Genomic DNA, 576,716 nt, shown 5'->3' with positions numbered 1-576,716 from the left:
CCTGTGGTTGTGTTTTTGTACTGCTGTGTAATCGTTGTTAATGGGCATGTGAATCCATGCCAGACCCCATGCTGGAGAAGGTTTGTTACTTACCTGTTACTATTGTTCTCCAGCATGGGTTTGACATGGATTCACATGCAAACCCTCCCTCCTTCCTCTTCTCTGTGGCTCTTCTTGGTTCATACTGCCACCTTACGTGTTTAGCAAATCTGAAGATGGCCACCACGGGTGGTGCTTAGGGAGAGGACTGTCATTGAATGGGGGCAGTATGACCCAGAGGACAGTGATTGGTTTAGAAGAGAAATACAGTTTTCAAGCAAAAGTGAAACAGTTTTTCTTTTACCGAGGATTCCCAGCCTGACGACGGGGATTATTCATAAGCCTGTGAATCCTTGCCAGACCCATGCAGAAGACCAATAGTTACAGGTAAGTAACTTAAACCATTTTCCCCAAGCAGTCAAGGGATATGGGGCAATAATTAGCTGGGTCATTATGATCTCCCTTTTTAAAAATCGGGATAATATCTGCATTTCTCCAAGATAAAGGGGGATTCGATTTCGCTGCAATAGAATTGAACATAACCCTCAGTATTGGGATCCATATTGTGGGTTTTTGTTTAAATAATTGATCGGTACAGCATCTGAGCCAGGTGCTTTACCAAGGCGGGCAAAATTGGGGCTGTTTTAACTTCCATTGAAAACACCAAAAGGTGTGAAGGAACAAATTCAGGGGTAGGGGCACTAACGCCATTAAGATTCAATAATGGGGAGATGCTATAAACGTCACCAAGTGTTTAAACAGAAAATGTTCTGGCAGGAACATTATCGGACGTTAAGGGGATGTTGACGCTCTCATGCCTGACTATTTTCCAAAAACTAGATTGTTAATTGTTTGAGGTCATTCCATACCTTTGTTATGACTTCTGGCTTTTCGTGGTAATCATACTATATTTGGCTCTTAGCTCTTTAACTAGCCGTGAATTACCTCTATTTGTTTTTAAGGCGACCAAGAGATCGCTCTTAGCTTTCCTATAGATACTATCATACCATGACTGTGTTACACTGGATTTATGTGACTGCTTAAAACATGGCCGAACAATGACCAATTTATCCTAAGATGTCCCATCCGAACCACTAGGCAATTTTCTTTTAAAAAACTATTTTCTTTTTTGTATATAATCTTTATAGATTTTTTAACAAAATATCGAGGTGCTCGTGAAACATGTCAAACTGTCCTGCGTGCCTGCGGGACGAAAGAAGGTCTAAAAGAAGAATAATTGTTTCAAGGATGCCGGTGGAACATTGCGTTAGATCTGCATCGGGAGGAGCACGTTGAGCATGTGTTTCATGATGTTTATTGTAGCTAGCTGCCATGTCTGTTTATCACCGTCTAGCAATATGTTTCAACACAATTCTTCGTCTTGAAGGGTGAAGTTTGAGAAAATGTCTTTCAGATAAGTGCGGCGAATATCTGTCGTCGCAGGACAGTTCAGAAGTAGGTGTCGTATGGTTTCCTTGGCCGCGGCAGAATTGCAGAAACGGCAGCAGCTGGTCGAAGATAGCTGTCTAATCGCCAGAATTTCGTTGGTTTCCAGAAGTTTCAGTCGGATTTTCAAGAAGTAGTTTCGCACCAATCTGTTTGGGAATAGTTTTAGGTATGGTTGAATAGAATCTAGTTTCTTGGAGAAGGGAGGAAGATGGCTAGTAAGTTTATACTTGGTTGCAGTTTCGTTGGTATTGATCCAGTCCAGTTCTTTGATTTTTTTTTAGTGACTCTGACTGGATTGGTGATAAGTTCTTCCGTGTTGCAGGCGACTGAGTCTAAGATGGTCAAGATTTTGGTTTCCCATTGAGAGAGCATTTGACAGGTACTGAGCCGAATTTCTTCGCTTATCAGTTGATAAGCGTATGGGGCGTCTTTCTGTATGCATTTCCGGTACAACAAAACACTGTTGCAGTCAGTAGTTGATTTTAGAGATGACAGAGTAAGTTTGCGTCTGATTAGTGTTATCGGAGTTGTTTTTGGGAGACCAAGGACTGATCTCCAGAAAGTAGCTTCTAGTTTTGGCCACAATTCTGGGGGGAGGTTCGGCATTGCGTCGACGCCATATGTCAAGGATGGTATGACTTTCTTTTTGTAGAAGTCTCGTACAGGGATGATTGAGAATCTGCCAAATTTGATGTCAATTGCTTTTCCTTGTGTGGCCAATTTGGTAGTTTTTGCGTACAAGGCCTCTTGCATCGCTTTTTCTCTGAGCGAGCTGTCTAGGATAACTCCAAGATATTTAAAGCTGGAGACTTTCTCAATGGTGGTCTAGCCTAGTTTTAGTGGTAATGTGGCTTTCTTTTTTGGAAATTTCTCGATAACCATCATCTTTGTTTTTGATTCGTTGATTTCCAAGTTGTTTGCCATCATGTATTGTTGTAGGTTTGTGAGTTGGCGTTGTAGGCCTATTGGGGTGTTATCCAAAAGGATTAGGTTGTCAGCATAGAGAAGACGACTAATCTGGTCTCCTCCGAGTTTAGGGGGAAAGCTCGGACCACTTTTTCAGTTTCTTGAAAGTCCCCTAAATAAGACCAAAACAGTGCCGGAGCCAGAGGGCAGCCCTGTTTAACACCTCTGGCCGTAGTTATTTCCTCTGTTAGAGCTCCTTGTTGGTTGAGGCGTACCCGCATGGAAGTATTGGAGTAGAGAGCTCTAATTGGGTAGAGTATGTCGGGAGGACACTTCCATAAACCGAGTTTCTGCCACAATCTATCGCGATCGACTTTGTCGAACGCCTGTGTAAGGTCGACAAAAGCGAGGAATAGACGTGGACGTCCCTCCAAGATTTTGCTTTTGAGAGCGCTCAGAATTAAGATGTTGGCGTTTGTCCCCAAGTTCTTTTTAAAGCCAGTTTGTAGTTTGTCTTGGCACGGAGCTTCATTGGCCCAAGTGGTGAAGTGTTTTAGGAGTAGCGACCCAAACAACTTGCCTATTGGGTCGAGGTGGGCGATGGGGCGATAGCTGACTGGGTCTGATCTGTTTCCCTTTTTGTAGATAGGCACTACATTTGCGCATGTCCACGATGGTGGGATGGATTTTGTGGCAGAACAGCGTCTGAAGATTTGGCTCAGGAGAGGTGACCAGACTTCAGGATGGGATTTCAAGTCGAGGTTCGTGATGCCATCAGAGCCAGGAGCACGTGATGGTTTTAACTTTTTGATTAAAGCTGTGATATCTTCAATGTTGTCCAAACAGATCCAAGGAGTGTCGTTGTTATCCGTCGTAGGAGCTACGGTTGTGGTACTCTTAAAGAGGGTTCTGAAGTGAGCTTCCCATGCGTACTGGCCAATTCCATTTAATTGACATGGCCGGGCGCCTGGCGTTGTTGAATGAAGCAGGGACCAAAAGTCTCTGGCATGGTTGCCAGTAATAGCCTTAAGGATATCTTCTGCATCTTGTTGATAAAGCTTGTGGCGATGGCCCCTTAGCCAAGATTTGTAGGTTTTGACAGCGGCTTTGATGATGACGGAGGACTGTGGCAAATCAAGTTTCCGAGCTTGTCTTTTTGTTTTTCTCAGCTCTCTCTTTTTTTCGGCGATCAATTTGTCATAAGTATGATTTTGGTCTGATGTAGCTGTCTTCTTTTTTCTTTGTGGGACTGTAAAGGTGGTCAATAGTGGTGTGTAGTCCACGTCCATCCTAGGAGATTGATTGCTGCAGTCTTTGTATAGTGCTGTTATAGTGTTTATTGCATTTTCAGTTATCCTGAGTCTTGTTCCTTGCGTGGTAACTTCGATATCTGCGCTCATGGTGTGGTTAGACGGTGAAATTGAAGACCAAGTAGTTTGAAGGAGGTTATGATCGCTTTCCCTTGTTTTGATCACTTTAAAAGAATTGGTGTGCAGTAATAAAGAGCGTGATACAAAGATATGATCAATTGTGGAATTCGATTTCGCTCTTTCCCAGGTTGGTAGTCTGTTTGGGTCGGAGAAAACTTGGTCCAAGTTGTCGAAAGATCTGGACTTCATAAGATTTTGCCATTTAATTGACCTCTGGTCAGTTGGTGTTTTTTTCAATTTAGACCCCTTTGCATCAACAAAGGATTGGCAGGTGATATTGAGGTCTCCACAAAAAACTACGTGATCCGGTTGATGTGTTACTTGCGCCCAATCCAACTCTTGTTCCATTATGCTGATAAATTTGGCGCATTCAATGGTGGCAGGGTTCCAGTAAATAGTGATGGCTATTAATGTTTTCGTCAGTATTTTGTTCGATTTTCCATCTCTTATTACCCAGTTTAGCTTTACCAACAGCATGAAATGGTTTTCCTTTAGTTTTTGTGAATCGATTAGGCCTCGTCCACTTCGGATTGAAATCAGAAGACCCGCTGTTGGGCGGCCTAAAGGCCCTTTCTTGGCCAACACTGTATGAATCTCGTAGCCATCAAGGACTGGAGAGTGAAGAAGCCATGTCTCTTGTAAACAGATAATATCATGATCAGTTAAGTTTGTGGAACCCGGTGCTGTTAAGTGAAGAAAACCTTGTGTGTTCCATTAACACATTTTTATTTGGTCTTGACCATTCGGGTTCCGACTGTCAGATGCGTTGCTGTGGATCATTTTCTCGAATGGCTATTTTTGTTGGTTTGACTTCAAGGCTTTCGGCAGCCACGACCAAAGGGAGTGCAGAGACGAGCTTGGGGGTGGAGTTGCTTCCGCAAGGCGGAACTCGTTCTGGACTATTCTTTGAAGCTTTAGGTCTTCTTTTAGATGTTTGGGTCTGGCGAGCGTCTCGGAAGCTTTTGTTATTTTGAGCATTGGGTTTAGGTTATCAGAACCTTTAGCAGACCGAGTAATTTCTTGTTTCTGGGCCGCTTTGCTGGTACTTGGTTTTCGGTCCAGGACGGTAGTATTGATTGATTTTTTCGGTGGAAAAACAAACATAACTTAGACTCTTATATACATTGCATACAATTATCCAGTCAATTGTGTCTGTAAATTCCACACCCCCCAAACCCTGCCGGCCCTCATCCCAGCCTATTCCACTGACATCATGCTAACATCTTACATCGACTTTAGATATATGCATTCGCTACTGATTGTGTGGGACGGTTATTACTATTCGGGTATCGCTATGTGGTAAGGCCATCAATTCCTGCACCATATGTTTCCAGGAGTCGAGGTCAATAATTGGTTCTCCTTGGCCTTAGCGGGCTGCTTCCTGCCATACTGAGGTTTTTGCCAGCATCCATTTTTGGAGGTTGCTCCACCATAGGCAGACCTCTGGTCTCTTGTGTGCTTTCCACCCCATTGTTATTCTCTGTTTTGCCAGGATGTATGCTAAGCATTTCAGCTTAATGACATGTCTCACCTGTTTCGGTCATGCAAAAATGCCGAGCATACAGGTCACCGGAGTACTCGTGTCCAACGTTGTACCAGCCTTGACCAAGGTCTGCGCTATTTCTTCCCAGTATTGTCGGATCTCCAAGAAAGCCCAGAACATGTGCACCAGATCTGCATTAATCAGTCCGCATTTCGGGCAGGTTTGTTCTGTTGCCTTGCTGAAATTGGCAATCCTCTTCTGGGTTAGGTATGCCCTAGGAGTTATATACAGCTGTATTAATTGGAGCTTCACATTCCCAGACATCTTTTTATTATAAGCTAATGCTCTACACCAGACTGCGTCTGTTAATTGCTTTTGCAAGTCTGCCTCCCAGCTGTCCCCACTCCGTGAAATTAGTAACTCATATATCCTAGACACTGCATGTCCACCCTCCAGAATATCATAAATTGTTTCTATAGTGTCATCTTCATGAAACACCCCATCCGTACCCGGCCACTTCTGCTTTAGTCTAGTGAGGAGTGAAGCATGTGTTACGTTTTGTTCTTCCTGTATGCCTATTTCTGAGGTGAGTATGCTAAAGTCCATCTGTCTGCCTCCACGCAATAAGTCTCCAACCGTCACCACTCCCATGGGTTCCCAATACTTCCTTATATTTAGTCTAAGTTGTGAGTCCACCACTTTCAGTGTCACTAATGGGACCTGGGGGGGGAATAAGGTGACTGTTTCTCTAAAAAGCGGCAGGCCCTGAGCCAAATCATCCTACCCAGCAGCAGGAGGGATTTCGGTGTGCACAGTGCCACCGTCCATATCAACTCTTTCAAATAATATGAGGCACATAAAGGCTGCAGCATCAAGTTGTCTTGGGACTGCTCATCTGACAGCCAGTTTGTGATAAATTGCAGCTGGCTCGCCACAAATTATGATTCGAAATTGGTCACCTTTATGCCACCTTGCTCGTACGGTCCCTGCAATTTCGTTAGTGCTACTCTGCACCTTGTGTTGTGCCATAGGAAGCCGCGACATATACTGTCGAGCCTGTCGAGCCTGTTAAAAAAAATGCAAAAATGCTTTAGGGATGTGGTATGGAATATTAGTAAAGAAATGAAGAAGACTCCGGAGCACTACCATTTTTAATAGAGTTGCTCTCACCATCACTGAGAGCAGCAATCTGACCCAGAAAGCCATGGACTTTTTCCACTTTCTCAACCACCTTTAGTGTGTTCTGTAAATATTCCATTTTAGGTTTGTGAAAGGTATCTACTCCGAGGTGTCTGAATGAGTTGACCTCCCCCTTTACCGGTAGTATAGGCCGTGCATTAGGAGACGTCCTCCTGTACGCTGCTAAAGGGAACAAGCATGATTTCTTTGCATTAATCGCAATGCCTGATAGGTCTGCGTAGCGCTCGAACACTTCCAAAATATACTGTAAGTTGGTTTCTGGCTGTTGTAAGTACAAAAGCATATCCTCTGCATATAGAGATATTAAAATAACGTTGCTCTGTATTGCTATGCCTGCTTCTTGCTATTCCTTCTGGAGGTACACTGCCAGCACTTCCAAGGCCAGTATAAATAGCATAGGAGACCACGGGCCGGCCTGTCTGGTACCTTTCTCCAGCTGCCATTGATCCGAAATGTGGGCTCCTGTCCTGACTCTTGCTTGTGGCTGCTATACAGCAGCTGTACCCATTTTATGACCACTAGGCAAGTTGAGAGAAAGATACTCATTCAACAAGGGGAGGATTCTACCATATATCTTGGTGGACAAATTTTCAGCGTTCGAAGGTGTCCATCTCAAGTTACGGTTTAGCATTAGATGAGTGAATGGATAATGGTGGCTGCTTGCAACTGTGGCGCCCTTCGCTGGCGCTGGCTCGCTTTTCAACAGCGTAATCACCGAATAGTTCTCTTGTTTTGAGTGGAAGAAAAACTGATTTTCATTTGTTCAGCTTACCAGAGATGTAAATGTAAAGCAACACATGGTGCAGTTGTATGAGGAACAGCCTGTTGTGTAGTGCATTCCATTGAAAGGTTTTATGAGGTAAGGTTTTGGCTATAGCTAATCATAGAAATACTTTGTTCTCTCTGTCCACAGGTGGTGTCGAACATCCTGCGGGTTCATGCAGATTCATCTCTTTGGCCACTTCTTATCTTATATCTCAGCTAGATCAATTACTGTTCTCCAGACCTCTCGAACATTGAAGTCATATTAAATTAGCCCATTCGGAAGCTTAAATCACAAAGCAGCATTATTGTATTGTATTGTATTTGTTATTTATATAGCACTCTTTCCCCACTTGTGTGGCCTCAATGTGCTTTTCTGGTAGAATGTTCTCAGTGACCGTAGTCAATGTGGTAGAAAGTTCTAAGAGGTTTAGTTTAGGAGATGCGTGCGTGAATTTTTGCCGGTCTAGGAATTAGGTGGCTAGCTAAAGTCGACTAAGCAGCCCAAAGAGAGGACAGGCACGTGGGTGGGTGATGTTGGTGGTTGGGGATAGATTGCTATTGTAAAGAGAGTCGATGTGTGGACAGCTATTCCAGGTTCCTTTTGGATGGAAGTAGCTGTATGCTAGTGGCAGGGGTGTTGCGGTAAATTAGGTGTTTCAGTCTGGGTGGCTATGTGTGTTGCTAGACCGGATGTCCTTGGCCATAGCAGTATTCTGCAGTGCATGGTTGCCTGGCCGTGCCTGCGGCCTGTGTCCACACTAGTGGTGTGTATACGTACCGTAGGATTGGCAGTTATGCGGCTGGAGGTTTCATGATATAATAGGTCGAGAATGAGACTACACCTAAATTTGAGATTCCTGTATAGTGGGAGAGAGGCCTAGGTGTCACGCTACAATAGATTTCACAAAATAGTAGGTTGAGATTGGGGCTATACCTAGAATTGGGGACCCTGTATAGTGGGAGAGAGGCCTAAGTTTCACAGTGCATTTCGAGTACAAGATTATCATAGACAATATTCCTAGATTTGAGAATCCTGTATAGTGGGAGAGAGGCCTAGGTTTCACAGTGCATTTCGAGCACAAGAGTATAGTGGGAGGCCTAGGTTTCACAGTGCATTTCGAGTACAGTATTTCCAGAGACAACACACCTAGATTTGAGAATCCTGTATAGTGGGAGAGAGGCCTAGGTTTCACAGTGCATTTCGAGTACAGGATTACCAGAGACAACACACCTAGATTTGAGAATCCTGAATAGTGGGAGAGAGGCTTGAATTTCAACATGCAGTTTACGTATGGGAGGGAAACAGCTAGGAAAAGCAGTAATCCTGTCTAGATGTGACGCAAGCCAGTATTAACTGTTTGAGATACCTGTGGCAATGTCCAACATTCACTGTCCTGTCTGGTTGTTAAGACGGTTCATTTTGACATCCTGGCCTGAATTAAATTGAGAGCAAGTAGATTGGCCCGGCTTGCAGAGTGCAGTGATTGCTGTACTCCCCACCCGAGCCACACCTACCTGGGTAGTTGCTGCTGGTTGACGGCTGGCCACTGGCTTCCCCTGCTGACACCTGCAGACACACCTTGGAGCCGCCAATGTAGGAGCCGCCCTTGGCCTCAGGGCCCTTAGCCATAGGGGCTGCATGGGCAGAGAGCTGCCTTGGGGAGGCTGGGAAAAGGACCTGTGGGGCCAATCAGCAGTTGGGGTACGCTGGAAGGCAGGAGGAGGGTCGGGAAAGGGAAACGGGGTCCCGGGACAAGTGAGGAGTGCGAGCTGGGCATGGGCTTCCAAAATGGGGGCAGCAGTAATGGACAAAGGCCCAGGAGGGTCTTTTTCAACACTCCAGCTCACCTGCAGCTCTGATGTTAAAAGACATTACATTATCATGAACAAGAGACTGAAGTGAAGTGTGTCTATTATATTCTGATGATCCAATGAAGTTTCTCGGATCGGGATTGCATCTTGTTTACAAATGTTAAAAATGTGACTTCAATCCCAAACATGTCTAGAATGATTCCCCAAGATCTTGTCCTAAGCCCACAAAATCTCACCTTGGGCCTCCACATACAGGATTTCTTTCCTCTGAGTCAGCTAGAATATGCGCAGGATGCAGAGGAATCAAAATTAATTCACTGTTTGGGGGCCAGACATTATGAGACTGTTCAACATTGAATTGTACCAGTAAAGTCAATATGGTTGTAGGAAGGAGCCATTTTATTAATTTGCCCGTTTTAAGGATTTCTTCAGCTTTAGACCATTTTATTTATGGAATTTTTAGAGCCCAGGCCACGCTACGGCAGTTTGCACATATCTACTGTGAAAACTCACAGTAACAATTGGATAAGGTGAGCAAAGAATTCTTAATCCAGTCTGGGATCTTCATTGTTTACAAACTCTTGAAAAGATCCATACCACACACCTGGAGCTTGTGAATCTGTTTTACATTTGCATCTAAAGCATGGTCTGCCATTTTTAGGCTGCTCCATAAAATTAGAACTCATTTACTAAAATTGAAAGTTAGGTGTTGAAAGTGGTATTTGTGTAACATTACTGCTGTGCAATATGTACAGACAATCCACAATGTGCATTCAATTCAACGTCATCAGATTTTATTTTTTCCTCCCATTGGTTTTGGGCATGGAGTAGAAGCACAGAAGATAAACAGTGTTCAAGGCTTAGATGTGGATGGACTGCATAGTTTCAATGCCAGCGCCATGGAGGCAGATCTTCTAAGAGAATGCAAATTATTGATTTTGTCAATTAATGTGCTGATCCTTCTTGCCCGGCTAACTATCGGCCAATTTCCATTACTCCTTTTCTGGGCAAACTCCTGGAAAAGCTGACCCTCTTGCAGCTTAACCTTCATTCTGATTCTGTTGGCTGTCTTCACGACCATCAGTCTGGCTTTAGAGCTGCCAGAAGCATGGAAACTGCTCTCCTTAACATCCGTGAATATCTGCTCTCCAACATTAACTCTAACATTCCCTCTGCCCTCATCCTACTCGATCTCTCTTCTGCCTTCGACACGGTCAACCATACCATCCTGCTCAACCGTCTCCGTGACAACCTGGGTATCTCCGATCAGGCTCTGGCCTGGCTGACATTTTTCCTCTCTGATCGACCCTCCTAGGTCCAACTTGGGTCCTTCCTTTCATCTATCTCCCTTTCTACCTGCAATGTTACCCAGGGGTCTAACCTCTCGCTCTCGCTCTTCAACCAATACCTGGCAACTCTCGTCTACTACATTGCCATTTTCTGCTCCAATTTCCAGTGCTATGCTGATGACACTCAACTCATGTTCAGGCTTCTCTTGGCCACCTTCTCTCCTTCTCTCATCTCTGATTGCCCATCTACCATTCAGGATTGGTGTGCCGCCAATGATCTCTGCCTGAATGCCAGCAAGACGGAGATCCTCCTCATCGGCACACCTTCACCCTCCTTTCCCCTCACTCTCTGGCCGGCCTCCCTTGGCCCTCCTCCTACCCACATCTGCGAGGCTAAGAACATCAGGGTCATCTTTGATTCCACGCTTCCCTTCTCTGCCCACATCTCTGATGTCTCTAAAAAGTCAAACTTCCTACTGCACCTCATCAGAAGTACTCTGCCTTTCTTCTTCTTCCCGCAGAGGCTCACCATCTCCCGAGCCCAGGTTGGACTATTGTAGCAGCCTCTTTCATTATCTACCTGGCTCTACTCTGCACCCTCTGCAACTCATCCAGAACAGGACTGCGAGACTTGTCCTTGGCCTCAAGCCCTGGGATCGTATCTCTCCAGCCCTGAAATCTCTCCACAGGCTTCCAGTGAATGCATGGATTAAATTCAAAACCCTTTGCATTGTCCACAATGCTTTCTGGGGGCCTGGGTCCAAAATACCTTCAGCTGTCCCTCCATAAATACCTCCCCTCTCAAGCTCTTTGCTCCTCTCCCTCTAACTCCCTCAGGGTCAGTCATTTTTCTAAGAAACGTGCTGGGGGTAGATCTCTGTCTTCGGCTGTAGCCTTCCTCTGAAACAGCCTCCCTGCCACTCTGAAACTTGAGGATAACCATCTCCGGTTCCGGAAGCACCTCAAGACCTTCCTCTTTGCTTCTGCCTTCGCCCCTCCTCTTGAACGCTGATCTTCTCTGTCTCGGCACCGTGCGCCTGCCCTACCCTCTGACTTCCGGGCCCAGGTACCTGCTCACCCTGCCACCCACCCGCACTGCCTCCTAGCAATCCCTTGCACTGGGGTCTGTATCTGTAACCATACAGTTCCCTCCCCCCTTTTTTCCTGCACTTATCAGACGTACCCTGTCTGCTGCCTTAAACCCAGCACTTTCCACTTGCTGGCTGCACTACCATTGTTTGTTGCCTTTTATTATTTATTTATTTTATTATGTATCTGTTTTCCTTTGCTGCACACTTTCCACTTCTCCCCCCTTCCATGCACTTTTCCCCTTTCCCTCTCCTATGCACTTGCGCGTTCTCAATGTCACTGGGCCTAGTAAGATTATTTGTTTTTGTTCTCCCATGTTCCCCTCCCGTGCCTTGTCGGGCTCTGAAACACTGTTGTACGAGCGCGATACAAATAAAATATCAGTATCAATGTTCCAAAACCCTTTGTGTGATGGGGTCTTATGACAAATGCTCCTTTTAAATGTTGCCCTATGTGTAATCACGGTTTCCCTGGATTGGTAAATTCAGGGTGTGCAATCTGTGCTTTCAGGAGACCACGTAGAAAAGACTTGGAATGCCTGTAAACAATTTAAGCCGAGGGTGGTAACTAGTAGTAACTGTTGGCCAGCATATGCCATTGAGGAGCCATGTGTGGCACCACATGCTCTCAACTCACTGAAATAGCTAACTTCTCTCCATCAGCCACCAATTGGATTAGCTCTTTTCGAGCCGACAGATCCTCACAAGTTTTCATTGATGACTTTTCTAAAGAAACCTACCCCCGTCTCTTGTGGAGTTCCCAAGGATCCTGCCTCTCCCCTACCCTTTACAACATTTATATGAAACCCTTCTTTGACCACCTTGACCGACTCAACATATCATACATGAACTACGCGATGACACGCAGCTCCTTATCCCCCTTACCGGCTCCTAGCCTCAAAACTCAGTCACCATAAACTCTGTATATGAAGTCATTCAAAACTGGATGACTACTCACCTACTCTGTCCCAATGACGATAAAACAGAAATCCTCATCGTCGGCTCCCACTCCACACTGCGCAATATAGACACAGCCTACAAAGAGATTATCAATGACGGCAACCAAATCACCACCTCTGCTGCCACCAAAACCCTTGGAGTTTACCTAGACGTCAACCATGACCTCTCGCGACATGTGAGCTCAATCACCTCATCTGCAGCTTACACTGCCAAACTGCTGCATGCCTGCAGGCCATTCCACTCCACTCCCAACCGCCTTTCCATTAAAAGAGCTATCACAGGAGAAAAGCTTGACTACTGCAACGTCCTGTTCACTGGCAATTCTGAATGCAATTTTAACAAACTCCAGGCGATTTAGAACAATGCTCTCCGAGTGGCCATTGGTCTTTCCAAATCTAATCATATATCGAAAGCCAAAAGAGAAGTGCACTGGCTGCCCATCCGCGAAATGATTATGTTTAAAAAATTATCCCTGTTCCAACGCTGTTTCTCCAATACAGCCCTCTCTTATCTCTCACGCTGCGTGGAGCAATACTTACCTGCCCAACCTCGAAGATCCTCGAACTCACACATCCTGAAGATCCCCAACTTCAATCGCCTGGGAGGTAAGAGTATCCCAGTTGTGGCCGCTAAACTCTGGAACAACTTCCCTCCCACTCTGAGATAAGAACAGGCCTACTAGACCTTCCGCAGAAACCTAAAGACCTGACTGTTCAACTAACTCTTCGCCGTCTAAGACTCTTCACATCTCCCTTCTTCACGATTTTCTTCAATGTAACTAGCGCCTAGATACCCAAGGGTTTTGTGCACTGTAATAAATGCAAAAATAAATAAATAAGAGACCATGATGTTAAATGTCGAGTTAGTGAACAGGGGTGGTTGAAAGGATAGTGGGGGTGGCAAGCACAGAGGTGTATTACGAATTGAGGAGGGGTAAAGTATGCCCACCCAGGCTAAACACACTCCAATCCTACCAAGCTGCACCCTGTCTCTGAAGGAACAACCAAAAAGTGCAGGAAAAAAAGACAATATGGCAGGCTAAAGACCTTCTCCGAGATTGCCTCCACTGGTGCCAAACGTACATAAGGGTGCAGTGAAGTCAACGGTATTCTAAGGGCTCTGATAAACGTGCTACCGAGAAGTCTGCATCTCCAATCTCTGAAACACATGGTGCTGAAAGAAGAGATGGAATCCCAGGAGAATCCGAGGAAAGGCATATGGTGCATTTCCACACCCAAAGCAAGACACCACAAGCAGTTTCAAGACACACAAGTGTACACCATGGGTATACATAGGCAGAGGTCAAGCCGATTAACAGATAGCCATGCCACTAAAAACACTTCTTTCCCAAATGGGAACCCAGGAATGTATGATGAGGCATACAAATAAGGGTGTCCAGTCATTTGGTCGACTACAAACTGGTCGACTGCAATTTGGTCGACGTCATTTGGTCGAAAACCAAATGGTCGAATTTTTTTTTTTTTATTTATATATGTGTTTTGTGGGTTTTCGTGTTAAAAAAAAAAAAAGAAAGAAAAAAAAGGGGGTTGGGGGGGACCCCCCCAAAAAAAAAAAGGGGGTAAAAAAAAAAAAAAAAAAAATTCGACCATTTGGTTTTCGACCAAATTGATTCGACCAGTTGTCCAGTCGACCAATTGATTTCGACCAAATGACTGGCAACCCAAATAAGATCTATATCTAGATGTTGCAGAGATTGGCACACATTATCCCTTTCAATTAGGTGGAAATCTTCCAAACAACCTTTGCCTGATCATTGGTGAACATAGACCTACTAATGAGGCAAAAAGAAGCATGAGGGAAGGGAAAGGGTCACAGTGACCAGCCAGCTGGTACGAGTGCCACCCTTGCCAAAGTGTTGCACATGCAAGACACTGACCGACAAGACTCTCGAGATGTGGACTTTCCCACATTGGTGAGAAGAGCCCATCCAGCGATTTATGGAAGGATTACCTCACTGACCCTCTTAATGATAAAGAACCAGCCCTGTATGCCTCCCCTTATAAATCAAAATACATTGTGGTTTTAAAAAGGGCTGTATCAGGCTTCGAAACTAAAACACAAAAGGAGGAAGAAAAATGTAATTTTATTGAGAAGACATGATATGAGTCAAACACCATAATCTCACTATATTCCTATCAAGGAATCTGTCAAACTGTTTAACATGTTTTGCTGCAGCTGGTGTTTGCATGGTATGCTTAACTATTGCATTAAAAATAAATATTGGTCCTGAAAGGCACAGCGGGCACTGCAAGTGACTCGGAATAAACTGGAGGCACACCTTGCATTGGACACTGGCCGGGCCCTCATTAAAATGAAGCAGGGGTATTAATCGGAGGGCAACAAAGCCAACACATTTCTAGTCAGGAAGCTGTCAAACATGAAGCAACGGAGCGTGATAGTGGGACTGCGGGACCCTGAGGGTGTGGTGCAGTACCAGAGTATGCTGTATTACAATTAGCAGAGTCTCACTTTAAAGAGACTATGTCTACCCTTTGCCGGTCTCCAGTGGAAAAGAGGCAATACATAGAGGGGGCAGCCCTCCCTCGCATTACTGAGGTGGATCAGGAGAACCTAGATTTACCTATTACAGCACAGGCTGTAGATGCAGGGATTAAATCCCTAAAGGCTGAAGCCCCGAGCCCAGATGGTTTCACGCCTATTTCTATAAGATTATCTGGGTGCAGCTCCTGAATCCCTTAACTACACTTTTTAACTCCTTTCATCAGCCCGGGAGGACTATGGCATCCATGCAAGAATCGCCCACCATTCTTTTGCTAAAACCAAGAAAAAACCCCAGGGATTGTGCCTCTTACAGGCCTTTTTTCTTGCTAAACATTGGCATAAATGTTTATTCCAAGATCTTGCCCAGAATAATTGATGCGGATCGGACCAGGTTCATCCTAGCTAGAACTACTGGGGATAATATTCGCCGGACCTCGAACTTGGTGGAGGTGGCGGCATCAGAGCAATGCAAAATAGTGCTCCTGGCATTAGACGCCATGAAGGCCTTCGATAGAGTTGACTGGGTCTCATATTAAGTTGGTTAAACACCCGGAACAATACCCTTTTCACTAGCCCACTCCTCACCTGAGGTTTCTGTGAGGTCTTTGGATGTTTCTTCCGAGGATGACTCCACTCTCCTTTCTCTCCAAGCGCTGGTAGATCTCTTCTTTGTTGTTTTTCCTTTTTTCTTGAAGAGATAGGGACAGGCTCTCCCAGAGGCCACTTTGCCTAAAAGGCAATCTGCCCAGCAGAGGGGTCTCTGGGGAGCCCACCCCAAACCAGGGAAAAGCAAACTGTAGTGGTGGGTGTAGAGGACTGTAGCAGTTGTTGTAGCTGCGTGAAGGTCTTCTTCCTCGATGGTATCGTATTGTGTTATAAGAATAAACTACAGGGCCCAGCATGCACTCGGGAGGTAGTCTAATAATGTAAGATAAGCAGTGTCCAAGTCCATGAGGACAGAGATAGCAGGTTTCCAGCAGGTTTCCAGGTGGAAAATAATTAGCAAACTACGAGAGTCTGCCACAAGTATAGAAATCCTGCACGAGCCGAAAGCCAGCTCTGTGCGGAGAGAGGGATCTGCGAGCAACTCAGAGAACCACGTGGAAGGAAAGACAGAACCGATGGGCGCGGAAACAGAGTGCGTACAGCAGCAGAAAAGAACTAAGAGGGGACAAGCGCGCAAGGGCGACAGGAATGGGAGAACAGGGGACTGTTCTCCAAACACGTAGCGTTAGTATGCACAGTTGCAACGCAACGGTTTGGAAACACGGTGACCAGTTATAGTGTTAGCGGCGGCCATGTTGCAAGACTAGACCTCTGCTCCACGTTCTGGTAAAAACGTGATGGGACAGTCAGTATGCCCTCCAGCGGTCCCATACCTGTCAGGGACGGGTTGTGACACTGGGCCTTCATAAAACAGACTCTTGAGGCATTCCATTTTGGGCCGCTTTTCCAAACAATTGTCCTGGCCAATTAGTACTTGCCCAGAGCGTCCCTAAGGGTAAACTAGAGACAGCCAGGTCCCATTCCACTCACATGTGGTACCAGACAGGGGAGCCCCCTTTCCCTGTTCATTTTTGCCCTTATAATGGAGCCCTTTGCCCAGCAAGTTCGCATTAACTCTGCTGTCAAATGGGTAACAGTGGGGAAGAAGCAATACAAGTTGTCCACCTACGCCGATGACGTGATGCTCACCCTCACAAACGTCCAGTCATCCCTGCAACACTCTCACAGAATTAGACTCCTTTAGGCGCACTGCAGGTTTGAGGGTATTGGGGGTGGGCTTGATGCCATGGGAGGTCGGGGCCCTCCACCCCTATTGTCAGATCAAATGCGATAGCAAGGTGATAGGCTATCTGGGGATCCAAATGCCATCAAACTCAATAGTTTTATGCTGCTAACCTTCCACAACTCTTCAAGGACCTAGAGTTAGACTTAGAGCAGTACAAAACCCAAGAGAATTCCTTAATGGGCTGCATCATGGCTTGTAAAATTAATTTGCTTCATAGGTTGCACCATCAGTGCGCAGCGCTCCCAGTGGAGATCTCGCGCGCACCCCTGCTTCGTTTGCAACGCAAGATCCTCCAGTACCTCTGGCAAGTTAAGAAATTGAGCATTCCCAAGGCAGTAATGAGGGGTAACGCCTGGTGGGTGGAATGGGGATAACCAATCTGCACAATTACTATGCGGCGGCACAGTTGGCACACATTCCCGCTTGGCACGTGACAGACACCCCCCCCATGATGGATAGAAATAGAGCCGTTCAAACTGCCAATGCCCTTCCACTCTTTGCCTCATAGTCTCTACTTTAGTGCGGAAATGCTTGCCTGGGCTTCTCTCATCCACGAGAACTACGGTAAAGACATGGGACTGGGTGTTAAAAAAGTTAGGAATTCCGAGGGGACTGGGCCTATGTACCCTGATCTTCTACAACCCAGACTTCACCCCAGGCCTTTGGCCTGCCGAGTTTAGCCTATGGTCGCAGGGGTAGAGGGGGACAACACTGCCTCTCTCAACTCTTGGAGAATTGTTCACCACTAACTTATGCAAGGAAAGGTTCACCCTTATGGAAGCAGATGGATACGGCTTCGCCCAAATCGGGCACTGGATAGTCCATCCTCTGGTGCGGCAAGGCTAAACCTGAAAACTAGGGGCTATTGAGCTTACTCTACTAGAGGGCAACATATCAAGGTTATAGCGACTCACGAAGGGGGACATGTGGACTCCCCAGCTTCGATACATGGCCCAATGGCAAGCAGATCTGGGCCACCCCATCGAGGATCAGACATGGGTGATATCTGGCAGCAATTGAAATTGCCATTTGTTGACCAGGAGCAAAAAGTAGCTCCTGGGTATCAAGAATCACTGTCGGCCAGGAGTTACCTCTGGGGAACCAGGAGCCAGTTAATAGCGCCCAGCAAATCCAGCATATGCGCCAGATGCAAACTCTACATATCTGTCCAGTAGATGTTATACAATATAAAAAGGCCAGCGCCTCTCAGGAGCTCACCTTGCCCACCACTGTCATCTTGGGAGGGCAGGGGCCCTCCCATCCACCAGCTACACACTTCCTTTGAAGTGCACCAAGAGCGCCGCCGAACGCGGATCATCGTGCTCCTCACATTGCAGTCGCTGAGAATCCCCTACAACCACAGCCACCCTCCGGTGCTTGCAGTACCTCACAGGCATTTTTCAAGTGCACCTGATGTCCCGACTCGCCTGGTAAGCCTGCCGCCATTGCCTTACACGAGATTGGGCCCCGAAAATGGCCGCTCATATTTTTGTTTATTTGGTTGCCTAGCAACCTTACACAAAGCTGCTGCCCGTGATTGGCTCTACGCGCCCATTTCAATGAGGCGTCATCACCGGATGGCGAGAGCTGGCCCTTCCTGCTCAAGGCCCTCCTAAAAAGGCCAGCGCCTGTCTCCTATATGTCTATGCCTCATCGGAGCCGCAAGGAGACTCCCACCTGCTAAATCCTGCAACACCTGGAAAGTGATATGCATATAGCATAGTCCTCTTAACCCTAGAGCCCTAACACTATGTCGGACATTACCCATAACTTTTTTCACTCCTACTCTATCAGTGAATCCTTACAGCCCCCAGTCCTTCTAATCAGCCTCGTTTGCTCACGCTCAACCTCACTGAACTGCCAGGTTACTAGCAAAACCGTACCTACTTCGAATAAGCGGTACCAGACAACCACTATAAACACTGCTACCTATGTACGAGCAAAGTGATCTAACCTACTACTGCTGCTAATGAATTGCTATTCCTATTGCTGTTGTTGCACTGTATCATTACCCAAGTGAACAACTCTATTGCTGTTAATTTACTGCATTATTAATAAAATCGAACTAGCCTATGTTGCTGTTTCACAATCTCACTAGCAAAAGCGATCTAGCCTATAGCTGTTGCTTGTGCAATATTATTTGAAAAGTGAAATACCAAATGTTGTGGGATCGCTATCAAATTGTGTGCGCTATTTTCCACTCTCGAACTTCAAAAAAAATATATATATAAGAAAGATGGGGTCGGCAGCAAGTGATATCACTCCCTCAAACTTCCCACAAAGTTTGTACAAAGTAAACAAGAATATCAGAGTTCGGGAGGATATCTCGCGCTCACACCAATACGTTTTTTATGAAACCTATTATCACTGTTTCTAAAATTCCTCAGGATAAGTTCAAAAAAGTCTTCAAGTTACACAACGCTTGTCAATTCCATATATTTTAATTTATCTTCCAAGTTAAAGAACAGCCGACACGTGTTTCGACCCTTGGTCGTTATCAAGGCTGTACAGATTATTACATTCATTCAATATAACGAAAAAAAGAATAGAAAAGAAAAAATTCAAAAACCATACCATATGGTGCCAACATGTCAGGTCAGGTTATGGGAAAATTCACGCCATAGTCAAGATATAAGATGAGTATTCAAAGAAAAATAAACATAAAACAATAATTTAGTTTTTCCTCACAAAATATATGTGTGTTCAACATAAAATCCAGTTATCAACTGTTTTCACAATAAAATTCAACCCCAATATATTGTTTACACAGATTACCGATTATCACCCTGTGATACCATTCCAACATGACCAGAGAATATGTGAATATTCAAGATGCAACATTAGAAAATAGAATTGAAACTTACCCTCTCTATGTCATTTAGTAATATCTTCCATCCCTATGTTGTAGACCCTTTAGATTAAATTTAATGATATGGATTACATACACGTTTTATCCCATATTATAGCATAGATTGAAATTTAGAAAATTCACCAACCTGAAAATCTATGTTCTTAGAATACCAAATGTTCCAATAGTCTTTATTTTCGAAATGTTTTAGGTCCAAAATTGGCTTTTACCTATAAGAAATATGTTTATTGTACTACGCTTCATAGGGTTAACTATAGATCCCCATATTAATAATTTCCTTAGTTAAAATCCTCATCGGTCAATAAATCCCTCATGCCATTTAAATTATATTTTTAAACAAGAAAATATATAATATAATAATATTGCATTATGTTCAGTTCCCATATGCACATCATGAGTTACTGAAGGACCTCCCTCAATCATTCCAAATGGAAGGTTCTGTTAAATAGAATATATCCTGTTTAAAATACCATACCATACCCCTATTAGAAATCCACTACCAATGATGGCAGATTACATGTGCAATAGGGATGAAGACAGAGCAGCTCTGTTTGCACCGAGGGGGTGTATGTCGAACCCTTTTAGGAGTAGTTATACCACAGTAGAAACTCTCAAACAGAAATTTATTAAATTGGAACGTTTGTCGAAAAAAGAAATCAATAAGTATTGGGAACATGCATCTTTGGCGAATTACTTAGAAAATGGTATTATCCCTCGTGTTTTGAGAGTTCTGATTTTTCCTAATTTTGATAATTATGAGGATGCTGATTTGGCAGAAGATTGGGAGAAGAACTTAAATCAGAGTTCTAAAACTATGTTGGAACTACTAATAACTCATGCTACAAGAGAGCATAAAAGAGTCATAGTAACAATTAACAAACTTAAGGAAGAAATAAAGGCCATGCCAAATGCAGAAACTACTAAAGAAAAAAATTATGAGAAAATGAATGAAATTTTGCGAGAATATCAGGACGATATTAAATTGAGGAAATTTAGAAAGTATTTCAGAGATGATAAGGACTATAGACAGAAACGTGTATACACTTTTCAAGCCAAATATGATAATATAATACCACAAACCAGACCTAGTTCTTCCAACAATACACCTGCCAGCTCAGATCCTGACTCAGAGGAAGAAGTTAGAGAAGTTGAAGCTAGTAATCAAGAAGATATATAATCCACACACAGTGGAGGCCGAAGTTTTTTAGAACAAATTCGCAGACACAAAAAGGGAAACATACGATTTACAAATTTAAAACAAGTCAGATTTGCAACACCACCAACAGGCACTACACCAATACCAGGTGCCACACAAGGGGCAGGAGAGGGGGCAAGCGGAAGCGGGAGTGGAAGCTCCGACGAAGATCAGGGTCGGCCAGGAATTCTGACCAGATCGAGCAGCAAGAAACGTCAGGTGAACCAGTAAATTGTGACTTGGTCATCAATCTGTCAGATAAATGTCTTTCGGAGGCTGAACACGCTGTGTTGAATAAAGGGTTTTCTTTTGCACCAGGTGTTAGAACAGATTTTGTGAACTTTCAGATAGATATTTTCAAATTTATAAGAAAATTGAAATTAAAAAAATATTTTGCCACTCAGGTACAAATATTTCAACCTAAGACCACTCTGAGCCCACTTAGCTCATATACTATTTCAGATATTCACAATATCACTACCTTGACCACCTTAGCCCAGGACAGTACAGCGGATTTTGAATCTATTTGCCTATCACTTGGTGTTAATACCAGACACCTTAATCTCAAAGAATTGAAGCCAAAGTCTAAATACACACCTAATCTAGGAACAGAGAATGTAATTGAAACCTTCCATAAGGCAATCATTAAGGATATACATAAGCATATGGACAGCAGATTCTATAAAAGAAAGCGAACTAAAACTAATTTGAGTAAAGAGGAATTGGTAGCTTTAGAAGCTTTAATGAATGATAAGTGCATAACCATCAAAGAAGCGGATAAGGGGGGCAATATTGTGGTGATGAATACGCAGGATTATATTACTATGGCAATGTCTCATTTGAACACTCCACAATGCTATACCCCTCTAAAATCTAATCCAACGAAGAGAATTGTTTCTGAACATCTGGAATTAATCGAGTTTTGGTATGATAGAGGCTTTCTAACAGAGGATGAAAAGAGTTTTCTGACCAATACAGAACCCACCATGCCCACTATGTATTTTTTACCCAAAATACACAAGAGTTATGAAATTTTACCAGCAGTCAGACATATAATGAGCGGGATAGGGTGGGTCACGGAGGGTATGTCCCAATATTTGGATGAAGCTTTAAAACCTTATGTTCTCAAAATGAAATCTTATATCAGAGACAGTGCACATGTTTTGAAATTTTTCAAATCCTTGAAATGGGAATCAGATTATCTTTTGGCTACCCTCGATGTTTCAGCGCTTTATACTAGTATAGATCATGACCTAGCAGTTCAAACAATTGACTACACCTTTGGGAATTCTTCTGCTTCTTATATGCAGCACATGCAAATGCTTAAGAGTTTTCTTGAATTCACTTTGCAAAATAATGTATTCATTTTCAATGGACAGTATTATGCACAAGCCAAGGGAGTGGCCATGGGTGCTAAATTTGCGCCATCTCTGGCTAACTTGTTTATGGCCCAATTTGAAGAAACACATATTTACAATCAGGAGATCTTCCAAACAAATCTAATAGCATGGAGAAGATATATAGATGATGTTCTAATTGTATGGAAAGGGTCTCCTGCTCTATATGACACCTTTGTGCTACATACCAACAACAACAAATTTGGTATTAAGTTTACAGGTTTAGCAAGCACACAAAGCATTGACTTCCTTGATCTGCATATTTTTGTGAATAATGGGCAGATTGAAACACAAACATATCGTAAATCAACAGAAGTTAATTCAATACTGTATGCAAAAAGTAGTCATCAGAGATCTACAATTGATAATATCCCGGTGGGTGAATTCTATCGGGCTAGGCGAAACTGCAGTTTAGATTTGGATTATCAGAAGGAGTCTGACTTGCTTACGCAAAGATTCCAAAAGAGAGGATATAACCTGAAATGTATAAAGAAAGCGGCAGATAAGTACAAAGAATGTAGTCAATTGGAGCTTTTATGTGACCGTGTGAAAGAGAAACCTGGGAGTGATTGTATTTCCATAATAACTCAATTCTCGCAAGACTCATCCTTACTCTATAAAATGGTATCTAGACACTGGGATATTTTGAGACTCGATAAGGATCTGTTACCTTTTTTGACTGAGAAACCTAAATTTACTTTCACGAGAGCACATAGTATCAAACAGAAGTTGAGTCCCTCCTTTTTGGATGTTCAGGCAGACAGTACTGAAGGAACTTGGCTAAAAGGAAAGAAGGGATTTTTTAAATGTGGTAATTGTAATCAATGCAAATATGCGTATGTTAATTGTGACTCCTTTACAGATGACAATGCAATGACAATTAAGATTAACCAGTTCATTAACTGTAAAACGTGCTTTGTTGTCTATGCTATTATTTGTATATGTGGTAAGCTTTACATTGGCAGCACTATTCGGCAATTGAGAATACGAATAAGGGAACATTTGGCCAGTTTAAAGAGTAGTGATCCTAAGACACCAATGTCCATTCATTGGCAGCTGCAACATCAGTTGGATAGCCAGGAAGATATTAGATTTATTGGTCTTATGCAAGTGAAGATGGGTAAACGGGGTGGTAATCTTAGGCTTAAACTTAGGCAACAAGAGAGTAAACTAATTTGTTATTTTAGAAGTACTACAGTCGGTCTTAACCAGGACCATGAAATGCATGTTTTCTTATGAAGTAATTACATGATTGACATTCCTCTTCTTTTCTGATTTATAATGAATGAAATCAGCATAATTGGTGATGCCATCTATTGTAATTATCACAGTTTGTGATACCGTCCCAGCCTTACCAGAGTATTGTTACATGGGATCAAAAATCATAGGCTCTCATGTACTCATTAGTGAAAGTACAGCCATGGAAAAAAAATAGAATATTTTTCATGAATTATATTATTTGAATAATTTAAGGGTTACAATGGGATTTATATGTTTGGTGGACGTATGCATATCATGAGGATGTAACTGTAGAATTAGTTGTGGTTTTATTGCACCATTTTGTATTTACAGTAAGTTAAATTCGAGTTGAAATAGCCCTATCAATTTAAAGTATTGGGTAACTGTAACTGAGTGATACTAGTCAATGAAAAAGATGTATTGGCAATATATCATGCTTTTTTAATAAGGGGACTCTGTAATAATGCCCATATAACGCTAAGTGCGCGTGTGTATGGCGCCGTCGCGCGCGCTTGCGTGTGACGTCATTGCGCGTGCGTGCGCGTGACGTCATCGCGCGCGCGTGACGTCATCGCGCGTGCGTGCGCGTGACGTCATCGCACGTGCGTGCGCGTGGCGTCATCGCGGTGCGGCCCGCGACCCTGTGAGTGTCAATACATTCAAATAGAAGGGGAAACTCGTGGGATCCCCTTAGCATAACGAGGTTCTGGGATTCAGCCCATGTAAAGGTGAGTCCATGGAAAATAGGAATACTAATAGGGGTATGGTATGGTATTTTAAACAGGATATATTCTATTTAACAGAACCTTCCATTTGGAATGGTTGAGGGAGGTCCTTCAGTAACTCATGATGTGCATATGGGAACTGAACATAATGCAATATTATTATATTATATATTTTCTTGTTTAAAAATATAATTTAAATGGCATGAGGGATTTATTGACCGATGAGGATTTTAACTAAGGAAATGATTAATATGGGGATCTATAGTTAACCCTATGAAGCGTAGTACAATAAACACTATTATAAAGACTATTGGAACATTTGGTATTCTAAGAACATAGATTTTCAGGTTGGTGAATTTTCTAAATTTCAATCTATGCTATAATATGGGATAAAACGTGTATGTAATCCATATCATTAAATTTAATCTAAAGGGTCTACAACATAGGGATGGAAGATATTACTAAATGACATAGAGAGGGTAAGTTTCAATTCTATTTTCTAATGTTGCATCTTGAATATTCACATATTCTCTGGTCATGTTGGAATGGTATCACAGGGTGATAATCGGTAATCTGTGTAAACAATATATTGGGGTTGAATTTTATTGTGAAAACAGTTGATAACTGGATTTTATGTTGAACACACATATATTTTGTGAGGAAAAACTAAATTATTGTTTTATGTTTATTTTTCTTTGAATACTCATCTTATATCTTGACTATGGCGTGAATTTTCCCATAACCTGACCTGACATGTTGGCACCATATGGTATGGTTTTTGAATTTTTTCTTTTCTATTCTTTTTTTCGTTATATTGAATGAATGTAATAATCTGTACAGCCTTGATAACGACCAAGGGTCGAAACACGTGTCGGCTGTTCTTTAACTTGGAAGATAAATTAAAATATATGGAATTGACAAGCGTTGTGTAACTTGAAGACTTTTTTGAACTTATCCTGAGGAATTTTAGAAACAGTGATAATAGGTTTCATAAAAAACGTATTGGTGTGAGCGCGAGATATCCTCCCGAACTCTGATATTCTTATTTGAAAAGTGATCTAGCTTTTTATCGCTGCCCCACTGTAATATTAGTAAAGTATACCAGCCTCCTCTATTTAACCATGTCGATGACCTACAGAGTCACCTACCAAATATAGATTAGTCGTGAACAATCATCTCCTACACGTTATGCTGTTATATCAGCTAAATAAACCATGCAACCTCAAAGTATCATTGCTCCTCCGGTAGCCATTCTGCCTCCACCACTGCTTTACAACTGTATACTCTCCATGCCGCATTTGACTCTGTCATTCATGTGGGCACTACGAGGCATTATCTAGCTACAGTCGGCAATACTAGTACTAATTGTCGGGTGAGCCTGCTATATTATTACTGTAACCTCCTTCCTTAAATTTTTTGCTACAACTTTCTGCTTAGGCCTACTGTTGAACTAAATTGTATTTATGCCTCACTGTTAAAAATAAAGATTTTCCATAATAACTTACTAGAAAGTCTTAATTCTATTAAAGACACGGAGGCGAACATTATGCTTCTCTTTCTTTATTTTAACAGGTAAAGAAAGCTCAGCAGCAAGATATTTTTAGTGCACCTGAGTGCAATAGATAATATGCATAGGAAAAAGGTGCACAAAATATATAACAAAAATGTGTAGCAAAAAGTATTAACTCATCATAATATGTCCATAAGTCTCTTAGGAAAAAACAAGAAACTCCATTTCCCTGAAGATTTCCTTAGAGTTCATCCAGAGGCCACCAACATGTGACCTTAGTCCCCCAATAGGTAGCCGCATCCCCTCATAAACAGTCCCGAACATGATGCAACTTCCTCTTTCGAGGCTGAGAACTTGGCTGTCCATAGTTGAATTGTAAGTGTAGCCATCTGATAGAAGAAGATTGTGTTGAGCTGCGGATCAGACGTACTTGTCTGCTGGCACTGTCAAGAGAGAGATAAATAACAAAAATTACTTAATGTATATTACAACCCTAGTTCCCTTAGCTGGATGAGAGAGAAAAATTCATTGAGTTATTCTGAAGAACATATATAAATTCCATACCATCAACCATCTTTAGTAATGTATATGATAATTATCAAGCGTGATACATGCTTTATTTTTCTTGCCGGGTGGGATAATGCTCGTCTCAGTGTCTTTAATAGAATTAAGACTTTCTAGTAAGTTATTATGGAAAATCTTTATTCTATGTCAAGATCGGAGGCTCACATTATGCTCGTTTAAAGCTTACTTACCACAATGGAAGCCGGCTGTTCTACTGGTTTCAGGTAGAATTGCTTAAATATAGGTTCGCCTGACCAGTCCGCCATCTCATGATATCTTCCAGGCGGACTCCGACCTGAAAGGCCTTGGAAGCCATGGCTCCTCTCACAGAGTGGGCTCCGAAGTGCAGAGTATCTATTCTTGCTTGTGTTATAGTCCACCGCACCCAGCGTGCTAAGGTTGGAGCGGAAACTGCTTTATGGGGGTGCGCAGGGCTATCAATAACTGCCCATTATTAGAGTTCCTAAGAGGAGCAGTAACCTCTTCGTAAACCTTCAGGCATTTTACTAAGCAGAGCTTGGGCTGGTCCCTAAAAGAGGGATAAGAAATCACCCTTGAGTTGCATTTCGTCCTCCTATGTATAAGGAACACGATGCCATCAGATGAAAAAGTCCTTCCCCCTAGGTCGAGGGCTCTGACGTCAGAAACCCTCCTGCAGGAGACAAGGCAGAGCAGTGTAGTGAGTTTGCCCGATAAAGCAGTGTGGCATAACTCTTCATTATGTGGCCATAACAGGAAAAGATTTAGCACTTTGTTAATGTCCCAAAGCTTGTCATAGCGGGACGGAGGCGGGACTGTAAGTCTGATACCCTTGAGCAATCTGCAAACAAGGTGGTGTTCTCCTGCTGGGATTTAGAATTTCCTCTATAGGTGGAGAAACTGGATGTAATCCTTTGTCTCGGCACCAGGTCCTCTAGGTTCTCCAAGAGTTGGAGTATCTTTTGAGGGTAGCTGGGGCCCAGCTCTCCTCAATGAGGCTGACCGCCATGCGTGACATGCCGGGAACTCTCCATCTTGACCTGAAATCCTCCAGGTTGCTAAGACCAGGGATCCGCTGAGGAGAAGGGGGTGACGCTGCCCTGATGAATCCAGTAGGAGATCCAAAAACCGGGGTAGGAGGATTGGAAAATCCGAAGAAAGTTCCAGAAGAATTGGATACCAGGTCTGAGAGATCTAGACCGGGGCTATTAGGACCAATTCCGCTTGTTCCTGACAGGCCTTCGCCAGGGTTCTTGAAATCATGTTGAAAGGAGAAAAGACATAGTGTACCCCCTCGGTCCAATGTTGCAGGAATGCGTCCGTCGCAGTCCCTGCTGGATCTGGTTTCCAGCTGAAAAAAACTGGTGACTGAGTGTTGAGGCGTGGGGCAAAAAGGTCTTTGGACATGTGGTCCCAAACCTGCTGAAGACGGAGGAAGATGTCTCTGTTGAGCCTCCAGTCGCTTTAATCCACTGTGAGGCGGGAATACCCATCCGCTACCACGTTTGTGAGGCCTGGGACATACTCCGCTGTGACCGAAATATGGTGTTCTAGACAGAAATGCCAAAAATCTTTGGCTAGTTCTGCTAGGGGCTGTGATTTGCTGCCACCCAGATGATTGATGTATCTTAATGCTGAAATGTTGTCCATCTTCAGCAAGATACAACAACTCACTCTGCCTCTGGCAAAGGAGCGCACTGCGAAAGAACCCGCAAGGAGCTCTAGGCAGTTTATATGCATCTCCAGTTCGTGTTGTGACCAGGTCCCTCCTGTGGCCACTGGGCCGCATCTCGCTCCCCAACCGTAGCAATTGGCATCTGACTCGATTACTATATTTGGAGCAGATCCGAAGATGGCTCGGCCGTTCCAGGCTTCCATGTGTGTGAGCCACCAGTTGAGCTCCCTCCTCGCTTCTGGTGAGAGCGTTAGACGCTGGGAGTAAGAGAGGCTGCGTCTTAAATGTTGGCCCTTTAGCCTTTGCAATTCCCGGTAGTGGAGAGGCCCGGGAAATATAGCTTGGATGGAAGAGGATAGAAGACCTATCGCTAGCTCTCGAAGAGATATGAGATCCTTTCGTAGTAGTCTGCGAATCTCCCGACGGGTGGAGTGTATTTTGGCCGTCAGGAGACGGAGCAGAGCAATTTGGGTATCTACTACAAATCCAAGAAACACTAGGTTCCTGGATGAGCGAAGGATCGATTTCTCCCAATGTATGAGGAATCCAAGACTGTGTAGCAGGTCTATGGCCAGTCTGGTCTGTTGTTCTACCAGAGGTTGGGATTGGGCCATGAAAATAATATCGTCCAGGTACACGATCAGCCTGATGCCTTGTTCTCTTAAATGAGCCACTACGGGCCTCAGAAGCTTGGTGAAAGCCCAAGGTGCTGAGGAGAGTCGTAGTCAGCAGGGAGGATGTGGCAGATCAGTGTGTAGGCGAATGTTCAGTAGTTCGGCACAGGAACGTGTAGAAAACCCTGTGCTGAACCAGAAAACAAAGGGACAGGCAGAAAGGACTGGTACACAGGCGGGCGAAGGCAGTACAGAATCAGGATACACAAGCAGACCGTAGACAGGCGGTGGGATCCGGTACACAGGCGGGCATACACAGTGCAATAATCAAAATCCAAAGGCAAACTGTAAAGAATGTAAAAGTCTGGTACACGGGCGGGCAGACGAATCGAGGAATCTTAAAGCAGTCCGTTAAAAGGAAACAAGGTCTGGTACACGATATAGCAAAAGCAAAGATGGGCACGGAAGGTGAACCTTTGTATTCCAGCTGCAACATTGAACAGAAGTAGCGTTCCTCCAACTGCAGTAGGTTAAATCACCAAGGAGGCGGAGAGCCGTATGCAAGGCAGGGCTCATGTATCCGTTTTGGAAACTACACACAATAGTCAGGCTTCCTGGGAGTTGTATGCAGAGGCTGGCTTGTTGGTTTTTTCAGTTTTGCTGTCCCCAATCTCCATGGCAATCGCCACTGAGAGAAAAAGGGAGCTACAAAGCGTCGCACACTGCGGCGGAGCGCCACGACTCTGGCAGGCACTTTGAAAGAAGTCTGTCTGTTCTGGCATGAAGAGGAGGCAAGAGGGGCATTCAGACCTCGATGTGTGACAGCATCCACCCCCAAAGGCGGCGCCAACCCCCTGCAGGCATGGAAGCGGCGTGGGAGCACAGGAGAACGGATGTTACCCAGCAGTTCCCAGAACCTATCCTCTGGGCCATAACCCTTCCAATCAACGAGATAGAATGGACGACCCCTGCGCAGCTGAAAATCCAGTATATCCGCCACCTCGTATTCGACATCGTCCTCCACCCTAATAAGGGGAGGACGGACAGGCAAACGAGTAGAAGGAGGGCACGGCTTCACCAGACAAACATGAAAAACAGGATGCACTTTCCAAGAAGAAGGCAGAGAAAGCTGCACAGCTATGGGACTAATCACATCCGTGAGGGTATACGGACCCACGAACTCGGGCAGGAGCAACCGCTTCCCAGGGACCTTCAGGTTGCAAGTAGACAACCAAACTTTCATACCCACTTTATACTTGGGAGCAGGAATCCTACGTCGATCAGCATATTTTTTTGCCCTAATCTGGGCACGGAGTAGATGTTCCCGAACAGCTTTGTGGACGGATTTGAGATCCCGAACACATGTCAGAGCAGCCGGGTTATCAATGGGAAGAGCAGGAGCCAGAGGCAAGGACCGTGGATAATGACGATACAGAGTGAAGAAAGATGAAACACCAGAAGCCGAATGCCGTGAGTTGTTATAGGCAAATTCAGTGGGCGGAAGCATCAGCAACCAGGATGACTGAAAGCGAAAGCAGAGGCAATGTAGGTATTGCTCAAGAGTTGCATTGACCCTCTCGGTTTGCCCATCCGTCTGTGGATGGTAAGCAGAACTAAACCTGTCATCAACACCAAGAGATGCTGCCAAGGTCCTTCAGAAGTGGGATGTGAACTGAGGGCCACGGTCCGAAACCACAATAGAAGGGAGCCCAAAGAATCGGAAACGTACTTAAGAAACAGAGAGGCCAAGACAGATGCCGAGGCAGTCCCGAACACGGTATGAAAAGTGCCATCTTGGTGAAATAATCAATGACAACCCAGATGGTATCAAAGCCATCCACAGAAGGCAGATCGAGTATAAAATCCATAGAGACCACGTACCATGGCTTTTGCTGAACCGGAAGCAGCTGCAATAAACCCACAGGTTTAGATCTGGAGATTTTGCACTGAGAGCTCACAGAACAGGAGGCCAGGTAGTCGATTACGTCGCTAGACATGGAGGGCCACCAACGGCGCAAAGAGTCAAGGGTTTTTTGCTGGCCCGGATGAGCCGCCATAAGTGAATCATGGGACCAGGCAAGCGCGCGTAGACACGCCTCCCCAAATGGTAGAAATAATCTGCCTTGAATGTAGAGCAAACCCTGAACCACGTCGAGGTTGAGAGCCTCACAATCCCCTGCGTGTGAAGAAACCCAGTCAGGTAATAGGGAACGAAGTGAAGGCTGAGGGGTGCACCCACAGACTACTCTACAGGGTAGCAAGGGAGAGTGGTCATTCGTGTTACCATCAGGGTTGGGAGCTAAGCATGACAAGGCGTCAGCACAAGTATTGAAACGAGCCGGCCGATAAGTGATGGTGAAGTGATATTGTGAAAAGAAGAGATGCCAGCGGGCCTGTCAAGCTGTGAGGCATTTCATTGACTTGAATGCAAGGAGACTCTGATGGTCTGAGAAGACTGTGACAGGATGACACGCACCCAGCAAGTGGTGACTCCATTCAGAAAAGGCATCCTTGATGGCCAATAGTTCCCTTTCCATGATGGGATAATTACGTTCATACTGGGTCCATTTTCTTGAATGGAAAGCAACTGGATGGATCTCCCCTGAGTCGGGACAACGCTGAGATAACACCGCCCCTATGGCTGAGCCTGAGGCATCGGCCTCAAACAGGTACGGCAAGAGCGGATTAGGATGCTGTAGTACTGGTGCAGTTGAGAAGGCGGCCTTCAAAGCCTCAAAGGACTGTTGTGCCCCTGGGCTCCATTGAAATGACCGTCTAGAACTGGTCAATGCTGTCAGTGGAGCTGCGATGGATGAGAATGAGTGGATGAAGCGCCTATAAATGTTCGAGAAACCCAAAAAAGATTGCAGGGCCTTGGTCGTAGTAGGCACAGGCCAGTCTAGAAATGCTTTAACTTTACAATGACCCATTCTAATTCTGTGATTGGTAAGGTCGTATCCAAGGAACTCCACTTCAGTGGAATTGAACACACACTTTTCTGCCTTGACAAACAAATGGTTTTCTCGTAGCCTCTGAAGCACAAAGCGAACGTGTTCAATGTGTTCCTCTCTGGAAGAGGAATATATCAAAATGTTGTCTAAGTAGACCACAACAAATTGATCCAGACAGTCATGAAAGATATCATTCATTAACACCTGGAATGTGGCTGGCGCATTGCACAGCCCAAAGGGCATTACTAGGTACTCAAACAGCCCATACCAGGTCTTGAAGGCTGTTTTCCACTCATCCCCCTTTCGTATTCGAACAAGATTGTATGCGCCTCGAAGGTCTAGTTTAGTGAAGATTACTGAAGAACCAAGCTGATCCAACAGAACAGATATCAGCGGGAGGAGGTATTGGTTTTTTACAGTTATACGTTCGAGGCCCTGTAATCGATGCAAGGGCGAAGGTCGCCTTCTTTCTTGGGGACGAAAAAGAGAGGAGATGCTGCAGGAGATCTTGACGGTCTGATGAACCCGGTGACCAAGGCCTTGTCGATGTATTCCTTCAGTACCTTGTCCTCGGGCAGAGTAAGCGAGTGCTCCCTACCCGCTGGTATCTTAGCACCTGGCACTAGATCGATTGGGCAGTCGTAGGGTCTATGCAAAGATAGATGATCTGCACCCCCTTTGTCAAAGACATCCCGGAAGGCAGTATACTTGGAGGGAATGGGGATTTCCTCGACAGTAGTAATTGCTCCGATGAGTGCCATGGAGGCCGCCAACACCTGGCAAGAAGAATCCAGACACACATTTGTGCCCTGAAAACACTTCTCATTGCAAACCAGGGAAGGAAATTGGACAGTTTTAGCAGCCCAATCAATAGCTGGGTTATGATATTGAAACCACGGGACACTCAGTATGACCCGAAACTGGGGTGCTTTAATCAAATCGAAGGAGATTGCTTCCACGTGTCCTTCTTCCAGAGAAGTACAGTCCACAGCATGGACGGTCTCCGGTTGGGCCTTATTCAATACAGGAACATTGTTACTGATGGCGTAATCATAGTCCATATAATTCCCAGTTGCCCCGGAATCGATGATAGCCAGAGAAGGAAAAGGAGCGTCAGTAGTTGCAGTAAATACTACTGGCAAAGTGACAGGGGCGGAGGCTGTACCGTGTGAGTCCAATGAAAGTATCCCCGGCGTAGAGACTCTGTCTATCGCCAGGTTCTGGCGTTTCCTGCCTTCTTGTTAGGTTTCTTAGGACAGTCTTTCAGCTGGTGTTCGGCCGAGCCACAGTACATACATAGATTGTGAGAACGTCGATGCTCATGTTGCGCAGGGGTTAAAGGACCCCACACCGCCCCTACTTGCATAGGTTGCGGAGCAGAAGATTTCGAAGGGACAGAGTCAAAGGGGGAAGTTATGTGTCTTAGGCAGAATTTAGCACAGTGCCCTTAGGGACCACTACACTCAATTAAGAACACAGGTGGCAATACAAGTTTTACCTTTGGTACAAGCCTGTACTACTATGTCAGAGTGGTAGAAGTAGCGGAGCAGCCAGGCTTATCTCAAGAGTATATGAGCAGTAGCAGAGATTACACAAAGGGACCACAATTACTGTGACTCAAGCAAACACTGACTCAAGATTTCAGGTAGAAAAATATAAGTACATTTATTTTTAAACCATTTGTTGTAAACACAACACTTCTATTAGATTAAAAACCACACGAAAAATATACTACAACTAACCAATTCACTTTGTACAGTAAGTCTCAAGGTAAGTACCCTGTGTTTGAATGGACCGGTGTTACGAACAAAACATGTTACCGCAAATACGATTGCGATCACTTTTTGACAGTTCGGTCTACTAATTAAACGTGTATCCGTGACATGAAATGCTACCGGGGCAAAACACTTAGCACCTGAGATACCCAGAGGGAGTTGGAGGCAAAAATCACAGGCAATATTTTGGCTAGGCAGACAGAATCGAGAAACACTCCGAGACAGGAGTTCAAGAGTCAAAGGGCCAGAGCCAGGGTCAAGTGACACCGGGGACCTGTTGTGGAAGATCACACAGTCAGACAGTTCACGATTCAACGTAGCCAAGAGTACTTCGATATTGTCAATGTTCGGAAGCAAAAGTTATAAGAAGGAGGGAAGACAAGGGCAAGCCTTGAAGATGACGAAAAGGGGTTCACCCTGTTTCCTCAAGTAGAACACAGTACCTTATTCCAATGGTGCAGCTGGTGCGCTGGCAGTTGTTCCTGTTGGTTTCCCGCAGATCCACAGTTCCTGGAGCTTCGAGGTGAAGCAGGACGTCTGAAGGGGGTCTGCACCACACAGGGATGAAGCCGGCAGCAGCGACGTGAATAAAACGTGCGCTCCTTAAAAACAGGAGCGGCTCTTCAGATGGCTATCCGGACCACTACAGCAGTGTGCAGCGATTTCGACCAAGGAAGATGATCCTCTGGCTGTGGTAGATGAGCTGGTTATCCCCACCAGGCTCAAGGGAAGAAGACTCCAGACTGGATCTTCTCTAGTCGTCGAAGGGTAGATAGCTCAGGACTGCAGCAGGGCTTCACCGGGGCGGGGTAGTTGCAGCAGTCGTTGTTCTCTCTGCTTCTCTTCGGTTCCTTGTAGTTCCAGTGGCGACTCTGACTTCTAGCCCAAGAGACCTGCCTTTTATGCACAAAACCCCCATTCACACAGCCTGGCTGTCAATCACCCAGCAAGGGGGTTGTCCAGCCTGGACAACCACCTCGGCCAATCATGGCCAAGTGCGACTTGGGTTTCCTAGGATACCCTGTGCAGGGGGTGACTACACCCCTCACTCACATTCAGCCCACCTAGACATCCAGGCGCCTGGTGGAGAACTTCTGGGCAGAAGCCCGCCAAAAGACGGTGAACAAAGAAGGCGAACCTAGTTTGCCGCGCAAAGTAAAACACAAGAAGGACTTTAACAAAAAGAAATGGCGAATAAACCCAACCGGAGCCAAAAGAAAGACAATTTGGTCATGCGGGTTTATGTTCGGGGCTAATATAATAGCCTAAAACAATGCCACGTTCATCTAATATAATCGCGGTAAAAAAGTTAGGGTAGATACCACTGCCAGCAGCCAAGTCTAAATGTTAAAAGAGCGAAACAGTGCTCTAGGAGGTACAGATAAAAAGGGATATGAAGTAAACCCTTTCCAGTACTCCATGGAAGATGGGGTGTACTGGATCTGTGGTAGATTGACTAAGTAAAGTTAATGGCAACTTTACCCTTTTCTGGGGGACTGTAGTCAGCCTCAGAAATGGAGTCGGTGGGAAGTCTCAAAAGCAACCGTGTGCCACTGCACTGAAGGTGCTGTGTGACACACAAGGGGGCTACTGAAGTGGTATACTCCAGAGTCCACAATCACAAAAACAGAGAAATACGCATGGCAAAACACAATTAAGAGTGGGGAAAAGCTCACACTCTTACCAAGTGGAAAAAAATAAACTCCAGAAGTCCAGCAAAACTGCTAGGGGACTCACTAGGTGAGGGAAATTAGCCATCAATGATAATTCTCCCTAACACTCGCCCCCCTCAGCCCCAGACTAAGGGACAGGAGGATTTAATCCACTCCTGTCCTTTTCTCTCCCCCACCAACTGCACCACCTTGGCCAGGGTGCTGATCCTGTCCAAGTTGGACTATGCAATGCCTTATATGTAGGCTGCAACAAATATATCTGTAACAAAATCCAAATCCTCCAAAATAATGCCCTCAGAGCGGCCCTTAGTATCCCGAAGAAAGCCAATATTTCAGATTCCAGAAGATCTGTTAATTGGCTATCCACCAAGGACAAGATATTCCTTAAATCGGTGTCTCTGATTCATAAATGCCTCCACCAAGCACCCCCCCAATACCTCATCGCCAGATTTACTAGACCTACCCTCTCCCGCCCCTCGAGAACAGCCAACGCTAACCTTCTTCTGGTGCCCATGTTCAAACGTACTACATCTGGAGGCAACAGCTTTCCAGTAAAAGCAGCACAATTCTGGAACTCCCTCCCCCCTACTTGCAGGGAGGACCTACTCTACCACCAGTTCAGAGCCAGGACCGTCCACTGGCTCAAATCTCTCCACTCATAACGACTCTTAGAGACCCAGATTCGCCACTACCATGTGGCTCCTCATTGAATGTAAATATGCTTATAGTATTGCCCTTAATGTACATGCTCTACCCCTACTCATTGAATGTAAATCTGTTTATAGTTTTGCCTTTAATGTACATGTTCTACTCTCCTATTTGGCGTGATACGTCCGGCAATGTAACCCTAGCTGGACGTTCACCACACTGTATGTAACGAAGCTTTGCAACCCTCTTGCTGCCTTTGCGCCTGGCTACCCTTGGGTTAGGTGCGCAATGTAAATACAAATACAAAATACCTCATACCCCTAGACAGTTACAAACATCCTAGAGAGACCATCAGCATTTTGGTGGTGACTTCCTGCTCTGTGCTCAATGGAAAAATCAAATCCATGCAGGCAGATTGACCATCTGAGTAACTTTGGGGTTTCCCCTTTCATTTCCATCAGCCATCTCAAGGGTTGGTGGCCAGTCTGAATAATGACGGTAGATCCATACAAGTATGGTCTAAACCGCTTCATTGACCACACAATAGCAAAGCATTCTCTTTCTATTGTTGCCCACTTTGTCTCAGGATCCTTTAACTTCCTGCTGATATAAACAAATGGGGTGCTCCCTACCTTTCTCATCAAGTTGACTAAGAAGCATTAGAAGCATCAGTCTGTACAATGAAGGGTTGGTGATAGTCAGGAGCTCTTAGTACTGGAGCTTGACAAAGGGCTTTCTTTAGACCTTCAAAGGCTTGATTGCACTCCTCATTCCACATGACCTTTTTAGGAAATTTGGGAGAGGAGATGACATTCAAGGGAGAAGCTATGGTCCCATAGTTCTCTATGAAGTTCCTATAATACCCAGTGAGACCTAGGAAGGCTCTCACTTGGGTTTGAGTAGTAGGGGTGGCCCAGTTTTGTACAGCCTGTACTTTGCTAGGCACTGGCCTTATTTCACCTCCTCTTACCTCATGTCCAAGATAGACCACTGAACTCTGACCAATTTGACATTTGCTTGCCTTCATGGTCAGATTGGCCTGTTCAAGAGCCTGCAATACATAACCTAGGTGTTCAACATGTTCTTTGCATGTAGGGATGAACACTGCAATGTCATCCAAGTATGCCATGCAGAAGTCCTCCATCCCATTCAGAACTTGATTGACCATCCTCTGAAATGTAGCAGGTGCATTCTTTAATCCAAAAGGCATTACCTTGAATTGCTAGAGGCCAGCTGGGGTGTAGAATGCAGTTTTCGCCTTGGCATGGTCTGTCAGGGCTATTTGCCAATAGCCTGACGGTAGGTCAAATGTGCTGAGGTACTTGGCTGCACCAAGTTTGTCCACCAGCTCATCTGTCCTAGGCAAAGGATGGGCATCAATCTGTGTGACTGTATTTAGAGCTCTATAGTCCACGCAGAATCTCAACTCTTTGGATCCTGCCTTTGGTACAACCACAACTGGGCTAGACCATGGGCTAGTAGAGGGCTCTATAACCCCGTGATCAAGCATCTTGTTGACCTCATTCCTTATGTTGGATCTGACATTGTCTGACATTCTGTACCCCCTACTTTTTACAGGCAGTCACCAGTGAGGATATCATGCTGGCCCCAAGGGGTCAAGCCTAGTGAAAGTGAGAACAGGGAGGCAAACTGATTTAACAGTAACTTGCAGTCATCCTGCTGGTCAGAAGTGAGACTGGAAGAGAGATTAACTCCTTCCACTTGATCATCTAAAGGTAGGCCTCTGAGGAGATCAAGTAGAGGTTCACTCTCTTCCTCCTCTTGAGCTGAAGCTAGAAGCAAAGCTCCCATGTCAGGTCTGGAGACATAAGCATTTAAACGGTTGGTGTGAAAGACTCTGGGGGCCTCCTTAGGATTGCCTAAATCCACCAGATAGTTCACCTCTCCAAGTTTACCCACAGCTTTGAAGGGTCCTATACATTTGTCCTGCAAGACCCTCTGCCTTGTGGGCACCATAACAAGAACAAGCTGGTCTTCAGTAAACTCAACCATGTTAGCCTACTGGTCATGCCAATGCTTGACCAGAGCTTGAACAGCCCTCAAGTTATCACTTGCCTCTGCCATTATTTGTGACATTCTCCTCCAGACACCTATCATATAGTCAGTCACTCTGACTGGCTTGGGGGAAGGAGCACTCTCCAACACCTCCTTAATCAGGGCCAATGGACCTCTGACTGGATGGCCATAGAGAAGTGTGAAGGGACTGAATCCTACACCCTCCTAAGGGACTTCTCTATATGCAAAGAGAAGGCATGGCAGTCGAAGGTCCCACTTTCTTCTAAGGGGTATTTCTAAAGCACCTATCATGCTCTTCATAGTTCTGTTAAACCACTCTACCAATCCATTGGTTTGGGGGTGGTAGGCAGTTGAGAACTTGTAGGTGACTCCACAGGTTTTCCACCTGGTTTGCATGTAGTGGGACATAAAATTTGATCCCCTGTCAGATATCACCTCCTTAGGAAAACCTACCCTGGTAAAAATACCAAGTAGGGCCTTAGCCACAGCCGGAGCCGTAACAGTCCTCATAGGTATGGCTTCAGGAAATCTAGTGGCATGGTCCACTACAACCAGGATGAACCTGTTGCCTGAAGATGTGGGAGGGTCAAGAGGACCAACAATGTCAATCCGAACCCTCTCAAAAGGAACTCGCACCACTGGGAGAGGCACTAAGGGTGCCACATTCTTGGCTCCACTCTTACCAGAGGTTTGGCTAGTGTGGCAGCTTCTGCAGAATTTGTCTACTTCTGTATCCATCTTAGGCCAGTAGAAGTGAAGAGAGGGCCTTTCCTTGGTCTTCTTAAAACGTAAGTGACCAGCCAAAGGTACCTCATGGGCAAACTGCAGAAACTGGAGTCGGTTCACTAGAGGTACTACAAGTCTTTTGTAGTCTCCAGGGGTTGACTCAGTTGGTTCACTGTAGAAGAGCCCATCCTCCTAGTGTAACCTATACTTCCCAGGCTCAGTCCCATTGAGCTGAGAAGCTGCATGTAGGTGAGGACCTTCCAAGGTAGGACATTCTCTTTGTCCTTTGCTGAAGTCTTCCCTGTTGGGTCCACCTTCTGCCAGTAAAGACTGCAGCTCAGTATGGTCAACAGGGTCAAGATCTCCCACCAGGGTAAGATCTTCTTCCAGATACGATTCCTCAGTATCTAGTTGACCATACAGGGTTGAACCTCACACTCAGCCTCAGCTGGTAGAGGAGTCACAGAGGTGACTTTGGACAGTCGTGGAGATGTCCTTCTGGACACAGGAGTGCTTGCTGGTTTCTTGCTGGCAGACTTGGGTTTCCCCTTTGTCTCTTTCTGACCTTCAATAGCAGTAAGTAAGTCCTGTGGACTTGGGGTGATAGTTTCCTCTATCATGTCCCCAGGAGAGCCTCTCAAGGTTCTCTCCCTTGCAGACCTAGTGAGCTCCTGCTTCCTTCTGCTGCGGGGTCTGGGGGTACTAGACACAACTACAAGAGTTTTAAGGTCATTACCCAACAGGACCCTCCGAGGTACGTCACTTTGCACACTTACAGGTATTCGGACAGTCATGCCATTACACTGGATGAGAGCTGGTAACTGGGGAACCATTTGCACAGGGCCTCCAGCTAACTTGGTTAGGTGTTTGGGTGCCTTAGCAACATCCTCTACCTTGAAAAAACATTCATCAACCACAGTTATGCTGGCTCCAGTGTCTCTGATGGCAGGGGTTTCCTGACCATTCACAAGAACACTATCTTTGTAATACGTTTTAGTATTATCTGGGATTGAGTTATAGACATCTAAGTTCTGTTGTTCCCAAAGACCCAAGGACACTAAAGAAACACTAGCTGAGACTCTCATGGGCTCATGAGCTAGTGGCTGAACGTTTCCACTGGCTATAGGTACTTCATCCACCTGGGAGAAGGCTAAGGGGACTGTGTTGATCCCTGAAGGTTTACCCTTACACTTGGGATCTCCTTTCACATGGCCAGGTAACCCACAAACAAAGCATTTCCCAAATGCTCTTTGGAATGGGGGTTTGCTCTGACCTCCATCTGATGTGGAACCAGATGGTACACTAGCCTAATTCGGTTTACCTTGAGGCTTACCCTGGTTATGTTTGTGGCCCTCTTTTGGGTTGGAATATTGGAATTCTCTTTGTTGTCTTTCTTTGGCTGCTTCCCCTCATCCTTCTTCTGAGTAGCCTCAGAATCCTTGTGAGTAGCCCTGTTGGCAACACATAAGTCAGCAACCTTAGCTAATTTCGTAGGCTCTATCTCCTTTGAATCAGCCAAGTGCTGTCTAAGCTCAGGAGAGCAGACATCAAAAATAGACTCAACATTACAAGATTCCTCAAACCTTCATAAGTGTTCACTTTGTAACCCTTAACCCAACCGTCTACGTTTTTCAAACATTCACACACCCAGGTAGCCCAAGGGGTACCATCATGCTTTTTGAGGGTTCTAAACCTCTTAAGATACTGGGAAGGGGTCTTCCCAAATCTAGCTATTAAGGGTAGTTTCACACACTCATAATCCTGTTTATCCTCCTCCCCCAACTCCATTACAGCATCACTTGCAACAGGGGGGAGCCTAGAGAAAAGCCAAGGAATCAACTGATTCCCTGAGATACCTTGAATCCTATGATTGTACTCAAACATTGCTAACCAATCTGAAACATCAAGTTTAGTCTCATAAATACCAATCATTTCCTTTGGCATACGGGGTCTCTTAGGGCTGGAAGACCTAGAAGACTCTGGGAGAGAAGCATTTTCTAGATACAGTTTCTTCATTTCTAGTTCATGGTGTTCCTGGTTCAGCTCCATTTCTCTGAGCCTTAACTCTTGATGTTTCATGGCAGTTTGTGCATCAATATGTTTCACTTCCAATTCAAGTCTCATTTTCTCCAGTGCAATAAACTCAGGAGTAAGAATAGGACCTGAGGGGGTCCCTGTGGACAGAGGTTGTGCATTCTGAGCAGGCAAAGGAGTTGTAGGGTTTCCTAACAAGGACTCATCTACTTCTTCTAAAGTAACACTCTCAGAATCAGAAACATCAAAATCCACATTTGCTCGAGGGGTACGCCCTTCTGACCCACTCTCCAGACTTTTTCCTATTAACTTTGCAACCAGTTAAGACTTATTTCCTTTACCAGAGAGATTCTTATCCCTACACATGGTTCTCAGAACCTCAGCAGTATAGAGTAAAATACTCTCTTCAGTGTAGCTTTCCATATTAGACATGATTTCTCAGTTAAATAGAATTAGTGGTGTTAGCCCTGAGGTTAGTTCAACCCAAGCAATAGCAGCACTCTAAGTGTAATCACTCTACTTCCAAATCCTCACCGCTGTACACCAGTGTTAGGCAGAATTTAGTGCACTGCCCTTAGGGACCATTACACACAATTAAGACCACAGGTGGCAATACAAGTTTTACCTTTGGTACAAGCCTGTACTACTATGTCAGAGTGGTAGCAGTGGCGGAGCAGCCAGGCTTATCTCAAGAGTATATGAGCAGTAGCAGAGATTACACAAAGGGACCACAATTACTGTGGTGGTCGGCCAAAATCTCGAGAAAAAAAATCTCGAATGACAATAGGGTCGAAAAAAAAATCTCGAAAAAAAAGTAGAATTACTCTTTTTTTAATTATATATTTATTTTGGGGTCCGGGATTAAAAAGAAATCGGTTAAAAAAAAAGGGGCGGGTTGGGGGGGAAACCCCCCATTTCGAATAAAAAACAGCATTAAAAAAAAATGCAACTTTTTTTTTTCGACCTTTTTTTTCGAGATTTTATTTTTCGATTTTATCACTATAAACCAATTACTGTGACTCAAGCAAACACTGACTCAAGGTTTCAGGTAGAAAAATATAAGTACATTTATTTTTAAACCATTTGTTGTAAACACAACATTTCTATTAGATTAAAAACCACACGAAAAATATACTCCAACTAACCAATTCACTTTGTACAGTAAGTTTCAAGATAAGTACCCTGTGTTTGAATGGACCGGTGTTACGAACAAAACATGTTACCGAGAATACGATTGCGATCACTTTTTGACAGTCCGGTCTACTAATTAAACGTGTATCCGTGACATTAAATGCTACCGGGGCAAAAACATTTAGTACCTTAGATGCCCAGAGGGAGTTGGAGGCAAAAATCACAGGGAATATTTTGGTTAGGCAGACAGAATCTAGAAACACTCAGAGACAGGAGTTCAAGGTTCAAAGGGCCAGAGCCAGGGTCAAGTGACACTGGGGACCTGTTGTCGAAGATCACACAGTCAGACAGTTCACGATTCAACATAGCCAAGAGTACTTCGATATTGTCAATGTTCGGAAGCAAAAGTTATAAGAAGGAGGGAAGACAAGGGCAAGCCTTGAAGATGAAGAAAGGGGTTCACCCTGTTTCCTCAAGCAGAACACAGTACCTTATTCCAATGGTGCAGCTGGTGCCCTGGCAGTTGTTCCTGTTGGTTTCCCGCAGGCCCACGGCTCCTGGAGCTTCGAGGTGAAGGAGGACATCTGAAGGGGATCTGCACCACACAGGGATGAAGCCGGCAGCAGCGACGTGAATAAAAGGTGCGCTCCTTAAAAACAGAAGAGGCTCTTCAGATGGCTATCCGGATCACTACAGCAGTGTGCAGCGATTTTGACCAAGGAAGAGGATCCTCTGGCTGTGGAAGATGAGCTGGTTATCCCCACCAGGCTCAAGGGAAGAAGACTCCGGACTGGATCTCCTCTAGTCGTCGAAGGGTAGATAGCTCAGGACTACAGCAGGGCTTCACCGGGATGGGGTAGTTGCATCAGTCGTTGTTCTCTCTGCTTCTCTTCGGTTCCTTGTAGTTCCAGTGGCAACTCTGACTTCTAGCCCAAGAGACCTGCCTTTTATGAGCAAAACCCCCATTCACGCAGCCTGGCTGTCAATCACCCAGCAGGGGGGTTGTCCAGCCTGGACAACCACCTCAGCCAATCATGGCAAAGTGCGACTTGGGTTTCCTAGGATACCCTGTGCAGGGGGTGACTACACCCCTCCCTCACATTCAGCCCATCTAGACACCCAGGCACCTGGTGGAGGTCTTCTGGGCAGAAGCCCGCCAAAAGAAGGTGAACAAAGAAGGCAAACCTAGTTTGCTACGCAAAGTAAAACACAAGAAGGACTTTAACAAAAAGAAATGGTGAATAAACCCAACCGGAGCCAAAAGAAAGACAATTTGGTCAAGCAGGTTTATGTTCGAGGCTAATATAATAGCCTAAAACAATACCACGTTTATCTAATATAATCGCGGTAGAAAAGCTAGGGTAGATACCACTGCCACCAGCCAAGTCTAAATGTTAAAAGAGTGAAACAGTGCTCTAGGAGGTACAGATAAAAAGGGATACAAAGTAACCCTTTCCAGTACTCCATGGAAGATGGGGTGTACTGGATCTGTGGTAGATTGACTAAGTGAAGTTAATGGCAACTTTACCCTTTTCTGGGGGACTATAGTCAGCCTCAGAAATTGAGTCGGTGGGAAGTCTCAAAGACAACCCTGTGCCACTGCACTGAAGGTGCTGTATGACACACAAAAGAAGGGGGTAACTGAAGTGGTGTACTCCAGAGTCCACAATCACAAAAACAGAGAAATACACATGGCAAAACACAGGTAAGAGTGGGGAAAAGCTCACACTCTTACAAGTGGAAAGAAATAAACTCCAGAAGTCCAGCAAAGCTGCTGGGGGACTCACTAGGTGAGGGAAATTAGCCATCAATGAGAATTCTCCCTAACAACGTGTGTTTGTGGTTTACGTTCCCCCTTTCTTTCTGACCTTCTTGCGTCTATCTGCAAGACTAAATCCAGCAGTTCACCAAAAATGGTCGGAACAATGGGAACCGTTGCTAGGGTGTCTTTAAGTTCCTCTGATAACCCTTTGTAGAACACTGCCGATTTCTTCTCCTCGGGCCAATCTGTCTCAGCTGCCAGCTGGTTGAACTGGGTAAGGTAGGTAAACAGGGACGAAGTGCCTTGGCACAAGTTCAAAAACTCCAGGTCCATAGCTTGTGACTTGTATCGGATATTGAAGACCTTGTTCATGGCTGTGACTAGAGCATCACAGTCGTACAGGACGAAACTATTAGATTCAAGTAAAGGGTTAGCTCAAGCCGCTGCCATCCTACCCAGATGAGGAAGAACGAAAGCTGCCTTTGTAGTGGAATTGGCGAAGGCTGTGGGGCGGCAAAGAAAGTGTAGTTTACACTGGTTAATAATCGTACGGTATTGTTTTGGGTCACCAGGGAAGCGCTCCGGGGGGCGGGGGGCAACGGGAACTGCGTAGCCATGAGAACAGGGTTGCAGAAAACCCAGATGCGGAGGCCGTAGAGGCACCAGAACCCGAAGCAGTAGCGCCAGAGGTGTCTATACCCATAGTCTGAGAAGCCGGAAACCTCTGCAGACTGTCAATCTTGTGATATAATGCATCATGCGCTGCCGTCATGTCCGTACAGATTTCAGACACCAAGCGAACCAAAGCGGTCAAAGGGTCCGCTTCTTCCATGGCTTCTGTTTTTGTTACTCACCGGCCGACGAGTAATCAAGGCAAGCGACCAGGATGTCTATACTGGGTGGTTGCTTGAAGAGCTCGAGGTGGGGTCTCCACCTGAGCCTCCTCTCTGTGAGGGTAATAAACTATTTTTGATGATATGACTCTGCTGTACTCGGTATCAGACAAAGAGACCGATCACCCAAAAGAGCGCAGAGGATGCACGGCCACGGACCCAGCTGAAAGAAAAGACAAATGGTAAGTACTTGGTGACAGTAAGGACCACCACAAAACCCCCACAAAAACAGGAAGGACCTGGGCCACCTTCTCCCCTTGTAATTGAAAGGAACACATACAGGAATCTCCCTCTAGGTGCAGAAAGGAAGTTAGACACTATTCTGATGGGTTAAGATAAGGTGTATTAATAAAGGGTTAAGTATGTCTTACCAGAGTAGGAAGGGAGAGAGCCGTAATAATCCAAACTGTGACACAACGATGGTACAAAACAATAAACAGGGAAGTTAGTAAGGATGCTATACACGAGGAGCGCACTAGATACAAGTAGGTGCACTTTCAGCAAAGTGTCCCTGCGTGCACTTTCAGCAAGGCGTCCATGCGTGTACTTTCAGCAAAGCATCCCTGCGTACAGCTGAGGAATTTATAGTTCCGAAACAAATGAAGAGAGTGAAGATCCAAAACAAAGGCACTTTGAAATGTGGAAGGGTACAGTTATCAATGATGCATATGAAGGAGGTATAGCAGCAGGCTGCGCAAATGATGTGGGGTAATGTCTTGGTAGCCCCAAATATCCAGAAAATAACAACAGGAAGGACTCACCCACTATTTGTAAGGAGTAGAAGCTGAGAGGTTGGAGTCAGCAGGGAGGATGAGGCAGATCAGTGTGCAGGCAAATGTTTGGTAGTTCGGCACAGAAACTTGTGGAAAACCCCGTTCTGAACCAGCAAACAAAGGCAATCCAGGGACAGGCAGCAAGGGCTGGTACACAGGCGGGCGGGCGGTAGGCAGTACAGAATCAGGATACACAAGCATACCGTAGACAGGCGATGGGGTCCGGTACACGGGCGGGCGTACACAGTGCAATAATCAAAATCCAAAGGCAAACCGTAAAGAATGCAAAAGTCTGGTGCACGGGTGGGCAGACTAATCGAGGAATCCTAAAGCAGTCCGTTAAGAGGAAACAAGGTCTGGTACACGATATAGCAAAAGCAAAGATGGGCACGGAAGATGAAACTTCGTATGCCGGCAGCAACATTAAACAGAAGCAGCGTTCCTCCAACTGCAGTAGGTTAAATCACCAAGGAGACAGAGCGCCGTATGCAAGGCAGGGCTCACGTATCCGCATTGGAAACTACACGCAATAGTCAGGCTTCCTGGGAGTTATATGCAGAGGCTGGCTTGTCGTTTTTTTTCGGTTTTGCTGTCTCCAATCTTCATGGCAATCGCCACTGAGAGAAAAAGGGAGCTACAAAGCGTCGCACACTGCGGCGGAGCGCCACGACTCTGGCAGGCACTTTGAAAGAAGTCTGTCTGTTCTGGTGTGAAGAGGAGGCAAGAGGGGCATTCAGACTCTGATGTGTGACACTCAGTGTTTCCAGTAGAACCTCAGATAGCCTGCGTGGTCCTGATGTATGGGTACTGCGAGGTATGCATCTTTCAGATCCAGACGCAGAAGCCAGTCGTTTGGTCTCAGAATATCCCTGAGCATATGAATCCCTTCCATTTTGAAATGGCGGTTAACAATGAAGTCGTTGAGAGCCCTTAGGTTTTTCATATTTACAAATATAGGGCTGAAAAAACCGCCTTGGCTTGAGCCGGGGCGAATCGCTTGCTTCGAGGCTAAGCTGTGTATTTGCCTGTCTAGCACTTCCTCGTCCACTTTGGACATTGTAATTGTGGCGGGGCGCTCTACTTGAAAGGGTTGCACGAAGAATTCTAGGTGCAGACCGCGAACTGTGTCTCTGACCCATGCATCCCCTGATAAGGAATCCCATGCATGAGCAAAAAGAGTTAGCCTCCCTCCTATAGGCGCTTGCGGCACTGGCACTGCTATAAGTACACTGACCTGTGGTTTGTTGCTAGGCTGGGTATCTTCTCCAACCGCGACCTCTTACTCGCCCTCTTGAAGGAAAGAAGGAAAGAAGGTATCTGAGTGATCCTGCCAGGTGTTGTGTTGTGTTGATCCCTGGATTGCTGAGGTCTTCGATCAAAAAAGTATCGGCTGGAGGAGCGACCTCTACCTCGTCCGACCCTAGAGAATATTTTGGAAGAGAAAACTCTTTTGATGGAGGCTTGAGCCTTATATAGAGCTGTAAATGTGCCAACACATTTTGACATTTCCTTCATACAGGTATCGCCAAAGAGCAGACCCTGTGCCGCGCCACCAGACTCAGTATCCGCTAATTCACTTAGCTTGGCGTCGATATTATAGAGGATGCCTTAACGGCGCTCCGCTGATATGGCACAGCTGGCGTTTCCCAGCAAACAGATGGCTCTTTGGGCCCAGCCTGAGAGAATCACTGGATCAATGGGGTCGCCTGTATCTATGGCTGCTTCAGCTAGGTCCATCATTTTCGCCAGAGGACCAGTAACGTCTAATACTCTGTCCTGACAGGACCTCCAGGTGCGATCTATGCCCTTTCGTGGATCTTTCACTTTCTTTCCTAGGAATGTAATCATTTTAGAGTCTAAATCCGGAGTCAGGGCCACCTTGGCCGGAATTTCCAGACGTGGGCATTCTCCCTTGAGTCTCGCTCTAACCTCCTTATATAGGGGTTTTTGTAGCCTGGTCTTGATGTAGTTCATTGTTCTCGAAGATGGTTCCCAGTCAGTAGATCTGGAATGTACTTAATCTTCAGGTGTAAACATCCCCTTAGAGGGAGAATGTTCCCGGGTTGGCTTCTTGGGGATGGGGGCTGCCGCAATCCCTGAAGTTGAGGGTCATGACCCTATTGTATGCACGTCCTCATCTGAAGAGGTGGGAGATTGATTGCCAATATCATATCCCTCTTGATCAGTGCCCTGTTGGTATCCCTCCGGGCTTGAGGGTCTAGTACTCCCGTTTTCTTCCTCGGGGTAAAAGGGTCCATCAGGGGAAGGGGATTCCTTCCTGTCCAAAAGGCCTTTTTCAGCCTGGAGAAGGCGTCTGATAGCGCAGCAGTGGCTGGTTCTGGCTAGCTCGGGGGGGTCGGAGAGTTTTTACTCAAGCAAGCCGGAATACATCCCCCATCTGAAAGAGGCTTTCTCTTTTGTGTCTTTTTTCTTGGTACGGAGGTCTCTTGTAGGTGCTCCTCCATGCTGTCCAGGCACTGTTGAATAGGCAGGAGCATTTCTGATACAGCTCTTTTGATACTGGTTTCAACTGAAGTTCCCAGCACCTTTTTACGGCTGTCTGCCATTGCCACTTCATCTATTTGATAAGTATCCTCCTCAAACTCAGACCAATCCTGGCCTTCATGAGGGGAGTACTGGGCTGCCATTCTTATACTTATACTGCACTTTTCTTACCTCCCTTCTTTTTAAAAAAAAATATGTTATTATTATTAGCATGACATGGCCACGGTAGTGGCCATGTAGTTATGGTTAAGTTGCTGTTTCCATAGGAAGAGCACTTTTTGGGCGGCTTATAACTCCGCTCCCCCTGGACGAATCCTCACCAAACTTTGCAAAAAAAGTATATGGGCCACTCTAATTTTTTCTGTAAAGTTTGGTGAGAAATCGTCCAGGAGGAGCAGAGTTATAGGGGGGGGTCTCAAAACGTCTTTTTTTCCCATAGACTGAATGGGGGAAAAACTTTGCGCACGGCTACAGGTGAAACCGCTGAACGGATTTTGACGAAATATGCAGCAGGTACAGGGGCATGGTCCAGAAAGCGTGCTTTTGTAAATTTTGTCACCATACATGCAGTACGTTTATTTATAATTATGAAAATGTAGGTCTGAAATAATTAGTGATATCTATGTTCGCTCCGCGGTCACACTTCCCTGTTCGGTCGACAAACAAGAAACGAATTGGCTAAGGGGCTGCCGTCATGACCACGTACAGGCGACGTCTCTGCCCATTGACTGCTGTGAGACGTGTTGTGCGCCAGATGGTTTGGATGCGCCCGACATCTTGGATCCGCGGAAAGTGGAGCAACAACCAGCGTACACATGTTTTTTTCATTACCCTATTTTGCTGTGTCACAGGGCATTGGGAAAGGTTCACACAGTAAGAAATGGTTGATCTATGCATTTGTTCTTCGGCCGTCATGATGTAATTTCTATGGACACCTTGTACGTATAGTAAATGTGGGGGGTAATAACGATAGCACTTCAGTCCATATAGTGGGCAGGAAATTTGTAACACTTCAGTCCATGTAGTGGACAGGAAATTTGTAACTCTTGAAAGCACATGGGTATAGGTAGGCAACATTGAAATTGACAACATGCCGTGAACGCATTATTTTTCCCAATGGCTATTATTATATTTATTAGTACGCTGCCATGGGTGGCACATGCTACGGTGGTAGTGGCTAGGGGCTACAGTCTTAACATATGGGTGATTATTGCACTTGTTCTGGGGGTCGGTCGTCATGATGTAATGTGTATGGACATCTTGTACGCACAGTACACTTATACCTACTTAATGGCGTATGTTCTATGGCCTCCTTGTACGCACAGAAAAGGAGGGGTCCAATAAGGCCAGTATTTGAGGCCGTGCACTGCATGGGTGAGTTGTTACATTTGTAAGGACACGCGTGGTGTTAGGGAACATTGAAATTGACAACATGCTGTGAACGCATTATTTTTCCCAATGGCTATTATTATATTTATTAGTACGCTGCCATGGTTGGAACATGCTACAGTGGTTGTGGCCAGGGTCTAGAGTCTTGGATGCGTGGCCGTCCGCCGAATGCCAAAGGCCTTACTTCCAAGACTGTAGGCCCTGGCCACAACCTCCGCCGCATGTGGCACCCATGCATACACCCCTTGTGTTGCATTTTCATTGGCAAGTTGTGGGGAGTGCGTGCAGTGTTTGGTGCATGGCCGTAGGCCATGCACCCAAGAACAAAGAGGTGGTTGTGGGGAGATTCTGCACTCTTGGGTGCAGGGCCGAAGGCCATTCACCCAATAATACACTTATACCTACTTTATGATGTATGTCCTGTGGCCTCCTTGTACGCACAGAAAATGAGGGGTCCAATAAGGTCAGTATTTCAGTCCGTGCAGTGCAAGGGGGAGTTGTTAGGTTTGTAAGGACACGTGTGGTGTTAGGGAACATTGAAATTGACAACATGCCATGAATGCATTATTTTTTCTAATGGTTATCATTATATTCATTAGTACGCCGCCATGGGTGGCACATGTGGCGGTGGTTGTGGCCAGGGCCTAGAGTCCTGAATGCATGGCCGTCGGCCAAAGGCCGCAGGCCTTACTTACAAGACTGTAGGCCCTGGCCACAACCACAGCCACATGTGCCACCCATGCAGACACCCGTAGTGTTGCGTTTTGATTGGCAAGTTGTGGGGAGTGCGTGCATTCTTGGGTGCATGGCCGAAGGCCATGCAACCAAGAACAAAGTGGTAAGTACTGGACTTGGAAGACACTGCACACCCATCCCATGTAAGATCTACAGACATACACCTAGGAAGGAAGCCTCTGGGCAGAGGTACTGAAGGATAACACACCTATAGAATAACCCCCACTACCACACATCAACGAGGTGGTTGTGGGGAGACCCTGCAGTCTTGGGTGCATGGCTAAATCCCATGCATGCAAGACTGAAGTCATAAGCAGTGGAGTTACAAGTTGATATAGGTTTGGGTGAATTGTGGTCGTTGTTTTGATGCCCTAGTTTCTTCACTTCATGGCTGCAGACGATGGTCCAAAAAGTACATTTATAAGCAGCTAATTTACAAGGACCATGTTTTACATAGGCAGCGATGGTTGTGGATAGGAACTGTACTCCTTGAAACTTGGTTGTAAGGCGTAGGTGGTAGGTTACTCATCACAGACGAAAGGCCAGCCTACAGGCACTGCAGCATATTACTAGCATAGATTAGATGAGTAGATTCCCATGTGTAGAAAATGTCTGCGAATATGCTTGCTCCTTACTTTGTTCAGAATCCATAAACTTTTTTTAAATTGGTTTCGTACTTGGCGGAAGTATCACTTTTTCCATTTCTGTGATGAAAGAAAAAGGTGTGTTAATGTTTGCAGTTTTTACACATTTACCACATTGCATAATAGACAGTTAACTTTTTTTTTTAGACCCTCATATTTAGTTTACAAATCAGTGTACTGTGCATTGCGCTCAGTTTCTGTGTTTGCTTTTCTAATCCTTGGGTCTGGGGAAAAAAATCCTTGTCGGATTAAAAAACCCCGTAATTTCTTATGCAACTAAGTACTTCATTTTTTCCTTTCAGTGTTTTCTTCATTTTTCTGATCAATGTAATGTTTGTTGCCTTCCTGCCCATTTTTGACAACAGTTAGATATGTATAGGCATATTCTGCCTGTGCATTTGTTTCCAACGATCTGTGATAATCATTTATTTGTGTCATTCTTCCATCCTTTTGGATAGTTAGATACCTGTGGGGGTATTCTAACTGTTTGTAGTCTTTCACTTACTTTGTTGACAATTTCGAAGTACACATTATTTCGTAAATTTTGGCTTCAAGAACATTAAATACGCATTTGTAGGTTAGCTGGCAACCTCTGCTTTAGAGTAATGGTGCTATCATTACATTCAAACCATCCAGAATTCTTTTTAATGTATGCAGTGTAGTGACCTGCATTGGTTGTAGCTCCGGCATGGTAGATTATTCCTATTGTTGTAAAGGTTTTCTTTCCAAGTGACACTTGACTGTGTGTAAATCCAGTTAGTTTGCAGCTGTTTTTGGTGCCATCTGCATTATAACGTAGAATCATACGTATTATGTAGGCACTATGTGATTGTATCAGTAAGGTAGAGCGATTATCTGAATTGCAAAAACTACATAATCTGCCATGGTTCGCATTTTGTACAAGTTGCTGAAATGGAATGCTCATACTATTTGGTATGGAAACATACACAAATCGCTCATTTGGGATTTCTTCCTGTATCACTTTGTTACAGAGAGTGCATGTATGTTTCCACATGTATAAAATTTGGAATATTTCATTTACAGGTATACTTTTGTTTTCCAATACTAATAGTATGTACATTAGGCATTCTTGTGGATCTTCTTGTGAGTTCATAGTGAATCTCACCATTCCAGCACAGTCGTCCAATTGTTGCCTTACTCCATGAACACTGTATGTGTTGTCAGGATTGCTTGTTGCATTTCTATGCAGCACTAACATTTGCAAACACAATTGGTCTGTGCTGTGTAGGTAAATATTGTTAACAGTTGGTGGCAATTGAAATAGAATATTCATTGCTACATTTGCATAGCAATTTACCCCACTTTCATTTGTAAATTTGAATGGACCAGCAAGTTCTGTATCTGAGTGCATTTTTCGGTTTTTCTGTTGCTTCTTTACCGACGTACCTGGTTTACATTCCCTAATAGGTTCTTCTATGTTTGCGGCAATTGATGAAACTTTAGCTTCTTTTCTATTTTTTTGCGGAATTTCCTATTGCATTCTGTTGCATTTCTGTTTCATTTACTTTTCTTTTAACATGTTTCACTTTATCTGGAACAGGGTATTGTTTCAGATGAGGGGTGTACAGTGAACGCAATCTATTGTATTCTAGAATGCAAGGAATATCAGCTTTGACTTTACTTGAATCAAGGTTTATTAGCAATAGACTGTCAAGTGTATGTAAGCGTGATAATGCTACGTAGTTCATGCCTTCCTTAAACACTGTCTTTCCGATATCTATCAATGCTTTCTCTAGGGTAAGAACTTGGTATTTATGAATGGTAACTGCATATGCAAGAGTTAGAGAAAATTGCTCTCTACGTACATACATGTCTTTGAAGAGAAGAAATCAAGCCATTGAACGCCCTATCCTTTTCACTTCTTTTTTTTTTAAACTTTTCTTTATTGGCAAGAAGTAGCAGCTGGCATATCACAAGTTACAACAAAACAATGAACACACATTTCATATTTAAATCGTGAATGATAAAACACAAATTCTACAGAGGGTCACATATGGTCCTAGCAGAGGTCGAATACAGTAGAGGCATTCATCATGTAGTATGATCCGTCCCCTGATCAGGAGAAGGGGGAGATGACAGAAGCTCCAGGTCAACTTTGCAGTTCAAGTAACTACAAAACTCTGTCCATATGTTTGTAGAGCGAGCATTACGGGGCAACATATTAATGTAGTCTTCCTCACAGGATTGTGTCCAGGTGAGGGCTTTCAGCCACATCTCCAGGGAGGGGGGGTCTGCGCTTCCAGCATTGCAGAATGCATTTCTTGGCCACAATCACCGCCACATTCAGAGATGTAGCCTCCTGTTTCGCCTCAGCTCCCTTCCAGAGCCCAAACAGAAGAGACAGGGGGTCAGGGTCGACACAGAACCCCACTATTTCGGAGAGGGTCTCAAGCACCGCACTCCAAAACGGGATTAGCGCCCCACAAGACCAGAACATGTGAGCGTGTTCTGCATCGTTAGATCTGCATCTTTGACAGGGGTGGGATTGATCCCGGGCAAATTTCCCAATCGCGTGAGGAGTGTAGTACAGACGATTGAGTAGCTTGTATTGGACACATCTAACTCTGGAGTTAAGCGAAACCCTGCGTGTATGCATGCACATCTTGGACCACATAACATCTGTAATGCCTAATCCCAGATCCCGGCTCCAGGCATCCCGAACCTTGTGGGGGGGTTTTACAGCTCGCGCCATCAACATTTTATACAAGGAGGATACAATACCCCTAGCACAAGCGGAATTGGAAATGTAGGAGACCTCAGGGGACTCAGGGGGTTCCTCCGGATATGAAGGCCACATGTCTTGGACCGCCGCCCTAAGTCGAAAGTATTGTAGCATCGCCAGTGAGGACTTGGAGTGCCCTGGCTCCCACGTGTGTGGGGTGATGAATTTCCCGTCCGGGAACAGGTCGGAGAATGATCTGTACCCCAGGTCTGACCAGTGACGCATGAGAAGCTTATCTTGTGTGGGGGTGAGGCCAGGGAACGACCAGAGTGGAAGCCATTTGTAATACGGGGGGAGCCAGAGCCGGGGTTCAGAAACTGCCGCCACGCCCTTATAGTGGAGGCCACCGGGTCAGCAGGGGCCTCTGAGCGGTACGAGTGAAAAAGGATCAAGGACATAACATTCACCTCCTCGGTCGCCAGGATTTCAAGTTTAACATGTGGGGGCAGGGGGTTCCTGGTGGTGGTACCAGTATGTAGCATGCTGGGCTTGAGCGGCTATCCAGTACTGCGCGAGATCAGGAGCATTGAAGCCACCTCTCTCATAAGGAATGGTCATATGCTGCCACTTTCTGCGCACGGCAGCCAAGTGCCAAAGAAAGCAGGAACACCCCGCGTGAAGGTCTGCAAAGTACTGTTTACCGGGCCAAAGTGGAACGTTAGCGAAAATGTAAAGGAGTTTCGGAACTATAATCATTTTTATTAGGGACAGTCTCCCTGATAGTGAGAGGGGGAGGTTACGCCATCTTTCCATCCTGGCGCCGGCATATTGCGCGGCAGCCCCATAGTTGTCGGACAATAAGGAGGATTTTGAGAGGGATACCTGGACCCCTAGGTATTTGATGCCCCCCGGTGCCCATTTGAGAGGAAATTCGCATGCAGGTTGGGACGTTGCAGGCGTAGGGGCTAGGATTTCTGATTTAGTGTAATTTATGGTGAAGCCCGAGAATGTGCCAATTTTGATAATTTCACGCATGATCGGGTCGAGGTGGACTGAGGGGTCTCTAATGTATAGAAGCACATCATCAGCGTACAGTGATATCATTTCGGGGGTATCCCGCAGACAAATCCCTTTGCGCACGTGGTTGTTTCGTACACTATCTGCCATAGGCTCAATGGCCATCGCAAATAACAAGGGAGAAAACGGGCATCCCTGTCGTGTCCCCCTGTGGAGGGAGAAGGGAGCCGAAAGGTGAGAGTTAACTAGGACCCTGGCTACGGGGTTAGTGTATAGCAGTTTGATGCAGGACATCATGTATGGGCCTATCCCCATCTTCTCGAGCACCGCCCACAGATATTGCCACGAGACCATGTCGAACGCCTTTTGGGCATCTAGCGTCACGGCCACGGCGTTGGCTTGGGGGTCTATTCTAGAGATGACATTAAATAATCGCTGGATGTTTAAGGCGGTGGACCAGGCGGGGACAAAACCACTCTGGTCTGGGTGGATCAGGTATTTCATGATGGGGAGGAACCTATTTGCGATGATTTTGGCGAAGATTTTGCTATCGGTGTTGATAAGTGACAGAGGCCTATAGGAGCCACATTCATCCAAAGGCTTACCCGGCTTGGGGAGCACAGTGATGACAGCCTCACGCAGGGACCTGGGGAGGGTAGTGAGGCGCAGCGACTCCTCCCAAATCTCGTGAAGGCGCGGAGCAAGGAGGGCCACATCTTCCTGGTAGAACTCGGCAGTCAGGCCGTCTGGATCGGGGGCTTTACCCTTAGGGAGAGCCGAGATAACAGCGGTGATTTCGTCGAGGGTGAAGGGAACATCTAATTGGTCTTTGGTGGCTAGAGATATGAGGGACATTGGGATGCGGTCTAGGAGGTCATCCAGATCCTGCGGGGTGTGCTCTGGCTGCTGGGCATAGAGGGTTGCATAGAAATCTGCAAAGGTCTCGAGAATGGGCCGGTCAGCCCAGTGTCGCACCCCGTCGTTGTCAATGATGCTGTCAATTCGAGCTCTACCTCCCTCAGTCCGGGCGAGGCGGGCAAGGGTACGGCCTGGTCTCTCTCCTTCCCCGTACTTCGGGGCCGCAATGGGTCGAGCCAGGTATCTAACCTCACTAAGGGCAAAGGACTCGAGCGCATCCAGTTCAGTTCTTATCTGTGCAAGCTTGGGTGGAGAGGGGCTGGTGGCATAATCGCGCTCTAACTCCCCAAGTCTGGCCTCAGAGCGGCACAGGGAATTTCTAATATCTTTCAGGACACCCGCCTCCCTGGAGATACACATGCCCCTGATGAAAACCTTAAAGGCCTCCCATCTCACCCCATCAGTTGTGTCGTGCCGTTTGTTATTATCAAAAAACGAGGTGATATCTGCGAGAATTTCAGCCTTGAAGACAATATCACACAGTGCATCTGACTTAAACCGCCAGTTAGAGTGCTGGGGGAGAGCCGGGTGCAAGGCAATGTCCAAAGTGATCGGGGCGTGATCAGATAGCGTGCGCTGCAGAATCTGTTTGGTAACTGTTTTGCCCATGAGCCCTGCAGAGAGAAGGAAAAGATCTATCCTGGAGTGGCTGTCGTGGACAGAGGAGTAAAATGTAAACTCTTTCGACATTGGGTGGAGTACTCTCCAGGCGTCTACAAGACCGGCATTCAGCATATGTGCCTGGAGCCGGCGAGCAGCTCTGGACAGTGTTCTTGGTGCGGCACCAGATCTGTCCAAGTCGGAGTCTAGGATGAGATTCATGTCCCCCCCCAAATAATGGGAACCCCCACATACCCTAGGAGGATGTCAAGGATGTGGTTGAAAAAATCGGGTGCATCGATGCATGGGGCATATGTGTTGACCAGGAGGCATTCTGTATTAGCAAGGAAACAGTGGAGGATCACATATCTACCCTCGGCGTCAATATGACTGGTATGGAGGGAGAATTCCAAGGACTTGTGAATCAAGGTGAGAACTCCTCTGGACTGTGAGGAGAACACCGTATAGTATTTGTTGGGGCCCCATGCCGGGGCAAGAGAGGACGAGAGTGTGCGAGGGCATGTGTTTCTTGTAAGAGAAGTATTTTGACCCCGTGCCTCTGGACATAAGCCGTGATCCTGCGCGACTTCGTGAAATTGCTGAGCCCTCTGATATTCCAATACATTAGCCTAATGGCCATTCAGCAGGACTTTAGGGGGGATCAAAGTAATGTGTGTCATAGTCTGTCGAAAAAGTGCCGGCCGCTAAAACCGTGGCCAGATACGTCATACCAGAAGCTACCACTGTCTCACCATTTTTGTTAAAACATTCCCCAACTGAACCTCCCCCCTCCCTCACTGCCTTCCCCAACACAGCAGTGCCCAGGAACCCACCCAAAGTCTCATAGCATTCGTGCCAAGCCCAACGGGGCAGGCCGAGCCCCAACACCCAACAAGGGAGCAACCAGTGAACCAAACAAGCCAAACTCGGCGTTGCAACTGCAGTGGGGGTAGCTGCTGCCGTGAGCCCGATTAAGATGATTGACGGTGGAGTACACCATATAACTTGCAGCAGTGACTAAATAAGGTTTTCGAGGAGACAACATAGTAGAGTACGGTCATGGGGGGGTATAGGAATAGCGGATCCCAGTTTAAGTGCAATGACCCGTAGCCCCCACGACTTTGACCCACATTGCATTACATGAAACTTCACAATGAGTTACAGCAATGAAAGAATGTACAAAGGAAAGGATACAAGGGATTACTAGAAAATATGCATATGACAACCGTGGTAATGATACCACCATGATTCAAGTAATGGGTACATGACAAGCTGGCTCAGCCCTCATCCACAGGGTCACCCTCCGGCCTCGGGACCGGGATGTGGGACTTGATAAATTTTACGGCCTCCTCTGGGACTGTGAAAAAGTACAGTTTATTATGGTGGGTGAGCTTCAGTCTTGCAGGGAACAGCATGGCGTATTCCACTGTCCTCTCTCTAAGCAATTTTTTCACCCCATTGAATTGTCTGTGCTCCATTTGAACGTAGACCGAGAAGTCGGGAAAGATACGGATAGTCTGGGACTCAAATTTCAGTTCCCCTTTTTCGCAGGCCAGACGTAGAATGTGGTCCCTGCCCCTGAAGCTGAGGACCTTGGCAATAATTGGTCTGGGGAAATCACCCGGCTTGGGGCGAGGGGCCAGTGAGCGATAGGCGCGTTCAATAGTGAAAAACGGGGAGAGTTGAGGATCACCCAGGAGGTCTCTCAGAAGGGTCTCGACTGCATGTTCCATTTTGCCTTTGAGGGCTGCCTCAGGAACCCCAACAATGCGGATATTATTCCTGCAGGATCTGGACTCTAAGTCGTCGCACTTCGCCTTGACCTGTTTCATATCTCGTACCAAGTCAGAGACCGTATTCTGGAGCACGTGTACCTCGTCCTCGGTGGCCCAAATCCTGGTCTCGGCCTCAACCAGTCTAGTGCCATGCTGATCCAGTTTGGTGCGTAATGAGGGTACATTGGCGTTTATGTCGTCAAGTTTTTCATGAAATGGCGCAAAGTTTTTGGCCATAGACTCCATGAGTGTCGTGAGATCTGGCTGAGGAGGGCATGGGGAAGCCTTGCCTGACATGTTTGGGGTGTACGCCGAGATTAGCAGGGTATGTTGTGCTGAAAGGCAGCTATGGGGTCCCGGGGATTCAATAGATGGGCTAAGGCCCACAATCAGCAAAGTGCCACTCGCAGCTCAGGGGCAGGAGCGATGAGCACTCAGGTAGCTGTGTTATAGGGCACTAGGGCCGCTCCAAGGAGGAGACGATGTGACAAAATGGCAGTGTGCCCTGGATGGGACAGTTTCCAATGGCGCCCACCCCAGAGCCAGGAGGGCCCAGGCAGAAGGAGCCAGCAATGGAGGGCAACACAGACCAGGGCGCCTGGTGCACCCAGGGTGCAGCAAATAACCGCACAGTCCGGAGAGAGGAGCACAATGGAGCGCCAAGGGCCGCACCGGCCTGTGATAGGTCCTCGCGGGGGAGCCAGCTAACGTTGGGGGCCACAGTCCCTCGTAGAATGGGGCAGGTGTAGCACAAGGATTTGGCAGAAAACAGTGGGCGCGATGAGCGGCGCCCCGCACTCCCAACCTCCTCCCCTCAGATCACTGCAAGGCGTTATATGGGTGGCGGATCAGGCGGGACGCGGGCCTCCAGGCGTAGTATGTTGATCTGGAGGGCCTCAAATTTCAGCCCGCAAGCAGGAGTCCGAACCCAGGATGGCTCCAGTAACGCAGCCCAGCCCCGGCCGCACCACGGGACCAGCGTCGCCGGCGCCGGACCGCCGGGCAGGAGATGCGGGACAATGTAGTTGCGGGGGGCCGCTCCGGCAGCCCCTGCGATGTTAAGGAGTGTACCCGCCCGCCGAGGGGCCAGCGCCAACACCGCCGCCACCCAAGAGCAGGAGCGGGCCGACGAGGGAAGTTGCGCCGAAGGTCGGCGAGTCCGGGCGCGCCTCCCTTGGAGGGAGCGGGGGCGCGAAGGGCAGCTCCACCCAGCCATGTCCAATACTAAAGTCTGGGGAGGGAGGGCGACGGAGGGGGGACCGCAACGCCCCAGGCGGCCGCACCCCTCCCAGGCAGATGGAGGAGCCGGGTAGTCAGCCGCCGCCGCAGAGCGGGTCCCCGAGGCCGCAAGGGGGGGATGGGCCGCCGAGGGCTCACGCGGCCCGAGAGGCCTCAGCTAGCGGCAGCGCCGCCGAACAGGTCCGGTTTCGCCCCAAAGCCGGTCCAGACGATGTCGGGGTGTTGGGGAGCACGATGTGCAGGTCTCCAGCTGACGGATGTTCAAAGAACCGCTGATTCAGGCAGATTTGATGCAGTCGGGTCACGGAGCGTTCAGACTAGGCAGCCATCTTGCTGGCTGCTCAACAGCGCTCCCCCATCCTTTTCACTTTTGAAACTTTATCCAAGCGAATATTTACAAACTGAATGCTATCACGTGGGTATGATTGAAAGCCAACACCTGTGCCCAGTGCTCCATTAACTAGCCTTTGCTCTAAGCGAAGGTTACGTTTAAGCATTACTCTACAATTTAATAATAATTTCAATACTTTTTCCAACCCAGCTGTGTTGGAGATTGAATTTTGTAAACTATTTAGTCTTGTTGTGGCTTGCTCACACATGGGTACTGTCAAACCAAGTACGTCTAGTTTGTCTGTGGCGCTAATTTCTATTATTGCTTGCATTTCTTTCTTTAACATTGTTTCATTGAATTTTAAACAGCTTGTAAGAGTTGGCATTAAGGCCATACAATTGACATTTTTGTGCGCTATTTGTTCCATAACATCAGTTGCACATGCACTATCGCCATAAAGTGCATGTGTATGCTGCTTTTTCAACACTGCTTATGCTTCTTGCGATAATACACCAACTCTAATACTTTTTAGGAAGTTGGCATAAGTGAGATCTGCAGATTGCCACATGTTCTCAGTTAATTCTCTATATCGGAAATGTTGCCAAAGGTTAACATTACCTATGCTACCAACAGTTTTCCAGCAGAGATTGTGGCCTAAGGTTTTAAAAATCGGTTCACCTTTTACTGGTGTCAATTGTAGAAGATCTCCGAAAACAATAATGTGTTTCCCTGCAAAGAGTTCTTTGTTATTACTTTTAAGTACTTCTTGCAATCTGAGATGAATCAAAGCCAACATTAGATTGGAGACCATGCTCACTTCATCTATTAGTAGCATTTTCATTTGTTTCAATACTCTACGTAATTCCATTGCAGCTTCTGCAGAAAGTTTGTAGTAGTCTAATTTATTTTGATGCTCTACTGGAAGCAGTAGTAATCGGTGTAAAGTCACAGCGCCTATGTTGTAGGCAGCTAAACCTGTGGGGGCTGTTACAACAGCTGACAGTTGTTTGTCAATTGTTGAAGGAACTTGCTGATAATTTTGATTAAGAATGTTTTCCCTGATCAAGCTTCACCAGTGACGTACAGCAGTATAGGTTTGTAATTTTGACAGTTACATTCTTTATTTTCGTGTTGTACGCCATGCACAATTTGTTTTGTTACCTCTTCAAAAAGGGTGCGCTGATCATTGTTAAGTATTCCTTGTTGTACAGTTAAGACCTCTGTATCTTCTTGATTTGTATTTGTATTTATTTTATTTATAAAGCGCAGTCAGGCCCGGGGGCATACGGGCGCGTAGGTTAGATCTGGTTACAGTTACAATTGAGTGCAGTAAACAAGGGTTACGTTACAGTTACGGAATGGTTACATACTTAGTATTACAGATACATACAAGCATGGTCTAAAATAAATACATTAATTACAAGGTGTTCCATCAGCTGTCAGTCGTTCTGGGATCTGGAAGGTTAGGCTGTCATAGAGTCCATGTTGTGAAACCAACGCTTCGTGTTGCATTTGAATAGGTTAAATGAGGGTTCTGACCTAAGGAGCGGGGGAGTGTGTTCCATAGTTTAGAGGCTTGTACGGGGAAGCTAACTCCACCCGAATTATGGAGTTAGAATCTCGGTATGAACATAGTGTTAGCTTGTGCTGCTCTAAGTGGTCTAGATGATGTGTGAGGTGTAAGTTGGTTAGTGAGGTAGGCTTGATACTGATAGATGGTGTTTTCTACTACTGCCATAGCAACTGTCACGATGCCCGCTCCCGGGGAGCCGGCTCAGGCCCTGCGTCCCCGAAAGCGGACATCAAGTCCCCGGGGAAGGTCCCAGCAACCCCTTATAGGGGCCCTTTGGACAGCGTCCTGGTGCCTATGGCGCCAGGCTCATAGAAAACGTCAGTCCTGGCGCCATAGGCGCCAGGCTCATTATGAAAGTGTTTGGGTGCACTTACCTGATGCAGACCATGCTGCAGAACCCCGGCCTCCTTGAGGCCTGAAAGGAACTACTTTACCTGTGGGACTCATTTACCACCCGGGCGTGGTCGGGGAAGGATACATACCTGATTGGAGGAAGGACACATTCTAGGAACTTCTTCCAAGGCTATTTAAACCACACCCGATCAGCCACACGTGCTTCGCGTTGTTCTGCATCTAGCAGCTGGATGCTCACCGTGTCTGCTCCTGCATCTTGACTTCTACCACACCTGCCAGCATCCTGAATCACCTGCAAAGGAAGGGAACAAGAGAACAGAAGAAGGAAAAGGCCTCACCTGCTAAATCTGCATCCCAGAGACATTTCGCCGACAATCCTGAAAAGGAAGACATTTATTTTTAAAAGCATCGATCGCTGCAGCGCCGCATTCTACTCACCTTTACAGGGCGCCTCCATGTTCAGCAGCGACCATCCGGATTCGCAGTCGCGCCCCCGCGCCTAGGGAGAAAAAGACAAGAACAAAGGTGAGAGAAAGAAGGGAAAAGGGAAGCTAAAACTCCATGTCAAGACTTACTTGTTGGGTCATTCCCTTTTCATTTCGGGTCTGTGCCGCATCCAGGCATTTTCGGACCCCGGCCCCTAAGGGGAAAAAGACATCAGCGTTAATGAGTGAATGAAAAGACATTACCAAAACACTCATTAAAGACTTACCTGATTTCCACAAGGATTTCACCGCTCACCTCGGGTCGGTGCCTGTTCCCCGGCATTCCGTCCCCCTGCCCCTATGTGGAAAAAGACACTAGCATTAGAACATTAATGCATTGACAAAAGGGGAACCACTTATAGAAAAACTTACCTGGAAGCCAAGCAAGTTTGGTTCTCACCCATCCGAAAATCCAGTGACGTAACTGGATACCAACGCGCCCCTGCATCAGAAGCAGGATGGAGAGCTCGTCCTTCCAGACCCTAAGGTGAGACGCTACGGGGAAGCACAGAAGGGTTTTGAGGAGGGTGAGAGGGGTAAGTGGGAGGCCAATTGCATTACCCCGCAGACAGTTAACCCCCTATTCTCACCTACAGAAGGATACTTCTGTGAGTCAGACAAGCCAGATTTGGGGCCCGGTCCAGTCCGTCTTCCGAACCCTGCGCATCACCTTAGACGAGGTCACAGCAGCGCGAACCAGGCCAGCGCCCCCGTGGGAGTCAGGTGAGCGTTACAGCAACTTCAGCCTCATTTGCTATTAGTGGTTGTCCTAATGGTTCTTAACTTCCTGTTACTGAAGGTTGACTACTGTCGGAAGAGTCTTTATTTCTTCTTCCTGTTGCTGCTCATTGTGTAACATTGTTTTGTACTGCATAAAGTTAACATCTGTGATAGTGCTTTCATTTGCTTTGAAAGCATCTTCATAGCACTCATAATTATCTAGTATGTCTTCCTCTTTTCTCCATGGTTTGAAAAGTTGTAACAGAGACATGTAATATAGTTCTTTCTGTTGAGGAGTTTTAATGACAATTTCACATGATTAATTAAGCTTCGTTTGTTAAGTTTCACTGAGCTCCCTTCACAATCAGTCACTCTATATTTACGTTTGCTTTCATTGGGTTTTACATTATTTTTGTATGCAAAGTTTTGAGCTATGTGGTATAGACGCATGCTTTCCAGAGTGGTACTCCTGTTCTGATAGTATGTGTCCAGTAAATTGTTTTTTAGAATGTCTTGGCTGTTGGGATCATTTCTGGCAATTGTTTCTATGTCCTCATATGATTTTAGCACTCTTTTTCTAGATTTTGCAGGACTACGACTGAGCCATACTATGTTGTTTGATTTTCCATACAAAGCAGTGCCGATTAAACGATCTGCTGCTTCATAGGCCCCACATTCTCTATGAGAGAGCATTTTTATGCCTAGGCTGTACAATTTCTGTGATAACGTTTTGTCTGATGTTTACTTCACCTGTTTCTGTAACTGGTCTAGGGAAACCAAAGCGGCATTTGGTGTAGTATTTATATTTGTTTTTGTATTTACGGCGACAATATTTGCCACATTTGTGTCTTTGAAATTGTAAAATCTGCCCATGCAACTCACTATGTGTCTGTTGTGAAGGGATTTCACATGTGACATATTTTTGGATAAACTGCAAAACAGTGCTATCACTGTCATGCCCAAATTTCGGTGCACCTTTGATCCATAACAGCATGTGAATATGTGGTGCTCCTCTCGCTTGATATTCTTTTCTCCAAAAGATGTATTGCACTTCTCCAAGGGGAGGAACAGTTTTATTGCAAATAAATAAAGTGTAGCATTGCAATGAAACGATGATGGAAATATCTTGAGACATTAACTGGATCTAGAGAGCAAAGTTCTCCAGGTGTTTATATATCTATGTTGTTTTTGTTGCTGTTTGCTATGCATAGGAACTCATGTAAATCTTCCCATGCATATTCTGCACAATTTAGCGTAACAAACCAAGTTGGTGCTCCAAGGTTTCTGATCATGCAATGCACGTCTCTGTGCTGTCTAAACCAGTATTCCTTTGTACCACGCATGTTTTCAAACAACTTTGTTATACTTGATTGTAAAACCTCATCTTTTTCTTGTACTTTTTGTATAAACTGCGTAGCTGACATATTTTGAAAGTGCGTTCCAGATTTAAGAATGTGTGCAACTCCATAACATAGTGTTGCTCATTCACTTTCATAGAGTGGGTGGAATATGTATTCCACACTTTGCCTAAATCTGGGATCTTGCGAATACATTCGTAATGAGCGGTATTCTGATGCCCCAATCTGAGTGGGTCTATCATCGTATCTCCCACCTTTGCCAGTAGGATATAGCAGTGGAAAAGCACGTGCTTCTATACCTTTTTCCCAAATACTCATTGGTGACCCTTTGGTTTGTCGCATTTGGTAAGTTTCTAGTGCATCATCTATACTTTCATTGGAATGCAATGAATGAATTGTGTAATGGTCCAAAAGAGTGGATACTGTAGCTGGATCCAGAAGTTCGAATTGTCCAGTTTCTGATGGCTCTTGAATTATTTCAGTTGTTTGCCTTAAGCTTTCATCAATAGTTATTTCCTTGTAGTACTCATTGTTGTCTTTTAGATATTGCAATGCTGGTGTAACTTTGTGTAAGTCTACTAATTGATGCCACATTTTTTTGTCCTTTGTTGGTACTCCATTTACCAAGACTATTAAAGAATGCTCTATTAAACGTTCCACTCCTAGAGTGTGCACATTTTCCGTTAGATCTAATGGCAAGTAAACTACTTTGCCACGAACGCCTTTCACCAATTCAGAGGAAGGTAAATTTGCTGTTTTTTGATGAAGGCGTATAATTGCTTGAAATGAGTGAACTGTTTGAATTATTATGCTCTCATACTACTTGAGCTGTTGCAGGATTTTTGGTAATGGAAACAATTCCAAATTATTTGTAATTGCACGTGAAGGAGTGTGGTTGTTGTCTAATTTTGCAGTACAGTAACTGCAACATATTAGGTGTTCAGTTATTTCATATTTGCTTTCAGCTAAAAGGTACAAATCTAATTCAAACCATTTAGAGTCTTCATTGTTTTCTATTTTGTATGCTATGTCCACATTTTTTGTGTTCCTTTTGTAAAACGTCCTGCGGCAACATACACACACATGGTTTGGTACTTCATCTGATGACCTTTTAAATTTTAGTATTTCTTTTCTGTATGTGTGTAATAGAAGGTTGCTATGTGCAGAATTGTCGCTACTATGCTCTAAAACTGTTGCATTTTCTATGTGGCTCTCACTTCCAAAATACTTTTTCTGAATACGGTCCATTTCTTCTTGTAAGTATTTGGGTGTACCATGCAGAAGAGTGGTATTTAAATTGCCTAATTCTGAAGCTGGATTTTTTGCACAGTATATTTTATACACTAAATTTCTTACTTTAGAATGATGTGCTGATATTCTTTTGATATCATGGAAGGTACTTTTGCAAATAGGCCCAGAAATGCAGGCTAATGAATGTCCTTTTAGTCCTGTGTGTTTCCACACTAGACAAATATCCATATTTTGCAGCACTTTCATTTTACTTTTGTCTTGACCTTTTACATATTGATTGAGGAACAGACGTAAATATTTGAAAGCTTTGTTTGGAATGGCACACATTGATGTGCACAGCCATTTGTATACTGGACAGTGTGGTTCTGCTGAATCGAGAGGTAATTCTGAGTTTTCTGAAGATAGTTTTGTAAGCATTGTTTCTTGTTCCATGATGGTAGTATTGATTTTCTCATACCCTCGCCCACTGCTATGGATGGCAATTGTGTTTGTTTGATTTTGTTTGTATGCTTCTTCATTAAAATATGGCCCTGTGGTTGTTGTGTGACTCCATTCACCACCACAAACATGCAAACAATTATTTTTGTTCACATTTCGTTTATTGCTGAGTTTCATTTGTAGTTTATTACTTAGTTTTGTTAGTGCTTTCATCCTTTTTAACACTAATATGAACAACTTCCTTTTGGGAAGGATTGCACTGTCCACGAGTGCTTGTAGAATTAACTTTATACGGTACGTTTTAATGGGTGACGATGATTTTGGTCCTCTTCTTAGTAGATTCTGAAGGACTCTGTGACAAAACATTTTTGCTAAAATACTTTTTTTTACTATGGGTTCTTCTTACACTATCAGGATTATTAGGAACATTGTTAGCTGTACTGGCAGCCGTTATTTTGACAACATTTCTGTGTTTTGTGACACTTTTTGATGGAGGAGGTACAGTTTCGGTAGTTGAGACTTCTTTTATTATTTTACCCAACTGCATTAGGTGCTTTGTACCAAGATTCTCCACTAACTGTACAACAGGTGGATGCTTACATTGGGCACCTTTATTTTCATTTTCTCTAATTCTGTGTTGCTTTCTACAGAGCTGCTTTTTGGTAGGCATCATTTGGTGTCTGTTGAGTAAAAAAAAAGTATACTTTGGTCTGTTGTCCAATGTATGTGTGCTGTGTGCCTGTGTGCATAAGTGTGATGGAGAATCTCTTTGGCATGGTGTGTCAACGCACAGTGACCTCTAACTATCATTTGGTAAGGCTACTTTACTGTTTGTATACTAGTACAATGTGCTTTAGATGAGAGTACAAATTGCCTTACTTGTGACAAGAACCATTATTAATAACCGAAATGCCAAAAACTTGCTACCGCAACTTATTTTCACAATGTAACCTTCTAAGGATTTACTATGTTATTTCAGTACCAAACACACAGGGATTTGTCAGCCATTCCACCTGTTATTCTTTGTTCAATAAATGGATATTTGTAGGTTGAATGGTTTACAAATGAATGCTTCCTTTGGTGCCCAAAATAAACAAATAACCCACGCAGCCTCTTTAAGGAGTAGTTACAATATGAAGGTTGTACTGTACTTACTTTTATGTGCAAGATGACCAGGTTTCTTCGGATATGTCATCTGCAGTGTAGATGCTGTTGATTCTCAGGAGAGTAGTCTTCACTGTGAATTAAAAAAAGATATCAATTACTTTGTGTGTTTGCAGCCGTCATGATACTGCAGACTTTACTTGTACTTCTTTTATCAGAGGATTCAACTTTCATATTCAACCCAGTCCACGTGCACATTTCACTTCCCTCTGTGCAGTCTTTGCATACTACTTTCAATATGGTACTTGAAAGTCCTTCAAAATAACTACATTTTTTAAGGGTTTGCAAATGCCTTGTTCTTTACAAAGTGTAGCATGCGTAGGAGAGAGGTTTGTAGGCGATGGGGTAAAGTAGTAGATGGGCAAACATTTTGTACTTATTAATGAAAAGCACAATGTCCAAAAATCGGGAGACCCTCCGAAGGACATGTCAGCACCACAATCGGGTGCGATTACTATTCTCTTACGATCACATTGCAAGTAGCATTACTGTTTGCAGTACAGAGTACAAAACTCCGAATTTTCACATACAAAATTGAGGTCTGCCCTAAATTATACTTCTCAACTCACACGCTTTTGGTGGGTGTCACCCGCCTTGTAAAGGGCAGACTCACCCGCCAAGCCTCCTGCACGGCCATTCATTCCAATGGGCGTCTCACTCACCAAAAACAAAATCGGCTGATTTCACCCGCCTTTCAGACAAAAATGGTTGAGAGCTGTGCCTAAATAGGCATGCTTGCAACGTATGCACAGGTTATACAGAAGACAGTAAGCAGTTGTGCAATTTGTTAATGACAAATCAGCAATCTTGCACTTTAAAAGGGGGAACGTTTTATGTGTTCCCTATGGAAATTTACGTGCATTATTTTGTCTATTTTAAATCATAAGGCTTCCACATGTACTCTGATTCAAATGTATATACCTGTACTCCATACTGATGCATGTGGACATGTATGGAGCTGTACGTAGAGATTTGCAATCCTTGCACAGTAGCTTGTGAAGTAGGTGCTTTGCAATGGTATGCGATTTCCATTAAGAATCATCAACAGTAATTTTGAAGTGTGCAACGTTGATGATGGAGTTAAAATTAGCGATGTTCTATGTGATTGGTGGAGGATTGTGCGCCCGCTTTGTTGTGTCCAATGAGGGACTCGCTTTGGTACCGCTGTAGAAAGGGTAGACGGGCTGGGTAAGAGTTACGTGCCGCACGTAGGCAACGCTTGTCTGCTGGTAGGGCGTGTCACATACAGGTTTCTACAGCAAATCCTGCATGGAAAGACGACTGTAGGCATCAGCCAATCAGATGTTCACATTACTCTTTTGTGTCGAAAGACGGTGCGCACACTGAAAATGGCAGAGGTGCAGAGGGTCAGGGTTTTGCTGCTTGGAGACATTTTTGTGCAAGGCTTACAACACTATGCCGAGAGTAGGCATGTGGCACACCATTTCGATGTGCGAGGAGTGGAGTTGGTGTGGAGCGCTGACACTGATGCCAATGCTGCAGCAATTCTGCACGTTTGCAGAGACATGCGTAGAATGACCCCTCCTCATGTGGTAATTTTGCACTACGGTGCTTGCCACTTGGGATACCTGACTTCACGTACTTTGTTGACAGATTTGGCACAGTTGGTTAAAGCACTCATGACCATCTTCCCAACATCAAAAGTTATTTTTTCTGCTTTACTCCCGAGACTACAATGGAACAACACTTCTGTTTTCTGTCCAGATCAATGCATCGGGAGGTGCATAATCAATCGCGACATGCGTGCATTCATGCTACGAGTTGGTATGTTTTTTTGTAGCCACAATAACATTGCTCCAAGCAATGCGCATTACTTTGAAGGAGATGGTGTTGTGCTATCCTCTTTAGGAAATGCGATGTTCTTTTGGAACATAAGGATTGCTTTAGAGAAGGTTCTGTAATGTTTGCAAGAGTAAAGCAAGGACACAAAATACAAAAAAATACATAAAATACCACATGTCTGTACGATGTGTGGCCAAAAATAAAATAAAAAACGGCTCTTTTCAAAGCCTACCTTAAACGGGAAAAAGGGGAATAGTAGTTTAATGCACAGTCGTCACGCTCTGATCCTGTACATGTCCGTGAACATGGCAGTAGTTAGCAGCCAGCACATATCACCACCGGGGATTGAAGGGTGGAGCCACATGTAAATGAGAATGAGTAGAGCTAGGGATTGATCCATAAAGTTCAGTAGGTGTGTTCTGACCGACGTACTTTAGTAAGACCGTCTTCTCCCTCACAGGACACCACACAGCCATGACTTTGCCTGCTCGAAAACAGATTATCTGGATTGTGGGAGACTCATGGATACATTGGTTGAAGGTGCATGCAGAAAGCTGCAGTTTATCTACAAATCTTGGATTTCCACATGCGGAAGTGCACTGGCATGGCGTGTGTGGCATGAGATGGCTGGACTTGGTACCTCTTTGTGTTACTTTACAGACAGAGCGTCCTCCAGATATACTCATCATTCATTGTGGAGGAAACAGTTTAGGCCATGTCTCTGGAATTTCTTTACAATTTGCCATGAAGGAAGGACTCGCAAAGCTCATGGACATGTTTCCAAACTGTCAAATACTTTTTTCCTGAATTGCCCAAAGACAAATATGGTTGCGTTCTTCTGCATTTGGTCCGCAAATGGAGAAAGCGAGACGCAATGTGAATAAGGCTGTGTGTGCCTTTTTAAGAGATGTTGGTATGTCCTCTTTCCACAATGAAAACATTTTGTTTCATAGCAGTTTCATTTTCCGCAGAGATGGGAGTCCACCTCACATATGCTGGCAATCAGATGTTTCTTCACAATTTACAAAATGCATTGCACCCTCTTTTGCAATCACACTAACCTATCTGACAATCCGTTTTCCCCAATCCACTGTTTTTGACCCACACAACACACCACCAAAAGGCTCTTTTCAGAGCCGCCACTTACTCCCAACGTACACTTATTGCGTTTGCTCCGCTTGCACCCTCCCTTTTTCCCCTCTACGACTGTCCGCAAACTTTTGCTGAACTCCGCAGGGGTCTACGGCCTTCACTTCATAGTTCTATTGTTACACTGAGAAAGGCGGCTCTGAAAAGAGCCTTTTCTGTAATTTTTGTTGTTTTTATGTTTATTGATTAACAGCACTCGACACACTAGGAGAAGAGGCGAGAGGAGGGTAAGGAAGGGACACCAGCCACAGGGATAAGAAAGGGCAGCTGAACAGAGAAATATTAAGGGTGATCTTTATTTAGGTAAGGAGCAAATCTTCTCGTGCTCGGTGACTGCAGCCTCAAAAGCACTTTGAAAACTCTCCCCCCTGCTAAGTACTGCGTCACAATACGTGCACACTACTGTCACCTTTGAAAGTTAAGGGTCCACAGCATTGCGAATGGCTTGTGAAGCAGCTGAAGGGAGGTGCTCCCCCACAGGAGTGTCTCTTGTGGTGGGAGGATCGGACTCCGAGGATGCTGTGGAGGAACTCAAACGACTACCCTCTTCACATGGCACCACCTTGCGAATGTCCGCAGTGTGGAACGAAGTGAGGTGTCGCTTCATGGTTGTCGTACCAAAACTGTACGCTCCAAATCTCCCGCGACTCAACACCACATCGCACTGGTTACACTTTACCAGGTTTGCACGTGCTTTTGGTACGTTCCCATAAACGGAAAACAACCGCCACACCCACGACTCCCGCCGAGTACTCCTAGTGCGGAGTTCCTCCACTTCATTCTCTTCCTCCTCTTCTTCTTCAATCTCTACATCCTCACCCATATATCTCTCTGCAGGCCCTTGGTGAGGTGGTGATGGTGGCGGGTTTGGGGGTGGTGCAGAGGCTAATAACCCAACAGCAGCCATGGGAGCCATACTGATTAGTTTCCTTTTTGTCACTAGAGCAGTAAAGGCAACACACCTCAATCTGCTATAGCTAGAAGGACAATTAAGATGCGTTCGGGGGTGTGGCCTTTTGTAGGGATGCAGGGGTGTGCCTCGTGACCGTCTTCATCCCTACAAAGCGGTACACACATTTTACACAGCAACTACTGAGGTGGCCTATTGTTTGGGATGTGTGAAATTACATTTTTACACTCCACAATACTTTGCCTTGTGTCTACAAGTTCATTTTTATTGTTGCGGAAGCACACAAACTGCTGAAACTAGTCCCCACACTCAGCGTAGGTGCGGTCACAAGATGACTTCCTCAACACATCTGCCCCCGTAATGAAAGTCCCCTGGACAGCAAATGCAAAGAATCAAACATGCGCATGCGCACATGTGTCCTACGGACAGTGTTCGGGTTCTGAAACTACTTCAAAGTGCGACACAAGTGAGACCGACAGTTAAGAACTGATGCAATGTCCGCAATCCTTACGTTTGTACTGCACATGTGCACGCATGCTATGTTCACTGTACGGACAGTTCCAGTGTCCTTAGGACAACTCCATTTTGTTTGCCTACGAACTTGCCGGCCACCGTGCCTGTTCTACGGACGGCACCATTTTGACTGCTCCCAATACGGACCGCTTTACTGTCCTTCACACACTCCCTTTTTACTCATTTACACCCATTCTGGACATCTTGTGTGTTCTACGACCATGTATTATCTCGTTTCCAAGCGGTGCGCCGATGTAGTATATCCTTTGGACACCACTTTCTGTTTATGTACGCACATTTTGAAAAGATGGTGCAGTCACACATCACATCGGTCTTACCTTGCATTAGACAGCACCCTCATTCCATTGTTTGCAGATAGGTCGAACAGGCACGCTGTTCGCGAACATTTTATGTCTTTTTAAAAATCAAATCTACACACTCACTCTTTCTCTAGAACTACTGCAAAAAAAATTCAAACACACACAAACACATCAATCGAAAGAAATAGCGGGGGAAGCGGACACAGAAACAAATATGGGAGAATTAGGATTCAACATGGGCTGGTTATGAGGAGAAGATTTGTGAGGGGAAGAAGGGATGGATATTTCGTCAAAACGTCTATTTTCCTGTTCGAGGTTTGTGGCTTGTTCACTAGGGAATGGAGAAGCAGGGCAGGTGCAGGTGGGGCAATGAAAACAAACTTTTCCTCTCACACAGTCCTCCACAAACTCCCGTAAACTTTGAAAATTGTTGTTCAATGTTTCCATTTTCTTCTCTATCCTTTTTATCCTGTCTTCTTCTGTCTCGTTTGTTGCCCTTTCTTCTTTTCTTTCCTGGTCTGTTAAAAAAAACAATACATAGGTTGAATGCCTCTAAAATACTGGTCACAATTTTGCATATGCAGAGCACTCTGTACCATTATTGTCGCTGTCTTCAGACATTTCGTCATGTGGGAAATGCTCCTTCAGCCACTCCAAAGTACTTGCCATTTCTCAATCAAAACAACAGAAAGAAATTACTATTTATGCACTACATACCACAAAAATAAATCACCCATATAAAAACACGACCTGTACTCACTCTTTTGCTGTGATGTCCCTGCGTCCTACCGCGTCCGTCCACTGTCGTTCCAGGCTGCCGAGTTTCTGTGAAGTGATTACGCTGGAGCCATCCTTTCTTTTTTATGGTACCATCCACTTTACTCTACATGGTTATTAAATGTGTGGTTTTCTTTTGCTAACTTCAGGTTTCCATATTTACTTATTACTACTTATAATATCTTTATGTCCTTCTTCTACGTTGCACATTTTTTCTGTAAGACAATAGTAAATTTTCAGCTATCCCCCGCCTCTTTGGGTAATGTTGATGCTGTCCAACCACTTCCGCAAACAGGCGCTCAGTCCATCCCTATCCAGTATCATTAATGAGGGGTTTCTGTATGTTCTATGTTAAATCTATGTCAAGTACGTACATTATACTACATATTTTTCAAAATCATATGATTACAGTGTATATTCTGCACATACAGGGAAACTGAAGTAGGGTAGAAAGAACTAGCAGCATCCCACAGTTTATCTTCCTGTATACAAATTAATTGTGTGTTTGAGGCCTGCCATTGCCCCATGCATGTGCATCATAAACTGCCACTGGACCCTAAGGAAAGTATTTTAAGAACACATGACAAGGGTAACGTTTTGCTACACTGCACCTTTTCAATTTTCATATTGTGCTGGTCAGTTTGATGTCCTGGGTGTTAGTGTTAGCAATGCACGTAGATGGTGCAAGTTATGCTTGCTTAGCTTACTATAATGGGGGAATGTGCAGTGGTGTTTTGTTGCACTGTGAAGTATAACATTCCTTTAGTGATTTTTTTAATGAATATACATATATATATGTATGTCAGGGAAGGAAAAGAAAGGGACTAAACAAGTGATGTCATCATTGATGTCATCATTGACATTTGAGATTACATTTTTCATGGTCTGGGTGTTAGTGTTAGCAGTGCACAGGGGTGGTGGCAGGGTTGGGGGGTAGTTTACCATAACTGTCGAATTTCAGGGGGTTTTCGGTTTTAATTTGAAGCATAAAAGGGAGGTGGAAAGTTTTTTTTTAGTGAAGTGTACAGGTTTTTGTTATATATATATATTTTTTCTTTTTTTTCTGTGGGCACAGAACGCCTTCTCTGAAGCCCACTGTACAGATATAAAGAGCTTCAATGGGGTCCTCAGCTCAATGATGCTTATATCTGTTTGTTTTTTTGTTTAAATATTCAAAAAATAATCCAGAGTCGAGGAGTATTCAGCTTCTGACACCCGCGATCGCAAATCCATTATGAACACATAACCGAAATGCGCTCGCGAGCGCCAGAAAGCTGAGTAAAGAACCTGAACAGGAGTTCAGGTGGCCGCGAGCAGCGCTGCGGTCACACGGGAGCCAGTGCTTCCCCCGGGGCTCCGGAGACTCGTGCTGGGCCGGGGAAGCAGACGATTGTCATACGCGAGGGTTCGCAGAAGCGGACCCTCGCATTGAACGCTTATTCGGCAAAAGAAAGCAAAACGCAATGTTTTTCAGCACACTGTTCTCTGACGCCAGCAGGAAGCAGCTGCGTCGGAGAGAGACCACGGAAGCCGAGAGGACGCATAATGTGTTCCTCAGATAAACATGAAAGCAATTAAAACATTTTAAAAAAACACAAGCGTGCAGACATCAATTTGTAAAGTAATTTAAAGACAATTAATATAATATAGAAAAGAAATATACAAATATATAGACTATAAATACAGTCTTAGAACATGATGCACTTATCTGTTGCTGTGAGCATCAAGGAAAGAGGAAGTTGCATCATGTTCAGGACTGTTTATGAGGGGATCCGGCTACCTATTGGAGGACTAAGGTCACATGTTGGTGGCCTCTGGATGAAGGAAGGCTTCTGGGAAATGGAGTTTCTTGTTTTTTCCTCAGAGACTTATGGACATATTATGATGAGTTAATACTTTTTGCTGTACATTTTTGTTATATATTTTGTGCACCTTTTTCCTATGCATATTATCTATTGCACTCAGGTACACTAAAAATATCTTGCTGCTGAGCTTTCCTTACATGTTAAAATAAAGAAAGAGAAGCATAATGTGAGCCTCTGGTCTTGACAAAGAATTGCTTTTGGCCTACTGCCGATAACTGCGATTTGCCCCACTGTTGAAAACTGCACTTACCTTCAGGATTTCACTCAAACCCACTGTTGAAAATAGCTTCTAATCCCATTGGTGATAAGTGCACTAGCCACAACGCAAGTAGCCATGCCACTACCAGTGTCCAATACTGCAGTGCAACAACCGGCTACTCAGCAAAGCGCCTCCACCCCAACACCAGACATACACAGCCATGCTAGGCTGGTTAATCATCACCATGTTCCCATTCTGCATTATTCAGAATAGCATACCCTGTACAGGAAGTAATTATGTCAGTTATAAAAATGGACTAGCCAAACAAGCCTGCCCCCGGTACCACCCCATCCCCTTCCCCAGCCCTTTGTTGCCTTCTACGCCCTCTTTCCTGACCACCACATAGCAGTCGTATCCCAATAGCCTCAGCAACATCACACATAGCTCTGAACACCACATCCTCATAATGGACTACCCACTGACCCATGACCTCTCAGAGAAACCTTACTCCCATCCTATCCTGGGTACGACTAGACGCCACCGACTAAGATCACGTACCATGCATCACTCTCACTGCCTCACACCAGCCATGAGAATTCCTAGACAGCCACCTCCTAAAAGTGACCCACGCCACCACAAGTCCAAAACAGATACCAATCAAGCATCCATCGTACCGCCCCTAAAAACCCCCACTAGCTTCCAATGCTCCCTCATCAATGCACGATCACTAGGAGCTCACGCCATTGAAATACATGATCTCATCTCCGAACAAGAATTAGACCTAGCAGTCACAGAATCCTGGCTTCACCAGGCCCCAGGTCCGTTGCTGTCCCTCGACATTCCACCTGACTATACCATTCTCAGGACTGATAGAACCCACACCCATGGTGGTCGTGTAGCTATTATAGCTAAGACATCACTGCAATTAAGAGCCTGCGCCATTGAAACTATAGCAGGATATGAATTACTACTAGCCAAATTTGCCACCAGTGAAAAAACTACCATTAACCTCATGGTGATCTATAGATCTCCTACCTCTAATAGCTATCCAGAAATAGACATTCTGTCATGCCTGCGCCATGGGCGCATCCATTTACGCTCAATATGGACTATTTGTTTATCATTTATTTACAACAGACTCTTGGATCCATCTATATTTACTTTGGGAACTTTATTTCCCATTTGCGAGACTTTGGTGCTTTATTATTTTTTCCAACAAACTACGTATAGCACAATGCACCTGGCTACAAGCATCGATTCCTGGCTGTTCCTATTGGTTATCAAAGGAACTACACCCCCCAGAAGCCCTAGGGACTTGCCCTGCTTCCACCAGCCCAGGAACAGAAAGGGAGGTGGACGATTGCCTGCAGGTGTGCTTAGCCAGGTGCAACCAATTAGCCTGCCTCTGTGCTGGGCTAGGCAGTATAAAGGCTGCTGCCTGCAGTGGCTCAGCCTCTTGCATCTGAGAGTCCTTCCTCCACCTTTTGCGTCTTCCTACGGATCTTGTATGCTGTTTACCTTCACTCCTGCTGGGACCCTGCCTGGTTGCTTGCTCCACCCTGCTGCCTCCAGCCATAGCCTTCCAGGCTCCCTTCCTCACAGCCCTGCTCCTCTGGGCTCTCCAAACTGCAGCTGATCACGCTCTGCTGCCTTCCAGCCTCCGCCCTTGCCCTGCCAGGCTCTCCACATTGCAGCTGATCACGCTCTGCTGCCTTCCAGCCTCCGCCCTTGCCCTGCCGGGCTCTCCACATTGCAGCCGATCACGCTCTGCTGCCTTCCAGCCTCCGCCCTTGCCCTGCGGGCTCTCTGCATTGCAGCTGATCACGCTCTGCTGCTTTCCAGCCTCAGCCCTTGTCCTCTCGGCTCCCTGCTCTGCAGCCTGCCTCGCTCCGGCTGCCTTAGCCCTTGTCCTCTGGGCTCCCTGCTCTGCAGCCTACCTCACTCTGGCTACCTACAGCCCTTGTCCTCTGGGCCTTCCTACTTTGCAGCTTATCACGCTCCGCTGCCTACTACCTACCTTTTCCGCTGGGTTCTCGGCCTAGCAGCCCTCTACAGTCCTCTGCTACCTCCTACGTTCAGCGGCCCTGTCCCTCAGGGTTCACTCCTTGCTGCCCGGCCCTTATGGGATCCTTGCCGTGCAGCCTGCTTTACTCTGCTGCCCTAAGCCCTTTTTCTCTGGGCTTTCTACCTTAAAGTCCTACTCCTGTGGGCTTACTCATTGCTTTCCTGCTCCTCTGAGCTCTCAACCTTGTTCCTTACTGTCCTCTGCTATCCTATCCTGTTACACGACTTTCCCTTCCTTTCCTTCTGCTAGTTTGCTATCACCTCCTTTCCTGGATTTGTCTGTAGTATCTTCTCTTGTACTGTTTGTAGACCCTTTTGTACAGAGCTTGTCTGTTGGTTCCCATCAGTCAACCTCTGCCCCTTCCCTTGTCTCGTTTCTACATTACAGACACCCATACCTGTTGTTCCAAGTCATGAGCAAACAGCGTGGGCCTCTGTTATAGCAAACTGAGCAGAAGGCTACAGTATTTCCAAGGTTCGTGGAATACTCTTTTCCTATATCTGCATACACCCCAAGAGGGTATTCAATCTGTATCTTTTCCCTTGCTACTCTTGCCTACTCTTCGTTCTCTTTCCTTTCCGCTGTGTGTGTTCTTATCTGTCCACTTTATTTGGCACAACCACCCAAACCCTTTCTGGGTGTCCTGTGCCACTCTTAATAGAGTGCCATCCCTGACAGAATGCAAGAGCAAAAAATTTCTTGTTCCATGGGCCGGAAAGGCACACACAGAACAAAGATGCTTTCCTTTCGGGTTAAGAAACCTTTGCATAAACCTATGGTTTCCCTAAAGACAGCAAACAAGAACCTTAGTCTAAAGGACAGTCTTGCCTTAGTAAACAAAGATTTACAAGCACGGTACTATACTCACTGGCTTGCTGACCCTTCTTCCATGTACAATTATTATGACATTTGCGACTATGACCCGCAGTCCTTATCTGTTGCAGAGTTACAGCAAGATAATGAATTCTTACAGATCTTGTTAAACCAAACAGTGAAAAACACTCCTGTGTCTTCTGACAAGCCTTCTAACACCGCAACAGACAAGGATATAGCACTCATTGTGGGAGACTCTAAACCAGAATACGCTGTTGCCAGAGTGATATGCGCAAGATCAGCTTGGCAAGCTCCCCAGAATGCTGGAAACCCTTATTTGACAGGACAAGGCAGTCATTATCCTGAGGTTTGTGCATCTGGTCCTGGGTACAAAAGACCTATACTAACCATCGGTTGTCTTAATGCTTCCACAGTATCTACTAACCACAATAACCCTGAGGTCAGTCTTCCCATTGCTACAACCGAATTTTCTGCCACACCAGCTTCTGAAGCTTTAGATCAAACTAATGATACTTACCTGCTACACGAACAACTCCTACGCCTTAAAAAAAAGACCGAAGACCTCTATGATGACTTTGTTTATTTGCATTATAACAATCTTATGAAGGGACACAAGTCACCAGACCATCTGACACTATGTCCAACACCTGACATCTTATCTTTAGAGATCGACATGATAAGGCCTGGAATTGCCACGCAGAAAGGTATACAGACTTATACCAAGCAGATGGAAGACCTAAATATAGCATATGTATCCCTTCTAAAGACTGACACAGCTCTTTCACCTTCCAGCCACAGAAACTCAGGTTGTTGTACTGACAGAAAAGAATTAACTCCTCCGGTGGGTCAAATCACTCACACAGCCATTACACCACAAAACAAGGGTGGTCTTCTGATTGGAAATCCCTCTGAGTCAAAGGATGGTTCCGCCCTCACCCTTGCCTATTGTCCAGTACTCACACTTACAACCTCTTCTGAAATGACAACGTCAGCTGAGGAGACTGGCGCAGTTCACACCGAGCATGCTGAGTTGGCAAGCGGGGCTTGCCAAAGTGTGGCTGTGCTATCAGACAACACTCTTGAGCAATCAACATCTTCAGTTTCTTCGATAGCCCCTGAATCGCCAGTGGTTGTGGTACCCGATCTACCAGTAGTTGCAACACCTGAACTGTCTGTAGCTGCTACAGCACCCGAACTTCCAACTGCAATTCATGATCTTCCTGCTGCTGTGGTTCCTAAACTCCCTGCCACATTTGAGACTCCTCAAGTCCCTGCTGCAAATCTTGAGGTTGTGATAGCTACTGTGATTCCTGAAGCTACTGCTAATTCTGATGCTCCCGATGCCCAGATTTCTACTTCCTTCGCAGCTGTGCTCGCTGCAGCAGAATCCTCTGCTACACAACCTGATCCCTCAGCACCTTCTCTTCCGGATCCTACATCCGCCATGCTAACTGTTGCAAAGTCAGCAAAGGGTTTCCCTGTTAAGACTACTGTTCCAGTTGCTCCTGCTGGTGTATCTATAGCACTAAGACTGCCAGACTCTACTCTACCAGTCTCAGGTGCGTTCCAGCCGCTGGTTCTCTCATGACACCCACACACCCAGTTGCTACAGCCTTGATACTCTCTACAGCCATTCAAGATCTCACTGCTGCTGTAACCTCTGAACTGTCTACTAATCATGGGAAAACCGCTGCTGTGACTCCTGAACTCTCTGCGGCTAACCCTAACGTTGTCATTGCTGCTCCGGATGTCTTGGAAAACCTTCCTAAAGCTACCAACTCTGCTGTATCTATGGCTCCACTTTCCAGCACCATACTGTTGCCTGTCAAAGCAAAATCTATCATGGAGCCTGCAGCAGTTTTTCGCAGTTCCTCTCTTCATGCACACACAGTTGGGGTCTGTGTTCCAAAGACTTCGTCTATTCTGATTTCTACATCAAAAGTTCACAACATTGGTACTGTCTCCGTCATTCAAGACTCTCACCTTGCAACCCGTTTCTGGTGCTTCATAATGTGCCTTTTTGGATTAAGACTCTTGTACGGTGTGACAGACATTCTTCCTGTAGGTCGGTCTTCGGGGAGCCTGGAGAGGGGCCTGGAGAGGGGTCTGGAGAGGGGCATACTGTCATGCCTGCGCCACGGGCGCATCCATTTACGCTCAATATGGACTATTTGTTTATCATTTATTTACAACAGACTCTTGGATCCATCTATATTTACTTTGGGAACTTTATTTCCCATTTGCGAGACTTTGGTGCTTTATTATTTTTTCCAACAAACTACGTATACCACAATGCACCTGGCTACAAGCATCGATTCCTGGCTGTTCCTATTGGTTATCAAAGGAACTACACCCCCCAGAAGCCCTAGGGACTTGCCCTGCTTCCACCAGCCCAGGAACAGAAAGGGAGGTGGCTGATTGCCTGCAGGTGTGCTTAGCCAGGTGCAACCAATTAGCCTGCCTCTGTGCTGGGCTAGGCAGTATAAAGGCTGCTGCCTGCAGTGGCTCAGCCTCTTGCATCTGAGAGTCCTTCCTCCACCTTTTGCGTCTTCCTGCGGATCTTGTATGCTGTTTACCTTCACTCCTGCTGGGACCCTGCCTTGTTGCTTGCTCCACCCTGCTGCCTCCAGCCATAGCCTTCCAGGCTCCCTGCCTCACAGCCCTGCTCCTCTGGGCTCTCCACACTGCAGCTAATCACGCTCTGCTGCCTTCCAGCCTCCGCCCTTGCCCTGCCAGGCTCTCCACATTGCAGCCGATCACGCTCTGCTGCCTTCCAGCCTCCGCCCTTGCCCTGCCAGGCTCTCCACATTGCAGCCGATCACGCTCTGCTGCCTTCCAGCCTCCGCCCTTGCCCTGCCGGGCTCTCCACATTGCAGCCGATCACGCTCTGCTGCCTTCCAGCCTCCGCCCTTGCCCTGCCGGGCTCTCCACATTGCAGCCGATCACGCTCTGCTGCCTTCCAGCCTCCGCCCTTGCCCTGCGGGCTCTCTACATTGCAGCTGATCACGCTCTGCTGCTTTCCAGCCTCAGCCCTTGTCCTCTGGGCTCCCTGCTCTGCAGCCTGCCTCACTCCGGCTGCCTTAGCCCTTGTCCTCTGGGCTCCCTGCTCTGCAGCCTACCTCACTCTGGCTACCTACAGCCCTTGTCCTCTGGGCCTTCCTACTTTGCAGCTTATCACGCTCCGCTGCCTACTACCTACCTTTTCCGCTGGGTTCTCGGCCTAGCAGCCCTCTACAGTCCTCTGCTACCTTCTACGTTCAGCGGCCCTGTCCCTCAGGGTTCACTCCTTGCTGCCCGGCCCTTATGGGATCCTTGCCGTGCAGCCTGCTTTACTCTGCTGCCCTAAGCCCTTTTTCTCTGGGCTTTCTACCTTACCGTCCTACTCCTGTGGGCTTACTCATTGCTTTCCTGCTCCTCTGAGCTCTCAGCCTTGTTCCTTACTGTCCTCTGCTATCCTATCCTGTTACACAACTTTCCCTTCCTTTCCTTCTGCTAGTTTTTCTATCACCTCCTTTCCTGGATTTGTCTGTAGTATCTTCTCTTGTACTGTTTGTAGACCCTTTTGTACAGAGCTTGTCTGTTGGTTCCCATCAGTCAACCTCTGCCCCTTCCCTTGTCTCGTTTCTACATTACAGACACCCATAGCTGTTGTTCCAAGTCATGAGCAAACAGCGTGGGCCTCTGTTATAGCAAACTGAGCAGAAGGCTAGAGTATTTCCAAGGTTCGTGGAATACTCTTTTCCTATATCTGCATACACCCCAAGAGGGTATTCAATCTGTATCTTTTCCCTTGCTACTCTTGCCTACTCTTCGTTCTCTTTCCTTTCCGCTGTGTGTGTTCTTATCTGTCCACTTTATTTGGCACAACCACCCAAACCCTTTCTGGGTGTCCTGTGCCACTCTTAATAGAGTGCCATCCCTGACACATTCCTTTGCAACTAGCTCCACTTATGAAGCCCAAAAACAAATGCATTATCCTTGGAGACATGAACCTAGGGTTTAATGATATCCATGACTCCAAAGTAATAGCACTACACTCCTCACTTAAGGACATGAACTTTACACAACTAGTGAATGCCCCAACCCCAACCCACATCAAAGGGAGAACACTAGATTGCATTGTCTCCCTCAATATGTCCATAACCATCGACTCAATCTCACCACTAACTGGACTGACCACCACAACATCAAGTTAACTCTTCTGGCCGAAGAACCAGGCCCTATCAAAACAAAAGCGCTGACCATGCGTTTCTGGCAGCCAGGCTACAATCCCTTGTCGGCTGCTCGAATCTGACCACACAATGGCTAGTCTCTTTTCCTAATCCTCGGAACGCCCGCATGGTTATCCAAAATGCTTCCTCTATACTCTCTCTGCTCACACGTGGTGACCCCCAGGGATCTTCCCTATCTCCCACCCTGTTTAATATTTATATTCTCCCCTTGCTGCTCATGCTTGACGACCTGGATGTTCTATATACCAACTACGCTGACGACACCCAGGTCATCCTTGAACTGTCTCGCTCCTATCCCACAGACTCCGAGGCCATCTGTGCCATCTATTCCATCATCCACTCGTGGATGAGCCAGAATTTCATGACTCTGAATGGAGATAAAACCAAGATCCTCATTCCAGAATCAAGTCACATGTTAAAAAACCTCCCTAAGGAATATGACACATTTACCATTGCCAATGTGTCTATTCCAGTGGCCCAAAGCGTTAAGACTCTTGGCGTCACCAAGACGCCAAGCATCTTGACGCTGAGCTCTCAATGCGCTTGCATGTCGCTAAAACCAGGGCAACGTGCAGCTGGATCAACAGGCAACTTTGTGCAATGCGCCCCTTTCTATCTGTCAGCAACATGTCCCTTCTTGCATCTGCCCTTGTTAATTCCAGGTTAGACTACTGCAATAGTCTCCTTGCATGCATGTCGGCAGTTAATATCGCTGCTCTCCAGATGACCCAGAATGGTGCAGTCCGAGCAGTGCTTGGTATACCCCAGGTATTACTGAAGCCAGGAAAAAACTGCACTGGCTGCCCATCAAGCATAGGGTATCCGTCAAGAAACTCACTCTTACATTCAAATGCTTGATTGACTCTGTCTACCGAGCAAGCTAGGCTTAGTCGGCCTCGCTTTCGCTCAGTCACATTTGGCAAAACTATCTTCAGTGTCGCTGCCCCTGCTCTTTGGAACTCTCTACCTCTTCACCTTAAGAGTTCCACCTCACTGATCAATTTAAAAATAAATCTCAAAACCCATCTAGTCCTCGCTGAATGGTCTCTTTTCAAATTTCCGCTTCTCACTTTTCTCTTTCTATGTCACTGTCTTGTTTTGTTTCATGTGCATCGTGAGGCCTACGGGCGATTTTGGCGCGTTACTAAGAATTGAAATAAATAAATAAACAAATGTAAATAACTCTTATGAAACTAGAAACATGCGTAAGCTTATGCCTGAGAACTTTGCCCCCTTAATCAGTAAATTGCTTGACACCATATCAATTCCCAGCGACAACCCTTGCATCCTTGCAGATTTTTATCATGAATGTCTCACCTCCACCATCAATGCATTAGCACAACTAACCCCCAAAACACGACACACTGACAAACAAACCTGTTTCTGGTTTAACGAAGCCCTAGTACTACTAAGGAGAACCAAACAGGCTCTTGGACATGCCCATAGAAGACACCCCACCACCGAATCTGAAATCACCTTCCAGGTAGCAAACAAAATCTATAAAACTCCCATTATCACTTATAAAGCAAATGCATACAATACGCGTATCAGTAACGCTGCGCCAGATTCCAAAGAACTGTTCTCGATCCTGAGAGAACTGGAAAATCCCACACCTGCCTTGGCCCCTGCCAACTCTAGTAAAGAATGGTGTACCACCATTCAAGATGCCCTAGCCACTAAGATTGCTCTTCTGCAAAACAAAATAATATCTAAAAGGCAACTATTAGGCGATAAACCTTCCACTAGCAACCCCCCCACCAAATCTAACGAGAACACCAACCCACTATTTCACTTCACCCCAGTCGCCCAAAAACGAGTGCTTGACATAATTACCAAACTTAAAGCTTCTAACTGTAAAAGAGACACTGTCCCAGCACAAGTGGTCAAATCATACGCCCATACCCTCACACCTATCATAACCAATTTTGTTAATGCATCCTTCAACTCTAACCTGGTCCCAGCCAGCATTAAAGAAGCGTGGTGTTATGTTGTACATAGTTATGTGGGTTTCAAAGCATTCTTGTGATGCAGTATGATTCTGGGATGCGTGGATTCCAAAATCATACAGCAATGAGAAAATACGGAGTGAGGTTGCAACCATCCGGAGACCTCATACTTATATGATTCAAATAAACAGACAAATATATATATATATGTGTATGCATCAGCGACATTCATTATACAACAATTGGCGACGATGAACGTCCTTGTTTGAATTGAGGTCTCTGGCGAAGGAAGAATAAATTCGGACATACAGACCTACAACTGCCCAATAAAGCGAGGAAACTGCATTATGAACAGAGCGCAAGTAAGGTTGCATCTAGTGAAGCGCAGGCAAATTCTGACAGATGAGGGCAAAGTGAGTTACATGTTTATAAGGTAATATTAAGTAAAAGAAATGCTCACAAGTAACGGCAAACACGGATGCATCATTTGAGTTGATTTGCGAGCGTGTGGATGCCAACAAGTTAGAAAAGAGGACCTTAAAGAAACGTAAAAACCGTGAAGCAGCCATTTTGTGACCAAGGAGTTTCTATGGAAATGTAAACAGTAAGTGTTTTTCAACGTCGCATGAATGTAATGGCACAGAAACAATGAGATTAACCAAACACAGTGAACAGAAAATAATATAAAACTAATATTGAACGAATGTTGTGTGCAAGCCAGATAAAGAACTTGATAATCTGATGCTGATGCATAAGAAATGATTAAAGAAATAGGGCAAGCATAACAAACATAAGACAAACATCTTTAAAAAAAAAAAGGGGCAATACCAAATCAGTATGCAAAACATTGCTGCACCAATACAATTCCTTGCACATCCAGGGAACCCAGTATGCAGTTGGGAACAGTGGCTTGACAGGTATATCTGAGAGCAATAGGAGGGGGCCAAATTCATTGATGATCACAAGGTAGCCACATTATTAAACTGCGTGGGTGCTGAGGCTTTAAGAATATTCTGAACTTTACCAGATCAATTCAATACTGATGAGGGTTCTGAGGAAGTGGCGACTGGCTCTGGAAACAATAGAAAATTTGATCTAGCTATAATTAAATTGACCAAACATTTGGGAAATAAAACCAACATAGTACTAGAAGATACCTTTTTTTCTCAAGACAAAATAAAGGTGAGGATGTTGACACATATATGCTGCTTTAAGAGGTTTGATATCAACATGTACATTTACAGGAGTAGCAGATGAGTATTTAAGAAATCAGTTTGTGCTACAGGTTGCAGATCCTCGCATACAACAAGGCCTATGGCAAGCGAAAGATCCAACACTAGAACAAGCTGTTGAAATAGCCAGATCAATGAAATTAGGAGATAAGTGCATGAATGAAATGCAAGACAAAATACACAGTGGTGAAGTAAGTCGATAAAAGTTTGCAAACCCTAGGAAACTCTGTACTCCCTTTACAGACGTGGGTGAGGACCAAGTGAGGATTGCCTCCACTTTTCTATTGTCCATGTTGATCCCCTGTGGTGTCAGTACATATCCCAGAAACTCCACCTCGGTGACGTGGAAGGAGCATTTTTCTAGCTTTGCATGCAGTTGGTTTTCACGCAGTTTGCGGAGTACAGCTCACGCGTGGGTTACGTGCTCTTGGGGAGTGGTGGAGTAGATCAGAATGTCATTGATGTAGACGACTGCGCAGACATCGAGGAGTTCCTGAAACACATCATTCATAAAATGCTGGAACACAGACGGGGCATTGCAAAGCCCAAAGGGCATGACCTGGTATTCGTACAAGCCATAGCGGGTACGGAACGCAGTCTTCCACTCGTCCCCTTTCTTCATGCGTACCAGGTGAAATGCTTCGCGTAAGTCTAGCTTGGTGAAAATCTTCGCTTGTCTCACCTGGTCTATGAGTACTGGTATCAGAGGTAACGGGTACTTATTTTTTATGGTGACTTGATTTAGGGCCCGGTAATCAATACACGTTCTTAAGTCCCCCTCTTTCTTCGATACGAAGAAGAGTGGGGATGCGGCTGGTGACTTATTTATTTATTTATATAGTGCGCAAGCAGACCAGGGGCATTGAGGCGCTGTTACTTGCAATAACTTAGTTACAGGGTACAGGCATGATAGCGTTGTTGACACATTATGAATACCACAAAACATCATACTTTTGTTACAGATATTGCAGTTGGTCATATATTACGACTGGTTTATAGTCATAATATCGAAAACATAATTTAGAATTACAAAAATGTCGAATTCAAAAATGTCGAAAACACATACATATAATAGAAAAGGTCATTAATTCGAAAATAAAATGTCGAAAAAAAAATCGAAAAACCAATGTTAAAATAACTATGTAAAATGTCACAAATACTAACGTTTTTTATCGGCGGGTCGCCGCCCCATTCCAAACCCCTACCCCAACCCCCCCTCCTCCCCATCCCCCCCAACACCCCCCATTGATATACCTTTTTATTTTTTAAAAAAAATATTTAATAACCCCTATCCCAACCCCCCCCTCCTCCCCATCCCCCCCACCCACCATGGATATACCTTTAATTATTTAAAAAAAGTATGTTTAATAAACTATTATTAATTAATTATTTATTTAAACATTAATTCGAAAAAAAATTGAAAAAGATTCGACATTTTTGTCATTCGACATTTTAATTTTCGAATAAATATTTTCAACATTTTGACTTTCGAAAATATTGTATTCGAAAATATGACTGGACACCATTACGACTTATATGATAAGCATTCGTGCTGATGTGTCGGGCCTTATGTGAAGAGGGTAGTTTTCAGAGTTTTGCAGAAGGTGGTGAGGGAGGCCTCACCTCGGATAGTGGGAGGTAGGGCATTCCTGTGACTGGGCGCAAGATAAGGGAAGCTGGATCCGCCCGCTCTGACTCTTTTTACTAGTGGCACAGAGAGCATGTTGGTGTACAGTGATCTGGTTGGCCTGGTAGTGGAGACGGGGTGGATCCTTTGTGAGAGATAGGCAGGAGCAGTGAGGTGAATGCACTTGTGGGTCACTGTCAGGGCTTTGAATACGATCCTTTCCTTTATTGGGAGCAGGTGCGGACGAGCACGTCTGTGAATCAGACTATGTTAGGCAAAGGAGCGTTGCAGCATTTCGGTCATTGATGGCATGGCGTCAAGTGGTTCCCCCTTCTGGGCAACACGGCTTTGACGGGCCTCCAGCGGTTATAGCAAACCTGCAAACCCTGGTCGATGACAGTGGACGGAATGTTCGGTGCTTATCTTCGTTCTCCTCGGCGGTCCCTGTGTCACGATGCCCGCTCCCGGGGTGCCGGCTCAGGCCCTGCGTCCCCGAAAGCGGACATCAAGTCCCCGGGGAAGGTCCCAGCAACCCCTTATAGGGGCCCTTTGGACAGCGTCCTAGCGCCAGGCTCATAGAAAACGTCAGTCCTGGCGCCATAGGCGCCAGGCTCATTATGAAAGTGTTTGGGTGCATTACCTGATGCAGACCATGCTGCAGAACCCCGGCCTCCTTGAGGCCTGAAAGGAACTACTTTACCTGTGGGACTCATTTACCACCCGGGTGTGGTCGGGGAAGGATACATACCTGATTGGAGGAAGGACACATTCTAGGAACTTCTTCCAAGGCTATTTAAACCACACCCGATCAGCCACACGTGCTTCGCGTTGTTCTGCATCTAGCAGCTGGACGCTCACCGTGTCTGCTCCTGCATCTTGACTTCTGCCACACCTGCCAGCATCCTGAATCACCTGCAAAGGAAGGGAACAAGAGAACAGAAGAAGGAAAAGGCCTCACCTGCTAAATCTGCATCCCAGAGACATTTCGCCGACAATCCTGAAAAGGAAGACATTTATTTTTAAAAGCACATCGCATCGATCGCTGCAGTGCCGCATTCTACTCACCTTTACAGGGCGCCTCCATGTTCAGCAGCGACCATCCGGATTCGCAGTCGCGCCCCCGCACCTAGGGAGAAAAAGACAAGAACAAAGGTGAGAGAAAGAAGGGAAAAGGGAAGCTAAAACTCCATGTCAAGACTTACCTGTTGGGTCATTCCCTTTTCATTTCGGGTCTGCGCCGCATCCAGGCATTTTCGGACCCCGGCCCCTAAGGGGAAAAAGACATCAGCGTTAATGAGTGAATGAAAAGACATTACCAAAACACTCATTAAAGACTTACCTGATTTCCACAAGGATTTCACCGCTCACCTCGGGTCGGTGCCTGTTCCCCGGCATTCCGTACCCCGGCCCCTATGGGGAAAAAGACACTAGCATTAGAACATTAATGCATGGACACAAGGGGAACCACTTATAGAAAAACTTACCTGGAAGCCAAGCAAGTTTGGTTCTCACCCATCCGAAAATCCAGTGACGTAACTGGATACCAACACGCCCCTGCATCAGAAGCAGGATGGAGAGCTCGTCCTTCCAGACCCTAAGGTGAGACGCTACGGGGAAGCACAGAAGGGTTTTGAGGAGGGTGAGAGGGGTAAGTGGGAGGCCGATTGCATTACCCCGCAGACAGTTAACCCCCTATTCTCACCTACAGAAGGATACTTCTGCGAGTCAGACAAGCCAGATCTGGGGCCCGGTCCAGTCCGTCTTCCGAACCCTGCGCATCACTTTAGACGAGGTCACAGCAGCGCGAACCAGGCCAGCGCCCCCGTGGGAGTCAGGTGAGCGTTACACCCTGTCTCCGGTCGGCAGCCTGTCGAGAGTCTGACTTCCAGGGAGCTTTGGCGAAGGTTAGCGGTGCTCAATGGTCCCTCGGAGCACGGGAAGAGGGCGCCTAACAGGTCCTCTCTTGGATCAGTCTCGACATCATGGCGGCTTTCAGATTTCGGCGACGGGAGACAGCAGTCAACCTTCTTCTTCAGGCTCGGTTGTCGAGATCAAGCGTCAGTTTCAACTTCAGCTTGTGAATGAATTCTAGCAGTGAGAGGCCCCAGATATGCTAGTTGGTCTCCCATTCATTCTGCTGGGTCACACTCAAGCAACCAATCACTCAGAAGGGCATTCAGCAGCCAGTCAGCCAATCAGGCATACAGTGCATTCAGGCCATTCTCCTACCTCTCAGACACTCACAACAAAGAATGTGTATTGGGACAAGTACCCAGCCATTCAACACTACACACTGCATTCATACCAGTTTCGGGCAGGGCTGTCTCAGTCATTGTGTCAAACACCAGATACTAGACATCCACAACAAGAAGTGCATGTTGGTCACACACTCCATTCACCCAGGTACCACCCACAGGGTGTACCCACAACATACAGTCACTGGGAAGGCTCCAGCCAGTCTGGCCTAGACTTCACAACAACACCATATATGGAACTTCCACCCAACAGCCAGTCCGGGGAAAGGTACAGAGTCAGGGATTCCCAGGACTTTGGGAAAACAAGGTAACAGGCAAAAGAAAGCAAGAGGCCACAGGGGCCATCTTGTTTCCTATCAGGAATCAACTGATTCCAATGGCAGGGCCTGGGTATCCCAAAATAGATGATACTCAGAGCACCTGTCAAATTCAGCATGGAGCTGCCACCAGCCCATACCCTGCTCTGTGAGCCACACACAGGTGCCCAAAAACATACACTAGGGGCACAGGGTTGTACCCCCACCCATGGGTGCCATAAGGGTATCCCGTGGGTCTGTACACCAAACCAACAACAGGAAGAGCTGCACTGCCAGGAGTCCCACGTGGACTCCTCGGTAGAAAACAATACAGAACACAAATGAAAAAGGACTACAGGACAAGGACATGGAGGCACTTTCCCTCCAATGCATTTCCAGCATCACAGAACCCAACAGAGACTATGAGAGATACTTATTTAATCAGTGCACGCAGAAGCCACAGGAGACTGTGGATAAGTACATAACCCGAGCACTCGCTAGCACAAAGCAGCAGCCTCATGGACAATTGTTGAATTATGCAGACCTCCCTGCCATCCACCGCAAACATATTTAACAGGACTCTATCCTGCCCTAATACCTTACCCGCCTTGAGAAAGACCCTTTTGGGTTGAAACATGTGTCGGCTGACCACCCTCTCTAGACAAAACGTCTACTCTATAACAATTAAAATCACTCTGAAAACACAGCAACAAGCATGAGATCCTCTATTTTAAGGGTCGTTCAATCATTTTCTCATTGCAAGGTAACCAGGAGTTTTTCTGCACTTTGACTACAAGAGGTATTGGGTTTACCTCTTCTTACCTGTGACCCTGCAGAGATAAAACCTTATACAACACATAAATACAGAGCTCAGCACTGGAGTGTTCATTTTCTAGAACCCACCCTCTACCCCCTTCCTGAGTACATAACCTGCCTGAGGGTCAAAGGGGCCCACTGCCAGTTTGATGCCTTTTCTCTGGACGAAGCCATCTGCCTGCACGTCATTGAGGGCTGCCTATCATCCACGCTCAAGAAACAATTACTAAAAAAGCCCCTCACGATTCCAGAGGTCAGTTAACTAGCGAGAATCTTTCAAAGGGTGGATGCCCAGGCTGCTTCAATGGCAGGCACACCAACACCAAAACACGATACTACTGAACTAATTGGTGCAGTTCAACAGCCAGTCTCACGACAAGGTGAAAGAGGTGCCACTCTATGTAGACAACTCAACCTGTCAGTGCCCATACAACAGAGGCAGTGCTACCGATGTGGCATGGTGTTACCTTATTCAGGGTCATGTCCTGCTCTGTCACAAAGATGTGCCAACTGCGGGAGAGAGGGCAATTTTCAATCCGTCTGCAGGGAGGGGAGGCCGTTTCCTACCATGAGACCCCACAGGACCATCAAGCTGCCATATCGGCCACCACAACCTCAATACTTTCAACAAAGGTTCTACCATCCCAACCAATGGTAGTATGTCCATGCCGTCGATGAATACCACTAATCAGAGTATCCCCAAGTCTATGGGTATCAGGAACAGCCGTCCCACCTGGCAGACGAGGGTGATAACTACATTTGCCACCCATGAAGGACTGTTCCGATATCAGAGGGATCTCCTCAGCTGCTGAGATCTTTCAGGCAACTGTGAGACAGAACATCAGGCCAATCCCCAGGGCACTCAATTACAGTGATGACATTCTCATTTTTGAGGTGTCCAAAGAAGCTCATTGCTCTCCTTGCCCCCTGCACAGCGGTCCCAGCTGCAGGCCTCACACTCAATATTGACAAGTGTCCGTTTAGTAAATCAACACTGAAGTTTTTTGGACACATATTTTCTGGGGATGGGATGACGCCCGACCCAGAGAAGGTCGATACCATCACCAAACTGGAGGAACCGCTGCAGGTTACCGATGTTCGTTCCTTCATGGGGATGGCTGGATACTGTGCGAGATATATCCCCCATTACGCCTCCATTACCGAGCCACTCAGGAAGCTGCTGCAGAAAGAGGCTGTGTACGAGTGGTCCACCACATGCCAAAATGCGTTCGAGTCCATCAAAAAAGCCCTGACGGAGGCCCATCGCCTGGCATATTTCAACCCGTCCTGGCACACAGAAATAACCGTGGATGCCATATTTCGACCCGTCCTGGCACAGACGAGTGGAGCTGACATCAACCACAGACACATTGTGGCATATGCCAGCAGGGCCCTGTCCATGTCGGAGTCCGCCTACTCGCAGGCCGAGAAGGAGAACCTGGCCGCTGTTTGGGCCTGCGAGCATTTCCACAATTTTATCATCATCAAGAATTTCACGTTGATCACTGATCATCAGGCGCTGCTATCCTTGTTTGGCAACCCACGCACCAAAATGCCCCCGAGGATCGAGCGATGGGGAATCAGGCTGCAGGAGTATGATTAAGACATTGTGCACAGGACTAGGGGCAACTTGAATCCGGTAGACTACCTCTCCCGCCATCCGGCAGGCCCTCCTGTCATCCGAGTGGGTGATGTGGCGTACATCGACTACGTGGCTGGAGGTTCGCTTCCACCTGCTCTGTCCGTAGACTCGGTTGCGGCCGCGTCAGCTGCTGACCCAACGACCTCCCTTGCCATCAGTCTAACGAATACCAACAAATGGAAGGACTACCAACTGGCGATTTTGGCTCACGTGGGGGTGTGCAAAGTGGAAATGGAGAGACTGGCAAGAGTGCAGTCTGAACTTCCATAAAGGACCATAATATACTCTTGAGAGGCTGCTGCATCGTCATCCCACCTCTCTCAGCGTGGACGTTGTCCGAACAGCTCATGAAGGACACTGAGGAGCTGGGAACACCAAAAGACAACTAAGCTGCCATGTCTGGTTCCCTTTCCTTGACTCATTGGTCGATAAGTGGATCAAGAATTGCCTAGCCTGCCATTGCACGGCTCCGGCAGAGCCACCGGTGCCCCTCCAACACGCACAAATTCCAGAGCGGCCATTGGAGAGAGTCGCAGTCGACTTCTACGGGCCGCTGGAGTCCGGAGAGTACCTCCTCCTCCTCATCGACAAATGTTCCCGTTTTCCCATCGTCAAGAGAATTGCAACCACAGCGTTCCCTCGGGCAGCAACCACCCTGGATGAAGTGCTCAGCGAATGGGGCATCCCGAGGGTGATCAAGTCTGACAATGGCCCGTCATTCAACGGCCACGAGTTCGAGGCACTGGCGAAGCACTTGCGGTTTAAACACCTTAGATAACACCACAGTGGCCACAAGCGACTGGCATGGCAGGATGCTTCATGGCGTCGATAAAGAAAACTCTCCAAAGGCCCCGCATAGAGGCCACCAATCCCTATCAAGCCCTGTGCCGGCTCCTATGGGACTATCATAATACTCTGCACAAGGCCACCAACAGGACTGCAGCAGAATTAATGGTCCGGTACGACGCGCATACACGCATAGTGAGAGATTCTTCGAACCCAGGAGGAGCAGACGATGAAGTGGCCCAAAGAGATGCCGAGGTGAAAGGAAAATCGAAGCAGGAGTCATAACGTAAGACGCCGGGCAGTGCCCAAGGACTTCCAGGTTGGGGACGAGGTCCTTGTACAACAGCCCATGATCAAGAAGACAGCTTCTCGGTTTGCCCCGAAACCCATGAGTGTCACGGCCGTCAAAGGGACGATGGTAACGGCCAAATATGAAGACAAAGCAGTCACAAGAAACAGCTCCCTATTCAAACATTTCATCAAGAAAGAAGACTGCAAGCCTCCTCCCCCGGAACCAGACCCAGTGTCCCGGGTCACGCCTGGAGGGGACTTAAGTCAAGGAGAAACCCTGTTTGATCCGCCAGGAGGGAGAGAAACAGGTGAGCGACAAGCCAGACCACAGCGAGTAACGCGGAAGCCGCTACGCTGGGTCGAAGAATGTTGACCTGGACATTTGAACATTCGTCCGGGGGTGGTGTTGCTGACCCCTGTGCTTTTAAGACACACGCCTGCAGTGAGAGGGGCGTGTTCTATGACGAGGGCTGAGAGGGAGGAGTATTGGCGTATGTATGCCAGTTCCTGTTAGCCAGTTAATAAATAAGGTTGTGTTTTCCAGTCCTCCGGCTCTGCGTCCTTTATGTATATGTGAAGGCCCAGTCCGGGCAACAACTGTCAAGCTTGTAAGGTGCACATTTAGGTGTTTTCCTTAGACGCTATAACTGACATGGCAACGTCCCATCCACCCATTCCATGTGCGTGCTCACTGCAACTCTAATAACACTTTAACCCAGTTACCACATTTAAAATGTCATCTGATCTGCATGACATGTCCATGTCACCACAGGCCATGGCCGTAATTATATGGGGGGACAGGGGGTTTTGTCCCCCCCCAACTTCTGTGACATGCCTTTTTGTCCCCCCCAACTTTTGGAGGAAGGGCAGGGGGGGCTGCAATCATCAATCATCAATTATGTAATTGGACAGCGCAAGCCTGGCTGGGATGCCCAGCAAGGCTTGCGCTGTCTCATTACATAATGCTGAGATGCCTGGCAGCCGCGCTGCAACACATTCAGGGCTGGAATGCCCTGCATGGCTCAGTCCCTCAGCCTGGCTGGCCTGATTCAAAGTCAGCAGCCAGGGTGCGGAACTGTGTGTTGCAGGACCTGGCGCCTGTGCTGCCATTCTAGCAGCAGCACTTCCAGGGGCTCTGGTGCAGGGAATCGTTTTCCGACTTTGTATTCGTGCGACACACAGACAGGAACTAGGAAGCTCATTCAGCTTGCTGGTTCCTGTCTGGGGGTGCGAAGAGGTTAGGTCGGTGTAACATGAGACGTGTCCTGGGCGGCATTTGAAAGCAGAGCAGAGGTTGTTTTTTTCTTTTTTTAAAATGTTTTTATTGTGTTTGTGTATGTTGGTTGGGGGGCTGGGATGCGGGTTGACCCTAGTGAGGTACGTGTCACATTTTGACAATGTGAGCAGAGCTCGCCAGGTATGAAGACACACTAACAATAACAAACGTATTCTCTGGTGCAAGCCACAGCTCTGCAACTCCTCTAAAATTAGTCTTGCCACTTTTCAGTTGCTACTAAAGCACCACCATCCTAATTTCAAAAAAGAAGTTGGCGGAAGGTGCGACCTCCCCAAGTAGAGTGGAAACAGTCATGCTGAGAAAACCTGTGACCCCAAAAAAATGTCGTACTCTACACATTTTTTTGAGTGCTATACGCATTGGAGCGCAGGAGGAACTGTATGGAATTTTGTGTTAAAAGCACACTTTTAGGAGCCCTGTTTAATTTTTCCCCCTGCCGCCAAAAATAATCTTCACCACACTGGCAAAAAGTTTTTTGAGTTTTGCAGACACTTTTTCAGGACGGTTTGGTGCAAATTAGTAAATGGGTGTCATTATTCAGGTTACAGGCCACCAAAAACTGCTTCACTTACCAAACTAATGGAAGTATCCAGAATTGTAAGAGTGGGGGGAGTGGGCAGGGGAAGCAACGAAATGCAGTGTGTGGAATTCTACATGGTCTCATTGGCGCCCCCAAACCGCCCACCCCCGCCCCAATCTACTTTTTTGGTAACATTAGTGGAAGAGGGCATTTTAACACACAACAACAAAACAAAAGTAAAACCGCAGGATCATTCCAGATGCAAGAAACTCATCTATTAGAGCTCTGTCCAAGCCCTCTGAGGCAAAATACATGCAAACTTCCTAATTATTATATGGATTGCACCAACAGAAGTGACTTCACAGAAAAGGACATTGCAAGGCGCATCATCAGTCCTTGATACTTGGAGGCACCATGCAAGTGACTTTAGAATAAGTGCCCATGAATAAGCCAAGTGACAAATAACTTTGTGGTGCAAACTACCTAAATTGCACTTTTGTTATATGTGGAGCAACTCTATAGTCATTACGCTTTTCCATTATAATACCATGATACATTAACATAAGCTTTGAAGTGATTCAAGCTGCAGATACGGCACAATGTGATTAAGTGATTTGCTCAGGATCACACACTTGGTTAAATGGCGAAACTGGGATGTGGACAATTTAAGCGACGCGCGCATCTTTCCATATTTAGTTGATATAGATATTTATTACGGTTTTGCTTTACATTTCATGTGCTTAAATAATTATTTATAGCAATGCCCTGGAAGCAAACCACATTACATAATAAACTAGCCTTTCATAGTAAACTAACCATACACTATATACATTGTCATAGAAATGTGTTGAGCAATGGGAGTATGACTTTAGTTTTATTCTCCCCATACTGCATGCAAAGTCACAATAGCATCATGTAGATTAATGTGAGCCTAACAAATCCCCCTTCTCACTTCTAATCACTCCCTCCCATTCATATTTCTAAGGGAACAAATGTCCCTGCTAATAGTACCACCCTCCCTCCCATCAGTGCCTGCTCGCTCACATTGTAATGCTCTGTTGATACAGAGCAACGTGATGACCTTCTGCTGCCCGGAGCTCCTTAGGACATTGTCCTGGCAGCAGGACACCTCTACCATTCAGAATGGGTAAGATGTCTTGTTGCCAGGACAATGAGCGTGCTGAGCAGGAATTGCTCAGCACGCACATTGTCCTGCCAGCGACACCTTTGCCGTTGGGCACCCTCTTTGATGTGCCAAACGGGAGAGGTGTCCCAATGGCAAATTTCCCAGTCTGTCTCTTTAAAGATCCACGGGGCAGCTTCCCCCTAGCCCCCGCCTCTCCCGCTTGGTACTCCACTGCTTGGAGCCATTTGAACAGAGGAAAACATACCTTAATTTTAATCTGTCAGAATCTTGTAGAAAAAATCTATCAGCACATACACATATAAGGTGCTGTGCAGAAGCCAAGTTTGGAGCTATATGGCATTTGAAAATTGATACCATGTATTCTTGATCACCCACTGCACTGCATTAACTGATGGCTTCTGCCTTTGAATGAAAGGAAAAATCAAGGGAATTGCTGACATTCCAGTGAATATGTTCCTTTCGGCTATGGCTTCATAGTTCAGCTAGGACAAGTCAACTAACCCCTTCATTTCAGGGATCAGGCGGTGATAAAGTCTGGTCTGCTCAATGAACGTTGCGCCACTGTTTCCGTGTGTTATTGTATATGTACATATAAAGGTTGTGTGCACACAGTGTATGTCAATGGAGGTGCTGGGTGCATTTGTGTGTGAGTAAGAGTGTATGCAAGCATATCTGTGTTGACCTGTGTCTGAATGAATGATAAATAATGCATTGTTTGTATGTTGTTCTACATTGTTCTATTGGAATTAAGTTTGTGAATGTTATGTTGTGTCACTGGGTGTGTGGCAGGTCGGCTGGAGAAGTGTGAGGGCCCAATTGATTTTTAAAGATAGGCCACCAGTCTAATGAAAGTTATAACAGAACGTCAGCAATGGACTCTTGTGGTGTAGTAGTCTAGTGTTATCCCTCAGGGATTTAGGTTGTTTGACCGAGGTACAAAATCACGGCAAAATTGACCGTAGTCATTTTCGCTGCGAATACATTTTTACCTCGGTACAAAAAAAAATACCCATGTCCTCCCAAACCGCCACTACAACCATGAACCCCGCTACTTAACTTTTCTCCATCCGCCGCTCTCCTGTACCCTGCAGCGTCCGATCAATCCATCTAACGCAGGTTGGATCTGACATTGCAGGGTCCCTTTTTCTTCTTTTTTTTTTTGTTGGGTCCCCTGCCACCAATGCTGAGGAAGCGGGGGACACCCATGTAACCCCCAAAGTAAAAAAATACTGAACAAGAGGGGCGGGGGACACCCCCGCAACCCCAGCTCTTCATGTTTGGTAACAATTTGGCCAAAACGATCCCTAAGAGCCAGCACCCTCCCTCCCACCACCACACCCCTGTCCCCCCCCAACATTTTCAGCAAAGTTACTCCACTGCCACAGGCCCACATGTCAACCATTAGAAATAAAAATTCGGACGAAAAAAGATTTTCGTTTTGCAGGTATACTCTCCATTGACACCTACTGGGCGGCAAGGGGATGGGTGAGGGAACTACATATTGAGTTAACAGGTATGCAGGGGAGGGTCTGTATCAGAGACCATCTTCTTAACCAATACTGTTCTATGTTATATATCACGTCATAGGGGCAATCCTGTGAGAGTCGTAGGAAGGCTGCCTTTGAGTTTATATGTTGGAACGTTACGCCTCATGTGATCAACCGGCCACTAAAAAGGGTCTGCGCTGATTGGATGGCGACCCCTGCGATGTGAAGACCCCACATTTCAGCGCACGATCCATTACAGGGACGCAAAGCAGCGCATTAAATGCTGTTAAACACAGATAGGGGCGGGTTTACATCCATGTTACCCTACCATAGTGAAGCTTGTTGCGTTGCTAGGTTAAACGGCAAATTCATTGCGTGGACAGTGGAATGGCCTTGTTTTGGGATGTATTTTTTTTAATTACATTAAGAAGTAGCGGGATTCCGCTTTAAGTAGACGAGCAGTGCGTCCTTTACAGAGAGCAACACATAGATATCTAATAAAGGCGCCGTACTGTCCCTATTCGTTGAGCGATTGCCCTCAGCTATAACAGGTAGCGAGCGATGTGTGACTGATACACTCCGTATCCTATCGGCTTGAGGTGGGCGTGGCTTTGTCTATTGTGTGGGCGGAGTTATGATAGTGGGCGTAACTTATCTCATTGATATGATTGGTTTTAGAGCCACAAGCTGGCTTCACGAGTGACAGATATTTTATCCTATCGAAGAAGAGCTGGGCGTTGTTGATTTCTGTGGCAAGGTCGGGTTGTGTCAGGCAGCTGCTGTTCTGTGTTCTCGTTTCATTTGGAGTCTGTCTCTCTTTGGATGATGGCTTCGCTTGCGGCATCAGCAACTGGCACGGAGCGAGGCGTCCTGGTGAGTCTGTGTGGGCTTCCCATACACCGTGTTTCCTCAGTAGGCGCATCTGACCCATACGCTATCTTCCCTGAGGGCTGTCAGTGCCCCAACCGCAATTGCATACCTGCCGTTTTACTGTATTTCTGGCTATTCTATCCTAATGGAGGTAGGCTCCTTATCTGACTTCTTATCGTGAAACAGGGCATTCTTGTATTTGAAGTATCTCAGTACCTTCATACCTTTAACCCAACCCCACTTGCAGGGTACCTCCTACCTTGGACTAGTTGTTCGAGCCATCTCAACAAGCTTAATGGTTTCCCTAGGTTCTAGTCGGATCACCCTTCAAGCAAACCTTCGTTACTACACAACAACCGATAATCTCCATTGACTCTAATTTCACACCGTGACCGTTTCCACATGCAGAATTATGTACAGAGGCAGGTGTTCAATAAAAAGTAGCAGAACTGAAAGGAAGGCTTTGGGGTCGTGCTATAATACAATAAAGTCCGTCTTAATGAATTCGGGAGAAATGTGGTGGTGGTGGTGGGGAAGGGGGTGTAAAGGGCCAGGTGGGCGTTATACAGAAAGGTAGTTGCCCCCCCCCTTCGCAGGTGTATTTTTCTTGGATTTTGTTCTTGTTTTGGTCAAAGCATATTTCTGTGTAGATGTAACTGCTCGATTACTTTTGAGGTTTCTCCCACACTTAAGAATCCCTTACACATTGTTTTACTGCCCAGGAGGGGCCAACATTCCTTCATGTTGTCATTTGTTATAGCGCCTTTCACCTAATTATGGTCTCAAACCACTTATGGTTGAACGCCCTCGGAGGGACCAGAGTGCAATTATGCATGTGTGCATTTCAGCCATTGAAGGTATGCAATGGTGGACAAGACCCTGCTAGTCGCTCATGTCTAACTGGAGTGTGCATGGGTGCAGCAGAGGCATACTATGGACCAAAGGGGGAGGATTGTGTTTAAGGAGATTGGGAAGCTACAGTTCGTTTTATTTTTTTCCCGTTAAAATAACTTCTTTCTTATTGTAGAGATGAAGTGCAATAGTGTTTGTGTTATGTGTGCGTGCAGTGCAGGGTTTGTGGAAGTGAGCCTGTGCCTTCCGCTAAGTTGGGACAGTGTGGTGTGCGAGAGGAGAAAAGGGTTGGCTGTATACACTTCTTTTTCCTAGGTTCCATGTATGTAGATGGAGCAGTTCTACGTTTCACAGGCTAAGTGCTAGATGCATCCATAAAACCATGCACACTTAGGCAAAATGTGAGAAATGGCTACCTGAGACAAAAGGGCTAAAACCAAGGTAATGCCACAATTAGGCTAAATGGCGGACTAACACCATGATCAACTTTTAAAGGAGTTAAAGTAAAATGAAGAGTTAAGATTCAAAGGTCAAAAAGAGAAACCCAGTACTGTGACAATGGTTCTAAAAGAAGTGGCGCACACTTTTTTTTTTCTTCTTTTTACTACAGTAAAACACAAAAGTAGTGGAACTCAATTCTTGTTCGTTTTTACTCACTTTGAAGTCTGGCCATGCTCACGTTTTATGCACAATTGAAGGCCTTGGCTCTGTAGTGCAACCTTTTTACTGTGATATTTTATTTGTGTTCGGAATGTTTCAGAGCACGACAGGGCAAGTGAGGGGAACAAGGGCGGACAAGTGTAGTTAAGGGGACTGTAGGGTTACAGATATCGACCCAAGTGCAAGGGATGCCAGGAAGCAGTGCGGTTGTGTGGCTGGGTAGGCAGGGACCTGGGCCTGAAAATCTGAGGGTAACCAGGGGCCCGGTGCCAAAGCAGACAGATCAGTAGGGGAGAGCAAGAGCGGAGGCAGAAGCAAAGAGGAAGGTCTTTAGGTGCTTCCGGAACCGCAGATGGCTATCCTTAAGTTTCAGAGAGGAAGGGAAGCTGTTCCAGAGGGATGCCCCAGCCGATGAGATCTACCCCTAACTCGTTGCTTGGAGAAGCGACTGCCTTGAGTGAGTTGGAGGTGGAGGAGCGAAGAGCTCAAGTAGGAAGGTATTTACGGAGGGAGGGTTGTAGGTATTGTGGACCCATGCCCCAGAAAGCCTTGTGGACAATGCAGAGGGTCTTGAATTTAATCCTTGCCGACAATGGGAGCCAATGAAGAAATTTCAGGGCTGGAGAGATGCAATCCCAGGGTTTGAGGCAAGGACAAGTATCACAGTCCTGTTCTGGATGAGTTGCAGAGAGCAGAAGCAGGCAGATTTAGAAAGGGGCTGTTGCAGTAGTCCAGCCTAGAGAGAACTAGAACTCTAGAGACAGTGAGCATCTGAGGGAAGGCGAGGAAAGGAAGAATGCCTCTGAGGAGGTGCAGTTGGTAGCTTGACTTCTTAGAGATGTCGGAGATGTGAGGAGAAAAGCACAGTGTGGAGTCAAACAGCTTCTTAGCCTTACTGGTGGGAGCTGGAAGTAGGCCAAAGGAGGCTGGCCAGAGAGTGACAGGAAAGGAGGGTGCAGTGTGACAAGTTGCTCTGAAGTGTTGCATTGTTTCCAGTGGCAGCCATTGAATGTATTTATTTAAAATTGGAGAGTCGTCAATATTTGCCACAGATGTGAGGGTAACCAAGTGTAGCGAGGAAGCCCGAACCAACAAACATTTTTCAATAATCAATTCAACTGGTGCATTATACAGCACACTTTCTGTGACCAAATGGGTAAAAAGTCATACAGTTTGCATTTGGATTTGTAGGGTAACTCATGAAAAAGTCAAAAAGATGCAAGTTGCCCACAGTGCACATGAGCATTTTCCAACGTGTTTCTATGATTCCTTCCCACAATTTATGACAGTACAAAAAACATTTTCACGCTGGCTATGCCCATACATTTTCATGCTGACTGCAACTACGTAGGCCAGTATTTCCCCCACGCAAACATATTTAATCCCAGTTATGATACAATAAGAAAATCTGTCCAAGCTGGCTCTGCTAATAAGTCACAAACTTGTCAAGATTACTTATTTAACTTTCTTCATAATCCTGTTAAAGGCGTAACTGCATTTGCTTATTTAACAGAGGGCTAATAAGTTATCGGACAACTTAAGTTTCGGCCAACACAGACAAAGTTGTGGGCAAGCCTTTCTCAGGCCGAGATGTAATGACAGTGGTGATATGTTCCTTTTTTCCCTAAAATTCCTTAATGAGCTTCTTGCAGACATTACTACACCAATGCACCTAACTACAGTTTGCACCACATAGTGTGGCTGTTTTGTATCTTACTCTTGAGTAAGATGCAAACTGCTATAGAAGAGGTGGAGTTGCAGCTCGATGGATTTCTCCCTCTCCATTTTCTACTACGGATACAATGCGTGTAATGAGAAATCCTTCAAGTAAATGGGGATATTTCTCAAGAAAAAAAAGCAGCCGGGCTGTGTGGTGCTGACTGATTATGCTCACTGCTATAGTGACCTGCAACTCTTTTCAAATTGTCTGGGCACCCGCAAGGACATTTCAAATTTGGCTTCCCCTGCTGACTTGGCACTGATAATCAAAGATAGACATGCAGGAAAGCCAAATAGGTGGTGGTGGTCTGGCGGGTAGGAACACTGAGCTGATCAAATCAATGGAGCACGGTTAGCTGGACAGCAGACATTGGTGTACAGTGTGTAATGCCTATATGGTGTGGGAGTTGCCTGCCCACCTGACTTTAACCATTGGATACATTTCTGGGTCCCATATAGGACCATTCCCTCTACTTGTGGCTTTAGACAGCTTTGGCATTTCTTCCAAACCCCCTTACAGCCTCCCACCATTGACAATATGGTGGTGTACTTGGGTCGCAAGGGCAGGCGATGGAAGACCCTGATGGTTAAGGACCTGGAACAGACAGACAATGACTACCATATGTTTATATTGGGATAGAGCTTTAGTGAGATTGGAGGAAAGTTATTTAGCAAAATCCTAACCGGTTCCTGCAGTGCACAATAGTTGGTACTTTTAAGGTACTCGGAGAGTTGGAATCCCTGGCTCCACCGCCAGTTACTTGCACCAAAGATACCACTTGGTGCACTAACATACAGACAGCATTACTAAACAAAATATCCATGTTACATCACAAAATTGAGTCCAAAAAACTTCTGATCTTAGATATTGCCCCCAAACCCACCACCTTCACGCCTAACCAAAAACTATGAAACTCTTCACCTTCTCTCCTCTCACTACAAAGAAGGTAGAAGACATAATCACTAATTTAAACCCCTCAAGATGCCAGGGAGACATCTGCCCGGCACCCATCGTAAAGGAGGCAGCCAAAGAACTGGCACCTTTTCATCACCTCCTTAATTAACACGTAATTCGAAACGGGAGTAGTACCCAACAACCTCAAAGATTCTTGGGTCCTTCTGCTACTTAAAAAGCCAGCCCTCGACCCGAACATTCCTACGAACTACAGACCCATCACTACAATCCCTTTCCTCCTGAAAAACATTGATAGAGCAGCTTATCTGCAGATACAAGATCATTTAGAAACTAACAACCTGCTTGGCCTTAGGCAATCGGGCTCCAGGCCTAGGCATGGCACCGAAACGTCCTTAATTGATTTTAAAATTGCAAATCGTGGAGTTAAAAGACAAAGGCAAACTTGCCCTCCTCCTACTATTAGACTTGTCGGCTGCCTTCGACTTAGTAGACCATAAGATTCTTTGCTCTCACCTAACATCAGCAGCACTCTTTTCAGATATTACCACCACATGGATCCAGTCCTTTCTTAATAATGGATCACAGAGTTTTCTCTCCTTCAGTTTAGGCCGACCCTGCACCAATCACGTGCAGTGTCTCCCACCCTCTACAATGTATTTAAGAAGCCCTTGTTTGATGATCACACCAACTGGGTGTCACCTACACAAACTATGCAGTTGACACCCAGCTACTCGTGCCTCTCACTGGTGACTATGACACTGACGCCAAATTACTAAACAAACTTTACAGTATCATTGAAGCCTGGATGCCTAAACATGGACTCTGCCTAAATGATGAGAAGACAGAGCTTCTTCTCTTAGGCGCCAGACTCAAACTTAACGGAGTAGATGAAATATTCAATGCTCTTAATATTGACGGTAACTCCATCAAGGTCTCCAAGGATGTGAAAACCCTTGGCATCTACATTGACTCACCTTGAACCTAACAAGACAGGCTAATGCGTCGGCGTCCTCGTCAACATACACTTTCAAGCTAATTACGGCCTGCAGACCATATTTCACTACACCCAACTGTACCTCCCTAGCTAGTGCTCTAGCACTCTCCAAGCTAGATTACTGTAACACACTTTACCTTGGAACTAGCCAATAGAGCCTGAAATGGATGCAAGTTCTCCAAAATAATTCCATCAGGGCCGCGCTGAATATCCCTGAATCTCAACATGTATCCAAAGTAAGACGTAACCTGAACTGGTTATCAGTCAAGCAAAGGATCACCTTCAAAACCCTTTCACTTACCAGCAAATGTCTTGCTAACTTAGCGCCAAGATACTTGACTAAAAACTTCACACGCAACACTGCAGACCGCCCTCAGCGATTGGCACATACCCACTGCCTCAAAGTCCCATGTTTCAAGCTACAAAAGGCAGGAGGGAGCAGTTTCCCTGTCCTTGTAGCCAAATTATAGAACACCTTACCTTTTACCTCGAAGAACTGAACAGGCCTACTACCCATTTAGGAGGAACGCCAAAACATGGCTTCATGAACAAGAATCCTATATAGAAAATGAGAGATGTAAGAAACCGGGAAGCATACTCCATTAATCATGTACCAGGCTTGCAAACTCTGTAAATTCTGTATTTTTACCCTAGTCAAATGTATATCTTCTAACTTGTAAATAATATATTTCTGCATCTATGTAATGTTCTACTGTAAATTCTGTAAATCTCATCTTCTGCATTATGTGTAATGTTCACTCTACCATATGTAAACTTGTATGCAAGAAATGCACCCAGATGCCCACTGGCTGGGAGCGCTATACAAATAAACTGTATCCGGTGACTATGCTTTTATCAAAAGGCATCAAGGAGACTTGCGTTAAACCTAATACTAATATTGTGTTTTTATATGGTGCTTTATGCCAGACTCCTGCTTCTAAGCACTGTAATAACACATTTCTTTGCCCTGTTTTTAATGGTACTTTTATTTATCGACCTGGGAAAGGATAAACTGATAAATTGGCCTGCTATGGGATCCGCCCCTGCAAAGTGCATGCTAACCTCGTTCCAAAAGACTGATGTTTTACTTCTGTAGCTATCCACCATTGGCTACGAAACCTATGACAGAATGAATAGGAAGTGAACGTATGTGGCATGTTCCCCGACGCAAGAAGGAGCTAAAATAAAGTGTATGCTGGGGAAAAAGCCAGTTGCTTGGGGAAGAGTCTTTATCAACCAACACGTGTTTCACTTGCATACGTAGACCTTTGAAAAAGATTGGTGATTTTCCAGGAGTGTACATATAATTAGAATTAATTGATTTAATTATTGGGCTTTTGCTCTGTGCCAAGTCATCACATAATGGCCTCAAGTGCCTGTCCTTGCCCACGTTTTATGGAGTATTATATGTAGTCTCGGGAGAATAGCTCAGGGGCTACATGCTCACCTTGGAAGCAAGACGACACTGAGCAATGCAGATTCAATCCCTGGGTCCGCGCTTAGAAACCTCTTGGTATTAAGCGCAATAACCTATCATATTGTGTGCCGGCCCTAGGATCACAAAACCTTGGTCTTTTGAATAAAATGACAATAACGGAGAGGCGGCGGGAAGAGTAGGGCAGATGTAAGACAATCGAAGGATGCTAAAGATTAACAGCATGGTTGGAAAGGTATATTTGTCTGGATGCATTAGGGGCTAGACGTGTTTCTGTTATCCTAATTAAAGTGAGAAGCATGTTTGATCAGGGATATCAATTTGATAGTGGGCCTAATTCACAGAACGTTTTCCAATGGGGTTTTGCCATTATAAAACGCTTCTGTGAATTAGGCTCAGTTTCTCTTCAAAGGTCTAGTGAAGTTGGCTGCCAGGGACATCCAAGTCCATAATAGGGGTTGTTTATGTATAAGACCTTTGGATAGTGTGAGAAGAGGATTGGGAGGAAGATGGTGAGGTTTGAACTGAATTAAAAAAAAAACTACAGTTAAGTGATAGCGAAAAGCATTTAATCCTCATGTTCTGGCAATACAATTTAAATTGTATAATTTAAGGCAATGTTGTTGAGATCAACAAATGAACAAATGAGAAAAGGAACGTTCTTAGCACAATATACGCTCTTGCTTCATCTTCAAGGATGTACAATTATTTAAACCGGATGGAAAGGTTTCTCTCTTGGATCAAAACTAGATTGTTTGACATTGTTCTCAGAAGCCACTGATCAGAGTAAGTGTGTGAATTGCTTAACATTAATAAGGGTTACTAGATGGAAAAGCTAAATAACAAAATACCCCATTACATGTTTAAACTGTATTCTGGGCAGCAGTGTTCCATGTCTCTAGTAACACAGTCATGTACAGCAAAAGTTATACCTGGACCCAGATACATTGTTCAATTGGAAAACAAGTGCTAGGTATGTGAATGAATACAGCAAGCGGCAGACTGACTCGCATATCTACTTTAATCAGATAACCTGTAACGTGCTGGTGAGGCACATTTATCTGCAGCAAGTGCAATTATCACGCCTATCTTCATTTTACGCCTCTGATCTGGAGGTTAGTTCCCTGCAACAGGCATATTCACTAACCCCTGTTCTTAAGCCATGACTGAAAGTAATCCTGTGGTAGTCTCATGAAGCTAACGCTATGGCATACATCCATGCTCTTTTCTCAGTGTTTCAAAAGGCTCACATTGTAGAAAAGTAATTGGGGGAATTGCAACGCTCCTTATTTCTGCATGCCCTCCCAACACTCCAATGACAATAATTTGTATTGTGCGCTGACCTAGCTTTGAGATGCAACAGAGCCCTTTACAATTATAGGGGAAGAACAAGGCTAGGGGGCAGAAAAACAAGGGAGTGGGAATCTCAATGGGGGGGGGGGGGCAATGTTGCAATGGATAAGTAACCAGGGGAGGAAACGGTGGGGATGACCCAGTCTCTGGTATGATGGGGAGTGGACCTAGGTGTTCGGGAGGAGCCATTCCTTGGTGAGGAGGGTCTTTAGCTCCTTTGTGAACTGTAGAAGGTTCTGGAGTCTTGGGGTGTAGACAGAAGACAGGATTTAATTTTTTGTTCCTTCCTGCACCGGCAGAGCTCAAGTCTGCACACGCCCTTCCCTCTGTTGGATCGAGGACCCCTGGAGATGCAGAGTTTCTCAGTGAGGTAGTTTGGAGACGTTGGCATGACAGCCTTGTAGATGATGCACAAGGATTTGAAGATGATACGTGCTGAGGGTCAGGGTAATGTGGCCGAATTTGCAGAGTCGTGTTTAAGTGCTCTGTACATGCACAGGAATAGGAAACTGGTGGTGTTTAATGCAGCCTAGGTCAGTTCAAAGCAAACGGTGCAACCTGAAACAAGTACAGCAAAGTCGGAGTTCATAAACCATTGGCACCAAAACAATAATGAAGGCTCTTACCTATTAGGATGGGCTGCCTTCCTCTGTGTGGCCTGCCGTCAATGCAGCAATGGAATCCATCTACTGCTGAGACCGATGGCTAGTAGAGGAGCCCACATTCCTCAGACAGCCGCTGGTCGTTTATCTAGCCCTTGCATAGAGGTGGCTCGCCCCCCCCGCCCACCCTCCAGGGACATCCTCTTGTCAAACCACCCATAACCCCCACTGCCCTAATTACCCTCTGAACATCCACAGACGTCCTCTGTGCTTAATACCAGTGATACAGGAGGAGGCATGTACCTAGACTGACCTTGGTGCAAATCGGAGTAGATCACGACAGGACTGTAAAGTACTCGTTAGTAGCAATGATTTGATTTGACCTACAATCCAGAGCTGACTAAGTGCGGTCTAGAGACCCAGCACTAAGTTTGGTCATAGGTTAGCCTCTCATGTCTTTTGATCACAACCCACGCGCCCTCCTGTTTCGCACCTACAATCTCCAGGGTTTCGTATCCAACATCAAAAGCAGAGCCAATACATGGTGCCTGTTAAACCAAGAGGTCCCATGGTCCTCTGCTCAGGGAATACGAAAAGCAAGGAAAGCGCAAGGGCAGGGGAGGCCTTCATGTGGGCCTGGGAATCCAAACGTAAGTCCAAGAAAGCTGAACATAAGACGAGCCTCTGTGGCTGTTGAAAACAAACCAAGACCCAGTCACATGGTATAAAGTGCCCAAACGAAACCAAACACCCTGACAAAAGCAACACAGGTTGATGATCTATGATGGTCAAACCGCCCTTCAGTTTTTCCAGAAGAGGGGGGCCTTGTGTTCTAGCAGAAACGCATCAGCAGCCAGACCACCCCCACCGTCTGCAAGGCAGCTCCCCTTGGTCCATCCACAATCGCCGTAGATGAACAATCCAACCCCCACGATGCCCCTACCAATGCATATTCTTCAATGCTCCTCAGCAGCCCAAGCCACCAGAACCACCACCTCTCTCACCCAAGCCCCCTCTTCAAGGCTGTGAGACCATCCAAAGTCTATGTGTATGAGAATTTGAGATTGCTGCCGATGCACCCTCCAGATTGACAGAAAATAGTCCCCACTATGGGCACCTAAATTTAAACTAGAGATAAAAATGCCAAGTTGAAAGCTACTAGCCAGCCATAAAGTCACTTGCCACCTCATTTATAAACCTGCATACAGCGCACAATTTTTTTACTGGCCGCAAGTCCATTATCACTAGCCAATGGCCAGTGGTGCATGCACCTTTTGAGCCCTGAGATTACATTGTATGCTAGGCACAAAGTTCAATGCTGTATTTGAGAACTATTTTTTTAGATTCAAAATTGCAGCAGAGAACCACCGCCTAACATTGTCTCTCACTGGCAAGACTCGTCTCTCACTGGCAAGTCTACCCCATGTCCTCTAGCTGCGACAAAACATGGCTCCCCCCGTTTCCTTCACAGGTTGCTTCTAGGTCCTTGGCTGCCAAATTGACACTATGCCCCCATTTTTGGCTCCTTGTTCCCTTGTATCTCTGCTTTCCTCAATATGTAGTAATGTGTAAAGCTCTCAGTTGCTTCCAAAAGCTTGTTCCTGGATCTAGATCATGAGACACACGATACAGGCAATTTCTTCCCATCCTAACTGCTTCAACAAACTTGGAACTCCTGACACCCTTAATGTTCCAACTTTTATTGTTATGAAGACAAATGATCTTATACTACCTTTCACCATAAGTGACCTTTAGGTTATAATCATGCGATTCAGCAGTGTAAGGAGTTAAGAAGAACCATAAAATAAATGGTGAATCATCTTGGGGGTGGGTGGAATGTAGTGAGAAAAATCGAAGGGCGAAACAAAAATAGAAAAACTGAGGGAGCCCTGAAATATAATACATATCAACAAGGGGGGAAAAATGCTTCAGTGCATAATAGAAAAATGTGATAAAAACTATGGGAGAATGGCTAATAATGGAGCAGAATCTCAACTAAATATGCAAGAAATCCCAATTTTAGAATATAGATGGGTGTACTATTACTCTACCATCTTTGCCCCTCCCAGGACTGAATGTGGGCCCATTGTTTCGGAAGAGAAATAGAAGCTGTCCTTTAATGTTGACGATATTATTAAGCGTAGTGGCTGCTCTCGGGCTGCTGGTTCCAATGGATTGTGCAATATCCAGAATTATGGGCAAATGTTTATATTCATTTATTTAAATTTTTTATTGGTGACATATTGGAATAGCAACGGACTCCAATTACATGGAAATCTACATATGTTGTCACAATATTTAAAGGGGTTGTGAAGTAGATGCACACAACTACCGTCCAAATACCCTGCTTGATGCAGAGGTGAAGGTCTTTTCAGCATTGGTCCTTAAGGAACTTAATCCTTGGGCTGATGGAAAGGGTATTTTGAAGCCAAATCAAACTGGTTTTCGCAAAGGAGTCGGAACTCTTCTCCCGGGAATGATAATAGATTCTTTACAGCACTCAGCCTGCAAGAAAGGTGGTTCCAAGGTCTTTGTCGTGAGAATAGATTTCTTGATCGCCTTTGACAAGGTAAATGGGAACCATCTTTGGGCCAAACTGCAGGCTTGGAATATCCCTAATCATTAACTTAACAACTTGATACTTTTGCATACAGAAACCAATCTAAAAATCGGACTCCATTTACGGGGTGATTTAACTAGGGCGATAAAAACAGATGGAGATCTGAGGCAAGGGTGCATTGTTGCACCGTTGCTCTTTAATTTATGACTGTCGGACTTGGGTGACCAGTTTGCACATGCAGCCTTCATTTTCCTAAAAGTGTTGGGAATAAAGTTGTCCTGGGTTTATGTTGACGTAATCCTATTAGATTGCACTCAGGTGGGCCTCCTCTTCAAGATAATACTGCCATAAATGATTATTAAATCAATAGCAAAAAATCAAATATTCTCAATCTTACCTTAAAAGACAAAAAACGTGTTCCAAATGGTGGCTACAAAACCAAAAACTGGACCTAGTGGACAAGCTTCGGTGTTTGGGCTGTAATATCCTAACTAGACCCAATACAAATAAGCTTTTGGTGATTTCTAAAAACGTATCTTTTGTGATTGAGGCATTGTTAGGGAGAATTCTCTGTTTAGGCTGAATTTCCTAACCTAGTGAGTCCCCCAGCCGCTTTGCTGGATTTCTGGAGTTTGTTTTTTTCTCCTGCCAAGAGTGAGACTCTTTTCCTCCCACTTTTGGACATGATTTGTGGTGTTCCTTTGAATGTTATGTGTTTTATGGGCTATGGGGTCCTTTACTCCATAGGGTCTCATGTGTTTTTACTTTGTGTGTTACGCAGCACTCTCTGTGCAGTAACACAGGGAGCTGAAGTAGAAACGCCACAGCTGTCGATATCTTAAGGATTGTAAACTGTGTAGAAGCCACGGAACACGCGATTCTTCAGGATCTTTTAGGGAGCTCCGCAGAGCTCACAGGGAGGCTGCCATCTTGGACGGCTCTCTAGCGCCCTCTCGTGCAGTAACACAGGGGTGTCCTAGGTGACCCCCACCATAGACTCCATACCCTTGGACTGACTACTGTATCCCAGGGCATGTAAAGTCACCATTGGCTTTACTAGTCCCAAATTTACTAACAGAACCAGTACCAACCATCATATTGTGGACGTACTGGTAGGGGCAATTCGATTGCCCCTGGGTCTGTTGTTCGAGGGGGCTCTGTCCCGTCCCCCTCGTCGAGTTTTGGCTGGTGGCAGTGGATACTACTTGTTATATTCGACCGCGAATATTCCTCTATGGGATTTTCCCATTGTTCGAGGGTAATACTTTTTCACGTTAGTCTCTAACATACCGCCGGTTTATTTATTTAATATTAATTCACCGGTGGTATTTTCTGCCAAAACTCGGTTTTAAAATGGCGCTTGTGTTCGCCTCTGTAACTCTAACCCAAAGGTCGAGCCCTTTGTTCCACTTTTTGGCGGGCTTCTCCACAGAAGCCTCCAAAAGTGGTGCCACTCTGTCTGGGTACCACAGGGGGTGTGGGAGGGGCTTTAGACACCCTGGACCTGAGTTACCTTGGTAACTCAGGTCGCACTCTCAACACTTAGCATGTTTGAGTGACAGCTATGCTGAGTTAATGGGGGTTTTCTCCATAAAAGCAGGGCTTTGAGGACTGGAACTTCAGAAGTCGCCACAGGACCTGAAAATCCGAAGAGGGAGAAGCTGAACCGACCCGCTACAATGACACCACCGGTGGAGCCCTGCTGGATCGACTCACCACTTCCCAACGACAGAGGAGATCTCCCTGCTGGAGAGTCTTCTTCCCTTGACTGGTGGGCACAACCAGTTTGCTTTCTTCGTCGCATCCCCGGACGACTCGTGGTCGAATTGCCCGTGCTCTGCACCCCGGCAGCCAGATAGCCACTTGCCCCCAGACCGCGAATAAAAGGGCTGCTCCTTTTAATCGAGAAACTCTGCGGCTGGTCTCTGCCCTGGTAGTGCAACAGACTCCTGTTTCCCCTCTACGTCGAGATCCTCTCTTTCTCTGGACAAAGACCGCCTTACATCCACTACCAGGAACAACTGCCCCCGCTGGAGCATTCTCACCATTTCAAGGTACCGTGTCCGTCAGGCCTCCCTTTCTAAAGATTGCTACAAGGTAATAATAATCCCTTAACCTTCTGGACTGGGCTGGCCGCCTTGACCATCTAACTGGTCCCTTTCTTTGGTCCAATTCTTTTTTGAACCTGTAGAGACTTTTGTGCACCTTGAACCGTGTGACCTTGGACACATTTTGCCCGGAGCCTCTTAAAGTGGGTCCGGTCCTTTGAACTTTGACTTTACGGTTTTAACCTGCCTTTTCTCTCTTACTGTGTACTCTCGAAAGTGTTGGGATCTGTTCTATCTTTGCCGTGCCTTTTCTCTCCCTTTTTTAATCTGTTTGAGTAGAGTGTCATCTTAGTTAAGCGCTCACTGCTGTCTGGAAATAAGTGTTGCCTTTTCTAAGACTTGTCTATCATTCATTGAAGGGAGTGTATATCTTTTAGTGATCGTGTTTCTGAACTGCTTAAACAAAGTGCCAGTGTGTTTATCTAGATGTGTTTAAATAAACAATTATATCTCTTTTTACACCAAGCTCTGGTCCGTGTTTGCTTGTTCAACTGTGTTCTGTTGACCTATTGTGAATACTCTGTATACTGCCTAACTCTTCTTGAGAGAAGTCTGACTGCTCAGCCACAGCTACCAGGTAAATCTGGGTGGTGCAGACTGCTACCAATTGGGTTTACTTCTAACTCCTGTAGACTTAAACTTTTTGCAGTGGTCCCAGAGGGAACTGCACAGGTTTCTGCCTAACGGGAATCAAATCAAACGCTTGCACAATCTATATGGCAAATTCACTATGATTCTTATACTTACATTTTATGAAAGCAAGTGTTCCATAATCTAATTTATGGCATTGAAATCCATCAGTCTCTCTTGGAGGTGGATTCATCCTATTTTGAAGGACTAATATGGAAATATGTTACTGCAGAAATCCATAGCGAGGCTTGCAATCCATTATGAGTTGGGTGTAGCTTCCTTAAATGTAAAATTATTATGGAAATGCATCTTGTGTTGAAAAAATATATATATTTTTGCCCGCCCAATAATTCCATTTATGAGGCTTTTAAACAAGTGGATCAGGAGGTTTTTGATATCTTTGTTAAAACATGTCTAACGGACGTTAGGGTAAGGGAGTTTAATTGAGGAGTGCATTGGGAAATAGATTGTGAGACATGTCATCGATTAAAAGAAAATAAATGTCTGCCCGATGTAGCATCCAAAAAGTTGGGGTGCTTGCCTCCCTATTTAATTAAGTTCCCTTCTTCGCAAGTGAGATCTGTTTTTAATAGGGTTTTTGTCTCAAGCTTCTTAAAACTAGAGCGACTATATGGCTATGGGAAAAGAAGAAAAACGGAAATACTCAATGCAGGTTCTGTGAACAGGAACTAGAACATATACAAATGTGATTCTTGGTTGTGCAACATTGATTAATTTAAGATTTTTATGTTTGGTCGATTTGTAATGAGAGGGTCCTTCTGGAAAATACTTTGATGGGGTAACTCAATTGCACCAACTCTGGCATTATTGCACTTTATTCATTGGACACATTTTGGCTTATAAGACCTACAGATGGTGTGTTTTTATTTACATTTCTTTTCCCTATGTATTTATTTACCACGCTGGGAAGCAGTAAATGGAAATGCATGACATCTACAATTTAACAGCAGCAGGTGACGGCGTCCATCATAATACCAATGTCGGACACAGGGAATACACACTTACCCAGGAACTACCCCAAAATCAAACATTCTACAGCAGCGAAAGTGCCACATCAGAGGAGGCTTCGCAACCACAGCAGGATAGTTCTCGGGGAAGTCAATAAATGGTTTCCAAACAGTGGCATATTTGCCATATCACCCTTCACACAATGCTATAATTTTGTCTGCAACCAGGATGTCCCATATTTTTACCCACCACATCTGGATCAGCCCTCGTGGCCCTCAACACTACCACTCGCGGATCCATGGGAAGCGATAACCTTGTGATGTCCTTCCTTTTGGAAAGCCTCTCCTTCCAGAAAAGATTTGCCTTACCACACAGCCACACCATATGAGAGAGTCTACAGCATCGCAACCCTGCCAACAAGAAGCTGAATAATTAGCTTATATGTGCTGCAACCTTTTCCTGGGTGAGATATCATCTATAACAAAATGTATAGGAACATTTCCTATCAGTGACACACCTGGTAGACTTAAGCACCCTACCCCATATTCTCGGCCACACTTCATCCTCTCTGGACTCGCCCAAATCGGCTTCTTGTAGGTGCACCACATGGGCCCCCTTGTCCGGCAGCTTATAACTTTGAGACCCGGCCGCGACGAGCCCCCTTGTAATGTCAGCTCAAGCTTTTAGTGGCCTATTGGCTCCTTGCTATGTGGTAGGATGTGAGACCCAGTGTCATAGGTGGGCATAACAAAACATCTCTGTTTCCGATAGTGCACAGGTAAGTTTGCTCTCATTAAAGGTCATGGGACTCTTTTTCTTTTTTTTATTTATATATATATATATATATATATATTTTATAGCTAGTACAGGCAAGTCAAGCACACGGCTACCCAGTTCCCAAACTCCTGTGGTTGTATCTGGGCCGGAAACTTGGGTTATTCCAAACAGACGTAAGAAGACCCAACGCCATAGTCGCTCCCCAGCTATGCAGTTCTCTACCCATATAATAAAGTGCACTTCCTTGTGGCCAACAATGAGAATTCCCCATTCTTGTCCCAGACAACCCCAGTCAATGTAAGGCAGCTGATTCAGACTAATCGCTGACTGGGCCTGTTAAATTGCCTTCCACTACGACTGCAAACTAGTGGTCCCCCACAGGTGACCATGTGAGGGAGCTGCACAGCTAAATTATAGCAAAAGACATCAGGAACACCAAGGCCCCCCACCTCAGTCGGCCTCGGGAGCACCTTCTAGCGATTGTAGCCTGCTTATTCCCCCAGAGGGGAGCGTGCGCAGATCTGAGTCGGGGGCCCTCACCCGGAGTGCCGTACAAAGGTAAAGATGGCACAGAATAAGATTCATCTTGGCTGTTGCATAAGATCCCCATCCGGCCCCACCTAGTTGTCATCAGCCAGCTCTTGAAACAGTGGTGGAAAGTTGGATCGAAAGGTCTCTGAGATATTGCTAGGAATGCACACACCCAAATAGAGGATACCCTCCTGACACCATTATATCGGAGCAAGGCTAGAAATCTCACTCCTATCCTGAGGCCTCAGTGTAACCTCCAGCCCATGTGACTTTTATAATTTACTTTAAACTCAGAGACCTGTCCAAATTCCTCCAAATCACGCAGTACAGCATGTCTGGTCCCAGGTCTCACGCAGAGGTAGCATGGACTCCTGCCTCCCACAAGGCTTTTTGGTGTTGCCCCTTGCAGTTACACAGATTGGCCGCAACCCCTGTGATGAAGGAGGGTTATGGTCCATGGATTGGATGGGTAAGGGGATTTTAGGGTAACCGGGAAGAGGTTATGGATAAGTATAGGGAATTTAGGGAAGGTATGCTTGCTTTGCATGTTGTGGTTTAGACATGCCTTCATACATCCAGCATGCACTGGCACACGTGTAAGCCTACCCACTGGCTCTGTAATCACTGTGGTATGTTTTACGGATACTTTGGTAATGCACCCCCTGACACACTCACACTAATAGCCCAGTTGCTTCACTGGGTAACAACTAACATGCCAGTTGCTTCATTGAGTACCTTTTTGATCGCCTTTAACATACAACCTCTAAATATGCCAAGTACTAGCAGAATAGATATGCATGACATAATATGACATTAGAATGATTGCACTTCACTTTGTTGCTCTGTCCTGGTCTCCCGCTCCGGTATGCAAGATCTGCATTGTCTCTGCGAGCGCCAAGCCAGCATTTGAGTATGCAGAAAATAGCGCTATTAGGCACTGCATATTGTTAATGTGCAACGAACGACTTTTGTTGGTGCGTGCGTGGCCCGGGAAGCTCCCTGATGGCGCGCTTGCCTCAAAGAGGCTGCTGGAGAACATAGTTTGTCCCCATGTTTCGGGCATACATGTGTTTTGTGTGCGTGTTGTCTATTGTTCACTTTGGGAGCTGGTTTCTGTTGTCTCATGCTTCCTCCTGCCCAGGCCTAATAAAGAACACCTGCATAAAGGGCAAATGTGGCACCTGCTGTGATTCACATGTCTTTTTCTGAGTTTCCATGAACACATAGCCGTACTGCTCACACCCTTCATTGTGTCGCCCACCATTCTCTGCTGTCTTTCCCCTTGTTTGGCCCCACACCTCCTGACACCTCAGACAATGAATCACAGGGGGTCGTCTGCCTATATTAAAAAAACAAAAAAAATCAATGATTTATAGCGAAATCATGATTTTATAATCCACACCTCCAACACGGATCCTTCTATAGCCCTATTATCCTCGGAGGAGTCCTGGATCGGTGTAATTTGGGTGAGGGCTTTGTTACAGGAGTATTCTTTCTATTCGTGCCCGATGGCAAAGGTTGCAGTTAATGGTAGCCTATCCCAGGGTTTACACTTTCCAGGGGCACAAGACAGGGATGGCCTTTTTCCCCGCTCCTATTTGACCTTGCTGTAGAACCTCTGGCACTGAGGATCAGGGCGGAGGAGGGTTTTCGAGGTATCCTATATCTGGGATTCGAACACAAGCACTTTTTGCAGATGACGTGATGATGACGCTGTCAAATGCCGAAGTCCCTGTCCCTGAATTGTTAAAGATTCCCTGGAAGTTTCATGGGGTGTATGGTTTCAAAGTGAATCTGGTCCAGAGTGAGGTGCTTAATTTCCTGTAGCGCAGGAACTCAGGCCGTACTGCAGAAGGCAGACCCTTTTAAGTGGGCCTGAGGGAAGCTAAAGTATTTGGAAATCCACCTCACTGCTATATGTGCTGATCTGCGCCAGGCAAGTACTCCAAATTATTTGATACCATTCCGGTGGACCCTCAGTCGTAGGCGGTGCGAGCTATCTCGTGATTTGGTAGGGTAGCAGCAATTAAAATTAACATTTTGCCCTGGTTATTGTACCACTTCCAGGCTCTCCTGTTGCCATCCCGCCCAAGATACTGGTGAAGATACAAGTGATGTTATGGACAATGCCTGGAAAAACGGAAAGTCTTGGACTACATTGTACAGGTCTAGGCAGGAGGGTGGGATGGTACTGATGAACAGATGTCGATTAGAGCCGCACAACAGAGTCCTCCATGATTGGGCCAACCCCTATATTACAAAGAGGTGGATGCGACATTGAAGAGGGCTTCTGGAAGTAAACCCCTTCGATATGTTCTCTGGTTGGCAGGACAGGCCACTGAGTGTTTATGCACGACCAGGGTTACAGTGCAAGTTTGTGACGCAGCGGTCTGTGATTTAGGTCCCACAACCTTCCCTCCCCTGTTACTCCCATAAACTATAACCCCGGGGTACTATGGAAATACTCCTGCAGACTGGCGAAGTGGGCTGATTTCTTGGCACATATGTTTGTGGTTGGTCAAGTACGGTTGTTTGAGTCATGTAAAGACCCTTGGAATTGGGGTGAAAGATCTGTTCCAGTATTTGCAAACACTGGGCAATGCAATCCCCCATACCCCCAACAAGAAGGCAGCTACTAGGGTGTTAAGTTGAAAAAGGTCATCCTATCGCCCAGCAACACAGGCTCATATTGCACTTATGCTCTTGCTTTAGCAATGAGGGAGAGGAAGCGTTAACTAACTACATATGTGGGGGCTTGGCACAGGGATCGGGGGTTGAGATTCCTATAGAGGGATGGAGGGAAGCCTGGAGTGGTTTGAAAAAAGCTAATAGTAGTGTCCAATATGCAGAGGTGGACTTCATGTTTTTGCCCAGGCTGTATTTGATTCCATATAAAATGAGGCATGTTAGGGTGTGAGCGGACAGGCTGTGCTGGAAGGGATGTGAAGTACTGGCGCATGCATGCATAAGAATACATACATTCCACCCTATATCATGCACTGTATATAATGATGTTTTTCGCAATATCCTGTTTGCTAGCTTCGTCATTATTTTCTCTTGTATACAGTATCTAAATGCTTCTCGCAATAATCTGTTTCGATCTTCGGCCCTATCCTCTGCCTGTATATAATATCTAATTGTTTTTGACATCCTGACTGTACAGAACATGTTGACTTTATCCTGTTGTAAATACTTGTATAGCGCTGTAACCCAAGTTGACAATATTCTTCATTCTGCGCCCTGATACCTTCGGGTCTGGTGCCCATTATAAATAATAAAACAAACAAATGTATAAAATGTTGTGGGGGGGAAGCGAATGGAGGAAAATGCTGAATATGGTAGTGAAATAAATGTCGATCAATGGAAAGTGGGGGACAGGCAAAGTTATGAATGACATTAAGCTAGGCACTTTTATGCTAAGGAGTCTGGGATCTGCAGACGATCTCATATTACTTGATTATACACCAAAAGGATTACAGGCAAAACTAGATGAACTAGGAAAGTTTGCTATGGTTAATAACCTTGTTATTAATATTGGAAAAACTAAAATCATGAAGTTCGAAAGTAACCATTCTAATAAGAAAAGATATAATGGTGGGTGGCCATTTAACAACTGATTGAAGTGGTTAAAGAATATAAATATCTGGGAGTTATTATAGAAAATAAACTCACGTGGAAAAAACATTGGTTTGAAATCAAAAGAAAATGTATGATCGCAACCATGGCCTTAAGTAAGTTTGCGGGCAACCAGGGCACTTTCTCAGTCGCAACAGTTGTTACACTGTACTTGGCTAAAATTGTCTCTTGCTTGGTCTATGGAGCTGAAATCTGGGGAAATAAATTCGGATATGACCTAGATAAATTTGAGGCAAAAATGCTGAGGATACTGATGCGAATGCCTAAAACATTGCCCTATGAATATATATTGCTGGAATGCGAGTTAACCACTGTAAGAAGTAGAGTACAATTGTCTACAGCCATGCTTTATGTGAAACTCACTCGGCTAGCTAGCAATACATTTGTGGTAAGAATGATGGAGCAATATGAGGCAACTGATACTAAAACTAATTTTGAAATGCTAGATAGATGGAGATCAATTTACCTCAAATGGATAAACAATGAGAGCCATTGCTGGCTGCTATACTCTGTGGCCCAGATAAAACGCAAATTGAAAAAACTAATATGCAACATAGATCGAGAACAAAGAATAGTGAATCTGGCAACCAAAACTAACAGTGGGAAATTTGTAGAGCATTTGACATTTAAGAGTGACTAAACCTAAATATCAGTTGTCGTATCCTAATTGCTCCACCATTCGTTGGTACTTGCTGTTCAAATTTAATTTCTGTGATGTTTTAGAAATATTAGGCGACAGAGTGGGTATCCCCCGAGAAACTAGGTTTTGTCGTCTTTGTGGAATAAACATTTTAGAATCAGCACATCACATAATGTGTGTGCAAAAGTCTAGATAAACCACGGAGACAATTTTTGATGAAATATGACAATTCAATGTATACTTGTAATATGCATACTGTGTGGGAAAAGTTATTAGATCGGAATGACTTGAATCTCATTTTTTATATGATGAAATTTTGTGATGATTTTTAAAAGAACTATCAAAGGATATTTTATATTAGATGTGTGATGACTTGTATGAAGTATCTTTTTAGATTGAAATATTTATGATGTGAAGTGACAAAATATGTAAAACTTTATTGTTGTATGCATATTATAAATAAGTCAATAAAAAAAAATACAAGGACCATGCGGCACCAGTTCCATCCAAGTGCATGAAAGGAACCGGCGTTGCAGAGGGATGGCGGAAGGGCGGCACACTTCCCTGTGTGCCGCCGGAAGGTAAGTAAGGGGGTTGCTGGGAGCGGGTTGCAAAGAATGTCCTGGGGGAGACAAAACCAAAAGTTATTTTCGGTAAAATAACTTTCGTTTTTTTTCTCTGTCTGACATTTCGTATTCGATTTTAGATCATGGCCAACCACATACATAAATACATACATATCTGGTGGAGATGCCCAAAACGGACACATTATTGGACAGATACTTTGAATAGCCTTAATAGTATCACTGGGGCTTCACTAGAGCTGGACCCAATTAAATCTGCTTTCTAGCGATCTTTGTGAAGAGTGCCAGGGTTAAGCATTGTGCGAACATCCCACCACTAGGACCCGTGCTTCTTATAGCCAAGGCCCTGATTGCAGTATGCTGGAAATCGCCAAGAATACCTTTGGCTGATGATTGGTGGATACGCATGTGGACGGTGGCGGAGAAGGTGACTTGCTTCTCAAACAACGAGGTTCAACCATTTTTTGGGAAATGGAATTGCTGTCTATCCTATGCTTGTGTCTATAACAAGGACTTGACGTGTCCCTCCAGACTGAGTTGTGGGTTTTCTCAATCACATTTAGATTGGTCATGTGGTCTCCTGGGCTGACAGGATATCTTAGAGAGAGCCTCTGGTAGTCTGAAGATTTGTTTAATGGTTCAATGTAACAGTTTTGTTACATTGATTACATTAATCTTGGTAATTTGCACTCCCATGAGAAGTGGGTGAATCACATTAGCTGTATATTGCTATATTACTATGAAATACCAATAAAGATTACAGAAAAAAACATACAGCAGGAGTGACCTGTAGAAGAGACGTGAAGGGACAAAGATCCCACGTAGGTGGAGAAACGAAGAAGGGGAAATTAGGAGGAATGGGGTGGGCATTGTGGTAGACAGAAAGAAAAGGACCTTGGTTTTGGAAGGGTTGAGGTGAAGAACATTGGATAACATCCAGTGTCCAACTGCAGAGCTGCAGTTGTAAACCGTGAATTGTAATGTGTCAAGTGAAAGAAAGACTTTGGTGTTGTCAGCATAACAATGTAAAGAAAGATATATTAAAAGGAAATCGTGGTCAAAAGTGGAATTGTGTAAAGCAAGAAGAGCAGGGGACCAAGCACAGACCCTTATGGGACCCCCATAAAGAAGGAAACCGGGAGATGTTTTGCCAGCCCAGGTCACCAGGTAAGAACGATTAGAAAGAGAAGTTAAACCATTTCAAAACCGACCCTGAAAAACCAAGGGAAGAGTGGTTGGAAAGGTGAGGATCATCATTGAATACTGCTGAAAAGTTGAAGGATAAGCAGAGAAGAGGAACGTTTAGGATGCCGAGCAGTGAGAAGAGTGTTGGAGACATGCAGAAGTTAAGTTGGAAGGACGCGTCTCCGCTGGAAGTGCAGGCAAGAGGGAGTGAAGATTGAGATGGGGGGGGGGGAATGTAAGGAACTCATGGTGGCAACAGTAAAGATAGACACTAGTGATCACAGTTCACGGGTGTTTATTAAACTGTATAAATGGGTGAGAAAAACACCTTATCTAAATCTAAGATGGGAGCAAGCTACTGCCATCAAATAACAATAAGGCTGTCCTAGTGGAGTCTTGTCAAATAATAAGGGCCTATGTTAAAAAAAAAAGAATAATAATCTATTGCCAATCCTTTCTGTTAAGTTACAGAATATTGTGGCATAATGTTCACCAGAAAAGAAAAGTGTCACAAAATGGTAACTGGGTCTCCCTTTCCCACGTTTTGAGCACGGGACAAGGCGGGACTCTGGAGCACAGCACACTCATGGGCTTTTCCAGCACAAGCTTATAGTTTGTTTTCAAAATATGAGTGCCTTCTGTGGCCAAGTCTCTTTTACACCACGTCTCTTGCCTCAGAGGGCTTCATATAATCTAAACAAACAAAGTTCCTTTCAGTAATCTTCCCATTGAGTGATTTCCTTTCACTTGTGGATCCCCCCTCAACCGGGCTCTGATCCTTTTGTAACTTTGGCTACAGTCTGGTTCACATCTTGCCCGATTCACTTCCCTCAGCTTTTTCTAGCCCCCAGTCAGGCTTTCTCTTAAGCCCCCAGTCGGGCTTTCCACATTTATTGTTCGTACAGCGTTTCCCACAGCCAGGCGCACACGCCTGTTTCACAATGTCAAAACTTTGGTAATGGGTTAAGGACTTTCGATTGTACAAGGGATTTTTGCTTGACCCTTGTATGAACACTTTAACTCTTTATACCGGCCTTTCCTACTGCCTCTTGTTACTATAATGTTCACAAGAAAAAGAGGACCAGCCAGAGTCTTTCGAATGGACGCCGACATGGCACCGGAACACTCTGCAGCTGGTCGTTCCCTGGGCTTTAAAATTTCACTGGCACACAAGTTTCTTGTTCATAACAAGTTGCTGTTTGCAACCTTCGCTCAACACTAAACACTGTCCGATGTACTATCGGTTCTCCCTCCGACTCACCGGCTGTGCTGCCCTTCATGTCGTTTCTTTTCTCTGGAGGCAAGGATGGTACCACAGTAGCAAGCGCGCCTCTCTGCCTGTTATCAGTGCGGGAGGGTCCTGTGCACCGTAGACAGTGTTACCCCACATGTCGGCTGTTGTTCCTGGTCTTATTCCTTTCGTAGAGGCTTTGTGGGTTTGGGTCGAAAAGGGCAAGGGCACTTCCCTCCTTGTTGTGCTTTCTGGTCTCGCCGTCTTTCTTCTCCGTTTGAACTGCTGTCCTGGAATAGCCACTTCCACAACGGTTTGTCCTTGCTCAAAGTGTGCTCTCGTGCTCTGCCTTTCATCCTTGTGGGGAAGGGAAAGGGCTGTCGGGTGTGTGTAGCTAGTCAATTGCCTGACTTTGCCTGCTCTTGTGTTAGTCCATTCTTTCACGGTGTGAAAGTCTTCGTGTTGGAAACAGGTGGAGGGGGGGTAGAGCTTTTAAATATCCTATGGGGTAGGATGGGGAAAAGGTCTAATAAGGAAGGGGGTACCGCCTCTCACCTGTCGGTGTCCCACTCCCTGAAGATCCCCACCCCCATCCAGGTGATCCTCCCCCACAGGTCCACCCCCAGGAACTGGATCCAATAGTGATGGCTGTGTCCTGGCCACCTGGCTGACAGATATCTGGGGACTAGCGGGTGAGACACCTTCAGGTTTCTCACAGGAGTAACCTGAGAGCAAACAGCACGCTCTAAAAGTTTAGCGAGAAAAGGAAGATGAGATGGGGCGAAGGTTGGCAATACTAGAGGGGTCATGAGAGGGTCTTTTAAGGATGGGGGAAAGTATGAGCACATGTTTAAATTTAGAAGGAAAGCAAGAATTGTTGAGGGTGGAATTAATGAGACCGGTAAGCGATTGGAGAAGACAAGGATACAGTTGAGGGATGAGAGTAGAGGGAGAAGCAGTTGGATGGGCGTGAATGAGAAGGGCAGAAGTATCAAGATCAGAAAGAGGAGAAAAGGATGCAAGGGTAGAATTGGGTGGAAGGAAGGGATGGAAGTTGAGAAAGAAGAGCAGAGAATAACCACTTTGGAGGTAAAGTAGTTGGCGAAATCGGAGGAAGAAGGGTATGAGAAAAGGGGGATCCAGAGATTTGCGAGAGAGAATGGAGAATGGTGTGTAGGTGCTGGAAAAGATGGGGGTGGGGGATGGGAGGGTGAAGGTGCAAGTTCAGAAAAGTAGCCTTTTTCTTTTTAAGCAGCAAGCAAGCTTGATCCTAAGAACAGTGCAGTGAAGACAAGAGCAGAGGAGTCAGGAGACTGGAACTTCTTCAGTGCCATTTGGCTTTATGGAGGCTGGAGCGAAGAGAGGTAAGGGCAGGATTAAACCCAGGCTGAGGGGTTCTACGGGAGGGAGAGAATGGGGGTCAGAAGGATAGCTCAATTTAGAGTCGACAAAAGAGAAGAAAAGTACATTTGCAGCATCATCTGGAGAAGGGGAGTAAAGAGGATAGAAATAAGTCAGAATTGAAGGAACAGATTCCGGCAGCTGAAGGTTGGAGTTGAAAGTAGAGATGGAGACGGGAGGTAAGGGGGAATAAAGGGTGATTTGAAGTATAAATGATAGGCCGAGATCATTCTAGGAGAAGAGATTTGGGAGAAGTAAACGTCCAGGCAGAAGCCGGAGTGATCGGAGAAAAGATTTAAATGGTAAGAATCATTGAGCAACAGAAAATGGGTAGATGTGGTAAGAAGGGGAGATGAATGTCCCCAAGAAGAAAGAAGGGGGTGATGTGGAGGAGAGAAGAATGAAGAGCAGAGAGTCAAGATGGTCAGCAAAATTCTGATGCCTAGCAGGAGGTCCTTAAATGATAAGAAAGACCGGAAAAGAATGAGTAGTAGTATTCAAAAGATGCAAAAGTAGGAAGGCCAGGAGGCAGAGACCAGGTCCAGGAGGAATTGAAGATCATCCCTGTGTCACCTCTGCGCCCTAAGGGGTGGTCGGGTGTATGCTGTGGTATTGTATTTATAAAGCACCTACACACAGGCAAGTGTTTCAAAGTGTGTGAGAGAAATGAGTAGGATAGGCAAGAAAGTAAGATGGCGTATAAGTGTTTTCAGGGGTAATCCAGGTCTAGGTGAGGCAAAGGTAGATTGAGACGTAAGAAAAGAGCAGGAATAGAATGGGTCTTACTATAGATGGAACAAGTATAAGAGTACCAAGATCAATGGACGGGGAGCAGACTCGTTCAGAGAATGCCCTTAGAGGATGGCCCTTTGAATGGGACGCCCAGGGCAGGGATGCCCACTAGAGTACAATAGTATACGTGATTACTTTAAACCAACCTGCATGTGATCGACGTGAGTCTAGGTCCTTTCCTGGCCATAAGGAGCTTGTCTCTTTCTTTTTTTTTTTTTTTCTTTTTTTTTTTTCTCCAACCACCAGGAAAAACCTGGTGCCAAGTACTGTTTGGGTCATAGTGAACTAAGAGTCCCCCTGTTTTCGACATGCAAATATGCTGTGGGGAAAACGTTTTGCTGTGGGGAAAACGTTTTGTGCAACCATTAACCAGGCTCGGCCTGTGTTGGGCTCCTAGAGCCAGCCATGACCACCCCCATGCCTGACCCCCCCTGGTTTGGCGATACTCGTGAAATCACAGGCTCCCAACAGCATCCATGGGCAAGGCTTACAATGGCACAAGCTGAACCACAGAAGACAAGAAACGCAAGGCATGAATTAGTTTTCAAAAATTGATTAGCAGAATTTGCCAAAGAACATTTTCTTAATTAGCAAACTTGGTTTATTAGCAATTTTGTACTAATATTCTTTGTACCTCCTGAAGTAATACATTAGTGCCATGTGTCTGTAAAATGTAAAGGTTAGCTGCATAAATGGACAACAAAAAAATAGATAAGATAAAAAGGCTGATTCTTTTTCAGTGCAGGGCTGTGTGTGGCTGGGTGCAGTCAGTGCTGCACAGGCCAGTGTCCTTCAAATTGTATGCTTGACCCTTCATTTGCTATGTAAGAAGTTTCATAAAACCAAAGGTCACAATGTTAAAGGAAAGTCATAGCCTGAGACGTAGTATAGTTTTGCGAGAGGGAGGGTAATTGTCAACTTCAGGTGGACAAGATGGCCCTTGCCTGTCATTGATATCAACTGTTTTCAATATATCATTAATCAACACTGTCCGGGGGAGGGCAGGGCCGCTAATGGTCCTCAAACCTTAGTCAGATAAACGCAGCATTCCAGACCTACGGACCATGAAAGCAGTGTTTATCGCTATTGTTAGGGAGATTTCTCACCCAAGTGCTAAATTCCCTCTTTTGCTATATTTTGGGACTTTGAACTTTTCATTTTCGATGTTTTACTTTTGTGTTGTTTGGATATGGAGTTTTTAACAAACTCCATAGGCATAATCTTTTTCTGTGTGTTACACAGCACCTTCAGTGCAGTGGCACAGGGATGTCTTTCAGACTTCCCAAGGTTTAAGTACCTTCTCTGGGACAGACTACTGCATGTAAAGTTAAATTGACTTTACCAGTCTCTTTAAATGTACAGACCCATCTTCCTATAGAGTGCTGGAGGGGTTGCGTAGCATCCCCTGAGTCAAAACACTCATGTAACCGTCAAATGTTGTCCTTTCCTACTTGAAATGGCTGGTGGCAGTGGTTTAGATCAAACTACCATAATTTTTCCTGACCGCCATCAACGGCAGCTAAAAATCGGGTCAGCCATGTTTTTCAATATGGTGCCCAAGAACTATCTGTAGAAACAAACTTTTTTTGCCATTTCTTTTTTAGAAAGGTCCTTCTTGTGTTTGTCTTTGCGCGCCAAACCAGGTTTGGACCCTTTGCTTTTTTTCTTCCATTATTAAAATGTTCAGGTGTCACAAAGCGCGGAATTAAAGTAGCCAACAAGCCTGTTACAAAATTGTGAAAACTCAAAAGGGGAAACGCTTTTCAAGCAAATCACTATGATTCATTCTGGCTAAAGAGCAAATTAAAAACAAAAATATTCTTTTCATTTAACTGATTGTGCCAAAAAAGGCTTCTATAAGTTGTATGAACAGTGTGGGGGAAAAAAAGATTTGTTATTCCCTCCTGAGAATCTGTCTGAAAATTAAAGACAGTGAAACACGTGTAGAGGGCGATCCATAATTGTGAAAATAAACAATAAAGTAAGAACATACAACGGAAATTGGATTATATTTTTGACGAAGTCTCCTAATTAACAAGTCTGCTGAGGGCGCAATACAATTGGTTTTCTTTTTTATGCAAAAAAAAAAGACAATCTACTAAGTTAAGTTCATAGTCTGATCAGCTTCTGACCTAAAGAAAACGACATGCAGCCCAGTGACAAAGTCCAAACCAAATGGAACACTAAGGCTCGCCAAAGAGTTGCATAAAACTGAAAACAAGGGACCAACTGGTCCCTAATCTTGTATTGGTCCCTTTGTTCGTTGGCCTTTGGCGGGCTTCAGTGCTGAAGCCCTCCTCTGGTGCCTCAGTGTCTGGGGTGGACAGGACGTGAAGGAGGTACTCCTCCTAGGAGACCCGAATGCACTCTGGCGTGATTGGCCGGCTGTCTCTCCGGCAAGGACAGCCACCCTGCTGTGTGAGTGACAGCAGGCTGGAATGAATGGGGGTGGGGGGCTGTTTTAAAAGCAGGTCTCTGGGACTTGGAAAGCAGAATCGACCATTGGAACGAAAGAACCGAAGACTAGCTGAAGTACTGCTGCAACTCCTGGACGACTGGTGAAGCCCTGCTGCAGGTCCGAATTGCCTGAAACTCCATCGACAGAGAAGCCCTCCAAGGTTAACTTCTTCCCTTGAGTTTGGTGGGAACAACCAACTCGTAAGCCGCCTGGACACCGTTCCCTCCTGGTCGAATTTTCTGCAGAGTGCTGTGTAAAACATGATAGCCGGTGGGAAGGATACCAGTTTGTGATCTTTAAGGCACTTGCACCTTAAACGGACATTTTGCCAAGCTTGTGGCCTCTTCCCTGGGCAGTGCAGGAACCTCCTGATGTCCTCCTTCTTGTCCCCACGACTGAAGCTCAGGAACAGCGAGATCTGCTCGAACTGCCTCAGGTACAGCTCTTCGTGAATTAAAAGGTACAGTGCAAACGCGGTCCGGAAATCTTTTCGACCACAGTGAAAGTTTGTGAAACTTTCCCAACTTCGAAGGCTTGTCCTTCCCTAAACCAACATCTAACTTTTTGTCTGACCAAATTCTTCTAAGATCCGTGGCAAAGACTTAACGGTTTACTACCAGAACTGTGCTTTCCTATACAAAGACTTTGAACCATTGACTTTGGCACAGGCCCATGAACTGAATTGCTGGTTGTAGTTAACTGAAACCCTTTGACCTGCCTATGAAAGTATGTGCTTCATTTCTTATAACCTTGTCTTTTTACCCCTTTTTTAAAGCAACTGAAGTGCCATTTTGCTCCCACTTCAGGGGAGCTGAACTTGTTCAGAATTTATTGGTTGTGTAATTGTATATGATATTGAGCTGCTCTTGCTAGTGTAATGTCTTGCTGTGTAAATAAATGTATCTTCTTTTACCAAGAAACCTTTAGAAAGTGTTTGTTTGAATCACTGTATTTGTTGCTCCTTTTGTGTAACTTGTTCTACTGCTCACTACTCTTGAGATAAGTCTGGCTGCTCAGCCACTGCTACCACATTACTGTGTAATACAGGCTTGTATCAAAGGTGAAATTGTACTGACACTTGTAGTCTTAATTGCATGTAGTGTTCCCCAAGGGTACTGCATGTGATTCTGCCTAACAGCTATTTGCTCCAATTTCCATGCTATGCGAATGACGCTCCACTCATTTACAGGCTTCACTCGGCCACCTCTTCTTCTCTCATCTCTGATTGCCTAGCTGCCATTCAGGATTGGTGTGCTGCCAATGATCTCTGCCTGAATGCCAGCAAGACTGAGATCCTCCTTAACGCACACCTTCACCCCTCCTTTCCTGTCACTCTTTGGCCGGCCTCCCTTGGCCCGCCTCCTACCCCCACCTGTGAGGCTAAGCACCTCGGGGGCATCTTTGACTCCACGCTTTCCTTTTCTGCCCACATCTGATGTCGCGAAAAAGTCAAACTTCCTACTGCGCCTCCTCATAGGTATTCTGCCTTTCCTCTTCTTCTTCCCACAGAAGCTCACTGTCTCTCGTGCCCTGGTTCTCTCTAGGTTGGATTATTGCAACAGCTTCTTTCTAAATCTACCTGCTTCTACTCTCCTCCCTTTGCAACTTATCCAGAACAAGACCTAGGATCGTATCTCTCCAGCCCTGAATTCTCTCCACTGGCTCCCATTGGCTGCAAGGATTACATTCAAGACCCTTTGCATTGTCCACAAGGCTTCCTGGGGCCTGGGCCCAAAATACCTTCAGCTCTCCCTCGTTAATACCTTCCCTCCCGAGCTCTTCGCTCCTCCATCTCCAACTTCCTCTGGGTCAGTCGTTTTTTTTCAAAGAAACGAGCTGGGGGTAGATCTGTCTTCGGCCGGGGCTTCCCTTTGGAACCGCCTCTCTGGCACTCTGTTCTCTCCTCCTCCCCTGCTGATCTGTTCTCTCGGCATCGTACCCTGGTTACACTCTGATTTTCGGGTGAGGTACCTGCTCCCCCTGCCACCCACCCGGCCTGCCTCCTGGCATTCCCTTGCACTGTGGTCTGTATCTGTAACCCTTCAGTTCCCTAGTCCCCACACCCCTCCCTCCAAGTGTTTCTGCACTTATCTGGCACACCCTATTTGTTGCCTTAAACCTAGCACTTGCCGGCTGCACTACCTCTGTTGTTGCTTTTTATTATTTACTTATTTATTTATGCTTTATTTATTTTATTCCTTTGCTCAGCACTTCCCCTTTTTCCCCTCTCCCATGCATTTGCATGGTCTCAATGTGACTGGGCCTAGTAAGATCGTTGTTTTTGTTCTCCCTTACCTTGCCACGATCTGAAACACTTGTGTATGAACGCGATGCAAATAAAATATCAATATTAGCAGAGCAGTAGATCTGTAGTAGCTGTTCATACTGGATGAAACTATTGATCACCACTTTGCATACACTTCTAGTTAGCTTTGTGTATTCATTATGTAAGAGGAAATAAAGTAAGCGACTAAGCAGAGTGCATAGTTTAGCAAGTATTGAACTTGGCAAACTAGATTTGCAGCCATCTCACTTTCAGGGGAGCTGGTATGAAGCAACGGGGTGAAACGATCAGCTCATGGGTTGAGTTCCAGTTGCACAGATCATGCAACCAGCAGGTGTCAGAACTAGGTTTGCTATTATTATTATTATTATTATTATTATTAAAAGCATTTGGCCATGTGATCATGTACATTTTAAGTGTTCACTTGTCAATATAATGCCTTTTTCACCAACAAAATGAAATCTAGTAAGATCATACTTGAACGTTATTCATATTACCACAAACATGAAACAAGTGGATGTAGTTATATGTCTGATAACCTTTTGCAGAGTCAAGACTGTCCAGTAATATGTAAAAGTGGCCTGGGGTGGAAGTTAGTCCAGTATTGAAGTCGTGGGTGGTGAGGGAAGGTTATTTAGTAAATAAAAAATAAAAAAAATGTTTTTACACTTATAATAACAAACCAATTCTCTCCTGCCACCCCTTGCCACCTCCCAAGCCCCCCCCCCCCCCCCCGCACTCCATCGTACGTTCAAGAAAGGAGAAAAATAAATAAAACCGAAACAAGATACATGGAGATGTAATCGCCTCATCCAGCATATGATGAACCCCCCACAACTTGCATACCGTGACCAGGTACCAGTCCCCCACCCTCAGTAAAAAGTAACAAAAATAGGAATCCTTCTCTTTTTTTTCCCCCTCCTCCCCCCGCCACAACTCCCTCCATCCTTTCAGTAAAGCTCACCCCCTCCGGTTACTCTTCCACGTGTCATAGTGGAGTCCAGTGGTCACCTCCGGCTGGATAATAAGGAGGCATAGGCCGTTTCACGCTGTTCGCAAGAGATAAGACAAGACAGCCTTTCTTGTACCCTGGGTGTCCTTGGCTTCTTTCAGGCCTTTGCCACCAGAGAGCGTGTTACCGTAGATGCCCTTCCCAATAATTTCCTAACTAGCCCAGATGGCACATCAAACCATGCTAAAGGCCAGGCTTCAGGAGAGGCTGGGGTGCACTCTGCAATCAATGTCCCCATAATCCTGTGGAGTTGTTCCCAGAATGGTTGAATGTGCACACACTCGCATGTCCTAAGTATAAAGTCTGCAGGATCTGCCCGACACCTAGTGCATTTCGCTGGCCTCTCTGGGTAGTACCTATTCAATGGGGTCAGGGTGCAGTTTACCTGATGTAAGAACTTAAAATGTATTTATTTAGTGAAAACCTCCAGCACAACATACATATCTGTCGTCATTGTGGCTCTGCCAGCTTTCTGCCCAAGGACCTTTCCCATTTTGTTCTAGACTGTGTTACCACCCACCCGTTGTGCCTTAAGAAGTCTATATAGGGAAGACACTAACCTGGTAGATCCAGGAGGGTTCACCACAAACTGAATCTGGGGAGAATTCCCAGGCATTTAAGGGAACCGTGGCCTCAGGAAATACAGTAGCATTGGCACTGCGTTCCAGGCACCTCTTTCCTTCAGTCTATCCCAGGCTATACATTTGCCGTCCTGAACCATATTGCGCCCAGCTTCTCGAAATGAGTCTTGAAGACCTTTTTCATGTGCGATTTCCCACTCAAGTGCACAGTATTTATGGCAAATTCAGGACTAAATTTCCCTTGGAGTCCGCAGGTGTCTAGGGCAGCACCTCTGCTTTTGTCCAATTAATTACTAGCCCTGAATACTCTGTATTGCTCGATTTCCTGTACCAGTGGCCGAAGGTTATGCTTAGGGTTTTCAATACACAAAAGCACATTGTCTGCGTTCAATGATATGGTTGAGACATGTGCGACTATCTTGACGCCCCTATGGGCATGGAACTCATGTGCTGCAGGCCAGGGGTTTGACAGCAAGGGCAAATGCAATAGGATACAGGGGGTATCCCTGCTGGGTGCCCCTGGTCAGAGTTATGGGGCCAGACACCAACAGATTAGTTAGCAAGTTGGCACGTGGGGCTGTATATAAAAGCCAAATCCTTTGAAGTTATTTGGTACGTTTGTGCAGGCATATCTTCTTTGGATCTTCTGTACATGGAGCCACTTCCTCATATTCGTTCTTAACCTGTAGAGGGTGTATTCTGTTATTAGGATTTTTAAGGTCACGCTAGGCATAATAGGGTAATGTAAATAGGCTGGAACAGAATATAAAAACTAGTTAGTATAATTTAGCTTTATTAAGAGAGAAGGCAAATGTCGGGTAACTGCGGTGGCTTGTGCCTTATTAATTATTGAGATGGTTGGCATCGTCTATGTGCACTGTTAAAATTCTTCTAAACAGCACCCGGCAGGCAACTGGGCAAGCTTATAGGGCACATTGGTCTAGACTGCCCGTCACCCCTGCGTAGTTTTTAACCTCTGAAGTCATGCATCACAAACGAGTCCCCCAACGCCCCCAGCATTGCGATAAATCGCATCCAACAGCAAAGATATACATAGCTGGATGTCTTGTACGGATTGTAAAAAAAAAAAAAAAGTCCAGCTACTAGCCAGGCATTTGAAATAAAGAAACCCCAACTTTCTGCATTATTCATGCCAGCTTTCCCCGTGCACACAGCAGACCAGCTGTGCAAATATAGCTTGCTTATGAAGGGAAACTCCGCTGTTCTTGTTACAGAAGATTATGGGACAGAAGTTCCTGCTTCAATAAAGAGGCTCATAATATCCTTGGTCTTTCAAGGAGGAGCGCAAAATGTCTGTGCTCAGAGCCAGGCGAGGCTATACTAACTCTTCCTTGCTGAGCATTGGTAATTGAAATTGAAAAATATATTACAGAAGGTATACAGGGGCTCCACATCCTCGGTGGTGGTGGCTGGGTCTGTGGGGATAATCTACGAGTGGCCTTAAATTGCCTTATCTAGTCTCGGCTCTTTGGTCCCAGCCTCTGTCTTCATTCTGTTGGGCCACGGCCTGCCCCCACGGACTCTGCCCGGACTGTCTGGAAGTTGGCAAATAGCCTATAGCTTGTTGTCACAAAGAAGGGAGTAATTGACACGGCAGTATGTTTGCTGTCACCAGCCCTAATCCTAGTGGATTATTTTTTTTATATTAAACAAGTTCATATAAAATCTATATAAAAGCGTCGGAACTGGTATTGACCTTTGGTACTAATGATTATTGATTATTGATTACTGGTGGCTGTATGCAGTCACTGCCCACCCCCCCCCCCTCTCCTGATGCGTGCATTTTGCACCCCTGCTTGGACTGTCTGTTTGGGGAACAAATGGGGGGGGGCACCCAGAGCTGGTCTCAGAGCCATCCTTTGGCTAGCCATCTCCAGGCCACTTGCCTAGAAATATCTGGAAACTATTAGCCGATGGTGGCCATCACTGTTCTCTTTCTATTGAACTAAGTGTGGCGTGTGCCTTCTTCCTTGATGGCGCTGAAACCAAGGACAAAGAGGGCGGCAGCTATACAACCTGGCCATGGGCGTGGCAAACCTTTGGCTCCTGCAGCAAATGTCAAAGGGGGGGACAAGTTGATGCAGTCTACAATCAGGTGGGCCTTGACATCTGCCTTAGCCACAGCCACAGACACTGCTTTAACTACAGCTGTTGCACTAGAGGCAAGTCCTGCCCCCCAGATAGATGGGCAGGAGGAAACTGCGTGTGTACGGGAGCCCTCTTATGAGTAGTATTGTGCTGTAGGTAAGCCAATTTTGGGAGGGTTGGACCATGGCTCAGGCACTTCATGTATTCTAGCCAGCCACCCTTCTGAGGTGTCCCAGGATCATGCGCCGAGGTCTAGGAGCATGTTCTGTGTTCCCTGTGCTCCTTTTGGTTCCCTCGTACCTCGTTCCCACTCCTTCCACTCGTTTGAAGTGCCCCAGACAGAGGTGTGTCAGGCAAATCCTTAGGACTGATCGTTCCATTCTGGAGGCCGATTCTATTGATCGTTTGTATGTGGGAAACTGTTTGGAGTCTGCCCCTGTATATTTGAACACTGTTGCAGATGTTGGGCAGGCACGGTCCAGTGTAGCCACGAGCAGGGAGCTTGTGGGTCTAGAGGATCGAGAGGATTATGGAATCGTAGACTGTCCAGCCCCTGAAGGAACATTGTCCTCTCTGGTAACTAGCCAGCCAGTTCTGGTGTAGATGCAGCCTGAGCCCTTCACAGCAATCCCTGCAGTAGCTGATATCACAGAGGAGAGGGGTTTTGCTGTTGGGGAGGGCTAATTTATGTTTGACCGAGCTGTTCTGCTGCGCCCCAGTTTTCTGCTGTGGGAGAGGTAGACACAGGTACTGGCCCAGGCCCTGGCCGGGTTTCATCAGGTTCTGAAGAATCCTTTATGACATTTTCCCCTTTTTCATCGTTATTGGTGTGCTTGGACCAGAGATCTTTGGACTTGGCAGCAGCTGTGCGAGAATTGAGTGATCCAATGAAGGCTGGGGCTGGACATATGGATAAATGTTTTAAGTGTCTGGTTAAATTGTTTAATACCCATTTGACAACTTCTTTGGCACGGTCAATGGAGTCTGGAGGAGTGGTGACTGGGTTGAGGGTGGTGCCACAAAAACTCCTGTGGAATGGGGTTTATGCTGTCCTATAGCACCGGTGGAAGCACTTTTGTCTTGACCTAATGTGCCCCCTATTGACACCCGCCCCCCACACCCACTTTGTCATCTCCTACGGTGCCCTTGGGTTGTGCCAGTGAGGCAACGGCCTCTGGTCCATTTATTTCTACCACCCTCACCTCTGCTCCAAGTGCAGCTCCAGCGGAAGCACGCTTGGCGGGTTGTGTGGACCGCTAAGGGTTGCTAACGCAGTTGGGTGTTCCCGTGGCGCCTCATATTGTGACCAACTCCCCTACAGGTGCGGTGCATGGCCTTTCTTTAGGCGGTGTTGGTGGAGATGATCTTTTGGTGGGTTGCGGTCCATGAACTTGATATGTACCTTTTTAGAGGGAGAACGCATGGGAGTAAGAATGCTTACAAACGTACCCTTGTCAAAACACTCTCAGAGATTTTGGGTGTTACACATGACGAGTAGCATTTTTAAGACTTGCTGTATCCTGTCGGATTAGATGTTTTGTGGTGGCTGCACTGTCAGGTTTGGTTTTATTAACCCGTATGTGAGGACCTGTCTTTGGAATTGTAAAGAACCCTTGGCTTCGAAAGGGATCATGGTTTGTTTTGATTCCATCTTCAAAACCTGTCATTTGCATGATGCCTGGCTTGAGTTCCCCTGGGGTGGGGGGGAGGGGCTTAGGGGTTCTGCCAGATGTTTCATCCCCAGAAGCCCAAGCTGCTGGGGCCCGGGTACAGAACTTGACGACTAGTGGGCTGCTCTTGGACTGCTCGCGTGAAGCCCTGGAAGTTGCTTTAAAGGCCCCTACTGTGGCCATTTCCCCAGGCGCTCTGGACACTGTATATCGATCCCTCCACTTGGGGTTGGATGATAGCCCCGTCTATCGGGGGGGGGGGGGGAATCCTATGGAGGGTTTAGTAAATGATATTGAGCCTGGTTTGGCACTACTTGGCACATTTATGGGTGGCTCTGTGTTGGAGGAATTGCCGGCCCTGCATAGACTCTTAGTGGACGGCTCTAGGGCCCTGAGTGGGGTTGACTAGATTACAGTTCTATCGTGGAACATCAGTGGGCTTGCCAGTAAAGTATTAGACCCTGATCGGCAAGCCCTGATTAATAACTATAGGGTGATCTGTTTGCAGGAGACGTTGTCACTGGGCCTTCTTTTCACCTGCTGTTAGATCCCTGAGGGGATGCCCTAAGGGAGGGTTATTGATTTGGATCCATGCAAGCATCAAGGCGATGTGTAACGTTTTGGACATGGGCTCACCTGACGTGCTTTGTATGGTGTGCAATTTTAGGAATGGCCTGACTATCATTTTCTTAAATGTATATCTGAGGCAAAATCTAAGTGCTATAACACTTGGAGCTGGATTTGAACAAGCTCGCCCTACCCATTGCTGCTTCCCCCATCTGCCAGTTATTTGTGCTAGGCGACTTGAACTACCAGTTGGAGGAACTGAGCCAGTCTACGTGGAACCTTGCTGCGGAAGATGAACTATAGGGTATCTTGTGGCCATCGGCCCCCCCTCCCTCCCGAGCATGCATTGTTACCCCTTAGCAGGCAATGTTCAGTGGATGGTAAACGCACATGGTCTGAGAGGTTTTTGGAAGACTCTCCGGCACACATTACCTTTCGCACGCAGACCAAGGGGAGCCGCATGGATTATATTCTTGCTCTTGCTTCCCATTGGGATGGACTGGTTTCTTTTTAATGTCTTGGAGAAAGTTGAGAGCGACCACGATCCATTGGTAGTTTCCTTTTTGGTCTTTTCTGACATTTATGCCCAAAGTAGGCCTGTCGATTTACAAGTCAGTACTTCTTGCCAGGCCTGAAATTACTGCTGATGGCCTCAATCACCAACAACTGTTTTTCAGGCTAGAATTTATGAGGCTTTGTTACTAATATTGGGGGCTTATGTGGAGACATATTCTCCTTATCAACTGTTGATTTTTACAGACTGATAGTAAGACTTTCCCCGTTTGTCAATTGTCACCAAGGAAAGATGGCCTCAAGCGTTGGCTAACCACAAACTTGTGGGTAGGTATGATCGCGAATGTCGCGGAGGCCAAGACTGTCTTGGTTAACACCCTTAATGTTATGACAGAAAAGCTCAGTATAGTAGTGGTGGCTTGACACGTCGTGATGCAATTTAGGCTTTCTGACAATATACCCCTTAAGAGTACAAAAAGACAGATTGAGGTGAGTATTGCCCGAAAATATGGTACACCCTGGTACTCCAACAGCTGTCTGCAAGAAAAAATTAACCAGATATTAACATGGGAGTTAAGGCAATGGATTCTCCAAAGCAAGATACTGAACTGATACTCGCAAACATGAAAATCAGACTGGGACTGAATAGTTCCAAGTTAGACTGGTGAGTACCTTGAAAACGAGGAAATTCACTGTTACCAAGAATACAGAAATAACGAGAAAGTAAGAAACGAATAGTCATGTGCTTACCAAATGAGTGCCCTGGATAAGTGTTGCAGGAGAGTTGGAAATAGAGTGACAGTCTGAGAAACACAATGTTTTGTTTTCCTATATCCGCCGGCACGAGGACGCCTAAAGAGTTAATTGATCAGGGCGCTGTTGCGCTGGTGTCCTTTAATCCTTGCGCTGATGCGCCAATGTCCTTTGGTCCTTGCACCGATGCGCAACAGTCAGTTCCAGAAGGAAGATATGACAGAGACTCGCGAGATGAGATGTATGCAGTCCATGGGTTTTCCGATTGTAACGACGAGCAGGTAAGGCTTGTGAAATTAGACTAATGCAGTCCGTGGACGTTCCGGGTCTGATATGAGCAGGTAAGACGTGAGGGCTTAGACGAGAGCAGTCCGTGGACGTTCCGGGTCGGGTTTGAGCAGGTAAGACTTGAGAGCAATGACCAGAAGGAAGCAAGGATGGTCACAAGGACGGCGGGGGATTCAAGGAGCCAAGAAGACAAGGTACGTAGCTTTGAAAACTGACAAATTCAGAAGCGCCGCCGTGCGCGGGGGCGCGGCTTAAGTACTGGTCATCCGACCGTACGCACAGGACGGTGCCGTAGGCCTGAGTACCTACGCGAATACCATGGCCGCCAGCGTTTCCATGGCAACCCATAGCATTCTGTAAAAGGACGCACCAGAAGCGATGCAGTACAGTTCTGAGGCTTAGAAGACCACCTTGATTTGGAACCAAAAACGTTTGCTCCCCAGAGTTTACTAGGTAGGTTGTTATTGCGCGAGCTCCGTCTATGTTTATCCAACGAGGCATTCAATGGAACCCTGACACTTAAGTCTGGGGTGGTTACTCCCCCCCCGCCCTCCTCCCCCAGGGGTGGTTAAAAACTTGGACATGACTATAAATGCATGCTTTTTAAAAAGAAGAGCGTACAAGGCAAACTTAATTGGTTAGCTCTTGGTAGGGCTGCCAGGTCAAACAATTCGAAAGAGTTTTGGCATCTGGTGAAGAAAAACCTCAAAACTGAGCAGCCTGGTGTAGTGAGCAACATTTCCTTGGATGCTTGGCATGATCATTTCACTGCCTTGTATGCTGTGGGCGGTCTGTGCAGGCCAGTAGTGAGACAAATGGACAGACACTGGTATCCTCCCCACCCCTCCTCCTTTGTCCCCCCCCCCCCCCCCCAACGAAGGTAGGGTTGATGTGATCACATCCCTTGAAGTAGCATATGGGCTGTCTGAAGCGAAAAAGGAAAAGGCCCCTGGCTCGGACTGCATTCCCATTGATCTTTTTAAAAGTGAACTTATGTTATGGATACCCTTTTTACAAAAATTATTTAATAGTGTGTTTTTCTAGCAATCACCCACTGAGTAGTTGGAGTCATTTGGTCATATGACGATGGTTAGCACCTAAATCTAAAGCATGCAGCTTATAATTGCATTTTGAAGAACGTATGCACCAGGATGTATGTCACATCAATGACAAACCATGTTAACCAATGAGCATATGACCAACTGACACAATAAAAACAATTTCTCAAAGCCTAAAGAGTGTCAAATATTATTGAAGAATGAACTAAAGTACTAACACAAGACAACGGGTCAAAACCCGATCTAGCGCCGGGCGTACAACAGGGTGCCAATCCCCACAATAATTATATTTTGAATGGATTGTGTCCTCCCATGTATTCCTCATCTTGTGATAATTCGTTATCTCCAGCTTTGCTGCTTAGGAAAAAAATGTTCTCTCCAGAGGGCGTTGTGCTCGAGGTCGTGGCGTCGATTGTCCCTTGACGTACTTTGTACTCTGTCGACGTCACCGATGGTATAAATAGCTCGAGCCGCGCCCGTTGCTTCAGTTCTGTTTTTCCGATCGCTTCGCTATCGAGAACGGCGCGCTTCTATTTTCTGTGAAGAAAATGTCGTCATCTTCGACACCCAGAACTGGGTTTAAGAAGTGTGCAGATTGTGGATCAAAGATGTCGATCACCGATCCCCACCAGATTTGTCTCTGGTGTCTCGGTTCCAGTCACCGAACCGACAACTGCGGGTCCTGCCAATCTATGACCGAAAAAGCTCTTTGTGAGAGGAGAGGTAAACTGTTGCTGGGGAGAGAGGCCACAAAAAAGGTTTAGTCAAAAAGACACAAAGCAACTGATTCTAAGGAATCGGATCGCCATAGGTACTCAAAGAGATCTCGATCTAGGAGTAGATCGAGACACTCTCGTCGTCATCGAAAAAAATGAAGAGGAGACATAGATCTCCATCTTCTTCGTCAGAGTCGACCGAAGAAATTCATTGTCCGACTAAATCGGATTCTCCCAGTAAGTGGGAAGAATTCCGCAAAAAGATGAGGGAGGTTTTCGAGAATGCGGCCCGACCCCCTCGAAAGACCCTCGAAAAAGCCATACCCCTAAAGTCGCTCCATTGGACGACAAAGGGAAGTCCAAGGCTACCATGGCTAAGACCGGTAGCGTCTAGGAATCCAAAAAACCTCGAGTTGACGTAAAACCGTCGAAGACTCTTCGAGAGTCGAGCACCTCTCCAGTGCCATGCAAGAAACGCAAGTCGTCGAAGACTTCGACAACTTTGTCGACGCCGATAATTTCGACGCCAAATGTGTCATCGATGCCATTATCGAAGTCCTCTTCGAAGACACCTTCGAAAACTTCGAGGGAATTGCCAATTCCTTCGAAGCAGATTGAAGAGGAAGAAAGGAGATTCACTCCTTTGCCCAGGTCAGATTTTTTCAAATCTATGTCAGCAATCTATGAAGAGTCTGCTTCAGAAGAAGACGAGGTTACTCCTTTGGGAGTTACTTATGGTACAAGACCAGTTCCTGAGGAACTTATTGACCAGGAATCTAGAATGAGAGACCTGAGTGATACTCTACATTCTGCCAGTGGAGTTGACACATCCCCAGAATTAGAGTTCGCCAAACCTGATCCTGCAGAGCATGCAGATGCTGGGTACAGGGGTCTTATGACCAGGGTAGTTGAATATATGGGTTGGGGTAATACTTCACCCATTTTTGTACAAGATGACATGACGGATATAATCGTCAAGGGACCTCAGAAAGATCCTGTTCTCCCTTTCCACAGAGCCCTCCAAAGGACTGTGGAGAAAAACTGGCAGAAGCCAGAAACTATTGCGGCTGCAGATAGCACTTTTCCAAGAAAATATAGACCGGCTGGAATGGATCCTGAATATTTGAATAAACATCCCACTCCAGAGAGTTTAGTCATTCAGGCAGCATCTACTTCAAAACAAACTGCTTATCCAACTATCCCTCCAGATAGAGAGGATAAAAAATTGATGCCTGGGCAGGTAAAGTTTTCACATCAGGCAGTATGGCACTTAAGTCGGCAAATGTCACCTGTACCCTAGCCAGGTTTACCCATACCCTGTGGGACTGTATTTTGGCGGCTGATCATATTCCGGAAGGCGAGGAAAGGGAAGGCTTCCTGAATATAGTCAAAGACGGGAAGGAGGCAATGGGGGAATGTCTCCAGTCTGGACTGGATACTGCTGATAGTATCAGCAGATCCATGGCTGCAAGCGTTGTGCTACGAAGATTTGCGTGGTTGAGGAAGTCTGGGTTTGCACCGGACGTGCAAGCCAGACTTCTCAACATGCCCTTTGGTGGCTCGAGGCTCATTGGCAGAAAGGCTGATGAAAGCCTATAAAAACTTCAGACCTTGAAAGCGGCAGCTAAATCACTTAGCGCCTCTTTGCGCCAGCCTCTAAAACCCTATTCCGGCTCATCTTCCTGGAGGGGTTGTTCTTTTCGATACTACTCCTCTTTTGGTAGAGGAAGAGGACAGGCTTCTCAAAGGGGAAAAAGAAACTTCCCTCGTGGAACACGAGGAAGAGGTGCAAAATCAGCCTCGGGAGCGGCATCTGTACCCTCAGCCACTCCTGCAGCCGCCTCCAAATCCCTCTGAGACCTTATTACACAAAACACCAGTGGGAGGCAATATCTCTCAACATCTGAAGGAATGGCGGGGCATTACCTCAGATGCTTGGGCCCTGGAAACAGTAGCCCAAGGTTACTGTCTCCCTTTTCTAAAAATGGCCTCAGAATCCTCCACCGGGAGCCAACTCTGCCAAATTTCCAGATCCACTCCTGTTGCAGGAAATTTTAACCCTGCTAGAGAAAGGTGCCATAGAACCGGTACCTGTAGCGGAGAGGAACAGGGCTTGGTACTCCCCCATAATTTCTCATCCGAAAAAAGGACGGAGGACTGAGACCCATCTTGGACTTGAGAAACTTGAACAAGTTCCTCAGGAAGGACAAGTTCAAGATGGTGACTTTCTCAGATCCTTCAGGCTCTCCAGCTCCAAGATTGGCTGGTATCATTGGACCTTCAGGATGCTTACTTTCATGTGCCAATCCATCCAAAGCACAAAAAGTACCTGAGGTTCGCGATTGGCAATTCTCATTATCAGTTTCGAGTTCTGCCATTCGGGTTGACCTCCGCCCCAAGGGTTTTCACCAAACTGTTGGCGGTTGTGGCAGCAAGTCTCAGGAGAAGAGGTATTCACATATATCCCTACCTGGACGACTGGTTGATCAGAGCAAGTTCTCCAGAACAGGCTCAGGAACATCTTTCGATCACCTGCCACTTCTTCCACAAATTGGGCTTCTCCCTCCATTTCAAGAAGTCCCACATGATACCATCTTAGAAACCCCAGTTTATTGGAGCAGTCTTGGGCACTTCCTCGGGAAAAGCCTTGCCTCCCAAAGTGAGAGCCCTCCACATCCAGCAGATGGTAACAAAGTTTGAGAATGCTCAACATCTACCGGCCTTCGATTTTCTCAGGTTGCTCGGCCTCATGGCATCCTGTATTTTCCTAGTACCAGAGGCCAGGTTGAGAATAAGATCCCTTCAATGGGCACTCAGAACTCAGTGGTCCCAGTTCTCGGGGAATATGTCGGATCTTCTGCAAGTCCCGAGCGCAGTTGCTCAGGATCTTCTATGGTGGGCTTGCAACGACAACATTCTCAAGGGAGAGTCTTTTTGGCAACCATGGCCGGAGATGACGATAGTGACGGATGCCTCACTCAAGGGGTGGGGAGCACACACCCCAATAATCTGACAATCAGCGGTCGTTGGTCTCCATCGGAGTCCAAACTACACATCAACCTGTTGGAGCTGAGGGCAGTCACACTAGCTCTGAAGGCCTTTCTGCCCTCTGCACAGGGAAATAATGTCCTGATAATGACGGACAACACAGTGGCCATGTACTACCTCAACAAAAGAGGAGGAGTAGGGTCACTGCCACTGTGCAGAGAAGCAATGCAGCTCTGGTTCTGGGCAATACGAGAAGGAATCTCTGTCGGCAATTCACCTAGCCGGAGAGAAGAACACGGCGGCAGACGCTCTGAGCAGGCAGAGCACTGTCTCTCACGAGTGGGAGCTGGCTCAGGAAGTCCTTCTGGAGATCTTTGCCCTTTGGGGAACCCCTCAAGTGAATCTGTTTGCCACCGCAATCAACCGGAAGTGCGATCAGTACTGCTCAAGGGAATTTCCTCAAAGGGAACCTCTGGGAGACGCATTCGTAGTGGAGTGGAAGTTTCCACTGCTGTACGCGTTTCCCCCAGTCCCCGTGATTCCTCAAGTAATCAGGAGGTTGAGAAAGTTCAGGAAAACCATGATCCTAATTGCCCCGGATTGGGCCAGGAGGACGTGGTACCCAGACCTTCTAGACATGTCCATCTGCCCTCCAATACGTCTTCCGCAAAGAGAGGATCTTCTCTCGCAAGAGGAAGGTCGGGGTTCTCCATCCAGAGGTCAAGACACTCAACCTTCACGCATGGTTTCTGAGAGGTTAAGATACAAGGATTGGGATCTTCCGGATGACGTAATGGAAATCTTGCTTTCGGCCAGAAGACCAGCAACAAAGTCTTTGTACCGATGTTGCTGGAACAGGTTTAGTAACTGGTGCAAAGACAAGGATGTGGACCCTTTTCAGTGTGGCACCCCAATGGTGCTCTCTTTTCTACTACATCTAGCTAATCTGGGGCTCCCAATAGGAACATTCAAAGGATACCTTGCTGCGCTGTCCATTTTCAAGCGCTCCTCGGAAGAGGTTTCATATTTCAAAATACCGTTAATAATTCAATTCTTAAAGGGGCTTACTAATGTATACCCTCCAGTACCTTTTCATGTACCAACTTGGGACTTACATTTAGTATTAAAATTCTTGACTTGCATATCTTTTGAGCCTCTGCAGTCATGTCCATTGAGGCTTTTGACTCTAAAAACTGTCCTCCTTGTGGCCCTATCATCAGCCCGCAGGGTTAGCGAACTTCAGGCTCTCTCATGCAAACCACCATATACTATTCTTTTATAAAGATAAGGTAGTCCTTAAAGTTAAAACTTCGTTCTTGCCAAAAGGAGTCTCGGACTTCCATTTGTCACAAAAAATAGTACTACCAACGTTTTATCCTCCTCCTCATCTGGGCAAAGAAGAGGAGAGATTACACAGATTAAATCCCAAAATGGCTCTTAGTTTTTACATCTCAAGGATGGCTAAATTAAGACAAGATGACCAACTGTTTGTGGGTTATACTGGTCATAAATTAGGCTTAACTGTAACAAAACAGACCATTTCACACTTGATCATATTAGCCATAGTTGAATGCTACAGATTAGCGGGAAAAGAACCACCAGATGGGCTTCGTGCCCATTCTACAAGGGGAATGGCTACTTCTGCGGCTCTAAAGAGGGGAGTCCCAGCAGCAGATATTTGTGCAGCTGCAACCTGGAAAACAATGCATACTTTTGTTAAACATTATTGTTTGGACACTGCCTCCTCTAACGAGGGTTTATTTGCAAAGGCAGTTCTGCATTCTGTCCACAAACTGAAATTAGTACTCCCGCCTCCAAAAATTGATACTGCTATGGGAGCCTATCACAAGATGAGGAATACGTGGGAGGACACAATCCATTCGAAGAACAAGTTACTTACCAACTGTAACGTTCTTTCGACTGGATGTTGCTCCCACGTATTCCTCATCGACCCTCCCATCCTACATCCTACCCCACAGTACAGTTTACGTTTCTTACACTTTCCTCTCACGAAGAATGTATCGGTCATGGGACACGCCTGGGTGTTCTATATATATATATATATATATATATATATATATATATATATATATATATATATATATATATATATATATATATATATATATATATATATATATATATATATATATATATATATACACTCAAAAAAACAGAACTGAAGCAATGGGCGCGGCTCGAGCTATTTATACCATCGGTGACGTCGACAGAGTACGAAGTACATCGAGGGGCAATCGACACCACGACCTCGAGCACAGCGCCCTCTGCCGAGAATTTTTTTTTGCGAAACTGGAGAACAAATTATCACAAGATGAGGAATACGTGGGAGGAATATCCAGTCGAAAGAACGTTACAGTTGGTAAGTAACTTGTTCTTCTAGAACTTGGACTGCAGGAGCTCTGTCCATTTGGAAACCCACATACGGGCAGCTGGAGGAAACCTAGCCACCACAACAAACTAGAACCAACAAATACTCACAACCTAGCACAGAGATCCACATTTCCAATAAGCTCCAACCTCATCACTTGTTATTAAACGATACATTCTTTATCTCAAACCTAATGTGCACCTGCTACTGCAGACAAGGTATAAGAGGATACTTCGTGGTCATTGTAACTAACCAACCCCAACTCTATTCCAGACACGTCGGCGCCCTGCCAAAGCTTTACACCCTTCTTTTAGGTTTGTTCTTTTTACCCCTGTCGTCACGTTGCAGCACAAATCATGTGACCCTTGGTGAAGGCAGCCTGTCCTTGCTTTCTGATACTTTCTGCTGATCAATTGGGTGGTCTAACAGCTTTATGGTTGGTGGTCTGGAACTGATTGGTACCTTGGAATGCTGGGGTCTCGGGCAGGGGTGCATCTGGGCGCTGGTACTTAAAGCTGGGACGGGGGAAGGTCGGAGGCTTGTGCCCTCCTTCTCACGGTATTGCTTTTTTGCAGAGAGCTCTAAACCCTCTTTTGGCCTTGCAGGGCGCTTTCCCCCTGGGATACCAAATGCTAGCAACATGAGACCATGAAAGGGTTATGAATCTATACGGCTCTGGCCTTTCTCACTGTGGCCCATGATACAACCTATTTAAGCATGCATACACTTATTTTAATGTTTCCTGGGCTTGCAGTCTTGGCTGCAGCGCAGCGTTGGGCCTCAATTTCATTCTGGCTGCTATTATCTAAGATGGCGTTTGATTCCCAGTGCGCTCTAATCCTACAGCATGCACTAACCTCCCCGGGCCCCTACCGTACACTTCGAGGCATCTGCCTCATCTGAAACCGCTTGGTGGGGGGCTGCGGGGGGGGGGCGTTGTACCCTGGGATGATCGTCCCCCAAACCCCTTCCCAACAGCTCTAAGGATTTTGAGTAGGCAAATGTCATGCTCCGCGTCTCCTACTTTAGCATTACTAACATTACCCTATAAGTGGAGAGCAGCATTGCAATATTATTTACTTGGCCTGAACGGTATAATGGCTATGGACTATGCCTGGCATTACTCGTACATAGCATTAGCAAAGCAGATAATGAAACGGCTGGAATGATTTTCACACAATCTGCATCCTTTCCAAGTTGTCAGAGTTCCAGTGGGCGTAGTCCTTACCAAATTATGTTAACTCTCTGCTATGCAAATACGTTTTCCCTGAGCACTTGTAATTCTACCTAGCAATATTGGGATGGGGTATGTTGCAAAGATTCTTGTATGTACTACAAAATATTTATGCACTAACACATTCATGGCATTTTCTTCAATTGCTGTACACATACACAATGAGATTTTAAATAAATGTTGCTTGCAAAGTATTGTGGGTATACATAATTCCCAGCTATAATCCCTCACTTTCTACAGAGCCCCGTCCACTAGTATTTGAGGCTAGCGCACAAGCACAGGAATGGTACGGGGAAAGGCACCGGAGAACACCTTTTTAGGGGTGAAGAACAAATTGGCAACTTTCAAAAACCAAGTCTGACATTTCGGCAGTACAGTGAAGGAAATGTGGTGTTTGTTTGCTAATGATTGGAAACGCAAACAGTTTCAGGAACTGCTCCTTTTTGTTTTTTTCTATGCTCAGCTGCCGAGGTCTTTGCATTATAAACACTTGTTCTGGGTTTGTTGCCTGTAGCATCCCCATGCATCTTGTTTAAGTGATATCAGGAAATGCAGAAGAGGGTCACCTACGTACAGAGGAAGATACTCAATCTGTTGTCCCTATATGTATCGCTGCTGTTAACTCTGAAGGCAAATGTGTTTTTCTTCAGTGAGGCTCCATCGATTAAGGCTCCTCCTGAATTTTGTCTAGGTTGTGGTGAGGAAGGGGGTGGGGGTGGCAAAACTAGAGGCTGTATTATGCGCCCTCTGGCTTCACTTCCTGTATCATGGTTGCAAGCAGGGCTCTGATTAAGATTTTGCTCCCTACTTGAAATCAAATTATTTTTCAGGGAGTAAAAAAGTCATTGGCTTTGCCAATAGGGATACATTATGCTTATTAAAATATATTCTTTTCCCCTTAAAAATCATCTTGGGGTCGAGAGCTCCTTCCTCTGCCACTGCTCTGCTGGTCACCGATTAGAAAAGATCAGTGGAACTTTGTTGGTAGAAGCAGAGGTAGGCTCTTATGCTGGTGGTTTCCCATTTTCTTTTTGTTGGTCACATTTTTCTGTATTTAGGGAGTAAAACCTGGTGGTGTGTGTGTGTGTATGTATGTATGTATATATATATATATATATATATATATATATATATATATATATATACATATCTACCTACCTCTTGGCTGTAAGGCTGGTTTTGAATAAGTGTTATCAGAGATCTGCTCACGGGACAAAGTAATGTGGATACTAAGCGGAGCCACAGGAATTCTAATCATTGTATTGTGTGGTGCAGTTATTCAGATGCAATTCTCATCCTTACCCACAGTGAGAGTCATGTTCTCCTGGCCCTTGAACGACTTTATTAAAGTGGCAATTGGCATGCTTTCTGACGCATTCTTTTTAGTTGCCATTATTCCTTCTGCAAATACTGTGTCCTGTCTGAATTTATTTTGCCAGCCTCTTTAAATATGATGAACAATATTTGTTTTTTGTATTACACGTGTTTTTTCCAAAGGCATAAAACACTTTCTGCATTGCCTCTGAGCAGTGTCAACAAATGAATAGCCTAAATTAAACCCATTGTTTATACTGAGCATACAGTGCTTTCTTGAGTGCATGCACATATTTTTCTCTGCATAGGAGTATTTTTGCTAGCTACTCTGGCAGATGTGGAAGTCTTGGAATTGTTGATGAGCTCTTTATAATCGTATATAAAAGGTTTGTATTTTTAACCTATACTTTTTGGAAAGCATGCTGTAAGAGGCACCATTTGCACTGATTTCTAAAGAATTGTAATAGTGGGGAAGGGGAAATGACAACTCTCTTCATAGATGGCTCACTACGCATGCTCTCAAATTGGCTTACTGGGGTTGGTTTGTCAACCTGCCTTGGGTGGGGTCTCCTAGGGCCTTTCTGTGCACCACTCTGTTCCCTGGAGTGACCGCGTACCTTCTGTTTCTAAGCATTGATCCTGCGGGCTTGCTTTCCAGCAGACTAACTCTGCTTTTCTTCCCTTGGCTGCCTTCCCAATGCTGTTCTGCTGGGCTCTTGCATCTTCTTTTGGTTGCAGCTGTTTGTTCCAACTCTGGGGCCCTCTTCTGCCTAAAACTGCTGTGCGTTCCGCAGACTTGTCAATGGCCTGGCTCGGCATGCTGGGTGTGTGCTTCCAGTCTCCTGTCACACCGGCCTCTGCTGTGCCATGTGCTCCATGGGCAGCTTTCCTCTTTCCTCAACATGGGGGGATGGGGAGGGAGGCTGTCAGTTCTCTTACCTCTTTAGCTGAGGGTGGTGTCTGAGTGGGGTTACAAACCACACCAGCCAATCGTGTATACAGTTGCCAGTCACAAATGTGAACTCCCATATAACCAATGAAGCTGTTGGTTCCTTGGGACACAGGAGGATAACCTAAATCCCGATCTAGGGATTGTTCTCTTCTAAAGGGATGTGGGTAACCCACAGTGGGATCCTGCTTGCCCTATCCCCTAGGGGGGTGTTCAGCCTAGTAGGGGATGGGGGTCCCCTCCCTAGTCCCAAAGGTGGTGGCTCCCTCCTGAGGGAGTTGGGGGGGGGGGGGGGGGGGGCGCAGAAGGGCGAATTCGCTGGATCTGTCACAGTATACACAGTCTGACCAAACTGCCAATGGTACAATGACAGAACAGTAAGGCTTAGACTTTGGTGCGCAGTACAGTTAACCAGAGAGGCTGGAAAGCAATGAAGGGCTGCACACCGAAGTAAAAAATATACTCCATTTATTAACAACACTCTGCCTCAAGAAAAAAACCACTAGGGTTAAGTAAGCTATATATTCACACAGTTCAATAGGCATATACTCTGTAACAGTTCCTAAAGTGGGGTAAAATGTTATGTCACAAATGCTTGCTGACTTTCTGAGGAACTTGCAACAGTTCCGTTTAATATTGAAGTTCAGCCTTATCCACTGCAAAGGTGTGTAACAGGTAAGTAGCACAGGTTTACGTAGAGTAGTTTATATACGTACCTATGCCTCGACCATAGAACACTAGGCCTGAGGTGGCTTGAATGATTCGTCTGTTTTTCATTTTAAAGCAGATGTCGATAAGTTATCAGAAAGTGAAGGGTTCCTATACAGAGACCTTCTACAGCTTGGTATTTAAGTGGACCCAAAACCTGACCCCTCAGGACCATGCTTCAACACTTACAGCCAAGACGGCTCTTGGTGGACTTCATGCCTTGGGCCTTTCCTATATGAACAGGGCTCTTAACGGGATACAGGCAACCTAGCCCCTTTAATTCTGAACAGCAAAACGGGCCAAAGGACAATTGGCTCAGCATAGGACTCTGCAGCAGCGGGCTCCTGGTTGAAGACTTGAGGCTTCTTCTTACTGTCAGAGGCAGGAGGATCCCTCGTGTTCAGCAGATGGGTAACATCAATTTTATCCCGACCGGGTCAGCAGGCAGTATGGTGGTCAGAATTTGGTTTCTAAGCAGGCCCTTATTCGTAGGGAACAATGGCACGAGCAAGGTGAACCGGTCTTTGCAGTGCAAGGACAATTTTCAGTCTCCAGTTCCAAAGCTAAATGTCAATGCAACAAGGAATTCAGCACCTGGGGTATGCATGTGAAATGTAGTAAAGCAATTCTTTGGCGCCCTGGACAGCAAACAGGATTTCGTACTAGTTCTTCCCACCATTTCAAGTGCGGGGGGGTGGACCGGTGGGGGGAGGGGCATTTCTTGCATTTCTCCCCAGTTGAGGAAGGAGCTGCTTTGCTTTTCAATGGTCGGCTGAGCGGATTCTGCTTGCAGCAACTGCCCTTCGATGGTCCTTCTATACATATTTGGCTGTAGTTGTCTGCTTCAAAAATTGTCCATCTTCTCACTCAGATTGAGAGAGACTTCCGCCCTCAAACGGGGTGCGTCCTGCAACATTCAAACAGGTAGGGGCTTTCTAATGCTGGACAGCCAGCTACCACATACTGCTCAGAAACAGCATGAACATGTCACTCTGGCTGGTATGTGTATTGGGGCTAGACGGACCCACTACCCAATCCCAACCAGATTAGTCCCCCTCAAAGCACTGCCCAGGTGTCCTATTCAGGACTCCGGCATGAAAGAATGATCATGTTGTGGTCCTTTCTGACCCGAGAGGTCCGGAAGATGGCCAACAAATGTTATGCAACAAAGCATAGTGCTTTAATCATGAGGCGCAATAGTTATGAGTATATGGTCGTGCAAATGCCATTGTCCTGTTAAAGAATAAAGGTTCAAAGTAGCGCACCAGGAAAGAGTAAAAATGTATTCACTGCCACCAGCTGTGTGCACATCAAAGTAACATAGAAGGTAACTTGGTAAAAAGTTAAGGGTGCACGATGTGTCCCTGAAACACTCTGATCAAGGTGACTTGTGATGTCATCCAATAACAAAGGTGAAGGAAAAGGGAGGCCCTTCACTGGTAGACCCAGGGGCTAACCAGTACACCACAAACAATGAGTTGAGCTGGTGAGTGAGGCTAGAAAACCCTCACACCCCTGCAAGTCAGAGGGGATCCAGATCAGTAGTATATGTGCTTTCCATTGGAGACATGAGACAAAGTTGCAAATGGAAACTTTCTTAACCAATGGCATTGCCGTTCTTGTAGCACTTAACTTTGGTTGCAAGGGCGGAAATAAATTGGCTACCATGGCTTGAGTAGTACAAGCATGGCTACCCATTTTGGGGTTTGATTGTGGCAATCGGACAGTCGGGATCTGGGGAGTGTGAGAAAGTTATTTGAATCTTATAAAATGTTGGCCATAGAGGCTCGGATTAGAAGTGGTAGTATTTGCCGCCCGATTCTGTTGATCCATTTATACATCCCACCAGTAGTGGTAAACCTGGAGGCAGAGCAGGAATCTCTGGACAAAGTGTGTTTTGAATGGTTTGCTATCATGGGTAATGAATGCGTAATAATAGGTGCAGACTTTAATGCATGCTGCAGGGAACCTGATAAATGTGGTGTTTACAAAGTCGATTCATCCAGTTAGTCTGTTAAAACCGAGAGGAATTGCAAAGTGGGCAAGTTAGTATCCCTATTTGAAGAATTGGGATTGTTTATGCTAAAGGGAAGAACTGAGGGTGACCAGCTGGGGAAACCCACCTGGTCATCGAATAACCCACATAGTCATTGAATAACCCATCCCAATCCTCTACCCTTGATTACCTCTTTGTTAGCAACGAGTGTGCCATGATGGTTGAGTCATTACAAGTTTTAGCAACCACTCTCTGATGGTATTTCTACTTGGGTCAAAAACGATTAGACAGGGCTGGTGTAAAAATGTATAATGCTGGTAACTGGATAAGCTGGACACAAATATTTGTAAAGCTGTGTGGGCTACGAAATGTCTTTACAAATATGACCTACATAACTTTATGTCCAGTGTTTCTGATATGGCGATCGGTTAAGCCTCTTGGCCCAATTGACAGGTTCAGTTCCGCAAAGAGAGCTTGTGGTACACTCCTATAAGCACAGAAATGCATTTGATCATGAAGTTCAGGCTGCAAAACGTGACATGCGATTTAACATCAGAAAAGAAAGGATGGCGGGCGGCCCTATTGGATACACACGCAGGCTCTAATAAAAGAACACAAAGTACTATAAACAGTGGCTTATAGAAGGGCTGGGAAAAGTAAACGCCTACTGTCAGAATGATACAAGTTATGGGTCATAAAAATACCAGGGAGATTTTGTTCCAACTGTCAAAAGCCAAAGGTGATAAACACCAGGACTTAGTAAACCCTATCCCGGCAGTGCAATGGGTCCAATGCATTGCAAATAAACATTCAATGATCACACCCCTTTGAAATCTTGGCCACTGCAATTCACGATTGAAGATGTATATTCAGCAATTGTCCGTCTTAAGGGTTCCCGCGCAGCTGGCCCAAATGGGCTTTCAAATGCTGTACTCCAGGCCAACCCTTCAGAGTGGGCGGAATTGCTGATGATACTCTTCAATAAGATATGTAGCGAGGGGGTATTAAAAACTTGCCAACAGGCCATCCTGCTGCCTGTGTATAAAAGACGAAAGGAAAGCGCCTGAAAATTATCGATTGCTCTCCTTACTTGATGTGACTGGAAAGCTCTGCCTGCCTGCTCCTGGTAGAATTGCAGAAGTGGGCAGAAAATTCAAACTCTCTGCATCCCTCACAAGCAGGGTTTAGGCACTGGTCGAGTACTACCCACAATATTGGGTTGTTCGATTCAGTAATCAAGGGTGCTATTGGGAAGGACAGCCCAGCGTTCTATTTAATATTTGTAGACTTCTCTGCAGCCTTTGATGTAGTGAACTGTTCCAAACTGCGGGTTAAGCTGTCTAGATTGGGCTGCTCTCACTGGCTTTTGGATAGTATTAAATTTCATAGCAATACAAGTGTCCAGTTAAGATTGGATGACGTGGGTACGTTAACAGAGGTAATGACGAACAGGTGGTGGTTAAACAAGATTGTGTGTACGCCCCTCTGTTGTTTAACCTCTTCTTGTCAGACCGTCTGAAGGTGTTCAAATCAGAGATGGGTTGTTCGGTGAAGCTTGGTTTGAATATGGTGGGGGTGTGCACTATATACGCACTTGGTCATCATGGATCGAACCATAGGTAGTACAATGGCCAAATTTAAGGCCCTAATTGATTATGTCGACAAAAATTACCTTGCAATTTATATGCAAAAAACTACAGTAATGGTCATAGAAGGCTGTAAAGCCTACAGATTAAATATAGAGTTCACAGTGGGAATACCCGAACAAGTAAACCGTTATTTGTACCTGGGACATGAGTCTTCATTTTGGGGCAATTATAAAATAATTGAAACAAACAAAAGAGGCGGGGCAATTAAAATACGCAATCAAAAGGTTTGCAGGCCAATCAGCCGGATATGCCCTGGGGGAATTGTAAAACTATACAAGCCGAGTTTTGACCCTGCAATTCTTTATGGGTTGGAAGCCCTTGCCATGAGTAATCTGAAATGGATAAATGTCCTGGAGGGGCATTTTTGGAGGAAGGTTCGTAGCCTACCACTAGGCACCACCATGGCATTCCTTAGGCTAGAAATGGGATTGACATCACTAAGGGTGCAGGTGATGAGGCATAGGGGCTTGTTGCACATCAAAGCCATGTGCTGCCCCTAGTATCCACTACTACACATTTTGGGCCAAAGATTGTTGAGGGGTATATACAAAACAAAGGGAAAATGTTTCAAGCGTCTCAATGAGGAATGTTTCAGGTTGATTGCTTGGACACCTGCTTTGAAACAATTGCAGGCCGATCTCCAACACCTGATTCCTGGCAAAACTCATTGACTGCGCTGCGTACTCTCAACTGAACCGCTTCATAGAATCCAACAAACTACTCGACCCAGCTCAATCAGGCTTCAGGCCGCTCCATGGAACAGAAACCAACCTGATTTCGATCTGGGATGATCTCAAAGTTGCGGCGGACTCGGATGGTTGTGGAGCGCTGGTTTTTCCTTGATCTGTCAGCAGCCTTTGACACTGTTAACCATCCTATCCTCCTTGACCAACTCCACTCCCTAGGAATCCGAGGCTCAGTAATCAAATGGATTGCCTTTCCTCAACAACAGGAAACCAATCACTTTCATCTCCCCTTTGTCTCAACCGCTCACACCGTGAACACTTGAGTACCCTAAGGCACCTGCCAATCTGCTCTCCTTTTCAACCTCTATCTGACCACTCTACCAGGGATCATCTGCGCACTCAACCTCACCTGCTACAACTACGCTGACGATACCCAAATTATCCTGAGAATCCGCAAAACAAGCCCTAACCCACACCCCGACCTTTAAGCCTGCCTCAGAGATATTGACCAATGGATGACAAGAAAGCACCTCCTTCTGAACCCAAATAAAACTGAAATCGTAGTGTGCAGCAACACGTCCCCTTCACCCGCAACCTCACCCTTGGCATCCCCCCTCCTACATAGTCAGAAACCTTGGCTGCACTATGGATTCGGGTTTAACCCTCTCCCACCAGATCAACAATGTATCAAAATCCTGTCACTACCACCTCAAACTCCTGCGACACATCTTCCCTTATCTCGCCTACCCCAACACTCGCTGCTATTCTGTCCAATTTGATGTTGAGACTGAACTATGCCAACTCCTTATACCCGGGTGCACCGGCATTCCAACTTAACAAACTACAAAGAGACCAAAACGCTGCCGCCAGACTCCTTCTTGCGCTGGGACACAGGGTCCACATCTCCCCTGCACTCTTCACTGGCTCCCTGTTGTATGACGGGCCACTTTCAAAAGCCTGTGCATTACCCACCGAGCAGTTCACATGCCCTGCCCAGCTTCCCTACAAGAGAAGATTAAACCCTACTTCCCATCTCGCACCCTGAGGTCAAGCGCTGCCCTTCTACTAGTGATTCCAGCCTCCAATTCAATCAGGATTGAAGAGTCAGTCTTCTCAGCCTTTGCCCTGACTCGTGGAACTTACTCCCTCTGCACATTCGACACACCCAAGACCACATGGCCTTACGCAAAGCCCTAAAAACCTGGCTCTTTCCATAAACCATGATTAGGTCCATGTAGGGCTGGTGAAACCCACCAACATTATGATTCATGACTTCAACGACATTACTCTGGAAAATATCTACAGCCGGCCGACTAATGTCACAGCTGACTGACAAATGTCCAGCCTGTCCTCTAGCATCACTGCCTCAGTGTGATCATGTCAGTGTGAGATATAGCCTGTCTCGCAACCAAATACCCTCCCTAGACCGACCCTGCAACCCACCATAAACCACAACCAGAGACCTGGAAAAATGGACTCCAAAGACAGTGTTGAGCCTATGAATAATGGCCCTCTGACCGAGCGAAACATAATTTACCACAGTCCTACCTGTGAATCTACCTCAGAGTGACGCTACCGCGAAACCTGAGGGCGACCACTGCCGGCTCGTCCAGATCCAGAATGTAATCCACGAACAGTGGTCTCCTAAGAGTAAATCATCCACGCCAGACGCTCCCAACTCTTCTACCGCTGTGCTCACTCTACTTTACACCAACACACAGATCGCAGCTACACCCCTCGATCAATTTTGGCCTAGCTGCACACATACGAACAGTACTTCATGAGCACCTCAAAATCCTGCTAGAACGCAGCTACACCCCACAAACAAATCGGCCTAGCTGCACACATAAAAGTTCTACACGGGCCTAATGCCGCCAGAATGCAGTCTTGGAGACCAAACACCTGACTGCACACATTCAACTGATCTCTCACTATCGCCCCACTTAATGTTAGGATGCAGCTACCATCAGCTGTCCATCGGTGTTCCTCAAGGCTCTGTACTTGGTCCTTTCCTCTTCTCTCTACACCTCCCTCATTGCCCCTGTTATCTCCTCCTTTGGCATCTCCCATCATTTCTATGCCGACGATACTCAACTCTTTCTCTTTCTTCACACCTGACCTCCACCTCAAACTCTCCTCTTGTCTCACAGCCATTAAGAACTGGATGTCCTCCCGGTTTCTCTCCCTTAACACTGATAAAACCGAAGTCCTTTTCTTCCCCTCTAATACTCTTCCTCCTCCCTCTTCTCCCCCTTTCATCCACTTTCCTCCTTCCAATCTCCCTATCTCCACTCGTGCTCGCAACCTAGGTGTTCTCTTTGACTCCTCTCACCTTCTCGCAACACATTTCACTCCCCTCCCGCTCCTGCAGATACCACCTCTACAATATTCGCAAAATCTGTCCCTCCCTCACATTCCATGCTACAAAACTCCTAATCTCCTCTCATCTTTTCCCGCCTCTTCTATTGCTCCTCTCTAATCTTCGTCTTCCCTCATCTCAGCTTACCCCTCTCAAATCTATTTACCACTCTGCTATTCGTACCCTCTGTCTCCTTACCTCCCGTGACTCCATATCTGCTTCGCTCTCCCCTTGGCTGGCCACCTTTCCACCTACAACTTAAATTCCACTTTCTCTGCCTTGTTTTCAAAACCCTCCATGGTCTTGCACCTCCCTATCTCTCCTCCCTTCTCTCCTTCTACTCCCCCTCTCGCCCCCTTTGGTCTGCTGACCACTTCCTTCTCACTGTTCCCCCTTCCCCCTGTGCTTCCTCCCAGTTCCGCTCCTTCCAACTTCTTGCTCCTCTGCATTGGAACTCTCTCCCCCTCTCAATCCGCTCTTCCACTTCCCTCACCTCATTTCGCACTTCCCATAAATCCCTCCTTCTCCACTCCCCACCTTGATGCCCCCCCTGTTCTTTTGTTCCCCTCTTTTAATCCCTCTCTCCCTTCTACCTTTACTTTCTTCCTCCCTCCTGTTACATTTATTCAATCCTTCCCCTGCCCCTCCCCCAACACTCCTGTTCCCACTCCACCCTCCCCCCCCTCAGTTAATTGCTCTTTGCACGGTTTTGCTGAATGATTCAAGTTGTAATTTGCTCATAAAGTTATTGTTATTACTCTGTATTTTGTTGTTCCAATGTACAGCGCCTTGGTGTAAAGCACTCTATAAATCAATCGGGCAATCACACTTGCTGCACACATTGAGTGCACCCTGTACTACCCTACTCTCTCGACTGACCTGGACTGCAGCCCCCAAGGGCGTTCAACCCACAAGCGCCTTGTGATCATACCAGTGATATACAGGGTGCTATATAAATGACCAATAACAATATCCTGTAATGTGTTCAAGGCACATGATTGCTCTGGGTGATTTTGCCAATACAATGCTATTAAATCGGATGCTTTTTGGGCCTAAGAGGGGAAAAAAAGTATATTTTTAAAAAAAACCTATGAAAAGATTCTCTATACCACTTTAAGTACACCCTGCCTAGGTCGTACACATCAGAGGCATTGTCACGGATTCAGAAGATATTTCCCAACTCTTGGCTGAAAAACATGAGACATTTTTGTTTTTAAATGAAATGAAATACAAGTATATATGATACATGATTTGTTATGTAATGTGATATTGTATGTTTGTTGAAACATTTTGTACAAAGTTCATTATTTGAACTAAAAACAAATACAATTCTTCTCTTGTCTTTGCAGCAGTGTTTCAGCACTAGCAATCTGCTGCTGGAACCATGCTCGTATTATGCACCAGTGGTCGAAGTGTACGAAAACAAGTGGTTAAACTATGTGCCAGCATCAACACCCCCCCCCCCAGCCCCCGCCATTTCCTCCAGTCTACCCCCACTACTGTTAAAGGCTGAAAAAAACTTGGTGAAAATAAATGAAAAACACATTTTAACCGACCCCATTCCCTTTATTGCCCCCCTTAACCCCCCCCCCCCCCAAAAACAGCATGCAACTTTACGCCTCCACCCCTCCCATCTACCCATTAACTGCTCATACAACTGTACCGGCAGTATTTTCATGTTAAATTGCTTAAATGCAGAATAACCTTTCTGATCACTGCTGGAGCAGGGCTGTGATGGGGCTTGGGAATGGGCTTTGTCCCAAGCAGGCCACTGAATAAATAACAGCAATCCCGCAGTTTTACGATGGCTCCCGTAATGTGAGGTTGGAGCTGATCCAGCAGGTCCTAGGTTTGAATCCCCAGTAGGGTAAAGGCAAATAACAAAACACCTGCTGCTTAAGAGAACATTGCACCTCTGACAGCGTGACCCCCTGACGCAGTGCACTCAGTTTCAACTTTACCCTACAGTTTTATTTGGTTGTTATGAGCTTTAAAAAGCTGGTGAGATGGGACCATCAGACGTGCTTACCAGGAAGAGATGGGACTATCAGATGTGCCTGAGAGGTGCATCTGATATCCCCGTCTGATATCGCCATCTTCTTTCCTATCGCACTCACACGCCCTGTCTAGTGTCCACCTGCCTCTTTGCTGTTAGAAATTGCAAAGCCGTGCTATCGGATAAGAAACCACTTTTACAAATAGACTGGGGCACTTAAATGTTGTGATTCCCTTCAAAGTCGACCAAGTAACCTAACAACTGGAGGTTACTCCCAAGTGGTCGTAATAACTCTTAATTTTAAGATGAACAAATTAAAAACTGATACTGACCTTTTGTTAATCGGTTCCACTAGAGTGGTGGATGGTGCGCCTTAATGTTTTAGTCAACTAGTGCATTGACCAACAGCCTATCTCAGACGCATGACGCAGAAGCATAATGTGGCAAAGGGCCAAGAAAACAGTGGCAATGTGTAGAATTTTTTTTTAATGTGTTCCATCATCCAACTAACCACACGGGCCATTCAAAAGGGGAGCGTTGTTTTTTTTTTTTTTTTTTTTTTTTTTTTTAATAGTAAGAAGCTTGGAAAGCTGAATTGTTGGAAACCTGGTGATTGGCACTGGTCCAGGGATCTCGAAAGCGCTTGGTGGAAGAGAAAGAAGCCACAGAAAAGATGTATGCAAAACAGTATTTCACAACCTGAAGAAAAAAAAAAAAACCTGTAAGCCAGGCCAGAACGACCTGCGAGTTGCTAAGCTGCTGACGAGAGAAGGGATGCTAGCCCAAGAACTAATGCTGGAGAGGGAGCTTGTTCAGTAACCAATCACTTACTGCTATTTTACCTCGATTTGCGGATCTCGCCCTCCCCCAACTTTTTGCTTTGTTTCTGCCTCTTGTTCTGACTTTCTGCCAGTGAAGCACAGCTTTCAGATGCACGCTGCTGGGCTTTCGCTCATAGTTATGGGGAAACTGACTTGTCCTTCTGGCAAGTCACTACTGGGAAACTTTGTTTCTCTTAGTTTTATGACTTTGTCGCCACTTTTGGCAACTGTATTTCAGTGCGCAAAGTAAATTACTGTACCGCGCACTGGGGTCCTTGCGTTTTTGGGCCCTAGACATCCCTTAAGGATTTTTGGGTAACCGGACAAGGTGCCTAGGAGTAGACTGGTGGCAGCAGAAACTTTCATGTGTTTTTACATTTTCTTTACAGAGCCACCCCGTGCTTGCCGCATTTGGCTCAATGTCTTTTGTCTTCTCTTTTGGCCATTTTGTCCGTTTGGCCTTCCTCCAGGTCTTTGTGAGCCGGGGGTCCTTATTTGTGCATGCATTCACCCGCGAAAGCCGGCACTTTTCGTTGGCTAATGCATGTCATGGGTGTGGGTACCCAGGAAGTGGGCCGGGCCTGTCTGGTCCCAATCCACACTACTGGTGTCAGGATGTCTGGTGTGCACGAGAGTATGGGAGACAGTGGTCCCTGATTGGACTACTGCTGGCGTGCAGGAGTGGGGTAGAGCTCCTCATTGGCCAGCAGGGTGCGAGCACTCACTGGACTTTGGGATATGAGGAGGTGGCCTGAGTGCATATCACCCCTATGTCCGATTCGATCTATACACGGAGCCCAGTATCGAGGGAAGCGAAGCAGATCCAAGGGATATCCGGAACCGCGCACAGGTTTTGGCACCCTGAGCCTGGTGTCACGGTAGAGCCCTGCTTTGCGCTCTATCTCCGAAAACCTGCAAAGGTGCTTGAACCCCTTGGAGTGGTGGGACCAATCTCTGTCTACGCCTCCTTGTTGCCCTACAAATGAGCCTTCTCTGAGGTGTCCCTGGGCCCTGCAGTGGACTGACCAGCTTGTACCTTGGCACCTGTGTTGGAACATTGCTACATCGAGTTTTGCCTCGAGCTTTGGTGAAAGCCTTTCTTCAGGTATTAAGAAACCAGCTGCATTGGTGCTTTATTTGTCCTACATTCGTGACGAGGGAACCAGCTGCAGTTGCTAACCGGACCCGCATCAGCACCTGCAGCGCCTGTGCACTTTGAAGCTTAACCAAGGAGGGTATTTCGTACTCCAGGTGACCATCTCCAAGCCCGCCAAGTTTGGACCTGGAGTGAGCGTAGGGCGGTGAGTAATCCTACCACTTACCGGTGGCCCCTAGTTGTAAAATCATTCTGGAAAAGTACAAGCACTTCTCTTTTTTTTTTTTTTTTTTTTTTTTTTTTATACAAAGTGTTTACTAATTTTAGGCCTATCACAAATGTACCCTTTTTGCTTGAAGTAATTGATAAAACTGCTACGATACAATTTCAGGAACATCTAGATTGCTGAAATCCTCCACCCTAGGGAGTCTGGATTAATGGGCTTTCCACGGGACAGAAAGTGCCCTGTTAATCTGTAGACGGAAATGCTTAAAATCATGGACACCAGTATAACGGGGCGGCTGATGTTACTTGACTCATCAAAAGCCTTCGATCTTGTGGACCAGGAAAAGCTTTTACACCGGCTACCAAGAATGAGAAATTGTACCAGTGATGTGGTTTCCTGTATTGAACCCTTTCTGGACAACAGGTTGTCCAAAGTTGTTTGAGGAGATGTCTGTTCAAAACCGAAGCCGCTCAAATGCGGGGTGCCTCAAGGAGCTTGTTTTTCCTCCCTCCTTAATTAACCTTTTCTGTTACCCATTGTGCAACAGGCTGGATGAGCTCGGAGTATGCTTTACTAATAGATGACACTCGGCGCATCATGGAGCTGAGTGGGGGGAGTATGAAAAAGACGCTGATGGGATTTCCCAGACTAATAAATCTATTCAAAATTGGATGGCGTCAAACGGAATGTGTTTGAACACATCCAAAACTGAGCTTATTTTTAGGTCATGCCAAGCCCGGGCTAAGCTCAATGATAAATACTTAGGTTGCAACATTAAGAATCAGTGTATCAACCCAGTGACTAAGGTTAAGACACTGGGGGTGGTTTTCATATCGTCACTCAGTTCGGAGGCACATATTGATCATGTTATCAGTAAAATCCAGTATCACTTGAGATTGCTTCGATTGAAACATATGTCTCAGACTGTACAATGCTAGTCAGAGCCCTGATCATTCCCAGGATAGGTTATTGTAGTGCTCTGCTAGCAGTGCGCCAGTAATGGCAGCATAGGGAAACTACAGGTCTAGCAAAACGACACTGTGAGTATTGTTAAAAGCATACCTAGACACAAGTCTATTTCAGCCCATAGAAGAAATCTTCATTGGCTTCCTGTGGAAGCCAGAATTTGTTTTAAAGTGTATACCGTGGTGCAGAAGTGCCTTCATGGTCAAGCACCATTGTATCTGAAAGATGTCATCATCGTGCAAAAACGGACACACAGCACTAGATCTAGTGATACTTTGTACTTGGTGTGCACCAAAAATTAACAAGTTATTTCTCCTCTTCCTTCTCTCTCCCTCTACCCTGCTAACCCAGTTCTCTGTTCTTTCCCTCTTCCTTACAGCATGCTGACTGGCCACCGGGTGTACCTCAGTTTCACTGCTCCATGGCACCCCCCGCCTGTCCTCTCTCTCTCGCACTTGCCCCAGGACCCTACACCCCACCCACACTCAATGCACTTGAGGAATTAATCCAAGAGTGGCATTCTCTGCACTTACCCCAGTCTCAACCCACCGGATGCACTGATCCTCCCCCTCCGTGTGACCCTCTGCGTACTTAACGATCCTTGCGCACTGAAGATCGACTGTCTGTTCTCCCTTGTCTTCACCCATAAATTGCACTGTTAAAAATCCAGAATAGCAGTCAGGCCGATTTGCTGTCTCCCAAACTGTTAAATGTATTTCTTTACGCACGTACTATTATTGTTTCAGAATTTCAAGGGCTCTGAGCAAGTTCTCTCCTCCTCCTCCCCCCCCCCCCTCCCACCACCCCTTGAGCGCTTTGATACGCTTTCCTGTGTGTAGGCTCTATATATACAATGCCATACCATTATGGTAGATCCTTTTCGGCGCAGGCTGCTACAGCTTGGAATAGGCTCCCCAGGTAACTGCGGGTGGACAGCAACATATCGACCTTCAGGAAACAGCTGAAGACCGTTTGTTGGAGTAATCCCTTGGTGGCGATGGCTCGTTTTGACGCTATCTTCTTGTTTGTTCTGGGCCTAATACATTGTCTATTTTTGATATACTACTGTCTAAGGGTAATTCCTGTCATCCTACTGTGTGTGTGTGTGTGTGTGTGTGTGCTCATCCAAGACCTCAGATCACCCACCACTACTCCTGAGACTAGGCTGCTCTCCAAGCTACCTTGAATTGTCCTGGTTAACTTTGCAGAAGTGTTCCGTGTTTCACTCACAAGGGTGGCCTCCTAAACATCTGTTCACCAGAGCAGAGTTTTGAAATCCATTCTAACAGTGCCTCAAATACAGACCCTGCTGAATGACATATGGAGAGAACTGGAGGATGTGAGCAGGAGCGTGGAACAGTCCGACAGCTAAACACAGGTGCTATAGAAATGCCAAGTTAAATTGCCAACTAACTGAAAGTTGATCCAAGATGCCTCGTACATGGTGCATGTAACTTTCCAGTAGCAAGGCGGAGGAGAAATGCAGAGGAAAGTGACCGAAGTAGTACTAGGCAAGAACAAACAGTGAGGAGGACTCAGGACTTTAATGTCAAAAGGAGGCTGAGGAGGTGAGTGGTGAGTTGGTGGTGCTGAAACCAAGATTGGCGAGCAAAAGCCACTTAAAGTGAGTGAGGCGACTTGGTTGATTGTACGTTTGTAGACCTAGGTTGAAGATTACCAGTTAAATAAGGAATGAGTTGCATGCTGGTATTTGTGTTTGAAGAGTACTCTCGAGCTTAAAGGAGAACTGGAACGACAATTGTTTACGCACCACACTCATAGTTGGGGTCTAACTTGGCAGCCTTCGAAAACTGAGTAATACCAGTACTGAAAAGGACATTTTGGTGCCAAGTAAATAAAAGTATCTAAATTTGACTTCCTTCATGTCCATTGTGTTGTTTATGAAATTGCCACAATAATTATTCTGGTTTATACAAAGGGCATGCCTTCTGGGGTGAATTGGCAATCCACATAAAGCACTATGTAAAACTTGGGTTGGTTGGGATAAACTTTTACATGGGATGGGTCATTGTTGGGAGGATTTTCCGTATGTGCTGTATTTAGGGGCCCCAGGTACAGCCACTCCACTTGATTCACAGGGTTTCCTTCAAGTATACCAGGCTGTACAAGAGGTAGGGAGGTAAAGTATCCCAGGTTTAACCCTTGGGCGGTGAGCAGGGTGGGCAGAAGGTGCAGCAAAAACTTTGATTAATGCACAATAAAAGATTGTCCTCAAATATATCCATTAAAAAAAATATATCGTTATATAGATGAGGGGGGTGGGGAAAATCACTACAAATACAGGCAAGTCAAAACTTGGAAATCCAGGCATACAGCAAGCAACAATGGTTTAAAGTCTCAACATTCTAAAAAGTAGTTTTCAGGGCATTGAGGGAACTTTCAAGAGACATGTAAACCTTTTTCATTATTTTAGAAAAGGAGTGAAAAAAGGTACTTCGAAGAAAGTCAATTGGGCAAAGGCCTGTAAAGACTGTTCTTTGAGAAAAATAATACACTTTTGTGCGAATGTTGCAGTGATCCAGTCTGAAGGATGACCTCCCCTTGGATCCAAAGAGGGGGACTCCCTTTGCCCCCCCCCCCACCTGCGACCCCCAATGATGATCAAGCAGAAGAAACCCTCTAGCAACACCAAAGGGGTGGAGGGGCAGGGGGAATGCGTTATCCTCGTTCAGGAGCCAGTTGCGGTGCACCGTACTATGGCCAGTCAAAAGGTAAGGTTTTCCAGAGATCCTTGAAAGCTTCAGCGATGTTCTACTGGTGAATAGAGGACCTGCAGAAACCGGAGATAAGATTATTCAAGAGTCTCGGCCACGGTTCTGAGCCAGCAGTACAGGGGACAATATCACCAGGGACACTATGTTTTTACACCGTCCATGGGCTCGGCAGGCGCATGGCAATGATGGGGTCGGTGTTGGGAGACACATGGGAAGGAGGACTATCGGTGATTAATCCTCTCCTCCACATGGAAGAGGTGCCAGCCATCTCTGATTTTAGGATTGGTGGTTCGATGGGCAGCACAAGCTCCATGATCTTCCAAGATTGGAAAGTTTTATTTATTGAGCATGTTGGGCACCTATACAACAAAATAGTGGTTACAGGCGCCACAAGGCAAAGTGGGGAGGGAGCAGGAGGGGGCAGGGGGGGGGGATAAATAACAATGGCAAAAAAACAGTAATATACAATTGTGTCCTACTAGGCCTTGTGACATTCGGATGTGCACGTGCAGTGAAGTGGGCAAGGTATGGGCAAGCTCTTGCGAGAGCCTATGAAGAAAGTACCACAGGGTGCCAAGGGAGGAGGCCACTGGCTAAGTGCTAGGGTGGAGGAATCCCACGGGTGGGGATGCACAGCCACTCGCCAGGGGGGCTGCAAGGGCTTTGTTGAGGCGGTAGTTGGGGTGGGGGGGGGGGCTGGTGTCAACTGAATAGACTGCCTGGTAACCTGTGAGATTCTTGAAGGAACGGGCTGCCAGTCTCAATGGCAGCGGGGTGATTAGCAAGAAAAGGAGAGGGGTAGAGAAAAGCAGAGTTTTTAGGAGTTTCTGGAGCTTAAGGATATCTGTGTTACCGGCATTAAGACCAAGATGGTTAGCTGACCATCGTGGATGAGGGAGGAGGAAGAGCAGGCAGTGGAAGGTAGTTTGAAGGAAAGCTGTGTCATCAGCAGAACACTGGAAATGAGAGAAGGAGGTGATCAGGTGAGCAAGATGGATGAGATAGATATTGAAGAGCCATGGCGATAGGATAGAGCCCTGGGGACAACGCAGGTATAGACTGAGATGGTGGAGAAGAAAGGGCCCAGTTGCAGCAACTGTGAAGGGCGGTTAGTGAGGAAAGAGGTCAGCCAGTCCAGTGCCCGCTCTGTGATTCCGAGGTTATCACTGAGCTGTTTTATGAGGATAGAATGGTGGACCGTGTCGAAGGCAGAGGTGCGATTAAGGAGAAGGAGAATGAGAACAGCAGGAGAGTTGGAGTCAAGATTTGCAAGCATGTCTTCACTGGTGCTCAGAAGAGCAATTTCCTTGCCTCTGCATGCCCGGAATCCAGATTGATGGTCATGGAGGCAACCGACAAGTTCAGTATGAAGGATCAATTGGGTGGGGGAGGGTTGTGGTGCGAGGGGGGGGGGGCATCTTTTCCAAGAGTTTACCCAGGAAGGGACTGGTAGAAATAGGGCGATAGTTAGCTGGGCAGGAGGGTCAGCAGATGACTTTTTTTTTTTTTTTTAGGAGGGAGTGCTTGAGTGATAGGTGGAAAGAACCAGTGGTGAAGGAGTGGTTATACGGGTCGGCAAGAGCCAGGGCGAGGGAGATGTCCTTAATGGTTTTAGAAGAGCAGGGGAGCACCCATTTGGATGAGACCTTCATAGGGCAGACAACTTCAGAGACCTTATTAGGTGCTATGGGCAGGAGGGAGGAGAGTGGGGGTGGAGAGTTTTGAATGTGAAATGGGATGCCAAGGCAGTGCCGAGAGCCTGGGAAGGAAGGAAGGAGAGTGGTGGAGACTGCAGTTGGATTGGCGAGTTCCTTGCAGATTTTGAAAAGTTCAGCAAAGTTTGGCTCCAGAGCTGTGGGCTTGGATGTGGGCCCGCTTCTTGGAGCTAATAGAAAAACTATATTGCCTTTGGAACAGGCGACAGGCCAGTTTGTCAGAGGATGAATCCGAGCTCTTCCACTTCCTTTTAGCAACTCTGCACTTAAGTTTCAGAGAAGCTAGATCAGAGTCATACCAGCTGTTGCCCTTGGAGATAGTCTTCAGGTAGATCCTCCTGACTGGGGTAAAGATGTCAAGGGTGTTGGAGATGGAGAGGTGAAGGTTAGCAAAGACAGAGTCCGAGGGAAAGTCTGAATCAGGGGCACATGGGCAGAGGGAATGAAAGTGGAAGCAAAAGCAGCGATTGGTACTCGCTTAATCTGTCAAAAGATGGTGAAGGAGGCTGGCAGTGTGGTAGACTGCTCTGACAGAGGGCTGAGGGGGCCCCAAATGAGAGGAGAGTGGTCGGACCAGGAGAAGGGGGGTGGTGACCGGGTTAGAGGTAGGGATGTCTCCAGAGATGGAATCCAGTGTGTCCGGCTGAATGGGTCGGACCTGAAGGAAGAATAGTAAGAGAGGTGTTGCACAGGTCACAGAACCATGAAGTGGCTGATTCAGGATCGAGGTGGCAATTGAAGTCACAGAGAAGGAAGAGGGGGAGGAGGTGTGGTCAGAAAGAGAGATGGGGCTAGGCTGCCTGTAGATGGTACTGAGGGAGTCGGAGAGACCCTGAGCCTACAGACTAGGCATGATGGAAGCAGAGACACACTTGGGGTGGGGAGGGGAGTGAATCAGGCCACTCTCCTCTGGACCGTTTGGGCCTGGGTTTGGAGAGGAGTTTGTAGCCCTCAGGAAGGAGAGTGTCCATAGCAGTGACAGAGCTGGCATCGAACCACGTCTCGGGAAGGGCGAGGACGATGTTGCGGTCAAAGTCTTCAAGAAGAAGACGGATGTCAGCAAAGTGTTTAATGGCAGAACGAGTGTTCAAAGTAGCCTAGTGAAGCTGATTACCACAGTGTGGTGAGGAGGAGGAACCGAGGAGTAGGTTGAGAGCTTTGGACCATGATGATGCCATTGTGATGGGCATTAATGATGCACCTAGAGGATGAGAAGTATGCCAAGAGTACTTCCCATCTAATGCCACCAGAAATGGGTGAAGGAGAGAGAGTAGAGACCATGTGGGGAGTCCATCGGTCCCGGGGAGGGAACAGAAAAGAGGATGCCAGTAATAGTCTGCCTGGAAGTAGCATTGATGAAGGGGTTAGCAATACGTAGGCCTGGTTTAGAGGCTAGGAGAGCTTTTAACCAGACTTCCGTTTTTAAACGCGGATCTGGTATTCGAACTTATGTTGCTCTGCGTGGACTTGCTTCCAAGACTAGCACGTTGCCCCCTGCGCTATCCTCTGTTCACCTCCGTTTTAATTTTTTTTTTTTTTTTTTCCTCTTCCAGATATCGTGAGAGAGTTGGCATAGGTGATAGAGTAGCAGTTAGAATAGATTAGGGAGATGGAGACTGCCATGCGAGTGGGGGGGGGGAGGGGAGGGAGAAGGGACAGCCGGTGGGGCTGAACAGTGCACAAATACTCACCAGGCGGCCTAGCAGCCAAGCAGGCTAGATGAAGGAGGGGCTTTGACAGGAAATGCACAACGTAGCAGAATTTTACCATGCTGGGTGAGTGCTAAAATGCAGCTGAAAAGCATTTATGCGCCAGTTTAAGTTGGAGCCAGGTAGCTTGCTAGGTGTCTCCAGATGAAGGGAATGTCCTTCAGCAGCTGTTTAGGAGCACAGGGTCATCTCCAGAAAAGGGGCTCCAGCTTCTGGGACAGGTGATGGAGACCTGTCCAGAAGCCTCTGGGAGAATAGGCCTCTTGGCAGGTGAAGTGATCTAGTTGTCCTTGCACGGGCTGAGGGAAAGCGTTCAGCAGTGTGCTCCTTCCTTGTATCTGGCGAGGAAGAGCTTTGTTGTTGGATTCCTTGGAGTGCTTGAGATGCTTGTGCACAGCCTCGGCCCCCTTCCTTGAAGGCAGGCCTTAAAGATGTGCGGATTTCGATTCCAGCAGCAAGACCTGGCAAGCGGCTACGGGTCCTTCTCCCCCCCTGGGCCCCTTTCCGTGGAGTCTCCTATAATGCAAGCTACATTTAAAGCCTTTTGGGGTGAGCCCAAGCCTGATTTGCATGTTGTCTTTGCACTTCTGTAATGGCTCGACAGGTACAGAATGATGGCCTGGGTGGTTGCTCAGTGCAATGCCAGAGGTTAATATGTATTCTAAACCTTCCAGCCATCTCCTCTTGTATTTTACTATGGCCACCATCTCCAGACAGGCATCAACATGTCAGTCTGAACTACTTCCGTTTGCTACAGCCCCCCGAGGTTTCTTGTGGCTGCACATGGTCACTTCCCCTTACACATACACTTGCATATTGACTGTATAGGCATGTGACCGTTCTGGACTTAGAGGTGAACCAAGACCTTTTCCATTTTGCGCACCTGGGGGAGTTGGTCAAAAGAGGCCCCAGGTAGACAAAATGGTTCTGCTTGGTGAAGGGCATTTTTCACAAAAGACAGCTGCCATCAGCTGAGACACATAACTAATGGGGAGGATAAATCTATCCTGGGAACACTGTGGGCTGCCTTTGGGGGTACCTCTGCCTGCGGGGTCTGAAGGACTCTTACTAGAGGCCATAAATACAGAGCCGGCTCCCAGAGAGGCATTCAATGTAATCCTGGCTTGGAGGAAAAATTGGTCTCAAACCAAAAATCTAACGAACAGCACAGGGCCACAACATCCGGTAAAGCAGTCTTTCCACCTAGCAATCATAATGAAAGGCTGTTCTTCCTTGTGGGGATACTGTTCTTCACCAGGGTCTCTAAACCAAACTGTCTCTGGGAGATGGCACCCACTTGCTGCTTTGGCTTGCCTACAGTCGCGGAAATGCAGTGCCCAACCCCTACTTTGCAGTGCTTTCTCTTCACAGGGATGTAGTGCCCAGCTCATTACCAGTAATCCAGTCAGGAGGATAGTTCTAGGCCCACTTTTTCCTGGTCTGGAGTTATTGTTCCCCATTTCACTAGTGAAAGGTTATGGTGCCCTTTTTACCCTCCTTTAAACAAACCCAGGTTGTTGGGACCAGGGTTTAGACCTTTACTTTGCTTGTTCGGATTGCACTCTGTGGCACATTTAAGGCAAAGGGATTCTTGGGCAAGACTGATCGATGGTCCCGGGTAGGTGGGGCATGGGTGTGGAGCTTATGATGGGAGTAGTTAAAGGGATGGTCTAGTAAAATTTTTACTTAAAAAATAGATAGGCCACATAAAAAAAAAATACTAGCATCCTCCGTTTTAAAACTTCCTATGTAAAATTTTGAGCTATTCAAGCTCAAAATTCGAAAAAGCAAGCACAGGGGCGCCGCCATTTTGTGAAATGGAGGCCCTCCTGTGCTGGCTTTTGCTTTTGCGGCACTAATGAAGGAAAAGCCAGCCAGCTGTAGTAAACAAAGTCTACCGCTGGGTGGCTTTCCCTTCATTAGTGCCGGGACTCGGAGGACGCGGACCGGAGACCAGAGCAGGAAAGCTGCAGCTGAATCTCGGTAAGAGCTATTTAATTTTTTTACAAAAAATAAGCACTAGCTGCGTTTTTTTTTTCTAAGTTTTCCAGGTCTTGTTCCTACGTATACCCTGCTTACCATAGCTGCTATTCTGCATATAAAAAAAAAAAAACTTCAAGGGATGGGGATGATTTATAGGAAAAAAGGGAATGAATTGTACATTTTAAAATGATTGTTAGCCATGAAAATGAAATGTTTATTGTAGGTTTCTATAGTGCATTTGTCTCTTTACTTTTTATTTAATTTCTTTTTCTTACATCAGTAACTTCTTTTGTAAAGGTTTGTAATAAACCATAAAAAAAATATTTAAAAACCTCAATTTTATACAGATTACTTTACAAATGCACAGGTCATATGACAGGTTGATGAAAAAGTGTACTGAGGGTAATTTTGTTTGGAATACTAAATTGCATGCAGGGAATTTCTCCTGTTTGCATTTATTTTTTTTCAAAAGGGCACCTGCAGGCAATTTGAGTTGTTTCCACAAAGTACTGGAATGTAAATTGCAAAACATAGGCAAAATTGCCTTTTCTCTTCACTTTTACACTACATGTGTGGAAGTAAATGTCTCCCACATTTAACGATTTGGATACTGTTTGCCTTTACCAATAAAGCTACAATCATAAGTGGAAATTTTCCAAGTCTGCAAAGTGAAAAAAGTGCTGGTAAAATGATTTTGATTTTTTAGCTTTATTATCCCCCTTCTGAATGGAAGCATTCAAGCTCCCGAATGCAAATTAATGAGAACTTGCTCTCATGCAGTCACAAAGTGAAATGAAATGCACAACAAAGTCATTGTTTCACACCGCTTGCTTGTTCTATAGACCCATCATTTCTAATCTCCCAACAATCACACTTTATATAAGCTTTTAATAAGCTATTTAAGAAAAAAAGTTACTTTTCCCCATCACTAATCACTTCCTATTTTAAGTAATCTGCATCCAAGACCTGTTCAAAAGATAAGGCCTCACTGGGGGGGGAAGGCCTGTGCAGCCCTGGCTGACTTTGACATTTGCCCCTTGTCTAACTGTTGAATCCACCTGTGATTGCACTCTGCAGGAAATAGTTCAATACCCTTTTTTTAATTTTTTTTATTTATTTTTTTAGGTTTTACAGATGTGCAGGTTTATACTTTGCCAGAAACATAAAAGGAAATGCTCTTTTCTTCAGTTATTTCAAGGTTTCATGATCAATATTCTGAGAGGCAAATGTTTATTGGGGGTTAGGAGGGGGTGCAATCCTCCAGTCCCGCACACCCCTCTGTCACTGGTGGAATTCCACAGTAATTCACTTCCATTTCCAGCACTTCCTAAACACCCAGCAGTTAAATCGTACCCTTTCAAACAAGACCCACAATACACATGATGTTTTCAGTTTGCATACAAACTTTTTTGTTTTTTTTATATAACTTTTTATTGTTTTGAAATAATATAACGGAAACAAACATGCCAATGCATGGGCATACAAACATTGTTAATGGTTGCTCCAATAGTATGGTGTTATCAAGGCAGTACTCCTCTGTTCATTTCATGAAAAGCTCTGGCCAGGCTGGCTAGGCTTTCACACAGACCAAGATGCATACTATTTATGTCGGACCTCCACTGGTAAGCATGCATGAGAAGACATGAAGCTGTCCATACTTGCCAGCCTAGCCTTCATATGTTCAGGTAGGTTCTTGTTGGACCGACTCAGCGAGATGCAGTTTGATTCCCTAGGAGTTTCAAACAAGGTACCCACATCTGTGGGATGTATACTTTCCCTTGGGGAGACAGACTGAAACCAACACGCATTGGCAAAGCCAGTAGTTTGTGCTTTTGAAAACAAATCGGAAAGGCATTTACCAGGCACTGCCATAAGGGTACCACCTGACAATAAGGCGGTAACATCTAGAAAATGGTGCTAGTACCTAGGCATTTTCCAGACAATTATATATTATGATGCCTATGTAATACTTTTATGCACATGTCAAAACAGTTGGCTTTGCAATTGCTTGTTTTAGGATTCCAGTGCAAGGACCAGATGTGAGGACACCATGTTGATTTTAAATCTACTGGCTGAAAACACACATTGGCAAGAAAAAATGTTTATATTACAAAAGGAGCTCATTTTACAGAGGCAATTAAGTCATTAAACACTCAAAAGAATGATTAGATTTAACACAAGCAAGCCCAATACAGCACAGTGTTACTTTGTGACAGGGCTATCTCAAAGAGTACCCAAGAGTATGTTTCAGCAGGGAGGGGGCAGATATTTGGCGGGAATACATAGGGATTAACATGGCAATGGGTAAACTAACACACATGTCCATAGTATGTGTGTCTTTCTAACGTCCTTTCTCCAGCCTATCTTTTGTCCAATGCAATCCTTCTGGCTTACACCGAATAGTCTAATTCAACGCCTTATATCAAATCCCTTTGATTTTACTACATTCTCCCCCTCCGGAATTACATTTTTCTTACTACCAACCTTGTTTCACTTCTAGTCCAGCCCTTTATGCAGCAGAATATATTCTTTGTATGTCATTTGTAAGGACCCTTAGTCTGATGGATGTAAGGCTCTGAATCCATCATAACCACTGGCATTGCTTTGGTCAGGCTATACCATTGTTTGCAAATCGGGCTTGGCCTGCCTGCCAGTAATCTGAGCAGCCCTTCCCAAACTGCTCGACTACAAGGCCTAGTAATGGCTGCCTTGGCTTGTGTTCCAGGGAATGTAATTTGTCTGGGTTGTCAGTTATTTATGCACCGGTTCAGAAATCTGTGTCCAAGCATCATCACCTGCCATTTTATGTTTGCTACAGTTAACCATCTTACTAAGCATGATGGAACAACAGTTGAACTACTTTAAATTACAGAAATTAACTTGATGGGTTTGAAAAAAAATGGCAACCTTGTAAATGAGAGGTTTGAAATGTAAGTAAGATGAACAGTGCAGTTAAAAAAGCAAGACTGGATCTTGTAGATGGCTGTGGGCACACTTCTTGAGCAAGTGTGCCATCTCACTTAGAGGTGTGAATGGCCCTCCATATCCCTGGTAATTTCTGCTTTCATCACTATGGGGCATAGATCATTGTCCAAGGCAAGCAAACAATCCTGACCGTGCCTCCTGCAATGCAACCCCTCAGAATCCTGATTGCTTTATCTCCCTGCCTGAGAGGCCCATATTCTGCCCCCCACCCCCTGATCCCCAACGGTGGCAGTGCCTCCTGCAGTGCAGCCCCTCAGAATACTGATCGCTAAATCTCCCTGCCTGAGACGCCCATATTCTGCCCCCCACCCCCTGATCCCCACCGGGGGCAGTGCCTCCTGCAGTACAGCCCCTCAGAATACTGATTGCTAAATCTCCCTGCCTGAGACGGCCATATTCTGCCCCCCAGCCCCCCCCCGCCAGTGTCTCCTGCAGTGCAGCCCCTCGGATTGCTAATTGCTAAATCCCCCCCCCCCCTGCAAGATCACCCCCCCCTCTACCACCGTCGGGTCCCAGTGGTGGTTAATAATGTTTTTTTTTTTAATCGCCTATGGTTTAAAATACATTCAACGTTTTACAAAAAAAAGGTAAAGAAACTCCACTGACGTGGCCTACTTTCTGGCCTTGGGAGTTGGGGGGCATATCCCTCCCAGTGATTGGATGAACGTATTTTGGGCTTGGAAGTGGGAGTGATGAGTTCGGTTTCCCGCGTGGGCCCATTTCGGCAGTGCTGACATTCGCCGCCGTTTGACCTTCCCGCCTATGAATGCACCACCCCATCAAGTGGATTACTCAAGCTACGTCAGATTTGCAACGGGAACGCCTTTTGGCTGTTTGCATTTGACTCTCCTTCATTGTTGAACACTTGTTTTGTAAATAGGTTTTGCGTTTATCAAACACTGGCGACAGACAGGGCGTCTAAGCAGGAGTTTTGTGGTGATCAGACCGCGGCTCTTTGGCAGATTCTGGGGGCGGGGTGTGAATAGTGTTGTGCCTACGCAGAAAGCCGGTTTGAGCACATTGTGCTACGCGCTATTTTGCCCCGTCGAGACTCGGTTGCGTTGCGACGCAGTTCCTAAATGACCACGTTTTTCTATGTTTAGCTAGTCTGATGAAAGCATCCCACAATTCGTAAATTGGTAAATCCACTTGTAGTGAGGCATACCCTTAAATGGATCTGTCTAGAGGCCTACCCCCCTTTGGAAGTTTGAGGCACTGTTAAAACTGGACGGACACATGTGAATCCAACCTGTGCACATCGCCTTTCTCCAGGCAAGAGTCGTATGTTGCTGCACTGCTCTGAAGCACTCTGTAGCTCTGGCATAGAACTAGAAATCGCTCCCCAGCAGAACAAGGACTGTTTACTGCCCGGCAAGCCGCGCTACCTCGTCTGCAAGACAGTGGAGTTTATGGTCGCGGGCTTGTTTGCAGTGGGGGCTTTTGCAGGCACTGAACTCTTGCACTGGTAAATGATTTACTGAAGCCCTACGAGGTGGGCGGGATTCCTGCCATGCCAACGCTCGGATCATTCTCTGCGCACCAATGCGCCCTGCAACTCTTCGTTGGCGATGTAACCCTCGAATATTGTCCCTGTAGCCTCTGTTTTGCGCGATATGCTATGAAAACGTGTCCCCCTCACCCCTCCCAGCAATAATTTCAAGCACACGTTTAAAAAAGAAAAAAGGCCCTGCCCAGGCTGCGTTGCTTTACATTATACCGTACTTGTGCGAAACTGTGTGACGTCTGGAAAAGCCTTTTGTCGTGGAATTTGGGCTGACGCCCATTGACATAAATGACCATTTTTTCTGACAGTACGCATCTTTTGTTTACTATTTCGGCAGGTATTTTATGCGTTTCCTTGTGTCTCTTTGCGAAAGCGTTCCTTCCCCTCTTCCACCCTTGTGTTCATAGTAAAAGTTAAAGCTCCGGGAAGCGATGGGAACCGCACATACAACCCCGCCCCCCTACTAGGGTAAGGACATGGCACTAGTTGCCAGGAAGACCCTCAAAGGTACACCCACGAACCTGCACACCAAAAAGTAGCGTGCTGTGAGGGAAGTGGTCTGCACGTCTCGAATATTGAGAGCGTGCACATTGAACCAAGCTGCCGGCACTTTGAAGAAAATAAGGTTGTATTTGAGGTAACAGAAGGTAGTAAAAGGGAGGGAAAAGATATGGGCCATCGCAAAATGAGAAAAATGGTGCATAACCCCCAAAGCAAAACAAGCATCAAATCCAAAATCCAAGTGTTTAGTTTGTGGGTTGTTCTGTTTAGTTTTATGCGCGCTTTTCCCATTCTCTTCCTTGCCCCCACCTCCCCACAGACCATGGTCTACTTATCCAAGGAGGGGGGGGACAGTATACCTTTCTAGAAAAACCCCTGCACTGTAAGACCACTACAAAGGGGATTTGTGCAGCACAAAAGATTACAACATAACGTAAATGTATCAATTGAATTTTTTGCATTCTTGTATGTTTAGTTTTGGAATATTTGCAAAAGGTTATTTGTTATCCATAATGTAAGTAAATAAAAAAAAAATCCATTGCATTTTTTGACTTTTATATTGTGCCTCATTACAGGGCTGCGGTTTGAAAGCACAGGGATGGGCGGGAAAACCAAACTTAACATAAGGTGTGACATGTATATAAGGAATTGGATGCATGGGATGAGGTTACACCCCCAAGTAGTCGTTTTAGTTGTAGTCTTATCTGAGGTCGGGGCTGACAGTGGGTCACATAATGCGGTTGATGGTTTTGCTAAGGCCCCATTAGTTACATACATTCTGGGTGCTTGCAGGTTATTCATATTGCAACAAACCTAAAACAAGTGGATGTAGGTAACGGGTCTTAACGCACAAGTGTCTTCATGATTTGGCACCTCTGTATCTTGTCCAAAGGTTCTCTAAACCCTTTGCCACCAGGCCCGCCAGAATGGCATATTCAAACGTAACTGTGCCCAAAATTCACAGAGCTCGTGCTGGTGGCACCGGCTTCCCCACTATGGCTGCCACCCTCTGGAATTCCCTCCCACCTCACATCAGGTAAATAGATTCTCATGCAGCCTTTCGCAAGGCCATCAAAACTAGTCTTTTCGTACAATCGTGCATGTTTGTCTGCATAGTTCTATATATGCTTGGTACATTGAGTTTTTTGCCAATTCTATTAGCGTCTTTCCAACTAAGCAAAAAGCTTTTAATTATATTTACTTTTTGGTTTAGAGCCGTTTAGTGCTAATCCGGACTTCCGTGATATCGTCCCAACATTTCGGATCTCGGATGATTAACTAAGCCCATTTTTGGGCTGTTAGGAAGTGATGTATGTGTAAACTGCTTTTTCTTTGATTTAAATTGGCATCGACTGCACCCTGACAATCGCCTAGGCTCTCGATTGCTGACAACGAGGAAATATGTATGTGCAGAATTGAAGTGGCAAGTGACTTTATGGCTGGCTAGTAGCTTGAAACTTAAACGTTTAACCCTGTACTGTGTGCGTGGTGTGTGTGTTACTGGATATTGGGAGTAATAGAAGAGCGGGACCATTGCGCTTGTTAAAGTGTTGTATATTCTGCTGCATTCGACAACGGGTTCCTAGGGAAGTGCCACACTGTCACTGTTGTTTTGTAGGCAATTGGATGTGAGACCAAGCATTTACACCCTAAATATCTGAGGAATTATTTCCTGTTTTGTTGGAATTGCATCTTCTTTTAGTCACATTAAAAAAACCTATATTAGGTAGCAAAAGATGTACTTTTATTGTGATTTGCCAACACGTGTTTTTGACCTTCCAGGTTATGTTTAATGCCATGAATTCCAGTAAGCTCATGTGGCGTATTCCCTGGTCGATGTGGGAAGCCCCATCGGACAGTAATGGTGGGTATTCCACAAGCTGGCTGGAGTCGGCCTGTTTTCAAACGTTGACAGTCCTGGTCACTTGCACTGGTGATTGGTAATATCAACTTTTGACCTCTAGCCTGCTTGTGGAATACCCAACATTACTGTTCAATGGGGCCTCCCAAATCGACCACGGAATAAGCCACATGAGCTTACTGGAATTCATTGCCTTGAGCATGACCTGGAAGGTCGAAACACGTGTCGGCAAATCAGAATAAAAGAAAATCTTGTGCTACCTAATTTTTTTTTTAGTGTGATATATATATATATATAGCCTGTGGCAGCAGGCGTGTGGTAATGGTTAAGTTGCGCAACTCGTAGAGCATTTTTTGGGTGTCTTCTAAGTCTTCTGCAACCCCCCCCCCCCCCAACACCCTCAGACGAATCCTCACCAAACTTTGCAAAAAAAGTAGATGGCCCCATCAGAATGATTCTGTGAAGTTTGGTGCGGTTTCGTCGGGACGGGGGGAGGGAGGCACAGTTATAGGGGAGTCCCAAAATGCGTGGAAATCCTCAAACGCTATAGAAACATTTTGCTCATGCCTAGACCCCAAACCACTGGACAGAATTTCACCAAATTTGTGGCAGGAGGGGCGGCTTGATCGTGAAGGCGTGCTTTTGTAAATTTGGTGTAAATCCATCCAGTAGTTTCTTTTTAAAATGGACAAAATAGGTTAAAAAAAAAAGTGATACCTGGGTCCGGTCTGCAGACTCCTTTCCTAATTTGGTGTCTGTGGACGCCTTGGGCAATCTCGGATGGCGTGATGTCCGCAGACATCATATGCGCTCGCTGATAAAATGCTCAAAAGCATGAGGTGCGTCATATTTTTTGAAACGGTTGCCATGTTGCCTCTGTGGACAGTAGCCGGTGTCCGGGGATAGCATGGTGGAGAAAGTCTGGGAAACCCATTTTGGGTTATTTGGTGGTCGAAAGAGGGACTGCAAAGGTAGGGGGGTGGAATAAAGATGATATGAAGCAGTTTGGCTAGGTGAACAAAGTGGGTGCATGTGCCGTTCGCTCCGCGGACAGCGCTGTGAACGAGTAGCTTGGAAAACACATTTGGGGTTATTTGATGGCTGAAGGAGGGCGGTACAAAGGGTAGGGGCAGTGGTCCAGATAGGATTTTGGAGTGAGAGTATCTTAATCCTAATTAAAGAGTGAATCCGATTTCAAGAGTAAAAATGAGCCTCCTTCGCAAGAGAGTCAAAGGTGTCTGACCACTATCCAATTTGAGAGTAACTTTTTAAACTTTGTTTGCAAACATTAGTGACAAAACCGCTGCATTTTAAAGTGATTCTAAATATTGTATTGCACTTGTGGAAAACATGTTCCCCACACAAGCACCTTGTAGATGCATACTATCCAGCTTCATCTTCATGATACTTGGGAACAAACTCTGTTAAGGGCTACTACAGATGCCAGCTAGTTACATCGGGTGATTCTCAAATCAAGTCCCTCATTCTACCAGCATCGCTTGTCTGCCTCTCGGGTATACTGTTGCTGCCTGGCACTACCTGCTTGACAGCTGCTCCATGTTTTTTGCTTCATCTCTCCTTCCCTTTGCTACTCTGTTTCCCGTCTCTCGCTTTCTGATGCTCTGCCTTTCACCCTTAGTGTTGCAATGCCACATTTAGCTGTTTCCCTGTCACTCTGCCTCTCCCATCTCTGCATTCTTTTATTGCTGTTTCCCTCCTACATTGTGCTGTATTGGTTGATATAACTCCTCTTCCTCTCTCATGTCATTACTCTGGCTATATCTGTTTTTTCATTTTCTCGGTTGTGGTTGCTACTCCTTTTTGTTTCTTTCTTGCACCGTCTCTTATGTTATTGACCTGCCCTTCTCTAGTCTTGCTTTTCTATTTCCATCTCTCCCCCACTGCTGTTGATCTGAGTTCTATTTTACTGTCTCTAAATGTCTCTTGCTCTGCTTCTATCGCTCACTCCTATTGTGTTTGTCCTATTAATTGTTTCCCTTCTTACTTTCTTTGTTGCTCAAAATCGTGTTTTGGAGAGTCTAGTGTGTTCTGTCCCTTCGCCCCACCCTCCCCCTCCGTAACACCTTTGTTCTCCTGTATTGCTTATGTTCAGAGTTGCTCTTCGTCTTCTGTTTTTCTGTTTGTCTTTTAACATAGCACCGATTAATGTCCAAAAAGCTGAAAATGCTGTTTTTATTTAAAAATCTATGCAGTTTTACCATTGGGTGCTCCTTTTTAGATGGTGTGCAAACCTTATTTTGCCCATTAGAATGGACATTTTTTTTTTATTTATTCATTTGTATTTGGCAAATAGACCTTTACAAATATTTCATCTTGTTACAAAATTGATATAACATACAATATCAAATGTTTTCTTTAAAACTATCATTAACTCCTAACAAACGGCTTATCTATTTACATGAAAAAGTAGACTTGTATCATTTCATAAGTGTTAGACCACCGTCACACTGACATTTCGGTTTGTGTTCTCACTTTTAAGCAAGATCTCTTCACTTAACATGTTTCCTTTCTTTTTGTATGTTTCACACTAAGATCATATCCTTATTACTATTCCAGTACATCTAGATGAACCTGCAGAGTATTCAGAAAATGGGTTAAGACTAAGATCAGGGCCTGCCTAGAGCCCCACATGCACTGTGCCCATAACATTTCTCTTGACAAAATCAGTTCTTGAAAGCACGAGGCAAAGTGCATTATACGTAAACCTTAAAAGAATTCACAATATATCACCAGATGTTTGTGTTTCTTTGTTGGACTCTATTGCACAAAATCTGCAACCTTCTGTTCGACTCACAATGTTTGTATTCTTCCAATCCTTGGTCCTTTAATTAATATGAAAGGGGTCTAGCTTGAATCTTAGATATATTTTTCTAGCTTTACTGCATGGAAAGATCAACAAATATTGCATCCTAGGCACTTGTTTATGACATAAGATTGTAATATCTGAATAAGAGTTGTAGGATGCATTCCGCTCAATCGTTTTTGCCCAGTCATACTGCATCCATCTATTTTTTACAGTGTTTGGACGTTCATACAGGTCTTCTGGTTCATGGGCAATCAATTTCAGATACATGTTCATTTTGTTAACATAACTTTTCAACGAAGCAGGATATTCTGTTCCAACCATTTTAGCAAAGTCTTTGTAAAATGAGTTAACCAGAGGATTTATAATATTTCCCATAGTTCACCAGCGTTCTCCACCCAAACTTGGCTGATAAAGAATTTAACCCCAGTTCGTGGAGAATCATAGTATTGGGCAATGCTTTTGGTTAGCCCAGCATTGTTGATAGATCTAATGGACAAAGGTCTAAACCATACAGGATGATGGGTTCTATTTTAAGAGTGTAAAAGTCTAGAACTGGGACTAATGAGAATTTCGCATTTCTGAAATATATTATTTTCATTTGAGAAATGAGGTGAATTATTTTTAAATTGAGGGTTCTCTTCCACATTACAAGGGAATTAACATCTGTTAGATTATATACCAAGTATCTTATTGCAGTACCCTTTCTATGGATGTTCCCTCTAGGTTCCAATTATATTTACACACTTTCTTTTTGTTTGCAAATACTAGAATGGCACATTTCGTGGGGTTGGTTGCAAGATTGTGTTTGGTGGCATATGCAGCAAACACGATCTGCTTATTTTGAAGCCCGTAGGGTGTCCTATCAAACAAAATAATATCATCTGCGAATGCCAACCAGTTTATTCTCGCTTCTCCTAGTTTAACAGGAAAAATAGCCAGTTTTTCCCAAATTGTTTCCATATCTGCAATATACAAATTGAAAAGTATGGCTGCTAGCTGACAGCCCTGCTTGACTCCGATTTCGGTCTCAATAAAATAAGTCACTGACCCTGATTTATTAATCCGTATCTGATACGAAGTACGATTGTGCAGCAGGGCTATCAATCCTACCAAAGCTGGAGGTATCCCATATCTTAATGTTTTGCGCCATAGTAATGAACTAATAACCCTGTCAAATGCGGCAGACCGATCTAAAGATGCCACGTAGATTGCTCCTGAATCTGTGTGATGGGATGTTTCCAGAAGGTGGGCAAGAATGGTCCCATTTAAATGGTGCCCATCGACCTTCTGAACCCAACTTGAAAGCGTGATAGCAGATGATTCTCCTCTACCCATTTTTCAAGTTCCCTCAAAAGCAAAGAGGCAAACACCTTGCCAGGTACATCTATCAACGATATAGGTCGATAGTTTTCTGGTTCAACAACTGGGCCTTTTTTATATATTGGTACGATTGTTGCATTACACCAAGATGGAGGAATCTCTTTTGATGCAAAAATTAGGGCAAATGTTGGTTTTAACATTTTAGTCCAAAATCACGTATCATCTTTTAATAAACACTGGGCAGCCCGTCAGGACCAGCAGCCTTTGAGTATTTTAGTTTACTGATAGCCCATGTCAAATCTTCTAGATCCCATAGACATCTACTCAGAATTTTGGTAATGAGATTCAAAATATCTGTAGTGGGAAAACGGTTCGGTAACGTGTATTTTTGACTAATGTGTTCAATCCATACCTGTCCGCTAATATTGCAACAAAAATCAGATCTTGGCTTAATGGTCGGATTTCTGAGTATGTTCCATACATCCTTTGTTTCCCGTTTACATAAAAGCCTAATAATTTTCTGGCTCTCATGGAGTGTTTTAGCCAACTTAATCCCTTTAAGCTCAAATTTTAAATTTGTTTTGGATTTGCTTTTTTTGCCTCTGAAAGGCATCACCCCTAATGCAGGCTTTTTTTTGCTTTTCTAATTTCCGTATTACGTGTGGATTTTAATACAGCAACTTCAGCGTTATATCTATTATTAACATAGATCTAATTTGGCATATTCTGCTGCTGTTGTCCTAAAATGGAAATTATAAAGAGGTTTGTCTGACCAGATGCAGCACTTGCTTGAATGCAGATGCTTTACCAACACTGTATGCCATTACAAGTATAAGAGCCCATGTGAGCTGTGTGTTCTGAGCCATTACAAGTATAGCAGCCCTGAAGAGTTGTGCTTCTTGTGAGTCATTACACGTATAATGGTCCTCGTGGGATGTGCATCACAGGTATAGCTGCCCGGACGAGGTGTGTTTTCTCACCCCTGAGCCATTACAAGTAGAGCATCCCAGATGAAATGTGTGTTCTGAATCAATGAACATTTAGTAGTTTTTTTGGATAAGTTGAAAGTTGAGTTGACTCTGTTACAATTGAAGGTTACTTGCATCTTAAATGCATATCTCTGATGCAGACGACTTGGTTCAAATCCTGTTGAAAAACGTGTTAAGAGGTTACACAATCTCTGCAGCAGGGATATTGACCCACTGAGCTGCCTTTTCCAAACGGTGGACACTGAAAGGCACATAGGGTTAGGGCACTGGAAGTTCCATGTGAGGCTTGAAGCAGAAGTTTTGAAAAGTGCAAGAAAGAGTAGAAGGGATTGAAGTATGATAGCAATGGCATCTTCTCACTGTTGGAGGTTGGTGGGTAGCTCTGTTGATAAATTAGGCTACTTTACCTGAATATATATAATAATATATATATATATCAGTCCCGTTGAGAGGTACCGGTAAAATCTGTGCCACTGAAAATATATACAGCTCTGCTTCTACCTGTATGCATTATACCTGCTTGCGGTGGGTGGTCGGAAAGGGAGTTAAAGTTCAGCTCACATGCCTAGATATTTATTGTTCTCTAAGAAAACTATGTATAGTGCCCTTTCATGCACGCAAATTATGCCAAAAAAAGCACATCTTCATATAGAACACCAAAAAAGGTTTTCCTTCTCACAAAAGCCTAACAACTGCTTGCTGGGAGGCTCTCCTAAAAACTTCAAAGAACCCCAAGCCGTTCAATGCAATTGATGTGCTTCTGTGATGAAAAGAAAACAAAGCACGACCTTCCCATGCTGCTACAACTGCGCTGCTTCTGTTAAAGCAGATTAAGGCAGAGGAAAATGAAGCAGAAATGCAGCCCTTATTTAAGACCACTTTCATTTTACACAATACTACCTGTGTCCTAAAGCAAAGCGAAACACGTGTTCATGATTCAAGATGCTTTAATAACACTGTAACCTACAAAATGCAGGCAGTTGAACAAAGTGAACAAAACACAAATTCCCTTTTACATTACTCAGAGTATTATCCTGATGGAAAATAAACAGACCAGGACTCATCCCAGTTGTTTCTTTCAAGGAACTGTGTGGATTGCTAAAGTAAGGCGTGTATTTGCAAGCTGCTGCTGGCCAAGCTGTCGCCAGTGGGCTCCGTGATTTATGGCGTGCTCCCATAATTAGCCTGTCTAAGTGGTATGCTAGGAAGAATGAAAAGGGCCGTATTTACAAGATTTCTGTGTGTAAAAAGGCCTTATACGCACCTTATCTGGAGACTAGCGTAAAGCTGATATGGAGCTGTTTTTCTAGGTGGCAAAAAGGTTTGCAGATACTGCAGACTCCGCAGAAGAATCAATGACACCACAGCAAGAACCAGATGTTGGCATTAATGTTAACACCACCTTTTAAAGAAATTTCTGACAACTGACCGAAGGTGGTGCCCACATTGCATTAAAGGTTATTAATGGGGATGCTCCTAAATTTAGCATGTTGATCTTCATTTGTTACCACTTCACGTTGTTCCCTTTGGCATCAATGAAAACAGCAGAGACCACCTCCTGGCGCTCCATGACCCTTGTGAAGGTCTAGCATTTCTCAACATGCTGACCGGGACAACCGGGCCTGCTGCTTTACCTTGCAGCGAATGGAGCTGCACTCCACTTTACAATCCTCAGCATGCTGTGGTCAGACACTGTTCCCCTTTGCCCTGTTTATGGTCTAATATGCCTTTTTGTCTTTCTTATCCTGCCTTCTTTCTCAGTGTCCTGAATCCCCCTCTCCTTGTAGTTTTTCCAGTCCTTTGTTTGGCCTTTTTCCTATTCTTGGCCATCAAAGATTATCACCAGCTGCCTTCCTGAACCCTTTTGGCAGTTATTTCCAGGATCATCTGGCATTCACCTGAGAATGAATGTTTCTTTTTTTTTTTTTGTTCTGCCTCCTGGCTTTTTTCCTCTTCTGCCATATGGAGTGATCCTCCGGGGACTCCTCTTCCTTTCTGTACGGATTGGCTGGGCACGGTGGCGTCCAGTAGGGATCGCCTTTAATTGTTCACCCAACGTCTGTACTCCCAACAGCGAGAACAAGGGGAACTTTGAGAGCACCATCTTCATTCCATTAGTCGAGTAAGCCCTCTCAATGGGAAGAGTGAGTTAATTTAACGTTGGTGGAGATGAGCAAGTGTATTAATGGATCTTAATTACCAACCACCTCTAAATGTCCTGAGCGAAGCAAGGGTTTTTAGAGTTATGGGTAAATGAGCACATGTAGTGCCCTCGCCTGCAGACACAAACCATTTACACCAGGTTGTGAGGTCTGGTTTGTTTTCCCATTGGGATAAAGGTTTGTGCACAAAACAGTTATCCCAATTTTAAACCATCAGAAGAAAAACTCTTCCAAGATGACAGCTCTTGGGTCCGAGTTAGAAGCACTGACCTCTTCCCATTTCTATAAGTTGAAGGGGAACACCAAGGAGGAGCAGAGTGGGAGACCCGATGAAACCAGGGCTCCCCAAGAAGGTTAGTGTCCTGGTGAATCAGTTATGAGTCAAAGGAGTGTGGTGCAGAGGCAACAGCACCCCTCTGGCAAGCCCCAGAGCTGTGGGCAGGCATTTGGGTTTCTTGGAACTGTGACTGAGGATCACAATTTCAAGGAACCGAACTGCCTGGCCAGCACCAAACATTAAATTTCAGGGGCTTATTAAAGATGGTGCTAATCTGTATACAATAATACAGACTATTTGAGGCTTGGGATTCCCATGTCTTGCATATTCCACCATCTAAGGTTTGTCTGGCATATTGCAAGTTGTTTACTTGTGACAAGGGGATTCGGGTCACACTCCCTATACTAATTGTGCAGGTGCACATGATGCCCCGAGCGTCCACGTCCTCTGATCATTTTATCTGCTGTTTGTGTGTTTGCAGCAAGAACTTCAGTTGAGGCGTAGGAAAGCGTGCCATCTAACAACCTATTCTAGTTTACAGTGAAGTTGTTACTGAAATTCTTCTCCTTGTGGTGGTGCAAGAAGGCGTGAAACGCATTGTTCAAACACTGCCCCCTCCCACCACCTTGGCAGAGTCAGGCATACAGTAGGGAAAGTTTCATCAGAAAATGTATACTTTTCCTTGCTGCTTAGACCCAATGGCTCTCCCGGCACTACTTTGCCAGATGAACGACACCTTTTTTAGTTTTTGTCCCGCCTGCAGAACTCAACTGGTGCGACACCCAAGAGATCTGTAACCCGTCTCCCTTGTAATCGCACTGAAGCAAATTGTTCAGCTTCCAAACGTTTGTAACCTAAAAAGCTTAAATCGTACAAGGTTCCTCATTGTGCAGTGAACCCCGTGGAGGCTTAAAAGGTAGGTGCTAAAACTGGTTACGCACTATGTCCTTGGAGAAGGTTATTTATCTAGGCTAGAAGAAGTGAACTCGTCAGACTAATTATAGACTATATCAGAAATTTTCCTTAAGGAAATGCTTCACACCTAGCCCTATAGGGCCTGTGTAGCCTCTCACTTGTGCAGGTCCTCCACCTCCTTTGGTCCATTTAGACCCAAACCAATGAGGTGGCAGCACTTAAGATCCACCCGAGTCAGCCATTGTCTTTTTTTTAATTTATTTTGGTTGGTTACATTTAAAATAACCTTTCAAAACAAAGTTTTTTGTGCAAATAAATCATTAAAACGTAAATACAAAATCCAATTTTTCATTTCACATTACATTTGAGACACATTTATTCATTTTTAGGAATTTTTAAAAGAAAGAATAAGCCTATTAAGCACCATCGTCCGAATTTCAACAAGAATCACAGTTCAGTAGTTAAAAATCAAGATCTAATAAACAAAAATCAATCACTACACAAATTTAATCAAGGATTAAGTTGTGAGTAGAACTGTATTTAAAAATTGCATGGTAGCTGTTCTCGAAATTTTAGGTGTAGCAAACAATTCATACCATAATTCATCAGTAGAACGGGTTATATAATGTAGTTGTGTTAACTTATAGATAATAGTTTCCCTCTGCCTCTCCAAAGCAACACACACAATTAGTATGTATTTGAGTGTCTCCTCCATCCCACCAATTTTACAGAATCGACAATATGATGCTTAAGCTTTAATTAGGACTCTTCTTAGTAAAATTTGTTTTGTTGGCCATAGATTCTTCCGGAATCTCAATGTTTGGTTTCTTAATAGCGAAGAAGGACATTTTAGCAGATAATCAGCTGTCTGCCGAAATTTTTTGTGACCAAACAGAGCTCTATCAAAATCTTTTAGTTCAAGACACTTCTGTTGAGTGCGATTCCAGTCAAGTTGATATAATTTTAGCTTAGCTCTATTTGGGTTGTTAAGTAGCACATTCAATGATATGTTTGCTTCATTCATATTGGAGAGAACAGTATTTCTCCAGTCTGTCGGAAGCAAATGTTGAGAGTGTAATAAATAGTCTGCCAGTATTGCTAGCAGATTGATAGCCATCAGGCCCAGAAGCCATCTTCAGATTTTTAACTCTGGTATTACTGAACAAGGGAATCCTCTCGAGCGCTGAGCTTTATCCTTTCTTTTTTTTGGTCTAAAATCATATTTTATTCTACCGCAGGTCATTTTTTTTCCCCCTTCATTCAGGGATGTCATTTCACTGAAATGCCAGGGGTAGCGGTAGTGGCATCCCACAACCCTTGACCTCTGATGACATCACAGGAAGTGATGTAATTCGACCGCACCCCAAGTGACACCATAGGAAGAGATGGAACACAACCTTTCACCCCTTGACAAAACAGGAAGTGGCATTGCATAGCATTGTTCCTAAGTACACTATGAAACGTTTGGTTACAATATCACTAATGTGATACACATGGTGATCAATTCTTGTATGAAATGTATATCATTAATATCGGTGTGTATATGCCCATATTACCAAATTACTGTGAATGCAAGCAGACGTCCAAGGCCAAATGATAATGATGTGATAATGATATAGAGCTTACACGCTTTATGTATAACAAATATACATACACTATCACACAACCTGTGTTGGTACTCCTTTATCAACCTCAGAAGGATGGAAGGCTGAGTTGGCCTTGCCGGGATTCTAACCTGCAACCTGCCGATCACACACACATTGCTGCACTCAACTCACTGATCTATCTTACCGGCTATAGCTATCTTATCGGCTATAGTAAAATGAGCAATTACATGTCTGAATGTTCTCAAAGTCAGAAAGCAAATTACACTCTGTAGTGGGTACCATTAAACTGGTAACTGATGTAAGAGCAGGCCAGTTCATTTGCAGATCTGGTGCAAAGTTCACACATGTCAAGCCTGAGTGGATCTACTTTTCAGGCTTCAGAGGTTGGCCTCACACAGCATCCCGTACTCTGGGCACTCGTTACTTCATAGATGTAAACAAACATCCTGAACAGCATGCCATGCAGATAGGAAAGGTAGACGCATCGCAACAAGGCATTATTGTGGCACAATGAAATCAAGGGGCACTCTATGTGCGATTTTCAACATTTCTACACTGTACACAAGCTTTTAGGCACAAGAATGTTGTCAAGTGACTGAGGACACCGGAATGGAATGTCTTGTAAAGTTACTTATATAGCGCACCGTCACCAACGGAATTGGTCCTCTGGCGGATCTGCAAACAAGTAGGTGGAGGTGGGTGAAGAGGGCATAGGAAAGTGAGAAGGTAGTGTCCTTTTGGCAGCTTCAGTTCGGTTTTCACTGTGCGCCGAGATTGGATGTGAATATCAGATCGATGCAAGTCCTTGTGTGCTGTTGGTGCGATTTATATCTTGATTGTTGCAGTGTGGCGAAGTGTGTGCGCTTTGCTGTGCGAGAAGTGGTTGTGTGGGTTTTTGTATGAGTTACCTATGCAGAAATTTGAGCTATCGGTTAGTGGGTTATGTCCCTTAATCCTTGTACTATGTATCCGGTTGTCATACGGGTAGGTATATTCTTTTCCTTTCCTGACTGTCTAGTTTGTAGGACGGTGTCGTGGTTGGTTCCCAGCTATGTTATTGAGCTTACTACACCCGGTTCGGTGAGCATTATCTTCTACTCTGATAGTGGTGCTGTATTACCTCACCCGCTTCCTTCTATCTATTAACTGTCTGTGTTCCATTGCTGCCTGTGATTACATTGTGGGCCAAGGTGTTGTGATGGGCATCCTTGCCTTCCATCTCCATTGATCGGAGGTTGTTATTGGTATGATACTGGTTGTCAATCTTTCAATTGGTAGGTGGATATGTTGTGGATGGTACATCCCTTACTTCTGTTGAGGGTCGAAGGCTCGGGGGGGATAGGTTTCTTCTCTCAGCATTGTTTCCACTGTATATTGCCCCTATAGGCATTCTTTCTAAATAGGGGATGAAGAGCCAGGATATGAGGAGTTTCCTGAATTGTAAGTGATCTTGTGTGTTAGGTATGTTCTTTGGTAGTTCGTTACAGGTTTTTGGTGCGAGGTGAGCGAAAGAGGATCCTCTGAGTTTTCTTTTGATGTATGGTTTTGGTTCCAAATGGATGTTGTTACTGGATCTGAGTGACCTTGTTGTGCAATGTATGTTTACCTTTCTTCTAAGGAACTCTGTGCCTTGGTCGTGGTTGATGATCATAACCGAGACAACAGCAGAAAAAAACATGCTATAACTAACTTGCAAAAAGCAAAATACATAGCCCAAAATGGATGCTTATTCTACACTAAATGCTTTTTGGAATTTTGTCTGCATTGTGAATTTGAGGTGTTTAATAACAGCCTAAATCAGTGACTCCCCCCCTGAAGTGTGCCTGAAATAAACCTTTAATGAGTCTTGCAATTATTGTTCAGAATTGCAGAAATACATTTGTTATTCTAATCTTTCATATTTAGGTTCACGGCTCAAAGTGGTACACTGGTGGAACTCCCTATTTATTTCTTTTTCTTTTTTAGGGGTAGCAACAGAGGCCTCAGGGTTGCAGTTGCGACCCCTGGCAGCCCCTTAATGAAGTCTTTGCCCTCATTGGGACTGTGCCTTCACTGGCTCGGTGTTCCTGGGCTCCGGTCACTTTTCTTCCCACCAAAACCTAGAGTGTTGGTCTAAATGTCACCTCATGGCAGAGTCAGAAATGCAGGCTGCCAAGGAGAAAACCTCCCTCAGGGACTGCAGAAAATATAGCAAAAGGGTCATTTTTATTAGAGACCTTCACAGATAGTGCTTTTTTAAAACATTTGTTTGCATTTATTGCCTCTATCCTCTATTAAATCCAGTCCTGCTAAATCTGTCAGACTTTCTGCAAGAATACTCTGGAGGACAGACATAGACTTCTGTTCCATCTAGAAAGCAGGCAAATGTCTTCTTATAAAGATTCTTCGAAGACTGCGCCTTCAACCTCTACCAGGCTGACTAAGAAGCTAGCTCCAAAGATGAGAGCGTCATCAGTGGACAGGATGGAGTCTCCACCCCCCCCAAGGCAAAGTAAGGGAGTAAAATGTCCACTCTGGGGTCAGAAAAAGCTTCAAAGAGCCTGCCTAGGGAGGACCGTCACAAAAAAGGTAAAGATCTTCAATCCGCCTCTGTCCATGTCTAGACACTCTTCATCTACAAGCGGCCTCCTGCCGTCAAATACCTGGCCCGTCGCTGGCAAAATCATTGTCTATCAAAAAAAGCCATTCCCTCATCACCGAAGCACTCGTCCACGAAGATCTCATCGTCGAAAGGAAAACCAAAAACATCAGAAAAAGGCCCCATTATCTGGCATTCCATTGACCACGACAGCAGACATCTAGGGGCCTCCTGTGCAAGTAATAGTCAGAGGATGTGCTTGTTGCACTGGAAACGCAGGCTCTGCAGTTGCAAGGAACAGCACAGCTGTCACCTATAACCGAAATGGCAGAATTGCCAGACATCATCCTCCAGGAGGAGTTTTCGGAAGGGGAGGAACCACATCCAGTGCATCTTAAGGAGCATAGTCCACAATGACAGCTAATAATGGAGGAGACGGCAGATCCCTTCGACCCGACTGATGTAATCAATAATGGAAAAGTTTGAGGAGACAAAGCTGCTTGCTACCCAACCAGGGCAAGATAAAGGAAGTTCCTCGCAAAGCGGGTCCCCCAGGGTCTGCAGTCTGCACCATTCACCACCTAGACAGCGATCATCATCTGTTAGCAGTCACCAGAGACACTGATCACAGTACAGTGGGTCACCCAGACCCCAGAGAAGGAGAAATTCTCCCTCCCCACCACAGTCCTCAACTCAATGGACTGAGAACCCAGAGCGCCATCCATCACGACCTCTGAATGGCCTGACAACCCCCACCGAAGACCCAAGGGAACCGGATGATCCTTTCAGGGAGTTTCCAGATATGTATACACATGCCGAAGAACCAAAGGAGGGTGAATTGATACAAGATGCACCCGACTCAGACGATTGGAAATTGGTTGTCAACGCAAAGCAGAAGAATTGTGACTCTCCAGGGGGCATTCTCAATACCTCCCAAAATAATCTCACTTATACATGTTTGTAGGGCACCAATTGGCTTGGGGAGCCAAAAGTAGCTCCTGGTAGCTGTTGGTTTCAAGCTAAGTAGGCACTCCTAACATAGACTGAAAACAATGAGATGTTCCTGTGTGAGCACTATTAATCAAAAGGTTTATAAACTACCAGCATTTACTAAACTGGTTGCTGTCATGAATCAATCACATAATTTAATGAAAATCTGGTACCTATCATACTATGCTTACCAGTTTAGTAAATGCTGGTAGTTTATAAACCATTTGATTAATAGTGCTCACACGGAAACATCTCATTGTTTGTTTTCAGTCTATTGCTCCATTTCGTTCCCGGGTTATTTTGGAGTTCCTCTCTGTTATCACTCCTAGCATAGAAGCAGGAGCTAAATGGCTCCCAGCTCTCTGCAAGTTCGAACCCTGATCTGTCCCAGTGGAATAGGCACCAGATGACCAACGAGGAGGAGCTTTTCTGCTCCTTTATATGATGGACTTGAACATTGACATTTTACCTTGCAGATGTGAAGCTGCTCCACACAAAATGGAACAGCTGTGTGGCTAGCTCATTGAAGCAGTGACGCCGATGGGCACCAGCGAAGGCACTGTACAGGAGCTATCAATTAAGGTTGCACGCCTGGAAAAAAGCTATAACGACAATAAAAGTTTAAAACAAAGATTTGGATTCCAGATCGTGCTGTGATAATATTCGAATCTGGTCTTCTGGTCTATTTGGAGAGAAACATACCTGAAATGTTGGGCCATCCGATACACTCCAGCCATTTTTCTTTCGTTGGAAGGGCCGCTTGCTCTTTTGGCCCTTAACTGACTCTGAATATGCCACTGAGAGCTGTGATTGCAAGGATATTCCAGTTTAGAGACAGAAACCTGATTATTCAAGTTGAAAAGAGATAAAGGAGAGCTACAATTTGGAAATGGAGATTCTCGCATTCTCAGAGTTTAGCACGACCGTCCAAGCAGCAAGGAAAACCTGCATTGCTGGCAAGCGCAGACTTGGAGAAAAAAAAAGTGAAATATCAAATGTTCCATTCCAGACTGAAAATAATCGACAAGCTCAATGCACTTCAACTCTGCTGATAAGTCATCTAAATTTGTTGAGGCACTCAAAACATAACAATATCCAGTGGTCTTTGTTTTTGTTAATGGTACCAAGTTTGATATCCTTTGCTGACACCATACTAGTAAGTTTCATTGTAGATGTACATCCCATAGCGTATCGAGACCTATTATTTGGGTTCCTGGATGCACACGTTTCTGCCAATAGTTTATTTTTTTTATTTATATAGTGCACTTACAGCCCAGAGGCATCGAGGCGCTGTTACATGAGATTTGTAGGAATTTTTAATTGGTGGTGACATGTGACCAAGGTGGTCTCTTAGGTACAGGTACATTGATACAGCTACAAGTTTAGGATTTGTAGCTTGCTTACATAGTCCCACAAGGTGCCCGCCCTCAGCGACTTGCAGGGTTTGTTATAGTGATTGTGAGAGGATACACACTGGTAGTTTGGCTAGAAGAGCAAGGGTGGGGTAAATGGGTTCATCCTGCTTTGTGTATTGATGCACAGCTGTATGTTTTCATCTCGGGAGCGTTTACTCACTAAGGAGGGCACTGGTCTACAAATATTCTGAGCGTATCAAAAAAGGCAGCATGGACAAATCTCAGGTAAATAGACTGCTTGTTCTGCATGGGAGGTTTTAGCTATTTCCTTGGTAGGCACTGACAAACTGTATCTCTATGACCCGGAATGTAAGGGGTCTAAATAAGGCCACCTGGAGGTGGAAGAACATAGCTTACTCGAAGAGGCATTCGGTTGCTGCTGCAATGTTAGACATTTGACACAAGTACATTTCAGGTTCTGGCAGAACAGAGGCATGACCAAATTAAATGATCCTCACACTACATATTCTCGTGGGTTGATTACACTTGGACAGAGCACTGTTGGATTTCAACCTCAAAGTTTACGTTGATGGGAGGGTAGATCTGTCACAGTGGTGGGCACACTATTTGGACACCTTATTGACTTAGTTAATGTATCAATTATTTTTTACTTCATTGACGTCCAAACTACACTTTTTGTTTTGTTTGGCCTATAGCATAATTATGGGACGTTCCTAAACACTAACCGATATCTCACTGGACAGATAAAATAATAATAATTCAGCATTTTATATAGCGCTACGAACCCTCAGGTATCTGAGCGCTGCTTATTATTACCCACGGTGTGTGGTGCTCATTTATCGATCTCGGAAGGATGAAAGGCTGAGTTTGGCCCTGCCGGGATTCGAACCTGCGATAGCAGGCTCTGTACAGATGTCAAAGCAAGCGCTCTACTTGCTGTGCTATCAGACCGGCTTTATCTCTGTCAATCTTTGAGCAGTTCCGACTTGTGATAAGTATGTTGGAACTGATGCACGGAGAGAACTGAATGGATTGACTAGATACCCTTTCCTGATTTGGATTCCTGCCTTAATAGATGGTTAATCTCTAAGAACTTAATGGTTTGGGTTATGCAAAGCTATATAATACCAACAGCATTGTCTGACCGCTCACCTGTTGTGCTGTCATTGGCATTGCCAAATATGCAGATCATTGTCAAACGTTCGAGAATCAAACCAGTTGCTTTGCCAGACTTGGCCTTAAACTGAATTACGGTAGGAAGTGCTGCATTTTGTGAACTAAATGTAGGGTCTGTTGATACAGCTGCTATTTTTAGGAGACTTGCACACCTGCTTCTTTTGAGATGCATATTTCTGGCCAATTAACTTTTTAAAGATTTGAAGCAATCTGTCTTGCCTTTTTAGTTTACCTCGTAAAATACTTGGAATTGCAATTTTCCAGAGATCATCATGTGGAAATACTGGCTAGAAAACGATTGTGCGGCTGCTGACTGTGAGGTCCAATTTCTAGATGGCAGAATTTCAGGCAGATGATATGTGGAGCGACCTTTGACACTTATCTCCTGGAAAATACATTAACACATACTTCCCAGACGAAACTAAAAACAGATGGACAATCCTACAAAGATAACATTAAGAAGCTATTTTTGTATTATTCTACCCTGTATGTTGCGGCTGCCTGCTCTTTCCTCCAAAATTGATACAATGTTAGCAAATTGAATTAGCGTGGATTGTTGAGGGTCACCGTAAACCATCAAATGATAACCATATGAAAAGGAGCATGTTGCCATTGTGGCCCCAATTTTGGTGGATGTTTATCTTGATGCCCTCCCATGTAAAATACTGCAGTTATCCCCTAGAGAGGCGATAATTACCCTACTACCCAATCCCGAAAAAGAGAAGTCTGTGTTCTTCATAAAGACTGCTATCATTCCTAAACTTGGACAGTACAATCGTAGCCAGGGTGTTGGCAAATAGACTAGCTCCACTAATAGACAAAATGGTTTTACTGGATCAATCCAGATTCATTTCCGGTAGGCCACCTTAACCATAGGGGAGTATATTACTGTACCATCACAAATTGACTCATAGATACAAACGGTTGCCATGTTAATAGATGCTAAAAAAAGCATTTGACTTGTTTAGTTGGAACTTCTATTTTACAACTAATGGGACTGGGAGATCCCTTCCTTTAGTTAAGCTATTCTTCCTACCCTTAGCTAAACTGTTAAGCAATGATATGAAGACATCTTTTGAACTGCATAGGGGCACACGTTAGGTTGGATGCTGTCACCACTGCCGTTTACGCTGTCGGTGGATCCTCTTGCATGTATCTTATGTATAAGAACATAATTACAGAGATTTACGATTCTGCATGCAAAGGGTTTTCATATCAGTGCATGCTGATAGTGTTATGTTATTGACCCCATTACTAATGTACACACAATATTTGAGACCTCTTCAAATGTGGGTAATATTTGGGCTAGAAATATATTGGTCGAAGTCGGTCATTTCCTTTCTCTTTTTATACTATATACGTAGGTTCTAAATGGGGTTTTAGATAGTGTTAGATACCTCGAGGTGATAAGTTACCATTGACGCCCATAAACTATATTGAAGTAATTTCTCTACTATGTTCTCCTCAATTAAACAAGAGATGGAGAACTGATCAAATTGCCATGTTCCTTGCTAGCTGTGAAATCCCTCATTAAGATGGTGTGTCTGCTTAAGCTCTTATAATTATTCCTAAATGTCCCTATCAACATACCAAAACATTTCTTTATTAAATTGTGGATGTCAATGCCCTGATTGATCTGGGCAGGTAAAGAAGCTAAGGTATCTTGGATGTATGCTCACACTTCCCTTTAAAGATGGTCGACTGGCGAAGCCAGAACTTGCACAGTCACGTAAAACCGTGGTTTCGCCGAGCGTGTATGCACACCAGGTGACCATGTGAAAGGCTACAGTAGCCCCAGCTTAACTTATAGCTGTGATATGAGGCATACAAAAAGCTGTAAAGCAGGGAAAAATACAGTCCTCGGAGAGTTGGTTGATCTGCAGTCCATAAAAATGCAACCTATACCATTTCTGCTCCTTCGATGTAAGGAATTGGCCAAGATTGGAATGGTGAAGCTGGAAGGGGAAGGCTGGTGGATGCTGCAGCATCCTCTGTGCGATACATGGCTAAAAGACTGGACATGGTGCAACACCCAGGGAGATACCTAGAGTGTAATGACGATACCTAGTGCTCGACCTACAGTTTATTGGACTGCTTTTAAAGCCTTTCATAAAGTTATTTAAGGTGACTATGGGAACACTACAGTTTTTAAAGGCAGAGATATGAACTTGTACAACATAAGTATTCTCATATCTTGATCTGCTGCATATGAAATGTTATGTGACCATATTACAGCTGTTTTTGATGTGCAGGTTCCTTTAAAGTATAAAGCCTTAATTGGCCTCATATAATGGACAAAATACTACTTTGCCTCCCATGTGGAAGTTTAATTAGTAACTTGCTATATTCCAGTGCCTCGTTTCCCAGATGTAGCTCCTGCTACAAATGAGGATTCTAAACGTGTGTCTCCATCAAAACCGACAATACCACTGCTTATTTCCACATATACCAAGAGGAATACACTCACTCCCCTACTCTGCCAAAGTTGCACAACAGATTTGGCACTTGCGCATCCCAAGGAACATCTTGTTACAGTTGCACAGCATGTTCCAGGGATAGACGGTTATCTATCAGACCAGTAGCTCAGGAACACGATTGGGAGCTTGATAAAAGTGCAGCACTCAGTTTCCCTGGGTGGGGCAGACCAAACCTACTTATTTACGAGAAATACAAACTAAAAAGGCCACTGCTTTTCATTCATGTACCTGGATCGTTGGGCAATGCTCACTGGAGGAGCCTACAGGATGGTAGGATGGTACACGAGGTGCGTCAGGAGAAAGTAACATTTATCTTAATCGCTCCCACATGGGCCTGTCTAATGTGGTGCTCCCCTGCTGCAGATATCTGTACAATTGCCCATCACGTTGAATCCCATTCATAACCTGCTAAAACGGCAAGAGCTCTAGATAACCCATTCAACCAACAGGCTGTGAAATTAGCACCCTGGTCCCTGAAGTCCTTCAATATAGTCACCGGAATTTACTGAAGCAGCGAATGGACATACTCCAAGAAGCAAAACCTAATCCCATGGCTTGTATCAATAACTGGAAGAGATTCCTTATCTGAAGCAACGGAAGAGGGGTTAGTCTATTAGATTTCTCCACCATGGATATTGTTTCATACTTTAACTTTCATAATCTGGATTAGTGGAGGGCTTGCTTAACTGATAGCATACATTACCTTTCAACACAAGTACTGGTAGTAAAAGCTTTTATGGAAGGTGTTAAAACACTTGTATTCTCCAGTTGCTAACCCAGCTCCTGGTTGGGATCTTAACCACTGTATTTTATAAACCCAGGGGTCCTATATTTTAACTCCTGAACAAAGCTTCTCTAAAATGCCCTACTCACAAAGTGGCTTTTCTTATAGATGTCAGCTCCAGAAGAACATTGAGCGAACTGCAGGCCCCTTCAGCGAGATGTGTCCTTTTGTAGCTTTACAAAAAGAAAGTGGTTATCGGGACCCGTCCACCCCGATTTCGCACCCAAATGTTGTTCTAACTATCTTATTAATCAATTGAGTTGCCAGCTTCCTTCCAGTCACCCCAGCCAGGAAGGGAAGAGCTTTGTGCACACTAGAAGTGCGCAGAGCTGTCCTGTTCGAAGTGACAGAACTAACCTGGCAAACCTCAGGCACACCCTCTGACAAACTGGCCTGCCGCCTGCTCCAAAGGCATACAGACTCACTATCCATGCCAAGAGAAGGGCCCACATTCAGGCATGGATATCTGACGCATCCAACAACACGGCTGAACTTTATGAAATCTGCAGGGACCTAGCCAACCCTTACACAGTATCCTCCTCCCCTACTCCCTCTGCATTGCACTCTCCACTTACTTCACCACCAAAACCCAGGACATCCTGAACATCCTTGTTACACACACTCCCATCCCTCATCCCCTTTGCCTCCCTTGGCCTCTCCCCCTCCTCTTTCTCCTCCTTCACCCTTGTCTAACCTGATGAAGTTGCCAGAGTTCTCTGCTCCATGAAGGTCTCTTCCAAACCAGTTTCCGCTTGCTGTTCAACCATCAAGGACAACATTGGCTCTTGCTGATCTCTGTAACCACTACTTTTGCTACTGGTTCTTTCCCCTCCTTCCTCAAGCACTCCCTTGTGCGCCCCCCTCATTTAAAAAAACCATCAGCAGACCCTACCTGTCCAGCCAACTACCAACCCATCTCCCTCTTCCTAGGGAAACTACTGGAGAAGTTGGCCCTGTCCCAACTCAACTCTCACACAACCACACAACTTGTTGGTGGTCTCCACGATCAATATGGATTTTGAGCATCCAGAGACACGGAAATTGCTCTTCTGAACACCCGTGAAGAAATGCCCGCATTCCTGGATTCCAACTCCCCAGCTGTCTGCATCCTTTTTGATCTCTTCTCTGCATTTCATACAGTCAACCACTCTGGTGTCCAGTCAACTCGTCGAAAAAAAACTGGTCGACTGCAATTTGGTCGACGCAATTTGGTCGAAAACCATTTCGCCGAAATTTTTTTTTTATTTATATATTTATTTTTTGGGTTTTCGTTTTGTTAAAAAATGGGTTTTTAGAGAAAAAAAGGGGGTTGGGGGGGGGACCCCCCCCCAAAAAAAAAAAAAAGGGTTAAAATAGAAGAAAAAAAAATTCGACAAAATGGTTTTCAACCAATTTGATTCGACCATTTGTCTGGTCGACCAATTTTTTTCGACGAATTCACTGGCAACCAACCACTCTGTCTTCATACAAAGACTCCACGACATACTTGGTATCTCGGAGCGGGCACTGGACTGGCTGATCTCCTTCCTTACTGACCGCTCCTCTCGAATCATCCTTGGCACCTTTTCCTCTCCTACTTCTCCTCTTGCGGTGTCCCCCAGGACTATATCCTCTCGCCTTGGCTCTTTAACATCTACCTTTCTCAGCTGGCACTCCTATTCGCCTCATTCTCCCCCAACTTCCAGTGTTCGCCATGCAACACATGTTAGGGAGAATTCTCATTCTATGGCTAATTTCCCTTACCTATAGAGTCCCCCAGCAGGATTTGAGGGATTTCTTTTTTTCTCCTGCTAAGAGTGAGACCCTTTTTTTCCCACTCTTAGACAGAGTGCTAGTGTGTGTTTAAGGCTATCTTGTGTGCTTATGGTCTATGGGGTTTTCTCACCCTCATAGGAATCCTCTTTTTACATGTGTGGTACACAGCACCCTCCGTGCCATACCACAGGGGTGTTGTCGTGACCCCCAAACATAGACTCCATACCCTGGGACTGACTACTGTCTCCCAGGGCATGTAAAGTCCCCATTGACTTTACTAGTCAATTCTTATGAACAAAACCAGGACAACCCATCTTACTATGGAGGTACTGGGAAGGATTAATAGTTTTTCCAAACTGTTCATTTTCGAGGGGGTACAGTACAGTCCCTCTCTCAAAGGGTCTGGCTGGTGGCAGTGGTTACTACTGTAAATATTAGACCACAAATATTTCCCTATGGGATTTTCCCATTGTTCGAGGCTACCACTTTTACTGACAGCCTCTAACATACCGCCGGTTTATTTTAATATGAACTTTACTCCGGTAGGTTTTTATTGCCAGAACTTTGATTTAATGTCTTTCTCGTGTCTTTCTCTATAGTCCTAACCCAGGTCGGGGATCCTTTGTTCGTCCTTTTGGCGTGCTTCTGCACAGAAGCCCTCCTAGGCGCCACTGAGTCTGGGGTAGACAGGATGTGTGGGAGGGGGGGAATAGGCACCCTGGACAGGGTTGCCTATGCAACCCAAGTCGCACTCTGCCCTGATAGGCTGGAGCGTTCTGCCGCCAGGAGAGCCACCCCACTGTGTGAGTGACCGCTAGGCTTTATGAATGGGGGTCTTGGTGTATAAAAGCAGGGTCCCGAGGACTGAAGGACAAGACGTCGCCACTGGAACTGGAAGAAGCCGAAGAGGAGAGAAGCCAAAGACCTCTGCAACGACTGAACCACTGGTGAAGCCCTGCTGCAGATCCTCACCACTTTTCTCCAACGACTCGAGGATCTTCACCTGCAAGAGTCTTCTTCCCTTCAGCTGGTGGGGCCAACCAGTTCGCCAATTGCCTTCCAGGACCTGCCTTGTGGTGCCTTCAATCGCCAGTGCCAAGCACTAGGAGACCGGAAAGCCAGGCACCTGTCCACCCAGACCGCGATTTAAACGAGCGTACCTTTTTATTTGTTTTGGCAGCACCACGGCTGGTTTCATCCCTGGGCAGTGCAGTAACTCGAACCTTCCTCCATGATGAGAGCCTCTCTTCCTCTGCTGGATCTCCCGAGCTGCAGGAACTGCCAGGAACTACTGCCACCGCAGGAGCCTCTTCCACTTTTAAGGTACATTGTTCCGTCAGGCCTCCCTTTTTGTTTGGTACTGCTAAAGGTGTTTTTAAATCCTTTATTTACCTACTGGGTTGAATGCCTCTATCATCTAACATTGTCTTTCACCTTCTTCAACCGCCTTTTCGAATCGTTTAACAAAGACTTGACTGCAGCTACAAGAACATTTTTGCTCCTGGGCACTTTGCCCTGTACCACTGACTCTGCCATAGGCCTATTGACTCTTGCTAAATCCATTACAACTGCCTTTTCTAGATTGCTTCTCACCTAGAAATGTATTGGTGCGCCTAAGTCTTATAACCACCTTTTCCTTCCCTCTTTTTAAACTTGTGAAGTGCCATTTTGCTTGGTTTTCACCTCAGTATTATACATGCTAAAGTACTGCCTTGCCTAACTTGTTCACAATCTTATTGGGAAGTATTGCTGGTGTGTTTAAGAGTAAATTTCTACATAACTTGTCCTTTCCCTCCCTTTTGAGAAATTGTTATGCATGGTTTACACTGTGCTGTTTTGCTCAGTTTTCACTCTTGCTCAAACTTGTCTACAATTTAAATAGGGAGTTGTGTATCCTTTTCTTGACTGATTTAACTTGCTTTTATAATAGTGATTTGTGTGTGAACATCAGAGTGTGTAAAATAAATTATATATATATTCTTTTTGATACAAAGCTTTGGTCAGTATTTCCATGTTCTATAGTATTGTAGTCCTAATGTGTAAGCCCTGAATACTGCTTATCTCCCTCTTGAGATAAGCCTGACTGCTTAGCCACATCTACTAACTAAATCTTTGTGGTACAGACTGATACCAAAGGGGATTTATTGCATATACCTGTAGCCTTAATCTTCTGTAGTGCTCCCTAAGGGAACTGCACAGGATTCTGCCTAACACACAACTCTTCAAACTTCCTGCTGACCCTCTTGCACATTCCATCATCCCGACGCCATTCCAATGATCTCTGCCTCAATGCCAGCAAAACGGAGATCCTTTCCATTGGGCCCACGCTCTCGACTTCTTCCCGTCACTCTGGCCTTCCTCAGTGGGCTCTCCACCTGCTCCCTCCTCGGAAGACAGAAACCTTAACTTCGACTCCTCTCTCCTTCCTCCCTCACACTCAGGACTTTGAGAAGGAAATGCTGAAAGTGGCAAAGGAATTCTACCTTTTTTCACCTCCCCTCCCCCCCCCCAGAAGCTCAATGTTACCCGAGCCCAGGTTCTCTCTAGGCTTGACTATTGCCATAGTCTCCTCCTTACTCTTCCTTCTTCCACTCTGCGTTCTCTCCAGCTGATCCAGCATAGGGCAGCAAGACTTATCCTTGGCCTCAAGCCCAGGGACCGCATCGCTCCTGCCCTAAAGTCTCCTCTGGCTCCCGGTTGCTTCACGGATTAAATTCAAATCCCTTTGTATCATTCACAAGGCTTTCTGGGACCACACTCTCTGCAACTCTCTTAATATTCTCCCTCTAGACCTCTGCTCTCCTCTTGCACCAACTCTTTATGTGCAAAGCGTTTCGCTAAACGGGGCAGGAGTTTGATCTTTCCTCAGCTGGCTCCCTTCTTTGGAACAGGCTCCCCATCCCTCTTCGCCATGAGCAGGACTTTCTTAAATTCCGGAAGCTCCTCAAGACTTTCCTCTTTACCTCTGCTTTCCTCCCCACTATCCTCTGCTAATCTCACAGTTGCTTGTTTGGTGTTCACGGCCCCGGCCCTTATGCATTCACAGGGCCCTGCCTGCCTACTCCCAAACCGATTATTTCCCCCTGCCCCCAGCTTCTGTCTATCAGCCCTTGCCATGGCTCACCCTCCACCCTGGAGGCTCGCACTTACATTGCACTTCATTTGTTGCTCACCCATGAGCACCACTTCACCTATTCCATTCCCCCTCCCTTATAACTTGCACGTTCTGAACACTCACAAGGCATAGTAGGTTTGTCTCCCGCTCCCACTGTATTAATATTTGTATGCATTTCGTTCGTTTTTACATCCCCTTGTCCCGTGGGCGCTTTGAAACAGTATTTACTCCCTGTATAAGCGCCTTACAAGCAAACAACAAAAACATAAATTGTGCAGGAGCAGCATATTCTTTGTTTTGCTACAGATCAAGTAGGCGCTCCTGTTACCAAGACCAGCATTGCACACTGAATTGTGCCCTGCATTGAAGAATAGTATAACATAGCACACACATCTCAGTGCTTTACTCCTAAAGCACAAATAACACAAAAAGGGGCTCAATTCTGACATTCACAGCTAATGTAGCTTTAGACTCCGTTTTGCAAAGAAGCAACATGGCACCGTAGTCCCACTGAAACACAGCGTTCCTGTCTTGGCGTGCAAACTTGAGCAGACTCGCCAGTGGGAGAGGCTGTACTTGGATATTTGTTTTCCACAGTGCCATCCGCTCACCTGGCTCCTACGAATGCACACTGCTTGCTAATGTATGCAAAGAAGTGAACCTAAACCGATGCACAGCCTAAGAAGACGGTATATCTGGCTTGCATGGTCTTGCTACATCGAACCTCTAGCTAGTGCAAAACCATGTACTTAATTACATACATGCGAACAAGGGTACCTGCTCCCAAACCCAAAGGGCATGTGTGTGTGTGTGAAAGAATTGGCACGTCTGCTCGTGAAGCATTGCGGGTACCAACACATGTAGTATAGGGATAGATGCTCCGATTAGCAGCGCCCCTTTCACTTTATTATTAAACCACTTGTCATACTCCAGCCCAGACGCTGTAATATGCTAACCATGGGACTGTAAATGGATACAAGCCATAGAGACTACTACTGGCTACGTCATGTCCGTCTCCTCTCTTAGACCGCACACTGTAGATTGACTTGAGTACTTGACTTAATGATGCCATGTTCCTTCTGAGACATGGGGCATGGGCCTGTTGTAGAAAAATCTAAAATCTTCAGCTCCGACAGGTCGTGTGGTGGTGACATTCTCTGGGGCAGGAATGGCCGAAAGATGTTGCATTATGCCCTTGGGTTAAGCAAGGGAAGTAATGATAATGTATTCACAATACGGAATAAATAGACGTGGGTGGGAGGCATGGTGTTCAGGTGGCTTGGTGTGACAATGTGTCTGTGTCAGACTGTTGGAGGCACAGCTTCCTCCACATTACCAAAGTTGTGATCTTGGGAACATGATCACGTCCCTCTATACCGCAATCCACGTGCCGAAATTGAGAATGCATATGAGTGACCACTGTAAAAAGTGCTGCATAAAAGGTGGTTTATGCTGTCCTGACTGGAAGCTTGAGAGTGATTTGCTGTGCTCTGCTGTGATTAAGGAACACATCACTTTAGTGAACATCTTTGTAGTATTTATTCCGTTTAGTACATTTTTCTTTCAGTTGGGTCTTTCATTTTTCGTATCGGCATGGATGGAGAAATTGATATAAAGTCTAATTTGTGATGTTCTGAAGTGCTGCACAGATGTCGGGGTGGGGAAAGGTGGGGAGGGACACATATTGGGTCTGGGCAAGGCGGGCCCTTGCAAAGCCTCTAGATTGCGCCCCAAGGACCCAGGGAGTGACCTTACTGCCCGTTTCTGCAAACCTGTTTAGGTGGAGCAATTCAGGAGGAGATTTGCGATGTTTGCACGGCTTCCGAACAGAGGTTTACTTTAATCGACCGCCAGACTAGATGTGGCAGATTGTTCGCAGAGACACGTTTTTTTTAATTTAACTAATCGTGTATGCACATTGTTGTTTACCTGCATTTTTATCGATCCATTCTTTCTTCCACCCATTCCCCACCTCACCTTTTCAGATATGTGCAGTTTAGTAATTCGAAACTTTATATGTAGAAGACAGATCATTCATGTATTTTACATATGTAATCCCATCCCTGACTCCACTCGGGCCTTCACCCAGTTGCCTGAGAAAAACCGCTTCTTTACGGCCCCATTTAGCTGAAAGCAATCCGATTCTCGCCTTGCAATCTGGCTAAAGGCGACTTTGCCTTTCAGGCCGGAGCCAATCAAATCTGCGCATACTGCCGACCCATTCTTGAAACTGCCTTTGCCCTTGTGGTACCTCGGTTGCCTGGACTGTACGCAGTCTAGGACGCTCTCACTGGTGCTGCTTATGTGAAACGGGCTGGTTCACGGATATTGCAGCAGTTTTAAATCTACACGCGGATTCTGTCCGTTGTATAACTAGAAGCAAGAAAAAAAGCAGCCAAACTATGTATAGTTTTAGTTTAGCAAAACCAAGACATGGTGGCTGGGAGCCTTTGGATCGATTATATCCGTGGCTGCAGCTCTGGGCAACCCTTTTGACCATCGTTGTTCAGCCTGCCAAGCCATTGCCGAAGGGGAAGGCCATATGTCCTAGGGTCTTTCCCCTTCTGTAGTGGCTTGGCAGGCTGAACAACGATGGTCTGGGGGGTTGCACGGATCTGTACCCATGGATATGATCAATTCTAAACCTTCCAGACATCACCTTTTTTGGTTTTTAAAATGTATGTTTTGCAGGCTAATTGTCCATCATACTATTTCTGGTTTCCCCATACATTGGACAGTGAGGGATGAAGTGATTTAAATTTCCCAGAGACTCGGAGAACAACATGGTTGAAAGATCTGGTTGTGCTTTGCTTGCAGGTTCCATCTGTATCGTCGTTTTGGGTCCCTGACCCTGTATTTGGTTTAGCCTTCATCTTTCTGAGGTATCTCTAGATTATCTTCAACCCCTGGTGGTGGTGGGAAGGTTTTAATGCCTTGTTTATAGGGTTTGGCAGTGCTTTTTGGGAGAGTTTTAGTGTCCCTTTTCTTGATGTAAGCCTTGAATTATGTGTATTTTTTCTTCTTCTATATCGAGCACTAATGATCGTCACCCTAGGTCTAGCCTTTTTTTGGGGACATTTCTGTGTACCCTCGTGTTGGGGAGAATTCTCTGTTAAGGCTAATTTCCCAAACCTAGTGAGTCCCCCAGCAGCTTTGCTGGATTTTGGGGTTTATTTGTTTCTCCTGCTAAGAGTGAGACTCTTTTTCTCCCACTCTTCGAAATGATTTGAGAAGGTCCTTTGACTTTAATGTGTTTTATGGGCTATGGGGTCTTTTACTCCATAGGGTTTCATGTATTTTTGATAAATGTTACACAGCACCCTTAGTGCAGTAACACAGGGGTGTCATAGTGACCCCCAAACATAGCCTCCATACCCTGGGACTGACTACTGTCTCCCAGGGCATGTAAAGTCACCATTGACTTTACTATTCTTAAATTGTGAACAGAACCAGTACAAACCATCATATTGTGGAAGTACTGGTAGGGGTAATTAGATTGCCCCTGGGTCTGTTTTTCGAGGGGGCACTGTGCAGTCCCCCCTCGTCGAGTTTCTGGCAAGTGGCAGTGGTTACCACGCGAAATATTCCACCGGAATATTTCCTATAGGTTTTTCTCATTTATTTTAAAACGCACCACTTTTTTGGTGCAATGTTAGAGATATCGCCGGGTTATTTATTTAATATTTATTCCCCGGTTGGGTCTTTTTGCCAGGACTCGGTTTTAAAATGGCGTTTGTGTTTGCCTCGAACTCCAACCCAAGTCGAGCCCTTGGTTCCACCTTTTGGCGGGCTTCTCCACAGAAGCCTCCAAAAGTGGTGCCACTCTGTCTGGGTCTACAGGATGTGTGGGAGGGGGGTTTAGGCAGCCTGGAGTGAGTTCCCTCTGCAACTCAAGTCGCACTCTTGTGTGATTGGTCCAGTGGTGAGCCGCCCGGCTCACCACTTAGCATGTTTGAGTGACAGCTAGGACTGATGAATGGGGGTTTTCTGCATAAAAGCAGGGCTTTGGGGACTGGAACTTCAGAAGTCGCCACAGGACCAAAGAATCTGAAGAGGGAGAAGCTGAGCCGACCTGCAACGACGACACCACCAGTGGAGCCCTGCTGAACCGACTCGCCACTTCCCAACGACAGAGAAGATCTTCATCCCGGAGAGTCTTCTTCCTCTGAACTGGTGGAGATAACCAGTTCGCCCTCCTTTTCGCCTTCATGGATCGTTTCGTGGTCGAATCGCCCGTGCCAAGCACCCCGGCTGCCGGATAGCCACGCTTCACCACTACCGCGAATAAAAGGGTAGTACCTTTTAACCGGGAAACTCTGCAGCTGGTTTCTTTCCTGGTAGTGCAACGACCTCCAGCTTTCCTCCACTTCGAGATCTAATCTTCCCCTGGACGAAGCACCGACTTGCACCCGCTGCCAGGAACAACTGCCCCCACTGGAGCTTTCTCACCATTTCAGGTACTGTGTCCCGCCTGGTCTCCCTTGCAACAGACTGTTCAAGGTGTCCCGTAAATCCTTGACTTTCTATCCTGGGGTGACGTGGGACTGCTAACTAACTTTTTCTGAACTGATCCCACCCTTTTTGAACTATCTGCAAAGACTCTTTAAAGTACTATTCAACTGTGCGATCTTGGACACATTCTGCCTTGCTCTCTCCAAGAGTGGGCCTGGGGACTTTCTTGCCCCTCAGTAGACTCTGCCTTTTCTGACTTGCTCTGGTTCTCTTCAAAGTGTTGGTATTGTGTATCTTCCTAATGCTGCCTTTTTCCCCTCCCTTTTTAACAAACTTATTGGAGTGCCATCTTAGGTTAGGCGCTCACCTCTGTCTGTAAATAAGTGGTGTTTTAACTAAGACTTGTTCAATAAGTAATCAGGGATGTATATATATATTAATAGTGACTGTGTTTGAACTTGCTTGCCATATTAGTGTTAGTGTATTTTACAAAGTGTTTTAAAATAAATAATTATATACTTTTATACCCAAGCTCTGATCAGTGTTTGCTTGTGCTACTGTATCTTTGTACCTATCTTGTATACTCGATATACTGTCTAACTCTTCTTGAGAGAAGTCTGGCTGCTCAGCCACAGCTTCCAGGTAAATCTGGGTGGTACAGACTGCTACCAATTGGGTTTACTGCCAACACCTGTAGTCTTAAGCCTTTTGCAGTGGTCCCTAAGGGAACTGCACAGGTTTCTGCCTAACACCTCGTCAGAAGAAAACCTGGTGCATGTTTTCTGTTGTGTTGGCTGCACATTTGGCATTATTTTCAATGAAGCAGGGGCCCTAATGTGATGGGTTACAAAGGAAATGCTTTAATGCTGTTTTAAGTAAAACCAAAACTCCAGGAGTAAGCATGAAGATGTGTGTGTATATAATGGATTGTCATCGTAGATTGCTTAACAGGCAAACTCACTCCTCGGGCTTGCATGCCCACACCTGCTACACTGTGTTGCAACTGGCTGGGTTGTCCGTGGCAACGTCCCTAAGCTTTCCACTGAACCGATCCACTCGCTTGTGAAGTTTTCAGTGAATAATCCCGATGATCTTTCCGAATAATGGTGGCGTTATGACAATGGAAATGTTCTCAAATGGGGCCTGTAGAACTGCCAGCGTAGCATGCTTAAGTGCCAGTCACTTGCTCAAGATGAAGCGGTGTTGGTCAAATGACTTTAAAGCACTGACCTTTTGAGTTTATACATTTGTAAACATGCGAGTGCTTGTTTTAGTTTAGCAGATTTGTATGCCCCACAAATTATTAATAATAAAACAAGTATGAAGAATAACGCTTACATGTGCCCTTTTTACTAGCGCTTACTATGTGTGTGAAACCAATAAATATTGAAGTCTGGTGTGTATATTTGAGACTGCAATGTTCCGGTTTTAAAATGCAGGTAGTTGATGTAACATTTGAGGTTATAAGGTATTCATGCAATCCCATGGACAGGAGAAACAATCGGTCTCTACCATCTCGTGTTTCTATTAAGCGGGTGAGTAGTGTTACTGGATTCTGGACACCGAGATGGTCAAATCCTCCACTCTCTTTCAAACAGGCACTTTTCACATTATTGCAGACCCCCTGAGCTCTTTACTGCAGCTATCCAAGCCTTCCTCTGCTCACCTTTAGGGCTCCCTCCTTGCCCCCCCCTCCCAAAGCTCTCCAGGTCGCCTCTTCTGTAGTCCTCCCTCCCTGCCTACCACCAGGCAGCTGCTCAACTGCATTCTGCAACCCTGACATTGGTCTCATACCCCTGCCAATTTCACTCTCTTGTAACTGCCAGCCTCCCCACTGCTGACCTTCCTACACTTTTATACCTAGAAACTCTGTTTCCCCTTAAAATATCCACCGAGCTTTGCCAATTTCACTTCAATTGAATGCTTAACTATTACCTTGCTCTTTGTGTTATGTTTTCCACTTAATTTATCAACCGTCTGGCTTCTCTCTGAAACGTCTAGAGGACATCTCCGACTATATTGCTTCCACCACATTGCCAAATCTTAGTTTGTTTGGTTGAATGCTCAATCTGCAAAGCTTATAAATAATCTATCACCCGCATTCTTATACCAATAGGTAACCAATTGATCCATCTTGATTTACTCATTGTCACTTAATATTTCATCATCCATCCCTATTGCCACCACTACATACCCACTGTATAGTAGTAATCAGTGGCCAGCATGAAGTCGCAAAAATCCAAGTATGTACTTTTAAAATGCTACAGACGTCCCAACCCACCATGTAATGTTGGCTGACTCATTTGTCCCGAAATGTACTTGCTGTGTTCAATCCTCTCTAGACACCAAGGCCATTTTGCTACCAAGGCTATTAAGTTATGGTGGGTTATTGAGCTTGTATACTGCGCCAAATCACTACTGTATTTGTCTGCTAGAAAGTCTCTATTGTACTCTGAAGCTCGGAGTTACAAATAAAGAGTTATGCCAACTAGAAACCAATTGGCACATTAAATCCATTTCAACCTCTAAAATGGCCTCAAAACAGAAAAGTGACCTAAGTCACCCAGGAGGTGGCACACAGGTACGCATGGTAAGGGGACTTCTATGACGGATATCACGTCAAACACTCCCTTCCAAAGCTAGTCCATTGCAAAACAAGACCTCGTGCTTATGTACAGCACTGAGAATTACCTGTTGCAACCTGTCACAGATGGTCTCAAGAGCACACCAATTTTAGAAGACAGACTGACGCTTCAATGGTTTATTATTATTGTAATAAATGGGCTTTTCTATGGGCTATTCTCTCTCGTCTATGAATAATAGTTGAATGAATGATAGTTTATTTGTATAGTGCCTATACACACATGTTTCAAAGCGCTTCAAGGCAAGGGAGGGAGCAAGGGAAAATGCAATTGCATTCTTACAAGGCCTTGAGACATTAAGAATGTGAAATGAACTATCATACTAGACCTGGCGACATTTCAGATAGTGCAAGTGCTTAGACAATGATAAGGAAGGAAAGGGGTATGGGGGGTGGGAGATGACAACAGACATGCAACTATTGTATTGGGCCTGACGACATTTCTGGTAGTGCCGGAGATTGACAAGAGGTGAGAGACTGTGATCCCCGTCCTAACCAGGGAGTCCCTGAACCCTGGGATGGTCACTAGAGAATCGTGAACCCTATTATCTATTAGTCTTCAGGTGATTGCCTACAGGCAATTGCCTCTTCTATTTATATTTGTTCATGGACCAATCTAGAGGGTACCTGCTGTAAGATTTCCCAAGATGGAATGTAAGGATATTGTGCTTTTCAGACACTCAAGCCCCCAGTTCTTATTCTCCAACACCCTACCGTTCCTCACCCTAGATCTTTGTTAGTCTCTCTCCCGCTCCTCCCCCGCGCTTCTTCCGCAATCACCCTGATTTCAATTCCCACTGTTACGTTACAATCCAGACTCCAAGAGTAGATATTCCCTTAGCCCAGCCAACATGTAGCTTTGCAAAACAAAACGAACCATGAAGCAGAAACTGTTGCTGAGAGCCCCACAGGAGATCAAACCCTCTTCAAAGACCCTGTGAAAGATTTCCCAAGACTCACCGGTCTGAGATACAATGTCAATCCATTATGTACCGCTGGAATTTCCTCTTGTGAGTGTGAAAACATTGCAACCTGAGGGCACACTAAGATTCCTGCTACATACAGAAGCACCAGATGCATTTCTAAGGGATTTTTCATGCTCTAACTTACAAACTGAGCAGCTATTTAGCTCTCAGGCTTTGTTGATCAGGAAAATGATGATGAGGGGGGGGGGGGGGGGGGAGAGTGGTGCATTCCAGGATGGAGGACCGGCTAGGTCACTCCTCTAAATGGCAAAATATTAAAGTGAACCAATTGAGGGTAACCATAACCGCCTTTCTCCAATTCCAGGGCACATGTGCCGACTTTCACTGGTAGCTCAGCCCAGGAGGAGGGAACACGCCTCTAATAAAATTCCAATGGCTCTGTTTGTGTGAATGCTTAAAGTAGAAGCTGGAGATCAGAGCATAGTTACGGCCACTCGTTTAGTGAAGGTTGACGAGTCAAGACAAAGAGCAAGACTTGGATCAGGGGGTCTACAACCTTTGGCTTGCAAGATGCTTTGCTCTTCAAATCCCATCAGCCGTAACCAGCCTAGCTAATGGTGAGAGAATCATGGGAGTCCTATTCCAAAACATCTGGGAGCTGCAGGTTTAATACCGCTGACCTAGATGATTGGCGAAGAGGTCCAGCACGCTGGAGTACACAGGAACCTGGGATCTCGAGAAATCTCCAGATGGAGCAGAGGAGACGCCTGGAGCTAGCGGCAAGTGGACAGAGTGGTGCTATATGACGTTGAAATTGAGAAAGTCGGTGATGCCCACATAGAGAAGGTGCAAGGGAGGTAGAGGCCATTTGATCTAGAAGTTAGAGGAAAAGTGGATGGTGCCTAAAAGAGCGAAAAAGGTGCTGAGTCATGGGAAAGCTGGGAGGGACCTTAGAAGTACTTGAATGTGAAAGTCGAGTGCAGGAGGGGGTGATGAAGGGAATATTGCAAGTAACCAGGAGAAGAGCGATGTCCACTAGGATGAGGAAGTAGAGGGTGAAAGTAGTAAGAAAGATGTTGGCGCTCAGAGGAGTAAATAAGAGCCTAAATCGGTGATGAGGTTGAGGGAGGCGTAGATGTTAAGGCTGAGACCACACATATTTCAGCAAACCATTTTCTTTATGACTAAGGTGCGATTCCCAGAACATGGCCTGTTCAATGATGCAGCAAAATCAAGCGGAATATATCATGATGATATCTGTGTCTGGTTGTTTTCCCAAGAACAAGGTCTTCATTTGGACTGCAGATGTACTTGGATGGGGAAAATATGAAAAGGAAGTTCTTTAGAGCTCTAAACAAACTAGAACATAAGTGATGGGTCTCCTTTGCACCCCCCTTCCCGAATTTGTTCCTGTCCTGATTGCTTTACACACTTTTAAGTTTCTAGCCAGAAAGGTGGTTCATTAGGCAGTCTATTCCTGGAATCGCTTCCAGGACAAATACATGTTTGCAAGCTAAATTATTATAAGGTTCCCTGGTAACCTCTATGCATCTTCCCTCTGGCAAAAGGGTTCCATAAGTGGCCTCTTGAGACATCTCTGTTCTGTGAAAAGACCAATACCCAGGCCTTGTCAAAAGAGGGGAGAGGGAGATCAACCAGAAAAACGGGGGGGGGGGGGCACGGGAGACCATTGCAGACAGCCCCAATTCCTGTACGTTCCCCCTTGTGTCGAAATGTATCTGTAGACCACTTTTATCTAATGTCGCATGTCCAGCATTACAGCTTACTTGAAATATTATTTCATTTTTATAGGCACTGTGGAGCAGGCATGGTATCAAGAGATGACAAGACAACAAACGTAACCTTTTCACAAACCTTTATTAAAATATCAGGATGGGTGTAACGCCTAACTTGTCCTATTATTATGGTGGGATTTGCCCTACCTAAAGAAACGTCTATGTCTTAAAGTCCAATAGTCTGTCTGTGTTAACATATGCTTGCCCTCTCATTTAATACTTCAATGTAGTGTAGGGATCTGCCAACTCAAAATAGGGTTCAAAGTACCTGTTTGGAGCAGTCTCTAGCTCCTTCTCCCAAGTTCAAGATACAGTTCCAAAGGATAATGTTCATTAACACCCGGGGTGGGGGTGCAGCCAATTGGGTTCTGCAGATCGTGGGCTGAAACCTATATTCTCAAACCGCAGTCCACAGAACTCGCATGCTGCCTCCTACCTGCGGGCCGCCATCTTCCTTCCTCCCCCTCCTCTATCTTTAAAAAAAAAAAAAAAATCTCCAACCCTCCTCCCTATCCCCACTTATTTATTCAGATTTGTAGAGCGCACATCAGCCCGATGTGACCTCTCGCCCCCGCTGCAGCATCCTACCATTTCCGGCGACCATGGTGATAGAAGAGGGTCAAAAACAAAGAGGTGATGGCTGGAAGGTTTAGAATGAATCTTATAGAACAGAAAAAAAGATCCAACAATAGGGATCCTCCCATCCCTCGCACACTGTCGTCAATCCACCAATAATGGTGTTAAATCATAGTTAATAGACATCAATCGATATAAAAATGATTCACAATAATTTCAAAATAATAACAAAAAAAGATTTCAGAGAAAACAGATCTTCAAATACATTTTTTTTTTTTAATTGGTTTTATTGTTTTTTTCAACATAAAGAATGCAGTTTTCATTACTAAGAATATGAAGTGACATGATTGCTTTACAATTGCTTATATTTAACTAGTAACCCCAACTTGACCCTTGCCCCTCTCTTCTCCCCCCCCCCCACCTCCCCCCCATCCTGAAACCCTTGAGGGAACAGATGATCTAAATGATTTTCATAGTCCGGCAAAGGAGATTACAGGCAAATGAATTACTTTAGAAAAGTGGTGCTTGCATATGACATTTTGGAATTAACATCAAAGTAGTAGGCAGATCATTGGAACGACGCATTGGCTATGTCGTGATACACACTCAACTTCAGGTAATGTATTTAACTCTGAACTCGGACCATTCATTGTCGATGGAAGTGCAATCACCATGAATGGCTGCTGTTAGCTTGTCCATATTGAAAATATTACGGAAGACATTGATCCACTCAGCTTTGGTCGGGAGACTTGTTCTACAAATTGTTTTTTAATCAAGTCAAGTAAACGTATTCTTCAAAAATCCAAGACCCACAACAGTATGGCTTTACGCGTTTCGAGGGTATCCCCTCTTCTTCAGAAGCCTTGTCTGGACTGATGATAATTTGTAATTCATGTTCCAAAAGTGTATAATTAGCAGACTGGAAAAATAAACATAAAATGACCAAACATTAGTAGTTGTACTCAAATGATGGATCAAGCAGTTAACAGTCACTTAATTATGTCAAATCTAACTCTTCAATTTTCGCTACTGTCTATAGCATATGACTTATTCTCCATTTTATTTATGTATACTGCACATACATTCAATAACCTGCGAGATGCAAGTCAACCAACTCTACACCTGTCCAAGGATGTCTATGTCCCAGTACCATTATGATCAATATACTCAAATATTTCAGGGCATCTAGATAACAAATTGCAGAGTTACCCAGTGTACGGGCTGGTCTGAATTCAATGAGCCAGTCTAATGGAATATGTGAAGGCAAAACAACTCGCCTATTAGTGTGTGGGTATCTCATAAAAGGAAGACACGGCAATGGCCGCCAGTAGTTCAAGAAGAAAGGTGGAATGCATCTAAACCTATTCAACAGAAGGACTAGGTTACCATAGTTAGTAGGCTGCTGACAATGCTTACAGATCTACGAATTTCAGTCAGTTTTAGAGATTGTGGCAATACAAGTGCACAATGTTAAAACATTTTTTTTAGAAACTAAGCATAGGTCAAGCCAAACTTCAGATAGCCATCAGGTTTTGTTTAACTGGGGAGTAATGTTATTAACTAAACAAGATACGTATACAGATTGCATACCTTAATTTATAATTCCTGAAGCTACTTAAGCCGTAGCAATAATGGCGTTGTATCAATCTCCCATCCTTCTCGGGCCGATGTAGCCCAGCCGCTGGGGGCTGCAACTCTGCTAATCACTCCAAACGTACTTCAACTATGTAAAGAGTAGAAAATGTAAAAAAGATATAGAAAACCAATTGTGTTTCTCATCGATCAGACATAGTCAAAGTGCAAGGAGAGAAACTCCACAAAATTATAATCGTGCGCTTACAATGAAGCAGATCAGGATCCTGAATGTAAATCCGACTTCCTGATGTTAAACAGTAAAGATTCCAACGTAAGTAGAATCCCGTGGTTGTAGGCGGCTCCACAATGTGTATACCAGCTTGATTCCTGTAGGGTAACTAACAAAGGGTGAGAAAGCACAATGCGTGCCGAGTGGATGAAGGATCCGTTTTATGTTTCCATGAACAGCATACCATATAAATGTCCAGCGTACGAGCTTACCTTTTCGTCTGAAGACCCGAGAAGTCAAGGAGCAGAAGTGCGAGGTAGGTCGGCATACAGCAGGCGAACCGAGCACGACTGGCATCCTTGGTTACTGTAGTTAAAGGAATTCTCCATTGCGCGTGCAGGGACCTGCGTGCAGTAGACGTACTGAACATGAAAATAGGACTAACACTGTGTGTCACTATTGCAAGGCGGACATCTTGCAATGTAGTTCCACCCCGTAGATGTGCTTACAAAATAATGTAGATTGCTAGTATTCAGTGAATGTAGAGAGAATGTCTACATCTTGAGCACAGATGATCAATAGGCAAATTACTTAAGGAATGTAAAAATTAGCATTAACGTATCTAATGTCCGCAATATTCTAAAGAATGTAAATAGAATATAAAAATAACGTTGTATGCCAGTCTAGTAAAGCGATGAAGAGAATACTGGTAATCAGTAATTTCCCAGTGTAGTGGGAGTAAAGAGGGCCTGTGTGGGAATGGAATGGTGTCAAAAGACCCATCTTCTTAATTCTATGCAAATCCACGGACAATGCATCTGTTGGATGGTTGATTGAAAGCATGGAATGAAGCATGCTGCAATAAATGAATACATCTACAGAAATTCAACGACATTAAAAGTGCTTGTCAGGAAGGCCTATCACAACGGGATCTCTAATCGGACACGTGCAAAAATGTGACTTTTAATGCAAGAAGTAAAAGGTGTCTCCTTCTGAGCCACTAATTATTTTATATGGTGCCATTTATCTGAGGACAGGTATATCTCCACATCAACAGGTCCATGGTAGCTGCATATTAAAGGAATGTCCGAATAATAAAAAATACAGATACATCATAGCAACAATAGATATTACTCTTGTGGTTATGTATCTATACCAGATCTATGTTCCACGACACATTTGTGTACAATGCCCTTCGAGTCACAGTTAATTTTCCTTATGCATATAGAATAAATACAGTTTGTTACTTCATACATACTGTTCATATAAAACAAGTAAGTGAGCATTCATCCTTTAACCCTTTGGGCTGTAATGTGTCTAGTAGATCGATCCAGAATGTATCCCTCCTGGATAGGAGTGCTGGTAGTTACCTCCCCTTCGTTTTTGTTTTTTTGAACAACTTCAATTATCTGGAATTTAATTTGGGCAATTGAGTGTTGTTGTTCAGACAAGTGTGGTGCTACCGGTGAACGCTTGCTTTTACACCTAATTGTGGACTTCTGTTTTGTCCATCTATCCTTTGCTGGTCTAGTGGTCTGTACAGTTTGCCACAGGGGCATTTGATAGAATAGATCACTCCTGAGGATAGGCAAGTTGCAAAGTCCTTTATCTTGAATTTGTTCCCAGTTTGTGGGTGAGAGATGGTGTCGCTCTTGATGACATTGTTGCAATGTTTGCAGTTTAAGCATGGGAATGTGCCTCTTTTCTTTGTTCTTAGTAGTTGTTGGCTATTCTTCATAGGTCTTCCAGCTCTCACAAGTCTATCCTTTAAGTTCCGACCTCTTTTGAAAGCCATCATCGGGGTGTTAGGAAAGAGCTTAAGTAATGTAGGATCGTTATGTAGAAGGGTCCAATGTTTTCTGATAATTTTACTTATTTGGAAACTCCGTCGAGAATATTTAGAAATGTAGAGCAACAGTGTGGATTTTTCTCGGGTTTTAGGTGCGATGAGTTGTTCTCTACTGAGATTGCTGGATCTCTCGTGCTGAACTGAGGGTTTCCTCCGGGTAGCCTCTGGCTTCAAATCTTTCTATAAGTTTGGATCACTCTGCGTCTAGGCCTGCTGGGTCAGAGATAATCCTCTTGATGCGCAGCATCTGGCTGTAGGGTAAACTTTTCAGCATCGATTTAGGGTGGAAGCTGGTTTAGTGTAGTAGATTGTTGGTTTATGATAAACTGAGGTGGAGATCTGGCCATTTAAGATGCTTAGTTCAATGTTTAGGAAATGAAGGGATGGAGTTCCTATTTCCATAGTAAACTTGATTTTTTCATGTACTTGATTCAGATAGTTAAAGAATAAATCTAGGTCCGATCTAGTGCCACACCAAATCCTGAAACTGTAGTCTATAAACCGTTTCCAGATCAATAGCTGAGGTGCCTAGTGGTCATGGTCCAATACAAATTTCTTCTCAAAATGATACATGAAACTGTTGGCATATACTGGGGCCATTGCTGACCCCATTGAGGTACCTGTGATTTGTCTAAAGTATTTAGAATGAAAGCGAAAATAGCTGTTTTTTAGAATCAATTCCAGGGTTTCCTTTGATTTCTGAGTTCGAAAGTAACCATATAGGACTGCTTCGATCCCTTCATTGTGAGGAATGGATGTATACAAACTGCATACATCCATAGTAAAGATAATACAATCATCACTGACAGCTCGAAGTTCCAACAGACAATTCTAAAAAATCAGATGCGTCTTTCAAATAGGTTGGGAATGGCTTGTACCAGTGGTTGACGGAGTCGGTCCAAATAGATAGCTAAAGTGTCAAATATGCTATCTGTTCCAGCTACGATTGGTCGTAGTGGCGGGTTTAATGGATTTTTATGTAGTTTAGGTAGGCCATAGAAGACCGGAGTGATTGGATGTTGGTTGATGAGGTGTTCGCCAGTTTTTTCGCCAATCCATCCATTTTCCACAGCATTGTCAATTGCTGTTTCTATGGTTGACTTGATTCTTAGGATGGGGTCATGGTCCAGCTTCACATGTTGTATCATCTTCAAGTAGTTCCAAGCATTTAGATTTGTAAAAGGCTGAGTCCATTACAACAATTGCACCTCCTTTATCCGCCGGTTTAATTGTTAACTCTTCATCCCTGGCTAATAGTTCAACATGGTCCAGTAAGCTGGTTTTTATATTGATTGGGGCATTTTTTTGATAGTTAATCCGCTTGAGATCATTCAGGACGGTTTTTTCGAATAGATCTAGAATCGAATTCTGAATGTGAGGGTCGAAGGTACTCTTAGGGCGCATCTCCAAGTTAGATTCTGTTTGAGTGATGGTCTCTGTCTCCATATCAGTTTCAAAAAAGATTTTTAATCTAAGCTTTCTCAAAAGCCTGTGTAAGCAGACTTTCTTCAGTGTGGTGTTGCTGGTGGGGACAAAAAGTCCTCGGTTAAGTATGTTCAGCTGTCCACTTGTTAGGGGTTTGCTGGATATGTTCACCACTATATTTTCGACTACTTGGCTTTCTTCCCTCGCCTGGTTTTTCTCTGTTTGTCGCTTAAGCCTAAAAAAAGCTCCTGATGGTTCTGCTGAGCCCCTCGGAGTTACTTCCCCAGATCTTGATGTTGAGTCCTCTTGTGTACCTTCTTGGTTGTTCGATTGGTGTTGGGTCCTATCTGTTCTCAGTGGTTCACCAATACTACCGCTGCTACTGTCACCGCCTGAGTCTGGTATGTTAGGATTACACGGTTTGTTTCTATTTTGGTTGGGGCGTTGGTAATATTCTTGGCAGTTATAAACGATGTCGTTTAGATAGTCAAACCTGTCCCTTTTTAAATTTTCTCAATTTCCTCTGTTCAATATCCGACTTATATCCTCTGAGTTTATGGTTTATTTCTTCTAATAACTCTGATAATTCCTGTGTGGATTTAAATTCTGATAGTTGGGTTTTTAAAGAGTTAATATCAACGTATATTATTAGAGATTTGGACAGCTCTTCAATGGTCAGAAAGATTAAATCGAGAATTACAAATTATCATCAGTCCAGACAAGGCTTCTGAAGAAGAGGGGATACCCTCGAAACGCATAAAGCCATACTGTTGTGTCTTGGATTTTTGAAGAATACGTTTACTTGACTTGATTAAAAAAAACAATTTGTGTATTTTAAGATCTGTTTTCTCTGAAATCTTTTTTTTTTTAAGTTTTTATTATTTTAAAAACAAACAAACAATACAAACCAAACTAGCAGCGTTATTTGCGACAGACACATGAACATCAATTAATGCACACTACTGCTCCCCCAATCCCTCCCCCCTCAAGAGCTTGTTTGCGTTTCTCGTTCTGTATCTGCTGCGTGTGGCAGGGTATCGCTTTCTTCCAAAGCTGCAGAATCCATTATTGTGCCAAACAGTCCTGTTATTAACACTCTCCATGCCATCAAGTTACCCACTTCTTCTTCCCCGCACTTGCTACATGCCTCCTGCCATACTACCGTTTCAGCCTCCGCCCATTTTTGCAAATCCCGCCACCTCAACCAGTGGCTTATGGCACTGCTTCCAGCCCATGGCAATCCTTCTTTTTGCAAGCACATATGCCAGGTCCCTCAGTTTCCCAACATGTTTAGTATTCCGTGGTCTGGGAAACCCTCCCAACAGGCAGGGCCAGGCCGTATCTATATTGAGCGTGACCCCTTTATCCGCTAGTTTTTGTGCTCTCTGAAATCTTTTTGTTAATATTTTGAAATTACTGTGAATCATTTTGATATCGATTGATGTCTTAACTATGATTTAACACCATTATTGGTGGATTAACGACAGTGTGCGAGGGACGGGAGGATCCCTATTGTTGGATCTTTTTTTTCTGTTGTATGTGTATAACGTGGCCTTTATGCCAAGGCCTTATTTCCTCCCTTGCACCTCAACATTTCTAAAAACCAGTTAGTCTGGTATGATAACTCTAACTTGAACACATCAAATAATCTAGGTGTGCACCTATACCCCAATTTACCTTAGAATGAATCTTAACCACTGGCATTGCTCTGGGCAACCATCCAGACCATCGTTCTTTGCCTGCCAGGCCATTACAGAAGGGGAAAGACTATGCAAATAAAGCATTGGTCCCAAAAGGGGCAGTCCAGCCCGAACTGCTGGGTCAAATCCCTTCTGCACGAGACCACAAGCATCCCTAAACATGCTTCGGCCTTGATGGGCCTCATCAGTGAGGAGTAGCTAGGGTCTCTAGGCCCAGCAGGCACAGGACCCACGTCTGGGCATACCGGTCTCAATACGGCACTCCGCCTTCTATGAGCATGGTCGCCATTTTGGAACAGTATTTTTATTAATTGAACGAGACGCACACGGCGAGACCATGGCCTGGGAACGGGAACTGTGACAGTCCCCTTTTCTTCCTCTGGAGCAAAACACATAGGGTGCGACATCAGAAGGGCAAAGTTCACTCTGTTCAAGAGCAGGGATTGGACCACTTAGGCAGATTAGTTTATTTCAATCATCTGGGGACATTTGCCTTTTTAAAAGAAGGGGTCTCCCAGCCCTTCTGCAGATACTCTCAAGACACTCTAAAAATTCACTCGAACAATACCTGAGAAGGATTCACTGGACTTCGTTCGGGAGAGTTGTACTTTCCAAAGCCCTCAACCACTGAGGTGATGGAGCAGTCCAAGGCAGAAGACGGCTCTGCCCCTTCACACTCCCAGGGCACATCGGGGGTGATTTTTGCTGTGGACCAGGACTTGCCTCTTTGCGCCCGAACTCCTAAAGCTACGAGAGTAGATCCTGAATGGAACCGTCCTGTCCTGAAGCCCCTCAGAGCGGGCCTCTCAGCATCCAGAGGACCAGACCAACCGAAGCTTCCTGTTTTGCCACCCGTACCAGTCTGACCTTGGTCTCACCCCATAGAACCAGATGGATTATGCCGCTGCTCTCCTTTATGCTCCTCCATCCATTCAAACTGTATTGCCAGCCAGCTCAACTCTGCATCATGCCCTTGCTGAGCCTGTAACCCGCTATGCACGAATCAACTACTCCACGCCGAGACCCAACTCGCCCTTGAACGGCTGCTTCACCGACTCGCTGCTGGAGTGTCACTCATTGACCGTTACCAGCAAGAACCACCTGACTCTACTTGACCCCAGCTCAAAGAGAACATGATGAGCACTCCGACCTGCATCTCTGAAAGCCTCCCTTCTAACCGCAGAGTGAACCGCATTTTCTTGCACTGCACCCATTTGCTGCTTGGGCCTACACGATCCACCGTACTTTGAGCTCGATCTGCTCACGTCAAAGTTCAAACCCGGGTTTGACAGTCAAATCATCCCAAAAATTCAAAGAAAACTGGTAATGGTGACCACTAACCGTCCACTTGGGCCCTAGAGACTGGTTAAGTCACTACTGTACCTTCTTTCACCCAAAGACATATATCCTTTTTTCTGGTTGGTAATTTGCATATCATCCCTGTATTCCCGCTCGGAGGGCTACTTTCTTCAGTCTGTTGCTTTCTGTCTTACACAGGGATCGGATTTTGTACTGTGTTTTTTAGTTTGTTCTATTGCAGATGGAGCGTTTTAATATGCTTACAGAACCTTCATTTCACATTACCTTTATTTTGGACTGTGTTTGGGTGACTACTGAATCACATCGATACCTCTCTTAAGACAATAGCCTTCCCTCTGCATGGTGAAGGGGGTGGGGTATAGCTCTTAACTGTCCCTGTTTTACCTTTACGATTGCGTTCGTAGAAGTGTGAGTGCTGGATGGGCAGTTTTATCCCTACTCATCCCTGCACTCTAGAGTGGAATCCAGTTTGTCATTGCCTTCTGTGACTGTGCTCCAAAATGTGATGCAAGTCCAGTAATCTGGCTGTTCCTTTTCCACAAAGGATTGCCTTTGATAAACGTAGTCTTTCTGGGTCTCTCCCCAGCAGGGCTTCAGAAAAGGAATAAAATGCTCCCGTTTTAAAATTTGTTTTGCTGTGGGGAGTAACATTTAATTTGTTTAAAAAAAAAAAGTTTTATAGGAAGTACATATTTCTCTTTCCCAAAGTTTGTTTTTGTTTTTTTTAGCAAGTAAAATATGAACTGAAGTTTATTTGTAATTCATACTTCTGTACACCTAGCACTTCATCGAAAATGTTTACTTTTCGGTTCCTCTTCTGATCAAGCAATAATATTGGGCACTCAATAGCTGGACCACTTATCTGAATAGATCTGTCGAGCGTTATGGCTGAATGCAGGGGGCAGGCACCAGTGTGCACATGGTCCCTTTTTTTTGTGGGAGTATGTCTGATGCCGACTGTATCTTGTTACGGAGTAAGTGACTGATATGCTGCTTATCTGCAAGGCTGGCCTCTGGTGTCACTGTTTGGCAGAAAGCCCACTTTTTACCATATGTGGTAGCCCTGTGCAGGGTGCAAAATGTTCACTAGCCATTGGCGAGTGATGATAGACTCCTGATTAGTAAGAAGTGGTGTGCTCTGTGTGTATATATAGATTTGAGGTGGCAGGTTACTTTACTTTTTGGCTTGCTAGTAGCTTGCAACTTGTACATTGTGCTGACTCATCTGCGACTTTTTTCTCACAGCTAGGCTTAATCTCGAGGTTGATATTGTGTGGGGGCTGTGTTTTTGTTCTCTACCTTAAGAGTACTTCTGGTTCTTACGGTGGAGGACCCCCAAAGATGGCCCTTAGTCTTCAAGAGAGGGGGCCCTCTGTTGGTCATGCGGCTAGGCTGGTGGTAATGGTTCCACTGGGTGGAATAAGGAATACCTGGCAGGGCCTCTTTTTGATGCCCTCCTCAATTCATCAAAATTGAGGTTGTACTTGTTGCCTCGAAGATCTAAGGGGTTACATGATTATCCCTTGTTCATCTTAGTTTGTGAGAAGAGGTGGCCATCTTTGGCTACTGACTTTGTGTCCAGGACTGGGTGGGTCAGCCTAAAATGAGTTGCCACTGGTCTATGTAGATGCCTATTTAGGACAGTGTGGGTTCATTACTTTTTGGAAGACCATTGAGAATGCATTTGTTTGCTTGGAGGGATGGTTTGTTATTGCCTGACCACCCCTCTGTTTCTTTGAAATATGCTTGGTGTGGGATTGGCTGCAGGCTGCAATATTCACACTTGTTCTCATGAGGGATGAAGGCAGAACCCTTGTCTGTTCACCTAGTCTAAGCCTGTATCTCCAAACTTGCACACCACAAGGCCTGCCACTCTAGGAAAGACTGGAGTGCTGCACCATCACCCTTGACATCCTGAAGAGTCAGACTGCAAAGCTCGGACTCTCCAAAGAAGAACTGGAGGACCTGTGTGGAACCAATGGTGGCAACAGGAAAGACGAACACAAGTGATCACAGTTCAAGGGTGTTGAACTGTATGAATGGGTGAGGTAAAAGGCCTAATCTAAATCTAACATGCGAGCAAGCTACGACCATCAAATAATAATAAGGCAGGCCTAGTGGCGTCTTGTCAAAATAAAAAGGGCCTATACAAAAAAAAAACTATTGTGAATCCTTGCCGCTAAGTTAAAAAATAGTGTGGGATATTGTTCACCAGAAAGTGTTCACAAAATGATAGGTCAGGATGGTATAGCTGGGGTCTCCTTTGCCCACTTTTTCTAGTACGGGACAAGGCTGAACTTCTGAGCACCATACACAACTGGGCTTCTCCAGCACGAGATTACAGTTCTATTCAGCGATATCGGGACCTTCGGTGGCCAAGTCTTTCATACAAAGTCTCTTGTCTCCGATGGCCTGATGTGTCAACACTAACAAAACAAAAGTTCCTTTCTGTAATCCTTTAAATTGGGTGATGACTCTTCACCCCTGGATCCGCCCTCAACCAGGCTCTGATCCTCCTTGAATATTAGCCTCCCTGCGTCGGGTTCACTACAGCCTTTTACTCAAAATATTTTCATCTGTGGTTTCACGAGTATCAATGTCTTTTTATACAACCTTTCACTGTGGACATCCCTCAGCCGGTTCACTACTGTCAACACAATGTTCACTGGGTTATTGGGCTTCACCCCAACTTGCAGGCATCCCTCAGCCAGGTTCAGATTTGCCAGTTGCAGTTTATCACAATTGCGGAATTCACTTCCCTTAGCTTTTCCCTTGCGATCCCTATTTTGGGTCCACATAGCCATTCTGATTCTATCCTCTCCTCAGAAAACGTGGGGGTCCCTCCCCTAGCTTTCTTTTGGCATCCCTACATCTGGTTCACCCTTGCCACAGTTCACTAGACCCCTTTAGGTTCTTTTCTTCCCTAAGCCAGGGGTATCGGCCCCCAATCAGGCTTCACATACTAATATTCACAAAATGTTCTCGGGGTTGATACTGGTCACCCTAATTTGTAGGCATCCCTCAGTCGGGTTCACATTTGCTCCCAGTAACCAACGTTCACTTTGCTTCCTTAGCATGCCAAAGACTTTCTATTGTCAAAGATTTTCGATTGTACAAGGGATTTTCATTCGACCCTTTTATGACCACTTTGACCGCTCATGTTGGGCTCTCCTAGGGCCCTCTGATATCGGTATTTTTAGCAACAGAGGGTCCAGCATGAGTATTTCGAATGAGTGCCACTGTGGCGCCAGACCACTCTGCAACTGGTCTTTTCCCTGGTGCTTTAAAAGTTCAGTAACACACAAGTTTTGTTCACATCATGTTGCCGTTGCAACCTTCGCTCAACACAGTTCGCTTTACTATCGGTTCACCCTCCTCCTCACGGGCTGTGATGAACCGCTTGGCATTTCTTGTTTCTGGAGTCAAGGACAGTACCACGGTAGCGAGCGTCTCTCCCCGCCTTGGTTATCAGTGTGGGAAGGCCCTGTGCGCTGTTGACACCTGTTACACCACATGCTAGCTGTAGTTCCCAGTCTTATGAACTGCCATCCTGGAATAGCTGCTTCCTCGTGCGGTTTGCCTTGCTCAAAGTGTGTGCTCGTGCTCCACCTTTTATCCCTGTGATGAAGGGAAAGGGCCGTCTGGTGGGTGTAGTTAATGTCAATTGCCTGACTCTTGTGTTGGAAAAGGGAATGAGGGGGTGTCAACTTCTGAATATCCTACAGGGTAGGATGGGGGAAAAGGTGTTATAAGGAAGGGGGTACCGCGTCTCACGTGTCGGTGTCCCACTTCCACTCCCCGAGGAACCTTATCCAGGTGATCCTCCAGCATTGGTCCACCCCCAGGAACTGGATGCAATAGCAATGGTGGTGTCCCGGCCACCTGGATGACGGATCCCTGGGGACTAGTAAGTGAGACACCTTCAGGTTTCTCACAGAACCCATAGCAGCGCTCCCCTTTCCCCAGATCTGGTGGGGACAACTGGATCATAGCGCCTGCTTGAATAGCTTGTTTCATTGAAGCTCTTCACCATGCCTGAATCGCTGGACCCAGAAGTGGGTGCCCCTTTGCTGCCAGTCTGCTGGCATTGCCATATTTCTGTAATCCGAAGAGATGTTGGTTCGCATACATTTGGCAATGCAATTCAGCGCTGCACAAAACCAGACTGGCACTTGGAGGGTAGGGGGGGGAGGGGAGGAGGGTTTGCAGGGGAACAGGACAGGTTTGGCTCTCTCACAAATGTCTCCGTCCTTCTCAGGAGTAGGACAAGCTCTTGATTGCTTTCTAGTAGTCGCCCACCCCCCCCCGCCCCCCCTCCCAAAGACCGGCTCAGAGGGCTTCCCACCCCTGGTGTTTGTCACACTATAAATTGAGCCCTGTAGTGTTGTACACAGACTAGAATCATTATAATAGTTCGCCGCTTGCGGCCAGGTCGGCACTATATAAAATACTGTTAATATGCCCTCCTGTTGTTCCCATCCCTGTAGCACTGAGCCCCCTGGGATTTGTACACGTGTCTGTTCCCTCTAGGCAGTCCGTTCTCCCTGGTATCATTCACTTCAGCACAATGCCTCCATGGGTGTCTAACGCAGAACACTTGCCATACTTAATTCGCTGACGCTGCAGCACACCAGACCCTGCACCCGCTTGTTCTGTGGCGTACCTTCCATCTTTGCTGTATGGAACTCCCTTCCCTGGTCCTCACTCCCTTATTACCGCTCCCTGACCACTCCCCCTCCCCACCTTTCCCCCACCCCCTCCTCCCCACAGCCGTGTCCGCAGCACAGGTGGTGCTCCAGAGCTCTTTTGTTGTTGTACACATCTTGTGTGGGTGCAGCATGTCCCCAGGGCAATGAGCAGACTGGATTGTTTATCGTAAGTGAACTGACGCTAGCTGGGGTATGCTGGTATCATGATTTCTAGATTGCACGCTTGTCCTTGAGCAACCACCGAGCCTTTCGTTTTCAGTCCCATTTTTCTATTGTGTGCTCGGTCGTGCAACCTTTTGCATGTCGGTGGCTTTCTTAGAACACTCATTCCATGCCTGCATGTTCATTAACTATGTATTTGTGTTGGTTATGTCCCACTTATAATTCTGCCAGGTTTCTCCCTCTCAAACATGGGGCAGCTTGTGTACCTGGAGGTGTAACTTGAGTGTTACAATTGCAACTAGTTGTACCTGTTTTAATTATCGAAACACGCGATTCATTTTTAACCCATTTCCATGACTCGTCCACAATCTGACAGCAAATCTATTGGCTACAGAGGCATACATGTGCCGGTGGCAATCCTATTTCACATTCAGCAGTTTTCCTTTTGATTAAGTGTACGTGAAAGGTGTGGCTACTTTATCCTCTGGAAAATTCCATATCTGACTCTGTTGGATAGAGAGTGGAGTGACAAAGGGGTATTTGAGACTTACTGAGCTAGTGGATGATGGGCCTGGTTGCAATATCGTATCCCCTGGCCAGCCTCACTTGATCCCCATAATGTGGCATGGGACAGTCACAGGTATCTTCACCCCTTGGTTTACAGGGGGTTGGCCCTCGCTGAGGCGAGTTCCTACCACCAGCAAAACCCCACAACATTATGTAGGTGTGGTAAGGTGTTCAGGTGTGGGGAGGGTTTTGGGGTGGGGATAATGGTATAAGGAAACGGGGGGAGGGGAAAGCGCCTTAAAAAAAATTGCTGTTTTTCAAAGTAATTTCTTCGAAAAACCAGCATTGGCAAAGCCAATAGTTTTGCCGTTTACTGCTGTTTGTATTTATAGGCACCAGGGTGCAAGTAGGAGAGTGCAGTTTCAAAGGAGGATGCGATAAGGGGTGCGAGTGTGCAAGAGAATGAGAAGGAAGGAGAATAGAGCAAGGGAGAAAACGATTGAGAGGGTGCCATTGATGAGCAAGAGGAAATATGGCCAAGAAAGGTTAAGAATAAATTGATTGTTTGAGACAAGGGATGAGGGGGTGTAGAGAGTGGGTATAGGAAGGGTGGGTGGATTGCAGAGTTTGGTGGGCGAGAGGGTGTGGAGTGGGGGACGTGTAGAGGTGGAGGGGGCGGGGGACTCGGAGAGTGGGTGGGGTAGAGTGGACATAGTGGGAGGTATAGAGAGTGAGTGAGGGAGAGTGAGGTAGGTATGTGGTGGGTAGGGAGGCGGTGGGTAGGGTAGGTAGATGGGGCAGGCTAAGTAGGTGGGTAGCGAGTCAGTTGGGTGGGTGGTGGGGTAGAGATGTAGGTGGTGGACGCAGAGTGGCAGAAGGGTGGGTGTGGGTAGAGTGAGTGGTGGTAGGGTTTGGGGGTAGAGTGAGTGGAGGTAGGGGGGTGATGGTAGAGAGTGGGGGGAGAGAGATTGGAGGAGGGGTGTGAGAAACATGAAGGTGTTCCCCCCCCCCCACCCCCGACTAGTCCCAGGGAGTTGTCATCCAGGTGGCCAGGACACAGCCTTCGCTATTGGATCCAGTTCCTGGGTGTGGACCAGTGCGGGAGGATCACCTGGATGGGGCGGGGGCGTCCATGGGGAGTGTTAGTTGGACACCGACTGGTGAGCTGTGGTATTCCCCTTCTTATAACACTTTTTCCCCATCCTACCACGAAACTTTACCCCCCCCCTCCACCCCTTCGCCACACCCACACTTTCTCATGACACAAATAGGACGAACACCAGAGCCGTTTGCCTGACCCTTGTGTTGGGATATGTCAGGCAATTGACCAGAACCACACACCTGACGGCCCTTTCACTTCACCAAAAGGATAAAAGGTGGAGCGTGAGAGCACATTTCGAGCAAGGTAGACCGCACAACGAGACAGCTATCCCAGGGCGATGGTTCAAGAGAAGTAGAAAGGCGTCGAGAACCGAGGGGGTGGCAAGGAGGGAAGCAACCTTGCCCTTTTCGAGCCAGACCCACAAAGCCTCCATGAAAGGAATCGTAAGACTGTGAACAATAGCCAGCGTGTGTTGCAGCAGATGTCAGTGGTACACAGATATCCAGGACAGCGAGAGACGCTTTCTACGGTGGTACCGTCCTTGACTGCGAAGACAAGAAAAGCCAAGCAGTTCATCACAGCTGGTGAGTCGAAAGAAGACCCGATAAGAAACTGCACTGTGGTGAATGAAAGTTGTGAATGGCAAATTAAGGCAAAATCAAAGAACTGTTAACACCTCAGGGGAAAAACAGCTGCAGAGGGATCCGGCACCACATGGCTGCTCCCTAGAGAGACTCTGGTTGATTCCACTATTGTTGAAACTACCGATACCGGAAGGCTTTCATTGAGCCACAAGGAAAAGGTCAAAGTGGTCATACAGGGGTGTAGCAAAATCCCCCTGTACAGTCGTAAGTCTTTGACCGACATGTAATTGGTAGACGAAGGGAAGTGAATCCTGCATAGTGAGAAAGTAGAATGAACTGATGGATGCCTGCAGAACCGGGCGAAGCATGATGCCCAAATGAACATTGTGTTGACAAGTGTGAACCCAACCGAGGGATGTTCACATTGGATTGTCTAAAAGGACATTAAGACCTGTGAATGCAACAGGTGAAATCGTTTAGGAAAAAGCCATAGTGAACCCGACAGAGGGAGGCTAACATTCGAGAAGGGTCTGAACCCAGAAGAGGGGGATCCAGGGGTGAAAAGTCATCACCCAACGTACATACGGAAAGGTACTTTTTTGTGTGGTTAATTTGAAGACATAAGGTCTTCAAAGGCAAGAGACTTTTTTTTTTTTAATGTTTATTTATTTTTTGCTGAAAAGAGATGTACCCACCGAAGATCCTGATACCTGAGAACAAAACTGTAGTCTTGTGCTGGGAAAGCTCAAGTGTGTGCGCTGTGTTCAGGAGTCCGGGGAGGGGAGATAAATATATATATCCAAATGGCAGCAAGGCGTTATCAGCCACAGGCCAGAGACGGCTAGCCAGGTGGTAGGTGGTGGGGGACCCCCGTGAGGCTTGGGCTCCTTACAACTGAAAATGTTAACCGGCTTGACGCCGACCCTGCAATATGCCATGAATTCAGAACCCCTTGTGATGTCTGCCACCAGGTTGGTACCAATAATGCATCTGAGCTGCGCATCCCCTTAGGAGAATACCGGCTGCACCCCCTGCCTACTTGTTCACACATCATAGTCTAGTAAATACACTAACCGAGCGCTGAACTCTGTGCTTGTATAAACTATGATGTGTGTGTCTCAGCAGGAAGTGTGCAACACACAGTCTGGTGCCGATGCGGCTAGGCCCTGTATGTGCCAATGGCATCCTACCTTGCCTGCCCCCCCCCCCCCAGGGTGAGGCCTCGGCCTGTTTGCCCGCACCTCGTGATGGCCCTGTTGATGGTGCCCTTGGCATTGTCCGGGTGGGCATGTGCATTAAAACCTGATTGCTTCCTTCAGGTGATGTTGGCAGAGCCTCACATCCTGAGCTTCGACATGTTGGTCTCTCCCAAACTATGGCTTGGCAAAGTTCCAGCTGTGACTGCTCCCCCCAGAGCAGCAGTCCTGGAAACAAAACAGTGGCAGCTTCCAGGTGCTTTGTGCACCGAGATCTAGGGCTCATTCACCGTTTAATTCTTTCCCGTTATAATTGCAAGACTATAATCAACCCAATGCAAACAAGAATATACAAAGCCAATAGCTTTATTGGCTTATTAACATTTATTATTAACATGTAAAGTGCAGTTTTAACTGCCCCACCAAACTGTATGCCATTACTTAAGCACAATTGGAACATCCTAGAGGGTGTTTGAGGGTAGTGATCGGTCAATCTGCGAGCCATATGAACTGGTATAGCCAGCAGATGGAATAGAGCCTGCAATTACTGGTGTAATTGCTTACCTGTTCCCGCTGCCGGCGCCCACGTACGCCTGCCGTGTTGGTCTCTGTTGGTTACATGTTAATATGTGTGTGTACATGTTGTACTTATTTTAAAGGTTTGTAAAACCAATAAAATGGAAAAAAAAAATTCAGGTGTTTTCTTTCTCCCCCCTACACAAACTTACCCTTCTAATTACCTGTTCCCGCTGCCGGCGCCCACGTACGCCTGCCGTGTTGGTCTCTGTGTAATTTCGGAATGTAAAGAGTTAACTTTCCGTACCGAATTACGTGTGCAGCGCTGCCCCGTCCACTGATGTGAAGCCGGAAGAAAAGCTTTTCGCTTTCACTTCGAATGGAACGTGTTTCATGAAATGTAAAACTGCTGAGAAAGGAAAGCTGCATTTTTCTTTGTTATGGAATGTGGCATGTTTCATTTTTCGCCACAATTAAGACATGGGGAACCTTGCTCTCACCTCCTGTTGTTTGGTGCACAGTAGTGTGGGAAGGATAATGGGGGGAAACCAGAGCATACCAAGGTAAGTTGATAGCACGCTAAGCTAATTTATATACAGAGTGTTCTTGCTAATGGTGTGTTTTAAGTGAGCAATAATTAGAAGGTTAAGTTTGTGTAGGGGGGAGAAAGAAAACACCAGATTTTTTTTTTTTTCCATTTTATTGGTTTTTACAAACCTTTAAAATAAGTACAACATGTACACACACATATTAACATGTAACCAACACCAACAGGCCGTCCATTTCCATAACTCTCACATCTAACGTCAACGTATGCTATTTCACCAAGTATTACTGTTTACAGGGGGTATTCCTTCTGTTGGTGTCAAACAGGTTTTGATTATTTCCAACAGCCGCGTTAAAGGAAGTATTAGTTTTAAATCAGTTCCGTGAAACATCAACTTCCACCCATCGTCTGCATACAAAGATGGATGGTTTAAGCTCCAGGGACCTAAGTGAATTGTCCTCGCAGATCTTAATTTAGTGCAAAATAGCATCAAATGTTTAAGTGATTCATTTGCTCTTGAACACAACATACATTCAGGTGCCAGATAACCATAACCCTTCCATAGGCGAAGCCGATCGACAGTTTTAAACATGTTCAATCGAAACAGTATGAACAGTCTACGCACCTGCAGGTTGTGAAATAGTGCCACATAGCGCTGAAGAGTATTGAAGGCACGTGCCTCTAGGGGCACATCGCTCATTCGACTAGCGGCTGATCTCTCCAAACAAGTTTCTTCCCAATCTGCACGCCAGATTTTAAGTTTGGCTGCCTCCGGATTCTCATGAAGCATATCGACTTTGATGTCGTATTTCTTTAGGATTGCCTCACATCTATTTGTCCACATGTAGACAATTTTGGAGTTAGCGGGTAAGACGTCATGAAAGATATCGAATTGTGGAATCTGCGCACAAGTGCAGGTCTTTCGGTACAGGTTCAACATGCTCCAACATGCTCCAACATATTCTTGCATTCATCGATATCAGTGCAAGCTCATAACTTATACGAGACGTCTTCACACCTTTAGGAAGGGTTAGTACCTTAGTCCAGAAGCAATTTTCTGAGGAGGCCCAGGTCTCATAAGGACAGCCAAGGGCATTTTCTGCCCCATATGTCACAACCGGAATGACCTTCTGTTGATAAAAGGACAAAACCAGTCGTAATGAAAATTTACCAAATTTCTTATGAATGATCAATGCCTGGCTTTCTAGTTGTTTGCATTTCCTTTTTGTTTCCACAAGCCAGGGCCCATCGTTTATGGCAGAGCTTATTGTCATTCCGAGATACTTGACATTTTGAGAAATCTGAAGCGTTTCTTGTCCTAGAGACCAGACACTCCACCGCCATTCAGGTTCTGGAGGACCAATATTTCACATTTCTTGGTGTTGATCGCTAAATTGTTGGATGTGACATATCGTTGCACAGCATTTAGTTTTCTTAGCAACCCGATAGGTGTCACATCCATAACAATCAGGTCATTTGCATAGAGCAGCCAGCGTAAATGTGTATTGGCGACTTTTGGCGGAAAGGGCTTAACCTCGTTGATTGAGTCGCCTATGTCAGAGATAAAGAGGCTAAATATTGCTGCGGCTAAGGGACAACCCTGTTTCACTCCTTTTAAAGGTGTCAATGCAGGCGGATAAAAGGCCAAATTGATCCAGGCGGACTCGAATGGAGGTCTTCGTGTGAAGTTCTCTGATGGCAGCAGTTAAGTCCAACGGGCACCCCCAACTCTTCACTTTAGCCCACAAAAGCGCTCTGTCAATGGTGTCAAATGCGTACGAGAAATCTATAAATGCTAAATACACCTTTGTGTTTGATTTGATGGCCTCCATTTTGATTACGTTTAGCAATAATAAATTTAGCGAGCAGCCCACGTGCTTTACAAAGCCTGATTGACGTTTGTCCACATGGTTGTTTGTTATCGACCAGGCTACCAATTTTGCTGTAATATTGTGGCGTAGATTTTGCCTAACACATCCAACAATGCGACAGGACGGTAGTTTTTCGGGATGGATCTATCGCCCTTTTTAAAAATGGGTACAATGATCACACACTTCCAAGATTTTGGAGTTTGACGGGTTTTGACTATCCTTTTCAAGAGTGTCTCTCAAAACTCTGCCCATATCTCTGGGTACTGTTTAATAGTAAAGTTTGTGAGCCCTGGCCTGGTGCTCGCACATTTTTTGCTTTTTTGATTATGTCCACTATATCATCTTTTGGAAAAACTAGAGCCCAGGGTTTGCACGTTTCCTTTGCTGGGCTTTCCAAGGTCTCAGTTGAATGATATAAGGCTCCAAAATGGGTTATCCAGTCAGCCTCTGACACCATACATGCTTGAATAGCGCTTTGGGGAGCGTGCAAGTTGTTAATAAGGCACCAAAAGTCCTTTGTGTTTTTATTTTCCAAGGTCCTCAGCATTAGTTCAGCATCGTTTTGCAACATGACGTGCTTGTGCGATTTTACCCAGTTTTTATAGCTTTGCTTTGCAGCCTTAGCTGCTTGCGAACGGGCGTGTTCATCTAACATCTTAGAATGTCTTAACTCACTACGTAACAAGCGCATGTGTTTCAAGAGATCCAAGTCAAAGCTATGAACACGTACGTAGGACTTGTTTTTAAGGCCTGCCTTTTTGGGTTTAAATTGCTGCAACAGCTGGTCATATTCCAAAGATCGACTGACATTACAGTACTCGCTTGTAAGAAGAGCGAGCTCCTGCGTATCCAATCTCAAGCGGACTCTTTTTGATTCAGCCTGGATTTTGTGCTGTCACATAGCTACTGGTGTTTTTAGTTTCGTTGCAAATTCTGTGATCAGCATATCGTGATCGCTATCATTTTTCTTTATGACCTTCATTGAACTTATTCGCGGGTGTAGAGGTTCTGAAACAAACATGTAGTCAATTGTTGAGGCCAGGTTTGCCCGATGCCAGGTATGGGCTGGTGGCATGTCATTGTGGGTGTTCCCATTTAACAGCTGAAAGTATGGGCAGCCATTTCTTCTCTCCATGATTGTACTAATCGATTATTTTTCCGCTTCCGATGGTTTGAATAGGTCAATGTTCAAGTCACCACAAATGATTATGTTCGGCCATCCAGAATCCTCCATCAGAAAGTCCAATATTTCCATTATTTTGTCTATAAAGACTTGTTTTCCGGCCCTCTTCTGGTTCCAATACGTGTTTACCAGCGTTATTGAGTCAAGACACGTTCCTGAGGGGCCAAGGAATTTGATGGAGGTTACCTGAATAAATGGGGAGTATTTGATTGAGTTTGCAATCCTCCAGCCTGAAGATCTTTTAATCATGGTGACTAAACCTTCCATTGGGCGACCTTTTAAAGGTTTAATTGCTGGATTTAACGCAATCTCAAAGTCAATGGTGACCGGAGCTTCTGTTAACCACGTTTCCTGTAAGCAGACTATCTGCAGTTGATCAAGCCAATTTGAATTAAATAAATGCAGGAAACCACAGGTGTTCCAGGATGCAAGACTGCACACGTCCTGCTGTGTGACTTTCTGGCATTATTGTTGTGTTTTGGTGCTCGGCGCCTCAGACGGCCAGAGCCACTCGTGAATTTCCGTAGTGGGTTTCTCAGGATGGTCTCTCAAACCCTCAGTTGAAGCTGGGCGTAAGTTTCCATTGATATTGTTATCTTGTCTTTTTGGCGAGCTCTTTCCATAAGTAGCGTAGATGGTTCCTAAACAGGGTGCTTTGGTGATGAGTTGTTTTTGACCACCATTAGATCCTTGTGAGTTCCAAAGCAAGAGCTTGTTTTTGGTTCGCATTCAGTTGGGTTTTTGTCTGACAGCGTTTTAGTGAAAGAGGCTCCTCGCCAGAAGCATACAATGAGCAGTCGTCCACTCTGGAATCCAATGAGTGGTGCGTTTCGTCAAGATTGTAGACATCAAAGCCTAGAGAAAACAACGCTACATTAGCGTCCAATATGGTTGACGCGATCAAGGAAGATAAGACGTGGAGGACGACTTTGTCATTTCTGTTCTCATCAAAGAATTCCACGATCTTCAAATCGTTGGAGCTTATTGCTCGCGGTGATGCCACGAAATGAAGTAGTCTGATTGTATTATTGTCAGAGGGTTCCTGCCTCTCAACTATCAGTTTCTGAACCAAGGTTGGCAAGTTAGTGCTTCTAGAGGACGAACCTTTAATGGATTGGAAGCGCTTTGGGGGGCCTTTTGGGTCTTGGGGTCAGCCTATGCGTCTGCCAGTTTCACGGTTTTCGAGAAGACTTTTTTGCTCACCTTTTTTCTCCCAGGACATGAGGTTAGATGACATGCGAGAATTGATCCCTGGATCGTCGGTACAGCGAAGATGTCGGGTTGTGGAATTTCACATCCTTTTTTCGTGTAAAGTTAGGAAGACCGGGCTGGCTAAGCGAGTTGGTTGTGGAGGCGAACTGTCATCCTTGATGATAATGCGACAGATTTTGCCATAAGAATTCGGTTCCTGTCGAGATGATTGCGAAGTCTCCTTTGAGTTGTTAGCGTTGTTGAGCACCCTTGATGCCATGCTGGGTACCTGAGGCTCCTTTAAGCAGCCCTGTGCGTTTAAGTTCGTCGTGCCCTTGGTGCAACTCGGCTCAACATTCTCTGGCATTGCAAGATCATTTTCCAGATCTATGTAGTCTGTGTCTTCGTAAATTGACAAATTTAGCAACTCACTGGGTATATCCTGAACTGTCTCCCCTGAGGCCACCTTGTGGTTAAATGTGGGGGACAGCCTGTACAACAGATACTTGCTGCAGTTGATTAGGTTGAGATGACGCAATTATGCATTTATTAATGCTGCTGGCCACCTTCTGTACTACGTTTATGTTCGGCAAGAATTTCCGGGCCCCTTGTAGAGACTTGTTTTTCCGACTTGTTTGATTTATTTTTTTGGTTTTTTCGATTGCTTTGATGGATGCATGATGGCACATTTTGGTAAGATGGGAGTCGTCGAGATTTGGCGGCCCCCATTAAAAATTGGATAAACAGTCGGTTGCATCACGTCAGGAGCTTTTGGAAGAATGTTGCTAGCTGCGTCCTCACTCAACTCTACCTGCGAGGAAGAGGCCACCTGAGAGTCAAGCTGCGCCTGATTTGAGCTGCTCTGAGCTTGTTCGAATGCAGTATTAAAAGAACTGTCTGCAATAGGGGCAGCACGACCACTCGCAGAGGTTGGCAGACCTACAGAGCTTCGAAAAGACGTCTGCTCGTTTGTTGTCAAGGTAGGAGACCTTGCGTCTCTTGGGGCAGGAAACATTACCGGTTGTGTCGAAGACACGTCACTCGGTCTCGACAACGGTCCTATGTCCACGGCCTTAGAGACCGCCCCTTCTAAAAGAGTTGTGTGAGGGGGGCCTGTGTACCTCGTTGTTCACCGTTTCGATTAGATGGGGTTCTGTCAGGCACGAGTGTTTCAGGATGACGTTCTCTGTGAGACATCCCTCAGATTTAAATAGTGCGAGGGCCTCTCTTGCGACTTCAGCAAGGAGTTTCTTATCGGTGGTGTTGTTTTTCCTTTGGTCGTTTGGAAGGCTGAAAGAGGCATCAATCCTCATAATTCCTTCATGTTGTTCATGGTATGAACGGTCGCACACTTGTTCCAGGTGAATTAACTTAGAAAGCACTAAAGCCACCATCGTCGATAAATCCCTGGTTGCTTAGTGTATACTTTCATATAATTTCATAAACGGTGCCAAAGAAATTGCTGTTGATGAAATCAAAATGGCTTGTAGATCACGAGGTAAAACGGGGATGGTTTTTTTAGGGGAGGATTCACGGACCTGATGAGGCCTTATGTTTGTTACAGGAGCTTCCCTGCCTTGACGAATTTTTGGGAACTGACGTTCCATGAGAGAAGAGTCCCGAGAGTCCTCCAAACAAGACCCGTTCCTGCCAGGAGACTGTGGGATAACATAGACAAATCATTGTCGACCATGGCTTTCTGTTTGCGCGTTGTTAACCTCTTTTGAGAAGATAGCAAATCGGTGGATATGTCATCTGAGTGAAAGTTATTATCAGTATGGCCATCCGTTTGTGTTCGTTTGTAACACACTTTATGCCAAATGTCCTCATGTGTCCCCGTTAATTGAGAATTGGGTCTTTTGACTGGGTGTCTATCCATTTTAGTTGGTGAATGCGGACACCCTCTGTGGGCGTGCTCATTACATGTTTTATTCATTGCTATCAGGTTTGCCAGTACTTTATTTGCAATGCCAAGAGAGTCTCTTCTATTTTCATTTTGCGTGACGCCACCCTTGAGCGGCTTGATCCCTTGGTCGCCTCCCATAAACTCCTGGCCATTGCCGACTGCAGGAGTGATTGGGAGAACAAACACATCGTCCAGCAGCGCCTCACGCTGGGGGTTGCTGAGCATTGAGACCGGCGAGCTGGTGCTCAATGGCGTCTCATGAGGAAGGACACCGGTGCCAGCAGATTTCTCAGATCTCAGAGGATTTGACAGGAGGGCGTCGACGTCAACCTCCACTCTCACCACAGCATTGGAGCCTCCCGCAACCTCGAGGCTGCCGTCTTCAGGGAACGAACGCACCTCCACAGGCGCCAGTTTCTGCCCCCCCTGTGCCTCTCCCTGTTCGGCACCCCCAAGCCGATCCATGCCTGCATCGGACAAGGCTTGTCCAGTCGCAGCAGAAACCCCACAAGACCGTCATCGGCACCCGGGACCAGCCTCCCTCCCCCCTCAGAAGCCGCAGCGGAGCCGGCACCAGGGCTGTTACGTGGTAAGTCCACAGACTGGACATCGGCAACTTTGTCTCGTTCAACAGCATTTTTCTGTGGGTCGTAATAGAGTACTGCAGTATGTGCCTCATTTTGCAAAATATGTGGGATAAGTGCAACGTTCCCCGTCCCTTCAGCGAGAAGACAGTCAGTAGGTAGTAAACCTGCCTCTTCGAACGAGTCTGTCATAGACGTTATGATACTAGACTCCCACTTACTAGATTTGCTTGAATCAAGGGTTCTGGGGAGAGGGGGCACATGGTAGTCTGTGGTCGACATACATGAAAAATAACGACTTACTTTGTTGGTAGGACCACGCTGGGTGAGTAAGCCGATAGCCGCGCTGCTGGCACCTTCTCATTTTTTTCGGGCGCGGGTTCTTAAAGCTGGGGACGTAGAGGTAGATTCCGGCATGGCCCCCGTCCGCAGAGATTAGAGCGCCACCAGCTCACCCCTCGCCTAACAGCCAGAAAAGTTCACAGCCCTTCACTCCAATCGAAACACTGGACATCCATACCCGCACCAGTATTCTATTTAATATGATAATCCTCCCACCCAATCACCTTCCACCGCCCTATTAAAAAAAATAAAAAAAAAAGATTCATGTTTAATTGAAGTACACAAAATAGCAAAATGGTAAATGTCTGCAACATCTGCTCCTGTGCGGGATTCCCTCTTCAAGTTTGTGTTGGTTGCTTGTCGACGGTTTATTTTTTTTTGTGTAGAAAGGACATGGCCCGGCTTCTCTTCAGGCTCCGGCACCATGCACCATGCCCTCGGTACACCACGATCTGGTGAAAGAAAATGGCTACCGTGCTGAAAAAAAGCATACTGCAATCCCAATGAAATCAGTGACATCACTAACATACTGCACACTACACCAACCCCCGCAAATCACTGTATGGGCATTTTCAGAGACATTTTAGATCAAAGAAAAGAACTATAACAGTAACTGTTATTTTTAATACAAAATACATTAAAATATGTCATGGAACTTAAAAGCTGCAGTAAATATTTTTAGAAGCATAATTCAAATAACTTTTTTATAACATTAATACATGGCAGCGGCTATAAGTAAAAACAACTCGCAAATTCACCAAACAATACAGTACAAATTCAGCCAAAGAGTTCAAAAAGAGGTGTGGTTGGAGGGGAAAATGGGTGGGAATGGGAGGACAATCCTATAGATTTCACTTCGCAGTGGGTGTTAAATGGGTGGGACACATCAGCAAACTACATGAATCCATCCTTGTATATAATCTGCATTGAAAAGCATTACAAACCTACATTCAAAGCCCCCATTTCAAGCTCTTACTTTAATGACAATAGTTTAAGCTTTAAAGGTAGTGTTTTTAGCCCAAACTAAAAATTACCTCAAACTGGTGTTTGTGGATATAGAACCGTAATGACTATATGTACTTCAGTTTGTAAGCAACACCTCTCATCCTTGGGAGAATCTTTCCTCCTAGAGAAGCAGGACATTGGGACATAGAGAAAAGCATGCTATCCCTGGTATCGAGGAGGGAGGCTATGGAAGTCCTGGGGGACACCAAGACAGTCGCATGACACTGTTCCTTTGATGCATTGTTAGCGACCCTTTTGCACATGCAGTGCGTTCCTCAAAGTGCTTTAATGTTGGGTGTCCACTGTCCTCAGAGGGATCAGCTCTAGTTGGCGCCTTACAAGAAATAACTCTATCCATTTTAATGGAGGGGGGGGGGTCCTCTGAGCAGCAACCACATCATGTACACTAAAAGGCCTTGCACAGTCATTGGAGCACTTCTGAAGTCTTCTCTGCGGCTTCCCCAGCAAACCAGCATGGACCCTCTGAAAAAGATTACAGTTGGAAAAACCAGGCTCGAGCATCAATTTAGGGTGTTGACAAGCAAAGGGATCTTTATCTGTTGTCTTGCAAGCTGAGGATAATGGATCAGGGTCTGAAGGCGCCTAATAAAAGGCAGACCTTACAGATTCCAAGCCAAAAACACTTCACATCAACTAGGTCGGCCTTTTGTCAGTGGCCCCTTCCTCTTTCTGTTTTGTGTCCCCCGGCTATGCGTTCCCCATCCCCTCACTAGTTCCGCCCTCCACCTAACCTGTTGCGCTCCGGCACATTCTTCTGCTTCCCATCTCTTGTACACACCCCCTTTCAGACTGAAGTACAGTGGGTAGCCTTATTTTTTGCAGTCGTTTCTGGTCGTTTATTTGCCATTCCTATTTTCGACTCCGCTTAAGATGGTTGTATCCACCAGTGGTTACCTTTGTCCATGACACACTAAGCCCCGCGTGTCAGCGTTTTCTAATTGATTTCATAGAGTGTATCCTCAAGCGAGTATGTGGGGAAACAAGTGATGGCAACGTTAAATGAAATCTGGGAATATCTGTCTGCTAAAAGAGAACTGAGGATATGGCTCTTGGGGTAGCGGTGGGGAGGAGGTGGCGGTTGGAGAAGCGGTGGGGAGAAGGTGGCGGTTGGAGAAGCATTGGGGAGGAGGTGGCGGTTGGAGAAGTGGGGAGGAGGTGGCGGTTGGGAAGCGGGAGGGAGGTGACAGTGCTTGGGAAATGGGGAGCAGTAAGAGGCAGCGGAAGGAAGAGTCAATTGGATAGCCTTGAGGTTGCAGAGCAATGGGTGGATGCAGAAGGGGAGATGGTTGCAGAGCAGAAGGAGGCATTTGGACCCTTGGGCAAGAAGGTGACTGAGGACCTTGTAAACTTCACCCCTGTGAAAAGTCAAAGGGGGTAATGCCTTAATGTCTCCACAACCAAATTGAAGACTGGAGAAGTAGACTGAGTAGAACAGAGGAGAAGGGATTCTAAGAAGATCAGAAAAGGAGGACCCATTTAAATCAGAACTGAGTTGGGCGTGGAGGGGGATCCAGAGAAGCACAAAGAGTGTGGGAAACCCTTAAGGTCAAATTGAAACTTCCAAGGCGTAGGAAATCCTCACCTAGTCTAGACTACAGGGAGAAGTCCCAAGAATAATGTTGAACCCCTTTAAACCTAGACCCAGAGAGGAAATTTGTCACACGATCCTCAGTTTTTCTAGTTGTACATTAGTGTTAATTATTTTTGTTTTGCCCACTTTGGGTTTCTCTATGCTTGGCAAAGATTACAGTGTAAACCACATTTATGCTGTGACCTGTAATTGATCCCCTATCACCCTTATGGCAAGTGAGATCAATAAGCCAACGCGGTTGAAGGTACTGACCATGTACACATTGGAGGGCGATTCTTTTTCCATGTCTCAAACTGTGGGTTGCACACCACTCTTACAGGGACCTAGACCAAGAGCTCCTGAGTGGCCCAGCCCAAGGCTGCTACTTCTCACCAGAAGACCAGATAGTGTACCAAGAAACCACCAGGATGGCCGGTGCACTCAGTAGTTAAACCTAAGGGTTGGAGTGGTGGCTACATGCTTCCTTCGAGCAGAGAGTGGATCCAAAACATTTTTCAGGTTTCTCAGCAAGACCAATTTTTGCGGCCAAACCAGAGTTGTCAACATTTAGCCACATATACCAGTGATTGTGAAACAGCACCTTGCAGAGATGGTTGGTTGACATAGCAGGCGTGCCAGTGAAATGGGGTAAATGGCAGGGAGTAAATTCTTTGACCTCATCCTTCAGCTGGCCAACAGCCAGCTGGCCCTGTTGGGACAATTCCAGACTCGACCCAATGCTACCATTGTCCCAGCTCCCGAAATTCCCCCAGGGTGATGAGCACCAGTCTTTCCTTCCAAACTTTGAAAGAATCACTAAAGCAACCGAGTGGGAGAGGACCAGCTGACCTCTTTGTGGCCACATTATTAACTGTGTAATTAAAGGTAGTTTAGGGTAAAAATGTGATGGTGCAAGCTACTAGGCAGCCATAATTCTGTGCTTGGAGAGTGAGCAGGGCAGACGCACACAACCGATTACCTTATCCTGTGGCATACACACACTCCACGAGCACGTCCAATTTTTAAAATTGCTTCTTCTGGCCTTCTTTACATCAGTCCAGATTATTAATCCAAACTCGTACTGGCAGCCGTACTGAAATGCCACCCAGTGGAAAAGTGAAATCCAAAATTGCCAACCAGCCTTGTAAAAAGGCTTGATTTATGTTAACAGAGGGTCTAACTAGCAAACCAGGCCACGCTCCCATGATCCATCTACCAGCAAAGCTATAAACCCAGGGCCCCACTTGGGCAGGGTGGGTGCTTGTAAGGAGCTTGGGCTGAGAGTTTGGAGCAGGTTGTTTGGGAGTTTACTGTGAGAAAAAGCAGTTCATGGTCACTAGATCGTGTTAATTCACTTAATGTGCTCAGCGAGAAAATCTGTTTAAAGATTTCATCCCAACATTCATTATCAGTTAGCTGTTTAATTTAGAAAAAGATGGGTATGAAAAGACGGACTCTCCACAAAAACACATAATTGGCTGTGTGATAAGGAAAAGCCTTGCCAAGATCACCTCCCTGCTATTGAAGGAATTCAAGGCCTCTTAACTTGTTCTAGATGTCCTATGTTGTGACAGTTTCCGGGCCATTTTCCCACAACTTTCCCAAGTGGCGTCCTGGTTGTGCACCTTGGGGTAGGCAGCTGCCATCCAGAAGCATGTTGACAGCACTACCCCTCTGCTTTTTATTCCGGCCGTCCTACATCACCCCCACCAATGTGTCAGTCTTGAGACTGTTTTCTGATGACTGAATATTACAAAAGGTAAAAAGGTACACATTCCATAGAACACAGAGGGAGGAAACGTGTTGCACTTTAACGGCCAGGTCCCGAGGGCCCCCAATTGTTGGTATCCAGCCCTGTAACAATACAAAGTGATCAGATCCCATTCCACTCTTACAAATGCAGTGATACAAAATAACCAGCACCTAGACACTGTAATCCCACATTTCCAGAGACCGAAGGATAATGCAGAGACTGACTCTAATTTTTATCTTTATTTTTAAAGGTACAATTCCAGGGCCGCTAGAAGGGTACCCAAAACTAATGCTGAAGTTCAGACCTTTAAGTGGTGTTTTTGAATGTGATAAAAGCTTACCATGAAGCCCAGCAGCCATAAATGTAAATTGGAGCCAACAGCATCGGACGCAATGCCCAGCCAGTATGGCCAAGGTGTGTCCCAGAGAATCAGCAGCATGGCTTAGTGGCACAAACCTCAAGCAGCAGGTTTACACCTTGCAATTACACCTGCAGAAGAATAAACCCCAACACAATCAAAGGTCAGCATCTCTCCTAGATATAACATAACATTTCACTTATGAGCTGGCCCATGCCAGCCCTAAAAAAAACACAAACAGGCAGACACAAAGGTTTTAATGGCCAATCTGACTGGCCTTTAAAAACCACCAAACGCCCAGGTCCAACCACGCACAGTATGTGCATTGGCAAGACTAAGTCTAGGGAACAGTCTAAATCGCTCATGAAGGTCCAGAGCTGGGCTTAAGAGTGTGCTTCCGTTTGCAAAACGGCCATTTTAGGTCTGAATCATCGTTTCCCCAAACAAAGGAAATGCCCAAATTAAAATAGCTGAAAGTAGGATTTAATAAACTTGCCTACTAATACAATAAAACTGAATGCACCCCAGTTAAGCCAAAACTAAATCACAGCCGCCACCAGTCTATTAACCAAAACCAATGCAGGGTGAAACCATTACCCTAAAGACAACATGTGGCATTTAAAAAAAGCACCCCAGTTCTAGGGATTTTATAGGCTCCCATACAATGGGAGAGCAGAACCCCCAAAAATGTAATTATGCCCCAAAAGACAAACTTACCAAAAATCTAGAATTATGCAGGCTTACATGGCAATGGAGGAATCTTCATTGCAAGTACTAAGTCCTGCTAGATGTGGTGACTAGAATGAACACATTTCATCTTGTGGAAGCAACCATTCAGCATTCCTCATCATTAAGTTCTCATAATTGCTCTGGGAGGATGGCATATGATGTTGCAGATATTAGTGTTTTGAAAAGTTAGATCGTGCAATATAGCAAGAATTTGAAAAAAGGAGAAGAAAATGGGTGTGAGGAACACTATTATTCCATTCTGTGAGCTCAGCTTACTTGGGGTTTTGCAGGCATAACACCACCCTAGGACATTTCACATGATTGTACTTCTTAACAGCACTCCTACTGGTCCATACCTCTGAACAGACATTGGGCATTGCAGGAATACCTGCTCATGCAGCACACCACAAACAATGCTCTAAAGAAGCAGTAAACTGGAAGGGTATTGCAACAAAGTTGCTTTTTAGCGGATTAAAAATCCATTTTCCTATAATGGATTTGAAATTGCCAACATTTCAACCAAACCAGTTATTAGTGTTATAAAAGATGTAGGCCAGCTCGATGCTCTTGGGATTCGACTGTATGAGTGCAAAACAGACACCTCTGAAACTAGCACCATGAAGTTATGGGTTCCTATCAAGAAGAACAAACTATATCTGTGTTCCAGCATGAAGACGAAGATGAACATTTAAGTGATTGGTACTGTTACAGATAACAGACAGGTCCGTTTTTGCCCGAATGCTTGTTGTAAGCAGATTACAAGCACCAAGTAAATGTATGCGACTCCGGTGATAGATGCATCGACTGCTGTACCCCGATCACCATTTAACGAGGATAGAACTATGCATCTTTGCCAACAAAAAAGCAAACTGATCGAAATCTTGAACACTATCCCACTACGACAAAGCAGTGGCATAATTGGAAAACTGTAAGAGCAATTACTAATAACCCACATAAAATATTTTTCTCTATTCTAATTGTTTGAGGCACAGCAGAGGTACAAGCTTTGCATAAGTCCAAATGCAACAATCTGGCTGACGCATTCACCAAAGAAGTTCAAAAGAAGTGCTGGAATTATAGTGAAATTCTTAGTGTTTGACACAAACAAAGAACATTCAATCAAGGGTAGGACAACCGACAAGAGACTACAATGAAGTGCTTCAACCCACTACAAATTCACGGACAGCACTAACACAGCTAGTGTTACTGGGACAAAGCTGCTTTCACATATTAACAAGGATTAACTGCTTGCCTAGCTCCCAAATGCTTCAGCATGCACAAGTAATAAACACGACTTTGCAGTGATGTGACGTACAGAAGTGGCCACCTGACATGGTTCTTACACAAGAAAAGGCAGGCACAAAGAGTTCTTCATGCCATCAAAGCCGCTGAAAGAGGGGCTGCATATCAGATGTTCTAATTTTTGTTAGAGGAAGGTACCCACAACTCTCGTCTTACTTTCTGCCAAGATTGAAAATGCACTATTTCAGTTAGAGATGAAGGCTTCTGCATTACCTGCATCTAATGCATTGTATGGAGCGGATTCCACAGGAACTTTTAGGGAAGGGTAAAATGTCATACAAAAAACTAAATTATAAAAAACTCACTCCAGCAGCTGACAACACCCTTTTGAGCACAATTCAAAAGAAAATAAGTCCTGTACCGGTACTGTGTACAATGAAAGCATTAATTTGCCAATTATCGTTGCAGAAGCAGTACAACTAAACTTGCAGAGTTGTGCTGAACTAAGAAACCAACAAGATGGGAAACATTACCATGCTGTTTTGTCTGCAATGAAGAGAGTCAAGTACCAGGTCCAGATCTGGAACAAAGGTGACCAATTTCAGCCAACAACTTAATCTCCCATGGGGCATGGCGGAAACATGGGGGACCGAGAAATGGCTCCCATTCTCAGAACTGCCATGTGCTCCAGACTCCATTGTGCAATGGATAAGTTTGTTCATGTGGGAAGGACAGATGCAGTACCCCATGTAAAGGTTTAGCAAACCGCCTCTTTGTACGGATATGCGAGTAGGGGGAGCAGATCATTATTTGCACACTGTACTGAACTTAACAGACCGACGGCAAGGATTTCAGCAAAAAAATGTAAATCACAATTAGTGACCTACTAAAGGATGTTCTAGAATTAGGATAGGTCAAGGATAGTAATTCAAACAGTTCAGTCTTGGATCACCCCCGCTGTGATAGTATTATATACCAGGGGGCTGCCTCGGTGTGAGTCTGACTGAGGAGGAATGAGGTAACTAGGCTGAGGTGGACCACAAAGGGGAGGGCAACGGCAAAGGCTGCGTGGCACAGCGGTGGCACCATGGTTGGCTTTTTCCCAGCATCTTCTTCAACCTCTTTGTAACCCAGAAGATGAACATTTTGATTTTGGGTCTTGATGGTGCTGGGAAGACAGCCATTTTGTATCAGTTATAGGTGGTCATAACAATTCCTACAATTGGCTTCAATGCTGAAACAGCCCCAAAAACAAAACTGAAATTCCAAGTGTGGGACCTGGGTGGCCACCCAGGTATACGACCATACCGGCATTGTTACTATTCAAATACAGGTGCAGTCATGTATGTAGTCGACAGCTGTGACCGGGACCAAATTGGAATTTCAGAATCTGAATTGGTTCAATCCCTGAGGAGGCACTGTTTGAAAACATTCTTTTTATTTTTTTTAGTAGTGTTGCAAACATGTGGAGCAGGCCACAACTCCTGCAAAAGAGGTACATTTCCCTGGCCGCCTTGTTTTAAAAGTCAAGAAATGGCAGATCTTGCAAATGTCTGCAACCAAAGACAGCAAACTTGATAAAGCAGTGGAATAGTTGACTGAAACATTTGTGCAGGCAATTGCCCGAGAGCAGTACAGCAAATTTTGGTCTAGATCACATTTATCCTCTTAGCATCCTGTCCTTCTGTGGAGAATGCTGTGCTTTGATGTACGAGTAACCTATTCAGCTGATGTGACTGTGGGATACTGTGAGGGGTCAGAAATGTGAGGCAGACAACTTTCCGATGATTAACCAATGCCATTTTATTAAATAGAAAATGTCAACCAAACGCATCACTTGCCCCATCCAACAGGGACTTCCCGGCCTAAATAAACTAAGGAAAATACTCCAACATAACATTTCTGGCCCTCACACTTGTACGTAAACAAGAAAATATGGAAATTCACTGCGTCAATATTTATATCCGCAACACTTTTTAAGTATTTGATTGTAACCTGAGCGAATTCCCGTTCCCAGGTTTTAAGTCGGTCAATTACAAAACAGCAAGGAAATCTGGGCCTGAAACAGAGTTCCAACACAGTTCTTGATAAAGTCAGGATGTTAAAGAAAAAACTCCAAACACTCCACAGTTCAACACAGAAAATATTCCTCTCAGGAAATATATGTAGTTCAAAGTTCCTTAAACAGTATCAAAGGAATTCTTAAATGCTTCACAAAACCACAAATAGGTTGAAATTGGCTTCTCGTCAGTGTTTCTCAGTCAGCACCATGAAACAAAACAACTTCTGTTTGAGAACAACTGTACATTATATTTAATATCTACCGGAGTAATACACTCGCGTTCCTCCATTTACACTTCTGTCTGGTTCACTCCCCTGCCAGACCTAACTCCTACAAAGATACACCATACAGTTTCACTTCTCGGCTTTACAGTGTTTTATGTGTACTGCTTCTGAAGTCTCAGTCCCACTGGCACTTCTAAAGTTCACCAGTTCTTCAACTTGAAACAGCTTTAAACTATTCACAACTTTGTAGCAAAGACCAGATTTATACCAATGCCCTTTTAACTCTGACAAACATGCAATTTCTCTTTCTCTTCTCAACACCAACTTTCTTCAAGGGCCTCTCATCAACCACTTGTCTTTTGCCAAGCCACCAACCAAGTACTTTTAATTTAACCTCTATTGGCTTTGGCAATGTGAGGTCATGACTAACTAACTATTTCGTTTACACCAATGAATGATCATTTAGAATCCCCAACTTTAGATGTATCACGTTAGCCCATTTCCTATGGTAGCAATAGTTATTTCCACAGAAACCTTTCTTTAGCCTCTTTTCACTCAGACCAATGCTTGTTGGCTTAAGGCTACTGCCACTTAACGTGGGCTCTGTCTTCCTGTTAGAATCACTTTTATGTACAGGCGACCATTATTAACATTTTTGAAACAGTTTCTGTAATTTGTGTTTGAAAAAACCTCCTTCTAAAGCGTATTTCTCTATACGCGAGCACTACACTTGTTACACTACATTGTCTGACACGCTCCGGTCAGCTTCATTCACTTGCACTACTTCACGAGTGAAAAGCAACTGGTTACAGTTGCTCACCTGCCATGCCGGAAGGCTTGGGAACGCGTGGAAGCACTCACTGGCTTCTCAGCCTCTGTCACAGGTTGCAGGACTTGTACTACATGCATTTTCTCGACCAGGCACACCTCACATCAAGTTGCCTTTGGTCCCATCAGAAAGGCAGAGAGTTCGGCTCACGGCGATCCCGTGGAGCGTGCCAGCCTCTAGGCATGTCCTGCTGCACGATTCTCGCTGCCAACGCTCTGCAATCAGGTTCACATGCGGGGGGAAGCTCTCGAAACGAATGCTTCCTGCTGCGCAACCTATGCAACCCAGACTTTGGGGGAACAGGACCAACTCTGGATTGGTAACTGGGATAAGCTGATGGACAATCCTGGCGTCCTTTCTTCCCTCACACTTCTGTGGATTCTGCCAGCAACGTGCCTTCTTCTGCCACTTTCTCCTGGCTCAGCTGCTTCTGCCGCGGCTACAACTATTACTTGTCCAACCACAACTAATGGCTTGCACCCGAGAGAGCTTTTTAAAGCCTCTCTGCCTCCCTCCGGTGTGAGCTGTTCAGCCCAATTGCCCGACCTTCAGGTCTGCACTGCTTTTCAGCCCTCTTGTTCGTCCCAGTACTCTGGGATTTATAGTACTGGAGTCCACAATAGTTATTTACTCCTTCTGTTTGGCAATATGCCATCATTAATGTTGGATTACAGGAAAAGTTGTATAAGCGAACATCCCAGTTTACCTGACCTGCCCCCATCAACCCCACCCCACGTGATCCTCCCACATAACACACCCCCCCACCTCCCCCAGGACAGGATCTGGAAGAGTCCATCTTTCCCTGGCCACATGAGAAGGGTCCCAGGCCAGGTTTGTGGGGTGAACCATGGTTGATTTGTAACAATACCAGCGGAAGAGCACGCATTGCACTAAACTAGCATAGGTGGTGTACGCCTCTTCGAAAGCAATGAGCAACCCGATAACATTAGACTTTAGTCTCTATGATTAAATACTCCAAGGTTCTCATTGCTTTTCTGTTTTCTAGAATTTGTGACTACTTTGAAAGATTGTTTCAAAAGGTCGCCAAGGTTGTTTCATCAAATCTCTATAATTGCTTGCAATTTTCTGGTTTGTAATTATACACTAATAAACATCCTGGATAGTTGCGCTATTGTGTAATCTGCATCTTTTGTGTTCTATGTTGCTTCTTGTTAAAGGCACCCCATGTTTGGTTTGGTTTTAAGCCACTAATTTTAGAATAAAGTGAAGGATTTTGGTTTGGTTAAGTGGATAGTACAGCACTTCTTGTACACAATGTACTGAAACTGCAAATGGAAAGACACTAGAAAACTTTGGCTTGTGTTTATTGGGATGGATAGTGCAGGAAATAGTCTGGAACATGAAGTAGCAGTGCTCTGGTAAGATAAGTCTAGCCGGATCGCTGCCGTGTCCCCAGACTAAGTGGCTTGCCCACGACATTCACGGATCTGCTGAATAGTTATTGCACGAAGCATGCAACTCGTGCCTCAACAAGCAGGTGGCTTTTAAAAGACTCTGCAGTGCTGCAGTGTCTTCTGAAAGCGGTTGAAGCGCGGGTTGCTTGTGTGTGATAACCCCGCTTCAGAACAGGATACTCCCAGCGAGATCTGTCCTCAAGTCGAGTTATCACATGCACGAGCAACCCACATTTAAACAAGCAGACGCTTTCAGTAAACTCTGCACGGGTAACTGAAAACAGAAACGGCAAAGCCTCACATACTTGTTGCAGCTGTCTAAACAGGTATATATGTCTTGCAATGTACAGATATTTTTTTCTTAGAGTGAGTAGTGTGAGCTATCAAAACTGCAGAGCCCAACTTCAATTATTCGCACACAAGGGTTTCTTAATGAATCACTAGGACAGGTTTAAAATGTTGGACAGCCTTATGTTCCCATGCTTTTTGTTTTTATGTAAATTGCCAGGATTGTGTCCTATGAAGAGATATCGATTTGCGTGACTTGGCCTGGGTCCCCGCCTCTCATTCCCGCCCCATACTCCCTACAGCACTGCCACTCCAAGGATGAGTGTTCCCCAGTAAATTGTTTCCATTTCCAGCACTGGGGACGGTAGCAGTGCTTTACAAGACGGCTGGTTCTACTTCTTACGCAGCCCCTCTTTCAGTGGCATTGATGGCATCAAGAATTCTTTGCCTGACATTTCTTGTGTAAGAACCATGTCAGGTGGCCACTTCTGTACGTCACATCACTGCAAAGTCGTGTTTATTACTTGTGCATGCTGAAGCATTTGGGAGCTAGGCAAGCAGTTAATCCTTGTTAATATGTGAAAGTAGCTTTGTCCCAGTAACATTAGCTGTGTTAGTGCTGTCCGTGAATTTGTGGTGGGTTGAAGCACTTCATTGTAGCCTCTTGTCGGTTGTCCTACCCTTGATTGAATGTTCTTTGTTTGTGTCAAACACTAAGAGAATTTCACTATAATTCCAGCACTTCTTTTGAACTTCTTTGGTGAATGCCTCAGCCAGATTGTTGCATTTGGATTTATGCAAAGCTTGTACCTCTGCTGTGCCTCAAACAATTGGAATAGAGAAAAACCTTTTATGTGGGTTATTAGTAATTGCTCTTAGTTTTCCAATTGTGCCACTGCTTTGTCTTAGTGGGATAGTCTTCAGGATTTCGATCAGTTTGCTTTTTTGTTGGCAAAGATGCATAGTTCTAACCTCGTTAAATGGTGATAGGGGTACAGCAGTCGTGTTATCTGTAACAGTATCAATCACTTAAATGTTCATCTTCGTCTTCATGCTGGAACACAGATGTAGTTTGTTCTTCTTGATAGGAACCCATAACTGCATGGTGCTAGTTTCAGAGATGTCTGTTTTGCACTCATACAGTCTAGTCCCAAGAGCATCGAGCTGGCCTACATCTTTTATAACACTAATAACTGGTTTGGTTGAAATGTTGGCAATTTCAAATCCATTATATGAAAATGGATTTTTAATCCGCTAAAAAGCAACTTTGTTGCAATACCCTTCCAGTTTACTGCTTCTTTAGAGCATTGTTTGTGGTGTGCTGCATGAGCAGGTATTCCTGCAATGCCCAATGTCTGTTCAGAGGTATGGACCAGTAGGAGTGCTGTTAAGAAGTACAATCACGTGAAATGCCCTAGGGTGGTGTTATGCCTGCAAAGCCCCAAGTAAGCTGAGCTCACAGAATGGAATAATAGTGTTCCTCACACCCATTTTCTTCTCCTTTTTTCAAATTCTTGCTATATTGCACGATCTAACTTTTCTAAACACTAATATCTGCAACATCATATGCCATCCTCCCAGAGCAATTATGAGAACTTAATGATGAGGAAAGCTGAATGGTTGGTTCCACAAGATGAAATGTGTTCATTCTAGTCACCACATCTAGCAGGCCTTAGTACTTTCAATGAAGATTCCTCCATTTCCATGTAAGCCTGCATAATTCTAGATTTTTGGTAAGTTTGTCTTTTGGGGCATAATTACATTTTTGGGGGTTCTGCTGTCCCATTTTATGGGAGCCTATAAAATCCCTAGAACTGGGGTGCTTTTTTAAATGCCACATTTTGTCTTTAGGGTAATGGTATCACCCTGCATTGGTTTTGGTTAATAGACTGGCGGCTGTGATTTAGTTTTGGCTTAACTGGGGTGCATTCAGTTTTATTGTATTAGTAGGCAAGTTTATTAAATCCTAACTTCAGTTATTTTGCTTTTGGGCATTTCCTTTGTTTGGGGGAAAACAATGATTCAGACCTCAAACAGCCCATTTGCAAAGAGATGCACACTCTCAAGCCCAAACCTTCATGAGTGGTTTAGACTGTTCCCTAAACTTAGTCTTGCCGATGCACATACTGTGCGTGTGGTTGGACCTGGGTGTTTGGTGGTTTTTAAGGCCAGTCTGATTGGCCATAAAAACCTTTGTGTCTGCCAGCTCATAAGTGAAATGTTATATCTAGGTGAGATGCTGACCTTTAATTGTGCTGGGGATTATTCTTCTGCAAGTTTAATTACCTGCTGCTTGAGGTTTGTGCCACAAAGCCATGCTGCCGAATCTCTGGGACCCACTTTGGCCATACTGGCTGGGCATTGCGTCCAATTTACATTTATGGCTGCTGGGCTTCATGGGAAGCTTTTATCGCTTTCAAAAACATCACTTAAAGGTCTGAGCTTCAGCATTTGTCCTGGGTACCCTTCTAGCGGCCCTGGAATTGTACCTTTTTAAAAATAAAGATAAACATTTGTCAGTCTCTGCATTATCCTTCGGTCTATGGAAAGGTGTGATTACGGTGTCTAGCTGCTGGTTATTTTGTATCACTGCATTTGTTGGAGTGGAATGGGACCTGATCAGTTTGTATTGTTACAGACCTGGATACCAACAATTGGGTGCCCTCGGGTCCTGGCCATTAAAGTGCAACATGTTTTCCTCCCTGTAAGTGTTCGATGGAATGTGTACCTTTTTTTACCTTTTTGTAATATTCAGTCATCAGAAAATAGTCCCACGACAGACACATTGGTGGAGGTGATGTAGGACTGCCCGAATGAAAAGCAGAGGAGGGGTAGTGTTGTTTCAACATGCTTCTGGATGGCAGCTTCCTACCTCAAGGTGCACAACCAGTAGGCCACTTGGGAAAGTTGTGGGAAAATGGCCCAGAAACTGTCCCAACATAGGACATCTCGACCATGGATTAAGAAGGACCAGGGGAGTATGAAGGCTATGTATAAAGTAGCGCTGCCCTCAGACAAAGATAATTTCCTGGAGAAAAAGGCTTGCATTTGATCTAATTGGCATACCCACAATGCCTTGCTGTTGTGGCTCAGAACTGGAGGTGAACTTCCAACGATGGCTACTAGGTACCGTTGTGGAATGTGACTGGCCTCAAGGGAACTTTCCTACTTTCACTTTTCAAGTGAAAGGGTTTTTTTCAAACCTTTTTTAAACCCACCATAAATTTCTTGGTTCACTCTCTCACTCCTAGAAGTGTGAAGAGCACAGAATATGCTAGAAAGATGTAGCCTCTGCCTTTAATCTCTGTTTCATTGCCCAATCAAAAACCACAATGTTCATAAAAGGACATGCCTTTTGCAAGTAAAAGAGGTTCAAACGTGATCTAACCTGTCTATAGTGCCCAAAGGCAGTTGGAGGACAACAATACCTTCTGTCTGTTCTTGGTGTGAGCGATCCACAGATCAAGAGCGCCAAAAGCTGCACTAGTAGGTCCTGGTGGTCTGAATGCATCAAACTGGCTCGAAACTTTGAGCGAAAACACATGAAATCTGGCTGATTGGGCTCTCGGGTTGATGTGAGCCCCAATCCAGGGGCTCGGGGACAAGATGGGTTCTTGTTCTCCCAAAAACTGGGGAGGCTAAGGCACACCTGCAGGGCTCATTCACCTCCAGGGAGGTCCTGGGTACTGGTGTAGCTGGAAGAGAGGTAGGTCTTGCTCCAGCAGCAGGTCACCTGCAATGTGCCCTGGGGATGGTTGGGGAGCGGAGCTTGCCTCTTCCTTAGATTACCCGACTTCACAACTGAAAGGACTTTGGAAAGGACTGATCACATAGGGTCCAAACAAATTCTCGAAGTCCAGATATAAGTGAATGTAGTGGGATTTCCCCCCCCCTCTCCCCCAATGCAAAATTATGCCTGCTTTAAGGGGGCCAATCCTCGTTACGACAAGATGGTATTTGCCTTGTGACATTATACTCCAAGTGCTTTGAGCTAAAGGAAGTTGGGGGCCAGAAAGGAGAGCGGTACAGAGAGAAACACAAGATGGTGGAATCTTCCTCCAATTATGCTGAGCTCCCTTGGTCTACACTAACTCAGCGCTTTCTCTTGCCCATAGAACCAAAGGCCCTTTTGGTATGCAGCACCCTTATGTGAGGATAGTCCTTTTGGGATGAGTGTTCCTTTTTTGATTCATGTTTCCCAGGTCCGCTCTTGCTGGGAGGTTGTCCTGCTGGTCAGAGGTATTGCTAGACCCCACAAAGGAGCCGAGAAGAGGCAGTCATTCAGTCTCCTGTCCTGAGACTCGCAGGGTGCAGGCAGTCCGACTAGAATACGCAAAATCTTTCCACCGGTGGCTTGGGCCCACTGTGCTGAGACATAGTAATTCCTTATGAATGTGTATTTGGAATAGAAGTGCAGACCTTAAATGCAACCTGTGCGCAGAAGTGACTTGGCTGTTGCAGCAGATGTCAAAACGGCACTGGTACCCTCTGAACCTGCTTTTACCACTGGAGAACAGTCGCTGCAGATCAGGAGAATGATGCAGCAGGTCACATGCCACAACGCTTTGGGATTGGAGCTTATGAAAGGGGTATCTGCATCATGTTAACTAATAAAAAGCCAGGGCTTCTACACCCTTGCCAGATGGCAATCCCTCAAACCTTGGTATTAGCCATTTTGACAAATTTTATGAAGCAAATCATTATTTTGTTTGTTTTTATTACTTATATTGCGCACCAGACCCGGGGGTAACCGGGCGCATTTTATAAGACAACTTAAAGCTTAGTTACAGGAGCACATGGCAAAAAATAGAGAAACAGAAACAAGAAATATACAATAATATACAACAGAAATGTACAAAAATATATAATGGGCGAAAATGAGGATGCATTTATTTACAGTCCTGATCAGAAATTACTGGGCATTAAATGAGTTCAGGCAATGGGTGAACTATTGTTCGTCTGCATTTTTGATCCACGTTATGAGGTTATGTCGGAAAGTGAGGTAGGGTTGGTCGTCAGTCTTCAAGGTGGATGGTAGGGAGTTCCAGAGTTGAGCTGCTTTCACCTGAAAGCTGCAGACACCGACTCTATTCAATTTAACTCTAGGTATGGAAATGTTGTTGAAGATGGCGGATCTGGTGAGTCTTGTAGGTTTTATTCTCGTGAATCTCGAAGCGAGGTAATGTGGTGCGGCGTCATTGAGGCATTTGTAGACCAACGAGGCAACTTTTAGTTGGATTTTCTCCTGAGTAGAGAGCCAGTTATTGGCTCTTCTAAATTCGGTAATGTGGGCTCTTCTGGGGATACCTAGCGTTGCTCTGAGCGCATTGTTCTGCAAGATTTGAATTCTTTTGACAACTTCCTGATTAGCCCCGATATAGAGTGAATTGCAGTAGTCCAGCTTTGATAACACGAGCGCTCTCGCAAGTATGATGCAGCTGTTGTTCGATAGGAAGGGTTTGCCTGCTCTTATCAATTTACAGGTGTAGGCAGTTGCAGAAGCCATCGCGTTGACCTGCTTATTGAAAGAGAGGGTGGAGTCGAGGTAGAAACCCAGAATTTTAACCTCGTGGGCTGTTGTAATTTGGTTGTTGTCAATATTAGAGGAGTAGTTGGGGCCCAGATTTTTGAGGGTAGAGGGTGTGCCTACGATGATGATGATTTCGGTTTTGTCATCATTCAGGCATAGTCCGTGAGTGGCCATCCATGCCTGGATGATGAGATACACTCTGTTCACCAAGGCCAAATCCTTGTCGTAATCACCGGTAAGAGGTAGGAGAATCTGAGTATCATCTGCATAATTGGTGTAGGTGATACCAAGATGGTCCAGATCATCGAAAAGGGGCTTAGTGAAGATGTTGTAGAGTGTGGGAGAAACACAAGATCCCTGTGGCACACCACATGTGATGGGGATGGAGTCTGCTGCCGCAGTGGTGGAGAAGACTCTCGTAGTCCTATTATTGAGGAAGGATTGGATCCAATTTGTGGCTTCTTCTGAGAAGTGCGCAGCCATATCCAAGTGCTTACAAAGGACCTTGTGGTCAACAAGGTCGAATGCAGCTGATAAGTCCAGGAGGAGGAGTAGGGCTGGTTGCCTTGATCCCTTAGCTCATCAATTTGCACCTTTAGGTCTAAGAGGGCAGTTTCAGTCCCGTGCTTGGGACGGACGCCAGACTGCCGTACTCCTAGTAAATTGTTGGTTTCCAGGTGTTTCTGTAGTTGAGAGTACGACACTTTGTCCATAATTTTTAAGAGGAATGGCGCAGTGGTGATTGGGCGGTAGTTCGTAGTTATGGCTGGGTCTAGTATCTGTTTTTTAAGCAATGGGAGTACCCAAGATTCTTAGGTTACTGGGTATGGACCCTGTTGAGAATGAGGTGTTAATGAGTTTTGAAATAAAGGGAGCCAGGTCTCTAGCTGCCTCCTTTATCAGTTGGGCTGGACATTTATCCCCTTGGCAGTTAGATGGTTTGAGTGACAGTATGATTTTTTCAGTCTCAATAATAGATACTTAGATTGTTGACGTTATTTTTGGGAGGGGTGATGGTTGTTTTGGGTTTAGTATCCAGACTGAGCGAGGATTTTTTCATGGCGATTTTAGATTGGAGAGTTGTCACTTTGTTAGCTAGTGCTTGCTGGATGTTGGTGCACCATGTTTTATCTTTGACACAGTTGTATGGCACTGGGATGGGAGATTCTATTTCCTTTAGGATAATGAAGAGTTCCTTCATGCTAGAGTTGGCTTGGGCTATTCTAGTGTTTTAGGTTTCCCGTTTAGCCGACAGTATTTCCTTTTTGTAGAGGGTGGAAATGTCTCTCAGAGTGCTCTTATTTTCTTCAGATGGTTGTAGTTTCCATGCGACCTCACATTGTCTTTTTGTGGTACGAAAGGTGGGGGGTGTACCATGAGTTGAGTTGGGCTTTAGGTTTACTTCGTCTCACTTTAAGAGGAGCAATTCCGTCCAGTGAGTTTATGACATCACTAATATAGAGTATGTATTCATGTAGAGGTGATTTACGACAAGTGTGTATATATATTTAATGTGAAACCTGGTACTTATTTTCGATATAAATTTAATTAACAATAACACCTGCTTTAGTTTTGTGTGCGTAAGGTTTAATTTAAACTGCAATCATATTTTAAGTTTTACAGCAGCAAACGTTGCTTTATATCGCGCAGTTTTAGAAGCTACAGAGAAACAAATTGTCCCAAACTAGTAATATTAGCTTTGAAAACGCGCTGAAGCACAAGACTGTAGGTCTTGTCTTGGATTGCAAAGCTATCTAGAAAACGGCTAGAGGAAAGGGTTGGAGGACAGAGGGGCAAGCAAGGCTGTAGAGTTGGGAGGCGTTCGATGGCTGGATCGAGGCCCTGCTGTAATGCCCAGGAAGACCAAAGCCATTCTGGTTTTGTCACGGGTGGATATCTCTGGGGCAACGCACTTGGCTTGGGAGCAAAACAGACGCGAAGCAACACCGGTTAGGTCCCTGGGTCCATGCTTAGAAACCTCTGGGTATTAAGTGCATTATAAATCACCAATTACAATTCCGGAGGCAATGTCTCAGCCCAGGGACTTCTGGGCCCATTTAAATGGTTAAAAGGCTATGGTGCCGTTCCTGGATCTGTTATGTTGTAAATCAGTCTGCACATTTTGACTACATCAGGCAGGTAGTTGGGTCCCCTCCCAGAGTGCTCTGATGCACTTACCCCTTTTGCCCACCCATAAAGTGGTTTCTCTGCTTGTGGTCTGTTTTTTAGCCATTAATGGGCATACTTATCCGCACCATAGGTTGCCTCTGTTCCTAGGCTACAACTCTCCTTGCTTTGCCACAAACCCCACCTACTCCTTCCAAGTGGCCTCAATGATACCACTGGTACAGACTCTTGGCCCGCTCCCAGGCGCAGCAGGTCACACGCAGTCTGGGTTGGAACTCTGGTGCTCTACCGAGGCATAGGGTACTGTGATGTGGAATGCAACCCTCAAAGTTTCCTTCTTGTCCTGAATACACTTTGTTTTTTGCCTGTTCTCCAAACCGCCAGGATCACCCTTGATGATGTGCTTTAGAAGTGGGGCCCAGAACTCTTCTATAGATGATCCCCAAAGTGGCCTACAGTTAGAAAAGGGAAAAGTTGAGACTTGCTAAAGTGTATCCATGCCCCAATAACTAATACCTGAACTCTTTTTGCACCCTTTCTTTTCCATTAGGCGATAACTGTTTTTAACTGGCCGATTTTACAATTTCCTAGATCTGGGACATTTGTTTTTTTTATACCGGTGGAGCTTTAAATTGCATTATTTGGTGCCTTCCAGGCCTTCCAGAAATGAAAGCTTTCTGCAAACCTACCTACCAGCAGAGTATGCGTATTGAGAAGGATGGCATTGTGAAGGCAGATGTCTGGAGGGCGTTTTCCTTTTGGCCAAGGTGGTGCCTTTGCACCATCATTCGTCATGGTTCATAGATGGCGGTTAAGCAGGAACATGAGCTTTAGTTTCTGGGTGGAGCTTTAGTGTTGGGGGAGCAAATGTATGTAATGTGTGGCAAGTAACCGGATTCTGGTGTGCCTGCCAGAGTGCAACAATACTCTCCTCTTTAGTGACTGTGCTGTTACGTGCCGATCTAGCCAAAAGAAATTCTTTTGAAAAGCCAAAACATTTGGCTTTGCATTGCTTGCAGGTGATCAGTCTCGGGAGGACAGCTCAGGGGTAACGTGCGTCCGAGCTTAGAAACCTCTGGGTATTAAGCGCGTTATAAATAACCTATCATATCATTGTTTTCTGTTTGACTGACTGTATGTGCCTGCATTTATTTAGTGAACAGAACTGAATGGGGGCGTTTCAAAAGGTAGATTTTTGGAACAGAACTCTTTACTTTTATACATAATGACTATTAAAAAATATATGGGTGCAACCTTCCAAACTACAAGCCAGGCCTAAACTACATGCCCCCAGCATCCAGGCCAGTTCTCCACACGCACACCAATTATTACTAGCTAATAGTGGATTATCACTTGCCAAGGGCTATTGACAAGTGCGCATTTTCATGGAAAATACTTTACGCAAACGAAATAAGTTGGTACAAATCAAACGAATTCTGTAAACCTTACGAATGCCAATGTTCAGGCGTAAAAACATTCATCCAAATGAAGGATTTCCCAAGACCAAATCCATTCCGCTTCAAATTGAACTTGGATTTACGTTGCCGCACAAACTTGTCAGATTAACAGCCTGATTCATGGAATTATTTGCGTGTAAAACGCAGATTTTGCGCGCCTTTCTGCCCCAAAATCCCTTTTTGAGGTATGGGGATTTTTGGGAAGAATGGCACGCGAATGTGCGTTTTACGCGCAAATAATTACATGAATCAGGGTGATCATCTCAATTTACACTACACTGCTACTTCACATCACTCGTGTTGAATATAGCTTTGATATAATTTCTACTGTGATGGATTTTGTAGGCCGGAAATATTTATTTCATATTTGTTCAATAATGTTAGAATTTCTGAAGTTTTTTGACTTCACATTTCTGTTTAGTAGTAACCTGAACACTTGTATTTTGCTCTTTTGCTTTTTGTGTGTGTGTGTGTGTGTGTGTTTGTTGCTAACTGTTTCCCAATATTTGTAGGCAGCATTTTCTTTTTCTGGTTGGAGGGTGAGTGTGTATCTGCCTGTCACTGGGGTCCGAGCAGTCTTCTGAACCAGATGACCTGGAATGTTCTTATTCCGCGCCTGCTAGGGTTTGTGTTATTTATTTATTTTTAAAATATGCTTGCAGGGGGTAATAAAGTTGCTTGCTACTAGCCAGCCATAAGCCGCTCAGTGATATATTCACTCGGCACCTCAATTCTATACATGCACATAGAACACCATTTCTTTTGCCAGTGCTGTTTTCAACAAAGTGAGTGGCATGACCACCTTCCCTGTATTGTTTTGTCGCCATGGGGCGTCTGTTGGCGACATGGAACATCCTCGTTTTACCCATAGTTCGCTCTCCTCCTGTGGTGCCGCTCGGTGCAATTCCACAATCTGTTTCTCGGGTATGTTTTTGTAGCCTGCCCTCATCCTGGGGCGTTGGGCCTCTCTTTCAGTTCCCCAAAAGCATGCTGCACAATTTGATTCATAGTTGGCTGCGTCCTTTCCCCTTGAAATTGCGTCTTCCCCAAATATCACTAGCTAGTGGGGAGTAGATATTTTGCACCCGAGGCCCGCATGGATCAGGTGGATGACACTGAGAAAATGAATGGTGTATTAAAAAAAATAAAAATAAATAAGATGGCTTTTATTTACAAGATTATAATCACCAAGGTGATTTTTACAAGTGTCTAGCAGTAGAGTCTAAAAGGAAAGTAAAGGAAGTCAAGGATTTTGAAGCAAAGACTTACTTTAAAAAAAGTAAGCAAGTAAGTCAATGATCACGTAGTTCTCGCTAGGTTCTTAGCCTCGGGTGAGGGCTTTGTTAGTTTTGCCCATGAGTCTCTGACTCCACTTATTAAATGGGCCAACCAAAGATGTTCATCTGCTATGTGATCCTTGGCCAAGTGATGAGTCAAGTAAGGTGTTCTGCAATGCCTTGTTCTTCGGCAGGATAATAGGAGATGCTGAATCATTTCAGGAGTCGTCTGTGTTTCACAAAAGCGACAACAGTTGGTCGCTGAGATTCCTCTTATGTTTAATATCTCGTTTGATGGCAATAGGTTGAGCCGAGCCCGAAGGAGGGTTGATCGCACTTTTCTGTTCGGATGCTTCTTTAAGATTGGTTGAAGTTCATTTAGCTTTCTAACCGTTGGTGGCAGGTGCGATGTCAGTTTGTAGTTCAAGGCTTTTTCTAAGGTTTCAATCCAATTGGTCTCGTCTAGCCGTTTTTTTTTTCATTTTTGTTGGGTTCTGGAGAAGTTCTTCAATTGAGCTGCCACATTCCGCCAAGTTTGCTTTACATCCATTTTCCCATAGGGACAGCATTTTGCAGTGGCCGAAGGTCATCTCCTCTTTTGCCAGTGTAAAGATCGGTGGGCTGGATGAATCCATGATTTTTCTATTTAGCATTGTGCTGTTTCGAGCCACGATTGCCTCAAGTGACGTTAAAGACAGTTCACGTCTGATCAGAATCATTGGTGTGGATTTTGGTAAGCTGAGAATTTATCGCCGAAACAGGCTTTCCAGAGTCATCCAAAGTGATTCTGGAAGAAACGGCATAGCGTCTGCGCCGTATGTTATTGCGGGAATAATTTTGGCCTGGTAAAACGTTATTATCGGGAGTTATGAAAAGCGGCCGTACTTTTTGTCCAAAATTTTAGCTTGCGAGATGAGGTTTTGCATCTTTGCATGCAGGTGTAATTGCATAGCATTTTCTTTTTTTGGAGGAGTCAATCAAGACCCCTAGGTATTTGAAGTCCGAGACCTGTTCCACTTTGACTCCTTCTAAGTACCAGGTCAGTTTTTCTCATTTCTTATTTATTTTTAATTTTTTTCAATATCAGAATCTTTGTTTGGAGTTTGTTTATTTCATTGTCATTGCCTGCAGTGTATTTAGAAAGTGAGTCAAGCTGTCGTTGCAGGCCTATCAGCGTTTGATCCAGTTGAATTAGATCGTCTGCATATAGAATCCAGGGAACCTTTACTTGGCCAATTGCTGGTGGGAAGGTTCTGATTGCGATGTTTGCTTCCTTGTAGTCACCGAAGTACGCCGAGAAAAGGGCTGGGGCAAGAGGGCAGCCCTGTTGACCTCTCTGGCTGTTGGAATCGCGGAAGAGAGCAGACCTCTAGTGCTCAGCCGGACTATTACACTGGTGTCTGTGTGTAGTGCTTGAAAAGGGCCTCAGATCTCCAACGGGCACCCCCAGCCTGCTAATTTCTGCCAGAGTTTTGTTCTATTGACGAGATCAAAGGCCTGAGTGAGGTCTATGAAGGCTAGGTGGATTTTCGGGCTGCCTTCCAAAACCTTTGCTTTCAAAATGCTGAGAAGCATGATGTTAATGCTTGTACCTGTCCCCTTCTTAAACCCAGATTGTAGAGGGTCATCACAAGGGGCGTTTTTGCCCATGAATGAACGTTTTTCAAAAGCAAGCTTCCGTATACTTTGCCTATAACGTCCAGCAGTGCCACAGGGCAGAAGTTCTTGGGGTCATTTTTACAGCCTTTTTTGAAGATGGGCATGATCACCGACGTTGTCCATGATGGTGGAATTTTTCTTAGGCTTCTACATCTTTCGAAGATTAGACTCAACAATTTAGCCCATTCCACTGGAGAAGATTTTAAGTTCTTGTTGGTTAAGCCATCCGGCCCTGGAGCCCTTGAGTTTTTCAGCTTTGTTAGGGTTCGCATTATATCATATCATGTAGCTCAACCCAAGGGCCGTTTGCCTGCGCTGGTAACGGTATTAAGTTAGGCTCTGGATATTTAAACAGAGTTCAGTAACATTTTGTCCAAGTTGATTCTGACATTCCTTTGGTTAAGATTGTGTCAGTGGCTTTTCCCAATGGTTTTATCAACTTCCAAAAGTCTCGGGAGTTTCTATTGTTGACGTGTTTTAACATGGCCTCCGAGTCCTGTTGGTAGAGGGCTTGGCGATAAGATCTTAGTCAAGACTTGTAGCTCTTTAAAGACTTTCGCTCAAACTCTATTTGATTCGGTGTTGTGTCGTAAGGCTTTCCTTTTAGCTTTGCGGACCATGTTGCATTTAGACACCAGAAGAGCATCAAAGGTGTGAGTGTGGAGGGTCTCCTCTTTACCCGTGTTCTTGGAGGTTAGGTTGGTGCTTCTGAAAGGTTCCAAAAGCAGTCTATAGTCTACTTTGGTGAATCTTTCAAGTTCTTATAAGATTTTGTTATGACTTTGATGATGTTCTGAGACAACCGTAGGCGATTTTCATTGTCTGCGGTTTCCACAACCGCCAAATAGTGAAGATTATGTAGATTTGTGGATGACCATTTTATGTACAGCAAGTTGTGGTCACTGAGCTGTTTGTACAACGTTTGTTTCGATCAAGTTGGGAAGAAATGGTTGTGAAGCAAAAATGTAATCGATAGTGGAATTTGACAAGCCTCTCTTCCATGTTGGAGTTTTACGGTTTTCAGCCAAGAAGATAGCCGTGTTGAATAGGTTTCTTGCTGACATTAGCTTAGACCACTTCTTCCCGGGTAGATTAGCCTGAACGGCTGTAGTTTCTTTTGGCTCAGTCATACTCTGAGAACAGTTGATGTTAAGGTCCCCACAGATCACTAGGTCTGCGCCCTTCAAGTCGGAGTATGAGAAATCCATTATAGATGTCACCAAGTCGAATAGAACTTCTGTTCGGATTCCCTTTGGATTCCAATATATGTTGGTAATCGGGAGGGACGTGGTGTAATACGTTCCGGTGCAAGGGTCTGTACGGGACCATGAAAGTAGAACCGCTAGGACAAACGGTGTTTCCAGAAGTACTTTTTCGAGCTGTAAGCCGCTTCCCAGGTAGACTGCAATCATCAAACCAGAAGTAGGACAACCTTTTTCTCCTGACATCGCTGGTGAAAAGGCTATTTCGAAACCGTCCAAAATTGTTTTTTCTTTAAGCCACAGCTCTTGAAGACACAATGTCGTACGCTCCCAAATTGATCTCGCCGGGGGCCGTTAAGTGGAGAAATCCCATGGTGTTCCAGCAGGCTAAAGAAAGAGTGGAAGTGGGAGGGATTTTGTGTTCACGAGTTGATGGCTATTTGTGCAGTCTTGTTGTTAATGCTTTCGCAAGCCACAACTGCTTCTGTAGATCTGGTCTGTGAGAATCGGCTTTCCCCGGAGCTATTGCTTTCCGCAATGACACCACTGAATCTTTTTTGAGGGCCTTTTAGCCAACGAGATGAGTCACCCCTTGTTGGCGAGAGGCGACTTTATCCAATCTACGGCGTGGAGACCAGCTTGCTCGAGGTCAATCCAGGGTTGAAGTTGTGTCTGTCTGTAAGACACTTTGTTGACGGACCACCGTGCTTTCTTGGAACGAAGCGCGAGACGCATCCCCGGATTGGTGTCGTTCTCTTCGGTCTTGCAGTAAGCACGGATGTTGATCCTGTAGTGACGACAAGGTGTCCTTTTCTAAGCATGTCAACTCAAAACCTTGTTTGTACAGCATGTCAGAAGTCGTTCTTAACAAGTTATCCACCCCTTTTGCCGCTGTGTAGAGAAAGCAGGAGGCTTTTTTTCCTTCATGGGTTGGTTCGACTGTCTTGAAGTCTTCAGACCTAATGGTTCTGAGCGATGAGAGGCTGTGCAACAGGTTCAATACCATATGTCTGTTCAACACCATGTATTTTAAATTTCCAGTTCGTTGTCGCAGGATGAAGGTGGGACCCACATTGATTTTAGAGCCCTTGTTGTGATGTGGCTGGCCTTTTTGTTTTGTGGAGGACTCCTTTGCTCTGGGCTAGAGCGTTGATTTCGCTCTTGAAACTTGTAAGCGCTTGGAGAGCCATAAGCATGGCCCTCCCTAGTTCTGGTCGTGTGGACCCTCGTAGTATACTTTGAAGATGTGTAGTTAGTTGTTTTGGTGCCCGGGGACCTTTGATTACTTTCTCGTCAGTGCAACCTAGAAACTGTCGTAGGAGAATCCGGCAGGTTTTTAAATCGCTCACTCAATGATGGAAAACGGCAAGGGTCGACTTGAAGCATCGTCGGAACAAGACTTGCCGCTTGTGCTTCGACCTTTGTTTGACTAACGTTTAGGATTTCAAGATGTTGGCTGAGTTCCATGGATTCCTTATGAGCAAGGAAGTCTTCCACTGTGTGAAGAGAAAGTTGTTGGCAAAGAGCTTCTTCCTGGGGGTTCAAAGCTTCATTTGAATTCGCACCTTCAGCACCACTTGCTCGAAGTTCTTTTTGGCTTATCACTGGTGGATTCGCCTGGGACTTTTTGCCCCGGTACAGCTGGTTTAAACGTGTTGGCGATTTTTATGCTTGAGGGTGTTGTACTTACACTGCCATTTGCAGGCAGCCTAACAGACGTTGGTTTTTTCGAGATGACCTGTCTTTCCGGCTTTTTTGATGGAAAAAGAGGAGGGTCGTCCAAGCACGTCACCTCATTGTCCAGAGGTGTAAGTAGGATATACTTTGTTTTGTTTCCCGAGTGACATTCCGAACCAGAGGGGCGAGTCGAGGATTCTTTGGACTGCGATCCACTCGGTTTGAAAAGATTTGGTTTTGGATTTAGAGCCCAGGGCTCTGTTTGGGTGCTTAGGTCTGTGGTTGTCCGGGGACCTAAGTTAGTTGCTTTCAAAAAGTTTTCACCAACGAAATTGGGCTGGTTTGTGTCAGGCAAAGTACACAGATAATTTTTTCGATGTTCCAAGGCGTGTATATAGCCTTCCCAGTAGATGAGCTTGGCGTGCATCATTGTAAAAATTGAAGAATGGTCCTTGAGAGTGTCGTTAATGGATTCATAAAACTCACAAAATGGCGCGAAGGCTATAGTGACTGATGACATTATAGCAAAAATATCAGGTTCTTTGTTGGAGTATCTTTAGAAGTGCTGTATGAAAAGTCACTTATCCTTCTGGGGTTGGAAATGTGGGGAGACGAAGGTAGCGGGGCGGGCCGTAAATGTGTGGGAGGCTGTGCCATGATTGACCTAGTGAGGGCACCGAGTCCAAGGGCTCTTTGAGAACCGCGTCTAGATTTATTGTATAGGGCCGTGCAGCAGAGTCAGGAGAAGTAAGTCTGTCGATATGAGCGTGGGAGTCCTCCGACGCATAGGACTTGAGGTTGGTAGGCCTGAGAGGTCCAGGGTCAGGGGTTGGCATGCTGGAGACTGCTCCTTGCCCAGAGAGGAGCGTTCATTTAAGGATTCAAGATGGATTTTTGCTCCTGACGTTACAGGAGGAGAACTTAAAGTGGGTGCTAGTGTGGGTGAAGGATTATCTCTTATGGACAAGTTGGTGGAGGGCTCCTACTTTACTGGTTCCGTTGTGTAGTTTTGTATCACTGTCGGGTCAAAAAGCCCCAATTCCACAGTCTGGGGAACATGGGAAGATGGTTGAAGAGCTGGGGCACAACCAAAGTGCCATCTTGGACTCCTTGATGGCTCTCGGATGGGGCTAGGTAGATCGTTTGCATTTTGAGGGGCGTGTGGTGGCCACAAGAGGCTCAAGGAGTGCCTCCGATAAGTCTGCATCTGAAATCCCGACCGGTCCATTCTGCTTTCATTTGGTCTGTCTTCGAAAAAAGTTTTTGAGTGAGTTCTCTAAGACGACACTGGTTGTAGTTTTGGACAGTAGACCTTTCTTGTATGGCTTTTTTCTGTAAGATCTCTTGCTTTGAATAAGTTTCTTTACTTGTGTAAGAAGGACCAGTAAGCGTGTCTTGCAGGTTACGGACTGAGCCGCAACGCTTTGCTCCCACATTGAAATTCATCGGAGGTCTGGGAATTGCCTCCGAGAGCACCGCCCGTGGCGGGGAGACATGGATATCCAAATTTGAGTCATTAGAACCCTGCCCCAGTTTAGGGAGGGCAGTGGTCCTAGATGGAACTGACTACTCGTATGCTGGTGAAACTTGCTTGTGGATCATCGCTCACACTAACTGGCAAGCACTCGGCACTTTCCTCATGGCCCACACTGGGGCACTGTGGGGAGACTCCAACAAGTGCCTCCTGCTCCATCTCCCTGGTTTGTTCTCCGAAGCTGGGTGAGTGTTCCAGGTCCAAACATTGGGACTCAGCAGGGGACTCGGCGGGGAGACGTTCCCCTCCTCTTTTGCTTTGTGGCGCAGCATCGGGTGCTTCACGAGCGGCTGCGCCTGTCGCTCCGCTTTCCTCCGTCCGCAGCCCACACCACTCGGCGTGGGATGGATGCTCAACGCTGTTAGCGAGTGGGGAAGTGGCCGCAGCCACCAGAACCCAGTCTCCACTACCTCCAGATCTGCATCCCGGAGATTCCGATGAGGTAATGGGCTCACCGGGGCAGGCGGGGGGAAGCCCCCACTTCTGCCTCATGGACAGTAATACACTGTAAGCCATGGGCTGTCTGTTATCTGACAATTTGCTTGGCGGTTGTTTAGGTTTGAGCCTTTGTTTCTCGGGTTTAGATGGCTGCACACGTTCCAAGGGGGTGGACAGCTTCAAGTTTTGAAGAGTACCCGCATGCCATTTAGATGAGGGTAAGGGACCTGATTGAGGTAGAGGAAACGTGTTCATGCTCGATGTACCTGGAGTACCTGAAATAGCTGGGACAGGTCGGAAACTTCGAAGTCTTCGCCGCTCCTCGTCCTGACTTGGCATGTTGGCCAAGGCCTCAGGGGGCTTGCCTCCAGCTGCCCTATCTGCCATAGACTGCCAAAGACTGTCACTCTGCATCCACTCCGCGTCCCGCTCCGCGGGTTTTGTGGGTATTTGTAGAAAACTCTGCCTCTGGTAGCAGCAACTGGAGACAGACTCTGGCTCTGAGAATGGCTGCCAAAGACTCACTCTGCACCCACTCGGCCTGATATGGCTTTTATATCAAAGGTAGTTGAATTCCAAACCTCATGCACAGGCTCAAAATATAGAAACACTTGTTAAACTTTTTTTAATTGAATATTTCTTGTTTGATTGACCAGCTCTTTGAAATGTTTGCAGCATAGAAGTTAAGGTAAAGTATTTTGGAGTTAAAGTGGACAAATCAGAGATATGCACCCTCAAAGCGTGTTTTCTTGGTGTCTATGGTAAACATAATGCAAAAAAAGTGTTCAACCTTTTCATTCTACGTGAAATTATCCATGCAATTTCACCTTATTTGGCATGAGTGCAAAATACGATTGAGCTTTCATGGACTTACAAATTAAGACAATAATGATCCGTTCATGGCAGTATAACATATCCGTGACATTTTGGGTTAGAGTTAAAAAAGAAAGTTAGTGTTTTGGGTCCTTTAGCAGCCATAATTCAACCAGAACCATGCAGTGCTCACGACTATTTGTTGTTTTGCTTGATAAGTACATCATTCATATTTTGCAGTTTGTGGGCTTGGTTTTATCTTTGCCTTCTAATTAAGGTGGCCCTACGTAGTATTACACACCTTTCACAAACAACAAAATGTAATAAATAGACTTCAGTTGATTTTTAGATTTCTATCACATAAGAATACTACAAATAGAAATGTTCTAAAATATTTTATTCCAATACACAATTGATCATTCTACATCACCCCATTCATAAATCTATTAAAATGAATTACAGAACATATTCAATACACAGCTAATCGTGACCGATCACTTCATATACTCTTTAATAATTTTAAAACAGCAGTTTAAGGGGAAATGGAGGAACCGGAGAACAAATGTCGCTGCAATTGTTCGACATCTATTATCTCCATTTCATATACAAAATTTACCATAGTATTTCTGGCGACCACTTTAAAGTGCTGTACAGGCCAATTGTCTGACCATAGTTGCAAAAACGATGCACAGGATTGACTTGATTAATGGGGTTTCTTACACACAGTATTTCCCTAGTAAGCATCAAATTGAACCTGAATCGAAGAAATTGGTGTCTCCATTTCGAATTTTGAAATTTAATTGGATATGAATGCAACTGACCCAACTTCTTAAATTCCTTGGAAAATTCCTGATGCAATTTATATTTCATTAAAGTCTCCCATGTGTTAACTCAATTCCATTTCCAGAGACTCTAACTGTCTCCTGTGTTTCTACAAATTGCAATGAAATTCTAGCTACCCTTTTAGGTACCCCTGATCAATCGTAATGAGGAGAATTGAAGATCAAAATGCATCAGAGTATAAAACTTAGAAATCAAACAGGCTTTTCAAATCGCATGACCGAAACGGGTACAAAATTAGGGAGTCGAAGGACTGCTATGCATAATCTACCTTCCAGATAATCCATTTAATTACAATCGCACCACAAGACCGCCTCCATACTATAGATTAATTTAGGTATCGCCTTCATCTTGTAATATTTTGCCATGGGTATAGTTGAAAATCTTCCATGTTTAGCATGCAACTTCGACTTAGTTGAATCTATCTTAGTTCTCAAGTGCGAAGTTAGTGCAGTTTTATTTAATTGACTAAACAATTGGATTCCAAGATCTAGAAAGTGGTCTGTAATCTGAAGTGGAATGTTATCAATAATCCATTTGTATTTATCTTTTTATAGGCTAACCTTCTCATGACCTTCGTATTGGACTTATTTATTTTGAGGTAATTTATTTTTGCATAGTCATTTAAAGCACCAAACAACCTCTGCAATCCAACTTGCCTACTGTTGAGAAGAAGTTGATCTGCATATGCAAGGCTAAAAAAATGATGAGTATTAAGACATGGGGAGCAAATGTAGAAGACTCCAGTTAATCTCCTAAATCTGATGGATAAATATTGAAATGGCAGGGCACTAAAATGCAGCCCTACCTTAGAATTGGTTAAAATGCTCCTACAGAGATCACCCTTTTGATCCAAACGTACTCTGATGCAAGTACCTATATGTAGGTTGATCCAAATACTTGGGTCAAGGCCCCATTTAGCCTACTTTCCCCAAGGTTTGCTACGGTTAATGAGATCGAACACCAAACAAAAATCAGCAAAACCCAGGAAAAACTGGGTTTCAATTGGTTTGGATGCTTTAAGTAAAAGTAAGCTAAGTAGAATTATGCTGCTTAAAGTCTTGTTAAGAGTAGTACCTGTATTTTTCCGGAAACTGTTTGATGCGTCTCGTCTGAAAGGCCCATTCTTCAATCTTCACTAATAATATGGATAAAAGTATTTTACTATCCACGTCTTGAAGAGTAATGGACCTGTCATTTAGAGGGTCAGAACGGTTACCCTTTTTAATAAATGGTTACTAGCCCTATTTTTTCTGGATCATTGGTTTTGGATTAGGGGTCCTACAATCTTCAAGATGGGAGGTTCAAGTTGGGAAAAATATTTGAGAGGATTTATGATTTAATCTAGCTTTTTTTTCCCATTTTTAATTTTTGTTTGGCCTTTTTGCTCGTTGCAATGCTCTGCTCTTGTACTAGAGGGGAAAATGGTTGTGCTGAGTGCTCATTGACATTTTCTGTAGCGACCTGTTCTATAGTCTCTACAGGTATAGCAGTCAGCTCAAATTTCTGGGATTAGCTTGGAGAACGAGTCCTTCCATCGAGGTGGGGGTTTATACTTCTTGGTTCTTTCGTGCTATGCACATCAGACTTTCCCAAATTCACTTCTGGGTCACTGTCATGCATGCTGGACGTGGTCCTACCTCCTACGCTGTTAGAACAGCTAGACCGTTCTATTCCAAATGGCGGTTGTTCGATACGTTGCCGGGAAAACGACGTTTGCACTTTTCACGTCGCTAACTTCACGTGTATTCTGCTTCGTCACGTGAACTACGGCATTACGTATTTAAGCAGCGTGGAAACTTCACTCGCTGCTTCTGATCGAATCATTTGGCGTTGTGTAGCTGGACCTCCGATCTGCATCCTTGCAGGTTACTACAGCTACTTTTTGGGCCTTCTATAGCGTGTTTTCCGCCACACGCTGATTCCTGGAGCTGTTTGGTTGCGTGTAAATCCACACGCGCACGTTGTCTTCAAACACGGCTGTCCTGGGCTGCGTGAATCCTGCTCGTGTGTAAATCCACACGCGCACGCTATCTTCAAGCACGGCTGGCCTGGACTGCGTGAATCCTGCTCGCGTGTAAATCCACACACGCACGCTATCTTCAAGCACGGCTGGCCTGGACTGCGTGAATCCTGCTCGCGTGTAAATCCACACGCGCACGTTGTCTTCAAACGCGGCTGTCCTGGGCTGCGTGAATCCTGTTCGCGTGTAAAATCCACACGTGCACGTTGTCTTCAAACACGGCTGTCCTGGGCTGCGTGAATCCTGTTCGCGTGTAAAATCCACACGCATACTTTGACTTTAAGCACTGCTGGCCTGGACTGCGTGAATCCTGCTCGCGTATAAAATCCACATGCGCACTTTGTCTTCAAGCGCTGTTGGCCTGGACTGCGTGAATCCTAATCGCGTGTAAATCCACACGCACATGCTATTTTCTTCGCGGCTGTACAGAACCGCGTGTACTTTGTTTATACCATAAAAAGAGCGCTATTTCCAACTCCTGCACCTGTGATATTAACAGGGGGATTGATTCATTTCTATACATTACTCTACGTTGGAAGGAAGCTTTTCAAGGATTATTGGAAGGTGACAGTGAACAGTACTTTGGACGCTATCCTGTGGTGCATCAACCCGGTATCTAGCGTGAGCCTCGTTCCGTTCGGGATAAGTCTCCCTTACTAATCTTCCCTTCCTTGTCGTTTGTTCTACCTTGGATTTCCTCAAGAGACTCTGCTGGATTCTTCTGCCCTAGACTCAAGGTCAGTGTGTGCATTCATGTCATTTTCTATTCCATCATACTCAGGTTGGGGCAGTTATTCATGATACTTTATTTTGTTCTAGGCTGACTTCCTATACCTTACCCACGCCCTTTCCAGTGATCCATCGCTCTGCCTGTTTTACCAGTCAGAGAGTTGTATCATTTGGAAGGTCTTAACTTGACTTCACAACTATCAAATCGTGTGAACAGGGATCCGGAAGACCCTACCACCTATATCCTTTTGAGTACCGTATCCTTTTCAGTTAATACTTTGGTGCTCTCTGACACCCTTGATCCAAGAAGTTGTAGAATAGTCTGCAAAAGCTCTGTATGCCGTTTAGCTTCCGTCCTAATGTTGTATGAATCCTCATCGATGTAGCATGTTTAATGTGGATATCTAAGCAGGACCCCAAATTGGACGGCGCTCTGGAATACCACATGTCGCCGTGATCGGATTATACAAGCTTGAAGACTATTGCACTAAATATCTGCCTAGAAAGAAGGTGGAATTGACAAAGAACTTTGACATGCTTACCGTTCATTAGTTTCTAGGGCAAGAGGACTTGTTTCTTTGGCTGAGTGAGTAGATTCTGTTACATTGACAACGCTTTCTGTGGTCAAAGCTGAATTGTGCAGAGTAGGATTTTCAACTTGACAGACGTGGCTCGGCCCTTGTCTTCCCAAAATGGGTTCAAAGTCTAAATCTTTGTTTTTATTATTGGAAGTCGGTTATCTTTTGCAATATTTTGCTACAATCTTTGCAGACTAACTGTAATTAAGTGGTGATGCCATGCGAGACAACATGTAGGGGTTGAAATGATTAATGGAGAAGTCCCATTGGAAAGAGGAGGCATATATACTGTTATCGTGGGGGTGCGACTGTGCGCAAGAAGCTGTATTATGTCCTGTTTTGAGAGGAGAGTTCCCTGATTTAGTAGAGCCTTTAAAGGAGATGTTAAATTGTGTAGCACCATGACCACTTGGGACTCCAGTCATTGTACATGGAAAAACAACCCTGCAGACAGTTTGCTACAGAAGTGTTAAAAGGATGGGACCTTGCTAGTTTCTCTTACTGCAACCAACTGCAGGTAACTGCACTCGCTGCACTCTGTGCCGGGACGGTAGTTTTGTTCACCTTCTCAATACAATCCAAGGTAGGTTAGGACACACAACCAGGCTCCAAAATAACTCCTCTGCAGCTGTCTCGTGCAGTTTTGTACATGAAAAACAACCATTCGGGCTGACCTTCACGCAACGGTTTTCACCAAGCTGATGGCTGTGGTGGCAGCAAATCGACAAGGAGGGTGCGGGGGCGGGGGGATTCACATTTACCACTACCTGGACGATTGGCTGATCATAGCCCGTTCACCCGAACAGGCTCTGGAACATCTGGACAGGACCTGTCCTTCTCTCCACAAGCTGGGCTTCTCCCTCAACTTCATGAAGTCCCACATGGCACCTTCCCAGAATCTGCAATTCATTGGAGCAGTCCTGGACTCTTCCTCAGGAAAAGCTTTGCCACCCGAGGTGAGGGCTAGCCACATAGCGCGGTTCCATGTGTTAAAATAGCGGCAAAAAGGCTGTGGTTTTGCCGCCGCAATCCATGTAAAGGATGCCGGGGACACCCCCGCTCCCCTTAAATGGTATAATGGGGTACACCTTTACCGGGTCAAACCACTGTATTTTTGCTGCAATTTTATTACTGCATACTCATAGCGCAGATGGTAAACAAATTTCAAAGTGCCTCAAATCTTCCGGCCTTCGATTTTCAGAGGTTGCTCAGTCTCATTGCATCCTGTAGTTTTTCTGGTGCCAGAGGCTCGTCTGAGAATTAGGTCTCTTCAGCAGTCACAGTTCTCCGTCAGATGACTGATTTGGTAGGAATCTTGAACAGGGTCGCCAAGGATCTCCAGTGGTGGTCTATCAAGGAGAATGTGTTGAAGGGGGAACCGTTTTGGCAACCATGGCCAGAGATTACAGTGCTTAGACACCTCTCTATCGGGTTGGGGAGGTCACACCAATGGTCTAACAATCAGCGGACACTGGTATCCGTCGGAGTCCAAACTGCATATCAATCTTTTGGAGCTGAGGGGAATCCTCCTAGCGCTGACAACCTTCCTGCCCTTTGAATGAGGAAAGTGTCCCGATAATGACAGACAACACAGTGGCCATGCATTACCTTGAAAAGAGAGGTGGTCTAGGATCACTGCCTCTGTGCAGAGAGGCAATGCAGCTCTGGTTTTGGGCACCGCAAGAAGGAATCTCTGTCGGCAGTTCATCTGGCTGGAGAAGAAAACACATCAGCGGACGCTCTGAGCAGGCAGAGAGCAGTCTTCCACGAGATCTTCACCCTTTGGGGAATACAAGTAGACCTGTACGCGGCCATTGTCAACCGGCAGTTCTGCTCCAGGGAATTTCCCCCGAGAGAAGCTCAAGGGGACGCATTCGTAGTGGACTGGGAATTTCCACTTCTGTATTTGTTTCTGCTGATCTGTCATTCCTCATTCCACTGCCCTTTTTCTAGTGATTCCAACCACTAACTCTGTCAGGATCGGAGGATCCGCCTTCTCAACCTTGGCCCCAACTCTTTGGAACTCCGTCCCCCCACATTCGACACATCCAAGACTATATCACCTTCTGTAAAGCTCCAAAAACCTGGTTCTTTCCGTAATGACGACTATGACCACCTTAGGCGACAAAGGCCTGCAACCAGATGACAAATGCTCAATGAGATTGCAAGCAATGGCGCCACTGAATACGATTAGGTCAGTACTAAACAAACGAGAAATGGAAATCGGGAATAGCGAGCTCCTCAGATTAGAACTCCATCCAAACACTCGCCTCGCATATCATCATGCTTACTCTCTACTCTACACCAACACACAATTAGAATGCAGCTACACTCCTCGATCAATTTCGGCCTAGCTGCTCACTTATGAACATTATTCCACGAACACCTCATCATTCTAATAAAACGCAGCTACATACCACGAAAACTGGCCTATCTGCACACATGCGTCCTAAACAGACCTAACGCAGCCATAACCCAGTCTTGGTGTCAAAACTCCATAATGCACACATTCAACTGATAACAAATTCTAAAACACATAATGCTAGGCTGCAGCTACCATTAGGCAATTGCATTGACTGCCCACATAATTAGTGCACCCAAGCACCCTATGACACGTTACTTCTCAACTGACCTGGACTACGTTCCCCAAGGGCGTTCAACCTACCAGCGCTTTGAGGTCATACCAATGATATATAGAGCACTATAAAAATGCCAAATAACATAACATGTTCTCAGGTGGCTAAGTACATTTCGGAAATCCATGATCCCGAATGCCTCGGACTGGGCCAGGAGAACGTAGTACCCAGAACTTCTGGAAATGTCCATCTGCCCTTGAATTCATCTTCCACATAGAGAGGTCCTTCTCTCGCAAGAGGGGGGGGGGTCGCATTCTTCATCCATAGTTCAGGACCCTTAATCTCCATGCATGGTTTCTGAGGGGTTGAGGTACAAAGATTCAGACCTTACGGAATGGAGGTTTTGCTTTCGGCCAGAAGGCCAACAACATTTTGATACTGCTGCAGTTGGAACAATTTTTGCACCTGGTGTAGAGATAAAAGAATTGATCCATTTACTTGTGATACACTGTTGTCTTTTCTACTTCATTTAACCCATCAGGGATACATGATGTTACAGCCAAAGCTATCTGGCTACGCTGTCCATTTTCAAGCTTTCTCCAGAGCAAGGTTCCTATTTGAAGGTTTTTAGTCATCCAATTTCTGAAAGGGTTGACTAACATCTTCCCACTGGTTCGTTTTATTGTTAGTCTGGGATCTCAACCTAGATTTAAGATTCCTGATGGGTTCTCCATTTGAGCCATTCCGTTCTTGTCCACTTAGGATGTTGTCTTTGAAAACTGTATTCTTAACAGCCATTCTTTCTGCTCGCAGAGTGAGTGATCTTCAGGCCTTGTTTTCTAAACCACCATTCAGTCTTTCATAAGGATAAATTAGTTTTGAGGATTTGTCCTCTTTTCTGCCCAAAATAGTGTCTGAATTTCATGTGACACAAAGGATTCTTACCAGCTTTTTACCCTCCTCATCCATCTAAAGAGGAGGAGAGATTACAGATTTGACCCTAGAAGAGCCTTGAGCTTTTATATCAACAGGGTTTCTAAGACTATTTGTTGGCTATGCGGGCTACAGAATGGTACAAGTGGTTACTAAACAAACGCTATCTCAGTGGATCATACTATGCTATCGGAATGTTACAACCTGGCTGGGAAAGAGGTTCTCGAAGGTCTAAGAACCCACTCGACAAGAGGTGTAGCCTCTTAAGCCCTCCATAGAGGGGTACCGCTACAAGACCTCTGCAGTGCTACCACCTGGGATTCCGTGCATACAGTTATGAAATATTACTGTTTAGATTCCCTTTCGGGCTGGGAATCCAGATTTGGGAAGGCTGTGTTGCACAGCATAAAGCAAAATTGCATAAATCCAATTCTTCCTTCCCACCGCCTGCAACACACTGCTATGGGAGAATATCAAAGATGAGGAATATGTGCGAGGGCACAATCCATTCAAAGAACAAATTACTTACCCCTGGTAATGTTATTTCAACTGGATATTCCGCCCACGTATTCATCACCACTCCCATCCTTCCTCTCTGCCAAGGAGGAGTTTGTGGGGTACACGTTCCACTCGTTCACGCTGCAGTATTCTTATCTTCGAGACTGCTGTGCTGGTGAGAGGAGAAACACGAACTGAGGCAACGGAAGTATATCCAAGATGAGGAATACGTGGGAGGAACATCCAGTTGAAAGAACATTATTACCAGGGGTGAGTAATTTTTTTCTTCTCGCATTTGCACATGCTTCACCAGAACTCATCTTGCAGAGTTAGCTACAAAGCTCTTCCTCCAAACACAATTTTAAAGTATTAGCATTTCCTGCACCCCACTGTAAGCACAAGATCTCCCTTCTCTAGCACTTTGTACAGCGTTGAGACCTAAAGAGTGATCAAGACCAAAAGTGTGCCGACTCTGGGTCTCTTAAAACGTCGAGTAGCACTGTGATGCACACGTAGTGAAACTTAACAGACGGTTGCCTACACTTTCCAAATTCCGATCAACCCAGCTGAAACTTGAACTTCAAAAGAAAGCTGGGAATTCTCAACCCACACATCTATCTTTAGTGTCCCAGCCTTAATCCAATCGGTCTTATTGATCTGTGCCCTTAAAACAGTATTGCTCTAAGACGGCACCTTGCTATGTTGTAGTATTTTCCCCCCAACCCCCACCCCCTCCTCCATGTCCAGGGCTGCTTTTAGGCTCTTCAGCCATATGTACCACAAAGCAAACTGGGCTGTTTAAAATGACGTATGTCCATAATCAGATGAAGTCCTTTACCCTGAACATTGTTCTCCCCTTTTTGTTATAGGAGGAGGAGTTCAAATGGTTGCTACGAGAAGAAGTGCATGCAGTCCTGAGGCAGCTTCAGGATATTCTGAAGGTAAGTGCAGAGTTCCTAAAGCGGCCATCTTCTTAGTCTGCCCTCGGTGCTATAGCTTCCTCTTTGGCTGTGCCCTGTCTTGCTCTCTGGCCGCTGTTATGTTACCTGAACTTATAGAGCGCACGGTCGCCCAGAAGCATCATGGCGCTTTTGTTTTAGTGAACAGTAATATTTGCATAGCTTAATATGTGCTACTTTTCTATGACCTTTTTAATCGTTATTACTGTCCAAGAGCTGCAATTACATGGGGTATTAAAAATGAGGTGAGGTCGGTGGTATTCTCTTCACCAATGGTTGAATGCAAGCCTGTCTTGAGCTGCCTGCATTTTACCCTATAACTCGGCAGCAAGTGCCTTAGCCCATTGTACTATCTTGACAAAGAACAGATGCTGAGAGCATGTGCTGCAGATGACTACTGATTTATTCCATTCAAAAGCTATGACAAATTCACTTTAGTCTCCGGTTGCTACACTTTCTATAAAATGGACACTATTGAAACCGGCAATACATATGGCCATAGCTTTACTATACGGCAAGGAAAGCCATTTATTTTGAGTTTCATAGTAAACAAGTGACTGCATGGAAATGATGTAAGTAGTAGATTAACGGTGGCTTAGCATTCTGGTCAACTGCTGATGTATCCTTTTGATAGCGAAGAGTTACACAGCTGAAAGCAATAAAGGCGGCCACATGACATCAGGCCTTTATCAGCACAGCAGTTGAAATCCTACGTTTTAAGTTTTACCCACCAGCTGTCCGCTGAAACGGGGCCAAATATCTGTGGTTGTCCAGCTACAGTTGAACATTCTTGAAGAGTCTCTGCTTGGTCGTTACACGAAGGCGGGCCCCACTCCTTTGTGCGGCGCCTTTCAGCAAGCGTTGAGCAAGGCGATGGTCTTGAGTCTATGAAGGCCTATCAATACAAAATGTACCTTTTTACATCTCCACCTTTTTAAATATACGGAAAACCGCAGTCCTGCTATTAGTGCAAAAAGGGTCTTTCTCACGCTTTACTAGAGTGCAAGCCCTCATTGCACACTAACGCACCTCGCCGAGGGCGTAGCCTATTGAAGGAGAAGGCGGCGTGTGTATTTTGCCTGTATAACTCTATCAGTGACTGACAGCAAACACCATCGGTCATGCTTGCGAGCATGGCCGCTGTTTGTCCGCATGCACATACTAGCGGAGCAAGTCAGACGAGCTGGCGGTTACATTTCTGCATCCTTGTTAACCTCCATCGTAGGGGCAGACGCTAGCAGAAGAGTGTCCTCCTTCCAGCAGGCTGGCTACCTCCCCCAGCCACTCTTCAAGAAAGTGTGTGTTGCCCTTTATTCATATGTGCTGCTTGGGCATTCGGCTTTCATCGTCTGATGAAAGCAGTACTCCTGGTGTTGAAGGAAACCCAAACTGTTGGCAATGCTCTGTTGCAGTGCTCCCCATGCTCCGAGTTTGAGGGTCGCAGGGGAGTATCCAAACTGGATGAAGGGTAGAGGGGCTGGGAAGAAGCAGGGGTGCGAAATGTGGGGAAAAGTCCTGTTTATATTTTTTAATGGGGAGAATCTGGTTCCCCCCAATGTGTGGTCTTTGGGTTCAATGCTCTGACAATACCACTGCAATGGCAGCAGGTGTATTTGTAAAGTGGAGGAGCGTAAACCTGTTCACTGAATTGGCTCAAGCAAGCGTGCCTTATCCAATCCTGTAAGGTTTATGTGCATTTCTTCTCCTTTTTATTTTTTTAAATAATACATTGAAATCATACTTTTGGCTCAGGAGGATAGCTCAAGGGCAACTTGCTCGCCTTGGAAGCAAGACCACACAGAGCAACACAGGTTCGATCCCCGGGGCCGCGCTTAGAAACTTCTTGGTATTAAGCGCCTTATAAATAACCTATCATATATCACATCATACACATTTCAGAAAAATGTCATTTTTAGATTGTGCACTTGAAATGGTTTGTGTATTGCCCTGCGTAACCAATAGATGCCAGGTCACCAACAGTTTGCAGGAGATTTTTCCAATACATTTCCAGGATGCCATGGCACACAATATGTCAGTATGTTCCCTATAAAGCCAGGACATCCAGTGCAAGAACATATTCGTGTTGGCTTAGCCCAATATTGCCAGTTCTGCAACTGTAAATTCAACACTTGTGATGGCCCTGCCCCAATACACCACTATTTGCCCCTGCTGGAACATGGTTGTGATGGCTTTGCCCCAACATGCTAGTATTTGCCTCTGTAAGAACACACTGGCGATAGCATTGCACATTGCTGAAGTATTTATGCGAAATTACACTGGAGTCGCCCTCACTACACGCGCACACAGGACCCCGTCCCCATACGCACGACCCACAGAAAGTCTTCAGAGGAGTGTCAAAGTTAGACGCCCTACCAAGCTTTCTACAGCCCAGGTCTCATTGCCCTGATGTGCAGACCTTCAATTGGGATAGCGTCCCAAGATGAGGGTCTACAGTGATTTTGTCTCAGAAAAGGACAGCAATCGTTGTGTTCTACAGTGCTCCTGAAATCAAACTTCATGACACAATGAGTTACAGGGGTGGACTGCACCCTCCAGCCGATTATGTACCAGCCAGCACTGAGGTAACAGAACAGGGATAGTGGGGTAGGGCAAGAGAAAGTGGTGGACGGGGATCGAGAAGTATTTAACAAAATAGTGCATTTTGCTGTGTGCAGCAGCACCCTTCGTCTCAAGTATACAGTTGGCAGCACTGCAGTTCCTTCAATCTAATAGTTTTGAAAAAAAAACACAAGTGAAATATTGTGGACAAGCTGTACTTGCTTACTGTACTTGCTTTCACTATTTTAGTGTAGAACTAGGGAGCACAGTGTGGGGGCAGAGAGAGAGGGGGGGGGGGAAGCGAGGAGAGAGAGGGAGACCGACCTCCCTCCCCAGGCCAACTCAAAACTATACCACCATTTTAAAACATCCATGTCTTCCATGACCTTTTAGGTAACCTGGAATGATGAACCAGAACTTGGGGCCCGAGTATCCTCCTCCCTCCAAGCTCATGAGCTTGGATGCTATCCTGCTCAGAACGTTCTGCATCTTTCTCCTGAGCAGCTGCGTCTGCCATGTATCTTTTTAGTGTCAACTCTTGGGCTTTGTCCTTGGTCTCTAGTTTGGACTTTTCCAGCACCAACTCCAGGGCTCTAACTCCCTCATCAGCAGGGACAGTTGGGAATGGGGGCAGGAAGAGAGACAGCCTCTCCTGCCTCAGCAGTAATATTTTCACACTCTGGCAAGTATACGTAGATGTTAATCTCTTAAAGGGATGGTCTAGTAAAAATTTTTATTTAAAAAATAGATAGGCAACATAAAAAAAATACTAGCATTCTCCATTTTAAAACTTCCTATGTAAAATTTTGAGCAATTCAAGCTCAAAATTCGCAAAAGCAAGCACATGGGCGCATCCATTTTGTGAAATGGAGGCCCTCCTGTGCTGGCTTTTGCGGCACTAATGAAGGAAAAGCCAGCCAGCTGTAGTAAACAAAAGCTACCGCTGGGTGGCTTTCCCTTCATTAGTGCTGTAGGCAGAGGACGGGGAAAGCTGCAGCTGAATCTCGGTAAGTGCTATTTTTTTTTTTTTTTTTAAAATAAGCACTAGCTGCGGTTTTTTTTCTACGTTTTCCGGGCTGGAGGAGCCCGGAAAACTTAGAAATAAAACCGTAGATTTAAAAACGTATTTATGTTTGCGGTTGCTTTTGAAGCGACCGCAAACATAAATACAACGTTATTGTGTTGGAAAACGCTGCGGTTTTTCTTTCCAAGTTTCTCAGGCTCCTCCGGCTCGGAGGAGCCTGAGAAACTTGGAAAGAAAAACCGCAGCGTTTTCCAACACAACCGCGTGCGTTTCTGCCTGCTGTGGCTATCACTTTGGGTCTCCGGTGCTCCCAGGAGCACCGGAGACCCAAAGTGAAAGCCACAGCAGGCAGAAACACAACGCGGTTATGTTTACATGCCGCGTAGTGTTTCTACCTACAGCTGATTTCCATTTGGGGCTCTCGGGCTCCCCGTGGGGAGCCCGCGAGACCCAAATGGGAAATGCTAAATGCTGCGTTGTCTGCCTAAATCTGCTTTCCCATTTGGGGCTCTGGGAAAGCAGATTCAGGCAGAAACAACGCGGTTGTTTTCCGCAATGCCGCGTTGTTTCTGCCTGAATCTGCTTTCCCATTTGGGGCTCTCGGGCTCCAGAGCCCGAGAACCCCAAATAGGAAAGCAGATTCAGGCAGAAACAACGCGGTTGTGTTGGAAAACGCTGCGGTTTTTTTTTCCGAGTTTCTCAGGCTCCTCCGAGCCGGAGGAGCCTGAGAAACTTGGAAAGAAAAACCGCAGCGTTTTCCAACACAATAACGTTGTATTTATGTTTGCGGTCGCTTCAAAAGCGACCACAAACATAAATACAATGTTTTTAAAGCTGCGGTTTTATTTCTAAGTTTTCCGGGCTCCTCCAGCCCGGAAAACTTAGAAAAAAAAACACAGCTAGTGCTTATTTTTTTAACAAAAAATAAATAGCACTTACCGAGATTCAGCTACAGCTTTCCTGCTCTGGTCTCCGGTCCCCGTCCTCCGCCTACAGCACTAATGAAGGGAAAGCCACCCAGCGGTAGCTTTTGTTTACTACAGCTGGCTGGCTTTTCCTTCATTAGTGCCGCAAAAGCCAGCACAGGAGGGCCTCCATTTCACAAAATGGATGCGCCCATGTGCTTGCTTTTGCGAATTTTGAGCTTGAATAGCTCAAAATTTTACATAGGAAGTTTTAAACGGAGAATGCTAGTATTTTTTTTTTTATGTTGCCTATCTATTTTTTAAATAAAAATGTTTACTAGACCATCCCTTTAAGCATTCATTTTGTGGAGAGTCCCACTACTACGGAATTTTTTCTTAAGGACATAAAATCCTTAGTACCCCTATTGAAAAAGCTGCCCATCAAAGGTAGATGGAAAGGAAGCTTTTCCAAATGTGATGGCTAACCGATCACTTTGTAAGTTTCTCGGTTACATTTGCATGAAACGTCGAACCGCAAAAGCATCCAGAAATCTCAGAAAGAACACAAGGCAAGTTACCAAAATGAAAATAATTCAACAGTTAAGTTCATAAACATTTTTTGTTTGCAGTGATCAACGGGACAGAGGCAAGTTATGCAGGATTAACACTTCACATTTAAATGAATTACGTTATTTTAAATTTCAGAATAAAACCCAACTGCTGTAAATATTTTTAACCCTTCAGAACCCACTTGTAGGTATACATTTTTGTCACCAATTTACAGCGAATGAACACACCTCGGAGCACTAAACGTACACAGAGAGGGGTATGCTTCTGAGGTGGGTATGCTGCGTTGCTCATTGAATGAACTTGCTTAAGGTAAGGAACCTTTTTCAGAAACTAATGTGACGATTTAGTTAAGTTCACCAGATATTTATGTGGATTTCACTGTGTCCTAAGTGGCATGGTCCGCACCACTGATCACCAATGGTTAAGGCAGTTTTTAAAAAAAATCTTTTTTTTTTTTTTTTTTTTTACAAGCCTCTGAGGAATCGGCAACTTGCACTAACAGTGTTGGACGGGGTAAAGGGAAGTCAAACCACTCTTGAAGTGGGGAGATGTTGGACACAGCACAAGGCTTAACTTTTAGGGAGTTGTAGGTTGACGCCCAGGTACAATTAGTTCATACGCCTATCCCTAGAAAATGCACCACAGTGCTCTAATGAAATATTTGTGTTTGTATAACATAGGATGTTGAGCCAGAAGAAAACAAGTTGATACCTTAATTAGGCTAGCAAAGTCATTTATTTTGTATATATGCGAGCTGTTGTGGAAGGTCTCCACTCAGGCAGAGATGGAATCAAACATTTCAAAAAATATCACAGCATTACAGCTGACATAGCCCCTCCTACAGATACTCTGTCATCTGTACCTGTCTGTACTTGATTTTTAGTTTTGCTCAGAGAGGCTACGGTAGGCGCTCTCAGCACCACTGTCGGACCAAATGGTCCACCCACTACAGTTCACACCACCACCATTCCCTTCTGCAGGTTTACTGCACCGGTTACCAAACGACTCGCAAGACTCTTCCCTGGCGTCCCACTGTTCGTCTCTTTAACTTTGGAGACATGCCTTACTGCAGTCTCCTGAAGCCGGAGATCAGCCTTTCGGGCTTCGATGCCGACACGTTGCTCACTGGGTTCTCCTGGCCATACAACAGCTCTCAGCATAGCAGAACCGCACTGGCCACTGCCGAACAGGGTCAGAAGACGACTAAGAATGTAGGCGCTATTTGCTGTTCGGGGTTAAATAGTGGGCCAGCCCCAGCGTAACATTAGTCAAATTTAGTAGCACTTGATTGATCATTCCTCCTGCTTGATTGAAGCATTCTCAAGCTCTACTTCATCCCTGTACCTGTTGCATCAGGGTGGTTTGCTCTTTAACAAGAACACATTGTTTCGGATGTGACCTTATCTTTAGAAGATTTGGGTACGATCAGCCTGCAGGGTTGGGTTTTAGAGGGGCTGTTTCTTCCACTTGCGTCCTTAATGCCAAGAGGGGAGTTCCCCCTCCATGAGATCCTCCTGCATGTTCCCACCCCTAGGGGTACTATTGGTTAGCCACCTCACCTCCCTAATCTCATGGAAAGGAGCTCCCACCTGGGGAGAAGTGACGCGATCTGCATGATCGTCACACCACACAGGATGCATGGACACAGGGACTGGTGACACGGCAGATAAATCGTGTTAGAACCCCTGGCAATCAAAATGGCTGTATTCCCCTTGCAAGCATTGCTTCAAGATAAAAGCTTGCTTCACAAAACGGGTAATATTGCCGCCATAGTTAACCTCAATAAACAGGGCAGCTTGAACCAAGGACCTCTCTTCTTGCTCAGAACTGATGGCATTGTTGCGTGAACAGGAACATATTTGTCCAGGCTCAACGTGTTCTAGATAACTCAAAGCAGATTTCTTCTGCAAGAACACAAATGGGAACTCTGCACAAGTATACTCAAACCCATTTTGGGACACCCATCAGTAGCACTCTTTTCAACAGCAGAAAATGTAAGATGACCAGCCTTCATGTCCAGTAAGCCACAACCGGGGTGGCTAGGGAATATGCACTATGGATGAACTGTTTGTCCACTGTGAGGTTGGCATCATGGAAGGAGACATAGAGAACGGATTTAAAGTTAAACTATCTTTCATCAAAGAAGAGGTCAGGGTGGATTATGGCCTAACTTGCCCTATACGAAGGTGGGATTTCCCTACCTAAAGAAACAAAGGGAAGTCTGTGTCCTTATGTTCAACTTAAGTCTGTGTCGGAATCCTATACTTGCCCTCACAACTAATACAATGTGTAAGGATATCAACCATAACTTAAATAGTGTTTCCAACATAAAGTTCTGAGCCATTTCCTGCTCTGGCTTACTCTTCAGCTTCCTTCCCCAAATATTCATAAGTTCATTATAAAGTTCAATGTATCTTCCATCAAGCATCAGAAGGACCGGTTTCATAAAGGCCAGGGTGCCCTTTGCCAAGTTTAACACAGTTCCAGGGCACCAAAATGTAGGGTTCCCTTCCCCAAGCTTTGCGTCACTATATAAATGAAATATCTTGAACACAACTCTAGGAAAACAGTTTTAAAATACCAAGATTTAGGGTTCCCTTCCCCAAGCTTAATGTTCAACTCAAAAGGAAATCTCTTGGAGGCTTTTGGTCTTTGAGCTGGACTTTCACAACTTGGGACTCCTTTTCCCAAGTCTGTTCGTATTTGGTTTCTACGCAACTAGGAACTTTCAGCTTTCCTTCAGAATTAAATATGTCATCCAATGAACAGGTCTTAAAGTGCAGCTTCACAACTTTTACCACAGTGATTTGCTATAGACGTGGCTTTTGTTTCACACATCTCTTGGTCTTTGCTTTTCGAATCTGTATTCAACCAAGACCACCTTTCATTTTATGCTCAATGCAGTATTCAATAAGAATAGCTTTTTTCATAGTTCATTCAATCTGGCATTCAAAATAAGTTCTTTTCACTTAATTCACAAACTTCAGTGTTCATTAAGAGCAACATTTTCTTTTTCAATCATTCCATTAAATTGCTTTCATCTACTTCGTTCAGTTCGGTATTCAATATTAGGACTGCGGTTTGTTTCATTCAATTTAAGGGAATAACGTGTTTCATTTCATTCAAGAATGGTTCCATGCATGCACAGCTCAGAGACACTATCGCTTCATTGTTAAATTAACTGCTTTCAAAAGTTCCTACAAATGCGTCTTAATTTTCTACACACTTGCTCTGTTGCTTTGTATTCACTTGCGTAAGACACATACCAGGTTGCTGCTTTCATTTAACCCACACTTTGTATTTTCTTGGTTTTCCCAATGAATGTATTTTTTTCTTCTGAGGTTAGGGTCTTACCACCTGCCCCTCAGACACTTCTGTGCTCCCTTCTTAGCCCAGGGGATCTTCTCAAAAGGGAATAAAACCCCTCCATGCTCCTTTTCATGGACTTCTCTGGCTCCTTGGAGGCACGGCTCCCTCACCACGCTTCCTCTTGCTGCTTCAACTTGTAGACCTTCATCGTCTTGGCTTGTTATCCTCCTCCAGCTGGTCCTGTATAACTCTGAACGTTGCATTCGCCTTTCAGCTTGCTCTCTTTCAAACTGCTTTCTTTTCCTGCAGTCCCAACATTTATACACCTGTGTGGGACTAATAGGCTCCAGGTGTAGGTTAAGGGTTTGCCTTGCCTGACCATAATTAAGCAAATCTATGGGACATGCCTGACCTTCAGGCCTCTTCTTCGTCCCAGTACTAGAGTGGTGTTTTCCATAGTTGATCTGCATTGCTCCTGGAGGCATATTCCTCTTCTCAGTATTTTGTGAACTCTCAGGAGAAATAACAGGACATGACCCTCCCTAGATTACCTGGGAGGAGTTTCTAAGGGGTTTAAATGGGATCCTATCCTCAGAATTCTCACACCATGCACCCCCCCGACCTCCCTGACACCATTTCTTCACGTAGTAGTACAAAAAGTACAGCATGCACCACATCTAACCCTGATTCTAGTTGCACTAGTGTGGGTGAGACGAACGTGGTAGCGTGTATGTGTAGCCCCCAGACTATGCCCAGTGTGGAAAACCAAAAGGACCAGAGCAAGGGTAGGTGGAGGGAGGCACAACTGTATAGATAGACGTACTCTGTTTTACATACTCCAAGGGTAATTCTGGGGTTAAAAATAGTGTCTCAGGTTGTTTCAGGTGCAGTAGGGTAAGTCTCGAGACCGAAGGAGAAACAGTATAAAACACAACCGGTTGTTGCCAATCGGTAAACCTGTGATGCGCTCCTTGGGGACACAGTATCCCAGGGTAGTTTTACAATCCAAGGAAACGAGAAGGTACCTAAGCAGGGGCTTCTCACCATAGACCACAGTGGTAAGTAGTTCACAAAATCAAATTCATCTCTATTTAGTAAACATTAATATCAAAGTACAAATTCATGTGTAAAGGTCATATTCATCTCAACAACAAATGTAAACAGTAGAATAAGAACGAGTTTTCAAGTAAAGAAAATCATAAATAATATGACAATCTATGTTCAAAATATATATAATATCCAAAGTAAACGGTCAATCATAAATCAACATCAATCAGCAAAGTGTATCAGCTTGATTCAACAGTTATAGTTCAAGTTATTTCAACCTATATTCCCATGTGCTTCATAGATGGGTAGTCCAAAAAGCTCCTCTCAATTAAAGTTATGCCGACGCGTTTCGGACTCTTACAAATTCCTTTTCAGGGCAAGAAGCATTTTGTTCCATAATGTTTACATGGTGTGTTCATTATGCTTGTGTGTTCTCCTTATATTCTTGGGCCAAGTGGGCAGATATTTTTCTTAAGTTCAACCTGGTGGTGATGACTACTTCAGAAGCCGGGGTAATGTGGGTGTAGGCCTGACGCACTCGCGCTGTGATTTGGGTACACACAGCGCAGGATTGGAGCCAGCCATCTACATCAGAAGGACTCCGACTAAAGTGTGCAGTGTTACTGGGATCTTGATTTAAATTCTAAAGAAATCTCCTATCTAGCCCTACCTTTGATGAAAGTTCTCTACTAAAACTAATGGTGCTCGTCAAAAGAAAAACCGTCCTTAGTCCAAATCCTATTCCGCTAATTGGCCCTACCATTTAAGAAAACTTAACAAAGGAGGAGGCCAGAGCAATAGCCTCTGTTTGGCTTCTGCCCAGCCCAACACCTGGATCTCTTCTCCAAGAAGAGAGTTTTAAAAGTTCACCATTGTTCATCAATTCCTTGCAGTACAACCCTCTGCCTCTCTCAAGGTTCTGTATGTCACAGTTCTGTCTTTATGAATATACGTAATATGGTTTCCTTTTCCTCAGGAAAGACCAGGTTTTAAATGTCAGTCAAACTCTGGATCTCTTTCCATAAGCACATTTTAAACAAATGTTGATCAAATTCTGAATTTCTTTCTAAATGAGGGTTTTTACAAATATAGGTCTCACAAGGTTTTTATCGTTCTAGAGCTTTCCCCAAGTCCTCTTGCCCTTGTGTGTGTATATATATATATTATTTGGCAGTCTTGCTTTGGTACCGGCCCACATCATCCCCCGTTTGTGTTCCTTGAGTTCCTGTAACTCTCTCGGCTTTTCCAACCATTGGCATTAAAGTATTTTGGTTTCTCTGGGCTTTCCTAACTTCGGATATTAGAATTTCTCAGTTTCTTAGGGCTCTCCAAAGCACTCTGGTAGGCTCACTTTCTCTCTTAGGGTTTATCTGGCTCCCGTAACTCTTGTGGCTCTTCCATCTCCGAATGTCTTTGTTCTCTTCTCCCCACAACTTTATCGCTTTGGGAGCATTCGCTACCCTTCCGTTGATTAGTTCTGTAGCTAATGCACCTCTCGTGGGGCTCTGGGATTTGGTCTCTATGCTGCACTCTGGTCTTGGCGTCCGTTTCCAGGCCCACCACAGCTTCTGTGTGGTCGTGCCAGCAGGCAATACGGTTGCTTTACCATCCCCAACTCCTTCCTGACCTAGGCTTCTTTTCCGGTCAGGACACAGTGTTTTGTGTGCATCTCACTGGCTCACCACACTACTGCTGGCTCCATGGTCTCGAATGGCTCTGCCCTTCTAGGACATCGTCCCGTCCGAGGCTCTGCTCGTGTCATGCGATGGAGTATTGTGTGCTTGACTAATACCCTCTTTAGTTCCCTCCTCCTCCTCACCTGTACTGGGTTCTTCCGAAGAACTGTCCGTGGAAATGGCTCTTCTTTCTCTCCAGAGGTCCAGTCCTTTCTTAGTGAGTTTAGGACGAGCTCCACCGGAAGCCACCCTGCCTGCCGGTAGACAGGAAGGCAAAGGGGGCCCTCAGAGAGCCTGCCCCCAAAACCAGGGAAAAGGCGTGGCTGAAAAACCCTGGTTTGCTGAGATGAGATAGCACTACGGATGCGAAGACAGGAAGGCTTTCCGTTGGAGTAAGATGAATGGACTCCAATTCCCAGAAGACACTATGGTTGGCAGGTGTAAGAGATTCCAGCGTGGGTTTCTGGAGCAGCAGCTTGGAAGAATACTACAGGCGAGAAATGAGGAAGAGGACTGAAGTACTCTGAGGTGGAAGGAACGTACAGTGACAGCTGTACACACAGCAGGCGGGAACCAAGGGAAACGCACTAGACAGATGGGGATAAGGCAGACTGCTTGAGCGGAATGAAAGGAGAGGAGACGGCCACCGAGGGCGGACAAGGAGGAAAGGCCAGTGGAGAAACACAGGCGGGACAGGAGCGGAGTACAAGCGTGCGGATCTAGCCGGAAGCAAGGTTGCAACGCGACGACTTCCGCGTGTGACGCCTATTTAAATGTCATGACGTGCACGGTGCGTGGAAGACTAGACCGTCGGTGGAATTAGCCCTTTTTCCATTGTCTCCATAGCTTCCATGGTGCGCGCGCCATGACAGTATAACCCCTTCGCCAAGGTCCTCCTCCAGGCTTACCTGGACGGAGTCTGTGAAACTTGCGTAGGAGTCTGGAGGCATGTAGATTTCTCGCTGGTTCCCAAGATCTTTCCGTCCAAGGGTATCCCTTCCATAAGATGAGGTATTGCAGGACACCGTGTTTGTATTTAGAGTCCAAGATGTGTGAAACCTCATACTCTTGGGTGTCATCCTCTTCACTGGGTATATTTCTTTTGATGGTTCTGGAGAAAGGATCAGGTTTATACTCTTTAAGAAGCGAGGTATGGAATACCGGATGTACCCTTCGAAGAGAGTTTGGGAGGGCTAACCGGAAGGCTACAGGATTGATCTTCTGTTCTATGGAAAATGGTCCGATATATCTAGGCGTGAATTTGAGATATCTAGTGGACAGCCATACCTTGTCTCCTTCTTTCCAATCAGGATTTGGTCTTCTGTTCTTATCAGCCCATCTCTTATAAGTGTGACAACTGACTGACAGGGTTTCTTGAGCGGCCTTGTGAGTTTAAGGGTGTTCAGCAGTAGGTCTATGGTAGGTACATTGGTGGGTTGAACTGTAGAGAATGGGATATGTTTGGGTTCGTACCCATAGGTACATTTAAAAGGACTCATTCCTATTGCAGTATGTTTGGTGTTGTTGTATGAGAATTCTGCCACTGATAAGAGATGATACCAGTTGTCCTGATTCTGGTTACAGTAACATCTTAGAAACTGTTCAAGTGTAGCGTTGAGGCGTTCAGTCTGTCCATTAGTTTCGGGGTGAAAGCCAGAAGATAACACCCTCTGAATATGTAACTGTTTGCACAAGGTTGTCCAGAACTTGGAGGTGAACTGTGTTCCTCTATCAGACACTATAGAGGTCGGTAGGCCATGGAGACGGACTATCTCCTTCAGGAATACGTCCGCTGTGGTAGTTGCCGAAGGAGTACCTTTGAGTGGGACAAAACGAGCTAGTTTACTGAAGGAGTCTACAACAACCATGACTGCTGAACATCCTTCTGATTTGGGTAAATCGACAATAAAATCCATGGATATTCGTTGCCAGGGTCCGGTAGATGGGTCATCTTGTTGTAGAAGCCCCAATGGTTTAGACGTACTGTGCTTGCTTTGAGCACATATGGGGCAGGTGGAGACGTACTTCACTACGTCCTTGTTCATTGTCGGCCACCAAAATCTCCTTTTCAGCAAATCCAGTGTGGAAGCACGACCTTTATGTCCAGCCATGGGCAGATCATGGCACCAAGACATTGCTTGGTTCTGGAGATCTTTGGTGGGCAGGAAAAGCAAGTCGTCTTTGAATAGGTATTCCCCTTTATAGGATAGAGAGGGATCCTTTGGAAGAGATGCAGTCTTTTGGGCATTCAATACTTGTTGTAAATAACTATTGACGGTTCCAATAAAACTCTTCCCGTTGAGTAGACATTCCTGTTCTGTGTAGTTCCCAGATTCTTCTCCGTAGCTGCGGGAGAGTGCATCAGCTAAGTGGTTTTCCTTACCAGGTAAGTATGTAAGTACAAATCGAATTGGGAGAAGAAATAAGCCCAACGAGCATGACGAGAGTTTCTGCATTCCATTTGTTGGAGAATACTTAGGTTCCTGTGGTCTGTCCGAACTTGGAATGGGTACCTTGCTCTTTGCAACAGATGACGCCACTCCTCACAAGCCTGTTTAATTGCTAACAGTTCCTTTTCAATCACCGAATAGTTTCTTTCACTAGAGGTGAGTGTTCTGGAATAATAGGCGATGGGATGTTCGAGTTGGTCCTCCTTCCGTTGTAGCAAAGCTGCCCCAATGGCCCCTTGTGAGGCGTCAGCTTCTACGATAAAGGGCTGAGACTGGTCAGGCTGCCTGAGAATAGGTGCAGAGGTGAACGCTTGTTTGAGCTGGTTAAAGGCGGAATCAGCTTCGGTTGTCCAATGGAATTTCACCCCCTTCTTTAGCAAAGCCGTAATAGGTAAGACTATGTTGGAGAAGCCTGTGATGAATTTCCGATAGAAATTAGTCAGACCCAAGAACCTCTGGATGTCTAACGGAATTGGGAACAGGCCAATTGTTAATGGATGCTGTCTTGTTGGGATCCCTCTTGATGCAGTTTTCTGACAGAATAAAGCCCAAGTACGGAACTGTAGAAACCTCAAAGACATTTCTCAGGTTTGGCTAACAGGTGATGGTCTCGTAGTCTCTTGAGTACTTCCCTTACATGTAGACGATGTTGTTCTAACGTGTACGAGTAAACCAAGATGTCATCCAAGTAGACTACCGTGGATTTAAACAGAAGATCGCTGAAGACTTTGTCCATGAATCTTTGGAACTGGGCTGGCGCGTTGACTAACCCAAAGGGCATCACCTTGTACTCGAAATGACCTAAAGGAGTACGAAAGGCGGTCTTCCATTCGTCCCCTTGTTTGATTCGTAGGAGATGATAGGCTCCTCTGAGGCCTAACTTGGTAAACCATCTAGCCCCTTGTACTGCTTCCATGATCTCCTTTATCAGAGGCATCGGGTATCTGTCTCGTATGGTTTGACTATTCAGGCCCCTAAAGTCAATACACGGTCTTAGCTCCTTGGTTCCTCTCTTTGGGATAAAGAACAGGGAGGCTCCAGCCGATGAAGTGGATTCTTGTATCAAGCCATTCTGTAAATTACTTGCTAGGTAGTCCCTTAATGCTTCCTTCTCAGGAAGTGATCAGGGATACATTCTACCAAAAGGAACCACAGCATTGGGTACAAGATCGATCCTACAATCCTCGGCTCGATGTGGAGGAAGGGGTCTGGGTTGAGTATCTGTAAAGATGTCGGTGAATTCTTGATAGGTCACAGGAATGGAGTTGATACTTCTTGCAGGCACTGCATCTCCCTGATGTGAATGTTGTCCTTCTTCTTTCAAGCAGGACTGCACACAAAAGTCTGACCTGAATTCATCTATGTTGGTTACCCAGTCAATCCCTGGATTGTGCTTTCTTAACCAGGGTATTCCGAGTATCACTGAAAAGTGAGCTGCCTTTATCAAATCAAACGCCAGGGTTTCCTGATGAGTCTTCATCCTAACCACGACTTCTGTAGTTTCTTGTCGGATGAGACCAGAAGACAGAGGGGTACCGTCTACTCCTTCTACGGGTATAGGTTGTGGTTTTTCTCTTCTGGGAATGGTGTATTTACTAGCCCATCGGTCGTCCATAAAATTTCCAGCTGCACCGCAGTCTAGCATAGCGAGACACTCTACTGCATGAGTTGTTGTCCATTCCAGAACGATCTTCAGGACCATAAGTTCGTTAGAGGGGTTACATGTTATGGGTGGACTTGTAACACAGGGATTAGCAAGCGAAGCCCCTTCCGTGTCCCTGCTCAGGGTCGGGGTCCTTCGTTTCCCGATCTTCTGGGAGGTACTTCTGGACAGTCTCTAAGAAGGTGCTTCTCAGAACCACAGTACATGCACAAGCTTAGGTCTTTTCGTCTTTCTTTCTGCAGCACTAAGGGGACCCCTTGCTTCACCTATTTGCATGGGTTCATCAGTCTGGAGATGAGACTTCTCCGAAGCGGTAGGCGAGTAGGAGGAGGGAGTAGAGTGTGGATTGGGTCTGGACTTCCTTCTTTCTGCTCGTCTTTCGGACATCCGAAATTCCATCTGGAGGGCTAGGGCGACCAGTTCTTGGAATGGGGAAGGTCTGGCTACCCGAGAAAATTCATCCTTCAAGTCTTCATGTAACCCTCTCCTAAAGAGTGTTTGTTTAGCTGAATCAGGCCATCCTGTCTCCAAAGCTATCCTCTGGAAGTTTGAGGCATAAGTTTGTACATCAGAAAGGCCCTGTTTGAGATCAAGTATGTTTTCATACGAAGCGTATAAGGCTTCGGTCCTTTCAAAGCGTTCTCTGAATCGTAGTACAAAGGCATTGTAATCATTTAGCACTGGATCAGCTTCTGTGACCAATGGGGTGGCCCATGCTAGGGCGTTACCCCCAAGGTTTGAGACCAGGAAGCCAACCTTTGCCGGGTCGAATTCATACATCTTAGGGCGAAAGGTGAAGTATACTCTACAAGCGTCGAGGAATTCCTTGATCCTCTTGGGGTTCCCTTCATACTTTCCACAGGGTAATGGCATAGGTGGGAGAATCACTCCGGAGTTCTTCTCTCTGAATCATTAGTTGTCTCAGGGCGGCATTGTCAGCCTTAAGAGTGGAGTTTTCTACCTTAAGGGTTTGGAGCTCGGCAGTTATCCCTTGTATGGCGCTAACCAGTTCTTGATACTGCTCTAAGCTAGCCATCCTTTGGCGTTGCAAACTGTCATGCGATGGAGTATTGTGTGCTTGACTAATACCCTCTTTAGTTCCCTCCTCCTCACCTGTACTGGGTTCTTCCGAAGAACTGTCCGTGGAAATGGCTCTTCTTTCTCTCCAGAGGTCCAGTCCTTTCTTAGTGAGTTTAGGACGAGCTCCACCGGAAGCCACCCTGCCTGCCGGTAGACAGCAAGGCAAAGGGGGCCCTCAGGGAGCCTGCCCCCAAAACCAGGGAAAAGGCGTGGCTGAAAAACCCTGGTGTGCTGAGATAAGATAGCACTACGGATGCGAAGACAGGAAGGCTTTCCGTTGGAGTAAGATGAATGGACTCCAATTCCCAGAAGACACTATGGTTGGCAGGTGTAAGAGATTCCAGCGTGGGTTTCTGGAGCAGCAGCTTGGAAGAATACTACAGGCGAGAAATGAGGAAGAGGACTGAAGTACTCTGAGGTGGAAGGAACGTACAGTGACAGCTGTACACACAGCAGGCGGGAACCAAGGGAAACGCACTAGACAGATGGGGATAAGGCAGACTGCTTGAGCGGAATGAAAGGAGAGGAGACGGCCACCGAGGGCGGACAAGGAGGAAAGGCCAGTGGAGAAACACAGGCGGGACAGGAGCGGAGTACAAGCGTGCGGACCTAGCCGGAAGCAAGGTTGCAACGCGACGACTTCCGCGTGTGACGCCTATTTAAATGCGTCATGACGTGCACGGTGCGTGGAAGACTAGACCGTCGGTGGAATTAGCCCTTTTTCCATTGTCTCCATAGCTTCCATGGCACGTGCGCCATGACAGCTCGCCCCTACGTAGGACTCTCTTCCATTCTAGATTCCTTGTTGTTTTATGTACTCTGTCATAAATAAAAGAGGTGTGTAGTTTCTCTTTGCCTGTGGAGTTCAGTCAGAATACAGCATTACCTGAAGCCAAAGAGATGGAGGAAATGTCACAATTTGGTGAATCCAAAACGGGTTACGTCTTAGTTCTGGACAGACTTCCTTGTTATGTTAGGTGATATTTGTATAGCGCCTACTGCCATTGGTAGGGCCTTGAAGCGCTGTGTGAAGAAGCTGAGGGTGTCCTCACTTTCTGTGAGTGGTATGGGGAAGGACATTGCTTTTGGATCCCTTTTCTGGCGGTGGATATGCGAGAGGATCACCTGGGTGGAGGGAACTTGGAGTGGGGAGAGGACGTCCTTGGGTGAGACATGTTATCCCCCTTTCCAGAATGAACCCTCTATCGCTAATGCCTTTCCCCTTTCTTCGCCCCAAAATGTCCCACAGAAACATCACCTTAATACTGGGACGAAGAAGAGGCCAACTAGGCCCTTAATTGGTTAAGACTATAAGTTAGTCTTGTATTTTTAATGCAGACATAAGTCATTTAAGTGACAAAACGAGCAAAAGACAACAGTTATGTACACTTCCTTTTAATTCAAATCTCCCCAAACACCACTCTGGTACTGAGACGAGGAAGATTGCTATGGAGGATTTCAGTTGGAACAGCCCAGCATGTCCAGTTACAGGTTTTTCCATGGTCAGGCAATTGCACTCAATGACCCCCCATGTGCAGTCATTTAACAAGCTTCAGGTGTATAAAAATGCTGACCGCTCCTCACAAGGGGAGTTTCAGGCTTCGGTCTCACCGGTGTTCTTTTGGAGATCTTGGTATCGAGGAGAAAAGGCCTGTCCCTCCTAGCAGCCAGGACTCCTAAAGCAGGAACAGGATTGATTGGCTGCCAGAAAGGCCAAACCCAATGAACTCCCTCCACCCCAAAACTCCCCATACATCCAGCCCAGGGGGGGTAGAAAAACCTTGTGGAACGAGGTCGAGGACTGAAGAAGAATGGGACCACAGAAGAGAAGTTGTAGGTGTAATTGCAGCTGAGTCCCAAAATGGAGTTGCTGAAGAACGGCAAACTGGCAGGAGGAACCAAATGAAAAGCGGAGCAAGGAAAACCACAGAATAAAGTAAGACTCAGTCAGAAAGTGAGGGGAATTCAAGAGTAGCACAAGCGTGAGCAAAAAGAGGCGGTAATAGCATTAAGGGCAACAAAGTTGAAATGCAGCAAGCCATGTTTTACTTCGGTCTGTTTGAGAAAGGCCCCTCCCTGGAGTGATTGTGACGAGAAAGCATGCAGGGGGCCTCTTGTGGTTGGCGATGAATCTGCTTAGCAGAATGGTTGGCAATCGCGGGGGGTGGCCATCTTGCGGTTATCAAGCAGCGCGCACCATCTGATTAGCATTATACGTGCATACTTCCAGCGATCCCAGAGGGACCAGTGTCTGGGTCGAATCATAACCGGGAAAGGCAGCCGTGAGAGTAAGAAACAGGCTGGAGAGCCGGAGAGGGCTGGAGAGGAACGGACTGGCATGGAGCCGTGCTGAGCAGGAGTGAGACGCTGAGGCCAAGACTAACCGTGAGAGGGTCTAGAAATCCTGCTGTCCTCCCTGTCGGGTGCATGCAGCAGGAGCTGTGGGGCGCTTAAAGCTTCCAGTCGCAGCAGGACTCAGGAGAGCGAGCGAGGTTCGCTGTGGCTACATCGAGAGAGGAGTGGAGCGATTAGAAGGCGGAAAGCAGAGCAGTGAAACCAAAGAGCTGCCGGATACAACCTGTGAGTGAAAAAGGTAAACTCATACTGGGGCGCTCCAGGAACTGGAAACAAGTGCCTTTAAATGCTGAACAAGCTAAACGTTTTTATAAGCATTTTGGAAAGCTGAAACAAGTATTTTTGAATACTGAACGAACTGAAAGGCATTGTAAGCACTTTTGAATGCCACACATAGCAAAAGCAAGTTATGAGCACTTGTGAATGAAGTAAAAGCAAGATGGTGCAAATGGCAGATACCACTGAATGAAGTATGTTAGACACAAGTGGTGGCAAAGCCAAAAGAATACCAAGAAGGTTATGAAATGAGAAACAAAGAATTGGCCAAAGCTACATGAAAGTGTTTCAGGTTAAGAGGAAACTTGTATTGGCAAGAGCCAGGAGAATATGTAAAGTGTAACCATGTGTGTAGGGGTTATCGGTTGTGTGGCCTGTAATGGGTGGAACATGTGGTCCGACAACTGCACCTAGCTCGAGTGTACCCCTTATGGAAAGAGCCAATGAAAGTAAATATAAAGAAGCTTGGGTTTTACAGCCGCTTATGACATTGAAGTTAAGAAACAGCCTTAAACCTATATGAGCCAGTGGAAAGTATCGATGACAAAGATGTGAGTAGCGCCCCAACAAACTGCTTTAAAAAGCTGGAAGATTTGAACTGGTAGGGTTTTGTAAATCTGGAAAATGTGAACCTTTGGGGATGGGAACCCAGAGACTTTGTAAACTGGTTTTAAACTTAGGGAAGGGGACGCTGATTAAAAACCAAGAGCTGGAAGAAGCTCAGAACTTAATTTTGAACACTATTAATTTTTCTTCCGATATCCCTACACATTGTATACAGTTGGTTATGAGGGCAAGTATAGGTTTTGGACACACAGACATTTGATTCGCACTGCCTGACACAGACTGCCTATCCTTAGTTTTCTTTAGGTAGGGAAATCCCACTTTCGCGTAGGGCAAGTTAGGCTTTATTCCACCCTACCGTTAGTGTTACGAAACCTTGAACCTGATGTCTGTGTCTGACTCATGATGCCTTTACAGCTGTGGTGGTTGAACGCCCTTTGGAAGACCGTAGTCTGTGTAGTGATGAAAGAAGTGGTAAAATGCATATGTGCAGGTTTATTGCCAAATCAAAGGTAGGCCGAGAATGGCTAGGTCTCGAACAGCAGCCCATATTTCAAGGGTGTTTAGAAGGAAGTTGTCGAAGTGCCCAAGTGTCAAAAGCTATGTGAACAACTGGACCACATTTTTTGTGGAACTTCTCTGTATACTATGGGTCGCAGCGCATGAGGAGCTGGTGTAGTAGGTCTGAATCATTAGTCTTAGTCGTGCAGTGTGTATCGTAGAAGCACTTAAGAGTCCCCTTGTGCGTCCCATACCCCGCTTGTGAGGGGCTTTGGGAGGGAGGTTTTGTCTGGATCACATGCTCCAACTCTACTTCTAAGTGTGCCAGGGTGCAGAGGGGAAGAGGCAATGCACATTGCCTTGAATGAGGATCGCCGCACAATCGGAAGCCTGTGAAGGACACAGAGGGTGTGGAAGATGTGTTCTCTGAGGCTTAAGGCAAGAAGGAGCCTCATGGCAGTGTTTTGTACTTTGAATTTCCTTAGCTGCGATGCAGGGGCCCTTTGGTATGGTATAGGGTGTTAACACAGTCTAGATGGGACCGAATGATCACAACAATTGCAGCGACTCTGCGTGGGAAGGTTAGGAAAAGGAAAAGAAAAAGGCAGCGAGGGATGCGTAGGTAACAGCATTTTACCACAGAGGTGATGTGACCGGGTCAGGTCCACGTCCATAATACACCCAAAGCTTTTTTTACTGTGTTGGAGCTTGTGGGCCTAGGGAAAGCGGCCATGGGGTGGGTGGAGGAAAGGGGGCGGTCTTACTGCATAGCATGATCTCTGTTTTTCCTGGATTGAGTTGGAGGTGATTGGCTGACATCCAGCATTTGATCTCAGACAGGCGGATTGGAAGATGGGGAGGGGGGGGTTACTGAGGAGTGGCTATTTGGGATTTTGAGGATTATTTGGGTGTCGTCTGCGTAATTGTAGCATCAGAAACCTTGGGATAGTCTAAAGAGGAGAGGGAGCGAGGCACACTCCAGTACCCGGTGAGTGACTGGGAGGGAAGCCAAGGAGAACCAAGGCATGTGTACTTTTTGAGATCTGTTGGAGAGGAAGGTGGATATCCAGTTCAGAGCTGTATCCCTGATGCTGAGGGTATGTAGTCTCTTGGTAAGGACAGAGTCGTCAATGGGGTTGAACGCTGCTGAGTGGTCTAGTAGGATTAGTGCAGCACAGTCTTCTGAGTCTGTGTCTTTTAAGATCATCCCAGATGGAGACTAGGCAGGATTAGTTACCTCACAGTGGTCTGAAGCCGGATTAGGTAGAATGGAGCGTCTTGTTTGATTCTGAGAAGAGGCATGGTTGTGAGTATACCGCTCAGTCAACTAATTTATTTATGTAGCTTTTGTTCGACATGGGTCTGGAGTTGGGACAAGAGGGTCTAGGAAGGTCTTTTTTTTTCTGTCGAGGGTTTGATGTTGGAGGTCTTAAATTCTTCTGGCAAGGGATCAGAAGCGAGTGATTGATGATGGAGGTTGCCGGCACCGGTGGCTGTCAAGATTTCTTTTTGTAGGATTGGGAGGTGGGGTCTCCCGGGGATCCTGAGGCCCAGGTGAGTGATAGTAGCTTGAGGAATTCTGAGGGTGGAGGTGGTAAGCAGGTGGAGATGAGTGGGAGGGAGGAAGGTGGCTCGGATGTCAAGATGGGGGTGCTTTTATAGAGGATGGATTTGTCTCTTGGGCTATGTTGTGGAAGTGATCTGAGAGTCAGAAGGATTGGGTGTGGCTGGGAGTGTTGGTGGAGCAGGTAAGGGCATTGAATTCATAGATGAGCTTAAAGAATTCCCTCTGTGGGTGCCGGGCTTTGGAGATTCTATTCCAATAATAGGATTATTTTGGCTTTGCTCACCTCTGAGCAATCTAGTTTGAGCTGGGAGGCATATGACATTCTACTGGATGAATGAGTCTCCACTCCATCTACACTCCAGGATATGGTTCAAGGTTTCCAGTTTTATTAGCGCTGGGGTGAACCATCTGGGTGAATGGCTTTGTCTGTTTGAGAAAGATCTGATATGGAGAGTGTGGGGGGGAGGCGGTTGCACGAGTAGAGTGCTTTTGAAAGCCAGTGATCGACGTTGGAGATGGTAACTGAGAAACCAGAAGGTGTCTCACCCACTAGTCCCCGGGTATCTGTCATCCAGGCGGCCAGGACACTGCCATCGCTTCTGGATCCAGTACCCGGGGGTGGACCAGTGCGTGAGGATCACCTGGGTGAGGGGTCTTCTGGGAGTGGGACGCCTGATGGTGAGCCGCGGTATATCTCTTCCCTGTAACATCTTTACCTCATCCTACTAGGTAGGATATATGGAAACTTGACCCCCCCATCCCTCCCGTTCCTACACGAACACTTTCACACGGACAGCACACTCTGGGAAGAATCGGACTCCCACCCGAGCCGTGTACCTGACATATCCCACTACTATGGTCAGGCAATTACTAACAATCACTCACACCTGACTGCCATTAAACTTCCCCATATGGATAAAAGGCGGAGCACGAGAGCACACACTGAGCGATGCACGGCACACGAAGATACAGCAGTTTTGAGGGGAGGAAGACTGCACACCAAGGAGAGTTCAGAAGAAGGGAAGCACCCTCGACCTTTTCAGCAAGACACTGTTACTTTCAAGAATCCTTCAAGGCAGAAAGCTTCAGGCCTTGAAACCAGAATGAAGAATCCTGCATTGTGTGTTGGAGATAGCAAGGGCCCTCCCACTTAACCGCTCAAGGTGGGGAGGCGCAGCAGACGCTGTGGTATTGTCTTTGGCTCCACGAACAAAGAAGCGACAGATCAACCCAGCTGGTGAGTTATGGAGACCAGTGCAAGACAGAAGTCAAGGTTGCAAGCAGCAACTTTGTATAAGGAGTGCTGGAACAAACATTGTTAAACGCCTGTGATGAAAGGCACCAGTAAAGATAAACTGCTGATGAATGTTTGAACTTGAGAAGGAAAGATAAAATATCGTTGACAGTGGTCCGGCACCGTGAATGTGCTCAATCGAAAGTCTTTAAGTTATCCCGCTAAGAGAAACGAAAGTTGAAGATTTATGAGATCTGTTGAAGTGAGTCGAAGTGGTTCTGCAACGGTTTAATCAAAACCACTGCACATTTAAAAGTCTTTGATTCTGATCTCGAGAGGATCTGAGCCCAAACAAGGGGGGGGATCTGTGGCCCGAACGAGGGAGACCAGTTGTACATTTATCAATTGCAAGACTAAATTCGTAGTTAACGCAATAATGTCTGCGGATAAAGTTATAGGGAGCACAATTCGGGAGCTAAGAGTAAGGATTAGAGAGCATTTCTCAAATATTGGTGGCCAGGATCCAAAAACTACCATTAGCCCAACATTGGTAGGCAATAAATCAACTGAACTGCAAGAAGGTCTTGCGATTTTATATGGCTCCAGAAAGTATCCCTGAACAAAAGGGGCGGAGACAAGGGACTTACGTTTCGAAGTATGGAAGCAAGGCTAATCTGCCAACTGCGATCGACTGAATTTGCTTAACATAGACCACAGGATGATCCCATTTTTATAAATGGTTATTATTGGAGTATATGAATTAGTTATGTTTAATTGTTTTGTAAAAGTGAAACTCTTGATGACCACACATCAATTAGTTACATATGTGATGATCTTGTGTTTATTAAGAGTTATTATTATATATTAAATAGTTGCTATTCCTTCCTAAATGTTTCTAATACCTATTATTCCATCTATTATGGTAACTTGTACACAAGAAGTTTTTTTAGGTTGTCACTAGGGGGAGGTGTCTCAAAAGCGAGGTTATCCATAATCTACGGACAAATATATTTCATTATACTTGAAAGGTGGCACCACATATAAATAAACGTACTCTTAAAATAATAGTCAAACCTTACAATGGGCGTTAATTTCATTATACTCGTCGATTATACCTTAAATCAGTATGCATTCAAAAGAGAGGCTGCTTTTTAAGGGTCAATGTTTGCCCTAAGTATGGCTTCCACGTTGCATTCAAGTGCAATGTAGCCACAATAGGGGCGTGTTAGGGAGAATTCTCATTCTATGGCTAATTTCCCTTACCTATAGAGTCCCCCAGCAGCTTTGCTGGATTTGAAGGGTTTGTTTTTTTCTCCTGCTAAGAGTGTGACTCTTTCCCACTCTTAGGCATATTTGCTATGTGTGTTCTAGGCTATTTCTTGTGTTTAATGTCTATGGGTTTTATCTCGCCCTCATAGGAACCATCTTTATACACATGTGTTACATAGCACCCTCAGTGCAGTGACACAGGGGTGTCATAGTGACCCCCAAACATAGACTCCACACCCTGGGACTAACTACTGTCTCCCAGGGCATGTAAAGTCCCCATTGACTTTACTAGTCAATTTTTATGAACTAAACCAGTACAACCCATCTTACTATGGAGGTACTGGGAAGGGTTAATTAGTTTTTCCCTGGTGTTCATTTTCAAGAGGGTACCGTACAGTCCCTCTCTCGTTTCTGGCTGGTGGCAGTGGTTACTACCAAAAATATTGAACCACAAATATTTCCCTATGGGATTTTCCCATTGTTCGAGGCTACCACTTTTACTGACAGCCTCTAAAGTACCGCTAGTTTATTTTATTATTAACTTTACTGCGGTAGGTTTTATTTGCCAGAACTTTAATATAAATTCTTTCTCTAAACTCCTAACCCAGGTCGGGGATCCTTTGTTCGTCCTTTTGGCAGGCTTCTGTCCAGAAGCCCTCCTTTCGGCACCACTGAGTCTGGGATGGATCCATTGTGTGGGAGGGGGGAGTAGGACCCCTGGACAGGGTTGCCACAGCAACCCTTGTCGCACTCTGCCCTGATAGGCTGGAGGGTCTCCCGCCAAGATGACCACTCCACCGCGTGAGTGACGGCTAGGCTGTAAGAATGGGAATCTTTTTGCATAAAAGCAGGGTCCTGAGGACTCGAAGAGCAAGACGTCACCACTGGAACTAAGACACCAAAGACCTCTGCAACGACTGAACCACCGGTTGAGCCCTGCTGCAACGTCTCACCACTTTTCTCCACACGACGAGAGAAGATCCTCATCTGCAAGAGCCTTCTTCCCTTGAACTGATGGGGCCAACCAGTTTGCCAATATCCTTCCTGGACCTGCCCTGGTCGAATCGCCAGTACCCTGTACTCGGAGACCGGATAGCCAGGTACCTGTCCACCCGGACTGTGATTTAAAGGAGCGTACCTTTTATTCGTTGGGCAGCACCGCAGCTGGTTTCATCCCTGGGTAGTGCAGTAACTTGAACCCTCCTCCACAATGAGAGCCTCTCTTGCTCTGCTGGATCCCCCGAACTGCAGGAACTACCAGGAACAACCGCCACCGCAGGAGCCTCTCCTTCATTTTAAGGTACTTTGTTCCACCAGGCCTCCCTTTTCGCGTGGTAGCGCTAAAGGTGTTTTAAATCCTTTACCTACCTGTTGGGTTGGCTGTCCTTATCCTCTAACTTTGTCTTTTACCTTCTGCATCCACCTTTTCGAATCGTTAACCAAAGACATGACTGCAGCTACAAGAACATTTTGCTCCTGGGCCCTTTCCCCTGTACCACTGACTCTGGCACAGGCCTATTGACTCTGGCTGAATTTGTTAGAACTGCTTTCTCTAAATTGCTTCTCAACTAGAACTGTGTTGATGCACCTAATTCTTATAACCACCTTTTTTCTTCCCACTTTTAAAACTTGTGAAGTGCCATTTTGCTTGGTTTTCATTTAAGTATTATACATGCTAAAGTACTGCCTTGCCTAAACTTGTTCACAAACTTATGAGAAGTGTTGCTAGGGTGTGTAAGAAGATATTCCTGTATAACTTGTGCTTTCCCTCCCTTGTGAGAAATTGCTAGAGTGCCATTTGTGTTTTGTTTTCACTGTGCCGTTTTGCTCAGTTTTCACTCTTGCTCAAACTTGTCTACAATTTAACTAGGGAGTTGTGTATACTTTTCTTAACTGATTTTAACTTGCTTTTTTAACTGTGATTAATGTGTTGAACTAGAAGTGTGTAAAATAAATATATATATTTCTTTTTAGTACAAAGCTTTGGTCAGTGTTTCCTTGTGCCATAGTATTGTAGTCCTATTGTGTAAACCCTGAATACTGCTCCTCTCCCTCTTGATAAGTCTGACTGTTTAGCCACAGCTACCAACTAAATATTTGTGGTACAGACTGATACCAAATGGGATTTATTGCTCATACCTGTAGTCTTAATCTTCTGTAGTGCTCCCTAAGGGAACTGCACAGGATTCTGCCTAACGGGGCTGCTTTAAGCTAGATGATAGCCCAAAATATGGCTGCTACACCGACTGAGACTAACGCTTATCACGTGACACGTCACTGCGCATATGCATGATGACGTATTGTGTCTGAGGTAGAAATTGTAAACCAGCTGGCGTCCTTGTGATTGGGAGGGACGGCGTTGCCTTGGTCCCAAAGTGGGACACCGCAAAGGTGAACAACAATTTAAATACTTGCCCATATGTTAGATGCATAACAGCCAGACTTTACTAAAAGCGGTAAAAGGAGCAAACAACTTGTCTCTGTGTTTTGATGCATTGTTTCAGGTGCCTGCGATGTATCTCCTATATAAATGTTTTTCGGATTTGAACTGAGTGGTGAGTAGCCGCTCAACACCATTATTTTTTATATAGGCCCATTTTTAACTCTAGAAATAATTGTTAAAGTATGAAAGGGTATGCTAATACTGGGTTTTGGTCTGCATGTAACTATTTAGCATGGGAACCAAATTATTGTATAAAGGTGAATTACTGGTAACACAACTAATTAATGTGAGACTCTGTGTGAGGGAACATCACAAGTTTAAGGTTGCTTCACAAGAGCACAATGACTAGTAACTAGGACCTGCTTATTATTAATACACTGTAACACTGTAGAATTATGATTTCAGATTTTTGTCTTGATGTAGTAAACATGCTAAATAGTTTTTTCTCCCTTCCTAACCGGCCCTACACCATTCTATTAATTTCTGTCTACACTCATGTTTCCCAATGTGGTTTAATGTAACAATGTCTGATCTTTTTCAATCTGTTTTGAATATAACGTTGTTCATGTGACTGTCTTTTTGATAATTAAAATAATTGTGTATAAAATTAGAACAGTATGTTTGCTTTGATTAGCTTGGTTTTGAAGAAGGCCACAGTGGGCCGAAACACATGTCGTCAAGCCTGGCACGCCATTTGAAAATACAAGATTAACCACTAATCCATATACTACAAGCTCTGGCACGCTTATTGAGTATTTCCTTTGTTTGCCAGTTAACTCTCTAGGTACTCAAATGGGTTGCAACAAGACAAGCTCTTAAATTCATAATTTTGAAGGCTTTGCGACATTACTTGTACATGTCTGGTTGCACAGGGTGACAGCCCTTTTACCCAGCAGGTCATTCCCCCACTTGAATTCTACAGTCTAACTATTTCTTAGTGTTTCACTGTGTTCATTGGAGACTTTGAGACATGAAGAGATGACGGAGACAACTGTGAATCTTTATTGAGTATCAGGATGAGTGTAATGCCTAACGTGTCCTAAAACAATGGGTAGGGATTTCCCTACCTAAAGAAACGAAGGAAAGTATATGCCCATAAGTTGAAAACAAAAAGTGTTCAAAATGGTCTGGAGCAGTCTCTAGCTCCCTTCCCCAAGTTTAGGATACAGTTTCAACAATTATAGATTTCAAATGTTCCTTCAGGGCTTGGGATTCTCCCCAAAATTAAAACACATTTGGTTCCAGTATACAAATTGCCAAAGCAGCTTAGGGTTCCCTTCCCCAAGCTTATTATTGGTTCACAAAATAATCTCACACGGGTCAGCTCTTGTTTCAGGGTTGCTTTCACAATTCTTCTAGGTCTGTTGGGGCTTGCTGGTCTAGGCACAGTTGACAAGCTGCACAGCCCACCCACTACAGGTCACGCAACCAGTGGCCCTTGCCCAGCTTTCTGCCACCTTGTGGGCTTTTTTTCGCAGCCATCACTTCTGCTTGTTCAACTTGTTGCTATTTCAGCTCACTTTACTGGCGCCCCCCGTCTTCTTTCACAGCTTTTATTCTCCTTTCCATAGTAATAAGTTTATATTACTTTCTCTGTCTTTAATTGATCAGACTTTTGAACATGTAACGTTTCCTATGACGTGCCCACTCTAATGTATTGTTTTCAGATATGTCACTTCTAACATTGCATTTGTTTCAGTTTGTTCATCTGCTTTGATCGGAGGCTTTCGAGAATGTGCCGATTGCACACAACCACTCAGATACAATCTAGCTCAGCAGCTTTCATACACGCACCAGGTTTCTTGCGTTCTGAAATTCGCTGGTCGCATCACTCTTTTCTTTAGATTTCTGGTTGATACGATATCTTGTTTTCGATGTCAGGGTTCACTGCCTGCCCCTCAGACACCGCTGGGATGGTACTTTCAGCCGGGGGAATGAGCACTGCTTAGCCACAACGAAGGGGCTGACACTCCACGGTTTCCTTCTCCCACCTTCACCGGCTCCCTGGAGACACGGCTCCCTCGCCACATAATTGCACTCTGTTTCAATGTGCAGTCCTTTAGTGTCTCGGCGTCCTGTTATCCCTTGGCTTCTCGCTCTTGGGGCTGACCTTCCTGCTGCTCTCTCACCAAGTTCACTGGTGTTCCACCTTTTTATACACCGCAACCTTCTCAACGGGTTTCAGGTGTGATCCACTTGCCTGGTTTGCCTGATTCCAATTAGACCAATCACTGGAACATGCTTGACCTTCAGCCCTGTATTTTCCAGGGTCCCCCTTCTTCGTCCCAGTACTATAGTGGTGCCTCCAAGAGTAATAAAGACTACCTATAGGAAACCTCTTCCTCTTCTTAATACTTTGTGTAATTTCAGGGAGGAAATTAGGATATGGACAGCAATATCCTATAAAGGCTGAGGGAGGATAGGGTAAGTCAATGTCCGGAAAGGGGCAATACCATGTCTCACCCCCTGGCACCCAATCCCCAAGGACCCTCCACTCGGGTGCTCCTCCCTCTCCAGTCCACCCCCAGGGTCGGATCCAAAAGCGATGGCTCTTCCCTGGCCACCTGAACAGAAGATCCCTGCAGAGTAGTGGCGAGTGCCTTTAGGTTTCTCACAAGACCCCTGATCACCCTCACTCCTCCTGGGATTTAGCCTTGACTGCTCTCCAAGCTACTGTGATTTGATCTGGCGATCTTCCCAGAAGTGTCGGTTGTTCATCTAACAAGGGTGCCCTCCTAAACCTCTGTCCACCGGGCCAGAGTTTAGGAATCAATTCTAACAAAGACTCTTCGCTCTTATGCGTAATATTAAGAAGGAAGTTCCACAGGTGGTGGCCACTCTCGATGCTGAGAAGGTCTTTAGTGGCCATTCCTGTTTGAGGTCCTTAGATGATCAGGACTCTGCAATCTATATATGCAATTTATACAGCTATTTTACTTGGCTTCTATGGCTATGGTGCTAACAAAACAATAGCCATGCCGATCCACCTTACTTGTGGGACCAGCATGGATGCCCCCTTTCACCGCTCCTCTTCGCAATAGCAATAGAGCCCTTGATGTGCTACGTCCAGGAACATCATGCAGGCAGGGGTATTAGGATATTTTCTCAGCTGAGCATTGTCTCACTTTATGCAGATGATATGTTGCTGTATGTCAATGATCCCAAGAGTAACTGTTGGTTTACCATCATTTGTCTGCAAAAATAAAGTCCAAAGACCATTTTCTTTCTCCCCCTTTTCACGCATATAGACCCCCGCAGCCCACGCGCCTTAACATTTTTTATTAACATCCCCACCCACCCCCGTAAATATATTTCTGATGTTTGTTAATCTGCTTAGAATCACATGCTGTGCATAGGTCCGACATCCAGTGGTCACTGTGGAGTATTGCATTTTGTTTTTCGTAGTCGAAAAGGGGACGTCGACAAGGCGTGTCTGTAACACTATCCCTATAGTGACGTGCGTTGTACCCACAATCCCTCACGCGTCGAGGTCCCTCAGATTGTTTTTTTCCGCCCAGTTTCTGGTCGCCTTTCGCGGAGCTCCTAGAGAGACATTGCTATACTTGCCACGGACCTCGGTCCTTTTGTCATAACTTAATATACTGATAACGATCCCTCCCCCTCGACGTTAGCTGTGAAGCTGTTTCTCCGCCGAACTGATTTTCGACGGAGAGGAAGAGCGGAGGAGATCCTTCGGCGCTGCCGAACACGTGGCCTGGCCTCGACGGCCAACTTACAGTAGGGAGAGTGGGGGTTAGAACTTTGTCTCTTCTCTTTGAGAATGTCTTTCTTTCTCCCCTTTCTTTCCCTTGGGGTTGTTATCGCCAGCTATTATTGCCTCAGCTATGGAGAGGACACCATTTAAGTTTTGCCCACGCTGCAGGGGCAAATATACTTGGAAAGAGAAGCACAAGCTCTGTAATCGTTGCTTACCCCTCGATCACATAGAGAACAGCTGCGCAGCCTGCAAGCTCTTAAAACCCAGGACTCTTAAAGAACGTAGGGTTAAGAGGTGGGCGGACTACGCGATGTCGAAGTCAGTTTCCTCACCCGCTGCCGCTGTTACCGAAAGTGACGAGGAGTGCGATAACTCTACGTCGTTACGGAAGTCATGAACCCCCAGAAGGAGCGCTCCCGCTCCTCGTCGTCCGTCCCCGGCCCCGACGGGCTCGGCTCACGCCCTGCTTATGGGGATGAACACCCCGGCGACAAGGACGCACACAAACCCCATAAGGCTAAACACACTACCCACGGCTCTTCTTCGTCGAGAACGAAGGATCCATCAGCGCCGAAGGGGACGCAGGGCACTCCGGCGTCTACCGCAGACCGTAAAGGTCACAAGCCCCACCCGCAAACGCAGCCGCGACCAGCGATTGGGCTTCCATCTAACACGGGCGCTACCCCAAAAACATCCGACGCAACGCTCCATAGAGCGACCGTCGAGGTACAACGCGCAACGCACACAACGTCGACACCAGAGCCCTCGACGGACAAAATCGTGGTCGAGAGCCTAGCGAGAATTGTCGCCGAAGACAAACGTACGCGGACGACGAAACAAACGTCGAATACCGCGTCGAAAAAACATAAAAGTAGCCAGGAACTGCCCCTTTCTCCAAAGGACGCTTCCGAACTACCTGAAGGCTTTTCAGAAGGAGACGGGAACCTCTCGTCGACGTTGTGGGAGCGTTCGAAACGATTCGAAGGCGAAAACACTAATTTCCCCCCTCTAGACTATTCAGGGGTACCCCATGAGACCCTTGAAAGACTCCATTCTTGCATGGAGAAAATGGAAAGGTTTCTAGGAAACCAAGACCCACCCACTCACAAAAGATAGAGAATGGCCACAGGATGACCCTAGTCAAGATTCCTAGGCTGGTTGACCTCACTGAGGAGGAGCAATACCTCCAAGAAGATGAGGAGTGTTTGGGTGGAGAAGAAGAGGTAGAACTTGAGGAAGAGGGGTTCGAAGAAGATCCTTACACCACTGCTACAGGGTTTGAAGAGGATACAGCTACCTCGCAGCCCTGGCATTCACCGTCAGTGCAGCCTTGGCAATCCCCATCAGTACATTCAGACCCTGATGCCTTTCTCCCTTCTCCTCTCAAGGATTCACATGGGAACTCCTCTCCCATAGATGACCAACCTTCCCTCAATGCACTATTGCGCAAGGCAGCAGCGCATTTTGAGATTGATACAGGGGAAACTCTTCCAGACATTGACTTTGTAGAAAAAGTCATCAAAGAAAAAGCCCCCGTTAGCCAATCTATTCCACTCCTGGCTTCTATTAAAAGAAGAATTTCTCCTTCCCTTACTAACCCAGCTTTAGTAAGAGGGGTCAACCCTAGAATAGAAAAGCTCTTCAGCCCTTCATCCTCTGACCCTTTATACATCAGAGGACACTCTATTCCGGACTCCCTTGTGGTTAACAACACAAGAAAAAGAGCAGGGGTGCCACTATCCACTAGTGAAGCACCTCCAGACAAAGAAGGCAAAAAACTCTACGCACTGGGGAAGAGAATCACGACCTCCGCCGCCTTCTCTACTAGAATTGCTAATAACAACTCTCTTTTAGCTAGCTACGCAGATGCACAGTGGAACAAGCTGCGCAGCGAAGCAGAGGAAGCACCTGAACCTCTGCGTTCTCGCCTGCTAGCTATAATATCAGAGGGCACACTGGTAAACCAGGGCATCGTTAAGAACTCCCTAGATGCCGCTGAGACGGCTGGCCGCTCCCTAGTGCAGGGAATACTTCTCAAGCGCCACGTTTGGATGCGCAATTCAGGTTTTAAGCCTGAAACCCAAGCCTCCCTCATAAATAAACCCATTGAACAGACGCATCTGTTTGGGAAAGCAGTAGATGAGGCCCTAGAACATGCTAAAAAAGAGTTTGATACCATCAAGACTCTTGATCAAATTTCTAGGCCCCCTAACAGGCGAGGCTATGGTAATAAACGCTCCTTTCGTGGCCAAAGACAGCAGCAGAACCAACAACAACAATATTACTCTGGCTCCAACTGGCCCACTAACCAGGGTAACACCCAGTTCAGTCAAAGAGGCCAACGCCGTGGCAAAGGAAGAGGTCGTGGCTCCAGCCCCAGAGGTTCCACGCCCAATACCAGCAAATGACCCGAAAATTCAGGTCCCCTCCCATGCATCACCGGTCGGGGGCCGGCTAACATCGTTCCTTTCAGCATGGGAGGGAATCACGTCAGACCGTTGGGTATTATCCACCATAGCCCACGGATACTGCATCGAGTTCAACGGTTCCCCGAAGTACAAACCCCCACGGAACCGACGCATGGCACCGCAACACCTCTCCATTCTTCTTCAAGAGGTGGAAGAACTACTGAAGAAAGAAGCTATAGAGCCCGTCCCCCTATCACAGGTAACAGAAGGTATTTATTCAGTGTACTTCCTTGTACCCAAAAAGGACTTAACCATGCGCCCTGTATTAGATCTGCGAACATATTTGTCAAACCCCAAAAGTTTCGTATGGTGACCTTACAGGAGGTAATCCCACTGTTATCACAAGGGGATTACATGACAACACTGGACATGAAAGATGCATACTTTCATATTTTAATGTTGACATCGCACAGAAAATACCTCAGGTTCAAAATAGAGGACAAACACTACCAGTTCAGAGTACTACCCTTCGGGATAGCATCTGCACCAAGGGTATTCACGAAAGTACTGGCAGTGGCAGCGGCCCACCTGCGCAGATTATCCATCCCGGTATACCCTTACCTCGACGACTGGCTCATAACAGGGGATTCTTACGAAACATGCTTCTCCAATACCCAAAAGACCGTAGACCTTTTGTCCCAACTGGGCTTCTCCATCAACGAAAAGAAGTCCAGCTTAGACCCCAGCCAGACCAAACAATTCCTAGGGGCTCTAATTCGAACAAAGGACGGCCTCGTATTCCCCTCCAACGAGAGGGTCCAAAACATGCTGTTTCAAATTCCCCATTATGTAGCAGGCCGAGAGGTGACGGTACGCAAAGCAATGCGCTTGCTAGGGATGATGGCGTCATGTATTTATTTGGTACCTCACGCGCGCCTGCGCATGCGCCCAATGCAAGAGTGGCTCTACAGCCAGTGGTGTCAGGCCAGCGGACAATGGGACGATCTAGTGGTGGTCTCGCAGGCCTTGGTTCTCTCGCTACGGTGGTGGACAAAAGAAAACCTGTTATTAGGGAAAACTTTTGCCACACCCGCAGTGGAAGCCACTCTAACCACAGACGCATCCCTTACAGGATGGGGGGCTCACCTATCCCATCAGACGGCCCACGGAGTTTGGACTCCGAGCTTAGCATCCAAGCATATAAACCTGCTGGAACTACTAGCGGTGTTCAAAGCACTGAAAGCCTTTCAGAAACAGCTACAAGAAAAGACAGTGATGGTCCTCACAGACAGCACCACAGCCATGTACTACCTCAACAAGCAAGGAGGCACTCACTCTCCAGGACTGTCCAAACTGTCCCAGAATATATGGAAGTGGGCTCTCAGACACAACATGTTCCTACTGTCACAACATGTACCAGGGGAACTCCATCTTCTAGCAGACAAACTCAGCAGAGACTTCCCCCTGCCCGGAGAGTACGAATGGCAATTACACAAAGACATCGTCTTAGACGTCTTCACTCAATGGGGATTCCCGGAAATAGACCTGTTCGCAACTCTGGAAAACTCACAATGCCAAAGTTACGCCTCCAGGTACCCCCAGAACCAGTCCAAGGGGAACGGTCTGTCGATTCTATGGTCAGGGAAATTTGTTTACGCCTTTCCCCCGACTCCCCTTCTCAACAAAGTGGTGCACAAGATGCATCAGGAGCAGGTTACAATGATACTAGTGGCCCCAATGTGGGCCCGGCAGCCATGGTTCGCTCACTTGATGGAGATGTCCCTATCTCCCCCAGTGAAACTTCCCTGCCCGTACAACATGCTGTCACAAGACAAGGGCAGAACACTGCATCCATGCCCTCAGACCATGAACTTAGCAGCCTGGCTCCTGAGATCATAGAATTTGGACATTTACAACTCCCACAGAGATGTATGGACATCCTCAGGGAAGCCAGAAAACCTAATACTCGACACTGCTATTCTAGCAAATGGAAAAGATTCGTTATCTGGTGTAGAGGTACTAGCATCAACCCAGTTGACTGCTCTCCTACTGACATTATTCTATACTTGACCCATTTACTGGATTCAGGTTTAGTGTTCAATTCCATTAAAGTCCACCTAGCGGCACTTTCTGCATACACCACTTCCCAACTTAAAGTGTCGTGGTGGAAGGATCAAAGCCTTCATGGAGGGGGTAAAGAGGATACACCCTCCGATAGCTAACCCAGCTCCCGGATGGGACTTAAATGTGGTACTTTCCAGACTCATGGGCCCTCCCTTCGAACCCATGCACAAGGCAACTCTTAAAGATATCACCCTTAAGACTGCTTTCCTAATAGCTATCACCTCCATTAGGAGAGTAAGTGAACTACAGGCTCTTTCTGTACTAGACCCCTTCATAACAGTTCACAAAGATAAGGTGGTTCTACGCACACACCCAAGGTTTGCACCTAAATTCATCTCGAAATTTCATGTAAACCAAACTATAGAACTACCAACGTTCTTTCAAAACCCTTCCAGCTCGGGAGAAAAAAGTCTGCATACACTAGATGTACGCAGAGCTGTCATGTTCTACATGGAAAGAACCAGACCACTGAGAAAGACTAATCAGTACTTTGTCTCGGTGGCAGCAGGAAGAGAAGGAGATGCGGTCTCAAAATCCACTATATCTAGATGGATTGTTCAATGCATCACTCTCTGTTACATTCTTGCTAAGAGAGAACTACCCTTCAAGCCAAGAGCACATTCCACTCGAGGCACGGGGGCTTCCATAGCATTCATTGCAAATGTTCCCCTTGAGTCCATCTGCAAAGCGGCAACCTGGAGTTCTGTGCACACATTTACAAAACACTACTGTCTAGATGCACACTCTAGATCTGATTCCCAGGTTGGGCAGGCAGTATTAAGACATCTTTTCTCTACTGTTCCTTCTCATAACCCACCGCCAACTCCGGGTACTGCTCGCTAGTCTATGCACAGCATGTGATTCTAAGCAGATTAACAAACATCAGAAGACAATGCATTACTTACCGTAAAAGCATTTCTGATGGTTGTATCTGCTTAGATTCACATGCGCCCACCCTTCCTCCCCGCTCGGATGGAAGGAACATAGACACCTTTTTTATATATTCTCTCTTTTCTGTACTCACTCACGTCTAGAAGGCTCCCTCAGGGCAGAAAAATACAAACAGAGGGACCTCGACGCGTGAGGGATTGTGGGTACAACGCACGTCACTAAAGGGATAGTGTTACAGACACGCCTTGTCGACGTCCCCTTTTCGACTACGAAAAACAAAATGCAATACTCCGCAGTGACCACTGGATGTCGGACCTATGCACAGCATGTGAATCTAAGCAGATACAACCATCAGAAATGCTTTTACGGTAAGTAATGCATTGTCATACAGTTAAATTAGGCATCACAAATTCAGTCTTTTGGGATTCGATCTTTTCTTCCTCTATCTTTTTGGGTATTACCGTACTGTCATCTATAAGACGCGACGTGCAGTGATTTAGACAACTATCTGGGTTAAGAGTAAATTGGGATAAGTCTACGATTCGCCCACTAACCCGGGCAGTGGCACAGCACGATATTTTGACCGATTTTAAATGGTGCACGCTGGGAATTAGATGCCTGGGGAAAAATGAACACCACTGAAATTGACATGCTGCATGCTGAAAACTATGAGAAGACACTAGAGCAGCTAGAACTTAAGTGAATGTGTGGATACACCTACCTCTCACAGGCAGCAAGGCTAGCTTTGCCCAAGATGGTGTTAGTACCCACATTATTGTATATATTAAATAACGTACCTATAGTGCCCCCTGAGATGTTCTGGGTACAGATGAGAAGCATGATGATCAGGCTAGAGTGGGCAGGCATACTAGACAGGATACCGTTTGATATATTCACTAAACCCAGCTCTGTATCTCTACTACATAGCGCCAGCGATACAATACAGTCTGGTGGTGGGCCCTGACTGTTGAATTACCTCACGTGGGAATAGAACAGGCCATGACGTACCATGATGATCTGTGGGCGGTACTGTGGGGCAAACGTCTGAACCCTTGCAGAAAGATTTAGCCTGTGGACACTACATACTGAGCTTTTATTATGGTATTTGAGTGTGGACCTAGCTTCGAGAAGCAACGGCGCATTTTACAGAGGTATAGACCAATACAGATACATAATGCAGTGCTTTTCAGAGGTAACCGAACATAGATACAGCAGGGGTATTATACAGAGGGGCACAAAGGAGGTGAACAGCTGTACTGGGAGGTGGGGAGGAGAGGGGCAGGCAGCGTCTAGCGAGTCAGGAGGGGCGACCTGATGACCTGGGTGTTGAGGAGGGCTTGGGACAAACTAGCGCGAGTCAAAGGGGAAAAACGCTTGTATACACCAGTCTTCTTGATACATGGGGTATGCAGGGTCAAGGTGTGTTGAAAAAATATTTCGGCTACATTTTGTGAGCCTCGGCATTGGCACTCTACATGACCAGTTTGACTGTAGGTTCCTCCGCCTAGAGAAACGAAAGGGTAACGTCTGTACTACAAGCTTAAATATGATTTAGAGGCGTTCCAGCAATGTTTACCAGGGGAACCCATAGCTGCCCAAGTGGAACAATGTTGTGGCACCACCAAGGTACAACAAATTGGTATCCTCTCTGTACTGGATGACTAAATCACTGAGGGTAGATACGGAAGGCTGGGCTAGGGTAAAGTGGGATATAGCTCTGCGGTTGGTAATGACCGACTGAAAGTGGAGACTGGCGTGTATGCAAATCAGAAAGATATCCATTAATAACGGATAACGACTGATCCATTTTAAATGCTTGCACTCGTTGTATTATACACCCACACAGCTCCAAAAGTACTACCCCAGTAGATCCACTGAATGCAGGACTTGTCAAGCGCGAGCTGAAGACTTCCTCCATCTGGCATGGCAATGTGGGAAGGTGAACAAATGTGGAAAAGAATGGTAGTGATGTGGGAGATGGTGGAGTAGAATGTACCACACTCAACTCTGGCCTGGAAGCTTTCCGTCTTTGTGGGAGAGGGAATACCAAGAAATTGCTCATTGAGTATGGCATATGTAGTGGCTCACTCACTGGTAGCAGGATCGTGGTCTAAGGGTCCTATTGCTACATTAACACTGGTTGAACAGTATGATGAATTGTGAAGCGAAAGGAAACGCTATCCACTGCTTTGTTACCAGCCATGCGCAGACCTAAAGATATCTGGGTACCACTGAGGTTCTACATATTGAACGAGAGGACGCAGACACAACTTGGGGGTGGGGTGCATTTAGGTCTAGGGGAGGGTACTGCTACCGGCATACACTGAGGGTGGGGGGCTTAGAGGAGGAAAGAGGGTGCTGGTTAGCACATGGGTCCTACTACTGACTGGGTATACTATGCAACATGTGAAGGGGAATGAGTAGCAGATCATATTTGTACAGGAGTAAATTGGCCCGAGATATGGAACTGAGGATTAAAGCAATATATGTACTGTTGTTGATGGCAAAGACCAGTGTTACTGTGTAGCTTAATGTTTATCTGTTGTAATGTTTTGCTATAATGTGTTTCAAGGCTAAGAAAAAAAAACACAATAAACAAAGTTTAAAAAAAAAAAGTTGTATACCATCCGGCCCATAATGTCCCATTACACTCCTTGAAAATGGATACACTCAAAATTAATGTTCTAACCTTTTCATTGATTGGCGTGTAAGAAAGAATTTTGAACTGCAATTCAAATCATGTTACAAGCTGAAATTCTAGTTCTATGGCTTAAAACTCCAGGAACCCAGGGGAAATGTCCATGTGCGTTTAAGTACCATACTTTACATTACTTTAAAACAGTTTTAGGGTGGTTCCAAGGTTCCCCATAGGAACACATGTGGCTGTCTGTAGGCATAAATGTGATTAAAGAGGTAGTGACAATTAAGTTCTACACCAAAGGTGCAGAGAATGCAGCAATCTACCCGAGGGGGCGCCAAAAAGAGAACTCTTGAAGAGTTAAATTCCGGATTTGAGACAAAGCAAAGCTAGCTTCGTGACAATGGAAGTCTATGGAAGAATACAGAAGAAGGGACCTGCAGAAACCAGTGCCCTGAATGGGCTTGCAGCATAATCCACCAGCTCCGTTCCCAGAGGTAAATACTAACTGTGCCAGTTTCAGAAAACACAGCTTATCAAGGGCGAAACAGCCTGGTGTCTTCTAGGTTGTGTTACAGGATCTGGTGTCCCATGGTCTTGAACCCAGAGCCACTTATGACACAGATGAACAATATGCTTTCATAGCAGGATGACCCACAAGCCAGGAGTGAAGGCAACGGTGGAGAAGGCACACGGAAGATGTAGGGACCCGACCAAGGGAATCTAGACAGCTCTGAGAATAAATCTGAGCAGCCAACAGAAAACCATCCCACACAGGCGATTTGAGGCTGCGGGGGGCCAAGACCGATGATCCTACCAGAAGAGGTGGGTAGTCTTGTCTCCCTATCCTTCTGGATGACGATCGGCTTCCTGCTTTGAGGCACTACAACAAGGAGGACAAAATGGGAAGATGGTGGACAAACAGCCCAAGAAATGATACCAGCATGAGACATAGGGCCGATCCAGTGAGGACCAACAGGGCAGGATTAAGGACTGCCCGGGAAGGGCCTCAAGCCGGCAAAATAAGTTAAGAATGAGTACACCAGACCTGGCCAGCATGGGCAAACATGATCCTGAAATTTCACCAGCACAGCTTTGTGGCAAAAATCCTCCCGTGTGTAGGTAAGCCTCCTACAAAAATCCTGGAAGGGTGCGGATCTCGCCTACATATATCCATTGCCTCGTCGACTGGCCTAGGCCTCTTCTCAAGTGACACAAATCAGCAGATGCACACTTTGGAGGCCAGACAGTCAGGTTGGCCTTTAAAATTAACAAACAGACAAGTGAACCCACATGATTTGTGTATTGGCCTGTCTAGGGCAAGTAACCAGTCCAAACCACGATCAATGGTACAGCACTGGGCTCGGAGTGAGCCCATGTTTTCACAACTGCCAATTTAGGCTGGCTTCATTACTTCCCCCAAACAAAAAGGCCCAAAAAAGAAATGGCTGAGAGCAGAACTTAAAAAACATTACTACCTCAATGGCTGCAAAAGTTACATTGGAATACTAATGTGGTAAAATCTGCACCACCCCTGGTGAAGCTAAAGCTGAAGTATAGCCAAAAAAACACCCCTGTCCTAGAAGCCTTATGGGGCTGTATTAGAACCATAGAGTTAACGGTTAGTGGTGGGGGACTTCTGATGACAAAAGTAAATTGGAGATCCTAAGCAACCGAAGGGGAGTAAGAAAACAGTTTACAGGTCCCATCAAATGGTACAGCGGAACCCCCAAAAATGAACTTTGCTCTACCACGTGATGAAAATGACAAACCTTGTATCAGATAGGAAAAGGCTCTTAACATAAAGGTATTGGAGGAAGACGGGTTAGCTTCATGTAGACAAACTAAATTGATCTCTCAGCTATGATCCGAGGTTGACGCATTGTAGGAATCGCTGTCAATTCTACCATACCCACAATAGATTAAATGTGCGAGATCTGGTGAGCGGGAAGCTGACTTCATACATCTGGCTTGACTAAGCCCTGAAAAACAGATTTGTAGGAACCCTTATCTAGCACTACCAAAGATCGACTTGGGATAGATCCCAACTGCCCCAAGTGATGCTATTGTGCCTGTTCCCCCACACAGAATCAGCAATGAGGCAATGTGCCAATATGGCATTGATCATGGCTAGATAATGAATAGCGCAAGGGTGTGGTCAATGGTTAAAGCACTTCTGGTGTGATGAGCGAGAAAGCACCTGTGGGCAGCCTTGACCCCCTTCTGTGGACCTACAGACACTTGGGTAAACTAAAGAAGTGTGCATCTGACACAGCTGCCTTAACAAATTTTGCACAACCACAATGGCGACTATCAGGTACACATCTGACAAATAGTTTAGGGACTGATGGCATGTTGTATCTCTGTTGCTGCATGTTTCTGTGCCAATGCATGGCGCGGCAGGACATCCTGAGGAAGTGATGAGTGGGATTGCACTGAGGAACGTATTGTAGAAGACATTGCTTGACCAGACCTCCAAACGTATTGATCTAGATATGGGAATACTAAGGGGCATCTGAATAGTTTGGCTCTCTGTCATGAGAGCGCTGTGAATAGGTTTTGCAAGCGATCTTGCGTTTACCGAGTGCATTGCTACCACAGAGCTGATTTCCTGGCACAAACACCGAAAAGGCACGTACGTTAGTTAATGTGTGAACAGCCAGGTTTTATATTATGTCTGGATATGGTGATTCACACTATCGAAGGCCAAGAGGGAGACTGTCCCAAGGGGTGGCGGGGGAGTTGTATTACTTTGGCAGATTACATTTTTCAAAATACAACCTATTCTAATCTATTAAGAAAAGAACCTAAGAGCTTGTGCTGGGTTTTGGGGAGACTTTGACGTGAGGCACCCTGGTGGGGACATCAGACTAGGACTTCAGGGGGCACCCTAGATCCAGCCCTTTGACGAGCCAGGTGCTGCACCACTGTTGACGTTTAACCTTGCAAGAACCTGAGCATTAACCGACAGAGGTTGGACATTGCTGAAGATGCCGGACTGCGTCTACATCATTCCCAGCACAAGGCTCATTTGTGGAAATGCCCCAGAGTGTTGCTGAAGCAAGGGCTGAACTGTAACATTGGGCCCTATGCTCTCCATTGGGCAGTGCATGGAATCTGGACGAGCTTCTCAATTGGCAAATCCATGATCTCTCTGCCGTTCTTTCCTATGAGAGATGGTTTCTGGTTGAGTGACAACAGGCCCAAAATTAACCCTAGGAGTACCCTTTCCTTTGATAAACTCAGTACTGCAATGCCCCAATTTACGCCACCTAGCTAGCGGGATAAATAACGAAGAACACTCCTTTCTGCATCTGCAGACTCTCTAAACCTGAATTACCTACTGCAACAATGTATTTACTGTCTGAGCATTCCTTTGTACAACTTAATACTGTGGTAGGGGGTATTCTTGTCTTTGCCTACCACACACCTTGCCTAGAGTAAATCTTGATCACTTGAACAAAGGTACCAGTAGATGAGTCAATTGAAGCTTAAAAATTGCTAGTTCGCTTAGGTAAACCCCATGCTCCGGATATAGGGTTCCTCCTGACGGAGCCTTCCTGTCTTTTCTACAACTACATAGTTATACACTGCCCCCCCCCCATTACCCCTCTACTATACAGGCCGGAAGGCCTCACGTACTTCCGACTCCTCACTGCCCAGTCACGTCACTGCTCCACAATTAATTACACGATGTGAGGCTCTGATGGGGTTTATCGTTGTTGTAAGCATAGAGTTGTGGGAAAACGTGCAGATTTGAAGTACAGTTACTTGTGAATATGAAGTCTCAGCCAGGTGACTCGCTTCTCGGGTCAATACCATGGGTGTCTGAATGGATTGAACCGAGAACATGGTACACTGCGTGCTTTGAGCTCCCAACTACTTTAACCAGAGCGAGAGTAGGTGTCCGATACAGGCAGGGATCAGTGCTGGAATTGTCCAGAACAAGACTGGGGCCCGCTCCGGGAAAGTCTGTCTTGCAGGAGCCTGGAACTGCAAGCTAGCCCAAGAAACTCCCAGATCTGTCCACAAGCCGACTTCACGCACAAACAGTCCGCCGGTTAGGATGCACGCAACATGAATGAAACGGACAAAGCCCCACAGCCTTTTGACAAGCTGAAGAAAAAGGTCAATTTAAAGACATTTTTTGTTGCAGCGAGTATGCTGACTGATAAAAAAAAGTGAAGAGTTAAACGTGCATTGCTCGTTTAAAAAAAGTTTCTTGGGCTAGCACTATTACAGGCATGTTTGAAATTTTAAATTGTGGTTATTCTTATGTCCCCAAAATACACTTTGCTTTCATGCAAATCGACAGACCAGCTGTGCATAAGGACTTACCTATCGTTGCCCTAAATGCCCTTAAAGATCTGGGAAATGTGTAATTTTTGAGGAGACGGATCCAACAGCAACTAGCCCGTTTTTGAACAGAACTCGCTTACTCGCCACATTTCAACAACTTCCGTACTTCAATCGAGTTAAATCCTTTGACATTTGTAAAACTGAATTACCAAAGTAGGGTAGCAAAACACACTGGGCACTTGTCGAATTGACTTCCCCGTTGATGGTTGGCCTATTGAAATCCCATGCTGACGTATTTTCTTCTTTGGGCCTTTCTTTGATGGCGTGTAGAAAAGTTAGGAAACCAATACTAAAAGTAAATCGGGAAGATGACATTGTCATTAATGCACAAGCCGAACCACATTATACAAAGAGACACGCATAATAAAACTCTTCAAGCCCAATGCGCTAAAGCCTCTGAGCATGTCCCAATTCTGGAATATTGGCTGCCTCTAACTAGGCAAACTGACCTAATGTCTTACTAGATCAACACCATTGGATATGGAATACTAGGTTTTAATTCTTTTTTTAATACACCACGAGGGAAAGAACTTGTTAGAAAAAGCTGACCTATTTATTTTGCAGGAAACTTGGTGTACTAAACCATTTTTTTTTATAGATAGATTTCAGATTTTCAAGCATAAAGCAATCCCTTCTAAAAAAGGGTTGGGCTAGTGGGAGCCTTGCTATATGGGCAAAGTCTTATTTAAAGCTATCTTTTTATCTGTGCTTTCCAATCTTGCCATTTGTGATGGCTGTATTAAGCTCATCCAATATCTTGTCAGGATGTTGATTTTTAATCTATATAATACTACCATCTTTAAAAAGATGCTGAAATGTAGTGGTAAGAACATTTCTAAATATCGATCTCCTTTTGATGTTATTGTAGACGATAAAAAGTGCATGGAAAGGAATGCGCTGTGAACCGGACCAATATTGGGCTGAACCAACAGGAAAAGCAAAATGCCCTTCGAAAGTCAATCTCTAAACCTAGAAACTGGCTCAGACAATATAAGAATTCAATTAGAAATTCTATCTGGCTCAGACGATTTCATTGGTAAAAATCTAATCCAAGCAATTTTTGGTCCTGATCTAAAATAATTTGCAAGGCAATGCCCCCTTAGTGAATTAAACCCAATATCACAAGAGGTTTGGTGCTCACATATCCATTAATTATATTTTTTCTCGGACAACCTTTTCATGGAACTTTCTAACGACGTACCTGGAAATACTACTATTGAAATCCCTACTACACCGATTGTTTTTTTTTTTTAAATCTGATTTCTATGAAGGCAATCTTCTTAGACACATATGAAAAGCTAAAGCTTTTCGAGCACCAGGCCTGGACGGCATCCCAAATTTAGTCCTTAAAGACCGTCCTGAATTGTGGGTTAAGTTACTAAGTGCTCTTTTTTTACATATAGAGCACACTGGAAGTATTCCGCTGAGTTGACGGAGATCTATATTTGTCCCAATATTTATAAAAGATTACAGACTGGAGCCATCTAATTATCTATCGCCTATTGGCGATGATGGACTCTTTTTGTAAACATAATCTTGGAGAAACTTACATTTTGGCTTAAGGAACAAAAACTTCTTAGTCTTACGGGTTCTAGAATATCTTATAGCACAATTACAAATAACAGTGCATTGCAATTTCTTAGCACAGAATATGTAAATAAGAAGGGACTAGACTTATTCTGTTTTGTGGACTTCTCAAAGGCCTTTGACTATGTTTCAAGACTTAAACTCTGGGCTAAGCTCAAAGAATGGGGAATCGATCCCACCTTGCTATATTACATTCAGCAATTATATTCCAACACCTCCATATCTATACGCCTCAGCTCAGAAGGCCATTATTTAGACTTTTGCCAAACAAATAGGGGCCTGAAGCAGGGCTATGTTTTATGCCCCATTTTGTATAATGTCTACACTGCGGATTTAGAGCAAAATCTGGGTCCATCTTGCAATTTTCCTCTGCAGATGAATGGCATTAAAGCCTTTAGTTTGTCGAATGCTGATGACATAATCATTTTTTACCAAACTTCGATTGGCCTGCGTTCTTTGGTGGCATTAGATTATGCAAAAGAAAATGATATGAGAATAAATACCTTAAAAACAAAGACGATGTGCCTTGGTAAGGTCCCTAAACCTAATAAATATTTTAAATGGAGCATCGACAAGGGAGGATAGCCCAGGGGCAACGTGCTCGCCCTGGAAGCAAGACGACACAGAGCAACACCGGTTCGATCCCCGGGTCCGCGTTTAGGAACCTCTGGGTATTAAGCGTGTTATAAATAACCTATCATATCGATAATATTGTTTTGGAAGAATTACAGGAAATCATACATCTGGGTATTCCGATTAAAAACTGTCTCATCTATTTTGAATCTCTCATATCAGAAATAAATTGGAAAAAATGGCTAGTGTTTAAAAAATTATGTTGAGCATCGTGGGGGACATAACATTGAAAGCTTTGCGGAGATCGATAGATTGAGTATTATTCCTTCAATCTTATACTCATTGGAAGTACTTTGTGGATCACAAGTAGGTTGGCTAGGAAAGCTAGAGGCAAGACTATCATGCTCTATAATTAACCTCCCTAAAGTGGTACCAGTCGAGGCATTAAGGCTTGAATACGGCCGGTCTTCACTCTATTCTCTATGGTGCATACGGAGAGTTTTGCTCTTTGCAAAACTGCACAAACGCGACCGAAATTCTAATCCGCTGTTTCAACTTATGGGAGAACGACTGGGCGTAGAGGGAAATGATCCTTTCATAGAGGACTTGAAACTTTTTACTGTAAATCATTTGACCAATTTGGGTCTTCAATCAAGTATTTTTCGATCAAAATCCAGATTATGAAAGGATAATTAAGTAGTGGGATCTTGCCTCACATATCGAAAAGCTTCACGGCCTGAAAAAATACAATTTTCCTATTGGAGCTTTGGGGGAACCAAAATGAGCAGCTATCCAACTAAAGCTTTTAACATTGAATTGAAGCAATTCACTCCGGCTTAATATTCTCCCTACTAATGAATACCTAGGTACATGGCCTGATGCATTCCCGCAAGATCTTCAATGCAGGCTTTGCCAATCAGACATTAAAATGAGTTCACACGTCCTCACTGCTTGTCCTGTTTTGGCAGAGAATTTATCTGAGGGGTTATGGGGGCTATGTTAGAATTAATAACATTTGTAAGGACCAATTTTGGTCCTCATTGTTTGGGGTCCAATCAGTCGTGATTACTGCTGCTGCTTTTTCAATTTGGAACATTGCAATTATGAAAATGGAGTCTGAGACCATAACATTTTATATTTTATATGGTTATGCTGATTAAGTCTGTTTTTATTCTTGTTTTTGATGCAAAACCTGTTTTTGTTATTGGGATTAAGATATGTGCTTAATGTTGTATAATTAAACTAAATGCACAATAAAAAAATAAACGGGCTTGGGTTCCATGACGATATGAGTTGCTGATCTGACTTGGGGCCACGTGTTCCACGAAGGGGAGGTTTCCCCGAGTATTTTCATTGAATGGGTGAGAGACACAGTATGTGTGCCTAAACCATTTTCTGGGGCCCTGTCCCGTAGCGTCCCACAGAGTTGCGAGGGCTGTAATCCACTGCGACACATCACTGGGTGCCAATTGGACGGTTTTATTTCATTTTATGAAAATCATCAAAGTCCTAATACCAAATAAACCAAATCTATAAAATGCAACTCGGATACAAATGTATATTTTTTTTTTTAATTTAACTGAATAATTTAAGGCAAACATTAATGGAATTAAGAAAATTCAACATCCTCCAAAAAAACCTTATGGAACGTGCTGGATATTTTTGCAAGGCCCATGCCAATGCAATATCCCTGATAGTGCAGACCAGCTATGTTATCTTGGGTCTGAGAAAAAGTTCTTTAGCAATAATGAGGGAAGGGGTGGAGGGGGGCGGGGGGGAGAGTATGTCCTGCTTTAAAATGGAAATGTGTGGCATTCAACCCCGTGTTAAAAAAAATAAAATAAAAAAAGGGGGCACTTAGGGACGGTTGGATATGTCTGTTTATTGAAATCGCTGGCACATGTGCTTCAGTTAATCTTCAAAGTGTGCCTGTGGGTTTGTAATTTAAAATGCGTCATGGACTCCCGAAACGACAGCCCATAGGCTGTAACGTTTTCTTTCACATTTCCCCTTGGCCCTTGGTGTTTCTCTGCAATTGGATCTGGTTATTTCAGAATTCAGGCCTTGCCCACAGTCCTAGTAAGCACCTAACACATGTACACCATGTAAGATGATGCCTCTTTCTCCCTAACTCTCAGTAGCAGTGAACTCGAAAATCGGGGAGATGACACGTTTAGAATGACATTTCTGCTGGGAGAGTTCTCATGAGGACCCTGGAAAGGAAAAGTCTCTCTGGTCATATGAGGGAAGGTTGCCATGATGCCTGTGAAATAGCAGAGGTTGCCATAGGTTTGTAAGGTCTGAGGCAAATTCTGACTGCAGAACCCACGTGATTTAATGAAAGGACGTTCGTGATTTAAAATCTGTTTTAGAGCCATCCAGGAAAGCCTAGTAATTAATTGTAAAGTGTGTCAAATATATGCATCTAGTACTGCCCTATAAAGGTTATGGTCTCTCATTTTAGTATGGCCTCACCTGGAGTAGAGGATATTCGGTCAACTAGCTGTATATAGATCTTCCTTGTGACTTCCAAGAATCAGGAAAGATCTGCCTCCAAGGTTTCCCCCTCTTTGGTAGAGAAGTCTATGTGGAAATAACAAATCAAAAGTAGCTCCTGAGGAAGGGAAAGATTTCCTGAAATGCGTAGAGCATATGAATGATTGGATTGTTGATTTAAGAACCATTATTATTTTGTTGTATATATTATTGTTCAAAACAAATTGTTTACTATTTACATAAATAATCAAGTTGAGACAAATGCTATTGAGTGAAAACATTCTTGGATCGAAATGTCATGACTAGAGATAATTACTCAGCTCTTACATATTGATTGGATCACATTAAAACTTGGTGTGCAGGGGACGGGAGTGTTCCACACATTTGTGGACACCCGTTTGTTTGTCTAAGAAATTAGAACCACAGAAGACCACATCACCTTCAGGAAACGGCTCAACCTTGCTATTCAACAGACAATGACAACCGCAAAGGACACTGGCAACAATGACACCATAGACAAAATAGAGTGGAGATGAGCCAAAGAACCACAAACAAGCACTGGGCTAGATACCGTCAAGCTGCAACCAAAGAGCCGCGCCAGAGGCTCCAACAGACTGACTTTTAATTCATTCTCCCCTTCAACACAACTGATGTCATACCAGACCTTGGGCTAGCCGCACACACACGCAGTGCACACACACACGCAGTGCACACACACGCAATGCACACACACGCAGTGCACACACACGCAGTGCACACACACGCAGCGCACACACACGCAGCGCACACACACACAGCACACCTAGAGTGAACCACCCACATAGTCCATAAAACCATCAACCACTCCATTACACCACGACATCAGATAATTTTACAGCTACGGCCATGTGTGACTCCGGATCCCTTATGGACACTATCTAACCAGTTTGCACAACCAAATCCACCACAATCCTACTCAACGCACTAACGCCAACGCAAAACATTACCACACACCTGAGGCACTGAATCTTACCCATACAGTTACAACACACAAGGCCTCCCGCACAAGCTCCCACATGCAAAACACTCAGACGCTAGTTCCTGCTGGTTCTGTACCTATCCTCTCACCCTATCCTCACTAACCTCACGCCCTCTCTTACAGAGCCATGCAAGTGTCTGGAGACTGCCACTGGGTGGTAGCAGTGCGTGGTATAAATCAACATAACATAACTACACCACAGTGTCAGGATTGCACAGGTCAATAGATATGCCGGAGTACGCACTCTAGTTTTGGGGTGATTCAGGAGGCAACATTTAGAATATAACAAACTGGGTACATATCAGGCTGATATTTGAGGAGACTGGTAGTCACAGGAACAGTAGGGGTAGAAGTGGGCTGAAGCTAAGTGACACAAAAGGCAGGGGCAAATATACTTGGTAACACGGATTGATCAGAATAAAGGGTGTAAGGGAATATAAGGGGACTCCATGAGATTAGGGAAAGCCCTTGGGATTGGTACTGTCATGATCTCTGCTTCCAAAAGGTCAGGGTTTTCCCAACTCCCTTGGAAGCAGATCCATAACCCAGGGTCCGAGTGCCAACCAGTCCCAATTGGGACCTTTTGGACCCAGTCCTGGCGCCAGTGGCACCAGGCTCATAAATATGCCCAGTCCCAGCGCTGGAAGCGCCGGGACCATAATGCTTGGGTGGACTTACCTTCAGCACACCATGCTGCTTACTTGCCTGCCAGTTGAGCCTCTGATCCTCTTCTGTTTGGAACTACTTTTCCTGTTGGGTGGGGCTGGAGCCACTCCCTAGATTCAGAACACTGGAACTCTTCTGGAAGGCAGGAACTCTTTTCTTACCAGGAACTCTTTTCTTACTTAGGCGTGGCTGTGGAAGGAGACACCTAAGCACTACAGGAGGCTATTTAAACCACACCCGGTGGATGAATCTTGCTTTGCGTTATTCTGCAACCTCTGCAGCAGAACGCTCATCGTGTCTTCTGCATCCGGTCCTGGGCCTAAGGAAAAAGGCTTACCATCCTGAATCCAGTCTTCAGCAACACCTATAAAGACAAGAAAGAACAGGTTAGCATTCCGGCATCTGAAAGGCAAAGGCTTACCATCCTGAATCCAGTCTTCAGCAACACCTATAAAGACAAGAAAGAACAGGTTAGCATTCCGGCATCTGAAAGGCAAAGGCTTACCTACTCTTCGTGCGCTCCGGAGGTCTTCACACTGCATTCCGGCATCTGAAAGACAAAAGTTTACCAACTCTTCGCACGCTCCGGAGGCCTTCGGCGCTGCATCCCGCATCTGAAAGACAAAACAAGGTGCGTTTAAAGACATTGGGGAACTTTAATACTCACTTGCCATTACTGCTTTCCACATCTAATCCAGTGGGTATTCCGGCACCCTGCAGCCGCTCCGAACTTGTACCTGCAAAATAAAAAGACAGTTAGAGCGCATAGTGAAGCAGGCAACAAGCGCTTACTTACGTGCTTCCAGGCGCTTCTATTCATCACACGGACTCCATCTTCAACTCACTTCAGCCCGTCATCCGCCATCGCCGGAACCCTGCAAAACAAGAGACATCATTACTAAAGACTTTAAAGACATTTGAATGACTCGAAACTTACCGTTCGTGCAGTAAACGACGGACAGCAGTCCTCTGAAGTCAAGAGGCCTGCGCTACCTATCCAGTGAAGAAACTGGTTACAGCACCCTGCCCCGAGGCAGATGGAGAGCTCGGCATTCACTTACCTAAGGTGAGAGCGTTAACCTTTGGGGGTCTACAGGAGAGGAGAAGAGGAAAGAGATAGGGACACCCCAATAACCCCAGTTCATTAACCCCATCTTTTCTATCTGCAGACATCTTACTCTACACGTCAGGCATACAGTGCACAGGGGTCCAGCCCAAAGAGCCAACCGGGTGCTACACATCACCTTTGAAGATACGGTAGTCGCCCAGTCAAGACCAGCGCCTCTGCGAGAATCAGGTGAGCGTTACAGGTACCAACAGATTACTCTTAACAACAATCATGCAGCAACATCATGGGTAAGATGTGCTGATGTTGATGGTTTTACTCACTGAAGGGGTAAAACTGGAGACCGTATACAGAGACTGGTAAGATTCAAACAAACTAGACTAAGGCCACCAAAGTCTTTCCCTTATCTGATCATAACGGAGACCAACCCAGGGGTCACACTGTATACGGAAACTGAGCTAAGAGACAACAGTGGACCAATTTGTAATAAAGAGGGAAAAGTGGAGTGACTAGAAATAACCACCAAGTACAGGACAGGCAGAGAAAAGAAGCAAAGAGCAGAAACTGTAGACAGAGGCTGTAGGCAGGGATTTAGGCATGTAAAGTTGCCACACATAAACTTGGAAACCTAGCGTTCTAGGAATATCGTGAAATATAAAGCTTTAATCATAGGCAAGGTAGTCGATCACTGCCGACTCATTGAATATATGGTTGCGGAAACACTCCGCACTAGGAGAGCCGCTCCCAGCTAAGCGAATACATGGTTCTTGAAACTCGGTTCACTAGTGACAGACAAGACAATACGTTGCTGCAAACACGTGATTCAGAAGACTAAATGCACTATAAAGCAGGCACTTAAACTATGGACAAGAGTCTTAGCAATCTAAATGTCATGCTTTACTTGCTAAATGACATGGGGAAGGGGCAGCATTGCTGGAAACAAGGTGAGCCTGTGAGCTGGTTGAGGGGGCAAAAGGGAGGTGTCGACAACAAGGTAAGGCAAAAAGGCAGCTCACATACTTTCAGAAGAAAGGATTGGCTTTAACAGCATACAAGACAAACTGGAAAGCAGCTATAGCAGGTACGAATCAGTAACCAGAAGCAAGATAGCATGAAAGTTCATAAACTTCATTAAAAGCAGGAACTCCAGGTTAAGGCAGTTGATGGAAAACTGGGTAAACTTTAGAGTGAGCTTATGAAACCCTCCCAGCACACAGCAGGGTGGCGCTGATTGCAGCCTTGGGCAGCTGTGTCCAATTAAGCCCAGTCTGGGCTTCATTAGCTTGCAGCAGTGGATTGCAATTACAGCCTTGCCGTCTCTTGGTAGCCTAGCATGCAGGGGCTTGTAACAAGTGAATGCAATCAGGATCTCCATCTTGTAGCAGCTTCTTGCAAGTGAATGTATTTAGTATGCCTCCCCCAGCCCTTTGCCTTTTGGACAGCATACATCTACCAGAATGCATCAGCAGGTTTAACCCGGAATGGAACATAGTTTGGTCCAAAACTGCAGCAGTAAAGCAAGTAAATGAATGCCATGGCTGTTTGTGATTTTAACATGGCAGTTAAGCTATGAACAAAGTCTGTGAATGGGTGCATACAGTGGTAGTGGTTAGCAGGGAGGTAGATTGCTGACACACAGGACCTTTATGGCATGGGAATGGGGCATTAAATCATTTAAGATCTTAATTTAGCTTTTGGGTTTGAACGCAATGATAGCCACAACTTAAGTGGCGCACTCAGCCAAGAACGGGAGATCGGATTGATACCTAGTTCTATGTATAATTTAAAGCCTGGAGAACAGTTTGCCAGGCCTAATCATTTACTGCAGAAATGGTTTCCCACCACTTGTGGTGTACGTGGCTCTTTGAAGCCACAAATCTCGGCACCATGTAAACCACTAACCTTGGACCGTGCTGCATAGATTTCCATGATAATTGGCCCAGGCTCTCGCTTTTGGACAGTAACTAACTTAGTGAGGGCCCCAGTACTTTGTGCCATCTTTCTGGCAGCAGTGTTCCGTGCGTAAAACCTAAGATTTTTGTCAAAAATTATCACCAAATGGTAAAATTGGTCTTGCTCTCGAATCTTTTCATCTGGCCTCGTGTACATAAAGCGCGTTTTAGTGCGCTTGCTAGCTGAGAAACTAACTACCACTGATTTGGCTGCATTGACGTTTGTCCAAAGAGGCCATGAAATTCACATATGCAGTGATTAGATTTGGGGTCCTTGCCATAAAAGCCACATCCTTGGTGAAAGCCAAAACAGGTTTTACAGCCAAAACGAGGGACGCCCACTTGGCCATCAAGCAATGCGATTTTCTAAGTGTGTGTGTATAAGGAGAACAGGGATATAAAAACACTCCCCTGCCGTATACTATCAACCTGTGGTACGGCCCCCAATCAACCTGCTCTCACTACGGCTCAGGTAAGTCCACCAGGACACTGACCATATTTTCTGGTATGCCCTGTTCAATGAAGGACCCACCAGAGCTTGACCTATTGACGGAATCAACACCTGTGGGTCAGTCCATGAAGGCGACGTAAATGGGTTCTTCTTTGATGTGCACCGGATTGGCAAGAATCGGGTACAAATTTAATACCCAACCCTTTTATAAGACCCTCATAATGAGAAACACAGAATCAACCGGTCATTCAATCTAGTTTCATCCTGAAACTGAGGTACGCAGTAGGATAACGCCACAAGAGAAGGAAGAGTAAGTCCCACGGAGCGAGCCACAGTGGGAGACTCCATCATGTAAGGTGGATTCAGGAAGCAGCCTGCCGCTGTTTTACGTGGAGGAGCCAAGGAACCCGCCAACCACAGTGACGGTCTGGAGCAAGCTAAGCTCGACCAGAGAATTAACGCCCAGGCCAGACGCAGTTGACCGGCGTACACAGTGCCGATTGAACCAGCAAGCATCAGCCCGACTAAGAAGCAGAGGTGACAAACTGACGTGCGGAACCCAGAAAGCGGCCCAACTGCAGCTTTGCCATGGCCGAGAAGCCTGCCTCCTCGGAGGAACTCTGCCACGACAAACATGGTACATGGCTGTTCCAGGGAGCAAGGCGGAAAGACCCAGCAAAACCCCACGGTGAGATGATGGACCAGAGAGCATTAGACATGGTGTAAGCCACACAACCACCAAGCAAGGAGATGCACAAACCCAAGGTCTGGTGAAGAATCCACAAGCTGCGGTGTAAAACCAGAGAGCCATAGGTGGGGTGAAAGCCCAACAACCCCAAGAAGGGATAAGACATACAATGGCCCACAGCGGGGCGAGGGTATCAGGACCTCATGACTGGTTGTGGGAAAACAAAACCCCAAGAAGGGGTGAGAGTAGAACTAGAAGGGGAGGAAGAAAGATATACAACCCAGAGGTTGCTTAAGAGAAACCATACTCCAGACCAGAGTGATCATGGTGCAGGTGCACAAATCTAAGACTGTTCTACCCTAAGACAAGGAAGACTTAAGACATTCGTACTGGATTTTTGAACTGTACCACCAGGCACAAGGCCTGGGAACATCGCGAGGAACATTTGGGCGGGGGTCAAAAGCCAGCCACCATTTCAGACATTGCGAAGGGAATCCTATAGAGACCTGTTCAAATGTATGTTTATTCTTTTTATTAGTTGTAGGGCTCAGCATTTGGGTTAGATTAGGCTTTTGGGCCGGAGGACTATTAGGTTTGTAAGACTTATTGACAAGCACCGCTTATTCCTTTCCTTTAGTTGGGGCCAAGATCCAGGTTAGCCATAGGGAAAGAATAGGCCGCTTTTTTTTTTTTTTTTAAATAAAACACAATTGTTGACATTCTTTTGTCTGCCTCCTGAGTTTGACTTCACACAGTATATTGTTTTAGGAATCCAAGGGAGAGGCTGTAGTTTTAGGCTGGTTTTGAGAGTACAATTGACAACTGCTATGGTTCTCTGAGTGAAGGTGAGGTAGGGCATCATTGGTCAGGTAATATGAAGTTGGAATAAGCGGCTCCTTACGGTGGCTTTAACCTGTGGTTCAAGTGCAAGCTCAGTTATTATTCTGAGATTTGTGATGTGTGCACACACCGCACAAGGGAACATTGATATGCTTTTTCACAACCAACAAAGAAGCATGTATGTTTGCACCAAACAGTATGAAAAACCACTGAACTGTTGGATTTAGTGTTCGCTTTAATCTATGGTACAGAAATCACTTCATGTGCAACCACAGAAAGGGGACTGGGTCTGGAAAAGAATGGGGGACAAAGGTACTTAAGAGTATAGGAGGAAGGAGAAAGGGAACAAGGAGAGCTGAGACATGAGAAAGGAAGCAAAGGGAGTTATGAAAAGGACGGGTGACAAAGGAAAGGCCAAACAATAGAGTAAATAAAGAATGGACGGGGTGGAGAGAGAAGTAGTGTGGAAACTGAGGCAAGTGGACAGAGAGGAAATCAAAGTTGGAGAAGATGGTATGCATAAGAAAGGGAACGGAAGAATGAGGAAAGGAAAAGACAGAGGAAGGAGGGAAGAACATCAAGGGAGAGACTAGGATGGAAGAATCTGGGGAAGATGAAGAGAATGAAGGGAAGGGAAGGCGAAGTAGAAGTGAAAGGGAGAAAGTATAAAAGAAAGGAAGGAAAAGGGTGCTAAGAAAGCAAACCTGATGGAAGGAGGCGAGGATAGGATGAAATCAAGTAGGACAGGAAGGAAAAGAAGCACAGATATAATTTCTACTGACAAAGTTTGCAAACTGGAGCCAGGACATGTGTGTGATAATCAACCTGCCCATTCGTGTAGAATTGTTTAATGTTAAGGTAAATCCTGGTCACTGTACCTGAAAGTTGTTTTTTCAGAGATGCGTGGGGCGACTGTTTTCATGTTATGTGTAGCAGTTACTGACAATACTGTCTTTTGCTCAGGAAGCAGCTCGGCGATTTACGTTACCAGCAGGATCCTCTGATGGTCCAAGCAAGCAGGAAAACTTTATTTTGGGCAGTTCCACGTGAGTAGACCCCATTTCTTTTTTCACAGGCCTTAACATCTTAAATTTATGTCAACATTTTTTTTGCAAGGTCATATGCAGGAAATTAACAGATCACATCAATAAACAAAGCCATAATATACTTATTGCAATACAGCATCAGACTGTTACCTTCTAAATTACATTTCAAGGGGATTGGGTCCTCCGACGTATTCCATATCTATGACAGTAATCACCACAGCTGTGCTGCTTCGGAAAATCTGCCTGCGTCAATGACGTCGATACGCCGTCCTTGAGGACCTCCTCCGACGGCCGAGGTCACCAGATGTTATAAGTAGGATGCACGACGCCCGTAGCCTCAGTTCCGTTTTTTCCGTGAACGTGTTTGCTTCGGAGATCTCGACGCGCCTCGACTCTTTGGAGTTTCTGTTCTTTCTGTTCTTCGAACCTGTTTGTTTGTGAAGTGTATCGGGATGTCTTCCTCTTCTTCCACCCCGCGTCCGGGCTTCAAGAAGTGTGGGGACTGCGGGTCCAAGATGTCGGTGATGGACTCGCACGACGCCTGCCTCTGGTGCCTCAGGGAGGCCCACGACACAGATGATTGTGTTGATTGCCAGACGCTTACGTCCAAGGCCTTCCGGGAACGTAAGAAGAAGCTGTCGGTCGGTAAGGTGTCCAAGCCCCGGAAGGCGAGGTCCACTGGGCTTTCGACAGATGATTCCAGGGGCGACTCTCCGCATCGTAGTCGTAAGTCTAGGGGGTCTCGGTCCCGGAGTGGGTCCCACCACTCCTCTGCCTCTTCGAGGCACTTCCGGAAGCGCCCTCATCAGTCGTCTTCCCCATCCTCATCCGTGGACTTCACCCGTCGGCGGGTTTCTTATCCCACCAAGCGTTCCTCTCCGGAGGAATGGGCTTCCTTCGGGAAGAAAATGTTGGCGATTCTTGAATCGCTTGCATCTGAAGATAAATGTCACACAACCTATAGCAGCAAGCATAACATAACACAGCAGCTTGCATCTTGGGTTCTGAGCTAAACCTGCAAGATAATGTCTGAAACAAGGGAAGTAATCCAAATTACAGAAGTCTTTTTATGATCATTCCACCAGGTTCATTCTCTTCACCCTTGTTTGGGTGAAGTAACAGGGCCTTTTAGCCAGTTTTTCACAATGAACATTTTAGTAATAAACACCATCTATTGTTGTGGTGGGTCAGGCGTCATAGCAAGCGACTCTCAGGTGACCTGTCGAGGGAAATGCTAGCAATGATGTATATTTTGTCCCGTATTGCTACTCAAAAGGATGTACTCTGCACTTCCAGGGTAGGTCCGTTCTGCCAGCATTGAATCTAGGGCAACTGCTTCCCATGTCTGGGACAAACAGAATTAGTTTCACACCAGTGTGCTAAAATGGATTTATTTAATTAAGGTGAATGAGCTTATATGTGTGGCTGAGTGGAATGCTTTTGACATCCCCCTGACTGACTTCCACTGATCATGGAGGATAGCCAAGGTTCATCACTCATCAGTATCTCACTAATGGAGCAGGGAGCTTGAAAGACATTGAAGGATTTATTAGATCCCTCTTCGGCCTGCATAAACTTGCAGAGTGTACAATATATTGATGTATTTTGCGATCTGGTGTAGCTTTTGGAAAAACTTCGTAGGAGCCCTCTCAAAGTGCTCCTCAGTTTTAAATACCACAAGGAGTACACAGCATTGGTAGCCTGGGGTTCCCTAAACCTGATGGACATTAACTCCCCATCAGAATATATCTTCAAACTGAACAAGTCCCCATGCTTCAAAGCAATTAACAAAGGCAGTTTCAAATGAACATTGTAACCAATCAATCTTTTCCAGAAAACACTGGGCTGAAAAGCACCTTGAGATGCCTAACTGCTTGTGTAGTGTCACGGTTGACGATAAACCGACAAATCCGCTAAGTTGGAAACGTTCAAGTCACTTTTCTTTTCTTCACAGAAAGTTGTTTGTGATGTGTACACCAAGAGTGATAGGATATTCTGTGAACCACGTGGTTTGGGCTTTACCCAGTCCTTGTCTTCCTTCAAGAACGTGGTCCTTAGTCCTTCCTGCTCTTCTTTATCCTAGGAACGCCTTGCAAGGAGAGTGAAACAGCAACTTAGTCTCTTGTGTGTGTATAGTATCTCCACCTTTGTTGGCTTAGCGTCTTTCTTGGATGGTGCCAGCATAGAAATCGCCCACTAGATCTCCTGGACTCTGCAACTGTGTTCCATCACCTGGTACCTTATGCTGTTCAGCGAGGGTCCGGTTTTGAACATGTGTGGAGCTGATGGACCCTAGGGTACTTCATCATTCCCCATCTCTTGCTCTTTGAAGTTCTTCCTCTCAGCTTAGGGCTGTGAGAGAAAGCTCCTTTTGTGGGCTCAGATTTGGGTGTCTGGCAACTGTCTTTCCCATGCCCACCAGCCTTTGACTGATGGCCTCTATCCTAGTCTCTCATTCCTATTTTTTTCCAGTGGCTTTTTTTCCTCTCGCCTGGCTTTTGAAGGATTTTCTACCCTCCTAGATCTTGTATTCCTCCCTTCCTTCATCTGGATTTCCCCTTTCTCTGGTTGTTTTTCCTCTTACTCATTTCCTTCTCTCCTCCTTTATCTGCATACTCTCCTTTCATTCTGTGATTGTTCATCCTGGTTCATAGCCTCTCTGCAGGAACCTCTTTTGCTTCCTATCTTTTCTCCATTATGTTCACCTTCCTTCCTCTCTTTTCCTGTAGGTGTTTCGCTTGTGCTTCCTCCCCCTCTATCCTGGACGGTTTCTCCCCCACACCCTTGCTTTCCTCTCTTCTGGGATTTCTTTTCACCTCCTTTTCTCCAAGTCTCAGCAACTGTGTAAGACGCTGAAAAGGGCTCACTGATTGGTAGCAAGGTAAACTACATTTCCCTTATGTGCACTCACTTGTTTTGCAGGCCGCTATGCACAATGTGTGGATGAGAAGGTGGTGCAGTATCTTGGGGTCAGCCGTGCCTTTTCTCATGTTCGCCTGACTTCATGGTGGTACTCCTGTGCCTACAGTGGTTGCATACTCCTTCTTTGGTCTGACTGCGTTGTTCACCCTAACTCGCAGCTTGTGAGCAGACATCTTGCTGATCTAGGGTACTGATTGTAGTCATGCAGAGCACAATCAACGTTTTCTGTTCCCTACCTCCTTTCCCATGCTAACTGTAGTTCACACTGCCGGGACCATGTTGAGGGTCATTGGTTGTGCACTGAAGTCCGTAACACATATGCTGGGGGATGGGCTGGCTGCCCTGGCAGCTCTCCCACTTACCGTCTCTTGGTCCAGCATCCTGGAGCAGATGGTGGGCCCTGGCCTCATGGACTTTTAATCTCCATACTCCAATATCTGACTTGTATCACAGTAACCTTCAGCAAGCCCGATCCTTCATATCCGCAGTCCATCCCACAGCTCCTCCTACTGGAAATCTCCACCAGGACACTAGATGAGACATGTGGGTATCTTAAGGCTCTCATTAAAGGTACAAGCAGTGGGCATTTAGATTTGTTGTACCAATAACATGCGTACAGTACTTGAGGAAACTAAATGGTACAGTTCCAGATCAGAGACCCCAGCCCCCGGCTTCCAGAACAATTTTGCTTGGTTTCCCAATTAATTCTCAGAATCTCCTTTCCCCAGGCCAGCTTGCTGGTGGTGGTATGGAGTCTAACAAAGCAAGCCTAAGGCAGTTTAATCGGAAAGTACAGCAGTTTAGGGAGTATCACAATCTTAAAGATTGATATCCTACCCAATATGGAGAGTGGGCATGCTAGGCATCTATTCATTCTATCTTCAATATAACCCGAGGCTTCAATATGATTAAGCCCCAGCAGGTCATCCGCTGTACTTGTTAAGCGCACACCTTAGTATTGTATGGAGTTGGAACACCACTCGGAGTCTGGCTGATACAACCGTGGTAGGAAGTCACACCTGATTTAACCTGCTTTGTCTAAGCGTGTATACATTTAGCTAACATCTGATCAAGTTGAAGCAACCTTGGAACGAACAACTGGGAGTAGACTTTATAAAACTCTGCAGTCACGACTTTAGGACCTAGTGGCCGTGTTGCCAATAGTTGCCTTAATCCTTCCGGTGATGTCCACCGAGCCATTCTCTCTGGGCTTTTACCACCCAGGCCACGGTAGCATCTGAATATGTTGTTCCTGTTGCATGGTTTGTAAAACAGAATAATATAGGTGTTAGGAAAGATTTCTTAATTGTGGGTAATTTTCCTTCCATGTGGCAACCCCTAAACTTTTTGCTGTTGTTTTCACCAAGATCTAGACTTTGCCAGAGAAGTGCAGCCTTCTGCCGCACTCCTCTGGGCTTTCGCTCCATTCTTACGGGGAAACTGACATGCCCTTAAGACAGTTAGTACTGGGAAACGCTGTTTTCCGTAGTTTCTTTATCATGTTGCAGCTTTCGTGCAACATGACACAAGAGGGCACTGTAAGCTAAGTTACTGCTCTCTTGGGTCTCTAGCCTTCTACAGGCCCTAGATACTCTGTTTGGATTGTAAATGATCAGTGCAAGTGAATCGCGGACGGGAATGGTGGCAGCAATCGTTTCTTGTGTTTTTGAGCTCATTTTGGCATTTTAAGCGCGGTTCTCGCGCTTAGCCCAAAATTGTGGCCTGGCTCCCAAAATGGCCAGACCACGAGGCTCCTTTGTCCTGTCTGCTGACCGTCTTGCCCCCTTCACCTTCCCCAGGTCGAGCCGACCCGGGGCCTTCCTTATTTGGGCATGTACTTTCCCGCGAAACACAGATGCTTTCGCAGGTTTCTACAGGCCTTGTGTGTGCCTCCAGGATGTGGGCTGGGATGTCTGGTCCCAATACACTTCCTGGGTGCCAGAGAGTCTAGTGTGGTATGAATGCCTGGGACCACCGTGGTCCGTGATAGGTCCACGTATGGTGTGAGTGTTTTATGAGCGGATCTCCCATTGGGTCCCCTCCGTTTTTGCGCGAAGGGAACCGTGGATAAGAGGGGGCTGGAAACGCCACTACCATGTCAATCTCCTGAGTTCTCACGAACAAAGGAATACAGGAGCCAAGTATCCTGCAACCACGAGGCTGAACCGAGGAATTGCTGGTGACCCACTGAAGGACTGCTCCTCTGCACTGCTGTCGCCTTGTGAAACCCCTTCTACCTCTGATCGAACCAGAAGGCCTGTACTGGTACTTCGACCCTTGGAATAGCAGGGACAGCTATTCTCGGCATCTTCACCATCTCCTGCACGTAAGCCTTCGGAAGTGTCTCTGGGCCATCCAGCAGACTGACCAGCCTACCCAGGAGTCTTGCTCTGTAACCGCCGCCAGGTTGTGTTGTATTTCGAGTCCTTGTCACTCTCACACGATTCGTACACTTGGCATTCCCAGGTCTGAAGTGAGTAGTGTACATTTGGCTGAGATACACATGGCCGCTCCGTTGCCCTGCTGTGGTAACAAACTGTGCGGGTTCACTTCGTTTGGGACATCTTTAACTCCACTCTGCTGCTGCAGAATCTACACGACGACGAGACGTCCCCTGCTCCCCTGAACCTGCCAGCACTGAAACTGACGCGGAGAAGCCTGGGTCTGCTTGCATCGGGGACCGGTGAGTAGCATAGCTAGGAACTGGTCGCCCTCCTGCAGGAGCCCATAGCTTTTCCCCGCTGTGTCAAACAGCACGCCTTTCCGTACTCGCGCTCTGCTTCTGCCCACAGTGGAGGCTGTGCTTGAGTCGCGGAACTCTGTTCTTCTTCTTTTGTTCACCGAACTGAACTGCCTGATTCCCTCGAAGAGACTCCCCTTTTTGCCCGTTGGCACCAGCGTGTGCAGGTACTTTTGAGCACAAGGCTCCACTCTTCGTAGGGCTTGGACTTCCTTTTAGTTAGGTGCCGCTGAAGGCGGACTGGGTCTAATTATTATTCGCACTGCCTGTTTTCCTCTCCTTCTAGGTGGACTACACATTTCGTGCATCTAACGCTTTAGACTCGTTTGTATTTGTATATATATTGTATTGGTTTGGTATGTGTTGGTTTACTAGTTTTATTGTGATTTCTCGCTACGGTCATTGTTGCAAAGGCCTTGGAATAAATGTGTATATATTTTTAATATAACGCCTGTTTGGAGTAGTTTGTAAGTGTCCTTGCTTTGTGTGCTCATTGCGGGCTTTCAGTCACCCTCACCCCTCTTGAGACCTAGTCTTGACCGCCGCGATCGCTACCCTGATTGGTCTGGCTTGTCCAGAGGTTACCCTGTTCCAAGTAATTAGGTTGGCCTTCTGAACCTCTGCGCCTCCAGGACAGAGTTCAGAAATCCGTCCTAATAATAGGTGCTGAGATTGTAAACCTGTCACACCCCCCCACCCCCCAAGAAAGACACCAGTGTCGAGCAAATGGTTGAGCTCTTCCAAAGTCACAACAATCTACCAGCGTCTTCCTTCTTCCACCTCTTCGGTCTCATGGCTTCCTGCATGTGCCTAGTGCCAAAGGCCAGGCTGCAAATCCGATCTCTGCAGTGGCTGTTGAGCGATCAATGCTCCCAGTACTTCGATGTCATGAAGGACATTCTCAAGGTGTCCAGGTCTGTGACCAGCAACCTCTCTTGGTGGGTCAGCAGAGAACATAATGGTGGGGGAACCATTTTGGCCTCCATGGCTCCAAGCCCAGGTCGTCATGGATGCTTCCTTGAAGGGTTGGGGCGCTCACTGTGGGGTCCTGCAGGTGAGTGGCCTCTGGTCATTGGAATGCCAGTGGCATATGAACCGGCTGGACGTGCAGGGGCGATCAGGTTGGCCTTTGCTCCCTCCCTCAAGGGCAACATGTCTTCATTTTGACGGACAACACAGTGGCTATACACTACATCAAAAGGTGGAGTGTTCAGTTTCTGCCAATGTGCACGGAGGTGCTGCAGCTATGGTTCTGGTTGCTGTAGAACTGGATCTCTGCTTTGGCTGTCCACCTAGCTGGAGTGGAGAACCGGCTGGCGGACCCTCTGAGTAAGCAGAGCAGTGTGCCAGGAAGTTCTCAAACATCTTCACACAGTGGGGTACTCAGGACAGTGGGTCTGTTTTCCATGAAGACCAACGCAATGAAAACAGTTTTATTCGAGGGAATTTCCAGTCAAGGGTGCGATGGGGAATGCGTTCCTGATTGAGTGGGTTCTCAAGAGTTTGCGGAGCTTTCGAGCCACCATGATCTAGATCGCCCTGTATTTGGTGAGGAGAGCATGGTACTTGGAACTCCTGGACTTGACCATCTGTCCACGTCTCCAGGTCGCTCGACGGCCGGACCTCCTATCTGAGCCGGATGTTTGGGTGCTCCACTTGAACCTGGAATCCCTCAACCTACATGCGTGGCTCTTGAGAGGATGAGGTATGGTGATTGGGACCTCCCGGAAGAGGTACTTGAGGTGCTACGGGCTGCACACAGACCGTCTATGAAATTTGTATGCGTGCAGGTGGTGAAGATTTGAGGCATGTAGGGAATGCAGGATAGACCCCATCACGTGTCCCACCACTACAGTGATGGAGTTCCTTCCATCACTGGCCTCCGCAGGCCTTAAGATGGGCACAGTCAAGGAAATGTTGGCATCTCCGGATCAAGGATCTTACTTCACGATCCCAGTAATTACTCAATATCTGGCCTTGTAAATAGGTTTCTGCCTACTCGGTTTCTGGTTCCGGACTGGGACGCCAACTTGGTTTTGACATTTTTGATGCAAGCTCCATTTAAGCCCATGCAGTCATGCCCTAGCAGGTTGATTACTCTGAAAACCGCTTTCCTGGTGGCAATTAGGTCAGCAAGACGTGTAAGTGAGCTTCAGGCTCTCTTGCATGCCACCTTGCGTAAGATTTTTCATGGAGAAGGCTTCACTTAAGGTGTGCCCTAAATTTCTGCTGAATGTGGTTTCTGAATTCCACGTTTCCCATAGCATTGATTTGCTTTTTTTTTTCCTTTCAATCCTCCTTTGCATCACTTCCAAGGATGGAGAGGCTGTAGAGGCTGGACCCTAAGAGGGCACTCTGCTTGTATGTGGCTAGAACGACGGATTTTAGGCATAACCAACTCTTTGTGGCTTTCCCTCTGTCCAGGAAAGGGCCGGCTGTGTCCAAGCAGACCCACTCTGGGCGGATAACTCTCTGCATCGCAGAATGTTATCAGAGAGCAGGTAATGGTCTGCCACCAGGCATCGGGTGCAGTCGACCACCAGGGGTGTGGTGGCAGCATCATCCCCATTTGAGAGGGGTGTGCCAGCGAAGGAAATATATTGAGCAGTGACGTTGCTCGGCAAGTTCGCCAAGCATTACTGCTTGAATGTGGCATGTGGTTCGGACACTTAATTTGGCAGAGCAGTGTTGAAGTGCTTCCTTGTCAGAGGGCTTTCATCCCGCCTCTGTACTTTTACTTTTTACTGCTTTGGAAGTCTATCTGATGAGGTATCTGCTCTTTCTATGGATTCTTATCATGCAGATTCCTCATCACCCTCCCATCCGGCCAACTATGAAAGTGGTCTGCTGTGTATATCTGGTTTTCCTACTTCTAATGGGACGAGGTTAAGGCGATTAGGTGTTGGGCAGTTTGATGCCCCATTGTGTTAGTACTGTCAGCAAATGGCTTCCAGTATGGTTCTGTTCCTCACAAAACACACCAAAAAACTTTTGGGCTGTTTTCTAACCGAATCCTATGCATTCTTCCTCCGCAGCTGCTAAGCTCGGGAGGGCGGGGGAACGGGGGTGGTGATGGGGATCTGAGGTACAGGGGTGTGGTGGCTTAATGTATATGTCCAACGTCCTGTCTGGAGCCGACGAGTGGGACGGTCAATATAAAGTCATATTAAACCCCCTGTCGAAAAGGTTTATAAGCAGCTGAGGCTGGAAGGATCTCTGTCGTATGAGGAATCGGCGGGAGAAGGACCCATAGAACATTACTGATACGTAATTTCTTCTTTTTGCATTTCCCATGCTTCTGAAGTACAGTACAAGACATGCCATCAAGGTCTGTATGCCCATTTGATCAGACCAAAGAGTACAGCGGTAACCTTTGAACGCCATGTTCCATGGGAGGCCATATGCAAGGCAGCCTCATGGGCCTCTCCATCAGACTTTGCAAACATTGTGTGCTGGATTCCAGCTCCAGGGCTGATGCCCAATTCGGACACAGTCCTCAGGAAGGTTTTTTCTACAATTTAATTCCATCCTCCTTGGGTTAGAGTATGAAGGAAAGGAGTTGAGATGTAGGCATAAAGAAAAGTTGCTCGCTGTAGTGACTACTGTACTCCTAGTCCAATGTCCCCTCCATTTGCTTGCCGTCGATCACCCTAAATGTCAGACAGGCCCTCTTGGCGGATCAGGAGCTGGGGGGGGGTGGGGAGGAGTGAAAGACAGTAATCTGAGCATTGTCACGCTGCTTGCATGTGGGCTGCTACAGCACACTCTCCAAGAACCACGCTTGTGCTTGCTATGGCTGCGGACATGTCCCCGCTCTGCAGAAACTCCTATATGTATGGAGGAAAGGGGACATGGGACAAGATTGTATTCATTTTAAATTACCTTTCACAATGCTGCCCTTTTTAGCTATCTTTGGCTACCTTTGACTCAAACCTCTATGCAAAACTGATTTTTCTAATTCGTATTCTCGTTCTTGCTAACCATTGTACTTTTCTTTTGCTTACCGAGACATTTGAATCTGAACGTCTGTGGTTTTTAATAGACTTTATATTTACCATTTCACATCTGAACCAATAATTTGGAGCTTTACCATGACTGGTCCATAGTACTGGACTGACTTGGCGCTGGAACTTTGATTCGGAACTGTACTGAAAAGGCTGCTTCCATCTGGCTTCAACTGGACAATTGATACTGTACTGATGTGATCCTCTTGGGTATGTGGCATTTGGTGCTGTTTATTTGTGCCCCCCCACCCGAGATTACCTTCTGGTACATGGTAGCAAACAGGGGCTCTTTGCTGCCCCTTCCAACCCCCCTGCTGCACATGACATTTTGCAGCTAAGGAGTTTTACTAACCACTCAACATAGGGGGTGACATTGGGCCTATCCCTTTTGAACCCCTATATTCTATATATGCTGCTCAATACCACATTATCACTTTATACCATGCTATCATGGCATATACTACCATAAAGGTGTTTGCGCAAACTTCTTTGAGCATCTCTTTTGAACTCTATTTGAGTGAGTTCCTTACTCTCATATGAACTAACTGCTTGGACATTTTAATATCTTAACACTTTTTGATATTATCTTGTGTTTTTTTTGCCCTTTAATTATTGATTTGAGCCCGTTTTATGGTTGAATTGCTCTGAACACTTTGAAGTTTGGCTCATACTTTTCTTAATATGGGGAAAAGGAAAAGTCATAAACCATTCAGGATTATATGTAGGGAAAATGCAGAAAAAAACAAATGACACAAACACCTGACAGAAAATTTGAGGGCACGCTTGACGAACTTGTGGAAGGGGTGCTTGCAATGGACACCTTTTTAAAATGGTCCTCCTTGATAAGAGGGCTAGTGCCGGCCCTTCTCCAACAGTGAAACCAACCTCGGTGAACTCTGATAACGCTGAAAATACTACCACTGAGCCCGACAAGTTGACTGCTACAACTATCTTTGAGGGTTACCTACCAATTGCTTGTTCTGATAACTTGTAGGTTGGGTCTGTAAGAGTCTGGGGATTTGTCACTGATCAATTATGATGACCCCATGGGGGCTGATTATATAAGCCAGCACGACCCAACCATTACTCTGAACCACTAGTCCTCTAGGAGGCAAGAAGGGATTACAAAAGATAATGTAGACTTTTAAAATAAGGTTTCATTTTTTCGACAATTCAAGCAACTTAAGACAATCAATCTTGGGTTTCTTGAGTATTGCCAATGACAGGATTAGGTCACTTTAAACCTCTAACCATTCTCTGAGAAACTAGCAGATTTTTGGCTTGTGTCATGGGAACTCCTGATAGTCGGAGCTCAATTGAAACATGCACGCTATTGCTCAATAGGAACTCTTCAGTGCAGGTAAACAGCCAGAACTTAAAACAAGCCACCAACCAAATTACAGCATCTAGAATACAAACTGGCGTGGTGGAGGTGTTTAGACCAGGGTCACATTGCCTGCCCCACAATCCACCTTGCAACTCCTGCCAGAAGCAGCTGCTTTGGTGGAGGTTCTGGCGGGTCTTGAGCCTCTAAATACCATTGTTTTAGAACAGTCTCATTAATTAATAAGGTGTCACATTGGCTCAGCACTAAAATATTTTGCGTGTGAATTGACCGACGCAAGATTCTGATGGCCAGACACATTGACTGGGTGGTTCATAGGACCAGAGACATTTGGGGTGATTGTGTGGCTGATCTTGGGCTAGTGAATACAATCTTGGACTCCAACATGGCTGTTTATTCTGTGCATGTAAGATTACTATATTGCCCCTATCCTGTTTTTATCCACATTCTCCAGTCTGTTTCAGGCAACGGGACAAAATTTGACCCACCCTACACTTCTCCTAAGTGTACCCCCGCCTTAACTCAAATTTATATAGCTCATGACATCCCTCATGAAGGGATAACCAAGCGGGCATTCATTTTTGTCTTAGCACCCGCTTCTCTATTCAGGGCAGAATAGGGGCTGTGACAAATCCGGGGAATGTTTCCCTTCTCCTCAAAGGACTAGGGAGGGAAGCCGGCTAAGCTTAACACATCCAAGAGGACCGGGCAAGCGGGATCCAAGTGAGTGGGGGGGGGGGGTGTGACGCTTGCTTGGCGGACCAGCAGTCCCTTGACAGGGATATGTGTTCTCCAGCATGGGGTCTGGCATGGATTCACATGCTCATGAATCTTCCCCGTCAGGCTGGGAATCCTGAGTAAAGAAAAAATCTTTCAGTTTCATTTCTGAACTGTCTTCTGGTGTCTGGGTCATACTGCCCTCTACCTCAGACCCTCCTCTGGCAGCCATCTTCAGATTTTACCGCACGTTCAAGTATTGGGAGTCCTCATGCTTAGGTCTCGAGCATTTACTGTGTTTTGTGCTTTTTCTAAGAGTTTTATTCTATTTTTTCCATCAATCGAGCTTCAAGCTCCATCGATCTACCTTCTGATTAACGAGGACCCGTTTTTCAGATTCTTCAGCGCCCCCAAAGGGCGAATTTCGTTGAGTCTTCTTGGAGGATTCTAGAAGCTTCTTCCAGGCCTATGCTGCACGGACATGTCGGAGGAAAAGAAGGACTCTGCGCCCCTTTTCAAGATTTGTTCCAGCTGCAGCTTGCGGAATGTCTTTTTGGACAACAGACATTCCCTGTGCCTTTACTGCCTGCACTCAGACTTGACGCACATGGAGAAGGACTGTGCGTTTTGTCAGGATATGGTGCCCCGCACTCTGAAGGATCTGCACAGGCACCTCAGCATGTCTCCCCTACCCAGAAGAAAGTTGAGCAGTCTTCTGAGACCTTTGAGGATGCCCCTCCCGTAGGGATCCAACAAAAGGCTAAGCACTGCAATTCCACTGTCGCCGGGAGCACCGTTGCGACGGGCTCCACTGCGGCCAGGGGGAGTACAGCGCCTTCGTCACTAGCCCATGCTCAGGCTCTTCGGCGAAGAGGGAGTTGGACCATCGGGTAAACTCTTGGAGAATACCCAGTCGGGCCCTCTGGAGAAGGCCAAGGGGGAGCGAGGCTAAGACCCTCCCCCTAAGGTGTAGGCTGCAGGCTCGACCAAGGCTGTGAAGGCCCAGGTACATCTGACGAAGGCCCAACCGTCCATCGAAGGAGTGGCGGCGTCCCTTGCGAAGGACACAGTGGCGGATCTGCAGGGCACGGCCCCGAAGGGGAGAGTATCCCCGCCTGCCAGGATGGAATCCTTTTCAACCCATTGAAAAGATGCCGGAGAAGATGTCTATCATTTCACCAAAACCGTCTTGTTTGGTCACAGAGAAGGGGGGGGTTCACGGTAGCCCTCCAGGGCACGGACATCGCCTCAGACAAGGAGCTTTCCAACCTCCAGACCTCCGAGGAGGAACAATGCGTTGAGAGCAGGCCCTTTGGCAAGGATCCCGATGAGGGCGATGATGAAGGTGACGACGAACAGACTGATGAGGAGCAGTAGGGCGCGGAGGGCCTTGAGGACCAACCAAGGCAACAAGCGCCTTCTCCTCCGTTGCCTCAGCATCCACCTGGAGATATCTCCGACATTCTCACTGCCTTCCATACTCTGTGCTCAGAGATCCAGGCGAGGATGCCTCTTGCACTGACGGCCCCACCCTCGGCACCGATACCGTCAGAGGAACCACCTGCCAAGAAGAGGAAAGTTCACCATCTGCCTCCTTGCCACCCCTCGCCGCCCCCCCTGCCCCCAAGGGATGAGACAGATCCTGACACCGCGACAATGGGCACTGGCACAGACCATGGCGGATTAAGGGATCTCCTGTCTCCGCCTCCCAGAATTTCACCACCTGACGAGAAACGCATGTTCTACGCCATGATCTCCAGGGCCTTGGAGCTATTCCAGCGGAAAGAGGGTTTCCTATACCAGCGCCGTGAGGCGAAGAGGAAGACCGTACTTTCGATCCCGCTCTTGGATGACATTTGGGACAAGGGGCGGTCCCTCATGAAGAACCCTTCCTCGGCACCTGCGAAGAGGGACTGTTATGAGAAGAAGTACAGGGTGCCGGACTCTGCGTCTAAGTGCTTGCGGTCCCAACTGTCACCGGACTCTGTGGTTTTGGCAGCAGCCAAGAAGTCTTCGGGCTTTTCCTCTTCGGTGGCCTCCTCTCCCCCGGACAGTGAGGGGAAGAAGTTCGATGCCATGGGGCGAAGTTATCACGTCCGCAGCAACTACCATCAAGGCCACCAATGCTCTCGCCATTGTGGCACGCTATGACCGGGAGCTTTGGTTCAAGTTCGCCCCAATCCTGGACTTCCTTCCCGACAAGAGGGCAGAGACTTTGGAGATTCTACAGGAAGGCGTTGGACCACACCATTCCGGTGGCCACGGACATCGTATACAGAGAGTTCTGCCAAATTGGCAACAGCATTTGCCTTCGTCGGCGGGGCTGGCTGAGGGCCACTCATTTTCGCCAGGATGTTCAGTCGGCAGTGTTGGACATGCCCTTCGACAGGGACAATTTGTTCGGGAAGATCGTGGAGGAGTTCTTCGAGCCATCAAGGCGGTTACGGAGACAGCTCGTGACCTGGGCACGCTTCAACAGCAATGGCTGTCCTTTCGGACTTACGGTGGAAAATCCCAAGGTTCTTCCAAAGGATTCGGTGGAGGTGCTTCTTCCTACCATCAACCGTCCCGCTCTTGAGCCCAGAAGACCTACAGGGGCCGTGCCAAACCTGGAGGAGGATGTGGTCACCAAGGTCCCCAAGGCGGCGCTACAACGTAAAAACAGGATTGAACCAGCTGTGGCGTCGGGGCCGCACCCGTGCACCCCGCTGGGAGGCTGGCTGGCAAACTTCATCAGCATGTGGAAGACCATCTTCACTGACCGCTGGGTGCTGGACGCTCTCGCCCACAGACACACCCTGGAATTTCAACGGAAGTGCCCCCATAGACCACCAGTGGCCCGGCAGGAAAACCAGGTCCCTCAGCTGCTGCTGGAGGTGTGGGCATTGCTAAAAAAAAGGGCGCGATAGAGCTCGTCCCAAAGAGGCTCTGGGGCTCCGGAGTGTACTCTTGTTACTTTGTCGTCAAAAAGAAGACCGGCGGTTGGAGGCCCATCCTAGACCTCCGTCGTCTGAACAAGTACATCAAGTCCCAAAAGTTCTAGATGGTGACTCCAGCACGTTCTAAGAAAGCTGGAAGAGGGGGACTTTCTATTGTCGCTGGACTTGGAAGATGCTTATTTTCACATCCCCATCCACAAGGGCAACATTACCAGTTCAAGGCCCTTCCCTTCGGGTTGAAGTCTGCACCAAGGGTTTTCACCAAGTGCCTTGTGCCGGTGGCAGCACAGCTGTGTCTACGCGGGATCCACGTATACCCTTACCTGGACGACTGGCTCATACGGGCAAACTCAAAGGACATCGCCGTCGAACACACAGCGAAGACTGTCTAACTCCTTACAGATCTGGGGTTCTCGGTGAACTCTGCAAAGTCCTGCTTGACTCCATCGCAGGACACAGTGTTTCTGGGATCCCGACTCAACACAGTGTTGTGCCTGTCGTCTCTGTCGGAGGAAAGTATAGCTGCCAATCTGGGCAAGGTGCAACGGCTCTTGGCACTGAAGTTCACCACAGTGAGATCCATCAAGTCTCTGCTCGGCATGATGTCGTCGTGCATCTACCTCATCCGACTATGCAGGCTGCGGATGCGTCCACTAAAGGAGTTCCTCGACGGCCATTGGATACAAGTGTCGAGAAGCTTCCAGGACAGGATCAAGCTCAACGAGAGCTTCTGTCGAGCGATACAGTGGTGGGGAGTCCGCTCACATTTGTCCAGAGGTGCGGAATTACAAACCCCACCGCACCAGGAGACGGTCACGACAGACACCTCACTGGAAGGTTGGGGTGCTCACACTGGAAGTCTTCACGCAAGAGGACTGTGGCTACCGGAGGAGAAGACATTGCACAACAACGTGCTGGAGCTGCGAGCAGTGTTTTGGGCCCTCCAGTCCTTCCTGCTGTCCCTCAAGGGCAAGGTGGTGCGGGACTTCACAGACAATACCACCACAACGTTTTATATCAGGAAGCAGGGGGCACCACATCCCCCGGTGCTCTCCAAAGAGTCGCAGGACCTATGGCACTGGGCTGTAGCCCAGGGGATGTTACTCATCCCGATTCATGTGGCAGGAGTGAAGAACATCGTCACTGACTCAACAGGGAGCTGCGCTCTTGCCATGAGTAGGAGCTTCGGCAGGACCAAGTGGATCAACTGTTCCGCAGATGGGGCAATCCCCAGATCGATCTGTTTGCGACGGTGAAGAACACCAAATGCCAGAGTTCCGGCAGCAGGTTTCCCCAGCCGGGAAGAATGGGAGACGCATTCTCTTCCCCTGGGACGCCTGTTTCTATATGCTTTCCCTCCTTTGCCGTTGCTTCTTAGAGTAGTCAATCAACTCAGACGGTCCTGATGCAGGATGATCCTCGTCGCACCGGCGTGGCCGAGACAGATATGGTACCCGGACCTTCTGGACATGTCAGCGTCCCCTCCAGTCAAACCTCCGGCTTTTGCAGATCTTCTCACCGGGGAAGGAGGCGCGATTCTGCACCACGACCCATGATCTCTGAACTTGAAGGCCTGGGCTTCTGCAGCACTAGAGTTTGGGGGCTACGATCTCCCAGCGGATTGCAAGGAGGTGCTTGCCAAGGCCAGAGCTTCATCTACTCTCAAATGCTATGGGCACAAATGGAATAGGTTCTCCGTTTGGTGACTTAATCAGATCATCATTCAAACCTGAGTCACTGCTCCGCATGTGCTTCCGTATTTGCTGTCGTTGGCCAAGGCAGGACTGGCCCACGCTTTCATCAAAGTTCATCTGGCGGCTATTTCCCGCTACACCAGATCTCCAGGGCGATCATCCTTATGGTCGCATCGACTGGTCAAGGAGTTCGTCAAAGAACTATTTTGCTTGTTCCCGCCGGTGAAGGCTCCGACCCCGGCGTGGGAGCTCAATGTGGTCCTTACTAGGCTCATGGGTCCTCCGTTCGTTCGACCCTATTCATTCAGCGCCATTGACATTTTTGTCATGGAAAACCGCTTTTCCTGTGACCATCACCTCGGCATGACGAGTGGGAGAGATCCACGCCCTCTCTTGTAAACCTTATTTGACATTCCACGAGACGATGGTAGTGCCGTGGACGCACCCCTCCTTCATGCCCAAGGTGGCGTCGGACTTTCATCTAAACGAGCCCTTGGTGTGACCTGTATTCTTCCCGATGCCTTTGTTGTCGGCTGAGAGGACTTTGCAATAGCTGGTTTTGGCTACAGCGCTGAAGTTTTATGTGGACCGCACAAAGAGTTTCCGGAAGACGTCGCAACTTTTTGTGAACTTTGGCCCTTTGATTCATGGGTAGGCCCTCTCCAAGGCTTCCATTGCCAGGTGGCTCTCCGGCTGCATCACCCATTGTCACCGGTTGGCAAACCGACTGTTGCCTGACCGTCCGAGAGCCCATTAGACAGAGCGATCGCTGCGACTACGGTGTTACTGTCTGTTGTGCCCCTGCTTGACGTCTGCAGGGCTGCTACGTGGAGGTCGACGCACACCTTCACAAAGTTCTCTGCGTCGACAGGGATTCCAGGCAGGAGTCCAGAGTCGGCCAAGCAGTGCTGCGCAACCTGTTCGCTTGAAGGTGAGCCTGGGGAGGAGGTAATAGATGCTTAATGTTGAGATTCTTAATGTTGAGCCTTGCCACCTCCCGTGGTTGTGCATGTGTGTACTGCTATGTATTCTTTATTCATGAGCATGTGAATCCATGCCAGACCCCATGCTGGAGAAGGAACAAGTTACTTACCTGTAACTGTTCTCCAGCATGGGTCTGGCATGGATTCACAAGCAAACCCTCCCACCTACACCTCTGCGGCTCACCTCTTGGTCCTACTGCCATTGTACATGCTACCAAATCTGAAGATGGCTGCCAGAGGAGGGGCTTAGGTAGAGGACAGTCATTGGCTGGGGGCAGTATGACCCAGAGGCCAGTGTTTGGTTGTTAGGAGAAAGACAGTTCAGAAATGAAACAAACTGATTTTCTCTTTATCGAGGATTCCCAGCCTGACTGGGAATATTCATGAGCATGTGAATCCATGCCAGAACCATGCTCGAGAACAACAGTTACAGGTAAGTAACTTGTTTCGTATCATCCCTTGTTCCAGGAAGCAAATGTTTTTATTGGCTATATGGGGATTGCACCAGACACCTTGTGAATGTTCATAAAGCGGTAATTGGTATGTTTTGGACCCTTTACTGTTGCCCTCATTGTATGAAATGCAGAACCACTAGACTGTTCAGTGACCTCCCAGTGAGGAACATAAAGGACCCATGCTACTGACTAGGAGATGGAGAGCGGCATGCAAGTCTGCGGAGTTGAGATGCAAAGGCCCTGTCCTCTTTCGAGGCAGAGTCAGGAGGGTGTCTTACGCAGACTGCATGAAGTGAGAAAACTGCTACCTGGGACCAGGCCTGGAGCTGAAGAAACTCGGCCCCACCAACAAGAGACACATCTGTAGGAAACGTGATCGACCAGCGCTGGCTGGAGCAAATGCCGAAGTCATGCCTCAAATCGACAGTTGGCACCAAAGTATGCACACTGATGTGGAAGACCCAAGAGGATCCGGAAACAAGCTGTCACGTTTCCCAAGGAACGCCACCTTAGCAGTCCATGTACGTGGGGCATTTAGGGAACCGGGAAGGCGGACACGATAGGACATACCAGTGAGAGAAGCTAAAGAGCCCAAGAGGGGCTGTTGCACCAGATAGCTCGAAAACTGGAGGAGAATCCATATACCACTAGCCGGGGAGATAAGGCGAAGAGCACAAGAGGTGCTGAGAGACCAGGAACCCCACAAGGGAGTATGAAATCGGAGACCCCATGTCAGGGAGAGAATCCATTGGGCCCAGAGTGGGCCTCCATCAGATCAATCCCAAGAGGGCGTGTGCAACCCGAGATCCCAGAGATGGGTAGGAGCCAATGGGGGTTCCAAATCAAGGCGGGTGAGGACCAGCCATCTAAGGACATTTGAGAGGACTTTACTTTATATTGGACTGGTACTGAACAGCAGACAACAAGGCCTAGAGACATTGGGCCTCATTACAAGTCTGCTGGTCCGGAAATAAGGGTACTGGCACCCTTTCCAGACTGGCAGGGTACAACTGTGCCTGCCAGCTCCATTCTATGGCAAGACGAAGGCAAGCATTATGCTTTTCCTTCTTTACTGCCACCAATCCAGCATTTCAACCAAAAGAAATATTTAAACAACATATTTCTCTGAGTAGCAAAAAGGAAGAAATGTTCATTTCAAAGTTTTGAATATCAGTGGCTAAGGCTCCACGCTGCCTAAAAACTACAGATCCCATGAGCCTCTCCCCTCCTGGTAGTCCATGACTATCCACTTTCCACGTATCCGATGCTTGCTTCCCCTATAAGAGACTGCAGCTCGAGGTCCATTCCTCTTTTTTTGCTACCAGTCAGTTAAGTGTCCCTACTCTTTAGCTATATGCAGCTTATTCGCAGTGCGCAGCGCATGTATCATCTTATATAATATTACTTTGAGCTGCGTTTTAGTGCGAATATAGATATCCCTGTATTAAGATATTTTAATATATAATTTTAATATACACTTATTTCACCTGTATTCCCCTGAAGCGAGGTGGCTACGCCGCACCCACCCTTCAGTGTCCGTGAGCGACCGTGGCTTCGCCGCGGCCGCACACGCAGTTGTATTTCGGGGATACTAAGGAGGCGGGGCTGGAGCCTCGAGCGCACACACTGGCAATAGGCAGCCGGCCCCGCTCCACAGCGCGTATCATAAGCAACGCGCTTTAGGACCCGGGGGAGCCACAGCGTGGTCAGCCTTCCCGGCGTCCCCCAGGCACTTCTGCCATATGCGCTACCTTTCAAAGGAGGCACTGAGCGTGAGGGATGTACAGTGTTAGTGCCCAGATTTTTTTTAAAAAAGTGAACGCGAGCCTGCCGGAGAGCAAATCAGGGGCTCACTGGAGATAATACTGATACAGCACACGCTGCGCAGATAATCAACTACCTATAAGCATTCAATCTCCTGTCAACAGCAGATTTACTGCATATTAAAGTCCAGCAGCTTCAGAGCAACAGCTGCTATATTGTGGTGGGCCAGCCAGCCGACACTCCACTGTTAGCAGAGCTAACTCAAGGAGAATGGCCCAATATGAGGAGGATCAATCTACCACACCTGAGTACAGTGAGGAAGAATGGGAGGTGGAACCCTGCCAGCAGGAAACAGAGCTCACGCTCAGTTTTAAGAAGGTGTTGGGGGATTCCCTGTTTCAGGTTGTCGCAGAGGTCGTTCAGCCTCTAGCGAGCATTTTGGACATGTTAGAAGCATGGATGCTTGAGAAAGAGCCAAAATCATCTAGAAAGATGAGGGCACTGAGCCCGGGAGAAGGCACGTCGGCTAGGCACCCCCAAGAAGGGGTTGAGAAGGTTTACAGCTCGGAAGAGCAGACTCCGACCCACAAGCGACGGACGACCCTGTCACTCGTCTAAAGAAAGCCTTCCTGGCAAAAACAACCAGCCGCCAGACCAGACCCCTACCCCAGGGGTGAAAAATTCAAGGCACATTGATGAGGGCTACTCTCCTGATGATGGAGGTGAAGAAAACCTTCCTTCGCCAAGGAAATGGCACAATTTGTGGGAACCTACTCTGCCCTGGAGAAAGCACAAAGTTTGATTTGCAGGATCTTCCTATGTCGTGTTTTTTCAGGGAACGGGTGCCAGAGGGGTCGGTCATCCAGTCGCTTTGCCTCACATCGCAGACCCCAAGGCCATTGTGCACAATACTGGGAAGGGAGGAGGCAGGATGCCTTCTTCCCTTCCAGGGCAAGATTCCAGAGAGGCTGCAGACAAAGAGGAGCATATCGGCACCCAGGTGCCGCCGGTGGTGAGTACATCGGACTGCCAAGTAGGAGGCAGAACGCTTCAATTTCTGAGCGCATGGTATACCTTATTCAGTGATGCATGGGTGCGCCACGCGGTAGAGGGGTTGTGCATAGATTTCCTATCCAGGAGCGAGAGCCGCAGCCGATTGACATGGACATGCCATCACTAGAAGCGGCGCTGCTCCAGATGGATTTAGAGAAGCTACAACAAAAGGGCGCGAGGGACGCAGGCAGGCCTGGGATTTATCAGCAATATGTTTCTGGTACACAGAAAAAAGAAAGTTCGGCCATTCATCAACCTGAAAAGCCTGAGCGAATGGCTCAGTTACAATCACTTCAAGATGGAAGGTATCCATCTCCTCCGAGACCTGCTACGCACATGGGACTGGCTAGCTCGTCTCAATCTCAGGCACATTCCCTTCACACACACCCCTCACCAACAACTCATCGCTAAAAGCAAGGCCACACCAGCCAACATCCTACCTAACAGTACCAACTCAACAAATGCCAACCATACTGCCTCCAACCTTCTCCTTCCCAACCCATTAGATCACTGCCCCACAACCTACCCCACCCTCCAAGACCGCAATAATAGACTTGGCGATAGACTCCCCACCACATCTAGCAAACTGCCTACCAAACCTATGACTAAGACCTCAACCACTAAGGATAGCGCTAAGACCACTAACGCAACTTCTCTAAAAGGTGCACTACTCAATGTTAGATCTCTAGTAGCCCACCCCACCGAAATTGCTGACATTATCCTCTCAGGAGACCTCGACTTCCTTGCCACTACAGAAACTTGGTTACATGAAGCAGCAGGACCCTACCTCACTCTGGCCGTCCCCGACAACTACTCCATCCTCAGAGCAGACAGACCTAATGCTCGCGGAGGAGGTGTAGCTATCATTTTCAAATCCTCACTCGACTTCAGACACATCACCTCCCCCCCGCTAAAGTCCTGCGAGCACCTCACCTACAAAGTACATACCACCCCTAAGAGCACCATTACCGTGCAACTAATATATAGACCCCCAGGCCCCACAGGGTCCTTTGAGGAAGACATTACCACTCTCATAACAGAGAATACCAAACCCCACTCCCAAAATATCATTCTAGGAGACTTCAATTTAGGATTTAATGACCCTAACGACTCTCCAGCTGCCTCCCTGGCCAACGCCTTATCCGAGCACGACTTCATTCAAGTCGTTACACTACCCACCCACCAGAAAGGTAGAACCATAGATTGGATCGCAGCCCACAACTGTAATATCACCTGCAAAGCCCCACAACCACTCGTATGGACTGACCACTCCCTCATATCATTTGAAATCAACCTAAATAATCCCAACCCCAAGCAGAGCCCCTGTGCACCAGCCTGCCTGTCTAGAAACAAGCGCAATATCTCAGCGGAGACCCTCACACCTCTGATCCTCCCCTCTCTAAACACACTGCCTGCCACCGCCGACCTGAACCTTCTAGTCAACACCTACAATGATGCCCTCACCAGCGCCATTGATGCTGTTGCACCCCTAAAGGAACGCAAAGGTAAACCCATAGCCCACCTGAACCCTTGGTTCACACCAGAACTCAAATCTATAAGAAAAAAGAAAGCCAAGATGGAAGCCTTATGGAAATCCAACCCCACTGCAGAAAATAAATCTAATCTCAAAACCATCTCCTCCTTCTATAAGAAAGAGATAATCCGCACTAAAAAGAAACCTACAATACTAGAATAAATAATGCCCAATCGTCGGCTAAAGAACTCTTCACCATCCTGAAGGAACTAGAAAACCCTAACCCTCCTACCGATACCTGCGTGAAGGACAAGCCTTGGTGCACCAGTATCCAAAATGCCCGCGCCAATAAAATTACTGGTCTCCAAAACAAAATTGAGACCAAAAGACGACAACTCTCCAACAGCAATGCCATCATTCCTAGCGCACCAACCCGACCCGTAACACCTCCGGCTTTACTTTCAAACCAGTTACTATACCTGAAATCCAAAAAATCATAGCATCCCTCAAACCTTCTAATTGTAAAGGGGACAGCTGCCTCGTCCAGATCATCAAAGATGCTGCACGAGACCTAGCCCCCTTCACCTCCAAACTAATAAACCTATCTTTCTCAACCAATTCTGTACCTAACAACCTGAAACAGTCCTGGGTTCTCCCCCTCTTAAAAAAACAATCTCTCGACCCGGCCATACCCATCAATTACAGACCCATCACTACGGTCCCTTTCCTGCTTAAAATCCTCGACAGAGTCGCCTACCTGCAAATCCAATATTACCTGGAGACCAATCAACTGTTAGGCCTGCGTCAATCTGGCTTTCGTCCTCAACACGGAACAGAAACAGCCCTTGTTGACCTCAAAAGCCAGATTGATGACATCAAGGACAACAACAAAGCAGCCATCCTACTCCTCCTAGACCTCTCAGCAGCCTTTGACCTGGTTGACCACAAAATACTCTGCAACCACCTCTCTTCTGCTGCCCACTTCTCACACTCTGCTGTCACTTGGATACAATCCTTCCTAGCCAACAGAACCATGAGGGTTTTTTCATCTGTGGCTGCAGCAGACCCCATCCCCATCACATGCGGTGTCCCACAAGGGTCCTGCGTCTCCCCTACCCTCTACAATATCTTTACTAAACCCCTCTTTGACAAATTGGACCATCTGGGTGTCACCTACACTAACTACGCAGATGACACCCAGATACTCCTCACCATCACTGGCAACTACAACACTGACGCCACCAGGATCAAAGAAATCTTCGCCATCATTCAGGCATGGATGGCCATACACGGCCTCTGCCTGAATGATGAGAAGACCGAGCTCCTCCTGGTCGGCTCCCCCAATAACCTACAGAAACTCAGCCCTGACTACTCCAACTTCATCATAGATGGCAACATCATTCCAGTTGTAAATCATGTGAAAACCCTAGGCTTCTACCTAGACGCCAATACCAACCTCTCCAAACAAGTTAATATGACCGCCTCAGCTACCGCCTACACGGGAAAATTAATTAGGGCTTGTAGACCCTTTCTATCTACAAACAGCTGCCTCATTCTGGCGAGGGCCCTCATACAATCTAAGCTTGATTATTGTAACAGCCTCTACCTTGGTGCCAACCAAGCTATAATCAAGAAACTTCAGATCCTCCAGAATAATGCGCTGAGAGCAGCACTAAATATTCCCAGGAGAGAGCACATCTCCCACATAAGAATATCTTGTAAATGGTTATCTATCCAACAAAAAATCGACCTGAAAACCCTCTGCCTCACCTATAAAGCCCTAAATCACCTTGCCCCCCAGTACCTCACCAACAAACTCTCCCTCAAGCCTAACACAAGACTCGCCAGATCATCCAATACTCTCTCCCTCACCGTGCCCAGATTCTCCGCCAAAAGAGCGGGGGGCTCAAGCTTTAGTGTCCTTGCCCCTCAACTCTGGAACACCTTGCCACTGAGTATTAAATTGACCAAATCCTTCCAACTGTTCAGAAGATTAGTCATTAGTTGGCTTCTGGAAAAGGAAATCCTCAGATAAATTAAGCTCAGTCCCAATTGCATTTACTGTACATACTTTGAATAGATTGACTTAGATCAGTACCAACTGTATATATTGTACATACTTTGAAATGTTCCTACTTCCTGCCTGTACATTCTATATTTGGCATCTTAACGCCACAATTGTATAACTGATTATTTACTGCAATTATGTAACCTATCCTTAAGCGCCCATTTACCCCTGGGTCTGGAGCGCTATATTAAATAAAACAAACAAACATTCTTGACGATACGATAGCTTAAGCTCATCGGAGATTCCTATGTTCCCGCTGGAACAGAGATGTGGCGATTCAAGTGCCTACCTTTCGGGCTCGCCTTGGGCCTTCACCAAATTTGCCCAGTAGCTGCAGCCATAAGAGAGAGGGGAATACGGATGATAATATACCTAGACAATATCCTAGTGCTAGGGGCAGACCAGGGCTCCCTAGCCAGGGATGTTCGCTGGATTTTCTCACTGTTGTCTTGCCTGGGATTCTTGGTGAACCTAGACAAATCCCAACTACAACTGGTGCAGGGAGTAGAATTCCTTGGATTCATAATAGACACGGTGAAAGCGACCTTGGAACTCCCGACTCACAAAGTGAGAGCGATCAAGAGGGAGCTCAGAGCGGTTCTAGCGAAAAAGGTAATCTCTCTCCGGAATCTAGCCAGGATACTGGGGTTCCTAGCAGCCTCCATCCATGCCATATTCCCAGGCCTCCTCCATTACAGAGCCTTTAACGGCTAAAGATAAGACATTTGCAAGAGGGACTAAAATGCCACCAGTTGATTAAGCTAGACGACGAGGCGACGTCAGAAATATCTTGGTGGCTGCAAAACCTGGAGGCCTGGAACGGCCGAGCCATCTTCGGCGATGCTCCGGATTTGGTGATATTCAGACGCAAGCAGGTCAGGCTGGGGAGCCAAGTGCGAACAGACAAACAGTTGGCAAATGGTCCGAAGACTAATTACGGCTTCACATAAACTGTCTTGAGTTGCTGGCAGGGTCCTTTGCAATAAAGAGCTTTACCAAAGGCAGAGCCAAGTGCTGCGTATTGCTGAAGATGGACAACATCTCAGCAGTTCGCTACATCCACAAGCTCGGCGGGACCAAATCAAAGCTGCTAGCAGAGCTCGCGGAAGACTTCTGGCACTATTGCCTTCTACATCCGATAGTATTAGCGGCGGAATATCTACCGGGGGCACAGAACAATGTTGCGGACTGGAACTCGCGGTATCTAGCAGACTCCAGCGATTGGAGACGGTTTCCTCAGGTATTCCTCAGGGTGCAGGAAGTGTGGGGACCCCTAGATACAGACCTTTTTGCGTCCAGACTGAACACTCAGACGCCCAAATATTTCAGTTGGAGGATAGACCCGAATGCAGCCAGCATAGATGCGTTTTTCCAGTCTTGGGCGGGGAGCGGTGCACTACACATTCCCGCCATTTCTCATGATCATGAGAGCTCTCGCGAAGGTCCGCAGAGACCAGGCGGAACTAGTTAGTGGTCCCGCTCTGGAAATCCCAGCCCTGGTTTCCAGTAGCAATGGAACTTTTCTCTGATTTTTCCGAGAGTAATCCCGCATCACCCATCAACCCAGCCGGCCAGGTTCACCCCCTAGTGGTAGTGGGAGCCCTGCGACTGCTAGCCTGCACAATTTCGTGAAGAGATGGGAACTGCCGGGAATTTCACAGTTCGCCGCAGACTGCATCAGGGACTCCTGGGCGCCTTCCACAATCGGGAGCTATAGTTCAGCATGGGAATCCTGGGCACGTTGGTGCGCGGATCAGCAGTTGGATCCCGTTCATGCTCCTGTAGTGTACATTCTTAACTTCCTAGCGGCCAAGTTCCAAGAAGGATGTGCTTATAGGACTTTAGGAGTATATAGGTGCGCTTTGTCCGAAGGTCACGACAAAGTAGAGGGTCACCCAGTGGGAGAACACCCAGCAATCCACAGGTTACTGAGAGGGATCAAGTTGAAGAGACCTCCCGAGCCCAAGTACACAAGCTTATGGGACGTCCACAACATTCTTCAGTTATTTTTTAGGTGGCCAGAGAACGGAGACCTCTCACGTTCTCAGCTTTAAGGCAGGCTGGCAATGTTACTCTGACTGCGTGTCGAAGGGTTTCGGATGTGAAAGCCATGGAGATAGACAGGAAGATATTCTACCCGGAGGGAGTAGCTTTTACCATAGTGCTGAGGACCAAGACCGATTCTAGAGTGATCTCATACCCGTACTTCCCGAACATTAACAAACTATGTGTGGCACAGTGCATCAAAGATTACGAGGCTACGACAGCGCGAAGTAGGCCGCCAGGCATTACTCAGTTACTGATTGCGCGTAGGAATCCCTATCATGCAATAGCTACAGTAACGATAGCCAGATGGGTGAGGGAAGTGATGCAATAGGCAGGCATAGACTTAACCTCGTTTGGCGCACGGGGGGCGTGGCTACGAGGGCCATGTAGGAGGACGTGATCTGGAGGAGCTCACGAGATCCTGAAATGATCCTGGCGGAATAGTGCACAACGACGTGCCTACGACTGCTGAAAACACACATGTCGGTGTGTGAATGGTCTGACCGCGCTTGGTGAACTTTTGGAAGGTGTGGGAGGAACGGCGGTGGAGTTTTGTGCGAAAAAGCGCCGGAGACGAAAGACACAAAATGGCCGACCAACGACCGGAACAAAGGAAGGAGCAGGCCACACGATGATCGAGCGATAGAGGCGTACTGTGTGCGCGTTTGTAATTTATGCAGAACACAGGTCCTCTGGGTCATGTCTAGCAGAAAGGTGAGGCCGAAGGCGAAGCAGCCCACCTTGGACGACTTCGCTAAGACGTCCCCTGGTCCGGAAAATTCCAAGATTAAGGACAAGTCGCCTACAGGCGGCATGACAGCGACGGGTACCAACCAAGAGGGCCTAGCTGCGATTGCGGACTTAAAGGCGGCCTGGGAAGCTAAACTTGAACTGGCCGTAACTGAGCTGAAAACTGCATTGGACCTTAAGGTCGGTGAGGTGCAGGAGGAAGTGAATCTACTCCGTCAGGGCCTTGGCGGAGCGCACGGAGACCCTCGAGAGAGGTGAGCCCGAATACCGCGGTTTGTGCCTCCCATAAGGCCGAATTGCATGCCCTGGTACAGAGAGTGGGCAACTTGGAGAACAGAGCGGAGGAGGCGGAAGGACGCGCCCGACGAAACAACATTCGCATTTATTTATTTATTTATATTTATATAGCGCGCAAGAATCCCAGGGGCATTGAGGCGCTGTTACTTGCAATAACTTAGTTACATGGTACAGGCATGAAAGCGATTGATAACACATTATGAATACTACAAGATATCATACTGTTCCAGATATTGCATTGGGACGTATATTACAACATATATGATAAGTATTCGTGCTGGTGTGTCGGGTCTTATGTGAAGAGGGTAGTTTTCAGAGTTTTGCGGAAGGTGGTGAGGGAGGCCTCCCCTCGGATAGTGGGAGGTAGGGCATTCCAGTGAGTGGGCGCTAGATAGGGGAAGATGGATCCGCCCGCTTTTACTCTTTTTACTAGTGGCACCGAGAGCATGTTGGTGTACAGTGATCTGGTTGGCCTGGTAGTGGAGACAGGGTGGATCCTTTGAGAGAGGTATGCTGGAGCAGTGAGGTGAATGCACTTGTGGGTCAGTGTCAGGGCTTTGAATACGATCCTTTCCTTTATTGGGAGCCAGTGGGCTAGTTTACTGGCTTCAGAGATGTGTTCTCTTTTAGCAATGCCTTGGGCTGCCCGGAGAGCATTGTTCTGTATTACTTGTAGTCTCTCTAAGTTTTTGTTGGAGGTTCCTAGAAAGAGTACGTTGCAGTAGTCTAGCCTAGAGCCGGTGATGGCTCTGGCTATGTTGGTGCAGTTCTCTTTGGAGAGAAAGTGTCTGACTGCGTTCATAAGTTTGGCGTGATATGCAGCTGCTGAGGCTATTGCGCTGACTTGTCTATCCATGGATAGGCTGGAGTCAGGTAGACTCCCAGAGTTTTGACAGAGTCGGAGACCGGAATTTTAATGGAGTCAATTAATGGAGTCGTGGGCCTGCCGGAGGGATCGGAGGGCCACGATCCTACGGAGTTCATTGAGTCTATGCTGCTGCAGGAGATACCCGGAGGAGCCTTATCTCAAGGATTTGCAGTGGAACGAGCGCATAGAGCTCTAACAAGGAGGCCGCCGCCAGGAAACCCGCCTAGGCCAGTAATAGCCAAAATCCTTAATTACCGGGACTGGGAGAGGATATTGGAACACTTCCGCAAGGGAGGAATGATTACACGAGGAGCGGCAAACATCACAGCCTACCCGGACTATACCCTGACTGTGCAGCGTAGCCGCACATGAACTTTGGGGCGGTAAAGGGGCGATTGAGAGAGGCGGGCCACAAATACATGTTGCTGTATCCGGCAAAATTGAAAGTTTTTCATAAACACAAAACTTTGTATTTTTTGAGACTCCGGAGGATGCCATGGGATGGCTCGACGCGCAGGGATGTCCCCAGGAGCCTGACGTTCGGACGGGAAGAGGAGATGGAGGAGATAAGTATTGCACGAGGAGGGTGCCACAAGATGGCGCGGTATAGATCCATGGGACTTGATTAGTCAGTTGCGCGGCCTTCGGGAGAGAAGGTCAGACTGCTGCACAAGATATTATGAGCACTGTTACTATTATTGTATTTAGGGGAGCCTTGCAGAGCGGATCTCTTTACCCCACTTAGTAACTTTAGTTAAGTGGCCATTAGGGTGACTTCACCCTACTGAGCTCTGGGCATTGTTTGGTGCTTGCAGGGCTAGATGTGGGGGTGCCTGAGTTCCGAGGATGGAGCTGGGAAGCAGTTGGGGTGTGTGGTGTTGGGGAAGGGATGGGTAGAGGGTGGGGAGGGAAGCAGGGAATTTGTGGTGTATTTAGTTATGGGGAGTTTGAGTTTGTACAAGAAGCTACAAGTAAAAGTTAGAGGGCTGTATCTGTATCGCGTGGGCAAGTGGGATTCGCTACACGGAAGGGGGGAGGACACTCATGAGCTATGGGGGACCTTAAGATCGTAACGTGGAATGTCAGGGGACTCAATAGTTACTTAAAGAGGAACAAAGTCATGATGTATTTGAAAAGACAGAAAATTGATATTGCACTGTTGCAAGAGACGCATCTGACCCGGCAAAAGTTGGAACTGGTGGGGAAGAAGTGGAGAGGTACTGTAGTAGGCTCTCCGTATTCTGCCTACGCTAGGGGAGTGTTGGTCTGGGTGGCACCGCACGTTCCGCTCCAACTTACACAAGAGGTGGTGGATACGGAGGGGAGGTTGGTCATATTGAAGGCACTGGTGGAGAATAGGGAGGTGTGCATTATAAATATGTATGCCCCCAATCAAAATACGGCGGCATATTTTAGGACTCTGTGTACCAACCTGGGTGCGTGTATGGGGGGAGCGGTTATTTGGGGAGGGGATTTTAACTTTGTGCTCAACCCCAAGGCAGACAGATCAGATGATAAGATTGATGGGCCCACCCCAGCAGCCAGGGCATTGCAGACACTGCTCGACGACTTCGGGCTGGTAGATGTTTGGAGGCTGAAACATCCTAATGAAACACAGTACTCGCATTACTCAGCCCCGCAACAACTGCATACGAGACTTTATTATTTTTTTGCCACGCCAGATGTGGTGATAGAGACCACCCAAATAGACTACAAAGCGAGCGTCCTGTGGGACCACTCGCCTCTGGTTCTGCCGCCCCAGAGCGCGGACACCGACGTGGCGCCTGCGGGCTGAGGCGCTCAGGGACCCGGTCTTCAGAGAAGATATCAGGGATGAGATCACACATTATTTCGAGGAAAACACTGGCAGTGTGGATTCAGCGGGCACGCTCTGGGAAGCCTTTAAGGTGGTATTGCGGGGTGCTGCTATTGCTAAATCAAGGGGCCTACAGGGTGGGGTCCTAATGGAGTTGGGGGAAGCGAAGGTGAACTGGAACGGGAAATCAATAGGGCAGGAGGGGGATGCGGAACTTGTACTCAAACTGCAGCAGCGGTGTGCAGAGGTTTGGGAAAGGCTCTGCAACCTTAACTATAAGAAGTATTTTTAGAGACAACATGCAGGTGGGGATAAAACCAGCCGTCTTTTGGTGTGGTTATATAAGAGCGAGACCCTTAGGCCCCCGATTAGGACGATAACCAGAGAGGATGGGGAGGTAGCAGACACCCAAGAGGGAGTCAATGAGGCATTCTCAGACTATTACAGGGCATTATATGAGGACAAAGGGGGGGGGGGCAATCGAGAGGAGATCAGAGAAACTTTGAGACATGGAATTACCTAAGATTAGTGCCGAAGAAAGGGAGGAACTGGATGCACCGATTACTCTAGAGGAATTGGAGGAGATGGTGAAGCAGTTGCCCACCTGTAAGACCCCGGTGCGGACGGTCTCCCTAGCAAGTTATATAAAGTATATAGAGGTACTCCCCCCCCCCCCCCCCCACTCCCCTCCCCTACCCCCTCCCCCACTCACCCCCTGTGCTAGAAATGATCAATGAGTCTTTTGAGGTGGGCCGGCTGCCGGAATCGCTTAGAGAAGCGATAATTATACCGCTTCCTAAGCCCAACAAGCCAGGGCACAGCTGCGGCTCCTATAGGCCTTTGTCAATGTTGAACCAGGATGGCAAGATATTGATGGCGGTCCTGGCCAATAGGCTGCGTAGAGTTATTAGTAAACTGATATACCCGGACCAGACAGGTTATGCCCCCAACAGAAATATAACCCACAACCATAGGCGACTCCACCGGGTGATTGAATAGGGGAACAGAAGCGAGGGTGAAATGGCGGTTGTGTCGTTAGATGCAGTCAAAGCTTTCGATTCATTGAGGTGGCCATGGTTGCTGGAGGCCCTGAGGGAATACGGGATAGGGCCGGGCTATGTTAGGTGGGCGAAATTGCTGTACAGTGAACCGCTGGCTAGGGTACGCACAGGATCGGTGATATCCGAGAGATGGCAATTTAGCAGAGGCACCAGACAAGGGTGCCCCTGGTCCCCGATGTTATATATTCTGCCCCTGGAGCCCCTAGCAGGGTACCTTAGACAACAATATGACATGATAGGCATTGAGGTGGGGGGAGAGAAACACCTAATATCCTTATATGCTGACAATTTGCTACTATATCTGAAATATCCGGAGGAAAATCTTCAACATATTCTAGAGGTAATGGAAAGGTATGCAGAACTGTCCGGCATGGCGGTGAACCCCCAAAAATCGAGCATGTTCCCATTGGGTAGCTACAGAGGAACCCCTCTGGAGCGGTTGCCAGTGTTGTCGGTACCATGGGCGGTTGGCTCCTTCCGCTACCTCGGAATAGATGTGTATCACACGGTAGAGGAGGAACATTTGCATAATACCGAGGTGGCTGTGGGAAAAATCCGTATAAGTATGAAGTTTTGGGAGAAGTTGCCGCTGGCAATGATGGGACGGGGGCGCGATGCTCAAAATGGTGGTCTTGCCCAGGCTCTTACATTTTTTCAGCAATATTCCGTACATGATAACTAAAAAGTGTTTTGCCAAGCTGAATAGTATGTGCAGAGACTTCCTATGGCATGGCACTCGGAATAGAGTGGCGCTATGGAAGTTGCAGAACTTCTATGAAATAGGGGGTATTAAGCTGCCAAATTTTGAGGCCTATTATGTAGCTGGCCAGTTGCAATATGTGGCCAAATGGCTCTCTGTTGAGGTAACTCCTGAATTTAGGCTGTTTGGACAGGACTGTACTCCGTTTTACCTAAAGGAAATTATTTGGTTGCCTAGACTTTAAATGAAGGAGCGCCCGGGTATGATGTTGCTTGGGTGGAAGATGTGGCGTAGAGTATGCCGACTGATGGAGAACCCGTACCCGTGTTCCCCGCAAGTGCCGCTGGTGGCCTTGGCAGGGGAAGACAAACAACTAAGAATGATAATCAGGACCGACTAGGAGTCGGTCGGGCTGGTTACATTGGGAGATGTCTGGCAAGAGGGGGTCATTAAGGATTTTGAAGAATTGGGGGAAGAGGCAGGCTTGCATAGAGGCCAAGATGTCACGTATCTGAGGCTAGTGCAGATTATTCGTAAAACCTGGCCTGAGACTGTATTGGCGGAGGAGCCAGACGCCACCATGGGGACAATATGACATGTCAGAGGGAGGGCACAAGATCTCTAGACTGTATGAGATGGTGATGACCCGGGTAGGGAAGGATTTGACGCATTTGAGGCTGGATTGGGAAGCAGAGGTGGGAGCACAGATGACCGATGGGATACCACAAGAAGGTGTCCAGAAATGCCAGATTACAACAAATATAGTTGTACATAACGCACAGAGCCTATATGACCCCGATGAGAATATCTAAGTTTGTAAATGCGGGACGACAAGCGTGCCCAAAATGCGATAAGGAAGATGCTGATATGACGCACATGTTTTGGTCTTGCCCAGTGATTGAGTTTTTAGGGGGGGAAGTGGCACAAAAACTAGCGGACAAAGGGGTCACGCTCAATATAGATACGGCCTGGGCCTGCCTGTTGAGAGGGTTTCCCAGACCACGGAATACTAAATATGTTGGGAAACTGAAGGACTTGGCATGTGTGCTTGCAAAACGAAGGATTGCCATGGGCTGGAAGCAGTGCCATAAGCCACTGGTCGAGGTATGGTGGTGGGATTTGCAAAAATGGGCTGAAACGGCGGTATGGCAGGAGGCATATAGCAAGTGTGGGGAAGAAGGGAGTACCTTGCTAGCATGGAGAGTGTTAATAACAGGACTGTTTGGCACAATAACGGATTCTGCAGTCTCAGAAGAAAGCGATACCCTGCCACACGCAGCAGACGCGGAATGAGGAAGATAAACAAGCTCTTAAGGGGGGAGGGATTGGGGGTTCAGTGGTGTTCATTTATTGATGTGCATGTGTATTGTTGCAAATAACGCTGCTAGTTTGGTTTGTATTGTTTGTTTGGTTTAAAAAATAATAAACCGTTTAAAAAAAAAAACCTTGTTTGGCGCACGCTCTGTACGAGGCGCTATGTCTTCGAGAGCTTTCTCGGCTGGAGTGTCCCTGCAAGACATAATGAAAGCAGCCGATTGGTCCTCTGAGTCCACGTTTAAAACATTCTACTTTAAACCTGTGTCAGACTTGGCCAATAGAGTGGTGGCGAGCTTTGAAGAAGCATAATGCTCGCCTCCGTCTTGCCATAGAATGAAGATTGCCCATGCTAACTGCACTGGTAAGTCTTGATTCTATTAAAGACAAGGAGGCGAGCATTCGATCCCACCCAGCTGAATACGTTGGAACGATTAGGCTTGGTTTTGCTATTGAGTATTTTGTCTGTGTCGAGTAGTCTCATTCCCGCCCGCTCATGTTATATTCTCTCTTGGGGGACAAGTAGAAGCCGGCTTGAAGGCAACAGAAGCAGCATGACAGAGCAGAGCAAGTTGTCCTGTTGGACCATACCAGGCTGAGCCCTTGAAGGCCTGGTATGGTCCAAGTGGTTGTTAGACTTTGATTCGCTAAAGAGTTGAAAATTGTCGTATGGCAGTCAAGAAAGAGTAATGGACCTCGAGCTGCAGTCTCTTATAGGGGAAGCAAGCACCGGACATGTGGAAAGTGGATAGTCCTGGACCACCATGAGGGGAGAGGCTTGTGGGATCAGCAATTTTTAGGCAGTGTGGAGTCTTAGAGACTGATATTTAAAACTTTAAACTGAAAATGTCTTCTCTTTTTGCTACTCAAACAGAGAAATATGTTTAAATGTTTTATTGGTTGAAATGCTGGATTGGTGGCAGTAAAGAAGGAAAAGCATAATGCTCGCCTCCTTGCATTTAATAGAATCAAGACTGACCAGTGCAGGTAGCATGGCCAATCTTCATTGCGTGCGGCAGTACTGACATGCCTGCTCTACGGCCCCGGTAGGGACAGTTGTCATGGAAGCACCGGCACCTTTAGTAACGTTGCCGGTGCTTCCGAGTCCCCATTCCCATGGAGTCCTACAGGACTCCATGGGAATGGGGACTAAGATTTTCCACCGCCTGATATCCTGGGCCGCCGGGACTTGTAATGAGCTCCATTCCCTACTACATTGTATAGCAGGCGAGAAGCCCCAAGGAGACTTATTGCACATTTGTTCTGTCAGTGTGGATCGGGCAAAATGGTCACAAAAGTTGGCTGGTGATAATATTGGTATCCTGCCTGGGGCAAGAAACCCTTGTTTGTCCAACTCGACACTCTAGGGCCGTTCAGAAAGCATCCAAGAATATACCATTTGGGCAAAAGGCTCATTCATTTTCTTTTCTGATTAGATTTTCCATTGTAAGTGTAGGGTAAGGGATCAGGCTAGTTTAGGTTTCTAGATGGCAGACAGTCTTTATTCTATACAACACCCTTCTATACGACACCCTGACATGCATCCTTGTAACTTTTTCTTAGTATAGGGACCAGAGTGGTAGGACTAGTACAGGGTTTTGGGATTGAAATAAGACTATTATGTATAAACCACAATGAGTTGTTTGTCTCCTGATTCTGATTTACCATGCGCCTATATATCAGAAAAATCATTTTGAGGTCTCGGTAACATTGGAAGAAATAGATTGACCACTATTTGACCCCGTGGACACACAGATGCAGAATTCCAAACTAGCTTGGGACTTAATTGAAGACCTTTTGACATTTTACATGACTGTGTATCGTTGTTGACGTGGAACATGGCAGGACACCATGGCAGGACACCATGGTAGAGGAGAAGATGATTATATTATTTGAAAATTGTGAGCGTACAGTTTGATTTTGTTTCAAGAAACCTGAACAAATGTTTTAATTTTAGATGGATACACTGCTTTTCAAAGAAGAATCTTGCTCGATAGTATGGGGCCTTAATAGTTTTCAAGAAGGCTTCACTTGATGCAAGTCCCATATCATTATCGAATTCCTCAACTACTTTATAATTCATATTTATAAAACATGACCGTATCACCTATATAGGAATTGCTATAATCATGCTCACCAAGATTTGGAGGGTATTGCTCTGTTGGATGTAAAAACGACAATAGAAAGCCGGTCGGTAAGAGATGTAGATGACCTTCCATCCTATATCCTAGGTGGAGACTTTAACCTTCAAATTAGCAATGACCACCCGCTGGGATTTTTGATGACAAAGGTTGATTACTAACATCCCTCAGCTTGATCTCTAGATCCTTGCACTTGTTTGGCTCATTTAATGGTAAATTTGATCTATTAATGGGCGATATCCTAATGATACTCCTGGTTAAACCTTTGTTAGACACAAGGGTAAGACCACTACAAAATATACTAAACTATTTTTGCGTCTGTTAATCGATATAACAGTGTTCTGGAAATCAGATCTGTGCTGGAACTCTTCAGTGATCACTTTGCAATATCATAAAAATTAGACATGGACTGGACCGCTAGGGGGCGCAGGCCAAGATGTATGCCTAAACACCAGCTCCGCATCCCACTGCCTGAAATCGAATGTAGCACTGAAAGGAGCCTCCAGAAAAGTGTTTTCCGAGGTCGGATGCAGTGGATGAGCAGCCCTGTCCACTGCATCGGATTAGGGGTTGTGGCGCAGCTGCAGTGTTGTGTGGTGAACCCCAGCGCTTAGGGGTGCTGTGTTGTCAAGAGGGACACAGAGCGGCCTGGAGAGGCAGAGTGGCCACCCTGCTGCAAGTGAAGTGCCCGGCATCCTGTAAATGGCTGGTGGTGCTTGAAGATACTGGAGAGCCAGCACCCTCAGTGACATGGGGAGCTTCGAGCATTTGAGCGTGGAAGGAAGCAGCTCTGGGAATGGAATCTTCGTTGCCAGGAGCGGGGCCATGGATGGACAGCATGAAGGAGCGCAGTGACTGTCTCCTGAGGATTTGGAGTGTGGCTCCGAGTGTACGCAGCCCACAGAAGTGCAGTACATGCAGATTTGTGCCTGGTCAAGTAAGGAGAATGAGGCCACATGTAGGAGGGGCCCATGCTTGGGGAGTGGGGTATTTGAGGGGGCTGCGTGTGGACAAGTGTGGGCTTGGTTGGTGTGCAAGCCTGGGGCAATTAAGCGACAAGGCTCACGAAGCAGTGGACGCAAGGAAAGGTAACCACTGATCTGAGCCCTGTGTGTGGGGCAGAATTGAGGACCCCATGGGGGGCACGAGTCAGGAAGCGCAAGTCAATACTGGGGGCTTGGCAGGGTGGCTGATCGTACTGGGATGGCCCCAGCATGTGGTGACTGGAGGTGAGGTGGTGCTGCAAACTGGACCTATGGGAGATGGCTGGACGGGCCATAGAGGCCCTACAGTTAGACAGGAGCGCAGAATGGAGTTGGGAAGTAACTCTGAACAACCTGCATGGACAAATGGTGCAGAGGGTACGTGGTTGGCCACTAAAGATGATGACATGGCATACTGCAAGAAATCAAGCCACTGAAGTGGGGGCATTCAATCTTTAATGTCAGACCTGAAAAATAGTTGATGGACTTGCACAAGTTGGAAGGATTGGAGAAAAGCCAGCTTTCTGTTGATGTATTGGAAATTAAGTATAACGCAAGACTACTTGATCTGGAAGCAAGAGGCAGAGATGCATTTTGATGCTGGATAATCTCGAGAATAGGGAACATAAGAACAACCTGATGATAATGGGGCTGAAGGAACTGGCAGGGAGACACCCAAAGACATTGAGAGGAAAGTATGCGAGATTGTGATGTCTTAAATGAAGACATGGGAGGCAAGGCTAGAACTCTTGACTGGGAGTGGGCAGCAACAGCGGACTCGGGTCTATAGTGACACATTTTCAATACTATGCGGATAAAGCAGAGGTGCTCTTGGAGGTCAAGTGAAGACTTTCCCTTGGAAGGAGTCCTTTTGAGGATTTGTCAATCTGTCCAGCAGGAGGAGAGCGTGCCGCCAGCAAACGCTAAGGCAACCAGCCAGGGGATTAGGTACCGATGGGCATCCTTTCGCATTTGCATTTGAATTTGGTAAGGAAGATTTCCGGATAACAGGGGATGAGGTGACTAATGTGCTCAATCACCTGGTGGAAACTGCTATAGGGAGGTGGGTTCCAGATAACAATGAGACCTTCATGAGGAGGTGGGATTACCCCCCCCCCCAAACGCCCTGTGAGTCCCTACTCCTCAAACTAGTGACAGGAGGCAAGCAATTTCTGTTTTATTTATTTGTATTGCGCACCAGACTCGTAAGTAAAAGGGCGCAGCCGTATGAAAATGCAAAGCTTACAAAGTTGCGAAAAATACACCAGATACAATAATTACAAGCTTACATAATATACAAAATGTGCACATAAGAGCAAAAACTAAAGTCCTATGTAATTACAGAAATAAACAGTAAACATGTACAAAAATACAGGTTACGAAAGTGATACCCTCCGTATATCACGATAGGAAGACTAGATTACACGTGGTCTTCAGGTATTAACACAATATTATAATATTGATGCAATGTGAGAAGGTCTCTTCAGTTGCGGACAAATCTGAGACTGGTACTGGGAGACTAGTGGTCAGTAGTAATGATGTTTTAATACATTTTTCCTGAAGTGAAGATAGGGTTGGTCGGCTCTCAGATCTTGTGGCAGTGAGTTCCAGAATTTAGCTGCCTTTACAGGGAAGCTATTGCCACCAATAGTGAGTCAAAGAAGGTGTTTTTAGTTGTATTTTATTAGGCGTGGATAACCATTTATGATGGCGCCTAAGGGCGGAGATGTGGGTTTTTTATTAATGCCTAGGGCTGCTCTTAGGGCATTGTTCTGAAGTGTTTGGAGCTTTTGGATAGTAGATTTATTCCCACCACTGTATAGGGCATTACAATAGTCGATTCTAGAGAGTATTAGGGCTCTGGCCAGGATCAGGCAACTGTCATCAGAGAGGAATGGCTTACCATCACTGAGTAGTTTACAGGTGTAAGCCGTGGAGGAGGTGAGGGATTTTACCCGTTTATCAAAGGACAATGTGGAGTCCAAATAGAATCCAAGGGTTTTTACCTCCTTGGAGACTTTCATGGTGTTTCCGTCAATATTAAATGAGGAAAATTCATGGCCTAATTTTTTAATGTTGGCCTGTGAGCCCAAAATTATCCGCTCGGTCTTATCATTGTTCAAGCATAGGCCATGAGTGGCCATCCATGCTTGGATGATAAGATATACTTTGTTCACCAGCCCCGTGTCCTTGCTGTGATCCCCAGAAAGTGGGAGGAGAATCTGTGTGTCATTTGCGTAATTGGTATAGATGACACCCAGATGGTCCAGATCATCGAACACAAGTTTGGTGAAGATATTGTATAGGGTTGGCGAGACGCAGGAGCCTTGCAGAACACCACACAGGATAGGTGTCGGGTCAGAGGCTGCCGAGGGAGAGAAGACTCTCATAGTTCTCTCGCTCAGAAAGGACTCAATCCATTTGATGGCTTCCAAGGAGAAGTGGGCTGCAGAGTCAAGGTGTCTGCATAGGACCTTGTGATTGACAAGCTCAAATGCGGCAGAGAGATCAAGTGGACGGAAACCAGAGTGTCTGTTACCTAGGAGTTTGTGCAGTTCACGGTGATTTTGAATTTGGATGTAGACGGCTTTGTCCAATATTTTTAATCGAAATGGGACCGTGGTAATAGGCCGGTAATTAGTAGGGATAAGGGGGATCTAAAGTCTGTTTCTTGAGGAGAGTGAGCACCCATGATTGTTTGAGGTTAGCCGGGATGGTGCCTGTGGCAAAGGAGGCATTTATCAGTTTGGCGATGAATGGGGATAGTTCTCTGGCAGCGTCTTTTATTAGTTGTGCTGGGCAGATATCGCCTTTGCAGTTCGAAGGCTTCAGTGACGAGATAATTTTTTCTACTTCCAAGGTAGACATTTTGGAAAAATGGAAAGTGGTATTGTGTGCCGGTGGTGAAACACTAGGCAAGAGGTTATTGGGCAGGTGCTGTAGGTTCAGTACTTCTTTTTTTTTTTGCTGAATTTTATTTTGGAGCATGTTGATTTTATTAGCTAGAGCATGTTGAATGTCTGTACACCAAGATTTGTCTTTGGTACAAACATTGGTTATGGCTATTGGGGACTCTAGTTCTTTGAGTATGCAGAAGAGTTCTTTAATACTAGAAATGGATTTAGCAATACGATCATCGTAGGAGTTGCGTTTTGCCCGGCAGATTTCCTTCTTATAATGTGAGGAAAGTGAGGTTAATTTAGCTTTGTTCTCTCTGGAGGTTTCACTTTTTTATTTTTTTAGGCTGCGAAGGTCCTTAAGTTGTGGTGTGAACCATTTGTTTAAATGGCCTATTGGTTTGCTAGGTCTTGAGTTTCACAGGGGCAATTTTGTCTAGAGTGGTGAGCATAATATTGTTGAATTCCTGAACTAAGATACTAGGGTCAAGATTTTCTGTCAGTGCATTAAGGGTGGGCAGGATAGCAGGGATGACTTTCTCTGCTGTGATACTTTTTTTACTCCTAGTTGAGCATGGTGGCGCTAATGACTGGGCCACTAGAGTAGGTCTTATAGTAGTTAGGTGGAATGACGCCAGAGAGTGGTCTGTCCACAATAACAGCCGGATGGATGAGATGGTGGCTGAGCAGTTATAATCCACTATCCAATCAAGTTATCTCCCTTTTATATGGGTAGGTTTGTTGACTTTTTGGGAAAGACCTATTGCATTGATTATATCGACTATATCTGTGGCATTTTTGTCCATTTGGTCGTTAAAGCCGAAGTTAAAGTCCCCTAATAGGAGTAGTTGCGAGGAAGGTTTCAGGTTACTTGTGATTATGTTGTGCAGATCCTCCTCAAAGGTGCCAAGAGGACCAGGCGGTCTATATATTAAGTGAATGGTGAGTGATTGTGAGTTATTTATCTGGAATTTGTCAGAGAAAACTTCACAAGATTGTGATAGATAGATGGATGGGGGCTAGTCTGAGGCAGAGACAAGTTTTAGAAATGATGGCAATGCCACCTCCTCGGGCGCTGTCTCGGTCTTGTCTAACTATAGTGTAGCCATCGGGGATAGCTAACATGAGTGCTGGTCCTGCTGCATTATGGAGCCAAGTTTCCGTAATTGCAAGGAAATCCAGATTACCTTCAGTGATTAGGTCGGCAATGTTGGTGGCGTGGGCGACAAGCGATCTTGCATTGAGAAGTGCTCCTTTAAGGGGGGGAGCCTCAGTTATTTTGTTGGCTGGGATGGATTTGTCAGAGTTATTATTACATGACTTGTGCTTGTAATTATTGATCTAATGGGCATTCGTATTCGAGGTGGACAATGGTGGAGACAGCTTTAAATGACTGGGTATCAAGGTAGACTTGTAGTTGGTTTTCAGGTTGGTAGCCAGAAGGGATCTTCTCAGATGTTCATTTAGTTTAGTTAATCTAGCGCAGAGTCTAGCGTTTCTATTGGACGTGGCACAGGGTAGAGCGATGTAGGATGCTGTTTCTAGGGCCCTGTTATATATTGGTTGACTCATGGTAACAGTATTTGTTGGGGTAGGCAGGCTAGGGTCTAAGATTGGTTCTAGCAGAGGCTGAGCAAAGTGATCTTGGCATTTAGGGTTGGCATACATGGAGACCGCCCTGGTGCAAAACAGTATAGCTAGATTTAACATCTTTCCAATTATAATGTCAGAGAGGATGGCACAACAAAAGGGGCCACAGAGTAGTCGGTTAAACAGTGTAAGGAAGGTGGTATGATTCCTAAGAGTCAAATGGTCACTTAGGCCTAAGCACAATTAAGTGGCTGAAATGGGGCTAAGGTAACACATCCAGACAAAAGTACAAATCATAATAGTCACTTAATCAGTACATGGCAATAGAGTATATCAGGCAGCTAGACATCTAGACAGTATCAATCAATGGGACATTGCAGCTAAAACATCTAGGCCAAGACTGGGCAGGAATAGAGGGCAGATAGACAGTCTACGGTGGTGCAAAAGGGCAACTAACAGATAGGTCAAATCATGCTTGTACATCAAAAGCACAGTAATGCAATGTTGGTAAGCGCACAGGCAAAAAACAGTAGAAGCAGCTATAGTGTACTATTCGTGCAGGATACTTGGGTGCCTAGTCACGGTTACGGCAGGCATAATGTAGCAGAATGTTAAAATAATGTGCTCTTGGCTTCTGAAGCTCACATATGTGGTGGCAGCCATAGGGCAAAACAATATTACTAATTTAGCATCTTTCCAGTTCCACTATCGGAGGAAAGAGCAGCACATAGGGACGCAGTTACAGCTAAGTGACGCAGATTATTAATTGAGACAGTATAAGGGGACAGGTACTGTTCGTAAGGGTCAGGTGGTCAATTAGGCCTGGGCACAGTTAAATGGTGCAGCAGTGTACATCAGTATTGCAGAGCTGGTAGGCACACCGGCTAAAAAAATAGAAACAGATGAGGTATAATATTCGAACAAGGGATACATTTGAACCTGCTCGCGGTAACCGCCATGCGAGCATCCAACATCAGTGCCGGATGATGTCACTCAGCAGCGTGAAAAAAGCATGGATGGCCGTGCGAAGATTAAGGAGCACGGATAAAGCAGCAGATGTCGGCACATGTGTAGGTCAGCTGATGGCAAATGTATCGTGGTGTAGTAGGTAGTCAGAGTTCGGGATGTGATAGGCTCGGGAGGGGGGTAGTTTTACAAGTACGAACGTACAGGCAAGGGTATTGAAGCTATGAACACGTTACGATTAGAACCCGACTGCCGATGTGATTAGTAGCAGTGGGTTAGAGGGGTATGCATATCATAGTTCACAAATGCCAGAAGTAATAGTAGATTTGATAAGTCACAGGATATGATTGTTACCTTTTCGAGTGCTGGCTGTGACCAGAGTTCAAGCAGAGGCTGGCAGACGGTTGGTGACAGGCTGAGGACAGGTATCAGCCTTCTCACGGGTGGCCTTCCTGAGGAGGACTGGCTTACGCCTGCCGGCAATACAAACAAGGGGAGGTGTCCTGTCTATGGGAGTCAAAGATATTTGCAATATGTTTAAATGCAAATTTAATCTGTGGTGTATCCAATCCCCTACTGTAGCTTTATGTGTGCATATCAAAAGGGTAGGCGTACATACAAACCAGTAATAATACACGTGCGCTAGCTTATGTGAGACTGGGAGTAGTTTTTATTTACTAACCTCAGTCACTTTATCACTTTTTTAGGAAAATCAGGAATTGCATTATACAATAATTCAATTGTTCCGCACATTCAGAAAACCGCAGCTGATTGGGCACTTTCTAGCCCGGTTAGCCAAAGGCAAGGGGTGAAGGCTGAGATGGGTGTAGGCAGGAGAGGGTGGATGCCTAATATATCTCGGCGGCCATCTTGGAGCGGGCGTCCTCGTGCTCCATAGATTCTGAATGCTTGCAGAAGTTGAATAAACGGTGCGTGGCGTTCTGTTTCAGGGACTGCTGCAGTGCAGTTAGCAATTTCTTCGCCTCCGGACACCTTCCGCCAAAAAGTGAATAAGGCTTTTTGCCGAACACTGGTACATATTCTGGAATGTTTCAACTCTGTTAGCCAAGACCAGGTTCAATGATGGCTTGTGGGGTTCTTTGTGATAAGGTTGTGGAGAGAGGACTGTGGAAAGGGCAGGGTGGTGTGAACAGTTGCTAGTGGCCCATGCTGGAATGTGTACCTCCATGTTTTATTGGTATTTTTTTCTTTTGCTGTATGGTTCCGGAGAGGGTGGGGGGGCGGGTGTGGTGAATTTGGTGAAGGAGGGGGAAACTGAATGGAGGGGTGTGGTTAGCTGCCGACTGTCTGGGTCAGTTAAACGTCTGGATGTGCTAATGAAAACTACAGACTGAGGTGTAACATGACAATGCAGGGGAAGAGGGAGGTTTACGGAAGGGCTATATCAAGGTTGGCACGTTAAATGTCAAAGGATTGAATTCCCCTGCTAAGCATTCTCCAGTGGCTATGGAGTTCAGAAACCTGGGGTTGGACATCTTATTGCAAGAAACCAGGCAAAAGAAAGGCGAGAGTGCAAAATTGTGGGGGCACAAGTGCGTCGAACATTCTGGTCCTCGGGCATTGAGAAAAGTGGTGGAGTGGGAATTATTTTTCATAGAGCTCTGCCATTCCTGGTGTCGAAAGTGATTAGGGCCATGGAGTGGTGGCTAATCCTGCTACATTGGTCTCTGGTGGATGATACAATTACAGTGGCCCCAGTGAACAGCCCAAATCAGGGTAAAGCCACCTTCTGTCAATTGACCTCATTTTGGATCTCGCAGAAGGTCTTGTCGTAAAAGGTGGTGATTTTAATATGTGAGTAGACCCAAGTAGAGGACTCTCTCTGAAGCACAGGTGTGATTCTCAGGGGATGCAAGGGAGAGAGGGTTCAGCACAGGTCCTTCATTCCAGGGAGTTGGTGGATCCATGGAGTTTTCGGCAACCCTGACAAAAAGGGGGGGGGGGTTGGGGTGGGTTTATCTTTTTAAAAAAAAAAAAAATTATTAAAAAAAATTGTCCCAACATGACACATATATTAGAATTAAATCCTGATGCTCAAGGGGATGATACGATTGGTAAGGCAGGGTTCTGCCATGTGATGTACAGCCGATTGGGTCGACGGACACCGACGCAGTTATAATAGATGTTGATGTGGTTAGCCTTGATAAGAGACTTGTGTGGCGCTGCAAGAACACCTTTTGGAAATACCGGGTTTTTGCAGAAGCGCTCCGAAAGGGGACAAAAGACTATTTTGCATTGAATGATAAAGAGGAGGGGTGGATATGTGCATGGTGTGAGAAGCATTGAAGGCAACGTGAAGGGGCGTGGAAAAAGAGGGAGAGGAACCTATTGGAGGGCACACTGCAGAGGGAAATAAGGGTGTTGAAAAAAGCAGTGCATGGAGTGAGGTGGTGTGCTCAGGATATGGTTATTGCACTGAGATGGAAACGCCAAGAGTTAAAATCTCTTGCGATTGGGGGGGGAGGTTGAAAAAATGGAGATTCATAAAGCCAAACCTTCTACGAGACGGGGGAGGGATAAGGCAGAATCTGTGTTGGCGGCTGGGCTGAGGGAGCAGAGTATCAAGATGGGTTATGGAATTGAGGGAAAGGTTTGCAAGGTTGTATTCAAGACATTCTGGACTGGGGCAGGGAGAAGGGAAATCTCCGACCTGTATGAAGGAGTATCTTGGCAACATCTCGCACCCTACAATAACAGAGGCGGGTGGTAACCAACTGAAGAGGGTGAGGCATTTAAGGTAGCCATTGGTAGGATGCCGGCTGGAGAACATAGGTTCACGGTTGATAGAACACTGCAAAAAGTGAGCGATCTTTGCAGACCCGCAATACTTTGCGAGCAAGGCATATTTAATGCTTCAAGATATGTGAATTTTAAGAATGTCACGACTCTGCATGTACACAATTCTTTTGCACTGCTTGCACGATTGTTTGCAACATACCCCACCCTTATATCATTGTGTAAGATTACACAAGTGCTCAGTGAAACCGTTTTTGTATTGAAGCAAACATTTTATTTTAGCATATGTGTTTGAAAAAAATGTAAGATTTGTAAAGAATTGCAATGGCTGGGAAGAGGAAATTTCTTTCCAAACTCTGTTCTGCAACGGTAGCGCACAAAGTGGCTTACCTCATTAGTTAGTTTCGCACATGGACAATAATGTGCGCACAACAGCCAACCAGTTCCGCATATAGAGAACAATAATTAGAGGGAACATTGCTTCTGTCCCTTACATTAGAAACTACATAATAAGGCATTCTGTTCTGGTGCAAGGAGAATGACCCCCTCCTCCTGGTCTATGGTTCCTCTTTGTTGAAACAGTTCCCAAATATTAGAACAGTCTTGTCTCACATGTTGCCGGGAATGGCTCCCTTCCACTGCTAGTAAAGTTGCACACAATACTTTCTTGATGGGCCAGGAGAATGTCTCCCTTCTCTTGATGTCCAGTCTCGGATAGCCCGGGGGAATGAATCTCTTTCCCAGGTCTTTTCTACCTTCCTTCCAGTTCATGGTTACCAGGAGAATGACTTCTCCTGGTATTGTTTTCCGTTCCTTACACCCAGGGGGAATTTCTCCCTTCCCCAGAACCTCTTTTCATTAGGCTTTACAACACCCAATTTTGAGTGTTAGGAGGGTCAGAGTCTCTGGCTTCTCTTCTTCTTTGACCTGGCCCACTTGTTTCAAGTACTGCCACAAAGAAGATGACTTATCTTGTTTAGGGTTTATCCTCGCTGCTTTCATGAGGGACTCTCCCTCTCAATTTCTCTTTATACTTGGGGGAGGGGGTGGGGGAGAGTCCTCAACCCTTCCCTTGTGATCAACAGGCTTCGTTCCACTACTGCAATGAGGACAAGGTTTGTAGGCTATCTGGCCCTGCTCTGGATCCCCTCTGGGGCTTCTGTGCCATCCTTTACCTTGTTGGGGTTTTGGTACACAACTGGGACTTCCTGGGATGGCGGGCGTGTCATTCGGCTTCTCTGGCATCTTGCTTTTGCTCCAGCTGTGTGATGGCATTCCCGGCTGTCTTCTGTGTTGCCTCCTCCCCTTGACACTGCTGTGCCCCAGTCTGCTCCTGCAGATCTCCAGATCGTCTGAAGCGGCGGAGTGCCGGCGTCCTTGGAGCTCTCTCCCTTCAGATCAGTAATGCAGGTTTGAATTTCCCATGTTCGGTGCTCAGCACACCTGTCGTCTTCGCAGTTCCCTGGGACCAAGTGTTTAGCCCCTTGTCTGTTTTTATGAGACTCCCGTGACCACTCCTTCGTGGAAGTCTAGAGCATTCATGCTTCTTCCCTGAGAAGCTCTTCATGGCTCCTGAGGGCCATTTCTTCTCAGTACTTGCATGGCTGGTGATGTTTGTTTCTGATGATCTTCTTTGTGCTAGTACTTGAGTCAGCTATACTATTTGTATTGTGTTCAGTCTGCTTAGTCTCAGTCCTGTTAAGGAACAGGTTAGAATTGGCTAATCGGTTTAGCATGGTCTTCTTGACAAGATCAGAACTAGCAGACTTGGACAAGTGTATAAGAGTTACTGTGGCACTTTCTGAACAGCTGTTCCTAAATCTTATAAGCTTTGGGTTCTCAAGGCCAGGAGGGTAAGGGTGATCTGTCACAGGACAATAATCTTTACGTCTAGAAGAATGTTCAGTGGTTATCACCCTGTAGGGTTGTGGGTAAGAGAGGGTTTGCCTCCAACTCGTGTCTTTATTCCCAGGAGGGAAGTTCCTCTCCATGAGGTCCTCCCTCATGTAACCACACTTGGGTGGACTATCGGTTAGCAGCCTCACCACCCTTGCCTCACCCAAAGGGGATCCCCTCTGGGGAGAAGGGACGAGAGAAAGTGCATCATTGCACTGTCCACGTAAAGATAATGTACTATATATGTTGGCTCTGGAGCTGATCGACATTCCACTCCCTGGTTCTTATCAGAGACCAATGTTTTGCAAGGCAACATGCTTGCACCATTACTCTTATCCCTTTATATAAATTACATTACAGATGGCTTGAATGAAAGTAATGCAGATGTTCCTCATTTTAGCACTAATCAAACTTCTGTACTTGCATTTGGCAATGACAGTTTTCCTGGCCAGGACACCACTTTCCTTCCAAAGGCTCACTGATAAGCATACAGATTCCATGAGTGGAGTACACTTTAACATCAATGTCTCTAAATCAGCAGTATTAATGTGTACACCCAGTGGACATCTTTAAAATGGAAAGCCAGTGTCCTTTTGGACGTATGGGAAACCACTGGATGTTGTGGACTCATCTGAATATTTGGTGGTCACCTTTACTTCTAGCCCCAATGGCAAAGCCCATGTAGAAGGACAGGTACTTAGGATGTCACAGGCTGTTGGGGTAAAAACATGGTTTATAAAAATTCTACAAAGCGCAACCAATAGCGATGATCTGTGGATACTGCAAAACGAAAGACAGTTGCATTATATGAAGCAGAATTTGAGTTTCAGCAATATTTTGCCCTGACACACACAAGAACATAGTATGAATAACATTCTAGGCTTGCTTTTTATCAACCCCAAATTATGCAGTTCACATGCCCGATGCTGTAATTGGTCTCACTCTGTTAGTCTAGGCTAATAAAAAGGCAGTTCTGACTAAGTCACTAATGAGTCCTGTCGTGAGTAGTGACAAAAACGTTCTGTTGATTCCATGGCTAGCCTTTTGTAATCATGGACGCTGTATCTCCTACTTCCACAGTACAGCGGAAACACGAGAAATTGGTCTAGCAATCTTTAAATATGAACTACATTTAAGGCTAGATACAACGCAGGCTTATAGGTTTATGTCCGCGCTTTGGTACGGGAATACCAATGAACCTCATGAGTGGCCCAGAACTTGATACTATATCTGGGGGAGCTCCAATTGAATATGGATTAATATGGGGCCTCAAAGAGTAGTGCAATATAAAGTGCACACACCGAACACATGATTGCCTGCTTGTAAATATATGAATGACACTATGTAAAGATGGCCGCTGGGAGAGAGGGCTTACCGGCCAGAGTTCCCTGGATGGTAGCCATGGTGACATGGAAGTAACAAACTGACGCGGGGCACCCAACCGGTTTGCCGGTATAATGCCTCTTGGTCCATTCACAAAAATCGTTATAGTAATCCTGCAATACAGCGAGTATGCCCCAACATGGGCAAACTATGCGCAATATAAAACATATGCAGCCTTTACCTGCTGAGTGAACGGAATGCGAAGTTCATAAATGGAATCCTTGTTCCCATAGGAACGCTGCAGGACTCCGCCTTACAGAATACATTATCTGAGGCCAGCAATCAGCCGACTCGTGTTGGGTACGTTTTATATAGAGAATAGATGTCAGCAAGTTCATTTAGGCATAGGAGCTACCACATTTTTGATAGTTTGGTTGTGCTCTAGAGCCTTTTCATTCTTTAATCCTTATTTATCTGAAAAAGAGGATATGCCTCGAACACATTGAGGTCAGTGGCACATCAGTAAATATGAATTTACTATACACAAGAATGAGTACTGACTCATGGAAATTGTGCTCTTCTTTATAGAATATGAATGAAAATGAATCGAAGAAAAGTTAGGAGGACACATCGCATTGGCCCATGAAGGATAATGTATGTATCCGAAATTTGTCGGCAAAAACGTAATTGGACATTAGAAAACCTTGTTTAACCTTGTCGTTGTGAACTAAATTTTGATGTGGAGAACGAGACATGCACACAGTCAAGATTTCAAAGTAGTACATTAGAGGCTTACGCTATGAACTGTATTTCTACTTGCATCTCTAGTTGTATTTTTACTTGGAATTTATTTAGAATTTTTGGAACGTTTGCAATCATTATTTGAATATTGGACTTTTTAAAAATTGCAAGGTGCAATTTGGAGGAACGAAAGAAATGAAAAATGTATATGTTAACAAAAGAAATTACTTTTTGCATTGATTTTTTCTGTTAATTGAGGTAATATGCTTTTGTAAATTTGCTTAAGTTATAAGAATGTCATAAAGGGGTCTTCCCCGGGTTGAGTGCACTAGGAATATTTGTTGATAACAACGGATTTACTATAGTGAGTCGATACAGCGAGTGAACAGCAAGAACGTATGAAATCTACTAATAGAACACATGTAAACTTGGGATGTCTACGATTTGGCCGTGGCACAATTGTTTGCGCCGAATTGACCGTCGGTAATCCGGCCGCGAAGACGATTTTGCAGCAGCCAAACCTAAACGCCCCCCATAAACTCCCCCACCAACACCCCCTACCTCATTTTTTGCATTCGCTCATCTTCTGACCCTGCAGCGTCGGATCTGTCCCTCCTACGCAGGTCGGATCCGAAGCCGCAGCATCCACTTTTCTTTATTTTTTTCCCCATCCCCAGCCTCCAAACCTCTGGAAGCGGGGGGCACCCCCGCTCCCCATGTTTAGTAGTGATTACCCAAACTGGTCTTTTCCAAACGATCGCATGGTACTGGCCTAATTCGGCCAGATTTACCATACAATCAATTGAAAATATCAGTCTGGGTACTACCTAAACTAGCTGACCAGTGAGATCCCGGGATATTCATCATGGTCCAAGATAAAAAAAAAATAGTCGGGCTCTTATAATAAAAGCACATTTTAATACTTGTTGGTTGAATGGGCTTACTGTAAAGTGGATGGGTATACTATTATCTGACTACAGATGTCGGATTTGTAATGCGACAAAGGAGGATCAGTATTATTTTCTTCTTTTTTCCAGCCTATGAGAAGAAATCACAAACACTTTTTAACCGCGTTACATGGATCCATACATTTTAGACCATGTAAACCAGCTTTATATTTTTGCTACGGGTGGAGACTACTTGGTTCTTTAAGAATTGCCTTGAGAATCATAGAAACTTTGCTAAAATAATTAGATGATAATCCCTGTGTATTTGATATTTGATGTGAGATGGAGAATTTGAAACTGGATTGTTTGAATACTGTATGTATTTTGTATTGTCTACTAACGAGAATCCAACGGGATTTTTTTTATTGTTCATATGGAAGTCACATTTTATGCATTCCTTTTACTTTTATTTATTTATTTATTTATTTATTTTTAGTATTCTTTTGGGGCAGGTTTTAATGGCAATATTGTGACTTCAATGACTTATCCTATTTAAATATTTGTATTAATATTGAACACAAGACTTAACTTTAATTTACTTTCCACATTGCTGCCCTCTTTGGCTCCCCTTGACTCAAGCCTCATCTCTTAAAGCAAGAAATCGGAGCAGTTAACCACCCATTTATTTGTTATTTAAATTTATATCAGTTCCAAGCCTCCATTTAGACGCCTAATGTAAGCAAATCTGGGTAGTGTGTAGCTTGTCCCCCACTCCCTTTCCCACCCGAAGTAGCTTTCTGTAGCTTTTAAACCCACTCCTGAAATGCCATTTAATTCCACGCAGTTTAGACACACTATGATAAAAATCCTTTCCAAACTATTCCAGTAAAAAGGTGATTGCTTAAACTTGCATCATCTATCATTGAATAAGAGTTGTCAATGAAACCAAATGCATGGTACTTTTCAATAACCAGCGTTACTTTTGTGCTGGAATTAGTAAAATATTGAATAAAGCATAAAGCAACTCATTGCAACTTGTGTATGTATCATGTGATTGGTCGGTATGGTTATTAAAGACTGGAGAATACATTTTCCACTAACATTTCCATTTAATGAATTCTACATTTCTATAATGGGTATTCCCTTTAACCCACCCCAGGACCACACTGTAGGTGTGCGTAAGGTTGACATCCACTTTTTATGCTCTAAATGAATGTGGTTACCTGCCCCTGTTTCTCATTGATGTTGTTTTTTTTTTTTTAGGTATTTATCAGTTATGTTCACCTTAGTTTCCTTTAATCCGATCTGTATGTGCATTTCTTTCGATACGGAAATTGATTGATCATCATGGAGGACCATGCTAAATTGTCCCTTTTGTGTCTCTTAGGGCAGATCTTGTGAAAGGCGTTTTGACCCTGCAGGGAGATGCCTTGTGCCAAGCTGTGAGTTCCCCTTTACTCCTCAGTGTGTGCCCACTTATATTGTATTGTTTGTGCACATGCCAAACTGATTAAGATTAATCTAATTACTATTATCGTTCTTCCAAACCATTGTTAGGATGTGAACTTGAAAATGCCTCGGACTAACCAGCTGCTGCACTTTGCCTTCCGTGATGACAAGCAATGGAAAATGCAGCAGGTATTGCAGCAGGGTCATGGTAGGAGGTGTGAACGCATTGGGGGGAGGCGAGAAGGGACAGGACGGGGAGGGGGAGAAAGGGACACTGACTTTTTGCTTTAAGGGAAATTGCAACTCGAATAATGCTACCGTACATGTTAAATCTGATGTTTGGTGTAGGGGAAAATCCCTCTTGGCTTAAGGGCCCATTAATTTAATCATGTCAAGTTCCAAAATCCTCTGGTGACTCAATGCCATTTCACAAACCTTTGAAAAGTATTTTAGATCATTTATGTTATGTTATCTTGCAGTTGTATAGCGGAGGCAAAGGCGTACGATAGAACATTCAGTAGTGGCAGGGAGAAGCAAAGTTGGGTAGATGGTTGGGATGAGGGCGTGGGATAGTTAAGATGCACAGGAAGGCATGAGAAAGGAGAAGATTAGAGGAGCTATGTGTACGATTGTACCAAATCTATCGTGGTGCTTGTCTGTAATATATGGGGTGCAGCACCAAGAGGAGAGAGCCGGAGAGGAGGTCTTTGCGCAAGGGGGGTATGTCTGAAAATTACTTGCGTGCATGAAAAGAGACACCAAAGCCCTTGCGCTTACTTTCCCGGGCCCCCAACATCATTTGGGATGGGGTTATTTTTCAGAACTCCAAATTTGCCAAGTTTGCAAAAGCACCCTGAAAATCAAGCAGAAAAATCTCAAATTTGTTGGTTTCCAAATTGGTCATGGTTACCAAATCCGTAGGCTTGTGCAACATGCTTGAGGACACAATGCCTGCCTATGGCCAGGCTTTGAGCTGTCCAGTGTCATGAAGAGCCAGGGCATGTAGAAAACCATGTCCAAGAAAACACATCGTTTGAAGCCCCTCTACGTACTCCCCTTATCTCAGAGCAGCAACGAGCCGCCAGGTTCTGTATATGGGAAAGCTGGAAGGAAATATGGGCACATTTAACCGAGGGTGGAATTTCGCCCACATCTTCCTTGGGAGCAGAATCCCAGTCAGGCCTTCCTGAAGGTTCCAGAGTCATGTTAGTGCTTTTAAGGTGTAGCGTATATTGGTGTAAGGCAGGAATCCTCTTGGGCTTCTTAACTACCCATTCTGCAACTTCCAACATCTAGGCACTGTATGGAAAAACAAATGTGTCTAGTGTTTAAACTACAATTTCTACTGCATGCGCTGCTCCTCTTATCCTTTGTGATCTCGGTCTGCAGAAATACCACTTCATTCACTGCTTTAAAGCCTTTGCATATCTCAGTAGCCGTTATACAAATATAAGAATGTCTTTTGACAGGACAGAGAGCTGGGTCTGAGGAAGTGAATTCTGTGAGAAGGGGACAAGACTGGGTGAGCGTATAGATTTCAGGGGAGGTGTGGCTCCCTAGATTAAAGGTTTTCTTTTTTGAAATATGTGGCTCCCCCATTACACTAGGTGGTATTTGGGTAACCAAAACGCATAATAACAGAACCTTGGACATGTGGTGCCCAGAATAAAGCAGCAGATCACCAGAGAGACTAGTTTATGTTGTTAGGCATAGAATAGGCACAAAATAAAGGCTTTGATACCTTTAATTTCAGAAGACTTGACTTGTTGACTTCTGGTATTTGGATAGAAATAACTTGGGCCTGGAGCACAGTGGTACAAATGGGGTCATGCAGCCGTAACCGTGTCTCTTCCTGTGCCCATAGGATAGTTTAAAATGTTGGGATATTAGTATAACCTAATTTGAGAGTTTGGCAGTGACTAATTTGAGTCCCTGATGTAATGCTCTCTGCAGTGGTCACCGGGGTAGTGAGGGAGAAAGGTGTAATAGGTATGCTCCTCATTCATTGGATGTGTCTTGCGATGCTCCAATAGTTGCTGCTTGTCCGTTGAGATGGCGGTCTGGTTTCATTTTAGATGGCGGTCAGGCTTAATTTCTGTGATTAAAATAGTGAAGGTTTGATGATCTGAACAGCTGCTGGGTAGTTCTGGGCAGAAGGAGGAGAAAGGTAATGTCTCATTGTGCTAGTTGTCCAGATACTAAGACATAGAGGAACCTGGGGTAGGTAATGGGCAGATGTTTGAGTGGATTGTAAGCAAAAGGGCTGCCTTTATTTTGTCTATCCCCATTGATCCCATCTGATGTCCAGATTCCAGATGGCTAATCACTATTTTTTGGGAATAAATAGTGCTTGGCCATCAGGAATATGGACATAAATATGAAAAAACGAAAGATGGTACTCGTATCTGAGTCCTCACACTCATTGATCCAGTCGGCAGTCAGTCATGCAGTCCGTCAGAGTTACTCGCTTCCAGCTGTCCCCTGTCATTTCTTATGTATGCCCATGGATCCTACATTATGTATAGTTTCTGGTGTTCCATTTCCAAACTATAAACTATTTGAACCTCTAAATCATCCACCTTGCCGTAACAAAATCCTGCATCCGATAAATAACACTTGCTACACAAGTCCAGATTTGTTGATTTATTGCCCACTCATGGGTGAACCTGATGGCAAGTGGCCTCAAATTGCATCAAGGTAGCATCTGAATCATCAAAATAAAAATACAGTGGATGGAGAAATGGGGCTTGGGGAGAGAGGAGTATTTGTATTTGTCAAGCAGAGCATTTTTCTTTGGTGGAACAGCAAAGTCGAACAGTAGCAACAGGGTAGACTCTAGTATGCACTGTATTGCGATAGCTGGATATGGATTCAAGCAGGTTAGAGGATTCTGCTGTAACTTGTCAACGGTCCTATGTGCACTAGTAGATACCTTTTCAGGGAATCCTTTGCAGCAAAACAGATGATGGGCCATCTTTACCAATGAACATGATTTTGCTCATGAATTATTTTAGGATTTATGTAATTGTTTTCTTGAATAAACTATAAAATAAAGAGAAAAAAGATAGGATTTGAATTTGGAAATGAAGAGTGTGGGCCAGAGATTAGCAGATCATTCTATTCCATCTCTCTCCCATGACCCTCGGTAGGATAGGGGTGGAGCTTGGGCTTTAATGGATCTGAATAACAAGAGAAGAAACTTGAAGAGGGAGCATTTGCACATGGAATGCCAGTTGGCGGTTTTTTAAAAGTAAGGAGTGTGTGAGGTTAGAGGGGGTGCAGATAGCTAAATTCAGAACATTTTCAAGAGGGGCAAATGATTAGATCGGAAAACCATAAGGGGGTTGGAGCAATAATGGAGTCTGCTGATGAGTGGACATCAGGATTTTGGTCGCATGAAAAATGAGTTGAGCCCAAATTTCCAAATATAAATCAAGATTGAGCATGACAGAAGTTGAAGTGGCAGTGATAAATGATTGAAGATGACCATAGCTGTCAAAGGAAGCCTTCGGGATCTGTTGACGAGATCAGAGGGAAGTGGGAGAGGGAACTTAGAAGCCGAGACAAAAATCCCTCTGGCCTTTTAGGAGTGAAGTATCGAGCAGAACAACTACATCCAGTGACGGCTGGTGGAGAGACAATTGTTGAGGCAAGACTATGAGTGCAGTCCGCAAAGAGATGGTTGCAGAAGCCAAAGGAGGAGATTAATTTGCTAAGCTAGCAGATGTATTTGGGGAAAAGTATGATTTAAGGCATTGTTCTCACATTCTTGCATTCAATAAAGCTTACAAAGTGTTCACTTTTCAATGGTATGCGACACAAAAGGGGTAACCGCTGGTCTAGATTATATCATACTATTAGAGTAGGTGGGACGGCAAACCTGTGGATAATGTTTGGCGCTGGCGGGATTCGATAATCCAAGAATTAGCTGATATGCTTATAGTTTAAGTTCATCATCAGGTCAGAAGAGTCATGTCGGTGTTTGTAAATTGTTGCTTTATTATTGTTTTCAACAAAACACCAGAACAATTGGAAAACATTAACGTGGCCAATGATGCCAGTTTTTCAACATAGGTGAGTGCACACAGCCGACGTGCGTTTCGACCCAAGTCTTTTTCAGGGCTAATTGGGTAGAATGAGGCTCTGGATAGAGCTGATGGCTGGTCCTCCCGGATCAGGGTGCCAGTGTGGCTGGATAGCCAGTTCTAGTAGCTACTCTACGTGACACTGACTCCTCGGCTCCATTCCGCCGAATCGGCACTAGACAACACTGGCAACAATTTACAAACACCGACATGACTCTTCTCACCTGATGATGAACCTAAACTATAAGCATATCGGCTAATTCTTGGATTATCGAATCCCGCCAGCGCCCAACATTATCCACAGGTTTGCCGTCCCACCTACTCTTTCAGCCACTTGGGAACCTCTGAGTTGGTCCCCAGACAAACCAGGAGCTAGGCTGCGGGCTAACACACCATTGTTCATAAACGAGGTGCGTGGTGGACAGGGAGTCCCGACCCAGATAACTTCAACCAACTGTAACCTATATCATACTATTAGTTGTGTATGATTTCCTATTCATCAAGGATAGTGGTGGTGTTCAGAGAATCACCGGTGACCCATGCTGTGGTCCGATGTCAAGGTGCGACGGCAAAAATGGCAGTTTGTAAACAAATTACACAATTGCTATTAGCCTTGTTAATGTGGCTCAAACATGGGATTTATTTCATGTTCATCAAGGTGCTGGTTGTAAAACAAAGGTGGTACGTACCAGTTTGCTGTAGATCAACAAGTGAATCGGAGTATTAGTCTCAGACTTGTAATGAGCCAGACATTTTTAAACGGACAATATTTTCAAGCTCCACATTGAATTTGAACACATTGCGAGTGGAGGCAAGTGCATCACATGATTGAGTGCCAATATAAACGTATACAATAAACATGATGGTACAGGTATGCATGTAATTCAAGAAAGGGCCACACTTGGACAAAGCTGTGAATGTTAGCATGCTAAAGGTCAAGTAACCCACTAAGCAATATAAGCTCAAACTCTGCATACTTATCTCACTCAAAAAACTCACACAACCATCTCTCGCACAACAAGCCGCACGCACTTCACAACACTGCAACACCACATAAGCCGGAGCAACAGCACACGCGGACTGACACCGATCCAATACCCGCACCAAAGCTCAGCACCCGGTGTACACCGAGTTGAAGCTGCCAACAGAACACCACTCCTCTCACTATCCTACTCCCTCTTCACCTTACTAACCCATCCCACCTCATCGTTTACAGATCTGCCAGAGCGCCTGGGGACCAATTCCGTTGCTGACGGTGCGTGGTACAAATACCTTTAACATTTAACTATCACTACCTCTTCTATTCTCCCGTTGTAATAAGTCTCACTCTGATTGTTACTCCTATTCTCCCACTCAATGTCACTCTTACTATTTTGGCTCTGGTATTTCTACTCCATACTTAACCTTCGCTATAGCCCTCTACTACTACTGCTTCTTCTACCTCCTCCTCCTTCCTCTCCCTCCTCAGATAGACCTCCACCCCTGACTCCTTCCTAAGAACTTCTGTCACGAGCACTCTTCCCTCTCAACCCTAGACCACCTAAATGACCCCCTTCACCTACCCTTGACACCCTTCCTCATTCCAACCCCCACTGGAATTCCATCTAGAAGTTTGCCTCCCCGACACACGCTCTCTCCCTCATCTAATCCACGCTGCAAGACATACCCACCCCCACCCATTTTACCCGCTCTGCTGCATCCTTAACGCCAGATTTGTCGCCAAAAACAAACTCATCATATTCGACTTCATCTCTTATGAAAACGCAGAAATTCTCTTTATCACTGAAATCTGGTCCTCTGAAGACCTCCAAGCTGCCGCACACAAAGCTTTCCCCCGCTGGCTACTCCCTGATCGTGCACAACAGATCCAGAAGAGACTGAGGGTTTGCCATCCTCCACAAACTATCGCAGTCCTGCACTCTGAGAAACCACTCTGCAACACTGACTGCAAATTGTTGCTAGTATAATTCCAACTCACTCCCTCCCTCACACCTTCCTACTACTTTACAGACCTCCAGGCTAAAATAGAAACTTCGCAGACACCTTAGTGGCCATCCTGACTTCATCCTTCCCTCACCATGATGGGGGACTATTTTTTATGAAGCATTTTTTTTGTTTTCTCAGTAGTACATGAAAGAAAAGAGCACAACAACCATAACCAACATTGCTTGACATAGCAGCACGGACAAACTGACCTTGAATAATGTGGAATTTCAGGGCACCCTGTGGGTCTGGCAAGCCTATCAATCACCACAGTACTCCACATTGCCATTCATCCCAAAAACCTCCCCTACCCCTTACCCCCCTCCTCCCATTTGCCCCATATCTTTCCATACTTTGCAGGACATCCCCTGGCATTGTATACTAGTCTTTCCAAGGCCATGCGCATGTCCATTTTGGCCATCCAGTTAGCTACTCGGGGCGATCTGGAGATCCCCACAGCGAGGCCATGACACTCTTAATCAGTCCAAAGGCCACCGCCAGGAATGTTTTCTCATGCTTTGTAAACCCCAGCTGCCCCCATACTCGGAGAAGCATACAATTTAGGTCAAAGGGGACTGCCACCTTGAGTACATTAGACACCCTGCGGATGCATTTCCCCCACATTAGTTGTGCCAATGAACATTCCCACAAGATACGATAGAATGAGCCTCCAGATATCCCACACCATAGCCAACAATCGCTGTCGACCCACGCCCTTCCATATAACTTGGTCCGTGAGTAATAACCTCTATATACAATCTTCTGCAATTTCCCCTGGCAAGAAATTGTGCGGTGAGCAGCCGATGGCTTTCGCATAACAGGATGAACAGTTCAAGTTCAAGTTCAACCTAGAGAGAGAAAATTAACCCTTGAAGAAAAAAAAGTACCCAGTCTCTCCTGCATGCATGGCTCCATGGCTCCATGTATCCAGCCAACCCATTGCCCCAGCAAAGGTGCATAATTTAGTGGGATGCCCCAGACTCCTAGTACCCGTTTGAGATCTGTCGAGGCCTGGGTCCATCACATCGTTAAAATCTCCACCCAAGATCCATCTTTCCGCCTCTCCCAGCAATATAAGTGTCTAAAGATCATCAAGTAATTCCCATTTTTATCGGAGGAGGTGCATAAACCGCCACTATTCCCCACGTGGCCTCCCAAAGCTCCCCCAGGATCAACACACACCTTCCACCAGGGTCTGTCCTAACCTCCGTAACCAAGAATCGCACTCTTATGTATGAGGATCAAAGTGCCCCTTGCCCCTCTGGCAAGGCCAGCATGATTGGCCACTCTGCCAGGTGAGTCTCAGTGAGTTGGGCAAAGTCTGGCGACTGTCTATTGAGGAACTGCAGTATTAACCTTTGCTTAATGCCCACGCACATGCCATTTGCATTCCATATTAACAGCATGACTCCCTTATACTCTGCTATCCCCCTTAAATGCCAAATACAAGGTGGCTGTCCCAGGTACTCTCCACTCCCGGTCATCCCCTCATACAAACCTACCCTGCAACCCACTGTGCTAAGATCCGGCCGCCATAGCCAAGCAGTATGAACCTAAAAACAATAGAAAATGTTGTGGAAAACCTTCCCAACACCCCCAACCTGCACTTCTCCCCCAATTTAAGCACATGGCCGGAAACCTGCACGAGCCAAATGAACCAACCATGAGTGGAGCACCCGTTAATACAGCAACAAACCCAAACTTGGCCTGTCCCCACACCTCCTACAATCCAGATGCGGTATGCTAAAGTTGCTTGATCATCAGAATAAAACCTTTGCAGCTAGGCTTGTGTCCGGCGGCACGTCACACCCCAAGTTCATCCCTCTTCCGCTTGGTCCATTGTGCCGTCAACATCCTATGGGGACCTCGCATCCTGTGACTAAGCGGGTCAAATGAAGGTACTGGTTCGAGTTCCAGCACTGGGCGCCGTGCCCCCTCTGCGGCATTCATACCACTGTCTGCTAAATGTCTGTTTCATACCAATCCCATCCCTCTCGTGGTGCGAGTGCCTTTGATCTGTAATACACTTTCAGTTGTGAAGGGAAGAAGAGGCCATAATTGATGCCGCTGGATGGCACCTCACTTATAGTCGAAGACAAATCCGATGCAGGAAACATTGGAAGTAATTGTGCTGGTCCCCCTAGCCATGTAACAGGGCACCCGTGTCTCTGAAATTCAAGAGTCTTGCAACAACGGTACGATGGTGAGCCCCTGGCACTGGCTTGCCCGTGGGAACCCTGTGTGCCCGCTCCACTGAGAGTTTCTTAGGCACAACCTTTCCAGAAGCCTCGGATGCGGAGGTTGTTTCTCCTCAAACTCCCTTCAATATCCTCAGCTCTGCTCTCCAGGACGTTGAGCTTTTGGGAGACCACTGTCAATTGTTTTTCCATTTTCTTCACTGCATATTCCGTGTGCGCTATCCGCTGCTCAGCCTCACCCACCCTCGAAGACCTCTTGTGGACGTGCTGCTGAAGAAAGGTGACCTCAGAAGCCAACCCATCAATCTTCTCAACCGAGGTACGAGACTCTGCAATGGCACCCATGATGTCACAAAGCGATATGACTGTGACCTGGGCCGGATTTTCCATGCTAGAGGAGCACTCTGTGGTGGGCTGCACTGTGACTGGATTATAAACCACAAATTGCTCAATCTTGCGTTGCTCCATGGCCTTTTTGCTCTTTTCTTCGCCATGGTGTGATAAGGCGGGGGCGGGGTCCTTCCCCAGTAGAACACTCGCCTATCGGCCTTCCTCACCCACTAGCAGCTGTCTGTCTGCTTTAACTCTATGGTTCCTCTTGCACTTCTTGAGCTGATGCCTCTCGCTGCCACTGTCAGACATTTCACCAGGCCTCCCTTTGGCACCCAACGGCCAAGCCGGTCGAGTACTCCACTGATGCCTTCCACACCCCACTTGTTTGCCTCTCGGGGTCCCTCGCCGCACCCCCACTGTTGTCTGCACTGGGGACCACTGCCCCTCGCCTCTGCCCACTGTACTCTTGTCCTTGAAGCCCCTGCCTCTGTTCCAACTCCTCGGGGGGGGGGGCTCAGCCCACCCAGCAGGCAGTGGGTCACTCCCCTGCAGCAGTTTCACGACTCCAAGATTGCACTCCAAAGACCGCCGTTGTCATAGGACCCCCACCGCTACCTGAGCGTGCCATTGCTCTTTGCAGGGTTCGCCTCTGTGGCTTGGGCTGGTCTTGTAGCCTCGGGTGCACATGTTCTCCTCCTGAGTGCTGCCCGGGGGAATTGTGCTCCCAGCGTTCGGGACACCCCCCTACCCTCCCCCGGGCTTGGAAACCCAATTCTTAAAGAAGGGGGAAGGAGTCCATAAAATCAATGCTACTCTTCACGCAACTGTGGCGCTGCTTATTGTATGGCTGCCGGCCCCCGCCGCCAGGTGGCAAAGCACCCCCACAGCGCAGGGCTCCGGACTGCTCTCCCCGTTGCTCCTCCGGTAGTGGTCGGCACTCGCCACTGCACTGCGGCTCGCCGGTCTGCAGCAGTCTCCCTGCCGCACCTGCACAGGTGGTTTACTATGAGGTGCTGTGGAGCGGCCGGTGGACTCAGTGCCCCTCTCCTCCAACAGTATGGCGGCCACACCGCCAAGGCCCCGACCAGCTGTAAAAGCAGACGGCTCGTCCACTGCGTCCCTGTCTCCAATCCCACCAGGAGTGCTGCAGGTGTCTGCCGGCAACTTCCGCTGCAATCATGCCAAGTTTGAGATGGTTACAAGCAACCCTAGCCCACGATAGACATAGGAATTCGGCCTCAGAGTGCCGGATTCCTATGTCTACCTCTGCTGTTGTACAGCCGGAAGTCCCACAACATCTGGTTTGATGCCCCTAGCCAAGCCCATGACTAGGCCACTCTTTGACAACATGGAAGCCCTCAATATTATATGATCTAACTGATATCAAACCAAACTCGCATAGCAGGGCACACCTGTGACGCAATAGTTCAAATCAAAAATGTGATTTCCACTCTTCCACTAATTTAGAATAACCACTCTGCCATCCTCTTCTCTCTCATGATTGCCAGTCACCCCCTCCCCCTGCCTCACTAGCCCCAAGCCTGTCTCCTGTGTATCACTCTGGTACAAGGTCATTGTAAACCCTGACCAGCCGATTCCCTGATGTCCTCCCTTCCCAACCGCCCTCTCCAAGCAGGACTACCCTGTATCAATATTTTCGACTGATGGCTCTTCAAATGCCCTCATCCCCCTCACCCAGACTAGATCCACTACTCGCAGACTAGGCCCTACTCCCAAGTGGTACACACCATCCTCCAATCCCTCAAAACCCTTAAACACTGCCTGCGGCGCAAATGGCGGGCCTACCAAACACCCCAAAACGGAGCCACCTATGCCAGGTAGACCGAGGCCTACTGGACAGAAATTAGGAAGGCCAAAAGATCAGTCTACGGAATACTGATCACCAACGCCCCTTAATTACAGAAGGGAACTACAAAGTATCATCGCAGAATTCAAGGGCCCTCTCTGCTCTAACTCTCCAATCCTCCCACACTCCCAAACCTCTGCTATGCCCTGTCAGATCACTTTTATAACATCGCTATCGAAAGAAACCACACCATCGGCACCAAATTAGCAACATATGCCCCCTATCGTCTTTTCTCCTGACTCTTCATCCCTTCCTAGTCACCTTCTCGTCCATTTACCAGCCTGAATATCTGAGGCTACTATCAAGTAGCTACCCCTCTGGATCCCCTGGTGACCCATGCCCCCTCTCCTGAAGAAATATTATCCTCAACCTGTCCAGCATCATCGCAAGATCGAGAATTAACTACTCACTGACATCAGGCAGCTTTCAAAACTTGACGTAAAACTCTTTCTCAAAAAGCCCTACCTCGACTCCCGCCAGATCCACCACTGAAATCGACCATTGGATGACTACTAACCACCACCACCACCACCACCTCCTCCTTAATCCTGCTAAAACTGAAATCCAAGCAGGAAGATGGCACTCTTTTTCCCCCCCTGCCCCCCCCTCCCCAGCCCACCCCTGGCCATCCTCCCTAGGCCACCCGCCTGCAGCATCCAGCACAGTAAAGAACCTGGGATGCACTTTTTGTACGCAATCCTAACACTCTCTCACCACATCAACGCTTTATCTAGATAATGTCACTTTTACCTCTGCATCCTCAAATACATTGTGCCTTATCTTTCCTACCACCACAGAGTCACAGCAATCTTGGCTATCATCCTCTCCTGCATAGACTACACCAATACCCTATATCTGGGAACCCCTGCATATCCGCTCTGAAAGCTCCAACTGATCCACAGCTCTGCAGCTAGACTCCTCCTTGTCCTCTCACCCAGAGAACATATCACTCTTGCCCTCAGGGTGCTCCACTGCCTTCCTTTTCAGCCGACTTGCGACCAGGAAGGCCACGTGCATTACCCACCGTACCCTCCACAAGAAAGGCCCTAGATTCCTCCAACACAAGCTGACACGCTATCACCCCATCTGAACCATTAGATCTGGCTCCCCCTCCTTTTGATCCGACCAGAATAGGAGGATCCTCTTTCTCCCTCAAAGCTCCCACTCTGGAACTCCCTTCTACTCTGCATCAACCATGTAGAAGACCAGCTCTCCTTCTGGAAGGCCCTCACACCCTGGCGTTTCCCTCTGCAACCTGACGAACCGTCCCCACTTCATGCTTCCCTTCATGACACCGTGGCCCTGACACTGTTTGCCTCCACAGGACCTCTCCAAAGCAAGATAAAGTATAACTCGAGGCAGACAGGACGTCCAAATCTCCTTGGCCACATCAAAAGCAAAGTTCCAACTCAGACTCAAGGGTACTTATTTACGCACCACTTTGGTGGACTCTAGCCGCAGGCATGGCCGCCCACCTGCACGCATTTACCCCCATACACCAGTCTAAAACATAATGCACAATTGAGACTATACCCCTCTTTCACGTTATCTTAGAATGTAAGGGTCGGGTTAGGATTTCGGACACAGGACGGAGAACTCGTTTGCTTTTGGACATTCTGACATTGACATAATTTAGTTTTTCTTAGGCAGGAAAGCCCCTCATAGTGATAGAGGTCTTTCTCCAACCCTCTTTTCTGTTAATAAAAGATTATAGCAATCCACACATTGCCTTTGTGTCAAAATGTTACTCCTAATTCCTTACAATACACTCATTCTTACACTCATTCTTAGAGGGACTCAATCTTCCCAAACTGGCCCCAGGCAATGCCACCCAGCTAAACTTGCTGATAACAGTGGAAGAGGTTGTAGCAACCGGCAAATCCCCAGGTGATGGGTTTACTGTGAGATTTTTCAAAATCTTTTGTCCCCCACTCTCCAACCTTGGCCCCTACATTAACCTAGTTATTTAATGAGGTTCTCACTGGGAGGTCCCTACCAAGATCCATGTTGGTGCTGATAATTACCATACTCCCCAAGAAAGGGAAAGACCTGACAAAGTGTTCAGCATACAGGCCGATCTCGTTATTGAATAGGGACATCAAAATTCTGGCTTACGTTTTAGGGAACAGCCTGTTTAATGTCCTTCCATCACTTATACATGGAGACCTGCTAGGCAGTATTAGGAAAACGCATAACTTTATTTCCATTGCTCAAAAGCAGAAGGTGGACGCTTGCCTGTTCGTCCTAGATGCTGAGAAAGTGTTTGATCAGGAGGAATGGCAATTCATGAGTATAGATTTGCAAAGTTTGGGATTTAGTTAAAGCTTTAGAACATGGGTGGTCTTCCCCCTATAGCGGTCCACCTGCTAGAGTGTTCCTCAATGGAGTTATGTCGGGTAGTTTCTCATTATCAAGGAGTACTACACAGGGATGCCCTCTGTCCCTACTACTCTTTGACCTGGTAAGAGATCCCCTAGTGGCAGCTGTCGAATGAACCAGAGTATAAGAGCCATTGAATGTGGAGGGGTGGAATTTAAGCTTCCCTTATTCGCAGACAACGTTTTAGGGTACTTCGAGAGCCCTAGGGAGTCCCTTAGAGACGACGACCCTCAATGTGTATGGGACCTTACCGGGTCTTAAAATGAATCATACCAAGTAAAGTATCTTCCCAAGAGGTGAACAGAACTGCACCTGTGGTTGGTTGTAAATTGTATTAGAGTAACACGCTATAGCTCAGTGTGGTATTGGGATACCTAACAATCTTGATGACCTCTATAGACTGAACTCCGATCCCATTGTGGAGGTGCTAAAATGGGACTTGAAAAGGTGGGCAGACTTCACCTTTTCCTGGTCCGGCAGTATTACTGCGACCAAGATGAATATTTTTCTGCAACTCCTTTTTCTGCTCACCATGCTCCCCACTTCACTCCACTCCTAGAGACATTCTTCAGAGAAATAGACTGTATTATTTACAGGCTCATTTGACAGCTTAAGAGGGCACAGGTGGGTCATAGGACCCTGACCCTCCCTAATGAGGAAGGGGACTTTGGTTTCCTGGATTTCCTTAATTGCTTCAAGACGGTCCAATTTAGAGTTCTGTTGGAGTACACGAGGGATGACCAGTGGACCTACTAGATGTGTCTAAAAGATTGTGCAACCCACTTGACGAATGTTAGGGATTTTTTGTTGACTCCCAAAAACATTGTTTCACCAGAAGACTTGGACACCGCCTTAGTGAACTCCAAACTAGATTATTGCAACAGTTTGCTTGCTGGCACCACGCAAACCCATATGCACTCCCTTGAGGTCTCTCAAAATGACACAGTGCACACCATTTTTGGCCATGCTAGACAAAACCATGTATCTGACGCCAGAAGGGAACTACACTGGCTTCCCATTAGACATTGGATCACCCACAAGACCTTGACACTTTCTTATACATCCATTCACACACATCCTTGGCAGCGTACAAAGCAAGATCTGCGGCTCCCTACCATCCCACAAGGCTGCAGGAGCAGCGCTCACCATCCATACTATGAGGTGAGCCCAGAAGGGCTTTTTGTATTTATTTTGTGCCTAAATTCGGATCAGAGCAACGAGCGCTCTAAATTGCTTGCAATTGCCGGATTGTTCTGTTTTTTTCTATATGGTAGTGGTTTTGGACCGATTTTGTTTTTTACTGTGCATCAGTTTCTGCAAAAACCCAGTTGGACTGTATATGCTCTGGTCCTTTGAGCCTACTTCTATCATGCCCACCATATTTGCTTGTACATTAGTGCCCGCCTTGGCCTCCCAGCCACTTCACCAATTGGCCAGTGCCTTCCCCTAAGGGCCAATCACGGGAGCCGGCAGGCAAAGAATCTGGCCCCCCAAATGCCCACACCTAAGGCCCCTGTCTGAGCGTGTTGGAGCACCTCTCCCTGTAACTTCTTCTGGACCTTTCTGCCCTAAGGGTTCGTAGGACTTTCCCTGGTAATCAGCTATGCGGCACATCGCTCCATCCTCCTTCCTTTGACACTATCCCTACTAATACTTCTGTGTGCTCCTTGCCCCAGCCTATCTATAACTAACTTCTCTCTAGCAGCAACAACATCCCCACCATGTTATTCATGCCTCAGAGTGCCTTCTTTGCAAAATTGATTTCGAGTGTGCTTGCATCTGTTCAGCCATTTTTGTTTTGTGTGCTTTAGAGTATCTTTTTGAAAAATTCAAATCTAGGGACGTTAACTTGTCTCTGATCTATAAATCTGTGCACTTGCAGCGCAACTATTTCTGTCTGCTTGGCAGCCTGGTGTGATTCTATTGTGACGACGCCCCTCCCTGCTATCCTCCGACTCTTTCCCCCCATCCCCCCGACCCCTCCAAGCCCTCCTTCTTATCCTTTATAACTGTTTCTCCATCTCCTATTCTCCCTCTCACAAAGTCTGGAAGGAAGAAACTAAAAAAGGTATTTCTAAGATCCAACCTTGGGCCTGCCCATCGCAGACACCTACATCAATGCTTCCTCCAGATAAACCAGCAATGATTTCCTCTTTGCTGTTCCTTCAGCTAACCTATGGACCCCTCATATGGTCTCGGTCCTCTCCCCTTTCTCCTCCTCACCCTTTACTGGCGGCACAAGATGGAAAGTGCTCTTGGCTCACTTCGCATCTTTAATATGCTCCATTAATGTTTATCATAATGGCACTATCATGGCCCAGGGCTTCTCTGCCTAACCTTCTCCTTGTGGATAACCGTCTTGCTTCCCTTTTCAACTTCCCACCCTGATTCCCTGGTTGAAAAACATTTTTTATACATGAATTTTTATTAAACCATTTCCAAAAACCTTACATAGCCATGAAACACTAGTAAGAAGCATAATCGAAAAACAAAATGAACAACCCTTACCCTCCCTCTCTCCACCCTCTCCCATCCCCCGCTCATAAACAAGCACATCCATGAGGACAGTGGCGAGTCAATCACTGTACGAGCTCTGGGACCAAACACTGCTGACAAAGGGGGCTCACATCGTCAAGACATAAGAGGACCTTATTCACAGTAGGAGGAAGTTCATACATCGGAGGCCACACGTGCACCCCGGACCTCAGAGTCTCATTAATTCAGTCTTCATGGAGCAGAACCACCATCCAATCTTGCAAAAATTAATTCATAGTGTCGTGAATGAGGGCTGAAAGTTTCTCATATGTAAATATCTCCCAGAATTTAGCCAGCCAGTCTGATTTGAAAGGCACCCCACCACTTTTTCACTTTTGGGCCAAGGCGAGCCTCCCTGCACGTAACATGGCCTGAACCACCCTCGGGATAGCAGACTCATCTGAGTTTGGGGCCGGCGCAACAAAAAGGAAGACAAGAGGCTGCTGGTGCAGATTGGTGCCAGAGCTCTCCTTAATCCAGCCCTGAAGATTCAACCAATATGTCTGTATAACGGGGCACCCCCACCAAAGGTGAAACCAGGACCCAAGCTGACCACAACCCCTCTGGCATATCGGAGAAGTTCCCAAATACATTTTAGCAAGCCTCTCTGGAGAGAGGTGAGATGAGTGCAAGATCTTAAAGTTGTGTTCCATAGCCAACGTATAAAGGGAACCCGAGAAGAGAACCTTAAAAATGGACGACCAAACCAAGTCATCTAATTCCCCCTCCAGCCATCTCTCCAAATGCTTCTTAAAGTTCTGCCTGGGCTCCCCATCTGCCGTAATTAGAGCAGAATAAACTTTAGAAAAGGCTACCTTCCTAGATCTGTAATCTGTGATCACTCTTTCCAAAGGCGTGAGTGGGCGGATCAGATCTTTGACCCACCGGGGGTCCCTCATGATCCCTTTCACTCGAATGTAGTCAAAAACTGAAATCGCTACATCCCCTAGGGCTTCCACCAGATTTTCATAATCAATAAATACTCCCTGCCTGAAGAGTTGAGATGCCCGCTCCAGCCCCCCATCAGACCATTTCTGAGTTCCACGGAGATTCCTCTTGCCCAATTCAAACGGGGGAACCCACACCGAGGACAGAGGAGATGGCCAGGAAGAAAGATTTTTATTTTCCTTATTTCTCCAGAGCGCCCACAACACTGAAAGCATGGGGTGCCTTCTAACGGGGGCTGGAAGATTAGTTCCCCCGGCCCACAGGAGATCTCTAACTTTTCTGGGATGAACCTGGGTGTCCTCAATGTATGACCAATATGTCCTCAACTCGTCTCTCGAGTGCTCCAAGAAAACTCTTAGCTGAGCTGCTTTGTAATAAAGTAAAAAATCAGGCAGGCCAAAGCTGCCATGAGATCTAGGGAGAGTTAAGGTCCCATGCCCGACCCTTGGTTTTTTGCCTTTCCAGATAAACCGGAGGACCTCTGAGTGGAGGGCCTTAAAAAAAATGACTCTGGAATTATAACTGGAAGAGTGGAGAAGAGAGAAAGCAGCCATGGTAATACATTCATCTTGACTGACACCATACGGCCAAACCAAGAGAGAGTGAGGGGGGGACCAGCGCCGGAGATCTGAGATGATTTTAGCCAAAACAGGGGGGGAAATTGACTTCAAAGAGGCAAGTAAAGTAAGGTGCCTCGGGATCAGCACCCCCAAATAGGGCGTAACCACTTGCTCAATTCTGATACCCTCCCAAGAGTCCCTTCCCCTTGTCTCCGAATCGCCCCTGCCCATAGGCATCAGACACGATTTTGCCATGTTAATTTTAAATCCAGAGAATGTACCAAAGGTGCAAATTAAGTTGAGTAGGTTATGAAGCGACTGCTGCAGATTAGATAAGTAGGCCAGGACGTCATCTGCAAAGAGTGACAGCATGAAATCTAGGTCCCCACAGCGGGCCCCCTTTATCCCCTGATGGTTCCTTACCGCTATGGCCAGGGGTTCTATCGCCAGAGCATATAGCAATGGCGAGATCGGACATCCCTGCCGCGTCCTCCGAGAGAGGGAGAATGGGGCCGGGGTCACACCATTTACCGCCACCCTGGCCGACGGGCCATTATATAAAGCTGCAATCCACTTAAAAAATCTCACCCCAAGCCCCATTTTCCGTAGAACCTTGCTCATATAGACCCACTCGAGTCCAATGACAACAGATAAGCCTCCTCCCCCGAAAGGGCGACCTCATGCATCAGATCCAGCGATTTCCTGATGTTATCCCCTCCTTGCCTCCCTGAGATAAAACCCACCTGATCGCCATGAACCAGTGATGGGAGAAGCGGGGCCAACCTATTCGCTAAAAGCTTGCCCAATAACTTCACATCCGTGTTGAGCAGAGAGATGGGCCGGTGGGACTGACACCTTCTCGAGTCTTTTCCTTCCTTGGGGATAATGACAATGCGGGCAGAGAGCATGGATTGAGGGGGACGACCCGACTCCAGGACGCCATTAAAGAGCCTAGACAAAAATGGGGCAAGGACCTGGCTATATGATTTTATAAAAGAAGACCGTGAATCCATCATCCCCTGGGGTGGTCCCTGGCCTCATAGAGCTGATAGTATCGATCACCTCCTGGGGAGAGATGGGTCTCTCCAAGGGATCCGCTTTGTCGGGTGGAAGGCAATGAATTGGCACGGTCTCTAGAAAGTTATCTATATCAACACCAGTTCCCCTATAATCTGATCTATACAGGAGCTTGTACTACTGGCAAATTGCTCAGCTATACCCGGATCATCACGGCAACACCCCCCATCTGCTAGGGCGACTGAGTCCACCCTCCTACTCTCACTCATCTCACGAAGCCTCCATGCCAATATTTTATCTGCTTTTTCCCCCCTTTCTCCATCTACTTTTGTTTAAGGAAGGACAACTTCCTCTCCGTTTGCCCCACAAGGAGAGATGCAAGCTTCGATTTAAGTTGCTGAAGCTCAGCCCACTTCCCTGGAAACATCTCCGACCTCAATTTGCCCCCGGCTGAATGGCCTCGATTTTATCCCTAGGAACCTCTCGTCCTTACCCCTTTCCCGTTTCCTTGATGCTCCCATCCCTATAAGGACCCCTCTGATCGTGGCCTTGAAGGCTTCCCAGACCCCTTCCAGGCCCACCTGCCCATCGTCATTAAATTCAAAGAACTCCCTTATGGCCGTCAGGATAGCCTGCGAAAGCTCCTTGTCCTTCAGTAGGAGATCATTGCATGTCCATCTCCCAGGCCCTGGAACTCTAAGGGGGGGGACCCCTACTTGAACCTTGACCATGTCATGGTCGGACCACGGAGTCACCTCAACTTTTACATCTGAAATCCTTTCGTACGAACCTTTGTCAACCAATATGTAGTCAATCCTAGAAAATGACAAATGGGGCTTTGAGAAAAAAGTGTATAATGGGTCACGGCCCTCTCGTGCTGTGCGGGAATCCCTGAGCCCCAAGTCTTCATGTGCTTTGGAAGGAGGCTGCGAGGTGCCTCTGCAACTGGGAGTCCCCCCCCACTCCAACCCTGACTGGAGAGCCTATCACTAGACCAGTCCAGTACCATATTAAAGTGTCCCCCCACTACCATTGCGCCCTCCGTGAACGTTATGATTTTAAGCTTAACCTCCGCACAGAAGAGGTCCTGGGACTCGTTAGGGGCATACATGGAAATCAAGGTCACCTTGGCCCCTCCGATTTTGCCCTTAACCATTACATATCACCCCTCTGGATCTCTAACTTGGGCTTTAGGGGAGAAATGGGCCTTCTGGGAAATGACCACCGCCACTCCTCTTTTCTTGACCTGAGATGAGGCATGCACAACCTTTTGTATTGTTCTAGCCTTCAGAGCAGGCTCCTTTCCCCCTCATCCAATGGGTCTCCTGAAGAAATAAAACATCAAGATTCAACCTATTAAATTCTTTCACTGCCAGGGACCTCTTATATGGAGAGTTAAGACCATGTGTATTTAGAGAGCCCAATGCCAGCGGATGAGTACAATCAGCCATCAAGTAATTCTGAACTCCGTTCTGATCCCCGGAAGCTCTGAATCTCTTGGGATATCGCTCCCGATTGCTCCTCCAATGTCCCCACAAAAAACATAACATTATCTAAGTATACCAAACTCCCAACGGTTGGAATGAAAAAACACCTCAAGGACCCCACAACACAACACAACACCCTCCATCCCCCCACCCCCCTTCTTTCTGAGCGCCTGGATTCGCTGCGACATCGAGCTGCAGCACAACCAGGCCACCATGGGCCGCCTCCACCAGGGCCGCCATCGACAAAAACAACCCATACTTTACTGAGCGCCCCTCCCGCAAAGATCAGCCACAAGACCTCCCTACGGAGCCCCTATCTCGCTTGAGCTGCTTCCCCATGGTCAGACCATCTCACATCCAGAACTGAACAGATCGGGCGCCCCAGGGGGATCCCAGGCCACCACCCCAAGCCACATGGATCTTCAGCACCCATGCAAACAACCCAGGAAAAACCACTCCATGCACTTTAAGACGGCTGTTGTCCCGGGGAGGGCGGCGCCACCGTCCTGTATTTCCTGTGCCCTGGATGCAACGCCTTCCTACAAAATCTGAAGCCTCCTGTTGGTCTCCGTTTTCGCCACTCTCGCCCTCTTTGCGCTACTTCGAGGAGGAGTCTTCCATAAATTCACTCGTTACTCTCTGAATGTCCGATTCCGTAACAAGGGAATATTTATATCCTTCCACCTCAAATGAGAGCGAAAACAGATGACCCCACCTGTATCGCACTCCCTTGGCTTGTAGCCATTTAGTCAGAGGGCCGCAGAGCCTCCGGTGTGAGAGGCTGAGCACCAAAAGGTCCTGGTAAATCGATACTTTGGATCCCTCCCAATCAATGGGACCCTTTCTTCACGCTAGCTCCAGGATCTTGGTCTTCTCGGCATAATAGTGGAATTTCACGTGGATAGATCTAGGCCCTCTAGCCCGGGCTCCTGCCCTGTGGGCCCTATCAATTGGTGGCTCGCTTTTGTTGCTTCCATCAAACAATTTACTTATAATTGCTTCGACCGTTTTCGGGATGTCCGCCTTAGTCTCTCCATCCTGTTCTGGAATGCCAAGAAACCTTAGGTTGGAGCGTTGCTCCCTGTTTTCCAGATCATCCAATTTCAGGGTGACCTTCTCCTCCCTCCTCTCCAATTCTGCTATTTGCATGTCAAACTGCGTCTGGAGGAGGTCAGCTGAGATCTGATTGGCCTCCAAGGCTTGGACACGGTCATCTACTGCGTCCACCTTCTTGTCTAAGGAGTCGAGCCTTCTGCTGATGTCCGCTCTAAAACCTCGGATCTCCTCCAAGAGGGCTGCCATACTACGACTCATAGATTGAGCTTCCACCTCCTCTGGTCGACCCGAGGGATGCATGTTGCCCTCTTCCCTCGTCTGCTCAGGGATACGCCGGTACTTCTGTACGGATTTCCACCAGTCCATCGAACCAGAGAGGGAGTGGGGATAATGGGTCTGAAGACCGAAGTATTCGGAGACCCAGGATGACTGACGGAATTGGATGTTCAGGTTGATCTGCCGGAGCACCCCACACGAGCTATCGCGCACTCCTCTCTAATCCCCTTCTGTCGCTTCGGTTCAGCGATAAACAGCACGGCTCTCGGCTGCCTGGCACCTGGCCCAGCTATCAGGATCCCTCCACTGGACTTTTACCGCTCCCTGTCCATTGTGGCGAGGGTTTGAAGGTTAAGTTCCACTCTTGTCCAATCCCCAAAGATCGCCGGGACCCACGGGGACACTCCAATCATGTAGAGGCGGAGGCTGGCCAACCTCAAAAGAAATCCATTGCTGGGACCACTAGGAGTAGCACTACCAAAAGTGAGCTCGGCCCGGGAGGAGACCTAGAACACTACCATTAAGCACCAAGGGGGAAAACGAATCACTACTCCCTGTAGATTGCTGCGGCGCCCCAACTGGGCCACCGGCCTCGGAGTAAAGAGCCAGGCTATTCCCAGTTGGCTTCTTGTAGCCTGGACTATGTCCTCGGGGCCAGCTCAACACCTCCACTTCCCACTTAGCCTCCTGAACGCCACCTCTCCACACAAGAAAGGGACCAAGATGAATCAGGGGTGTAGCGCTCCCCCACTCACGCAGTTTGGGCACAGAAGACCAGTGAAGTTCCTTGTCCTCTCATAGAGGGGCGTTGATGCACCGTAGCTGAAGGGACGTTCTCCTATGTTCCCTACCTCTGCGTGGGGGGCCCCAGTGCTCAGTCTTGAGGGGCCCCCCAGCGATTCTCAGCCAGCAGGAGTATGAGCTGCGGGGCACTGGGAGAGCGCCACCCGAGCCCCTCCTCCCCACCACCACCTGGGGGGGCGGCTGATGTGGGTCCCCAATCAAGGCCCTGGAACGCAGGGATCCACTCACGGCAGCCTCAGCAGGGTCCAACCGGCAGAATATAGACGCCTCCTCTGACCTTGTGGTCAGCACCTCACGTCCACCAACACACAAGCACCTCCTCAGACCCTGTAGTCCTCACCTCCTCTTCACCGCCGGGTAACACAGGCTCCTTATTAATCACCTGCCCGGGGCCGCCCCCTACGCGGGGGTCTTACCGCCCGCCAGACAGCCGACACTCTGCCTCCCGATGCGGCTAGTCTAGGGGGCTGCCGCGCCCAGGTCCGCCACATGAGGATGACACCCCACGTCCCGCAATCCGGACACAGGATTCTTGGGGCACTGGTCACCGCTGCTCCACTCCAGGCCGAAGCCCCTCCCCCACCATCAAACCGCGGCCTTTGGTGCGGGCCTGCAGTCCAGGGCAAGCCTCTCACAGGCCTCGGTCGCAGCCCGCAAATTCTGGTCTTGCTGCACTCCAACTCCGGGGAAGTGGTCAGCAGGTGCTCTGGGGCATCACACGGCCTCTGGTGGGGTCCAGTATCTGCACCCACAGGGCGGAGGGGGGCTCAAATCCTAGAAATTAGGTGCCCTGGGGAGACCGGCTGAGATCCGTCAGCACATCTGAGTGCTCCCTGGTGGCTCCGAAATTTTAACCTTACCACATTAAGAAGAGGAAAGAAATATACAAATCAATTACATAAGATACAAAATTTGATTCACAGACTCGTGGAGAAACAAATAGGCTAAAAATCACATCTTTCTCAAACCGTTTAAACATGACATTTTAAAAATCGTATAGGTTAGCATGAGTAAGTATGAAAACAGGAAAATAAAATCAGTATGCAATTAGTTAAAACATGTTAAATAGGTAATATGTAAACGGTTTATCAAATTCAATTTTAGCAAATAAATGACAGCTAAATTTAATGAAATAGAATGTCCATTAGTCATGTTCCACATGGTTTCAGATGTTAGAAGCACAAAACCAGTGACAAATTTGTAGAAGCTTTCTTCAGGCTTGGACAATGGACTATTAAGTGATTCAGTGTTTCTATCTTAGTATCCTTCTTGCAAAATCTACACGAGGGTTGCAATTGGGGGGGGGGGATTTGGCACGAGCGGCTAGAATTTCTTTTGTCGGGCAAAGGTTAAATCTAAAGCACATGTAATTACTGCAATAGATGGTGTCAGGAAATGTTTGTAAATATGTTGGTGTCTGATTTTTATTTTTTTATTGAGATTTCCATTCTTAAATAAGACTTACTGGTTACACTCTTCCCAAGTAGAACGCCAATCGTAGTCCCATAATTTTCTTTTGGCCCTTATAGGAGCGTTAAGAAGTAAATTCTCGGCAATGTCTGCCTTGTGCATTGAATTGAGACAATGGTTCTTCCAAGACATTAAAGATGGATCATGGTCGACTTGTAATACGGAAGCCAAAGCCGATAGTAGGTTAGTAGTAGTTGATTCATTTAAAAGGCATTTCTGATAGAACATGATCATTAGCCAGCCTACTAATTTTTAAAGATAATAGGCTTAGTTTGCGTTGAATGACTTGCATGGACAAAGATCGGGCTAAAGAAAACATTCCTTCTAGAAGATCCCATTTTGGGCAATACTCGAAGTTTGGCGTGAGCAGCGTAGGCAATGATGGGAACCACAGTCTGCTTGTAGAATGTTATGACTGGTATGTGTGAGAATTTCCCATACTTAAGTTTTATAATAGTAGCTTGGGCAGCCAAGGATTCCTTTTTATGTCTGCATTCTGTTTTATAAGGGGAATCTACTTTGCTGGTGTTAATATTCTGGCCCAAGTACCTAAACTCCTGAATCACATCAAGTTTGTTTTAATCTATAGTCCATCTATACCGGTTCAAATGTGTTAATTTATGTGGAGTCATAATAAGAATATCAGTTTTTTCCACATTAATTAAGAGAGAATTAAGAAGAGCATAAGTTCTAAGGCTCTTAATTTTCTTTATAGTCCTATTGGTGTTTAATTCAATAGGACAAGATCATTGGCATAGAGTAGCCAGGATATTGAGGTGTTGCCTACTTCTGGGGGTGAAAGAGGAAATGGCGTTAAAATGTGTTCCAATATCTCTGATAAAAGAATTAAATAAGACGGATGCTAAAATACAGCCTTGTTTAAGCCCCCGAAAAGTTGGAATCGATTGGGATAGGGTGCCTTCTTGATTTAATTTGACACGAATAGTAGTGTCTGTGTGAAATTGGATTAACAAGTTAAGCAGATGAGCAGGACAGGCCACATTTAGCAGCTGAGACCATAACAGTTCTCTGGGAATTGAATCAAAAGCTTTTTTTTAAATCCATGAAAGCGATGTACAGGTTGGCCTGAATGGAAAACACTTTTTTTGTTATGGCTATCAAGATAAGTAGATTGAGTGAGGTTCCTATATTAGGCAAACATCCAGATTGATGGATGTCTAGTAATGGAGAGGCTGCAAGCCATTTTTTTTTTAAAACTCTTTTTTTATTAGTGGTTCGGAAACACAAACATAGTACCAGCAGCGTCGTACAAATTAAAATCAGCATGATACAGAAATAGAGCGGTAACAGTACATATACCCTGAATCAACAAGGGGTATCGAGTCTAAACATCACTGTCATCATCAGGGATCATATCACAAAGAAACATTCTGAGGGGGCCCCAAATGTCCTTGGGTCTGCTCACAGAGGGGCATGTGAGGACAAACTGTTCCTCAGCCTCATTCACATAGACCAGCTCCCGGAGGAACTGTTTCATAGTGGGTGGTGCCGGGTTTTTCCATTGTTGCAGAATACATTTTTTGGCCACTGCACATGTGACATTAAATAGTCTTCGGATCTTTTCGGAGCACTTTCCTATATCGCCAAATAAGTACTTCTGTGGAATCAACACCGGGGGGGATTTGTGTGATATCATCAAGTACATCTGCCACCTCCCTCCAGAACTCAGTCACCACCGGGCAGCTCCAATACATGTGGAACGAGCCCGCATACTCTGTTTTGCATTTGGGGCATTGACTCGGGGCATCAGGAGCGAACTTGGCTATTTTGGCAGGGGTGTAGTGCAACCTGTTAAGGATTTTAAACTGGATCACTCGTAGTCCGGCGTTTAGGGAAACCTTCTTGGTGAGAAAGCAGTACCTGTCCCAAGTTTTATCATCTAGAGGGATCTGGAGATCTCTCCCCCATTATCTATGCTTAGATTAGCTGTTGGTGAGTGTGTCTGTACTATGGCATATAAGCTGGACACCTTCAAGCGGTCCCCGGCCGTGATCATCTGAACGCAGGGGTGTTTAGGGGGGTTCATCAGGGAAGGTTGCCCAGTGTTTTTGGAAAGCCGATCTCATACGGTAGTACTGCAGTACCCTTAGTGGGCCTCTGCCGAGCGCACCAGTTATCGGCTGAAGGGTTGCGAATTTCCCCTCAATGTACATATCTCCCAGGCGCATCTCGTCCCCCGGGTCCCAGGCTGATCGCAGACAAGCATCATGTGTCGGAGGGATACCAGGGTAGTTCCAGAGAGAGACCTCCGGGTTATACAGGGTCGACAATCCCAGCTTCCCAAATATTGCCCTCCAGGCCTTAACAGTACAACTAACCAGGTTGAAATCACACATGTCCTTATAGTGGGCATCAAAGATTGCGGACTGTATATTCGTGGGAGCAGTGGTGAGTTCCTCTACATCAACATGCGGCGGGCCGCCATCCCTGGAATACCAATACTTAGAGAACTGGGCCTGGGACACATAATAATATAATTCAAAGTCCGGGGCCGCCAGGCCGCCCGACGAGTACGGTTCAGTTATCTTTCCCCAACCAATTCTGGGAGTCTCCCCATGCCAGAGGAAGGCTGTAGCCATTGACTTAAGTTTAGTGAAGAAGAGTCTTCCCGGCCAGATGGGTATGTTTACAAACAGGTATAGCAGTTTAGGCAGGACTACCATTTTAAGAACCGCTACCCTGCCGTGTAATGATATCGGAAGGCGGTCCCATAATAGAAGCTTGGTCTTTAGGGCCTGTAATGTGGCATCGTGGTTATCAGCGTATAGCCTCTCCTTACCGTGTGACACAATAATTCCCAAGTATCTGATGGATTCACTAGACCATTTCAGCCCACCCAATGAGCTAGGGCAGCCGGTTGCCGGTGTGAGAGGGAAGACCTCCGATTTATCCTTATTTAGTTAGCAGAGTATGAGGTGAACTCTTGAATTTCCGCCATCACAGGCTCCAAGTTGTTATTCGGTTCACGGATATACAGTAGTGTGTCGTCCGCGTACAGAGAGATCAGCTGGGTCGCCCCCTTTAGGTTAATGCCCCTGTTGGAATGTCGGAGCCTGACCGCTATTGCCATTGGTTCTATTGTTAGGGCAACTAGTATAGGTGAAAACGGGCAGCCCTGTCTAGTGCCCTGTCCCAGAAGAAACATATCCGAAACTGCCCTGTTGGTTAGGACCCGGGCCCCGGGCTTTGTGTAAAGCAACTTCACGTACCTGATGAAGTTCGGGCCTATCCCAAATGCCTCAAGTACTGCTAGTAAGTAGGCCCAGGACACAGAATCGAAGGCCTTTTCAGCATCCAGTGAGACGGCCACAGCGTTTCTTCCCGGGTCAATCTGGGCCATTATGCCAAATAGCCTATGCAGATTAAGCGCAGTAGATCTAGCGAGGACAAACCCATTCTTATCCCGGTGCACGAGTGTCGGAACCGCCGGCAAAAGCCTGTTGGCCAGCACCTTGGCGAATATTTTGGCATCAGTATTAATAAGAGATATTGGTCTATAGGACGACATATCCTGTGGAGGGCGGCGAGGTTTAGGGAGAACAGTTATCAACGCCTCTCTCATGGATGTAGGCAATATATTACATTCAAGGGATTCTTCCCAGACCCGCAGCAACAATGGAACAAGCTCAGCGCTGTATTCCTTATAGAATTCTGCCCCCAGGCCGTCCAACCCTGGAGCTTTATTAGAAGTTAAATCTTTAATCGCCTCAGAGATCTCATCTGCAGTGATAGGTTGGTCCAGTGTCAGGCGGGTCTCCTCTTGAAGTTTCGGCATCGACAATGCCGCAAGGTATGCCCCTATCTCAGTAACCGACTTAGTGTCTCTATTTTTGTACAATTGTTCGTAGAACTCAGCATTCATTTCGTTCTCGTTAACCAAAACCGCACCGTTGGGTTTATGTATGCTGGTAATTTGATTAGTGTGCCTGTCCTGTTTGAGTAGATTAGAGAGTGTCCTACCCGCCTTGTTGCCCTCGCCATATCTTCGGGCTCGAATTGGTGCGGCAATGAACTGCACTTCCCTGGAGGCTAGTTTGTTAAATTCTTGGAGATGTTGTTGTATGTCAACTAACAAGGTTTTGTCATGGGTGCGAGCATAAGTGTCCTCCAGAACTTTCAGTTTGCCCTCAGTCAGGGCCAGCCCAGCCCGCACTCCCTTAAGAAGACCCACAGATTTGGAAAGTAGCCTACCCCTGACCCAAACCTTGAAGGATTCCCACACAGTGGAGCATTTATCGACTGAGTCTATGTTAATCTCGAGGAACTCAGAAATCTCAGTGTGCAGAGTCTCGACCACCCCGGGGTCCCTAAGCAAGCCAACGGGCATCCTCCATCTCCCGGAGGGTCTAGGGCAGTTATGATAAGTGACCTCCAGTGTTATAGGGGCATGGTCAGACATCGTGCGAGCCAGTATTTCACATGCTTGTGTTCCTGCGATCAAGGAGGGGGAGACAAACCAGTAGTCGATTCTGGACTCGGAATCATGAACTGATGAATAGTACGTGTATCCCCTCGTAGTCGGGTGGAGGACACGCCAGGCATCCTCTAGGGAGAGCTGCGAAAGGATACTTTGTATAGTGAGGGCAGCCCTGGTTGGTGCTCTAATAATCGTGCTGGATCTATCCAGTCCCGGGTTCATAGCAATATTAAAATCCCCTCCCCAGATTATATTAGGAATATCTATTACAGAGATCTGTTGGTATACATCCGTATAAAAGGCAGGGGCATCAATGTTCGGCCCATATGTGTTTACCAACAATATCTGCTGCCCAGCGATCATGCCCCAGACCAGAACATACCTACCCTGAGGGTCCAGTTTATGGCCCTCAAGTCGGAGCCCAAGATTCGGGTGTATGAGCGTAGCAACCCCCTGGACTGGGATGAGTAGTTGGTACAGAACCTGGACTTGCCCCAGCCAGGCAACAGTAAATCATTATCAGAACCAACAGTATGGGTTTCCTGCAGCATAATAATCTGAGCCCCATGCCTGACCATGTAGTTCCCCACCTTCTTGGCCTTCAAACGATTATTTAGACCCCTCACATTCCATGAAACAAGTTTAACCCTCAGAGCGTGAGCAGAACCTTGCAAAACGATTGTGAGGATAATGACCCAATACCCTCAGACGTCAAGTCAGGCATAATGGACCATGCTAGTGCTCTCCAGACCACTTGTTTCAACCGTAATTTATAACCATTTTCCAACAAAACATTCCAGAAACAAAGACCCATGCAGCTCGGTAACCATCCAACCACAAACCGTGGGGTTCGAAGACAACAGTCCCCAACCTCCCCCATTTCAACCCTCCCACCACCCTCACCGTCTACCCCAACTCGACAGTGACCAATCCCAAACTTGTGGAATACTCCCGTGGTAGCCATGTTGCCTCACATGACCTCCATCCCCGGCCACCAGCGCCACCTCAAACAGGAGATGGCTGACTGTTATCTCCCATCACAAGGGCCAAAAAGCCACTGAATGCCAAATCATGAAAATATGTGATTCCTAGTCCGCCGGCCGGGGTCTATTGTTCGGGGCAGGTCGCTCCCCCCTCGGAGGGAGGGGTATAGAAGATTCGATGTAGGATAGTGCTTCAGATGGGTTCTCAAAAAAGTGCGACCTTCCAGCATGTTGGATTCTCATTTTGGCCGGGAACATCAAGGCGTACTTGATCTGCCGTTCTCTAAGGAGTCTCTTTACCGGTTCATATGACCGTCTGCTAGCCTGAACAAAGGCGGAAAAGTCAGGATAGATATGTATACGGTTTCCCTCGTAATGCAATGTGCCGGCCTCTCTAGCCAAACGGAGGATTGTGTCCCTGTCTCTGTAGTTCAGCAGACGAGCAATTATGGTACGTGGTGGTGCCCCCGGCTTGGGCGCCTGGGCGAGGGTACGGTGCGCCCTCTCAACAAGGAAGTGTTCAGATAGTGCCTCGGGCCCAAATAAGGATTTAAACAGTTCTTCCATGTGCTTCTCCATCTGGCCCTTGCCGAAGGATTCGGCCACACCTACAACGCGGACATTGTTTCTTCTGGACCTGGATTCGAGGTCCTCACACTTGCTCTGGAGCTTGCTCACCGTGTCTTTAATATAAGATATATCTTGGCTGTGGTGCCCAATAGTATCTTCATTGGCACTTATCCTGCCTTCAGCCTCGGTGACCCGGGCACTCTCCTTATCGATCCTGGCCTTCAGTGAGCCTATGGTAGCTACTATCTCGTCCAGCTTAGTATTCACAGCCAAAAATCCGTTCTGAACTAGCGTGGCCAGTTTATCCTCCCTGTCCAACACATCCCTTTCGATCTGTTCTTCCTCATCTGGCTGCGTGCAAGTTGCCACAGTTTGGATAGCCGTATTGGTAAATGTGTCCATGGGGCCCTTCTTCTTGCCCCCAGGGGTCTTGGTGGCTCTGTTTGACTTACCGGAATCCCCCATTGCTGTCTGTATGTGTATTGGACCTGGAAACGGATCTCAGTAGGGTCGCGGCCCACCTCACAGGGAGCAGACTCAGTGTTCCAAATGAAAAGAGAGGAGCGTGGGCCCAGCGGACCGCGTATGTCGTGTAGCCGGCCCCCTGCCGCACAGACAAGTGGAGGGGCTCGGAGTGGCAGGTGGTGCAGCAGGGGGGGCCCACGTCCGAAGGGGGATTAAGAGCCCGGGGGGTTACGGACCCAGCGGCGCCGGCGTGGCTCCACACCCGGCAACAGCTTGCTCCGCCGTATTGCAGCGTCCGGATCAAGCACCAGCGAGAGTCGGATAATACCAGAGTCAGGAGAGGTGGTCCAGCAGATGGCGTCGGGTCAAAGCCAGGACCGGGGAAGGGTAGGCCATCCAGCGCCGCGGCGAGTCTCCAGAACGTCCTCACAGAAGGATACGGAATCTGGCGCTGAAAAGAAAACCCGGCCCGCAGAGTCCCGCAGCCTCGACTGTCGAGTAAGTTCACCTGGAACTAGGATTCGGCTCGGAAGCGCGGCTCGCGCCGGCGGAACTCCGCGGGGGCAGAGCTCGTAAACGCAGCGCCGCCGGGGGCTCAAATTTTCACAGAATGCGCCCGAGCTCGGCCGCAACCGGTACACCAATCTACAGCGACTCAGCCAGCCCAAGGACGGAATTATAGTTCAAGCCAAGAGATTATGATCACTCTTGGATGTGGCAAGAATTGTAAAAGACTCATCGAGAAGATGGAGTGTTTTGAAACGAAAATATAATCTTACATTGCCAAGAGAGAATCTTGATGCCAAGTCGGTCTCGGCGGAATATCACCAAGTAGATTCCCATTCAGCAAAGTAATGCCCCGTCATTCATCAGCAACATCCATCGTCTAGCTCTTGGTGAGAGATGGGAGTCTTTGATATTGATGTTACGCTGTCGACTGGTTAAATTGCACCAGTCTGCTGGAAGGACCTTTGTGAATATCTCACTAATTTGCTTTAAGTAAATGTTCAAAATTTTCCAAGAATTCTTCAAAAATAATAATAAGTTCGATTAGTTGTAACCAAAAAATCTTTTATTTAGAAATCTGCATTTGTCTGAGGCCTTTATCAAGCATTATATTGTCCAATGCATTTCGGTCTGTGCTAGACCTTCTTCAGGGACTATTAGTGATCAAAAGATAAAGAATAAAAAATAAAGATCATGTTATCTAATATGTTAATAACAGTATACATTTTCATTTAATCTAATGCAACATTTTACATTGTACTTAAAGTTTGCTCCAAAATGTACCTGTATTAAACGATGCTTCTAATCTTAGGCCTGTTTGTATTCAATTCCTTATTGGAGAATTATCCAACTCTGCTTCACTCAAACATGCTTGTTTATATTTTGTTATATGCCCTTTGTGCAGCTTGCTTCTGTTCTTGATAATCTAAATGATAACCAATGTATACTTTAAATTTCAGCAAATATCTAGTCACAAATGGTTCTATCAACCAGAGTTTCACTTGTTCTCAAAAAGAGTCTTACCTGTAGTAAACAGATGTAGAAGCAGCCGGGCACCTTGCTCGCGTGAAAACGCGTTGCTTGTTGCTCGGGCTGCTTTTATAGTGCAGAAAATGGCGCCGGCGCGCAACGTGATGACGTCATCAACGTGATGACGTCATCGCGTGCCGGCGGCCATTTTGAAATGTAAAAAAAAAAAAAAAAAAAAAACTTCAATTGGATGTCGACTGTTCCTTTGTGTGTACCAATGTACATATACAAACTTATGATGTGTTTAACTTCTGGGGTATTAGATCTTTTTTAGTTTCACACATAATTGGTTTCTTAGAGTATTAACTCTATATTCCTGAACAAAGTAAAACCAGCTACAATTCACATGTTTCATATAATGGTATAATTGCCACACATAAATTGTTATATTATTAGTTATTTTCTCATATGAATTATTGCTGTTGTAATTCCACATGAAGTTCTGTATATGTTGTTTCAGGTACATGTAACGCGACTATCAACACTTTAACTTACTTAATATGAACACCCAATGATACAAACCAATTATTTACTGATATGCTCCTGGTTGCTATATACTTCAACTTTGTATACATATTTTGGACATTTAATAATTAACAGCATACTCACATTCATGTGTTGGTACCTAATTTCAACGTAATTTCATTTCATTAAATTTACTTTAAAGAAAACATGCAAAGTTACATTCCTCATTGAGGCCATCCGGATGCATAGAGTTGAGTTTTTCAATCCAGTAGGTTTCCTTCTGATTTAGAAGTCTGTTAATGTCAACTCTCTGTCCTTGAGTAACTTCCAATACATCCAAAATTTGAAATTTAATTTGCGCTATTTGATGATTAGCTTCTCTAAAATGTCTTGCTACTGGAGATTTGATGTTTCCTGTACGAATATTTGAACGATGTTCGTTCCATCTTGTTTTCGCTTTACGGGCGGTTTGTCCCACGTAGTACTTGCCACATGGGCACTTGATACTGTATATAACATTCATAGTGTCACATGTTGCGAATTTCGTCAAGTAGATTTTGCGGCCTGTGTTTGGGTGGAACACAACGTCCCCTTTCTGAACCATGTTACAATTTGAGCAGTTCAAACATGGAAATGTTCCCTTTCTTGTTGTTCTTGTTTTTTGTGTTTGAATGTCACTCCTTATCAACATATCTTTAATATTCCTGCTTCTGGTGTAGGCAAACATTGGAGGAGTGGTATAGAGGTGTCCCAGTATTCTGTCCTCTGATAGAAAATGCCAATGTTTCAAAACAATTTTCTTAACTTTATTACTCTCTGTAGAATATTTAGTCACATAGATAAATGGTATTTCTTTAACTGACGTAGATTTGGTTAATACCTCTTGTCTATCCATGGTTATCACTTTGGAAATAGAATCATTGATCTCTTGTATAGGATAACCTCTTTGTAAAAATCTCTTTTCCATATCTTGTATTTGCTTACCACATTCCACTTCATCTTGCACTATTTTCTTAACCCTTAACATCTGGCTGTAAGGGAGACTTCTAAGAGTATTTTGAGGGTGAAAACTTAAACGATGCAGCAGATTATTACGATCGCTCGATTTTCGGTACAAGGTAGTGGTAAGTTTGAGATCCTGATTTGACACAGTGACATCCAGAAAGTTAACTTCTTTTTTACTATAAGTTGTTGTGAATTGTATATGTGTGTCGATTGTGTTCAGGAATCTTGTAAATTGTACGAACTGTTCTTCACTTCCTTGCCAAATTCCGAATACATCGTCGATGTATCTTCCCCAGTATTGGAGATGATGTTTCCAAATGTCATGATTCAGTATATTCTCTGTTTCGAATTTATACATAAAACTATTGGCGTAACTGGGTGCCATTGTGGCTCCCATAGAAGTTCCACTCGTCTGTAAATAGTACTGTTGTTGGTATCTAAAGTATGAATTTTGTGAAATGAAACCCAAGAGAATCATTAAAAATTCCTTAGATGCTTCTACCCCTCTAGTATTTAGTAACAACCATTCCACCGCTTCTTGTCCTTGATTATGAGGAATTGAGGTTTACAAACTACGTACATCTGCGGTAAATAAAATACTGTTCTCATTCATAGTAATGTTCGTGAGAATATTCAAAAAATGAGTGGTATCCTTAATGTACGTGTTAGTATTTTGTATTATAGGTTGCAAAAAATAATCCAAATATGTACCTAGAGGTTGTAAAATGCTGTTAGTGGCTGATACAATAGGTCTGCCTGGTGGTTTTTCTAATGTTTTATGAATTTTCGGAATAGTGTAGAAGACAGGTGTTCTTTTTTTTACATTTCAAAATGGCCGCCGGCACGCGATGACGTCATCACGTTGATGACGTCATCACGTTGCGCGCCGGCGCCATTTTCTGCACTATAAAAGCAGCCCGAGCAACAAGCAACGCGTTTTCACGCGAGCAAGGTGCCCGGCTGCTTCTACATCTGTTTACTACAGGTAAGACTCTTTTTGAGAACAAGTGAAACTCTGGTTGATAGAACCATTTGTGACTAGATATTTGCTGAAATTTAAAGTATACATTGGTTATCATTTAGATTATCAAGAACAGAAGCAAGCTGCACAAAGGGCATATAACAAAATATAAACAAGCATGTTTGAGTGAAGCAGAGTTGGATAATTCTCCAATAAGGAATTGAATACAAACAGGCCTAAGATTAGAAGCATTGTTTAATACAGGTACATTTTGGAGCAAACTTTAAGTACAATGTAAAATGTTGCATTAGATTAAATGAAAATGTATACTGTTATTAACATATTAGATAACATGATCTTTATTTTTTATTCTTTATCTTTTGATCACTAATAGTCCCTGAAGAAGGTCTAGCACAGACCGAAATGCATTGGACAATATAATGCTTGATAAAGGCCTCAGACAAATGCAGATTTCTAAATAAAAGATTTTTTGGTTACAACTAATCAAACTTATTATTATTTTTGAAGAATTCTTGGAAAATTTTGAACATTTACTTAAAGCAAATTAGTGAGATATTCACAAAGGTCCTTCCAGCAGACTGGTGCAATTTAACCAGTCGACAGCGTAACATTATTTCATACCTCCCTTTGCAACGGGGAGGAATCTGGCGACAGGACCAAATACTTTACTAAGTTTAAATTACTGAATTAACTTACAACGTAGTGCCCACTCTATTCTTTCTTTGAGTCTTTGATATTGAGACATTTAATGTTTAGGTCGCCAGCTATCAGGACGGTATCAATTAGAGTGTCAGCAATTGCTAAATCTAACATGAGACTTACAGATGATAGAAAGTAGTCATCAGAGATGGCGGCAAGGTTCCAGTACAAGTTAAGAATAGGTGTAGATGTACTTTTAGGCCTAAATGCAAGCAAAGGGGAAAGTTTAAGGAGTTGTATAAATGGATGTGGAGAGGCCCTGGGTATCAAAGTGTAACCTCTGCCTAATTTAATAGCTGCAAGAAGTCCAACTGACGGCTGGCCTTTGGAGCGTTTTATTGCTGGGAATCCAACATATGTCTCGCCTGGGCCAGGTGGGAGTTGCAGTTATCCAAGTTTCTTGTAAAAGAATAATGTCAAAGGTAGATGGAAGATTTGTTTCAAATTGAGCTAGAAGATGTTTAAAACCTTGAGTTCCAGACTGCTATTTTTTGCCTGGTCGGCTCATTAGGGACATAACATCAATGGCTGGAAGTGGTTGACCTTTTCTTGATTTCCTGTGCAAGCCAAGTCCAGGAAGAATCATTGGCTATTGGAACAGAACGACTAAACTTCATGTCTCATGCAAGGGCACTTTCAGCTCCATAGCAAGTGATGGACAATGGTTCAGGACAGGGAATTGAGTCCCTTAAGAGATTAATGTTGTGGAGGGGCTCTATTAGATGAACTGTGTGACTGTGACTTATTAAATGTGGTCAAGCTAAAACCGCGATGTTCTTTTGCATCCCATAAAGTCGGCCTGACTATACAGGATGGAATTGCCAGATAAACTTTATCAAGCTTGCGATGATCTGTAAATTGAATATACTTGATGTCTTCCGTTTGAATAGCTTTTAGACTCTGGATTGTTTTTACTAAGAATTGTAGTTCTTTTGGGGAAGTGATCATCCCTCGGTCTAACTTTCATTAGTACATTTTAAGCAATCTGAGTGCCTTAAAATTTCTGTCCTTTATATTGTCATTCGAAATACAAGTTCCACCACCTTGATTGAGTTGATGTTGGTAGAATCTCTAATATGGGAACTAGATGAGTTAATACATCTCGGGAATGCAATTAAGGCATGTTCCAATTTGTCGAGCTAGACCATGGCATGTGGTTAGAAGATGGTTTCAAAAGGCGTTGCCTTTTTTCCTTCATGGTGATAAAATAATCATTAGATGCGTCAGTCCTACTAGTCTCAACAGCTGTGGAAGTCCTGCTTTGAAAGGACACATGTTCCAGAGGAGGCAGATAAGTCTGGAGGGAGGGACGCGATGGAATAGATAGACCAGTTCATTAACTCTAGATCCTCTGTAGAAGGGTCCTGGGTTTGATGTGAAGTATTGCACTCAAAGGAAGTGTGCAAAGCTGGATTGGGCTGAAGGGTGGTAACTTGGGGAAACTTGAGGCTGAGACAATTTCTTTTTCACTTGGCTGGGCCCACAGGTATCAGATTTAGTGAGGTATTTGATTCAATGCACTTAGTTTCTTTCGTGGAATAGATATTGAATGTATATACATTTTTTTTTATTTTTAGCTGTTTGAAGCAAATTTCGGAGGAGCAGGTTGATTTTTTTTTTTTTAAAAATGTGTTTGCATTAATTTGCTTTTTTTACTATGTCTCTTATTCTTAAATAGCTCAAACAATGGGCCCAATTATAAGTTTGCCGGTCTGGTATTTACAGTACTGGTAAGCTTGCCAGTGCCGTAGTTACCGGACCAGCAAACTAAGAGTTCTGCTTGCGGTGCCTTCCCGCCCGCCAGGTCTGACCTGGCACACATACCGGCACCCGCGAGCAGAGCACGTCGGATGCACCGGCACCATTCACGAATGGTGCTGGTGCATCCGACCTCCCCATTCTCATTGAGCACTGTGAGGCTCAAATAGGAAGCATTTTTTTTTCTGGCGCCCGCGGATGGGCAAATACCCGGTCCGGCGGGGCTGTAATGTCCCAGTAATTGCCCTTTCGCGGTTGCCGGAAAAAAAAATCACAAGTTTGGCGGCAGCCTGCCGGTTTTACCGGAAAGGCTACCGCGAAACTTGTAATGAGGCCCATTGATTCTTCTGGGGTGTCGATGGATTTGTTCGGAGAACATAGGGAGACAATAATAGGGCCTTGAATTGTATTCTCAGAATCACTTATAAGCTGGATGGGATCAGTTATTTGAATGACATCAGCTTCTGTGATACAAAATGTCTTGGGCAAATTAAGGGGTGGATCAATTATTTTGAATGGGAGAACAAAGGTCGATGTTCCAATATAGAGTGCAATAGAGTATCAAATTGCGACAATAACATATCAACCTTTTGCACACTTATGTTAAGTAATGTTTGATCATTCACTTTGATTTCAAGATTTTCAAAGAGCTTCGGTAGGCCTGACAAGCCATTTTTCATTGCCACCATGGTAACCTCAAGTAGAGGATTAAGTCGAATGCTCATTCTAAATGAGGGTCTGGCAGTAGGTTTCACAAATGATGCTGGGGATCTCAGTGAGGAGTTGTTGGAGTCTGGATATATAATTGGGGAGTGTGAAAGATTTAATTGGGGATAAGGGCAAAAGTCATCTATCTGCGTTTCCTGAATTGCAACAGTCATTCGGAATGGTAGAGGCTGATGCAGTGGAAGGTAAGATCAGAGGTGCTGGAAGGGCTCGGTATAAGGTAGATTGGACATGAACCGGATGAGGCGGTGAAGAGATGTGAGCCTGTTGCACCATTTGTGAGTATTATAGGGGAAATTGATTGGCGTCTGGGTTATGAATTTGTGCATCACAGGTCGCACAATGGTTTGGCGGGTGGACCGCACTAGTAGAAATGGTAATGAAAGGAAATTTGATCAAGTTTTCACCAAGGATAGGGTTCGTTTGAGGCATTTCTGCCAGTGGATCTGAGTCTGGTATGTCATCATGCAAATGGTGCGAAGGAAGGTCAGAAACTAGCTAGTTTGGTATTGGCATTCTCACAAAAGGCACAGGACATTCAATCTCGGGGAAGGGAAGCAGGAGAAAGACTGTAGGCGTTCAGTTGACAATAATGCCTAATATCCATAGACCGTGACATGGATCGCTGTTTGGCATTCAAGTCTTGTGTGTCGCTAGTTGGTATAGACGGCACAGAGTGGGTCAATAGATAGGTAGTCTGAAGGAAATTACTCTCAGCAGTTCACTGGAGTCGGCGATAAGGAGCTTCCCAGCGGAACAGCACTTAACAAAGGGGGTCACCAGCTTCACTTAGCTACTCAACTCTTGCTCTGCCATTAAACACTCTACCGACATTTGTCACCTCCTTGAAGACCTTGAGCTTGACGTCCTCGCCCTCACTGAGACATAGTTCAAGGCCAGCTCTGTCACCTCCTGTGACATTCCTCTCCCTGATGGCTTCACGATCATCTCCAACCCTCCCAATGTGGTGGTGGAGTGGCTCTGATCTTCCCTGAGATGGTTCCTGCCTCCATCATCCTCACTCAATCCTGTTTTCCCTTTGAAAGCCTAGTCTGCATGCTGTCTCGCCTTCTTTCTCTTACTCTGGCTACCATCTACAGACCCTTCCTCCAATTTCCTTTCTGAATGGGCCAACCTCTCCTCCTCCTTCTTGCCTCCTCCCCCAAACGTATCTTCCTTGGGGACTTAACATCCATCTCGTCTTCCCTCATGACCTCCCCTGTCCCCAGTCTCCTTCTGTCATTCTATCGATTAAGCGTGTCAGTCGCTGCCTTTGTTTCATCCTTCATCCCGCCCCGTCGCCTTCTTTTGGACTCTCCCCCTGACTGTCCTTTCAAACTTCCATCTCTCTGTCACGAACACCCTGCACATCCTTGCCTCGGTCATGAGGACCTGCATGAAGCCTGCCTCCTAATGCAACTCTTGGTATGACTTTAACTTGGCTGCTCTGAAACGAAAGTGCAAAGCGGCCGAGCTTAATTGGCAGGCATCTTGCTCATCCCCTGATAAACTGGCCTGCCGCCTATCAAAGGCAATACCGTCTTTCTATCTGCTTCAAGAAAAGGGCCCCTGTCCAAGCTTTCATCTCTGGAGCCACAAACATGGATGAAATCTTTAAAATCTGAAAGCAACTCGCCAATCGTACCGCAGCATCCTCTTCTCCTCCCTCCCAGGTATTATGCTCCGCACTGGCTTCCTACTTTTCCTCCAAAACTCTTGACATCCTGTCTGTCATCAGACCCCGCTCACTCCTTACCCATACTCCCCTCCCTCTCTCCCATTGCACCCGATGAGGTCTCTAATGTTGTCCGCTCTATGAAAGTCTCTTCGAAACAGGTGCTACCCTGCTTCTCCAGAACCATCAAGGACAACATAAACCCTCTCGCCTCTACCTGGCTGACCTCTGCAACCACTCTTTTGCCACAGGCTCTTTGTCTCAACCCCTCAAGCGCTCCCTTGTGCACCCTCTCCTTAAAAAGCAGTCTGCTGACACCTCCTGCCCAGCTTACTATCGATCTATCTCGATCACCCCTTTCTTGGGCAAACTCATGGAAAAGCTGGTCATCCCCAACTGAGCCTCCACACTGAAATGGCTGGCTGCCTCCATGACCACCAGTCCGGTTTCAGGGCAGCTAGAGGCACTGCAATGCACTTGGTTCCTTCCGGCAGTATACGCTTCCTTACCTGGCTTGACTTTACAATGTAACTAACTGTTTTTTACGCTGTAGATGTATTGCTATGCACATATGTATGTAACCTTATTCATCTTAAGGTTTCTTGTGATGCGCCCAGATACCTTAGGGTGTGGTGCGCTCTATAAATCAATAAAGCAAACAAACTGAAACTGCTCTCCTGAATACCTGAGAGGACCTACTCTCTAATCTGGACTCTAACTCTGTCTTTTCTGATCCTCCTCAATCTTTCCTCTACTTTTGACACTGTCAACCACTCCTTTCTCATAAATAGTCTCTGTGATACCCTAGGCATCACAGACAGAGCACTGGCATTGTTTACCTCTTTTCCTCTCTAACAGACCCTCCCAAGTTCAAATGGGTCCTTTTCTCTCCTCCACTTCACTCTTTACCTGTGGCGTCCCTCCGGGTTCTATCATATCGCCATGGCTCTTCAACATCTACCTAGCCCCGCTGGCATACCTGATCTCCTCCTACTCGCCTCACTTCCAGATGTTACAGATGCGCAGCACTCCTTCTGGCCGCCTTCCTCTACCACCACCTCCTCCTTTTCCTGCTTTACACCTGACTGCTATTCAGGCATGGTGCTCTGCCAATGATCACTGCATCAGTGCCAGCAAGACTGAGATCCTTCTCATTGGGACGCCTGCTCCTAGTTTCTCTCTCTCTCCTTAGGCCCTCTCACCTCACACTCTTTTGAGGCAAAAAACCTTGCGATCATCTTTGATTCTCTCATTCTCTCCACACATCACAAACCTTGCGAAGAAGTCCAGTTTTCAGCTTCATCTCCTCAGGGGCATTCTTTCTACCTTACCTCACCTTCCCCCAGAAGCTCAATATCTCCAGAGCCCTGGGTCTCCCTAGGGTTGACTACTGCAACAGCCTCTTCCTCAACCTTCCTCTTTCCTCCCTTCGCCCCACTCCAACTAATCCAGAATATGACTGCAAGACTTATCCTTGGCATCAAGTCTAGGGACCGCATCTCTCCAGCCCTAAAGTCTCTCCACTGGCTCCCGGTGACTGCAAGGATCAAATTCCAAATCCTTTGCTTAATCCCTCCATGAAGCTGTCTGGGGACTGGGATGTCTCTACATCCAGCTTTACCTCCTGAAATACTGCCCAGCCAGAATCCTTCTGTCATCAGCAGAGAGTGGGAGGGAGATCCCTCTCCTCGGCTGGCTCCTCCCTCAAACAGCCTCCCTCTCCTCCTCAGACTTGAGCCGGATCTTCTTAAGTTCCGGAAAATTCTCAAGACCTTCCTTTTCTCCTTTTCCTTCCCTCTCCCCCTCCCGTGCTAAACTCTTCACCTGCCTCTACGACTGGGGCCTGGTCCCCCTCACTGTCATACAGGGACCAGACCACTCCTCCCCCCCCCCCCCCCGAACAGTCCCTCCCAGCATCATTTGCCAGCACTTGCCCTTGAGCTCCCTTACTCCTAAGTCCTGTCCCCTTTCCTCCATCCTGTATGGGCATCCCTCGCGAGGGACGGGAACAGAACCTCTTTTCCATCAGAAAGACATTTCCACCTTTAATTCACGGGCACGTGGGGGCGCGGCTCCAGGAGCACAGGCTCCCTTAACCCCGCCCACTAGCACCACACCCTGTCCCCTTTTCCACGTCGACTGGAATGGACCGATCCACTAGCGCTCCTGGGTGAGGCATCAAGCCTCGTAATTCCATGTGCTTTTCCAAGAATCCTATATTTTCTTTTTCTATTACAGATTTGGGAACACCATCCACTGGTGCCCTAGTTTGTCCCTGGTGCATGTTTGTCCCGGCAGGCTTTAGCAGGTGCCTGTCGTTCAAAGGTTCCTTCCCTACAGCAGATCCCCATGCACTCTGTCTCCGATGCCTTGGTGAGCACCACAGTTGGGATGGGTGCGCGGCGTGCGACTTCCTCACGCCTAGGTTACTCAAACACCAACTCGAGCCTTGGAGGCAACTGTTCAACAGGACTCCTCCTCAGAACATAAAGGACTACTTCTGAAGGAAGACAGATGGTAGGTGTTATTTTCCAAAGCACCCCGCAGAGGTGACTCCTTCCCAGGGAAGCCCTCTGGCGAGAGGTGTCGGTCTGGCCCTCACACCGGCTCAGGGAGCACCGAGGCTCGTTCAGCTACTAGCCTCACAACCGAGGGGCTCAAAGGCCCTACCTGTCCCGCAGCTCAGCTGAGGGGTCTTTGAGCTCTACTACCACTGAGACCTGTCCCGAGGGGCATTTACGCACGACCAGCGCTACCGGCTGCGGGGACAGCATACCGGGTGTACACCTGAGGTGCAGGGTGGGGCAGAGCCGGTGCAGTCAAGCATGCAGGCTTAGCCCGGAAACACGCCTGTTACAGGTCCTGCTCAAGGCACGGACAAAATGGCAACAGCGCAAGACAAAATTGCTGCCACTCCCGATCAGCAAAGGCGGGGGAAGCCTTGCAGGCAGGCGTGGAGGCCCGTCGGCTCAGCGATCAACAAAGAAGCTTTGCTCCTAGGACATACTGGGTACCACTGACGCCCATCACCTGGACCACGTCGTACCCCAACATCTCTGGTTCCAGGTGCAGCGACCCCATTTACGGACAAGGGCTGGGGAGGCAGATTGCATATTCACCCCCGCACCCAGGGCAGGATCGCGAACATCCAGCCTGTGAGGACAGGGCTTTTGACAAATTCATGTCCCTCATGCGGTCCCCACGAATGGGTTCAATTCTCAGGGGCATTAAGGACATGTTACCCTGGCTTCAGCGGCACAACACAGCCCATGCCCCCTCCTCCAGCCCCAGGCTCCAGCAAACCTGGTGCAGGTGCAAACCCCCATCATGGATGAGCCCTGAAAGGTGACTGGCGGCACCCCCTTCTCCCCCAAAAAGGCTTCTGTGACAGAATACCTGGGCATCCCCCCAGCCCCAGAAGGATTGCTCCGATGCAGGAGTTCTGGCGGAGGTCCTGAGCATCTGAGTGGAGGCGAGGTCTGGCATCCCTCTACAGAAGGACGTGGAGGCTTTGGCCACTTCACGCGGTTGCTAGGTTCAGACAAGCCGAGGGGGACAGAATACAACTCTCTATGCACCCGCACCCTCATCATTGATCGCTGCAGCATCCATGTATGCCAAGCCCTAGGCTTCCTCATCTAGTACTGCCATGGCAGCCCTCCTGAACAAGGAAGAAAGTCTTGAATCATACGGCAAGAAGGTATACTCAAATTCCGGGCTGCACCTCAGGCAGGCTAACAGACTCTATCCTCACTGCGGCTAATGAACGCCTGTGGAGGGAAATCGCAAACTTTCTGCCTGACACCCCGAAGGACAAGCAAGCCTCATTCAAAGCGGGCCTATCTGAGGCAAAGCTTGTGGCTCAGGACATTATGGAGGTTTCTGTAGGCCACATTGTCACAGCTAACAGAGCAATCTATCTGGCAACAGACATGAGGCTGATGACCTTGCTGAAAGCTACCAGGTTCAGCCCGGATGTGCAGGATAGAATCCTCGACCGTCTGTGTGTGTGGGGGGGACGTAATCTCTTCCACTACTTCACTGATGAGCTCGATAAGAAGAGGAGCAGCTCTCAGACAGCAAAGTATCTGGCCATTCTTACCAAACCGGCAGTTGAGACTTTCTCACAGACAGTCCCGCTCGGACAAGGGGCGTTCATTTGGTGACTTGCGCGGGTTCCAGGACTGTAAAGCCAGACAGCCAGACAGGTCTCCCAGTCAGCACAGCATAAAACACCACAAACCTTCAATTGAGGGGTTCTTCCAGCTCCCACCTCTCCCCTCTTCTTCATCAGTCTCTGACCAGAACAAACAATGCCTATTAGTTTCAGGTCCACAGCATCCCAGTTGGGGGCAGGCTGGCCCTGCACAGTCAGGCTTGGTGGGCGATGTTTGCGGATGTGTGGGTCAGCTCAGTGGTGTACTGGGGCTTCCAGCTATCTCATCCTTCTCCCCCTCAGAGTTCCCCTCTCCTCCCACTGATCAGCACACCATCACTCCTAGCGGAGATGCGCTCCCTTGTAGAGAATGAAGCGGTAGAGCAGGACCGCCCTCTCAGCAGGGGCAGGGCTTTTACTCCCTTATCTTCGCTATCTAGAACAACCAGGCGGGCCTGCGAGTGATGTTGGATTTGTCTTCCCTGAATCTTTACCTACCCCTGCAGAAGTTCAAGATGGTGACTACACTGCTCATTGCCTAGACACTGTGTGAGGAGACTTGACGTGTTCCCTGGATCTGAAGGACGCGTATTTCCACGCTCCCATTGTGCAGCCTCAGCATGTCTCCTGGCAGTCCTGTACACCAGGCTCCGCATGAGGAGGCACCAGCTGCATTTCGTGGATTCTTGGGATCAGGAATCGGGCCATCAGGGGCCCCGGTCTCCATCCCACAACATCTGGACCATGACCTCAGATGGTGGCAACAGGAATAGAACATTCTGGTGGGCAGACCGTTCCGTCCACCCCCATAGAGTACACCATTACCACAGATTCATCACTGCGTGGATTGGGCGATACCTTGGGAACGCACTCTGTGCATGTCCTTTATACCCCGACCAACCAGCAGAATCACATCAATTGGCTGGAACTCATGGCTATACAGTTGGCACTCTGGTCCTTCCTACCGACCATCATAGGCAGGTCGGTCTGCATCCAGATAGACAGCATGACCTGCATGTTCTATGTCAACAAACGGGGGCACCAGATCCCCCCAACTGTGCACGTTGCCCCTGGAGATCGGGGAATGGGCCATCAGCCAGGAAGTGTGGCTCTCGCCGGTCCACCTTCCGGGAGAGTCCAACCTGGAAGCAGACAGGCTCAGTCGCCTGGCTGCCGACAATTGCGAGTGGCTGCCGACAATTGCGAGTGGCAGCTGAATGGAGCATCTTCCAGTAAGTGTTCAGCAGATGGGACTGTTAGGCAAAGTTTGTATGCAGTACACTCTGGGACCACTATACACAACTCTGACTACAGGTATAGGAAACCCAACCTTTGGTATAAGCTTGTACTACACAGTTTTGATAGTGGTGAGCAGCCAGGCTTATCTCAACAGGGGTCAATTTGAGCCATAGGGGAGTTACACAGAGATTCAGTGACAAGTATTCAAATAAATTCTTACACACAAGGTTTCTTGAATAAACAATTAATGTATTTATCAGTCAGTTAGAACAAGCCTTCTTCAGAAGGGAGGAATATAAAAAGTAACACACAAATACACTTCAATACTGTACACTCTTAGTTTCTAAATCAGTAAAGACCCTTTTGGGATTGCCCAGAGACAAAACCTACACCCTCAGGTGACTTCAATAGGCTAGGGTGCTGGGGACATTAATATCTTACTGTTTGGATTTAGAATAATCTTAGAAGTTGGTAAAAGGAAAAGGTTATTAGAACAAGAGACCACAAATATTCTTAAGCGGGCAAATGCTTTTGGAGCCCCTAGGAAGAGTCATTCAGTACAACAGGCTAAGCCAAAGTCAGTGGGCAAAAGTCTTATATAGGATGAAGCACTTCTGGTAGGTAAGTAGAAAAGTCTTTGCACAATGTTTTAGAAGTCTTTGAAGAAAAGAAGAATCCAATGTAGGGCCACAAGCTGATGAGACTTGTGAGTAGTAGAAGATGCAAGCAACTCTACGGTAAGAGGTAAGTTCTCTGAGACTTTACAGTACCTTTTGAAGAAAAAGTGCAGCAAATGACTTCTGTTCCTGTGCAGCTCTGCAGATCTCTCTGTTCCTGGGCCTTAGTCGTGGGGACAAGAGGGAGGACTTCTGGGGAGCTCCTGCACTGCAATGGGACGGTCACCACCCGCAACCGGCAATCTTTCCAACAAGTGACACCTCAGTGTTTCAACTCCTCACGACTACCGCAAATAGCAACACAGCGGTTCCTGGCTGTCGAGATGGACTTTCCTTTCTTCTGGGGTCCCGCACTCTGTTGAGGGGGCTTAGGCTCGGTCAGTCCTGCTTCCTGGGAGTCCGCAGGATCTTCCTGGAGCTCTTGGACAACTTAAAAGCAACGTGCACAATCTGGTGTTCTCTCCCTGGCTATACGGTTTCCAGCAGCAATTATGTGGAAATTCAACCAGCTCTGAGAAGGATGTCCAGGTGGCTTACTTTGGAGTTGATTGGTCCCACCAACTCAAGGGGAGAAGTCGTCCTTGCAGGTGCTTCTCTGTCGATACAAAATTGGAGTTTCAGCACAGCAGCAGGGCTTCACCGGGCCAACCAACGGTCGAGGAGTTGCAGCAGGCGTCCTCTTCAAGTTCTTCGGTTCCTTCGTCCAGTGGTGGACTCTGCTTTCCAAGCCAAAAACCTTGCATTTTATTCCCATTCATTCTAGCCTATGTGTCACTGACCCAGCAGGGTGGCTGTCCTTGCCGGACAGTCTGCAGGCCAATCACCATGTGGTGCATTTATGTCTCCTAAGAGACTAAGCACAGGGAGTTCGGGTACCCCCCTCACTTCCTGACTACCCCAGACACCCTGGAGCCAGAGGCGGGCTTTACTCGTGAATCACACCAAAGGCAAAGCGAACAATGGACCAAACCTGATTTGGCGCGCAGAGTAAATCCCAAGAAGGACCTTTCCACAAAGAAATGGCAAAAAAAAGACTGCCATTTTGACAAAAATGGCACCCTTGGGTGCTTTACTGCAGCAGCGAACGCAGCCCACAGTAAATGCACACAATGGTAGTTAAAACTAAACCACTGCCAACAGCCATTCAGTGAGAAAAGGGTAACCTAAAATGTTTTTGATGAAAAGCTAGACAAAGGGGATACTAGGTAACCCCTCCAGCACCCTATTGTAAGATAGTGTGGGCTGGGTCTAGAAAGTTACAAATGTAAGTAAAGTCAATTTCACTTTACTGCTCTTGGAAACAGTAGTTTATCCAAGAGAAGGTATTTAAACCTTTGGGAAATCTGAAAGAAACGCAGAGTTCAAAATCACATTAAAATACATGTGTGGGAAAGGGGGTCTTGCACTCTCCAGGTTAAAAAAAAAAAAAAAAAAATCAAGTCCTCAAAATCCAGCAAAGTTTCTGGGTGTCTCTAAGGTGGAGGGAATTAGCACATTTCTGAGAATCCTCCCTAACGGGCCACCCAACAACAGATCTGTTTGCGATAGTATACAATCAGACATGTTAGCAATTCTCGTCCTGGGTAGGAAGGGGATGCAACTCTCTATGGGACGCACTCCAGATACCCTGGGACAGGATGCAGGCATATGCATTCCCACCCACACCGCTCGTGCACAACGTGGTGAGCAAGATTAGGAACTCCAAGAACCTCAGGATAATCCTTGTGGTGCCTTGCTGGCCAGCGCGGCCCTCGTTCTCGGACCTGCACAAATGGCACTTCAGCCAGAGATGATGCACTCCCTCAGGAAGGGCCCTCTACTAGCACAGCAGGGAGGCGCAGTGCTACACCCCTCTCCGGAGAGGCTAGCCCCAGTGCCATGGTTCCTGAGCAGCTAATGCTCCAACACCTTAAGTTGCCCAGCGACAATCTGGAGATCATTAAAGGTGCCAGGAGTCTGGCTACGCGCAAGCAGTACAAAAGTAAATGGACGAGATTCTGCTTTTGGGCTAAGGAACATGGGGTGAACACACTGACATGCACCCTCAACCAAGTCTTATCATTCTCGGCCTATCTCGCCAGGTCTGGCGTCCAGGTCGACACCTGCAGTCGTACCTGGCTGCTATCGGTGCATACAGGAACTCCGACTTTCTGATCCTATCATCAGCCAATCCCATAGTAAAGAAACACCTGACTGGGTTGACCAGGCTTTATCCACCGGTCAAACGCCTGCATCCTGTTTGGGACCTAAATGTAGTACTAAGTGCTATAGCACACAAACCATTTGATGGGTTCAGACATGAAGTTGGCCTCTCTGAAGACAGCCCTTCTGGTTGGTCTTACGTCAGCTCGCAGAGTGAGTGAGATCCAGGCTCTAGTCGCCTCGAGCCATACACTAGATTTCACAGTTGATGTCGTGCTCCGGGCGCACCCCAAGTATCTTCTGAAGGTGTTATCATCCTTCCATATCAACGAGGACATTGTCCTCCCCACATTCTTCCCAGACCCCAAGGAAGATGCAGAGAAAACGTTCCACTGCCTGGACGTTGAAATTCTATCTGGACAGAACAAAGGGCATCCGCAAGACTGATGCCCTGTTTGTAACATTTGGAGGTTCTAGGCCTGGGCAGCAAGCCTCCAAGACATCCATAGCTTGATGGATGACTACAGTGATCCAGGAGGCATACAAGGTGCAATGTAAGGATCCGCCGCAGGGCATGCATGCGCATGCGGTAAGCGCTAAGGCGACTGCAGTCGTGTTCCAGTGCCATGTTCCCTGGCAGGTGATCAGCAGGGCAGCAACATGGGACACCCCTTGGGCTTTTTTCAAGCCCTAATGCTTGGATACCAGTGCCAAGGCCGTTGCAGCATTTGGCCAAGCGGTGCTGCGTATTCTATTTGCCTAGAGGGTCAGGCTCTCCTCCCCAGGGCGTTGTCATTTGTAATCGCCCATACAGGTTGGAGGAAAGGGGATGGGACGTAGGAGTAATTGTTACTCACCGGAGTGACTAACGTACTTCAAGTCCATAGTCCCCTTTCCTCCATACGTCCCACCATCCACCCCCACCCCCCATAATAAGACCAGTGAGGTTGATAAAGTGTAATACAGCCGACGCGTCAAAATGGGACTGAGGTGTGGCGCCGTGCGGCGGGGTTAAGGGAGCCTGCACTCCCTGGGCCATGCCCCTGCGCGCCAGTAAATTTTAAAGTGGAAATGTCTTTTTCTGGTGGAAAAGAGATTGTTACCTTCCCTCGTGAGAGACGCCCTTACAGGATGGAGGAAAGGGGACTATGTACTAGTAGTATGTTTCCAGTGAGTAACACTTATTTTCCCGGACTATCCCAACAGTCCTCCTGTCCACTGCACTACCCCCCCTACTTCTTTCCCCTTGCACTAGCTGCCTGGCCTGATTAGCACTGGCCCGCCCCCCTCCTGTGGGGCTCCCCCACTCTTGCACTTCTCCCTCTACCCTTCTTCCCCCCCTTGCACTTACCACCTTGTCATGCACTTGCACAGTAGGATTGTTACAAGGCCGATATAACCGCTTCTTTGTTCTTGTTGTTTTTCTTATGATATCCAATGTCCCCCGTCTAGTCTTGTGGCGCCTGGAAACACTTGTATATAGGTGCCATACAAATGTCCAATAAAATAAAGAAGTGCTGGACCAACACAGCTCCACAATATCTGAAGGACCGGACGTAACTAAACATACCAGGCTGCCTCCTGCATTCACAGGACAACCTTAAAATGTCTCAACCCAGGTATAAGCTCATCAGATTTTGAGGTACAATATTTGACGTCCAGGATCCTCTTGCCTGGAATACATTACCAGCCTCCATTCGAGCCGCTGGCTCGATTGGTATTTTCAGAAAGCTGGTGAAGCGCTACCTCTTTGATCTCAGCCGAGCCTAAAGAGCTATGCTTGTACATCGTCTTCCCCTGGCTCTGAAAACATTTTCTGAAACATTTTAATTGTCTTGTTATTTCTATTTCTAATGTTCCTGTTTCTTGTGCAGTGTGAGGCCCCCCTGTGCATGCAGTGTGTTATAAAAATGTAATAATTATAATAATGATCCCCGAGGGATACAGACATTTCTCACTCTGGGACTTATTTGGGACCTCTGGGACTTATTTGGGACCTCTGGAAAGAGGAGACAAATGGGTGCCTCTTGACATGGCCACCCCCCCAAGCTCCTAATGGGTATGACTGTTTGGCTTTGGTTGGTTAGGATCTAAACTCAAGTGGTTGGACCTAGGACTTGAAAGAGTGGCTCAGATCTTCTCCAAAGGTGAATTTGAAGGATTTGAGGAGGTGCAAGAAATGATGGGGATGTAAAATATGGGAGTCTTTGAGTACTTGACACTCACGGGTAATATTATGGAACCCAAGTGGAAAGCTAAACTGGTCAGGGATCTTGGGCCCTTTGAGAAGGTTATTGATGCAGTGCAAATGAAGAAAGGTATAATTTAATTAAAATTTCAGTACCAGTCACTTGTTACTAGCTGTATGGAGAACAGACAGAGGATAAAAAGTTATTGGGAATGAGTTGCAGTAGATGCGATTCTTGTCAGCCTGTTGGGGGGGAGGGGGGAATATAGAAGTTCACCGTTCATGGACATATGTTGACTCCTGTCATGGAACATAATTTTAAAATCCACCATGGATGTCCAAGATGTTTACAAGCTCTTCACCACTTTGTAATGGGGGATGTGGTCCGGTTGGGACTCCCATTCATATGTGGTGGACTTGTCCCATCATACACATTTTTGACGCAGGACTGCCGAGTTGGATAAAAGACTCCTAAAACTCCTCACACTTACTGGGGATCCTCCTTAAAGACCACAAATCTTACATGCTACCCAGGGTGTGAGAGCCACTCCTACGAGCAGGAAGACTTGTGGTAGCTCAGAAGTGGAGACACCCCACCACATCAGACAAATTGTATTGGTTACAGAAGGAATGCAATGTGTACACATTGGCGAAACTAACATACATGGCACATGACGATTTAACAATGTTTATTTCGGAATAGGTGTCCTTTGAGAAATATAGCTCATATCCAGAAAAACACTCTTGCACCAGGAGACTTGCACATTGTGTCCCAATAGGTGCAGCGAGAGAAGGGATGAACAGAGTCCACATGTATCCGATCTGAAGACATGGAACCTTGAGGGTATCGGGTAATAAAACTGCGGCAAATATGTTGCCCGTAAAAAAAAAAAATGATGTGGTTGACCCGGTAAAGGTGTACCTCATTATACCATTTAAGGGGAGCGGGGGTTGCAGGGGTGTCCCTCTCTTCCCTTAAATGGTATATGGGTCCGGGGGCAGCAGGGGTGTCCCCCCACATCCTTTACAGGATTTTGGCAGCAAAACCACTGCAGGTTTGCCGCAATATTTTGTATTCACATCCATTTTTGCTTCGATTTTAAGACATGGAACCGATCTGAGATGTTATGTTATTTTTCACTTATATAGCGCCTGAAGGCGCTGGTAGGTTGAATGCCCTTGGGAACCGAAGTTCAGATCAGTAGAGAGAGTCAAAGGTGCATGTGAGCACCGGGTATGTGTGCAGCTCGTGCGATATTCGTGTAATAGCTGCTTCTTAGCGGTAGGTGTGGTGGTTGAGAGATCAGGAGAATGTGTTCGTTCTGGTGGGTTTTATCCAGAACGGCTGTGGCTGCGTTAGGCCTGAGGAGAACGCCTGGCTGGGGGGGTGTGAAACCAGCAGTGTTTACTTAGAATGATGTGCAGTGAGCTGTGGATGTTGGTATGAGAACCGTTATACCGAATGGTGTCATAGTGTCTCTCTGTTCTAGTTGAGTGGTGATGTAAAGGCGAGAGTAAGCGTGGTGGTGTGATATGATGGGTTATATGCTCTTTTAAACGCTCTCTGCATTCTAAGCCATACTATATACGTCATGCAATTCTATGCGCTCCAGTCCGTCCAATACACCGGTCTGCCCAGTGCACTCTAGTCTGTCCCGCACGTGCCCTCTTGTCCGCCCCACGCATGCCCTCTTGTCCGCCCCACGCATGCCCTCTTGTCCGCCCCACGCATGCCCTCTTGTCCGCCCCACGCATGCCCTTTTGTCCGCCCCACGCATGCCCTCTTGTCTGCCCCACGCATGCCCTCTTGTCTGCCCCACGCATGCCCTCTTGTCTGCCCCATGCATGCCCTCTTGTGCACATGCATCCGCTCCATACACTCAACAGCTCCATACACTCATCCGCTCCATCAACATATCCGCTCCCTACACTCCGCTCCCTACGCTCCATCCGCTCATCCGCTCCCTACGCTCCATCCGCTCCATCCGCTCATCCGCTCCCTACGCTCATCCGCTCCCTACGCTCATCCGCTCCTTACGCTCATCCGCTCTATACACTCATGTGCTCTATACATTCGTCAGGTCTGTACATTCATCTGCTCCGGCGATCTACACACTCTCCGCACTTCTGCATTCATCCACTATCCACACTCGTGGGCTCTACATACTCATCCACTCCACATATTCATCTGTTCTACACACTCAACCGGTTTACGGTCATCCGTTCTGCATATTCGTCTGGATTGTGCATTCCTGCATTCTACTCACTTCTCTGAGATTTACGCACTCGTCCCCTCTGCGCACTCGTCCCCTCTGCGCACTCGTCCCCTCTGCGCACTCGCCCCCTCTGCGCACTCGCCCCCTCTGCGCACTCGCCCCCTCCATCTATTCGCCCCCTCCATCTATTCGCCCCCTCCATCTATTCGCCCCCTCCATCTACTCGCCCCCTCTGCGCTCATCCGTTCTGCACATTCATCAGGCTTACGTATTCCTGCGTTCTACTCGCTTCACTGTGTTTACGCACTCATCCGCGCAACACGATCGTCCGCTCTACACGCTCACTGCTAAATATGTTTATCCATTCTATACACTCATCCGATCTACATTTTCAATCGATTTCCACATTCATTCGAACTATATAGTTATCTGTTCTTCCATTCATGCATTCTTCCACTCAGCGCATTCATCTGTTTCACCTGCTTCATCTGTTCTAACTATTTCATCCACGCCATTCACTTTGTTCATTCGTCATGCATTCTGTCTATTTCAGGAGTTTAAATCTCGTTACTGATTCCGTAAGATTTACTCTTATTAACCATTTCACTGCTTTGATCTACTTTATTTGTTTAATTCTGGTTGTCGTTCTATTTTATATTGGGGATTATTGGCTGTCAATTACTTGCATCAGGTAGTTTGTTGGATTGGTGTCATTGAGTTGCTGTTAGTCTGTTTGGGTTATTCGGTACAGGATGGTTTTTAGGGGAAGAGCCAGGTTTTCAGCAGTTTGCGGAAAGACGTTAAATCCTCGGTTAGGCGGATGTGGGGTGGGAGTGAGTTCCATAGCGAGGGCGCCAAGGCTGAGAATGAGGATCCACCTAACCTAACTGAGTTTGTCTTTGGTATGACCAGGAGGCCGGCTGAGCTTGATCTCTGGGTGCGAGGGGGGTGATAGGGTTTTAGCTTGTCTTGAAGATATTGAGGTCCAGTTTTATGTGATTGTTGCGTGCAGAAACATTGAGGAGCCTTACTAGAACAAGTCAATTATGAAACATAAAATAGATGGGGCTTCCATATCACTCCAAGTGACAATCTTTTTGTGTCTCGTCAAACCCTAATCACTTATTGCATTTCAGCCTATATATGGATACTGTGTACTGTTACGGTTGGTAATTCATTTACTAATTCACGTTCTTATAGAAAACTGGTTTACTCCAATTTGATTTTGTACATTTGTATTTATAACTACAATTGTTCTATATTTTCTCTGATTTGTATTCTATAAAAAAAGCAAACAAATGTTGATGACAAAACAGTAATTCACACTCTAACCCTACCTTAGGCCTTTGATGGTCCATTCTGTTTCGCATCATTTATGCTAACTCAAATCTTATTTCAACCATAACTCGAGCCAACAAGATATTGTTAAACTCTAAGCCTGTCATCCAAATATATGGCAATTATCTATTGGCATTGCCTAATGGCACTTCACATGGGTGATCTTATACTTTATGCAGTCAATAGGAAATTGTTTAATAATAGAAGGAGGAGAGTATTCAAAAGGTACATTAACATTAGTGATAATGTTTCTTCATGCGCTGCCATGCTTTGTCAATATGAAAAATATTGTGCCATCAAGTCCATGGGTCAAGTTTGTTTCTCTTTAGGTTGAATAGGTCAACTAAGTTGCCTGACCTACAGATCTTATAAGATTTTAAAGATTTTTCAAGGCTTATTTTTCAAACTGCCTTGGTACCCCCTTGCATGGAGTATTAGTATGAAGACTTCATGTAGCCTATATAATGAACTTGTTGGAAATTTAATTGGACTAAAGCAAACCATATAATTATTATACATTTCTGAAATACATAACTTTTAAGGAGAAAACGCTTCACATGCTACCAAAATATTTGGAACAGTTCCCTAACAATCGGGAGAAGGTATGATTGTCACCTAAATCTAATTCCCACCCATATTTTAGGTACTAGATTGAACGACGAGAGAGAGGGCCATTTTTGTAGACTGTTTAGATAAAAAGGAGTTGAGACTTTGGGATCATATGTTTATTGAATGTATTTATTTACAGCCTTTGCGGGAACATGACTTTGCTAGTTTCATAGACGATATAATACATTTGTCTACATTTGACTTCTGGAAAAAACTGTTAAATGGCAACCAAGTCTCCTTAAACATTGCTACTATCAGATATTTTGAGTATCTTTCCATTCATTTAAAAGATTAAGATTTTACTAATGGAGGAACCACCAGGGGGAGCAGGCAAGATGGCTGTGTAAGTGTGTGGCTCCGCACCTAGACCCCCCGACCCATGCGTATGCCGAGCAGCAAGCCTGCTAACGACGCACCTGCAGTTGGGAAATTGTATCGGAAAGCCCGGAGAAGTGAGCTGGGTATAGTGTGGTACCAACCCCAGCCGCACTGGATAAGAAGCGTAGAGGGAGCCTGGCCCGCCTGACAAGGGACTGGGAGAGTGGGCGCAGGCACACTGTGGCATAAAGAGGCGGACCCGGAGCCGCCGGGAGGCCATCAGACGTTGGAGTGTGCTGCCTGCAGCACAAAGGTAGAAGAGGGAGAGTGCAGCGCCCCATCGAAGCTGGAGAATAAGGCAGGCAGTGAGATCACCCTGCGCCGAAGCCGGCCGGAATCCCTGGCGGGGATCTGATGGGAGTACATCCTCCTACTGGTGTTGGTCGTGCAGAGTGAGCGGGCTCGGTGCCCCCACCACACCCCGCGCCCTCCCCAGCGCACTGGGAGAGGTGGATGGTAAAATGTATAAACCTTGATTCCAGCGTGGGGCCTTATTCATAACAACTTATGTATGAATTAGAATTCATAGGTACGGGTATCCCTACCATATATCCCATAGAGTACAGGGAAGGCGACTTGGAGAGGGCTGCTTATACGGAAGGGGGTGAGATAGAAATGCGAGAGACAAGTGATAGAGGATTCGTTGCGCAAAGACATTACTAAACTGCAGGTTGTCCTGCATTTGGACGGGATATATGAGGAGACAGACGTGGTGAGCCTGCAAGAGAAGCATATGGAGCTGAAGGCGCTGAGCCTGGGGGACATGGCCAGAAAGCTGAACTTCTTATGACAAAAGTATTATGAAAAAGGGGACAAGGCTGATGCAATGTTTACAGCTCAACCTACGGGCGCGGAATGCGTCTAGATCGGTATCCAGGACACGGAGGGGAGGTTGAATAGCATGCCCAAGGGGATATCTGAGCGCTTTGCAGAGTATTACGAACAGCTCTACACATATGACACCCAGGGGAGGGGAGAAGGAACTGGAGAGGTAGCTGAGGGAGGTGGACATGGTGCGACTGAAGGATGGTGACATTGTGTTGCTCGATGGCCAGTTCACGCCAGAGGTGGTGCAGAGTGCCATCGAGAAATTACGAAATGGCAAGTGTGAGAAACCTGAAGGTGTCTCCCTAATTAGTCCCCTGGGATCTGTCATCCAGGTGGCCCGAACACAGCTATTGCTATTGGAGCCAGTTCCTGGGTATGGACCAGTGAGGGAGGATCACCTGGATGCGGGGGTCCTTGGGGAGTGGGACACAGACAGGTGAGACGCAGTATCCCCCTTCTTTCAACACCTTTTCCGCATCCTACCACGTAGGATATTCCAAAACGCTGCCCCCTCCGTTCCCAAAATGAACACTTTTGCACACACACACACACACACACACACACACACACTAAAATAGACTAACACAAGAGCCGTTTACCTGACCTGTCCAATATAAGGGTCAGGCAAAGTCGGGCAATTGACCAGAATCACTCACACCCGACGGCCCTTTCCCCTCTCCCCCCACAGGGATAAGAGGTGGAGCACGAGAGCACAGGACGAGCAAGGCAGACCGCACAACTTGAGGGTTAACTCAGCACGGCAGTTCAAGAGGAGGTGAAAGACTGCGAATACCGAGAGGGTGACAAGGAGAGAAGGGACCTTACCCTTTCCTATCAAGGCCCGTGAAACCTCTGCAGACGGAAACAAGACAGCAAACAAAGGCCAGCATGTGTTGTAGCAGATGTCAATGGTACACAAGACCCTCCTCCGCTGATAACCAAGCCGGGGAGAGACGCTTGTTTGTTTGTTTTGTTTGTTTATTTTATTTCTAATGCGCTCCAGACCCGTGGGTAGAAGGGCGCAACAGGTAGGATAATGCGAGGCTTACAAAGTTACAATTTATACAATATACAGTACTATTATACAAATTATACAAGATGCAGTACTATTATACAAATTATACAAGATAAAGTGATAATATACAAGTTATACAAGACAGGAGTCGTAGAAGTCAGTGAATTGCATAAAAAAGGTGCAGGTAACATGTCAAATTCAAGAGAAGAAAAGGGACCAGTGTCAGATGTCGTGCCTAGGAATATAGTGGGTAGGTGACTAGTGGTCGTTAGAGATAAAGTGTTGGAAGGCATTCCTTCTAAAAAGTGGGTAAGGTTGTCCTGCTCCCAAATTGTTTGGTAGTAGATTCCAAGTTTTAGCAGCCTTCACAGGGAAGCTATTGCCACCAATCGTGGTTAGTTTAAATCTGGGTACTACTAGGCAGTTCATGTTGGTAGCTCTGGTTGGTCTGATAAGTTTTTTTTTTTTTGTGTATTTTGTTCAAGAGGTAGCTAGGAGCGGCATTGTTGAGAGCTTTGTGTCAAAGAGATTATTTTTAATTGTATTTTGTTTGTGGATAGCCAGTTGTGTTGGCGCCTGATGGCAGAAATATGTGCTCTTTTATTTATGCCTAGCGCTGCTTGCAATGCGTTGTTTTGGAGCGTTTGTAGTTTCAGGATCGTTGATTTATTAGCACCACTGTAAAGGGCTTTGCAGTAGTCAATCCTGGAGAGAATAAGTGCTCTGGCCAGGATCAAGCAGCTATTGTTAGAAAGGAAAGGTTTACCTGCTCTTATCAGTTTGCAGGTATAGGACAGACACTGCTTGTCTCAGTGGTTTCAACCTTGACTCGAAGGAGAAGAAAGCCAAGTGCTTCATCACAGCCGGTGAGTCGAGGGGGAGTCGATAAACCGGGCTGTGTTGAATGAAAAGTAGCAAACCGATAATTTGAACTTTGGAAACTCTGCAACAGAGGCGTCTGGCACCATATGGGTGCTCACGCAGAAAACTATGGGTGATTACCCAAAAGTAGAGACTACCCTAACCAGAAGGCCTCGGGAAGAGGCGAAGAGAAGTCAAAGTGGTCATACAGGAGTCTTGCAAAATCCTCTGTACCATTGAAAGTCTTTGACTGACAGATGATTGTGAAGAAGGCAAATGAATCCTGCATGGTGAAATCAGTAATGAACTGTTTCATAAAGTTGGCAAGAGTGAACCCGGCAGAGGGAAGCCGACCACCAAGGGCAAAGCCTGATGAACTGTTTAAAAACACATTGAAGATTTGTGAATGCAAGACCAGGGGAAGTGATTTTCCCCCTTGTCCGTTGGGTCCGAGCCTGGCCGAGGGAGAGCCAGGGGTCAAAAATTCATTTAGAACAGGACCCGTTCAGTTGTTTTGTGGAATGCGACTGGTGAGGGGGTCTATGCCTGGAAGAGGGGGAACCGGGGGTGAAGCCATCAACCAAAGTATATGTGGAACAGAACTTTGTGTTTGTTGAATGCATCAGGCCCTCGAAGGCAAGAGACTTTTATTGAAATGAGACTTAACCATCGAAGAACCTGATAGCTGATACAGAAATGTTGGCTTGTGCTGAGAAGGCTCAAGTGTATGCTGTGCTCCAAGGTCCCACCTTGTGCCATACTGAAAACGCAGGGAAGGGAGACAACTGGCAATCACATCCTGACTTATTTGTTAACACTTCTTTCTTTTTTGAAAACACTATCCCACACTGTAATACGTTCTAAGGAATTGCCAATATGTTTTTTAGTATAGGCTTTTTTATTTTGACACAATGCCACAAGGACTGCCCTATTTTCATTTGATGATCCACGCTTGCTTCCATCTTCGATTTAGGTTTAGGTTGGGTGTTGTTTCCAACCTGGATTTACAGTTTAATAAATACCCTTGAATTGTGATCACTTGTGTTTGTCTTTACTGTTGCCAGCATGAGTTCCTTACAGAAGGCACCGGGTGAAGACGGTTTTACTTTAGAATTCTATAAGAGGTTTGCAGGCATCCTTCTTCCCCACCTAGTTAAATTGTATAACAAAATGGAGGCGGGTGTGGCTCCCCCCTCCTTTAGTAGAGCGCAGATCATGGTGATCCCAAAGGAAGCAAGGGACCCAGAGTGCTGCCATTCTTGACGCCCAATATCGCTCCTGAACTCCGATGAGAACATTTCCGCCAGAATGCTGGCCACAAGACTAGAGAAGATGATGCTGTATCTGGTGCACCCAGACCAGTTGGGCTTCATAATGGGAAGGCAGGGGGTGGACGCAATGTGAAATACGCTGGACATAAGAGTGTAAGGGGTCTGATGACAAATGTGTGGTGTTCTGCTTTGACGCAGAGAAGGCCTTCGAGTAGAGTGGAGGTTTTTGTTCTTGGTCCTGCAGAAGGTGTGGGTTTGGTATCAGGGTTTTTAAGGACCTACAGACTATGTATAGAGACCCATTGGCCCAGGTGGCGGTTAACGGGAGGTTTTCCAGGCCAATCCTCCTGACAAGAGGGACTAGGCAGGGATGTCCTTTGTTGCCCCTGCTATTTGCCCTGACAAATGAGCCCCTGGGAATACAAATTAAGAAGGAAACTGACATTAAGGTGATAATGATAGGGGACAGGGAATACAAACTTGAAATGTATGCTTACGATGTGCTACTGCACATCAAAGACCCACACTCCTTGATACCGAAAGTGTTCCAAGTACTGGGAGAGTACGGCCACCTATCAGGTTTTAAAGTTAACAGGGGGAAAGTCGGTCATCTTTCTTTTCATTCGCTCTGCAGTGCAACCCCTAGAGGGTCTAGAAAGGTACGGCATGCACATCTAGTGTACAGCGCTAAAGTATCTGGGGGTCTGGATCACACACACTGTCGGACCTCTGAGGTGAACTTCCTTGCACTGTTTGGTAGTCTCTTCTCCGACTTAGAGACATCATCCTCCCTGAAGCTCTCTTGATTGGGTCATCTGAACGCTGTTAAGATGACCTTAGTCCCTAGGTTGCTATACTTATACCATATGTTACCGATAAAGATTCCAGACGAACACTTTACACAGTTCACCCGCAAGATTGTGCGGTTTATATGGCAGGGACAGAAACAGAGTGGCTCAGATGACCTTAATGCAACCCAAAGACAGTGCGGGCGGGGGGAGGGGGTGGCCTTACCCAATATGTATACCTACTATAGAGCTGCCCAGTTCCGGGCACTGATTTCACACCTTGGGAATGGACCAAGACAGACACTGGGTGGCCATGGAAAACCACCTTCTCCGGCCTGTGACTGTAGGAGAATGGTTGTGGGCACATCTGAATAATGTACCGAGCAGGGTTAGGAAACACAATATTCTGGGCACGCTCTGGTCCCTATGGAACATGAATCGTGAAATGAAGGGGGTGACGACCTGGCTGTCCTCGGAGCCAAATCTGGCCTCCCCCAATTATAGGAGAGATTCAAAATCGGTTTTTGCAGGCATGGTTTGAAAGGGTGGGGACAAATGGTCAAAGGCAAGAGTTATATCACTATTGCTGAGCTGGAAGAGGCGTTAGTTCTGGGGAAACTGTTTCATTTCTTGCAGCTGAAGGGGGTGCTGATGACAGAGAAATGGAAGGGAGAGCTGCAGAGATATCTGACGGCAATGGAAAAGATGAGTGAGAAGCGGACGTTGAAGGGATTGACCTCCAGCATGTAGGTGAAGGGGGCAGCGAGCAGTACCGTAGACAGTGGGAAAAGGATCTTGGGAGGTAACTGGATTTGATATGATAAGTTATTTATAGCACGCTTAATATCCAGAGGTTTTTAAGCGCGGACCCCGGGATCGGACCTGTTTTGCTCTGTCGTCTTGCTTCCAAGGCGAGCGCGTTGCCCCTGAGATATCCTCCCGAGACCCGATGGGACACAGTGGAGGACTCTGCATTAATGCACACAAGACATCAGTGGCGTGTCGATACAAGCTACATAGGCTATAACATTTGTACAGGTAGCAGAACGACCCTTATCGCCTGTCTAGAATGTTTCCGAGTGTGGACCCTTATTGTCACATGTGGTGGGCGTGCCCAGCAATATGTCAATTCTGGAAGGAGGTGCTGAGTTGGGTCAAGTGCCTGGACTGGGTAGAGAGAAGGCTGGAACCACTGCTGGTTTTATTTGGGGTGGAGTAGTGGATGGGATATGGACACGTCTACCGCACATGATGCTTTTTTCTGTTTTTGGCGGCTACGGCCTGTCTAGCTATAAGGTGCAAGCACCCCAGGTACTTACTGGAAGAATGTGGGCCCTCAAGGCGAAACAATCTGAGATGGAGAATCTAAGTGGATTCCTTCATGATAGAACGTCCAGAGAATTGCAATGGAGGCCATTCTTGCAAAAAATACGGTTCCACCTCAGCACAGGCTGGGGTACCTCTTTTACCTACAGTCTAATCTACCTGTTAGCATTTTATAGTGGGGGAACATCCTGACTGATGTACTGTGAGTAGCTCTAGGAATGTCATGGATCTGTTACGACTGGTGTCTCTCTATTCGCTGCACGGGGTGGGAGCGGGAGGTAGGGTAACGTTGATATATAAAAAATGCTTTTACTTTGCTGTGTAGGTGATGGAGACCTCTTTCTTCATTGAGGTCGGTTTGTTATTGTACGTGAAAGAAATAAAATAAAAAAATGAAACTAATTTATAGAGGTAATGTTGACAGAGTTCTGTTTTTTCTTCATCTGTTACTGTTTCTTTCAGATTTTTACACTTTTAATGTTGTGGAAATTGTGAAAGATTTGATTAAAAACCAGCATACACACAAAAAAAACATTGCATCCATTGTCAGGCTGCCGTCATCATAGCAGCGCCACTGCTGGAGTTGGACAACCATGCTGTAGAGGAGATGTGGTGTCACCCACAACCTGCCCCAGTGAAGGAAGCAGACTTTCCTGCATCTCCATGGCACCACAAGTCCTGGGTGGCAGCCATCCTGAGAGCACTGCATGAGAATGGCCACTGCCTATGTTCCTTTACTTACAAGGACTACGTGCAAGAGTGCTGTTTGATGTTGGTTACGCTGCTGCTCTGCTTTTGGATTCTATTTCAATTTGGAAAAAACCTATTGCCTACCATTCATACTTGCTTCAAGGTGTTTCTTGCATTCCATTAGTGGAGCCCCGCCTTCCTGCTGTTGGGAGTTTTTTAATCTGAGGACTACGTGCACCACTGCAATCGTGCAGAGTGCTGTTCGCTAAGAACCACAAGAGGAACGGTACAGCATTTTCTGGTGAGCAAATGAAATGGTGTGGGACTTGCTGCTCTGTGACTTGAACTCTGTCATTTAGAAATAATCGTGTTCTGGAAACGAAATCTGCTGTAGCTTATTGTTCTGTTTTCTTTTGCGTGCCCAATTAGTATGGGTAGCATTGTGGCTTCCAGATATTTGTAGTTATTGTATAGTGAAACTGACGAGCACTAAGATCATCATGGCCACCATGCCTAAAGCCGGGGCCAAATCGAATCGCTACAATGTACGAAATAGGAAGTCATCTGCCAGCGTGTATGATCATCAACCTGCTAGTGCAAAAAAGTTTCTGCTGTACAGGACCGGTTGGCTAACGATGCCCTCAATTAACCCAAGGGTATCAATCCTAGAAGGAAAATGACTGCCTTCTTTCATGCCAATCCAGCAGAGCAGAAACATGAGGTGCAGCCGATAATTGATTCTACAAATCTCGCTGAGGCTGTTATCTGTTATATATGTTGCTACGCATGATAACATTGAGTGCTCCAATTGCGTGGACGTTTGTAACTCGTTAGTTATGCTATTCATTGCAACAGAGTCTAGCAGCTGCGGCTGATTTTCCTATCTTGACGACCAGGTGAGCTAGTGTTTCTTGTAGTCTCCATGCCCCCTTCTTTTTGTATAATTGCGCTCCCCTTGCCTGCTGAGTCCCTTATGGACACGGTAGCCGTGTACCAGCCTTCTCCTTCACGCTCCCGCCTCCGGTGCCCTCCTCCTGGCCCTAATAGGGCCGCCCCTCCTTATCCTGACTTCACCTTGGCAGCCGTGTGCAGCAGCCCCTGCGGCGAAGAGCCCCGAGGTAAAGGGCGGCTCCTACATTGACAGCTCCAAGGTGTGTCTGCAGGGGGAAGCCAGTGGCCAGCCGTCAACCAGCAGCGACTACCCAGGTAGGTGTGGCACAGGTGGGGAGGACAGCAATCACTGTACACTGGAAGCCCTGCCACTCTACTTACCCTCAAAACTCATCAGGCCAGGATGTTAATACTGACCAGCTTAAGAACCAGACAGGATTGTGAATGTTACAGTGCCTCATGTAGTGCAAACTGTGAATATTCGCTTGCTTCGCATCTAGACAGGAATACTGCATTCTCTAGCTGTGTTATCTCCCTTATGTAAACTGCTTTGTTAAACTCAGGCTCTCTTTCGATACAGGACTCTCAAATGTAGGTGTTCTCTCTTCTACTCAAACTGCATTGTGAAACTTGGGCCTCTCTCCCACTCTACAGGATTCCAAAATCTAGGTGTAACCCCCATCTCAGCCTATTATATTGTGAAACCTACTGTAGTGTGAAACCTAGGCCTCTCTCCCACTATACAGGACTCTCAAGTAGGTGTAGTCTCATTCTCTGCCTATTAAATCGTGAAACCTCCATTCGAATAACTTCGAAGCCTACGGTACGTATACCTCACGCCACCATTGTGGACACAGGCCGCAGGCACTGCCATGCAATGCAGAATGCTGCTGTGGTTATGCACATCTGGTCTACCAACACATATAGCCGTCCAGACTGAAACATTTAACGTACCTCAACACCTCTGCCACTAGCATACAGCGACTACCATCCAAAAGGAACTTGGTATAGCTGGGCACACATCGACTCTCTATACAATAGCAATCTATTGCAAACCACCAACAGCGCCCACCCACATGCCTGGCCTCTCTTTGGGCTGCTTAGTCGAGCCTAGCCAGCCACCGAATTCCTAGACTGGCAAAATTCACACATGCATCTCCTAAACTAAACCCCTTAGAATGTTTCCAGCACATTGACTATGGTCACAGAGGGCGTTCCTACCAAAAAGCGCATTGAGGCCATACACGTGGGGAAAGAGCGCTATATAAATAACCAATTCAATACAATACACCTGTTCCATCGTGTTCCGTCAACATTAACAATGCACCAGAGGACATTGATTCATTAAATGCTCATAATAGATTGTCTGCTAATCCTAATCTTTTTGTTGAGTCTGTCTTTATGGATAAATCTGACAAGTCGCAGGTGGGCACTGGGACCTTGGTTGGGATACAATTTTTCACGGTAACCATACAATTTGCAATGAAGATTCTCCTCAAATTGTGTGGGAGGATCCATGAAAGTGTAAAGGGTGGATTGACCTGTGCTCAGAATTTGGACTATGATAATAAATCCTCCAATAATGATCGACCCAAAGCTAATAGTCTGACACCAGCAAGTGCTACAGTCATGGGGACTAATAATTCTAATTGGAATTCTCATGCTCTGGCTCAGCCCGAGGAAATTGGCTTGGTTTAGACAGACTCTTCAGAGACCTACTTAACACGCAAGCAGACTATATTAGCCCAGCATCGGCTTACAAGTTGCAATCTAGTAAAACAGAACCAAGCTGCTTTGGATGGAGTCATTGGAAAAACATTCTCATCTGAGAAAATATCCTGAAAATAAAGCTGGAGAATCGAAGAAAGAAAAGATTAACTGAGGATGCACCAAGCCCAGTATTATTCATGATGAGGACTTGGTCAACCTTGCGGTAGCTGAGGTGGTCTTGGAAGGAAATGGAATTGTTGGCACCGAGCATTGTTCTACACCTGATCGAGTGAAAAACACCATTGCTTAGACCCACACCATGAGTAGTCCTATTGACATTCCTGCCAATAAAGACATTAATATCAAGGCTGACAGTAAGTCATTCACAATGAAATGGTTAAACCACAAAAAAGAGACGAGGTAATTGTTCATATTTACTTTGTTTTGCAACAAATTCCTTTATTACGAGTATTGAAGTCTGATGATTTTGATTTTGTTGATCCATTGGATTGCATTAACTCCTGCATAACCCGCATCCATTGTTAGCTCGAAACTGCTTCAATGATTCGTGACCATCATTGGTTACGAGTTAGACGTTGATGAGGATATAACCTACCTAAATCATGCTGAAGATGGTGTTAGTAGCAAGTTGAAGGTTTTCACCAGATCTAACGTTAATGGTAAAACAATTGTTAGAGGAGCTTCACCTAATGAAGCACAATGTGTTCCAAGGTGACTTATAAACTTGCTTCCTGCTCCCTCTGCCAAATGGCCTTGATGTCATTCAGTATTGTCCTGGATTACCAGTGCCTTTAATCTTCTCTTAGGCTCAAGTGATTCTCTCGATATATTGCTTGGGAATCGGATATTCTTGCTGCAGGAGTATTGGCGCAGAGTACACATTGATCATATTTTTCAAACCTTTGCAAAGAAGGGTGACTGGAAGACATTATGGGGGTTTACTGGTAGGGGTGAAACACTCTCCCTTCTTTCAAGGTTGGTTTACCCTAAGGTGAAGATTATATACTGGCTGTTAAAGTTGGTGTGGTTGGCACTGTAGGTGGGAATGGAATGCTTATAATGCTGGTAATTCACATTTATGATCTCACCCCTTCCCTCCCCCAGGGGGTGTCGTTATTATTGTTATTTCTGAAATACTGGTTGAATGGATCAAGGGTAAAAATGGCAACTTAGTGTTGCTGGGAGGTGACTTAAACGCTCATTGTGTTTGCCCTAAGGAGACTGCAGAAACTAAGAGTGTTAAAAGCAAAAGTATTATGATGCATAATGCTGCTAATAGACAAGGACTGTTATAGTCTAGCTTCCTTCATGAATGGGATTTGTCTATGCCAAATGGCCGCACTGTTGGTGATTGTCCCGGTCATTGCACTTGGAAGTTGGGCAATAACAATGCTACTTTCGGTTAATTCTTTGCGAGTCAGAAGTTGATTCCTTTAATCAGAGGTTTAGCTCTGTCCAAATAGCTTCAGTGATCATGCCGCGCTCTCCATCCTTATTGCCTCTTGTCCTGTAAGGTTCTGGAATGGATGGTATTGGGGATACAAATATTAATCGTGCTGGGAATTGCATTCTTTGGTCTAGTAGGAATATTGAGAGGGCACGTCTACTCTCTATTGACTTCATGAAGAAATTTATCAATTTCTTGAATGTCTTAGCATTCATGGGACTGAAGGATGGCTGTCCAGCTTCTCGAAGGATGGTGCTCTGGTTAAGGGTATTATATAGAGCAATGGACAAGGAGAGATCTTGTGTATAATAGGGAGATTAGGAATAAAAGATGTTTGCGTAGAGCCATTTGTCGCACTAAGAACTATACTTTGGACCCTTTTATCCTTACAACCACCAATAGGAGTCTTACAAATAAGTATAGAAACTGGATCAAATAGTAGCATTCTTCCATCAAAAACACTGCATGGCAAAACAATGGTAGCAGTGTTAAACCCGCGCAATACCAGAGGTGTATGGCAACTGCTCGGGGAAGCTAAGGGCAATACGCAGTTGATCAATCCCATTAATAAGGCTAAATGGCGTAGACACATTGAGGTGAATTTTCAGTATGAAGGTTTTGTGAAGTCTAGTCATGCGCCTTCAGAATATAAACCTATGCCAATGATAGACGGGGAGAGTATATTAGCAGAAATTGGTAAACCGAAGCCATCTAAGGCGTCTGGTCCAAACGGCCTTGCTATTGTGGACACTTTGTTTAAGAAGGTCTTGAAATTGGGGGTTATTCTGGAGTCATGAAGAGCTATTTTAATTTCAATTTTTAAGAGAGGGGGGGGGATGGTTATAGACTATTGTCCATGTTGGATATTGTGGGGAAAGGATTTGCTATGTTTATATTAGATACATTTTACAAGTGGTCAGAATCCACGCAACTTCTTGATAACTTTCCAACCGGTTTCAGAGCTGGTTCTTCTTCTATGCATAATTTGAGACTATGGGACATGTTCATGGAAAGAGCTAGGTCCAAAAATGCACCTGTGCTATATGCTCTTTCTGTGGACTTCCAAGCCAGATAAGAGTCTGTTTTGAGACCGACTCTGGGACAATCTTGAGGTATATGGTTGTCCAGGGCATATTTTGCATTTTTTTGAGGTTGCTCCACCTGGGAAAGAGCATGCAGGTCAGGCTTGATAGCGGTGGGGTCTTAACAGACTCAGTCCATACTTGTAAGGGGTGGGGTGGGTTGGGTTGAAGCTGGGGTACGTTTTGCCGCCTCCTGCTTTTTAATTTATATCTAGCCGATTTGCCCTCTTTCTTGAGAAGTATTTCGAATTGTCCCCCTAAGTTCGACTGGTCGCATGTTTGCGTGTACTGTACAGATGACTTGGTGATCTTCTATCATACTTTTTTTGGTCTTGCAAGGTAAGTGAACAGTGGCAGTATGCTGAGGAAAACCATCCTTAGGAGTAAAACGCAGATTATGCTTTTTTTCTCTGCAGACTATTCCCAGGCCTAGACTTGTGCTTCCTGTGGGAGCTATTGAATACACTAGCTGTTATAAATATCTGGGTGCTGAAATCGGTGTTTGACAGGGATATGTCGATCACTTCACGGAAATGAAAGGTGCTCCATTAACACTGTTAATTAGCAAATGTACACAACGGATGGGAGGCTTTAGTTTGGCGGGCACCATCCAGTTGTCAAAACAGTGTTTATGACCACCAGCAATTCTCTATGGCCTTGAGTGCCAGACTTTTCATGACCTCACTTGGTTACGGGCCATCGAGGGTTGCTTTTGGAGGAAAGTTTTGGGCTTGCCTCAATGTGTTCCTATGTTGATATTCAGATTAGAACTTGGTCTCATCTCCTTGGAAGATAGTGTATTGCTCAAACGAGGGCTACCTATATTAAGACATTGACGTCGCAAGATGCCCTTTGCTGTCGTTTTTAGGATCTGAAATCCGATCTCATGGGCGTGGTGATCGTGCTCAATCTGTCACAAGATTTTTTACGATGATCGATTGCCTCACTGACTGGGATGTGGATTTTTATGAACAAAAGGGATCCCTTGTACTGAAAACCAAAAAATGGGACTGGTGTCGGAATTACGATCACCTAGCCAAATTGAAACCATATACTTGTGTTCCTTTACATGCTTTAAAAGTATTAAAAGGCTCAACCCTATCTTTTATTATGTCTTTCTCCATTCTTAAGTAGATTTGTATTTTTACTGCGCACTAATTGTCTCCCCGTACTATTGGTAATCGGTCGTGCACTGAATTTACCATTAGACAAGCGTTTGTCGCATTTGTACGGTGAATTATATAGTGAAGATTGCTAAACATGTGTTGACTGAGTGCAGTCGACTGGGAATTATTTATATGTGCCATTTGGGAGCTTTGGTTCATAATTTGGACTCCATAAAGAATCAGCAATTTGGTATTTCTGCATTAACTCTAAAAGCACTGCTCTACATCTTGTACTTTATAGAATATGGCTGATTGTGTGCATCAGTTGTCATGGTGAAAGTAACTGACTAATTGATTTGAGTGAATTTAGAATGTTTTGTACAAATTGTGATTTATTATATTGCATTGTACATGTGTTAATTTATATATTACAATGTTGAGTTTTATTTAATACGTGGAACGTTGACTTAAACTGTATCACATTAAATGTGAAATAATTACTTACAAATAAGCATTTGAGGATCTTTCACATGGCTCGGGGGTCTCCTGAAAACTGGCTAGGTCATTATTCTGCCACACTTGACCTTCACGTAGCCAGTCTTCATTGTTTAAAATAAATCAGCTTCTCCAGCTACAAGCAGGAAATTGTCCAGGGGCCAAAGCTGTTTATTGGGCTCACAGTCCAGAGAGGATGCTACACTGAAATATCTCATAGCCTGAGTTGCACAGCCTGTGTGTCTGGCAGCCTGCCTATGTAGAGCACATTAATAATGGGAACATGTTAATGGATTTGTTATTTACATTTTTTTTTGTTGTGTATTGAGTTATAAACTTTAACACAAATTCATAGATGCATAGTTTACAATAGACAAATCAGAAATGAAAAAGAAATTTAAAAAGTTTCAAGATTCATACAACATATATAGATACAGTTAAAGTAAAAAGAACAGGAAGCCATTGTATCAAAATACAAAAATATAGCATCCTAAGTTCACATTTGCATATTGGTATAAAATCAGTTAATCTACAGTATTACCAGAAAAAATAAGAAACAAAAGAAAAAGTTATTGCACTACATCAGTATGTCCATATTGCTTTTTAACATATCTGATCCCGATTTACTAGCAACTTGACTTCTTCCTCAAACCTGCAAAGATATACATATTTGCATGTTTCCAAATTATTTAAATTTAATTTATTTAAATGGCAAACGGGCAGCAGCAAGCCTATTTTGATTTGCTTTTAAGACCCTTAAAGACATCCAAAACCTATAAGACACTAATAGGGCAATGTGATGCTCTTCTCCTTGCAGAAGCATAGGATATGATTTTGTTTCTGGTTCAAAAGGATGGTACCTGTAGTCAAGCAAGTTTCATCTGTGCTAACTGATGCAGTGAAATTAATATGGGCCGAGTCAGTGTCATGAGCGAATACAGTACCATATAGTACGAGGTAGAAGCAGCAAGTTAAATTGCTAGACATTATATATATTTTTTTTCTCCACGAAAACCCCCTTCGCATTCACTCACTCTAAACATGGCTACAGTGAAGAACACTGTAAACCTAACTGGGTCCCTGATCCTCTTCTTTTTTTTTTTTTTGCTTCCCTCTCAGATTCAGCTCCTCTTTCCCCCAAACACCCCACCCTCCACAACTGTGGTTAACTTGGTCGGATGGTTGTGTACGTACAGCTCCTCTGGTTAAGTTGAGACCTTGACAACCAACCACATTTTATTTTGATTCCATTTTCACCATAAAATCTGTTGTGCTTTTTAGAGATGTTGTCTCCAATATTTGTACAAATGGGTCCACATATTTCATAATGGATTCAAGTAAGCTTTGTTCCTGGTCGTATTCGGCTAGCTAGGCAGATTTCTCAATTTTGTATTAATCTTATGAAGACAGCAAGTTTGTGTCGACCAATTAATAAGTTGCAAAAGTAAGACCCCTGTTCAAATAGTCATATGTATTTGGGTCATTCACTTGCATACATTCTTCCTCTATGTGCTGGTCTTAGCCATTCGCTACCAATGCCCTAGACCCATCTGTGCATTTAAGCATTATTGGAAAGTCCTTCCTTTCGTGATTTAGCACACTGCCATTCCACTTTGCAAATGTGTTTCCATCTAGCTTTTTTTAAAATTACATTTTTGAGTTTCGCTCCAATACCATGTATGTGTTATTACATTGCAGAGTAGTATTTAGAATTTTTGGACATGCAAAACATCTCCTCTTTAGTCCCATGTTAAGATTGTCCAGTTGGATTTGTAATGTAAGATGGAAAAAAGTGACATTTGATAGTAATCCATTGATTACCTTTTTGTTGTAATTGTGGAGCAAAATGGAATTGGCGGTTGTTAAAGATTTGGAAGCAAGTACTGCTTCTTGAGTTAGTGGCGAAGTTTGATATCCATTGTTTGAACATGGATTACATGTCATCTGTTTCGGCATTGCTTTAGAATACCCATCATATTTTTCTTCCCACTGTTTCGTGATGAGTCGCAGCAGTTGACAAAGATGAGTTGCCGAATCTCTTATCGAATAGTTGCCTTTGGAGCTGAATGCACCCTTGGCTTCGAATCACATTTGTTGCACTGTTCAGATGTTTGGTGGCCACCCAGTCAGGGGTGCTCTCCACATTCAAACCTTCTCATGCTTCCTTCCAGGCATATACACAAGATAGGGATTTAGTAGTGAATCTCTGACTTTGTTCATTCAGCCAGGCTGATCAGGTCATGACTGCTCAGACCTCCCAACCTGGAATCTCTTTAAGGACATGACCATTTGGGCCAGATATGCACAGGCCAGCGCTGAAGTTAGTTTTAATTTTCAAAACAAGGTCATCGTTTTAGGGAGACTTGAAGGGAGTAATTGCTATTGTCCAAAAACGCACAAAAGGCCCCAAAAAGCCATTGAGGTAGCAGGACTCCTTTGGGCAATCATGCTCTAGTAGAAATAGGGACGTCCAGGAAGCACAATATAGTTATATTACCCACAAGGCCTTCTATTAGGACTCCCTGTTGAAAACAAGGTTGTTGAACCAGCCAGGGCAAGAAACTAAAATGCCAGGGGACTCACATGGGTCACATTTTAGACCATCTGCGATGAGATGTTGAAAGCGTTTTGCAGAGTTTGTCCTTGCTATGGCAATGTTCTCACTGGCACTTATGGCAAAAGCTTTGGAAAAGTTTGGTATGGGGGAGTTGTTTCTGGTGTTTGATGTGTGCAACTTATTTCTAGGATATTAAATGGAAGGCTCCCCTCACCATGGAGGGATCATTTATATTTAAGATTGGCTTTTGCCAACCATGTCTTATTTGTCTTGATAGCTTTCTATAATGGTTATCGGCTCTTGTGCCTTTGTATGCTACCTGATTTGCAGAGTAGTCCTCCAATAATTATTTTTCTTTAATAATTGTTAAACCTGCGCTTCCATATCAGTTCATGCTGCTTCGATAGACCACTAAACTATGACCTATATAAACATGTGATGTGAAAAGAATTTTTCGACTGCATGTTTTCCCAGGATGAAGGGTGGTCATTTGGTATTGGAGGGAGTGGACCTATGGACTAAGAACAGGTTTTAATTGCTAGCATGAAATTACGTGCTCCATTTGTAACTATGTGCCCCTACAGCTATTCCACTTACCCTGTGTTCCTCTGTGCCTCTCATCGCCATCTGTCCCGAGTGGTTCTTGTTGTCCAAATTGGAGCCAATTATGACTAACAGTAGTGGACTTCTGAGCAACGTCCACACATCCACCTGTTCAATTTAAAACTGGCACAGTTTAATTGTCAGGCTTGGGGATGCTACATTGAGCTGTTGTGCTTTGTAGATTCATTATTTTGTACTGCTTTGGCAAATGCTACAAATGTGTTATTTGAGGTGCTGGTCAATAATGTTGAGATGTTATTTACGTGAGCTTCTCCTTGTTTGTTATGCGTTTTAGATTCAAGATGCCAGAAACCATGTGAATCAAGCAATGTATCTTCTCGCCAACCGAGATGAACACTACACGTTCCAAACTGGGGCTGAGGTTCTCAAGGTGAGCCACTCCCTGCCTGCGAGAACCATTCTTTTTCGATTCTTTTGTTGTATGGCTACCATAATTCGCCTGCGTTGGTGTCCATTCTTTCCCAGAACTGAAACTGTACAGCCCTGGGGTGTTGCAGAATTGTCACACATCTGATTGTGTACTCCTTTGTATCCTAACATTTGTTGCAGGATTCGCTTGTGATGAGCATCCTAGTTACCTTTAAGGTGGTAGGGTTGGTGGTTGATGCATTTTCTTATTCTACCTCTCTTCAGCCACCTATCACACACATTTGCTTGACCTGTCACAAAATGTGCGATCATTTGGAGAAGTGGCCCGCTTGCAGATCCTACATTAGATACAGGCACTGGTTTGCCTGTGCCCTCCAATCACAGATGTATTTCTGTTTTACTTTGCACCAGTCTAGCTAAAAATAAGTTAGTGCACGGTTCTATTGTCATGTTTTTGTTCTCTTGCTTTATTAGCAGATTCTTTTGGTTTAAAGATCTCAAGTGCAGTGCCACCAATAGTTTCCCTTCTGTGATGCACTATTGTAGCACAGTAGTAAACCTGCTGTGTCTCCCCTTTTACATTCTGCCCTCATGGCTTCCCAGTGACGTCTCCTTATGCTTGTCTTGCTTTTTGCCTACCTCTTTTGTTGTTCATTTGCCTCTCGCTTCTCATTTGTCGTTTGGTGATGCCTACGTCAGACCACTTAATTTTATGTATCTTTGTTTTTTGCTGCCTGTCTCATAGATGTTTATTTAATTCTCTAGTTGATGGATGCTGTAATGCTGCAGCTGACCAGGGCTCGAAACCGCCTAACCACTCCAGCTACTCTGACCCTCCCAGAGATTGCATCCAGTAGTTTGACGGTAAATATCTGTGAAGCTGAATCTGTGTCTTATTTATTTTTAAATATTTTATTGTTTTTAATATATATACACAATACAAGGATTGCAGTGTCAGGAATTCATCAACAACATAATCTTGTTACATATTTCGAGCACATAAACCAGAACAAAGGGGAAATTAAATGCTATAACAGTACAAAACCATAAGTCCAATATCCTGTAACCTTTTTGTATCAGTGGTTCGTAGAACCGAGCAATCTTTTAGTGTCCACATGGTCCATATTCCACCCTTATAATGACTTTGCTTGATGCAGCCCAACACTTGAGGGGGCCTGCAGGGGCTCATTACACATCTAGGGATAAGGTTGTGTAGCAATGGCAAGTTATTCATGGGCTTTCCATGCCACCATGTTGTCTGTGGGGTCCCCAACATCAGCTCTGAGTACCCGGTATCACGCTGATGTTTCTGCCTCACTCCATCTCCTAAAATCCTTCAGCCTTAAGCAATATTGGGGCATCGATATACGTTGCTGACCCAGTATGCATGCGGGGTCCATACATGTATACATGTCTGTATTTTTCAGATCTGGTTGTCCCCAACAAGCATTCTGCTGGTTCCCATCTATATCTTGGGACCCCAGCTTTAACACAAGCAGTTTGGACCTTGTGCCAGAAGGTCTGCACCTGTGTACAACGCCAGAACATATGAATGATGTCTGCCCCCCCTTAGACCGCACCCTGGGCAGGCAGACAGTGCGTCAGGATTAAACCTGGCAATTCGGCTGGGTGTCATACAAATTGGAGAACATAACTGCAGAAGGGGGAATCGAGCTTTGCGCAAGACCTTTTTAATAAAGAACAGCGCGTCACCCCATTGGGAAACATTCAATTCCTGTCCCAAGCCAATTTCACATAATTCATTAAGTCTGGCCCTCCTTACACTGATCATGCTCAGCATGCAGCCGTACACCCTAGATACTGGGCGCCATCTTTTTCCAGCTTGTACACCAGCGTCAGGAGTGCAGTTGGTTCTGGTTGCCCTGGAGCTGTCACCCATTTTTTGTTGTTGTTGCAACCGCTGCTAGCCTCTGATAACATAGGAACTGTCTCTGAGGAAAACCCTCCATTTAAATTGGTTCCCCCAAGTCCCTGAAAGTCCCACCATTGTACATGCCCCCCCCCCCCAACGTGGCGAGTCCTATCTTCCCATAGCCTAGCCACCACCAATTCTTGCAACCCCAAGAAAACGTTTGCTGCAATGGGGACATGTGGTGAATACAGTTGGTCTATTTTCGTAATCTTTACTGTCCTAGCCCAAACCTGGCGTCCCAGAGTAGTCAGTAGTCTGACGGCCAATGCAGCTATGCGCAACCCATAAAACTTCTTTCAGTGATGTCCGGTGGGTAATTTCCTGCAATAAACCTGTTTCCGTAGATATGGACATTAGATAACCAGCACGTTACATACTGTCATGACTCGCCGATCTTGGAAGTTGTGGAATCAATGGAGGAGAAGCTGAGCCGCTTCACTGCCTGGTGGAAGCGTGCACAGCGTTCTAGTGTTTATACATTGTTTGACGTGTATATAGACTCGTCTGAAGGATTGTTCGATGTGTTGCAACCCTACGTTCCACTTTACACGCTGTGCGAGAGCTCCTTCCTGTCCTCCTGCGGTTTCCCCTGCCTATTTCCCCCCTGTTCCTCTTTCTCTCTGCTCGTTCTGTTTTACGGAACGCTCTTGCTTGTCTCGTTCCTCCTGGAACACTTTCAGTTTGTGCTTTGCTCGGGTTACCGAGTCTGTGGCCGCCTTACTAGCAGTGGCCGCGTGTTGCGGGATTATCCGCTCCTGGCTCATGGAGCTATCCGCAAGTCGCGTTCCTCCCGGAGCGCATTGGTTTTCACTCAACAGTGCTACTGCATTCCTTGCTGCGCTCTTACACACGGAGCTTGGTCACCATCCTTATGGATCTTCTTTGCGGGCACTCATAGTAGATCTTATTCTACGAGGAATACTGTACCTGATCTTCTACCTCCCCAGTGCCTGTTGGGAATTGTTCTCTACCCACCATTCCCGAAAAATACAAATACTCCTCTGTTCATCATCCTATTCTGGAGCCCAGGACTTCAACACCCTCCGGACATTCCTTATGAGGGTTTTTCGGCAAAGCTTTTCCCTGATAATGGTGTGGTCTCCCTGGAGGTCCCACTGCCGGGCAAATAGCTATAAGGCAAGGTGGCCTCCCGAGGAGCTCATCCTAAGAGCCTCAATAAAAAGCCAGACTCTGCTTGGAGAGAGAGGAGAGAAATTTCCACTGAAGAATCATCTGACGGAACTACGGGGGGGTGGGGGGGGAGGGGAGGACGAGGATGAGGAGGATGAGGATGGGGAGGATGAGGATGAGGAGGAGGAGGAGGAGGAGGAGGAGGAGGAGGAGGAGGAGGAGGACTTTGAACCGGTTTGTTCATCTACAGTTTGTGAGACATACTGGAGCTGTGCTGCCAAGTAGTAGACCTCCAAATGTGGGAGCTGGATGCCCCTGTCTCTGTATTACATGCACAACGTGGTTAAGGCGATTCTTTGCCTGCCCCTGGCACATAAGAATTCTCAGAGGAATAGGGTTTAGTCGTCGGAAGAACTCCGCAGGTATATAATAATGCACGTTTGCGAAGTTGTACAGGAATCTCAGTAATATTGTTTACTATGGAAACCCGTCCCAATGGGGATAGCTGAGACTTCCCCCATAACTTCATGGAGCTTTTCACCCCTTCCACCGCCCTGACTGTGTTCCGTTTGTGCATGTCCTCCGGGCTATGAGCTATATTTATCCCAAAGTAACGGACCGCTTTGACCTCCCACTGTAACCCCAGGTACAGTAGATCACGAAAGTCGCTTCGTCTGTGTCACGCTAATGGGGAGAAGGCGTGGTTATTGTTCATTGAAAAATCCCAAATAATTTGGCAAAGTTAACCAGTACCTCCAACATAATAGGTAGATTATGTTACGGTTTGCATAAATACAGAAGGATGTTGTCCGCATAGAGGGAGATGAGATGTGGGGCCTCCCCAGCCCCCCACCCGTCCTGCTTCAATGAATTCCTGATGCATAAATACCACCTGTGGTTCCAATGCCAGTATGTATAGCATGGGCGACAATGAACATCCCTGTTGTGTTCGGCGTTGTATATCCCATGCATCTGAAATCCACCTCCCGGTTTTAACCCTGGCCATCGGTTGTGTATATAGTATCTTCACCCATCTGCGGAAGCCTTCCCCAATCCCAAAGCCACGCATCGCCATCAGCATCCGCACCCAGTAAACTGGGTCGAACGCCTTGGTGGCGTCTAGTGACACCACCATTGGGGATTGTTGGGCAAAGTTTGTATGTAGTACCCTTAGGGTGCACTACAACAACTCTGACTACAGGTAATGGGAACCCAACCTTTGGTATAAGCTTATACTACACAGTTTTGTAGTGTGTTGAGCAGCCAGGCTTATCTCAAGAGGGGTCAATGTGAGCTGTAGGGGAGTTGCACAGAGATTCACAGTGACAAGTATTCAAATAAACACTTACACACAAGGTTTCTTGAATAAACCATTATTCATTTTTTTTATCAGTCAGTTAGAGTAAGCCTTCTTCAGAAGGGAGCAATATACAAGAACACTCATACACTTCACAACACACACTCTTAATATTCTAAAATCAGTGAAGACCCTTTTGGGATGGCCCACAGACACAACCTACACCCTCAGGTGACTTCAGTAGCTAGGGTGCAGGGCACATTAATATCTTTTTGCATTTAGAATACTGTAGGAGTTGGTAAAAGGAAAGTTATTAGAACAAACAAGGGACCACAAATATTCTTAAGCAGGCAAATTAGTTTTGGATCCCCACATCAGAGTCATTCAGTTTAACAGGCTAGGCCAAAGTCAATGGGCAAAAGTCTTTTATAAAAGATGAAGCACCTCTCGTAGGTTAGTAGAAAAGTCTTTGTACAATGTTTGATTCTTCTTTGAAGAAAAGAAGAATCAAATGTAGGGCCACAACCTGATTAGACTTGTGAGTGGTAGAAGATGCAAGCAACTCTACAAGAAGAGGGAAGTTCTCTCAGACGTTACAGTACTTTGTATTGAAGAAAAAGTGCAGCAGATGACTTCTGTTCCTGTGCAGCTCTGCAGATCTCTGTTCCTGGGCCTCAGTCATGGGGACAAGAGGGAGGACTTCTGGAGACTCCTGCACTGCAATGGGACGGTCACCGCTCACAACCAGCAATCTTTCCAACAAATGGCACTTCAGTGTTTCAGCTCCTCGCGACTACCGCAAATAGCAACACTGCGGTTCCTGGCTGTCGAGATGGACTTTCCTTGCTTCTGGGGTCCTGCACTCTGTTTAGGGGGCTCAGGCTTGGTCAATCCTGCTTCCTGGGAGTCCAGAGGATCTTCCTGAAGCTCAAGGCCAGCTTAAAAGCAACAACACAGAATCTGGTGTTCCTCTCTCTGGCTATTTGGTTTCCAGCAGCAACTCTGTGGAAAAGCAGCCAACTCCGAGAGAATGTCGAGGTGGCTTACTTTGGAGTTGATTGGTCCCACCAACTGAAGGGGAGAAGTCGTCCTTTCTGGGGCTTCTCTGTCGATACAAATTTGGAGTTTCAGCACATCAGCACGGCTTCACCAGGCAAACCAACGGTCTAGGAGTTGCAGCAGGTGTCCTCTTAAAGTTTGTCGGTTCCTTCGTCCAGTGGTCGACTCTGCCGCCAAATCAAAAGCCTCGCCTTTTATTCAGTTCTCTCCCATTCATTCCAGCCTAGCTGTCAATCACCCAGCATGGTGGCTGTCCTTGCCGGACAGTCTGCCGCCAATCACTACAGAGTGCATTTGGGTCTCTTAGGAGACTAAGGACAGGGAGTTTCGGGCACCTCCCTTGCTTCCTGCCCCCCACAGACATCCTGGAGCCAGAGGCGGGCTTCACTCATGAATCCCACGAAAGGCAAAGTAATCAATGGGATCAAACCTGGTTTAGCGAGCAGAGTAAATCTCAAGAAGGCCCCTTCCACAAAGAAATGGCAAAAAAAGACGAGGGACAGCAGCCCGCGGTAAATGCACACCACAGTAGTAAAAATGATTCGAAGGGATTGTGTCCTCCGACGTATTCCACATCTATGACATGTAATTTCCACAGCTGTGCACTTCGGAAACTTCATCAGAGGGCGTTTTGCGTCAATGGCGTTGAGCCGATGTCCCTCGAGGGCCTACGTCACCGGATGTTATATATAGGACGCATGGCGCCCTTTGCTCCAGTTCCGCTTTTTCTGACAGCAAACGTGTATAGCTTCGTGAAACTCAGCGCGTCTCGTGTGCCTCATCGACCTTTATGATGTCTATTTCTTTGACCCCTCTGACTCAAAAGTCCAGGTTCAAGACTTTCCAGGACTGCTGACCTGCACCGTATTTGTCTATGGTGTCTGGGTGAGTCACACAACACTGACGACTGCTCGAAATGCCAGTTTCTAACCGCCAAGGCCTTGCATGAAAGGAAGGGGAAACTCAAGGTAGTGGGGGGGGGGGGGGGAGCTCGAAGTCCCGTAAATCCGGATCAGTCTAGGGTTTCCACCGACGACTCGAGGGGCGACTCTCCACGTCGGGAAGAGGCTCGAGGTTCTCGGTCCCGGAGTGGTTCCTGCCATTCCTCATCCTCGCGGCACTCTAGGAAGTGCTGGCACCGGTCGCCTTCCCCGTCCTCAGAGGATGGCGCAGTGCGTAAGGTAGCCTGTCCCACAAAGTCCTCCACTTCAGAGGAGTGGGCGGCTTTTAAAGAGCAAATGATGGCGATTTTCCAGTCGCAAGGCACGGTTCCTGTCGCGCCTTCTCACGAAATGGCAGAGAACGCTCTCGAACCGCGGCTCGCACGCCTTTGGGCTCGGGCTCGCACCGCGGCTCACACAGTGAGCCCTCGAGGTCCCGTGTGGACAAGAGCAGTTGCAAGAGAGGTGCGTCCAGGTCTCAGTCCTCGTCCCCAGCGAGACCATTGCAGCCTGTGGGATGTATCGACGCCGGCTTTGACTCGTTCAAGCTGGGACAGTCGGACTCGGATGATGCTGTTCCGTCCTACCAGCCCACGCCTGTAGCGGCGTCAATGCCGAAGGTCTCGGCGTCACACCCACGTCGCGGATTCTGGCGTCGAAGCCCTCGGCTGTCTTGACATCTATGTTCTCGATGCCCTTGGCATTGAGGCCCTCTGCGCCTTCAGTGCATTTTGGGTGTAATGTGTCTGAGGAGTTTCCTGAGGAGGTGGTTATGCCTAGGAAGGCTTCCTCTAAGTCTGGGAGGCCGGTATTGGGCCCTAGGCCCTCTTCTTTCAATTTGGCTGGGTTTTCCAGACCTTTGGGCCGACCTTTTTGAAGAGGAGGAAAGGTCAGAGATTGAAGGCCCTGCTTCTCAGGATGAGGCTCTGGGATTGTTGGATGACAGTCCCTTGGAGGAGTTGAGGCAGACCCTCCATGATGCCAGTGGCTTGGACACCTCTCCAGAAGTTGAGTTTGGTAGACCTGAGCCGAGGGCTCATGCAGACTCTTCCTACAGGTGGCTCATGTCTAGGGTCTCCAAATACCTGGGGTAGTGCAGTCCTCCTGAGGATTTTATTCAGGATGACCTTACATCTTGGACCAAGGTCCCCCCTCTGACCCGGTATTGTCCTTTCATCTTGCGTTGCAAAAAAGGGTGTCATCGGCTTGGCAGGCCCCGGAATCTCTTCCGGCGGTCAATAAGAATTTGTGGAAAAAGTACCGGCCATCTGTTAGCGACCCCAGCTATTTATTTACTCACCCCGCTCCTGAGAGTTTGGTGGTTCAGGCAGCTACGGCCACCTCGACGGTACACCCTACCATCCCTCCGGATAGGGACGACAAGCGCTTCGACAGATGGGCTCGGAAGGTCTTTTCTTCAGGGAGCATGGCACTGAAAGCTGTCAACTCCACATGTGCCCTGGCAAGATTTACACACACAGTGGAACTGTGCTTCCTTAGCGGCTGAGCTTATTCCCGAGGGGAAGGAAAGGGATGGCTTCCTAGCACTTGTGCGTGACGCGAAGGATGCTATGTGTGAATCTTCAGTCGGGTTTGGACACGGCAGACTGTCAGCTGGTCCATGGCTGCCAGCACCGTCCTACGCAGGTTTGCGTGGTTGCGGAAGTCTGGGTTTGCTCCTGTTGTGCAAGCTCGTCTTCTGAACATGCCCTTTGATGGCGTTCATTTATTTGGCAGCAAGGCTGACGAGAGCCTTGAGAGGTTGCAGACCTCCAAAGCTGCAGCAAAGTCTTTGTGCGCTGCAGTACATCAACCTCCGCCTTTTTGTTCTAAGGGACAGCAATGGAGGGGAGGTTCCTTTTCGTTTCTACTCCTCTTTTGGTAGATCGAGACGAGCTGCCAGTCAAAAGGGCCAACGTAAAGGTACCCATGGTGGACGGGGAACTCGGGGTGCCAAAGCCGCTCGGGCAGTTGGCTCTTTGCCGTCAGGCACTGCCGCTGCCTCAGCTGCTCCAGCTCAGTCATGAGGCCATGTCCCATGGTTCGCCGGTTGGGGGCAGACTTGTGCAGCATCTTGGAGAATGGCGTGCCATTACTTCAGATGCGTGGGTTCTGGATATCATAGCCCACGGCTACTGCCTTCCCTTCCCTTCCTTCAGTGGCCTCACGACAATCCATCAGGGAAGCTCTTTGAAGAGTCCGGATTCGCTCCTTGTGCAGGAAATCCTATCCCTGTTGGAGAAAGGCGCCATAGAACTAGTGCCTGTAGCAGAGAGGAACAAGGGATGGTATTTCCCCTGATTTTCTTATCCCAAAAAAAGACTGGGGATTGAGACCCATCATGGACTTGTGTTGGTTGAACAAGCTTCTCAGGAAGGACCAGTTCAAGATGGTCACTCTTTCTCAAGTCCTCCAGGCCCTTCAACTTCAGGATTGGTTGTTGTCTCTGGACCTCAAGGATGCTTGCTTTTATGTGCCGATTCATCGCAAGCACAGGAAGTACCTGAGGTTCACAGCTGGCGACTCGCACTTTCAGTTTCAGGTCCTGCCATTCGGATTGACCTCCGCCCGAGGCTCTTCACCAAGTTGATGGTGGTTGTGGCAGCGTACCTCAGAAGAGGGGGGGGGGATTGGCGTCTACCCCTACCTGGACGATTGGCTGATCAGGGTGCATTTTCCCGAGCAAGCCCTGGATCATCTATCCGTCACCTGCCATTCCCTTCACAAGCTGGGCTTCTCCCTAAATTTAAATAAGTCGCATTTGACACCTTCCCAGCGGCTTCAATACATCGGAGCAGTGCTCGACACGCCCCTGGGGCACAGTTCGCCTCCCCAGGTGAGGGCTCATCACATTCTGCAGATGGTGGACAGGTTTTAACGTTCTCAGAGTCTCCCGGCTTTAGAATTAAGGTTGCTCGGCCTCCTGTGGATGAGATCCCTGCAGTGGGCTCTCAAGATGCAGTGGCCGCAGTTCTCTGGCAAGATGTCGGAACCCGTTCAGATTCCGCTCTCGGTCACCCAGGATATTCTATGGTGGGCCGACGAAGGGGCACCAGTTTGGCAACCATGGCCAGAGGTGACGATCGTGACGGATGCCTCCCTCACAGGATGGGGCGCTCATGCCAACGAGTTGACAGCCAGCAGCCGTTGGTCTGTCGGCGTCCAGACTCTACATCAATCTGTTAGAGCTGAGAGCCATCAGGCTGGCCCTTAAGGCTTTTCTGCCGTCTGTGCGGGTGAAGACTGTCCTGATTATGACGGACAGCACAGTGGCCATGCATTACCTCAACAAAAAGCGTGGGGGGGGGCAGGGTCACTCCCATTGTGCATGGAGGCGATGCAGCTCTGGTTCTGAGCCATCCAACAGGAAATCTCGATCTTGGCAGTTCATCCAGGTGCCGGGTTGGGGTTTGAATTTGGTTTTAAAGTTTCTGATGGGAGCTCCGTTTGAGCCCTTACTCTTGTCCGATGAGACTGTTGTCTTTTAAAACTGTGTTTTTAGTTGTGGTTACTTCCGCACGCAGAGTGCCAAGCCACCCTTTACTGTTTTCCATAAGGACAGCGTTGTCCTGCGGGTGCAACTTTCTTTTCTTCCGAAGGTTGTGTCTGAATTTCATTTGAGCCAGAAGGTGATTCTTCGGCATTTTATCCTCCTACGCATCCTAGTAAGCAAGAGGAGAGGCTCCATAGGTTGGATCCTAGGAGAGCTTTGAGCGTTTATCTTTCACGGATGTCCCGGGTCAGAGTGGACGATCAGCTCTTTGTTGGTTATGCTGGACACTGCTTGGGTCAGGCTGTTTCCAAACAGACCATGTCCAGATGGATTATCCTAACTATCACTGAGTGCTACCATTTGGCGGGGGAAGGACCCTCCGGTAGGCTTACGGGCTCACTCCACTAGGGGTGTGCCTGCCTCCACTGCTCTACAAAGGGGTGTTCCTATTCGGAATATTTGTGAAGCAGTCACATGGGCTTCTGTCCATACTTTTGTTAAACACTATTCCCTGGATTCCATCCATGGGCAGGATTTGGCCTTTGGTAAGGCGGTCCTCTATTTAGCCATTTGATTGGGTAATCTAAATTCACATTCTAAATTCTTTCCCACCTCCATAGTCTGATACTGCTTTGGGAGTCCGTCATAGATGTGGAATACGTCGGAGGACCCAATCCCTCCGAATAAACAAGTTACTTGCTAAACTGGTAATGTTCTTTCAATGGGATGTTCCTCTGACGTATTCCACATCGCCCTCCCAGCCTGTCCCTCTGGAGAATTTCCTCTGTGATTACAGCTTCCGTTTCTGCAAGGCTGTAGGCAGTTATACTGGCAGGAGACTGGTGCTACACATTCTGGGGGGAAAAAACTAAACTGAGGCAATGGGCGCAGTGCGTCCTATATATATATATATATATATATATAACATCCGGTGACATCGACCCTCGACAGAGGCCCTCTAGGGATATCGGCTCGACACAAGACGCCCTCTTCTGAAAAGTTTCCAAAGTGCACAGTTGTGCCATGTAATAGATGTGGAATGGTTTATAGTGATTTTTGACAGGCAAAGTTTCTAAATACAAAGGTTTCGACACAAAAGCATTGAAAGAAAAAGTTTCAAATACATTATTTTTGTTTTTTTTAATGGGGGGGGGGACCCCCCAACCACCCATTTTCTTTATAAAACTTTTTTTTTCTATGCGAAACTAAAATAACACTTTTTTGTCGAGACTTTGTATTCAAAACATTTGTATTTAGAAACTATTTTTTCGAAAATATAACTGGATATCATGTGGAATATGTCAGAGGAACATCCCATTGAAAGAACGTTACCAGTTTGGTAAGTAACTTGTTCAACCACTGCCACCAGCCATTCAGTGAGGAAAGGGTAACATAAAAATGTTACATGACAAGTTAGATAAAAGGGGATACTAGGTAGCCCCTCCAGCATCCTATTGTAAGATGGTGTGTGCTGGGTCTAGAAAGTTACAGATGTAAGTAAAGTCAATTTCACTTTACTGCTTTGGGAAACAGTAGTTCATCACAGAGAAGGTATTTAAACCTTTGGGAAATCTGAAAGACTTCCCTGTGCCACTGCACTGAAGGTGCTATGTGACACAATGTGAACGATGATGCCTATGGAGTTTGTCAGGCCCCATAACCAAAAGTCCAGAAATCACATTAAAATACATGAGAGAGTGGGGGGGAAAGGGTCTCAATCTCTCGAGGTTGAAAAAATGAAGTCCTCAAAATCCAGCAAAGTTGCTGGGGGTCTCTAAGGTAGGGAGAATTCTCAGAAATGTGCTAATTCCCTCCAACACCCCCAAAAGGGTCTTTACTGATTTAGAAACTGAGTGTGTATAGTATGGAAGTGTATTTGTGTGCTACTGTTATATTGCTCCCTTCTGAAGAAGGCTTATTCTAACTGACTGATAAATTAATAATTGTTTATTCAAGAAACCTTGAGTGTAAGTGTTTATTTGAATACTTGTCACTGTGAATCTCTGTGAATCTATGCAACTCCCCTACAGCTCACATTGACCCCTCTTGAGATAAGCCTGGCTGCTCAACACACTACCAAAAATGTGTAGTACAAGCTTATACGAAAGGTTGGATTTCCTATACCTGTAGTCAGAGTTGTTTGTAGTGTTCCCAGAGGGTACTGCATACAAACTTTGCCTAACAGGGGATGACAGATGTTCCATGCCATGGGCTACGGCGGTACACTCCCGTCGTGTGGCGTCACTTTAAGCAGTGATTTCATTCTTTTTTTTTTTAAATGTGTTTATTTATAGCAAGGCAGTATAGGTTACAAACAGTATCGGGTGGCAGTATAACATTGCAAAGAAAAGATTCTGGCTTTGTGTCCCTTTCCCCCATCATTCCGGTTTTCCCGGGCCAGAGATTCAGTCTATCACCCCCGCCTGGTGTGTACTCTCCAGGTCCCCCAGGGCCCAACGGGCGTTGATTGGCTTGAACGTCATTGCAGGAAATCGCTGATCATAGTCCAGCACTGGAGCCCATACATTCTGGAAGCGGTGCAGAGTCCCCGCTCTCGCAGCGGTGACCTTTTCCGCTATTAAAATGTCCCACAATTTTCCCCACCAGTGGGCCAGGCAAGGGCCGTCTTGCGACTTCCAGAAACGGGCCAGAACTGTCTTGCCCGCCAAGAGGCATTGTGTGAGGAGCTTAGCCCTGTTGCCGGAGCGGGGGTAGATTCCGGGGACCGGGATCCCCAGTAGGACTGTCTCAGGGTCCAGTGGGAGGGCGGAGCCGGTGACTTGTTCGATGACTAAGAGACACCTGGTCCAGAATTGCTGGATCTTGGGGCATGTCCACCACATGTGGAAGTAAGAGCCTGGTTGACTGCAGCCTCTCCAGCAGGCGGGGTCCATTTGCGGATTCATGTGGTGGAGTCTGAGAGGGGGGTAATACCAGCGCAAGGTAAGTTTATATGCACATTCTTTGTTGGTGACGCAGGTGGAGGAGGAGTGGGTGCGGGACCATATGTCTACCCAGGTTTGGTCATCGAACGGATAACCTAGGTCCGCCTCCCACTGAGCCATAGATCGAGTTTTTGCCGCCAGAAAGTCCCCCGAGAAGCATCTATATATGGCTGAAGTTCTTCCTCTAGCCGGCAGATCCGCGAGGGTTAGCTCCAGTGGAGTCGGGGGGCGGGTTGCCGCCTGGAGGGTCTGGGGGTGTGAACACCAGTGGCGGAGCTGGCAGTATGTGAACCTGTCCCTCTCTTGAAGCCGAAAAGTTTCCTTGCACTGTTCGAAGGTCCGGGGTCCGTTTTCGGAGTACATCTGCCCCAGGGTTTCAAGGCCCCCGTCTATCCAATTCTGGAAGTTGCGGGGGAGAGATCCCGGGGAGAAGTTGGGATTGTGAAAGATCGGTGAAAGGGGGCCTCGGCCCCTCGGGATTCACTTCTGCTTTAGAGCCCAGTCCCAGGAGCTTAGGGTCTGCTTTGTTGTCAGTAGGATGTCCTTCCAGCGCGCCCTGAGAGGGGGTTGGATGTGAGGGAGGAACCGGAGGGGGAGGGGGAGCGGGAGCTGGGCTTGCTCCAGTTCCACCCATCTGGGGCGGGCTGTGCTCGACTGCCAGGCGTGTAGGTGTGACAGTTGCGCCGCTGCCCTATAGGCCTGCAGGTCCGGGACCCCCAGGCCTCCCAGCCTGGCGTTACCAATCAGGGTCTTGTGGGGGATCCTGGCCTTTTTGCCTTTCCATATGAATTTCGATATCTTCCTCTGTAGGTCGTGGAGGGTCTGGGTCGGGAAGGGCACCGATAGGGATGAGCAGGCATAGAGAAACCTAGGGAGCAAGTTCATTTTGACAGCTGTGATCCGGCCCATTAGTGAGATCTCCTGCGTGGTCCAACGCTTCAGGTCTCCCTCCAGCTCCTTGATCAGTTTGGGAAAGTTCGCTTGATAGGTCTCCTTTGGGTTTGCTGGGATGAAAACTCCTAGATAGGGGATCGAGTGGTCCCGCCATTCAATCGGGCACAGACCCGTTAACGCCTCCTTTTCCTCTGGGCGGAGGCCGATTCCTAGGGCCACTGATTTGGCGAAGTTGACAGTAAAGCCGGTGACCTCCCCCAATTCCTTTATTTCGGCCAGGGCGTGTTTCGCTGAGGTACTGGCTTCCGTGAGTGTCAATAGTACATCGTCCGCGTAAAGAGCGATTTTGTGGTGGGACGGGCCCACCTGAAGTCCCTTAATGGATTCATTCCGCCTGATCTTCTGGGCGAAGGGCTCCATTGTGAGGGCGAAGAGTAGGGGTGACAGCGGGCAGCCCTGCCTTGTCCCACAAGACAGAGGTATCGGGGCTGAGTGGGAGCCATTGATCCTGAGGATAGTTTTAGGCTGCTTATAGTTCGCCAGGATCATGGCTCGGGCTGTGGGGCCGAACCCAAATGCTTCCAGGGTGCATTCCAAGTAGGACCAATCGACTCTGTCAAAAGCTTTGGTTGCGTCCAGGGCCATTAAGGCAAGGCCCTGGGAGTCGCGGTGGGCGATGTTCACTAGGTTCAGGGTCCGCCGAATGTTGTCCCCTGCTGCTCGGTGAAGGATGAAGCCTGTTTGGTCAGGGTGGATTATTTCCGGGAGGATAAGTGCCAGGCGGTTAGCCAAAATCTTCGAGTACAAGTTGGCGTCGATGTTCAATAAGGCGATGGGTCTGTATGACGCCGGATCTCTCGGGTCTTTCCCCGGCTTAGGAAGGAGGACCGTCACCGACTCTTGCATTGTGGGGGTTACAGATCCCGAGACCTGGAAGGAGTTGAAAAGGGCCACCATGTGGGGGATAAGCTGGAGCTTAAATATCTTATAGAACCTCGGGGAGAATCCGTCTGGGCCCGGGGCCCGCGATTTGAGGGCCTTGATGGCTCCGTCAACTTCTTCATCTGTTATTGGGGCTTCCAACTGCTCTCGTGTGGAGTCCGGGAGACGCGTTAGGGCTGCGTTCCGCAGGTATGCCTCCTGCTTCGACCGGTCTCGGGGGGGGGGGGGGGTGCTGTCATGACCTGGGTTAAGTGGTCCGAGGCTAGTTGTAGTTTCGTCTGTTCGGAGTGATGTATCACCCCCTGTGGGTCCCGGAGCCCTATGATCGTGTTGGTCCGTCTTGTTTTAGCCAGCTTGGCCACCAGCAATTTGTTGGCCTTGTTACTTTTAGCATAGTAGAATTGTTTGGTCTTCGCCAAAAGTTGCGCAGTGTGTTCTGCATAGTGGGCCTCCAGTTTCTTCCTGGCCGAGCGAAGCGCTCTCTGTATCTTAGGAGACCAGCCCCTCTTTTTCTGGGCTTCCTCAGCTGCTCGCAAGTCCTCTTCCAGGGATAGCCGGACTTGTTTCCGGTTTCGATGGTAAGCTACGCCTTGAGCTATCAAGGATCCCCTAACTACAGCTTTCATTGTATCCCAGTTATTGGCTAGGGAGGTGTCTGCAGCTGGGTTCTCCTCAAAGAAGTTCTTGATGGTGGTGGTTATATTGTCTCTGATTGACATATCATTGAGGATTGGGTCATAGAGCGCCCATCTGCGTGCCGCCTTGGCGTGGGTGTTCTGAATGCTTAGTTCCATTATTATCGGAGCATGGTCCGATAAAATTCGCTGGCCTATCGACACCTCATTAGCGAGGGCAAGAGTTTGGGGGGAAGATAGAAGGAGGTCGATTCTGGAATAAGTTCTGTGAACGCCCGAGAAGAAAGAGTAGTCTTTCTCGGTGGGGTGAAGCACCCGCCATGTGTCCACCACCTCCAGGGTTCTGAAGAGCCGCAGCAGACTGAGGGCCTGACCGAACTCGCCAAGGGCAGGGGGGTTGGATTTGTCCTTAGTGGGGTCTGGAACCCCATTGAAGTCCCCTCCGATTATTGTCTGACCTTCCGCAAAACTTAAGAGGGAGGAGCCCAGGGAATCATAGAAAGTTGCCTGTCCCGAGTTGGGTGCATATGCCGATACCAAGGTATAGAGGTCCCCCAGCAGGAGGCACTTGATGGCCACGAAGCGGCCCTCCGGGCACATCATGGAGTCCAAAATCTGGGGGCGCAGGTCCTTCCGAAACAAAATTGCTGTGCCCCCCCTTTTGGAGTTCCCTGAGGCGAAGAACTGGCGTGGATACATGCTAGAACGGAGCCGGCCAAAGTCTGCCGGGAGGAGATGAGTCTCTTGAAGGAACACCACCCCGGCCTCCTCATCTTGTAGCTTCTGGAGAATCGATTTGCGCTTGGGGGGAGAGTTGAGTCCGTTAACATTCCAGGAAAGGCATCTCAGCGTCTGATGTTCCGGGATCGGGGAGCCAGAGATCCCTTGCTTGGGGTATGGAGGGGGGACTCCAGGTTGTCCATTAGCTGCCATCGTGAAGAGGGTGTAGAAGTGATCTGTACCGCGCTTGCAATTTTAACAGGGGCCCCCAACGGGAGGCCAACTTTTTAACTAGAGGGGTGGGAAACATTGTGGGTGTAACCCCACCCCAGGCCAACAGGGCCAATTGTGACTGGCAAAGTAACATTTGCATCCAAGGACTCTAAAATGAAACGGACCTTGGAGGGGGGCATAGGCCGTGGAGGAAGCCCGCCGCGCCGGGCGAACGTAGGACTGTGTTGGGCCGGAGTTAATGTTTCTGAATTTAGCTGAAAGAGCGTTGGGCGTCCGGGACGCCGGAGGAGCGGAGGACATCTATGGCCGCTCGGGTTATCTTCTCCTGTTTCGGGAGGCCTTGGACCATGGAGGACGCCCGGGTTGGGGAGGGAGGGCCGACGTAGGGCTCCCCGAGACTTCCAAGTCTGGGGCGATAGTTCCCTCCGGGGCGGAGGATGTCTGCATGATTTTAGCGGCATCATCCAAATGGGATATTCTCCGGAGGGAGCCATTATAAGAAAATTGCAGCGCTGTGGGGAAGAGCCATCTGTATTTGACTTTCCGCTCTTGGAGGAAGAGGGTTAAAGGTCGGAGAGCCCTTCTCTTCTGAAGGGTTGAGAGGGAGAGGTCCTGATAAATTTGAAGAGGGTGACCTTGAAAGGAGAGATCATCTCCGGACCGACTGATAGCAGAGATAGCTTCTTTTGTGGAGAAATAGTGAACTCTTGTTATGACATCCGGGGGCTGGTCGGAATCTACTCCCCGACGCGGACGCAGTCTGTGAGTCCGATCCAGCAGCAGTTGGGATTTATCTAGTTGTGGGAGGAGGATTTGGAAGAGGTCTCCTATGTAGCCTGCAAGATTTTGGTCGGGGACTGAGGACGGAACTCCCCGGATTCGGAGGTTATTCCTACGAGCTCTGTTTTCCAGGTCCTCTTGTTTGTATTCGAGGATCTCGCACCTGTCTTGGAGGGCTCTCACTGTTTGCTGAATATCTCCCATGGCAGCTGTTTGGTCTTGGGAGCGGTCCTCGATCTCACTCAGTCTTTGCTCCACCTCGGTCACCCTGTGGTCCGTTTGTTCCAATTTGGAGGTGAGTTCCGACATGCAGGACCGAAACTCGGCTTTAATGTCTGCCATAAACGCCAGTAGATCACCTCTGGTAGCTGGGGTGTCACCCCCTTCCTGGGAGATCATTGGGGTGGGAGTAACTGAGTCCGGTTTTTTTCCCCTGTCGGGAGCGGTGAGCATGGTAGTAATGTCCACGTTTTTAATAGCTTTCGACTGTCTCGACATGTTGGCGAATCGTGGGTGGGGAGATGGATTGGAAGGCCCACCCTGTGGATGAGCGTCAAGGCTTCTGGCTGAGGAAAGGGAATGCTGATTCCAAGCTAGGCCGGTGCACCGTGGCTTGAGATAAAGGGGTGAGCTCTCCAAATCTTGGTGGTAGGCAAATGTGTGGGGCGTAGGTCCCAGTGGGCAGGTGGACTGATGTGCGCCCACTTAAGGACTAGACCAGAGAGAGCAGAGCGGGTGATGCAATGGGCCGGGGCGCCCCAGGAGACACGCCGTCGGGTCGCTTCTGAGGCCAAAGGGGGCCAGGGGGCCAGGGGTAGCCCGGGATGGAAATGCGGGCAGCGCTGATCAGGCTCTTCTCCGAGCTCGTAGCTGTGGGTCACTCACCGTGGCCCGGCCTGGACCGCTCCTCCTCCCTGGACCCAGGCTTGGATTCCCTGGTGGGGATGGTAGTGGGAGGGGACCTCCAGGTCACGGGCCTGAGCGGCGGCCCCAGATGATGATATGGGCCGGGGCGCCCCACGAGTGCGGCGTATGGTGTCCGGAGCTCCGAGTCCTGGGCAGCGAGGGGCGGAGGCAGGAGCCCGCCGGAGGGCAAAGGATGGGGGGGTAGTGATGGCGCGGCCCCCACCCCAGGCGCCGCGGCAGGTCCGGAGGGCTTCTCCCGTGTGGCCCGGGTCCTCACCCCCAGCAGCCCCTACCTGATGGGCACCGCCCGCGCCGTCCCTCGTCAGGCGGTCGCGTGCAGGTCCAGATCGGCAGTGCGGGAAGCGGGGGCCCCCCGCGGGCGGCGCAGCGGTGCCAGGGTTGCCCCGGGGAGACCACCGAAGGAGAAGTCCGGGGGTCTGGTGTCGCTCCGCCCGGGCGCTCAAAGAGCTGAGCCGCGTCTGGATGCGGCCTCAGGAAGCACTCCCCGCCCTCCCGGGCCGAGAGACGAGCACGGCCGCCATCTTGGGAAGTCGTCGCTAAGGAAGGCCCGGGGGGCCGGAGCGGATATCTTCGTCCCCGTCGGGCGTCACGGGCCCAGCTTCAGCCTGCATGGGCCCCAGGTCCTCCGACGTCCTTGGGATCAGCTGGGCTCCGGTACCGAGGTGTGAAGCCGCATTAGGGGCCCAGAAGCGGCGGGCTTCGCACGGCGGGCCTCAGGGGAGCAGCCACATCGCTGGCGCTCCAAGCCACGCCCCCCAGTGATTTCATTCTTAACCGTGTTTGTTTCTTTAATGTGAGCTTAGTGGACCAATCTCCTTTGTGGCAGTGTCTTAATCTCTTCCCCTCCAGGCAGCCCCCCCGCCCCCCTCCGCATTCCATCATACCGTTATGATCCATCCACAAGTTACAGCTTCAGGAGTTTCAAAGAAAAGCGCCTTCCACTTGTAAATCACTTTCATCCTAGCAGGATAAATAAGCATGTATTTAAGACCTTGATATCAGAGCCTTTTTTTTGCGTGTTCTCTGAACGAGTGGGTGTAGTCTGGGTAGATGGCAACTTTGAAGTTCTCCCGTTGTATAGTGCCTCCTCGAGAAAAGAGTATCACCTCTGTGAGAACCTGAAGGTGTCTCCCTGTCTAATCCCCAGGGATCTGTCATCCAGGTGGCCAGTACACAGCCATTGCTATTGTATTCAGTTCCTGGGGGTGGACCAGTGAGGTAGGATCACGTGGATGGGGGAGGTGGGGGTCCTGCCGGAGTGGGAGACTGGTTGAGTCGCTGTATCCCTCTTCTTTCAACATTTTCCCATCCTACCATGTAGGACATTCAAAACCACTGCCCCCCCCACCCCCCCCCACACCTTCCCCCTCTTTTTCGACACACGCAGTTTTTCATGACCCACCAGAGAACGGACTAACGGCAGAGGTGTTTACCTGACATATCCCAATACAAGGGTCAGGCAAAGTCAGGCAATCTATCAGAATCACACACACCTGACGTCCCTTTCCCTGCCCCACACAGAGAAAAGGTGGAGCCAAGAGAGCACAGTGCGAGCAAGGCAGGCCTCATGATGAGACCGCTATCAACGTCTGAAGGACGAAGGCAGCAAATATCAAGGGGCTGACGAGGAGAGATGCATACTTGTCCTTGTCCTTTTCGACAAAACCATGCGAACCCTCCGCTGAGAGAAATGTAAGACAGAGGGCAAAAGCCCAAGTGTACTGCTGCAGATGTCAACGGTACACAGAGCATACCGACAATGCTAAGCCGGAGCGAGGGATACTCCTGCTTCCGTGGTACCGGCCTTGACTCCAGTGAAAAGGAAAGCCAAGCGGTACATCACAGCCGGTGACTCGAGGGGAGAGCCAATAAGAACCAGGGCTGTGATTTAATGAAATTTGCAAAGTGAGAAAGTTCAAAGAACTGTACAATTGTAAAGGGGAGACCAGCTGCAGAATGGGATCGGCCCCACATGGGTGTTGCTCCGAAGAAACTGTGGTCAATCCCAGCTGAGTATAACTTCAGAAACCAGAAGGCCATAAGAGTGCCGCCAAGATAGGTCAAAGTGGTCATACAGGTGGTCAAGCAAAATCCCTGTACAGTCGAAAGCCTTTGATCTACGAACTATAAAGAACCAGGGAAGTGAATCCCGCAAACATTGAAAGTGAATGTAAAGAAGTTGGCAAGTGTGAACCCAACCCAGGGATGTTCACTGCAACTGTTTAAAAGGACATTTATATTTGAGAAGGATCCAAGCCTGAACGAGGGAGATGCAGGGGTGAATCTATCACTCGAGAGAAGCCAGAGTGAACCCGGTGGAGGGAGGCTGAAAGCACAGAGGGTCTGTGCCCGAACGAGGCAGATCCAGGGGTGAAACCATCACCCGATAAATGCGTAGAACAGAACTTTGTGTTTGTTTGTTGTATTGATTATTTGAGAATCTATCAGGCCCTTGGAACTAGGGGATGCAACTACAGAGGCCCTGATATTGAGAGGAAGAGGGTATCCAGGGGTGAACAATCCTCACCCAAAGTGAAATCGGGAAACAACCTTTCATTCTTGTTAAAGGAACATTTTATTTGTGTCAGGTCCTCGAGGGCAAGAGACTTTCAAGAGAAACGAGACTTGGCCAGCGAGGATCCTAATAAACTAAAACTGAACTGTCGATTCATGCTGGGGAAGCTAGAGTGTGTACTGTGCTCCAAGATCCCACCTTACCCCATGCTCAGAATGTGGGGAAGGAAGACCAAGCTACAGCATCCTTGCATATTATTTAAGAACAGTTCTTTCTTTCCTTGAAAACCATCACACCCTTTTTGCATTATGTGCAAAAATAAAGAATGGTGAGGCGCGCACTCCCGGTCCTGGTCAATTAAACTTGTTGCAAAAATTAAATAAATAGCTGGGTCACATCCCAAAATGGACAAGTATTCACAGGGTTAGATCCCTTCTGCTACAAAACAGGTACTCGGTGTTCACAGGGTTAGATCCCATCAGCTGCAGTTCTGTGGTCTGTAGTTGTTCTCCTCCAAGTGCTTTTTTTATCTCAAATAATCGTCAGGGATGCTGTGTTTTCTATAGCAGGTGTAAGTAATTAGACTCTAAGGATTGTGGTAGCTGTAGTGAAAAGTTTTTTTCTGTTCAGGTGACCAGCAACCAACACCCCTCCAACAGCACAAGTCCTTCGCAAATTTGGGGAGGGGAGAGAACCATCTTTGATTCTCCAAAGTGGGGCACAGTCACCACCGAGTACCTGAGTACCTGTTTTGCAGCAGAAGGGATCTAACCCTGTGAATACTTGTCCATTTTGGGATGTGATCCAGCTATTTATTTAATTTTTGCAACAGGTTTAATTGACCAGGACTGGGAGTGCACGCCTCACCATTCTTTATTTTTGCACATAATGCTATGGGAGTCCTGGGCTCCAGAGGCAGCGCCACGGGGTGACTGTGCCCCACTTTGGAGAATCATAAAGATGGTTCTCTCCCCTCCTCCAAATTTGGGAAGGACTTGTGCTGTTGGAGGGGTGTCGGTTGCTGGTCACCTGAACAGAAAAACTTTTCACTACAGCTACCACAATCCTTGGAGTCTAATTACTTACACCTGCCATAGAAAACACAGCCTCCCTGATGATTATTTGAGATAAAAAAGCGCTTGGAGGAGAACAACTACAGACCACAGAACTGCAGCTGATGGGATCTAACCCTGTGAATACTTGTCCATTTTGGGATGTGAGCCAGCTATTTATTTAATTTTTGCAACAGGTTTAATTCACCAGGACCGGGAGTGCGCGCCTCACCATTCTTTATTTTTGCCCTTTTTGCATTAGTTGTAAGGTTTGGCAATAGGTTTCCTAGTATAGGCCCCTTTTTATTTTGACACAACACCACAAGGTCTGCATTATTTTCAATTAATGGTAGACGCTTGCTCCAATCTTAGATTTAGGTTTAGATTAGGCGTTTTTCCAACCTGCATACAGTTTAATAAACACCCTTGAACTGTTATCATTTGTCTGTCTTCACTGTTGCCACCATGAGTTCCTTACACATCCCGGTCACAGAAGTTGACGACTCTAGCAATGATGGATCTTGGATTAGAGCCTAGGGGTGGTTTTCGCTACAGCGAGCGGTGTGCCCTTTGATCACAAAGCCCTGGGATAATTTCCCTGGGCCGATCTCCTGCAGTATTAGGTTTTCGATGTAGGACGTCGGGTCTGCTCCTTCAGGAAGGCCTAGTAACTGCGCAAAAATAATATCCGATCTTCCCTCTGCATCTTCTGTGCGGAGTTCCAGTGCATTATTTTTGGCTTCCAGTGTTTTAATCCTTAGGTCAAGCTCTGCTGTGGTTGTGACTGTCCTGCAAGAGCGGCTCAGCAGTAGTAACCCTCTCTGCCAGTGATCGGACATCCTGCTCTAGGAGATTAACGCCTACCTTGGACTTCTTTTGATTTTGCCTTCAAGTGATGTCTGCAAAGCTGCAATGGCCACAAGGATTTTGTTTTCCAGAGTCCTTTTTGGGGGGGTTGGCACATCTGATTGCTTAGCATCCTTCCCCTGCGCTGAGACGGTGCACGTCCCCTGTGTGGCAAAGGAATCCATTATCCTAGGTCTAATGCCCCCCCTTCTGTTTACCATTCGGCATGATCAGGGTGTAAGGTATTTCCAGCTCCGTTGCGCCCTATGCTGCGTCTGTTAAACCGAGAGGGAAATGGTGAAAGTGTAGTAATATGGCAAAGGTCACTCCCCGCATACATATAACACAGTTTAACAATGCTCAGCTTCTTGTGTCTGCTGTTTGAAGTCAGTGAATGTAGCCCCCCCCGCATCAAAGCTAATGGGGGGATAACCAGCCGTGTGATGATCCGTCAGCTATAGGGTGGCCATCTGTCATGCCCGCCATATATTGTCCAGTGTTCCACTGCCTTCGGTTCACAGGGTTGTTCACTGAGCGCATCTCATGGTATTTGGCATAGCATCCACTGACCAGCGGAAGGGAAAAGGGAGTTTATGTGGAAATCTACACTTCATGACAGTTGCAGAGCTGAAATTATCTTCCAGTGGGCTCACATTTAAGTCAAGACTTTGCTTCTCAATGTGGCAATCCAGACAATTGAGGGTAGGGTGAAGGCTCCCGCAGCTGAAATGAGGCTGCCTCAATGGTCTATTCCCTCCAGCCCAGTACAGTTATTCGCATAGTCCATGTGGGCAGCAGCCTGTCGGCAGGGGAAGCCATCCTCTTGTCCGTCCTTGTAGAGTTCCTCCCCACCTTAAGGGGTACTAATAGGGTAGATCAAGGCCCCCTAGCTGCTCGCTTAGCTACAATCTGGAGCGGGCCGTGTGTCGTTCTCGCCGCTTAAATTGTCGTATTGTGGTGCACCGGTGAGCTCCAGTTCTCATTGAATTGTTTATTTGTATAGCATACCCGACCCTCGGGTAACGGCGCATTGCTTTACGTACCTAACCAGGTTACAACAATGGTAATAATCACAAGCTTTACATACATAAAAAGGTTACATAGATGGTAAAGTCACATGGAAGTGGCAAACATATCAAGTATATACAGGGCATTACATCAAGGCAACAGTAATTTACAGATCTATACATATAGAAGAGTAATCTGTGAAGGAGCAGTTGAATGTTCTAGTAGGATATGAGATTTATTAAGTCTCCTGAGAAGTTAGCCAGGTTTTAACCTGTGTTCTGAATAGCGAGAATGAATGTTCAGCTCTAAGCGCTGTAAGTAGGGAGTTCCAGGACAGGGAAGCTACTGCCTCCTGATTTTTTTGGGTTAAATCTTGTGAGACTGCGGCAGTGTAGTTGGGCAGCTCTGGTAGGGCGGTCTGATTGGCTTTTGGTGAATCTGTCTGACAAGTATTTTGGTGCTGAATTGGACAGGCACTTGTGAGTAATTGAGAGTTTTGAAGTTAATTCTATTCTTAACCGCAAGCCATCCGGAATTGCGTCTAGTTTCTGGCATGTGGTGTGATCTAGGGATATTATAGTCGGATCTCTGTGCATTGTTTTGCAGTACCTAAAGTTTGTTCAAGTTTCGCTTGTTGGTATATTTTGTAAAGTGCGTTACAATAGGCCAGTTTGGAGAGGGTAAGAGCCCTGGCTAAAATAGAGCAGCCTGTTGAGATAAATGCCAGTAGGCCTTTCCTAAACTTGCAAGTGTAGGCTGCGACTGAGGCAGTAGCGTTTACTTGCTTGTTCAATGTTAAAGTAGAGTCAAAATAGAATCCGAGTGTCTTCATTTGCTTCGAGACTGGGATGTTAATTCCATGGATGATAAAGGATTTGTACCTATTGTCTAGTTTGTTGAGTTTAGTTTGGGAGCCTATGAGAAGTAGTTTGGTCTTTTTATCATTAAGACGGAGGCTGTGAGTGGCCATCCATGCCTGAATGATGAGGTATATTTTGTTTAGTGGGTTTAAAGTCCTGATCGTAGTTTCCTAGGCAGAAACCTGTGCAGTTCCCTTTGGGAAAACTGCAAAAGATTTAGGACTACAGGTGTTGGCAGTAAACCACTTGGTAGCAGTCTGTACCACCCAGATTTACCTGGTAGCTGTGGCTGAGCAGTCAGACTTCCCTCAAGAAGAGTTGGGCAGTATGCAAAGTATACACAATAGGTACTCAGACACAATAATACAAGCAAACACTGACCAGAGCTTTGGTATCAAAGTGTAAAATTATTTATTTAAAAACACTGTTTGAAACACTCCATCACTCTTATTGTAAAACACTCTAAACACAGTTACTATTGTAATATATACAACCCTTATTCCTTATCAGATAAGTCTTAGTTAACACCACTTATTTTCATACAGAGGTGAGCGCTTAACTACAGATGGCACTCCAATAAGTTTGTGAGAAGGGAGGGAAAAAGACAGATTATGGAAAGGTACACCACTCTAAGATTTAGGAACACTATTAGCAAGGCAGAAGAGCAAAAGTCACTTGTGAGCCAAAGTCCATAGGCTGGGCCCACTCTTAGAGAGAGCACGGCACAAATGTGCCCAAGATCACAGTTACACTAGGCTTAAAAAGTCTTGCAGAGAGTTCTAAAAGAATTTAGAGAGGCTCAGAAATGTTTAGCCAGGGTGTCCCAGGCTAACCCAGGTTCGAAAGCCGGGGGCTAAATCTACCCCGTACAGTCGGTGGCAAGGGAAGCCAGGCGGGACACGGTACCTTAAGTGGGAAGGATCCTCCAGCGGTGGCAGTTGTTCCTGGCAGCGGGTACAAGTCTCGTCGTCCAGGGGAAGAGAAGATTTCGACTTGGAGGAAAGATGAAGGTCGTTGCACTGCCAGGGAAGCAACCAGCTGCAGAGTTTTCCGGTTAAAGGTATTACCCTTTATTTCGCGGTCGTGGAAAAACGTGGTATTCCGGTTGCCGGGGTGCTTGGCACAGGCAAGGCGGCCACGAGATGCGTCGGGAAGGCGAAAAGACGGTGAAACTGGTTATCCCCACCAGTCAAAGGAAGAAGACTCTCTGGCGGGAGATCTCCTGTCGTTGGGAAAAGTGGTGAGACGGTCCAGCAGGGTTCCACCGGTGGTGTCGTCGTGGCAGGTCGGCTCAGCTTCTCCCTCGTCGGATTCCTAGGTCCTGTGGCGACTTCTGAAGTTCCAGTCCCCAAAGCCCTGCTTTTATGCAGAAAACCCCCATTCACTTAGCCTAGCTGTCACTCAAACATGCTAAGTGGTGAGCCGGCCGGGTCACCACTTGGGCCAATCAGGACCGAGTGCGACTTGAGTTACCTAGGCAACTCAGTCCAGGGTGCCTAAATCCCCCTCCACCCCTCCTAAGTACCCCAGACAGAGTGGCACCACTTTGGAGGGCTTCTGTGGAGAAGCCCGCCAAAAAGTGGAACAAAGAACTCGACTTGGGTTGGAGTCACAGAAGAGAACACAAACGCCATTTTAGAACAGAGTTTTGGCAAAAAATACCAACCAGAGAATTAATATTAATTAAATAAACCGGCGGTATTGTCGAGGCTAACGTAATTAAATAAAGATAGTAGCCTCGAAGAATGGGAAAATTCCATAGAGAAATATTCGCGGTTGAATATAAAAAGTAGTATCCACTGCCACCAGCCAAAACTCGATCAGGGGGGACAGAGACGTGCCCCCTCGACTAACAGACCTCGGGGCAATCGAAAGCCAGTATGTCCACAATATGATGGTTTGTACTGGTTCTGTTCAGAATTTAAGACTAGTAAAGTCAATGGTGACTTTACAGACCCTGGGAGACAGTAGTCAGTCCCAGGGTAATGGAGTCTATACTGGGGAGTCACTATGACACCCCTGCGTTACTGCACTGAGGGTGCTGTGTAACACACATCACAAAAACACATGAAGCCCTATGGAGTAAAAAGACCCCATAGCCCATTAAACACATCTAGAGTCAAAGAAACACACTCAAATCATGTCCAAGAGTGAGGGTAAAAGAGTCTCACTCTTGGCAGGAGGAAAAATAAACCCCAAAAAATCCATCAAAGCTGCTGGGGGACTCACTAGGTTAGGAAATTCAGCCTAAACAGAGAATTGTCCCTAACATACATCGATGGGTAGGAGGATTTCTCCAGCATGGGGTCTGTCATGGATTCACATGCTCATGAATATTCCCCGTCGTCAGGCTGGGAATCCTCGGAAAAGAAAAAATAAATGTTTGTTTCGTTTCTGAACTGTCTTTCTACTAGTAACTAATCACTGGTCTCTGGGTCACACTGCCCCCAGCCAATGACTGCCCTCTACCTAAGCCCCTCCTCTGGCAGCCATCTTCAGATTTTTAACGCACGTTCAAGTGTTGGGAGTCCTCGTGCTTAGCTCTCGAGCTTTTACTGCATATTGCATTTTTTCAAACAGTTTACTCTTATTTTTTCTGTCCGTTCGAGCCTCAAGCTCCACCGATTCTTCTTCCGATTTAACAGGGAGCCGTTTGGGAAATTTCTACGGCCCTCAAGGGCGAATTTTTGTCGAATTCCACTTCTTGGAGGATTCCAGAAGATCTTTGAGGCCTACCCCGCGTTGGACATGGCCCAGGATAAAGGAGATTCGACGCCCACTGGATCCAAGCTGTTTAGGAACTGCCCAGGATGTGGACTGCAGAACGTCTTTGAGGACGAACACTCCCGGTGCCTCTACTGCCTGCACACTGACAAGTCGCACGTGGAGGCGGACTGTGCGTTCTGCAAGAACATGTCCGTCCGGACCATTAAGGACTGTCGTAAATGACTCGCTGACTGGCTGGAGGCGAAGAGCCCAGCAGCAGGTGAGAAGAAGTCTGAGCGGTCTTCCAAGACCTTTGAGGGCGCTTCGGCAACGGGGGCCCAACTAAAGACAAAGCACTGTGAGTCTGTGGGCACCGAGAGCGTCGTTGGTTCGGGCTCCTCGGCTACCAGGCAGGGTGCAATGTCACCGATGCTGTCAACCACAAGCCAACGCTCCGGCTCGTTGAAAAGGAAGTCGGTGAAACTGAGTAAGCTTCGGGAGAAGCCCTGGGCGATCTCGATGGAGAAAGCCGGGGGGAGGGGAGGTGAGGCGTTGACCCTCCCCCCACGGCGAAGGTCTCAGACGCGTCCAAGGTCATGAAGGCCCTGATTCACCTGGCTAAGGCCTCGATTAAGGGAGTCATGGCAGCTCCTGGCGAAGCCTGCGGGGGCAACCCCAGTGGAGAGGACTTCCGGGCCTAGAGTTTCCATGCCACCCCGGAGGGAATAGTCTTTCCAGCCATCGAAAAGACCCCCGTGAAACCCCGGGATGAGGAGGTTGTGGGGCACGAGCTGTCTGGTGTCAAAGCTATCCTGGATAAGAAGTTCGAGGAGGTCAGGACCTACGGGAAGGATCCCGACGAGGCGGACAAAGAGCGACGGTGGAGCTGACGAGGAGCGGCGGGCCGTGGAGGAAATGGAGGACACCACGCCCCAGCCGACACTCCCGTCGCAACCGATGCCTACGCCACAGGACTACTCGGGAGCAGTCTTGATGGCTTTGTAGACCCTGCGTACAGAGATGAGGACAAGGTTGCCCTTACCCCAGTGAACGATCCAGCGGTGCCTGGACCGTCATGGAAACCCGCCTAACAAGCGGCAGCGAGTCCATCCTCCACCTCCCTTCCATCCTTCACCTCCATCCCCTCGGCCGAGGGACGAGACGGAGACAGGGACGACTGGGACTGACGGTGGTGACGACGGAATGGATCTCCTGTCACCTTCCGCCCGGGCATCCCCTCCCGACGAAATTGGCTACTTCCATGCCATGATCGCCAGGGCCTCGGAGCTCTTCCAGCTGTGCCCCGAGGAACAGAAGAGGGATTTCTTTACCAATGACGGGAAGCCAAGAGGAAAATCGTACTCAGTCCCGCTGTTGGACGACCTACGGGCTGAAGGGCTATCCCTTTTGAAGAACCCGTCCATGGCCCCTGCGAAGAGAGACCAGTACGAGAAGAAGTACCGGGTCCCGGACTCCACTCCCATGTGCCTTAGGGCGCAACCGACCCCGGATTCAGTGGTCTCCGCGGCAGCCAAGAAGAAAGCGGCAGGTGCGACAGCATCATCTTCCACTTCCCCGCCAGATGGCGAGGGGAAGAAGCTAGATGCCATGGGACATTGGGTCATCTCGTCGGCAGCGACGACCATCAAGGCGGCCAATGTCCTCACGGTCGTGGCCCGCTATGATAAGGAGCTCTGGTTCAAGATCGCTCCTATCCTGGACTTCAGCCCAGACGACAAGAGGGCAGAAGCCCAGGAAATCCTGCAAGAGGGTGAGGTGGCTTCGGATCACGCCATCATGGTAGCTATGGACATCGCCGATACTGGATTTCGTCAGATGGGCAACGGCATTTGCCTGCGCCGGCGCAGTTGGCTCAGGGACACTGACTTCCATCAGGACGTGCAGACCAGGGTACTGGACATGCCCTTTGACGGAAACAACCTGTTCGGCAAAGCAGTGGACGCGTCACTGCAGGCCATCAAGGCGGACACCGAGATGGCCCGTGCCTTGGGAACTCCATCAGCGACGGCCGTCCTTTCGGACCTCCGGAGGCAAATGTCAAGGTGCCTCCAAAAGATTTGGCGGCAGTTCCTCGTCGTACCGCCAAGCGGCCCGTTCCTTGTCGCAGGAAGCTTCGAGGCAGCAGCAAGACCGGTGGATACAGTCGTCGCCAAGGAGCCCAGGGTGACAAGGCCTTGGCGAAACAGGACTGAACCGGCCGTGACTTCGGGCCCCCACCTGAGCACCCCAGTGGGAGGCCGGCTGGCGAACTTTGTCAGGGTGTGGGGGTCCATCTCCACCGACCGTTGGGTGCTGGATGCCCTGGCCCACGGGCACACTCTGGAGTTCCAAAGGAAGTGCCCCCGTTTCCCACCTGTGACCAGGAAAGAAAACCATGTTCCACAGCTGCTTCTGGAGGTACGAGCCATGCTGAGAAAGGGCGCGATAGAACTTGTCCCAAAGAGGCTCCGGGGCTCCCGAGTATACTCCCGGTACTTCCTTGTCCGAAAGACGACCGGCGGCTGGCGGCCCATCCTAGACCTTCGACGCCTCAACAAATGCATCAAATCCCAGAAGTTCCGGATGGTTACTCTTCAGCACGTACTGGGACAGCTGGAGGAAGGCAACTTCCTATCGTCGCCGGACTTGGAGGATGCCTACTTCCACATCCCCATACACAAAGGACTTCGAAAGTTGCTACCTTTCGTGGTCGAAGGGCGGCACTACCAGTTCAAGGCCCTGCCCTTCGGGTTGAAGTCAGCGCCAAGAGTCTTTACCAAGTGCCTAGCACCGGTGGTGGCGCGCCTGCAGGGGATCCCTGTATACCCCTACCTGGACGATTGGTTCTTCCGAGCAAAGTCAAGAGAACTTGCTGTCGACCACACAGTGAAGACCGTCCGCCTGCTCACAGAACTGGGATTCTCAATCAACTTTGCGAAGTCCCACTTGGTACCGTCGCAGGACACCCCGTACCTGGGGGCCAGACTTTATACAGTGGCGCGGTTGGCCTCCCCGTCAGTGGAAAGGACAAAGGCCATCCTGGGCAAGGTACAACGGCTGTTGACCATGGAAGTGGGCAGGGTGAGGTCCATCAAGTCCCTGCTCGGCATGATGTTATCTTGCATCTACTTCGTGCGTCTGTGCAGGTTGCGGATGCGGCCCCTGCAGGAGTTCCACAAGACTTTCCATCAAGCGATCTGGTGGTGGGGCACCCGCGCGCATCTCGCAGCGGGCATGGACTTCCAGACCCCAGTGCAACAGGAAACCGTGACGACGGATGCCTCACTGGAGGGATGGGGAGCGCACACTGGAGATCTTCACGCAAGAGACCGTTGGCTCCCAGAGGAGAGGTCCCTGCACATCAACATCCTGGAGCTCCGGGCCATGTTCTGGGACCTCAGGTCTTTCCTTCCATCCCTCAAGGGCAAAGTGGTATGGGTCTTCACCAACAACGCCACCATGATGTTCTACATCTGGAAACAGGGGGGCTCCAGATCCCCGGCCCTATCCAAGGAAGCACAGGATCTGTGGCACTGGGCCGTCGCCCAGGGGATGTTCCTGGTACCTTTTCATCTGGCAGGAGTAAAGAACACTGTCGCCGACTCACTCAGCAGGGAGCTGCACTCTTGCCACAAGTGGGAGCTTCGGCAGGATCAAGTAGATCTCCTATTCCGACGGTGGGGCAATCCCCAGATCGATCTGTTCACGACGGCGACGAACCCAAGTGCCGGAGGTTCATCAGCAGGTTTCCCCAACCGAGGAGCATGGGCGATGCATTCATTCCCCTGGTACGGCCTGTTCCTGTATGCGTTCCCACCGTTGCCTCTGTGACTCATCAGTCAACTCAGACGGTCCCGGTGCAGGATGAGCCTCGTCGCACCGCCGTGGCCGAGGCAGATATTGTTCCCGGACCTTGTGGACATGTCAGTGTCCACCCCAGTCAAACACTGCCGACGGACGTGGATCTTCTCGGCAGGGAAGGAGGCACCATCTTACATCACGACCCGGGATCTCTGAACCTGCAGGCCTGGCTCCTGCAGCATTAATGTTCGGAGGCTACGATATCCCGGCGGACTGCAAGGAGGTACTTGCAAAGGCCAGGGCGTCCTGTTATGGACATAAGTGGAAGAGGTTCTGTCTGGTTCCACGCACAGAAGATCAACCCTCTACGGATTACAGCACCTCAAGTGCTACCGTACTTTCTGTCTCTGTCCAAGGCGGGGCTGGCACATGCCTCCATCAAAATTCTTCTGGCGGCTATCTCCCGCTACACCAGAACTCCGGGGCGATCGCTGCTGTGGTCTCATCGCCTGGTGAAGGAGTTCATGAAAGGACTGTTCCGCTCATTCCCGCCAGTGTAGGCTCCGGCCCCGGCGTGGGAGCTCAATGTGGTGCTGACCAGGCTCATGGGTCTGCCATTTGAGCCCTTGCATTCGGCACCGCTGAAGTTCCTGTCGTGGAAGACAGCGTTTCTTGTGGCCATCACCTCCGCACGACGAGTGGGAGAGATCCAGGCCCTCTCCTGTAAGCCTCCATATCTGGCATTCCACAAGACGAGGGTAGTGCTGAGGATGCACCCCTCCTTCATGCCCAAGGTGCTGTTGGAATTCCATCTCAACAAGCCCTTGGTGTTGCCGGTTTTCTTCCAGTCGCCTTCATCGCTGGCCGAGAGGACTTTGCACTCGCTAGATGTGGCTAGAGCGCTGAAGTTCTGCGTGGACCGCACAAAGAGTCTTCGGAAGACATCACAACTGTTTGTGAACTTTGGACCTGTGAACCAAGGGAAGGCCCTCTCGAAGGCTTCCATTTCCAGGTGGCTCTCCAGCTGCATCATGCACTGTCACTGGTTGGCTATCTGACCGTTGTCCGGCCGTCTGAGAGCCCATTCTACCAGAGCGATTGCTGCTACTACGGCGTTCCTGTCTGGTGTGCCTCTGCTGGACATCTGCAGGGCTGCTACGTGGAGGTGGATGCACACCTTCACGAGATTCTACTGCGTCGCGGGGATTCCAGGGAGGAGTCAAGAATCAGCTAGGCAGTGCTGCGCAATCTGTTCGCTTGAAGGTGAGCCTGGTGAGGAGGTAAGAGATGCTTAATTTTGAGTTGTTGAAATGCTTAATTTTGAACCTTACCACCTCCCGTGGTTGTGCATTTGTGTACTGCTATGTATTCTTGTATTCATGAGCATGTGAATACATGCCAGACCCCATGCTGGAGAAAGAACAAGTTACTTACCTGTAACTGTGTTCTCCAGCATGTGTCTGGCATGGATTCACATGCGAACCCTCCCTCCAACCCCTCTGCGGCTCTTCTCTTGGTCCTACTGCCAATTTACCTGCTACCAAATCTGAAGATGGCTGCCAGAGGAGGGGCTTAGGTAGAGGGTAGTCATTGGCTGGGGGCAGTATGACCCAGAGACCAGTGATTGGTTACTAGTATAAAGACAGTTCAGAAACAAAACTGATTTTTTTCTTTACTGAGGATTCCCAGCCTGATTGGGAATATTCATGAGCATTTTAATTGTATAGTTGATCCGCACGTGAACATGACCTCCCTGACCCTACCATAGGATTTACAGAACTTATGGGCATTCACAAAACTATTGAGGGAGCTGGATCTGCTAGAAGCTTGGCGGTTTCACAGGTGGAAAGACCCTACACCTTCTTTTCACCTGTTAATACAAGCTGCTCAAGACTAGATTTGGATTTTGATTGCCTCTTCATTGATCCTTAAATCCTTAACGATAGAAATAGAGTCCAGGCCGATTGACGATCATGCACTAATCTCTCTGGTCAAGTTGGATCTTACACCCTCTCCCTCGGAGCGTGCACCATGGCAAATGAGTGGCATGCCACTGAGGGGCTAGGTGATGAGACAACACATAGCGAGGTTATAGACTATTATTTTTGAGAGAACGACCTGGGGTCTATGTCGCTGGGGCTGACCTGGGATGCTGGGAAGGCCATTCTTGGAGGGGAATTGATTGTGAAGACAACTGTGTTTGAGGTTACAAGAGCACATATGTTAAGGGCTCAAACAGGAGATCCGAGACACAGAGAGGCGGATATAAAGCGGAAGGTTCAGTGAAAACACTTAGCACCCTACGGATGACTAGATCAAAGCTGGACAAACTATACGCAAGTCGCTCAGCCCAAGCAGTCCTTCACACCTGGCATTTCTCTTACACTAAGGGGGATGAAACAAATAGAATCTTAGTAGCAAAGTTGAAACCTATAAAGCCATGCAATCGGATTGGGTCACTTACCATACACTATGCAGGGTCGGGGGTAAAAAAATAACCTGAATCATTGAGGCAATCTATACAGATCTAATAAAGGAATAGAGGGAGGTTTTGGGAGATCCCTCATAGTTCCTCAACCCAGTATACATTGAATCACTCTGACGCTCACAGGGCTTTCTTGGAGTGCCCAATGACACCCCAGGAGGTGGATAGCGTCATCGGAGCTCTTCCGCTCAACAAGGCACCGGAGCTTGACCGATTCCCTAATTTATTTTACAAAACATTTCAACCTAATTAACGCCTCACCTGGTAAAGGCGTTTAATTCATTTGCGGCCTCTGGTGCCATCTGTCTATGGTGGAATCTAGAACCACACTCTTACTGAAGCTGGGCAAAGACCCCTTAGACTGCTACTCCTACAGGCCCATTGCATTACTAAACAGCGATGTGAAAATCTTCACCAAGCACCTTGCCAATTGTTTGATGGAGGTCATCCCTATACTGACAAATGGAGATCAAACTGGCTTTCATAAAGGGACGCTCACCATTCGATAACATCCGGCGTACAATCCATCTCATCGACTGGTGCACTCGCAGAAAGCAGTTCTCATTTCACTTGAAGCACAAAGCATTCAAGTCTCATCTGGGCATACATTAGTAGCCTATGGGTTTGGCCAATATTTACATGAATAGTTGTAGCCAATTTTCAGCCGCTATTTACGAAAATTGGTGTCAACCGGGAATACACCATACCAAGCTGAAAAGAGGCATCCAACAGGGCTATCTCCTGTACCCGCTTGCATTTGTGCTAGCACTTGAACCCCTGGCCTGCACGATATACACCGGGACACACACCATAAGATTGCACTTTATGCAGACAATATTATCCTGTATCCTGGCAATATTACAGGATCACTACCTAGTGCCATAACATCGATAGAATGCTTTGGGAAATGCTCAGGCCTCGCAATTATGACAAATCAGTGGGGCTGAACATTAGTGAGGCTGAACACACTCTAGGAACAATTCATTCCACCTTTTAGAGGTTGAATGGACCAAGGTTAAAGTAAATTACTGGGTGGGGTTTAGGGGGAGGGATGTCACTAACTTCGTCCTTTGATACCCTCTTCAAGGCCAATTTCACTGCCCTTTTTAGGGAATGCAAGGAGGCTTTAGTCAGGTGGGATAATCAGTGCATAACATCAATCAAAATGTCGGTAATTCCTAAGCTACTAAATGCATTTCAGGCTTTCCCAGTGAAGATCCCTGTAAAGGACATTGATCAACTTCAGGTTAAGTTGTTGGCTTTTATATGGGGCTGGAAGCATCCAAGGGTTACCAGTAAAATGCTTATAAACTAACTGTAGCAGGAGGTCTGGGGGTGCCTTCAGTTAAAAGATACCTAATAGCTGCCCAAATCAGTGCGTTATTTGGATGGTCTGTGCAGAATGGAAAGAAATGGGTGCAGATTGAGCAGGTGGGCTACCTCGTTACCTCTGGCCACTCTGCCTTTCATATCACACGCTGCTTGGCGGGGGGGGGGCGCGCTCCTCCCGTCCACCCTAGCTTTACTCCTTTATTGGGAAAAGAGAAGTGGGTTATTCAAGATCTCTGCTGGACTAGGCCCCCTCTCGCAATTGTGAACAAACCTGAATTCTCCCCGGGTTTAGAGAGAGAGTCCTATGCTAGATGGGAGGCAGAGGGTAAGTTGAGGCTGGGGCAGATGTATGAAGACGCTGCCCTTTTAACTTATGAAGAATGCGAGTATACGTTCAAGTTACCTGAGAAGGAGAAGTTTAGATATACACAGACCCATCATTGGATTACTAACCTGAATTCCGGAGGAGGGGCACGAGGCGAGGGCGCCTAAGCGGCTGGAGCTAACACTAATGGAAGGGACCACAAAAGGGCAGACAGCGCAATGCTCCAAATTATTGGACCATACAGAAAGCATAAACAGCCTTAAATGCAGCAATGGGAAACTGATCTAGGGATGGAGGTACAGGTGGAATGCTGGGATCATATTTGGGAGCCAGCCCATAAAGCCTTGTGCTGCTCCAGCGTGGAAGAATTCCCTTACAAAATACTTAGGCGGTACATGTTCCAAGCAGATTCAATGGCATTAATAAGAACATAAAAGCTGATTGTTGGTGGCAATGCGGGGAAAGGGGCACAATTGGGGCATCTTTTGTGGTCTTGTAGGGTATCCCAAATCTTTCAGAAAGAAGTACTTTTGCATATATAAGGGCTCACCAACACTACCCTCTCATGGGACCCAAAAGTCATAATCTTGGGAGACGTAGATGAGGAATATACGCGCTCCGGGGGACCATCAGCCCAAAGTGATTATTCATTTGTTAGTGGCTGCCAGACTAACACTGGCACAATTGCGGAAGGCTCCAGAATGCCCCATTATCGCACAGTGGTGGGTCAGAGATTGGTTAGTGATGGCTAAGTTACAACCATTTTATAGCGCCTGGTTCCTGGTAATAGTCAAACTACAAGCTAGAGAACACGCATCACAAACCACCTATACTGAGGAATTTTGCCTTGCTATAGACATCCGGGAGAGTTGGCACACTGTGTGGATGTTGACTGGTGATGTAATGTTCAATCATTGGATTATGTTTATTTTATCCTATGCATTGATATTGCATGTTTTCCCTTTTCAATGTATTTGTTAATTGGCCATAAAGAAAATAAAAATCTTAAAATAAATACAATTTTTTTTTTAAAAAAGCCTCTTTGGATTTCCTATAAAACCTGTGGTTGATTAAATAGGTGTGCCATTACCCCCTAGGCACCCTGAGCAATTAATTATCCTTGGGTGCCCGTGGACCTTGTACTTGTCTGGCACCTTCTAAGGGGTAAGGAATAAAGAATGCTCCCCTCAAAGGTTAACTTTCTAAACCCGAACTAACTGAACTGCACCTGCATCCTTACCTACCTTTTATGACCTCTAAATTATATTTTCTATTCTTCTGTGGAATTCCTTTTATTCAGAGTTTCCCTGCTTTCTTGTCTAACCTGATACCCTCTTGAGAGCGGGTTTTGACCACACAACTACAGCCACCACCTGATGAGCCACGAAGCAAATTGATGGCATATTTACCTAGGTTTGGAAATGTAATTCTAGATCTTAATCCTACAGCTGAGGGATGCCTTCTCGCACTGAAGTCAAAAGGTCAGAAAGGTTTACATGTATGACAGAGTGCTGTTGATGGGAACTAATTTTTCACATCAGTATGTTCCCATTGGCTTGTTTATTCATCTAAAAACCATTTGCTTAACTTGAATAAATGAAATGTTTCTGGACTTACAAAAATATGAACCTAATAGTACTCTGATGTAAAGGATGTGTAGCGTTGTCTATATTGCTTTAGTATTGCTATTTTATTCTTATAGAAAATGTTTACACCGGCATTGCCAGGAGATGTACTTGTGAACTTCTACATCAACCTGAACAAACTGTGCCTCCTGGTGTATCAGCTGCATACTCTCCAGCCTAACTCTACTAAGGTAATGACTGCTACTCCCAGTTGTCTCTTGCTCCGAATACACACTGCTTCAAACCCAACATTTGGGTCCTTCTTCCTTTTTTTTTTTTTTTGGTTGATTATTGTGCAAACATTTCTGCTGCCTTTTTGAGTCTTCCCAAATTGATGACCTTTTTAGAGAATCTTAAAATATAATTTTACCAGTGCATTGATGAGCTTTTTTTCCTTCTGGTAACCAGTGTCCAGTGTATGAGCTATGTGCCTGTCCATACACACCTGCATAGACCATGAAGTCCTTTTTTTTTTCTTTACGGTAGTTTTGCGACCTAGCTGTTTTATTACATTTTATTTTTATAAAACATTAAAACTGAAATTTGAGAAGTGATGATGTAGAGCTTTGTGGTTGAAGGATGGGAACCTTGTTAAAAGTAGAACCTTGTTCGGTGGAACAGGAGCATGCTTTGTACATGTATTTTAAGGAATGTATTTGATCTGAAAAGGATTGTGATTAAAGGCCTTTAAAATATAATATTTAAAAAGTTGGTTAGGGGCATGGCCAAGATGTCAGAGCGTTAAGATGTTTGTCCCGCTGCAACCACTGGCCTGACCTGTATCAATGGTGTTCTGAGACCTCCTCCCCAAGGCAACACCTCCTGTTCAATGTTGGAAACAGCAGGTACTGCCTTGAGCCACCGGGAGGCCCGCTGAGGGAGGTGATACAGATCGGGCAGGATCGCTGGGACGAAGGGCTTGGCCAATCATGGTCCTCCCCACCCCCACCCCCCCCACCCCCCCCCAACTCCACCTGCTCCTCAGGGACATAGTTGTGAAGTTCCACGACTAGAAGGTCAAGGAAACCATCCTGGGGGAGGCAAGGAAGGCTAACTGAATTTGGTTCCGCCCAGAATGGAGAGAGCCGGAGAGGCAGTGGAGCTTTGAGCGGACCATGAAGAGAAGACCCCCTGCGACGGGAGAAGTACTGAGAAACCTTCCTGTGACACTGGGGAGGCTGTGGAACAGACAGTGAGTGGCACCCGGCAAGCTCAGAACGAGGGCCCAGGAGAGCGAGTGAGTGGCTGCGCACCCCGTACAGCATTCGGGAGTGGCACTCCTCCTGATTTTAGCAGAGGCTAGTGCTATTGATGAGAGAAGAGTTGATCACAAAACAGCTGCTGAGAGGCCTCTGCACCATTATTAATGCCAGCTGAGAGGTTGCCTTTCCATTTGAATCCTTGTGTCTCAAGTGAATATTGGGGACCATACTGGTAGTCATAACCTCCTGCCAGGGACATGGCGCTTGACCTGGAGCAACAGAAATCTGAGGGCATTATGGGGCGTAGCTTTAATGGGGACAGGATACTAGTTAAAGCAGGGGTAACCCTGCACAGACTTCGCTTTCCTGTGAGGGAGGAGCCTGGGTCTAGCACAGGTTTGAAGTCTGGGATAGCGGGCGGCAAGGAAAATAAGTGGGACCTGGATTCTGCCACAGGCAGGGTCATGGACTGAGCGCAGGAACTGAAGCAAACGGACTGGAGACCCCTCCCGTTACCTCATGGCACAGTGCACTATGTCCATGTCTGCGTTCTGGCACCACCTTGGAAGCAGCATCAACAACCCAAATCAATGGCAGAAAGCGCGGAGCGAGCAACCATCACCGGTAGCACCGACACTGGCACATGACCTGCTCGCTTGACGGGATATCAAAGACTCCCTACACTCTGCGCAAAGAGATGCTGGACTCCCCTAGTGTAATCGGGAAGGAGATGGGGAGGGAGTGGGGGTGTTAGGCAACAGTGGATCACAACGAAAGATCCCTGACTATCCTAGAAGCCGAGCTGAGGCAGATGCAGGACACGGTAACCGCCCTTCAAGGTAACACTAACTAGCTGAGAGCAAAGTGTGATTTTGGAAAACAGGGCGTGGCTGGCCAATTTTAGGATGAAAGATGACGTGGAAGAGAGAGACAGCTGTTAGAACTGGGGTGCATGGGACTTCATCATTCTCAGACATGAACCTGATTATGGATGGGAACAAGGACAGGTCGATGCAAACGACTTACTCCCTAGCAGGTGTGGCTGCACAGAAATTGAAACTTGGTTGAGCGATCTAAATCTTGTTCATATTTGGCACACCCAACACCCTTCAGATACCGCTTTGGCTTATACTTCACATGCACATTCATTAGCCTCACTTAATCTACTTCTTTATCAAGACTGTTATAGCCAGCCTGGTAATAGATTCAGATATAGAAACCATGACTGACCATAGCATGGTATCCCTAAGACCTAGCGACTGGGTGGGACACCGAAAACCGATTTAGTGGAGGGTACCCCCGGGTGTCTTGGGACTAAGTAAGTTTAGAAGAATTGAAAGAGGTAAATCGCGATTAACGGCGTAACACTCTCCCGGGGAACAGAACAGAAGGTACTCATTGTGAGGGCCTGGTAGCCGTAGCTAGTGGTAATATCGCCAATGTGGCACTAATGAAATGCACGAGAGGCTTAGTGGAAAAGCAGTTACTAGATGAAGTCAAACAGGCCGTTAAAGCCTACAGCGAAGCTCCGCCAGGAACCACTTTAAACTACTCGACACCACTAAGAACAAGCTGAAATTAAGGATGCAAAGGGCGGAACATGTCACGCTGGGGCTGCAGCATAGATTTTTTGAGTAAGTCAAAGTACCGGGGAGACTTTTGGCACACCTCCTTAGGCAGCAAGCAAGCCACCCCTTTAAACACTCAGTGTTGGATACCCAAGGCAAGGAATGGGGAGATGAGGCCAGGAAAAGGGAAATATTTCACAAATTCTGCAAGGAACTCTATACATCGAACGCCCCCAACTACGAAGACCAGATGTCTTACTTGAGTGGGATTGAACTGAAATGGATTTCTCCAACAGAGATCGCTTAGAAGCCCCAATAGAGACCCATGAGTTTCTTCAAGCTATAAAAATGCTTAAGGCACCGGGACCGGATGGTTTCACAACCACTTTCTATAGGTCACTCAGCCAGGTGCTGGCAAAACCCTTGAATGTTTTTAACTCTATTGGGGAGGGGGACAATCTGCCAGAGTCCATGAAAGAAGCCCAAGTGGTCTTAATACCCAAACCAGGAAAGGATCCTATACAGTTTCCCTCCTACAGGCCCATTGCCCTGTTGAATCTGGACTAAAGATATTTTTCTAAGGTCCTCACTTTCAGGCTGAAGATCATGCCTGCTCTTATAGACCCAGGCCCATCTGGTTTCATCTGCAGAAGAGGTACTCTGGATAATATTAGAAGGGTCCTTCACTAAGTAGATACATCGGGCAGAAATCCAGCACACTCCTTCCTGTTGACACTTGATGTCGAAAAAGCATTCGGCAAGGTGGAGTGGGGATTTTGAAGGAAGTACTACACAAGTTTAACTTCGAGCCCATAATGTGCCATATGATTATGTCCAACTATGTAGATCCATCTGCATGACTACTTAGCAATGGAACATTGAAAGCATCCATAAGGCTGAGTAGGGGTACTAGGCACAGATGTTAACCCCTCCCCCACCCCCCCATCCACAACCCCTTTCACTGTCACCCTTTGCAGCACGGATACGAGCAAATTATCCCCTTACGGGCATAACATTTGGGGGGGGGTCAGGGGGGTGCAGCATAAGATTAATGTTTTCGTGGATGATGTCATCCCATCAGTCACATATCCTTTATCAAGAGATTGAAGAGTAAATCGGGCAATATGGCCCATTCTCTGGATTCATAATCCATGAATCCAGATCAGAGATACTAGGACTTAACATCCCCCCCCTTCTTGGGGTGGAACTAGAACAGCGATTCTCATACGTACGTGTGAGTGACCAAAATGATAAGGTATCTGGGGGTTAATTTTCTGGCCAAAATAGGCATTATCTCTTTGGGGTCAACTATCAGCCAATATTGAGGGATATCTGAAAAGATCGGACCACGCTGCACCTCTCCTGGTTCGGCAAAATAGCTGTTGTTAAAATGAAAGTCCTCCCCATGTTTTTATATTTCCAGTCTATCCCTATTTGTTTGTTTATTGTTTTTGTATGGCGCACCAAACCCGAGGGTAACTGGGCGCGAGCAGTATAAAGAGACTTCAGGCTTGGCGATACATAGAATTACAGTACAATTAAAAGATATATACAGTTACATTACAATATATACAGTTACATTACAGCGAAGCAATCTAAAGGTGTGATTTCAATTGCTGACTTGTATGATAGTGGATACTAGCTTAGTGTGTTATTTAGCACTAAGTTGTAGGGTAAGCTTTGGTTCTAATGCATTTCTGTATGTTGCGTCTGAAACTAGGATATGTTTGATCAGCCCGGAGTGAATTCCAAGTTTGTGCTGCCATAACTGGGAAGCTTCTACCGCCGGATTTGGCTAGGTTGAAGCGTGGTATACTGAGGTAACATGAGTTGGAGGACCTAGTCAGGCGATTTGTGGTTTCTTTGGCTATCCGGTCGGACATGTACCGAGGTGCGGCATTGTTGAGGCATTTGTGGGTCAATGAAGTCGTTTTTAGCAGAATTCTGTCTTTAATTGACAGCTAGTGGTTTTGTCTTCTGATCAGATATGTGATCTTTATTTGCGATATTTACTACCGTTCTTAGGGCGTTATTTTGTAACGCTTGGATTTTGTTTAAGATGTACTTGTTAGCCCCCAAGTAGAGAGCATTTCAATAGTCCAATCTTAAGAGTATGAGGGCATTTGCAAGGGTAATGCAACTAGTTGCGGATAGATAGGGTCTGCAGGACCTGATTAATTTGCATATGTATGCTGATGTGGACGCTAGGGAGTTGACTTGTTTGCTCATGGTTAGGGTGGAGTCAAGGTAAAATCCAAGCGTTTTTACTTCCTTTACAACCTTGGAGTTACCATCAATGTTGAAGGAGGAGTATTCTTTATTGTGTTTTTTGAGGTTGGCTAGTATTAGAAGTTCGGTCTTATCGTCATTCAGGCAGAGGCCATGTGTGGCCATCCATGCCTGAATGAGGAGGTAGATTTTGTTCACAAGAGCCATGTCGGAGTGTAATTGCCCGAAAGGGGTATGTGGATCTGGGTGTCATCTGGGTAGTTCGTGTAGGTGACACCCAGATTGTCCAATTTGTCAAACAGTGGCTTCGTGAAGATATTGTACATGGTAGGAGAAACGCATGAGCCTTGTGGAACACCGCAGGTTATGGAGATAGGGTCTGCTGAGTCTGATGGGGAGAAGACTCGTATAGTTCTATTGTTGAAGAATGACTGAACCCACGCTACTGCATCCTTGGAGAAGTGAGCCGCTGAGGCAAGGTGTTTGCAAAGGACTTCATGGTCCACCAAGTCAAATGCAGCTGACAAGTCCAGGAGGAGCAGCATGGCAGTTTTCCCTTTGTCCGTGAGTGCCTCAATTTGTGCTTTTAAGTCAATCAGTGCAGTTTCAGTGCCGTGTTGCGGCCTGAAACCTGATTAACGGGTGACGAGGAGGTGATTTTGTTTCCAGGTATTGTTGTATCTGAATGTATGCTACTCTGTCAAGTATCTTAAGAAGGAAGGGCACCACTGTGATAGGCCTGTAGTTGGTTGGAATGGCTGGGTCTAAGGTATGTTTTTTCAGCAAAGGTAGGACCCAAGATTCTTTCAAGTTACTTGGGACACAATTAGTTGGAAAACATGCATTAATGAGTTTGGTGCTAAATGGGGATAGGTCTCTTGCTGCGTCTTTAATTGTGCTGGGCAGTTGTCGCCCTGGCATCTAGATGGCTTCAGGGAAGAGATCATTTTGTCCACTTCAAGGATGGAAACTTTGGAGAATTTAAATTGGTCTGGTTTGTTGGTTGGTGTTTTGGCAGTCTGAGATTGGGCATCATGTTTGGTGAGAGGATTTCTTGTTCGCAACCTTTACTTGGAGTACAATTTTGTTGGCTAAAGCATTCTGGATGTTAGTACACCAGACTTTGTCCTTAGTTATATTATCAGCTGGAGGTATGGGTGCTTCCATTCCTCGTAGTATGGTAAAGAGCTCCTTAGTGTTAGAGCTGGCTTTAGCAATCCTGTCGTCGTAAAGGTCATTTTTAGTGTTAATTATTTATTTTTTGTAATAGTCGGCAAATTTAGTCAAGTTCATTTTAGTTTCTGCCGATGGGGTATGACGCCATACGGCTTCCAATTTTCTTTTTTTTGTCAAAGTTCTTTTAAATGAGGGGTGAACCAAGCGTTTAGATGTGCTTGTGGTTTACTTTTGTGCAATTTGAAAGGTGCGATAGTCTAGAGCTTTGGACATAGTTGTATTGTAAATGTCAACTAATGTGTTAGGGTCTGTAGATGATGTTAGATTGCTTAATGAAGGCAGGATAAGTGGTAAGAGCCTGTCCATAGTGATAACTTTTTTGTTCCTCGTAGGTTGAGGAGGGGCTATAGTCATGTGGGCTGACCTCTCCTCCTCACTCCTGTCCTCAACCACTCAACTCCTCTTACTTGGCGACTTCAACATCCACCTGGATGCCTCCAGTCCCCCCACTGGTCTCTTTCGTGACCTCTGCGACTCTCTCTCACTCTCTATTCTCCCGTCTGAGCCTACTCATTCTGCTGGGCACACTCTTGATGCTCTGATCTCTTCTGACCTTCCCCTCTCCGTCCCTCTCTCCACTCCTCTCTCCTGGAGTGATCACTTTCTCCTATCCTCCCACCTCACCCTCCCTACTCCACAGGCAAAGCCACCCTCTTCACTGCCACCCACCTTCTCGGTCATCCGACCCATGAAGCGTGTGTCAGTTGAGGCTTTCGCTGCTACCTTCTCGCCCCCCCCCTGCCCCTTCGGCTGACTCCCATCCTGACACAGCCCTCTCCATGCTCCACTCTGCTATATCTGTTACTCTTGATATCCTTGCCCCCGTCATGAGAATCCGCCTGAAGCCCAAAGCCAAATGTAACTCCTGGTATGACTCGGATCTCGTCACCCTAAAACGCAAGTGCAGGGTTGCAGAGAGGAAATGGCGTGCTTCATGTTCATCCTCTGACAAACTGGCCTGCCGCCTGCTCCAAAGGCAGTACCGGCTCTCGGTTCTCACCAAGAAGAGAGCCCTTATCCAAGCCCGCATCTCTGCGGCATCTAACAACTCCGCCGAACTCTTTAAAATCTGCAAGGAGCTGGCCAACCCTGTTGCAGTCTCTACCTCTCCTGTCCCCTCCCAGGCCCTCTGCACTGCACTGGCCTCTCACTTCATCTCTAAAACTCAGGACATCCTGTCCTCGCTCTCCTCCTTTCACCTCCCTCCCTCTCTGTCCGCCTCTTCCTCTGGCCCTTCTGCAGTCACCCCTCCTCCCTCTTTCTCTGCCTTTCCACTTTTCTCTGCTGACGAGGTTTCCAGACAAGTCCGATCTATGAAAGTCTCGTCTAAACAGGTTCACCCCTGTTCCTCCAAAACTATCAAGGACCACATCGACTCCCTGGCTCCTGCCCTGGCTGACTTTTTTGCAACCACTCCTTGGCCTCTGGAGTCTTCCCTTCCCCCCTCAAGCACTCCCTTGTGCACCCTCTTCTCAAGAAACCCTCTTCTGACCCCTCCTGCACGGCTAACTATCGCCCTATCTCCATCACGCCCTTCCTGGGCAAGCTCCTGGAGAAACTGGCCATCTCCCAGCTTAACCTCCATGCTGAATCTGTTGGTAGTCTTCATGACCATCAATCTGGCTTCAGAGCTGCCAGAAGCAAGGAAACTGCTCTCCTGAACATCCGTGAAGACCTGCTCTTGAACCTCGATTCCAACACTCCATATGTTCTCATTCTGCTCGATCTCTCCTCTGCCTTTGACACTGTCAACCATGCCATCCTACTCAACCGTCTCCGTGAAAACCTGGGTATCACTGGTCAGGCTCTGGCGTGGCTAACCTCTTTCCTTTCAAATCGACCCTCCCAGGTCCAACTGGGGCCCTTCCTCTCCGACATCTTTTTCTCCACCTGTGGTGTCCCCCAGGGATCTAATCTCTCTCCCTGGCTGTTCAACCAGTATCTGGCACTCCTTGCCCACCGCATCGCCGCTCTCTGCCCTAATTTCCAGTGCTATGCGGACGATACCCAGCTCATTTTCAGGCTACCCTCAGCCTCCCCCCTCTCCTTCCCTCATCTCTGACTGTCTGTCTGCTATCCAGGAATGGTGTGCCGCCAATGACCTCTGCCTTAATGCCAGTAAGACTGAGATTCTACCCATCGGTACACCCACTCCCTCCTTCCCTGCAGCTCTCTGGCCTGCCTCCCTTGGCCCCCTCCCTGCTCCTACCTGCAAGGCAAAAAACCTTGGGGTCATCTTCGACTCCACACTCTCCTTCTCTCCTCATATTTCTGACGTCGCTAAGAAGTCACACTACCAGCTGCACCTCCTCAGAGGTATTCTTCCCTTCCTCTCCTTCCCCCAGAAGCTCACTGTCTCCCGAGCCCTGGTTCTCTCGAAGCTGGATTACTGTAACAGCCTCTATCTTAATATGCCTGCCTCCACTCTCCGCCCTCTGCAACTCATCCAGAACAGAACTGCGAGACTTGTCCTTGGCCTCAAGCCCAGGGACCGTATCTCTCCAGGACTGAAATCTCTACACTGGCTCCCAGTGGCTGCGAGGATAAAGTTCAAAACCCTCTGCATTGTCCACAAGGCCTTCTGGGGCCTGGGTCCTAAATACCTTCAACTCTCTCTTCCCAAATATCTTCCTTCCCGAGCCCTTCGCTCATCCGCCTCCAACTCCCTCAGGGTCAGCCGCTTCTCGAAGCAACAAGCTGGGGGTAGATCTCTCTCCGCGGCAGGGGCCTCCCTCTGGAACAGCCTTCCTGCCTCCCTGAAACTCGAGGAGAACCATCTCCGGTTCCGGAAGCACCTCAAAACCTTCCTCTTTGCTTCTGCTTTCTCTCTCCCTCTCCCCTGCTGAACAGCTAATATTCTTCACTGAAACTGCACTGATTCTGCAACTGGACCACTCTTAACGGCCTCGGTCCTGGGCCCAGCCACTCTCCACTTGCACTGATGCCCTGGAACCCCTCTGCACTGCGGGACTGTCTCTGTATCCCTACAGCCCCCCCCCCTTCCCAGCACTTGTTCTGCACTTACCTTGCACATGCCACCAGCTGGCCCTATTTATTTATTACTTTACGCCACTTAACTTGTACTGCACTTCCCCCCCTCCCCTTCCCCTTGCACTTTTCCCCCTCCCCCACCCCTGCACTTGCGCGATCTGAATGACACCTGGCCTAGTAGGATCGTTGTCTGTCTCCCCTTGTTCCTCCCCTCCCCGCCTCGTCGCGCCTTGAAACACCTGTGTATAGGCGCGTTACAAATGCCATATCATATGTTTGTTTGTGTCTGTTTGTCTATTACCATATTGAAGGTGATCAGATGGTGGTCAGTCCACGGAAATGGATGATTGGAATGATTTCAGAGGTTACAGTTTAGGTCAGCCAACCAATCGAGGTTTCTGCCTTTTGAGTGTTGGTTGGTTTAGTTTCTGGGTAAATCCTTGTTCTAGGAGCATATTGGTGATCGTTTTGGCGTCATTGTCTGTTTGGTTGTTAAAGCCAAGGTTGAAATCCCCTAGGATGAGTACCTGAGAGGTGGCCTTTGTATTGTTGGAGAGGATGCTTGAAATGTCATCCTCGAAGGATCCAGTCGGTCCTGGGGGCATAGATAGATTGTTAGTGGGATATTGGTATTTTAGCTGTGAGCATTTTGCAGGAAGTATTTGGGGGTGATGGTATAAGCCTAATTGCTAGTTGTGTTTTAGCTTTGATGGCGATACCTCCCCCTCTAGCGTTCTTTCTGCTGAGGATTTGGTAATTTTCAGGGACCGCTAGGGCAAGGGCTGGGCCTGCTGCGTCATGTAACCAAGACTCAGTGACTGCTAATAGGTCAAGATTATTTAAAGTGATCAGGTCGGCTATATCTGTAGCATGTGCTACTAGACATCTGGCATTTATTAAGGCCATGTTAAGGTTGGCAAAGTGGACATTGTTAAGAGTTTTAGTGGGTTTGCAATAGCTAGGTTTGGTTTTGGTTAGTTTCTGCAAGGTAGCTGAGGCTGTTTTATCAGGAGAGTGAGGTAGTTTAAATTTGGAGCGGTTATTGTTAGGGTAGTAGTCCTGTTTGGATAGGATGTTCTCTTGTGGTTCATGGAGGCGGGGTAACCTAGCTCAAAGTTTGTTGTTCCTTTCAAGGATTGGGTATGGTAGGGATCTGGTGCCTGGTCATGGTAGTTGGAATGTGGCTTACTGTGAGGCAGTTGGTGAAGATAGTCAGGTGGATAATTATTATGATGGTGACAACTAAAGATGTTTGAGCTAGGTTTCCAATAGTCATATTTGCAGTGAGGTGCAAGCGGCTATAGTCCAGTTTAGTATGTCGGGATGTACTAAGTCAGGAGAGGTGGGAGGTGGACGCAATGTAGGTGGGCTAGTCCCACTTGGGCAGCTCACAGTGGGGAGCTCAAGGTATGCAAGTCACAATAGGCAAAGTGGGCTAGTTCACAGTGGGCAGCTCAAGGTATGCAAGTCACAATAGGCAATGTGGGCTGGTTCACAGTGGGCAACACGGAATATGCAAGTCACAATCGGCAAAGTGGGCTATTTCAGTGAGCAGCTCAAGGTATGCAAGTCACAATAGGCAAAGTGGGCTAGTCCCACCCGTGCAGATTCACAGTAAGCTGGACAGTTATTCAAAGGGCTGGCTTAGTATAGTAAGGCATCTAGGTATTGCAGATGCAGTACAGGAGAAGTAATTTAGTAGAATATAGCATATATTAAGTGAGTATGCATATAATTAGCTCTCAAGGTGCTTAGACTGTAGATAGCAAGGTGCTCGGTTTGGGGCGCATATTGCAGATTACATAGCGCATTGTATTGTTTGTTGGGGGCATCTTACCAGGATATACGGTAGCATGTGGGTGACTGGAGGAGAACTGGCAAAGTTCCAGGCCCTGGTGCCTCTAGACAAGCTTGAGGCAGGCACTGATTCTTGTGGCAGACTATTAATGTACATTTATAGTCAGCCATACGAATTTAGGTTCTAGTTCATAGGAGTGCTCCAATATGATAAGTTTGGATGCCGTGGCAATCCATTACGTTGGCAGAAACGTACCTTTATGGTCGGATGCAAGGGGGTAGGCCATGCCGCGCTCACCGGCGCAGAACAGGGCCTTATCCTTGGCCTTATCCTTGGCCTTTGCCACGGACGGCTGCCGCCTTACGGTCACGGCGATAGGCTATTGTAGGCAAGGTAACCTAGCAATGAGGACTCCTAGCCTCGTTTTCATTGACCCAAAACCACCATTGTGGCCTGGGATTCCATAATAGTGCAATATCTATCTTCACCGAGAGTCACCCAACACCCTCTTTATGCAGCTAAGACTCAAGAGGGTTTATCTTTTCCTAGACTCTGGAATTATTAACCTGCCTCGCAGATTAGACCAATGATAGATTTGGGTGCAAAGGAATCTAAAAACAAATATGGGGGACTAGAGCAGGCAGTGGCAGGATGACATCTTTGGACTCCACCATGGGTTCCCCGACAGATGTGAGTGCAAAGCCTTAACTCCAATCCCATAATACGGGCCTCCCGCGAGGCTAGGGACAGCATATGCAAACTGAGGGGGGGGGGGATCCGGCACCTTTCCCTCCCTGTTTACACCACTGATACATAATGATGACTTTACCCTGGGGAAAACAGATAAGGGATTCGAGCAGTGGATGGACAGGGGGGTGAGTAAGATAGAGGACCTATTTCAAAAGTGAAAGATTTGAACGTTGGAGGACTGAAAAACCAACCTGGGCTTGGAGGAGACGTAACGGTTCAGCTATTTACAGGCAGACAGTGTCCCACCCTTCCAACGTAGTGTCAATGATCAGACAGTTGGCACCGCTCGAACTAGTCTTTACAAACCAATCAATACCCTAGCCACACCCGCGCGCAGATCCTATTGTGAAAGATGGGAGCAGGAACTTGGCTTCTCTGTAACTGTGGAGGAAAGGGAAAAGATCTAGAAGTGGGAAACATCTACCTTGTGCTCACACCTAGCTGAAACCCAAACTAAGATACTGACCAAATGGACCAAAACCCCTGTCTGGCTTTACCATAGCCACTTAAGCAATTCTAAAATGTGTTGGGGAGGGGTGGGGGGAGGCAGGGGGCTTTAATCAAGAGGCCACACTACTGCATAGACTCTGGGGTTGCCCTGCACTACAGGATATATGGTTGGAAGTGAGATCTAAGCTAAAGGAGATATTCAAAGGCGAATTACCAAGTGACCCGCTGCTGTGTACTGGCCTTAATTGTATCTTTGGATCAGACTTTTAGGTCATCTGAACTTAAACTTTTGACCCATCTCTTGCTGCCCAGCAAAACTCTGTCCTTCAGTTATGGAGGAAAAAGGAACCGCCGACAATAGTATGGCTTGATAAAGCTTGGCCCATGTTGGGAATCACAAAACTCACTGTTAACTTGAACTCTTTGCTGTCTTTTATGGCTATATGGTTGCTGTTCCTGAACTATATGCAAAGAGATTTTAATGCCTTATCGTGCCCGAGGCGACAGAGCCCTAAACCTAATAGACATGTCTTGAATGACTTGCTCAAGTTAATGTGTTCTTTTGTCACTCGCAGAATTCTGTTCATGTTGATTGTTATAGAGAACTCCTGGGGCCGTGGGGGGTGGGGTGAGGGTAATTGGGACTCGTCTCATTTAATTGAATGTACTGTTTGGATGTTATGGTGGTTAGCGGGGCTATGTTATGAGTATCAAAATCAATAAAAATTACATTTAAAAGAAAAAAATGGTTGCCATTTTTTTCAAGTGTGCCAGGAAGGCTTGATCATGTTATGGCTTATTTGAAGTGGGAGCACATTTCACAACGTGTGAAGAGAAGGTTGATGTGTTGGGGAGCCCAGTTCAGCCTCGTCATGACCTTGGTGGGTTTCGTATTACATGTTGGTGGAAATATTTCAGACTTGGTTCAGTTTATTGATCGACCTGAGTACTTCCCAAATTGATTCTGACCTAGTCAGTGTAGGGTTAGTTTCTGGCTCTAACCTATAGAAGTAAATTGTCTGCATATAACAAGACTAAGACTATCTATGGGTCTGCAATAAGCTGTATCCCCAGCCGGCTATGTTTGTGTTTAAGGAAATCCGACAGATGTTCTTTAAACATAGCAAAGAGTAAAGGAAAAAGGGGACACCCGTACCTAGTCCCCATTTGCAACTGAAAGGACACTCCCTACTTTTATCTCCGTTGGCTGGGTGCACAGCAGTTTAATACAAAACTTGAAGCAGCTACTGATCTGTAGCCCTCATCACATCAAACAGACCATTCCAAAACACTTGGTCAAATGCCTTTGCAGCGCCCAGTGCGACTACAACAGCTGACGCATTGGGATCCATTTGAGATAAAATCTTGAACAGAGGTCTCTGGTTCAATGATGTGGAGCGTCCGGGCCGGGGATATATCCTGAGTAGTCTGCGCAAATTTAGGATAGCACCATGTTAGGGAGAATTCCCACTTATGGCAAATGTCCCTTACCTATAGAGTCCCCCAGCAGCTTTGCTGGATTTGAAGGGTTTATTTATTTTTACCTGCTAAGAGTGAGATTCTTTTTCCCACTCTTAGGCATCTTTGCTATGTGTGTTCTAGGTTATTTTTGTGTTTAATGCCTATGGGATCTTTTCTCTCACCCATAGGAACCATCTTAATGCACAGCTGTTACACAGCACCCTCCGTGCAGTGACACAGGGGTGTCGTAGCGACCCCCAAACTTAGACTCCATACCCTGGGGCTGACTACTGTCTCCCAGTGCATGTAAAGTCCCCAGTGACTTTACTAGTCAATCTCTATGAACTAAACCAGTACACCCCATCTTAATATGGAAGTACTGGAAGGGGTTAATAGTTTTCCCTATGTTCATTTTCGAGAGGGTACCTTAAAGTCCCCCTCTACAAAGTTTCTGGCTGGTGGCAGTGGTTACTACCTTTTTTTATATATTCGACCGCAAATATTTTCCTATGGGATTTTCCCATTGTTCGAGGCTAATTCTTTTACTGACAGCCTCTAACATACCGCCGCTTTATTTTATTATTAACTTTACTCCGGTAGGTTTTATTTGCCAGAATTTTGATATAATTTCTTTCTCATGTCTTACTCTGAACTCCTAACCCAGGTCGGGGATCCTTTGTTTGCTCTTTTGGCGGGCTTCTGCCAAGAAGCCCTCCTTTCGGCGTCTCTGAGTCTGGGGTGGGTCTGTTGTTTGGGAGGGGGAGTAGAACCCCTGGACAGAGTTGCCACAGCAACTCAGGTTGCACTCTAACCTGATAGGCTGGAGGGTCTCCTGCCAAGACCACTCCACTGTGTGAGTGACAGATATGCAGAAAGAGACCCATTCATACAGCCTGAAAGCAGGGTCCTGAGGACTGGAAGAGCAAGACGTTGCCACTGGAACTACGGAACCAACGGAGAGAGAAGCCACAGACATCTTCAGCATCTACACCACCGGTGAAGCCCTGCCGGATCGTCTTGCCATTTTTCTTCCACACGACGAGAGATCTTCAGCGAAAGAGCCTCCTTCCCTTGAGCTGGTGGGGTCAACCAGTTCACCTATCGCTTGCTCGGACCTGCCTTGGTCGAATCAACAGTGCTCAGCACTTGGAGGCCGGATAGCCAGGCAGCTATCGACCCGGACCGCAATTAAAAGGAGCGTACCTTTTTAACCTTCGTTTGGCAGCACAGCGGCTGGTTTCATCCCTGGGTAGTGCAGCGACTCGAACCTTCCTCCACGACGAGAGCCTCTCTTCCTCTGTTGGATCCCTCGACCTGCAGGAATTACCAGGAACCACCGCCAACGCAGGAGCCACTTCTTCACGTTTAAGGTACATTGTTCTGCCAGGCCGCCCTTTTCCTGTGGTAGCCCTAAAGGTGTTTTAAATCCTTTAACTACTTGTGGGGTCGGCCGCCCTCTCTCTTAACATTGTCTTCTCGCATCTACCTCTTCAATATTTTTCTACTAAAGACTTGACTGCAGCTACAAGAACATTTTTGCTCCTAAGCCCTTGGTCCTGTACCACTGACTCTGGCTCAGGCCTATTGACTCTGGCTGATTTGTTAGATCTGCTCTCACTAGATTGGGGTTCAATGAGAAATGTGTTGATGCGCCTAAATCTTCTAAACCCCTCTTCCTTCCTACTGTTTTAACTCGTGGAGTGCCATTTTGCTCAGTTTTCATTCACTTATCTTTTGGCTAAAGTGTTAGTGTACATTACTTGTTCGCATAACTTCAGGGAAGTGTTGCTAGGGGGTGTCTGAAGATATTTCGGTTTGACTTGTGCTTTCCCTCCCTTTTCGTTGAATTGCTATAGTGCCATTTGTAGTTGGTTTTCACTGTGCCGTTTTGCTCAGTTTTCACTCTACCGCAAACTTGTTTACAATTGAATAGGGAGTTGTATTTACTTTTCCTTGACTGAATTTTTAACTTGCTTTACCAATTGTGATTATGTGTTGACTTAGAAGTGTATAAAATAAATATCTTCTCTTTTTAATACAAAGCTTTGGTCAGTGTTTCTTTGCTCCATAGTACTGTAGTACCTATTGTGTACACCCTGAATACTGCGCATCTCCCTCTTGAGATAAGTCTGATTGCTCAGCCACAGCTACCAACTAAATCTTTGTGGTACGGACTGATACCAAAGGGGATTTATTGCTCTCATCTGTAGTCCTAATCTGGTGTAGTGCTCCCTAAGGGAACTGCACTGGATTCTGCCTAACACACCAGAGGCATTAGTCACAATATACAGAATTCCGACTAAGCTGTCATCATTTTGACTATATCTGTTCTCTGTCTCGGTTATCCAATCACGTTCCTTCTCAAGTTTTGATCTTAAAGCATTTGTTTCTGGCGATGTCGTGAAGTTTGGAGTTAACAGAGGAGATTCCTTCTTGCATGGTTTGGTAAAGCTCTTGCATATCTGGGGCAGGTGCATTTTTCAGAGGCGAGTCTTGCACTGTGGGCCTGGCGGGCGGGGGGGGGGGGGCGCAGCAGGACATTTTTTTTTTGATATGGTGTTCACGGTTGTCCGTCTAGGCCACCTTGTCATTTAGCAGTACCCTGGGTCATTTTCTGCACGGAACCAACAGTTTATTAATCTGAGTAGAATTTCAGCCCAGAAATGACAAAAGGTTCCAGGGTGGCTGTTGGAGTGTTTTGGTGAGCTAGTGTGATGAATCCGTAGTGATTCCTCCCAGAATATTGGACTGGGACCCTTCTCATGTTGCCAGGAGAAGGCAGACGCTTTCTGATCATGACCCAGTAGGTTGTGTTCTGCGGGAGGATCACATGGGGAAGTGGCGGGGGACATGCCAGGAGGAAGGAGAAACCCCCTTGTTTAATTTTCCCGGAAATCCCAATCTCTTAATGGCTTACTGCAAAGTAGAAAAGGTTATAAAGACAAGCATTGTTGAAAGGGACTTGACGTCCCATAATTGCCTCAGTACTGAGACAAGGAAGAAGAATGCCGAGGAACACTGCTGTTGGAGCAGTCAGCTAATTGGTAAAGATGACCTACACCCGAAAGGGCCTGGGAGGCTTAAAAGGCACACTCGGCTACAGGAGTTGGAGCAACAGGAGAGGAGAAAGCAGTGCACGCTGTGTATGTAGCAGAAGAAAAGGTGCTGGCACCACAGAGAAGCCAACATGGCTGAGAGGGTCTTTGCCTCGGGTTGTCCCTGTTGTAGTGGTTGTGGAGCGGAAGCAGGATCAGCGAGGGAAGTGGACCCTCATCGGATGTTCCAGGTGGCTGGGCTGCACCTGAACATCCTGCAGCATCAGAAGCTCCAAGTTAGAGTGGCGTGAGCGGAGTAGGGCAAGAAGAGGATGATCACCCGGCCGCAGGAAGCCACAACATCAGCAGACCTTCGAACACCAAGCAGAGCAGGAGCGAGCGACTTACCTGGTCAGTTCTCGGTGTGCCAGTGACTCAGGAGTGCTTCGACGCTGTCCGCTTGTTGTGAACAGGCAGATTTGCTTGCATGCGAGTGAAAGAAATCCTGTTTACAATTCTGAATACCAAACTGTTCAATGACAAAGAAAGGTACATTGGGTGAAGCAGAATGATTATGTAAGCAAGCGTGTGAGTTGGTGAAAGGCCAAAAAAAAACCTTGGAAGCTTATTTAAAACCAAAAGTCTACCAGCAAAACCCAAGCCAAGAGTGTTTAAGACCTCAACAATATCAAGACCATAAACATTGTTTAAGGCGAGAGGTCAACATTGGGGAGCCCAAGCACTGTAAGACTTGCTATTCATATGTTGCGAAGTACAGATCACCAATTGACATACACACATTGCCGAAACCAAGACGGAAGCAGAGTGATACCATATCCTGGTTACTATTTAGTTGTTGGTGTAGAGAGGAAAGAAAGGTGGCACAACTGCTGCCCTTGTGGAAAAGATTATCCAGAGGGAGAGTAGCATAGTTGCCAAGGAATCCTAAAGAGCACTATTGTGGTTCCTTGTTTCCCTGAAATTGCTTTAAAATATTAATATGACAGAAAGCTTGTGAAGTTGTTGTTCTAAGTTGGAAGTTACCACTGAAGCACATTTTGTTATTTTGTGAAGCATTGAGTGGGCAGACGAGTATAGCTGTATAGCAAAGTTGTGGAAGTAGGCGGCCTGGTGCAAGAGTCAACCAGGAAATAGTAGATGGACTGTGGTTCTGACCAAGACAACTCATTTAACTTACTGTGGATAAGACACTGCTTCTTTTGAATCTAAAGTGGTGGCAGATTATTTTGACTGAGGCAATTGTTTAAACCTGTTCTTACTCCAGGAGGGGTTGGAACACACTTTTTTTCTTTTGAAATCAACGATGTGGCAAATGTTCCTGACAAAGACAATTGTTGGTGTTTACACCTGTTCTTACTCCAGGAGGAGTAGGAATATACTTATTCTGTCGAAATCAAAGTTGTGACAAATCATCCTGATAAAAACAGTTGTTGGTTACTTGAAGACTAACATACAATCTGTTCTTACTCCTGGAGGATTTGAAACTTATTATTTTCTTTTGGTGCATTGTGAATACAATAGAACCTTTGTTATCAAATTGTAATCCTCATGAACTATGTTGTAACTTTGTAGCAATATCACAAAAGTGAGAAAGGAAAGTATTTGATTTCAAAAATGAAAAATGTATAACTTTTTAAATCAATTAATTTAGCCGCATATAGCTGGCTAGTGACACACACAGGGTAAAGAACAAAATGGACAACCCAACAGTCAATCATAAAGAAAGCATAATAAAGAGGTTAGTGCATGGATTTAAAAGACATAACAAAAAATAAAAATTGTTTTTTTTTCTGTTCAATGGGGTTTCTTAATCGATAACCCTCTTGATTCACAATCTGACAGTTAAGTTTAAATTGAGTTTCGGGGCAAAAAAACAGCAAAGAAACAGCAATGCTGCTGATTACCAGTGAAATCAACTGACGGAGGTAACCCTGGTTTTCAGTCTACTAGGTGAGACAATCTGTATATGGATGATTATCTTCCAAATTATTGTCTTGAGCTCTAAGTCAGGGGGACAAACTGTTCTCCCCAAACCTAGTTTCAACTAAAGCCTGTGATGGGCTGGTTTTCATCAGAACTGGTTTCCTGTTTTTGGATAAAATTCAAGTATATGCATGTGTACTCAGGGCGTCGTGGGTTGATTACCTGCAGTAACCTAAAGGATAGTTGCTGATAAGATACACATTGGATCGTGTCTAACACTGAGCGCCTGTGGCCTAACTGCACTTGGCTGAGGGACTGAAGGTGCTGCCTCGGATATCACTGCCTGCTATGGTTTGTAGCAAACAAGGATTTCCTGATTTCTTATTAACTGTGGACCAAACATTTTTTCTCAGTGGCCACATTGTGAATGTGGTAGTATGTTACATATACTTGTTGAATTGAACTGCCATTCATTTCCTTATTGCTTTATTGAATGTACAAATGTGAGGGACAGGTATCCTTTTGTTAGCGTTTCCTTTAGTTTATTTTAGGCAGGGAAAACCCATGTCAGGATAGGGATAGTGAGGCATTTATCAAACATTTTTATTTAATAAAATGGCTGAAGTTGAAAACTCTTTACAAAGTTGTCTGCCTCACATTTGACCCCTCACACTATCACTTGCTATATGTTCATTCGGCTAGATAGCGGTACATTGTCATGTGAAGAAGTATCAGCAATTCTATATATGAAATGTTTCATCGGTTACCTTTCAGCGCCCAGAGTATTATTTCTTGATCCTGAGCCAAGCAGGGACTTGGGTCCATGGCAGTGAGAGGGATCCCCTCCATGAGCCCGCAATCCGCACATCGCTGTTGGCTTCGGGAAATTCGACAGTGGGTGGCCCTACACTTTTTCGTAAGCCGCAACGCTCATCTTCGGGATCAGGGTAATGATGGCACCAGCAGTATGGGACTTCTCGCCCCATGGGGCCTTGGGAACACAGTGGTAGGAGAGCACACCATCACAAGTTAGCCCCCTGAGCACAGAGAAACACTAAGCCTGGTTGGTTCCATGCACCTCTCGGGTTGCTGCTCATTCACAGTGCAGGAGCCCAAGTGCGGCAGCGTGCCGCTCAGCATGGCCTGCTGTTCAGGTTCCATGGCTTTTATTGTGGATATAAATGCTTAACACATAGATGCACCTTGGGGAAGACCAGATTTGACAGCACAGCAGAGATCATGGCTATGCAGCCGCCATGTTCCACTGCTCTACAGTGCTGCATTGATTGTTTGACATACCTATCACTCATTGATTTTGATCCAGGAAGTGTAATACAACACTTTTGTCTAGCTCCAAGTGGAGACATACAGGAATGTGTGAAACATACTACATCAATAGGTATTCCCCCAGGTAGAAGAGACGGCAGAAAGCCTCTCTGTTCCGCAGTTCAATGCATTGAGCGGAGGATTCAGCAGAAAAAATGGGGGTGGGGAAGGGGGGGCGGGTTCAATGGCCTGGAAAGTTGTGAAGGATGCATAAGAATCAATGTTAAAAAAAGATGATTGGCACTCCGGACTATTGAAAGTGGCTATACCTGTTGTGATTTATTTGCACAGTAAAACTGCAACATAAGCAAAGTAATAATAAAAAATCCACCACTCCGGGCCACTAGGGGGCGCATGGATGCAGGACTCCTGAACGCGTCCCTCAATCACCCCACTCATGGACCCCAAAGTGTTGAATTGACACCAGGCATGGACGGAGGAGCTTGGAGGCTACACGGTGCCCGAATCCCGGAGGAAACCGGTGCACCAGAACCAAGGATTCATCCCTCTTCCTCAGTGAAAGCAAAAGGGGACGGTCGAGGGTACTGTGGCCTGCGCAACTGCTGGTCCTTGAGGTGAGACGGTGGAGGGTGAGCCTGACCCAGCGCACAGGCGGAGATCCCAGTCCTCACCCCCCCCCCCCACCTCCTCCATCCAGATCGGGGGTACTTTTACTAGAGAGGTGGTGTGCCCAGCTGGCTGACGGGGGAAGGCTCTGTGCCCCACTCCCGGCACTGGTGCACACGCTTAGGGTCCCGGCCCACCTGGGGGACACCCCACCTGGGGGACAACACTGGGCACCCAGCTGGTGCTCGGTGATGGGGTGGTCCTGTCCTGGTCCGCCTGGAGGAGAGAGGGGAGACTTGAGGCCTGTGTGATCTCCTGGTCGTGGAGCACTGGGCTGCGCTTTAGGAGCCCGGGCTCAGGCGACTGAGGTTGCACCCAGAAGAGGGGAATCGGCGACCTGCAGGGTGAGGGACCCCTGTTAAAGCACGTTTGCCTGCCTTGCGCCCTAACGGAAGTAACATCTGAGGAGGACAACCCGAGAGAGGTAAGCTTCCCCAGAGCCAGGTGCCCCGCGGTTGAAGGGGACCTGGATGGAACCGCTGGTCTGAGTGACGCCCATTGGAGAATCCCTGAGAGGGTGTGACCACGGTGGCCCTGAGACAGTGTCCCTGTGCTCTTGGCCTCACTGGGGCCCTGGAGGTAAGGAGGTGGAAAGGCAGCAGGCAAGAGGAAAGACATTCCCGGTAATTTAAGACCGTGGTGGATGGGGCCTCCAGTGGGCAAGGGATAATAATTCAGGTGTGTGGCCCCTGAACTCTGGGTCTGTGTGCCTGCCTGCCCAGACCCTGCCTAAGAGGATATAAGACCCCCAGGGAAGAGGTCTGTTGACTTTTTCAGGGGTGCTGACATCTCTCTGGACATCTCCCCACCCCGCAAAACCGGAAAAAGTCCCTTAGAACCCGCATGTGACCACAAAAGCTACCCTCCCCCAACCAAGCACCTTAGGGGCACATACAATACCTGTGGTTTCTTCAGTGCTCACTTATCAGAGGGAGAGTCCCAGAGGGCCCCTGCTCACAACGGTACTCCACCTAGGGACGATCTTGCATGGAACCCAGATCACCCATGGCTGAATTTGCATACCTGTGCAGGAAGGAAAACCAAGACAGCAGAGAAGGGGCAATGGCGGCAAGGGTGAGGACTCAATGGCGACGAAGAAGGACGTTGCTTCGCTACTGGAAGAGATCCGAGGCATGAGCGCCGACATTGGCGGAAAAGTGGACATGATTAAGAAGCTGCAAGAGGTGGAACATAACCAATCCTCTCTGGACACCCTGGAGACCCAAATCGAAGTAAGGATGGGAGACCTAGATAGAAGGGAACCAGACCGGTATTGGCATGCTTCCACAACTACCCAAACAGGCTCAAGATCCTAGACAAGGCTAAGGCCAGAGGGCAGCGAGGATCACTATCTTCCAGGATTTGTCCTCCCTCCCCCTTGCAAAAAGACAGATGTGCCTACCCCTGACAGTGGTTGAGCAGGAAAGGTGTGCGGTACAGATGGGGGATTTCCTTTCTCAATCTCCTACGAGCTTGAGGGACAGAAGTACAGGCTCGCAACGGAGGAGGAAATAAATAGATCCACGCGAGAGCTACTCTGTGAGGAAGGAGTCTCCTCGGAATTCCAGATGGAGAATGGAGGAGACAGAGGATGGCGCATCAAGGGACCGAAAAGGAGAATCCCGGGCTCCAGGAAATGTATGAAGCTCGATGCCTCCTCCTGTAACACATGCTGATCATACTCTTGGGGGGGGGGGGGGGGGGGACATATGGGCTAAATCTTGCCATTAAGGTTCACTCACTGCTGCATAGTTTGGTTCTCTGGATCTTCTGACATGTAACTTTGTACTACAGCTGTGTGCCTTAGGGTAGTTCAGGGAAAAGAGGAGAGCACAGTCGGCACCTTAAGGACTAAAGAGATATAGGATTTGGTTCAGGGTGTCGGAAAGTTTGCAATGCTTTAAAATAATTGTGTTTGTTTGGAGTTTGGGGCAAGGGTGGGGGCACCCGATACTGAGGTGCAGAGAGATGTGGCCAGGGCTTCGGGCTTGTTTGGTGGCTCGGACTGCCTGGTATTGATGGGAACTGGGAGGGACCCAGCACTGTGGGGGTGGGGAGGGGCATTCAGCGTGGGGGGGCGCTTGGGTTAGATGTGATGGCTCGTGTAATGTTCACCTGCCTAATCGAGCCTTTAGAGCTCGGGGGGTTTACGTTCTCTCTGGAGACTCACTTTAGGCACAGGACTTGCATATGGCTGTGATTGGTGGAATTTATAAGCGTGACAGTCTGTGTATGTACACTGAATGTTATGGGGCTCAATTTCCCCACAGAGGTCTCTGGTTGCCAGAGAGTTTAAGAGATCGGCGATTGGTGTCCCACTCCTACAGGAAACCAGATATCAGAGGGGCGATGAGCGAAAGATCCCCTGTGGCCTTACAGGGGGGTGAATACTGGGGGTCGAGAATCTCCAGAAAGGTGGGAGTGGGGATTTTGGTACGGATAGGGCTCCGGCTGGAGGTAACAAAGAAATGGTTTGATAGGGAGGGCCCTGCTGATCTCGGGCCTGACCAAGAAAGTAAGGGTTTCCTACGCAATGATATATGCCCCAAACCAGGGCCAGAAAGGGTTCCTGGAAAGAACCTTAGAAAAAATGGTAGAGGCACAGGGACACCTTATTCTGGGTGGAGACTTCAATGTCTGGTTGGAGGTGAATCTGGACAGTCAGGCTAGGCGCCAAGGGGAGCGGTTGCCTCCGAAACAGGGAGACAGAGCTCAATACAGCCATGGAATTCTATGGTCTGAGGGACATTTGGTGGCTTTTACACCCGCAAGTTAGAGGATTCACTGTCTACTCCACCCCACATGGTAGTCTCAACAGAATAACTACCTGTACATATCAAGGGATATATGGGAAGTGGCAAGGGACTCGGGGATTCACACGATCTTGTGATCAGACCATGACATTGTCTCTGTAGACATTAACTGGGAGGGATTGTAACCCAGAAGCTCCAAGTGGAAATATTATTCGTTCCTGAAGGACCCAATGTTTAAAGGAGAACTGAAATAGGGACTTTTTTACCATCAATGATGCGGGGGATGTGAGGAAGGGCATTGTGTGGGATGCGGCAAAGGCCACCTGTAGGAGGCCTGCTAATCGGGGAGGGGGCCCGTAAGAAAAGGGAATGCGCACTCCTAGAAAAAGGCCTAAGGGAAAGAATAGGGGCCCTGGAGTGGCTTGCTCAGTCGACACTGACAGGGAGGACTGTATTTTGGAAGCCAGGGGGTCTGTGAGGGGAGTTCAAACTGCTGGAGGAGGGGAAAATCGTTTGCAACCTACAGTTCCTTCAACAGAAATTGCATGAGAAAGGAGATGAGGCAGACCCACTTTTGGCCGTGAGACTGAGGGGACAACTGGCAGGGAGATGGGTCACGAAGGTCGAGGACAGGGTGGAGGGGTAGAAGGGGACACAGTGGAAGGAATTCAAGAAGCATTTGCTTTGTTTTATGAGGATCTATACAAAAGTGAGGGGAAGGCTCACAAGGGGAGATCAACCAATATCTTGTGGGGTCCCACCTCCCCTCTCTATAGGGGACTGAGACAGAGGCCATGAATGCCCCGGTCACAGGGGAGGAAATTCAGACAGCTATAGGGCGTCTCCGACTGGGTAAGGTGCCGGGCGATGACCGTTTCACTCTGGGTTTCTACAAGACCTTCTCGGCAGTCCTGCTTTGTTCCTGAGGCTCCTTTTCAATGATATTATGGAGACAGGGAGAGCACCTAATTCCTTTGCCCAGGCCCTCGTTACAGTCATACCCAAGGAGGACATGGATCATGGATCCTGTGGCTCCTACTGCCCAATCTCACTTTTAAATATAGATGCCAAAATCTATGCTAGGGTCCTGGCAACAAGATTGGAGGTCACTCTACCAAAAATGGATCACTCTGACCAAGTGGGTTTTGTGATGGTGCACCAGGAAGTGGACACCATGTGAAAAAACATTGCATCTGATGAATGAAGCCCGAGAGATGCAGGGGGCCCCCACTCTTGTCTCGGTAGATGCTGAGAAATAGGGTGGAATGGGAGGCGGTCCTCATCAAGATAGGGCTGGGCAAGAGATTTCTACGGGGCACTATGGCAATTTACTCCTCCCCGAGGGCTTGTGTCTCGGTTAACGGAGGATACTCTAGGTTGTTCATCCTGGGAAGGGGGACGAGGCAGGGTTGCCACCTTTGCCCGGTGTTCTTTCTGTTCTCACTGGAACCCCTCGCTCAAAGACTGAGATGGGATCAGCGGGTGGAACGGATTGCGGTTGACGGGAAAATCGCTGATGACGTGTTACTCCATGTGGTGCACCCACTGACCTCGGTCACGGCTGCAGTCGAGGTGATTGAGGAATATGGTCAACTGGCGGGGTTCAAAATGAACACAGGCAACTCAGTCCTTTTCCCATTAGACAAAAGCAAAGACGGAGAGGGACAGTTCCTATCATTTGGCATGAAGGTCAGTCTGGGGACATTGCACTAACTGGGCATTAATGTTACAAGAGAATTGAAGGGCTTCTATGAGGTGAATGCCCCCCCACCCCACCCCCCCCCCGATGACGGGGGTGGAGAAAGACCTTGGAAAATGGACCAAGCTGTCCTTCTCGTGATTGGGGCAACTTAGTGCGATCAATATTGCAATAAAAATGGTAGTGCTTCCAAAGATTCTCTATTTGTTTCAGATGCTCCTCATATAGATCCCGACTGCTACTTCAAAACAACCAGGGGTGCTCTCTCACGGTTCCTCTTCCAGGAGAAGAACCCAGGGTTTTGTACGCAACATTGAGCCTCCCGAAGGACAGTGGGGGGTGAGGGGGAGGGAGACTCCCGGGCATACATATGTATTATAAAGCCACTTAGCTTAGGGTGCGTATCTCACACCTCAGATGGCAGGAAGACCTGCAATGGGTGGAAAGTTGACAACCACCACCTGAAGCCGGCGACGGTCTGAGAGCAGCTATCGGTTCCCAGGTCGAAATTATTGCATAGGATAAGGGGCACCCCATTCTGGGCACCATTTTGAGTTTTTAGCTCCAGGGAGTTGGATCAGCTGGTGTTACAACTTGGCCATCCCTGTTGGCTCATCTTTGGGTCCCGGGGATTAGGGACGCAATCCCAAACCCAGAGAGGTTCCAAAATTGGTACGAAGCAGGTCTGGAAAGGGCAGGACAATTATGGAAAGATGTTAACTTTAATACTATACAGGAGCTGTAAGAGGCACTGGGGATAGACTCGCTATCGGTCTTCTGATACCAACAATTGAAGGGTGTGATGACGAGGGAGGTCTGGAAAGAGAAATTACAGAGGGAACTTGCACCCTTCGAGAGGATCTTGGATCCTGGGTCAGGTTCCAGTGGATTAATCGGTGCACTGTACTCTGCCCTAGAGGAGATGAGAAGGGGGGGGGTCCTCGGACAAGCTGTGACAATGCTGGGAGTGGGATTTGGGGGGGGGGGCACCTTTCCCTGCGGACATGGCAGAAGATGTGCTGGGGGCCTCCCAGACATCCATTTCCTGCCATACAAACTCCATAGTATCAAACTCTGGTATAGGTGGCAATGTGACCGGGTCAGGCTCTCCAAGATGCATCAAGGAGCGAGCCCCATGTGTTGGCATGAGTGTGGAGCGAGAGACGACTACTGGCATATATGGTGGGGATGTAGGGTGGGAAAACTGGGATGTGCCACTATCAATGCGCTTGTCAGAATGAAGAACATTATCATACAGTGTTGATGGCAGCAATTCCTTTATTCAAAAAGGAGTGAGAATGGTGTGCTGTTTTTGCTGACACGTGTTTCGACCTGTGCGGTCCTCATCAAGGCAAAGATCAACAAGTAAGCTAATATAGTGTCACAAAAGACATAATTAATTCACTGTTTTGGAATGCATCTCATTAACAATACCAATAGAATACAAAAACAGCCTATCCACTAGTTCCAATGAATTATATAGAGTTGTATACTAAGTGCTAAAGTACAGTAAATCCTCTATGCAGTCTATAAGCAGGTACTTTAATGATTTCGAATCATTAGCAAGATAGTGAGTGCGAGACAGCCCTAGGGCGCCAGATATTGATGAATGTATAATGATCCATAAAGTTTTAATACTCACACCTCAGGGGGACACTATCAGTTTCCACCTCAATCAATTTGTATTTTACATTGATTAGGCATAAGTTTAACTGCACCTAATGTACTTTTAGCAAATAACCCCTGATGCAAATGTATTGATACATTTCTCTCTGCCACCCCAAACCCCCCCGCCTCTCTGTCACTTTGCTATACTTCATTCACATGATTGGTACAATGAATTGATCTAATGTTTTGTATGGATGTATATATTGAACCTCTTCATGTTATGGCATTAACCAATGTATTGGCTAAATCAGATGCTTACTTAATTATCTTTGCCTTGATTAAGGACCTTGCAGGTCGAAACTCGTGTCGGCAAACACAGCACACCATTGTCACTCCTTTTTGAATAAAGGAATTGCTGCTATCAACACTATGATAATGTTCGTCATTCTGACAAGCACATTGATAGTGGCACATCCCAGTGTTTCTGTATCTTTTTGCTAGGCAGGGGTTAGCTTAGCAGTGCCAGTGTCTGCAGCTGTCAAGTTCTTAGGATTTTTACATTCAAACATTAACATTGAGGCGGAGCGCCCATCTCACCTGGTATACCCCGCTCTCTCATACTCAGGATGTAGGGTGGTCCCGTCCTATTGGGATGAGGTCCTTAGTTGGATTAAAGACCTAGACGGGAATCACGAGGGGGGAAAACACTGATACTGATACTATTGGGACTACAAGAACAGAAAGGAGAATACATCAGATTGCCTAAAATTATTCATAGTTTGCTCCTTGCTGGAAGGGCATGTTTGGCAACACACTGGAAGAGAGCTTCCCCCGGTAAAGAACGAATGGGTCATCGCAGCCCAGAACCTATACCGGATGGAACACCGAACAGCAGCCAATCACTGAGATGCTGGTTCAGTCGAACCGGAGTGGTGGGATTTCAGTGAAAAAATATTAAATAGACCTGGGGATCACTTGCCACTCGTGACACGAAGCCTAGACTTTCCCTACTTGGAGGTCAACTTACACTAATTAAAACAGTGACCTGCTTAAGAGGCTAAGAATTCCCCCCCTGAGGTGCAAAGAGAAATGGGCGAACGCGAGAGCCATTTGATTAAGTTGTCAAGGGGTGGGAGTTGGAGGGGGCATGGGGCTATGGGACACATTTGCATTCTTTATTTTCTTTGTATTTTCTGATAATGCCATTGGTCTGGTCCAATGTGAATTTTGCGCCTCATAAAACTCAATAAAACTTGAAATTTAAAAAAAATAAATCCACCGCTCCTATTACTTTCATGTTTTGGCTCATTAAAATTATACCTGTAAAAACCTGCCTGTTATGTTTCAAAAACAAAAAACATGTGTATGTATTGTTACCACACTCTGTGGGCCATAATCCCCCAAAAAAGTGTTTGAAGCAAGTTGCATTCTTAAACTTAGAACAAATATATTAAAAAAAAAAAATTGAAGAAACCTGACATAATATAGACTGTTTACCAAATGGAATGAATCCCTGCAGACTAATTTGTGCTAATGATGTACATCTCGTACGTGTGATGGTGTGTCCACACAAATAACTACTGACACCGTCTGACAAACCAAGGGTGTTTTGTTCTAGCTTTTCCAATAACAAGTGGCTGTCAGTATCTTAAAAGGGTTCTTGGGGCCTACCGGGTTCTTGGGGGATGTTTGCCGCTACACTGTCCCTTTCGATCACTTTCCCGGTAATTTCCCCACCTGTCTAGACCAGGCGTCCCGAATCGGTGTTAGTACCGTTGAACGGTGCCACCTGTCTGTTTACTTCTGGCTGGGTCGAAGTTCCCGGAGTCAATGGGTACCAGTCTCCATAGGTGTCTTGTAGATTTCCCTAACCTAGACTGCTTGGCACTCAAGGTGGGATTATAGGATTCTTCCTACTTCCACCTGATCCTCTTGCACATAGGTCTCGCCTGACACTTCCCTGCACTAGTTCCCAAGATGTTCTCCTCCCACCGTAATACTGTCCCTCTGATCTCCTACTCTGCATTCTTTCTTAGACCCTTAGATGTTCCCACTTTCTGTATCTCTACTCCCACTACTATCACTACTGTATATTACCTCTGTTACCTTCTCCTCTCTCCTTGTCCACACTACCGCTCCACTACTAATAGTGCCTCTCTGCTACTACCACTGCCGTCACTCTACCACCACTTGCTACTACCACTCCCCTTCTCTATTTCCTCCTCATTCCAGCTCTCCATTTCCACCACTACCACCCGCCGCAACTCGCTACTCCCACTACGCCCAACTAGGTCTACTCACATCTACCACTGCCTCCTCTTACTCCCCCTCTACTCCTACTGTGCTTACTCCTCCTGCCTATACACAAACACTACACAGGCCTTTCCCTCCAATAATCTCCACGCTCTGGTCTCTCGGATGTCCACCTCCTGCCCTCCTCTAACATACCCACAATGCACAACTAGGAAGCACTTCTTTAAATACTCCACCCCCTCCCAGGATTGGATACTTACCCTGCGATGTCCTTGTGGGCGGGAGCGGTGGGGGGGGGGGGGTGTAGCCTTGCCCTCTTTCTCCATGCAGTGTTTCTGCATTTTATCCTGGAGCAGCTCACAGGGACCAGTTATGTAATAATTTGATCCCTGGTGGTTTAGTTGTTTTATTTCTCACAATAAGGCCTTCATGGAGGCTTTCATTCATTGATATTCGTCCCTAGTGGGTCAGTGGCACTGACAGGGTTGAGTCTAGCGCTTTCTGCATCCCGCGGTTGGTCTGTGTCGGGTCGCTGTGCGTGGCCCAGACTCTTTTGCAGCCTCTTCTCATGGCATTGGAGCTGCCACGTTGACCGATTAGGCAGGGAGGGATCCTGCCTGAACTCATTCGGGCACTGCATGGTGTTTGTGCTGGGCTCCCACTACCCTGACAGGGCTGTGACCGCAGTGCGTGCTGAATAGGGGAGTACGGGGCGGGGCATGAGAAAATGATGGCAGCACCCAAGGTAGGAGGGCAGGTGGTTTGTGTAACCAGACACTGGCAGTTTTCAGCCACCTGCTTGGCTGAGGACCCTTCCCCCAATGCAAGTAATGGCTCTGAGAAAGTAAACCTCTTACGGTTGGTGAAGAGCAATTTCTTACAATGGCCAGCATTGTATTCAAACTTTCCAAATGTAGAAGGTTTGGCAGCAACTGGAAAAACATGTTGGAACACCCCATGTCTGAGGATGACTTAAGTATTTCTCTTGAAACTCTTGCATTTAATTTTACTCAATGAATACTTCCAGAATGAGGGTAAATATTACTTGCAATGCATCAGAAAAGTGATGGGTTCCAAAATGCCACTGGCTCATGCCATAATTTGTTTTTTAAACTGCTACATATTCAAGATTGGCTCTAAATGTTCTCACACCATTACAGGTTGGTGACACTATATGATTTGATATTTTTGGCAATTGGTCAGGTGATCTCTTGCCTCTAGAGGAAGTTGGTATGTCTTCATGATGACTTCTATTCTGTTGAACTTACACTTGAAATGGTATTGTCAGGCGTGCTTGAACAATACAGTTAAAATTCAAGGTAAAAAATGGTTACGCTCACCTGGCTCCCACAGAGGCGTCGATCTGGACTGGACAGCTGCGGTCTCCACCAATGTGACGCGTAGGGCCGAGATGACGGACTGGACTGGCCCACCTAGCTTAGTTTGCTTGGCCTGTAGGAATATTCTTCTGTAAATGGAGAAAGGGAATTAACCACCCGTGGGGTTAAGCGTAAATCCCCCCACCCCCACTGTTCTCCCCACAGATCACCTTTGATGTCCCCTCTTATAGTCTCACCTGATGGTTTTAAAAGATGAGCTCTCCATCCTCCATTGAGCACAGGGGCGCGTTGATAACCAGTTGCTTCACTGGCTCGAAGGAATTGGTGAGTTCCAGAACAATATTGACTCCGAAAAGTATGTAGTTCGTAAGAGTTCACATGTCTGACTTTCACTCTTGTCTGATTCCTTGCAGTTTGCAGCTTGACCCCAGCGAAGAGTTCCTTGTGGTAGCTGACGAAGTTCAGGTAACGATTTGGCTTATCCTACACAGTTCCAATAAAATAAGGCCAGAATGTAACCTGTGGCTTGCTCCCTTATTCAGGTGTGGAGAGAAAATATGAAGTTCAGGGAATAATGCCTCCGGCGGTAAAATTAGGTAAGTCTATTGTGGTGAGAAGAGTTCCCCTTGTTTGTCCCTTCGTAATCGGGTAAGTCTATGGGGGTAGTTACTATTGCCTCTGTTTATTCCTTTTGCTCACCTTTGCTGTTCTTGTGTTCCCCTTAGGTGCCAGAGTGCGGCGGGAACGTGCAGAAGGATGCGGTGGATCGTGAGGATGCTGCGAAGGCCGGTGAGTTCAGCGCGGTGCTGCAGCAGGCGAGGTGGCGCGCGTAAAATGCTTCTTTCTTCTAGCTCGAAGGCGCGGTGGATCCGGATTTCAGGTAAGGATCGAAGGTTTTGCTCTTATTCTAACCTCTTCTCCTTCTGTTCCTCCCTTTTTCTAGGAGCTGCAGACTCGAGGCGGGTGTGGCAGAAGACTGGATGCAGGCTTGCAGACACGGTGAGCGTTACGCTGCTGGATGCAGAATAACGCGAAGCGTGTGCTGCTCTTCGGGCGTGGTTTAAATAGCCTCCAAAGTAGTCCCAGGTAAGTATTCCTCCCCAGCCCCACCCGAGTAAAAAATAGTCCCTAGGTAAAATAGTCCCTTCCAAGCCTCATTTGGCTTGGAGCTTGCAGCATGGTCTGCATCAGGTAAGTTCTACTCTGAGCCTGGCGCCTATGGCGCCAGGACTGACTCTCCATATGAGCCTGGCGCCATAGGTGCCAGGACCGCACCCAAACAGCCCCTAGCAGGGGTTTTTGGCCTTGCTCAAAATAACTTGATGCCTGCTTCCCGGGTTGCTGGACCTGGTCTGGTTCCCCGGGGTAGGCATCATGACAAAAATTGACATGGTATTGGACAAACCCTAGGCCCCATTATTCATAGTTTCCTACGTCTAAAGGGATTTGTTCTGGACAACCAGTATTTGAGGATCGACAAGCTAAGATGGTAAATTATTTCAATCCCGAGATAACCGCCAAGACCACTATCAGGCAGTGGCAGATCGGGACCAGCTGGGATACTAAATGAATACGATTTTTTTTAAAATCGTTTTTATTCAATGACCGATTTAGATAGACCGCTCGTAGACAACACCGAGCGGTCTTTCTAAATCGAACTGCCGGACTCTGCGACATACAAGAGTGCGTGCAGGGGCTGAAATGAGCCGAAAGAGGGAAGTCTCTGGCTGACCTTGTGAGCGTTTGTAAGCAGAGTGGGTGAATGGAAGTTTGTCTGCCTGTTGGTGTGTCTGTGGTGGGATGGGAGATAAGCTTTCTGCTGGGAAGGGGGCAAAGTTGGAGGAAAGGGGGGTTTGGAGGTTGAAACCCCCAGATTTACAAAAACAAACCTGCCAGTGTTGGAGGGGAGTGGGGGGGCCTTGGGGTTCTGGTTTGAGCTTGGGAGGTGGGGAAGGTGGATGTAGTAGAAGATAATTTGGCATTTTGAAGACCACACAAAATAGGCCAAAATAAATCAGTCTCTTTTGTGTTCTGTCGTCAAAATGCAGAATGACCACATTGAACCCCCACCTGTGATGGCAATCCAAGTACCAGCCGGACTCAGAAATGCAAGACCTATGCAATTTGGTAATTTTAAGTGTGTGGGCAAAATAACTGAGCTTATAGTGCAACAGAAATGTCAAGACTATCCTAGGACTAGGTCCAACTGAAGGTTCAGGGAAACTCAAAATTCCTAACTGCTTCACTTCAGCCTTGTGCAGTAACTGGTACCTTCCTGGGAAAGCTACTGTGCCCCAAAGAAAGTCTTTAACCAAGTCTCTGTGGCATAAGGTTCCTGTGCGAAAGGTTTCTAGGTTTCCCAACAAGTTTAGATCGTTCCCATCCGGCACTGACCTCTGTTTCCCCTTTTTCCTTTCTGCCTTCTCAATACTTTGGTCTTGGTATTTTATGGTCTGTAATTCTTCTGTACCCAACGCCTGCGCTTCCCGATGGTCGACAACAGTAGTATTATTGGGGTCCTGGGTGAAGAAAGGCAGGGTCCTGGGTGGAGTGTGGATCAGATCTCAAAATCCCAGAAGTGGAACATGGAAGTCGGGCAGGATGTGTGTGGCCGACTACTCTGCTGTACTCTTTTGGTTTGCAAATCTAACCTTTATCGTCCGTGCTTTTGCCTCCAGTTTTCTTGTCTCAAACTCATTCAGAAACTCTCTGCTCCACTTCTCTTCTGTCTCCACACAGCACACACACACTTGTTTCCTCTCTTTGTGTAGGGTTTTTCTCCTCCTGGATTGAACACTCCCTTTCCTCTCTTCATTGTTGCATTCTTCTATCCGTACCGCCACAAACATTGTATTACCCCTGATTCTCTCCTTCTGCAACCACCTTAGATCAGTATACTCCCAATCTCGTGTTTGTTTTGTGCTTTTCTCACCCCTTTGAGTCCTACTGTCCCCTGCTTGGTCTCCTCTTCACTCGTTTGGCTATTGCCATCCCTCTTTTCTTAAATGATCACCCTCTGGCCACTACTCTTTCACCTTTTATCACCTATTCCAGCTCCGAGTTCCTTGCTCTGGTCGCCTAGGTTTCTCCTCCAATCCCCAGGTTCCAACGTGGCACCCCTCCATGACCTTCATTGTGATCTTGGTGCCCTTCCTTCATGCCTTGCCCTCTTTTCTAGACTTCTGTACTTTTTTCTGCCTCTCCTCTTCAGTCTCAAACACTGTCTCCAGTATGCCCAAACTTGAGCTTCTTGCTCCAACAACCCACACAGAATAACTTGGCTGCCTATTTTAAAGCCCCCCCCCTCCCCCCCACCCTCACCACACCACCCAAATTGGGACTCCTGACGGGTCCACTGTTGTGCTGCCTAAGTGGACATGGTCTATTGCCCAGACTATATTTCTGGTAAGATGAGGCAGGTCAAGGCCACCATGACTGACCAGCACTTACTGCCCATGGAACTGGGGAGGGTCAAAGTTGCTGTGACCGTCCTGTAAGCCAAAGCCACAGGGACTCTGTGCAGGCAGGTGACTCTGGCTTCCCTGAACCAGAGACATGTAAGAGTTTGGGCACCTGCGAATGTGACCTCCTCTGGACAGAGGGCCCAGTGAGAGGGACCATAGGTTCCACTCAATTCTGCCCTGGGCTAGTAATCCTAGCTTGGGGAGGCTCCCACCCCCCTGGACCAACCCAACTTGAACCCTCAGAAATCAGCAGGGGATTCTGTAACAATGAATAAAAGGCACTTCAATACTGACCCTTATAACTAGGAAAAAGGCTCCTACTCGGATCCCACATCTCCACCTCTCCCCAGAGGGTGGCCCAGAGTGGGAGAATGTTTTCCCAGGGGTCACTGTGAACTGGAGGAGTGGGCCAGGGCCCAGTGTTGAAGATGTCTGCACCCTTTTCCTTCTGCTCGAAGTAGCGGATGTCCAGAAGAAATGGCACCTGTCTAGAGTTGCTGGCAGGTATGGCTGGGGCCCTCCCACTACTGCATTGTCAGTTGAGTGACAATCAGGTCCCAGAATTCTGCTGTCAACATTGGCATGCCTGATTTGCTGAATGTGTGTTGGCTCACATTAATCAAAACCATCACTTGGGAAAAAATGTCTACCCAACACGCCTGTGCAATTTCATACCCATCGGACGATTTGCAAGAATTATAACCTTGTCTCTTATATAGCGCTTGCTACAGCAGTTCTTGCCATTCCTTGGCCCTGTAAATCTGAGAATATTAACCAAATGAATACTACTCTATTTATTAGCTGTGGTGGAAGGATGAAAGGCAGAATCTGTTCTTGAGGGATTTAACTGCAAGTTGGACACAGATCACAGCAGTGAGCACATATCTCATTGAGCTATTTTACTGGTTTATTGGCTAAACTGAGTTCACCCTCACACAGACCTGTTCCGAACGGTTATCCAGCATAGAACCCTATGCCAACTATAGAAGTTGTCATGCCAGATTACTCTCACATATCATTTGAGGCTCTAGCCATTACTAAAACCTAGGCAAATGAGTCACACAGGGACCTCCAAGAAGATATGTGCCAATATAACGTTAAAATAAGCAACAACAGGGAAGAAAATGGTTGCAAGGTGGCACAATCGAGATAAAGACGCTTAGGAGGAGAGTGAGGTGGATGAGAAATGAGGGTAACATCTTTACGTGCTGTGAAAGGGGAAAGTAAGAACTGATTCTGCTCAACCATGATACAGGCCTTGCTTGGAATCTAGTGGGTGCAGTAAACCAGGATCTGATTGGTCAACTAAGAGATGTTCTGGATACTGCGTGGCTATGATGTGGGAATAGATTTTTCTGTTGTAACATCCTGGAGGACCACTCGGATCCTTTGCGCCAGCTATGATTATGCAATTAAGGCATGCAGTTGTGTCCCAGTAGGGTCAGGGAACAGTCGCTGGCGAATTTAGTAACCAAGGGTCACATTGAGCCACGTGAGCCAAGGTACTGAAGGTGGGATATTGTGCAGTGTGGTCTGTTCATTGGAAGCCATACCTACATTTGTGGTTTTGTGAAGGGGTTTCCCACAGCGGTACATCCTTTACAGTGGCACTCCACTCGGTTGGCCTGGACAAGCTTTTAACAGGATAGTCTGGAATTTGCTGAAACAAGGGGAGTGAGCACCATCTAGATCTTACATGATAACCTGGGCACCAAGTTCCCACGTGTCTTGGACAGAGAATTGCCACCAATAGCAGCATGGAACTGTCCGGGTTTCAACAGGGTTTCTTCATTTCCAGTCCATGTCTTCTTACAATGCCATTTTTTTTACAGAGTTGCTCGAGCAGATTGTCAATTGTTATGGGCGACTGGGTTGAAAGTAAGGTCCCCAAGCACAAATCTAAGCATTTAATCCTTTCTAGCTAACCAATTAGTGGGGGCTGGCCCATTCAAACTTGATGTACTTTTTTACAGGTTACCTTTTGGCAGATGGGTTAAGGTGGAGGAGTTTGGAGTGGTGAGATACTGTTGTGGATGAGTCCTGTTTCAATGGATTGTTTACTACAAAAAACAGATTGCCGGTGTTGGCCTATGGTATTCTCTAGGTAAGATGTGATCAGAGTGAACACCAGACATTCGAGAACTTTGGAGTAGTGTGGGAGGAGAGGGACAGGCCATTAATTGGATGGGTTGTTGAGGTCAGCAGATGGGAAGAGCAGTAGTTATCTTGAAGCAGACTCAGAAGTACCAACTTCAGTTGGATGGTATTGTATGTAAATATGTTCTATGTAAAGTGCTTTGGTGAATGCGCTATATAAATAACACAGAATTATAAGATCCCTTCTGCTAGTAGAGATTTGAAGAGAGGGTACTGGAAAGGCCAATAAGGACTGCTTGATCATACTAAGACAGACTGATTGCTGATTAATGTGTGAAAGCATTTTTACTATTGTCTTAGGCTGGGGTGCATTGTTGATGAATCTATATTTGCGTTATACCAGGAAATTGCTGTTTTGATAAAGTGCCTTTTTAATGGGTTTTTTGGATTAAATATATGCGTTTTCTTCACCTGTAAACAAAAACTGTGTACAATTGGCTTGAATTGATTGAAGGAAGTAGGGGGAATATAAAAGGCAGGAAGGAATGAGTTTTTATTTTTATTTATTTTTATACATTCATCATTCCAAAGATCAAGGGAGTGAGACTGGCCAGAGGGGTGTTTAGCCATTCTTGCCAAATGGTGTCAACAGCCAAGCATATTAACTACAAAAATATCTGCCAAATGATGGTACTCCAAGGGCCTATGGTGGCACCAGCTAGCAGATAGTTATTAGTACTTGGTCATATGTTGGCAGTACAGCAGAAATAGGGGGGTACAATGCCTATGCAGCCACCAGAACTGTCATTGGCAAAACTTGTTCCTCTGAGACCCATGAATGAGTCATAAAGATTAACCTCGTCAATGGCATTAAGAATGAATTGTTGGACATTGGAGGAAAAATGAGACTGGTCCAAGGATGCAGAGCGGTCAGCAGTTATCTATGCAATTGATACCCTGCAGTAGTCCAACTAGTACGAGGGAGTTGACAACATGCAGGATTGCCTTAAGATATCCATGCACATACATGTACAAGCCAATTGGCCCTTTGTGGAAACAAAACTGAGATGCTTTTAGCAGACCACTTTGCCAAATATGCCCCCATCCAACTATGGTCCCAGAGGTGATAAACTTATCTTGTAATATGATCTTACGTTGAAAGCTCAGCTGTGAACTAAACGGTGAACATTTACAATGATCATGTCTACTTGGCACTTAATCTCGCCCCAATGCGGAGGTCGTACCATCGGATTGCTGCTTCGAGCACTCCACAGTATATTACACACCTGCAATCCTATTTTTTTTCCTCTTGAAACACTTGTGTATAGGCGCGTTACAAATGCCATATCATATCATATCTTAAATCCTCGTGAGTAAGGGAAAAATGAATTCGGGGAGGGGGGGGGGGGAGTGCTGAAAGATTGCAATACCATATCTCACAGAACATGTAGAGGATAGGGTCGTTATGCCTAAACAATGTCTACAATTGATGGCCGCTGGTGAGAACATGGTGCTCATCTTCCATTCACTTGCTAATAACTGCTAGAAAGCCAGGTCTGTCAAACAATCTGTGTTAAGGAAGAGAGAATCCGGGACACCATATTTGTATCTCTTTGAAGTCAATGTGACCATATCCAAGTCAAAAATACTGTAAAAACCTAGCTTATTTGAGGTGTATAATGGCCACAGCCTGAGATAACCTGAAGGACTCCAAGTACATGCATGACATACCACATCAATTGCTTATCTTTCTCTGTGAGCTTGTGCTCTCAAGCTACCAGTTGGTTCCATGTAAATTATTAGGGAGGTTTTTCCTCAACCGTCTGGTGCAGATGTGAAGCAACCTGTCCATAGTCTGGGATGTCCACCAGGTTAGACCAAACATACATCTGTTTATGCCCAGGGTTTCCCCAGAGATATTTCACCCAGAAGCTGGACTTGGAAGCTGTCAAATACGTGCTCACACAGGAATGTGGATTGGGATGTCGTGAGGATTTTAAACCAGTGTACACCTGTTTAAACAGCAACCAAGGGTGCAGGGGTGGTGGGCTCAAGGTGAACACATGCCAGCACAACAGTTATTTTAATCCTGCCATGTGGTCCACTCGGGCAAAGGCATGCCACAGAACTGAATTGATTTGGTAGTACCTAATAGCTATTGTATAAGTGCACTGGGCTAATGAAGAATAAAGGGCTACATGTTTGGATCACCCCAGGGCCAAAAATGGTTGCTGAAAAATCACATATGCCTTTGTAGCCTTATGGACTACTAAAGGCAGCACAGCACACAATAAAGGGTTTCATTGACGGGGGGGATTTCAGGAAATGTTAGGGGGAGACCCACAATGTTGGGCAGCAAGAACCATAAAAATGGAGTACTGCACTAGCTCAAACCACAACAAATCAACATAACATTAAATAGGCTTCATTTGAAGTATGGCGCAGGGGGGAAATATTGGCGGTAACGGAATTACTGCCAATGTTCCTGGAGCAGGGGATGTACTACAGCATCATTCTACAGATAAATCCTCCAAATCTTTGCAGAGAAATCAGCTAAATCTGCAGAATTACCGCCGTAGTAATTCTGCCAAAAAACCCAATATAGTCCTATGGACTCAAAAGAATTTGTATTTACTGCTGCACCGTCACTTGTTATCTGACAGTTATTCTGCCGGACCAAGTGGCGGTAGCGGTAATTCAGTTGGGCAGTATTCTGGCAGATTTACCACCCAACTTGTAATGAGGCCCAATGTCTTTTCTTTTTATCAAAAACAATATTCCAAAGCATATCTTGGCTACAAATTGCTAAATTGTACACTAGCCTGCTTGTTAATTGGGTGAAGTGTGGCTGAAGTGCAGTTGAAGGCAGAGGCAACTGCAGCGCCGTCTTTTGTGCTGGTAAGCGATTGGAATCTCTCGGTGGATGTACTGCAGGACACAGTGTGGCTGAAGACCAAGGGACTTTTTTTTTTATTTGTAATTGTGCTGGATAATGTGCTAGTCTATGCCTTTTTAAAGAAAAAAATATCTGTCCTCCAGGCAAGCATGTAAAATGCCTCCAGGTGCGCAAAGCTCTGAGAATTGTGGCGCAAGTGCACTTGGAGGCAAGGTAAGGCTGGTCTGCTAATCTTTTCCCCATCCACTTGTGATTTCACCAGTAAGAACAGTAAGTGCTTTACCACCGGCTTACACACTTCCACTGGGAATTGCTCAGCTCAGTGCAGGTCTTTTACTCCTCACAAATATGAAGGGGCGTGGACAGGGAGTACAATTTTAGGAGTTCAGTTATGAAGCATTTCAAGCCTTGCCATGGTAAGGAGCATTGTAATACTACTAGCGTGCCTGAAGACACTGAAACAGTCAATTAAGCAACTCCTGTGGATGGAGTACGATTAGTTGGATGTTGACTTTTCGTTTTGGAAGGAGGCATAGTGTACCTGGCGCCAGTTTGAGCAAGGGGACTGCACGTTCATGACAATTGTACCCTTCATTCGGGTATTCATATCCAGTGAAAAGTGAAGTTTCTCCAAAAGAATACTGAGGAGATTTGTCGCCCCTATGGTGAAAAATAGATGTATCCAGGAATTGGAACATTTTAGCGAACGTCTTAAGAAAACGCCACTGAATAATTCTATTGAGGGTACTACATATCGATGTTGTGATGCTTGAAAATACCCCCTTAACACAGTGTTGAAGCAGTTTAGTTTTAACCGTTTCCCCTGAAGAATGTTCACCCTTTGAGGAAATTGAAGAACAGAAACATGTCGGGAATTATTTTATGACACATTTAGAATGTTGAATTTTCATTGGCTTTGTGTGAGGTCGTTTTAGATTAAATTTTTATGTATTCGTGTTTGTATCCACTGTGTTTTTGGTTTTGGGTCAGTATGTGTTTTAGCAGTTAATCTATATATTTTTTTGAATAAACTGACTGAGTTGTTGATGTATAAATGCATACAGTCTATTTTTTCAGGAGTAAGCAGTGATCCTTGAGTTGTGTTGATGAGATAACTTGTGCAAATACTGAATCTCTCCTTTCTTATAATAATACTGGAACACAGAGTAAACAGTTGCATGATAATTGCCTTATTCAAACTTGTAGGAGTCTGGAGAGGTAATCCTCATAGCATGGGGATGCAATGATGAATTTGAATTTTTCCCCATGCTAATTCCGGCTACTGATGCTGATAATCGAGCACAGATAGCTAGTTGGGAGAGGTGGGGGGAGTTTGGACATTGATTCCACTATGGGCAGGAATGCTGATGGAAGCATTACATTTAAAACCTCAACATTGGATACTGAAGGAGAAGCAGTTGTACATCTTTAGCAGATGGCCTTTCCCTGGGTTCTTCCTCGATTGCTTCCTTAAATTTGGTTCTTTAATAGTTAGACTATATGACAACATTGTTTGTGAAGTGCCCTCACATACTATACGATTAAACGAGATGGCGAAAGTGATGAACACTTTAAACATCTTTTTAAAACAAAGAAAATACAAATGATCTGCAAAAGAGCCAGGATAAGAACCTGCCAGCACTGCACAAGGCATCAAATAGTGAGAATGATGTCATACAAGCCCTGAGCTACCGATTTGTGTGGATGGCACTTTCATGCATCATGGTGTTCGAAACACAAACAATGTTGTAGAAATTGGCATATTCTTTCACACGATTCAACACAGAAGCAATTGTGCAGAACCCTCAGGAGTGTTCAAACAAAAAGGAAAAATGTAAGAAGAAACATAAAAACATCAAGAATCCCCAAGTTTGAACAGGAGAGGATCAAGAAAATGAAGATCTTTTTTTTTTTCCAGTGGTATAACCGGTCTTGTGACAGGAGGTGGAAGGGTAAAATCCACCACCTAATTAAGTCCTCTAAAAAAGCTTAAAAAGAAGTAAAAAGACATGACATTTGGTCCTTTTTCTCCTGTTAGTGGTTTTCCGGTGGCCAACTGGCTAACCCAAGAGGTCTCTAGGTAAAGTGTTACTTCCCAAGTGCAGTTGAGTTGGCTCATGAGTCCAATAGGCAATGATAGCATGTCGGCTCAGGAGTTGCAGGAGGAGTTATCCGCCTTGTTATACAAGGCATTAATTTGTTTTCAGAAAATTGTCTTGATTAGCAAACAACCCATTTTATTAGCAATGTTGGAATAACCTTTTTTTTAAATGTCACCAGAAGTCATGTTCATTTTCAAGTATTCACTCGTTAATATTATGAATCTTCCCGAACAAAATGAAATAAAGTTGACGCTGCGATTTAGATACACTAACTTAAACTTAAATGTAAAGCATGAAGACCAACGCAGTGTTTTACAGGTAATACTGTAATTATGCATTATGTAACAACTTATGTTTTTAGGAAGAATTACATAACTGTCTTATGAAATTAACACATAGCGGTCTTTGCCAGATAGGATATAGTTAGTTAAATAAAAGTATTATCCGATTTAGTCTGGAAAAGAAATCTTGCTCTCACACAAGCTTTCGACAGTTAAGAGTGGAGCAGTCGATTACTGCTGCACTCTTTCCATTGGCCCCCTTGAGTTTGCAGTGAACAGAGAAAAGAAGGCGGAGAGAGTCCTGGGGGCAAGAGGAATGCAAGGGGAGCGTGCTATCATTCAACATGTTAACTTAACTAGCTAGCTTTGCTACACAAGTGTCAATTTAATTAGCAACCTACAGAATTGCATAGCAAATTGCTGTGCAACACTGCTTATTGTATGCCTTGTGTGTAGACATCATGAAGTAAGACACAGACAACAGATTCACTATGTTTATTTCTCAAATGTCAGGATGGAATAAGGCCTAACTTGCCCTGTGCTAAGGTGGGGTATGTGTCATAAAATTCAACCCCAAAGGCTGTGTCCAAAACCTATACTTGCCCTCACAACTCAAGATATGCAATGTGTAGGGATGTCGGGAACCAAAGAAAGTGTTCAACATAATGTTCTGAGCTTCTTCCAGCTCTTGGCTTGTTTGTTTTCCAGGTACCCCTTCACCAAGTTCAAAACAGTTCCACAAAAAGACCTCAGGGTTCCCTGCATTGATTCTCATTGCACTTCCTTGCCAACACAGGCTTCCTCTCTGCCTCTGTGTCATTAGTCCATATATACTTACGTTTCACTTTAACAGTATCTTGACTCTGCCAACATGCGGCTTTCACACAACTTACTGTGTGGTAATATTCCTTGTCCACCACCTTGCTTTCACACTATGCAATAGTGCCAATCATTTGCATTTCACTTGCTTCACAAGCTCTCATTACTGGCTTTCAATTGGCTTGGACTTTCACATTGTCCATAAACGTGTTTGACTTGTTTTCACTTTATTCGCAAATGCACATCACTTTCTTTTCACTCGTGCAGTATTTTTATATATTTTGCATATCTTTTCCTTAGTTCGGTATTCAATAACTCATTAAGTACTTTGCAGCTTTTACGGTATTCAATATTTTCCATTCGGAGTCCAGACTCATTCATTACCAGTTTTCACTCAGATCGGCATCTTCCTTCGCTCACACCAAGCACCCCAGCATGAGTCTTCTCTCCCTGTCACTCAGCAGTGTACGGCTGCTCCTCCGGGTGCCTTCGATTTCCTCTCTGGCTCACGCTCGCTCCCGTCTCTCTTGTTGTGAGCTCCGGCCAGCAGCGTTCGCCTCTTCAGAACTTTCTTGCTGCAGTCTGTGGTGTATTGGAGACTTGCGTCCCCAGCTCCAGCTGGGGACACTTGGCTTAGGGACCTGCAGTGCTCTGGTCCCTCTTGCGGCCCGTTCTGGCTTATGCGTCGTTCTCGCTCTCCTGCACCTCTGTGCGTCCTTTTCACTGGCCCCTTTCCAGCCTACTCCACGTCGGTTTGCTGTGTTCTCCTTTAGAGGCGGTCCCAAATACAGGCCGCACTCCAACTGTCCATTTTGAAGTATCAGGCACGTTCACACCGAGATATGTGACATATGATCAGCAAATAAACCAGCAGAGAGCCGCAGTGGGGCTCTGTCCAGTACCTATCAGAAGAACAATGCTTATTGAAGTACCAGTACCGAGGAAACCATGGACAGTAAGGTACCCATTGAGAAAGCCATATCAACTAATAGACGAAACGAAAATCGCCTGAGTACAGACCCTGAAGAAACCAATAAGGTCCTAATAGATGACAAATGGTGACGTGACGAGAACCCGGACTGACTCACCTATAGAAGAAATGACGACCAGAGAATGACCTAAAGGGACGAAACGCCATGAACAAGGATATTGTGAACTTAGAGTGTGAAGGTGATGTCAAATGTAAGAAGCTTAAGCTGTAAGCATGGCAAAGATATTTGACCTGTTCACACCTGTACATATGCTTGGAACCGCAAGAAAGCTAAGAGAATCGTGCGGCTTGCTATGCTTAGTAGAGGGATAGTGCAGCAAGTGCCATATACATATCTACCTCAAATAAAGCACTTTATATGAAGTATACTTCCACTTTGCACAAAAAGCAGAATCAACAAAAGTACTAAGGCCATTCGAGAAAGGTTTCACGTTCAACGAAATCAGGAGCTCAGCGGCAGAAACGAAACTCAGCAGAGGCAACTTGTGCCTAGGGAACCAAAGTCTTATCCATCAAAATGAACGAGCAGTAGCTATAATTAACTGAAGCAAGGACCAGAATATACTGCTTTGAAGGGGCAAGATAAGAAGGCGAAGGCAGGTGGTGGGTGAACATAAAATTAAATACACAAATTGTTAAAGAAAAGGCAAAGCCACAGTGTCTGAATCACGTGACCAGCTGAACGAACATAAGCAAGTTCCCCACACCTACGCATGGCTGTCAGCCTGGAGAAGATAGCTAGGCAGAATATGCAGTCTCGAGGCCAACCACAGCAAAATAATTGACACATAACTACTAAAGCGATGATTGATTGGAAGAAGGCCGGGTGAGTTGAGGGGCACCCTGCAACTGGCCGACCATTCTGCGTGCTGCTAAGCAAAGTGAAAAAAGTATGCATGGGGTTGGTGCCAACCCAATCACAGTGGACCAAGTAATCTAGGGTCCTATAGTTAGTAGGACCAATGGGACGTCATACTTTTAGTAACGTCTGCAGTAGTCCTTTTTGAAGGAAGGGCTTAGATGACAGTGTTTACCCAATCCCTCACTCAGTTACCATATACAGATATAGTACCTATAGTAAAGTTAACTTTTTCGAACCAATTGAATTGCATGTCAACTTTTGAGTGTTATACGTCAAGGATGACGAGTTTTTAGTATAAATGTTAGGATTTTTATGAAGTTCATTGTAGTTGAAGCGAGAAGGAAGATCGCACCATTGCTGATATTCATGACTCCCCGTTTTTTGTACTTGTCATTAAACGGACTCCCTTTGCCAAACCGTTGTGTTGTCCTTATTGATTGGTGTTGAAGTATATATCTGCACCCCCATCCATCTCACAGGTGCTGCTATCTTGTCTTAAAGTGCTTCCGAGCAAACTCCGACTCTATGAGCCGGTCGGGGGTCTCGGAGCACACTTGGTAGCAGAGATTGATGGTTATCGATTAGACAGACACCCATTGACCGTCGACATAAAGTAACTCTAGGTCCTCGGCAATATTGAGAATCCTTTGCCATTCGGCTGAGTAAACCGTGATGCTCCCCGTAGACGGTGGTAGAGTAAAAATAAAATCTGCAGAACGAGGCCTGAAGGGAGGGACCCTTGTTCCCCACATAACTCCTTCCCATTCCTACGGGCAGCGGGAGAACGGCCGGAGAAGGCGGTGATCCAGAGGATATGGGGAGGATATATATATATATATTTAACTAGACAGAGGGAAGATACCGGGGAGGACACCCGAGAAGAGATAGGATCTGCCTAATTCCTAAGCTTTTAATACAAGCGGCTAGAAGAAACTTGTATCCCAAATAAAGGGGAACAAATAGGCCACCACAGCGATTAAAGGCACCGTGAAAGGGATAAGTTTAAACTCCAGGTCAGGGGTAATTTTAGATGCAGAGGTACATGTGACCAGCTGGAGTTGGTCTAGTCTGTTAATGTCTGTCTTATGTGTGATTTGTTGTGATGTCATAGGACAGAGTTTCCTTCAAGGAACTAGCATGAAAACTGTGGGATTGGATATTTGGCATGTTGTAGGAGGTAACCTCATGTTTATTGAGTAAAATAGAAGCTATAAAATTCTGTTGAAAAATCGGGATTGGAGCTTGCAGTGATTGGTGCTCGCTCATATTGTTGGAATTGTTTAAGTCACATAAAGCATTGACCAGTTATATTAGCACACATGTGCAAACAGTTGCCGAAACATGCATCTAAGCTGAAAAAGTACAGTGCAGAATGGGTTAAAGGAACCAGCCACAAAATGTTTATGCCTTGGCCACAGGGCGGGTCATTATCTAAAGCAGTTTTGCCACATATGACGACATACTTGCACGCCACATACAGGGGGGAAAAGTTAAACGCCTAGCTAGTCTAGAGTTGTGGATAATGTATCAACAAGACAAGGAAGAGGAACCGCCATCAGACTGGATACTTAATGTATGCACATAGGGGGGTGAGACGCCCTCAGCGCGCCACCCACCCTGGCTGAAACAAAAATTGAGAATGATGAGGAAGGGTTATACCCACTGAGAGAATTGAAAGCAGCCACAGGGTATAGCAACCCAGCATGTGAGTCACCTACGCAAAGTAGTGATGAAAATCCGGATAAAGATGGAGATAGAGATATCACCTCCAAGTCCCGAGGGACAAGGAGAGACACGATGACGAGAGGAGACGAGACACGGGCAAGTACATCCCTCGACAAGGAGAGAGAAGGAAAAAGATGGAAAAGAACCAAGGATAGAACTGATGAGATAGCACTCGCACAGAACGAATGGATAGGAGGGCAGATTTTATTGAAACTCGATGGCAAGGGCATGGATGACGCGAAACAAAAGAAGTTAGACGATGTACAGAGGAAAGAGGGAAAAAGAAGGATTGAGAGATGAAAGAATAAAGAAAAGAGATAGACGAGAACAGTTATTTTGAATGGATTGTGTCCTCCCACGTATTCCTCATCTTATGATAATCTTATCCCAGCTTCAGCTGCTTTGGAAAAAAATCTCACCAGGGGGTGCAGTGTTCGAGACCGCAGAGTCGAAGTCCCTCGAGGGCCGGCGTCGACGTCATCCGCTATATAAAGGGCTCGAGCAGCGCACGTTACCTCAGTTCCGTTTTTCTGACGCAACTGCTTCGTGTTACGAATGGCGCTTAAGAATTTCTTCGACAATGTCTTCGTCTTCAACTCCCTCCACACCCAAGACAGGGTTAAAAAAATGTCTGAAGTGTGGCAGGAATGTTTATTACCGACCCCCATTGGAATTGCCTCTGGTGCCTCCTCCCAGACCATCGGGTTGATGAGTGTGGGTCCTGTCAGGCCATGTCAAATAAGGCTCTTAGGGAACGCAGAGGTAAGCTGGCAGTGGGGGAGGAGAAGTATAAGTTTTCGAAAAGACAAAAGGATTCGGATGAATCTGGTAGAAAATCTCATCACGGGTCGAGGAGGTTGAGATCGGAAAGTCGCTCGAGGAAGCCGTCCTCGTCTTCGAGGAAAAAAATCAAGAAAGCGACGTAATAGGTGGTCTTCCTCATCCTCTTCTGAGAGGAGAGTAACTTACCCTTCAAAGCACGATTCCCCAGAAAAATGTGAGGCCTTCAGGGCTTCCATGCTGAAAATATTCGGGAAAGCGGCCCAGACCACCTTGAAGTTGCCGCGTGGTGATCATGCCTCTACTCACTCTAAAAGTGACAGAGGAAAATCAAGATCCAAACACGCAAGGGTTGCAAAAGAGGCAAGAGTGTCTTCAAGGGAAAGTTCCCCGACGCCTCACTCTCACTCTAAGTCTAAGCCTCCAGTGCATAAATCGGGGCTTAAGGAATCTGCATCGACGTCGTCGAAAAATAAAATCGACTTGACACCGTTGACGACCATAGCGTTGAGACTGATGATGAAATGGCGTCGACACCTGTAGCTGTATCGAAGCCTCCTTCGACAGCATCCAGGCCTCCGTCGACACAGTCGAAGCCAGCGTCTACCCTATCGATGCCTTTATTGAGGCCTGCTCTAATACCAAGACCCAAGTCGACGCCATTTTCCATGCCTAGACAAATTCCACCTTCTTTGCCGGAAAAGGCTTTCCACCCTCAAGCTAGACATGAATTCTTTACATCCATGTCATCTATATATGAGGAACATTCCTCTGAAGAGGACGTCACTACAGCTGGAGTCGAATTTGGGGCCAGAGAGGTCCCTGAAGAACTAGTGGACCCACAATCGAAGATAACAGACCTTTATGATTGCCTACAAAATGCCAGTGGCTTAGACACTTCACCTGAAGTGGATTTTGAGAAACCAGACCCTACAGATTATGCTGATCCCAGTTATAGAAATCTTATGGGAAGGGTCATTGATTTTATGGGTTGGAAAGCAGCTTCCCCAGATTTTGACCAGGATGACATGACTGACATCCTGAGTGAGGGTCCCTTAAAATATCCTGTTTTACCATTCCATAAGGCTTTACAAAAAAGGAAAATGCTAAATTAGAATAATCCCGATTCGAGCAGTAAATAAAAAAAAAAAACTGGTACCAAAATATAGGCCAGCCTTATCAGACCCAGAGTATTTATCCAAGCATCCCTCTCCCGAAAGTCTTGTTGTTTTAAGCTGCTCCCTCCACTAGGCAATCGGCTTACCCATCAATACCACCAGACGGGGACCATAAAAAAGTTGATGCTTGGGCCCGGAAAGCTTGGCCCTGAAATCAACTAATGTAACTTGAACATTAGCAAGATTTACTTATACCCTGTGGGACTGCATGTCTTCAGCAGCTGAACACATCCCGGAAGGTGAAGAACGGGATGGTTTCCTGGCTATAGTGAAGGATGGTAAAGAGGCTATGGAGGAATGCCTTCAGTCAGGATTCGACACTGTGGATAGTATAAGCAGGTCCATGGCCTCTAGCACAGTCTTGCTCAGATTCGCATGGCTAAGAAAATCTGGTTTTGCACCTGATGTGCAGTCTAGATTACTTAATATGCCCTTTGACGGCTTGAGGTTGTTTGGCAGCAAGGTGGACGAGAGCTTGGAGAAGCTGCAGACATCGAAAGCGGCAGCAAAATAACTCGGTGCCGCCATAAGGCAATCTCAACCACATTCTTATGCAGGCTCATCTTCCTGGAAGAGTCGCCCCTTTCGCTTGTATTCCTCTTTTGGAAAAGGGAGGGGGCAGGCCAGTTGGAGAGACCAACAGAGAAACCCTTTTCGTGATGGAAAAGGGAGAGGTGCTAGATCAGCCACAGCAGCGGCTACTACCTCCTCAGCCACTGCTGCAGCAGCTGCAAAGCCACTTTGAAGTCTTAACCCACAAAATCCCGGTGGCGATGGCGGGGCATTACGTCAGATCCCTGGGGCACTAGAGATAGGGACCCATGGTTACTGTCTTCCTTTTCATAAAAGACCTCAAAATCATCCACTGGGAACCAATTCTGTCAAACTTCCAGACCCGTTCCTTGTGCAGGAGATTTTAGTCCTGCTAGAGAAGGGTGCAATAGAACATGAACCTGTAGCGGAGAGGAACAAGGGTTGGTACTCCCCTTATTTTCTTTCCCAAGAAGGACGGAGGATTGAGACCCATCTTAGACTTAAGAAATTTGAACAAATTCCTCAGGAAGGACTAGTTCAAGATGGTGACCCTTTCTCAGATCCTTCAGGCTCTTCAGCTTCAGGACTGGCTGGTTTCTTTGAACCGTCAGGATGCTTACTTTCATGTGCCAATCCATCTCAAGCACAAAAAGTACCTGACGTTCGCAATTGGTGGTTCTCATCAGTTTCGGGTTCTACCATTTGGGCTAACCTCCGCCCTGACGGTTTTCACCAAACTGATGGCAGTGGTGGCAGTGAGTACCGGAAGAAGGGGGATTCACGTCTACCCTTATCTGGACGATTGGCTAATGAGGGCGAGTTCATCCAAACGAGCCCAGGAACATCTGCCCTTGACCTATCACTTCTTGCACAGTCTGGGCTTCTCCCTCAATTACAAGAAGTTACAAATGATTCCAAGCCAAAAACACCAATTCATCGGAGCAATCCTGGACACTTCCTCAGAGAAAGCCTCGCCTCTCGAGGAGTGAGCTCACCACATTCTGCAGATGGTTATGAAATTTCAAAATGCCCAACATCTACCGGCATTCGGCTTTCTAAGGTTGCTAGGCCTCATGGCATCCTGCATTTTTCTGGTGCCAGAGGCCAGATTGATGATGAGATCCCTTCAGTGGGCCCTCAGGACTCAATGGTCCCAGTTTTCAGGGGACATGTCGGACCTTCTACACCTCCCGACCAAAGTGGCTCAAGATCTCCTATGGTGGGCTTTCAAAGAGAATAACCTCAAAGGGGAACCTTTTTGGCAACCATGGCCGGAGTTAACGGTAGTGACTAATGCCTCACTGGTTAGGGCGCCCACACCAACGATCTGACAATCAGTGGTCGTTGGTCTCCATCGGAGTCCAAACTACATATCAACCATTTGGAGCTTAGATCAATCAAACTAGCGCTGAAGGCTGTTCTGCCCTCTGTACAAAGAAAGAATGTCCTGATAATGGCGGACAACACAGTGGCCATGTACTACCTCAACAAAAGAGGTGTAGGATCACTCCCATGTGCAGAGAAGCAATGCAGCTCTGGTTCTGGGCAATGCAAGAAGGAATCTCTCTATCAGCAGTTCACCTCGCCGGAGAGCTAAACACGGTGGTAGACGCTCTGAACAAGCACAGCACAGTCTCCCACTAATGGGGGCTAGCTCAGGAAGTCCTTCAAGAGATCCTTGCCCTTTGGGGAACCCCTCAAGTGGATCTGTTCACGACCGGGTCCAACCGGAAGTGCGAACTGTATTGCTCAAGGGAATTTCCCCCAAGAGGAGCTCCAAGGGACGCATTCGTAGTGGACTGGGTATTTCCACTTCTTTACTCGTTTCCTCCAGTCCCTGTGATTCCTCACGTAATCAGGAGGTTGAGAAAGCTCAGGAAAACCATTATCCTAATTGACCCGGATTGGGCCAGGAAGATGTGGTTCTTGGACCTTCTGGACATGTCCATCTGCCATCCACTACGTCTTCCACAAAGAGAGGATCTTCTCTTGCAAGAGGAAGGTCGGGTTCTCCATTCAGAGGGCAAGACACTCAGCCTTCACGCATGGTTTCTGAGAGGCGCTCCTCGGAAGAGGTATCCTATTTTAAAATGCCTTTAGTCATTCAATTCTTGAAAGGGTTGACAAATGTATACCCTCCGACACCTTTTCAGGTGCCCATATGGGATTTAAATCTAGTCTTAAAATTTCTCATGTGTGCTCCTTTTGAGCCTTTACATTCTTGTCCATTAAGACTGCTCACTCTTATAACAATTCGGTTAGTGGCTATAACATCAGCCCGCAGGGTAAGTGAGTTGCAGGCACTGTCTCGTAAGCCTCCTCACACTATTTTTCCATAGGGACAAGGTTATTTTAAAAGTCAAGCCATCATTCTTGCCTAAAATAGTGTCTGATTTTCATCTGTTACAAAAGATTCTTACCTTCCTTTTATCCTCCACCTCACGCTAGTAAGGAAGAGGAAAGATTACATAGGGGGTCATTACGAGGTTGGAGGTAGCCATGGCACTATTAGCGCCATGGCTACCCCCTACCACATACCGATTCTGGGGTACCTGAATGGGGACATGCCGGGCCATTCCAGCCTTGGAGGACCCGGTATTTCCCCATTCAGGGAACCCATCCCCATTCCCATTCGAGTCCCCATAGGGCTCAATGGGAATGGGGACCATGCTAAAGGTATTACCAGGCGCACTTAGCGGACCCGCTAAAGGACCTCATAATCCGGCGGTAAGGGGTTGGGTGCTCCGTCGCCGTTAACCCCTTACCACTGCACTCGTAATGACCACCATATACTGGACCCAAAAAGGGCTCTCAGTTCCTATATTTCCAGATTGGCAAATCTCCGACAATGTGACCAACTATTCGTTGGATATACTGGGCACAAATTGGGCCTTGCAGTATCTAAACAAACTCTATCCAGATGAATAATTCTAGCTATCTCTGAATGCTATAAACTAGCTGGGAAAAAGCCTCCAGATGGATTAAGGGCTCATTCAATCAGAGGCATGGCAACTTCCACGGCCCTTCAGAGGGGTGTCCCGGTGCAGGATATTTGTGCTGCGGCCACCTGGTCGTCAATGTACACCTTTGTAAAGCATTACTGCTTGGACTCTACTTCATACCAAGGAGGACTATTTGCAAAAGATGTCCTTTATTCAGTCCATAATTAAAATTCTTAGTACTCCCACCTCCAAAATTACCACTGCTATGGGAGTCTATAATAAGATGAGAAATACATGGGAGGACACAATCCATTCGAAGAACAAGTTACTTACCAACTGTAGCGTTCTTTCGATTGGATGTTCCTCCCATGTATTCCTCATCGACCCTCCCATCATACCCCCCGTACAGTTTACGCCAGTTGCACTCTGACTTCCTTAAGAGCCTGAAGACTTAAATCATGATCAGCTGATGTGACCATGAACACCGTAAAAACAGAACTGAGGTAACGGGCGCTGCTCGAGCCCTTTATACAGCGGATGACGTTGACGCCTGACGGTGGCCCTCAAGGGACTTCGACTTTGCCGTCTCAAACACAGCGCCCCCCTGGTGAAAAATATTTCCAAAGCAGCTGAAGCTGGGATACGATTATCATAAGATGAGGAATACGTGGGAGGAACATCCAATCGAAAGAACGTTACAGTTGGTAAGTAACTTGTTCACCGCGAAGAGCAAGAAAGGCAGCGTGATCACAAACTGAAAGCAGCCACTGAACAAGACTGACAGGAGCAGCGAAGGTTAGAGGAAGAACAATGGATTCAAAAGAAAAGAATAAAGAGAAGAAGGGATGAGGAGATCCGAAGGGCAACTGAACGTAGGGACGAAAAGAAAAAGGAGGAAGATGGGGTCAGAGAGGAAGTGAGCAAGCGCAGAGAGTTCGATGACGATATAGAATGTAAGTGAAGATGGAGCACGCGATCTTGAATATCTGGAAAGAGCAATTAAAAAAAACTTGAGCCAGTAGTAGACTGGGAAGACATAGAAGAATTCTCTCCTGACTACAATTCAGTACCATGCACATCTAGAACAAATATCGAGGATAACTTCGACACCAGCAGCATCGAAGCAACGATCGATAGGATATATGATGAAATGGGGCTAGAACAAGTACCCCAAGGGGAGGGAGAAAGCGGGCGCTTGGAGAGCACTCAGCTTTATGACACTGAGGATGTCTCCCGAAGCAGTGGGAATAGAGAACGTTCCCTTGATAGATTAGAAATAAGCAGGAGTAAAGAGGAAGAAGTTGCACAAGTTGGGGGCAGACAATGTCTAACACCGAAAGAGAGGAGCGTGAAGAAACGGAGAAGGAGAGAAGACGCGAAAAGAGTCTCGGGAGGGAAAGGGATAAGATGGTCAGATTCTAGGGGATCTACACTGAGGGCATCAGAATTTGCCACACTCAGATCGGCACAAAGAAGTATCTCACAGTCAGAGGGGGGGGTGTCGCCACCACCCTACATGAGCCGACTAAGGTCATTGCCTGGTAGACGGCGATGCGGGAATATTACGCCTGCAATAGACAGAAGGGCAAAGAGAGAGGAGGGAGAGGACTGCGAGTCCCAATTTCCATTGCTTGAAAGGTGGAGCAAGACCACAGTATATACCATGGCCACACATGGATCGGGAAAACCTGAAAAACAAGCTTCCAATGTTAACATCGGGAGGCGGGAAATAGATACAAATGCTCATCATGCTGAGTGAAATCTTGTGGTCCTAAATCTTCCACCATATCATCCAGTAAAAGAGTTCCTTAGGCTTGCAAAACCCTAGCCACCTTTTCAACTAGACATTCCACCTTCTGATTCAGAAATTCATTTTCATTCCTAACTGCCTTCAACTCTTGCCTGATTTCTAACACCTCCCCCAGTGAGCTTAGAGAGAAACCTGTTGGGTCCATATCAGCTCAGACGGAAGATTCACCTTTGGCCTTTCATGCTCTCGGGTAACTGCTTTTCCTTCTGTAGGAGCTGCTGTACCCCACAATCCCTCTCCAGCTGTTCTGTGCCCCACCTTTGATTCACAGTGTGTATCAGAGCAGGTGGTGGGGTAAGGGGGAATGGGACAAAACAACAAATGACACAGGAGCTCTTCTCGCTTCTTGGTCAACACCCTGTATGGGAATTAAAATAGTTAAACCTAGTTGCATCTTAATTTCTAAACTACACCATCAATTTTATTCTAAGAACTTGCAAGAATACCTGCGTTGCCTCCGTCACTTGCTTGGAGGAATTATTGTAAACGTTTAAATGTTTATTTTTCTCTTAAAATTCAGAATTTCAAGAAGAGAAAGCTTTTCCATAAATTTCACCTTCCAATAAATTGAGTGCTTTGTATTTCCAACAAAATATATTGTAAGTTAACTTAACCTTTTTTTATGTTGAAATGAGTTTGCCTTTGCTGCAGTTTGAAGTGCTCAGAATTCCTTTTTCTATAACTTGCATTTTTCTGCTACTGTATCAACTTAGTTTAGTATTGCAAAAAGAAAAAGAAGGAAAATATTTTTTTCCCTTTTAAAACTACCTACCCAAGATGCGCATCACTAACTACATTTCCCAGAGTTCAAAGCAAAATGGCCACCGGCACTTCGTTTGCGTGCAGTGCTTCATCTGCAACCCTTCAACAATGAACTCTTTGAAAAACAAACATCCTCCAAGACATAGCGAGTCACTTTACTTTTCATCTCCACACGCGAAGCTCAACTGGTCATAACCTTCTCAGTTTACAATTGGGCTTAACATGAAACAAAGGCAACGTTTCACCTCAGTCAGCGATTCAAATACTGCAGAGAGTATACCGTGCCTCAGAAGTCACTTATTAAACAACAATACAGTGACCGCGGTATACGCTACTGCGCTCTGCTCTTAAAGTGTAATTATATGCAAATCCCTTTCAAAGGAAAAAATAAATGTTACGCGAAAGTCGCGTTAGGCTGATTTCATCAGTGTCAAAACGTAACAGTTCAGGATGACGTGGAAGTCCTAACGGCAGATAATAGAATCTAAACCTTTCACATGTAGCGGGAATCTCACAATACATTAAATTAACTGCTTTCTTGAAGCGCAGGGTTTCCAGACAGTTCACAGTTCAGGACTTTCAGAGTAAACAAAACTGCTGCAAACAACTCTCCAACAAGCAGATTTCTTCAAGCACAGAGTTCCCTAGCACATTCACAGTTCCTAGCTTCCAAAATTAAATAAACATAGCTGCAAGCTCGCCAACTAGCTGTGCTCCCACTAGATTCTAGTAGACTGACAGCTTCAGAACTGCTTCCTATTCTGGCTTCTTGTCAACTTGAAGGGATAGCCTAAAGGCGCTAAACTAAAACATGACTGACTTCCTTTAAAGAAATTATGAAAGGCAGTTTAGAATAGACTACCAGGACAATCTGCCCTCGACATTCTAAATTGGATCACTGCTGATGGAATCGATCTTTGCGTGGGTTCGAGCCCAATCCACCATTTTGTGTGCTCAACTCAGCTGATCTGAGGAAAGGCATTTAGGAAAAAAGATAACCATTTGGCATTGCACATGAAACCACAACCCTCCAAATTTTGGATCCTGCTGAATGTGTAATCCTAGTTCTTGACCTAACTCTTCCCGCATGACCCCTGATGTCCCTGACAGGGGTAGAGTTCTTAAATATCCTACCGGGTAGGATAGGGTAACAGTGTTGCATGTAAGGGAATACTGTGTCTCACCATCTGGTGTCCCACTCCCCGAAGACCCCTTCACTCAGGGGATCCTCCCGCACTTGTCCACCACCAGGAACAGGATCCAAAAGCGATGGCCATGTCCTGGCCACCTGGATGACGGATCCCCGGGGACTAGTGGGTGCGACACCTTCTGGTTTCTCACAATAGTCACTGTAAGTTGCTGCTTTTGATTGGACTGAATACATATGCTAAGTGCAATAGGGAAGACATTTACAAAAACTAGATGTTCAGCCCTCCCAGATCTAACTGGGAGCACTTGGCACCTGCAATCAATTCATATCTCTTTGGCTACCTTGATGAGCATAATCAAATTGGAACACTGTTTTATCTACTGAACTGATGTAAAGAATTCTGAGAAAGAAAGGTACTGTTACTAGATGACTTTGATGAACTCTCTTTGAAATGAGCAGAGAAGCAAATCTAAGTAACTTGAAGGGAATGTGGGCCTGAACCATATTGTCAGTGCATGCAGAAAGAGGATGAAGTATTAGTAGCAAACGTTAGCATATAGAGCTGAGTACCAATTGGGTTTCTTAAGGAAGGGGAATAAGAGATGCAGTAATCCAGGGAACTGAAAGACATGTAACCTGGAACTGAAAGTTTTTGTATACGCTCTTGTTTTAGGACATGAACATGTTGCCTAATCGGGAGTTCCTGGAATCCAGGCTGTCTCTAATATGTATGGTGTGGTGTTTCATACACATGCTTAGGATCGGTATCTCGGAGGCATTGTGTACATTTGAGCTCTGGGACTGAAAAATGCTGCATATGTTTAAATGTTGACGTACAATACAATGCATGCACTGTGAATGTGCTAGTTCATCTTGCTTCACATCCTTGGCATCTAGGAGTCCTCATGCATTATTTGGAGTGTTTGCTATACCGCTTGTATTGACGTGTCGGATACTGCAATGTGCACACACTTAGGACTACCTTGCATGAGTGAGGAAAGAATATAAAGTGGAGGATTTCAAAAGTATTTGATAGAAGTTCTTTCTTTGTTTTTTTGATCTTGATTTGTTTTTTTTTTCTGCTCCTCTGATTCTTCAGAACTTCCGCCAGGCTGGGGGCTCCATCCTGCATCATCCTGGAGCAATGTTGTAAGTAGACGCAGTTCTGTTATAATTTTTGAAAATAAATTTCAATTGTTCATCCTTCAATTGGTCAAATAATCCCCAGAAACTTTATTTAATGTTCAAAAGCATGAACACTGCAAAGGCAGTACCTGTTCTAAGAGGCTTCTGTCTTCTCTTGCTTCCAACTAGGAGGACCTTCTGCCACCTATTGCCAACACCCAAAAACTGGAGCAGAGCTAAAGAAAAAGATAATGGCAGCAAAGAGATTGTAGTCCCCCCCTTCAATCATATGCTGCCTTATTTCTGCTCCAAGCCTTACTTCTTGGGTTCCCTTTTTTCACTGAGCTAGTTGAGCTGGACCTCTTTGGCTATACTGTTCTCTGGGAGACTGCCATATTCATTTACAGGCACCCTGGGATTGGGCTTTTTTTAAACATTTGTTTGCATCTCCCACAGCTGCATCGTGGCCGCAGACATGTGTCTCTCTGAGCCTAGGTTTGCGAAACGGAGCAGTCAGATACTGGACTCCCCTTTTGTACCACTTTGGTCTGCTTCTACTATCTCAGGTGTTTCTTTTGTCAGGAAACTGCTTACATTACACATCACTTCGAAAGGCATAGTCTCAAGCACATGGGATCCCTGGAATAAGGTCCAGTGAGCATCTAGCATCGTTATAGGGGTTATGATTCATGTACTTGACCAAAGTCACAGAAAATATTCTGTAGGCTATTGCCATCTTTAACCCGGTCACTCCTATTGCACAGAGGTATGAATTACACGTGACCTCTGTTATTATTATAGCTGCAAAAGTGGGGGAAACTGCCCTGCTGTATACGCTCTCGTGGAGAGTAGCACTAGGGCGAAGAAACTCGTGGAAAATTGACACCGGAAAAGGTTAGCACTGTAAACTGTATTTAAGGGTCAGCTGCGCATTCCAGACCCATGAAATGGCTAAGAAAGCAGAGCCCGAAGCTAAGTGGGTGACTGTGAAGGAAGGGAACCAGACAGGATAAATGCACACCAAGCAAACTTGACCATAGTGAGAGAGTACAACATCTTGCAGTAACTCATTAAAGAACTCCAATTATGCCACTGGACGCTTTTATGTAGATCTTGTTGCACACACATAGGGATACCATCCCCAGCAGACTTTGTGCCCAGAACAAAAATTGCATGGGACCTTGGGGGGTGTCACTTTCACAGAAATGTAAGACTGCACTATAACCATTTGTCATGCTTTATGGAAACACCAACTTGTATGCAAGGACGAGCAGATGCTTGGTTTGCCGAGGCATTCCTATGAAACATGTTCATCTGATGCGTTGTCCCTCTAATGCTGTTGCCAACCTCCAAAGATTCTTTCCACGTTAACCAGTCTCAGAGTTGAGATCAGGCATGCATTTGAATATAAATGAAATTGTTTTGTTTGTTTTTTTATCATTTTACAGGGGATACAAAGTCTGAAGGATATGGGTAAAAGAAGGTTAAGAGACTGTGTTTTGGTCTTGAAAGCCATACAGCAATTGGAGAGTTGTGACACTTTTCTTTATTTTCCAGCTGTTTTTTTTCACGTGCAGGTCTGGGGACATCATTTCCTAGCTGCCTCCTAACCATGAACATGGAGACCTGTCCCAAACCATGCAGGCTACTTCCGAAGCCCTAGATTTCCACCAGGTGGGAAGGGCCTTTAATCAGCAGCATTGTCATACACTAGATTGAATCTTTTCACACTCGGACCTGGTCTTTTGATCTTCTCCTTTGCTGTACCCTGCTCCAATCATCTGGTAATATTAGAAGACAGAGTCACTAATAAAGGAATTGGCAAACTCTTTAGTGTCCTACCCATCATCCCAGGTTCAGTGGCTCCTGGAAAAAAATGTATTTATCTGAAATCGCTTCTTTTCAGGATCAGTTACCCCAACCAGTATTAGCATCTAATTTGAATGTACTGCTTTCTTCCTTTTCTTGTGCCATTGATCAATGTGCTCTACTTAAACTCTCCAGCCACTATAGGGACAAGCCTATCACAACAGATATATAGCAACACTACGGAATACAAACCACCCTGTAAAGGAATGCAGAGGCCAGTTTAAAAGAAGGAAATGGGGTGCACTCTGAATACTGACAGGAAGGTAGTCGGTAAGGTTAATAATCACAACAGTTTAAGGTTACTTGGCTTCATGACAAAGGGAAGCAGTCTGTCTTAATGTCTCTAGGGGCCTTCTTGGAAGGACCAGGGGCCTTCTTGGAAGGACCAGGGGAACAGAACCACAATGTACCTTGTGCTTTAGGTGTTCTTTGTGCTCAACAGGGTCGAGTCGGCTTCAGGTCGCTTTGCAAGCTTCTGTGACATCGTTCAAGACGGGAGTCAGCTGCAGGTATCAGGCAGCAAGACGGTTCGGCGAGCGAAGCTGGACGAACGGCTGCAGGCTGGCCTACATGGTGGCTCAGGGTAGGGAATCTTCTCAATACTGATCAACAGTTCTGAAGCACTGGTTGCGGCGTCTCAGATGTTTTTAAGCACCTGCAGTTTGACAACGGTCAGCATTGCAGTTGGTTGCAGCTCGAAACTCGCCTGGCTCGAAAATGTCCTTTCGAGGAGCACGTTGGTAGATGCTCGTCAAGGCATACTCCCAGCTTCTTCAATGGACTTGCGTCCTTTAAGGCGGATGGGCCAAGGCTGAGGAGTGCTTCAGGCAGCTGTCTTGTCCTTGGTTGTATGTTCAGAGACCTTCTGGCACTTCCTGTCTAGGAAGTTTGCTCCAGAGCCTAGCAGGGTACGCTGTGTGCTGGATTGGTACCGGTCCTGGAGCGGCTGGAGGATCCTCGGAGTTCCGTTTCTCCCTGTGTTCCCTGCCAGAAGTTTAAGGGACGGTCCTTGCTTCCCTCTTTGGATATCCTGGCCTTCCTTCACTGCCAGAAGATGTAAGTTAGACTTCAGCAGCGTCCAAGGTTGAGTTCTTCTTTCTTACTTCTTGTGAAGTCTTCAGATGGTCTGCCAAAAGAGGGGCTCGGTCCTCTTTTAAAGCCAAGTGGGCCGCAATGATTAATGTAGGCTAAGCCTACCTTAATGAACTAATTCTGGGGTCCCTACCAACAATCTTCTGCATGCATGAGGTCATAACTAGAGTGGCCTTGAAACTGGAAAGGTAAAGGAGTGAAAACTTGGGATACTAAGTCCCACCCATCTTCCTGTCTGTTGTTGGTCAGAGTTTCTCTGGTTGATGGATCTCTGTGGTTCCCAATTAAAGCAGCAGGTCTCCCTTGAAGCTGTGGCAAGACCAGACTTCCTAGCTCCTGCAAACCACATTCTTGTACCTTATGAATGGGGTCCCCCCTACTGTGGTGGCCTACTGTAAACCCAGTCCCAGACATGACAACTCACTGTTGTTGATACTGAGAGTGGGAACTGAATTCAGGTTGACAGTTCCATATGAAAGGTTGTTGGGTTTTCTGTCTCCTTTGTTCACCTCTGCAGCCACACCCCATGTGAGCCTGTTTGAAGTACCCTCTAATTGGTAGGTTAATCACTGCCCCCAGGTGCAGGGCCTAACAAAAGATCAGGGCAGATTCATGGAGCCTTTGATAGTTAATCAGGCTGCCCATGGTGGGGGTAAGCTTGGTCCCCCCCCTTCCTGGAGAAGACAGAGTGTACTCCTGGCTGTCACATTCCATCTAAATATGACGGCAGACTGTGCCTGCAGGCTTTGTCCACACAGAGTAGACGGGTCTATGTGTTTGCTGTGGTGGGCGCATAGGAAAATGTGTATAAATTAGCCCCACACATGCTCCTGAGGTTGGCCTACCACCATTCCATTTAATTAAAAATTTCAAAAATCAGAGGAGGGTACGGCCACCATGCAGATGGTCTTATTCCTCACAGCACCCCAAATCTAGTGTGCAAGTATTTTTAGCAGCTATCTCCCAGAAGATCCTGGAGTCAGTTATTAGCTGCTCTAGTCAAAGCATCCCATTTCTCTAGGGCCAGCTCGTGTTTCCTTGCTTCAAGGCCATCTTTTGTGCTAATCATGGCCCTAACTTTTGTGGAATTCCTTATGAGTGTATTATGTTACATAACATAACTTAAGAGTGTACAACAAGTCTCTTTAATTCCTTACAATCCTTGTTTAATCAAGGGTGTCTATTAACATGGGTGACACCCACCCTTCCTTTGCAATGTTAACTCTTTGCCCATCCAAGATAACCTTAGAAAAAGTCTCCAGTGCTTTCAAAATATGCCTCCATGTTTAGTCTTTAGGTTAGCCCACTCATCCCACACTTATCGGTTTCTAGCTGAACTGCCATTGCCGCTTGTTAAATGTAGAGTGTAGTGCAAGGTATTCTGCATTGTTCACACAGCAGTGGACCCTCTCTCCCTACTGATAACCTGGACCACTATTATGTGGTAAAGCAGCTATAGTATGAGCATGATTGTCGGTTTGCTGCAATGTTCTCAAAAGGGAGACTCCTTCAACAAAACAGGATTCTCTCCTCTTCCTCCAAACGTGTATCCGCCAAGCAATAGTCTGTCTCGTTAAAGTTCTGCAAACCGTTCAAATAATCTTAACTAAGTGAAGAGTGCAAAACAAGGAGTTTCAAAGTTTATTTCCATTTCAACAAGCAAAAAAACAAATTACTCGGAGGGTGTTGTTGCTTCTCCCAGGGTCGAACCGGTGGGGGTTCTACCAATCCTCACCACCACACTGCCCCTCGCTCGATTTGTAGACTGTCTTGCCTCTGACCTATGGCTCTAGGCAGTCAGATGCTTAATGCTTCTGTGCCTTTCTTGATGGTTCCGGTCCTCCTTCTCCCAGCTCTGTTCCAACTTCCTGTCTCCCGATTCCTTCCTCTCACAGCTCTTCTCTGCCAGTATCCTGTTTCTCCATCTCCCAAATGGTATCTGCGCCTGGAATCTCTCCACTCCTCTCTGCCTTGTATCTTTGCCCTAGAGTATCTGCAGTGTCCCTCTCTCTTGGCTGTGATCTTCACTTATTGATCCTAGCCAACTATGGGAGCCCAACCACCAGATTGGTGGTTAATGGACAGCTCACATATTCACATATAGTATCCCAATCGCAAAGGGTCGCGGCAGGGATGCCCACTGGCCCCACTTATTTTCGCCATGGAGTCATTGGCACAAGCGGTCCGAGCAGAACAAGGGATTCAAGGAGTATCGAGAGGGGTCAATGACACTCAGAAAATAGCCCTCTACGCGGACGTGTTACTATTCCTAAAAGACGCGTTCGGTCTCTCCCCAGGGCAATAACGTTGTTGGATAGCTTTGCAGAGGTGTCGGTTTTCACGTCAATTACTCAGTCTAAAGCGCTCAATATCACCAAAGACCCAGAGCAGGCACGTGAGTGGGGGAGACTCTACCCACTAAAATGGGAACAAAAGACCATGGCATATTTAGGGATAAATCTGACACCCACATACTAAAAGCGCTGATAGATGACCTTAAACGATGGGATATGCAAGAGTTGTCTTGGTTTGCGTGTATTGCTACTGTAAAGATGTCACTCCTCCCCGGGTTCCTATATGTGGTGGGAGCACTCCCAATACAAATCCCAGGCTCGGTGATACAAACTCTGCACAGGGAGGTCCTGACCTTTATTTGGAGGGGAAGAGACCTAGAGTCCCTAGAAAGTTCCTGTTCCGACCTCATGCACTTAGGGGTACCAGATTTTCACAGATACTTATGGGCGGCATAGGTGGCACCAATGCTTCAATGGGCCCCCAGAGAACCAGAACCGATGGGCGACCTTGGAAAAGGAAGCCACAAATGTATTCCTAAAGAGCCTGAGCTTCCTGCCCCTAAAACACCGGGGGAAACTATTAGAGACGACAAAGGCCACTCTATGGTATTGGGATGAAGCACTACAGGGGAAGAAGATAACAGTAGGAGGAGGCCCACTTACACCAATGGCACACAATTCAGATTTCACACCTGGAATGCAGCCTCATTTCTGACTACACTGGGGCGAGGGGAAGGCCCTAGTACTGGGGGACTTTTATACGGAAGGGACACCATTGATATTGGAAAGATGCAAGGCCAAGTTTCAGATACCTGAAAGCGAGCGCTTCCGATATGCTCAAATTAGGCACTGGATCGCAAACACAAGAGTGAAAGAAAGGGCTGGTCGAAACCCAATGGGGCTGGAGCGTACAGTAAAAGAGGGGGTACCGGAGAAGGGCGCTTTACCGATTGTTAGATGGGTCAGACCCAGAGGAAACCCTCCCGTACATGTTGAGATGGGGGCGAGATGTGGGAAAACCCATTACTGGGGAGATGTGGAGCCAAATATGGCGGCGGGCTATGAAAAGCTCAATGTGTTCCCATTAAAGAAGCTGCTTTCAAACTATGTCTACGATGGTACATGACGCCACAAAGCATGCATTCACCCACGCAAGCTATCCCTCGACATGTCGGCAGGGCTGTGGGCAGACTGGGGACCAGATTCACATGTGGTGGGCCTGTCCGACAGCGGGGACATACTGGAAAGAAATGTTTAGTCATATCAAAGAAATAACGGGGGCGCGGGAGGCACAGGAGGCAGGACCCCTCTTATTACTCATATGCTGAATGTGGCCAGAATTAACCTAGCTCAGGCCTGGAACAACAAACAAGGGCCGGTGGTAGCCATGTGGTGGGTGAGGCTATGGGGAATGATGGCCACCAAAAATACCGAACTACTTGGATGCCATTTCATGAGTTAATGGTAGATAAAGAGCAAATGTATTTTAAGCCTAATATACTTTGTTAAATAAAGAAAAGGGTAGGGGGGGGAAGAGTTATAAACGTTGAAACCAGGAGCCTATTGTAACCGAGAAGAGAGTTGAAAGAAAATTGCAAGAACTGAAGTGTACACTGTATAATGTAAACTTGTATTACTGGCTCTTAAATAAAGTTTGTAATAAAAAAAGAAGCTTGAGAAGCACCCAGAAATGAAGAAGAGCGAGCTTTATTTGTTTAGTTGGGAATACTGATCTACCCAAGTCAGGAGTATACATCCCAGAAGAACGGATCCGGCATAGTATTAGGCCTACTTGACTAGGACATTGTATGGTCTACAGCTGAGAGGCATTTAATTTGTTGTTTTGTATTTTGACCAGTCTACGAAGCTGAGAGCTAGAAGAGACTTTGCGAACACTGGGGGAGAGGTGGATCAGAACCCCAGCCACAACTAATTTTCCCAACAGGGAGTAACCCTATGCTAAACTGAAGATTAGTGCTTCCTTTTCATAGTGGCAGAGCAGAAATAGGTTAGCATAGTTTTGACAGAGGACAGAATTTGTTTTTAAGACACATCTTGACGAGCACCTGTTTGTTGTTTTCTAGCGTAGGGAATTCATTAAAGAAATGGGGCCTAGAGTAGGTTGTTTCTTTAATTTGTTTAATAAACCATCTTGTTCAAACATGTCCTCTTGTCTCTCTCCTATGTCTGACTTACCACAATTGTCAATATTTCCTTCAAGCCAATGGGCTCCGTTGGACCTGCAGCTGCACTTTCTTAGATATCTATGCTGACAAGGAACCACTCACTAACGTGCACCATCAGGGTTGGTTCTCTGGCAAAACAACACTTGCCGGCACTACTAGTGGAAGAGCACAATGAGGACAGCAGATTTGGCCATACAAGCATGAAAACCGCTCTCAATACACGTACAATAATCCCAAAATGGCACCGATGCAGCATAGATCCTTGCACATTCTGGCACTGAATTTGTCAAATACTCTGGCACCGTTCATGAGCCTGGGTCTGCCAAACTAATGTAAACCGGGCGCTCTCTAGAGGTTAATTTTTTGCCAAAGTGTCAAACTATAACCAAAAGGATCAACCTGACCCATTGTTCAATATGTACCATTTTGGGTCCTTCGAAGCCAGCTGCAAACGTTTACCTCCTTTATCTCTGCAGTGTGTGTGGTTGTACCTTGGAAACCCCCTCTACTGTTCCAGTGCCAAAGATCCATATTAAATAATGGTTCTTTCTCCTTCACATTTGCTGGTGCTTTTGGAATACTATGTAGGCCAGTCCGAACTATATTAATAAACAAAGTCATAGCTGCAAGTATTTGCATAGACCAGTACAAAGCACTGCAAAGCTTTAAATGAACAGGTGAGTCTGGACCACAAGGATTTAAAAAGCCATGGGTAGACAGGAATGCAGTGTGTTATAGTCAGTAAGACATGGCTGTAGGGAGTTGCATGAACTGAAGAATACGACTTGAGGATAGACCTGCATACATAGTTGAAGCAGGACTTGTTAACACACACTGAATACATGACTCCACTGAGTTACAATTGTAAGAGACACACCGATTCCAGAGTTTACATGTAAATAATCTCAAGCAGAAGAGTGTCACCCTCTAACCGCTCTTCCTAATTCAAAGGGCATGCATGACAGTGGGCCAGAGCTTCATTTGCAGAAAAAAGCTTTGAACACCCTCTGCTGCCTCCCTCTTCTCAAAAGGCACAAAATGGCCACACCAGGTTTCAGTGTAGTCATGATCACATCTGCTCTGTGAGGAACTTTATACACTTTTCCCTTGATGTTTCATCCTTTAATGGAACCTTAAATGTTGCCTTTGTGTGTCTCCTTTTCACCCGTGTATTGAGGTATTCTGGAATCGGCTGTAAATAGATTTCTGCACCCAGAAGCAGCCTTACATGGGTTTGTGGTCCACTGCACATTCATCTGCACAGTGCAGGCAGACTAGGCCTTACCAAGTTGTATGAACTGGAATACAGGAAACCCAAAGATTTTTATATAACTTGGTTAAAGGAATAGTGCACTCAAAAGTATTATTGGCTCAAAAGAGGGGCCATGATCAAAAATATATATAAAAAATCTTCATTAAGAAAGTTCCTATGTAAACTTTTGAGCAAATGAGGCTCAGTCACACATTTAAAGCACTAGGAGGCATCCATTTCGTGAAATGGATGAGCCTCCTGTGCTTGTGTTAATCTCTGCCCTTGTGGCACTAATGAAGCAAAAGCCAGCCAGCTGTAAAACAAAAGCTACCAGCAGGTCGCTTTTGCTTCATCATTGCCGTAGAGCAGAGATTAACACAAGCTGCTGCTGGTAAGTGCTTTGAATTTCATTCTTTTTAAAAGCACTGCAAAATAAATGCTGCGGTTTTCTTTCTAACTTGAAGGAAAACCGCAGCATTTATAACATTGTGTTTGTTTGCTTTGGCTTCAGCTTTGAGTCTCCTGGGCTCCCCTGTCTCCGCCGACCCGGGGGAGCCCAGCAGACGCAAAGCTGAAGCCACAGCAAACTTAAATACAATGTTGTATTTAAATATGCTGCAGTTTTCTTTCTACATTTCCCTGGCTCTTCCGAGCTGGAGGTGCCCGAGAAACGTAGAAAGAAATGTTTGCTGTGGCTTCAGCTTTGAGTCTCCTGGGCTCCCCGTATCGGGGGAGCCCAGGAGACTCAAAGCTGAAGCCACAGCAAACCTAAATACAACGTTGTATTTAAAAATATTGCGGTTTTCCTTCTACGTTTCCCGGAGCCCGAGAAACGTAGAAAGAAAACCGTAGCATTTACAAATACAACGGTTTTCCTTCTACGTTTCCCGGAGCCTGAGAAACGTAGAAAGAAAACCGTAGCATTTACAAATGCAACAACGTATTTCTGACTGCGGCGGCTTTTGCTTTGTCTCCTGTGGTCCCCCGACATGGGGGAGCCCAGGAGACTCAAAGCTAAAGCCGCCGCAGTCAGAAATACAACATTCTTGTATTTGATGTCTGTGGTTTTCCAACCACGGCGATCACAAATACAACAATGCTGTTTTTATCATTGCAGCGCCTTTGCTTTTTGCCTTTCATTTTACGTTTTCTGTGCTTGCGTGGGCTTGAGGAGCACCGAAAACGTAAAATGAAAGTGAAGGCAGTCTCCTCGGCTCATGTACAGCTCTGCTCTGGCTGCAGTAAGCAAAAGCTCCCAGTATGGGGCTTTTTCTGCTTTTTTAGTGCCGCCAGGGCAGAGCTTAACATGATCTGAAAAGGCTGAGGAGGCTGCCTAAAATGGCAAAATGGATGCTCCCATGTTAACGCTTTTAGCCTCATTTGCTCAAAAGTTTACATAGGAACTTTCTTTAAAATGTTTAATGCATGTCTTTGATTATTGCCCATCTTTTGGGAATATAATATTTTTGAGTGCACTATTCCTTTACGATTTGCAGGATTTCGAGCATTTACATACACAAGTGCAGGACTCCAAAGAGTTATAACCACTTGGGACAATGGTCTTTAATGGGCTGTTCATGCTGGGTTCACAGCAGTTAGTTACACAAAGATAGACTCCATTCAGTTATCTGCAAATGGAGCTGAATGAGTATTTGTATAACTGTTTCTATGCACGGAGTACATCCATGCACTATTTGAAACATTACATTATCTTTTGCCAGTGGAGTTACTGTTGTCTTGTACCTTTTTGTTTGCAGTGAATACTGTGGTCAGAGATTTGAAGTCATCCACGTCCACAAGGTGGAGTGTGTCGTTCCTTGGCTGAATGATGCTCTCGTATTCTTCACTGTTGCCCTCCAGCTATGCCAGCAAATGAAAGATAAGGTATACTTCAGCAGGGTATTTTTTTGCATGCGCCTAGGTGCGGGTAAGTGGTGCGGGAGGAAATGGCTTCAGAGGCATACAATCAGTCTACTTTGGTAGACTGTGAATCCAGCCCAGTTAAATTGTGAAGCTTCTTGTTTGATGTCAATAGTTCAACACTTTGATTCTTTCATCAATCCAATCGCTTTTACAGGGATTTACTGCATCTGCCAATTATTACCTATGTTTGTAGTGCAAATATAATTTTGGAGTAAAGGAGCACTGTACAGTTCACAGAGCAGAATAATGGTTGCGAGAATTTAACAAGTCATCAAGTCCACATTATTAACAATTATCACTGTACAATATACGGATGGGGGGGGGCGTGCACAAGATAGCCGGAATCTAGGTCACCAAGGTGCTGGAAGATCCAGGTCTTCAGTTCTTTTCTAAACTGAAAGATACTTGAGGCAGTCCTGGTTGGAGTTAAAGGTCTGAACTTAGCATGTCAAGGACCGTTTCCTAGTTTTCTCCTTGCAAGCACCTCTGGTTTCCAGTCTGTAGGTCTTACTGCGAGAAGACCATGTGACGTCTGATGGCATACCAGCCTTGGTTGCCTTGTAGTTGAGGTATGCGGTTCTAAACCAGATGCTAGCTGGGATGGGGAGCCAGTTTAATAGGTGCAAGGTGAGGGTGATGAGCTAAAATTTCCTAGAGCTGATGATGAGGCAAGCCATGGCGTGGTGGGCCGCTTTGCGTGGGGACAAGGTGAACAGCAGGGAGCCCTGCGAAGAGGGAGTAATCCATCAGTATGTAAGATCACTGGGGCCTGTCCCACTGTTCAGGAGTCCTAGACAGGAGGAAGTGCTTGATTATGCAGATCAACACAATTGCAATTGTTTCAGAAACTTCTTTGTAATTTAATTTAAAATGGCTTTTTATTCATCCGGAGTCGTGCTTGCATATCCCTAAAATTTCTGTGCAGAGTACCCTCTTAATGGACCTCCTTACTTTGCAATTTCCCTGAATTTTAGGAAGATATATTTTTTAACTTATAGTTGATCATTGATCTCAAGCTTTTTTTGTGGTGTATTGCTCTACAGTCAAGCTGGGTGCTGCAACAAAGATTGTACCTTTTTTTTCTAATGTATTTCTTCCTCTCACTGATTCTTTATTTATGCTATCGTATCCGCAGTACAGCTTATCTTCAAAAACTTTTCTGCCAGCAGGTGGCACAGTGGAGCTTTGGCTAACGCCTCTACACGCAACTTGCCGGATTTAGGAATAAGCTATTTTGTTAAATGCCCACACCTGGTAAGGCCCCGGGTTTCAAACCGTGTGTGGATTGCGACTGATGTCAGATTCCAGTCGCATATGTTTGTACTACTTGGGTGTGGGGTGCAGGGGAGAGGCGCATCAACGATAGAGGGTTGTGCCACTCACTGCATCCCAAGGTCCTCTGCTAAATTGCTGCCAAACTCTTCACCTACCTCCACAAGGAATCTGATGAGGGTGCACTGTTTCGGATGACTTTGCGCGGCACAGAGTTCCTATCTGAGGACAGGTCTTTTGTGAAGAAAGACCAGAAGCATCCTCACAAGTGGTCTCACTCACCTGGTGGTTCTTTCTGCTTAGTATGATAGCTCAGCAGGTTGAACACTTGCTGCTCCGATCTATGTGTGATCTGCAGGTTCGAATCCTGACAAGGCAACGCTGCCTTTCATCCTTCCGAGGGCGATAAATGATTACCAACATTGGTTGGGTGATATTGTTTGTAAATGTGTTCCCTGTGTAGTGCTTTGGCGATGGTGGTACATAAATAACACATAATTATCATTTGCTTCCCGCCGTCATTCTTCTTTGTCCTCAAGGGAGGAGTCATTATTGCTCCTGAGACTTAAGCGGGGGTGCTGGTACCATTTCCCACCCAAACTTCCACCCTTGAGGAGTGGCAAAGCAGCCACTTGACGACGCTGGATATCTTCTCCAAGCATACAGCGCCGCCACTGGCTTCTGTGGGATCCATTGCATTACCACACACTGGCTTGGGAACACTGCTAAACAGCTACAGGCTTGACTCTGGACCCCAAGGGTGACTAGGTCCTCGTCATTGTCACCAGAGCACCTCTAGAGCACACCCCCTCTTCAAATGAGGCTGTTTATGATGGAAATTAGACAGATTTAAGATAAGGAAGGCAAAATCATACCCTTTTGAATGGAACCTATAGACTCCAGAGAGAAAAGCGACTTCCCAGAGACATTTTATGTAGCTGCTAAAGACACCCAAGTCCTGGCCTCAGACCTTCAGTAGGGCCAAAAGGCCTGAGCTGGATATCCTTCTATATCAGACTCCAGGCAGACCTCGGGCATCCTTCCAGATGTTGAGGACCATGGTTGCTAAAAACTCAGGTTATCAGCTCCGTCCAGACCAAAGGTCCAGTTTGAACTAGCAGACCTTCTGGACAAAGGGCCTAAGAAGACGACCTTTCCACAATTCAATGTAGATGTGAAAGCTCCAGTGCTATAAGTGTGGAAAAGGCTTACATCTAGACCCACAGTTGACCTGTACCTGGCAAAGCATTGTCCAGCTTTTTCATCCACCCTTGCCTCCTCTGAAAGTGTCATGGTTCAGGTAACGACTGCACGTTTGAAAAAATCCACCTTTTCTTCTCTTCTACCTGACCAGAGAAAGTAAGCGGCTTGATGGGTTTTCTGGTGTTAGTACATGATGCCAGGGAGGCTTCCTTGCCCGATCCTAAACTCTGGTCTTTACACGTCAGACCGGGGGGAACGGGAGGAGGGAAGGGGGGGCAGCTCCATGGCCATGAATCTAAGCACCACCGACATTGCTCATGGATTTACAGGTAAAGATATGCGATATGCCCTTCGATGCACAGGACCTGTTTTGGGCCAAGGCCAACTGCACCCTACAGGTTCCAGTCCTCCAAGATGACTGCAAAAACTTTGGACTTGGCGGTGCAGTAAAATGCAATCTGCAAGGGTTTGGGGCTTTCACATCTCTGCCTCCTAGGCCTCCCCGTGGAAGAGGTCAGGCAGCACATGGGACACTACAAGAGCAGAAACCTTCTGAGTGGAAAAGGCAGAGGTACGCCTAGAGCGGAACAGCAGTGGCCACTGTCCTGGGCCACCACGGGTGCTAAACCTTTGTGGAATTCTTCAAATACCCTGTGTGAGGGAGAATTTCCTTGTACGGCAGTGAATGGTCTCAACTACGTCTGATGCTTATGCCTTACAAGTTGTTCAGCAGGGTCACTGCCTCCCTTTAATTCATCATCACCTTTCCTTATGCCACCGCCTTGACTCTGGACCCCATCTTCTTGGATGTGTCTGACCGCTTCTCTTGAAGAGACAATAGAACAGGTTCCACACTTAGAATGAGGCAAAAGGTGGTACTCTTCTATTTCTGAAGAAAGACTGGGGCTGGCACCCAATACATGATCTGAGTTTTCTGAATTTGTACCTGCGAAAGGGCAAATTCAAGATGGTATCTCTATCCCAGATCGGATCTATGTGATCACTGCGAGGCCCATAATGTCGACTAATAAAATGCTGACTTCTATTATGGTGCAGTGCAGCAATCACATAGATAACTTTTGCCCGCTTCCCCAACCCGTCTCACCTTCCTACTTATCTTTTCGGCGACTCCTTTTGTCCCTGCAATGTCGGTTCCATTCCACTAACGTGGCTCAGAATTTGTGCCGCAAGGTCCTCCTTTTAAAAAAAAATTATGTTTATTTTATTTTTTTACTTTATCGTCCCCTGTTATCCATGTAATGGATAGTGGGGGGACACCCCCTGCAACCGCCGATTCACATTACAATGAACAAGGGGAATGGGGGTATCCCCTCTCCACTTATTTGCTGTAATTTGAGTTTTGGTTCAATTCATAGGTGCTGTATTTGTATTGGGTATGGGCAACTTTTTTTTGTCACAGTTTTGGTAAATTGCCACCCAGATCCCCCAAGCTCTCGATCTGCAGAACGGTTTGGGGTTTCTGGTTTCAGAACTTTCAGGATACCAACTTCCCTGTGCCTATTCATTGGAAACGCAGGAAGTACTTGAGGTTTGTTGTGGATGTTAAGATGGATTTCTCGGGGGCTGTGTTGAGCAGCCTGGAAAATGGCTGCTTAGCTGCATAGCTCTGCGCCAAGCAAAGAAAATGATCTCTTTTGGTGGCATTCCCGTCCCTCCCTCAGCCCTGAAAATACTTCATGTGAGCTCCAAAGCTATGGGGCACCGCCTGCTGCAGTTCCAGATCAATTGGTGGCCCCAGTGTGGTGCGGCGACCGGCTGTGTGTTTGAGACTCTGAAGCCCGCGCACCTCCCACTGCGGCTTCCGAAATCCCGCCTTCCCCTCCTGAATTTGCCTGCACCGGAGGCTGAGTAGAGGGGCTGGCCCACTGCGGCTCACGAAATCCCGCCTTCCCCTCTGAATTTGCCTGCACCGGAGGCTGAGTAGAGGGGCCGGCTACCTGCTGGATATTGCAGCGTGGATTCCTGTATCGTCTTTGGGCTTTCTCGGATACGTGGAGGTATCTCTTGGGCAAGCTGTTTGTACGCCACTGACAGCGGAGAGCCGCAAGACTCTTGACCGCCCTACCCTGCTCCCTGTGCACACTTTGCATCTCAGCCTTGCTGCAGCCGTCCTGCCTGCTTACAACCCCCAGTGCTGCTCTCAACGGAGCGGGCTGGGAGGGTGCCGGGGGGGGGGGAACAAACTCTACTTCTGTGCATTTACTGCAATCCCAGAAAGGTCTGCATAGCGCTCAAGTACATCCAATATGTACTGTAAATTGGTCTCTGGTTTTTGTAAGTAAAGGAGCATGTCATCCGCATACAAGGAGATTAGGTGTGTTGCCTCCTATACTAATGCCGGCCTCATGGTATTGTTTCTGTAGATAAACCGCCTGTGGCTCCAAGGCCAATATAAATAACATAGGGGACCGGGGCAGCCTTGCCTCTAGTGACTTTGCTTAACCCCCATTGCTGTGATATAGTGGAGCCTAGGTGGAGTTATCTAGGTCGGGACTCCCAGTCTACCGCGCACCTTGTTTGTGAGGTAATTGTATGTTGGCCCGGAGCCTTACTCTTGGTTTGTCTGGGGACCAACTCCGGGGTTCCCAAAGGCTGAATGAATTGATGGGAAGGCAAACTTCTGGATAATTTCGGGCGCTGGGAGGATTCAATGATCCATGAATATAGCTGATTTGCTAGAGATTTAGGTTCATCATCAGGTCCGAGGAGTCTTAGTTGTCTAACACGCGCGTCGGCTGTGTGCACTCACCTATGTTGAACAAAACTGGCAATTTCTGCCCAACTTAATGTTTTGAAATTGTGCTGGTATTGGTTTTTTTGACAATAATAAAACAATAAATGACTAAGACAACTAAGACTCCTCGGACCTGATGATGAACCTAAATCTCTAGCAAATCGGCTATATTCATGGATCATTGAATCCTCCCAGCGCCCGAAATTATCAATAGGTTTGCCTTCCCATCAATATAGTGGAGCCTATCTTGTCTCTTGCTACTGGCTCAGTGTATAGTAGCTTAACCCACTTGATATATGTCGGGCCTATCCCTTAACTCTTCAACACAGCTAGTAGCCAAGACCATCTGACAGAGTCAAATGCCTTGACTGCATCAAGCAAGGTCCCTACCATAAGCTGAGTGCTGTCTTGGGTTTGGTCGATGACCTGGTGCAAGCATCTTAAGTTACAAGTGATATTCCTGTAAACTGACTGATCTGGATATGAGTTTATGAATTACTGGCTTCAACCTGTTAGCCATCAGAGCCGTCAGTATTGTCCCATCTTGGTTAAGCAGCGAGAGGGGTCTGTCCGAGCTGCATTCGGGATGGGGTTTGTTAGGCTTCAGTAACAGGACTATAATTGACTCTTAATGACAGTGGCAAGACTCCATTATCTAATGCTTCATTCAGCATGGCCAACCATGTGGGCGTGATCTCCACCAGGAATTCCTTGTAGAAGTCACTTGGTAGACCGTCCGAACCTGGAGCCATACCTGTCGACAACCCCCTAAGCATGGGGTCTGGCATGGATTCACATGCTCATGAATATTCCTCGTCGTCAGGCTGGGAATCCTCAGAAAAGAAAAAATCAGTTTGTTTCATTTCTGAACTCTTTCTACTAGTAACCAATCACTGGTCTCTGGGTCACACTGCCCCTAGCCAATGACTGCCCCCTACCTAAGCCCCTCCTCTGGCAGCCGTCTTTAGATTTTTACCGCACGTTCAAGTGTTGGGAGTCCTCGTGCTGTAGCTCTCGAGCTTTTACTGCGTTTTGCGGATGCGACCTCTGTAGGTGTTCCTTGCCGCCCGTTGGATGCAAGCGGCGGGCAGCTTCGAAGACAGGATCTCACTCAACGAGACTTTCCGCCAAGCGATCGGGTGGTGGGGCACCCGCGCGCATCTGGCGGCGGGCATGGACTTCCAGACCCGGGCACATCAGGAAACCGTGACGATGGACACCTCCCTGGAGAGATGGGGCGCGCACACTGGAGATCTCCACGCAAGAGACCTTTGGCTCCTGGAGGAGAGGTCACTACACATCAATGTCCTGGAGCTCCGAGCCGTGTTCTGGGCCCTCGGGTCGTTCCTTCCGTCCCTCAAGGGCAAGGTGGTAAGGACTTTCACAGACAACACCACCACGATGTTCTACATCCGGAAGCAGGGGGGCACCAGATTCCTAGCCCTATCCAAGGAAGTGCAGGGCCTGTGGCACTGGGCCATCGCCCAAGGGATGTTTCTGGTACCCTTCCATCTGGGAGGAATCAAGAACACCATAGCAGACTCTTTCAGCAGGGAGCTGCGCTCATGCCATGAGTGGGAGCTGCGGCAAGATCAAGTGGATCTCCTATTCCGATGATGGGGCAATCCCCAGATCGACCTATTCATGACGGCGACGAACGCCAATTGCTCGAGGTTCACCGGCAGGTTTCCTCAGCCGGGGAGCATGGGCGATGCCTTCTCATTCCCCTGGGACGGCCTGTTCCTGTATGCGTTCCCACAATTGCCGTTGCTGCTGCGACTCATCAGTCCACTCAGACGGTCCCAGTTCAGGACGATCCTCGTCGCACCTGCGTGGCCGAGGCAGATTTGGTTCCCGGACCTTCTGGACATGTCAGCGTCCCCACCAGTCAAACTGCCGACGGACGCGGATCTTCTCGCCAGGGAAGGAGGCGCCATCCTCCACCACGACCCAGGGTCGCTGAACGTGGACTGCACAAAGAATCTTCGGAAGACATCACAGCTGTTCGTGAACTTTGGACCTGTGAACTAAGGGAAGGCCCTCTCGAAGGCTTCCATTTCCAGATGGCTCTCCGGCTGCATCATGCACTGTCACCGGTTGGCAAACCGACCCTTGGCTGTCTGTCAGAGAGCCCATTCGACCAGAGCGATCGCTGCTACCACAGCGTTCTTGTCTGGCGTGCCCCTGCTGGACATCTGCAGGGCTGCTACGTGGAGGTCTACGCTCTCCTTCACAAGATTCTACTGCATCGACCGGGATTCCAGTGAGGAGTCCAGAGTCGGCCTAGCAGTGCTGCGCAACCTGTACGCTTGAAGGTGAGCCTGGTGAGCAGGTAAGGGATGCTTAATGTTGAGCTGTTGAAATGCTTAATGTTGAGCCTTGCCACCTCCCGTGGTTGTGCATGTGTGTACTGCTATGTATTCTTGTATTCATGAGCATGTGAATCCATGCCAGACCCCATGCTGGAGAAGGAACAAGTTACTTACCTGTAACTGTTGTTCTCCAGCATGGGTCTGGCATGGATTCACATGCGAACCCTCCCTCCTACCCCTCTGCGGCTCTTCTCTTGGTCCTACTGCCACTTTACGTGCTACCAAATCTGAAGATGGCTGCCAGAGAAGGGGCTTATGTAGAGGGCAGTCATTGGCTAGGGGCAGTGTGACCCAGACACCAGTGATTGGTTACTAGTAGAAAGACAGTTCAGAAACAAAACTGAAACTGATTTTTTTCTTTACCGAGGATTCCCAGCCTGACGACGGGGAATATTCATGAGCATGTGAATCCATGCCAGACCCATGCTGGAGAACAACAGTTACAGGTAAGTAACTTGTTCTATCTTGGATTTGTGGGTTTCCGTTGCCTCCTTGTATAGCGTCTTACAAAAATCATAGAAACATGTGTTTATATCCTGTTGTGTCTCACAGATCTCTCCATTCTTAGCTGTGATTGCACGAATCATGCTACGCTCCAATTCGCTTTTGTACAACCAGGCTAGCAAACGTCCCGGTGTCCCCTTCGGCGTGTTGCTTTTCAACTTATTTTCTATAATTGTTTATCTAATCTGTCCTAGTATACTAAGCATTCCTGCTGGAGGGCAACAGCCTCTCGGGCTCTCTCTCTGGTTAGATTCCTCTAACCGTTCATATTGCTGCTTGAACCCAGTTTGCCTTCGCGATTGCAGTCCCCCTTATCACCACCTTAAAGGCGTCCCATAAAGTTCTTGCTGACTCCACACTCCCAGTATTGTATTCAAAATAATCCTGCAACCATCTCTTAAATGTTCATGAAATGCGTCATCCCTCAGAGCCTCACTCATGGGACTCCACGCTGGCATACGTGCCCTCGGGGGGGGGGGGGGAGATTCGCCATGTTGCCACCAGCAGGGCATGATCTGACAACATCCGTGCTTTATATTCTGCCCTATCAAATTCTCCTAAGGTATCTTCTCCTGTAAAGATATAATCCAATCTTGTATGCTGGTCCAGGGTAGCAGTGTAATGCGAATATCCACAGGCTTGTGGGTGTAGACTCCGTCATATATCCCAGAGTTTAAATGCTTGCAACAATGTGCCCAGGGTCTTGGCTGCGTGTGCCGGATGCGTTAATTTGTCATTTGACCTGTCTAATGTAGGGTTGAGTGTGCAATTCAAATCCCCGCCCCATATCAATGTGTCGTACCTGTGGGAACCTATTGGTGATTATAACGTGCGGAAATAAGCCGCTGTCGCTTGGTTAGGTGCATATGTGTTAATAATACAAAATTCTCTGTTCCACTCGACCTCGCAACACCAACATCCTGCCCTCTGCATCTTGGAATGTCTCGAGCATCCTTGGAGGTACCAACGGTGCCACCCATATCACTACACCCCCAGCATAGGCAGAATATGACGAGCCTACTGTTATGCCGCTCCATTTTTTGGCAAGGGCATTCTGTTTCTCCTTTGTAAGGTGCGTTTCTTGTAACAACGCAATGTCCATTTTCTGACGCCTTAAGTATGTCATGACTCTATTGTGCTTAGTGTAACTCGTGAGGCCCCTGATGTTCCAGGATACCATTTTAAGTTCCCCATCACACATGCGTTCTGACGTGCACCCACTATTCAATGTTTAAGTTCAGCATATACAGTGCAGAGTCATAGGCTGCCCCCGTCTAACTACCCCAACTCCCCTTACCCTCCCCAACCCCAATGTTAGCCCAGCTCAAACCTTTGTGTACAGGCCTTCCCACTTCTTGCCTCTGCTCCAGGGTCAGTTCCTGGTGCATGGTGCAATAGGCGGATACGTAAACCGCTAGTATCCGATCAAATAAATGTGGACGCTCCTCTGTGGTGCGTTTTGAAATATGCACCACGCTGTGGGCTCCTGCATTTAACAACTCTTGTGTCTAGAGGTACATAACTGCCGACTTCTGCTGCCTTGTGGTCATCGTAACCCAACTGCGGGTGGCTACTCGCCGCCGCTCGGGCCAGCTTCTGCTCTGGTTGGCAGAGTTTGCGTGTCCTTACATTTGCATGCTTCTTCAAGGTTATCAAAAAAACAGCACGGCCCTTGTGAATCACTGTCAATCTCACCGGATGCAACCTATACTTCATGTTAGCCACTCGTAGTCTCCTCTTGATCGATAAGTAGTTCATCTGTTGCTTTTGCGCTTGTAGGTTATAGTCCGGGTGCGGTGTGCTAGTGGCAGACGCGCATTGGATCGTACCCTCCTTGCGGAAGTATTCCAGGATCTTTTCCCTGTCTCAGTAGTTCAGAATCCGGGCTATTATTGGCCTCGGCGGGGCTCCAGGCGGTGGTTTTCTCATCAGCGCTCTTTATACCATGAAGCCCTGGGTGAAGGCGCCCGGACCAATTTCTTGCTGTACGTATTCCGTCGGGTTTGCCCCCTCTTCTCCTTCCGGCAGCCCAATAATCCTTACGTTGTTGCAGTACACTGACTCCCACTGAGGTGTCTTTAAGGCCACTGGTATTCTCTGCCACCGACTTTTCCAGTGTATCTGTGCGTTCAGCAAGCGCCCTCACATCTTGTCTCAGCATGTTCACATCTATGCTGATAGTGTCTGTTTTAGCTTCAAGAGACTCTTTCAGAGACACTATGGCCACAAGGATCTGTTGGTCTCCTTCCGTAAGTGGCTTCTCCTTTTGAGATGTTGAGGTTGCTGGAGCAGGGCTATCCACTAGCTGCGCAGTTTTGGTACATTCCTCCAAAGCGAGCTGCTTCCCCTTGCTTTTTTGAGGTTCAGACACCATGGTCTGATGCTGTCCTGTTTCCCCGCACCAGTGATTGTGCTGCCCCGGCGTGTTGGTTGTGTCCCTTGTCGGTCTGTTATTATCAGGGGGTTTGCTGTACGCTGCCCTCAGTCTATACCCTTATGCAGCCAGAGAGGTGGTCAGTGTTCGCACTTCTTCATTGCGTAGCCGCCTTGATTTGTACACGGTAGCACCTCTCCATATGTCTTGTTGTATTGCTTATACAGACCTTTCCAGAGCCCTTGTGTCTAGCAACTTTGTTTTAATTCAGACCGAACTGTCAATGTTTGAGGTGATCTCCTGCCCCAGTTCTCAGTGAGCCCCAGTGTAGTCTCTTCCTTGCCTCCCATGGCAAATCTTGCAGTCCTCTGGTTTATACCTGCTGTACTGCCCTTGTTTCTCCTACCGGAACTGACCAACATGGAACAGCATCTGGCTGCAGATTTCGTTCAGGCGGCTCTGGCGGGACCACAGAGGAAACCCTCAGTGCGGAGTCCAGCACCTTTTTGTAGGCCGTGCCAGTTATCCTTGAATGGACCGAAATGGACACCATCATGCAAATATTGTTGTTATTCAGCCCGCACGCGCTGCGCTTATTCTTTTATTAGGCCGTGCAGGGCGGACCACACTGGGAGCTTTTGGTGCACTGACTTGCTCGTTAACTGGGCCACGCTCAGATTCCTAAGGCGGACTGCTGTGGAAACAGTCATATTATTGTGACTATTATGTGGGCTGTGCTCTTTATTCCACAGTGGAAGCAGTTACATGCTTATTGTTATGCAACGTACTTCACAGGTCGTACCGCAGTGGAAGCTGCTTGACAATTCAGGTTAATTTGGCTCCTTGTGACTCATGGAGCCTTCCGCTGCTGCTACGGCTTGTCGGACTTTGTTCGCTTCTTCACTGACGGTCACCCTGGGTTGCCCTCATCACGAGCCAACACCATAATCCTTCAGGATGTTGCTGTTTGTTTCCCAGCCAACTAGATGTCCCAGCGGTGCCCCTGCGTAGGAGTTGCACCTGCCACAGGCGATTGGTGTGGTCTAGTCTTCTGCTAGCCCAGTCATTCAATCGATGCCTTCTGCGGGGCTAAGTACCCGTGAAGCTCTGCCCCCTTGAAATGCGCTCCTGGAGTACCATCCAACGAAGCAAGCAGCATGCATGCAAGTCCTTTGTACGCCGTCGGCTACCGGCCAAGTCAGATCGGAGAAGTTATGTTACTTTGCATTTATATAGCGCCTTATTTACCATTGGTATGGTCTGAAGGTGCTGGTAGGTTGAACCCCCTTGGGAACCGAAGTTCAAGTCAGTAGAGAGAGTAGAGAGAGTCAAAGGTGCGTGTGTGCACCGGATATGTGTGCAGCTGATGTGGCATTTGTGTAATAGCTGCTTCTTAGCGGTAGGTGTGGTATTTGAGAGATCAAGAGTATGTGTTCGTTCTGGCAGGATTTATCCAGAACGATTGTGGCTGCGTTAGGCCTGAGAACGCCTAGCTGGGGGGGGTGTGTAACCAGCAGTGTTTAGAGTGATGGGGAGTAGGAGGCAGATGTTGGTATGAGAACCGCTATACCGAATGGTGTCATAGTATCTCTGTGTTCTAGTTGAATGGTGGTGTAAAGAAGAGAGTAAGCGTGGTGATGTGAAATGGTGGGTTACAAGCTCTTTCAAACGTTCCCTGCAGTCCAAACCGCTCCACACACTCCAGTCCGTTCCACGCACCCCAGTCCGCTCCACACACTTGAAATCGTTCCATGCATTAGAATCTGTTCCATGTACTCCCGTCCATTCCGTGTATTTCTAAGTTGTTTTATGCACTCCATCCACGTATTTCACCCGTACCATCCACATACTTCCCGTACCGTTCACATATTACACCAGTACCTTCTACATACTTCACCCGTTCCATCCACATACGTCGCCCCGTTCCATCCACATACGTCGTGCCCGTTCCATCCACATACGTCGCCCATTCCATCCATATAGTATACTTCACCCGTTCCGTCCGCTCTAGGCACTCGTCCACGTTATGCTCTCTCCCGCTCTACGCACTCACCCGCTCTACACACCCCTAAGCTCTCAGCACCCCTCCGATCTTACGCACTCGTCTGCTCCATACACTCGTCTGCTCTACCCAGATTCATTTGATTTTTCCCATTGCCCCAAAATCTACAGATGATTTAGGCAGCTTTTGATGGGATCTCTTCCATGCAGTGGGGGGCAGTTGGCCAGTGTAGCTCTGTAAAGGCACATTTTAACCAAGTTCAGGGCTCATAGGAACAGTGATCACATTCCAATTTTTATCATCTGCTTCCTCCTCTTACCCTCTCCGGTGGATGAGACCAAGGAGGAAAGATCCTTGATCAAGAGTCAGTGATCATGATATTGGGAATATGTGGCAACCAGAATGCAATTCCCTAGTGACGAAGTACCCAGCCTTACAACCATGCTTTAAGAATCTCTCGTAACAGAGTTGAATAATTGTAACACCTCCGAAGACTTCGACGCTTGGCTTGTGACTTTAGGTATCTCTGCAGAAAAATATAGCCTAGAAGGACAGACCTAAGGACTGTGCGCCTCAGGAATTCGAACAAGCTACCTCCGGAGAATTAAGACATTAAGGCCCTAGTGCTGGACAATCAGAATTTTGTTATCTGTAATGTCCCCAGACCAGCTAAGAATGAACCTAGGGAGACACTCCGCAACAAAGCCCTGGCCTGGCTACGTGCAAGAACGGGGCCAGGCGTAGTGCATTCCTCCGACCTGAAACTCCTGCGCAGAATTGACTTGGCCAACTGGTGTTCCCAAGGGAATAGTGATTGTATCTTGGTAGGATGTGGAGTTAGCACTTTGCCCATGTACTTGAAACCTTGTAAGTACCTGCCTATGGGGTATACAAATCTTGAGCTCATTGTCTGACTTTTGTACCAATGGGACCCTTTAATTTTTATGACTTTAGTATGCCGAGCTGGCGGCTCCAGCTTCCCAACCATGGCAGCGACATACTGCAAAACCCTCCCAGCCCAAATCAGATTGATCGAATCTCATGTAGCCTTCCGTAAGGCACTAAAAACCAGCCTCTTTGTATGACAGCCTTCCATTCTAACCTGTTTGGCGCTCCATGCCCTCTGTCGCCTTCATACCATGTACTGTACTGTAACTAATCAATTGTATCTAACTGGGGCCGCTCACCTGTAACCCTGAAGGAAGCCTACATTCATCTTCTTACAGCGCTTTCTTGCCCAAGGGTTGTAGTGTGCTATACAAATCCAAAATAAAATAAAAATAAATATAGAACTATTTGTAAATGTTTTTCCTTTTATATCTGTTTCCTGTGATGCTGCCTTCTTCCCTTCAATATTCGGTGCATTGTACTGCGACCCCCAGTGACTCGCTGAGGTACGCCGTGCTGCGATGGTCGAAGTACGCCAAGCCCTTTGTTATGCGGCATGCACCATCTTGATCCTCGTTTCACTCACTGGACCTCCGTCTCTCCGACCCTCGAGCTCAGCCAATCGTCCACTTCCAGACATCCAGCATGGTCAGCTGTCTGCTCGGCTTCCTTACTCATACTGGCATCCATTTATGTGCATGAACGCACCGTATTGCTGTTATTGCCCAGGATCATGCCGGATCAGCAGGAGCCTCCCTGAAGCGCTTCCTACTGCATGGCTCCTTAGCCACGCCCAAGGTCACACATGCTTGCTGTAAAATAAAACAAATCTGGTTTCCTATATGCTCCTGTTGATGTTGAACTGGGGGTCGCTTTGATTTCCTTACAAACGCATCGATATTCTGAAACCTGTTGCTTAATATGGACGTTGGTCTAACCCTACGTAAATTGGATTACAAGGGCACCTTATCTGTATTACATTGCTACTATTGCTGATAGTATTTCCTCTTGGTTTCCAATGGAAATTCTGAGTAAAATATTTAACTATGTTTAAAAATGCCACACATTTACCACATGTGTAATGGCCTTGCATTCATCAAACACTCCGCAGTTTTGTAAGAGTGTGGGTGCCTATTTTCATATATTTACACATTTCAGGTTTGTTCTTCCATTAAAACACATGTATAGGTGCATTATAAATGCCCAATCAATAAAGATTGAAGGCAAATGGTGTTATTTCTTTTTGATTCTGTCAATTCTTCTGTCATCTTAATGTTGTGATGCAAACTAGGCAACCTTCTTGCTTCTTATGTCTTTCCTAGACACATGGGCCTTGGTGTATTTATTGCTCTTTTGTGCCCGGCAAATCCCTCTCTTAGGCATTGAGACAGATCTAGTGCATGTCTCTCAATCATGGTATGAAGCGTTTCTCTGACTCTAGAGAAAATAACCATATGGTAAGGCCATCTTAACGCATTGTGGATAAAAACAAGTAAAATGTAATTACGTATTTGTACCTATTGTTTTACATTATAACTTTGGTGATTTTGTTCAAATTATGGCTAAAGTTATTTCGATTTACTATAGCTGTTGCAAATGTGGCACCCATACTTGTCCCTTGTATCTGTTGAAAACATTTCTCTGTACACAGAAAATCTGTTAATGCACCTCGCCCAATTTCATAATTAATCTCCTGTGTACCAAATGTGGAGTTGGGTGAGTGTTTGAGAACATTTCTGTCATGTGGACTACACCCCTTGTGGTTCATCTTTTATATTTGGCCCCCACTTCCATGGTGACTTGAATATTAATGTGGATGTGACCCTATCCATGTCACAGTGCATCCCGGGCGTATGGGGGATGCCGTCAAGGGGGCTGCTCTTGACCCTGTCTAAGTACTGTCTCACCCAGTTATTTTCGAGGGAGTGGGACTTTACTGGGATTCTCCATCCAATTTGGGCCAAGGGACTCGCACTCCATTGCCGTTTGCGAAGATGATCAAAAAGCTCCTTATCCGGCATTGCAAGCAAACACTTACCCGCTTGTGCTTCCACACGTGCATATGGTTCATCAAGACATGGGGTCTCAGTACAATTTTGGCAGTAGCCATGCCGCTATTGGCGGCATGGCTGCCACCAAAATCGGGTCCGGGTTCCCAGAATGGGGAATTACCGGGCCATTCAGAGTTCGGAGGGCCCGGTAATTCCTCCCTCCAGGAACCCGGGCCTGGACCTTCCCCATTCCCATTTCAGCCCCCATAGGGCTGAATGGGAATGGGGGAGGGAGCAAACAACGGGCCGATTATGAGCGGCCCGTTGTTTGCTCCCTCTTCCCCTCGCGGGACCCTGTAAGCACGCCTGGTTTGACCAGGTGTTACTTACCGGGTCCCGAGAGGGGAGCTTGTAATGAGGCAGAACGGGTTTAACGGGTCCGTCTCCTTTAGCGGGTCCCGTTAACCCGTTCCGCCTCACTTGTAATGAGGCCCATGGTGTCCAGAGGTCTTGACTCCTTGACAAAAACCCTCATCACAGCAAGGCAGTATGGCAACCTCAACAAGGGCGAAAGGGGGCGGGGCTACTAGGGGTGTGCGGAGGGCCGTGTACAAGAACGGCTGTGATTGGTCCACTGTACTACCTCCCCCTACAAAACCTGTAATCAATCCTAGCCTGATGAGAAACCGTTCTCTTCTCTGCCGGAGTTTCTTCGAGGCAAAAGACTGGGAGGAGATGTCTATCGTTGGCCCTAAGAAGACTAGCAAGCCTGGCCAGAGAAATCGCCCGTACTACAGATGGTGAAGCCAGGAGCGAAAACTGAAGCAAGTTTCCTAAGCGGACTATATTCTACTGCAGTATCTGTGTGCAATAAAGTTACTTTGTTTTTGTTCAGACAACACTGTCTGGCCTCGTCCTTTCACAAAGTGGTGGCAGATGTGGGATTCCAAGACGCAGTGATGGAGGGAGTCATAAAAACACCTGCTGAGGGTCAGCAGCTCCGGCAAGTACAAACTCATCAGGCACAGGCAGAACGCGAGGCCTTCCAGATCCAGGCCGCTACCCAGGAACAAAAACCAAGAGACTTTAAAACAAATTACTGATGGCACGGTAGCATCCCAGAGGACCCCAGTAGTCCCAACATCAGTGCTCCAGAAATACCTGTCCGGGGAAGACCCTTCACCAATTTCGAGAGGGTCGCCCGGAATGCCCAGTGGCCTGTATGTAGACTGCTGGGGACATTGCATAGCCCCACTCCTGACAAGGGCCATGCAGGGAGCTTAGCAGGCTGCCAACCCCTCAGGGGCACCACCTACGCCGAAATCAAAAGAACCATCCTGCAGCATCTCGGCATGGATGATGAGGCCTACCGGCTCCAGTTGAGAGACACAAAATTACGGCCCGGGGAAACCTCAAGACCCTGTACTACCGGATATAGGACTTTACAGATAAGTGGCTGAATCCTAGTGGCGGCACTATGGCTGAGATAATGGAGAAGGTGCAATTGGAACAATTAATTGAAGCTTTGCCTGGAGCCATGCAACATTGGGTTAGGCAACATCACTGGCTGTCCTTGGCCGAAGCCATTGACATGGCCTCATCCTACCAAAAAGCTGGCTCCGCCAAACCAGTGTAGCTCAGCTGCAGTGTATCCCAAGGCCACAGGACTCCAAGCCCCCTCTTAATGAAGCCAAAACCTAAAATAGTAGAAGGGAGAAATCTACGCTGGGCCAGTGCTCCCAAGCAACCCCAATGATTCGATTGTGGCGAATGGGGACACATTGCCCGCTTTTGTCCCTGAAAACCTGAACCTATGGAGGTTGGAGTGCTACAAACCCAGGAATATAGACGGCGAAGGGGGTCCTACCTGGTAGATGTATCGATTGATGGAAGACGGTCACAGGCTCCTTGACAGCGGCAGCCATCAAACCGCAATCCGGCTGGAAGTAAGTTGGGGGGGCGGGGGGGAAATGCTGTTTCACTAATCCTGATTAAATGCGTGCATGGGGACGTTAAGTCTTATCACTTTAAAGCAGTGAATGCAAAAGTAAACACCAGTTCCGATGCGCGAGTTGCCATAATGCCTTCGCTGATGTCTCCCATCCTATTGGGAATGGATCTTCCTTAGTTTAGCAAGTGTGTCAAGGACCTGGAGTGGTTGGGCAAAGCCCCTTTTTCCGATGTAGAACGGAGTTACCCCAAAATGAGAAAGCCTATAAAGAACCGACATATGGGTACTGAAAAACACAAGAGAAAATCTTGAAAATGTTCTACTAGCCGGGGATATATCTGGGCATAAGCCCGTATTGCTAAGAGTGCCCTACCTGACAAGACCAGCCCATACATACCTCGGGCTCCCATGCAAAGGATGCCTACAATTAAAGAACCCTTCCTTGCAGATCAGTATGAACATCGTAGGACCTCTAGAACCTACCAGCCATGGCTATCAATACCCCCTGGTAGTAGTCGACTATGCAACACGCTACCCAGAAGCCTTCCCTATACGGAGAACCAGCACAACCCATGTATGCAACTTCCTGGTTCTTTTCTTTGCCAGGGTTCGCACACCCAGTGAAATCGTCCCTGATCAGGGACAGGCGGTCATGAAATCAGTATGTGAACAACTGAGGATCAAACAGATCAGAACGTCAGTCTACCATCCCCTGACTGGTGGATTGGTAGAACGATATAATAAAACAGATCTTGAAGAAAGTCAGGTGCAAACTGGGATTGCATATTGCTCGACACACCCCAGTCGTCCACTGGATTTTCGCTGTTCGAGTTACTGTTTGGTTACAAACCCTGAACGCTCCTCAACATCGTCCGGGAAGAGTGGGAGAATCAGGAAGAACAACAGTTAACAGGCTACATTCTGGAGTTAAGGTGCCACCTGACCAAACTTCGATCGTTGGCCCACGATAACCTGAGTCGGGCACAACGAACCCAGGAAGAATACTGCAACTGGCGAAGCCATTTGCGGACCTTTCAGGTTGGTGATAAAGTGCTTGTTTTACTGCCTACCAGCCACAACAAAATTTTAGCCCAATGGGTGGGTCCCTATACTATCACCGCAGTGCTAGGGCCAGTCAACTATATGGTACGTCAACCGGAGAGCCGTGACGGGGAGAACTATCATATAAATCTACTCAAGGAGTCGAAGGAACCAGACCCTGTCCAGTCCATGTATTCCGAGCTGGGAATGGAAGAGGAGCTACCACAAAAAGTGCCGTCTGACCTACGAATCGTCCAGTGGGGATCTTCCCTGAACTCTAAGGAGCGAGAAGAAATCCTAGCAACTCTTACCCCTTTGCTCATGTCTTCTGTAACTTCCCCGGAAGAACCACGTTGGTGGAACATTCAATTGACACCCTTCCAGACCGCATCGTAAGGGTACGTCCTTAGAGAATCCCGGAAGCAAAGAGATGGAACCGAGAAGGAGGTAGGAGAGATGCTGCGTTTGGGCATCATTGATCCCTCGACAAGCCCGTGGTCCTCGCCAATAGTTCTGGTACCCAAACCTGACAGGTCAACCAGATTCTGTATGGACTTAAGACAGTTGAATGCAATATCATTTTACCAGGCATATCCAATGCCACGAATCGACTATCTACTGTAAAGACTGGGACCTGCAGTATACCCAAGTACCATTGATCTTACAAAGGGTAACTGGCAGATCCCGCTGTGTAAATAGGACAAGTACAAAACGGTATTCGCTACCTCATGGGTTGTATCAGTTCAGTCTTTCCCCATGGACTACACGGAGCTCCCGCCACATTTCCATCCCTAATGGATCGCAAACTAATGCCTCACTCAGCTTACAGCTCAGCTTACCTTGGCATTGTTGTTTTCAGTGGGAGCTGGATGGAATATCTGGAACGCCTCAAATGTATTGTCTCCGCTTTGGAGGCGACCGACCTATGCATTAATCTTAAAAAAAATAACGCCATGTGAGCTAGCCAGTCCCGCTATCTTGGTTACTTGGTTGGGGGCGGAGTGATCAGACCACAAATTGACAAGTGGAGGTTATCCTGAAGTTGCCTTTTCCAACCAACAAAAAGTAGTAGAGAGTTCATTGGTTTTGTAGGATATTAATGATGCTTTATTCCTTCCTTTTCAAGTTTGGCCGCACCCGTCACTGATGCCCTCAAGGCATCTCACTCGGGGGTGCTACTCACTGATGTGGCAGCACTTTAAGCCTTCCAGAAATTAAAAACCATCATATCTGCTCTTCCAGTGCTTTGTTGCCCAGACTTTCACAACAGTTCTTTCTACAGACTGATGTCTCTGGCACCGGTTTGGGTGCTGTGCTATCCGAGAACCGATGACGACCTGTACGCCATGGCCTTTGTGAGCCGAAAACTATTGCTGCTTGAATTGCCTTACTCAACGATCGAGAAGGAATGCCTTGTGATCAAGTGGGCTGTAGAGTCTCTGCTGTATTATCTCCTTGGGCGATCCGTCACTATTTTTACTGATCATGCTCCTGTGCAGTGGTGGGCAGTCCAGAAGGATTCCAACCAGCGTGTCTTATGATGGTTCCTCACTCTGCAGCCATTTACATTCGGAACGATTCACAAGCCTGCTGCTTTCCAGCTCGTTGCGGGCTACTAGTCTAGGAGTGTTGATCGGCCCAAACGGCTGGATCCTGTGTGGGGGCGGGAGGGGTTGTGACACTGTCCATGTCATCATGGGCGCACGGTGCAATCCAGGAGTATGGGGGGGATGTCGTCAAGAGGGCCACTCTTGAACCTGTTGAAGTACTGCCTCACCCAGGGATTTTTGAGGGAGTGGGACTTTACCGGGATTCTCCTTCCAATTCGTAGCAAGGGGACTCGCACTCCATTGCTGTTTTCGAAGAGGGCCAAAAGCTCCTTATCCAGCACTGCAGGCAAACACTTGCCTGCTTGTGCTTCCACATGCACATATGGTTCATCAAGACATGGCGTCCGGAGGTCTCGACTCCTCGCCAAAAACCCTCATTACAGCAAGGCAGTATGGCAACCCGTGAAAAGGGTGAAATGGTGCGGAGCTACGAAGGGTGTGCGGAGGGCCATGTACAAGAACGGCTGTGATTGGTCCGCTGTACCACCTCCCCCTACAAAACCCGTAGTCAGTCCTAGCATGATGAGAAACCACCCTCTTCTCTGCAGGAGGTTCTTCGAGGCGAAAAACTGGGAGGAGAAGTCTATCGTTGGGCCTATGAAGACTAGCAAGGCTGGCCAGAGGAATCACCCGTATTACAGATTGCGAAGCCAGGAGCGAGAACCGAGGAGAATTAAGCAAGTTTCCTAAGCGGACTATATTCCACTGCAGTATGTGTGTGCAATAAAGTTACTTTGATTTTGTGCAGACAATGATGTCTGGCTTCGTCCTTCCACAGTGGACAGTAGTCCACCTGTTTCACTACCACTACCATTGCTGTTGTATCCTGTACATATGAGTTACTTTGGGGTCTATTATTTTATGAAGATAATGTGTAGCTGTTGCAGCAGGATGTCCTGGGTGCTTCCAAACTTTCATGTAGCTTGGGCAAAATATATAAGGCATACTTCTTTGGACAGTGTTGATGGAGATAAGCTGGAGGTATAAGAGATGCCACTGGTTAGCTTAGACCTGGGAGCTTTGTGTTTTTCAGGGCGTGGCCAGAGTCATTGTTGATATTGAGGCTATGCTTGCAGAGGGGGGCTACCCACGCTTTACATCCAGGTTGTGAGGCTGGAATAGGACCATGCTCCCCATCTCATTATTGCATTTAACATTTCTATGGACTTTGATTGTTCAATGTTGAAAATTCTAGTAATGTTCTAAGCCACAAAATGTAATGTATTTTATAATTCAACTCTAACGATGATTCCAATGTAAACGTGTCTACAGTAATGGATGGTTGTCTATGGGTCTAACACTGTGCTTTTCATTTTAGATCTCGGTATTCTCCAGTTACTGGAACTACAGGCCTTACTGAGGCTTATATGCATTAATCAGAACGAGCGTCAAGTTCAACACGCCAACTCCTGTGTACTCTTGGCAGACTTTGCAGAAGCATTTCATGTTCAAAGATTGTGAAACGAGAATGTAGCTGTAGAATTGCCTATCTAGCCTGTGTTTGCCGGAGTGGTATCCTCGTTCCAGTGTAGGAGGTGGCATGTGCTCCAGTAGGTATCCCTGTTGTCGCACAGACTTCCAGGCTGAGACTCCGTGTATGGGCTAGCCAAATTGGGCCAATAACTGTGTTGTATTTAATTTATTTGGGATTTTGACCGTTGCATGAAGTTGAAGGGTCCAGTTAAAGGGAATGAGTTTTACATTAATATGTCAGTAACTTTTGAACTTTGCACATTCCATAAAGGAGCATGGTCAAGCTATAGGCAGATAAGCTAATGCCAGGTGCGTTTGGGTTTTAGGAATGGTCTTCCCTTATTCCTTTAATTCTTTCCATTTGTTCCTCCTGCAAACGGAAAGGGTATACGTTTGCTCAACTAGACTTCATAGATTACAAGATTGTACTTATCCATGGATATCTGAACAATTAAGTGTTCAGTCCCTCATTGGCAACAAAAAGGAAACCAACCTTTATTTCAAATGTGTTGCTGCCTTAGCTACAAATGGGACTGTCGCACCACAGTAACAAGAGGGGCTCGTTTTGGTGGGCAATGCCTCCTATAACAGTGCTTCTTTTCTGACCACATCCTGGAGTGCACAGTGTGATCTTTGGGTCATTTAGCATTCATATTTACATGAATGTTCCACTATTGTGTGTTCTTTTGAACACATTATATGCGTGTCCGTTTTTGGCTTTGTTTCTAATCATGCAGAAACACATCTTCCAAATCTCATCCAATGTCTGTCTTCCATTCAGTACCTTCAGAAAAGAGTGCAAATAATTTATGTAGTCTGTGAATTTGTCAGACAGTACGATCAATGTGTGTTTTTGTGAAATAAAGATCATTGAAACCAGTTGTGAGTTTTTGAAAATCCTTCTAAAATTAAATGGGAACATGGGTGGATTGGAAACTTTTTAAAAAATTTTTTTACTGTACCTACATTTTCTCTATAACTTGCTGTTGGGGCATAGTTGCATAGTCACCAGTCTATTTCCTAGGATTATAATCATTTATAATAAAGAAACCATCCCGGTCAGCAATGAATAGTTTTGCTCTCTCCGTCCACGATGAGCAAAGTTCACGTTGCTCAATCTTTCAACGAATTGAGCACTGATTGATGTTGCAAATGCAGAGGTTAGGGAATAGTTTGTGCGCTCCTTTCCTGTAGCAGCATTTGGCACTCTGACCAACAAGAGGAACAGAATCCAAGCTATGTTCTCGATTGGACACCCTAAACGGTAATGTGAATGTAAACTCGCCCAGTGCATTCATTCTCCTGGACATCGCCACTTTAGATGCCAGCAGTCAAAAGGTCATGCTTAAAAGATTAGAATACATTGGATTAAGAGGAACTGGGTTGCACTAGATCCCATCATTTCTCACTGACTGGGTCGAAATGAAACCCACGACTCCCTTCAGGCCATGCTTCTGTAAACTTGTGTGTGACATTCACAATGGGTTAACATCTACCTGACCTTGCTCCTGGAACATACTAATAATTCAGGCCTCACATGCTTCAAACCATCTACAAGTTCTGAAACAAATCTACATTTAGTTCAGTTTCAAGACTTGCCATGAACATGTGGACTCCTGTATAGCGACAGATAGTGAAACTGAAACCCAACCAAAACAGATTCTTATTTGCGTTTCCACCTCACTCATATCCACACCAATTCCCTGCCCTTAAGAAATGGGATCTTGCTCATTGCTTGTGACAATGGTCCAACTCGGAATCTTAATGGAGATCGGCCTCGCACTAGAGCAACATTGTAAATCCATTGTAATAAGCTACTTATTTACCTGACCTTCATGCACAGAACCAGTGTACTTGTCATGCTAGTACTTTTAGGATTCGACTACACTAACGGCCTTCATCTGCCCCTGTGGAATTACCTATTGAACAGGCTACGGAGTCCAACACACAGCCACTAGACTTGTTCTGAGACTGGATGGTGATGAACACCAAAACCCCAGCCCTCCATGCATGCCATTGGCGCTTGAACAATCGAGAATTCACTTCAAAACCCCTATGTACAGTCAATCAAACCTTCCATGGCAAGAGCCCAGAATCCACAAGGAAATTCATTCACTACAAACAATCGAGAAATCTTCAAACCACCAATGCAGCCCTAGCAATGGTGCAAGGCTTCAACCAGTAATGTCAGTGACTTTTTTTTTTTCTCCTTCCTTAAAGAAATTAGCTTCTCCAGCATTGGATCTTTCATGGATTCACATGCTTAGAATATTCCCCGTCGTCAGACTGGGAACCCTCGGTACACATATATATAGTCATTTCCAATAGGAAAAAACTTCTGCCCTATCCCCGTCTGCGTCCTCTACGGGGCCGCCCACGTACGCCCCGTTGGACGTGATGGTATATAAGCCCCGCCCCCGCGGGTCCCTTCAGATTTCAACCGTCTCCAAAGATAGTGGGATCTCCTCGTGTATTTTCTTCAAATACTTATCGAATTGTTTCTAACTCCTGCGAGTTTGTCTGTTTGGTCCACTTCTAACTCCTACGAGTTTTGTTTGTTGGGCTGGCAATAATGTCGGGTAAGCCTCTTTTCCGCCCGTGTGCCACGTGCGGTCTAAAGAAGGTTTATGAAGGGGATGGCCATCTTGACTGCATCTACTGCCTTCACCCCCACCACTCGGCAGACCAATGTGATATTTGCAAGGGGTTTTCCCAAAAAACCCTGAAGGACCGGAATCGGCGACTGGTCTCGTGGCTGAACGACGGCGCTGGAGCGTACCCTCAGTCGGAGGTAGGATCGGTGCGCAGTATCGCCTCAGCGAAAACATCAGAAGCCCCCCGACGCTCACATCCGTCGGAACCTCCGGCCAAAAAATCACGACCTACGGAGAAGGACGTGCCTCGAAGTCATTCCTCTAAGGCCTCATCGAAAGAATCGACGAAGAAATCATCTTCCTCTTCGTCGAAGAAAGATAAGGACAGGCCAAAATCCTCCTCGAGCGATCAGAAAAGATCAGCTACGAGTAGAGAGGCGGATAAACGCAGGGAGAGCTCCGCGAAGGCGGGACCGCCTAAGCCACCTGCAGGCCCTCCGTCGACGACGGCGACGATCCAAGTGCCCACTCCGTCACAGTCCCCCGCCTTTCAAACGGGCTCATCGTCGACGACGATTCCCTCGTCGACGGAGTTCCAGGCCTGGAGGCCAGAAGTGTTCGACATGGGGCTACCCGACACACTGCTGCAAGAACAGGCAGTTTCGATCGCCTCCAAAGAAGACGACGGCTTCAGAATAGTGAGCCCGGAAGACCTGGGGCTACGGCCCAGATTTCCTTCTGGTGCAACCTGCTCTCAAGTTTTCACCCAGCCTCCAAACGCCCAGGCTACTCTCTCCATGGAGGTACTTTCCTCCTTACACTCGCTCTTGAAGTCCCTGGACGAAAGGCTCCCACCTGTTCCGACGACTCCCCTCGTCGACGAGCCCGGACCTTCACACCGCCCGACTAGATCGGTCGTGGGCCCAACTGCTCCAACAGTCCAGGAAGAAGGTGAGCTCTCGGACTCCCTCTCTGAACAGGGGTCAGCTTCTGGTATCTCCCTCTCGCCGTCGAGAGACCCGTCATGGGTTTCGGATGTGGAGGTGGATCCTCCGAAAAGTCCCATTCACCCGTCTCCACCGGATGACATAGGGGCCTTCCATTCCATGATGGAAAAGGCCTGCAAGGAGTTCGGTTTGACCCAACAAGAAGAAAAGAAGGACTGCTTCCTCTTTGACCACATGGGCAAGAATAGGCGTTCCGTTTTTTCGATACCGATACTGGACCACGTATGGAAAGAGGGCGTCCAAACCATGCGGCATCCATTCTCGGAACCTGCGGTCAAGGGCCGCGTAGAGAAAAAATGTAAAGTTCCAGATTCGACGCCAAAATGCCTCTGCGCAACCCACGCCTGACTCGGTGGTATCGGCGGCGGCGACGAGAAAGGCAAAGGCCCAGCATAAATGCTCTACCCCTCCGGATTCCAAAGCTAGACGCCAAGACGCTTTCGGTAAGAAGATCCTGTCAGTGGGAGCGTCAACAGTGAAAGCAGCGAACTCCCTGGCAATCATGGCCAGGTATGACAGGGAGATGTGGCACAGACTGGCACCCATTATGGACCACCTCCCAGAAGAACACAGAAAATCAGCTATGTCCCTGGTTCGTGAAGGAGAAGAAGCCTCGAACCATGCTATCAATATAGCGGTGGACCTGGCAGATTCGGGGTTCAAACAAATTAACAACGGAGTGGTTCTACGACGCCAGGCCTGGCTCAAGTGCACCAACTTTAGACCCGAGGTGCAATATAAGGTCGTCGACATGCCTTTCGAAGGTGACCACCTGTTTGGCGAAAAGGTGGATGAGGCCTTGAAAGGAATGAAGGAGGACTCTGAGACGGCGCGCTCACTGGGCTCTCTCCAAAGCGGTAAGCCCTTTCGTTCCTTTCGCCCCTTTAGAGGAGCTACGGGAAACGCACGATTTGCGGGATCCAGGGATAGAGCATTCGGGAGGTCTTCATATCCGTCCCAAGGCTATAGGCGCGCCTCACAGTCCTCGACCCGACGCAGAAATTTCCAGGCCTCCAAGAGACGTCCCACTTACTCGTCGTCGACGGGAAAACAAAAAGATCAACAATGACGTTCTAGGAGGGAGAGTGTCAAGTTGCGTCGAGGAATGGGAGTCAATTACGACAGATCGGTGGGTTCTGGACACGGTGAGACTGGGACATTCCCTAAGATTCAAATCCAGACCTCCAAGACGTCCACCGATACGCCTGTCTCAACCACACCTAAGCGTCTTGCGTCGAGAGGTTGCGCTCATGCTAAAAAAAGGCGCCATCGAGTTAGTCCCTGCTTCGCAGAGAGGCTTAGGGGTTTACTCACGCTGCTTCGTAGTAAAGAAACCAAACGGGAAGTGGCGCCCCATCCTCGACCTACGGGACCTCAACAAAACCCTGCTGAGTCAAAAGTTCAAGATGCTTACTCTACAGGAAGTAATCAGATCGGTCCAAAAGAACGATTTCCTGGCGTCTCTGGACCTCCAAGATGCGTATTTTCACATTCCGGTGCGCACTCACCACAGGAGGTTCCTGAGGTTCCTAGTCGGCCAAACACACTACCAATTTACTGTGCTCCCTTTCGGCCTGAAGTCCTCCCCAAGAACCTTTACAAAGTGCCTAGCACCCGTAGCAGCCTGGCTGCGGAAGGAAGGGCATCACGTTTACCCGTACCTCGACGACTGGCTCGTGAGGGGATCCTCCCCAGCGTCGACCAACGACAGCCTATTGACCACCTTGCGACTGCTACAGCGTCTGGGATTTGCAGTGAACTACGAAAAGTCTTCACTAAAGCCCTCGAAGAGCTTGAAGTTCCTAGGTGCTCAATTCGACACCCACACGGGACTAGTGAAACCATCCCTGGAAAGGTTGTTGAAGATCAAACACCTGACAAGCCAACTTCGTTTACAGAGCAGGTTGTCAGTAAGAAAATATGCGGCTCTCCTCGGCTCCATGGCATTGTGCATCCACCTAGTCGCGAACTGCCGGTTGTTCATGAGACCTCTACAGGAGTTCCTATCAGACAGATGGAAGCAGGCCACAGGCCGCTGGTCGGACAAGATAATAGTCGACGACGAACGAGTTATCAAAGCCCTCCGATGGTGGAAAGTGGCGCGCAACCTGGACAGAGGGGTCCCCCTGCAGGAGCCGGAATTTCAGAACACCATCATTACAGACGCCTCTCTGTCGGGCTGGGGAGCACACATGTCACGTCACCAAACCCAAGGCAGGTGGTCGTCGACCGAATCTCGCCTACATATCAACGTCCTGGAGCTAAGGGCGGTGAGATGGGCCCTGAAATCTTTCCTCCCACACATCAAGGG

At 46.3% G+C, this 576,716-nt stretch overlaps 1 protein-coding gene and 1 pseudogene across 1 annotated transcript; both read left to right on the top strand.

Annotated features, from left to right (window-relative positions):
- The first annotated feature begins 96,327 nt into the window (after nucleotides 1-96,327).
- Nucleotides 96,328-571,683, top strand: ROGDI (rogdi atypical leucine zipper). Its single transcript, XM_069646031.1, has 11 exons — nucleotides 96,328-96,967; nucleotides 270,412-270,483; nucleotides 325,432-325,514; nucleotides 376,093-376,147; nucleotides 376,263-376,343; nucleotides 446,384-446,479; nucleotides 447,244-447,342; nucleotides 483,042-483,155; nucleotides 538,727-538,776; nucleotides 549,203-549,329; nucleotides 570,650-571,683. Exons 1-11 carry the CDS (start codon nucleotides 96,917-96,919, stop codon nucleotides 570,689-570,691), a joined length of 870 nt encoding a protein of 289 aa, XP_069502132.1. The 5' UTR covers nucleotides 96,328-96,916; the 3' UTR covers nucleotides 570,692-571,683.
- Nucleotides 231,693-240,427, top strand: LOC138566111 (ADP-ribosylation factor-like protein 1 pseudogene; annotated as a pseudogene).
- Nucleotides 571,684-576,716: the final 5,033 nt, after the last annotated feature.

The sequence above is a fragment of the Ambystoma mexicanum genome, chromosome 2p (assembly GCF_040938575.1).
Source record: "Ambystoma mexicanum isolate Mex_15411 chromosome 2p, UKY_AmexF1_1, whole genome shotgun sequence".
Taxonomy (NCBI): Eukaryota; Metazoa; Chordata; class Amphibia; order Caudata; family Ambystomatidae; genus Ambystoma; species Ambystoma mexicanum.
Note: the sequence above shows the minus strand (reverse complement) of the source record. Positions and strands in the feature narration are given on the sequence as shown.

What these genes read in the sequence shown, in the direction of transcription:
- ROGDI (XM_069646031.1), top strand. Translation starts at nt 96,917, where the DNA reads ATGATGGCTTCGCTTGCGGCATCAGCAACTGGCACGGAGCGAGGCGTC. An exon ending in TTTATTTTGGGCAGTTCCAC is followed by an intron (nt 325,515 to 376,092) that starts GTGAGTAGACCC and finishes TGTGTCTCTTAG; the next exon opens with GGCAGATCTTGTGAAAGGCG. An exon ending in CTGGGGCTGAGGTTCTCAAG is followed by an intron (nt 446,480 to 447,243) that starts GTGAGCCACTCC and finishes TTAATTCTCTAG; the next exon opens with TTGATGGATGCTGTAATGCT.